Source organism: Chrysemys picta, chromosome 11 (assembly GCF_011386835.1).
Source record: "Chrysemys picta bellii isolate R12L10 chromosome 11, ASM1138683v2, whole genome shotgun sequence".
Taxonomy (NCBI): Eukaryota; Metazoa; Chordata; order Testudines; family Emydidae; genus Chrysemys; species Chrysemys picta.
This window is the reverse complement of record NC_088801.1, coordinates 15,614,933-16,191,648: the sequence shown is the minus strand read 5'-3', so window position 1 is coordinate 16,191,648 and position 576,716 is coordinate 15,614,933. Positions and strand designations below refer to the sequence as shown.

The 576,716-nt window shown below is 40.2% G+C and overlaps 1 protein-coding gene across 4 annotated transcripts; it reads left to right on the top strand.

Moving 5' to 3' along the window:
* Positions 1 to 123,633: 123,633 nt before the first annotated feature.
* Positions 123,634 to 514,648, top strand: DPP10 (dipeptidyl peptidase like 10). 4 transcript variants are annotated; one of them, XM_065561598.1, is made up of 27 exons: positions 123,634 to 124,531; positions 207,052 to 207,166; positions 222,969 to 223,064; positions 319,713 to 319,807; positions 335,669 to 335,743; positions 340,647 to 340,676; positions 420,475 to 420,527; positions 420,630 to 420,711; positions 456,558 to 456,678; positions 460,423 to 460,577; positions 466,107 to 466,204; positions 472,642 to 472,765; positions 476,000 to 476,038; positions 477,196 to 477,303; positions 481,551 to 481,642; positions 483,107 to 483,154; positions 484,204 to 484,325; positions 488,771 to 488,818; positions 491,271 to 491,369; positions 491,478 to 491,547; positions 502,888 to 503,082; positions 504,642 to 504,696; positions 509,905 to 510,004; positions 510,655 to 510,713; positions 510,800 to 510,872; positions 512,604 to 512,677; positions 513,542 to 514,648. In XM_065561598.1, the coding sequence occupies exons 1-27, from the start codon at positions 124,463 to 124,465 to the stop codon at positions 513,677 to 513,679; spliced, it is 2,433 nt and encodes an 810-aa protein (XP_065417670.1). In that variant the 5' UTR covers positions 123,634 to 124,462; the 3' UTR covers positions 513,680 to 514,648. The 4 variants fall into 4 exon arrangements, with proteins under 4 accessions (XP_065417670.1, XP_065417671.1, XP_023955534.1 ...); XM_065561599.1 differs by lacking the exon at positions 340,647 to 340,676; XM_065561600.1 differs by lacking the exon at positions 207,052 to 207,166 and having other exon boundaries at positions 124,513 to 124,531.
* The last annotated feature ends 62,068 nt before the right edge of the window (positions 514,649 to 576,716 follow it).

Genomic DNA, 576,716 nt, shown 5'->3' with positions numbered 1-576,716 from the left:
ATGCCTACAAAGTCCTTTTCATTTCTCATCTGTTCAGAATTTGAACCCAGCTCTCCACACATTTCAGTTTATTGTGCTATGTGCCACCTAGCTTTCTCTACATGATGGAACTTATGTAACTTCACTATCAAAAAAAAAAGATTTCCCCCAGAAAGTCCAGACTTCCTTGGCTTGTATTTTCTTCGGAAAACATGCATGTTCTATTTATGGTGACGCTGCCTGAATATATTCCACTTCTTTTCTGGCAAAACATTTGTCATTCAGGGCATATGGTTTAAGATTTGAAGACACATTATAGATCTTCTCATCTATTTTCTTATTCTACTTAAAAATATAAGTAACTGACTTTTTTTTATACCTTTGAGACTGTGACAACAGCTATTTAAACTTCAGGATGATAATAAATGACATTGTCAGAGCTAGTGACACTAAAGTTATAACCCTCCCTAAGACACATGATTTCTTTACAACATCCCAGAACTATAGGTAATATGTGTGATACTAAGTCCTAAATATACTTACTTATACATACTAATTGGTCTGAGACAGAGTTCAGAACAAGTGAGTGATGGTAGTATTAAAAAATAGGATCTTAGCCCTGCATTATTTACTATGGAAACTAGTTTGCCAGGTATTAAAAAGGGTGACTGAAATGTGTATTTACTGCATGAATTGTGGAAAAGGTGAGTTAAATTAAATCTGATGCTTTTTTCTAAAGTTTTACTCTACAGAGCATAACTGACTGTAGCTGAAAAGATCTGTATTGCTTTGTGTAATTACCTAACAGAACTACTGGAATTGCCTGAAGGATAAACTATATATCACATTCATATTATGAAATTTGACTGAAAAATGTAGTTACAGCTTATACTTTCAGGGACCTCCCCTCAACTTGACCTCTAATTTTGTGCCCAAAATGATGTAGGTGTATAGATGCCTGATCTGCAGGCACAAAGACCCAGATCCTCTAACTTCCATTGCAATCAATAAAAATTAGGAGTTTAAATTCCTTTGAGGATCTGGGCCAAAGAGCCTGCAGCGTATCCACAGTTGAATGCACCTCCAATATCACAAGCCCTAAACTGGAAAGTTGAGGTGCCTTTGGAAATGTGGCCCTGAATATGTCTCCTAATGGGAAAGGAATTTTCAATCATGTAGGGTCATGGTGTCCTTTCCATGGGTTAATCCTGAATAGGAGATTGGAAACTGTTTTCCTCACCTCATTTAGTGCATGTCTCTGTGGAAGTAGAAGAGGTTGGGAATGATTTGCTTTCTCTAAAACATCCACACCCTTTCAGAAAGGTTTTTCACAGAATCAGTAGTGAGAGTAATTCAGTGTAGCTCCATTGACTTCAGTGGAGCTATGTCACTTAATATTGGATGAGGATTTGGCCTAGATTCCCTACCTAGAAAATTGTGCAATAGGATACAAGGAGGATAACAGGAGACATAGAAAAATATAAGACGGTGCTGGGTCCCTTTAATTTGCACTGAAATAAATAGGAACTCAAGGCACTTTTCACTTCATGGGGACAAGCCCCACATGGTATACAATGTCACTAAAAATGCCTTGAGTATTTTTAATGGATTTTGTAATGTATCTACTATCTTGTATGCAAAAATAAATGATTTTTATAGCACACTGTGCTATAAACTCACTTAGCTATTCCTGCTGACTCTTCATCTCTCTTCTCAAAGGATCCTGCAAGCTGAATTGAGAGCTCATCTGTGTATGTGAAAAGTTTCATTTAGTTTTTTTTGTTCTGATGTATTTCATTTTTGGTAATTCAGAAAACAGACTTGTACAATCTTAGCCATAGTCTTTTAATGGATGACCTGTAACTCAGCATTTTGAATGACTGACTTTAGTCCATTAATGCTTGTGAAATTGGGGCAATCCTATATAATCAATACTGGTTGGAAATGTATTGAAGTCCTAATATCTGAAGATTGTATATAGTATAAGGATTATTTGCTGCCAATTTAAACCCCTCCCTCCCAATATTGTATTAAAAGATACAAAAAAGTACCATACGATTAACAATTTTTACCCAAATGAAAATAAACCTATAAAGTATGTTTTTCGGACTGAACCACAAGTATTTTTCATAGAAAAGTGAATATTATCAGAAAGAATAAAATCTATAAATGTAATCCCATGCAGAGAGAGACTGAATTTTTAACCTTTTAAATGTATTTAAAAGGATATAGTCACCTATTAGGGAAGATTAAGACTACATATGTATAAATTAGCCTTTTGGTCAAGATTATTTTATTTTGCTATCTGTATTAAAGAACTCTCAATCAACAAAACAATAATAATTGAATTAATACTCCTGTAACTGAAGCTAGACAAATTCAAACAGGAAATAAGGTGCACATTTCTAACCGAAAATAATTAACCATTAGATCACCTGATATGAGTGTGTAACCTCCATCCCTTGAAATAATTAAATCAACATTGGGTATCTTTCCAAAGAAATGGTCTAGTTAGTATACATGTTACTGCACTTGATGCAGGAATTACTGGCTGATATTGTAGAGTCTATTGTGCTGGAGGACAGGCTAGATAATTACGATAGTTCTTTGGCCTTAAAATCTAGGAATAGTAAAGTTTTGCACTTATAGATCTCCAAGCTCATAACTAAGGTGGGTGATCAACATTGTGTCTAGATATAATAACTTGGGCAGAGAGAAATTTCACCTCAGGGCCACACAGCAAATGAGTGACAGAGACCAAGACTTTCAAAAGTGTTTAATGATTTTCAATGACTCAGGTATTTTTTGGGTGTCCAAAAATTGAGCTACTGAAAATCACTAGCCATTTCTGAAAATCTTGGCCAGAGTGAGAACTGCAACATAGCTCTGCTTACTCAGACCCATGCTCCATTCATTGGACTACAGTTGCCCTGTCTTAGAATCATAGAAGATTAGGGTTGGAAGAGCCGGATTCTTTCTTAGATATCCTTTAGGAGCCTGTAGAAGAACCACAGAGCTGCTGGCATCCCCAGAAGAGAGACTGAATGATTTAGAGCTGACTGACTGTGGCTCTTAAGAGCACAGCAACATACCTGGATCACTGGGCAGTATACACAATATTGCCAACCCCAGATATTAAAAAGTGAGTCAGGTCCTCAAAGGTTATGAGATTGTCTTAAAAATAGTGAGATTTCAAAGTAAAAATAGAGTCTCTTGAATTCCTTCAGGCTTTTCTCAGTAACCATAAGAGCTAAAAATTTACTTAAAAAAACCCCCTGAAATTCTCAAATCATATGATGCCGGGTGCTGGGGCTTTGAGAATTGAACCAAATACTGTGAGACTCATGATGAAATCTCAAGAACTGGTAACACTGCATGCATCTCCCACCTCCATACCTGGCCAGCTCTGCTGTCTAGTACAGGAGTGGAGCCATGCCCTCAACTCACTGTGCCTCTTTCAGGCATCTAGCACTTGCTGGAGTGCAGTACTTGAAGAGAGCAGGGACCATTCTCCCTATAGGCTGCCTGGCCATCCCTTTCACAGGCACACAAGTGGGTGGATCTCCTTGCCCCCACATGGAAACTAGCCAGAATCATCTGATCCTAAATATTATCACATTTACGTATGTCCGAACCAGCCTCATTGATATCAATGAAGCACTTGCTCACTGGTCAGCCTCTTAGTTGCTGGTTATATATCACATGTATGATTCATATTATACCTACTCATAGGTAAATGCTTTGGTCACAGCACTACGTTGCAGTCAGGCTTCTTTTCTACTTCCCTGTCCCGGCTGAATGGCCTGCTCTAGCACACTTCAAATTGGAGTGGAGTCCCTTGAAGTTAATTAACTCCTGCTACTTGGGCCATCTAGGCCTTGAATTCTGACCTGAATGGTTTACCATGACACTTCCATCTCCTCAGAGTGAAAAGCAGGATCCAAAGGCCCAATGAATAGAAACTTTACAGCGTATTACAATGAACACGGGCGAGCAGTGAGGGGAGGTCAAAAAAGTAATCTTGGAGCTTTTATCAGCAAGGCGTGAGCGACCTTTCTGAAGCCATGTGCAAGAGCATTGGAGTGCGGTAGTTCCCGCTTCTCCGGCCTTTGTTCTTGGAACAAGCCCAGCTTCTGCGCTCTGTTCTATGCACAGAGCTGAGTAACTGACCAACATAAATGACTTGCTACCAGGCTAGCTCTTGTTCTTCTCAATTCCCCTTCATTCTGTTCCTCCAAGGAGTCAGGACTTAGGAGTGTGGAACTATAGGTGCTTTTTAAGTCTCAGAGAATGGAACCCCAAAGGAATATATTTCTGCATAGATAGTACATAGTGCAGAAGGGCTGTTGGGTCACTTGTGTTTGGTAGCTGATTCTCTCACACTTACTTTCTCATTGGCCTACCCCTTGAAACACTGTAATCGCCTACATGAACCAGGCTCATGTTTTGGCCCCCTTGAAAGAATACTGGGGGATATATAGAAATGAAGGTAGAGAGAGGAACCAATTGTGAGCTAGAAAGATTAGAGGTGACTAAGGGTATTTTGAAATGGAGGTGAGAGAATGGTGGAGAGAGTTTGGGACAGAGGGGAAAGGAAAAGGAAACACTAAAGATGAGAGAAAATACTTAAAGGTGATGAGTAAACAACAGGGAGGGGCAAGGGCACCAATTAGGTAGGGCAGTGGGAGGCTGTCTCCCCCTCCCCCCCAGAGATTCATACAGGGCTTCCAGGCAGAGCTCTTAACTGCTCAGGATTAGTTAGTGTGGAATTTGAATTTTGCAGAGAGATGCTTCTCCCAGTTTGTGCCCCTGGGGCAGGGAGTCAGCATTTTGTTTACAAACAGAGGCAGGGTGATTAAGATAAGAAAAGACTAGTAATTAAATTAAGGGTCTGGAAGTCAGTGTTTCCCAAACTTGGGATGCCACTTGTGTAGGGAAAGCCAAAAGGACTGAAGGAAACTAGAAATGACTGAAGAACAGATGCATCAAGATAAAGAAGAAAACCTGGATAATAAAAAGATAAAACGCAAAGAAGGAAAAAAAAGACTGTGTGTGTGTGTGAAAGAGAGAGAGAGAGAGAGTTTAATCTGTGATTTAATAACACATGGTTTGTTTGGTTAGAAGTGCTGTTCTGAATGACCTATCCTAGCAATCAGCTCACCCTCAGCAAAACTGATTCTGTGCTGTGGCATAGATTATAGGTAGCTGTAGAGAGGCTGCCATAAATTGGATAAGCTCCAGGGCTGCTCTGACTTTCGTTGTGGCTCCCACGATAGACCAGAAAGGGAATGCACCAAACGCTGATGGTGGAGAATCTTCTCCTTTCTCTAAGAAATAGCCATTCTGTGATGGAGATGATGGGTAACTGGCATAGCAATATTATGACATTTCTATGCTATGGAATCCTGTGGGAGTCCGGGGCAACAAAATTGTCACGTGATAGTGTAACTTTCAGTTTCTATATATTGCTATTATAATTTCCTTACAGAGAATCCTATTCTTGAGGCTAAAGTACAGGATGTGATGGAAGGAGAGATGGCTTCCAGTCTTGCTTCTATGAGACTTCCTGTGTGATCTTGGGCAAGTCACTTAGGGTATGTCTACGCAGCAACTAGACACTCGTGCTGGCCCATGCCAGCTGACTCACACTCACGGGGCTTGGGCTGCAGGGCTGTCTCATTGGTTTGTGGACTTCTGGGCTCGGGCTGGAGCCTGGACTCTAGGAGCAAGGGTGCAAGGGTCCCAGAGGTTATTGATTTTTAGGGAAAATACACTTTGCATGAGAGAACCTGCTAAATGATATGTCTCTTTTTTTAATTTTACTTTTTAAAATGAATGTTCTCAGACTGCCATTTAGAGAGGCTCAGAGAAATATTATTCAGCTGCAAATGGATATTTTTTTCATCTACCTGTAGTTCATCTTTGACAAAGATTGATAGCATTGCGTAGGGATAGCATTCATCCCTGAAAACAAGTTTTGTGTATGTCCCTGTTTTTATAAGGGACATAATGCCACCATGTCATCTGATCAGCATCTTTTAATACCAAAAAGTCCTTTGCAAAACAACCTCTTTGAGTACTGTTTTTTTCTGGGAATAATGGGAAAAAACCAGTATTGCATGACTTCCAGATTCGATATTTTGCCAAATATTTTAACTCCACGTATCAACCAGCTTCTAAAGATACAGAGCTCATTTTATAGCTGTCAGTGCTTAGTATAACCCTACAGGGGTGATGTGCATAAGATTTATTTAACTACGTGAAGGTTCTGGGTTCTATTCTTGATTCTGCCTGAAGTGACTTTGCGCCATTTCTGCTGGTCTCTGAGCTACCAGTATCACTTTATAATTCCCTTTGTGGCAGGAGTTACTTGCCTGTATTATGTGGGAGGTCAGAATAGTTGATTACCATGCCCCGTTCGGGCCTTACATTTTATGAACCTGTTAAATCAATTTCTTCTTAATTTCTGACCTACATCAGTCACTTTGTTTCTATAACATAGAAAAATCTTATTTAATCTGCTACTTCTGTGGGCAACTCCCTCTGTCTAGCACCTGCTTAAGAAAGTGTTCTGATAATAAATATACTAATTACTATATCTTTATGGGGATAGAAAGCTACTAAAGTTCTGGGTTCTGAGGAGTCAAAAGAAGAATCAATAGATGAGTGTTATCTAAACAGGAAGGTGAAGTCTTGCCTTCACAGATGAAAAATGTGGTATTAAGTAATGTTCACTATTCTAGTATGAATTGAAAAAATATTTGGCATAAATAAGTCTGTCTACCAAGCCCTGCTTTAGTACTGGCAGAGAAAGGAAGCTGCTTAGAATCTAAACACTGACATTTCATTACTGAAAGATCAATTTATATAAGCTACAAAGATGCTGGGGAAATAACCAATAAATAAATAAATAAATATAAAATGCACAACTAATAAAGTAAGTGTGTTTGTTTTCAGCATTTTTCTAACTTCCATACAGAATGAGAGATCAGAATAAATTTGTAAAACTGCAGGACATGTATTTACTGACAATTTTTATAGTGTAATTTATTAATATATTAGGCTTTTTAATTAAAGTTCACGAAATACCTATGGCAAAAAAAAAAAAAATCAATATACATTGTATGCATATAAGGAAATATCTCTGAAATAAGGGTATTTATCCCTGTCACTTAAAAAGACTTAAATAATCCTTTTGCAGTAATTGTAAAATGTTCATGATTTATGGTTTCTAATCATCCAAGATAAAGTTTGGCTCCAAAGCCCAGCATATAGAGGGGAATGGGAGCAAGAGGCATCTGGACTATCACTTCCATGAGGTGCCCCATCATGGCATTTCACAATTGAAATATTTCAGTTTTTGGTTGACATTTTTTCAATTTTCCAGGCATTCAGATTTTCAATGAAAAGCAGAACTGTGTGTGTGAGAGAGAAAGATCACTTAATTGACACCCCAGTTTTCCATCAAAACAGTTTTGATGTGGTGGTGGGGAGATCATCCCTTCTTTCCACACTGAATATTGTCAAAATCACTTAGGCTCAAGTAGCCATGTTGAATTCAATAGCTTGGTATCATATGGCAATGTCTGATCCTGCAAGGTGCCAACTTTAGTGGGAGGGTGTTCCTCACCTCATAAGAGGTGAAAAACTCCTTGCGAAATTGGGTCATAGATTTTTTTTTAAAAATACATATAAGTGCTCAATCATGTTCCTAGTGAAACTGAGAGCAAGACTCCCGTTTATACCAGTGCTGTAGGATCACATGCTACAACATGCCTATAATCAGATTTTTATGATCCAGCAATGTGCTGACCAGCACTGGATTCCATTGACTTCATCTGGAGTTTTGGGATACAGAATTGAGGAGACCAAAATAATAATACTTAACACTTTCTATAGCACTTCTTGTATTCAAATCACTTTTCGTGTATATGTGTATAGATATATTTAACCTGCATTTTCTTTAGATCTGTTTACAAATTCAGTGTAATATCTTGTGTCAAATGCATGTCTTTCTCTCTCAGAACAAATGCTTCAATGTTCTTTAATTGATGCTTAACCATTAGAAATCCAGGAAATTGATTTCACATCAGCCCCGAGCCATTGTCACACTCAGCTGACCACTTGCTTTAACTCTGCTCCAATTAGAGATGAGAATACCTAGTAGTCTGATTTGGAAAGCATTGTATCATGTTGTTTTTATATTTCTGTTTAAAGGGTGAGTGGGTGTTGATTGGGACCTCTTACAAGATGACCGTTTAAAAAGTGATAGTGAAACTGTTGATGTGATTTGTTGTCCGGTGCACAATTCTTGTTTACCTACATTTGTCCTGGAAGGTTATATGACATTGTCTTATGTTGGTAAATACCAATATAATACAGTCTACAGTCTGATTGTGGAATCTGCAGACAGGCTTTCCAAAATATGATATTTTCAAATGACATTTCATTTGACCATCTAGACATCTGATTCTTATGTAGACGTAGTGATAATGAAAGGGGCTTGGAGAAAACACTGCTATTTTGGATACGCTTCTTTCTCCTTACCTCTCTGCTGTGGCACAAAGCAGAGATTTGTATCAGAGATTGTATAATCCATCATCCTGAAAAGACGAGAGTAACCCCCTGACTATGTACTTTCCCCTTGCAGACCAAATGGAGAGGCAGGATTAGAGGCACAGGATGATGAAGGTGGAGAAGACAGTGTAGATTTGGAGTGGGCTATGCTATGATGGCAGAGAGATCACAAGGCCTTGGCAGGATTTAGGAAAGCACCGACAGGCACCTATACAGAATACCACTTTATATCCTAACTGCGTGTTTGGAAACACTGGCTTTCCATAATCACCCCCAAAATGTGTATGTATGCTGGACTAAATTGTGCTTTGTTATCTTGTTATAAATCTGGCATAAATCAACTGCTGTGGTTGAAAGCAGAATCCATCCCAGGCCTTCACTGTTCAGAGTATTGGCAGTATTTCTTCAACCTGGGCTGCTGTGGTGCAATGAAACCTAGATCAAGGAGTCAATTTCTTCTCTCAGCTACATTTGTGATAGCCCTTTGGCTCCTAGTGTCTTTAATGAGGTAAGTGAGTAGAATTTGGCCCAGTCTCTCATAACTATCTGGAGAGTGTAGTTAGTGTAAAATCAGAGTCCTATTTAAATGGCATCCTGATCCACCACTGTATCAAATAGTTCCAGAAGAATCACAGACAATCATAGGCTACATCTACACTACGGGGGGGGTGTCGATTTAAGATACGCAAATTCAGCTACGTGAATAGCGTAGCTGAATTCGACGTATCGCAGCCGACTTACCCCGCTGTGAGGACGGCGGCAAAATCGACCTCTGCAGCTTCCCGTCGACGGCGCTTACTCCCACCTCCGCTGGTGGAGTAAGAGCGTCGATTCGGGGATCGATTGTCGCGTCCCGACGGGACGCAATAAATCGATCCCCAAGAGGTCGATTTCTACCCGCCGATTCAGGCGGGTAGTGTAGACCTAGCCATAGACTCTTCCCAGGGCTCTCAAATGATATCATCATCATCCCACTCCTGTTCCCTCTCCCAATTCCTACATTCTTTACTCTTCCCCCTTCCACTTCTGTGTCAGAGCACCAGGCCTGGATTCCAAGGATCTCCCTTTGCACATCTCAGTATCAAGGGTGGCGAATTATATAAGCCTGTGGTGCTCATGCTCCACCAATGTTCAGGATCGGGTCTCTCTCCCAGCCCCACCTGCCGCCCCCACGCGCCTCCCCCCGAGCATCCCTGCCTGCGCCTTGGGCAGTGGGTGGCTGCCACATGCAGCTCGGCGAGCCCAGCCGACTCCCAGCATCAACTGCCTCTGCAGGGTCCTAGCGCCCCCCCCAACCACTAGTGCCAGGGCAGGCTGACCGAGGCTGACCCAGACCTTGCCCTTCCGCCTTGGACGGACCCTTCCCTTTTCTGGCAGGACCCTCCACCAGCACAGCCCCCCCCCCCCCCCCCTGCAGTCACTGCTCCTGCCCCATGCTGGGCAAGGGACACCTCCAGTGAGGGGCAGCAGCAGCAGGGGAGGAGGCGCACACGTGATGGCAGCCCCCCCCCAGCATCCACCCCAGGGGAGGCGAGGGGCTTCCTGGACCTGAGGGGGGCCCTAGGAGCACATGCAATGACAGTGGTGTGAGGTGAGTGTGCTGCTGGGGGGAGTCCTCCTCTCTGGCCCCAGACGGGGGCAGCCTGCCTCCACCCCAAACTCCTCATCCCCGGCCCCACCCCAAAGCCCGCACCCCCAGCCCTGAGCCCCCTCCTGCACTGTGAACCCCTCACTCCTGCACCCCAACCCTCTGCCCAAACCCCTCCCACATCTCAAACCCCCAATCCCCAGAGCCCTCACATTTTTACATTATTTTTAAATATATATATCCGCTTACAAGGCAGGGGGGTGGAGGGAAGACTTGGACCCGTTCTGGGAATCACCAAAAATTATACAAACCTGCCACCCCTGCTCAGTATAAATCAATCGTGAGAGAGAACTTCACAGTTAGCTGTCATCTATCTGGCTAGTAACATCATTCAATGACCCCCTGGCCTTATGGCAATAACACAAATTGATCAATATGCATCCGAAGAAGTGAGGTTTTTACTCACGAAAGCTTATGCCCAAATAAATCTGTTAGTCTTTAAGGTGCCACCAGACTCTTTGTTGTTTTTACAAATTGATCAAGTTTCATTTCTAGTCTCAGCATAGCAAAGAGAGAGCCTGATTTACACCATTCTAAAACTGCATTTGCTTGGCAGTCTGGAAAGTAGATTCCTCAGAAAGCTCTTCCTCTTCCAGAAATTCCACTATCACAATTTCTTTTCTGTTTTTCTCTTGCATCAGACGCCTGTGTCAAGGAAAAAAACAAGTAGTAAATATATTATGTGGCATCTGTATATTTGTGATTTTTTTTTCCAAAGGAGCCTAAGGGAGCTAGGTGCTCAACTTCTGTTAAAATTAGACTCATTTGAAAACCCCAGCCATAGTGCTTTCTCATCCATAACCCTCAGAATACTCTGTGATGGAAGGTAAATACCATTATCCTCAGCCTCTGTATAACTCCTATACATTGTGACTTGTCAAGATCTTGCAATGAGTCAGTACAGGAGACCGGCCTTGATACAATGTCCCTTATTTTTATCATTGCTACTCGTTGTCCTCTGACCATCCCTAAACATCTGGATGTTTCTCCTAAAATGATCAGTGAAATAATTAATGACGACGCTTAAATGATAGTCATTTATCTGCAGAACCAACACCACACTGAGATGAGTGGTAGCGGCTCGCATTTTCCTTAGAACAACGTTGTGTACAGGCTCAGTGAAATCATACCACATTGGACTGAATCTCATTGGGAGTTTATCTTTGCAACCAGACTCTTAGAAATGTGTTTCTGTTCAAATGGAATCTTATCTTTGCTGCATAGTGGTGGGAACACTGATCAGGGTATTATTTCAGTCCAATCTCTGTGCATCAAGTCATAGTTTCACTACTATCAGACTGGACAAGAGGAAAGAAAATAAACCAAATGAGCAATGGAAGAACAGCTGTTGCAGAAGATGGATGTACTGTGTAATGATGTTTCTGAGATTATTAATTTATATAATAGAATTCAGAAAGGATTCATCTGTTAACTGTCATGATTTTATCATTGAGAGACTGTAGGTTGCTGTGGGCTGTGGCCATGATGTTTGCCTGTTAACGACATCCCAGGGGGCCAACTGACAAATAGCTTTGTTTTCTAGTATTTGGTTAATAGTGCATATAGCATTTTGGTTGGAGAGACCCACCAAACATTTTGTCCCTGTTATATTTCTGAACATTGCTGATAAAGGGTGCAACAGCAGCCCGTGCTTATGTGAAGGGTCCGCTTTTCCCAATCATTACGTTTCCATTGTTGGCCAGTCTCCTTTTCCCCATGGATTTTATTCTGTATTGGTAGACATGTTAGGCAGTGTCTAACCCCACACCCACCCATCCACAAAAAATGATCTGTTGTAATAATTGGACCTATACATTTCCCCTAATTGTGAGGTCAATTGTGAGAAGTGACTGAAAGTTCATGGAATGTCTCAATACCTATAGCAACAAATGTTGATGGGAAAAGGTGCACAAGCAGACAGACTGAATTAGTCCAAATGAAAAGGCCTACTGGTATAACTCAAGGACTGTGTTAATCATGCCCAGTAAATAAGAAAAGTGTAGAGCCGAAAATCAATGAACCGAAATTGGTGCATCAGAAACTAGGCCTAATTGGTGGACAAAATAAGAACATAAGAATGGCCATACTGGGTCAGACCAAAGGTCCATCTAGCCCAGTATCTTGTCTTCTGACAGTGGCTAATGCCAGGTGCCCCAGAGGGAATGAACAGAACAGGTAATCATCAAGTGATCCATCCCCTGTTGCCCATTCCCAGCTTCTGGCAAACAGAGGCTAGGGAAACCATCCCTGCCCATCCTGGCTAATAGCCATAGATGGACCTATTTTTCATGAATTTATCTAGTTCTTTTTTGAGCCCTGCTGTTATAGTCTTGGCCTTCACAACATCCTCTGACAAAGCGAAAGAAGGGGAAGGAGTGAGCTTCCCTATCATGGCTGCCACCCCCACTGTCTCCTGGGCCCCTGGACTTTCTTTGCTCTAATCCTGAGAGATGTTGTTTAGGCTATGGACATGTCGTTTGCCTCTTAACAACATCCAAGAATACCAGCGGATAAATAGTTTTGTTTATTATTAGCATTTGGCCAGAGAGAAAGCCCTCAGATGATGCTGCCACATCCACCTCCTCCCGCTGAATCCCAAATTCCACCTGGGCTGAATCCCAGACTCTGATTTGTCTCTGCCCCTCAGTGTATCCTTTTCCTTCACCATCTTATTTCTTCCTCCTTTTTCCTTTTGTCTAATAAGAATCTGGCTAAGCCAGCCAAGACTTTCTGCTTTATAGTACTGATGTAAACCTGTGTCCAGAAAGATGCAGCTAAATGCAATGCCCTAAACAGCTCTATGCAGTGCAAGTTTGCCAAGTCTTGGTGTGGCCGATAAGATCATGTGCTGAGCCTGTGTCATACCAGCAGTGCAGTTGAAAGTGAAAGTCAACACCAGAGATAGAAGCTGCATTTTTCATCTTTGCTGTTCTTTTTTTCTCCCTTTTGTGTGTGTTTGTCTTGGTTTGTCATCTTAGGAGACAGGGTCAGACGTTAATAACAATAGCAATAACAGCTCTAGCCCATCTCAACTAATGTACCTTTTCCCCCACCCCCCAAATACATTAGGTATTACCATCTCAAAGATTGTCAAAAGGGGGGAGGGGCAATCCTTCTAAGGACCCTCTCCAGCTATAGGAAAATGGAACAAAAGATGTTAAAATAAAAGCCTTAATTAACAGTTTACATTTCAAATGCTTTATTTTTTTTTCTTTTCTGTATCTTTAAAATAAAGGTAAAATATTTTTTGTGGTGTTTGCCATGGTGCTAATTAGGCTGAGATCCCTGTATACCAAACCCCGAATCTTGGTCAACACCACTTAATGTTGGACAGTGACAGGGTCATGTTAACACCTTTGACTCTTTGGGCCAGTAAATGCATCTAAATTAATACAAGCAATCCCTATACCAAAAGGCTTACAATCAAAAGTATAAGACAAAGGACAACAGGTGGGTACAACAAACAGATGTGGGGAGCACAAGGTAATAGCGAGATGTTTGCAATTACTGTAATAAAGCCACAGTCACAGCACACCAGCTTCTAGCCATTGTCCAATACTTTAGAAATTAGAATACATATTGTGAAATCTTTTTTCAAAGATCAGAATTCTTCTTTCTTCCTGAATTCAAAATAAGAGTACAGGAAACCCTGATTTGTAGATCCTAAATTGTTACTTCTGCTTCTAGCCTTTCCCCTGCATCCCTAATTCCTTCCACATAGTATAAATAAGGTCAACCTTTCAACCAGTGAGGTGTCAGCTGTGTGGTCCTGAGTCATTGAGATGGCTACAGAAGGTGAAGCTGAGTGGTTCTGGTGTGTGTACTGATGAGACAACGCATCACTTAAGATACCAACAGTTATAATTAATAACCTAGAGTTGTAATTTAGGCAGCCTGATTTAACACAAGTTGATAACTCACCTGCTCAATATTATTTTAATGTAATAATTCACTAGGGGAAAAATACAATATAACCTCTCCAGCGAATGACCATGCAGTCAGGATTCCCTAGTCTCCTGAGAACTCCATGAGCTGACACAGACTTGATTTCTAGGAATACCATAGGTGCTGGAACTGGGGGTGCTGCTGCACCCCCTGTCTTGAAGTGGATTCCTTTATATATAGGGTTTATGGTTTGGTTTACTGGCTCTCAGCATCCCCACTATGCAAATTGTCGCAGCACCCCCGAGGAATACAGATTGATGTAGTAATATAAACAGAAATGCATGGGCCATGAATGTCTTCCTTTACCAATCTAGTGATTGTCTTTCATAAATTTAAACAAAACAAAAATTCTTCTCTTTATAACTAAGTTGTTTGTAAATTCTTTACTGGTCGCAAATACTAGTGTTTAGGGTACTGAGGTGTTGACACCACAGACTATTGTGCTGACCAGCATTGTCTCATTAGTTCTTTGTGCTCCCCCATCTGCTGTCTCTCATTTTACACTTAGCTTGTCAGCTCTTTTGGGGTCGGGACCATCTTTTTGTTCTGTTTGTACAGCATGAAGCACAATAGGGTCCGAAGCACTATGGTGATACCATTAATAAAAACTTTGCAAAATGTAGGGAAATTCAGTAGAAACTTGAGCACTGTTACCAGGATTGAATGTTCATTAGAATTCAGCAAGTCTATTGGGTTGAATTGCAAAAACTTCCAGAAGCAAAAGCAAGAACTTGTTTGGTATCTAGTAAAGATTGGGAAATTCAGAGATCAGTAACACTGATGAAGAATAGCAAGGAGTAAGTGGTTTTACACGTGTGTGGAAGAGGTGAATGAAGCCCATATAGATTAGTGGGAAGGAGGGAGGAAGAGAAGCGAAGCAAAAGTGGGACAAGTACCTAGAGGCATGGAATTCACTTCACTCAAAAATGGGCTAGAAGTAAAAAAGGCCAATTTCATGTCTATCAGAGGAAATGCGTTAGGCAGTGTTCCTGTCTGACATCTCGGCCCTGACAAGATTCAAAGCTACCATCATCAGGAAACATACTTTGAGCCACAATTCAAAGGCAGAATTGAATTTGAAATCATACCTCCCTATGAAGCAGCGATGTTTTGCTAGGAAGATGCTTCCATTATGAACTGTTCTAGCAATGTCATCCTCGTCTTTCACCTCCTCTTGCACCTTCCAAATTCCCGTGTGCAGGCCAAACAAATAACGTGAAATTGCAACAATGAAATCTATTCTCTAATGTCTTTGAGTTAAATATATTGAAGTTTTTCTGTCAATAGAGCTCAAAGAAGAACATGCACAAGTTCACTGAATGTCCTAGATTGCAAAAGGAACAGAGGCAAGAATAACAAGCAAGTGATGTCAGCCAGGACAATAGCTGCACAATAATTCATCATAATAAAGCAATGCCATCAGTATCAAAAAGAATTAAGGTTCCTGTACCGCTTCTCAGTGCAGCTGAGAATATAGTAGCCTGGGGACTTTCTTCTTAGTAGAGCTGCTGCTTAAAAAAAAAAAAGATTTTATTTATTCTTAAATAATTTATTCTTAATAATTTAAATTATTAAAGTCAAGTATTTTTGTGGGAAATTTGGGAGAAAAGAAATATCCGCCACTCCCCAAAAATACCTTCCAGCTGAGATTTTTCAGAAGAACAAAAATCTGAAAAATGTTCATTTTGATTTTGTCTCCCCACCCCCCGGCTCCTTTTTTTTCTTTCTCCCTTTTTTCAAGTGGGGAAAAGCAAAAAAGAAAGGGGAGAGGTGAGGATCCCAAAACTTTGATTTTAAAAATAAGAACTTCAGGTTGGGTTTTTTCATTTTTTAAAAAAAGGAAAATTTCCAAGAAAACAACTGAAAATTTCCACTTAAAAAAAGGCAATAAAATATCAAAATATTTTAAATAGAAAATAGTAGACAACTTGAGTTGTGCACATATAACTGGGGACCAGATTTGGCCCACCATTATATCTGAATTGCTCACCATTTAGTGTTCACTTGTGAAAAGCATTCTAGCAGCACAGAGGATCTTTTGTTGTGGACAGAAGGATACACTAAAGATTCCTGTTTGCTGCAATCAATATTAAATGGCATAGGTCTCCTCTATATACAAGAGTTATACAGTTTTAACTACACCAGTATTGTTAAAACAGTACAGCTCCTTTGTGTGGGTACAGTTATATTGGTATGAGTTCTTACATAGGTATAGCTTATTCCTCTACAGATTGGGGACTATGCCATGCTGATATAAAGGCACCTTAAACTTCATCCGTACTATGGGTTATACTGGTATAACTCTATTGGTAAAAATCACCACCTAACCAACATAGCTATTCTAATACAAAAACTGTGTGTAGCTCTGGCATAAGTTTCTTTAAAATAACTGAAAATGTTTCCATCTACTTCTTCAATGTGCACGTCAAGATCCAGCCAGGAAAGAAATGAGGATAAAGGTCTCATCAGTTATTTTCCTTACCTCCTCCTCCTGACATTTTGGTTTTATGTTATTCAGTAAGTACCCTGGCATGAAATTCATCTTACCTCCCTCCTCACAAAAATAAAATAAAACTTGTTCAAGAAACAAAGCTTGGTTCAATCACATATGAAGAGACTTGATTTTTTTTGGTGGTATTTTTATATTCTTTGGAGATCCGCACAAGACATGCCATTTACCTAGATAACCATATTTTTGCCTGTGCATATGCATACTCCTCTCTCTCTCTCTCTCTCTCTCTCTCTCTCTCTCAATTTATAGTTTTCTAAAGAAACTACAATATTCTACACTAGTGACACCAAATAACCCATATTACAATAATGTTACCGTATATTGCCCTTATAAGGATTTTCTGACAGAGCAGTGGTTCTCAAACTTTTGTACTGGTGAACCCTTTCACATAGAAAGCCTCTGAGTGCGACCCCTCCTTATAAATTAAAAATACTTTTTATATATTTAACACCATTATAAATGCTGGAGATGAAGCGGGACTTGGGGTAGAGGCTGACAGCTTGCGACCCTCCATGTAAGAACCTTGTGACCCCCTGAGGGGTCCTGACCCCCAGTTTGACAACCCCTGGTGTACTGTTAAGAAAAACTGTTTAGACAACATTTGGGGAGCTTATATGCTCTGCTGTTTTGATCTCTTGAGAGGAATTGGTTTAGGGAGCAGTTCTTTGAATCTCTGGAATATCTTGAACCATTGTTGAGACAAGATGTCTGAGGTAATATCTTTCATTGGGCCAACTTCTGTTGGTGAGAAAGAGGGACAAGCTTTGAAGCTTACATTGGGCTCTTCTTCAAGTCTGTGTAAGCTTGAAAGCCTGTCTCTCTCACCAAAAGAAGTTGGTCCAATGAAAAAATCACCTCATCCACCGTGTCTCTCTAATATCTTGGGACCAACATTGCACTGAGCCTTTAGTATCACTTACAAACTTTATATTGTGAATGAATGGCTTTCTCATGAAAGTGAAGGACATAGGATCATTTCTTAAACCAAGCATAGCATTGCATTATTAGGCTCTCCTCTTACATAGCTGTGCTAGTATATCTCAATGCTGACCTGTAATATGCTTGTTACTGCAGTTTTGGTCTTCAACGAGAGAAATTTAGTCTCATTCTGTAGTGTTGTTGATGTCATAAATTACTGCTAAGGTAATGAAACTACACTACTCATCACTTTACGACCAGAGATGACCAGAATCATAAGTTACTATCCCGAATCAAATCCTAACCTGAACCCTTCAAATGTCATGGAGGTTCAGATCCCATGTTCCAGTTTGAGCTCCTCTCTCCTAATAACCTAAACAAAGATTTGGCCACAGTTTTTGGATGGGGGGGGGATGATGATCTATGAAACCACTGTATCATCTAGCAGCTGTGTCATTGTTGACTTGATTTGTCTTCTAGATCAGCATCCAGATCAGTAAAATTATATTGTTGGAATATTTTTGGTGAAGGATGGGGAGGGGAATGTTAGGTACATCTGTATAAACATGATCCATTGCATAATAAACTGGAGTTTAATTTAAATGTTAATCATTTCATTGTATTATTTGTAGTACAACCACCAGATTTGGTCTGAGACAAAATAAAGAATATTGACTCATTAACAAATTTGGCAGCATTATTGTGACAGTAATCACATTTTCATTCTATTTTCATACCCAGTGCTTCAAAGCAGCTTGAGAAATGTTCATTAATGATGCAGGCCGTATCAGCAGTGTCATATATAATTTCAGTAATGCTATCAAGCATGGAGGAAGTTTAGCTTTAACTGCAAAATAAAAACAATGGAATTCCAGCTAAGATTAATGTAAATGTTCCTTTGAAAGAAAATGAGCTGCTTGAAATGAATAAAAAATCCCATGGTAATTTATTAGCAAAGCAATTATTGTTCATTATTGATTAATTTCCTCAGGGAGAATTGTTTCCTGTTCTTTAAAAAAAAAATAATCTCTTCCTCCTCCCCCTCAAAGAGGATCTCCAGGCTTGTGCATTGCAGAGAAAATACCAATACAGGACCCCATTTTTAATATATTTTTGTGTAGCTCAGATGTTTAAAAACAATTTTCTCCCACTGCCCTTAAAATATTTCGTCATTGTGAGGAGTTAAAGCTAAAATCCTTTATTTCAATCGGTTCATGATTAGAGCTGGTCATACTCTTCATTAGAAAAATAGATTCCAAGGCCAGAAGGAACCATTGTAGTCAGGGCCAGCACCAGCGAACCAAGCGGGTGCTTGGGGAGGCCAATGAAAGGGGGGTGGCACATCCGGGTCTTCGGCGGTAATTCGGCAGCGAGTCCCTCAGTCCCTCTCCTCCTCTTTGAGTTGCCACCGAAGTGCTGCCAGAGAGGGAGTGAAGGACCCGCTGCAGAAGAATGAAGCAGCGCGATTGAGCTGCCACCGAAGTGCCACTGATTGGCTTTTTTTTTTTTTTCCTGCTTCACCGCTTGGGGTGGCAAAAAAGCTGGAGCCGGCCCTGATTGTAGTCATCTAGTCTGAACTCCTGTAGAACACAGGCCATAGGACTTCCCCAAAATAATGGCTAGAACATATCTTTTAGAAAAAAATCTAACCTTCATTGAAAAAAATCTTCTTGACCCTTGGTATGCTGTTCCAATGGTCAGTTACTCTGTTAAAGCAAAATATATATATATGCCTTGTTCCCAGTCTGAATGTGTCTATCTTCAACTAAGTTCCTTGGGCCAAGACTTTTTGTTGTGTGGACTGTGCCTAGCATACCCTCTCATATTTCATCTATAGACACACACATCACCATTAGCACAAACACACTACAGAGAAACTCTGAAACTGTCATGTGAAACTACCAGCACTCAGGTCTGGGAAATAATAGTAAAATTATTTGAGTTTTTTACCCCTTTCTAGGTTTGCCTTGCATAGCACTGGTCATTATTTTCTTTTACTGTTGTAAAGACTGACTAATGATTAATACCGACTTTTTTTAAAAAGGGGTTGATTGCACCCTCTTTGCTATGATTATTCTCTCTCGGCCTCATGCAAAGCCCATTGAAGTCAATGGAAAGCATTCACCTGACTGTGAATCTTGCCCTAGTTGTAGTGCATGGCTGATAACCTGTGCTAGATGGTGGTATTTCTGCTTCCTGATTATGGTGAGTGACACTTTAAAATGAAAAATGAGTAGTGAATAATGCTCTTCAGGTGTGAAGAGTTGGAAATGTGGTGGTTCATGCAAAGATCTGTGAAGCGCCATTAGTTTTCATGAATGCCTAGTGGTTGGATGAACACTCAGAAATAACAATTATTGGGCCTGACTGTCCTCTCCCTTACTTTAGCCTGTCATAGGCTTTCATTGAAGTTACTGATTTCTTAAGGCATAAATGATCCTATTCCGCCTGTGCTCTCTAGATTACACTGGTTTCCATTTGTTTATTTATTTAATGCAAGTCAAGGTGTTCGCTTTGATACATATAACCCAGCATGAATTACATCCTGGCTCCATTTAGGGCCCGATTCGACTCCTGTTGAAATCAACGAGGTTTTTTTTTTCTATTGACTTCAGTAGGTGCAGATTGAGCCCTTTAAAACCACTTCTCTTAAGACCCATCCTTACAGCTGAGATCTATGTAGTCTCCAGGTTCCAAATCTAGGGGCTTGGAATGAAGGCACAGCTATGGAATGGTCTGATGAGATTTGCATTTGTTGATCAGCAGGGCATGTGGCAAAGCCTACCTCTTCACTAATTCATTTAAAGATGACTCTCCAGGAAGGAACTCGGTCACAGTCCCGGTTGCAAAAAATAATTTTTTATTCCGTTAGTGAATAGTGGTTTGGTTCAATTCAGGACGAGAAAGCAGATGGTCCAACATATGACACTTCTGCGTTGTGCTTTCTGGCAAATGACCAGAATGACACAACACTTTAAATCATAAAGCAAAGTGGGTGCAGCAAAACACTTGCTGGATTCTGCTGCAGTACAGTAGGGGAATGGGATGGCACCTGATAAAACACAAATGTACAGCCACATTCCAAAGTCCTCCTATTGTAGGCAAGAAGTGGTTGTGGTTAGCAGGTGGCTTTAGCCCAAAGAACAGGAGAAGGCTTTGGAGAGTCTTATTTTATTTCAGCCAGTTTGCCCATTTTTTTTTATTTTTTCATTATCCCAGATAACCCAAATACTTATCAGTAGTAATTTATTCTCCTGAAAATAGAAATATCGCTGAACTATGCAGAGAGATGGAGGAGTCTGTAGAGGGAGGTGGAGTAATGGAGGAGAATGCATAACTTGCTTATTGTTCTGAACCTTCTTTACTCAGCGTCAGACTGTGGCTAACGATGACCAGGTAAATAAGGGTTAGGAAAGAAGATACAGAGAAACCTTATGCTTGCACACCATGCACCAGTCCCAGGGCCTGATTACGAGTTGCAGTCAGAGGCAGATTAAGCTTTTGTGGGGCCCTGGGTCAGAGCAAGTGGGGGGCCCCCTCCCCATCCCTTCTGCCTGTAATCAGGGCCAACTTCAGGTTTTCTGCCGCCCCAAGCGGCAGGGGATGGGTGGAGGCAAAGCCAATCGGCAGCAGTTCGGTGGCGGGTCCTTTGCTCCCTCTCTTCCTCTTCGGCGGGAGCTCCAAGAGGAAGAGAGGGACTGAGGGACCCGCTGCTGAATTCCTGCCAAAGACCCGGACATGCTGTCCCAATAATGGACGGACTGACGCCACTTTGTATTGGCCAGCCCAAGCACTTGCTTCCTTAGCTGGTGCCTGGAGCCGGCCCTGCCTGTAATCCCCACCATGCTCCTGCCATGCTTGTCCCACTTCACCTGCCTTCACCTGGTGCTCCTGCCAGGGAGCAGGGTCAGAGCATAGGGGCAAGCCCCCCCACACCTAACCTGCTCCCCTACAGGAGCACCGGGTGGGCAGAGCAGGAGAGCGGGACAAGCCCTCGCACCTGGACCCCGCTCCCTGGCAGGAGCTCTGGGTGGAGCAGGTCAAGGCATGGAAGCACCCATTTTTCTGGGGGCCCCCAATTGGCCAGGGACCCTGGGCACTAGCCCTCTTGGCCCAGTGGCTAATCTGCCACTAGTTGCAGTTGAGATACGTTCAGCATGACAACTAATGGCAAGGAGCAAAGATGGCTTTCAGTCACCTTGGCTGCTTTCTGTACTCTGGATTTGGCTCCTGGTATAAGTTAGAGCAGTCGTAGGGCTGCTGTAACTCTCATTCATCTGCCAATGGCTGCAAAGGCTTTTGTGACAGCTGAGGATAGCCAGAATACAGCAGTATTCTAGTTATGCCTCCAAAATTTCCTCCTATGCTGAGGTCTGCGAGGGAGAAGGCAAAGGGAACAGAACAGGCCTTGAGCACCATGAGGGTCAGGTTGACTCTTCCTAAGGGATGATGGAGCACTGGTGCATCATGCTACTCACTGGGGGATTTTCTTCCTTCAGTACAATTCCTCCCCCAAGCTGTCATGGGGGATGGATGCTCCATTCTGCTCCCAAGTGGACTAGTGTGAAAATGGTAACATTTGGCCCTTTGTATTTGTTAGTGACATTAAAAAAACTTGTGAAGTCCATACCATTTATTACAGAAAATTGATGCAGTTTTATAACGATGTATATTTAAGGATATTTAATTATACTATTTAAGTTGTTATAGCGATCTATCTGTTTTGTCTTCATAATTGAACTTCCATGAATACCGCAATTTCCAAGTTTACATTAAAAATATTTACAGAAACCAAGCTGGAGGAAGGGAGGAGGAGCGTGTCAACGGCTAAAACCAATTCTAGTACCAAAGAATTTATAAATCAAACCTGGTGTCATACCAGAAATGAGGATGGTGCTCTCTGCTCAGTTGTTCACAATAGTAAAGTATATTCTTGAATAGTACATGCAAACAAATACCCCTAAGATGCTAAAAAGCATCTCATGTAATCTTCTAAAGATATAATAGTGGTGTGGATCATCAGCCAAAAGACCTCCTAAAGTATGTAGTGTTTGTATTGGAAATTTTAATTTTCTATTTGTGCATTATAGAAATGGACCTCAAAGTTTGATTTTTTATTTTATTTTTTATTTTTATCTTTTGGTTTACGGCCACCTAAGTCTGTGATTTCTTGGGCTCTGCACCTGACTCTCTGTACCAGCAGTTCTCAAACTGTGGTCTGTGCAGTACTAGTAGCTCACAGAACAATTGCTGTTGGTAGGTAGACAGTTGGGTGGTCACATAGTATTAACTCTATCTTATCTTCCCCTGCTAATTTGCATAAAATAAGCACTTTCCTCCATATTGTTTTCCAGAGAAGTAATTGCTGCCAGTGCCACAGGGATGTCATATGACTGCAAATCGGGGGGAGGGAGAGTTTGACTGAGTGATCACAACTGGGAGGGAAGGAAATCCGTGAGATAGAATATATTAAGATGCTGTCCACACTGTGAAAGAATTTTGAAAATCTCTGGAATATGTGGTATAATGGGGAATACTTAAGAACATAAGAACATAAGAATGGCCGTACTGGGTCAGACCAAAGGTCCATCCAGCTACCAACAGTGTCTACCAACAGTGGCTAATGCCAGGTGCCGCAGAGGGAGTGAACCTAACAGGTAATGATCAAGTGATGTCTCTCCTGCCATCCATCTCCACCCTCTGACAAACAGAGGCCAGGGACACCATTCCTTACCCACCCTGGCTAATAGCCATTAATGGACTTAACCTCCATGAATTTATCCAGTTCTCTTTTATACTTCTCCATTGGACCTGAATTTTTCCTTTTGGCCCATGACTCCAAAGCATACAATTTATATCTGTGCACCTTGAAAAAATACCCTAAAGTAAACGCAGATTCCACCCTTTAGTTCATGCGAGAGCAGCTGCCCTGGGACTAACTAAATGTTTCACTGAAGATATACTTGCAATTCCTTCTAAGGAACACCTTCAAAGATACCCCAATGGGCAACATAAGAGGAATTTTAGGCATCATAGTCTATAGTTCCTGGGACCCTGATCCAATAACTAGGGCATAAGTTTCCTAACTGTAGTACTAGTATTTCTAGGTTCAGGGGAGAGAAAGTTATCTCAGAGATGGCAGAGTCTTTTATCTATATATAGTTCACTATGGTTTCTCTGGGAGTCTGTCTATTGTGCCATTCCTGTTCTCTGTGTGTTGCAAATTTCTCCACATCAGCAAATCTGCTTCTTCTATTTGAAGCTGACATTTATAAAGGAATGGATTCTTTTTCACTCCATCTTATGGATTTTAGAGAAGATTGCACATTTTCACTCCCTACTCCGCTGATTGGTCTTGCTCCTCACAGTTGCTCCCAAATCTTTTGACTCCAGATGTCTTCCCTCTCCCCAAAGCAGCCCCTCTGAGAACGTGTAGCATCCAAATACATTTATGCTATGTGACATTCCCAGAATTACCCACGTCAGGATATGTTTTAAGACTGTCGAAACTTAATTGTAACTGCTTCAAACTTCCTGGAGGTATTTGAGAGGTTCCACGTAGGTCAAAGATATTTTGGCTACTGCCAGTGTCCAAAGAACACCAGTCCCTGACCTATCTTATCTTTAGGGCTCTCTGTGGAAAAGGAACCTCTACTGGAAATGAAAAAGAAGAGAAGGAACCTAACAAAAATATACAAGAAGTCACTTAAGGCTTGCAAGGGAATAAGAGCTGCAAAAAAAAAAAAAAAAAAAAAAAAATCAGAACAAGTGAATGCTAGTCAAAGAGTTAATGGGCCATAAGAAGCATTTTTACAAATATATTGTACAGTAAGATATACCGTATGGCTATGGTATTTCTAATACATCCATCACTGTAAAACTGAAGCACAAAGTCAACTAAAAAACAAAACCAATCAATTAATAAACGAAAAAAGAGTAAATCAACAGTGGCTTGCAATTAGCTAACTAACAAATTGAACTTTAATCTCGAAAAACAGGAAAAAGAAAAGGTTTTCATTTCTTCGTAATTGCCCCCATCAATAGAGGTGTGATTAAAAACTGGGAAAAGGAATATTTGAACAATTGAAATTTAGATATATATACACCTCTACCTCAATATAACGCTGTCCTCGGGAGCCAAAAAATCTTATCGCGTTATAGGTGAAACCGCGTTATATCGAACTTGCTTTGATCCACCGAAGTGCACAGTCCCCCCGCCCCAAGCACTGCTTTACCACGTTGTATCCGAATTTGTGTTATATCAGGTCACGTTATATCAGGGTAGAGGTGTATATATAAACATACACACTCTCATATAAAGTCTATGCTGATTATTGTTACATAACAATCAGCATATATCAAATATAGGACTCTATACAATTGGCAAGTGAAGATATTGAACTATTGGCAATGATTTCTGTAAAATCATGAATAACTTTTAACAGAGAAGATGTCTGTTTAAATGTGAATATGGTACTTGTCTCCAAAAAGGCAAAAGTGAACCATTATGGAACTTACCAGCTGATATGTAAAACAGCTAAATAAAGGAACACACATGAAAAAACAGGAATAATCTAGGTGAGAAACTAACCCCAGGAAACAAGCAGTATGAGTAAAAGTCAGTGCTGATTTACAATCCAGGGATCCGTGGGGTATAAATGAGTGCTTGCCATTTTCTTTCCCACCAGAGGCTTCTACCAACTTGGCTTTTAGACCTGAAACCCATTGGGGAAGGTAACTGGAAAGCCTCCCACCACATTGTGGAATCATCTCCAAGGAAATCTTATTGGTTCAGTCAGTTAGATCTAGGGTGGACAAAATGCTGGGCGAATTTGTTGTACGGCCCAGACCATGGATTAGGGTCCAGACCCTCAAAGCTATTTAGGGATCTAACTCCCATTGAGTTAGGCACCTCAATACATTTGAGGATCTCGGCCTAGGTGACCTAAATATGCCTATTTTATCTCTAACTTTTATAATTCTACTAAAAGTAACTCTGTATGTATGTAATTCAAGCAATATAGAAATGTCTCTAATCTGTATTCCTTCATCTTGTCCTGAATGAAGTACAGATATAATCTCAGAAGTAACTACAGTCGTGGTCCAGCTCCCCAGACATAGTTCTATTTCTAGGACCTCAAGTTAGATTTCCTCAATACCATTTGTTCAAACATGACATTTGTCTGCTATCTCCAGAGTCCAGCTTTTCACATTTATAGAGAGTTTAGCATTCAGGACTAAGCCAATGCACATATCATTCTGATTTTGTGCTTATCAAGACAGTCCATCCCTTTTCCATGAATGTAGAACAGACCATTGCTGATGTCTGTCAGAGGTTAGAACAATCCTCTCCTGAAATCTAGTTAAGAGTACTTTTTTCTGCTTTTATAATGTAGACAACTTAAATTTGCTATTTAGGTTTTATCATTTTGAATATTAATACTATATTTCATATTCAATGTACAGTGGTGTTCATACTGAAGTACTGCAGGCCAGTAATTTATTGTGATTCTTCAGACTGGCAACAAATTCCTCAAATTCAGCAGTGAGTTTATACACTTTGTGATTCTATCTCATTGTTCTATTCAAGCTAATGCTTTTATCAAAACTTTACTATTCATCTTTTTCACATCTTATTCCATTATGATACATACAGTTTTGCTCTGAGGTCTCTTGAAAAACCTAGGCAGTGTGCTCTCATAGAAAATTTCCTCCAAGAAATTCTGCAACTACAGTAACAAATTTTATATAAAGTTACCCTCTTAAGGGTAAAAAACAGGGAAGAATTTTGGCCATAGCATTCATTCTTGTTTGAAAGTTGCATGTGGACTCCAACTCTGCTATAATCAAATTACAAAAGTGTTTTGATTGTTGTTGCCATAAAGACCTTAACATTTATCATTTATGTCATCATCATTCATTCCCTGAGGTGCAGGTTAAACGTTGTAAACAGTTTATAAGCCAATATTAGCATTAACATGAATTTAGAAGATTGATTTTATTTCTTTTCAGGTCAGTTTGCAATATGTTTGTTTCCAGGGTACTTAACCTGACAAGGTGTAAGTATTTCTTTTTGCTGTGCTGTTGAAATAAAATGATTGCATGAAGCTCACTGAGGAGCTGTTCATTTTGACCTCCCTAAATTGTTCCCCCCCAATTCCTTTCTGATCTACAATCTGCTCTTTTTTACTACCTAGTTCTCCTTTGATGACTCTGAGTACAGTCATAGTAGATCAGCCTAATGGTCCATCAAGTCCATTATCAGTCCCCTGACAGTGATCTATATCCAGGACCTTGTGAACTGTGTGATTTTGTGTCTGTGTGTGACCACAGCACTTGCCAGAGAATCTACTTTTTTTGTAGAAGTGCACTAAAAAAAATCTAAGCTTTCAATTTAAAAAAAAGTTTCTGGCCATTATGGTTGCACAGAAAATGTTTCAAATATAAACGTACAGTAATAAGGTTTTGGTCCTGTTGTCCTGAGTCTGCAAGCAGCCTGAAACAATTATTTTTAAAGAATTTTCCCTTTCATATTTGTGGGATTTACCTCTGAAATCTAATGATGACCATTTTAAACATCACTGTAATATCTAATTCCATAATCATATTAACAGCAACATTCAGCTAATATTCTTATCCAATCTGCCTATAATACCTTCCATTATGTCATATCTTCAGTGTCCCTCCCTGTGACCATGACTTCGTCCATATCAATTGGTGCTGTCATAGTACCTTACTACAGGGGTTCTCAAACTGGGGGTCGAGACACTTCAGAGGTTGTGAGCTGTTAACCTCTACCCCAAACCCCACTTTTCATCCAGCATTTATAAGGGTGTTAAATAGATAAAAACATTTTTTTTTAATTTATAAGGGGGGTCACACTCAGAGGCTTGCTGTGTGAAAGGGGACACCAATACAGAAGTTTGAGAACCACTGCCTTACTACCAGCTAAGTGGGTCAATCAATAAATCAATGTCATGGTCATTCAGGAGATTGGACAAGAGGAGAAAGTTGTGATGCACCCTATACTCCTAGTGAGTAAGAAAGGTTGTTGATACAGACTCTGAGAAGCAGGATGTGCTTCAGCTGGTGCTGATTACAGGTCCTCTAGAGGATATTCTAGGAAGAGGGTTGTCTGGGAACCTGGAGGAAAAGGCTCATCACGGATCCAGTAGTGCTGGATAGAGCTATTTTCCACCAGCCAAGGGAAATGAGCTCCTGGTCAGTAAGTGGATGTTACAGGTGTACTTATCTCTGTAAACAGTTAATATATAGGAAAATGCAATAGATGGCACTCAAGAATATCTTGCATGGTCCTGGTGTTTGCAGGACCAATAAAACTTCTGTGAACTGCAAATGTTTTCCTCTACCAGCTCTGTACATCAGCTCTTAAGAATGGATACTTGCCAAGGTCTTGGTTGAAATGAGTCAGCCCAGGAACTTTCTTACTATTTTAAATAGGGCTGAGGCAAGCTGACTCTACTAATGAGTATCCATTTGCTTGGGCTTAACAAAAAATGGGGGTGGGGTTGTCTAAATGTTGTCTTTTAAGGGGGATAGGACCATCCAAAAAACAGCCGTCCTAGTCAGAAATTCTACATTAATCAAGGATTCTTTCACTCCCCTCTACATTTTATCTTCATTACATCACATCTACAGTAGTACCTGTGGGTCAAGGGAGCACAATTCTCAGAGCTCTTCACTTTTAAGTATTTAATACACATTTTGTTAATGTAGCAATGTGTGTGTGTGTGTGTGTGTGTGTGTGTGTGTGTGTGTGTGTGTGTGTGACACATACAGAATAAATGCTGGCATGGTCAACCACAAATGAGTTCTGCAGTTCATTGCAAGCTCATGCCAGTAAAACCTTTTTTATACCTCACCATCACCATAATCTGTATGATGCATCTCATACATTAAAGAAAAATATATATTGCAGAGTTTTTAAAAAAAGTTTTACATTGATTATTTCTTATGGCCTTCCATCTGGAAAACCAGGTATCTTAGTTATCATAAGGCCAACCATACATGACTCGGGGAAAGGGATATAAAACAAATGCAAGACAGCTATAAAATGAGCTAAAATGACTTTTGTACATTTAAAAAATCAGGATTTTAAAGAACATTTGTAATCCTGGGAGGGATTATGAAATAGCAAGTGCTGTGTATACCTTTAGAGACCTGGCACTCTTAAGAAGTCATGCAAGTCTGTGTGAAATCGAGTTTTGAAGTGGTTTATGTTCTTTCAATATAAGGACTGATTGTGCAAAGGGCATATGGCCCTGAGGAGCAGAACCACTGCCAGGGTGAGCATTGCTAGGGATAGTTCAAAATTCTTCCCAGAGCTCCAGGTAGGGCAACCCACTCTGCCGTCAGCACACTTGGCTAGCTCATAGGCCAGTGCAGATAGTGGGCCCTTGATGGTCAGCAAGGTCAAGCAGTCCCTACAATTTCCCAAATATGGGAAGTGCCTATTATATGGAGGGTGGGAAAGGCACGGGTGGCAGAACAGAGTTCCTTGCACCCTCCCTCCATTGCATGTCCACGCTAGGGCAATGTACAATCTGGCCCGTATCTTATAGCTGAAGCAGTTCTTCATACTCCTGCCTATGGGATGGCATTTCTTTCCTCTAAGGACGGTAGGTATGTTTTGGATCCTGAATGGCTTGGTAGTGTCCTCTTTCTTAAAGAAACAAATGGAGACTGTCAATAAGTGGAGTGGCGATAAGATAGATAGTTGCTTGTTAGTGATTTGGGAGCTAGGTAGTGTGGCCAAGTGGATTAATGCATTGCCTTCACTTGCTGACATTTAATCTCTAGAGCTTGGTTTTGTATTCAGCCCAAACGTGAAGTGACTGAATCTCTCTGATTTGATAGTTGTGAAGTTGATATAGTGATAAAGTTTAGGAACCTGATTCCAAGCACTAGCCGGGGCTTAATTTTTTTTTTAAGGAGGAATTTTCTCTACACTCTTGTGCAGATTGAGATAACCTCAATAGTTTTCAGGGGATACAATAATTATTTCACCAGTTTGCCATGTTCTATGCCTTTTTTTTCTTTGTCCCCTTTCTCTGGAGAAGGATCTATTGACTGTGAGCGTGTGCATGTGTGTGGTCTGCTACTCTACTGTTGGCATTCCCTACTCAAATAGTACTCAGTCCTTCCTTTTGGCAAAGGATGGTCCAGTGGTTAGGGCATGAGCCCAGGTCTTGGGAGACGGGATACAATTCTTTGCTTTGCCACAAATTTCCTGTGTAACCTTGGGCAAGTCACTTAGTCTCTCTGTGCCTCAGTTACCTGCCTGTAAAGTAAGGTTAAACCTTTTCCATTCATCAGTGTGTTGTGAGGATGAATACATTAAATATTGTGAGATACTTAGATTCTATGGTGATGAGGACCATATAGGTACTTTAGATGGATATATTGGAGAAGGGTAGTTCATTCTGTTGATTCTAAGACTCCCACAAAGGATAAAACAAGAGACCGTAGATGGGGGAGCACAAGGAGATGATAAACAAAGTTGTTCAGCACGGTAGGCCCTGTCTCAGCACTTCAGTGGTCTATCTGTCAAATTTTATGTAAGCACAGTAGAGCAATAAGAAAAGAAATGGGGAAATGGGAGAATAATAAAGCTTATTTTCTCTATCGGGACAGGGGAATGTCCAAGATAGTATTATACACCATGCTTCAATGGTACATGTTGCTTTAAACCAACCTCGTGAATATCATCCTGAAAATATCAGCCCAGGCACAGAAGCCTCTCATCTATCTTTACCCTGCTGATGGTAGACTGAATGAATAAATAAATAATATTCTCCTGTTAAAATAAATAAATATTGCATGCATTGGGCGAATGCACAAGTAGAAATTTGCAAAACTGATTTAACCAGTAACCCCCTTCCTTTGCAAATAACAATGCCTGGGTCAATTCTTATTTTATCCAGACTAGTTCACCCGTATCTAGAGGTAACATAGTAACATTTTCTGTAGTTAATATGCACCACTATGTTTGGTGATTAATTCTTCAAGTCTCCCCTAAATCAACCTTTTGTGTGCAGAAGAATACTAATACAATTTAGTTAGTTCCTTGTGATTCTCTTCTATTGTACTGTGAAAAATCTTGCTACATGACTGACTTCTGCATCTTAAATATTTAAATTAGTTTTTTCTTCTTTGCAGTGCTGAGCTCGGTGTAAGCTTGAAAGCCCGTGTCTCTCACCAACAGAAGTTGGTCCAATAAAAGATATTACTTCACCCACCTTGTCTCTATTTCTATCTACACAATTTGCCTGAGCCTTCAGTATGGATATGTATCTGCGTGACTACAATAAAATTGCCCAAATAATCACCTACGACAAGCAACTCCGTGCCTTAAGAGACCATTTAAAACAAAACATCTGTGAAGTTTCCAATTCAGTTTTGTTTGGCCTGTAGCCAAAGAACGCAGGTCATATACTGCTGTCATTTACAAAGGTGTAAACCAAGTAGACTCTGAGTTATTCTGGATTTATATTGGCCTAACTAAGGGCAAAATCTGGTCATTTTCTGCTAAGCAACCAATTTTCTCCAGTACCTCAGTTGGTCACTTAGGACAGATTTTTCCTGTATAACTTCCCCCAGGAGATGTTCAATGGGTTTTAACTATAGCAGCTTCCTTCTGTTTCTGAACCAATTGTAATGTTGACCTCTACAGCTTCTGTTATTCTGCAGACTATGTAGAGAGTATCTGCCCTAAAATGCTGATCATCTGATTACTTGCTTGTTTTCAGTCTGACAGTGTGATGTTATTTTTGCCCTGTCCCTACAAGTAATCTGTCTGCTAACTGCTGCATGTCTTCTTCTCATCCTATAACTAATTTATTTTCCTTATCTAGAACATCTTCTGTCACCTCAGCATTATTTGCTTCTTTACTAATTCACTATCACACTTTTCTTCAAATCATATCACTTGCACTTACGAAATTTGAAAGGGGGAGGGTAAATAGAGAGTGGGGAATGTGTAATGGGCTCGTCATCTCTGCATACCTCATTCTGATTTCACATCATTGTAACTAGGGAGTAACTCAATGCGGTCTATAGAGTTAAACCGGGGTTATAGAGAACACAATCTGGCCCTAGATCACCTGGCCCCAAAGGCTGTTGCTCTCTGATGGACGTTGTGGTTTATGTGGAGGGAGTCTGGTGCTCTTGCTCCAATTCCCTCTGGATAGGCGTCCCCACCAAAACCATGGTGGCAGTTGACATCCATGTTGACAATGTTAGTTGAGAAGACAAAGACTGAACGGGCATGGAGAGAGAGAACTGCCTTCTTCCCCCCTACGGGTGAGGCTTGAACCTAACCTTCAGTGTAGATGGAGGCTTTGCTGCGTCCACAGCCTTCTTGCCGTATTCTGTAAGGTGCCTCAGGGCTCCATGAGCGATGGGAATTTGAAAGGCCAATGAAGGAGTGAGCAGCCTGGGGATAGCCAGGGACCTCCATCTGTGTTATCTTTCTGCTGGACCGTCTTCTTGGTGGGTTCTCCCTTTTAAGGGATGTCTGTGATATGTGGGGTTCCATCGGCTTCAGCTCCATTGGAACCATATTAATGCCAATGAGTGGTAAAAACAGAAGCTGGCTGCTGAGAGCTTGGCTTCTCCCTGTGCAGATCCCACATCCAGTCCCCACATGAATTCAGAGTTGATCTGCTGTCTGTAGTCTCAAAAATACCTTCCCATGCCTTTTACTCCTATGTAGTTATAAATGCTGGTGGAGATTTTTAAAAACGGATTAGACAAACACCTAGTATACTTGGTCCTGCATCAGTGCAAGGGACTGGACTAGAGAACCTCGCAAGGTTCCTTCCAACGTGACATAATATTCTAGAATATAGATTCATAGTAAGTAGCTAAATTAGGTAGGTAGCATTGCAGATTCTCTACAACTGATGATGGGAGAAGGAGCTGGATTATAATTTGACTTGCCGTCAAAGTTGTAGGCTAAATTCCAGTCGCAGAGATCTAGGGCTGGTTGTGAACTGTGCATGTGCTATGGAAAGGGTACAAAACAATGAATATGGAACTGGCAGGGCCGGCTCTGGCTTTTTGGCCACCCCAAGCAAAAAAAACCCAAAACCTACGGCGCGGCCAGAGCGCGGATGCAGGGGGACCGGCTGGGGGGGGAGGGAGCGGGTGGGAGAGAGAGAGAAGGGGGCGGCCAGGGCTACAGCAGGGGCGCTGCCATGCGGCCCCTTCCGCTGCGCCGCCTCCTGCCGCCTGCCGCGAGGGCTCCGTTCCGGTCGGCGGGGAGGGAAGGAAGAGGACTGCTCTGCAGGGTGCTCTGGTTCTCCGCGCCGCTGCCCCCTACAGGGCGGCCGGAGCGGAACAACAACAACAACAAAAAAAGCGGCCGTGCTGCCCTAGGATTGGGCAGAATGCCGCCTCCAACAATCTGCCGCCCCAAGCACCAGCTTGCTCAGCTGGTGCCTGGAGCCGCCCTGGGAACTGGAATGCCATTTTTTAGCTACTCTTCGATGTGCAATCCATGGTCTAACGGGGGTGGAGGGGTGAAGCAAATCTCACTTTCCCAAGTAGTAACAACACAAATTGGTGTCAGGCTGACTAGCGCATTGGGCATTTTGCACATTTGGGACCATCATTTTCATCTTTATGTTCCTGTATCCTTCTCTGTTATGGCACTGGAATCCTGTATAGTGGGGCCAGTGTTACTTGGGAAAGGTTAGTAGTTGTGCAATGACCTACTATGTACAATATCTTGAACTGACTCTTTTTTTCCCTTTTTATAATATCTTTGGATTTTTGCCCATCTTTTTCTCACACTATTCTCTAAAGCTCCATTATTCCCATATAATCCCTTTCTACAGTCTGATTATGGACCCTAGTCTCCAATAACACCATTATATTTCCTATATAAGAACCAAAACAGTGGAAAAAATTGCACACTCCACTATAGACCCTACTATAAAGTGCAGATTCAACAAACTCTGCCAAAAGGTTTATGATGCTGATTACAGGAAGGCTTGCAAAAAGTTAACAAAAAGTCACAAAGTTCCTCCTTGTGATGTTCATGACCCGTTAATCAGAATGCATAGTATGCCTTTATAATTTCTCTAGTCTCTGAAAGCGTAGGGACAAACTAGCATATACAACAGATTAAATAGTAAAATTAAGTACCCGCCAGTTCAGTGTGAATCACAGATTTGTAGAGGTCACACTTTCTTCCAAAAGGGGTTGGGAGGGTGAAAAATACAGCTCTCTTATGCACTCCTTAGCAGTTGATTTTAAAATTGAATTACAACTTTGGTGAAAATTGTTAGCCCTTTGATCTGTGAGGTCACTGCTGTGATGCAGCAGAATATAAATGGGTAAGAGGGGAGAAAGATAAGGGAACATGGTCAGTCTGTTTAGGTCTCCAAATACACTTTCTGCAAAGGAATGCAAATCCTATGCAGATGATTTTTTCATATTAGGGACTTTGTTAGCTTTAACTGGGACTTCAGCAACTCACAGGATAGCTTTCATGTGTATTTTGCAATGAGGCAGCTGGTTTATAGCATGCTTTTGAGACATAGCTATAAAAACCTAATTAATTTCATATCCATTTTACCACTGTGAGACTACTTTACTCTGGGCTTCTACATGTAGCTTGCCTACATTAACCCTAGGGTTTGCATGGGTTTGTTTCATTTTAGAATCAGGGCAACAATTACTAGGGGCAAAGGCGACTATTATTTCAGTTTGAGAGTCACATCTGAACAGGTGACAATTAGAGAGCATTAGCACCAGTACCTTTTAAAAAGAAGCCCTCTGCCCCCCAGTATCAATTCAAAGCATTGTACCACAGGAATGAGTGTACAGATTATATTAAATAACCTTTTGCTACACATTTATAACTGTAGGAGGGGAACTTGTTTGAAGACTAGGCTGGGCCTGTCTGTCTGTTACTGTCGGAATGGGTGTATGTGTGGTGGTGCCCTTTTTTACCTGAGTGGCTAATCAAATTTCAGGGCCCTCGAGATTTCCAGTAGGATGTAGAAATTGATGGATTCTGTTTCCTTCTTTGATGCAATCTTGTTTATTTACAAGGAATGTACAAAGTCCATCTTCTCTGAATGGAGGAAGAACCAAGAAAAGAAAGAACACTTTCCCTTCTTACAGTCCCAAGCCTCTTTAGACAATAGATACAAAAGCTGTCTTTTCCAGAGTCGCATTGTGTTCACAAGCTACTGCCTGGCTTTGTTGCTTTTTGCCTATGTCTCTTTCTCTGTTCTTGTTTTTTTTTACCCAGTGTTTTGTCTCTCCAGCCTTCCCACACACCTATCCAAACAATACTCAGTCAAAAGCTCCTGTGCAGGTTCACACACTCCTTTTGTCTTAGGTCTGATCTTGTGCCTATAGTTATATTAATTGAAGGGTGAGTTCACCTCTCAGTCTCAATGAGGTTTTAATTCAGCCCATAACATTTTTTCACCTCGGTCATAATTAACATATGTTCATATATTTTACTTTTTTATGAAACATCCTAATAACTTCAATGACCTTGTGCAGTGACCAGAAGAATCAGTCATGCTTTGAGTTTGCTGTGGGAAGTAGGAGGGATAATAGAGAAGAACCACATGACTCATCCACAGCTCTTGCTATTGACAATGCTTTCTTCCGTGTACAATTGTTCACATATTCTCTTGTCTGAGCTTTACCTGTTCTTTTCATCCTGCTGCTCCCAGTGCTTGCTTGCTTGTCACTAATGTTTTCAGTGTCTTGATTGTCTTGCCTAAATCATAAGAACAAAAGAATGGCCGAACTGGGTACGATGAATGGTACATCTAGCCCAGTATCCTGTCTTCTGACAGTGGTAAGGGCCAGATGCTTCAGAGGGAATGAACAGAACAATCTATCCTCTGTTGTCCAGTCCCACCTTCTGGAAGTTGGACGTTTAGGGATACCCAGGGCATGGGTTTGTCACTGACCATTTTGGATAATAGCCATTGATGGACCTATCATCCATGAATTTATAATTCGGTTAAAAAAGAATCAGATACTTTTGGCCTGGTTCTTGTGTTATGTGAAGAGGTAAATAGTACTTTTTCTCCACACCATTCATGATTTTATAGACCTCTGTCATATCCCTACTTAGTCATCTCTTTTCTAAGACAAACAGTCCCAGTCCTTTTAATCTCTCCTCATGTAGAAGTTGGTCAGTGCCCCTAATCATTTTTCTTGCCTTTCTCTGTGCCTTTTCCAATTCTAATATGTCTTTTTTTGGGATGGGGCAACCAGAACTTCACACAGTATTCAAGGTGTGGGCATACCGTGGATTTATATAGTGGCATTCTGATACTTTCTGTCTCATCTATTCCTTTTCTAATGGTTCCTAACATTCTGTTACCTTTTTTTTGACTGCCGCAGCACAATGAGCAGATGTTTTCAGAGAGTCATCCATGATGACTTGACGATCTTTCTTGACTAGTTACAGCTAATTTCAACCCCATCATTTTGAATATATAGTTGAGATTGTTTTCTAATGTGCATTACTTTGCATTTATCAACATTGAATTTCATCTGCCATTTTGTTGCCCAGTCCTCCAGTTTTGTAAGGTCCCTTTGTAACTCTGGACAGTCAGCGTTGGACTTCACTAATGTGAGTTATTTTATGTCATCTGAAAACTTTCCCACCTTATTGTTTAACCCCTTTGCCAAATCATTTATAAATATATTGAATAGCACTGGTCCCAGTACAGAACCTTGACGGACCTCACTATTTACCTCTCTCCCCACTGTGAAAACTGACCATGTATCCCTAATCATTGTTTCCTATCATTTAACCAGTTACTGATCATTGGGAGGACCTTCCCCCTTATCCCTCTATTGTTTACTTTGCTTAAGAGCCTTTGTTGAAGGACCTTGTCAAAGGCTTTCTGAAAGTCCAAGGACACTATATTGACTGGATCACCCTTGTCAGAATTCTTTGAGGGTCAACAAGCCTTTGAATAGATTAGTGAGGCATAATGTTCCTTTACAAAAGCTATGGTGACTCTTCTACAACATATTGTGTTAATCTATATGTTGGATAATTTTGTTCTTTACTATAGTTTCAACCAATTTGCCTGGTACTGAAGTTAGACTTACTGGCCTGTAATTGCCAGGATCACGTCTGGAGCCTTGTTTAAATATCAGCATTACATTAGCTTTGCTCCAGTCTTCTGGTACAGAGGCTGATTTAAATGATCAGATATATACCATAGTTAATAGTTTTGCCATTTCATCTGAGTTGCTTCAGAACTCTTGGGTGAATATCATCTGGTTCCGGTGACTTACTTCTGTTTAATTTATCAATTTGTTCAAAAACCTCCTCTACTGACACCTCAATCTGGGACAATTCCTCAGGTGGGTCACCTAAAAAGAAAGGTTCAGGTTTGGGGACCTCCCTCAAAATCTCTGCAGTTCAGATTAATGCAAAGAATTCATTTAACTTTACCACAACAACCTTGTCTTCCTTGAGTGCTCCTTTAGCATCTTGATCATCCATTGGCCCACTGATTGTTTGGCAGGCTTCCTGCATCCTTACATCAAAGCTGGCAAAAATGATGGCACTGAGTTTGCTGCAGTTCTGGCTTGTTAGCTTGAGGGCTGTGTGGATGAAACATACTGCCTAAGAGACATGCGGCCCAGGTGTCGGACAACTCTTTACCTGTACGTGAACATACACAGTGTCCATTTGGGGAAGGAAATTGAGAGAGAAAGGGATCAACAGCATAATACACTTCTCTCTTTCTGTCTTGCCCACCATTTTGCATTCACTACAAGTGCATAAAAGAAATGTAATTGATGGGTATTGTGCCTCAGTCATCTGAAATTTTGCTTGCACAGAATTTTGAGCAAAAAGCTTTTTGCACTTTTTTCCATCTTCTCTTCTAGCCTTTCCCTTTTCTTTCCTACACTCGCACTCTGAGCTGCAGATAACTGGCTGATATGCACATCTGTTGACTTTTCTTTCCCAGTAAGATATGAATCAAAGTTAGGGTAAAATTTTCATAAGTATCTTAGTGACTTCAAGTCTAAGTCCTATTGACTTTCATTGATACTTAAGCTCCCAATTGACTTAGCTGGTTTTGAAAATGTTACCTGTAGTCTGTCAAGAGTGCTGGTTCTGAAGATACTCTCCTTTCTTGCCCTTTGTCCCTTCCAGAGGGGTCTCTGATATAACTATCAGTGTTTAAACTTTAAGCTGTATCCTAGATTATCCCGATACGCCTAAATATGATCCAAAAAGTGTGTGATTGTGTATTATAAGTGCTGAAAATCTATATGAAAGATTTGATTTAGCAATCAAAGTTTCGCTTTAACTTGAGCATTTAATAAGTATTTCTTCATTTCTGTTATTTGTTTTAAATTGGGGGGAAAGACCCTTCCTTTGGAGGTTTTTGACAGTTAACAAGCTGGAATGCAGTATTTCAGCATACAGTTGAGGAGCTGTTGTAACTGTTATGTGCAATATTTCAACCATAAATAAATCAAATATTGCTTATACCTAATGGACTGCAATTTGGCATTACGCTCCAATGTTTCATTACAATACGTAATTAGAATACTATAGTAAGCATCTTATATAAAAAAAAAAAACCTCAACAGCTTTCTTTTAATGCTACAGGTGACTGGATAATGTTTTAAATGCACTAATTACTCAAGTCAATCTTCCAAACCAAGGTAGGAGTTATATAAGTGAAGATACATTTTCTAAATGATTTAAATGTTTTAATTTAAAAATAATCTTTTGTTATTTCTGTGGACTAGTTCAGATTTCACAGCGCTTTTACAGCAGCATCACTCTGCTGACTTCAGTGAAATTATTCCCGATTGTAACCGGTATAATTGAGATCAAAATCAGGCCTCTTATTCACATAAGCTAAAACAATGAGCCAATCTGAGAGCCAACTCTCTGACTCCAAAGTAACTCCACTGAGTACAAATTAGCTACTCTGGAATCTAAGCAGACTGAGCAATGTTATTTAATTCTTAAATGTAGTACAGCAAGATCCAGACCAGAGTATTGTTTTACTGACTAGCTTATAAAATCTGAGTTTCACAGTGGCATCTTTGATATGATCATAGCATTGCTATGATTTCCCCCTGTACCTCACAACTGTGGAGACTTGGGAAATAGCTGTTATAATTTTACGTGTGTGTGTGTGTGTGTGTTTGATGGGTTACTTGCTATGGAGTTAGCTCAAATGGGACCATGAGGGGGAACCAAACAGTAAAGCCAATAGAATTGCCTAGCATCCCAACAAATGCTCAAACATAACAGACGGGCTACTAGCTGTGAAGAGGTGACTCCTCAGCCCCAGCCCCAGCCCTGCTTACATAGCTTTTTGCTAAGACTGAGATTCTGGAGATCAAAAGACACTGATCAGATAAAAGATCCGCCCTGCAGAGAGGGAGGGGAAAGTTGTCAGCTGCTGCAGGATGACACAGACTGACTGCATCAGGGTCTGCAGTAAGCAAGCTATAACTTGCTGCCCCGTGTTCTCTTGGGGACTAAGGCTGACATGTCTACTTAGGGCCTTGAGGGGAATGCCAAGCATAGGTAAGACACTGCGTACAGGTCACTTGGCTTTAAATCCATTTCTCTGAGTGCTGTGAACCTTTTGGCAAATAAATCCTGCTTTTGTTTTGAAGGAGCTGCTTCTGTGTCACTGCATTCAATTACTGTTCCCACTCCCAAAGGGAAATTCTTGTAGTGAATCATAGTTGGCAACCAAGGGTATCATAGTTGGCAACCAAGGCAGGTGTAACCTGGAGACCCAGTTGGAGAGTGGTTGGGTCACACAAAGTCTCACTTCGAAGAGAAGAGATGAGACAGGTCTGTGACTTTAAAGAGCAACAGAGGGTCCTGTGGCACCTTTGAGACTAACAGAAGTACTGGGAGCATAAGATTTCATGGGTAAGAACCTCACTTCTTCAGATGCAAGATGTCTTGCATCTGAAGAAGTGAGGTTCTTACCCACGAAAGCTTATGCTCCCAGTACTTCTGTTAGTCTCAAAGGTGCCACAGGACCCTCTGTTGCTTTTTACAGATTCAGACTAACACGGCTACCCCTCTGATACTTGACTTTAAAGAGATGCACTCAGATGATTTGGAAAAGGGTATCAGAAGGTGCCAACTTATGTAGGGATTGTGACAACCATCATGATAAGAAAAAGCTGATCTATGCAGCAAAGAGCCATTCTTATTCAATTGCATTGCACTTTCCTTAAGATATTGCACAGTTATAGAATTGTCAAGGGTTATGTCAGATATTAGCTCTTAGTTTTGTTTTCATATAAATATGTTTTTGGAATTTTCTCTAAATTCAACAATCCGTTTTGAATTAGACTCCATGTAACTGATTGACGAAGGCACAGCTAGTGAAGATTCACATGCCTGCACTACAAAGAACTTCATACAAAGAACAAAAATACTTGGCATACATTAATCCTGCAAGATCCACAGCATTGACAGTCTTTCTCCGGTGCCCCCTTCCCCCATAGTTTTGAAGTTTTTAACAAATAAGCAGCTTTGTAAAAAGGATTTTAAAGTTCTCTTTGATGTGTAAACCTTTGGAAACACTGAATATCTTATGTTCTTTTTTGATACACTAATCAGCTGAAGGACAGACACATGTTATATTATAAGAGCAAACAGAGTGCATCTGCTTGAGGGATCAGAGAGAAAGATAGAAGGTTTGACAGCTGTAGACTTCTAAAAGAGGCTGGACGGAAATGAAATTTTGCAGAACAAGAGCTGTTAGTATTGTGACAATCAGTTTTCATCTAAATAACAGCATTTGCACCACAGACATCTCTGAAACAGTGACATTTTAATGAGATTTCTGCATGTTTACATTTGTGCAACAAAGTAGTAGAGCAACAAATTCTATACCAAGATCTGAAACTTGGTTCTACCTTATGTCTAGGGAATATCAATTAGATAGAAAAGAAATTAAAATGTCAAGGCTTGATGATAGAACATTAAATGATAAAGTGAAGAACAGTGACAGGAAAGCCATTATGATAACATGTTACACTTCATGTTGACTTGTATTTAACACTTTATCCATGTTGATTTCATCTTGTCCAGATATTCTAGTCATCTTGTCTCTTAAAATGATTAAAAGCTGTAATTTCCCCATAAAAAATACTTGACAGTCACTAATTACATTTCTTCCATCACAAAATTCTTATTCCCAAAGCCTCCATTTTTAAATCCTATAAAAATAATCTAGTGATATTATTCATCTAAGCCTGTAGCCATTCCGTTCAAATAATATGCCAACATGGGGCTTGATTCTGATCTAAAAGCACTTTCACAAGTTCAGTGGAGTTACTTCTGATTTAGACTGGTGTAAGTGAAATCAGAATCAAGCCCTTATGTACTGTGTATAGTTCTATATAGCTGCATATGCATGTATCATTGCACATATGGTGATAAACTTTATTACATGGCTTAACATGTTTCTTGTAGTTTTCTCTCTTTCATACTGTTCTTCAGATTGTGTTCATTGTGTTATTGAATAATCTGCACCAAGGGCCAGATTGATCATATGTCTCAAGGGCTGCAAATAACTTGCATATACATTTCCATAAATATACATGCCCTGCGCCTTCCCTCACACTAGCTTTACACTGCATTAATTCCATTTACTCCAGTGGATTCCCTCCTGGTTTGCACTGGTCTAAATGAGATCAAACTCAGGCTATGTGTGTATCACTTTGTATTCCCCACATAATGCAGTTCGAATAAATTAACTATATACGAATGCATAAAATGTTTTACTAATGTTTTAACTAAAATGAATGCTGCATTTTTCATTCCTCGTCCCCCTTTTTAAGCTTTTTTTCCCTCTCCTTTCTGATCCGTCTCTAATTCCCCTTCTTATCTCATTTCTCTGTGATGATTTCCTTTCTCACTATTTTTTTTCTCTGCCTCGTTTTCCCATCTTTCTGTGTCCATTCTTAAATGGCCTGTCTCACCATTCTCCCCTTCCTTCTATCCTCCCACTTTTTCCTTTATACTCATTTCTTCTCTCCCTTTTCTCTTTCCCTAGCTTTTGCTCAGCAATCATGAGATACAGAATATTTCCATGGACTTGTGATTGGGCAATAGTGATTTACATAAGAATGACCATACAAGGTTAGACAAATGGTCCATGTAGCCCAGTATCCTGTCGTCCAACAGGAGTCAGTGCCAGATGCTTCAGAAGGAATGAACAGAACAGGGCAATTATCGAGTGATCCGTCACCAGTTGCAGTTTCACACCCAAACTGACAGAGGCCAACAACAACCTTATTACATATTCTGTTTTATAATTAGTTAGCAGTAGGCTTGGGATTTCTGATGTGATTTAGTAGACCAAAAGACAGGAAAAAAACCTCATGTACATCAATGCAATTCACTTGTGCAATGTAAATAAAATGTAGTATTTCTTCCAAAAGTGTGAGATAAAAAAATAATTTCACCATGTGAGATTTAAAAAACAAAAACAAACAGTCCGACATATTTCTGAAGTGTGCTGTCAGTCACTTCACACACCTAGCCCTCTCTTTTCACCCACTCCCCCAAAAAAGACCTAATACAAAGTGGCAGCTACAAACTACCAATCCCTACTGTCCCCAACTAATTAACTTTCTCATTTGCATTCTGATTACACTTGAAACTTCTGTGGGATGCTGCCAAGAAACCTAACAATAAAATGCTAGTTTAAAATATTGAACAAGTTAGAAAATATCAAGGCCTGGAATAAATAGCATAACTTTGAAGGAAACTGGTATCTTCAATCTGTACACATGGTAAGTTTCTAAATACACAGCCATCGCTTTGAAATCCAGGTAGATCCATAGCTGCTGATGGATCTACACACCTGTCAGGAACAATGGAACCCAACTCCATACTATTTTGGGCCACCATCTTGGAATTCCTCAAGATTTCCAAAGATTTTTGTGTATCACTTGCTATAAAACCATGTACCTAGAAAATCACACATCCTGTAGTGTGAGCACCTATACTTTTTAATTTCCCTGAAAGCTGTAGGTATTCAGCCGCTTTAAAAATCAATTGTATTTTTGTCCTGCCTCCTAAAACTTCTCTCTGACTTTACTATGAATTCTGAACCCTATGGCTCAGATTTCAGGTATTTTGGTGAATAAAGATGCAGATAGGTGCCTAGTGGAATTTTTTAAAGCACACAGGTATCCCATTTCAGCACAACCACACCTATATTATCCTTCAGTGGTCCAAGAAAGGCACCTGTTCTCAGGCTTCCGGCTCCCCACCTTTGCCTATCTGTGTGGAGATCCATGCCTCCTTTCTGACTGGGGTATTTCCAGGCTGCACAGTTGCCTGCCTTCACTCTGTTATTCCCAGCATAGACAGGTTGCCCAAAAACATCAGCTTGTTTTCTCTTCAGCGACAGTTAACAGATGTAATTGCTACAGTTATAAGTTATCACACAGCACTTCCTACACCTACTTTATTTGTAAGGTAAAAAGCATTACAGAGAAAATATATTAAAATCAATAAAAGAGCCTGCACACATGCTAATAAGCTTACGGAGTTCTCCCTAATGTGGATTCTGGCAGGAACAGTCCTTCATCCCCAACCCAAGGGGATTTCTTGTGGTTACAGGTTACATTTCTTGAAGTTCACCACAACTTCAGCTCAGAACAAGCATCTAATCCAGGGGTAGGCAACCTATGGCACGCGTGCCAAAGGCGGCACGCGAGCTGATTTTCGGTCGCACTCATGCTGCCCGGGTCCTGGCCACTGATCCAGGGGGCTCTGCATTTTAATTTAATTTTAAATGAAGCTTCTTAAACATTTTAAAAAGCTTATTTACTTTACATACAACAATAGTTTAGTTATGTATTATAGACTTACAGAAAGAGACCTTCTAAAAACGTTAAAATATATTACTGGCATGCAAAACCTTAAATTAGAGTGAATAAATGAAGACTCGGCACACCACTTCTGAAAGGTTGCTGACCCCTGAATCTTATGAGGCCTCAGTAGGCCCAGACCTTCCAACGCTTCCCAAAGGATTGGGGCCCTCTGTGGATGAGGGATCCTGTCCGTTTGTTGGATCAGGAAGAAGACTCTGAGCTGGCTTAAAACCAGGCTATTTATCCAAAAACTCTTCCTTTGTCTGTTGGTCCTTGGAGAAACCAGTTTGAACTAGTATATTCACACCTCTCCCAGAGACTGTCTTTAAAGGGCTAATAATGGAGGAAGTACACTAGCATTACCCTTCCATACTAGAGAAGGTACATATGATGTCACAATAACATACACACAATTTCATTTTTAATACAATAGATCCCAAAGGTATTAATTCAGTAAGGTTTAACTTAATTAACAAAGATTATCTTAATTCCATTAGGCTTGTTCAGGATATTGTTAGTTGATTACAATAGGTTCATAAGTCCCATAGTGCCTAGGCCCTTTTGAAAATACTACTAGGTACCTGTCTGCATTTTTAGATACCCAAATACCTTTTTAAAAATGTGATCCATAGCCTCTTGTAGGATCAGAGCCTTAGAGCCTGGTTGGGCTCTCCTTTTCACCTGTGAAATCCCACTCATTCAGTTATGAGCTGTGTAAAACCACGTTAACCTAGTTATTCGTACACATGATGCTGAGAGTTAAGCACTGGCATCCATTAGAAAGCCTGCCTATGCAATTTCTGCATCAGTAACCTTTATATTGTGACTCCTTGTGCTGTTTTGCTATTTGGTTAAACAATGTATTTGCGAAGGCTGAATTCTGCTGGAATTGAATGTGATGCCATAACAAAAAAATACCAATGAACGGTATATTTTCCTAGACAGCCAGGAAAAAAAATCACCCAACTTTTTTCAAAGATGCCACTTGGTTTGTAAATTGAAAAATTGCTTGAGACTATGCTAAGAATTGAAATGAAATGAAATGGAAATACAATATTTTATAATGAGACAGATGTGAGCACGTTTTCCCTAATGCACGTTCATGGACTGCGCTTTCGCTTTGTCCGCCTGACATTTAAATTTGGGTAAATTCAGTGGCTTATAAAAAAAAACATCTGTTGTTGGAATGACAATAGCAAGATACAATACCGAGGAAAAAATCTAATTGTTATTAGATATAAAGATAGAATGTCAATGAAGGGGCTCTCATTGTGTTCAGACTCTGGCATCAGCATGGATATTAAATTGGCCAGCTCATCAGGGAATATAGTACATTAGTGAGTGATTCAGCTGTGACTGAGTGTGTGCATTAAAAAGCGTGACTTAGAAAGTTTCTAATATCATAAATCAGGAAGAGATTTAATGCACAACACAGGGAATATAATATATGTTGTGTGCCTCAGCTCAACTAAGTTAAAACTTTAATCACATTAGAGTAAATATTTCATTTTTCCAACTTTTTTCATGCTATTGTCATGCTTGTTGTAGTACACACCAAACTGCTTTTTGTACAGCTGGTAACTTGAATTTTGCTATGTATGTCAAGCTGAGTCAACAGTTAGGCGGGTATCTGGTGACTTCTTGTTCAAGATTTCTAGTATGGAATGTTCAGTAACTAAATGGTGGAGATTCTTTTGAATGACTTTATAATGATATCGAGAAGCTCTGAGATCATGAATCCACTGACATTATTTCCATTTTCCAGTGTGAAATGAAAGAAATTACTGTACTGCATATATGGGCATCTTACTAGATTTGCCTTAAAGCTGCCTTTTGAAATTAAGACTTCTGTTAATGAATGAAGCAAGTAATTCCTTTCAGTAATTTAGCATAGCAAAAGTTAACACATTTTTCAAAACATATTTGAGAACACTTTTTTTTATTTAATTTTATTTTTAGAGTCTCAATTAGCCTATTCCACTGCAGAAATTTTGGAATAGCCATCTGCTTTCTAATCATTGCAACAAATGTGATTCTGGTATGCAACGGCCAATTCCATAATCTAAGTATACTGTAGAATACTATAGTACAGCTTTATTTTTCATTAAAACCTCATTATAAACTCTTTACATGGGACATATATAAAATATAGAAAACAAACAACTTTTTTCACAGGGGTAGCATGAGAAAAAGAACAGAGGTGAAAAGCAGAGGTGAAAAGAATTCGCTCCTCAGTGGATGGCTTCTGTAGCTCATCGTAACTTTGTCTTAATCTAGCAAAACATGCTGTGCAGTGAAGGGAAACTTAAAATTTTTATTCCTAAATTTTAGTCTAGCTTGGAGATCACAGTGATAACCATTCTGGAGCTCTCTGCCTACCAAGAGTTGTCTCCCTCTCTTCCCACTTGATGCTAAGATGGTTGAACATCATAATTGTGTAATCGCTGCAGTTTGTTTTAAGATCTCAGGATATGCCTGATAAAACGTTTTGTATGCTAGGTAATTTCCAAGTAAAATCAAAATTGTCTGATATGGGTTCTGAGGGAATCTTTTGCATTCACATTTGACTTGCATTGGACATGACTGGACAAACATGCTGATGATTGCCATATATCAGGTCTTTTGTACCTGACATGAGTTATTTTTTTAATAGTTTTCTCCCACATATTTGCCTGGGCACTTTTTTGTGGCAATATTTCTCTGCATACACCAATTCTCCGGCCCTCCCTGTATTTTTGCATGATAACTTCATCACCATAGTTCATATGCAGTTGCATTTGCTGCAAATGCCTGATTCTGCTTCTCTCCTATCATCTCCTCTGCATACTGATACACAAGGTGATGCTTTCTAAATCCCCTTTCTTTGCTTGTGCTTTGCATCACTGCTGAAAACTTGACTCAGCTTTGACATACTAAGCAAGATTTAATATTCATGCCTGCACACTTCTGTATGTGTGGGGTTTTTTTTGTTTTAACTAATTAATGTTAAAAAAACACTTAACTCCAGAAGTGAGGTGTTATACAAGTTGGGACTATAACTATGATCATATATAAATCAACTATCCCACCCATTAAAACCTAAAGCATGTAGTTCAGCGAACTTTATACTTGTATTCAGAAAACAATGTGCTCAGATACAATCTTCCAAGAAATTAAAAACAAACAAAAAAGAAGCAGCAGCCATTTGTTCAGTAACTAAGGCCAGTTTAATCTCTGAGATGTTCAATGGGCAGTGATACAAATAGAAACAAGTTAAGAGGGAAAGTCAGGTACCTGCTATCTCGTTATTCCATAAGATACAGTTTTTGTGTAACAGGGTAGCTGGTTCCTGGCAGGATCAGACACCCAGCCTATCTGTGACAGAGTCCACTAAGAAGAATGAGCCAACTCAGGTCCACTAGTTAGTAGATAATTACCTAGGTGGCAGAGTAGTAGTTAATTGATTAAGGAACACCTGGTCCTCATAAAGGGTTATGAGGGCTCAGTCAGAAAGCCTTAGAAGACAGAAGGGAGGTGTCTGAAGAAAGGGACTCCTCAGGGATGATGGTTAGAGAGCTCACTAGAAAGGGGGACCAAGGAAAGACATTTCTGGAGGGAGCAGTACCCAACAGTGCTACGAGAGGCAAAGCCATGGGGAGGTTCAGCCCCAGCAAAAGGACCTTAGCAGATAGGGGTAAAAAGTCCCAACTCCCAGGTTGTTGGGAACTACAAGCTGCTTCAGGGAAGAGCTATAGCTGCTGGATCTCTTCAGAGGCCCTGGGCCCAGAGAAGGAACTGTGCCCTGGGTGAGGGCAGGAGACTTGCCTCCAAAAGATGGTCCTGGGTTGAGAGAGCCTTACTGGTGAAGAGCCTGGCTGGAGGAGGAGGAGAGACAGGTGAGGGCAGACTAAGATTAACTTGGCCCTGCAGCTGGGATGCTGGAGTGAAGTATTGCCTGTTGACTAAATGAACTACCTCCCTGAAGAGGCCCTGTTCATTGTATACAAGCCTCATTGAACTTATTGATAGCTCATAAGAAGAAACTGAGGCAGAAATGCAGGTTTGGTTCTGCAACGGATTGCCAGTGGGCACTCAAGGGGTGAAAGCCCACCTTTAACACTTCGGCTACAAGAAATTCATACTTTCTGGAAGTTGTTGTCTTCATTCCAGTACCAAACTACAATGATCTGGAATGAGTGGTCAGTCACTGTGTTCTACTGTTATACGTGCAGGTGGTCCAGAAGAGTAATACACATGAGCGTGTGTCAGACCTAGTAGCATCCTGCAAGCTACGGCTTGATGTTTGGAAAACCACAGCATAGATGGATTAGGTTGATAACTGCTATTAGCTTCCTCACTTGTGTGTTCCTCCTTACTCTAGAGACTACTTAGGGCATATCCTCAGACCAAGAAGTCATCAATATTTTCAAATTACAGGCATATCCATTACAGTAGCAATGCATCACCTCACATTCTAAGCTAATATGATGACACAACTTCTAAAATGTGCTTTACTTCATCAGGAAAGTAAACTATTGTCATTTATTTCCATACATTGCACAAACTCTGGAAACTAGGTGCTGTGCAGACCATCCTTTTTTTCTGTTTATACAGCACCTAACAGAATAGGGCTGGTCCATGTCTGGGGTTGCTAGGTGCTATCTCAGTACAAGTAGTAACTAATTTTTAATACTACTTAATAACCTCACTGAAACAACTAGTTTATAGGTCTACATTAGTAAGTCATTCTGAGTCCCGCCCCCGCCCCCCCTGCCTTTTCCTTATGTTTCAGAACAGACAACTATTCTTCACCATGTGCTTAATTCAAATCAAAGCCCATTGAAGTCAGTGGGAATTTTCACACCCCATCATAGGCGCAGGGACTAGGGATACTGGGGCTGCTGCCATACCTCCGGGCTTGAAGTGGTTTCCATGATATACAGGGTTTACAATTTGGTTCAATGGCTCTCAGCACCCCCTCTGTACAAATTGTTCCTGCACCCCATATTTGGCCATTGACATGTGCATGGAATTCTTCATATGCAAAAGTCAGTGGAAGGCTATCATCCTTTTTGAGAAGAATCCATCAAAAGATCGGCACTTTTTTTTTAGTCTACTGAACAAGTTGCTTCATCAAGTTTCTGAGCTATGTTCCATACATATATGAAGACCCCTATTAGCCTAGTGTACTTATAATCAAGTTTAAGTTTATTTAGATATTTAAATACAAGTATTTTTAAAGTACTTTTGATAGAGTTGATTTAAAAAATAATTTCCATGAAAACTCTGAAGAAACAACATGAACGAATTAGATTTTTTATATAATTTTCAACATTCAAAAATTTTAATTTGGTTTTCAAAAATTGGAAGGTTTGTGTTTCTTTTAGTTTTCCAGGTTTTTATCCCTGCCCCTCTTCTCCCCCCCCTTTCCCTTCAACTATCGCCTTTTCTCCACTCCTCTTTGATGAAAAAGGGGAAGCTGGAGAATGTAAAATCAGCCCTCCAAAATGGTATGTCTTCTTTTTTGAGAAACAATACAGAATGAAATCTTTCATTTTTTCTAGTAAAAAAACTTCAAAAGAAACATTTTTTATTTCCTTCAAAAAGACTTTCTATGGCTAGAAAAATGTGGACGAGTTCTGATTTCTGACTGAATTTTACATTCCCATTCACTCGCAAAACACACGTGCAATGCTGCATACAATTTGAATACGCTCATTGCTACATGCAAGAAATAATTACTCTGAGCTGTTGCAAAACCTAGGTGTGCTACTTAGTAGTATGGAAAGAATGAAAACATCATCAGTAATTTTAAAATGTATAGTAGTTGCATCTATTTTAAAAATTTATATTTAAATTCACAAATCTGTACAGGAGAGAGTCTGGGGTTCAACAGTAAAAGAATATGAACACTTAGGGTTTTTATATTATATATGGAGATATACCTATCTCCTAGAACTGGAAGGGACCCTGAAAGGTCATTGAGTTGAGTCAAGTCCAGCCCCCTGCCTTCACTAGCAGGACCAAGTACTGATTTTGCCCCAGATCTCTAAGTGGCCCCTTCAAGGATTGAATTCACAATCCTGGGTTTAAAACGCCGATGCTCAAACCACTGAGCTATCCCTCCCTCTAATTACCTATACCTACACTGCAATTAAAAACCTCTGGCTTGCCTGTGCCAGCTAGGGCTTGTGGGGATTGAGCTGCAGGGCTGCTTCATTGCAGTGTAGACTTCCAGGCTTGGGCTGGAGCCTTGGCTCTAGGACCCCGCAAGGTGGGAGAATCCCAGAGCTCGGGCTCCGGCCGGAGCCTGGAAGTCTTCTCTGCAATGAAAGAGCCCTCCAACCCAAGCACCGCGAGCCAGTGTCAGCTGTCATGGGCCGGCTGTGGATTTTTAACTGTAGTGTAGACATATGGCATCTGATATCAAATATCGCAGTGCGGCAGGGTCTCTAAATAATTGTCAGACTTTAGCAGATGAAGGTTATTAGTTTGGCTGGTGTTCTCTATGGGAAAACCTGTGTGTTAGAAGGTAGAAAAATGGGAAATGCACTTTGTAATGACCACTACTTATGTAATAGCAAATAATGGTGGCATTTTAGTAGCAATGCATATTTCATCTTCTTGTTTACTTTACAAAAGTTTTTTATGTGAATTCAGTGGTAATGAAGTCTGAAGTCTTTTATGCACAGAATAGGTACAGCACAGCATGTGTCAATGAAAGCTTCCGCATTGTCAACAAGCCTCAACCCTCCCTTGGGTGGATCACCTGTAATTGATGAGACAGGAGCTGCTTCTTTTCTATTGCATCCTTCATCTTTCTGCTGAGACTGCCAGCAATAATGTCAATTTTTTTGTGTGGAAACTAGACTGAGACCTCCCAACTAATGTTGCTTACTGCAGCTGCTAGTAGCTAGATCACTGGTTGGGATAATACCAATACTAGTATGTAGCATCTCTTTAAATTGTCTGACTCTTCATTGTCTCTTTATGTTTGAGAAGCCATCTGCCAGAACAGCAGTGTATATATGTAGCTACAACTTGCATGTTGTGGATAGTTAGTAAACAACATTATTTCAAAAAACCCACTCCCACCCGCAGGCCTGTGTTGTTGCTTCATATCATCTTTGTGTAAAGAGGAAAAAGACACAAGTATCCTTTTATACATAAGTATTTGGGTTTGCTATCCACACAATACACGGTTGCTTGTTATTTTATCCACATAAAAGAATGCTGGGTGTCGTACAGGACAACTCGAAAGACCTGGCTCCTGCCCTAAAGCGTTAACTATCTATACCCTAATCCTGCCATTGGCAGCATGCCGGCAGACTATTGATCTTGCATGTAGCCCTGTTGATTTCATTTATCTTTTGCATGGGAGCAGCAGTCTGTTCAGTTGCCAGATTGGAGTCTAATTTCAATGTGATACAACCAGTGGGCTTAACAAACAGTAAAGGAGGACCTGATTTACAGGTGCATATCCTTTTATACATTTGGCAGCTTATAACCTTTACATGCTAAGATTTTTATACCCACACACAAGTCACCATTCCTGAAAAAAATTATGCAGTGCTGAGACTCATTAACCACTCCTGGCTATGAAAAGTACGCTCCATTAAACACCTAATGGTGTTTGTGGCAAACAGAGGTAAAAACAGGATGATAGGATGTGTTCTTCTCTTGACTGCACAAATCACACTGGAGTCAATTCATATAATAAAGTTGGCCAGGGTCAGATAGAAATTTCAACTGTCTATTTACTGTATCTGTATTTGAAGCAATGGTTTGCTGTGTTGTGCAATAAGAAATGAATACCCGCAATAGTAACCCTGTGGTCTGTCTGGTGGCCGTAAGACAAGGAGTGCAATTACTAGAGACATAAGATCACGTCTACATAATGCAAATTTCAAGAGCTTTACAGTGTTGTAAAGAAGTAACTTTTTTATAATAACCCTTAATTTATGGAAATGCAATGCACTTCCAAATATCCTGGTCAGCTGCAATATTACTTGGAGTATTAACCAGAGGAGAAAGATACCAGATAAAATACATTTTATCCAACTTTCATTCAAAAGGATTTATAAATAAGACACAGAATGGGAGAATATGCTTCAAATTATTTTCCTAAATTGAAAAGCCTGGCTTTTGTCTTTGATATAATTTGTTAGTAGAACATTATCACTTGTTAAAAGAGCAAGTTGTCAGCATTTAAAAGGAAAGTGATATATAAAGAAGACATGCTATGTTTGAAGCAATGGATTGCCACAGATAATAGTCTGACTTAAAAAGTAATTAGAAAAGTCAATGCTAATAGGAATAGAAATTGCAAGTGAATCTTTAATGTCCAGGTGCATGGTGGGGAGAGAAGGGATTTGCTTGCAGGCATTTTTGGAAGGGTGATGCAAGTAGCTTTACCTTGGAAAATAATTGACTAAATAAGCTGTTTATGCTTTCAAATGTAAAATATGAACATTGGGGTCAATAAAGGAAGCAGAATATAGCAATCACAATCATGGCTGGCACAGCTATTCCTAACAGAGAACAACAAGCTAATAAATCCAGGCTGCATAAACCAAACAATAGACCCAAGTTTAAAGGAGTTCTTATCCTAGTTTGCTGAAAAGACCAAATGAACACAAGTGGAAATCACTGCAGCAGAAATGTTTAAATTGGCCCAAATTATATTATATTAACAACCCTGCCAGAGAGTGTAGCTCCATCGTGTTTATTGAAGCTCAAGAAGGCCTGTGAAATATTTAAGTTATGACTTATGAAACAGATGAATGCCCCTCCTGGCTGGTGACTGCAGCCACAACAGCAATGCCTCCTACTAACCAAAACTATCCATGTGTCCTCCAGAGAAGCAATAGAGGAAAACTTTCCAACCTTCCATAGGACCAGCCCAGCTTTGAGCCACATCTCCAGGCATCCTGGGAGCTCTGCAATTGAGCTTCAAAACAGGCCGCAGCATGGAGATCACACTGCAGCCATTAAAACCTGACTTCCTGATAGCAATGGGCTGTATTTCCCGGTTGTCAAAGATACAAACTGGCCAGAAATGGTTAGCAATTCTCCCTGAGCCGGGGAGCGCTCGCTGGCAGAGTCAGAGTCGGAGATAGGAGGGGTATTGGGCTTACACGGGGGCTGAGAAGCCTGGGATCAGGGAAGGAACAACAGGCTCCCAGTAGCCACTGATTTCAAGGGTGGGATGGAGAATCTAGACCTGAATCTCAAGGCTCATGCTACTCAACCTCTCTGAGCTTTTGTCAGAGTCAGCCTAATGGTCCATCTACATGACATGACTGGACTAGACATCATGGAACTACAAATCTATACCACTGAGAGAAGTGACCATAGTTAATTAGAGGCTACATGTTGAGGTAGAAAGATAGAAAAATCTGATGTTAAAGGCTTGAGAGACAGGGAAAACTGCAGTTGACAATTGGGGGCGGGGGAATTCAGGTTTTGATATAGTAGGTTTTAAGAAATCATTGGGACTTCTATGAAAAGATCCAGGTGAGACTGAAGGCGACATGGCTCCAGACAGAAGAATAGAGTTCAGGGTGGAGAGGTGGACTTCTGAGTTATTGGCATAAATGTGGTAGGTGAAATGGTGGAAGTGAATAAGGTTGCCCAGGGAGCAGAGAAAGGGACCAAGGACCAAACAATGAGAAATATCAACAGAAACAGGCAGTAGCGGAGAAGAGCAGCCACCCAAGAAGACACTGAAGGACCAGTAAGCCAAGTAAGAAGAGCACTGTAGACTAGTGTGAAAGCCAGGCTTAGGGAAGCTAGAGCAGAAGATCTCTCCAGAAGGAGGTCCACTTTGCCAAAGCCTCTGGAACTATAGCGAAGAATGATCACAGAGAGTTGTCTTCTATTATACAGTATAACCAGGTGTTCTCATTCTAAATATGGTCACTAAAATGGATTCATGTGATATTGCATGTTCTAGTTTTAGTGAACATGGAATGACTGCACAGATTGTAATACATTATTAGTATTTACATGATACATATAATAAGATATAAGGCCTATAGTTATGACTGAGGGCCTTTGGGCACCTAACATAAAATAAATTATCATGTAACCCTGGGGAGAGAAGGAATAAAGTCTAGGATCTATCCAGGCCTGCCCCATGTGGTGTATGCAGAAAATCTGATATCTCCATTTCCTTTTCACTGTTCAGGTAATTTTTTTCACTGAGTTGAGGTTTTAACCTCTCATCAGTTACTAATGCAGTATATGTTTCACATTCATAATTACACAAACATGATTGCAGTTTAATCTGTAAAATTTGCATTTATATTTTCATCCCAATGACTCATCTATTAAGGCCACCCTTACTGTGTTGTGAAGTCAGATAAAATACTTTGGGCCTAAATCTCCTGTTACTTTCACCAGCATAAATTAGAAGCAGCTTCATTGAAATCAGTGGAGAGAGACAAATCAGGCCCTTTCTAACTACAATATCTTGACCTACTAAGGCCAAAAAAATTGTCATTGTTTGGTAACTCTGACCTTAATCATAACAATTATAAATGACTGTATTTTTATGACACTTTCCTGTGCAGTGTAGCAGGGGGGGAGGGGGGGGGGGGGAAGGGGAATCAAGTGTTAGTATTAGTCCATAAAATATGCATCTTTACTGAAAACATATAATAAAAGAGAAATCATTTGAAATACATGTTAATCAAATTATTATCATGACCAATATACACAATGTTACATTTTCAGTGTCACTGGTCTATTGGGCTACTCCTCACTCATCTAATGATAGTGGCAATCTTCATAACAACCTTCATAACTTGTGTTATCCAACACAGTTGTCACTTAGCTCAGATAGACAAAAATGGGGAAAAGCTTTTGCAAAAAAAAGAGAAGAAATTTGCTTTGAATAATATTAAATCAAACTTACTGAATGATTCCATTTTCTCCATTAGAGGTATTTAATTAGGTGCATTTGATGGAATCTTTGACACAGTTCCTAGACACTTGATATTTAAGGCTGTTTTATAATTAGATGTCATATCATAAAAGCTCTTCTGACATATGCATTCACTGTTATTAACAGATTTCAAAATTAATATAACAAATTTAATGCTAACCAGGCTGTTGAATAATCTTTTTAAATTCCACCTAATAAGCAACGTGTGTCTTGACAGTGTTGCTGACATAGGAAACTTTTTTCTTTTAAAATGTTAATATCATGATATACAGCATGTGGCAACACAGAACGGTGATCAAGTACTGTGAAGAACCTAAATTTAGACCCAAAGGGCATTGCAGATTGTGCATGTTTTTCAGTAACTCAACCCTACTTCTGTTTCTTCAAATAGTACACTGGGGCTCTGACGTTAGTCATTGAAAGCAGCTCAGATTTAGCATCTGGACACAATGCAACCATAATTAAAACTGGAAAATAGATTTTTAAATAAATTCAAGCACTCACAGGACATTGGGAATTTGCAGCTTAATCTCCAAGCCCTGATCTTTATTGTCAGATCAACTAAAGAGATACTGTATGATGTGGCTGTTGAATTACATGGTTTAGCAGTCTTTGTAATTGAAATGGTTGCACATAACAACTGTGTCATGTCTGAGTACTGTGTACCTAAAGCAGTGCTGGAATGAATTTTGATGATGCTGTACATTTCTTGTTTCTTCTTGGAAGCGGGAATAATTACAAAGTTGTAGAATATCACATTTTCAATAAATGTCACAAGCTTTTATTGTTGTTTTATTTCAAGTCCTGATAAAGCTAGCTACAGGAAATGTTCCCTTGTTGGACAGCATTTTCAGTCCCAAACAGTAACTGTAACATTTTAATTAAAAGGCTTGGCATAAACACAGCTTTGTTGTTATCCATGCTGTCCCATTAACTTCAGTGCGCTCTTGTGCATACCTGGGAGCCTAAGATTCTGAGGGCATGGATTTTCCTCTCTCTCTCCTGCCCCCACCCCAAACCATGGAAATGTGTTTGAAGTGGGGGGGAAGAGGGAGGGGAAAGCAGGTGAGGCAAAGCATGGCTCATCCATTTCCTTCGTTCTATTCCCCCGTCTCTCCAGGCAGTGGTTAATGAGGAGGGAGTATGTAGTGGGTGAGTCAGAGGAGGAGTGGGTGAACTGGGGCAGAGCATCATCCCTCCAATACACAGTTGATATCAGCAAAGAAAGCGAATCGCTTTCTACAGGAGATGCTGCACTAGTGGTGTTGCCCACCAAAAGGAGTCCTGAAGCAGTAGCCGCCAAGGTAGCCCCTGAGAGTATGGCTCTGTTAGAGCCATGCTGTTAGGAAATGGGACAGATTTGTATAATTATTATTAGATGCTCTTGTGCTATGTGATGCATGTGGCAACCCATCACCATCTGTTGAATGCCACGTTCTTGCGCTGCATCTGTTTGGGGCAGATTGCAGGGGATCCAGCAGCCAGGTGGAGGCCTTCATAGATGACCTTTTGTCGTGCAGGGATCCAATGTTTCTTAGCAAGGTGGTGAGGTGGAAACCTCATGGAGCTTCCTGGTCCCTATGCGGATGTTTGGGAGCAGATGGGTATGCAATTGACTTTGTGTGAGAGAGACAGACTTTAAATAAATATTAAAAAGTTAATGATCCATGTTTAGTCCATAATGCATCACCACCACTTTTGTTTCATCTGAGATTCTTTTAAATTTTGTCATCGTATAGATGATCAATTGCTTTATTATTAGTAATACATCTAGGAACTGATGTTTTGAGAACCCACAACACGCACAATGAAGCTCTGGGGCAGAGCACCTCTGATAACTAGACCCTATATACTGCACCTCAAAGAGCCCAAATTGGCTCAGATCCTTAGCTTGTATAAATTGGTGGAGATCCAGAGTTCATTGGATCTACACTGATTTGTAGTGTATGAGAATATGGCCTGTTATCACTAAAGGTACTCAGAAAAACTAACTAAGTAGATTCCAACCTGAAGAAAACATTGCAGAGCTTCCTGTCACCTTCTGGGGAAAAACTTCTTGAGAGAATTTGCCCTCAGAATTGTAGGCTCAGACTAAGGCATCAAGGTTTACTAGCTTCAAATAAAATCAACACCTCTTAAGTTCCATTTCAAACACAACTCCAACAGTCACTAGGCCATAGACTGCAATATCATAATAGGCAAACAATTTATTGGGCCAATGTTAAGACTGCAGTAAAGGGGATGATGTAATTCTCACATTCTTGAGAAACAAAAAAGGTTAAATTCCCCAGTCAATGGTTATTGATGCAGCAAAAGAAAAGACTGGATTGATAGCAATTGGATTTGTGGCTTAAACTTACCAAAAACATTTTCCTAATTTTTTTCAAGAATCTCCATCCTTAGACATTTTTAAGGCCTGGCTTGACAAAACCCTGGCTGGGATGATTTAGTTGGTGTTGGTCCTGCTTTAAGCAGAGGGTTGGACTAGATGACCTCCTGAGGTCTCTTCCAAGCCTAATCTTTTATGATTCTATATAAAGATGCTAATCATTTTTTTCTTCCGATTCTGCCAGGCCTTCTACATTCCCCACACTATTTACTATAACCACCTTTCCCAGTAGCCTTTCTAATGCCCAAGACCACTTCCCCATTAGTCTGTATGAAACACACATGATGCTAAGATCATTTTATCTGCCTGTCATTCTGTCCCTGGCAGGCTTCTCTATAAGTCTCTCCTCTGGTTTCCTTGATTTCCTCAAAGCATTAATTTGAGCTTATTTTCCTTTGGTAAAAATTTCAAATGACATAGGATCCTCTTTCCCATTTATTTAGGTGCTTTTGAAAAAAAAAAAAACTTCCCTGAGCCTTCAAGGTTGTGCTGCATACCTCTGCCCCTCTCCACTTATCTCCCTTGCCTTTTATCATGTCATCCCATCATTCTGCCAATTATGAAAGCACTGACCCTGCTTGTCTGCTTCTCTCATGTTCATTGTCATGATTTCTTCCATGCCTGTCTCTCCGTGCATAGATTGCCTTCCCTAAGCTGGTCCATGGAGCCACTACCTTCTCCAGACAGTCAAATTCCTTTTCTGCCACAAAGCCTGCAATAAATTATCTAATTACTAATGGGCAATTGGGACTTGGCCTTATACTTTAATGAAACAAAACACTTCTAGGTTATGTCCTGCCTTTGTATGTTTCATTTGTCTCCTAAAAAGTATAAGCTGTTCAGGCTTGAGATGGTGTCTTTCATTTTGTGCATAGCTAGTGCCTCTTGGGTTCTACCATAACGAAAGTGATAAATAGACAATTATGTTGTGCTCTACTTACTTTTTTCAATAAATATCCACTATAATTCATTTAATGTTATCTAGTGCACAATGTTCTTTTCAGGACAAATCCTAAAATGATCAAATTCTATAAGCCATCAAGAATAATTAAACAGAATGTCTCCAGTCTTGGGTGGAAAATGGAATGTTGTCAGGTATCAGACAAATGTGGAAGAGATGAGTGAATCCGTGTCTACAAACTTGCTCTGTGGATTTGTTTTTCATGATCTCTCCTCCTTAATAATGACCTTTCTTTCAGGAATTAATGAAATGAATCTTTGTAAGGATAGCCCTATAAATTGCTAGGCTAAAAGTAATAAACATCAGCCTTAAGGGCTAGCATGTAAGTTGAATGGCTTTGATTTTCTTCAGAAGGATTTAATTTATTTTGAATATTACAAGTGGCTTGAGGCAAGCTGTAATCATCTGTCATTCTTTAGTCAAATCATATTATTTCACTGATAAAATATTCATTGATCTCTTAAACTGTAAATCACACTTTGCCTGATTTTGCTAGATGTATATTTTATGAATACAAAAATGACATTAAAGATTGGTGAAAAGCTCTACAGTACAGTATGTGCTTTTAAACAAGGTACTAAGAGATTGTACGTATTCATCCAACTCAGTGTGTAGGCTTTGTTACAGCCCATGGCATTCTCTATTTTCCAAAGTTCCCTTGAATATAGAAAGAGAAAATAAGCTATTAAAATTTCAAAGATGCATGCATGGTATGTTTAGAAAGATCTTTCCTCATAATTGGTAAGGAAGAAATACTGTAAGCCAATATATTTGTTTTCTAAGTGTCTCTGCATTTTCATACCATTTACTGAATCTCTGATATCCGAGCATGAAAGTACTTTTTCCCTCTGGCAGTTCAGGATAGCTACCTACAGTAGACAAAACCTGCAGAAGTCAATGGCAAAATTCTCACTAACTTCAACAGGTTGGGTCTGCTGTAGGTAGCGGTCCTGAACTGCCAGAAGGCTGGAAAAAGTGTTCTCATTTTATAATATCCGAGTTTCAATAAGTGATATTCCTACTGAATTCACTGGGAGAAGTATATTTTCTAGGGTTTATTATCTGTGGAAAGAATTTATATAATTATTTCAGTGAATGGCTCTGGCTACTCAAAGAAGGCAGGACTGGGCTCATGTGTGTACCATAACTGCACTTTATTATTGGCACTGCAGTAGCTCCTAGAGGCCCTAACTGAGATCAAGGCTCCAGTGTGCTAAACCCTGTACAAACGCACAGTAAGAGACAGAACCTGCTCCGAATAGCTTACAAGATCAGTAAGCTTACAAGATCCCAAGATCAGTCCTCGCTTACAGACAGCCCCCCAACCTGAAGCAAATACTCACCAGCAACCACACACCACATAATAAAAACACTAACCCAGGAACCAAGCCTTGAAACAAAGCCCGTTGCCAACTCTGTCCACGTATCTATTCAGGGTACACCATCATAAGACCTAATCACATCAACCACACTATCAGAGGCTCGTTCACCTGCACATCTACCAATGTGATATATGCCATCTTGTGCCAGCAATGCCCCTTGCCATGTACATTGGCCAAACCGGACAGTCTCTACGCAAAAGAATAAATGGACACAAATCAGATGTTAAGAATTATAACATTCATAAACCAGTCGGAGAACCCTTCAACCTCCCTGATCTTTCAATTACAGACCTAAAAGTCGCAATTATTCAACAAAAAAACTTCAAAAACAGACTCCAATGAGAACTGCAGAACTAGAATTAATTTGCAAACTGGACACCATTAAATTAGGCTTGAATAAAGATTGGGAGTGGATGAGTCATTACACAAACTAAAAACTATTTCCCCATGTTAATTTCCCCCCTACTGTTACTCACACCTTCGTGTCACCTGTTTGAAATGGGCCATCCTGATTATCACTACAAAAGTTTTTTTAATCTTGCTGATAATAGCCCACCTTAATCAATTAGCCTCATTACAGTTGGTATGGCAACACCCATGTTTTCATGTTCTCTGTGTGTGTGTGTGTGTGTGTGTGTGTAATATATATATATATATCTGTCTACTGCATTTTCCACTGCATGCATCTGATGAAGTGGGCTTTAGCCCACGAAAGCTTATGCTCAAATACATTTGTTAGTCTCTAAGGTGCTACAAGTACTCCTCGTTCATAGAAATTATAATTTCCTTTTCCTCAGGAGCTAACTGTAAGGCCTGGCATTTTAAAAATCCACTGCAGACACTGTTGTGTCTCCTAACATTTAACATTAGCGTTATCATAGATTCATAGATTCCAAGGCCAGAAGGGACCGTTTTGATCATCTATTCTGACCTCCCTGTATAACACAAGTCATAGAACTTCCTGAACAAAATTCCTAGAGCATATCTGTTAGAAGAACATCCAGTCATGTCCTCAGTGTGGCAAAGGCTAGGATTAAAGTCACAGCACCAGAATTGTAGATGATTTTTACACATTAGCTAACATATACCTGCCCACTGGCACTCAGAGATGATAATGCAATTATAGAAATAGTTCATATATAAAAATAACTTTCCCAAGTTTCTAAGAAAGTCGTGTTTTGTATATGTGGAAATGAAAATAGCACTGACATCTTTTTTGAGGTGTAAAATTATAAAAATGAAATGGTAATTTAAATGTTCACATTCAGTAGAATTTTCGTTTCAAAGTTAAAAGGGTAAGGATGCACATTACATTATGTCACGTTTTACTGATAGTACACACCTGGCAATATTGGGTCATTTTGTACCTTTCATCATGGGAAGTGAATATTTATATGGGTGTAGCAGTTGTTCAACTTCATACACACAACTTGCAAGCCAAAGTCTTATGATATTAGTCCACAGACAGGATAGGTTTGGTGGAATTTTATTACAGAAAATAGATCACACAAGATATGCCATGTATTCTATACTGCCATGTATTCTATTGTAATAGCTTTTTTGGTAGTCAGCTTCTTTATTAATAATGTGTTAGAAGGGATGATAGTAATTGGAGATTACAATTCAGTAATGCTTTTAAATGCAAAACCTGACCTTTGCTGTATCTTTATTAGATATTTTCATATCATTCCTGTGATTAGAGAAGTGACATGAAGGGTGACTTCTTAACTAATAATGTTGGCTTGAAGTTTCTCTAGCACAAATATGTGATGTGAATTTCCTGACACATCTTGCTTACCAATCAATGGTATGATTTTATCTCTTATAATCATGAAAATATAGTGTTATACCTGGGTCTTCAGTCACTGCCTGTGGTAGGAGGTGCAGGGGAGCATCACTCAAGCAGAAACTCTCATAGGCACAGTGTCTCAGAATCATTGGTCGTCTAGTCATAGACTGTAGTATGCATTTCCCTCTCCATCCCAGCTCTACTGATGTCTTTAGCTTCCCTTATCAATTTTCATAACATCTAATTTATATTGATTGCTACAGATTTCCCCTTTATTTCGAGGAACAGCTCCTCCATCACCTTTTGAAAAAGTACTCCTTGCTCTTCCCCCCAGATGCATATCCACTGCAGTATCTGGTGCAGAAGGGTAGAAAGAGTTATGGCCATGCCCTCACTCCACCCACTGAGTTGGGGTATGAATGACCAGAACCAGTGACAGTATTAGCCTAAGATTATGCCTGTGCGCTTCAGTTTATGCACAGGGCTGAGGAGCACCAGGGAGGCTCCTTTGCACCCGCTCTGCATTCATTTCCCCCCATTCTAATGTTTCTCTGGGTGTTCTTTAGAAAAACAAAATAAACAAACTAATAGTTAATATGATGTACAGAAAAACTGATCTCCCTGCTCTGTCAGTCTCTTCAAAAAACTCTGCATATTCTCTTTTTAGACAGCTGACAGGTTAGTCCTAGCTTCAAACTTTAATGTAAATAAATGTTGTTTTCCCTGGATATAAAGATAATATATAATGAATAAACAAATCACTTATTGCTCATGATATTCATTTTTCTCTCAAAAAAAGTTAAATCTGGACTGCCTGTGTCTCTGTACTGTGTGAAAGTAATATCTGATCAAAGGGTTTGGTGAAAATAGCCCCAGCTCAGGACATTAAAATTAGGTAGAATAAATCAGTAGAAAATATTCTGCAGGGGTCAATGTTGTATTGGCATGAGGTTGGATGAGATGACTTAAAAGGACACTTCCATTTCTAATATCTGTGTTTCTGTTATTTCAACACATTATTTTTCCAGCGATAGTGCTATGAACATGCTTTGGGGAGAGGATTTATAAAGGCAATTTCATCAAATGATCCAGGATGTTACCAGTGGTGTATACTAGCAGACTTCTAAAACTTCTTTTCTCCTATACTGTTTCTGCTTACTTTTCTATAGCCTCCAAATTGCAAGCGCTCTAGATTCCAGTATGAATAAAATACCCTTATGCGTACCAGCAGGTGGCCTCACATGACACCCATCTAGTCCCCTGAGTCATTCATGTCACAGTACAGTTAAAAAAACTCCTTCTGTTTTTTTTAAACTTTCCATAGATTTTCCCCAGCCTCTCTGCATGCCTTGAGCCAGGGCATTGTAGGAAGAGTGTGCGCTCAAAGCAGCCAGAGCACAGCCCAGGATATGGAACCTTGTCTCTTTTTACCTTCTGTCTCCCTTCCCTTCCATCATCTAGCAGAAGCCTCCTCTGCTCATCATATAATCTTGCTGATTTTGGCATGAGTAAAAACCAAGGGCCTGATTCCTTCAAGTGCTGAGCACCGTCACCCCAAGTTGATGTTGCTCAGAACTCGGCATGACTGGGTCTAACTTTTTGTTGACTGTGTCTAACTCTGTAAAGCATTTTGAGATACGGTTCCTAAGAAAGAGGCTCTACCAAATATTATATTATAAACTAATTTACTGCAGCATAGCATCTAGTATATAAAGGCCTGATTTTGCAATTTGTCAATATTAAAAAAAGAAAAATGTGCCTTTTGGTGGGATTTGTGAATGCAGCCCTACTATAGGATTGTGCCCTTTTGTAATATGCGGATTTCCTAGATTTTATTGTATGTTTATTAAATGTTTCTTTTTATCTAACAGCAAAAATAGGCTGGGCATAGACAATGAGTTTTAGGTTCACACGTAATTCCACGAAAAACTGTGGATGACATTCTGCTTGCCTTACTAACATGAGCCATTTAGAGTAATGGTGCTGATCATGTGAGTAAAGTGACTGAACCTTATATGGATGTGCAGGCTGAGAGGGCAAAAGGAACCCACCTCTTGCATAGCACATGCAACGTCAAGGGACAATGGCAGTCTCTGCACTCAGGGAAATAAAGAGACTGCTTTCTATGTGAACCTAGCCACCCCATCTCTCGTCCACACTGGCCCATCTAGCAACCAAAGTGGAGCAAACTACACCATCCTACAGGTGGACCGGGCTATATAAGGCAGAATTCTTCCCTGAACTCTCCAGAGGAACTGAAACTCTGCATGGCCCCTAACTAATGGTTATGCCTACAAGGCACTATTTGGTCTCTGCAATGTACTTGTTCCAATGTAGCAAAGAAATTTCTTAATATACCATATCATGCTTTAAAAAAATGAATACATTTAACCACAATAGCAGGTACTAATTTATTTCCGTTAGTGGATAATAATGAAAAGTCAGAGAGATTAATGTGCTGTTACTGTTTATTCAGTACTGCATTGCTCGTGACTAAGTACAATGGATGAGACCTTCTTTCTGCCTCATTAAATAAGTTAATCATGTAAATCAGGGGGAAAACACTTTGGATAGTGTGAGTATAGGCTGAACATCAGATATGCATTTTTCACTACAGAGTGGTAAAGCAGGTTTGACAACATACAGATGTCCCATCTACAAAACATTAACATCTCTCTTCTGTTATCACTAAAGTAAATGAAAATTACACAATTAAAAGGTTGAACTGGCAAATGTTGCTATCAGACATGGCCACCAATAGGAATTCTTTCCTACTGAAGAGAGAAGTTTTAAGAAGGATGGATAGTCTTCTGCGGTAAATAGACCATTAGATTATCAGGAATACTGCTATAATTTAACTAAAAATACATTTTCCTGTGTCTTTTAACATGTAAATAAAAGTACCAATTAATTTTTCATTAGCAGGCACATTTTAATGGCAATAAAACATTTACGGTTATTGGTTTGTTAACACAGAAAAACATAGTTATTCTGATACAAAATATAATACATAACCCTGACAAAACCACTAGGATAGACAAGAACAGAAAATCCTTATCAATCAAAATTTGCCAAAACATAAACCAACTGTTGAAGTTCAAACATTTTGGTTAACTGTTGTTTTTTTTAATTAGCTTTAAAAATTTGTGTATCTGCACTTCCTGATTGGAGACAGGATTGGAAACAAAAATCCCCATAAACTATTTTTTCCCACCACCTGGCTAAAGTTAGCTAATGCTAGACTTATTGTGTCACTTACTACCCAGAATGCAGATCCCAAAAGCTCAGATATTCATCTGGACTTTTGAAGTTCCTTCAACTCTAGTAAGAAGAATGAAATACTCAAGTTATGTAACTTGTGATACTTAGGAGCTGGACTGAAAGACGATAGAAGCATTGACTTCATTTGTTTGCTCTAGCTTAAAAAATAAAATAAATATACTTCCCTTTTAAGAAATAGGAGTGGTCTCAGATGGCGTAAACAAGCAAGAAACCCAGCTGGAAGTAGGGGCTAAGCAAATGATAAAGAATCTGATTGACTGAAAGAAAAAGTAGGTATGGACCTGATGCAAAACACACTGAAGTTGAGGCAAAGACTGTTGTTGACATAACTTGTTTTGGATTATGTTTTATGTAAACTGTTGACTCATTAGACATCTAAATACTATCATTTGAATTGTCAAATAATTGCATTTGTATTGGATTGTATGCTCAAAAATAGAGGCAGTTTTTTTTTAAAGTGGCCCTCTGTGTCCATTTTATAAAAACCTTTTGTCAAATTTTAGCTCTGAAGTTTTAACAATCCTAATTTAAAGATAGCTACTTTATTTATTTGTTATAAAATGTTGTATGACATGGGTTTACAATCTTGAAGTTACAAACAAGCAGGAGGGTTGCAATTTCTTTCGTTCTCCCTTTTTCTTTCTTTCTTTCTTTCTTTCTTTCTTTCTTTCTTTCTTTCTTTCTTTCTTTCTTTCTTTTGTGGGTGTCCTGAAAATCTTCTGTTGTAATACTGGAAATGGTATGGAAAAGGTTCAGACCTTCCAATATGTAATAACTACACAGAGAATGTCAGATCCACTTCAAATTTTGAGTAGGATAAAAATCCAAATTCCTGTTTCCTAACCTGTCCTTCCTGGTTTGGGACAGGACCAAGAAACAAAACATCAAAGTAGCTATATTTTGGATCAAATATAAAAATAGCCTTAGATGATTGAAATTTTGTGAGAACTGTCATGCTGGTGAAATTTCTACCCAAAATGGTAGAAATCTGGCAAGAGCAGCTGTTCTCATGACATTTATGCTGAAAAAAATGCTAGAATAGCTAATAAGATTTTGGCACTGTTGAAACCAATACTGAATATTGATATCTATTTTAATAATAACTTGAAAAATATATGGACTTCATTCTTTTTCATTATAAATATAGTATGTTTATTTAATAATTTAATAGTCACCACTTTAAAATCTTCTAAAATATGATTTCCTATTTCCATGGCATTATGAGTAAAAATTCATTACATGGCTCTAATGACAAAAAATATGTTTTTTATTTGGTAAGTTGGTCTCAATTGAAAATTCCATGTGTTCCTATTTAAAACTTACTGAAGACTAGCAGACAGTAAGTAATGAACAATTGTATTGAAATGACATAACTGACACTCCTTTCTCATGATACACAAGTAAACACTCCAGATAGACCACTGGTTTAAGTGATAGACAGCATCTTTATCAAAGAATTAACCTGGATCTCAAACTGTTAGCCAAGAATAAATCAAGTTATTGTGGTCACATTCATAGCTCAGTGCTATAGCTTCAGTGATATACCTAGGCAAGAAATGGCTTTTCTGTCCCTGGAAAATTTTCAAGATTTCAAAACAAAATTCCCATTTTGAATTGGGATGAAAAGTCAAACTCTCAAATTTTCATGAACTGACAGTCTGAAAAATTATTGGTTTGAGACAATTGAAATGTTTCATTTTGATTTTGGCCTTTTAAATTTAATATTTTACTGTAATTAGGTTAAACTTCATAACAAAAACTCATTTTGACAAAAAAGCTGGAAATTTTTCATTATAAAAATGTTAAAATGGAACAATGACAACTTCAAAACTTTTCCAATATGAGAAGTTTATCAAAACCTACCCTTTCCCATAAAAAGTTTTAGTTTTGATAAATTGGTATTTTCCAGCAGAAAAAGTTTAGTTGAAAAACATCTGACTGGCTCTACTCAGGGATAGGTTTACAACTATCTGGCCAAATCAGGGATTTCGCTTCCCCATTGGAAGAATCTAGTTCCCACAAGCCGTAGAAATTTAGATTTCATTCTCGGATCCAGCACTGAATTCTTAGATACTTAGGCAAGTCACTTAACTTTAGTGTCTGTAAAATGATGTTTGCACACCTTTGTACAGGAATTAAAGATCTGTGGATGAAAGGCAGTAGATATATGCAAAGTATTTATTATTCAAGTTGTATGCAAATTTAAGGTTGCCTCCCCATGTGTAATTTTATACACATGATCTTGGTTGTCTTGCTCCTGAACCTGAGCCAGGGTTTGAGTCAACAAATGAGACCAGTGCCTGGACCAAAACTGCAAGGGACTTCGGCTATAAGAGTGGCAGTTTTTAGCTTACATTTGGAAATGATGATCCTAAATATGTTTCCATTTATAACCAGATATTCAACAGGTTTGTCCTCTTAACGGGTAGATGCCATGCTGTGTGAAGAAACACTAGAGCAGCTATGGCCAAATGCCCAAATATTTACTTAGAGCTCCCTAAGGCTTTCTCTTTGCCTGATTCAATTGCAAGATCAGCAGGTAGGGCATAGGTGATCCAAATTCAGAGTGGTATTGCCACTTATACTGTATTCATCACCACAGTCTCCAAGAGTCTGTTTTTCTATCTTGTGCTTTGTCACTTAATTTAAAGCACAGTCACTTTCCAGGCTTCCAGTCAAATGAATACTTACGAGGGCACACTTAGATGGCTACAGTCTCTAAAGGGTTAACAAACTTAGCAGTTAAAATATAGTAATGAATTATTTAAACAGTTGCAGTGTTTCATGTGTTTTCTGGTATATTTGATTATCTTTGCCTAACTTGCTTATGTAAAGCCTTCATAAATATGTTAAAATATTTCTCCTACATTGTAGAAAAAAATGCTACCTAATTAAATGAGCAAAAATATGACAGGGGCTATGTTAATATATTTTCTGCTCTTTTCCCTTGCATGGTACCTAAGTCACTCACTTTGTTCAAAATAGGGGGAGAGAAATATTCCTCTCTAGCAACAACCCCTTCAATGAGCTATTTTTTAATTTTGAATTTCATACTCCAGATAAATGTTGCAACGATGGAGAAAACTTTTTTTGCCAGAGAGTCTTAAAATAGTACTGCTGATGCTTGTAGATAGTTACAGATATCATGCAGGTAAATCGATAAAAATGCAGGGGAGGGAAAATGAGAGGTCTTTTAAAATTCCCCCTCCTAATTTAAAAAAAAATTTCCAAACATTAAATATGCCTTAATGTTAACTGGTACATCGTTAACATTTCCCTGTACATGGACTAATACCAGATAAAATATAATTTTACATCTACATACAGAGCAGTGCTTATCCCAGCTCTTGAAAACCAGGCTGTATCCGCCTCAGGAAAATTAATCAATCCATATCATGGCTGTTCTGAAGGCCTGCATATCGTTCCCACCTGTGGCTAGTTCTTTGCACACTCACACTCTGGGAAGCACTGGTATTTGTGCCCATAATATGAAGCTACCTGTCTCTATGGCATCTGAGTGCTTTCCATGTAAAACCAATAAAAATAGCAAAATCCTTTGTGGAAGTCATTACACCTCTAGCGCTTCTCTATTTTGGGGGTCAGAACACTGCTTGGGGTAGGGTTTCATTTATTTCCTTTTTTGCTGTTAGCCGTTAATGACTTATCTCCTTTCATACATGCATTGATGCATAGTGAAATAGTTAACAATGTTTACATTCAGATATCACCACTGACATCTGAATTAGCTCTCTGTGATGGGACATGCCTACATCCCACTGACAGCAAGTCTAACAAGTCTTCTTGCACTCAGGCAGTGCCAATTAAACATGCGCTACCTGGAGAAAGGGAACTTAAAAAAAGAGCATGCGCTACCTGGAGAAAGGGAACTTAAAAAAAGTGAAGCTGGGCATAGAATAAGAGGGGAGTTTGCCCAAGAGGAGAGGCTGCTAGGAAGCCTAGCCTGAGGCAGTGACCAGCCTTTCCTTCCTCCGTACTCTTGTTAGGGCAGACAGACACCAGTATGGAGAGGGGCTCTGTATGTCTGCTTTCTGTCAATGCCCTGTAGCTGGACCTATGGAGCAGCATGAGGGCCTGGAGGTAATTGGAGTCTGAAAGGACTTTAGGAATGAACTCAATTTCAGGGAACAGTGAGCTTGCCCAGGAATGGGGGTTCTGGAGAGGCCCAGGGGCAATAGACATAAGGAGCTGATGGCCAAGTCTAGAACAGAGAGATGGCTGACTGGACTCCCATTAAAGTGAATAGGGCCACTCACATCTCAGAGTTGCTGTTTGAGACTGTCTGCATGTTCAGGCAGCTTTATCTGCATAGGTTATGCTATTTTGTGTATTTTATCTTAGATTTTGGAAAATGTTCAGAGGTTTGTTCATGCCTTCTGAAGGGGATGCCTCCACATTTTTGGAAACTGATATGTAAGTTCTATATTATTTTATTAATTGATAAGGTCTCTAGGTGCATACAGCAGAGGATGTGTTATGCAGCCATGAGTAGTAGGGATAAATCTTCAAAATATAAGCCATCCTTCTGTTTCCAATTTTCCAGACCCATGAATCAAATAAGCTCTCTAAAAGAGACAAAATATCTGTTGTGGAACCTGTCTTTTAAATTTATTTTCTGGGGGTAGCAAATTAGCTTTGGATTTACTTCATAATATCTTGCCACCTGGTCACTGTGTATTACTTTTACTGAGTCATAATATGTATGAGTTTATTGTTCTTTGATCTCTTAGAAATATGCCATGATTTATTACAACTTCTGTTTCTGTCTAAATATGAATCATTTTATACCCTGTTGTTCTGCATTTCAGGGTTCTTTTTATTTTAATTTCAAATTTACTTCTGTATCATATATACATTTACTGTGCTGTGCTCATGTACCGGGTCTGAGAATCTGACCCTGTATAGATTTTAGGGCAGTAAGTTTCTACCTTGTGAGAATGCCCATACTTTGTTGAATCAGATGCTCACAGAAGGAATTTGGGGAATGTACCATTGGACAGGAATAAAAAGGTCTTGCAGCTATCAAAAGAAAACAGAAGAGGGAATTTGGGTTTTCTAATAGGAATGTTGCTTTCAACCCCCAGCAGCGCTATGGACATGGGTTTTCCCACACAAGTACCTAACATCATACTACAACAGCTTGTATTGAGTAACCTTTTGTTTTTTTGAGGCTCTAAGTAACCCCAAGATTTGCCTGCATTATAGGATTCTTTTATGGCTGACTTTAGGACAATTTGTGGCACAGTGTGAAGAAGTGACAGTGCTGGGAAGAATCTGACTTTGTTTCTCCAGTTCCTACATACATAAACAGTGCCCTCTACAGATCTATACTATGGTATGTCTAATGCAAAATTTGTGTAAAGTCATGCATGCTCATATTGAACAATACTTAACAAAGGGAAATATTATGATTACATCCAGGTAGCAAACAACTGATGTGTTAAAGAGGGATATGGTCCATAGGAAATCAGCCCTAGTCTAAAATAGAGGGGATGGCACTTGTTTTGTTGGCCTTGGTACAGTATAGAGCTTACCAGTGTGATGCGCTATGATCCTTTCCTGGTGATGGTCAAATTCCAAGTGTCCTTGCTCTTTAAGCTCTAGTGATATCCTTTTGGTGCTGCAAAGTACTGTTGACTAGAAATAAGTGAAGATTTCAGTTTTATCACTGGAAAAGTTTCTTCCAATGTACATGGGGAAAAACGAGTAATTTGTTTGATTTGCCAAAATGAAATTTCAAAATCAAATTTCATATTTCATTTCAAAATGTCTATTGGAAACAAAAGATTTGAAATTGACATTTTGACATACTGTCATTTTTAAGTTGAAATGCCAGTTTCAAACAAATTTGCACTTCAAATCAAATGAAATGTTTTTAGTTCAAATCAATATTTTTTTTTTGAGGGAAATGAGGTACAGAAGTCCTGTATCATGCTGATTCTGCTTTTCATTCATTCTCTGCTCTGCAGTAATGCATGTGGGGGTTAGTGTGGACCAGGCCTTTGTGTCATCTCGGATTCCTCTCAACTACATTTTGCCTCCTACACTGCCAGGCACCAGAAGTAATTTTTCCCCATACCTAATTAACAGTGGTTTGTGTCAGGAGTCTGAACAAAACAGAGCATTTAAAATATTTAGTTTTAAATATCTAGGTATGAACAGTAACATTTCAGATAACAAATGGAGGAAGGAAATCTCAGCATAGAGTTCGTAGGAAATTTTCCTCAGAGGTAACTTTCTGAAATTCAAATCCTTTCCCTACCCCAATCTCTCATCTTCTAATATTTGAAGTTGCTTTGGCTGTCGCAATAGTGAATAGAACACTTTCACAATACATTATTGAAAGAAAGGGAAGTACCCACTGAAAAATATGGAAGCAAACACAAAGCAACAAGTTGTAAAATACAAAAGGCCAGATTCTGTTTCTTATTCATGTTGAAAAATATTATTAAGTGTTCCTACTGAAATCAGTGGGTTCACTTACGGAGTATGGGGATTTTCAGCATCAATAAGGGAATCAGAATCTGATCTGAAGTACCCGAGTGCTCCTAATCTCATAAACATGGACATCAGAAGATGCTGAATCACATTCTTAGTTTGAAATAGCGTATTTGAAGTGTCTCTCAGAAAAGGAGAACCAATGGCTTATATCATTTACAGCATTTCGTATCTTGTCATCTTTAAACAAAATGAGTCCCAAATTTCTAGAAACATGCTAATGACTGCAAGCTAACAGTAAATATACCTGTCAAGAGCATTAGATTATTTAATTACCATTTTCTACCCCACAAAATCCATCATCTGAAAAATCTTCAGAACGCTGCCAGTGGTGGTAATAAGAAAAATCAATCATTCGAAAAGGGGGAAGGATGATGACAAAGTTATAGAAAGGCTTTTCTCACTCTCATGGTTATGTTTATGAAGATATCTGATTGAAAACTTATCATATTAACTGGTGAGGTTTAGGTTCAACCATTACTATTTGAAAACATAACATTTCACAGACAGCAGAATTTTCAATAGCATCTGGGTTACTTAGAAGCCCACATTCTGTTGACCTTCAATGGACCATCGCGCCCCCATCTCTTAGATGCTTCTGAAAATCCCGCCCAGTATGAGAAATTAAAGCTCAGTAAAGTTGTGATGTAATCCAGCATAACTCCCAGTGCAGTCAACTAAATTGTGCCTCTTGCCAGGGCACATTTTTGTCTTCCAGTCTTGCCTTCTATTTAACGTTTTTCTTCTAAAAATTATAATTATGTAATATTAAATTTAACAATAAATAAATATTAAACTTGTTTTAGCACACAGGAAAGTGAAGAATTAATAGCACTCACTGGCACCAGGCATAATGCAAATCAGGGTTCTGCACAGTCGTTTGCTCACACAGTTTGGCAATTTCTTTGCTATTTAAGCCTTGGGTTTCTCCTGAGCAGAGTCTGCATGTTATTCTAGACAGCATCAAATTGTCTTGTGATTTTTCTGACATGAACAAATGGAGACTAGGGTAAGACCACCAGGTTAATGTTCGCTAGTGATCTGAGGCATGATGTGCTGTAGAACATTTAAAAAAAAAAAAGCATGTCCCTTAACCCTCCTTTCTGTATTTTTCAAAGTTAAGGCATCAGTCAAATTTCTTGTAATTCAGAAGTGCTTCTGTGTTCTTGTCATATCTTCTGGGTCAGACTGCTACTGTTACATGAACCTTAAAAGCACTTTGGCCTACATCCCCTACTGCAGCTGAAGAACGGACAGTGAAACTCAGGAGGTTTTGGTGCAAAGGTGGCCTACTGATCTTGCACTGGCTGTGAACTGGGCTGGTTCCTTGGTATAGTACAGAATACCCTGAGGACTGCTAAGTCTGTGTAAAGTCATGCATGCTCATATTGAACAATACTTAACAAAGGGAAATACACCTCTACCTCGATATAACGCTGTCCTCGGGAGCCAAAAAATCTTACCACGTTATAGGTGAAACCGCGTTATATTGAACTTGCTTTGATCTGCTGGAGTGTGCCGCCCCGCCCCCCCAGAGCACAGCTTTACCACGTTATATCCGAATTCATCTTACATCGGGTTGCGTTATATCGAGGTAGCGGTGTATTATGATTACATCCAGGTAGCAAACAATCAATGTGTTAAAGAGGGATATGGTCCATAGGAAATCAGCCCTAGTCTAAAATAGAGGGGATTGCATTTGTTTTGTTGGCCTGGGTATAGTATAGAGCTTACCAGTGTGATGCGCTATGATCCTTTCCTGCTGATGGTCAAATTCCAAGTGTCCTTGCTGTTTGAGCTCTAGTGACATCCTTTTGGTGCTGCAAAGTACTGTTGACTAGAAATAAGTGAAGATTTCAGTTTTATCACTGGAAAAGTTTTCTTCCAATGTATATGGGGAAAAATGAGTAAATTGTTTGATTTGCCAAAGTGAAATTTCAAAATCAAATTTCATATTTCATTTCAAAATGTCTATTGGAAACAAAAGATTTCAAATTGACATTTTGATGTACTGTCATTTTTAAGTTGAAATGCCAGTTTCAAACAAATTTGCACTTCAAATCCAATGAAACATTTTAGTTCAAGTCAATATTTCTTTTTAATGTTTGTTTGAAATGCCAAAGCATTTGGTTTTCCAAGTGTCAACATTTTTTAGTTTTGTAGGAGGAGAAATTTCACCGATTTTGAAAATTTCAGTTTGGAACTATTTGACATTTTGTCCTTATTTTGAATTAAAACAAATGTCAAATCAGTTTCCAAAGGGATTGAAATTCCATTTTCTAACCAGCTGTATTGTTTACTTTAGATGGAGTATAAGTATTTACCTTGAGTTATTCACCCCTTGTTCCACCAAGTATCCTAATAAAGCTTCAGGACTGCATTTGCTTCTATATGCAGTGCTGTAGTACATACTTTCTACTGCATTCAAGGATAATACAGTACTATTTTTATATACCCTATGTCCAAAGCACAAAATGCTTTTTTGATATACATGACCACAAAGCACCTATATTCCTAACAGATTTTTCCTGATATGGGTTTTTGCCTCTAGAACTTTCAGCCAAAGGAGTTCCTTTGGAAAAGGGGAAGTCTTGTAGAATAAGAAAGGAGAAGGGTACTCAACTGGGTTCCTGGATGTTTCCCTGCCAGGAGATTTTATTTTCTTGTGCATTCTCCTGATGAAGATAGATAAATAACAAGAGTAGTCAAAAATTGAGGCAAGCATATAGGTTCCAACAAAGTTACTTGGGTTTTATTAAAATAAGTCCCTACCTAATGTAGCAATTTGAAAAAGGTCCTGCATATGACATTGAACTTATAATCATTTCAATATTGGTTGCTAGAAATTTTGAAAGGACTATCAACATTATCAGTGATACCACTCTCAGCTGAGGCTGCTGCCACCGCCAGACTCAACAATACAGCAAAAGAACCTTAGAAAGCCCTCTCGCCCCCTAAAAAAAAGCAACTCTTCTGTAAAGGAGGAATGTAGCAGTACACAGAAGCAAAAACAGTTGCGGAAGAAGGATAATTACAATGACAAAACACTAAACAGAACTAAAATGAGTCAAAAAGGGTTGGGTGTCACAAGAGAAGTGCTCTGGGGAAAGTAGAGTCATAGAACAGGAAGGGACTTCGAGAGGTCATCTAGTCCACTACCCTGCCCTCAAGGCAGGACTAAGTATTATCTAGACCAAATAGCATAACAACTGCATCTTTTGTAGAGAGAAATTGGTACAGGAGAACTTCTCCTTTTGTGTCCTGAGTCAGTGACTTTACAACCCGAGGGAAAGTAAATGAGATGAATCACAACTACGGGCCTGCCACTACTGGAATGCGGAGCTAATTGGTAAATGTAACACATGCCAGCAGTCAGCAATAAGACAGCAAACCAAACAGCTGTGGGAGAGCATCTCCTCAATACTAGTGACAGTTAAGGAAATGATATACCGCATCTTTACTATAGGATTCTCTATTTACAAGGCTCCTTTTGATATAAGACTTCTCTTCAGTGACAGCTAGCTTCACCGAAATTCATTATACAGTAAATAGATGCTACTTTTATAACTCACCTCTTGATAGAATATGTAAATTTCACGATTCCCAAGAACATGCTGTGAGAATGTGCTGATTTTTTTTAGTCATCAGACTTTTCTGATGGATCACTCATGAAGAAGCAGCAAAGTTTTTAATGTGGCTGTCTTTCCTTTGCTTTCCCCCCACCCCCTTTTTATTTTTTTTATTTTGCTGTGCTGATTGTAATGGAAGCCTTGGTTTTCACTTGCTGTTATTTGAAAAATAGCCATTAAGGACAAAGTCGGAAGACAGTGATACAAAGCAGATGTCCATAGAATAATAAAAACTAGGGTTGGAGGGCTTGGTTCCCCCCTGTATCCAGGCTCTGCTTGTTGCACAGGAAGGGCTGGGCACCAGGGAGTTAGTTATGGCTCCCTATTGCAGCAAGAGCCTGGGTCTGTCATTAGAGCAGCTGAAGATCCTTAAGTCTTACACCAGTGGAGAATAAATGTAGTGGAGTTGAGCAGTGTTATTCCCCCTTCCGGGAGCCCATTCATGGGATATGCCCTTATGCAATGGGTTGGGAGGGGTGGCTGGTGCAGGATACATCTCCACCACCTCCATCAGTTGTATCCTAGAAAAGAGTTATGCTCTGCAAGAGGAATTCTTCTCTGGCCATTTCTGGTGGGATTCTAGAAACATGCAACCTGAGCAGTGCGAAGTGGCCAATCAGGACTGGTTAGATCTGATAGATCTATTTTTTTTTTAATCTAAGACTTGTTGTTTTATCTAACCCATCCCCCTGCCAATACAGGATTGTCCCTGTCATACATTGTCTAGTGCTTTATCCAGTCTAGTTTTAGGTATACCAAATGATGGGATTTCTAGCACATCCCTATAGGTACAAAGTTTTTTTTTTAAAAAAGTGAGTTTTGCATTTAGGTCTGAAAGCGGCTAGTCCCATTATTGTTTGGATCTTTTGTTGAAGGAGTGAGTTCCATAGTTTTTGGTCCTGTGAAAGTTATTCCATTTTTGAGCCTGCCTCTCTCTGTTCCAGAGGAACTTAGCTGTTCTGGAAGGTCAAGCTCAGGGAGCAAGAGCAGTGCTTAATTTGTAATGAAAGAGGTGCTGGGGCTCAAGCAAGGGTTTTTGTTTGTTTGTTTTTTACTTTCATAACTGATGCAGCAAACCTAAAAGTACTGGGGCGATGAACTGTTAAGACTAGACATGCGGGGCTCAGCCCTGGCAAGCCCCAGCACAAATTAAGCATTGAGCAAGAGCCAATCCTGTGGAGAGCATTGAATAATCAGATACAGACCATTAATTGGCATCTGTATTCAATGGGAAGCCAGTGCAGACAGCACAGCACTGGGGTGATGGCTTCCCATGTTGCTAAGCAGATGGACTGCTGAGTTTTGTGCCAACTGGAGTTTTTCAGGGAGTGTGCCTCAGTCCTAAATAGCATAACTTGTAAGTTTTTCCTCTGTACAGTTTATTTGATTCTGAGGACCTGTGAAATGCTTATGTTTCCAGTCACCTGACTTTTTCCAGTCAATACTCACTCCTCAGAACTTCAAATTTAGTTGTTCCCTTCACCCCCAAAGTGCTTTCACACACTGGTTCTCTACCAATGTTAAGAAATGTAAAGATCTCTAATTCCCCTTCTTTGGAATTTAGTCTTCTAAAATGAAGGTCAAGCCCATCATAATCTGGTTCCAGTCAGTCTTCTCCTGCCCCTCTGACAATTTGTGCTGCCCCATTTGCTGTTCCTCCCACACCCCTATTTTATATATATATATAAAAAGAATGCAAGACTTATAATTTCCATGGTGACTCTCCTAAAGTTGTTTCTAGAGTACCTCAACACTGCTGAGACTGCAGGAATTACTGTATTTAGCCCTGATCCTGCAATTGTCAGCAGAGGGTGAAATCAATGAGGCTCTAAGCCTGCATCAGTCTAGCCACGTGCTGTCAATTGAGGATCAGCACCTTAGTCATTATTCCTAGGATAATGTCTTTAAATCCTGGCAACAGAAAAGTTCTGTTTTACAGAGTTGTTAATTTATTTATTTTTTTTTTTCAAAATTTCAGAAGACTCCTTGTTGTGAAATTAGCATGGATGGAAGGTTTTTTTTTGTGCGTTTTTTTGTTTGTTTGTTTGTTTGTTTGTTTTTATTACTGCAGAATAAACACAGTACACAAATGACACACTGTAAAACTTGGATCTACTGAAATTTGAAAGCACTGAAATTGGAATAAGATTGCCCACATGGCTATTTTCAATAACCTAGATGGTGTGTTTCCCTGCCTGACTGAGGAAATAAAAAAGTGTCTTGTTCTCTGGGCACTCTATACTATTTTCAGTTAGACATGTCATGGCTCATTTCAGGATCGGGGCCAGTAATGTTCATTATAAATATAAATAATGTAATATGACCACACACATATATTTCAGACAAAGCTTTACACAATAAGCATCTAACAATTGAAACTTACAAAATCAGGTGGTAAAGGTCCAAAGAAAGAGGAAAAATAACTGTAGAAGTTTATAGAGCTAATAAATTATAGAGCTAATTTTTTCTGGATTAGCAACAAAAGGAAAACATTAAAAAAAATCTTTGGATTAAACAAATGAACAGCATTTTTTATGGAAAACAGCTTTAATTGCTATTATTTTCCATAATGTTTTGCATAAATTATATCTTCACTATATATTTTCTTTGTTTTTTGGCTTTGCCTCCTGCGGGTTTCATTTATCAAACTTGTCATTTCCTGACTCTTATCACAGATTGAAATGTACAGTAGACACCTGGAGGCTTTTACTTTTTTTATTTCAATCCTTGGGCTTTGTAGAAATAAGACCATCTGGCCTGTTGGTCTGAAAGCATCAATGTTCACTCATTAAATGTGTCTCAAACCCTCACATTCAATCTGTTTCATATTTAGGTACCTTCAGAATGTTGTTAGGTGGCCCATTTTTCCCCCACTTGTTGTTTACAGGCAATTTAGAGTGAGTGCCAAACCTAGACTAGCATCTCTTATAAACACAGATTTGTGTATAGTGCTTTTCACTAAGATAATTATGGTAACAAATATAAAGTCATATCACAGTGAACAGTAAACACAACACATGGAAGTTATTGTCCAGCAATCTGCCTTCATGTTTCACGGTCTTCATACAGCCTTGAAAAGTGCACCATATCACATCCAGTCCAGTCAGACATATTGGCAAACCACAGTTGCTGTAGATCAGAGGTTCTCAAACTCTGGTCGGCGAGCTCCATTCAGGTGGTCCACGGATAGTTCCCTCTAAGGTGCGCGCCTGGGCAGCTGCGCATGAGAGAATGAAGGGCCACCCACCTAATTAGTGGAGCCGTGCAGGCATGGCTCCACTAATTAAGTGCCTGGACCCTGGAGAAGATGCACATGTAAGGTAAGGTGGTGGCCCTGGGGGAAATAGGGGATAGGTGGGAGGAGGAAGTAGGGTGAGAAGAGCGGGTGGGGGGAATTTGGGACGCGCAGGGCTGCAGTGGCCAGAGAAAGAGGTGACTTTCCCCAGCTCCAGGGCTCTGTGGCTGCTGTGGCGAGGAAGAGACCCCGCCTCCTTCCCAGCCCCAGCTTGTGGGCTGCTGTGACAGGGGAGAGAGGACACATCCATTGCATTAGAAAGGTAAGACTACTGATATTAAAATATAAGTTGTGTGCTTTTATCTGTAGAATAAAAAAAGTTTATTATTAATGTTTTTTATCTAGCACTTTTGTCCAAAGCACTTTATAATAGTTAGCTAAAGGTAGGACCGGCTCTACCATTTTTGCCGCCCCCAAGCTCGAACTGCCAAAGCAAAAAAAAAAAAAAAAAAAGACGCCCGGATTGTGCCTCCCCAAGAATGGACGGAATGCCACCCCTTAGCATATGCCGCCCCAGGGACGTGCTGGTGCCTGAAGTTAGCCCTGGCTAAAGGTACAAACAGCATTTGAAATATCAGTACCACTGCTGTAGATGATGCCTGACACCAGTCTCTGCAAAACTTGTTTCAGCTTGGTACCGTTACCTTTCAGATATTACTTCTCCAAAAAAGAGGCAGAATGAGATTTTGCAAATTAGAGGGGAAAATGAAAACTAAGAAGGTGCTTTTATGATTCCTTATTCCCTAACTTTATTTCTGACATGTACTCTGAACCTAAAGGTGATTCAATTAAAAAGGATAGAAGGGAGATTTTCAGTGGCATAAATGACAATTAGGTGCCTATCTCCCAGCTAGTATTTTTTCCTTTAAAATTTCCTCTAACCGCTTTTACATTCTGCCTTTGTATGCATTGTATGAACTAAATGCTTACGCACCTCACCCTAACAATCCTAGGACCAGCTCCTGCTCGCCTTCTTTGTATGAGTAATCTTCATGACTTTACCAGAATTACATACATGAGTAATCTGTGCAGGTCAATCTTGAATCTATTGAAGTCCACAGAAAAACTCCTAAAAACTACAATGGATTGAAAATTTGGCTCAATGATACTAAAGCTATTGAACATATGGCTCAATCCAGATCCCGTCAACTTCAATTGGAGTCTTTCCATTGATTTCTGTAAGAGTTGGATCAGGGCCATACCACTTCCTTTTGTGGGGAATTGTGAGCAATTTCATTGACTCAAATACAATAGTAAACACTACGGGACTGATCCTGCAAATATCCGGAACTCGATGTGACTATTCATGTGCTTAAGTGTTTGCAGGATTGGGCATGTGCGTCCATTGGCTGCTCTCTCCATTGCTTTGGCTTCTTGGAGTCTTCAAGGCTTTTTTCAGTATATGTAAATAAGACTTATAAACACATTTACACACATAAGATTTAAAGGCTGAGAGTCACAAACACAGCAGTAACCTTAATAACCAAGAATACCTAGGGAGTGAGATTAAATATTGATGTTCTTCCACCCTCAGTTTGCCTAAAATATGTGCATATCTATCACTTAATTGGAATGAAAGTACATCTACCAAAAATCTGCACAGATTCAAATTGTTCCCAGTACCTCAGTAGCTGTTATGACATCAGGTATTGTGGATGAGGTAATATCTTGTATTGGACCAAGAGAAATCCAATAAAAGATATTACCTCACCCACCTTGTCTCTCTAATATTCTCGGACTGACATGGCTACAACAACACTGCATAAAATCAGATATTCTGTTCTTTTGAGTTAAATCATTTTCATCACAGTGAGGATGTTTTGCGACTTCCAGGCTTAGTGTTCAAGGTGTTGATTGAAGCCGAAGGTTACCTACAATGCACCATGGCAGCAAATGATAAAAGTATTATTGTGATTAGCTAGTTTAAAATTGTTAAATGCGGTGGGGTAAATCACCCCCTCTGATAAACCCAAAGAGGGAGAGAAGGAGACAATTGCTGTAAAAATTCCCCTCATCTAGAGCTGCCTCTCACTGCAGAATGAGATGTGGGATTGGTCATATGAACCGGCTATGTGCCTTCCAGCCTCTGTGCAGATAGATGCCTGCCATGCAGAAATAGCTGATCCTTTGCTCCCTTTCTGAGTGGCAGGGGGAGAGCCATGAGTGGAGGGGACTCTGCATGGGAAACTGGGGCAATGATCTGACAGTGTGTTTAGATGTGCTATTGAAATCAATGGGATGATTCCCACTGGGGTTGGATCTGCCCTGAAGCTAGCAAGACTAGAAAACCAGTCACTTAAATCTCTTTCCATCCTTGAGAATACCCAGCCTACTAAAATATATTTTGTCCAGTACACAATAGTATTTTCTTTGCACTCTTGTAACGCTACCGTAGAGTGACTGAGAATGGAACCAGTGGCAAATATCTATGCCAACATAAGAGAAAGCGATGCAAGTCTTTCCTTTCAAGCTGTTCAACAGGCATCTGAAATGGAAGAATAAAAATCCCTTATTGCATTCTTCATTTAAAATTGTTATAGGAAGTAACATTTTTTTTAAAAAATGCTGTGATGTGACTGTAGCTATTTACAAGGTTCCCTCTAGCAGAAAAAATAACGACAATCAATTAGGAGTTATAAATATAAAACGTAACTGAGTCTGAACTATAATTAAGTCAAATAATACTTTGGGCCTTATTTTTATTTCTATGCAGGCTTCCGATGCATGGAATGCCTTTGCTGAATTGGTTTTCCAGGATTCTATTCTTTGCCCCATTCAGATCCACCTTTACTGCAAAACCTACAAGATGTGAGTCTTGGATGGTGGACTGGTCAAGGTATTGATCTGGGACCTTGGAGATCAGAGGTCAGATCCCAGCTCTAAAGAAGACTTTTTGTGTGCTCTTTGAAAATCACTTAAGCCTCTGGGATTGCAAACATTTGCATATGAAAAGTCCCAATGAAGTCATATGCATGAAGTTAAGCACATACATTGCCGTTTGCATTCTCTGGATCTTCCATAGCAGCTTTAATTGAGGCTATAAAAAAGCACTTTTCAGGCATTAATTCATTAAGTCTTTCACCAACCCTATGTGGTAGCTGAATATTTGTCAGTGTTTTAGAGGTGGCAAAACCAAGGTGTAAAAGACTTGTTTGAGTTTCCACAGAAAAATCAGTGGAGGAGTCATGGGTAAAGCCTAGAACTAATTGTGACCCATTGGTGCCTGGGGCAGCCCTCACTGCTAATGCCAAGGTCAGGGCAGGCTGCAAAAGGGAGAGCAGATATTCCCAAGACTAGTGGGTAACACTAAAGTTAAACCTCCCAACTAGTTACAAACTGTGCTTCTGATTCCCCCTCCCCCCCCACTGGTTATCAAGAAGCCAAAAAAAAAAAAAATCACACAGCCCCCTTTATTGCCTTCCAGTCTCTGGCTCCCAATCAGCACCGAGATCCAGTACAGTGAGAAGTTATTTTAAACTCTGCTCACATATACAAAATGTCCTTCTGACCCCAAAGGGTCAATTACATTACCAGGTCAGTACAGGTTTGGAATTTACCCAAAATATCACGCTGCCAGCCAATCCTTTAGTGTCTAAAACTAAAGATTTATTATAAAGAAAGAACAAGAAGAGAGATGTTAAATGGTAAAGCAGTTAAATACATACAAAGACTTCAAAGTCCATATATCAGGTTCCTAGCAGTAGTGGTGAGTTTGCTGGCTTGAAAGTCCCTCTGGATCCCATCCATAGCTTGGATGGGTCATTTGGTCCTTTGTTCAGAGCTTCATTTGTAGAAAGGTTACTCCAGAGGTAAGAAGCAGGATAGAAGATCAATGGAGAAGATGCAGCTGCCTTTTATAGTGTTTTGCCATGCAGCCTGTGCTTCCTTTGTTTAAAAAAAAAAAAAAAAAGCTGCCCAGCACATGGCTTGGAGGCCTTAGAGTTCTGTCCATAGGCATTTCCCTGTATGCCTGGCTGAGTCATAAATTGTACCTGCTTTCTCTCAATGGGTCAATTGTATAGCTGATGGTCCTTATGCTTCCCCAGAAGCATAGCCCAAGTTTGACAGACAGACATATCTATAACTCATAATACACAGATGATACAAACACATAAATGAGATTATCATATCTGTCAAATTATAACATTTTTGCAGATACCTTACATGGCCTATCTGGTATAACTCATTACAATTTTACAATATTGATATTCATAATATCCTCAAGTGTCCCCTGGATTCCATACAGCATCACACTAATAATGTATTTTTTTTAATTCTGTGTTGCTTGTGTTTTTTCCATTCATCGTGGGCCCAATTCTGTTCTCACTTATTCAAGTGTAAATCATGAATAACTGCACTGAAATTTAGCTACAACAGAGTATAACAAGTTTGTGGTCAGAATTAGGAATCATATCATTTCTCAGCTTTAAATTCTATTGCATTAGAGTTAATATTAATATGCAGTAGTTGAAATACATCAACCAACTCTTTCCCATGAATGGGTTTCAACAAATTAGCATTTCCCAATTAAAAACATTTCAATGAAAAATGTGCAACCAGTTCTAATCAGAAGTTACTTCCCTAATACCAAACCTAAACCAGCATTAACGTGGTGTGGGTGGACAGAGAATTGGGCCCTCGGTATTCAGTCATACTTTGTGACTAATGCCAAATATTAGTTTCCACAAGCTTTTTAAACCCCAGCAAGGTAGAGGAGGAAAATATAAGAACAAATATACCGTTCAGTGGCTGTCCACAAAAATATATTTAGTGAAAATACAGTATCGGTTTACAAAATCATGTGACCTTTTTAGTGTCAAGTCTCAAACATACACCTGAGAATTCCCGTAACACAAAATTATTGTCCCATCCCATGCAGAAAAACTCACCTGTAATAAATATTTAATGGCTTTTTACTTTAGAATGAATCATTCTGTCTCACACTCATAAAAACATGAGTGGCAAATAACTTTTAATATGAGCTTTTAGCATTTAAGCTTTTCTCAATGTTTTTAATGATTCTTTGCAATGGGGACGATGAAGGGGCAGATTTTGCTACCACTGATGAAAAGCACTGTATTAAGAGTTAGGTAGTATTATTACCCCTCAATGTGAGTAGGAGTATCAGAAAATGGCCCTAATGGGGTACAACCTAGATCAGGGATGGGCAAACTTTTTGGCCTGAGGGCCATATCGGGGTATAGAAATTGTATGGCGGGCCATGAATGCTCACGAATTTGGGGGTAGGGGTGCGGGCTCTGGCTGGGGGTGCGGGCTCTGGGGTGGGGCCAGAAATGAGGAGTTCAAGGTCATCAGGAGGCTCCGGGTTGTGATGCGGGGGGGGGGGGGTGTTAAACCAGGGGATGAGGAGTTTGGGGTTTAGGAGGGTGCTCTGGGCTGGGACTGAGGGGTTTGGAGGGCAGGAGGGGGATCAGGGCTGGGGCAGGGGATTGAGCTGTGGGGAGAGGCTCGGGGTGCAGGCTCCGGGCAGCACTTCCCTCAAATGGCTTCCGGGAGCCATGTAGTGTGGCCCCGGACCCTGCTCCCCGGCTGCAGCACCGGAGCACCAGAGCGGGGCAAGTCCCAGACTCTGCTCCCCAGCGGGAGCTTGAGGGCCAGCTTAAAACTACATAAATAATCATATCTCCCGTTTGGATCACATGTAGTCTTAACCATGAACATAAAATTAACATTTTAAATTAATCTCCAAATCAGGTTATTATTTTTATAATTATCAAATGAAAATTATGAAGTTTAAAAAAACAAACACTAACACTCAAAGGGAATAAAGAGAAATAATCAGCTGTTTATAAAACGTCTCACATAAATGTGACCTACATTTCTGCTCTATCTGGGCATTACTATATTCTCATTGGTTATACAATTATTATTCATTCATTTTTTAATATTCTCTGGTCTTTGAACAGCATTCAGAAATATTATCTATATTTTGCTTTCAAGTACAATGTAGTCATTTAGCTATTTTCAGCTGAAGTCAACAAGAGCTAGACCACATTGTGGTCTTTGATCAATGTTCAGTATAAATATATGACAGAGAAATATTAATCCTTACCTCCAACATATTCTTTCCAGAGGGCAATAGATCATTTACTGCCATATTAAACCACATAAACTAATTCAAATATGATAAATCACAATAAAAATACATTATAGAATTTTGTTCATGACTTCTAAGATTATGTATAATAGATGTTTAGCCACCATAGACTGCTCACATTTATAATCACTTTAAATTTACAAATACATTTAGTAAGACGTTTTAAACAGTACATATAATTTGGAATTGAAGATCTAAACATTCTTGACACATTTTATTTCATTTTATTTTTGTCAAGGTCATGTACATAAGAACAGCTTGAAATTACATTGACACTGACTCTATGGTGTCACATTCTTTGCTGGTGCAAATTGGTGCAGCTCCATTGTGGTCAGTGGAGTTGTGCCAATTTACACCAGAAGATAATTAGACCAATTGATAGGGAGATGTCTAAAGAATGCCTAAGTTTGAAATAACAAAAAAACAATCAAACAAACAAAAATCCTAACTGAGATGCTTCTCAAATTTATGTATCAGTGAGCTTTATCCTAACCTAGTAAATATGTTGCTTTGGTAACAACCATAAAATTTACCAAAGAGTAAAAGAATGAGACTGCAAAATCAATGTCCTATACAGGGATTTGGAATGTCATTTATGAAAGAAAAGTTGTGCTCTTACATTAGTCATTAATTGCAATGCCATTTTCTTTCCAAGTGCTTCCATTAATGCTAGTTGCATGACTGCAGGATTAGACTCCTTTGGTGAATCGACACAAAGTGCTTAGTGCCTCCAGCTCCCATATGAAGTCAAAGAGAAATTGACTCACATGAGAAGTCTGACTGAAATAAATGAATTACTTACATGAGTAGAAAAAAACATTTGCAGGACCAGGGCCTTTGAGAGATTTAAAATCTGAATCTGAATTTTGTGTTGCAAGTCTGTCTTTATATCACCTGTTGCTTTTTGCACAGGCACATTTTTAGTGATCACTCAACAGCCTGGAAATAGGGTTATAAAAATACAATGCTCTTGCAGGTCTTTTAGCTACATTTTGTACAGAAAACCTACATTAAACCAACATACTTTAATCTGCATGATAGCTTCACTGAGCAGGAAGCTGACCAGGTAAGACTAAAACTAGCAAATAAGCAACAATATTAACTAGTACAGAACTTAACTTGTTGCCGGTGGCCAGGTTTTAAAGATTTAACATAGACAGGCCTCTTTCTCTAAGGAAAAGACATTGGATTATATTTATTCGTGGAGATATTCCTTACCCCATTGCCTTGCATGATTCCTGCTGCGTACAGATGTGAATATAGTGACTTTAAATTCACCTGACTGCTGCGTATGTCCTTGAATCAGCAGTCTGCAGTTCACTTAACAGTGTTATGATGGCTATTATTTTCCCTCTTCCCAGTGGGCTACCACTCTTTCCATTCCTGTTGAAAACTCCAAACACAAGACCTAGAAATTTAATATTAATGAACACTTTGTTTTGTCTGAGAATTATTTTCAAACAGGAATATACTGTTAGGAAATTACACAATATGTATAACCCTTCTTTGCTAATACCCCTTGGTAACCCAAGTTACAGATACAATTATCTTAACATACGTGTAATTGCATCTAATTTATGAGTGTCTTGAAAACATCCATTTTCCAGGTTCCTTTTAGATGTGGCCATCTCATTTATTTAGAACAATGTTCTTATCTGATTTGGATCTTTGACCTAGCCACAAATTGACCATGAACAAATATTATAAATTTGATTGTCTTTTGTAGTTCTGCTAACAGTTTTTAATGAACATATTTGTTATTAGGAACTGTTTATAAGACTGGTTCTTTGAATATTTACAAGTAATTTTAAAAATTATTTTCTTAAACTGAAATGTTTGGTTGTCAAAAACAGTATTTACAAGTAATTTTAAAAATTATTTTCTTAAACTGAAATGTTTGGTTGTCAAAAACAGTATTGGGTTAAAATATTCAGTTTCTTCTAAAAAAGAAGTTAAAATAATCAGGAAAAATCTTTAGTTTTCAAAAAGCTAAAGCAAAAAAAGTTAGTTTGCAGCTTTTTGATTAAAAAATGGAAAATTTTGCCTAAATGGAATTTTTCCATTAAAATGTTTGTTTTGGCCAAAAAGTTGTTGAGGAGAGAGATCTGATGGAAAAAGCTTGGACCAGTTTGATGGAAGACTGTTCCCAGTATATCTACATAAGTCCTGACCTGGAAAAGACTTATTAAGTATGGGAAAGTAGGACTCCTCTTAGTGACACTTGCTCAGTGGCTAGTCTCCGCCATCAAATACAGGGTAATTAGTGCTGAATCATGCTGACAGGTGCACCCAGCTAGTTCTATTTGAGATATAAAGGGTTAGCAATGTGTCTCTGGCCTACAGGGAACTCAAAGAAATCTTGGCAATCACTTTATGAATAGCCAAGTGTGAGGAGGAAGTTTGAGCTGGACTGTATCTCGTGTTAACATTGCTATCCCTTTTGGCCCAAGTGGTTAGCCAAAGTTTGGGGTCCTGTGGGTTGTTTCTGTTAGGAAGAGAAGTTGGTGATGGAGTTAGGTATTTTGTTGATGCAACCCTATTTATTCACGAAGAATGTATACAATCCAGTTTCAAACAGGAGATGGTTTCTTTCCTCACAGTGCCTTGCCTTTTCTCAGCCAGAACTCATCTTAAAAGCACTCTCTAGCATAGGTGCAGCATAGGGCTGCTGGGGGGTGCTGCTGCACCCCCTGGCTTGAAGTGGTTTCCAGTATATACAGGGTTTACAGTTTGGTTCAGTGGCTCTCAGCACCTTCACTATAAAAACTGTTTGAACATCACTGCTCTCTAGGTTTTCCTCTGTCTCTCTTTCTGTGGTGTTTCTCCTGCTTTTCTCTCTCTTTCTCACCCACCCACCCTTCTACTCATAAGAATACCCAGGGGAAAAAACCCTCCGTTTACATGTCCCTTTGTTTTGGACAATGACATGTGTCTGTGGAGGCTGCTATTTTTCTGATTCCACACAGGAGCTCATTGACTTCTTACTACTATCTTAAATGATGAGTGGCAGTTGCATGGATCAGTTTCAGACACATTTTGCCCAATCCACAACAATATTTTTGAATAACCAATAAAGACAACTCCAAGACAGGGAGGCGTTCGGACACTGACTCAAGATTTGAATGCTTTGTTGCGGAGGGTAGGAATTCAGCCCATTTCCAGCCCCCCTAAGTCACATGGTATGGCTTCTGTTCCCTGATTGGATGATTTAATCTTTTATAAACAATAGGAATACTGAATAATTATTTGAGGGTGTTGCTCTTCTAAGTGTGTGTGTGTGCGGGGGGGGGGAGGACACTTTTGAAGAGATTGGTAGCAGGAAATAAATAGGCCTAGGAAAAATTAATTAGGACTGTTATTTTCCTGTCCTCTTGCAAAAGTACCTATGCTCGAGCTCTAAAAATAACTGGGTTCCCTCTTGATTGATATTAAGAGAAAGATATAAGCCAGATTTACTGGCTCTCTAGCACAGTTTACTAGACTATGGCTATAAGTTAAATTTTGAAGTTCCCCTTTCCTCCTACTCCCAGTATTTCATCAGGAAGCTTAAGATTTACCAGAGTCTTGAATTCAGCTCCTCAAAATATTACTGCTCTTTCCACATATTCAGCTGGAATCTTAGTGGGTTTTATAGGCTTTCACTATTTTCCATCTCTCTGGCTAATCCTTTTAAAAAGATTATTAAAGTTTATTAGCCAATATGTCAAAGTATATAACACAAGAATTTGCTGTAAAGAAAATGGTAGCACTTAGGCCTTGGCTACACTTACCGGCAAGTTCGACGGCTGGAAATCGAACTTCTGGGTTCGACTTATCGCGTCTAGTCTGGACGCGATAAGTCGAACCCGGAAGTGCTCGCCGTCGACTGCGGTACTCCAGCTCGCCGAGAGGAGTACCGCGGAGTCGACGGGGGAGCCTGCCTGCCGAGTGTGGACCAAGGTAAGTTTGAACTAATTCGAAATAAGGTACTTCGAACTTCAGCTACGTTATTCACGTAGCTGAAGTTGCGTACCTTAGTTCGAATTAGGGGGGGTAGTGTAGACCAAGCCTTAGTGTGCTGAAGGAGACTGGGTGATGTGGCACTATATCTTAAGTCCATCAATCTGTCTTTCTCTAGAACCAACAAGTAGATAAAGGGGGCCAGAATACCAAAATCCTCTTTCTAAAAAAAAAGTAGTATTTACTATACCTTTTTCAGCAGTGGTGACTCACTCAGAATGGTTCTATTTAGCTTAACAGCCCCACCCCCCTCAGCTTCCAGGGCCCCGCGCCCAGCTCCCCACTCCTGAGTCTTCACTCCCTGGGCCCTGCACACGGCACCACAGCTGAGGCTATGCTCCTGGCCCTGCATGTGGGTTGCCAGCTGCCGGCCCCTCCCTGAGGCTCCACTTCTGGGCCCATGCCCGCCCCCAGCTGTGGCCACAGCCTCGGCCCCCTTACCCTTGTCTGGGTCCCATCCTCGCTCCAGAGACACAGCCCTGCTCCCAGCCTCAGCTTGGGGTGGGGGGCAGGGACAGGGGTAAGGGGGCTGGCTTTCAGCACCCCCACTACTAAAAATCTTCCGGCACCACTGCATGGTGCAGGCATCAGTTACTGCTGATTATTATGATTTCTCGCTGAAAAGAAGTAGGAAACAATAAGAACATCGAAAGTTCAGGGGGTCATTTGCCCTGGGAGTTGAACTGGAAGGAGAGTAGACTCTCCCTGAAATAAGAGTAGGAGAATGACTGACTGTAGTCTATGTGGCTATGGAAGCTTTAGGTAATATCTGCTCGTGCCATTTGACTTTTGTGAAAGAAGCCATTAATTTTGTATTTGGATTTGTGTCACAGCAGGAGGATTAGTACTAGCCTGTGGCAGCTGCATCATAACCACAAGGTAATTTTCATTCCCCTCACAAAGGGATAGAGGGGTGGCCATGCTATCATACTGACAAAATACATTTTATTCAATAGTCCCCAGTGATATATTCCATTTATCTAAACAACGTATACCAAATCTGCTGTCAGAAACACAGGTGCAGTTCGTATTCACTTCAATGGAAGTTGCATATATGCACTCGAGGACAAAATTCGACCCTTTCATTTGTAGTTTCATTAGTGAATCCTGCATTTCTGAATATTGTCAATCATTCCTTGGGGTGGACCCTCAGCTGGTGTAAAATGTCCATTGCTCCATTGGCTTCAATGCACATTGGCTTCAATGGAACTGCAGCAATTTAAAACAGCTGAGTATTGATCCTTTTGCCTTTGTACAACTTCCTAATGTAAATCACAGCCACACCCTTCTTAAAATATTCTCCCATGTCCTTGATACTAATTTTTGCATCACTCTTAATCTTACGTTCCTCTGCAAAATGCTTCAGATGTGACTTACTCTTATCTATTCAGGAGCTGTGTTAGCCAAATAAATATATATTTTGCTTTATTTATCAGCTCAGCAAAGCTTCCCCAACATTGTGTCCAACACTGTGATATCTACATATGTAGAGCAGGGACTTAAATTAGCTAAATCAGCAATGAACAATATAACCTGGCAAACTCCCCCCACCACAACAAATTACTAGAATATAAATAATAAAGGTTCACAAATATAATTGGGTAAAAATCAGAAGGTCAATGTGAAAGGCAAGAGTGACATAAGCTTTCTTTGGTATGGCTCATACCAACTTTGGTATGCTCTGATATGCCAGCCAACACTCAATGGAAAAGGCAGTTGCTATTGTAATCGTCACTGCTGCTTCTATATCCAGTTACAAGAGAGTTACCCAGCAAAAATGGCCTCTTTGAAGAACTACAACCTCATAATAGTGCTGAATCCACATGTTTAAAACAAGTGAGATCACTGAACAACAGTGTGAGCTTACTGAGGACATCTCAAATCAAAATCGTCATTACATATTAATAGAAACTGCATTTGGAAGGGGACAGAAGGAAAAAAAAAACAGTTAGTTGCATCCTCTGAGGCTTAAAGTTGATACTCACTTTTTAGGTTGCTAAGACCTGTGGCAGGTCAATACATAATTCGTATAAAAAATAAATGTGTTTAGGAACTGCTATAATGAGTAGGAAGATAGTTAAAAATACATGAAGGTAGTTAAGAAAAGACAACACTTTCCAACGAGAGTGGTTCTCTTTATTGTTTTTTTCCTTTTCTCTATCAATGAATCCCTAATATAGCACCATAGATCCATGAAATCTCCTCAGAACTGACATTTTTGTTTACTCTACTATATAAAGAACAGATCTACGAATTTACCTTCTCCATATTATAGGAATACATGCATGGCCAGCCCTAGGCAGCTCATTATTATATCATCTCCACAGCACACCTCCTTATCTGTTTGACAATTTGTTCAGAGACTAAAATTTGGTGTAAAATAAGACCTAAAAAACCTCAACCTTGCGTTGTGTGTGTGTGTGTGTGTGTGTGTGTGTGTGTGTGTGTGCTGACATTGAGGGTTATGATACTCTGAGCCTGTAGAATTCCAATCAAGTTTTGCAGAGGATTAGAACAAATGGTAATGACTGAGTATTGAGAAGGAGGAGTAAGAGTAATTGTGCTTGATATGCGTAGATGTGTGCAGTATCAGTGTTCCAACTTTAGAACATGGCACAAGTGAGTTGCATTATACAGAATGTAGTTGTAGTCGTTTTGATCCCAGGATATTAGATAGACAGGTGGGTGAGGTAATATCTTCTTCAGACCTGACAAAGAGCTCTGTGTAGTTAAAAAGTTTGTCTCTCTTACCAACAAAAGTTGGTCCAATAAAAGATATTACCTCATCTACCTTGTCTCCTTGTATTATATGCGACAGTTAGAGCTGGTGATCCATTGAGGACACAGTGTAAGAAACATTATCAGCAAGATTCTTAACTGGTATAAATTGGCATAGCTTGCGTGAAGTCAATTTGCAGTGTTGATTAATGCCAGCTGAGGACTTGTCTTTTCTCTATAATGCAATACTTTTTTTCCCTCTTCTTTTGAGGGGCTGATGTTTTAAAACATCAAAAGCTTATGTCTATATCCAAAATAAGAATGCCCAACTGTGTCACCTTTGTCTGACTTGCCCTCGTCCGTCCCTCCATGAACGCAAATGGACACCACACCATTCTATTTTGTTGCGAGCATGTTCTTTCCATTTTTGGCCAAAGAGTTTTGTCATGGGATCGGTCCAATGCGTTTTCGGTCTGCCCAGCAGTCGCTTGTGGTCTCTGGGGATCCAGTCACTGATGCAGGTTGTCCACCTATTGTCTTGCTTGCGGACTACATGACTCAACTGTATGCTCAATGTATACATGCAATTACTGCAGTTGTACCCACAAATAGCCAATTAGATGCCTAACCGGTGAACTGTGCACTTACGAACTCAAATTGCACACAAAATCATGGTAATTAAGCAAGCAAATTAGGCATGCAATTGAACATACATTTATGGCACAACCCTGAGATTCTAGTATTTTGAAAATCCGACTTCTCACTGCCGCTATCAATTTTAACAGAAAAAAGAAACTATAAAAAATCCTCTTTGCAATACAAAATATAGTGGCTTGTAAAATGCAGCAGGTCAGACTAGATAATCTGGTGACCCCGCCTGGACTTAAACTCTGACTCTGTGGTCAAGAATTTGAAATATTTCTTTCTGATGTGAGAGAGAGAGTATTAGCTCCAGCCATGTTCCCCAAATAGAGAATCTCTCTCGAAGTAGAACAAACATTTTGGGTGATCATTCTATAGCCATACAAAAACACAAGCTAGATACAAAAATAGTTCCAATAAAAGGTTGTAATATTTGCTGAATATTAAACTTATTTTCTCATTAAATATCAGCATACGTAATCAGTCTGTTATGATGAGAAGAAGAATGGTTCAGCAGTTATAGCACCAGCTGGACTGTGGAAGACCCAGGCTCCATACCTGCTTCACCACAAACATCTTATGTGACCCTGGGCAAGTCACTTAGGGTATGTATACACTACAATTAGAAACCTGTGGCTGGCCCATGCCAGTTGGCTCAGGCTAAGGGCCTGTTTAACGGTGATGTAAAATGGGGATCAGAGACATATAAGTACCTAAGATAGTTAGAAATGCATCAAATTTATTTATTTTTATTTTTATTTATTTTTTGCATTTATTTTTAAATGCACCAATCCCCATGGTATCTGAATGCATACAACAGTCTACATATTTTCATAAACATCAAGCAAACTAGAGGTAAATGTGATATACAATGAACCCCATTCATAAATGGTTTCTGACAGTGGTAGCTGTCCCTGGTTATTCCAAACAGTGGTTCTAATATGTTTTTTAATTTTTTACAAATGAGACCATATTCTGTAAAACCTTGTCCATTATTATTATTTAGTATTTGTATCATCTTAACACATAGAGGTCATAGTAAAGGGAGGGTGCTAAGTACTATACGAACATGTAACCAAAATAGTCCGTGACTCAGAGTTAACAATCTAAGTAAGCTTTCAGGGGAGTACTTGTATAAGGAAGGACTTCTTCTATAATAGAGCTGGCTGGAAAAATGGAATTTCCATGATTTGAGAAAGTTGGACATTTTTAAATTTTATTTTCATTCCAAATCAGACTGAAAAGTCGAAATTTCAATTTTTTTCATTGAATGGAAATTCTGAAAAACTTTTTTTGGAAACGTTAGAAACCTTTACTTTTTATGACGTTGAATGACTTTGTTTCAGTGAAGTAAAAATGTTTCATTTTGATAAAATCAAAACATGATAATGTATTAAATATAACATATAATGTTACATAGACAGTAATATACTAGTATAATATAAAAGTGAAATGGAAATGTTTTGACGTTATCGAAACAAAATGAGAATGTCAAAATGATTTATTTGACCTTTTTCCACTGAAAATTTCTACATTCCCATGAAATGTTTCGATTTTGATACAACTGCATTTTCCAATGGAGAACTGTTCTGTGGAATATTTTCTACCAGCATTATTGTGTAAGGATTTGCAGCTTCAAGTCCATGCTTTTGTGAATGTTTGTTCTACTTAGTGAGTGGGAGCACCATTTTATTGTATCAAGTTAATCTTAGTAACATTTTGAAATGTCAGAATAATGAGGAATTAATTTAGCGTGGTCTGCTACAGAGTGAAAGAGTCGGGTACTCATGTAAATGTCACATATATTTTCATGACTGTTCCATTGCAGTTTAGCAATAGTTGTTAGACAAATAGTAAAATACCCTGTTACTTTAATCTGAGCCATATTTCTACTAACGTGCATTTCTCAGACTCTGATTTCAAATAATATGTGTTAAAACATTAGATTTACTAAAAGCAACAGCCTTTGCAAGCCCCTTTTCAATAAGACATCTTATTATCAAGGAAATTATCCAAGAATGCTTAAACCAGTGGTTCTCAAACTTTTTTTTTCATGGACCACTTGAAAATTGCTGAGGGTCTCAGCGGACCACTTAATGATCTTTCCAAATGTTGCTTGTACTGCTAGCTAACTATTGTAAAGAGCTTTGGACAAAAGCGCTATATTAAAAAAAACATAATAATAATTAATGTTTTTTTTGTTCTACAAATAAAAGCACACAACTCATATTTTAATATCAGTAGTCTTAACTTTCTAATGCGATGGATGTGCCCTCTCTCTCCCACTGTGTGAGCTCCCGAGCTGGGGCTGGGAAGGAGGGGGGTCTCTCCCCCTCCACAGCAGCCCTGGAGCTGGGAAAAGTCTCCTCTTTCTTTGACTGACGCAGCCCTGCACATGCCAAATTCCCCCATCCCCTCTTCTCACTCCACTGCCCCCTCCCAACTACCCCCTATTCCCCCAAGGCCACCACCTCACCTTACATGTGCATCTTCTCCAGGGACCTAATTAGTGGAGCTACGCCTGTGCGGCTCCACTAATAAGGTGTGTGGCCCTTCATTCTCTCATGTGTGGCTGGCCAGGCATGCACCTTAGAGGGAACTATCCATGGACCACCTGAATGGAGCTCGCGGACCACTGGTGGTCCATGGACCACAGTTTGAGAACCTCTGGTTTAAACTATTTTAATGTTTAATTATGCTTTTTAAACATTAACTACATTTATAAATGGATACAACTTTTATTAAACCTTAATTTTCTGCTCTTCATTTGAAAGTGAGACCACAGTCCAATACATTTTATTTCTATGAATGTGGGACAGCATTTATTCATGAAACCATTTTCAGGAATTCTGTAGCATGAAAACAGCTAATCAAATCATATAAATTGTGGTTACAGAAATCCATTTTGCAGCTTGAGTTTGCCGTCCTCCTTTATCCGAAGCAATTTAAGAAAGACCTGCAAACCTTTGTCTAAATTTTAAGAATTTATTGCCGTAAACTAAGGGTTACAGTATTTTACAGAATATGTTTCAAATGCCTTTTAAAACCTCTGCTTGGCCAGGATATCTATATCAAAAAACCCTGACAACAATTAGGTTGCTGGTATGTTGAGCCCATTGCCATTCATGCTAACCAATATTGTCTCATTATTTCCTGGTACTACCACGTCTGTCTGTTTTACACTTCATATTCATAGATTCCAAGACCAGAAGGAATTATTGTGATCATCTAAACTGACCATATCTATAACACAAACCAGAGAGTTTCCCCCAAATAATTCCTAGTACATTTCTTTTAGAAAAACAGCTGATTTTTGTTTAAAAATGGTCAGCGATGGTGAATCCACTACAACCCTTGGTACATTGTCCCAATGGTTAATTATTGTTGCCATTAAATATTTATGCCTTACTTCCAGTTTGAAGTTGTTTCACTTCAGTTTCCAACCATTGGCTCATATTATACCTTTCTCTACTAGATTGAAGAGCCCATTATTAAACATTTATTCCCCATGTAGATACTTGTAGACCGTAATCAAGTAGCCCCTTAACCTCCCCTTTATTAAGCTCAATAGATTCTATTTAGCTTAGCTCTATCACTATAGGGCATGTTTTCTAATCTTTTAATCATTCTTGTGGTTCATCTCTGAACCTGACCCAATTTATGAATATCCCTCTTGAATTGTGAGCACTAGAATTGGACACAGTATTCCAGGAGCAGTTGCACCAGTGCCAAACAGAGGTCAAATAGCCTCTCTTCTTCTACTCGAGATTCCCCTGTTTATGCATTCCCAGGATCACATTAGCTCTTTTGGACACAACTTCACATTGGGAGCTCATGTTCAGCTGATTATCTCCCATGACCCCCAAATTTGTTTCCAAGTCTCTGCTTCCCAGGATAGAGTCCCCCATCCTGTAATTACGACCTGCATTCTTTGCTCTTCAATGTATACTCTTACATTTTAGCCGTATTAAAACGCATATTGTTTGGATGTGACCGTTTTACCAAATGATCCAGATCACCCTGAATCAGTGATCAGTCCTCTTCATTATTTGATGTACTGCTATTTCTTTTCCTTTATATTTTATACAATTTGAATATTACATGGTATTAAATTTTAATTGATATCTGTAGTTTGCTGTTACGGCAGATATTTTCTTTTAAAAATAGATATACACTTTACTTATTTAGAACATTTTAGCAGGTGTACAAATCATTGACATGTAAATATCTGAAACAGAACAAACATAAAATAAGCTCACTATTGTAACAATTAAATTTTTTGTAGAGAAATATGCAGTAATTTAATCATCAGATCTTTCTGTTTAACAGGACATTTTTTATTATAGAGTGAGCCTTTTTACACCATCCAGGATGTGTTTAGTGACTTGATTACATTGACCCACGTGACTTTACTGATATTTATCAAACCATGCCTGTCAGCATCTAGGATGCTCATAAGTAGCAATTCAGATACAGAATACATTACTTTAAATCTAGATATTTTCCCAAAGTCGTGGATTTCTTTAGATACTAATTTTAGGGAATTGTTCAGGTTACTTAAAATAATATTACACAATTGACATATAAACTGTTATCTGATGTGTCCCTGCAAATTGTATTCTTGTGATTACTTGTCCTCTGTGCAAAAAGGCACCAGGACCAGTGCAAAAAGTAAAGGAGTCAGCGCACATCCCTGCCTCCTTCCCATGTATAATTCAAACAGGGGAGATTAAGTTCCATTGACTAGTACCTCTGCAATGGAAATATTGGGGGTGCTGGATGTCTGTTTCCACCCTGCCAATGTTTTCTGCCTCCATAACATCTCATGGAGGCAAGAACAGAGCAGCATCCAGCTATCTTCTACATACATAGTGGGGGAGGAGCAGGGCCGGCTCTGGCTTTTTTGCCACCCCAAGCAAAAAAAACAAAAAAGGGTGCAAACTTTCAGTGGCATTTACTTGGCGGCTTGCGGCTGCCTCCCACGACTGCGCTGGAGAGCCTCTGGTTGGGCAGCGGCTGCACTCTGGCTAGCGGGACTCCCTCTGCTGCAGACATGCCCCGGGCAGCGGAGTGCGCCCCCCGCCTAGCGGGGGAGAGAGAGAAGGGGAGCAGCCAGGGCTTCCTTCAGCCGGGGCGCTCGCCACGCAGCCCCTCCCACTGCACCGCCTGCCGAGAGGGCTCCGCGCCGCTTCCGCCTGCAGGTGAATTGAAAGTCGTCGGTCGGTGGGGAGGGAAGGACGCGGGCTGCCGGGCTTGCTGCAGACCTGGCATCGGCTGGGGCAGACAGAGCGCGTGGCCAGCTCCCAGCAGGGCACTCCCCTCCTCCGCGCCGCCAACCCCTACAGTGGCGCACTGAAAGTCGTTGGCAAAACAAAAAAAACACCAGGGTGCAGGGCGGCCAGAGCAGGAAACCAAAAAAAAAAAAGGTGGCCATGCCACCCTAGGATTGGACGGAATGCCGCCACTTAGAATCTGCTGCCCCAAGCACGAGCTTGCTCGGCTGGTGCCTGGAGCCGGCCCTGGGGAGGAGGCAGTGAAGAGCGGCTGCCAGTCTGCAGTTCACAAGATCAGGGCATAAGAGTGTCCATGCATTGAGCTATTCCTGAATGGCTCTTCTTGAAGAACTCCATGTGCAGACAAGCCATAATTGTACAGGACCTTGATGGAAGGGGGACAAGAAGTTTAAACTCAATAGCACAGGCCAAAGACAGAGGGGGGATTTATCTGTATCTTCACCTGGTCTGTATATTGTAAGTGCTACACTTTATAATTGCTATACTGATAAGTTTTGGAAAAGCTTCATTAAAAAAAAAATCCATCTGGAAAGGAAAGTGTATATATTCAGACAATGAAACACAGTATGCGGAGTTAAACATTGTATCAGAATTTTTTTGCTTTGCACTAGTTAATGAGACACTGTAAGCTTAAAATTACAACCAAACACATAGCTACTCATAAATAATAGATAATTGAAATAGAAAGAAGTTGAAGAATGTAACTGATTTTTCACTATTCAAGCTTTTGCCTTTGTCCCAACTCAGACAATAAAAATGAATGGAGTCGTTTTTTGTTGTGTGTGTTTTCTTTCTGTTTCGCTTTCACTTTCTCAATGGTGCCATGTGTTGGTTGCAGGTACTACAGATTTATTTGTTTTTAAAACAGTCCTTTCTAACCGATTAAAAAAAATCTGAATATCCTCAGATTTTCTTTATAAAACATATTTTGTTCCAAAGATGAGTTGACATTGTGTCTTTAAAGAGTTTGCTAGCCTCCTTCCCCTACATTGTGTGTGCCTGGAAAAGTTCTTACACACGCACATTGTTTAGATACAACTTTGATAATACTATACAAGCTCTTTAATACTCTGATAATGGTTACTGTACAAAGGGTTGTTTCTAAAACAAAGATAGCTAAAGACTGACCTCAAATTCCAATGTACTTTGCCTATAGCCTCACAGTGTTTGCTCAACCAGAGGGTCCTAAATATGGGAGCATGTGATTCCACCATGAAGAAATACTTCAGATTCCCCTTTTTATGCATCCCAGGATCACATTAGGTCTTATGGCCACAGTGTCGCATTGAGAACTGATGTTTAGCTGATTATTTATCATGACCCCCATTTTTTTTCAGAGGCACTGCTTCCCAGGATAGAGCCCCTCATACTATAAATATGGCCTGCATTTTTGTTCCTAGATGTATACATTTAGACAAATCAACATGTACATTGTTTGCATGCATCCAGTTTACTGAGTGATCCAGATCACTCTGAATCAGTGACCAGTTCTCTTCATTATTTACCACTCCCCAATTTTTGTGTCATTTACAAACTTTATCAGTGATTTATTTTTGCTTCCAGGTCATTGATAAAGATGTTAAATAGCATAAGGCCAAGAACCCCACTGAACACATGCTCTCACTGGTTGATTCCCCCTTTACAATTGCATTTTGAGATCTATCAGAGCTTTTTAATCCATGTAATGTGCCATGTTAACTTTATATCATTCTAGTTTTTTAGTCAAAATGTCCTTGTGTGGTACTAAGTCAAATGCCTGAGAGAAGTATATTGCATTGACACTTATCTTTTCAGTCAAACTTGTAATCTCATCAAAAAAGATATCAAGTTAGTTTGAGAGGATCTATTTTCCATAAATCTATATTGATTTGCATTAGTTACAATTCTTTATTAATTCTTTATTAATAAAGTCCCATATCAGCTGCTCCATTATCTTGCCCGGGATTGATGTTAAGATGACAGGCCTATAATTACCTAGGTCATCCTATTAACCCTTTTTAAAAATTGGCACAACATTAGCTTTCTTCAAGTCTTCTGGAACTTCTTCTGTGCTGCAAGACTTATTGAAAATCATCATTAAGGGTCCAGGGAGCTCCACAGCCAGCTCTTTTAAAACTCTTGGATGCAAGTTACATAGAGCTGCTGATTTAAAAATGTCTAATTTTAGTAGTTTCTGGTTAACATCTGCCAGTAGATACTAATGGAATGGGACTGTCTGTCATCTGTTCCTCCCCCCCCCCAATATAGAACAAATATTTATTGAATACTTTTGCCTTTTCTGAATTATTGATAGTTCTGTCACTAGTAATGGATCAATACCATTGTCAGGAATCCTTTTGTTTCTAATATATATATATATATATATATATATATATATATATATATTCTTCTTAGTGTCCTTAACTAGGCTGGTCAAAGATTTCTCCTTGTTTTCTATTGCTTTCCTTATCAATTTTCTATAATTTCTAACTTTTTATTTATATTCATTATTATCAACGTTCCCTTTTTCTATTTGTTATATATTTTAACTTGTTTTGATTTAACTTCTCCTCTAAACCAGGTCAGTATTTTAATTTTATTTTTTTTAACCAGCAAGGCCTTCTTCCTCAATTTGTAGGATTTGGCATTTTGGGCCTCTATTAAGATGTTCTTAAAGGATTCCCAATTATCTTTCACATTTTTCTGATTCAGTTCTTCCCTCCAGCTGATTTGACTAGAGATCTGGATTCAAATCATTGCTGTGCTGCTGCCTTCCTGTGTGACCTTGTTCAAGCCTTAGATCCCGATCCTCACATGTATTTAGGCCTTTCAGCACTCTCCCATCGGCATAATTACTCCATCTCAGTGAGACGCAGAAGCTGTGTCAGTGGGATAGTGTCTCCCACTGACATAGCATTGGTGTGGACAGTGTGAAATTTGCGTCACTTGGGGAGGGAGGATGGAGGGTTTCACACTCCTGAGTGATGTTAGATTGACATATGCAGTAGTGTAGATCTGCCTTTAGTCTCTCTGTGCCTCAGTTCTCCAGCTGTAAAGTGGGGATGATGTGTCCCTGACTTGCAGGAGTGCAGAGAGAGTAAAATATGAGGCAGATACTAGTTAATGGGCATCATATAAATATGTTAGTTAAACAACCTGCTACTCTCCTGCTCAGAAATAAGATTTTAATTATGCTTGGAAGATTTTTTTAATCAGTAAATGGCAATAAAATATATTTATGTCTGCACACTAACCAATGAAAAATATTTCCATCAATAATGTGCTATGTAATTTAAAAGGCAATATCACATTTGTTTTATAAATATTAAGATGTTTCTGAAGAAATAACATTTCCCATGATTTTTAATCACAAAAAACAATGGGCCAAATTTATTTTTGGTATCAATGAAGTTACATCAGTGATAATCTGGTCTATTTTAAAAGTTCATGCTTACATATATCTTTACGTATGGAGCAGAACCCATTCTTTCCTACAAATCTTTGTTTCCAGACTTCATCTGGTTGCAAATGCATAATTGTTTAAGAAAGAAAATGAATGAATGAAAATGAATTTTCCTGATAATGCTGAGAATTTTAGCATTTGCATGTGAGAGTTAGATAGGGTCTTAAAACTGGCCTCATGTTGGAGCTGTGGTTATAATGTTTTAGTGTCATATTTCCTCAGATCAAGCAACTGTGTTCATTATTCTTCATTGTTTCTACTTGTGTTACTAATGCTGATGATTTGTTTGAAAACATGTTAAACATTTTACAATTCTATTAAATTAGTCTGAGTCCAGACACCACTATTCCCTTTGCTGTTACACTGGATTAGCGCCTTCCATTCTAATTACTTGCCAAACTAGCTGATAAAAGGAGAAATTGGGAGCAGGTATCCTAAGGTATCTGTTCTATAAAGGATGATACTTCAGAAGGAAATTCGAAGTCGCCACTTTTCCTGACAGACATATTACAGTGCCTCACTTCCTGATGACTCTCTCTGGTTCCTGCCTTTGTGCATGAAAGGGCCTGTTTCAGAGACTGAGATAGAGAATACTTCTAGGATCAGGGCTCTGGAGCACGGAGCAGCAGGTTTTTGCCTGGAGCTGGAGTGGAGCCGGAGCACAGCTCCAAAGCCCTGTCTAGGATAGACTATAGCAGCACCAATACTATGTTTACTGTATAAATTACTACTTATTATGAGTTAAACATTAAATAGGGCTACATTGATTTACAACAGCTGGCCTTTTTTGTTTGGATAACGTGGCCAGTATGAATGTTACTGTTTTCCATTCCTGCAAAATTCCATATTTGAAGTTACAAATACACAGTTGCATGAATTTTTAGCAGGCTTACAACCATTTATATGATGTAAGGCTCTGAAAACATGTAGATTCTTTTACTGATAGAAATGGAGGAGGAAACTGAAATTAAATTAATGCTGTCAAGGAAAACACCAAACATAGTGGGTTATTGATGTTTAATAAAAGGTTTGACTTCTCTGACTTTAATATTATCAGGACTTCTAAATATTTTTCTTCACAGCCAGGCTTTTCCTAATAACATGAGCGAAATAATGATATCTTATTTTTAAGAGACAAATGTCTGCTACAATATGGGTAGTGCGTCTTGGTGGCAGGACATCACTTATGCTCCATGATCTACGCTGGCTTCCTGTTGGTATTGGAATTGAATTTAAGGTCCTGTTTTCTATCTATAAAGCCCTAAAGGGGCTGAGACCATGCAACTTAAGAGACCACCTCTCTCTTTATGCCATAATGCCACAGTTGAGATCAGAGGAGGCTTTCAAGCTGACTCCTCCATTTAAAAGAGAAGGGATTGGCGGTTCATCATTCGTTGAGGGTCCCTCAGCTTAGGAACAAGCTTCTACTACTGGTCTGAAATAGCCTACATTTATTGATCTTCAGAACATGCTTCAAGACACATCTATTTCTGTAGGTTGCTGTGGTGGTGGGATTTTGAAAAATCGTATGTGGAGGAGAGGGGAGCTTGGTAATGGCAAGCTTAATGACTTCTTTGTTTCGGTTTTCACCAAGAAGGTTGGATGGCGATCGGATGTCTAACATAGTGAATGCCAGTGAAAATGAGGTAGGATCAGAAGCTAAAATAGGGAAAGAACAAGTTAAAAATTACTTAGACAAATTAGATGTCTTCAAGTCACCAGGGCCTGATGAAATGCATCCTAGAATACTCAAGGAGCTGACTGAGGAGATATCTGAGCCATTAGTGATTATCTTTGAAAAGTCATGGAAGATGGGAGAGATTCCAAAAGACTGGAAAAGGGCAAATATAGTGCCCATCTATAAAAAGGGAAATACAGACAACCCGGGGAATTACAGACCAATCAGCTTAACTTTAATACCCGGAAAGATAATGGAGCAAATAATGAAGCAATCAATTTGCAAACATCTAGAAGATAATAAGATGATATGTAACAGTCAGCATGGATTTGTCAAGAACAAACAGTGTCAAACCAAGCTGATAGCTTTCTTTGGCAAGGTGACAAGCCTTGTGGATGGGGGGAAGCAGTAGACATGGTATATATTGAATTTAGTAAGCTTTTGATACAGTCTCACATGACCTTCTCATAAACAAACTAGGAAAATGCAAACTAGATGGAGCTACTATAAGGTGGGTGCATAAATGGTTAGAAGACCACTCCCAGAGAGTCCTTATCAGTGGTTCACAATCATGCTGGAAGTGCATAATGAGTATTTTCTTTCTTCCAGTTTTCCTTTTTGAATAACAAATGTTCAAGTGCTTAGGATTATCACCTAAATTGTATCCATTTTATAAATGGTTTTTAATCTTTAACTTAATATAATGTGGATTTTGGACAGTAATCCAAGTTCATCCTATCCTTGATGGAAAGGACTAACTTAGCTGAGGGGGGAATGATTGTATCCTTTGCCTTTCTTAATCACTTTTATCTATTAATATAACTGATTTTTTAAAAACTGATTTACCTTTGGCCCTACGTGAATTTGGAAGCCCAGGGTTTAACTGTCTGGGAAGTGACAAAGGGGAAAAACAAATCTTACCACAGTCTTATTTGCAACTTCATTATTGAGCAGCTAGATCAGTGATTTTTAAAGAAGTGGATGCAGGAAAGCCCCAATTTAATGTGGCTTCCTTTTGAACCAATGCCCCATGGAAACAAAGCTCTGCATTGTTTTCCTTTTTCCTCCACTTTGGTTCTTTTCTGGAACTACTGATGGTGCCAGGTGGAACCCAGTAATTATGCATTTTAGGCAAAATTCCGTTTTGAGGATTGTTTGGGGAGGCTCTATATTCTAAGCGCTTGTCTCCACTTACTGAGGGGTTGACATGTGGTGATCAATCCACCAGGGGTCGATTTAGCGGGTCTAGCGAAGACCCGCTAAATTAACTGCCGATCACTCTCCTGTCGACTCCAGTACTCCCCTGGAAGAGAAGTATAAGGTAAGTCGAAGGGAGAGTTTCTCCCATCAACCCAGTGCGGTGTAGACACCGCAATAAGTCAACCTAAGATATGTTGACTCCAGCAACATTATTAACGTAACTGGAGTTGCGTAACTTAGGTCGACTTAGCCCCCCGTAGTGTAGACCTGCCCTAGGATGTCAAGATTTTTTTTTAAGTTTCTTCATTTTTTGAGTCATTTATATTTCCCTAGGAGCCTTGTGATTTTTTTCTCCTAATTGGCAAACCAATTTAAAACCACAGTATCCCATTCTGGAAAACCTACCTGCGGGAAGGAGGACTCAGCCAAGTTTGGATGTTGATGCAATAGAAATAGCAAGATAGTCACCACTATTCAGATAATCTAATTTATTACATTTATTTGCAAGCAATGGTGAAATTAGGAACTGATCTTTCTCCATTTTTGGAGAGTGTATGATACACCAAGAACACTGATATTTAATTCCCAATGGGGTGCCCTTTTTAAAATGTGTAAGTGTGTGCTTGATTCTTTTTATATTTGATTAGTGCATCTTGTGGGTGACTTGATAGGCAAGAATACAGAGTGATGTTTTTAAGGGTCTAAATATTACTAGGATGATCTGCACTTATTGTACTGCTTTTGATTTGTCTTGTCTTAAATAAATACAGCCAGTTAAAAATAAGTAAATAACCCCTACTTAGATAGCTTTTACTCCCTGTAGAAATTTCCTCCTTTCTTAGTAATATGACAGCACATGTAGAGTTGCCATTATTCATTGTTTAAAAGCAAGTAGTTTAAAATGCATTTTCCACGTTGTGCACCTAATGCTGATTTTCTTATTACTGTTTTCCTTTACCACTGCTAAGACACCTACCCTGGTTCCTTTCAGTGGTGGTTTGTACCAGGGAAGATGTACATCCTTTTATAAAGCTCTAGTTGCATTAATCATTCCTCTAAATAGAAATATAGAATTGTTGACTTCTTTGACTGCGGTCCGTGACATTCTCTGTGAGCAGTGCTGAAAGAATAGCTTGTTGCATTCTCTTCCTCCTCCCTCTTTGGAAATGACATTCTTTGCCATCAACAATAATTTTCAATGATAGGAGGAAGACCTGTAAAAAAAATGCCTAGGAAACTATAATTATACATTCTGAGCCTGAACATTTGCTGTGTTGCACCTTTTTGTAGCTCTTTACATAGGGTAAAGAGAAAAATGAATGCATTAGAATAATAGCCTTGTATACCTACTTTACAGGGATGTAAATGACTGAACAATGTGCATGGCAATGGGGAATCAGGTTCAATGTTTTCTTCGTTTTAACTCATAGATGTGTCTGAGAAATATTATAGAAACTCATATCCAGGAATAGATTTTAAATCAGGTTTTTCTTCATCAGCATGTATAAGACTCCAAGAAAATAACACATTTTTAGAACTCAGTTTATGTCAGGAGACCGGGTCAAAGATGGTCATGCCCAGTGCTTGTAGCAGGAATCGCTCATAGGGGTCCGAGTCCAAGTGCCAGACCCGAGAGTCGAGGCAAAGCCAGGAATCAGAGCTGAGAGACAGAAGCAGATTACCTGTAGTCAGGGAAGGCAGGAGCAGGGCTGGTTCCAAGGCAGGAACAAGATTGGGACAGGACTGGAATAAGAGAGGGTCTCGGCTGGAGCCATGCAGGAGCAAGGCTTGGAGTGAGGTGAACACAAGGAGGCAGAGAATCCTCAGGTGTGTATGTTGAGCTGCCTCTGATCCTTTGTAGATGCTGGGCTTAAAAAGAAGTCACCTCACTGCCTTAGCCAATCAAATGGTTCTATGGCCCAGCTGCGCTCATTGAATGCCTGACAACTGGGCAGAAATGCATGTTATCCTTAATAAAAATGGGTCTTATTCTGCTGCCACTGATATGGATGTAACACCATTGGGTTGGTTGCCCTGGTATAATTGACAATAAAATTTGAGCAATCCCCTCCCATGTGGGTATTCCAATCTTCTCAGATGTGTATCTTGCCAATCTATGTCCCAGCTTCCAAGCACTCAAGAAGTGTTTGAACTTTTTCAGTAGTCTCATTCCTTGTTGGAAGAGAAATAAGGATGCAGAATCAGAATATTCATTCTTCATATGTTTTTATTAAAATATGCATGTTATTCATGATAATACTTTGACCAAGAACAGACAAAACAGCAGCATGGGTTATGCAGCATCTTTGTCAAGAACTCCAGCAAAGCAGCTCTGTTCAAATTTACACCTGTGCTCCTTCTAACATCCAAACTGCCTTCAATTGCTTTGATAAACTTGTAAGCCCTAATTACCTCCAAAGCACACTAGAATTCCTTTTCTGAGGACGTGTTAGTTAATTGCTATGGGATAAATCCCATCTGTAAATACACTGTTAATGATTCCCCCATGTTGAGGGAATCTTTACACTATTCACTCTGCCCCCACATAGGTGTAGGGGATGAGGAGTGGTATGCTTAGTTGGGTGGAGAGAGGATGATACTATAGATACTCTAAATTACACCGGGGCCATCCCTGCAGCGTTAGGATTGTGAGAGTTGTAGAACTGACATTATTCCCTCTTTATCTTCTAGCCTTGGTGCGTGCTGCACTGCACCTGAGGAATGAGCCTGAAATCTGTATTTCTAATTTAAACAACCCAGGTACTGCATATTTGAAATGCACTTCAGCTTCTAAGCTGATGCTAGTAGGTGAATCAACTGCTAACAATTGTCTAATGTTTCACTTATGTGCTTTAAAATATTGAATTTTTAAACCAACCCCATGGAGAGCTGGAGGCACCTTAAATATGAATGGTTTAAATGAATTAATGGTCATATTCTTACTACATCTGTTGGAATAGGTTGCCTAATCCTGCATTTGGATGCTCAGGTCAGGACAAAGTTATGATTTGGTGGGATTTGGATATTCTGTTCAGGTGCCAGTGTCTGAATACTTAAATGTTGTTCCCATAGCTGTGCTGAGACTTACCTGAGTTGAATTATTCTAAAGAAACCCCAGAGTAAAGGTTTTTAACTCAGATGCACTTTTCTAGAACAGACAGACATCAGGAGCTAACTTATATCTGAATGCTAAAGGATTCATAATTTCCATCTTGAACTAAAGGTAAATGTAATAGACTATTGACTATGGCTACTAAATAAAATACTGTAATCCCTAATGGAACAATTTTATTAAGATTTTTACAAAATGTGCACTCAAGCTGTATAGTTTTTAATGAACCCCTGGATGGATCTGTTTCTTTTTTCTCATTTAAGCCCTGGATTTTTTATATTATCATTTATTATTTTGTAAATTAATGATGAACAAGGACAAGTCCTCAGAAAAAAATCATATAGCTGTAATCTGGGCATTTTATTTTTGATCTGTAGATGTCATTGACACCAATATATTTTAAAACAGAAGTCAGACTAAATCATGACATAACCAGCTGATTAAGCATAGCTTCAAAGTGCTTAATATATAAACATACATATAATTTCCATCACCTAAAACTATTTTGGCATCAGTGTGATGGCCCTACTGTACTTTTGCAAATTACTTTGTCTTCTTTCAGCTTTGCAATTCCTCTTGTCAATGGCATGTCACTGATAATGTCACTTTTAACAGTGATTGTGTGAATACTTGGAATTACTGATAATTTCCAGAGACACTGTCCTTCAGATAAAGAAAAAATGGATTCACCCGCACACACACACACGTCTTACAGTGACTGATTTTTGTAGAAAATGGGTTTTTTGTGTGTTAAATACAAGGGCTTTTCTCCAGAGAGAAAACTGTACACCAAAGGTTAGAAATGTATAAAAAGATCTTATTCTTAAAATAAACACACATTGGAAGGTACAGTACAGAATATCCTTGCAAATCCTGAGAAACGTTTAATTTTACAGTATGTAATTAAGTTCAGTTTAAGCGTACAATAAAGTGGGTTTTTTTTAAATATAGCATTGTATATAGCAATGAAGATAATATACTATGTCACAATTGCTGCACTTCTTTTGCATTTTGCAATAGAAGAAAACAGATATTGACATCTGTTGAAGGTCTTTTTATCGGACAGATAAATATCGACTAAACTGAAGTTACTGTCAATGTTAGAACCCAAGGGTCAAAAATAAGTCTATTTTCAGTGAGAGAAAAAGAGGGAGAGCCAGAGAAAGAAAGATGAAAAGCTTATAGCTTGCCATAGATTTCCCCCCCCACACACCCCGCCAAGGTAGTTAAAAGGCCAGTCATGATGTTTGATAGCTATAAACTAGTGGTCTAAAATTTTTTAACTTTCATCCCTTCTAAAATTTGAGCTAATATTTACAGTCCCCTAGCTCCTTCTTCAGGGTTAAAAATCATTTTCAATTTGTTAGATCAAGCTGCTTGTTTTGAGCTAGTGCAATCTGTTCTTAAAAATCAAAGTGTGCCCTGAAATGTTGTGGCCTTTAAGGCAGCCTGTGAACATTACGGTACATACATTTGCATGGCTTTTGCTCTCAGAAAATAACTGTGTGTGACATGAGGGTTATGCAGATTTTTGGCCAGGTGCTCTGAGAAAATGTGAGTGTGCAAAATGAAGAATGACAGCTTTCACTTTTTTATAACAGGCAATTATATCCCTAAAGTCCATTATTGTGCAGTGACAATTTAGGCCCATTTGTGAGAGAGATGGTAATTTCCTGCAATATCCTTGAAAGACCTTAATGTATTAAGCTTATATATTATTGTGAAGGTTAACTGCTCTTGGGGGCAGATGTGAAAGATATAAGACCTGGGAGTTCAAAAGCCTATACTGAAAATGTGCCAGACATGTATGGACTATTAGGACAATGAATGTTAACTGGATTTCCTGGGGAACCCCTAAGAAAAACTTAATGCAAATTCCCTGGCCCAGCCTAGATCTCTGGTAGGTTTTAGTCCTTCAAAACCCAGAGCTGGGTTTTCCTCCTGGTTACAAATTCAGATTCTGTCTCAGATTCAGAACCCTGACTGGGCAGATCAGCCATTTCTTTATACAGTTCAGGCCTTTGATTTTTGTCTGCCTATTACCTGCTACAGAAGGTAATGACCCTTTCCTCGGGGTGTAGCTTCAAGAGGCTGGAGTTGGGGAATCTGCATTAACCATTGCCTAGAGATTCTCCAGGCAGCAATTTCAAATCAGTGGCCATCCATGTTCATGTGTGGTCCTCTGTAGATGTCTAACCACCAACATCTCAATACATTTGTGGATTATGATCTTTGTCCGTTCTTCAAGGGTAAAATCAGTTCCAAAGTTTTAAACAACTTTTCTCTCTTACCCAAATGTGGCCCCCAATATTTCTAACTGGACTAGCTTTCCCACTATTACCACTCTTTTTCTTAACTAGTTCACAGCTAATTTGGTTGATAATTCATATAAAAAGGCTACCTCAGACTCCTCATCACATGCTGCATGAGCCCTTAAGTATCTTTCCTACCCCTTGTCACCCTCTTTATTCAACAAAAGTGATAAAATGACTCCTGAGCTCAAAAATGCTACGTTGGCCTTAAAGCAAATATGAAGTATGATAACTTTGTCAAAATCTACTGTGCTTTCCTACACAACTTCATAGTAATTATGACAATTAAAAATGAAAACAGAAGAAAATTGGTGTTAGTCTTTTAGCAAGCAATCCAAATATTACATATAGATCCATTGAAGGAACTTTGGATTTCGATTTTGGAAACTCCAGGGTTGCTTTAGTTTTGGATTCAGAGCCTATAGGAACATTACTTTCCAAGTTGCCAGGTTGATTTGTGCCTCTTAAAATACTAATTTACTTCTTTTGAATAATTCACATCCTACTTCTAGGAATTGCATGCCCGTTGGGTCGTGGGCATCAACAATTTTCTTCAACTGGGTCGCCAGAAAAAAAGTTTGAAAACCACTGCTCTAGACTGTATTGGGGCAACCTTAAACTCTGCCTCCACAAGGACATATCTGCTGACACACAGGTTCAGACCATGAGTGATATCATAGCTCTCATCACTAGCAACCCTCATGTACTAGTCAAAACATGTCTGTCCCTAGTCAGCCACATGGTCTCATGCACTCCACCTTCAGTGCCTTCAAGCTTGGCTACAGTCGGTATACTCCCCAAGCTGCTGTTCCATGAACCTCATGGTGACAGTCCTGATCAAGGTACTGTCCTCCCTTCTGTGGTGGACAAATCCACATCACACATGTTTGAGGGGTCTCCCTTTTCCACTCCTCTCCAGACAGAACCATCATTATAGCTGCATCCCTGCTAGGTTGGGGAGTACATATGAACAACTACACAGCTCAAGGGCCATGGGCACCTTGAGAATCCAGGATACACATCAGTATCCTGGAACTATGAGCAGTACGGAGGGCATGAATCCTTTCTTCCATTCATCCTCTCTCCCCATATCCTTATACTGTCAGACAACACTATCAATGAGCAAGGGGGAGTGATATTGGTCTCTCTGCGTACAGAAGCAGTCAGTCTCTGGCATTGGTGTATCAACAATCACATCACCCTATCAGCAGCCTAGCTTTCAGGAAAGTTGAATGTGTTCACAGATTCCTTCAGAAGACAGTTTGCAATTGACCTCAAGGGGAACTTCATGACATTGTACTGCACAACATTTTCATTCTATGGGAAATCCCAACCAGAGATTTAGTCGCTTCTCAAACAAACAACAAACACACCACATATTGCTCCAGATGAGCTCTAGGTCATTACTTCCAGAGCAATGCTCTGCTTCTTTCCTGGTCAGATCGGTTCAATTATGGCTTCCCTCCACTGCTGCTTCTGGCATGAGTCCTATACAAGATCCGACAAGATAGAGAAAGGGTCATCTTGATTGCCCCTTTCTGGCCCAAACAGTTCTGGTTCCCCAATCTCTTGTGCATATAATCCCACTCACCAATTACCCTCCTGATGTTCCCCGAGCTCATGACAAACTGAAAAAGCAAGTTCAAACACCCCAATCCATGACCGCTCCACGTGTTACTTGGAGGGGCATCATCCCTAGAACATTTGTGCTCCTCAGCCATACGAGACATCCTCTCTAATAGCAGAAAGGACTCCACTAGGAAATGTTACCTAGCTAAATGGAAAGGTTTCTCATCTTGGACACAGCAAAGAGGCATCGTACCAGAGCCTGAAGATATTCCGCTCATCTTAGACTAATCCTATGTTTAAAGACACCAGGTCTATCCATCAGCTCTTTACGAGTGTACTTAGTGGCGATGGTACATACTTCCCACCTAATCAGGGCTACTCGGTTTCTTCACACCCACTAACCAATAGATTCTGTAGAGGCTTAATAAGGACTTTCCCACTTAGAAGATTCCAACCTAATGGGACTTGAATCTCATTTTTTCAGCACTAAGAGACACTCCCCCTCTTTGCTCCATGTCCCTCCATGAAAGTTGTTCTTGTAGTTATCACGTCCGTGAGAAGGGTTGGCAATCTGGGAGCCATGATGGCAGACCCTCGCTACGCTGTATTTCATATAGATAAAGATTTTCTGCATCTACATCCAAAATTTATTCCTAAAGTAGTTTTGGAATTTCACCTTAATGAATCCATTCACTTACCTGTAAACCACACACTGAAGAACAAAAAGTACCCTCCCTCAACATTCAACAAGCCTTGGCCTTTTACCTGCTGAGAACAAAATCAATCAAGAAATCCCTGAGGCTGTTTGTCACTATACGAGAGAAAGAGTCAGAGGGCACACCATCTCCACCCAGAGATTCTCCAAATGGATATCTGGCTGAATTCTACTCTGTCGGCTCTCCAGCCTTCCCTGCACAAGGGAGTACAAGCTCATTCCACTAGATCACACACAACTATGACATCTTTTCAGGAGGCACCCCTTCTGGACATCTGTAAAGCAGCCACATGGAGCTCCATTCATATGTTTGCAAGACATTTTGCTCTGATATAGGACTTGGCTGCTGATGTCTCCTTCGAGATGTCAGTTTTCTGCTCAACCCTACTGTCCATGTCCTCTCACCTTCTCCCACTAAGGTACTACTTGTCAATCACCCACAGTGGAATACAATAGGGACCATCACTCAAAGAAGAATAAGAAGAGGAAGTTACTTACATGTAACTGGAGTTTTTTTGAGATGTGTGGTCCCTTTCTGTATTCCACTACCTGCCCTCCGTCCCTTCTACATTGAATCCTGTCTGATTCGAAGTAGAGAAGGAACTGGAGAGGTGGCCAGTGCTCTGTGCCCTTTATCACCTGAGTCCAAGACACAAGGTGAACCAGGGTACATGTGCAACGCAGACAAATAGACACTAGTTTCAAATTCTCCAGCTCCGGGTGCATGGTGCGCATGTGTAACTTGCAGTGGAATACAGATAGGGACCACACCTTGAAGAACCTCAAGTTACAGGTAGGTAACTTCTTCTTTTGTACCTCCACATGAGTTGTAGCTCTAGAGGCTCCCCCACCAGCTGGTCTCTTGCAGAGGGGATATCTCTGGGATGCTGAGGCTCTGCTGAAAAGATTATCTATTCTTACTCCAGACAGTGGAATTCACCCCCAAAATGTGCATCTACCTAGCTCACACTTTCCTACCCACTCCTGGCCACAGATTTTGGGCCAGCAGGAATCCAGAGGAGGGGGCATACTGCAATGGTGGTTGACCCGCCTCCTTGAATGTAAAAGCGGAAGGACCTATGTGCAGAGAGGACCCTCCACTTGAGTACCAGAGAGGCAGGGGAATGATCCCATTGTTAGTTTTTACTCAGTCTTCACTCAAGCAAATTCTCATTGGTTTCAATGATTTTGTCTGAATAATAATTTGGTCCAAAGACCTCATGATGTTGGTCCAATTATGATCATTTTATTTATAAAATACCATCACATACCTCCTGTGAAAGGGTGGTAGAGACGCTGCAATATGACATTATATATGTAAAAAAAATCAACATTTGTTTTTGAAAGCTCACTTAAAATTCAGAAAAAAATAAAGCCGAGTGAATGTGCCTAAATTCAAGAATAAAAGGAATAAAATGAGTAGAGGCAAAGGTGATACATATGGGGACGAGTGGTTACATAACAAATATAATCTTATTAGAAGTAAGATGATTGTTATTTTTTAAGTTGGGAAGAATGGGCTGAATGTGATATCAACAGTAGAAGTACATTTTGCGTTCTAGTATTTATTATTTGTTGAGTGCCAACTATGTTGTTGGGCATTTATGCTTTTTGCTGTGCTTTTTTGCACAAGAGCTGCATACTGAACATCATGGAGAGACAACAGTTTTTCACCACTTTTAGCCCATTGACTGAGACTCTGGAACCAATTCTGATCTCTGCCTTAAGAGGCTTCAGTCACCCGACAGCCTATGTTGTCACAGTGCAATCTGTAAACAGCTGGTGAAGTATGAGTGCAGATACCCATCAGAAGAAGTTTGAAAGAGTAGGTCTTAAAATATTGTTATAATGTGGCATCATATAAGGGTTTGTTTGTTTTTTACAGTAAAGTTAAGAAAATAGTGAATATATGGAGATATACCTATCTCAGAGAACTGGAAGGGACCTTGAAAGGTCATTGAGTTGAGTTGAGTCCAGTCCCCTGCCTTCACTAGCAGGACCAAGTACTGATTTTGCCCCAGATCCCTAAATGGCCCCCTCAAGGATTGAACTCTCAACCCTGGGTTTAGCAGGCCAATGCTCAAACCACTGAGCTATCTGTCTTTCCCCCCAGTTGTGCCTCAGGATTTTACTCCCATCTTCTAAGCATAACCTTTTCTTGAATGTAGAAATTGTGCTAATGTCTCACTCCAGTGCAAAGATGTGACCCATTTAGTTCACTCTTCTTGCATGTGCACAGCTACATAAACATTTCCATTGAGTGATTTTTGGAAAATAATCTAAATATTTTATAAATGCATTTCCCTTGTGTGGATAAATACCTATTCACCAACAAAATACACGAAGTAAGCATTTTAAAAACAGTGATATTGGTTTAGAGTGAGTCTGCTACACAATTAGAAGATCAAAAAATATTAGAACATATGAAATTGTGTATTGTAGCTGATCTCCATGGGTAAAAGGCTGATACCCATTTTGGAACATGAGTTAATGTAACATGGTCTAGTGGATAGTGAACAGGAATGAGAGTTTTGAAATTTGGCATCTATTCCTGCTACTGCCTTCCTCTCAACCCCATTTTAAACTTGCCAAATCACTTAACTTTCTTTCTGGAAGTGGGCTGTTTATAGCACCCTAGCGTGTATTGTATGAGACAGCTGTTTGTAAAGTGCTCTGAGATCCTTACATGAGCAGTGTTATAGAAATGTTCAGTATTGATTATTTGATTTATGAGTGTGGTGTTAATCCAGGAAACCAAATTACTGGGTAGAAGATTGAGGCATATTGATGATTGTTTGATTTGATTGAGTGGCCAACACGGCACTCGTGGATGAGTAAAACGAGAAAGGCATGTCACTCATTCCCTTGCTGCTGTGACATTAACCCCAGTGTTGGGGAAGGGATGGGAGTCATTGCACTCCCTGTCTAACAACTGAGGATGGCTGCCTCAGACACATACCTGAACTAATGGTTGATGCAGCGAAATCTTTGTCCGGGCAGGACAGTTGCATCAGTCATCATCTGCCATAGCCATTGCTCCCAAACGTATTTTCAGTCATTCACATCCTGGAAAATGTGTGGATGGAAGTTATTAAAAGTGAATGATAAAGCAAAAATTAAAATGGAGTTAATCCTGGGCTGATTATATGAATATCCCCACTTACATGTCTGTGAAGGAGCAAGAGGCCCATTATAGTCTAGACTCCTAGAGTTCTGGTGCAATTATGCACCACATCCCTATTGGCAAATTCACCTTGATTTTTTCACTCCATATCTGCTATGCAGTGTATGTTTGTCCCCTGACCCACTCATAGGATGAAATGGCATTATAAATATATTGAAACAAGCTATGAGAGATTAGAGCTCATTGGGAATAAAAACATAAAACAAACTACTTTTTTTTTCTTTCAAAAAAACCAAAATAAAAAACCACAGAACGTGTTGAGCTCTTTCTAACTAGCTCTGTCAGAGACCTAAAACTGCTATGAACTAATGAAATCCCACTGGCAAGCAGGGAGAGACACAGCACTTCTCTGAGACTACTTTAAGGCATAGGTGAAGTTGGCATTTGTGGGATTCAAATAATTAACATGGGACACTTTGACCATCACATTGCACATGTCTTTGTACATCTCTTTTTGTGTTGGAAGGTGACATAGCGTAACTTCTGAATTCATAAATTATTCAGTAACAAGAGGCAGATGTCATGGGGATGAAACCATGATTTGTGTCCTTTTGTAATAAATTATTCCTTAAAGCACTTCTCAAAGACACACACTGGTGTACACTGATTGTGCATTTTATTGGTTAAAGAGTGGTATTTTGAAATGTAGCTTGGCTCTGTTTGCATTAGTGCTGAAATATTTGCATATGTATTTAATACATTCTGTGATCTTTCCTGTTGGAATATATTTGCATTTATTTGTATTAACTCAATGTTTGCATTGATTGTTTTTCTAAAACAAGGCAAGAAGAGAAAAACATGTTTATAATTTATTCACAAAGAAAATAGGCTTGCAGTAGAACAGCTATTTGAATATAATGTATTTTTGAATACAGAGGACAATTTGTTTATTTCCTCTACCAGCAAGAGAATTTCCTCAACTACATAGTTCAATTGTTCTAAAGGAGTCATCAACATTTAAGAGCATGCTGTACAAAAATATGTTCTGCCAGAACCTCAGCTGGTACAAATCATGGTAGTTCCACTGAGTTGAATGAAGCTACATTGATTTACACCAGCGGAGGATCTGGACCACTATTTTCTTTAATTCTTGTAGACCCAAAGATCTACTTAAAAACACTAGCTGAATGCTACCATTTTTGATATACTTATTGGTTTTTGAGGTTGCATTACTTTCATGTATTTTACATTTATTTTTATAATTGGCAAGATTCCTTTTTATCAATGTACAGTAGTTTTACAGGAATTAAGAAAGGTGAACATTAATAAGATGTGATTTCAATAGAGTGATACAAGGGAAATAAATCAACCCTTAAATCAGCTGTGATCTTTGTGGATTTCATAAACTGAGCAGGACTGGACTACATTGGGACTATAGATAGTAAGGTAGGATTGGTGATTCAGAAGATGCATTAAGGTACAAGGGGGCACTGCTGCTGGTGGGTAAGCTATAAAACTGAGGTCTTGACTACCTGAGGTCTTTAAAAATTCCACGGACTTTGGGTGATAATAGAAATGATAGCTCTGGTGTCAAGACCAAATTCCAATTGAACAATTACATTTTCTCACCAGATTCCCGTATAGTTTCATTTGAACGAGGTATTCTTCACTCTGCACCCTGACCTGTTAGTAGATTTTCTGTGCAATTTCTAAAGGCTAACAATTTCACTTGTGGTCTAAGTGATCCAATTCCTGGCCCTAATGCTGAAAAAACTTTCATAGAATCATAGAACTGGAAGTGACCTTGAGAGGTCATCTAGTCCAGTCGTGGCAGGACTAATTATCTAGACCATTCCTGGCAGATGTTTGTCTAACCTGCTCTTAAAAGTCACCAATGATGGAGATTCCACAACTTCCCTAAGCAATTTATTCCAGTGCTCAACCCACCTGACAGTTAGGAAGATTTTCCTAATGTCCAACCTAAACCTCCCTTGCTGCAATTTAAGCCCATTGCTTCTTGTCCTATCCTCGTAGGTTAAGAAAAACAATTTTTTCCCCTCCTCCTTAAAGCAACCTTTTACATACTTGAAAACTGTTATCATTTTCCCACTCAGTCTTCTCCTTTCCAGACTAAACAAACCCAGTTTTTTCAATCTTTCCTCATATGGTCATGTTTTCTAGACCTTTTAATTATTTTTGTTGCTCTTTTCTGGACTTTCTCCAATGTGTCCATATCTTTACAGAAACAGGGCGCCCAGAACTGGACACAATACTCCAGTTGAGGCCTGAGTAGAGCGGAAGAATTACTTCTTCTGTCTTGCTTACAAAACTTCTGCTAATACATCCCAGAATGATGTTCACTTTTTTTGCAACAGCGTTACATTATTGACTCACATTTAGCCTGTGGTCCACTATGATCCACAGATCCCTTTCCACAGTACTCCTTCCTAGGCAGTCATTTCCCATTTTGTATATGTGCAACTGATTGGTCCTTGCTAAATGGAGTACTTTGCATTTGTCCTTATTGAATTTCATCCTATTTACTTCAGATCATTTCTCCAGTTTGTCCAGATCATTTTGAATTTTAATCCTATCTTCCAAGCATTTGCAATCCCTCCCACCTTGGTATCGCCCACAAACTTTATAAGTGTACTCTCTATGCCATTATCAAAATCACTGATGAAGATATTGAACCGAAACAGACCCAGAATTGATCCCTGCGGGACCCCACTCATTATGCCCTTCCAGCATAGAATAATAGAATTTTAGGGTTGGAAGAGACCTCAGGAGGTCATCTAGTCCAATCCCCTTCTCAAAGCAGGACCAACACCAACTAAATCATCCCAGCCAGGGCTTTGTCAAGCTGGACCTTAAAAACCTCTAAGGATGGAGATTCCACCACCTCCCTAGGGAACCCATTCCAGTGCTTCACCACCCTCCTAGTGAAATAGTGTTTCCTAATATCCAACCTAGACCGTCCCCGCTGCAGCTTGAGACCATTGCTTCTTGTTCTGTCATCTGCTATCATTGAGAATAGCCGAGCTCCATCCTCTTTGGAACCGCCCTTCAATTACTTGAAGGCTGCTATCAAATCCCCCCTCACTCTTCTCTTACTCAGACTAAATAACCACAGTTCTCTCAGCCTCTCCTCGTAAGTCATGTGTCCCAGCCCCGTAATCATTTTCGTTGCACTCCACTGGACTCTCTCCAATTTGTCCACATCCCTTCTGTAGTGGGGGGACCAAAACTGGATGCATTACTCCAGGTGTGGCCTCACCAGTGTCGAATAGAGGGGAATAATCACTTCCCTTGATCTGCTGGCAGTGCTCCTACTAATACAGCCCAATATGCTGTTGGCCTTCTTGGCAACAAGGGCACACTGCTGACTCATATCCAGCTTCTCGTCCACTGTAAGCCCCAGGTTCTTTTCTGCAGATCTGCTGCTTAGCCAGTCAGTCTCCAGCCTGTAGAGGTGCATGGGATTCTTCCTTCCTAAGTGCAGGACTCATGACAGCATGACTATGATCCAGTGATAACTACTTTCTAGGAACGGTTTTCCAACCAGTTTTGCACCCACCTTATAGTAGCTCCATTTAGGTTGCATTTCCCTAGTTCATTTAAGTAAATGGAAGTTTTGACTGAATAATAATTGCACAGTGGGATCCAATGTTTGTAAAGTGCCTTGGAATCTTTGGCTAAAAAGGCTGTATTAAGTATCATTTATTAACAAATACTAAATGGTGTTAAGCGGAATACAGTCTACACTGCCATTCTACCATGCACTGTTCATCTTGCCACTGATAAGAAAACAACACCAAGAAGAAATATGTTTTATTTTAAATCGATCCACTGTGGCTTAATTTTAACACGGGGCAAAATTGTGACATAGAGTGGAGTAAACTTAGCTTTCAGCTCCAAGTTAGTCAGCAAATGGATGTGAGTAGCAAAGGAATATAACACACCAATGAAGCATTGTATGGATGTCTAATTTTAGTGAAAATTTACTTCCATGAAGGAGGACAGAAGGGGGGAAGTACAGAAGGATAAAGAACAGTGTGCTAGCCAAATAAAGGGTACATCCAGGGGAACATCCCACCTAAATCTCTCCTGAAGTTTTTCATGCAACTAAAGAAGGGTGTAATAAAAAACCTGGAGCAATGTAGACATTGCTCTTGGCAGCACGCTGTTCTGTTCCCATTTTTGAACTGGGCCCATATGGCAGAAATAAAGAAGATACATACAATCTATTTTCAAGTTATATTAAAAAAATATGGATTTTAGAGTATCTTCCAGTTCCCAGGTACCTTTGACTGACCGGCTGAAGGCCTGATTCTTCCCTTCCTTACCTCCAGGGGCGTCTCCAGGCACCAGCGCACCAAGCAGTGCCTGGGGCGGCAAGCTGTGAGGGGAGGCCTGCCGGTCGCTGTGAGGGCGGCAATCAGGCTGCCTTCGGTGGTATGCCTGCGGGAGGTCCTCCGGTCCCGCAGTTTCGGCGGCAATTTAGCGGCGGGTACACCGAAGGCGTGGGACCGCCGGACCTCCCGCAGGCATGCCACCGAAAGCTGCCTGACTGCTGTGCTTGGGGCAGCAAAATATATAGAGCTGCCCCTGCTTACCTCATTTCTATCATTGCCAAGTGGTAAATGGCTGGGCAAGTAGTGAAGAATCAGGCCTTACATCTTCTTGAGATTGCATCTGGCTGGGGTAATCTACAATCAGTAGGTCTGATTCTGTTCTCCCAGACACTAGTGTAAATTAAGGGCAACTCCATTGCAGTCAGTAGAGTTGCATTGGTCCATCTGAGTGCAAAATCAGGCCCAGTATGTTAGCTGCAACTTTCTCTGAGCTGACATTACTCTACTTTAAAATAAAATGTGAGACAATGCCACATAGCAGGCTGAACAATACACATGTTAGGAATGAGTTTGTAGAAAATGCTTCCAGTTTTTAGTAACACCTACTGAACTTTTGAGAATTGATTTTGCAATATACAAACAGATCAATAACAGATGCTGACATGATTTTTACAGTTCAAATGCTAAAATATTAAACTAGGAATAATTTTATGAACTCCATCAACGCTAGCTTCAAATGTTTGTGTATAGAGATTGCCTTATCTACTTAATGCCCTCCAATAAACATAGTTAGCAATGGGCTGAAACTGTGGTGTGACTAGAATAGATTCGCCCTTCGAAATCAAAAATCTATGCTATTATCAAGGTAAAAAGAAATGAGGGTGATCAGACATGGTGTATACTATATTACACAATGCAATTTTGGTGATACACTTTATGTCCATGTCTTCATCTAGAACAGAGGAGAGACCTGCAAAGCAACCACCTTTCTACTAATAATGAAAAGCCATTCTTACTGATAAACTGTACCTTTGCAGGCTAAGCCTAAACCTACACTTTCTATGCTAGCAAACCCCCCACGGAAGTAGGGCAGTTGGAGTATTGCCTGCTGTCACAGCTTCAGATCTGGCAAGTGTACCTGTAGTCCCCCTCCATGGTCCCTCAAGGGCACCCACTTAAAGGTTTCTGGATCCCAGCCATCACCTCTTTTGCACAAAGACCCGTCTCTCTCTCTCTCATGACTGGATTTTTCCAAGCTGCATATTTCCTTGCCTACACTGATATTCCTACTAAGTCAGACTGCCTAAACAGGCCAGTGGCTATGCTTTGCTTTCTTGCTGAAGGTTATGAACAGTGTAATTGCCTGCAGTTACAAGTTACCACACAGCTCTTTCTAAGCAAGCACATTTATTCTTAAGGTGAAAGCATTACTGAGAAAACACCATAAATACTACACACTAACATGATTGTTACTCGTATGTCACTCATTTTAGGATTGTTTCTAGTCTGAAATGTGTATCCCATCACTTACTATCAATTTACATCTCACTTGAACCAACCTGTGGAACTCCTTGCCAGAGGGGATGTTGCGAAGGTAACAAGGTATAACTGGGTTCAAAGAAGAATTAGATAAGTGTATGGAGGATAGCATGGGGTTACATCTCTAACCATCAATGGCTATTAGCCAAGATGGTTAGAGATGCAACCCCATGCTCTGGGTGTCCCTAAACCGCTGACTGTCAGATGCTGGATCTGGATGATGGGATGGATCACTTGATAATTGCTCTGTTCTGCTCATCCTTTCTGATGCATCTGGCACTGATCACTGTTGGAAGACAAAATACTGGGTTAGATAGACCAGCGTTTCTCAAACTGGGGTCCACTGGGACCTCCAGGGGGTCCATGGGCCCTGCTGAGAAACTCCTCCTCCTCCATCCCAGCATGCTGCGGAACAGGCTTCCTACCTTCTCTGGCCCCATGCTGCCTCACCACCCACCTAGGAGCCACTGCCAGAGGGAGCTGCCCGAGGTAAGCACCGCTCAACTGGAGCCCCCACTCCCTCCTGCACCCCAACTCCCTGCGCCAGCCTGGTGAAAGTGAATGAGGGTGGGGGGATGGAGTGAGTGGGGGGTGGGGCCTAAGAGAAGGGGCGGGGAAGTGGCATGGCCTCAGGGAAGGGGCAGGGCAAAGCTGAGCTTTGGGACTCCTGAAATTTTTTAAATCAAAACGGGGGGTCCTCTGGTTGCTAAAGTTTGAGAACCACTGAGATAGACCATTGTTCTGACCCAGTATGCCCATTCTTATTTTTGGTCTGGGTCAAATTATTATTATTATTTTCTGTATTTATTCTTTGTATCACTATAGTGTCTAGGTGCCTTGGATGTGGACTTCTGAATTTTGATTCAGAAAAAGACAGTCACATAGAACTGAAATGTGTCAGTTTGTTTTGTATTCTCAAAACAGCAGCATGACTCATGAACCAACATTTTTAAAGGTGTTTTTAAAGTAATGATAAAGGGTATAATCCATTGATATAACTGGGAGTCTTTCAAGTGATGTCTAGGATCTTTAGATCAGGTCTAAACAGCATAGGGCCTGATCCTTCAACCTTTATCCATGTAAAAAAAAAAATCCTGACTTAAGCAAGTAGTTCTATTGATTGAGGGTGTTCCAGAGAAGGCAACATACATGGCCTTTAACAAAACTGACACTGCACATCTTACACTGCTTGAGTGATAAAACCAGGCAAGTCAGAATACATGTGATTGGGCTTTGATTAGTACAGCTGCATCCAGCAAGCTGCGACTAAAACTAAATATATTGTGACCGCCAGCATCCTTTGCCTCATTGATTAATAGTGGCACTCCAGCAACATGGAAGACATTCAAAACAACAAGTTTAAAGGAACCAAAACATGGTTCTAAAACACAAAACATACACAATTAAAACAGTAAAATTAAAAACTTCATTATCTAATAAAGGGGTTCAATAATTGTTGAAGTAATGTTCACTAGAAATGTACCGTAAGGGGCATGATTATGTAGGTGTGGATTTTAGGATTTATTATTATTTGTATTACACTAGCACCTAGAGGCCACAATCAAAATGAAGGTCCCATTGTACTATACCTGTATGGACAAATAATCTCTGCCTTGGAGAGTGTAAAGCCTAGAGGTAGGATCAGGGGAAGGGATTCAATATGAAGGCAAAGTAATAAGGGTGATGTTTGACAGCTGTCATGTTGATTCACTTTTCTTTTTCTTTGTGTGTGGTACATGTGTGAGGGGTTCCTCCCAGGCTGCCACCTGGAACTAGGACACCACTAAGCCCCCCTGACGCACCAGCTTGGGCTCCCTTTTACACTGTTCTGCTGTGACAAGCTGCAATGCCCTCTCTAGCCTGCACTTTCACCAGCATACATAGAGGTAGGGACACACCCAGCTGCAGTTACATGCAGACAGGCTCTCTGACCAACCCCTGCATGGGAAGGCTACAACTAGGGCAGCTACCAGCTCTTCAGGCACGCAGCCCCTCTGGAGTATAAACCCAAAATTATAACCTCTTGCACTGCACAAGGAACTGTACAGCATCAGCTCATAAAATTCACCCTCTCCCTCAATGTGGAGAGGAATATGTAACAGCCTTTTGCCCCTGAGTTATGAATCCCAACTGGTTTAGACAGAGCAAAAACAAGTTTATTAACTACAAAATATAGATTTTAAGTGATAGTAAACAGATCAAAGCAGATTATCTAGCAAATAAACAAAAAAATAAACTAAACTTAATATACTGAATAGATTGGATACGAATAGCAGTTTCTCACCCAAAGAGATGATGCAAGCAGGCTGCAGATTCTTAAGGGGCAAGCTGCACTTGCTTACAGCTTGGAATGCCCAGGTGTTCCATTCACAGGCTAAAAATCCCTTTAGTCTGGGTCCCGCACTTCCCCCAGTTCAGTTTTTGTTCCTCAGGTGTTTCCAGGAGTCTTCTTGAGTGGGGAATGAAGAACACCAGATGATGTCCTTCCCCACCTTATATAGCTTTGGCATATAGGGCGGGAACCCTTTGTTGCAGAGTTTGGTTCCTAGTTCCCAGACCTGTCTGTGGAAAATTATTGAAGATGGAGTCTAGAGACACGTGGTCTCCTCACATGTCCCTGTGGAGTCATAGCAGTCACCACTCATAGGCTGTTTGGATGGTACTCAGGAAGGCTCCCTAGGTGGGAGATAAGCCTCTCCCAAGGCCTATTGTTTTCCTATGGCCCATTCCCCACGCACTGTTTAGAATGAAAGCATCTTGTCTAGTGGGCATTCCCCAGGTGTAATTACATTTGAAATGCAGACAATCAATATTCATAACTTCAGATACAAAAATGATGCATGAATACAAATAAGATAATCATATTCAGCAAATCATAACCTTTCCCATGACATCTCACATTACTTATCTTGCATAAAACACATCATAACTGTTATAATTATATCATACCAGTATCACCATGAAGAATATGGGGTGTAGTGTCACAGCATGCATACAAAAAGTGAGGCTGAAATGAGGTGGAATGGTGGAGGGGAAAACTTAATAGGAGAATGGGGGTAGGGAAGTTATGGTAATATAGAGCAGTGAGAAAGGAAGTGAGAGAGCATGGGAAGGAGAAGAGAATGAATGGTTCAGAGATGGTGTGGAAGGCGGAGAGAAGCTGTTGGAATGAACAGAGAGGAAATAAATGTCCAGACTGAAAACCATGGTAAGTAGTGGTTGATGATCTCACAGTGTTTGCAGCATATGCTGCTGTCCCCTTGTGGGGTCCCTTGGTGTGAGGGATGGGGAGTGCTGACTGGGCCTCATGCCCATTCCTGATGCCACTGCCTTGGGTCCTGTGGGCAACGGTGAAGTCTTTGGGTTCCTAAGTGCTGGCTCTGCCCTGGACCTCTGTTTCTCTCACATGTGGTTTATAGCAGACGCTGCTAAGGGCCTCATCCACCAATGTGTGTTCCCCCTGCTAATTCTGGTAGTGCAACAGCGTGAGGCCAAATCTATGGATGGATTAGTTAAAGTAGAATTGAGCAAAAGACTGCTGAAACCAGAGATAACCAGACAGCTTGGGCCTGATTTTCAGAGGTATTAAATAGCTGAACCTACCATTGATGTTAGCTAGAGGTGTAAGTGCTGTGTCCTTATGTCCAACATTGGACAGCCAAAAACTTGGGACTCCTCCAAAGCAGTGGCCACTTATGAATAGGCTGGTCACTGTGCAGAATCAAGGCTTCTCACCCTAGTTATGCATATTCCCCAGGTGTTGATCCTCAACTCTTCCAGCACCTGTTTATTTCCTGACAGCTGAAAGAGGGCCAAGCCTCTGGTAGCCTACTTTACACCTGTAAATCCTGTCGAAGGATTAGGGACCAACCCACCCCCAAACACCTGTGAACATGCCCCAAAGCCAAGTAAGGATTATACAGGCTATATAGGTAGTCTCAGATATGACTGTATAAGGGATACAACAAGCAACCTGAGAATTTGATCCATATCCCCAGCTCCAGCCCTTCTTTTCGGGCTGGGAAGGGCTGAGGCTGGGACTGCAAACCTCTGACTGCTTTTTTAACTTTGCCTCTGTGTGTGTGTGTGTGTGGGTGGGGGGGGGGTACAGCTTGTCAGATCCTGTTAAAGCCCAATCCGCAGCGCCCCCCAATCCATCCCAAAGAGCCCAGGAGCAGCTGCTCTTCGCTGCCCAAAGAGAGGATTTACCAGAGCTTTGTAGGGCCGGGCTTCCAGGAAGGCGGGCGAAGGTATCTGCAGCGGGGGACAGCCCCCAGCCCAAGCTGGCGGACTGGTCCTGCGGTGGGCGGCAGGAGCAGCCAGAGACCCGCCCCCGCGCTCTGGCTGGGGGCTTGGAGTGGTCTGTTCCCGCTGAGGAGGGAAGCGGAGTGTGACAGCGGCGCCTTGTTGCTCTGCCTGGCCATTGCTCCAGCGGTGCAGCCAGCGGCGCTCGGCGGCGGGACGCTGCTGCTGCTGCGAGGGGAGAGGCGCTAGGGCAGGGAGCCCCCGCTCCGTCTCCTCCGCACCTGCCTCGCCAAGGAGGGCTCTTCGGAGAGCCGCCGCCGCCGCTGCTGGAGGGGGCGCGCACACTGCAGTAATGCGAGACCATCCCCTCCTGGCGGGGAGGGGGAAGCCGGCCGAGTCCCAGCCCAGCCAGGTGTTCCGCTTCTGTCTGCGGCTGCCGGCCCAGAGCGCTCAGTGACCCGCCAGCTCGAGCCTCCGCTCGCTGCCCCTGGGCGCGCTTCCTATCGCTTGGCTTCGGCTGGAGGGGGGGTTGCGGTAGCTGGAGAGGAAGAGGGGGAGAGAGAAGCTGCTGCTCCTTGGTGCTCCTCTTCCCCCCCCCCCCGTCATTTGCTGCTGCTGCCGCTTTGCCAATTCAAGGCGAGCAGGGAAGCGGGTGTCATGCAATTGGTGCCCAGTGAAAGGTCTCCGAGGCTGAAGTACCCGTGAAAGGAAGTGCAGCGCAATCAAGCCGGCTCTGTGCAATGACAGCCATGAAGGAGCAGCAGGCAGCGCCGAACCCGGGCAGCCGGGGGAGCCAGCAGCAAGACCAGGTAAGAGTTTGTAGGAACTATTCCGTGGGCGGAGGGGGGGGAGAATCTCCCTCCTTGTCTCGCCCCTGTTCTCCCAAAGAGGCTTGAAGATTAACGTACGTTTCATGTGTGTACCCCCCCCCCCCATCACTGACTCCAGACGAAGTTGTAGCAAACGGTGGGTAAAAGTGCGGTCTGTGTGGCCAGGGAAACGCTGCCTCCTACGAGGTGTCGAGAGGCGCGGAGAGGGCAAGGGGCTGCCGCTTTGCTCTAGAGGGGACGGGGGCAGGTTGGCTGATTCAGCCGCCGCAAGAAAGAAACAGAGCGTTTGTGCCCTGGGGGTGGGGGGCTGCCTGGTTCGGGGGGATACAGCAGCCTTAGTGGCGTACTTTGTTCCCCTGCAGGCGAAGACTTTGGGGTAGGGGGGAACCTCCTTGGACGCATCATTAGCAGACGAAACTAAATATTCGAGTGACCTTTCCAAGCCTGTGAACAGAGCAGTGAGAGGGACCAGAAGCCTGTTAGCTGGGGGGAGGCTACAGCTACAGGGGCTTTGGGAGGTTGTTAATATATATTTTTTTAAGGAGTCCAGATTTGAAATGGGCTTCCAGGGTGTCTTGGCTGCGGTGCTGTGTCTGCTTCAGGGGGGTGCTGGAGAATTCAGAATGCAAGTCAGGGCTCCAGACTTGGATCATTGAGCTCCTGTATCATTCGAGGCGGTTTTGGTGTCATTTCCATAGTCTTCCCCCCTTTCCTCCCGGAGAGTCGTGCAGGACTTTGTGCTCTTGCTTCCCCAAGTTGCATGAAGTGAAATAAATACACGAAGTGATCAGTCTCTACAGATGTGTCATGTTTACATCAATTAGTGACTCTAAGTGGAGGCTGTCAGCTATTAGGTCATTGGATAATTATGGCACTCCAGAGAGGAGCAGGCTGATACTACCAGAGATGGTGCTGTACGCTCAAGATACGCTGGGAAACGGTGTAATTCTTTCCATGTCAGTCACTTTAGCTGCCAAGCGCTAGAAGTGGGACTGAAAGGAGTGTAATAAGCTTAAACATCCGGTACTGGGGTGCGGGAAACCGTTTAGGTTCTTTTCCTGCTCTCTAGATAGAAAGCAGAAAGGGCGATCCCTAGATCCGTGGGGAAGACTAGGGTCTTTAATACTGTGAGAATTCAACACCTCTGTTTTGCCTAGTGCTCCCCATATCCCTGTCTGTTCGCCCCCTTGGCAAATGTGTGAGCACTTTGGTTTGATGTAGAAGGCGAGAAAGATTATTTACTAGCCTTACAAATGTTAGAGCAGCATTTCATACAGCCTTTTCGAAGTCATGCCGCTAAAAGCCTTTGCACTGTGTTTGTTAATAAATGGGGCTATTTGGAACATTATGTGTCTCTCAGTACCATGCTTGTAATGACAGCATAGCAAGCAGTTTCAATATATAAAGGCTTGGCCAACCAAGTCTGTTAGCAGAAATCATCTTTCGGCATCAGAGAACCTTAAGTTTTCATAAACAGGCTGCTATTTCTCACTGATGCTCTTGGATGATGGTACCAATACATTAGAAAAGATTGGTCGTGTGAACACTCCCTCATGAAATCTCTGATCACTAACCTGTGACCCCAGATGGTTACTTCTGGTGCTGCAGAGTTTGAAATGGTGGGAGGAGGAGAGAAGAGCAAAGAACAGACTATAAATGCTGAAAATAGTGCACTTAACCTCATCAGTGTGTAGCTGAGTCCAGTTGATCACGATTTTGTATTGCCTGCAAAACACCTGAAATTTTGCAAACACATAAAGATTCTTTGTGAGGTTGCATTTTTTTTTACTGCTCTCAAGACTGACACATCTCAATTTTTGCATTTTGCATTTTTCAAAACATAACCAAGATAAAAATTATAAATCACATTTGTTTCAGACTAATCAATATGATTTACAAATATATCAAAAAAGCAATTTATTGGATGAAAAAGCACATTTTGATATTGAAAAGTCCCATGTTACAGGTTTGTGTGTTAATTTATGTCTAAGGACCTTATCCTGAAAATATTTACCTATGTTTAACTTTAAGTATGTCAGTAATCCTATTGACTTCAGTGGGGCTACTCACATGAGTAAATTTAAGCATATATTTGGAGGATTGGATTTATGTATATGCATTCTGACACTTTTTTCCCTGTGATATTGAACAAAGTATTACATTTCAGCTGGTTTTGAGGAGGCTTTCAATATTCTGAATAAATTGAATGCAGCTGTTATAATAGTTTGAGACAGAATGACTGGGTTATTGCTGTCAGTGGTTCCTATTATGTGTACAGAATGATTAAAGTTTACAGCAAGTCAGCTAGTGCAGGCATTTGTTGCTATTGTATGATCAATCTCAAGCATTCACAGGGCTGTTTAATTTCAATAAAATATTGTATTTGCTTTCTTTTAGAAGACAGTGCTCTTAGCCAACATCAAAGATGGTTGGATCTAACCACTCACTATGGCTTTATTTTAAATTCACACACAGTTGAATTACCAAAATGGCCTTTTGTTGTTGAAGCTAGAGATCTTTTTTAAATATCAAAGCAGTTTGTTATATATCAAACCCTATTACTTCCTACTGCCCTATTACCTTGCACTGAAGAACAGTATTCTATTAATGTTAAATATCTGTAAAGCTTAGGAATATGCTTATCATTATTTCACTGCTCTACAGTTTTCAACCTCTCTTTCAATTAATTTGTAAGTGAATGGAGATAACTGTGGTTCTCCCTACTGTATGCAAACATTAAATATAGAAGAGACCAAAGTTTTGCTAGGCTCAGACTGAACCGTGTTGTGAAATTCCTGGTTTCCAGGCATTTTTTGCACAGTGCTTAATATTTAAATCACACATAACAATTGTTATTCAGAGTTGAATTTTATGTACAGAAAAAGATTATTCTCTTCATTTTAAATGGTAATTGACTACTGAGAAGGTTTTAGGGGTCCAATCCTGCAGTAAAGCCCATGCAGCATTCAATTGAAGCCAGTGGGGATCCATATGGATTCAAAGATCTGCCCATATGCATCTATCTAGATACTTCATATGGTCTCTGTAAGCATCATTTCTGCGCATGCCATCATCGTTAACATATTTTTTCCTCACAAGGCTTCTGAAAGGTAGGGAAGTATGTCTGTCCCCATTTTACAGATGGGGAATTGAGGTCCAGAGAGACTAAGTCCAGGTTTGCACTAGAAACTGCTGTTGGTATAGTAATGTTGGATTTTTTTGTCACACTTCTATACTAACAAAAGCCTTAGTGTAGACACAGCTTGTACCAGCAAAAGCTGCTTTTGAAGGTATAGATTATTTTTCTTGCTGAACAAGTATAAACTATACTGGCAAAAGCCCTCCTTTGCTGGTATAAGCTGTATCTACATTAGGAAGGCTTGCTGGCATAGCCATGCAGGGGAACAGGAACTTAGGACTGGAAGGGAAATCCTGGGTCATTGAGTCCATACCCTCGCTATTGCAGGCAAAACTGTCATATAAACTCATTCATAAATTTATCAAGCTCTTTCTTAAAACTAGTTAGGTTGTTTGCTCCTACAATGCCTGTTGGAAAACTGTGCCAGAACCTCACCCCTCTGATGGTTAGGAAGCTGCTTCTAATTTACATCCTACATTTATTCATGGCCATTTTATACCCATTTGTTCTTTTACCAACACTGTCTTTTAGCTGAGAGAGCTCTTCTCCCTCCCCTGATGGGTTTATAGAGAGCAATGAAATCTTTCCCTCTCCTGCTTCCCCCCAACCTTACCCTTCGCTTTGCTAGGCTAAACAAGCCAAGCTATTTTAACCTCTTTTCATAAGATAGGCCCTTCATTGTCTGCACTTTTCTAGCGTCAACCTGGCCCAAGTGACTTGTGCAACATCACACAGGAAAATCTGTGGTGAAGCAAGGAATTGCTTGTGGGTCTTCTCCTGCAAACACCTAAGCACAGATATAATTTTACTCCTGTGAGTAGTCAGATTGAAGTCAATGGGTTTGCTGCAGTAAGTGTTTTCAGGATTGGGACCTGAGTTATCACTGTAAATTACAACTGGCTGTTACAGTGACACTCCTGGTTAAACAAAGGTGTTATTTTACTGACTGAATCATTAATGGTCACTTACTTAGAAATAAATTTGGTATAACTTCTTATTGAGCACTTTCTTCAAGAAGATAGTTGTAAACCAACATTCCTATGGGCAAAACATCTAATGACTGTACGTCCCTCCCAATCTCTTCCCTTCAGTGTCCCCTCTCCCTTCACTTTTATTTCTACTACCTTGTTTCCTCCTAATTAAACTCATTCTGCTTGAGTTATTCCTTTTTATCCCATACTGTTGGTACGTCTACACTGCAGTTGCGTGTGTAGTTATAGCATTTGTTGACATACCCAAGCTGCCTTATTCTGTCTAAATTCTGTACTGGTAGCTGTGAAGTTGTGACAGCATAGCCGTCAGCACGACCTAGCTACCCCAGTTATTACCCAGTTGTACAGCCCATAGTGAAGCTGTACTGCCTCAGCTCCACTTCTGTTGGTACATGAGCTAGCTACATTAAAGCTGGCTCACGTATGTCTACACATGCAGCAATCACACTCATTGATTGCATTGTAGGCACACTGTGTGTCTGTCTTGTTGATTTTTAAATTGTAGGCTTTTCAGGGCAGAGACTGCCTACTACTTTGTGTTTGTATAAGGCCTACCCCAATGGAACCCCGTTTATAGTTGGTCCTTAGGCAAGATTGTAATAAACAATACTATTGATATTTTTGGAGAGAACTTTGATAAATTAGTCACATTCATTCCAAACCCTTTGTTAAATGATTGCTGCTGTTTATTTCTAAAATTACATTTTTACGTTATCATACTTTATCTGCATAGAGGAAAATATATTTTAAATTACTCTTATTTCCACTGAACTCTGTTGCCTGAAAGCTTGCTTCATAAATTATTTTAGCTTCCTGAGTTCTACCTGTGTAATACAGCAAATGGCATTTGTCAATCTGTAGTTTTTAACAGCTGCCCGTGGTCTTAAACAATAGCTCTTAGTGATCATAAAAAAGCACTGTTTAATAGTCAATAACCACAACAAATTTGGTACCTGTATGACATGCCAGTTCATGCATATTGCTTTTTCTGCAGATGAAAAACTAAGATAATTCCTATCGGTATTAACATTGTGAGGTTTCAGTCTGTTTACCAAAAAAAAAAAAAGATGATCTACACCACCTGGTGCTGCTTGCTGTTCTTTGTCTGTATGAGCAAAGAGATCTTTGAAAATTTTAATTGTTCTCCCCTGAGTCTCTATTTTTCTCTCACACTTAAGTATTGTTTTTTTAAAATTTAGTTTTAAAATACAGCAAACGAAAATTTTCTCTAGTAGTTCTGAACTACAGTCCATTACTCAGGGCCGGTGCAAGGAAGTTTCACGCCCTAGGCAAACTTCCACCTTGCGCCCCTCACCCCCAGCCCTGCGGCAGCTCCCCGCCCCCGCTCCACCTTGAGGCGCCCCCTCTCACGGCAGCTCCCCCACCCCCCCAGGAGCCGTGCGGCAGCTCCCCACCCCAGCTCACCTCTGCTCTGCCTCCTCCCCGAGCACGCCGCCTCCACTCTAATTCTCCTCCCTTCCCAGACTTGCAGCGCCAAACAGTTGATTGGCGCCGCAAGCCTGGGAGGCGGGAGAAGTGGAGCAGTGACGACGTGCTCAAGGAGGGGGCATAGCAGAGGTGAGCTGGGGTGGGGAGCCCTGCGGCAGCTTGCCTCCCCGAGGCGCCCCCCCCCGCGGCTGCTCCCCACCCCAGTTCACCTCTGCTCCGCCTCCTCCCCGAGCACGCCGTCGCTGCTCCACTTCTCCCGCCTCCCAGGCTTGTGGTGCCTTAATGGTCGCACCGGTCCTGCCATTACTGCAACTCTAAGTTAATATATTTTTAAAATAGATACGTGAAAGTTAATTGTGTGCTATTCTGCTATTATAAGGCAGTTATTGGTTGGGCATAAGAGTTAACTATAACTGTAGAATATATAGACAGGCAGAGCCTGCTTTTGCTCCTATTGAAGTCAGTGGGAGTATGAGTATTGCCTTTATTGTAAAGTGCAGTGGATTAAAGAGCAAGAAATTTAAACTTTGCTTTCTCAAGGCTAAGTTCTGAAAATTTAAGATGTAGTAAAGCCCCTATTAAGTTCAAATAAATCTGACCTCCAAGGGAGTTTAATCTCTGTATGCATGAAGGTGTAGTTTTCAGTGAATAAAAGGTGAAATAGTCTAATGCCTTTCATGTGTTCCTTCATCATGTTATAGTGGTTTCCCCAAACTAGGCATTGATCCTACAAAGACAAGTAAATTGGTGGACACATGTGCCTGTTCAATGGGGTTCAACATGGACAGATCTCTTTGCAGGATCAGGGCCTTGGAGGACATATATTTTGTATTTTGGTGGATGGTCCTATTAAATTATTTTCCATATTTTTAATTTTTTAAAATTATTTTATGTTGTCTTTCAAAAACTTACAAGACTTTGAATTTTTACATTACGTGGTACATGCACACACAGGAGACAGTAGATGAGCATTGGCCTACTTTTAATGTGACAATATCGATCTATTGTAGGTATTCCTATATAAGTACTGGTCTTGAACGAGATCCTGTCTGTTCATTCAAAATTGTCATTTCCCACTTGGATACACAGAAAAACTTGAGCTCTTACATTACACACTAACCATAGTTTCAGCAAACTTGAAAACTTGTAAGATTTAGTATTCTGTGTAAAAAGTATTCAGCTCCAGGTAATGATCATCTCAGAAATTCTTTCCATATGCTGTGTGTGTTTGTGTTTTGAGTGTGCTTAGGATTGAAATAAGAAATGCTATTACAGTACAGAATCAAAAGTGACTTCACATTTCTTCAAGTTTCCATAGCTAGCTTTTTTTTTTTTGACTAGTAATATTATTGTGATATATCAAATGTATTGATTTTTGTGGGTCAATACAAAGTCAGATACATCAGGTTTCTAAAGTGGAAAAATGAGGAAAAGTGGAAAAAAGAAAGTTCTTTTATTATCCCCAGAATTTTATGCAACAGTTAAGATTTAGATTCAGATTCAATTTCTTACATCGGATGTGAGTGAGCCATGCTGAAGACAGAGAGAAATATTACAAACCTAGATTATGAGGTCAAGTATATGAATGCCAGTCCAAGAAGCTTATTTGAATCTGCATTAATAATCCTGCTACAGGGTTAGAACTATATTTTTCAAGCTCTACATGCAGGAATTGGGTATATGGGGAACGCAGAGAGCAAGTGAATATTGAAATAGTTTACTCTGCCTTGAATTGCCTCCCTCCTGACAGGTGGCCACACACCCTTCATTCACAAGACTGGTTTCATACAAGAGAAGAAGTCAGGGTGGGGCTGGAGAAAAATAAGCACATTTTCCTTTCCGGGTCCATGTCCTGATCACCCTCCCCATGGGACTACTTTCACGATTTCAGTGGGACCACTTGCATGCACAGGACAAGCAGGATTGGGCCCTAAATAGCATGACCTATGTAGGAGCAGGACTATATATCTTGTCTAAAGGCCATTTGCATCTAGAACCTCAGACATCCTGGGTGCATGCAAAATTCATACCATGGGTATTTAAAATGTGGTGGTTTTTTTTTTAAGAGTTCTGAAGCAAACTTTTAAATGAGTAACTATATAGGGCTTAATCCTACAGATCTTTCTAAGGTGAACCTACCATCGACTCATTAACTTATTGACAGTAGGAAAACAAATTAGACTGAAATTCACATACCTATTGCAGAGGGTCCAATACTTGAGCACTTAAGACCAAATCGTCACCCCAGGAGCCACGCTGAGTAACTGTCTGTGCACTGCGGAAGTCAAAAAGTGCAAGGGGGAAAGGAAGCCGCCTTCTTAAGTTACAGAGCAAGAACATAGCTATTAGGCTGGAGGGGCTTTCACTCGCAGTTTATATCCCTCCAGGCCTGCACAAGAACCCCTTTATCTTTGTTTTGTTTCCAAAATAACCTCCAGGTAATCCCCATCGAGTAGAAGAGTACTGTATTTTCTGTTTGTGGGGCCCTCTGCCTCTGTAGAGGTGGGACTAGGATTTGCCTCTTCACACAGAACTTCAATGGGACTTCTGTGGTGTAGAAGGCTTTGCATGGTTCTTATATGCTGGAACAATTTTTTGTTTACAAAGTTGGCCCCAGGAACTTGAAAATATCTGTTAGAGCAGATATGTTCAAATACTATTTCTTTGCCTCTTTCTGGTAGCTTCCCATTTTAAGGTACTGCAGGGGGCAAGCGACTTTGATAATTAATAAGGAGAAGGAGCGTTTAAGCAAACTAAATTGCTGTTGAAAGTATTATTCTACAGTATGAAATTCCTTTTATTAGCTTTGTTTGTTAAATTGTAAGGCATTTAAAGCTTTCATTGATGTGATGAGGAAAAATAATAATTATTCTTATAAATTTTCATACTGGTAAAATGTGTGAATTTAATCCCTGAATCAGTATCTGGGCCTGATCACTGAAGTCAATGGAAGTCTTTCCATTAATTACCCTAGGTTTTGCACCATGCCCCATCTGCTGTAAATCGGTTTAAGTTTACAGTACTGTATTTAGCATGTACTTTATACTTCTCATAATTAACTCTTCTTTCAGATTGCACTGACAGAGTTAGACAGGAATGTGAGTAGCTGCCTTCAAGTGCATTGCCGGAGATGCCTTTAAGTTTTCTGCCAAGAGGTAGCTATAATTTGATGACAAACGCTTTCTCACTTTTAGAAGACCTATGTCATTTCTCAGTCCATGCAGTAACCATAAAACCTGTGCTGTCTCAAACTCTGCACCTTTTCACTTTAATCATGCAGTTCTTTTATGCTCCACTAAGCTGTATCGAATAATGTTCATGAATATATGATAGTAAAAAGAATAATGCTGATGGTGACTGATGATGATAAATTACAGTATTTATCCATTAGGAAGGACATTGGATGACCTACAGAATCGATGGCTGAAGCTAGAAAACCTTTCCTAATTGTTCTTAACGCTGTTAGGAACTTGAACATAACTTATTATATAGAGATTCTGTACAAAGGGAGTGTTTCAAAACCAAGATAAAAGCCCTCTGACTCTTTGAGACTGTTGTATAAGATAATCAATTAGTAAGTATAAAATTGCAAAGTGATTTAAAAAAATAGAAATTACTTTAATAGAGCTGTTGGAACATACTGTCTCATAGTGGACATGTTTTGTGGAGATATAGCTGATTTTTTTTTTTTTTTTTTTTGTGTGGCATGGCAGGGATGGAAGGGGAGAGAGAGCAAACATGGCAGACTTGTTCTATAGCTTAGTGGTTAGGGCCTTAGGCTAGGATGTGGGAACCCTAGGTTCAAATGACTGCTGTACCTGAACGAGAATGGGTTGGGATTAAAAAAAACTGCTCTGAATCAGGCAGAGGAGCAGGGACTTGAACGTGGGTCTCCTACATCCCAAGCCAGACATGCTGAAAAGCTTAATCTTTGAGCCAAAATGGACATTTTGACACACTTCAGTTTTTGTGCATTTAAGATATTTTGGTATTGTTCCAATGCAGAACAAAACCAAACTTCAAAACCTCAAAAGTTGCAGTGACACGGAACTGTCATCCTCTAGCCATCTCTACCCTTTAAAGATTTTGGAGAGTGTCTAGGGTAATATTTGAAATTCGCATTCATTTGAAAAGGAAAAATGTTCTGTAGACTCCCTGAAAAGGAGTTAGGTAAAGGTTAAGACAGATTCTTCTGCACTATGGCTGTGATTTCCAAATACTAGAGGGGAAAATGTGAAGTTTGTTTTATTGTATAAGTTAAATGCTGAATGAATACAGAGAACTAAACCAAGCAAACATCACTAATAGGACTGATCATAAATTCTGGGTCTGATCCTGAATTTGTATATGTTCCCCTCATCTCCGGACTATACAGTGAATGCTGAATCCCTCTGTCCCCTTTCTGTCTTGAGCACCCCATTGATTGACCAGGCTAGTGAACTGACATACACAGGGAAAGAGGCTTTCAGGATTTTGGTTTAAGTAAAATCTAATCTAAGGACTGACTAGAGTGAGCTTTTTGAATGTTGAGCTTCTCTCTTTCTCTGTACAGCAGGATGTGGGGTGGGGGGGAGGGAAGTAATCTTGAGGGCATAGGAGCTGAATCTCATGCCCACAACTAATTCTGCTGGAGGGCGGGGTAGGCGAAATGACTACTGTAAATACATCTAAAAAAAACACAAAAATCTAGGATGGCTTTAATAATAGAAGTATAGTCCAAGTAGGTATGTTTTCTGGATAGGAATTAGCTTGCAAGATTGCCTGCTCTTTCTTGGAAGAAATGTGCAATATCCCACAGTGTGAAAAGCAACAACATAAAAATCCTCCTGGAATGTTTGTACTAAAGGCCTTCTTGCTCCAAGGCATAGATGATTGTATAGGGTAATTAGATGCTGTCAAGCATAAATATAAATTTAAATCTAGTCAAGGTAATAGACTTTACAAAGTCAAAAATTCTGAAATAAGGGGATGGCTATACAAGGAAATTAGTCGTAAAATATGCTTTTTATTTTTTTATCCAAACTCTATTGCAGGGTTTTGGTGCATTGTTAGGCAGACGCTGTGTTCTACTCCTGATGTGACTGTATTTCACAGTGGTTGAAGTTCCTGTACAGAAGCCCACTGTTAATACTCTTAGTCCCAATGAAAGCAGTGGGACTAATTACATGACTAATTGGTACTGGTTCAAGCACATATTTACACTACAATATTTTTTGTAGTTTGTCAATTTGTTAAAAGTTCTTTGGGGTCCCACAGGATGGAAGGCGATTTGATAAATGCAAATTGTAATCAGACTTTTTGTGAAAATGGTTTGTCCCATGTATTATCATTCTGGAGATTCTGTGAGTTTATTTGTAAAAATTCAGTATGTGGCAAATTTGAAAGTGTGGTATCAAACTGTGAACATCATGGAAATATTTTGCATAACTAAGTGCTCAGAATTCTGAGCGGGGACTTCACGATCTGACTATAAACTAGTTTATTTAAAATCAACAGTAATTGGTTTCAGAATGGAGTTCTTGTTCTATTTTTATTTTTCATATATTAATGAAAACAAAACAGGAAGAATCCTCTGCATGTAATTCTGAAAAATAATACAGCAACTTTAAACATAACTTTAAATCTAGGCATGTTTATAACTAGGGTAGTTCCATTGAAACTTTTTTTTTCTGTTGCCCCACACTTTGGACAAATATAGACATTTAATTTGACTATTTTTTTCCCTAAAACAGTTTTCCAAGTTTGTTGTGTCAAGTAAACATCTGCCAATGCATTTCACGGAACACAATCCCCTCAGATTTGGTTCCAAATTATGCATGTGAGTAACATTGCGGAGACAAGAGAGGACCCATTCAGCTTGATAGGACCACCAACAGACTTAAACGTGCAAAAACAGGGCTTTAGATTTTTATAAAACAGTCTTTCACAACAGGTAAGACCAATAGAAAAGTTTCCGTTGTTCTTATTCTAATAGGAACAGTTATTTAAAACAAACTCTCTCTTAGGGTATTTGGAATCCAATCACTGCAGAATTAGGAACCAGAAAGTGAATCTGATTTAATTGACTTTATTTTTTGTCCGTCCTGAGAGAAAATTACAAAGTAAGGCTTTGATTCTACCCATGAGCTCCATACAAGGAGATTCCTGTACCTCTGCAAATCTCAATGCAGAATTGGGACCTAAATAAACAATATAATAGCAAAATGTTGATTGGAAGTGTGTTTAATTATGTCAGTTTTAAAGTTAGTTGTTGAGGAGATGTATTTGTTTAAAATATGATTCTTATTGACAGTGTCCCTTTAAGTTGAGGTATTATAGATCAGTTCTTGGGCTAGCTGTTTAAAAATAACATTGACTTAATTATTTTTTGTAATTCATTAAAATAAAGAATGCTTTATTTTATAGTGTCCCACAGAGAGCCTATCAAAGACACGGTTATACCTCCAAAAACCGAATGCAATGAAAATCTTGTGTTTGTTTTTTACTTTTGAAACTTACATATCAAAATATCTACTGCTAATAATAATGGGGTGGGGAGAAAGGAAAAGAAGAAATTACTTTACAAAATTAAATACTCTTGTTCTGGAACACAGAATTATAAATGGTCAGCTAATCTTGAAAATTACATGGTTTGGGAAATATTTTGATGGGAGATAGAAGAGATGCAAAATTCTGTAAATCACGTCTTAAACATAGAATAGCAGCACAAAACCACAAGATTCCTAGATCAGCCAGGAAATTGGAATAAAAAGTTAAATGGAACTAGAGAATTGAGCTCTGGTCCTGTAAAAATGTATACATGTGCATAATTCTAGTCATGTGAATTGTCCCATTAAACTCAGTGGCACTACTCCTGGGCTTAAATTTAAATATTTGCATAGGCCTGTGATTCAGTTTTCCTAATGCCCAGTTTCCTTTAAAACAAAAGTTAGGTGCCTGTGTCTGTAGTTATTTTCACTGCACATGCGGGAAGAGGTGAGTAGAGTTGGGAGAAATTTTTTGGACAAAACTTTTTTCTCTGAAAAATGCTATTTCGTGTTGACCAAAACATTTAGCAAATTTGTGTCTAATTCAACACATTCTTTTAGCCAGAAATAGAACAAACAAACAAAAGATGTGAAACATCATTGCTTCCTTTCAAAAAGATCAAAACAAAATGTTTCAATTTTTTGATTCAGAGTGACTTTTAGTTTCAGATTTTTATTTAAAAACAAAACCAAAATGAAACATTTCATGTTGGGTCAGACACTATTTTTGTTTGACCTGAAATGAAACTTTGGTTTGTTGAACAATTTTCACTTTGGCTTGACCCAAAACAAATGCTTCTTTTATTATTATTATTTTCGATTCAGCCAATGATCTGAAAAATGAGATACTCTCATATCTCTAGTGGGGAGTAATAAAGGAATATCTTTCCTGATTTGCAGCACCGTCTACAGGCTTCAGCTAGGATTCACTTTATCCAGAATCCTGCCAAGTAAGGCCCTGATCCTTCAATCTGCTGTCTGTGTGGATTCTTTCCTTGTGCAGAACCTCAGTGAAGCCATTTGAGATTTTCATGGGTGCATGGTTCTGCCTTAATGGATCAGGTGGTAGAATCAGGGCCTGCCTGTATTTGGTAAAGGAATGATGTTGCCTGTGGTTGAATTGATGAGATTCCCCCCTCCTTCTTTACAGCATACTCCCCAATTCCCACAGCACTGTTATGTTTGTAAAACTGTCATTCTCAGATGACATATTATCATGAAATGTGCATGTCACAGCTCTCAACAGAAATTCCACCTCTCTAAAGCAGATAACTTCAATTGAATTTAACTGCTCTTTTATGCAAAATATAGTGATTTCAGGATTCTTCTTGTTCCCTGGAAGTGAGTATAATTACCAGGTTATATCTTAACTTTTTTCCCCCTTGGAAAATGTAAGATAATTTGTCAGTCTTCTCCCAATAAGAAATTTTTATTGCAGAAAAAGTTTAGATGTCAGGAAAAAAAAATAGTCACAGGCAGTCACTCTATTTCATTTCTTGTGGAGTCTGCTTTTAGGTGTATATTGACGGGGGAATATTCCTGTTTTGTCCCCTGTCACAGGAGATGGGAAAGAAGACTACTTTACATCTTAAGCAGAGCTGCAGACATCAAGACCTTAATGATCTGCCTGTATTATGGGAAAGCTGGTGAGAGTAGGTGGGGAAAAAAAGAGCACAGAGTGTAGGCTGTAATGGGTATTTAAGCCCTGATCCCGGAAACTGATTCAGGTGGCTGGATCCCCGTCTGCATGCATTGCTATAGGAACCTGAACTTGTTTTTCTCCTGACTTTACTACATTTACATTTGTAAACTTAACATTTCAGTAATGTAATGTTTTGCCTTTAATAACTTTAAATATCGGTATCTTGCCACAAGAGTTCAGGGCTGCCCAGAGGATTCAGGGGGCCAGGGGCAAAGCAATTTTGGGGACCCCTTCCATAAAAAAAGTTGCAATACTATAGAATATTATATTCTCTTGGGGGCCCCTGTGGGGCCCAGGGCAAATTGCTCTACTTGCCCCCTTTCCCCCCTCTCCCCCCCGGCAGCCCTGCAAGAGTTTGGAAGGAGAGTTCCTTGCCTCTAGCTCTTCTCCTATATAGCATGATGCAAAGTTGCTTATTCAGGAAAAACAAAAGTTGAACAACTTCAGAGGATGTAATTTACTACACCTTTTGAGCAACATTGACTTGTGTGCCAGCACATGGTACATCTTTTATTTATTTACTTTCCTGTTCAATAAAAAATGTGTTTGCCATGGTAACCTTGTATCTCATGGCACATATGCTGAGATAAAGAACACCTCCTGAAAGAAACAAGCACAGAGTAATATATCATGTCAACATGGGAATATTTTTCAGTGTATAAAGAAAGAAAAATATTCTTCATGCTAAAATGTCAATTTCATTGAGGTTTTCCATTTCTTTTTTATTTTTAGATTTAAAAACACTAAACAGAGAATTATTTTTTTCTTCAGTGTTTTCTTTCAGTCAGACTGCTCTTATTAAATGAATTTTCTATATCTAGGAAACCTATCAAATATATTTGCCATAAATCTTATATCATTTCTGAATGGGTGTCCTTTCCTTTGTGAAATATCAGATATTCCAGTGGTATGTCAACCTTTGCTATTAATTGAACTCATATTTGCCAGCCTGGTTAGACTGTCTCCAACTTTTGACTCTTATGAAGTGATGCCTATTATTGGATTTTCCTGTCTCTTCCTTCTAAAGGGTCACTGCCAAGATAAAAAATGACAATGTTAAGCAAACAACTGTCCTTACCTACTTGTCTGCCACTACTACTGCCTTATAAAATACTAAAACAGAAAGAAATTGAACAGTCCCCTTTGCTCTTCATTATTTGTGCTGTTTCTTTACATTATGCAAAATCTGGTTGATCTTACATGGGCAATGCAAATCAGTGAAGGGCCTGTTGTTTCACACACTTAATCATGTGCTTTACTTAAAGTGAGTGAAGAATCCAATTGACGTCAATGGGACTAACAAAATACTTAATTTTTGTTGTTGTTGGTGCCTTGAATCTTAGCCTTAAAGGAGGACTGTCAAATCTACTTTTATTATGTCAAAGGAAATTTTTCTTACATTTTTCAGGGGGCAAGTCTTTGGGCAAGTCTCTTTTGTTCAAATAGTTGTGGCATTTGTAATTAAGATGGTGTCAGTTATCTTAGTTCATGTGAAGCCTAATTGCGAGACTATATACAAGAACAGTTCAATATGAGATGGAAACCCAGCGAGAGAATGAATGTAAACAAGGATAAGAAAACATTTAGAAAAGTCTTAGTATAGGTTTTTAAATTGTGCCATATTATGCTATATAGTAATTAAGAAATATAAAAAAAATTTGTTTAGGCAGAGGAGTTTAACACCAATGATTGTGACTAGGTTTTCAATACTTATACTTGGGCTAATGTACCTGAAAAGAGCACCATTATTTGTCCAGTGAAAAAGGATGGTAGGCCTGGGAATCACCAGCATGAGTTCTATTCTTGGCTCTAGTACAGAATTCCTGTTTGACTTTGGAAAAGTCTCTGAGGCCAGTATTTTCCAAAGTGCCCACTTGAGTGCCTCATTTTCTGCTGGCAAACTCAAGGCGCCAAAGTATCTAGAATTGGGCACCAAAACACTGTGGCTTGAAAATTTAGTCTCTAATCTCTCCTAGTCTCAGTTTCCCATCCATTAAATAAAGATAAATACCTTGCTATCTTGCAGGGAGGGGTGTTCTGATGCTAAATTTCTTGGTGTTTGTGAAGTGCTTTAAGATTCTTTAATGAAAGGTGCTATAGAAGTGCTAAATATATTATGACCATAATACCAAAAGCATGCAAGAAAGGTAGAAGTTTTTGTTTTGTTTTTTTACAGTTATTCCATGCTGACTGCCTGAAGAAAAGTATAGGTTTCTGCTGTACAGACTGAATTTTGGGACAATATTAAATCTAGTGATTCACAGTGTCTGCCATAAAGGCAGAGTTTTCACTATTGCAGTATCATGCTCTGGTAGTGCTGTGTTAAACAGACATAGTAGTAGCTCACTCTGTGACTGTACAGCAACTGCAGTGTGGGGGCGGGGGGTGTTGTCAGTCAGTATGACAAAGATTTCTGTTTGGTGCAGTCCAGAGAGTGTGGCAGTGTTCTGCAGCATGTACTTTCAAACAACAGTTTTATGCTTGATCCTGCAAATATATATGTGCATGAGTAACTTTACATCTAAGTAGTCCCATTGTTTTGAATGGAAACTACTCCCAGGCATAAAGTTTCTGACATGCATGAGCATTTGCAAGATTGGGCCTGAAACTTTGTGCCACAGAAAAAGCTGTGAAGGACATTTTAAATACTTTATTATTTCATTCATCTCATTTTAAAGAAATATGAGTAGTCTTCCTCTTTTCTGTGCTGCCTCCCTCATCCCTTGTTCTAGGAAAGCAGCTACTATTAAATCATAAGTAATAGTAACATGGTTTTAACCATTAAATCCTATCCACTAGCCCAATTCTGCAAACCCTTACTACAGGAGCATAGTAATTAGTTCTACTGACTGCCTATATGGCCGGTTTTGGGGCCCAAAATGGTTGTGTTGTTTTCAGTGGAACTTCTATTTGGTCTTACCTATCCAGGCATCGTTGGTGAAGATTGAAGGTTCCTGGGCCTATTCCTGCTGTCACTGAAATTAATAGCAAAAATGTCCAGTGGCTTCAGTGGGAGCAGAATCGGACCCCAACCACTTACTTATAATTCATTTTTCTATATTCATTGAGGATCTGATCCAAAGATCATTGATATCAATAGTATCTTCCCAATAGTCTTCCCACTGGCTTAAATGATGCCACTTTATTGAGCACTGCATATCTTTGTAAGTATCAACTTTTCTTTTACAACAATCTATTAAAATACACATTTAAAATCAATTAAAAAATACATAAGGCACTTGAGATAACTTCTTTAAAGTAAAATTAATCTTTAAAGTATACTTTAACTATAAAGCCAACATTTAAATGCTTATCTAATCTTTAAAGTAAATGTAGCCAGATGTGGTGGAATTATGGATATGAGGTTAAAATTTCTTATTTGTGAACAGGGAAGAGCAGGATCAGAGTAGTTCAAAAACTGTAATGCTGTCCTTTTGTTATGATTTACTAAAGTTTTCCTTAAAAACAATATTGGTGAGACAGGGAAGTTTTGGCAACATAAAAATTTAAATATTTTTTTCAGATATTTTAATAATTTTATCTCCGTCTGTCTTCCCAAATAGAATCCATCATCTTGGTATCAGAGTATCTAAATAATGTAAGTGTAAAGAACATACATACAGAAGCCATGACCTTTAATGAGGGTCATGCCTACTTTATTACACTAATAACATACCATACATGTATCAGAGGGGTAGCCGTGTTAGTCTGAATCTGTAAAAAGCAACAGAGGGTCCTGTGGCACCTTAAAGACTAACAGAAGTATTGGAGCATAAGTTTTCGTGGGTGAATGCCCACTTCATCAGACGCAAGTAATGGAAATTTCCAGAGGCAGGTATAAATCAGTATGGAGATAACGAGGTTAGTTCAATCAGGGAGGGTGAGGTGCTCTGCTAGCAGTTGAGGTATGAACTCCAAGGGAGGAGAAACTGCTTCTGTAGTTGGATAGCCATTCACAGTCTTTGTTTAATCCTGATCTGATGGTGTCAAATTTGCAAATGAACTGGAGCTCGGCAGTTTCTCTTTGGATTCTGGTCCTGAAGTTTTTTTGCTGTAAGATGACTACCTTTACATCTGCTATTGTGTGGCCAGGGAGGTTGAAGTGTTCTCCTACAGGTTTTTGTATATTGCCATTCCTGATATCTGACCTGTGTCCATTTATCCTCTTGCGTAGTGACTGTCCAGTTTGGCCAATGTACATAGCAGAGGGGCATTGCTGGCACATGATGGCATATATAACATTGGTGGACGTGCAGGTGAATGAGCCGGTGATGGTGTAGCTGATCTGGTTAGGTCCTGTGATGGTGTTGCTGGTGTAGATATGTGGGCAGAGTTGGCATCGAGGTTTGTTGCATGGGTCGGTTCCTGAGTTAGAGTTGTTATGGTGCGGTGCGTGGTTGTTGGTGAGAATATGCTTAAGGTTGGCGGGTTGTCTGTGGGCAAGGACTGGCCTGCCTCCCAACGTCTGTGAAAGTGAGGGATCACTGTCCAGGATGGGTTGTAGATCACTGATGATGCGTTGTGATCTGAGGAAAGTGGCCTATAGAATTAGGTATTCCCACTAAGAAACTGCACCATCTACTCAGGACACTCCCTACACTAACACAGGAACAAATCAACATACCCTTAGAGCCGCGACTGGGATTATTCTATCTATTACCCAAAATCTACAAACCTGGAAATCCTGGATGCCCCATCATCTCGGGCATCGGCACTCTCACTGAAGGACTGTCTGGATATGTGGACTCCCTACTCAGACCCTACGCCACCAGTACTCCCAGCTATCTCCGGAAGTGACAACAGTGACACCACTGATTTCCTGAGAAAACTACAATGCATTGGTGACCTCCCAGAAAACACCATCCTAGCCACCATGGATGTAGAGGCTCTCTACACAAACATCCCAACCACGGATGGAATACAAGCTGTGAGGAACAGTATCCCTGATGATGACACAGTACAACTTGTTGCTGAGCTCTGTGACTTTATCCTCATGCACAATTATTTCAAATTTGGTGACAATATATACCTCCAGACCAGTGGCACCGCCATGGGCACCCGCATGGCCCCACAATATGCCAACATTTTTATGGCTGACCTGGAACAATGCTTCCTCAGCTCTTGTCCACTCATGCCCCTTCTCTACCTATGCTACATTGATGACATCATCATCTGGACCCATGGGAAGGAGACCCTGGAAGAATTCCACCATGATTTCAACAGCTTCCACCCAACCATCAACCTCATCCTGGACCAATCTACACAGGAGGTCCACTTCCTAGACAGCACAGTACAAATAAGCGATGGCCACGTTAACACCACCCTATACTGAAAACCCACCGACCACTACGCCTACCTTCATACCTCCAGCTTCCACCCCGGACACACCACACAATCCATCGTCTACAGCCAAGCGCTGAGGTACAACCGCATCTGCTCCAACTCCTCAGACAGAGACCAACACCTACAAGATCTTCACCAAGCATTCTCAAAACTACGATACCCACACAAGGAAATAAAGAAACAAATCAACAGAGCCAGACGTGTACCCAGACGCCTCCTGCTACAAGACAGGCCCAAAAAAGAAACCAACAGAACTCCACTGGCCATCACCTACAGTCCTCCGCTTAAACCTCTCCAACGCATCATCAGTGATCTACAACCCATCCTGGACAACGATCCCTCACTTTCACAGACCTTGGGAGGCAGGCCAGTCCTCGCCCACAGACAACCTGCCAACCTTAAGCATATTCTCACCAGCAACCACGCACCGCACCATAACAACTCCAACTCAGGAACCGACCCATGCAACAAACCTCGATGCCAACTCTGCCCACATATCTACACCAGCAACACCATCACAGGACCTAACCAGATCAGCTACACCATCACCGGCTCATTCACTTGCACGTCCACCAATGTTATATATGCCATCATGTGCCAGCAATGCCCCTCTGCTATGTACATTGGCCAAACTGGACAGTCACTACGCAAGAGGATAAATGGACACAAGTCAGATATCAGGAATGGCAATATACAAAAACCTGTAGGAGAACACTTCAACCTCCTTGGCCACACAATAGCAAATGTAAAGGTAGCCATCTTACAGCAAAAAAACTTCAGGACCAGACTCCAAAGAGAAACTACTGAGCTCCAGTTCATTTGCAAATTTGACACCATCAGATCAGGATTAAACAAAGACTGTGAATGGCTATCCAACTACAGAAGCAGTTTCTCCTCCCTTGGTGTTCACACCTCAACTGCTAGCAGAGCACCTCACCCTCCCTGATTGAACTAACCTCGTTATCTCCATACTGATTTATACCTGCCTCTGGAAATTTCCATTACTTGCGTCTGATGAAGTGGGCATTCACCCTCGAAAGCTTATGCTCAATACTTCTGTTAGTCTTTAAGGTGCCACTGGACCGTCTATACCATACATGGAAAAAGTTTATTGAAAATGCAATGGGAGACATTTTTTTCAATCCTTGAATCAGACACATAGTCCTTATGTGAAGTGTCTCATTGGGGGTGAACTCAGGTCTGGAATAAGTTGTCTTACACCAAAGGAGAAAACAGTCCACTGACTTAATTGGGACTACTTGTATGAACAAGTGTTTGCACGGGCAAGTCAAGTCCATGATTTGTATCCTTCACTATTACCTCTACCATACTAAGAAAATATATAGTCAGACTAAATATTCTAGTAATCTATCTGATGCCGTTGCACTATTGCAATAGAATAAGGCTGATATACTTATATCATTTGAGGATGATGAAAAACTTTCCAGTCTACTAGAATAACTGAGGAGGCTGTTAGATAACATCTACTAGGGATATACATTTTTAATCATGAGGCCCAAATCACTTTCATCCAAGAATCCAAAAAGAGTTGGCTGAGGAAATATATGGCCTGCTGGTGTTAATTATTAATAAATCTTGAATACTGGAGAACTTCCGGAAGATAAAACTACAGGCTAGTTAGCCTAACATCAATCCTGAATAAAATAATATTAGTCTCATTTGATAACAAAAATTAAAGATAGCAAGGGAATTAATGCTAGTTAACATGGTTTTGTGAAAAATAGGCCTTGACAAAGCAACCTGATTTCATTCTTTGATGAAATTACAAGTGTGGCTGGTGAAGATAACTGTGTAGGTGTAATATACTTTTGTAAGGCATTTGACTTAGTACTGCATGACATTCTGATTAAAAAAATAACACTATACGTATCAATAGAGCTCATGTTAAATGGGCTGAAAACTGACTAAGTGATATTTCAAAAAGGGTTTGTCAATGGAGAACCATCATGGACTTGGAATGCTTCTAGTGGGGTTCTGCAGGAATTGGGATTAGGCCCAAAGTTATTGAACATTTTTATCAATGATCTGGAAGTAAATATAAAATTACTGCTGATAAAATTTGAGGATGACATAAAGACTGGCTGAATGGGATGCTTATGAGGACAGGACAGTCATACAGAGTGATGTGGATTATTTGGTAAATTGTGTCATCTCATGCAAAATACATTTTAATATAGCTAAATGCAAAGTTATACATCTGGGAACAAGGAATGCAGGCCATATCTACAAATAGTGACTCTGAAAAGGATTTAGGAGTCCTAGTGGACAAGCAACTTAACATGAGCCCCCAGTGTGATGCTGTAGCAAAAAGGGCCAATGTGATCCTTGGCTACACAAACACAGGAATAGGGTCCACAGTTTAAAAAGGATGTTGAAAAATTGGAAGGGTATTAGAAAAATGATTTGAGGGTTGAAGAAAATGCCTTAAAGTGTGTGAGAGAAACATCTGTTGAGTTTTATCAAAAAGAAAGTTGAGAGGTGACATACAGTGTATAAATACCTTCCTGGGGAGAAAATACGGTGTACCGGAGGGCTATGTAATCTAAAGGAGAAAAGCATAACAAGAACCAATAGCTAGATGCCGAAGCCAGTCAAATTCAAGTAAGTTTAAGTGAGAATGATTAACCAATAGAACCAACTACCTAGGGAAATAATCAATTTTTCATCTCTTCAAGTGTTCAAATCAAGATTGGATGCTTTTCTAATAAAGATATGCTTTTTTAGCCAAATACAAGTCCCTTATAGAGTCATCTTGCTATTGTTGACATTTTATAAATGGACTTCTACAAAAAGTAGCTCTTTTTGTCTATCTTAACTCTTTTTTTTCTTTTGCTTGATAGTGATAAAATCCATTCTTCCCTTTTTATTAGATGTTGTAAATCTTAGTCATAATAGTTTAAAGAATAATAGGTTATTTTATGTATGATCTAAAGAGGAATAAGTTCTTCTAGAGGATAATGGCTAACAGGGGTCGGGCTGGAGACTCTTGCCTATATGCTCGGGGTCTTACTGATCGCCATATTTGGGGTCGGGAAGGAATTTTCCTCCAGGGCAGATTGGCTGAGCCTCTGGAGGTTTTTCGCCTTCCTCCGCAGCATGGGGCAGGGATCTCTAGCAGGAGGGTCTCTGCCAATTGAAGTCAGGATTGGGGACTTCAACAGCAGAGTCCAGGGAAGGGGTAGGGACGGTTTTATGGCCTGCAGCATGCAGGGGGTCAGACCAGATGATCATAATGGTCCCTTCTGACCTTAAAGTCTATGAGTCTATGAGGATTATATGTTTAGATGTGTGAAATTTTCCTGTCAGGAAGGTTTATGTTTAGAATTCTGCACAGCCTCAGTCTTGGGTCCAAGTGATGCAGATCTGGCTGTAGGGAAGCTTTGGGGATCTTGCACTTCCTCAGTGGTCCTCCATTAGCTAGTCCTATATCTGGGGTGCACTTATTATATTAAGTCCATGTTCTTGGTTAAGGACTTCCATGCTGGCTACCAGCATTCTCCAGACTTCTTGACTCTCTCTTAAAGAACGAAGAATTCCATTATAAAAGGTCTAACTTACTATCCCTATTGAGGAAATGACCTTTTTCTTCCCTTTCCCATCTGCTGTATATCACTTTGGCTATTTCAATACAAAAAATCCAATATGTCTACCTCATGAACAAGCAAAATGGTGATTCAAGTAAGGCCAACCTGAAAATTTGTTCCGTTTGTTTTGTGGCCTTAGCAGGTAACTCCTATGCATAGCCAAAAGTGTATGTCTCTTTAGCACAGCTGCTCCATGGGCCTAGTAGCTGTTGTGCATAAGGTATTCCCTGCCTTAGAGGTGGAATATTTTTGTTCCAACCAGGACCTTATTTCCATGCACTTGACATAGAAAGATTTGGAGTTGAGCATGTGTCAAAGCAAAAATGTTACTTTTGGGTCAAACCATACCCTGTTTTTGGAGATACACTCTTTCTGATGTGGATCTGATGAACAGCTAGTTTCTGTTTTAGTACATGGAAACATTTTTAGGAGGAACATTTGTGCAGTGAAATTGATTTAAGTCACTATTGCTACTAGGTATGTCTGATTCAGACCACAGATTTAGCCAGAGGATTTTGCCCTTAAGGACTTTCCTGAGGTTCTTGGTATACAAGAACCCATGCAGTGACATTAAAATATTCAGTAAGTGCTTTTCAAAGTAATTAAAGCTTCTAGGATTTAATCTATTATGTATGTAGATTAAAAATGAAAGTTGATTTAAATTGTGACAAAGGGAAGTTCATTCAGAAACAGCAGACAGTGATGCCCCTTTTGTGGCTGGTAGAATGCTATTGAGCCTAGTTTTTAATACAGAACATTGAATTTATTATACTTGCACAATTTTCCCAAGTGACTGTGCAGAGTGTGTGTTTTTTTTAAAGTGGGGTAGAATTTGATGCAGTAAGCCCCAGGGTTCTTATTTAAAGCAGAACATTTCTTCTGTCAACTGATTTATGAACAATTTAAGAGTTTTTGTGTTTTTCCATGACCAAACGAGATGTACAAAACTCAAAAGGATCAAGAGGCTGATCAAAGTATCTATTTTCATGTTGGCAAATAATAGACCATGCCAAAATACTGTGTAGTAACTGCAGGTTTGTACACCAACAGCAGAGAATAGTAGGTATGTGAAACATGTTACATAATTTATCAGTGCTTAAGCTTTTGCTACTTTGAACTACAGTAATTCACATTATATTTGTTTTTCAGTCATTTAGGTTTTCAGTGTGTAAACACTTTCAACTCTTTTTTTAAAAATTAACTGGGCCATCTTTTCTGGATTGAGTGCATCATTATTTGAATACATACTCCTGACATTCATCAGAAATAGGCAAATAGTCCTGTTTAAGTTCTTACAGAAAAGAGAAATTTTGTGTCTGTCTCATGTATTTGTATAAAATACACATACCGATGATCCATATATTGATTTCACTAAGACTGGAAGTGCTTGTCCTCACCTGGAATTGTTCCTGATATTATAGAATTGTTTTTTTGCAACATCTGATGTGGCGTGGCCTTATACTACAGCGTGTACATGGGAAACTGTTGAAAGGTGTACATTTAAAACTGCGACATCACATATACATATAATTAGAAGAGCTGGGCAAATAAATAATTTTTTGGTTAGCTGGCAGTTCCAAAAAACTGAAAAAAAACAAAAATTTGGTTTGAGTCTTAACAAATTTGAAAATGCTGAAAAATGTAGGTGAATAAGAGAAATTCAAACTGCAATGTTTTTGTTTTGGGGCATTTTTAAAGGGCACAGAAGTGATCACGCATAGAAGTGAGGATGAGCAACTTCAACATCTATCTATGTTAGGAACTTACATGGCTCCCATTACCAAAGTATCTGAGTGCCTCAGTCTTTTAATGTATTTATGCCTGTGAGATAGGAAGTGCTATTATCCCCATTTTACAGATGAGGAACTGAGGCACAGGGAGGCTAAATGAATTGCTCAAATAACACAGGAAGTCTGTGGCAGAGCAGGGACTTGGAACCCATTTCTCCAAGTCCTAGGCTAGTGTGCTAACTGCTGGACCATCTTTCATCTCTTGGCCTCAGAATGTGTCCCTCTGAGCCATACTTTGAGATGACCCTGAACATACTGAGTAGGAGAGCAAGGGATAGCAAGTTACTAGTCTTCTCCTTCAAGTAGACACACCATGTAGTACTGCAAGGTTTCAGGGGGTTGTGGAATGCCAGAGGGCCACATGGCCGCCATATATTCAGAGAGTTCAGATGAATATTGACTCTCTGTCATTTGAGTTGTTGTTAGCTTCTAATTTTCTTATTGTCTGTTTTTTATTTTTTGTTTTGGGGAGGCTGTTTAGTTTTTGTGCCATTATGTTTGTGTTTCTGTCAAATATGTATGGTCCCTATGACTCTGGAAAGGTGCTTACACAGATCTATATGAAGATATCTTATAGATCCCAATAAATATACTTTACTTTGGGACCAGTTTCACATGAACTTTTATATGTAATTTGGCTACAATAACACTGGGGAGTTATGTTTTGATATTCACTTTCACTGTTAGTGATAAGTCAAGGGAATTGGGAGTGCTTTGTGGTACACTGAGAAGTTCTTTGTGACAAAGAAAATGTCCTGACTGGTTTAGCATTCCATACAGATCCCATTTAGAGTTGGGTGATTTTTTTTAATCAAATAGTAAATTTGCTGAAAATTTTAGTTTTGGACAACTATAAAATGAGGATTTTTTTTCAAAAAAATAAAAAGTTTGGTTTGACAATTTTGAAGTGAACTATTTCTACATTTCATTTCAATATATCGTTTGAAATGTTTTGTTAAATATGAACAAAATTATTTTTGTTTCAGCAAGAAAAACTAAAAAAAAATCAGTCTAGGTATGAATGATTTTTTGATTTAACCACCAAATCAAAGATTTACTTCAGCTCTCATCACAATGCCACTCCCCAAGGTGGAACCAGACTGCATGTGTCCCATACCACTTTGACCTGGTATGTTCAGGTCTGTGTGTGTTGACATATGTAGTCTATTATAAAAGTGTGTTATGTCCCTCCATATCACCTCTGTCTATGGTTCTTCTGTGGCACTCATCTCCATAGCATCTAGGTGCTGTGTCCCTTTCTATCAACTCTTCAGAAGATAAAATGACCAAAGATGTCTCCCTTTGTAACGTAGAATGTGTAAAAGAAAACCATTCCAAGCTGGAAGTGAATGTTACAACTTTGGAGTGGGGACGATATTTGTGGAGTAAATCTAATCTGCAGTGGACAATGCCATTTAGAGGATTTGAAAACCACACCAAATGAACAGGCAAAAACGTTTGTGTGAGAGAGCATGTGATAACCTTCACCAATTTCAACTAGCTCTGTTGAATAAATCCTACTAACTGTTACTTAAACAACTAAGGTTTACCATCTCATTTCTACTGCGATGAAAAACTCTCGATGACACTAATAGATTTGTCAGCATGGATAAAGCTGCTGATATTTAATGGCTTTGCTCTTGAATGCAGACAAGGTTTTTGCTCAGTTTGTAGGGGGTAATCTTATCACATGAAGATAATTTTGGTATTAACTCCCTAGAATGGCTGAAACTCCTGTCTGATAGACCAATGGGATGTGCTCTGATTATTTTCTCTCTTGTGTGGAACATGTCAGGGTTACTCCCTGTCTCCATTACTGTTCCTACTTGCAACAAAGTCCCTGCATGTTAGCATCTGAGCCCTGCTTTATATCAAGGGATTGAATCAGAAAATATATCTCTGTGTAGATGTTACAATCCAAGGTGTCTATCCCTCACCTTGAAGTGGTTAAAAACAACTTATCAAGATTTAAGATCATCTGGGAGAAATTGACGGTTTTTTGGTTTTTAAGATATTGCCAACAGGCATTGCATTCCCAATGTGGCCCAATGAAGCATGAAATTTAAGTTCAGCTCAAGTGTCATGCATCTCATGTTAATGCAAAATTGTGGATACTGCTCTGGGGTTAATCCATATTCGGGTGAGGTTGTTACCAATTATGATGAGGACCACATTGTGCCAAATGCTGCACAACATGCAGTGAGAGAGAGCCCCTGCCCCAAAATCTAAATAGATAGACAAAGAGTGGGTGAAAGGAAGTAATTGTATCTCAATTTCTTTTCATTTAGGGAACTGAGACACAAATCCTGACTTGCTTAAGGACACACAGGAAGTCTGTGGTAAAGACAGATAGACCCATAGCTCCTAAATCTAGTTTAGGGTCTTATCTAAACCACCACTATTTTTTAGGCTCAAGTCATCTGAAGTTGGGTACCTAAAATTGAAGCATCAAAATATTTTAAATTTGTGGTTGTTAGCCAATCAGTGCTTCAGGATACCCATCTCTGAAATAGGGATAAAAATGTTTATTCATATTTCAAAGATCTCAAAACCCATTATAATGAAAAGTGTAATATAACTGAGATGTACTGTTATCTTTAAAAAGTCAGCTGATACAAAGATGAGTGTGGTTTACATCTCTAGATAAATGGAGAGAACGTTTGTCAACAATTACAGCAGAGTGGAATAGAGATACTATAGTATTTCCATATATTTAGAAAAGGAAACAACTGGAATATCTCAGTCTAATTTGGATAATAATTGAGAACGGTTATCATGGGGACACATTGCTTAAATGGCATTGATGAAGCTTAAAAGCTTCGCTGCATGCAGTGGGTTCCCATTAAATAGTCATCTTTTATCATTTGTTACTTCATAGTGGTATCTCAGTCAGTTATCATCATGCGGTGACTATCGGTAGATATTGACCCTTTAATGGGGGCCAATGCAGATGTACATTGGTTGCTCTAACCATCCTCACCACCTTGTGGTGAAGTGCATTCCTCCTGGATGTATGTAGCTCATTGGATCAATACTTTCTGGGGTTTGATACCTCTAAGAGGTATTGTGAGTATTATCTAGTTAGACATTTGTGAAGCATTTTTGAAATGCTGCGATGTTTTAAAAATGCAAAAAAAAAAGAAAAAAAAATCCCCGAGAAAAGCGCTTCTCACTAGAAATGTTCATAAATTTGCATCTATTGCTGTTAAGATTTATTTAAGTCTTCCTTTTGGGGAATGCACTGTGTAAATTCAGTAGGAGATTATACTGATATTTTTCATAGAAATTAATGAAGCTACAAGTAGGCCTGCTGCTCAGGTAATACTCTTACTAATTCATTCTACTAAGGGTTTGTAGAAATCACCTTTACAAGCTTTCTCAGTTCTTATATGATACTTAATTGGTATAAAGTGAAATGTGGGCTATGTTAATTCTTTATTACCTAGTTCTCATGAACCCTGAATGATCCTGATGAGTAATAAGCTAGTTAATAAGGTGGTATAAGTCAATGGGCAAAATCAACAATTAGGGAAGAAAAAACCCCCACCAAAAAACCCCAACAAAAAACAAAAAAAAACCCACCATTCTCTGTCTTTCTTCAGGGCTGCTTTTATTAATAATAAAAGGTGCAAAAACTTTCAAATGGTACAAATATTAGGTAACAGAGGCCTCTTCTGCTTTCCATCAGCTAGGAAAGGAAGTGGTACAACCTACCACTTGGGTAGTCCTTCCCGGCTATCCCCTAGGCCTTCTTCTATTTCCTAAGAGAAGCACTTCCTTGAGAGTCTTAACTCCAACCATCCTCTTTGCCTGGCTGATGCAGGAGAACTCCTTTATGTAATCTCCAGCAGGCAGTCACATGATGCTTAGTCTGCTGACCCTTCCCCCTCATGTGTCTCCCTCCTCCTCCCCAAGCTAACCTTGTTCTTAAGAACTGAGGGCAGCATGCACAAGACCAAGAAGTCTGTTGCAGGACAATCAATGAAATTTACAGAAATGATTAACAGGAGGGGTTTTCATGCTAATGACTTTCCTGTCTCCCCAAGTAGTGCTCCATATAGTCTCTTCTGACTATGCAGGACCTATAGAAACAACTGAATGCGTGAAATTGCAGTAACCGCTGAGAGTAGACACAGAAATTGGGGGATGAGGATGTTGCATGGTAAGACATAAGTGCTATTCTAGCCCTTCCAAACTACAGAAGTGAAAGAACATTTGGATAGTGAATACTTTTTGTCTGGGAAGACTATAGAGGACTTGCTTGGTAAAACTACCTCAGAAGATTAGGGAACATTCTACAAGAACAATGGGCCTGGAAAGAAAAATCATCAGCCCAAACTTGTTCAAGGAAAGTTCAATTATAATAAAGATGAAAAATGATTTTCCTCCGATCACTGTGTTTCCATGGACTACTTTGTTATTAATATTTATAGCAGCTAAGAGCTACATTCTGTGCCCCAAAGAGTGGAAGTATAAGATGAAAGGCAACAGGAAGGTGCCACAGATGGAAAGACATAAGCCAAAACAGTGTAGCATAAGTAGTATGGTGCATGAATAGAGAGATGGCTACGCACATGGTGATAACTCTTCTAATTATTTCTGCTTGCTAAATCACATTACAGGACAGATAAAATATATTAAATACTCAAACAGCTTTTTCATGTCAGTATCTGCAATCAGTCACAGGGATGTTTTGTGATCAGGAACAGGAGGGGAGGTGCAACACTTCTAATTAGTTTGTTGAAATTTGGAATCTCTCTTCCAAGGGAAATTCTGACGTTTCAAAGATTTTTTTTGTTCCTCGGGCTGCCAAGGAGCTGGAGAGGCAGGCAGGTTTCCTTCAGAATTCTATCTGGTTTCTGCAAGGTTTTCAAACTGGAAATAAGGTGTACATTTTTAACAGTACAGCAATTAACCATTGGAACAATTTACCAACGGGTGTGATGAATTCTTCATCATTGGAAATTTTAAAATCGAGATTGGATGTTTTTCTAAAAGATATGCTCTTGGGATTATTTTGGGGAAGTTCAGTGTCCTGTGGTATAGGAGGTCAGACTAGATGATAACAGAGGTCCCTGCTGACTCTGGAATCTTTCAATTTCACAGATTCCCAGCTGCTGTTTAACCCTCTAAATTCATCAGCTCTGAAATCAAATCTGTAGTGTTTTTGGCAACACGCTTCAGTTGTGGAGATGATGATGCATGAGTGGCCAGATTTTCACAGATGCTAAGCATTCACAACATTCAGCGGGAGTCTCAGATGCTCAGTGTCCCTGAAAATCAAGCTGAAATAATAATGGAGTGATGGTAACCAATTGTTGGACCACCCTCACCTGCCTTTTCAGACAGTTACTTGAGAATACAGCTTTGTATCTTCTGTTTTCAGCATACGTCTCCCAAATTAGCTAAATATAAATCTAGTTGTTAAAATTAACCTTCACCTTTTACATTTCCTTCAAACAATAAAAATGTGCTGGTGTTTTTATCCCTTAAGTATAGGGTTACCAGATAGCAAATGTGAAAAAACAGGACGGGGTAGGGTGTAATAGGTGTCTATATAAGAAAAAATCCCCCAAAATGGGACTGTTCCTTTAAAAGCGGGACATCTGGTCACCCTACTTAAGTATGCCAATATATACAGCGTCAGAAAAAGTTATTTTGCACTGCTGTGACACTTGTATGCTTTATTGCTTTATTAGATGATTTATTTGTATGATTGTTATGCAAAGAACTATGTTAATATAATGTTAAGGTTGGTCATTTCAGTGCACTTCAAGAATTTCACTAAGTCCAAGTTCCCACATTATGCACATTGCATAACATTGTGGATCACTGTATAGAGTATTAAATGTATACTTTAATCTATAACTTTAATATGGATGTGTTAAATGCTCTGGTAAATTTGACTATTGAATGATCTGGCTTTTGCACATTTACATTGTCTATTTAAACATTGTTTTAACGTAGGTTGTTTGTCTTTAAAATGAAGAAAACAAAAAGAATACTCATATGGGAGTATGAGACACAAATGGTGTGGTGTGGTAACTGTTGATTTTTTGCAACAGTGACTATTGTATGTGTATGCCAAGTCCCAAATATAAAATGAAACTAATTTTGTTTTCTGCTCACCAAAACAGTTTTTGAAAATTGTTTCGAGTATGAAAAATCACAGTTTTGTTACTGAGACATGGTTCTGCAGATTTTCTTCAGATATTCCCAGAACAGTTCCTTCTGAGATGGAGAGCAAACAGAAGAAATTCAGTCCACAGATGAAAGATTGAAAAAAGTTATAACAAATAAAATGGATGGGAATAACAAATAAATTGGATGGGAATAGCTTTGTGTTGCTGCTCTGATGTTATAATAATAAAGTTGACTAAAATAAAAACAAGATCACCTGATTCTGCCCTCACTTACACTTGTAAATATGTAGCAATTCCACTAAACTTACTGGAGTTGCACCAGTGTTCACAACGCCAGACTCAAGCCTGCTATTCCCATGGAGTTAAAATAAAGTGGAACAACCTCAGTATTTTCCCAGTTGTGGATGTATTGATGTGACGTGTAAGAGGAGGGTACATTAAGAGCCAGGCTGGGGACTATGAAAACAAGGGGACACAGAGGGATAAATGCTGTTTACAGCCGCCCCCTGGGTTACGCAAACCCGACTTGCGCAAATCCGCACTTACGGAAAAAGTTCTGTAAGCTAGAAATAGTTTTTGGTTTTGTTGTGGTGGTGGTGGTGTGTGTGTGGTTTGTTTGTTTGTTTATTTATTTATTTATTGCGTGTAATGATCAGGTATACGTTTCCGACTTACGCAAAATTCGAGTAACGCAACACGTTCCAGAATGGAACACTTGCATAAGTCAGGGAGCATAGATTCATAGATTCTAGGACTGGAAGGGACCTCGAGAGGTCATCGAGTCCAGTCCCCTGCCCGCATGGCAGGACCAAATACTGTCTAGACCATCCCTGATAGACATTTATCTAACCTACTCTTAAATATCTCCAGAGACGGAGATTCCACAACCTCCCTAGGCAATTTGTTCCAGTGTTTAACCACCCTGACAGTTAGGAACTTTTTCCTAATGTCCAACTTAGACCTCCCTTGCTGCAGTTTAAACCCATTGTTTCTGGTTCTATCCTTAGAGGCTAAGGTGAACAAGTTCTCTCCCTCCTCCTTATGACACCCTTTTAGATACCTGAAAACTGCTATCATGTCCCCTCTCAGTCTTCTCTTTTCCAAACTAAACAAACCCAATTCTTTCAGCCTTCCTTCATAGGTCATGTTCTCAAGAACTTTAATCATTCTTGTTGCTCTTCTTTGGACCCTTTCCAATTTCTCCACATCTTTTTTAAAATGCGGCGCCCAGAACTGGACACAATACTCCAGCTGAGGCCTAACCAGAGCTGAGTAGAGCGGAAGAATGACTTCTCGTGTCTTGCTCACAACACACCTGTTAATACATCCCAGAATCATGTTTGCTTTTTTTGCAACAGCATCACACTGTTGACTCATATTTAGCTTGTGGTCCACTATAACCCCTAGATCCCTTTCTGCCGTACTCCTTCCTAGACAGTCTTTTCCCATTCTGTATGTGTGAAGTTGATTTTTCCTTCCTAAGTGGAGCACTTTGCATTTGTCTTTGTTAAACTTCATCCTGTTTACCTCAGACCATTTCTCCAATTTGTCCAGATCATTTTGAATTATGACCCTGTCCTCCAAAGCAGTTGCAATCCCTCCCAGTTTGGTATCATCCGCAAACTTAATAAGCGTACTTTCTATGCCTATATCTAAGTCGTTGATGAAGATATTGAACAGAGCCGGTCCCAAAACAGACCCCTGCGGTACCCCACTCGTTACGCCTTTCCAGCAGGATTGGGAACCATTAATAACAACTCTCTGAGTACGGTTATCTGTACTCTTACTGTCACCCTTGGTGTAAGTGTAATCAGGGAGGGTGGGATTGGGTGTATATTAGTCTTCTCACTTCCCCACCAACCTACCTTCCCCTCCCCCCCGAGATGCTTTACTGTGACACACCCAAATGACGGTGTCCCTGTTTTCACTTTGAAGATATTATTTGGTGGGGAAGAGGTGCATATTGGCTAGTGGTGCCCACCCCTCACTTTGGGCACTAGTCATCACTGAATGTAAATCAGCACAGAATATAACCCAAAGATGCTGCCACCACCACAAAGAAGTTACAGTATTGCTCTATCCTTCCAGTAATGTGGCTTTAATCATTGTCTGGGAGTTCAACCCTGTTACTGAGTACATCTTCAAGACACAATCTATATTTTGTTTTTCTTCAAAGAAAAAAAAAGGTTAAAGTCAGCAGAGTGATTGATTACTTTGCAGGATTTATAGAGTTATTGCAAGTTTTTTTTTTAAGCCCACCATTCTCTAATGAAGAGGGATAAATAATCGATTGCAGTCTGTTTCTACAAAGTTTGTAAGATGTTTTTTAGAAAATGTACTACAAAAATCCCTAGATCTCTTCTTTTGGTCTGGACAGTTGTTTCACCATAAAAGGTGCTCTATTTTATGCGAGATAGAGGAGATTTTGTGGAAGGGATTTGCAAAACTTACATCCTTTTTAGTGCCATCTCAGCAATGCAGCTTGGAGGGTAGTCTCAGTTGATGTGGCATTTTGTAAAAAGGGCATCGGACCGAAGGTGGTATTAAAGTTTTTATCTGTTTCACTGCCCTTTTTAACTACTTCCAATTTTGTACTTCTACCTACAGGTAGTACATATAGAATAATATATTAAGAGGGTGATATGTTGTACATCTTGTGTGTTTTTGAAAATATAGTATCAGAGGGGTAGCCGTGTTAGTCTGGATCTGTAAAAACAGCAAAGAGTCCTGTGGCACCTTACAGACTAACAGACGTATTGGAGCATGAGCTTTCATTGGTGAATACCCACTTCGTCGGATGCATGTAGTGGAAATTTCCAGAGGCAGATATAAATATGCAAGCAAGAGTGAGTCAGGCTAGAGATAACGAGGTTAGTTCAATCAGGGAGGATGAAGCCCTCTTCTAACAATTGAGGTGTGAACACCAAGGGAGGAGAAACTGCTTATGTAGTTGGCTAGCCATTCACAGTCTTTGTTTAATCCTGAGCTGATGGTGTCAAATTTGCAGATGAACTGCAGCTCAACAGAGCAAGACGGGTACCCAGAAATCACCTACTACAGGACAGGCCCAACAAGGACAATAACAAAACACCACTGGCCATCACATACAGCCCCCAGCTAAAACCTCTCCAGCGCATTATCCACGATCTACAACCTATCCTGGAAAATGATCCCTTACTCTCACAGACCTTGGGAGGCAGGCCAGTCTTCGCTTACGGACAACCTCCCAACCTGAAGCAAATACTCACTAGCAACTACACACCACACCACAGAAACACCAACCCAGGAACCAATCCCTGTAGCAAACCTCGTTGCCTACTCTATCCCCATATCTACTCTGGTGACACCATCAGAGGACCCAACCACATCAGCCACACCATCAAGGGCTCATTTACCTGCACATCTACTAATGTTATATATGCCATCATGTGCCAGCAATGCCCCTCTGCCATGTACATTGGCCAAACCGGACAGTCCCTCCGCAAAAGAATAAATGGACACAAATCGGATATCAGGAATGGTAACATACAAAAGCCAGTAAGTGAACACTTCAATCTCCCTGGTCATTCTATTAGAGATTTAAAAGTCACTATCATTGAACAAAAAAACTTCAGAAACAGACTTCAAAGAGAAACAGGAGAACTAAAATTCATTTGCAAATTTAACACCATTAATCTGGGCTTGAATAGGGACTGGGAGTGGCTGGCTCATTACAGAAGCAGCTTTTCCTCTCCTGGAATTAACACCTCCTCATCTATTATTGGGAGTGGACTACATCCACCCTGATTGAATTGGCCCTGTCAACACTGGTTCTCCACTTGCGAAGTAACTCCCTTCTCTCCATGTGTCAGTATATAATGCCTGCATCTGTAACCTTCACTCTATGCATCTGAAGAAGTGAGGTTTTTACCCACAAAAGCTTATGCCCAAATAAATCTTAAAGACCTTAGTCTTTAAGGTGCCACCACACTTCTTGTTGTTTTTGTAGATACAGACTAACATGGCTACCCCCTGATACTTGAAGCTCAACAGTTTCTCTTTGAAGTCTGGTCCTGAAGTTTTTTTGCTGCAGGATGGCTACCTTTAAATCTGCTATTGTGTGTCCAGGGAGATTGAAGTGTTCTCCTACAGGTTTTTGTATATTGCCATTCCTAATGTCTGATTTGTGTCCATTTATCCTTTTATATAGGGACTGTCCAGTTTGGCCGATGTACATAGCAGAGGGGCATTGCTGGCATATGATGGCATATATTACATTGGTGGACGTGCAGGTGAATGAACCGGTGATGGTGTGGCTGATCTGGTTAGGTCCTGTGAAGGTGTCGCTACTCCAAGCATTCTCAAAACTACGATACCCACACGAGGAAATAAGGAAACAGATCAACAGAGCCAGACATGTACCCAGAAGCCTCCTACTGCAAGACAAGCCCAAGAAATAAACCAACAGAACTCCACTGGGCCATCACATACCGTTCCCAGCTAAAATCTCTCCAACGCATCATCAGTGATCTACAACCCATCCTGGACAATGATCCCTCACTTTCACAGGCCTTGGGTGGCAGGCCAGTCCTCGCCCACAGACAACCCGCCAACCTTAAGCATATTCTCACCAGTAACTACACACCACACCATAGTTACTCTAACTCAGGAACCAATCCATGCAACAAACCTCGATGCCAACTCTGCCCACATATCTACACCAGCGACACCATCACAAGACCTAATCAGATCAGCCATACCATTACCGGTTCATTGGCTATGGCTATTGAAAATAGCAATTCCAGTCCTAAATTTCTTGCTCAATTTTATCCTACTTTTTCTACAGCAAGTTACAGTGGATCAGTATATTTGATTTGGGAGAAATGAAGTAACAGCTGCCCAAATTGAGCTTGAGCACTCCTGAATTTTGAGGGTGTTCAAATCTGGAAGGCTGGTGCTAGAGTCCCTTTCTGAATATTAGCTATATCTGGAAAGGAAAAGTCAATTTCTGCTTCCATGGCTCAGAAGTGGAAATCCTCCTAAGTGACTGGTACTGTATCTAAAGCTGCCCAGATCCAGAGCCTCCCCTCCCTTACTTTTCATTTTAAATTCTAGTGGGATCCACGTACCTACCTTGCTAGGCTTCAGATAGAAAGGGGCACTATCCATTTAGTCCACCCAATTCCTTCTTTGGGGGCTGCAAGGTGAGGTCACACCAGTATCCCTAATCCAGTCTGGAGAAGTCTTCTGAGGGTGATATCTGGGACAAAGCTGCCTACTCCTTGGGCACACTGTTCCCCATTCACAGTGCCACCCCTTTCGACTCACAGCAAGCTGCAGCATGGCTCAGGTACCTCACTCCCTACCCCTCCCTTTCCTGTTGATAGCTGCCAAGGCATTGCTGGGAAATGTAGTTCTTTCCCTGCTCCAGGGCCGCCTCTATAGGCAGGGAGCTAGGCAAGGAATTACAGCTCCCAGGGTCCCGTGGGTTCTCAGCTACCATCCTGGATCCCCAGCTGCTCCATGGCATTACAGAAGCTATGGTGGCAGATAAACTCAAAATCCAGGCTCTTCCGTCTAGTCAGAATAGCCCCCTTATTAGAATAGAATTGACCTTGAATGACATTGCTTCTTTAAGTCTCAGAATCCTTCTCAAAGAGAACAATAATGCTGAGCTTGTGGTGTGTATATATATGTCATCAACATGAAGACTTAGAGCAAAGTCCGGGGAGAGATTGGAGAGAGATGCAGTAAAATCAAGAACAAAATGAATCTATCATATCTGTTCTGTTAATGGTCTCCTGCCTAGTTTTAAGAACCAAATAAAATCTGTAATCTTCCTCCTGTGTGAAGAAATCTCCCACAGATTGTCATCAGGTACACAAGAATATTCATTTCCCTCTGAAACATGGATGTGGCCATACAACACCACCACCTTCATAGCATATTTTTCTTCAAATATAAAATCACAAGGAAGAAAAAAAAAAGGTAAGGTTGCCAGGAGTCTGGTTTTCGACTGGAACGTCCAGTTGAAAAGGCACCCTGGCAGCTCTGACCGGGTCGTTAAAAGTCTGGTTGGCGGGGCTGGCAGGCTCCCTGGCTCCGCATGGCTCCCGGAAGTGGTGACATGTCCCTCTGGCTCTGAGGCATGGGCGGCCAGAGGGGCTCTGCACACTGCCCCTGCCCCGTGTGCTGGCTTTGCAGCTCCCATTGGCTGGGAATCACAGACAATGGATCTGCAGGGGAGGCTCCTGCGGGCAGAGGCAGCATGCACAATGTAGAACCGCCTGGCCACCCCTACATCTAGGAGCCGATGGACATGTCACCACTTCCAGGGACCCCCCCTCAAGGTAAGCGCTGCCCGGAGCCCACACCCCCTTTCCGTACTCCCTGCCCCAGCCTGCAGCTCCCTTCCAGAGCCTGCACCCTGCACTGCCTCCCATACCCCAAACCACTGCTCCAGCCCTGAGCCTCCTCCTGCTCCAAGAACCCCTCATTTCTGGCCCAACTCCAGAACTTGAACCCCCAGCCCAGAGCCCTTACCCCCTCCCACACCCCAACTCCCTGCCTCAGCCTGGAGACCCCTCCTACACCCCAAACCCCTCTGCTCCACCTCCAACCAGAGCTCCCTCCTGCACCCCAAACCCCTCATCCCCAGCCCAGAGCCCCCTCCTGCACCCTGAACCCTTCATTTCTGGCCCCATCCCGGAGCCTGCACCCGCAGCCATGTCCCTCTCCTGCACCCAACCCCCTGCCCCAGCCCAGTGAAAATGAGCGAGTGAGTGAGGGTGGAGGAGAGCAAGCAACAGAGGGAGGGGGATGGAGTGAGCGGGGGTGGGGCCTTGGAGAAGGGGTCGTGCTTCAGAGAAGGGGCGGGACAAGGGTGTTCGGTTTTGTGGGGTTAGGAAGTTGGCAACCCTAGAAAAAAGGTCATTATTGAATATTAAATAACGGTGTAGTTTAACATATTCGGGGAAAGTATGTCTTGGTAATAGAACCACTTGTAGCATTCTCTTCCAGTTGTTGCTAGTATGTCATGACATGATTGGTGACATTTATCGTCACTTTGATTTCAAGCCTTTTAAAACATATTTGTAAAATGTAGGTCACACAGTCTTAAGGACCAGACTGTGCAGTTTAGGCACAGACCCACTTTAGGGGCAGTGTGATATTGCAACACCGCAGTAGGAGCTGTAGGATTCCTCATGCCTTATAGAGATTTTTATTGAGGTGTAAATTTTCCTCCTGTCTGCATCTTCACTGGCCACTTAGGACATTCTTAACTGGTTAGGAATGGCTTGCTCTTCAGAAGGCATTAGCAGGGGTTAGACCCTGCACTCATTATGCAAGTTGATTTCCAATTTGGCTAGCAAGTGAGGTGGGGAAGATTCTGTTGTCTTCCACCCCCTTACTTTCCTTTTGCATCAATGTAAGGGCTAGGCATAATCCTGCCTTAAGTCAAAACTGACATTTTATAGTCCATTCCACGCCCCCCACTAAGGCTTGACTGCGCTTTCTTAGTGAACTATAAAATGCCCTTGCTACCCATTCATTGATAAGATATATTAAGAAAAACAATGATTCTTGTGTTCATTTTATTTTGTAAAAATTTAATTCATAATGCTGAGTCTTTGTTCTCAAATCCATGATTAGAATTAGATGAGGATGAACAGTGCTGACATCACATTTGACAGTGGTGGAAATCAGTCAGGCTCAGCCAAAGTTTTGTATTTGACAAAGCTTAATTAAAAATGGATCAAGTGAAAGATTTTTGAACATTGTCAAATATCCTGGCATGGACCTACTCACACAGTGATTCCTTTCGCAGCAACACACTGGAAACCTAGCCACAAATTGGGTTGTTGCTTCGATACCACCTGTCACTGAGGACTAAGAAATATTGTGGTTTAGAACACGTTTTCATAAGCAACATTGCTAAACCCTTTAGCACAGCTGCCTTCTCTGTATGTATTCTATTTACAAATCTTAAATTCAGTCTCTGCAGCACACATCCAGATTGAGCATCAAAGGAATGCCCAAAGCCTTACGAAGGACCTGGTCATTGAGACGGGTGCTTAATGTGGTAAAAGTGCTGAGTATGAATAAACAGCACAGCTAAACACTAGACCTCCAAGAGTTTGTTACAACTCTGGTGTGTCAGTAACAGTTAGAAGTAAGGTATTGGCACAAACCACTGCTTTTGGTTTTATTTGATGCTGTTTTTGAGCTCACTCCTGCTCTCACTGAAAGTGAGTGTGAACAGGAATATGTTAATAGTGCCTGTAATGTCCGTGTTTTAGGATTAAAAGTAAAGGCTATTGGTGTGCTGAGACTGCAGCTTATCATGCTGACCAGACTGTCTCACTGTTTCCTTGTACACCCCCTTTGGTGGGTCTGTGTCTTTCTGTTGTTTCTTGTCTTGGTACTTAGGGTGTGCAAGCTCTTTGGGGCAGGGACCATCCTTTTGTTCTCTGTTTTATACAGTGCCTGGTAGAACAGGATTCTGGTTGGTGACTGGGGCTCCTAGGTGCTACAGTAGTACAAATAATTATTATCCATTTTCATAGGACACTAATGATGCATTACAGGCAGGCAGTTTTGAATACAGTAGCACATTTTTCTTTGGCTTTGCTTAAGAAGGGTGTTTTGTCCAATCATCAACTTGCTGGGCATTTCCATTATGACCTGTGACCACATATATCCTACCAGAACCCACTCTTGTTGACTGCTTCATCAGCAAATGGGAAGATGTTTGTTGTTCAACTACTGGCAATGAAAGCTAGCACTTATTTCTATCTGCAAGCTGAATGAATATTCTAAACATTTTGTCATCTTAAATGTTGTGATACTGATGCATGCAGTATTGCTGTAAATCCAATTAAAGATAATTACCTCCCCCACCTTGTCTCTGTGACACTCCTGTCAGGATACCAGATTTTGTTATGATCAGTTCAGTAGTAGTGGGGGAAGCAGGCTGGTTCAAATATGTACATGCAGTATGTTCTGTAAGGCTGGATTCTGATTTAGACGTTCACTATCTGAAAGCATCTTGCATACATAAAGAATGCATTATGCTGGCTTATTGAAATGGTCACTTTTTTCTCATAAAGCGGTGAGGAGAATCTATTCATAGGTAAAATAGTTGTCTTGATATCCAGTCAAAAAGCTACTTAGTATCCTGCATTTTGATACTTACATTAGCCCTTAAAACAATTCTGTGTTTTTTCTCAGCACTCACAACAGCATTGTGTAATGTTAAATATTAAAATTGATGGAAAGATAGTAAAATATGACTAAACTACTTAAACAAAACAAAGCAAGGTTTTATCAATTACAGTACTTTTCTACAAACCACAGTGAGAACCCTGAACACCTACTGTCAGGATCACATTATACATGGCTGCATGTCTTTCATCTTGTAAAATCATGTTCTGTAGAATTATTGTACAGTGCAAACTTGTAAAGGCGCAAAGTGCAATGCAGCATAACCCAACATTATGCTAGATGGAAGTTATTAAAGTATTTCTTTTCACTCTGTTACTTGTTATTAGTAATGGATATATAATCTCTACAGTATCCATTGTGGCAGTGAAGGGCAAAATTGCCTTCTCTACCTGCAAACTGACATATGCAGACCTGTAGATTTCACATTGGTAGTTCACTTTTAATTAACAATCTTCCATCATGGTCAGTTATCATTCTGGTGTGTGTGTGTGCGGGGGGGGGGGGGGGGGGGGAGTTGGCTTTAATTAACTGAACTTCTTCGAATTTTATAAATATTATATTTAATGTTAATAATTAAACATATAAATGTTGCTAGCTTGTGCATAATGTGGTTTATATTTTCCACTAAAGAGTGACTCAGTCATTTGAATTAATTATTAGAGGTCTTTTCTTGTAACAGTCATAACTAAGATATAATTATGCATAATACCCTTGCTATGTTTTCCAGGTGTTTGAGTGCCTGTGAAATGTACCTGGGCTATAGGGACATGATAACATGTAGAATTGCAAAGGACATCTCCACTTTGAGTAATATCTAAGTGTATACAGTCTCCTATTGGAGGATTGAAGACTATTCTCTTATAGTTGATATTTCACACCCATCAACCAAATATGACTGTATGTATATTCTTCATGTGACCATGGTGGAACATTTGGGGTATACTTTGTTATGAAAATAATTTTTATAAGGGCTTGTTAAAGATAAAATGGCTTGATTTGCTACTTTACTTTGCCTCTTAATATTGTATGTATTATTTAGCAGCACTTTGACATTTTTGGCTTATGTCTATTGGAAACCTGGGAAATAATTCTGTTCTCCAGAATATGTAAGTGAGAAGTCAAGTAGTCTATGTGTGTGTTCTGGGGGAGCTTGGTGGAAGCTCTTTCCTTGAAAAACACAAAAAAGAAATTATGCTGCTGGTATGGTGGCAACACCGATCACCACAGATTAAACCATTTCTGAGATGTTTAAATGGAAGATTGTACATGAAAGGAGAAAAAAAATGATGGTAAACAGAATGAAGGGGTGGAGAACCTACAAAACACTGGCTGGACAAGACTTCTGTCAGGGCCAAGCAGGAAGGAAGAAAGAATCCATGCTCAGATACCTTGGTGGGGTGCTGTAAAGCAAAAGCAGTAACATGCTATTACAAGTGTTGAATCCATTCTGTTTTATCCTGTGTCAGATGGAGGGGAGGTAGAACACCAGAGGAGAGCTTTCCAGGGACATTTTCTTGCCATACAGCAGGTGGGAGGCTGACCCCCAAAAGCTGGAGTTTCCTGCCAAGAACAGGACATTTGGCCAGAATCAAAACATTTCCCCCCACTGTTATCTGCATTGTCATTTAGTGACTTCTACCAAATTTTACATCTGAAAGTTCATATTCGGGTATCTGGAGGGAACATTTCAGATTTAGTTAAAAAGTGATCATTGTGCCTATATCATAAAATGAATAGATGAGTACACTAGGCTGATTTCAAATCTGTAAACGTTGGCAAAGGGACCTAATTTCTGCTGCTTTTCAGATTTTTTAAAAAGTTTGCCAAATTACTGATCCTTTTATTTTTATGCATTTGGAATGTGGACCTGGTTGTAGCTTTTACAATGCACCTGTCACATAGGTGAGGTGATAAATGAAATTTCTAAAAATTGCTAATACTTGGTTTCTATTGTCTGACTTCATGCTGGAATGAGTTGACCTCTGATGATAGCTTCATAGCAGATAACATTGTTTATACTACTTTCCAAATAAGAACTGATTCTCAATAGAAATCTACTGATCTCAGAGTATCTATTCAGGATCTCCTATATGATTTCATTACTGTAAAATCTATCCTTAACAAAACTGTTTGTTACTTTTCATATTGTCTGTCTCTAAAATGTGCATGAAGCACAGTTTCCATGCAGTCATCCTATTGGGCTGATATAAAGCTATTGCTATACGTGTTGAACCTTTTGAAATTGAACTCTGCTATGATCGAGGTCATTTTGTGTTTTTGGGTGGGGAGCTATGTTTTTTTGTCGCCAACCTCAAAATTGGCTGCTTGATTCTTTGACTTATAAATGATATTTTCCGATGCACTCATGACAAAAATCATATTATAAATTCTTAATCTTACCTGCATTTGATGCTCACATTCATAGAATTGTAGGAACTTTCATTGTAAATATAGTGTATAATTAAGGTTGCAGAGTCTGATTCATGGGGATGAATAGGTGGTATTTTCTCTATACTTCAGCAAGCCAAATAGAGACATGGGTTGTTGGCTTCCTGACTAGACCACACAATGGAGTCCTAGCACCCATGGTGTGAAAGTGCAGTGAATTTGCTTGTGTTGTAAACCAGGCTAATAAGGAGTTTCTGCTTGAATTGTAACTTGAGGAAGTGCACTTAGGTAACCAGGCTCCTTCACTTAAGAGATGGCTAACAGAGGAAGATACTCTTGTTAGATCCAGAAGTAGTAGTTATTGGTAAAAATACATGTAATAAATAAAAATAATTTGTACAGTTCTGGAAATTTACTTGATGCTTTATTACCATGGATACCATAAAGCTAGATTGCCTACCGGATAGAAATTACTATCCAGGTAAGAGGAGGCAAATGCGGGACCAAACACTAAGCAACAGTTCAGGTAAAGGATGGTGAGGGGGTTACTGTTAAACTGGTCAGAGGCATTACTTTAAGAGGTGGGATTTAAGAAGGGTTTGAAGGATTTTTCATAGGCAAGCAACTGGAAACTGTTCCAGACATAGACAGCAGCATAAAAGCAAATGGGAAGTAGGAGACAAAGGGACCAGTAAGGCACAGAAATGGGAAATAATAGGGAGCAAGAGGGGAGTATAAGGGAGAATAAGAGCAGAAGTGAAGGTGGGGGTAAGCTTATCTGAACCACAATCAAGGAATATTCTTCTTTTCAGCATGATGCTTGAAAGCCTGAGCTGGTCTCACTTGTCTGCCATCAGAAAGTGAAGAGGAACCTTGTAAGACCCCATAACTCCATAAACTTTCCTACAAGTTTCTGCTGCTTTTTGATGGCTGACAATACCCAAGTATCTTAGATAAGTGAGAAGCAACTGGAATAGATTTTTTTAAAAATTGATGTTATACCAAAGTTGTTGTTGTTTTTTTTTTAAATCAATTTCCTGTGTCTTTAATTAATCATTATCTAACTGGCAGTTCAAATATACACACTTATAAGGTTGGCATTGATTCACACTGGTATCTGAAGTATAGTTAAACTTGAAATGCTGCGTGAATTGTTAACGTTTGCATAATTATAAAACTCATGGAATTGGCAGACTATACCACGGATATAGAATGTGCAGTCGCACTGAAACTCCTTTGTTATCAGAAATGCAGAAAACTCCAACAAGAACAGTATGTGAGGTGTCCAGTCCCACTGAAATTCATATTGAGCCCATAGAGGTTTTCTTAAAATTCTTGCATTTAAAAAAGTTTGGAAAAGAGTAAATGGTCATATGCCCATCTTTGTCGAGGTAATAAAATGGGATTTTTGTTTCTTTTTCCTAGCACCAATGAAATACTTTGTTTTGTTCCCTTGATAAGAGCTAAATAAAAAAACAAGACCACTAAGTGTGACTTGATAAGGCAATGATGTTTAAGGGGTGGATACATCGCCAGTAAGACAGTGATTATATTTTTTGTGACACTAAAGGTAGAAAAATGTTTGTAAAATGGCTTTTCTTAATGGAAGAAAGATTTGTGAGAGCTGAGTTTTATTACACTTTTCAAGTACTGTGTTCAGAAATGTGATATTAAGAAGACTATTTTACTGGCAAAGTCATAGAAGAACATTCATAATTATGAATCTTCTTTTCTACTGCATACTATCAAGAGCAAAACAACCTCTTTCCTCCAATAAAACAATGATGGGGAATACAAAGGACTGTTCTTTCTACACAGATTGTAATTTGCATATTAAGGGATAGATTGTAATTGGCATAAGAACAGTGTAGGGAGCCTTGGGGAGCTGCACCATTTTGTGGGAGTACCAGAAGAGGATTAGCCTCAGGAGGTATAGTCTCTCTATAGCCAGGCCTGCTCCATACACATAGGTGATGCACTCCCTGTGCCATCTGTTAGAATAACATAGATATTTCTCTCCTCCTCCCCTTGCTCAGGCCCCACTTTGTGGGTTATCTAAATAAAAAAAAAAGTCATAACTTCATATTTCCATAATCACGTTTCCATTCTCCTTTCCCTTTAAGCAGTGTCCCAGGCTGGGGGCAATGCAGAGCCCCATTGCCCCAATGGAATCTCCAGGAGGCACTGTGCTTCATGAAGTTCTCAAGCATGTAGCAGGAATGCATGTGGTGCCACACCCTTTAAAATGGTGACTCATTTACTTTTTGCTGCAGCCAGTCAGCTCCATTCACTGTGCATGGTTGAGTGAGAGGAATCCTTAGATCCTGCCTGCACATTTGATCACAAACTCTCTCTCTCTTTTCAATTGCACTTACTTTGTCTATACTCGTAGGGACTGTCTATATTTACCGTGAATCAACACTGCTGTGATCGATGCACTAGCAATCGATTTAGTGGGTCTAGTGAAGACCTGCTAAATTGACTGCAGATTGCTCCCCGTCAACTTCAGTACTCACCGGAATGAGAAGCATAAGGTAAGTCAATGGGAGAGTGTCTCCCATTGACCTAGCATGGTATAGACACTGCAGTAAGTCGACCTAAGGTGCGTCAACTCCAGCTGCATTATTCACGTAGCTGGAGTTGTGTAACTTAGGTCGACTTACCCCCGTAGAGAAGACACAGCCTTATTCTCTTATCCTGTTTTCTTTTCATTGGAGAAAATTCAGATCTCATTTGCAGTGTTTTAAATCTGTCCTCTTCTCTGTATAAATACAATCAGAATCTGGTCCAGTATGTCCGATTTTCTTTCTCTCTCTTGCTCTTTTCATCCTGTCCTCCTCTCTTTGTCTACAAGACAATTTGGTGGTGTCTTTAGTGAAAACAAAACAAAAAGGCCACGAGACTTGCCCTCCCAATATTTCTTCTGAGGATGGTACTCAATTGTCTATTAAATAATTCACTCAATATCTATTTCTCACCAGTCTTTCCCAAAAAGCTGTACTAATGATTTGTTCTTTCAGTCAAAATTTAGGGCTAGCCCTCAGCTGGTGTAACTCCAGTGAAGTCAATGGAGTTCTCCTGATTTACATCAGCTTAATATTGAGCTCCTATTAGCGTAACCTGCCTTTTCATTCCCCACTTCTGTCTCTTGCCTTTAGCTGCTTGTTATGCTGTGTGTGCTATCATCTGTGTTGTGTTTAGGAGTGGGAAATCTCTAGCAATGTATTATAATGTTATCCATACAACATCAGCTTTTTGGTATTTTGGTAAATAAGAGCATACATCTTATTTATACTGCTGTAGGCAATCTGCATTTAAGATGACTGGTTAGGAGCTAGGAAGAGAGGCAAAACAATCATATTAGTAGCCTAGTTGCATTTCCCTGTAGCGCTTAAGGAACAGTAATGTCATTGTTTGTTTAATGAGGTGACAGAACTTAACTGATGTTTTATTATACATCTAACTAATAGCTTATAATTCCACGTGAACGGAGTTCAATCCCTTTCAAGGTGTCCTTTTTATAACTTCTGTTTGGGATTAGTTTTTTTACGCTTGTAGATTGTTTCATCTGTCAATTTAGTGAAACAAGGAATCTAAATTCTTCCATGTGGTGGTTTATGACTCTAACTCTGGGGCAACTGTGACTTCTAATTAAGCAGTAACCGATGACAGCACGTTTGTTCAGTTAGTAGATATGTGGAAATGTGATCCAATGGTTTTAGGAGTAGAGAAACATGATTTCTAATCTTAGCTCTCACATTGGATGACTTGACGATAATGGATAAATTTCATCATCTCCCTGCATCTCACTTTCTTATCTGTATTAATACAGATAATGAATTTCCTTGGTTTGTAAAGTGCCTCAAGACATAAAGGTGAGCAGTGCTAGGTAAGTGCCAAGTGGTATCTTGAGTATGCTAAGACCCGCAGTGCTGCTGACTATTTTGGCCGCTTGTGCTTTGTTACTCCTCCATTAAAAGTCACAGAATATAGAGTATTGTTTGATGATGCTTCAGGCAGTGGTGAATTAGGGCCCAATCCTAATAAAGAACTCCGGCAAAGCAAAGGTCCTCCTTTCCAAACTATTGATGGCATGCCTTGCTCTATACCCTGCTAATGCTTCCTGCTCCCCTAAGGTAGAACATAGCACATTCTGGTGATGGTCCTGACTCATGGATCCCTTCGGGTACATCTACACTGCACACTCCTTATGGCAGTGTGTAGTGTACATACACTACACACCCCTAGCACAGGTATAAATAGTGTGGATGGTGAAGCACTGCTTAGATGAGTGGAGTAAAAACACATCTGCACCCTCTGAATGTGTGCCCTGCACACCTCTCTACATGCCCAAGCAGCACCTCCCCCATCTACACTGCTGTTTTTAGCAGTGTAGTGTCTCACTGCAAGAGCCTTTCCTTGCTGCAAGGAAAAACTCTGGCAGAGGGGAACGGCTCCTGGAGCCTTTCCCCATCACAGGAAAGACTGGCAGGGAAGAGACAGCAGAGAAAGGCTCTGGCATCTCCCCACCTGCAAGAACCTTTTGCTGATCTGTGTAGCTACACTTTACAGTGTGGTTGCTGCCTGTTTTTCACTGCTACACATACCCTATAAGCTGCTGCCAGTGATGTATACCTGAATTAAAAAAAACATAGTAAGAAGACCAAAAAAGAGTGCCATTTTTGCTAAACGACAAAGTAAAAGAAGCAGCTAGAGGCAAAAAACAAACAAAAAAATCCTTTTAAAAGTGGAAGTTAAATGCTATTGAGGAAAATAGAAAGGAGCATAAACTCTGACAAGTGAAGTGTAAAAATATAATTAGGAAGGCCAAAAAATATTTGAAGAACAGCTAGCCAAAGACTCAAAAAGTAACAGCAATTTATTTTTAAAGTACCTCAGAAGCAGGAAGCCTGCTAAACAACCAGTGGGACCACCAGATGATCGAGATGCTAAAGGAGCACCCAAGGAAGATAGGGTAATTGGGGAGAAACTAAATGAATTCTTTGCATCGGTCTTCATGGCTGAGGACGTGAGGGAGATTCCCAAAAGTGAGCCATTCTTTGTAGGTGTCAATTCTGAGGAACTGTCCTAGATTGAGGTGTCATTAGAGGAGGTTTTGGAACAAATTGATGAATTAAACAGCAATAAGTCACCAGGACCAGATGGTATTCACCTGAGAGTTCTGAAATGTGAATTTGCAGAACTATGAACTGTGATATGTAACCTATCATTTAAATCAACTTCTGTAGCAAATGACTAGAGCAGGGGTCGGCAACCTTTCAGAAGTGGTGTGCCAAGTCTTCATTTAGTCACTCTAATTTAAGGTTTTGCGTGCCAGTAATACATTTTAACATTTTTAGAAGGTCTCTTTCTATAAGTCTATAATATATACTAAACTATTGTTGTATGTAAAGTAAATAAGGTTTTTAAAATGCTTAAGAAGCTTCATTTAAAATTAAATTAAAATGCAGAGCCCCCCAGAGCGGTGGCCAGGACCCGGGCAGTGTGAGTGCCGCCGAAAATCAGCTTGCGTGCTGCCTTTGGCATACGTGCCATAAGTTGCCTACCCCTGGACTAGAGGATAGCTAATGTGACACCAATTTTTAAAAAAAGTTTCCAAAGGGCTCTGTCAATTACATCAGCCTTATTGACCATTTGTCATGGCAAAATGTCTTTATTCTTTTTTCCATGCTGCTCTCACAAGTGAATTCTTTTCCTGAATTAGTCTTCACAGCTGCTATTGACTCACTTAAATCCCTCCTGTATTTACAAGACCGTAGAGGACTACGTCATCTGCATACCTATTTACTTTGGTTACTCAGTGATGAATTACTAATGGTGTGGAGAGTGGAGTATGAGGGATACTAGTCGTGAGGCTGTAATTTTGGTGTGTGAGAAAGATGAGGGCTGAACTGTGGGGAGAGATTGTCATACTCTGTTTAGATTATAAACTCTTTGCGGAAGGGGATTGTATCTTCATGTGAATTGGAAAGTGCCTAGCACACTCTGTGGATGCTACTCCAGTTTACGTAATATAATTACGGTACATCAGAAATATGTTAAAGGAACATTAAAGTTGCAAAGTCAAGCACTCAGAGTTAGGAAATGCCAGGGTTACGGGATCCTGTGCAACTTTAATTCAGCCCCCTTTGCACATGCATTATGATACAATCTTTAATAACATTATCATATAAGTGGAAAAAATCATGAGCTAATAAAGTAACCGATAGCAGTAGTGAGCTGTTATCCCCCATGCGGACCACATATTAGAAGCAGAATGAAGAGACGCATTTTGCCAGTGTGTTTTACAGCTATTTGCTGACCACAAAGGAGTGTAGAGAATGATCACTCCTTGGTTCAGTTCCAGGCTCTGTAGAGGAGTGGGTCTAGTGGTTATAGACCTACCTGTCTCCCTCCTCTACTTCTATCTGCCTCACCCTGATTCTTATTCCACCATCCCCTGTGCTGTTGTTCAACTCCGCTTTCCCCCCATCTCTCCTTTTGTTCCTATCCACCCCCTCCTTCGGACTTCTGTGCCATTTCCTTTCTGCCCTTTCTACTCTCTGACTCCTGCAACAACCTCCTCAATCGCATATGGGGATGAGGGAGAGAAGCTGGAATGAATTTTTAAACATAAAGTTTAAATATTGTAAATTATTGTTTGTTAATATAAATATAAATTGCATATTTTGGAGTGGAAACACAGATCTGGCAATCTGGTAAAAATTAAAGATTTTTGAATAAAATATTCTAGGCCCGATTCCTTCTTGCTCTGCATCTCTTGTAGTCACTTATACAAGCACAAAATTAAGTATAAAATACTAATGAAGAAGAATGGTAGTGTTTTACACTCACTTTGCTCTCAGTATTAACTTCCCTTTGAGAGCAAAATTGCCCATCCTTAATTCCGACCATCTTTACCATTACTTTTCTCTTTGTAGCCTTTTAAAATTAATTGAGTTATTTTTCAGAGTTCTCAGCTGTTGAAATCACATTTATTTTTTAACAATCCGATATATTTTAATTAAAACGCCATATTTGAAGAGTAAAGCATTCAAGTCTATTTTTATATATAGAAGATCATCTCCTGAAGTGCCTTACTTCATTAAAATTGGAAAATTAAAAGAGAGAAAATAGACAGGGGAAGTGAGGCATATTATATTATTACTTTCATGTTTAGTTTTGAAGGTAAAACTATGTCAAAATTATAATTAGATTTTGTCCTTCAAATGGCCTTGCTAGAGTAAGTGTATTGATGGAAGAGACTGTGATAGTATTTCCTTTATGGAGTTACAGAATTCCCAAATGAGTAAGTTCAAACTGCCTCCAACCATTCTGCTAAATTATCATAACTAAAATCATATTGCCCAGACATTGGAAGTTCTGGCATATAGGGTAAAAATTTTCTTTTAAATGTTCCTTGAAAAATTCAGATAGTTGATTAAGAGAAAAACATCAAATTTTCAGCATGAGGTGTAATCCTGGACAGAAGTATTTTAGAGAAATGACACCATTCCTAAAATTCCCAAAACAAAACAAGTTTCAACCCAAATAAATACCACTTTCAACAATGCATGTAGGTGATATTTGGGCCAGACAAGGTTTTGTTTTTGTTTTTGTTTTGTTTTGGTTGCATTAGAGAAATTGGAACTAATTCCTCTCTGCTACAACTCCACTGAGGCAGTATTACCCCAACAGGCAAAGGATGGAACAGTGCACACCTTGTCATGGATATAATTTTGAAGGAGAGTAAGTGATATTCAGAATGAAAATGGAGGAAGGCATTTTGGGAGGGCAGATTTCATTCCTTACAAGGATTTCCTAGGAATCCTAATAATGCAAGCAGCTCAGGGATCAAAACACTCCTTTCTCATCTGCTTTGGTGACGTTTACCTCTCTGGCCACTTCGGGTGATGCTGGTTCCCTGTAGATTTCCTGTTGCTGTTTTCTGTCACTACGTCATTCTCCTTCAGTCAGACTTTTCTGCACAGAGGGTTTTAGAACTGGTTTTCACGTAGGAATAATGTTCTCAGTTACTTCAGTGTGAATATAGAGTAAACCCAGTCAAGTAATTGGATTTACTTCAGATGTACACCAGGATAAATGAGAAGATTTGACCCTTTAATGCAAAAACTAGCATTAATTAACATTTGTTTAATTTCCCATTAAAAAAAAAAACTGAATGGCTATACTTAGTATTTATGTACCAATATAAATAAAATATTGTAGGGAAATTAAAACTCAGTACTTCTCACAGTACACCCCTAACTTGATAAATCCTGAACTGTGGCAAATTAATTAAGGCACTTTAACTCAGGCATCATAAACAGCCCGAAAGATTTGTTCTGACTTCAGTGGATATTGGATGTCTTTAACTGATCCACCCATAACAAGTGAGTCCTTAAATAATACATGTCAGACAAACAAAAACTATATAGAAAATTCAAATTCACTGTGCAAAATTGCCAAATTGAAAATTTAAGCTTTAGTAATTCCAAATCTCCACTGAGGAAGTAAAACAATTAACGTTTGCAGAAAATCGGTTCAGTATCTCTTTGAATTATAACAATTTCAATCCAAATTTAGGGCAAAGATGTATGTTTCCACACACTTCTATAAAATCATAAGTGACATAATGGTATATTTCCCCTCTCCCTAGCTTCCCTCCAACATTAACCCAAAAATAAACTTGTTAGAGAAATTAAGCCCAGCAAATGACAGAGACTGGGATGTTCATCTAAACCTTAAATATAGCATGATAAAACTATAATATTCATTATGCATTGTGCAAATTACTTGTTTGTTATCCAGATTTGTTTTACTTTGTACATTTGTCTTTTCATAGTGTATAAAGGAAGATATCATAATGAACCTTGATTTTGTTTTGATACTGGAGATCATGTATCTAAGAGTTGTGTGAATAACTTATTTTTTTGGTTCCCTGGATGTACCAAAAATTGTTGTCCCAAAATGAAAACATTTCAAAACTTTTTGTGAGCTGATAGTTGAAAAAAGATGTAGAAAATGTAGAAAAACATCCAAAAATATGTAATAAATTTCAATTGGTATTCTATTGTTTCACAGTGTGATTAATCACAAATAATTTTTTTAATCGTGATTTTTTTGAGTTAATCACATGAGTTAACTGTGATTAATCGACAGCCTTACTTTTTGAATCAAAATGTACTGAAGTATCATTTTTTATTTTTTTGAAAAAGGGTTGAACTAAAAAATGAAACATTTAGTTTTGGTTCAAATTAGATGTTTAGTTCTCTGTTCTAACTTTCACGTGACATTGTAAATAACAAGTGGGCGGCATTATCTGCCCTAAAAGTAAACAAATTTGTTTGTCTGAATGATTGGCTGAACAAGAAATAGGCCTGAGTGGACTTGTAGGCTATAAAGTTTTATATTGTTTTGTTTTTGAGTGCATTTATATAACAAAAAAAATCTACCTTTGTAAATTGCACTTTCATGGTAAAGATCTTGAACTAAAGTACTGTACTTGCATGAGGTGAATTGAAAAATACTATTTATTTTGGTTTTTTTACAGTGCAAATATTTGTAATAAAAATAATATAAAGTAAACACTGTACACATTGTATTCTGTGTTATAATTAAAATCACAATATATATTTGAAAATGTAGAAAATATCCAAAAATATTTAATTGTGATTAATTGTGATTATTTTTTTTTAATTGCTTGACAGCCCTAACAAAAAGTAATTTTGAATAACAAAGCAAAAGGTTTGGTTTTGAAAATGTCAAAATGAAATTTTCGTTAACCTGAATCTTTTAGGGAAAAAAATTTTTCTCCAAGAATTTTCACCCAGGTCTAGTTTCTAATATTTCTTAATTTAAAAATGGCTGAGCCACTGTTTGCTGCGTATATAATAGCTTTCAGAGTGTCATCGGCTTTCCAGTTTTGCACCTCTACATTCCAGCTACTCAAGTGTTCCTTGTGATGATGGATGTTATCAGTATTTCCTTGTAAGCATCCTTGAAATGTTATTGTCACACGGTCTGGAGTGGCTCACAAACCAACCTCAAGGCAGACTGTAAAGAAGCTAGGCACAATCACTTGTTTGCACACCTCAACAGGGAGCCTCTATAAAACAAACCCCTTTCAAGAAAAAAAAATCTATCCTTCCCTTGCCCAGCTGGGTTATTTATTCTGAGCTGAAACCCTCATTTGGTCTAGGGAAAGATCAGCCTGTTGAGCCTTAATGAACTCCTTTTGAGTCTCTAAGTTTTGAGCAGACTCGGGCAAAACAGCGGAATTTTCAAACCCCTACTCTGAAGACAAACTGCTGCTCTCAGCTGACAAAGGACTAAGGGCAGAGCCATACTCTTTCTGGCTCCTAGTTACGTCATTAACCTTCTTAGGCATGGCTAAAATGTTATTACCTACTAAAATCCAGCAGGGAGCAGATTCTAATGCCCACAATAACATCACCCTTAAAATCCTCCCACTCGAGGAGAACCTTAGCCAGAAGCACAGTTACAGAGAATTCAGCAAAAGCTAATTTATTTTACACTTTTACCAGGAAGTTTGTCTTCTTCCCTTACAAAACTTTCCTTGACCAAAGTGACTTGGAATGCTGTGTCCTTCCAGCCCGTACAATTTATGCCATTTACTTTAGCATCCTTAATAAATTCTTCACTGCCTTCACAAGACTCAGCCCTAACATAGCTAACTGGGTCCTGTACCTTCTCTACTGCTGCTTCTGGGACCACTCTCATTGGGGGTTGTGGATCATGGGCCACTTTGTTTTTATATGGATGGGAGCCCCACAGTGATGGAAGACTACATGCTTTCTCTGAGGGATCCCCTAGGGTTTCTTGTCAAAGTTGGGGTTAGGTTTATTTCAAATCCCCTCCTCCCTATTAACTAGAATAATGGGCAGATTTCCCTTCCCCTGGGATTTGTACCTTCCCCCACATGGGCCCTTGATTCAAAATATTCATCGGCAATTTCTGCAGCCTCTAAAACTGTGGAAGGTTTTTTTTGTCACAGATGGCTGCCTTCACCTCATCTGTAACTACCCATAACAATTGCTCCTGAGCAGTCAGAACAAACAATTTTTCATAATCACCTTCAGCTCCTGTCCCCATTATCCATTTTCTTATAAAAATTACACATTTTATGCACATATTCAACATGAGTGATATTGTTGGCAAACACTTTAAGATTTCCATATTTCAGTCCATAGATTTGGGGTCATCTTAAACCTTTTCAATACATTTTCTTTAAATTTCTTATACTCGATAGCATCACCTTCTTCCATATCATTAAAAACTTGCTTCCCCAATTAATCTACTCAAGAGGATAGGCATCTACTTATCCTCTGGGATCTTGTGGATCCCCCAAAGTCGCTCAAAGATGGACAGAAACTCTTCTATACAGTCAGTCTCTTTATAAACTGGGCAGACTTTCTCCCACTCCCTGGTGCTCTGGGACATGTACTCACTGGCTGAGGAAACTTCTTTTGCTGTTCCAATACTTTAAGCTGCAATACGTGAGCTTCCATCTGTTTCTGGTCTGCCCTTTCCTCAGCTTCTACTTGTTCCATAAGTCTTCAGTGGGCTTTCTCCTCAACCTGTTCATTGGCTTGGCTTCAATGACCATTGCTTGGGTTGCCTCAGTCACCCTGATCCACAGTTCTACCGATCATTCTCTTGTGCTTACATTCTTCCTGGGCTGCCAAGTACTGCAATCAAGCCAGTTCCCCTGCAGTGTCTGGGGCAGCAGCATCCTTGGACGCCTGATCAAAATTTATGAACAAAGCTCTCACTTCCTGATCTGGGGCTTTCCTTTAAAAGAATATTCTCTTCTCTTTGCATCACCGTTCAAAGTCTTTTGAATCATGACCATCATAGGGCTGTGGTTCACTCGTGTATATTCTTTAACCCTTAAAAACTCTAAACATCAAGTTTAAACTTTTAACTGTGCTGGGTTATGAATTATAAATCCAAATGACCTGTGGCATGTGAATTCTGCCAAGACTATGCCAAATGTCACACTGTCTGGAGTGGCTCACAAGCAAGAATACCAACCTCATGGCAGATTGTTAAGAAGGCAGGGCACAAACCCCAAACTATATTTAGATTTCACTAACCAAGTAACAAGGGTGAACTCCTCAGGCACTATACAGACCTTAATGTGGAGTCACAGACAGTCCCCTTGGGCATTCGGATCTATCTTGCCACCCAGGCAAACTTGACTCTGTGATAGATGATCACTTTACACCAAAGATTACAAAATATTCAGGCTACTCCCAGTCCCAAAGGACCAGTCACTTACTCCACATCAGTTTGCAACTTAAATCTCACACCAAAGACAACACTTGTAGCCAAGACGATAGTAAGCTAACTGAAGATTTATTAACTATGAAATAGAAATAGGAGAGTTATTTACAAGGGTTAAAAGAGGTAAACATATCCACAAATGAGTTGCAGTCTTAGGTTTCAGATGGTGATAAAGCTTCTGAAATATCCCAACTCTATAAATCCTTTAGGGTTAACCCACATTAATCCTGAGGATCTCTTCATTATGTTTGTGAATCTTTGCCCCTTAGAGTCCAAACAGCATAAAAAGACCCAAATTCCTTCTGGTCAGGGATTTTTATCCCCATCTCCCTAGAGTCCAAGCTGCTGGGATGAGTGCTTTTGCATGTCCCCCTCTTCATGGGTGTGCCAGGAGCAATCAGAGGTGAAAGTTGGCAGGTACGGGTCAGTATGGCGTACCAGTAAGAACTGGCCACCGGTACCAGCCCATACACTGCCGATGTTAAAGCGTTGCCATAGCAGCGCTTTAATGTCACTGACCCTTCCCCAGGGCCACCGACTGGGGTGCGGGGAAAGGGAAAGGGGTCGCTGCCCCAGGGCCTGCAAATTAAAAGGGCCCAGGGCTCCCGGCTGCTGGAACTCCGGGCCCTTTAAATTGCCGTTGGAGCCCCAGGTGGCACAGGCTGGGCAGCATGGAAGGGCTGGCTGACCTCCAGCCCTGCCCCTTCCGCCCAAGACCCCGCCCCTTCCACCTGAGGTCCCGCCCCTTCTGGGGGCCTGGAGCCAGGCCCCTGTACCAATAAGTCTTTTATGTTACTTTCACCCCGGGAGCAATCAACAAGGTCTTGGTTCTTTGATGGGTTATGATAACCCCACCTCATGGGTGCAAACCAGTATTTCACACTTCGTGATATTTCTTTCCTGACTGGATTTATAGTTTCATAAAGTCTAAACACATTGTGACAAATCTAATACCTATTTTAGCAATACTAACACACTGGTGTGTAAGACTGGTTTCCAGCTATGGATTTGATAGTGTTCACTTGAGGCCTAGAGTCCTTGGGATGAGCTTGCACCTGGTCTACCAGTGTCACAGTTATATTTCTTTTAAAATTATATTAATAAAGAAGCATAGGTATTTTGGTATGACTTCAATCATTACTGGTGCTATACTTTGAATGGAACTGTAAATAATTAGTGTAGTTTTTATTTAACTGGCTTAGTGCTAGTTACTTTTGAGCAATCCATTTTTGATATCTGAGCAATTTAAATATAATAGTATTTAATCCTGGAGATTCTTGAATTGTTGGAGCTGATGTACAGAATGTTTGCATTGTAATATCTATGCTTCAAGAAGTATAAATTCAGTTTCAGCAATATAATATCAGTTTTTATCTGTGGACCTCTCCAATTATTTTAGCAATCCTACTACTAGATGAGATATTTACATTGCTAGTGATCTGAAGTTTTCCATTTGATATGCTTCCATGTGTTAAGCAAATACAATGATGATAACCAGATTTGCTTCTTATCGTTGCAACTGCAACAATGATATGATCAGATTGAGATGAGTTTTTACTCCATTTTATTTGTGAAGATCCTGTATGTTGAGCTGTAAATTTTAAACATACCATTGTTTAAATACGGTCATTTAAGTATGAACTGACTTCAGACTTAAATGTTTCTTTGAAGCAGAATATTCAAGTGTGTGTGGGTGGGGGGGAAGCAGTACATATTTAAAAATGAATCCTTTCTTTAAAACCGAAATGGCTGTTTAGAGTGAATGTTCATCCATTGTTCAGAAAATCATATGGCCTATAATTATTATTACTATAAACATTTTACTACACTGTCTTCTGTAACAAAATTGTTTAGTATATATCAATGCTTCGGCCTCATCTTTTATATTTTTAATGGTCACTGTAAATGAAAGGACTGCTTGTAATTCTGGATAGTAAAACTGAAATATACAGAAAATGAGAAAAGTGGAAGCAATAGATGCAGTTAGATGTTATCAGTAAAACATGTAGAGATGAAAATGGGAGCAGGTGAAGTCAGCTCAAAAAAGATTAAGGAAATAATATGCAGTGATAAAAGCTCAACTTAAGGATAAGAGGAAAACAAGAACGGGGATGTAGGATCATTGCTAAATGGGAAAGGAAATCTAATATAAAAATATTCAGTTATAGCTGAAGCTATAAGCACCTAGTTTGCCTCCGTTGTTTTAAAAAAAATAGATTAAGGAGACTGAGATTCCTGTTGCACTAAATGCTAATGGAATTTGAGCAATTTGGTGGAAGGGATTGATTTAAATATATATATTGACTGAACTCCAGAGATTTGCACAGGTATACCAGAGAGCAGATTTGGTTCACATATTGTAAACCAGCAAGAAAGATGGTATCATAGAATATCAGGGTTGGAAGGGACCTCAGGAGGTCATTTAGTCCAACCCCCTGCTCAAAGCAGGACCAATACCCAACTAAATCATCCCAGCCAGGGCTTTGTCAAGCTTGACCTTAAAAACCTCTAAGGAAGGCGATTCCACCACCTCCCTAGGTAACCCATTCCAGTGCTTCACCAGCCTCCTAGTGAAAAAGTTTTTCCTAATATCCAACCTAAACTTCCCCCACTGCAACTTGAGACCATTACTCCTTGTTCTGTCATCTGCCTCCACTGAGAACAGTCTAGATCCATCCTCTTGGAACCCCCTTTCAGGTAGTTGAAAGCAGCTCTCAAATCCCCCCCCCTCATTCTTCTCTTCTGCAGACTAAACAATCCCAGTTCCCTCAGCTTCTCCTCATAAGTCATGTGCTCCAGCCCCCTAATCATTTTTGTTGCCCTCCGCTGGACTCTTTCCAATTTTTCCACATCCTTCTTGTAGTGTGGGGCCCAAAACTGGACACAGTACCCCAGATGAATAGAGGGGAATGATCATGTCCCTCGATCTGCTGGCAGTGCTCCTACTTATACAGCCCAATATGCCGTTAGCCTTCTTGGCAATAAGGGCACACTGTTGACTCATATCCAGCTTCTCATCCACTGTAACCCGCAGGTCCTTTTCTGCAGAACTGCTGCCTAGCCATTCGGTCCCTAGTCTATAGCAGTGCATGGGATTCTTCCGTCCTAAGTGCAGGACTCTGCACTTATCCTTGTTGAACCTCATCAGATTTCTTTTGGCCCAATCCTCTAATTTGTCTAGGTCCCTCTGTATCCTATCCGTACCTTCCAGCATATCTACCACTCCTCCCAGTTTAGTGTCATCAGCAAACATGGTGAGGGTGCAGTCCACGCCATCCTCCAAATCATTAATGAAGATATTGAACAAAACTGGCCCCAAGACCGACCCTTGGGGCACTCCGCTTGATACCAGCTGCCAGCTAGACATGGAGTAATTGATCACTACCCGTTGAGCTCGACAATCTAGCCAGCTTTCTATCCACCTTATAGTCCATTCATCCAGCCCGTACTTCTTTAACTTGCTGGCAAGAAAACTGTGGAAGACCATATCAAAAGCTTTGCTAAAGTCAAGGAATAACTTGTTCACTGCTTTCCCCTCATCCACAGAGCCAGTTATCTTGTCATAGAAGTCAATTAGGTTAGTCAGGCATGACTTGCCCTTGGTGAATCCATGCTGACTGTTCCTGATCACTTTCTTCTCCTCTAATTGCTTCAGAATTGATTCCTTAAGGACCTGTTCCATGATTTTTCCAGGGACTGAGGTGAGGCTGACTGGCCTGTAGTTCCCTAGATCTTCCTTCTTCCCTTTTTTAAAGATGAGTACTACATTAGCCTTTTTCCAGTCATCTGGGACCTCCCCTGATCACCATGAGTTTTCAAAGATAATGGCTCTGGATCCAAGAATGGTTAAAGAACTACCGGAGGTAATTGTTAAGCTTTGGGTGGTCATGTTAACATCTCATTGAGAACAAATGATAAATATTGAAAAAATCCATAGGGACATTCTATGAAGTGAAGCAAACCCTATAGCAGGGGTCGGCAACGTTCGGCACGTGGCTCGCCAGGGTAAGCACCCTGGCGGGCCGGGCCAGTTTTATTTACCTGCTGACGTGGCAGGTTCGGCCGATCGCGGCCCCCACTGGCCGCGGTTCGCTGTCCCAGGCCAATGGGGGTGGTGGGAAGCCGCGGCCAGCACATCCCTCGCCTGCACCGCTTCTCGCTGCCCCCATTGGCCCGGGACGGCAAACCGCGGCCAGTGGGGGCCGCGATCGGCCGAACCTGCCACGTCAGCAGGTAAATAAACTGGTTCGGCCCGCTAGGGTGCTTACCCTGGCGAGCCACGTGCCAAATGTTGCCGACCCCTGTTCTGTATTGTTTCTGAGTAGTATGTTCTTGCTTTGATCCTGGTCTAATATTTATATTATAATCCAGTCAGGAGCAGAACCCTGTTGTGACAGCTGTAGTATTTCAGTGGTGACTGAACAATTTATTTAACCCTCAACAAGAAATAAATTGAAGTAAACACCGCCCTATTCTGTACTCGCTGCAACTGGTTCTTGTCTGTGTGGGAGTGAGTCAACTGGAAGTTTGGCACTACCTAGTAAGCCTTCAGGGTGTGTGGCAATTTGAAACTCCCCGTGGAAGCATAACCCTTTACATGGTACCATGGTGGCACTGTCCAAACATGTTCAAAGACATGATTCCTGACCCATAGTTTAAAATGTAAGAAGGCAAGTGACATCCAAAGGCAGGGATAGATAGAGTCAAAATATGATTTTTATAAACACTTGCTTATTTTAGATGGAAGTGTCAGCTATCCCCATCTGCCTCTCAGCCCACCCATCATGTATTGGCTGATTTCTTATACATATTATGACAGAGGTGGGTTTTGAGGGTAGACTTTGAACAGGGCGTGGATATGGGGCCTGGCTATAATTTATTATTTGTGTGGCAGATATCTGAATTCTTTGGAAAGTATTATCCAGAGGCAAGATAGTATATAAGGAGGTGGGTTTGTGGGACAGATTGAGAGAGAAAGAGTGTGTGTGTGTGTGTGTGTGTGTTCTCTTTGTGGATTGAGTTTCCTATGCATATTTACCTATTAGTTATCAGTGCATATATGACATAGTGTGACCTGCAATGTAGTTGAGGCTGTATCAGTTCCAGGAAATTAGAGAGGCCTGTCTAATAGTGTGATCTTTTCAAAAATAATCTCCCTTATTTTGGATGCAATTGTTTGTACGGTTGATTTCTCCCATTCAAGTGCCCAATTACCTGACTGATTCTGCAAGTCAAGTAGATAGATATCTAATGGATGTAGTTGTAGCACAAATAACTGGACCCTCAATTTAGGAAGTGACTGGAGGGCCTGCTAAAAATCAGGGCCTTAATGTGCAGCTATGAGAAAAGGCACTGAACATTGTTCATGGGCACTTCCTGATCTAGTACTGGCAGTTAAGGCACTGAATTGATTTTCCCCTTTGTTCTACAATATCTTGACTTGTAATCTGAATAATGTATTTTCCTGCTCTTTGTAATATCACACTGGTGCAGCAGTTGTTGTTATTGTATCTGTCTGCTGTATAACAGAACAAGAATAGATCTCATTCTGTTCCAGTTTATGCCCTTTTCTTGCTCTTTACACTTACAATATTTGGGAGTTGCAATCTGAAAACAAATCGCTTACCAAAAGTACAAAAGGTTTCTTTTGTCTTGTGCTGTGCAACAGTACTTAAATATACAATTAAAAACCTCAATGGAATCGTAGAAAACAAAAGAATTCTGATGATGCAGTCTTGCAATGGATTGACTAATGGCATATAGTCAGAGAGGAGGTAGCAAAGCTGATGTCTGAGGGGACAGAGGAATTTTGTTAGAGATGGGGTTTCATTGGGGGGGGCTAATGGTGGGTAAATTGCTGCTTTTTTGGGGTTTTTGTCAAAGGTACCTAGAACCATTGATAAATACTTTTGCTATTCTTTTATTAATTTCATAAATTATAATCCAGATTATAAAATATTGACTATGTAGTTATATTTTTTTGAAATTTCACACTTCAAGATTTATTTATTTTTTAAATTCACATTTTGGTTTCTTCTAACAACCTGGATTATTGCTAGTTTAAATACATTGGGCAAAACTTTTGGGTTGTAAAATTACCAACAAATAAAAATTCCTCGCTTCACTTTGGTGCAAAACTTGGTGTTCGGAGTACTTTGCAGAGCTCCCTTATTTAATTCTTCATATAATTAATTGTAATGCAGTACCTACATGCTCCTCTCATAGTGGAAATAATGAAATAATCACCACCAACTACTATTTTGCAAGGTCAGAAAAATGATTGTTATAAAACTCTCAGTTTACTACAGTCTGGCCATTTGTTACCCAGTCTCTTTGAGGCACTTTAAGAATAACACCACCAACTGAGAGAAATGAGTTTTTTACACTAGATTAGGAAACATTTAATACTTTTCAATAAGGCTTGTTGCCTCAGTTTCTTTTGTAGTATCATGCTGGTGTATCAGACCATTAACTCATCATGTTATTATATGAATAATAAAGTTATGGACAAACATCCTTTATAAACAGGTAAGACTACCAAACTCATCCCACTTGTGAGCGTGCAATGTAAGTTATGGGACCAATCCTGCTGCCATTGGAGACAATAGAATTTGTTTTTTCATTGACTTCAGTATACACGGGCTACTGCCTGATTTGTTCCTATAGCCCAGTTTTGTTAAGAGGAGTTGTTCCCATATATATATTAAAGAGTAAAATTTTATCTGTGGACTACATAGTCATCCCACAAGTCAAGTCTGAGTAAAAGGCTTTTGCAGGGATAGATGTGTCAGAATCGTCCCTGACTCAGGGATATGGGGCACAGGATATCTGCACAACCAGGCTGTGGAATCCATTACAGCCAGTAGGGAAGAGGAGTTCAAGATTTGGATCAGTGGATCTATGCGATCCCTTGGCCATGAAACCACTACTTCCTTGGCCCATTCAAAACCCCATCTCCCTCCCACATGCACTCTAATGGAGCAGGGGAGTGTACGGAGTCCAGAACATGATCTCTGCTTTCCCTCCTTGTGTCTTTGCACAGCAACAACACTGCATTTGCAACGTGTTTCAGCCATTACATGCCCACAGAAGTTGCTGTGGGATTTGGCTCTATATCTCTAAAGAGTGCTTCCTATCCTCTAATCTTGCTACTTTAAAACACCACTGTAATGTAGAAGTCATTTTTACAACGTCAGACCCTGTTTTCCCCTTCACTGGATTACTTGGTAGGCTTGGTCACTTCCAAGATTCTAATGTAATTTGGTCTTATTTTGGTGTGCTGTCCAAACTCATGCCCCTATACAGAAGTATAGTGCTGTCCAAAGTTGTAGCCTGGCAAATTGCAGAGTGTACCGTCAGCCAAAAAAGCTAATAAAATTTTTATACAATAAAACACTGCTATAATGAATTTTTCAGTGATAGCTGTTCAACAGGGAATCAGGAACTTATGGAGCTGTAGCAAACAGAAAATAAATATATAGGGGTAAAGACTACAAAAATGTGAAGGAAAAAAATCAGATGCAATATTAGTTATTGCAGTTGTGAAAGACTGTGAATTAGCTCTGATATACTTGTGGACAGTTTTTCGCAAATTTTAAGAGCCATTTGCTAATCATTGGGACTTCTCTGTAAACAGTGTTCACTTTTTCCCCCCAACTTCTGAAAGTGGTTTTTATGTTAGGAAATGCAAGATTAGCAAAAAGTGCTTCTCAGAGGAACAGAGATGATCTTTGGCATGAATCTAGGAATGCACCCAAATAGCTCCAGGAACTGTTGATTAATTTAAAAAGATGAAAGGTCAGCAGTTCAAGCAAATATTAATTGACTCATGAAGAATACTCGAGTTATTTTCATACCATTTGGAGTGACAATGCAGAAAATTCTCTGCTGATGTGAAAACGGGCAATTCCATTGACTTAATTGTAGCTGAACTAATTTACTCCAGCAGAGAATTTAGACCATTATTTACAGTTTGGCTTATATGTGGAAGTATATCAATTTGTTATTTGTTAAATATACATTTCAGACTCTTGTTAGAAATGGATCTGGAACCTGGAATTCTAACTGTTCAGTTTGGAGTATAGTCTGAAAACTCTGGTCCCACTGTTGAGGAGTTCACTCACCACAGAAGCGCCTCCTTGTGGCCAAGGATTGTGTAGCAGCTCTCGCCCCCATCTGACACCAATTGCCGATGGTTGCTTCCCATGACTCTGCCCTCTGGCAAGGTCACTATTTAATCTACCACTTCTTAGGTGACAATATCCAACATAAAAATATCCGATGTCCTCACAAGAGATCTTTTGTCCCAACTCCTGTGATCCTCTGCTCTTGCGTCAGGGCTTCCCAGTGTTCTTCACCCCTTGTATCATGGGGGCTTCAAGTCACCTTCTCCAGGTGCAACCACGTAACATAATTGACCTCTCAGGCTCTGATTATCCCATTCAGGGCCTGTGTGGTATACACGCCCCTTCATGCCCACCAAAAACAACTCCCCAAATATCAGTCATTAAAAAAAAAAAAAGAGCCTTTTACCTTCCCTTTAGTTTCCTCAATTACTTTACTGTTCTTTCTGAATGTTGATATTTTAATGACAACCACAGTAGATGTTAATCTGGAGCTTGTGGAGAGAGTGTTCCGGGAAGCAATCCTCTTTTTAATGTTAAAAAAGTAATTTTTCTTCAATATGCACATTTTAAGGCTTTATTATTAACTTGATAGTGTGGCCTGTCTCATAGCCAAAGACCTTCAATTGGGTCAAATACGATCCTCTGCTAAGCGCACAAGATTCCCATTGATTTCAATGAGAGTGCCTCTGAAAACACTCTTTGGCCCTAATGTTAAAGTTCAGTACCAAGGCTTTTGCATTACCAGCAATGTACATTGGACCTGCAGACAGCCATTACCTTCACTGAAAATTAAGGGAAAAGTCAAAGACAAGGCTGATTTGAACTTTGCTTCCAATTTAGTAGAACCATTCCACCACTTGATAATCAAATAACCTCCTCTGCACAAGTAGAATCTTACCTGCCCCACCCCATCCTCTAAAACTGTTCAACCTGTCTCATTATAAATTCCTAAATCTCAAAACTGGCAAGAAACCAAAAATAAATAAATAATATTGTTAAGGAGAGAGAGAAATTGGCCCCGCCTTATTTGTCATAAGAACAGGTACATTACTTAGGAAGGAGACATTACTTTTGTGGAAATGAATGATGCCGCTCACTCCTTGCTCTCAGGCAAACCTTTTTGTTTGGATGGATTTCTGCCAAAATTTTATAAGATGTTCAATGAGATGCTCTCACCTTTAGTAGCGCAAGTATTACGGCATGAATGGGGAGCTCCAACAATATCATTCCCTTTTGAAGCAACATCCCTCATTCTCTTGTTAAGAAAATGATAGAGCCCCTAAAAATGTTCTTCATTCAGCCCCCTCCAATCTCCCCATTAATCCTGAAGTTTAAAATTGTTCTGAGGACTTTGCAGAAGGAGACTGGAACCTGCATTACTGTTGCTGTGGCTTGCTCTCACGCATGGCATTACTGTTGAGGAAAGATGTGGCTCAGAAAACAAGAATTGCCTTATATGTGGTGTAAGAATGGGTCCTATGCTCAAACTGATCCTTCATTTAGTTGTTCTCACTATTGTAAAAAGGGCATCTGCACAGGTCAGTAAGAGATTTGTGTGTGTTTTGATCTACACACAAAAAAGTCTCTAAAAAGAATCGATTGCTTAAAAGATTCCTGTGATTAGCTGTTATAACAACTATCAGACCCATATCTGTGGCGCTGCACATTCTTTTGATTAAAAAATGTGATTAAAGACTCAGTTGAAATAGTGTATCATCCTCCTGACACGTACATGTCACTCCTCCGAAAGTTAATCCAAGGTGTAAACGAGCAGCAAGAAGAGACTATACCCCTAAACTGCCACTGTCCCAGGTCCATTTGAGACATATGCTGCCAAAGCCACAGCTACAAAGGGCCACAAGTCATTAAGTCCCACTCCATCAACTGCTATTACATGAATTACTGCTATTACTGCCATGTGATGTTCTTTACACTGGCTGAGAACTCTGTGATGAGAGTTGGGATCCTCTAGAGAATCAGCATGTGTTCATGGCTGAGTAACCTCACCAGTTCTCCCATTCATCCTATTCATACTCTTCCCCTAACTCCCTCCACAAATATCAGGTCTGGATATATTACTTGTTCAACTAGTTTAACTTTGCTAGTGTCTAGCAAAGTTATAAATATAAGCTCCCAGGCTCATATTTTGAATGTGTTGGACAAGTTGGCCTATGACTGCAGAGCTGTTAGCTGGCCGCTCACTTCACTTTGAAAGATCTCTTACAATATGTGTTTACTTATGCTAAACAATCTGTTGCACCTTGTGTGTAGCTGTGACACTCTAAGTACCTCTCTCAGATATGAAGAATAGCTCTACGTAGCTTGAAAGCTTGTCTGTCTCACCAACAAAAGTTGGTCCAATAAGAGATATTTTACCTCACCCAGAGGACTGAAACTTCCCTGCTATCATGGTTATAGGAGTTTGAAGCAGGTGGTTGGAAGAAGGCAGTAAAGAGGTTTGACCCTTATGGCCAGGGGTCTAATTGAGTGATTTTACAGTGGGCCAAGTTTTTCTTGAGCTGGCCCTAGTTATCTGTTTGGTCCGTTTTATTTTCAGTAAGATGGAATCTGGAAAATTAGACCATAGTGACATTTGCCTTTCAAACCGCTTTCTGTTTAGGAGAGATACTGCAATGTAAGATTATTCTTAGGATGGCCACATTGTTTATTGTCTCATTTGAAGAGTTTTTTGGGGGGAAGGACAGGAGTGTGTGTGTGTGTGTGTTTGAGAGAGAGAGAGAGTGGTGGACACAAATAAAGCTTTCATTTAGCACTTGAAAATGCTTTTATATTCAGAAAGCAGTCAAGATACTTGGGGGCCTGATTCTGAGCTTCCTTACACTGGTGTAAATCAGGAGCATCATGACTGAAATAAAACTGATGTAAAAGGGGTCAGTATCCAGCCTTGAGAGAAGACATGGATGTTGGATAAGAAGTCCATAAAACATCCCAGAGCTTTAAATAATTGAGTATTTAAACTTATTCTGGTTCAACTCAAAATAGCACTTTTAAGATCTTAATGGTTTTTACTTTAATTAAGCTTGGCCTAGGCTAAGTGCCGATGGGCATATCTGCGTGAGAGAACTATTATAACACCTAGATGAGAACAGAGCTGATTTTTGACCTATGTAAAGAAGCATTCCCTCTAAGAAGCATTCCAGTTATCCTTAAATCAGTCAAGTTCTACTGACTTATTGCACTGCTCACATTCCCCCATGAAACATAACGGATAAAGAGGCTTTTAAAATGTTTTATATAGTGTTGTCCATTAAAGTAAGAAGAGCTTGCAGAAAAAAATGTGGGATTTACACAGTATCTCTGCATCTCCCATTGAAATCAATGGACCCTGTAAAATGACCAACAAATCCCCACAATATTTTTTTCCCCAATAGCTCTCATTGCTTTTTAATTGTACATCTGGGGGAAGAGTTTCAGGAGAACCACACCATTTAACATATTTGTGAAAAATATCATGTCATTCAATGCTTCCAGGATCCATATTGTTTCTAAATGGGAGCATAGCTTCTTAAGGTCAATATGTACAGTGGGACCTTGGGTTAATAAGCCTTGATATATAGCTCAGCATAAATTAATAGCTGTGTATTAGAGAGACAAGGTGAGTGAGGTAATATCTTTTCCTGGACCCACTTCTGGTGGTGAAAGAGACAAACTTTCAAGCTAACCGAGTTCTTCTTCAGGTCTAGGTATTGGTCATTCATCATCTGACACCAATAACCTAAGCTAGAAATCTACTGAAGGGTCATTTTATCCTGACAGCATAAAGAAGAACCAAAATTTTACCTTTCTGATATTGAGTATTTCTTTGTCTAGAAAAACACACTATCCAATTCTCATATGAATAAAAACCAAATGTTTGTACATTGGGAGAGAATTAAGGAGAGAAGTGGGGTCTCGTGCTTGGGCACAGGATTGTGAAAAAGGAGCTCCAATGCAGAGCTGGGTGAATAATCACTTTTTTTGATTTGATGGTCAAATCCATATATAGTCATTTCTGAAAGACTCAAAACAGTGAAACAAGAAACAAATAAACAACAAGAAGTCGTTGTTTCAGGTTGACCTAATCATTTTGTTCTTTCAGGCATTTCAACTGTTTTTTTATTAAAAGCAAAAGAAATTTGGAAATTCCATTCACAAAACCACTGGAGGAAGAGGAGATGATGAGAGTAGGGACTTCAAAAATGTCTCTCCTCCCGAGTGTGTGGCTTAACCACCAGGCTGTAGAGCAGTGGTGGGGAACCTGCAGCCCGTAAGGGTAAACCACTGGCGGGCTGTGAGACAGTTTGTTTATATTGACCGACTGCCAGGGATGTGCTGGCTGCCGCTTCCCGCAGCTCCCATTGGCCGGGAATGGTGAACCGCGGCCACTGGGAGCTGCAGGTGGCCGTGCCTGTGGATGATCAATGTAAACAAAATGTCTCATGGCTCGCAGCTGCAGGTTGCCCACCACTGCTGTAGAGTTTCTCACACACTTTTCCCTCTCTGGCTCAGTGATTATTTAATACTAAGTGGAAGAGCTTCAACAGGACAGACTGAGAGACAAGGCGCTGCTGGGGAAACCTCAGCCAGCTCCTGCCACTCCAGCCCCAATCAGGGGAAATGGATTGGGGCTGGGTAAATAGCTTAGGTTTGCCTAATCACTGTCTGAACCTGCCAGCCTCATTAGGTAGGAGCTCTAAGGCTGGGAGAAAGTGAGTGAAAAGGGGAAGGGGAGGAGGCAGAGACCAGGAGGGAAGCGGGGCTCAGGGAGGGGGTAGGAGCCTGCTATGCTGTTGCTGACCTGGCTTGTGTTAGGCCAAGCCATTGTAAATAGCCTGTATATAGTAGGAAACTGGTGGTGAGAAACGATACAAATAAAGAGCGCGGGTGTTGCACCAGCTTGGAGTGTTGCTGAGTCTGTGAGGAGCGGGGCCAAGGGGATGAATACACAGGGGCATGCCATCAACCCCATTACAGACCCACACCAGAATATCCTATAGCCCAGTGCTTCAAGTACTCTTCTGAGAGATGGGAAACCCAGTACACCCCTTCTCTGAATCTTTCAGAGTAGCAAACTGAACATGGATCTCCCAAATCCCAGGTGAGTGCTCTAAACAGTGGTCTCTAGGGGATGATGAGTATGGTCTCTTGTGAGTCTAGTCTTGTGTGGTTTTTGTTTTGTTTTGTTTTTTTTTGTTTTTTTTTTGCCTGAGACTACTCAGTGAATTCATGCCAAATTTGGGTGGCCAAAACTGCATATTTTGATGAATAAACTGTCCAAAAAGGTTTACCCAAGTCTGCTTCTGAAGTCTAATCTTGACACTAATGCCTTCTGTGGCCTTGGCCAAGTCACTTAAGCTCTCTGCTTAAATTTACTCATCTAACAAACATGATACTTACATGAAAGAGTTGTTGGCTTTCCCACCATATCTCTCAACCTCTGGACTTTGAAATGAGGGATAATCACACTCAAAATTAGTGACAATTATTAAGGCTATGGTTTAGTCAGAGGTCACGGTAGTCACAGATTCCGTGACTTTACTGAGCCTCTGTGACTTCTTCAGCTGAATCCGGGATTGGAGGCGGGACTGTGCACCCCTGCCCTGCTGCAACAGGGGCTGGATGGCTGGAACCAGGTCCCTGCAGCTTACAGGGTGGCTGCAGCTGATCTGTATACCCCTGTCCTCCAGCTCCAGAGTGAGGGCTGTGCGCCCCCTGTGGCTGCACACCAGCCCCGTGGCTTCCGCCAGGGCCCTGCACCGCCCTTGTGGTGTCCCAGGGCCGTGCACTGCTCCTCCTCTCCCATGGCTGCAGCCGGGGCTTGGCAGGGGCTGCAGCCAGGGCCGCACACCCCTGTCCCGCAGCAGCGGCCAGCTCCAGAGTGGGGTCTGCGCATCCCCCGTTCTGTCCCCTGCTGCAGCAGCTGGAGCCGGGACTGTGTCCCCACCATGGCAGGGGTCCCAGCCTTTCAGTCACCTCCCCCACCCACGGGACATTCAAATAAATGAATAAATAAATAGAAAAGCGGCCGTGCCGCCCTAGGATTGGGCAGAATGCTGCCCCCTAGTATCTGTCGCCCCAGGCACGAGCTTGCTCGGCTGGTGCCTGGAGCCAGCCCTGTGTGCCACAGAGACTCCCTGTGTGACCTAAAATTTTTTTAACTTCTCTGTATTTCAGATCTCTATATGTAAATGGGTGGTATTATACTTCCTTTCTCCCTCAGTTTGAGTCTTGTCTATTTCCGTAGTCACTAGATGAAGAGCTTACAATCTTTTACTATGTGTCTGCACAGTACCTAATACAAAGCCGTTCCAGTGTTGGGGCCTCTAGGTGCTTCTGTAATATAAATAAGAGGATTAATAGTTTAAAATGTTGTGATCAGGAAAAGCACTATATGAAAGCTAAATGTCATTGAGGCATCTTGTGTCTAAATTGCCTTTTTATTTGAAAGTGTCTCCTGCAAGTTCTGACAATAGCTGTAAAGCCATTGACAGATATTTCAAAAATATCCTTGAAAAATTGATTAAACAGTCTGAGAATTCCTGATACACTAAAATTGCTCTTGAAAACTTTTTGGAAAATTTACTATTATTTAAAGTGCTTAATTCAACTTTCTTGTTAATTGCATGTTGTCTCTAATTAGTGTGTTCCAGTTTAGGCCTGAAGAGTTGTAATTAAAAAAAAAATAGTCTCTCCTAATCAGTCTATCACTTTATCAAATTCTAGCACAGTCGTTCCACTATTAGATATGTTAATAGTATCTAGCTCTGCCCTGTTCTGGTTGAAGTCAAATATAGCAATTCCAATTAAGCTTCTTCCAAATTAATTTTAGAACTAGGTTTCTGGATTCCCTGGTATCATAAGTCACTTTAGCCCGCATGTGTTCCTCTAGCAGCTGCAAGTGATTGTGAATCAGAATTACCTGAGGGTCTGCTGCCCTGTAAGTCCCCACAGGTGATTTAGGGCCTAAAGATGTAGATAGATGCCTAGTGGAATTTTCAAACATGGGAGTCAGCCACCTAACTTGCTTGGGCACCTTTGAATATCATACTGGTTGCCTAGCTGCATCTTCAGATGCCTAAATACCTTTGAAAATCTGGTCCAAAATGCTTATTCAAACCACGTCTGAACATACTGATTATCCTAAGTCCTCAAAGCAGGACAGGCTATCACAGGGGAACATGATTTGAAATGGATAGGTCGATCTAAATTTTAAGCATAGACCAGGGCTCGACTCAGTTCAGTTCAGCTAAGATAGGGTTTATTTAACTTGCTTCATATGAGAGAGGTGTTTCTCTTACCAGCACAAACATAGAGAAATAAAAATATGAAAAGAAAGAGTCCCCCACATCCAAATTCAGACAATGCACTTTTCCTAGCAGTATAATGACTTATAAGTGGCTCCTTTTAAAAAATGCTTTCTATCCCGGCAGTTGAGTGAGAATCATGGACTTGTGCGATACTGATGCTTCACAACGACTCTGAAAGAAAATAGAGACATTGACCAGGGGAAGTAATTGTGAGACCATAATCATTCAGACAAGAACTAGAGCAATAGCGTCCTTAAATGCTGAGAATCACAAAGGCAGCATGATGTGTGAAACTTATGGGTACTTACGCAAATGGATTATAACTATAACATCCCACTTCATAAATTCATTTTTTATTCCCCATTGCTATCTAGGTCATGGAATTACTCAAAAACAGCCAGGGAGCTACAACTACCATCAGTTTTTTTCCAGTTTTTAAGTTGTTGCTATATTCATTTTCCTGCATGTACAGCACCACAAAATCAGTGAAGGTAATAGTTAATACCAATCACAGGACAGGCTGTATGGTGAGAAGCTCCACGTAAGACTAAAGCCTTTTATTAAAAGTATACCTGGCATATCTTTTACAACTCCTAAACTACAGCAGGAGTATACCTGTCTTTTGAAGTTTATCACCTTTCTACATGTTTATGGGCTGCAAATGGCAATGTTTAACAAAGTAGATGCTGGAAGTGTTAATGTCATTACTACATTGAAGCTAGAGTCACACTCCTTCTTGCTGGCAAAGTAAGGTACACTTCCCTCTGCCAACCTGGCCCACTCTACCCCAGAAGCATTTGCATCGAGTAAGGATAGTGATGGGGGTAAAAGTTAGGAACTGAGTCACCAGTCCACCCAATCTTAATCAATTTTGCCTTTATTTATACAATTTCAGATAGAATTATTGCCCATTATAGTGACTGGACATATATTTATGCCAGACAAATAATAAGACAAGACAGAAGTGGTAAAAGTGTTCAAATTACCACATTCTGGGGTACCGCTTGGATGTTTTTCCAACTTCCATGATTGCCGCCGCCACCTTTGATCCCTTGGTCTGGTTCTTCAGTATCATTTTTCAGTTTCTGGTCTGGTGTTTCTCCAGTTTAGGCCCATGTTCACCAAGGTCTTTTTTACATTTCTACAGTACGGATTACTTAATTTTTGTCTAATTGGCTTTTAGCACATCAACTCTTTGAATTTTAGATAACCCGTACATTACACTCAGTTACCTAATGTCTCTATTTTTTCTGCTGGATTTGCAGTTTCTGGGTCATGTAATTTTATGTCACCCTGCCCTGGGTCTTCCCAGAATTTTTTTTTTAAATTTATCATTCCATATTTATGTATCTCTCACTTCTTCCAACAAAACAGATTACCTTTGTTCTGTCAACAATAACATCATTTTAAACAAATCAACAATTCTATGTAAATGAAGAACTGGTAAAACCACACTTATGCCGACAAAGCTATGGCCTAAGTGTTATGTCATCTGGGCTCATTCAGTATCCATAATTACAAATAATTAAAAGTGTAACTAACAAAGCTTTTAATTGTACCATTTATCAAATCCTTCATTTTATATTTCAGTGTTATAAGTCAATAAATATTGCTCTGTGCTACCCTCGATCTGTTAGAAGGAGGTGCGGTGTTATGGAAAAATTGATGATTCTTCAGTGCCAATATTTCTTCTTTAAACTTGGGTTTTTCCATTCAAAGTCAAGTTTTGTTTGTAAATGCTTAGAAAGAAATGTCATTAGAAATTTTCCTGTCAATGTATTTTGAGGGGCATCTCAAATTTAGGGACTTGATATTTAGTTGCTTTTAATGATACCTATTAATAACATAATATTTCAATATTATTTATTATATATTTATTATAGTTCTGCTGCATGCTTTCACTCATGATTTCTCTCCAGGTGGTGGTGAGGGAACAGTATTTCTATATTTTCACTGAAGGCTTCATAAGATGATGCACCATTGCCAGAGGCTGCAATGAAATGTTTGGAATCACCATGTACCCTGTCTGGCCAGACTAAGCCTCTTCTTGCACAGAACCCCTGCACTTTTCCCTGAAGCAGCCCCGTCAAAGGGAGGGAGAAGTCAACATGTACTGCTGTAACGTCCCACTGATGGATCTTCTGCTTGGAGGGACCCTTACTCAAGAGTTTGCATCAGTGCACATAGACATATTTGTATCACTGAATACTACAGCACTGTGTAAACTCAACTCAAACTGCAAAAGCCTAACTTTGACTTTGAGTAGCATTCACAAACCAGCAGAAGTTACCTTCATCTGTGAATTTTCTGTACACGGTATATATAATTTCCTGTATTTGGTGAGCCACAAACTTTAAGAAGAAACTGCTTTAGATCAATTTTAGGTTCATGGAGTTTATACAGAGCAAGTCACATAGTGGAAACCACATGGTAACTCTCCTATGTATTGGATTAGTTTAGCTCATACCACATTACCAGGAAAGTTCAGAGCATCTCATCAAAATCCATTTTCACTTGTTTTCCAAGGGAGAAGTACCTCTTTTTAGTTAAGAAGTCTGTGTCAGCTGAAAAAAGTTGGGCAGAGGTGCAGGGACCAAAAACCTTCTATCCTTGCCCTTCTGAGTGACTGATTCTGGCAGCTAGTGTCCTAATAGCCATTATTACCTCAGTTAGTTACCTCTTCCTGCTTTTGGGTCTTGTGCATTTGTGTTCTGGCTTCGTCAAAATACAGTAGTATTATGTTACAACCTTCCAGAAAGAGTGTTTTGGTTTTTTTTTTTTAATCTAACTTCTCTGTATCTATGCTGTGGAAATAACATTTTCCATCACAATATTTATTTCCCTGAGTTCAGAATTATGACATCAGAGTTGAGGCCTCATGCCACTTCTGCTATTGCATATTAATGAATTGGTTTAGTCCAGTTCAACTGTATATAAATTCATTGAAACTAAACCTTACCTATAGTTTTGTAGTGGGTTTCAGCCCTGGGAAAAGTTGTTTCAGTAGGAACCTTTATGATTTCATGGCCCAACAATCTTGGAAAGGTTTGCCTTGCTTTTCTACATTCCCATTTGTTCCTGAATATTGTTACCTAGAATGTTTGCTCTGTATTGATTCATGACTCAAACTGAAGGGCGAGGTAGACATGCCGAAGGGTAGGGATAGGGTCCAGAGTGACCTAGACAAATTGGAGGATTTGGCCAAAACAAATCTGATGAGGTTCCACAAGGACAAGTGCAGGGTCCTGCACTTAGGATGGAGGAATCCCGTGCCCTGCTACAGGCTGGGAACCGACTGGCTAAGTGGCAGTTCTGCAGAAAAGGACCTGGGGATTACAGTGGATGAGAAGCTAGATATGAGTCAACAGTGTGACCTTGTTGCCAAGAAGGCTAACGGCGTATTGGGCTGCATTAGTAGGAGCGTTGCCAGCAGATCGAGGCCACACCTGGAGTATTGTGTCCAGTTTTGGTCCCCCCCAATACAGAAAGGATGTGGACAAATTGAAGAGAGTCCAGTGGACAGCAATGAAAATGATTAAGGGGCTGGGGCACATGACTTATGAGGAGAGGCTGAGGGAATGAATGAATGGACTATAAGGTGGAGAGAAAGCTGGCTAGATAGTCGGGCTCAACGGGTAGTGATCAATGGCTCCATGTCTAGTTGGCAGCCAGTATCAAACGGAGTGCCCCAAGGCTCGGTCCTGGGGCTGGTTTTGTTCAATATCTTCATTAATGATCTGGAGGATGGCGTGGACTGCACCCTCAGCAAGTTTGCAGATGACACTAAACTGGGAGGAGCGGTAGATACGCTGGGGGGTAGGGATAGCATACAAAGGGACCTAGACAAATTAGAGGATTGGGCCAAAAGAAATCTGATGAAGTTCAACAAGGATAAGTGCAGAGTCCAGCACTTAGAAGAATCCCATGCACTGCTACAGACTAGGGACTGAATGGCTAGGCAGCAGTTTTACAGAAAAGGACCTAGGAGTTACAGTGGATGAGAAGCTGGATATGAGTCGACAGTGTGCCCTTGTTGCCAAGAAGGCTAACAACATTTTGGGCTGTATAAGTAGGGACATTGCCTGCAGATCGAGGAATGTGATCATTTCCCTCTATTCAACATTGGTGAGGCCTCATCTGGAGTACTGTCTCCAGTTTTGGGCTCCACACTACAAGAAGGATGTGGAAAAATTGGAAAGAGTCCAGTGGAGGGCAACAAAAATGATTAGGGGGCTGGAGCACATGACTTATGAGGAGAGGCTGAGGGAACTGGGTTTATTTAGTCTGTGGAAGAGAAGAGTGGCGGGGGGGGTTCCAAAGAGGATGGAGCTTGACTGTTCTCAGTGGAGGCAGATGACAGAACAAGGAGAAATGGTCTCAAGTTGCAGTGGGGAAGGTCTAGTCTGGATATTAGGGAAAACTATTTCACTAGGAGGGTGGTGAAGCACTGGAATGGGTTACCTAGGGAGTGGTGAATTCTCCATCCTTAGAGGTTTTTAAGGTCTGGCTTGACAAAGCCCTGTCTGGGATGATTTAGTTGGGGTTGGTCCTGCTTTGAGCAGAGGGTTGGACTAGATGACCTCCTGAGATCTCTTCCAACCCTATGATTCTATGATATGCAACTCACACTGCAGACATTTATGAGATTGTTGTGAAACATGTATAAATCCAGTGCTGTGGTAGTTTACAGGCAGATGATATTTTGAGCTTTAGAGAGACTAGGTGGATGAAGTAATTTATTTTATTGGATCAACTTCTATGGGTGAAAGACAAGCTTTTGAGTTTATGCTCTTCTTCAGCTCTGTGTTAGCTCGAAAGCTTGTCTTTCTCACCAAGTTGGACTAATAAAAGATATTACCTGACCCACCTAGTCTCTCTAATATCCTGGGATCAACATGGCTACAACAACACTGTATACAATTTTGGTCTTTATTACTTTCGGGCTAGATCCAAAAAGGTTGGTTGGACTGAGAGGTTCAACGGCTAACATTTAGGTGTCCTGCCACCTAGTGGAATCCAAACCAGCCCCAGGTTAGGCTCCCAGGCTCCCAATACAGTGCATGAGGAGAATTAGGTGCCTCAGAATGGGATTCACAAAAGCCAGTATCCTGCCCAGTTTTATACATGCTTGCAAAAGAAGTTATGCCTTAAAGGCTTTCATGCACATTGATTAACAATAAAAATTGTGTAACTTAGAAGCCTTTAAAACGAAAGCTGTGAATTGTTTCTGGTTGTGTTAATTACAAGAGGGATTGTGAGTTTATACAACTAAATAATTGCTACAGATGTGTTTTTGAATAATGTTCTATTAATGTAAAATTATTCTCTTTTCCTAACCCATGTTCCCAATTCTACTTTAAAGAAAATGGCTTTTCTAAATGATGAATCTTTAAATTGTAAACCTCAGATGAACAAAATATCTGTATATGAATTGAATTTAAAGAGAATTCATTTCCTGTATCTAATACCACATAAATGTATTATTTCTATTGTGGTTTGACCCTGGGCTCCTTCTTAATAATCATCTTGATGGAGATTTAGGCTGTCTCTAAAGTGTAGTATATTACAGAGATATCCTTATAGTACTTTGGGTGGGATGTCCAGAGTAAGAAGGAAGAGGGGGAAAGATCTCATATTTATTATTTTTCTACCTGTATTGGATGTACAAAGTCAAACTAGATGATAAATATCTGGAACATTATTTAACATTAATCTGGGTCTTGGTGGAGATCAGAAACATCTGGAGCATTATTAAATGTTGAGTTTAATAAAGGTGCAAAGAGGTAATGTAGAATGCTGCCAATTGTGTCATTCTATGGTATTACATTACATAGCCAAAGAGAGCTTTATAGTCAGATCAGGGCCAAAGTGAGCCAGAAATGACATATGGCTCAGAAAAAAAAATGACAAGAATAAACTAAGCTTACTTGCTGGAAGAAAGCCAGATGCATTTTCTGAGCTGTATTGGCAAAGGCGAACATTGTTAGATACCAAAAAAAATTACTGCAACACAAGGCAGTGGTTGGTGAAACTGGTTTGAGAGATTGAGGCATATTATATAGGTATCATGGCCCTACATCTCTGCTGTATTGAGAATGTTTTATACTGTACTATCAGCAGCCCAAGAGCGAGCATAGCTATCCACAGGAGGATTAGCCAGTGTTAAAATGGTTGATCTAATGGTCCCTTCTAGACCTTAAAATATATGGATCTGTGAATCACTCTAGCATAAAGGGGAACCTCTGGTGACATAGAGCTGGTGTAGTGGCTCTTAAATCATTCCATTCCCTGTGGCTAGCATAGGGGACATGGCTGGGGGATGAGGGACATGGCCATCATGTCTCTGAGACCTCTGGTGATTGCTGTCCAAAGTAATCATCCACTGGGGCCATTGGCGGCTAGTGTCAGTTCAACCAGATTTTAGGTTATGCTAAGGGCCCAGCCTGGTGCACAACTGGCCTCCTGCCTCCTGAACTTTACTGTTTGCTCCTCAGCCATAGTCCAGGAGAGCTGGCAAATGTGTTATGTTTACCTAGCGTAGGCTTCTCTTTAATGTAACTGCTTTTCAGTAATGTGTCTACTTACATTTCTTTCAGAACTTCTAAGAAAAAAATATTCAGTCATTTAAAAATAATACCAAAGTAGTGGGTCAATTGTCTATAAGGCATTCCATGGGCTTGCAGCCAAATCCATCCTAAATTCTGCATCCTTGGGACCACCTTGGTCCCTTTTCGGGTCATCAGACCATGCTGCTTATAGACCAAAGGGCCTGGAATTTACAACATGGAATATCTGGACCAGACCTCCAAAATGAATTCAGAGTAGAGATGAGTGGCTAACCTCTGAGGGGGTAAGCAAGATGTATAATATAGATAATTCTTTTAAGATGCTGAATATGAAATTCTCATAAGCACTCCTGACCAGGGCTAAAAGGATTTGCATGTGGTCAGTCAATCAGTGCCCGTCAATCAATAAACTGTGATTGGCAAGAACCTAAATGTGGAAAGCAGCCCTGTACAGACAGCCATAAAGCTCCAGCATCTTTGGGTACATCTACCCAGGGATAACAGACCCATGGCTGGTCCGGTTTAGGTGACTTGGTTTCACGGGGCTAATGAAAGCTGTGTAGATTCTTGCAGGGTCCCAGACTAATGTCTATACAGCAACTTTTCAGTCCAGAGCCTGATCCCCATGAGCCCAAGTCAGCTGACCAGGGGCAGCTGTGGAGTTTTTCTCGCTGGGTAGAAGTACTCTTTATTTCTATCCTCCTTGTGTATTTTTGGGATAACAGTTTATAGCACTTTCCCCCTGAAATACCATCCATATAGTATTTTCACTGAAGTTTTGCAAGATCTTATTTCTAGGAGAATGGGACTTAGCCTAAGGGACGCTGAAGCCCTGGACTGACTCAAGCTCTTTCCGCAGCCTGAACATGACATCTCTGTGTCATGTCCTATCTCTACACATTTTAATTTTCGAAGGTTTTATTTTTATATGATCACATAGCTGTGAAGCTAACCTACACTAATCGATGCAAACAAAACCACCAAGCACCAGGATACTGTTCCTGCATATGAAACTAAAAGGGGTACATCCACAAGGTGCTGCTTTTCCTTATCCCTCATGAGACACTTACTGAGAAATTGCTGTGCTGCCATATAATACCTGTTTTCATGAAGCCAGTCTGACAGCAAGTTATGCCCTTTCCCTTTAGGACTGAGTTCAACAGAAATTAAATGCAGACATTGACACAGCAGAATGTTATGGATTTGGCTTTTTTACTCAACTGAGCTATTTATCAGAAAACTTAACTGGCTAGTAGAACCATTTGAGTCTGTATCTGTTTGGACCAGCCCTATGAGAGGAACAATCTACCCTCATCCCATCTTTTCACAAGCCTTTATGTTGAACTTGTGGACAAATATTATCTTTCTACAGTCACATAACTCATTTTTTAAACAAAAGCATTTCCTGGATTAATTTATATCTATGCAGTATCTGCAGTTCACCAGCCCAGGGCCTAAACCTTACTCAGAAAGTTAATTTTTTTCTTTAAAATATTCTGCCTCATCTGATGCTGTGGAAAGAGAGGAAGAGTTATTTCTTTATCCTGGGTCAATGTATTTAACTTTTAATTTTACTTTTTCTTACTGCTTTAGGACTTTCCTTATCTGATCAGCAGCAGACTAGCTGTCAGTCCCAAAATCCTATTATTTCTCACATCTATGATAGTTGGTTTCCCCTGAGCATGCTTACTGAAGTCCAGTTGGTGCCTCTGCCTTTTACTGCTTCTCAGGAAGGCCTTTGGTAGACCATTGACTTCAGTGGAGTCACTCCTGTTCTATAGTGGCATGGAAGAAGCATCAAGTCTCTCATCTCTACATTTCTTTATATTGGTCTTTCTCTTACAATACTCTCTTGCCTGAGGGTATTTAAAATGTTTTCTTTTTTATGCAACAATATTTGTTTCAGCAAAGAAAGATGCTCGGAATACCATAATCTCCCCCCCCCCCACCCCAAACAGTGTTTAGAGCCCTATGTACAAAGAACTATGATTGTCATTTCTAGCATCTGTTTGTTAAAGTCATTCCCTCGAAGTAGTGATGTGCACAATTCACTGGGGATGACTACTCTTTTTTTAGCATACATATTTTAATTGGTAGTCATGATCTTAAACAGCTATTAAGTTCCATTATCTGATGGCTGAACAAAGGTTGTATTACTTGCTTTTTATAATGACTTCCAGAAGAGAGGTCCAATAACTGGGCCCTTATTCACCAGAAATGTCCCACTATAATCAGCAGGATTTTCACATAAGCAAGAGCAATAGGATTGGGCCCCAATTAATTTCTAGAACATGATACACTTCTACCCGGATATAACACGAATTCGGATATAACGCGGTAAAGCAGCACTCCGAGGAGGGTGGGGCTGCGCACTCCGGTGGATCAAAGCAAGTTCGATATAACGCGGTTTCACCTATAACATGGTAAGATTTTTTGGCTCCCAGGGACAGTGTTATATGGAGGTAGAGGTCTAATACTTTATATAGTGTTACAAAAGGGGCTGATTGTTGGGATAGCCTTCGAGACCTCTTCCACTCAGTTCCCCGAGAACTCAGTTCAACCCTGGTCTCATCTCGCAGGTTCCTTTAATGGAATTTGATGTAGTAACCCAAATTCCTGCACCAATAGGTGGTGGTGTGAAGCTAATGATCTAGACCAGGGGTAGGCAACCTATGGCACGTGTGCCGAAGGCGGCACGCAAGCTGATTTTCGGCGGCACTCACACTTCCCGGGTCCTGGCCACCGCTCTGGGGGGCTCTGCATTTTAATTGAAGCTTCTTAAGCATTTTAAAAACCTTATTTACTTTACATACAACAATAGTTTAGTTATATATTATAGACTTATAGAAAGAGACCTAAAAACGTTAAAATGTATGACTGGCACGCGAAACCTCAAATTAGAGTGACTAAATGAAGACTCGGCACACCACTTCTGAAAGGTTGCCGACCCCTGATCTAGACTTTCCTAGTAAGCCATGCACCTACAGCGGGGGCCAGGAGCAGCTTCGATACGTGTTTAACCAGTTGCAGTGAGTCAGAAGAAGCTGAAGAAAAAAAGCTGTAGGTAATTTTGGCTTGTGGGTCTAGGTTGGTCCCTGGAAAAAGCTGAGTCGCCTCTTGACCCAGAGCGGAGGTGCTGGGCCTAAGGATTCTCCAAGAGTGGGTTGCTTTCGTGCTCTTTGTTCCCAGCCATGCTTTAAAAATCTGGAGTCTAGTACATTTGTATCCTGATTTCTGTCACTGATTTCTGCTGCGATCAGGAAAACTGAGGTGCAAGACTCCGAAAATCTGCCACCGTTTGGCGGTGAGGCAATGATAGTTAACCTTTTAAGGCGTTGTGATTCGATATCATGTTTCCTCAGTACAACTCTGTCTCTCCTAGTCCTTTCTATTAGTTTAAGTGTGAAGATAATTATGTGTTTCTCCAAATTTTAAATGGCTTATGTCTATTGGTGAAAGTGGAGAAAAATGGTTTGTTATACAGGAATTCAGTCTTCAGAATTCTGTCCACCAATATTGGACTCACAGAGCCATATATATTAATGTTTTTGTGGGGCATGAAGTGTGATCTGTATGCAGTAAACATAACAAAATGGCACCTACATATTAGCACCTATGAAGGGGTTAAACTGTGTACAACAATGCAAAAAGTGGGATTAGCAGTCCTTGCTACCACATAGGGGAATTGTGCTTGTCCATCTGTTCTGGACTGAACATTAATTGTTGGTGAAATGTCAGAAACTGAAAGCCCTGAGGTCAAATTCCCATCTCATTTAACATGTATGGAACTTGGTTTGAATTAAGTGGGGTTGTACTCATGAAGTGAGAGTAAGATCTAGTCCAAATATTTACACTAATAGCATAAAAGTGACTGCTTGCCTACTGCTTTCCTCACTGTGCCCTTGTGCAGTGTTTCACAGTTGTTCAAGGCACATGTGCTAAACTGGAGCATTTAAACTGACTTCTTTCATAAGGCAGGATCTGGGCAAGAAGAGGTCTTTAAATTTTCTCAGGTGCTAAACTGTGGAAAGGAAATTACAAAAAAATAAAAGGCAAAAATTGTGAAGATTGGTTCAAGGAGTATGCTGTATTAATTGTTATAGGACAGGGAGAGATTGATTTGCCTTGCATTACCTATAAATATGCTCACAGCCAGCCATGTGCACTATGTTGGATCATGTCTGATGTATACATGTAACACACAAGTCAAAAGCATTGGGTTAGGACTCTTATGGACCTCAGACATTTGGGATGGGCTTGTCTGACTTGGGAAAGTATGAAATAGACTGCCCTTGTATGAGTATGAGGGAAAGAGAGAGTGTGACTCCTTTGAGTGACTTCTCTTATTAAGTATCCAACATATTATTTACTGTCTCACCGTAAGGGAGTTCTCCTTTGGCTTGGGCAGTAAAGGCTTCTGGTTTTGGTGCTGAAAGACCCTTCTAAGATCCCATGAGGCCCATGTGGTTTGTTTGTATCAAAGAATGTGGGTTGTCACAACATCTTTCTTGCCTCAGATGTTTGCAAACTTGTTCAGAAACAATCTTCTGCATGTGCAAAAGAAAGTATTAGTATTTATTTGAAGTTACAAATTACAGCGGGCTGCACCCTTTCTTTGCTCTGCATGACTACCCTATTGGCACTGGTGGGTCAGGGAGAGCAAATTCTAAAACCAAGGACCCCTCACTATGTCAGCAACTTCCTCTCATTTATTCCATGAATACTCCATCTCAGGTGGCTCTGCTGATCTCGTCTATGACCATATGTCACGGAGAAAGACAATCTCTCAGGTGTCCAGGTCCCAAACCATTTAAGGCATTTATAATTTAAAACTGACACCTCAAGTTCTACTCAGGAGCTTATTGAAAGCCAATGAATATTATGGTGCACCAGTTTAATGTGCTCCCAAGGTGCAACTCAGTAAATAGATCACAGCATTCTGCACTTGCTTCAACTTCTAAATACTCACAAAATGTAATCCCTCATAGAATGTATGATAGCAATCTAATCTTGAGGTGACAAAGGCCTGGATAATTGTGTTAAGGTCAATATCAGAGAGAAAAAGTTGGAACTTGTCTTGCCAGATGCAGATGGAGAAAGTGCTGTTTCATGTGGGGGAGGGAGAGAGGAGAGAGCAATACCAACCATGTACCACCTTGATGTATTTTTCTGTTCTATACTGCGATGGTGCAGTATGAAATCCTAGACAAAATAAAAACTATGCATTATTTCTGTTGACAAACTTAAAGTCCCATTTGGCTAATGTTAACAGGAGCTACCCGTGTAACCAAAGGAGAATATATGCTTACATGGAGCAGTAGTTACAGAAGCATTCATTTAATATTGTTACAAATTACTGTTGATTTTTATGAGTGATAGGAGAGCAGTTTGCAGATGAACTACTGTATAGAGGAAGAAATGCTGTTCAGTTTAAGAAGGAATACTTTGAGCCTTTGGCAGTTTTGTAAATGTTTTTCATTACAAATAAGAAGTTTAACATTATACATTAAAAGCTTGTGTATTTAAACCTTTATGGTTCATACCACTTTAGGTAGAATTATAGTAAATTGCCACATTTTATTTCTGTAAGTATCTTGTAAAAGTGCCAGTTGATATTGTCCTGAAGTTTATGTTCAGCACACATTAACACCAGTCATATTTTGGACAGCTTGTATAAGCTCAATTTGATTGTCTCTTAGGGAAATAAAATTGTTTAAAAAAGACATCTCTATTAAAAAGATCTAGGAATTACGTACTTTTTGAATAATTAAATTAACTACAGAGAGGAGAAGGATGATAATCAGCTCACATATAGTGTGATTATAACAATCTGCAGAATCATTTCTTGTATTAATACATTTTTCTGGGATTATATGTAATTATGAAACATTTTTTTTTAATCTCTGTAGGAGCTTGGAAGTAACAGCCCTCCGCAGAGGAATTGGAAGGGAATTGCAATTGCACTGCTGGTGATTCTAGTTGTATGTTCACTCATCACTATGTCTGTCATTCTTTTAACCCCAGGTAATCTCTTTGTCTCTCTCTCTCTCTTTCTATATATATATATATGTATGTGTGTGTAATAAAATGTAATTTCTTACTGAAGACATTTTGATTCATAATGTAATCTTGAAAATGACTTAAAAGTATAACATTAACTCTTGTCTTTGTGCATTTTACTTCTGACTACTTGAATTTCAGTATCCCAAGCAGGCACAGAATGACCTAATTGATGCAAAGTTGGGACCTGCCATTATACACCCACTCAAAATCCCCCTTGGCTTGAGTATATGTGAAATTAATTAAAGTCATGCATGGTTGCCTCCTAGTGTATTTTCAGATCCCTTGGTATATATAGAAAACTTGGTTTTAAAATGTGCTAATACTGAACATGAAATGTTTATATCCAGCCACATCAGTGTATATGTGTCTCTCACTGTCATATATACACAATAAATTAGAGAGAACTGAAGCTATTTATTTAACAACTGATTTGCAAAAATAATATGAATATGCCTATTAATCAAGTCCTGGACAATGTAAGTTCCTACACATGGAGGGTTTGATTTTGTTGCAAGTTCTCTTTATTCTAATTTACCCAAGAAATATTTTTAGAGGAAATCCTTTTTCTGTTGGGATAGCAAACATTTAAACAGGGATAGAAGCCCAGATAGAAGGCAACATATGTTGCAAAGAAAAGAAAAATATCATTGATTTCTCCCAATCAGACAGAGGTTATTTAAAATAAGTGAACTGAGAAGCCTATATCAGTGGTAAATATTGGTCTGAAAATATTCTGTATTGGAAATGTTATTCATTTGGTTTGTATTTGAATGTGCTTTTTAAGTTGCATAGCCTTGGAATTTGCAAACCATTGATGAAGCTATATATTTTCCTGATTAATTTTCACTCAGTTGCATTTGTATATTTTTTGCATAATTACCTAGTATACTTTATGAATCGATATGTATATAATCAATAATTAGATGTTACGAATTCATTTGTATATTTTAGTTCTTGAGGTTTAGGTTAATTCAGCATTAATTGAATCATCACACTGGAAAGCTTAGATATGATGGACCAAATTTAAGTTAGACTCCTAACAACCCTGTTAGTCTTCCTTAGCCTATGGTTATGTTGATGTAATTTACACACTATGGAGCTGGAAGAAAGTGTAAACAGGTTGTGAAAAATTCCTATAGCTCATAACCAAGGGACAAGTAGAGGTGCTATCTAGGCAAGTAAAAGAGTCAGATTATCTGGCCACTGGAAAAGGGCTACAAAGTAGGCAGAGAATGGGCTGAATGATAGCAGGCACAGAAGCTCAGACCTGCTTCTCAGACAGGGAGGTGGCCAGATTGTCTGGGAAAGGAGCAAAGAGGATGAGGCTGCCACTTGGGACGAAAGGTGGCTGAACAGAGCATGCTGGAGTGCTAAACTGTGCTGCTTTCCCTGTATTATGGAGATATCCACTATGTACACCCAAGGTTGGGAAGCTTGTGGCCACCACCCTCAAGAGAAAATGCAGGGTAGTGGTGGTTGATGACTCCCTTCTAAAGAGGGCAGAGGGCCTGAGCTGGCATCCCAGGAGATGTGGTGCCTGCCAGGGGCCCATATCTGAGATGTTATGGAAAGATTGCTGAGGATCATCTGGCCCTCAGACTATTACCCCCTGCTGCTCACTCAAGTGGGCAATAATGATACTGAAAGATATGACGCTGAACAGATCAGAAGTCACTATAGGACTCTTGGAGTAAGGGTGAAAGAGTGGGGGCACAGGTGGTGTTCTCTTTGATCCTTCCAGTCAAGAGTAGGGGTCCCGGCAGAGAGAGACATATTCTGGAGGTGAATGTATGGCTGCACAAATATTGTTGCCAATAGGGCTTTGTCTTCCTTGAACCATGGGATCCTGTTCCAAGTAGAGATGGGGTCCACCTTTCAAGGATGGGGAAGAGTATCTTAAGATTCAGACTGGCTAACCCAGTGAGGTGGGCTTTAAACTAGGTTTGATGGGGCAGGAGACAAATGCCCACAGATAAGTCCAAAACATGGAAATCTGGGTGAAGGGTAGGAATCTGTGGAGAACATGAGAAATTGCAGCATGGACAAAGGAGAGACAAGGAGGAATATAGAGTAGAAATCTAATAATCATCTTAGATGTCTGTATACTAGTGCAAGGAGTATGAGGAATAAACAGGCAGAACTAAAAATACTAGTGAATAATTACAAATGTAATATAATTGGCATCACAAAAATTGGTGGGATAATTTACAACTGAAATATTGGTACAGAAGTGCTCAGGAAGGACAGGCAGGGAGAAAAGGGAGGAGGTGTTTCCTTATATATAAAACAAGTATATGTTTGCACTGAGGTTGGGATAGAAGTGGGAGGCAGACCTGTTGAAAGTCTCTGGGTAAAATATATGGGATAGAAAACAAGGGTGATGTCATGGTAGGGTGTCTCCTATAAACCACCTACTCTGGAAGACATGGATGAGACTTTTTAAAAACAACTAACATAATCATCCAAAGCACAGGACTTGGTGCAGATGGCTTCAACTATCCAGACGTCTTTGGGAAAATAAGATAGCAGGGCACGAATTATTCAACAAGTTCTTGGAATGCATTGGAGACAACTTTTTATTATCGCAGGTGGAGAAAACAACTAGGAAAGAGGCAATTCTGACAAACAGGGAGGAACTAGTTGAGAATCTGAGGGTGGAAGGCAGCTAGCTTGGGTGAAAGTGATCGTGAAATGATGAGGTTCATGATTATAAGGAATGGTAGAAGGGAAAACAGCAGAATAAAGACAGTGAACTTCAAGAGGGCAGACTTTAGCAAACTCAGAGAATGGGTAGGCAAGATCCCATGGGAAGCAAGCAAAGGGAAAAAAGTATTCAAGAGAGTTGGCATTTATTTAAAGAGACACTATTAAGGGCACAAGAGCAAACTATTCTAATGCATAGGAAAGACGGGAAGTATGGGAAGAGGCCACTCTAGTTTAACCATGAGATCTTCAATGACCTGAAAAAAAAAAAAAAAAAAAAAAGAAGTAGAAACTAGGTCAAATTACAAAAGGATAAATATAACCCCCCCCCCAAAAAACATAAACATGTAGGAACATAATTAGAAAGGCCAAGGCATAAAATGAGCTCAATCTATCTAGGGACATAAAGGGTAAGCAAGCAATGTATTTGTAAAATTCTGAGATGCAAGAGGAAGACCAGTGACAGGATAGGCCCCATTACTAAATGAGGAGGGAAAGGCAGTAACAGAAAATGCAACAAGGGCCGAAGTGTTTGTTTTCACCAAAAAGGTTAGCAATGATTGGATGACTAATACTGTGAAAATCTGTGTGAATGGGTTAGGAACTGAGGCTAAACTAGGAAAAGAACAGGTTAAGAATGACTTAGACATGTTAGATGTCTTCAAGTCAGCAGGGCCTGATAAAATACATCCTAGAATACTTAAGGAATTGGATGAAGCAATCTCTGAGCCATTAATGATTATGTTTGAGAACTCATGGAAGATGGAAGAGATCCCAGAGGACTGGAAAAGGGCAAATATAGTACCTATCTATAAACAGGGGAATAAGGACAACCCAGGAAATTATAGACCAGTCATCTTAATTTAGGTACCCAGAAAGATAATGGAACAAATAATCAAACAATCAATTTGTAAGCACCTAGAAGAAAATAAAGCAATAAATAACAGTCAACATGGATTTGTCAAGAACAAATCATGCCAAACAACCTAATATCCTTCTTTGGTGGGGTAACATACCTTTTAGATGGGGAAAAGCAGTAGATGTGATATATCTTGACTTTAGTAAGGCTTTTGCTACTATCTCACATAACCGTCTCATAAACAAACTAGAGAAATCTAGCCTAGATAAACCTACTGTAAGTTGGGTGCACAACTGGCTGGAAAATCATGGTCAAACTAGTTATTAATAGTTCACAATCGTGCTGGACGAGCATATTGAGTGGGGTCTCACAAGGATCTGTGCTAGTATGATTCTGTTCAATAACTTCTTAAATGATTTAGAAAATGGCATAGAGAGTACACTTCTAAAGAGTGTGGATGATACCAAGCTATGAGGGGTGCAAGTGCTTTGGAGGGCAAGATTAGAATTCAAAATGATCTTAACAAACTGAAATAAATAGGATGAAATTCAGTAAGGAAAAATGCAAAGTTCTACACTTAGGAAGGAATAATCAGTTGCCCAAATACAAAATGGGAAATGACGGCCTAGGAAAGAATACTGCAGAAAAGGATCTGGGGGTTATAGTGGATCACAAACTAAATATGGATCAACGGTGTAATACTTTTGCAAAAAAAAAAAAAGGTGAACATCATCCTGTGATATATTAGTGGGAGTGTTTTAAGCAAGACGTGAGAAGTAATTCTTCCAGTATTCTCAGCACTGCTAAGGCCTCAGCTGGAGTATTGTATCCAGTTCTGGACAGCATGCTTCAGGAAAGATGTGGACCAATTGGAAAAAGTCCAGAGGAGAGCAACAAAAATGATTGAAGGTCTAAAAAATGTCACCTGTGAGGAAAGATTGAAAAAACAACAACTCGGTATGTTTAGTCTGGAGAAGAGAAGACTGGGGGGAGGGGGACATCGTATTCTTGAAGTATGTAAAATTTGTTATGAAGTGAAGGGTGATAAATTGTTCTCCTCACCCACTGAGGACAGGACAAGAAGTAATGGGCTTAAATTGCAGCAAGGGAGATTTAGGTTAGACTTTAGGAAAGACTTCCTAACTGTAAGAATAGTTAAGCAGAAAGAAATTACCTAAGGAGATTGTGGAATCTCTGTCATTAGAGATTTTTAAGAATAGGGTTCGATAAACACCTGTCAGGGATGGTCTACATAATACTTAGTCCTACCTTAGTGCAGGGGACTGGACTAGATGACCTATCAAGATTCCTTCAACTCCTACATTTCTATGATTTCTATGTATGCTTGGCTGATATTCAATGCAGAACACTAAAGACAGTGATCAAAAGCGATCATTTGGTTGTCAACCATTTGGAACATATTGCAAAAGATGAGTTGGGCTGATCTAACCCCAGTTAGAGGGGAGAGGATTCTTCAGGGGATCAAGAAAGGTAAATTTGGGAACATGTATGTCATGATAGACCCAAAGCCACCTTAGTGACTGAAGTATATTTCTTTCTTTTCAAAGAGAGGATTTCTTGTTTGAAGGGATGGCTAGAAAGAATTATGCTGAAACTTAAAGCAATTAAAATCACTTCTGGCCCTTATGTTTGAAAACCTATTGTTAACAGTGGCAAATTTGAAGAAGTATTTCAAAGTCTTCAGAGGCAAAGATTTAAAAAAAAAACAACAACAACCCTGTACAACACATGGACTAGCATTATGTTATGTTATTAGAATGTATGTCTCCCCTTACACTGGCCTTTGTCAACAGTTCAAGACAATACTGGTTTTCACTTGTGTGACATCTCAGTTGCTATGATAGCCCTAAGAAACTTCCCAGTTTGCTCTGCAAGGATCTAGGACTGGAAAAAAAAGGATTTTATGCAGGTCAGGAATGAAGGACATAAAGAAAGCTTTGAGAGGAAGCTTGCATCACAACTGCCTGGTGTCTCTAGGGGCGGCTCTATGTATTTTGCCACCCCAAGTACTGCAGTGAGGCAGCCTTCGGTGGCATGCCTGCTGGAGGTCCGCTGGTAATCCAGATTCGGTGGCATGCCTGCGGGAGGTCCGCCAGTCCCGCGCCTTCGGCGTACCTGTCGCCGAATTGCCACCGAAGCCGCGGGATCGGCGGACCTCCCGCAGGCATGCCACCGAGGGCTCCCTGACTGCCGCCCGCACGGCGAATGGCAGGCCGCCCCCTGTGGCTTGCCGCCCCAGGCATGCGCTTGGTGAGCTGGTGCCTGGAGCCGCCCCGGGTGTCTCAAGCCAGTGCTGTCCACCCCTCATTTTCATGAGCAAATCATTTCTATTATTATTCTAATTATTTATTATTATTTTATAAAACCTTTCAAAACTAGTTACGTAAACTGAGATTTTTGCTTGTGTGTTTATATATTAGTTGATCTCAAGTGTCTCAAAGGCAACTGGGATGTCTAGCATTAGAAAAAAGTAGACTACATCTTGTAGATCTAGAAACAGAAATAATCACTGGCCATTAGTACTTGTAGTTGGTCTAAATCTGCTTTAATAAAATGTAATCTTTTTGTAAAAATCTTCCTGTGAAATACACTTGATAGGAATTAATATGTTTAGTGCAGTATTTACTGTTAAGTTTCATGTTATCTCAGGATCATTCAGAATATATTGCTTCCAGTTTCTAATACCACTAGTCTGAGCAAACTACTTTGAAGATGAAAAGTGCTTTATAATCTTTTTCTTCTTATCCCAAAGCATCTTAATGGACACAGGGAGCAGTATAGTGTCACCATTCATTTCTGTCCATGGCTTGTTCCTCCATGAAGCCCAGCCTGGTCATGTCCCTGCATACCATATCCCACCATTGATTTGGTGGTTGGCCTCTATGTCTGACTGACTTTGGTTGCATGTGTGTTATTTTTTTTTAGCATCCTATCATCTGTTTGTCTTCTGCAGTGTCCCGGCATTCTGAATCTTTTCATTCGCAGCCAGTCCTGTACCCTAAATTCACATCCTACTCTTCTTTGAACTTTGTTTGCATTAAAATCATACCTTCTTTACACATTATCTTCCAAAGACCTGTCATTGTAACAGCCTTCTGATGTCTGTTTCATTTAATGCAGTTGCTTTCAGACCAGAGAGTAATGCTGTTAAGTACAGTAACTCCTCACTTAACGTTAAGTCTATAGTTGGGAGGTGACCCTGCCTTACCCTTACACAGGCACAGCCCACTGGCACTGGAGATGAGGCAGGCAAGGAGGCTGAAGATGCTGTAGGCTAGGTGAAGCACGTTGCGCAGCAGCGGCAGTTTCCCCTACTCTGCAAGCACCAGGGGCAGGGGGCTCAACCCTCAACCGATCCACTCCCCCCCTTCCCCCAAGCTCCCATCCTTGACCTGCCTCTTCTCCCCCCATACCTCCTCCCCCTTTGCTTCCCACGCTGAGTCCTCACTCCTCCCTCTCCCTCCCCTGCCTTCTAAACACCGCAAGCCAGCTGATTGCCCCAGGCAGGAGGTAGGGGAGGGAGGGGGAGCCTGCACGCCGAGTCCTTGCTCCTGCCCCCAAAACGCCGCAAGACAGCTGATTGCCGCGGGGGAGAAGGGGGAAGGGACTGATCCACGGGGTCTGCCGGCGGGTGGGAGATGCTGTGGGGACGGGGGGGAGGAGGAGTAGGGAGGCTTTCAGCTGTGGAGAAAGCAGGCAGCCAAACAACGTGATTGGAGCATTGCACAACTTTAAATGAGCATGTTCCCTAATTGATCAGCAATGTAACAATGAAACGTTAACCGGGACGACTTAAAGTGAGGAGTTACTGTACACTGGTTTGATACATTTTCACTTTGGTACCAAATGTAATGGTGAAATTAGGGATGGATAAAAACCAAATTCTGTGTAGCATTTGTATCTAAAGAACATCTCCTTTTAATCTCATCCTTGGTGGAACTGGTTAAGCTTCCTAGATATACATAAAATTGTACTTCTTCTTTGCTGCTGCATTTCAACACTTTATCTGTTTTCCGTTTTCCAATATACAGCCTCCTTATCTTACAGCAAACTTTGACTTGAACCTGTTGCTTAATTTTCCATCAATTCTGACAATACTAGAGGATTTATACAGTTTCATAATTGCAGTTATCCTATATAATAAACCATGTGATTTTTGTGGCTTTCCATAATGTTTTCCGTCAAACTGAATCAAATACCTTCATGTAGTTGATGAAAACAGCAAACATCTTAAATCTCCATTGTCCCTTTTTTCCATCAACTGTCAGAGCATGAATCAGCCTAGTCTGGTGATTTCTCCTCCTGCTGATAATAGCCCACTTTAGTTGATTTGTCTCGTTAGACTTGGTAAGGCAACCCCCATCTTTTCATGTTCTCTTTATGTGTGTGTGTATGTATATGTATATATATGTATATATATATCTTCCTACTGTATTTTCCACTCCATGCATCTGATGAAGTGGGTTATAGCCCACGAAAGCTTAGGCCCAAATAAATTTGTTAGTCTCTAAGGTGACACAAGTACTCCTAGTCTGAAGCTGCACTAAATCTTACCTACCGCTTCCTCTAAAAGTGGCCTGAATCTGTTGACAATAGCTTTCCCGGTATTTATAATAATCTTACGGCTCTATAATTATTCACCTTGGTAGGATCTCTTTTTTTCTGAATTGCTACAACTATTGCCTTTAGCCAGTCATTGGTATCTCCTTTTGTTCCCATACCCTATGATATATTTTTTCCAAATGCTTTGAATAGTGCTTTTCTGCCAGCTTTTAGCAGCTTAGCTGTTATATTGTCTAATCCTGTAGCTTTCCCATTTTTAGCTGCCTTACTTCTCTTTCTATTTCTTCTCCTGATGGTAGTTCCAGGCTGGTAGCTATTCTACACTGCAAACTGCCCTGTTCATCCAGCATGTCTAGAATGCTTGCATCTGGATGAAATACAGGCTTTAGCACTTTAAGATGCTCCTTCCATATTTCCAGCACCTCTTTAGCATTTGTTGTTAGTTCACCAGTAGCCTTTCTTATGACCTGCATCATTGGCCTGATTGTGTGTCCATACAGCGTAATCATTTTTTATATTGTTCCGATGTCTTGTTTTCTTGATGCCTCTCCTAGTTGTTGAGCCTCTTCTTTCCCGCACTTTTGCTTGTTCAGTCTTCACTGTTTTGCACACTTTTACTTCTTCCTTTTTCCTAGCAGTCTTGGCTTGTTTACACTTTTCTTGTAATGTTCTTGTTTCATTGTTGTCCAGCTTTCCCATGTTTTCTTACACGTTCCAATAACTTCCTCCACTGTATTTTGTACTGCTTCCTATAATATTTCCCATCTGTTCTGTAGTGACATTTCTTCATCATAAATTAATGGCCTGAAATGCCCTCCAAGCATCATCTTGTATGCCTCCCTCACAGAGCTATCCTTTGACTTATCAAGATCAAATTTGGCTCCAATTGCACCCATCTTTGCTTTGCACTTTAACTTAACCTTTCCCATTAGTTGTTCATGATCACTGCCATGCTCGGCACTTCTGTAGACTTTAACATCCATCAATTATCTTCTATGCTTTTTACTGATAATCATGTGGTCAATCTGGATTTTAGTTTTCCCATCTGCTGAGTTCCATATAACCTTGTGCATATCTTTGGTAGGACTTGTTTTCCTCACAATGTGCCTCTCATGGCTAGTTCTTAACCTTTCCTCATTATCCTTTGTAATATTGTCTAGGTATGGCTAAGTCTAATACTGCATATTGCTGCGTCCAACAGAAATAATAGCTTTTGCTTGCAGTTAACTAGCACATTTAATTGCATTGTGGGGCACGTAATTTCCTGCCTAGTACCTAGAACTAAACAGGTGTCACAACAATACAAGCTGTGTATTTCTAAAGCTTCAAACTGTAATTCAAATCCTACTTATTGTTCCCAAGAGAAGAACAAATGTTGAATAAGATAAGTTATTTGTCATAAGAATTTGGGACATTAGTTCCATACAAATATTGGCATTAATACAAATAATAAAAAGAAGAGCTCTGTGAAAGCTAAAAAGCTTCTCTCTTTCACAAACAGAAATTGGTCTAATAAAAGATAGCACCTCACTCACCTTGACATTAATAGAGACATTGTCTTTTCATTTTCTTTTGTAAAGGATATAAGCAGTGTTAAAACAAAAGAAAAATTATTAACACAAATTTCAAAGATTTTTATTATGACATGAAATAAAACTTGAATTTGTAGAATTAATTGGAGCAGATATTCATTATATTGATAATGAGGGATACAGGCAGAACTGGTGATATCTTACCTATTGTTAAAAGAGAATCAGACTGAAGAAGTAAAAAATACAACTATAGAAAAGTGCAGGAACTTGTTCATTTTACGTTGCTTGCTCATACTATGAATCTCCACTGATTCCTATATTTTCCAAGAGTCTTCTTATAGCATTTGTGTTAAATTCCAAATACCATAATATTAAGATCATGGGGGAGGAAAAGAATCATAGCTTGTTAGATACTATACCAGACATGTACAATATGTTTATTCTGGTACTTTCAACTGGGTTTAGGTTATTTTTCTCAGGCTAATACTGAGGAATGTAAGTTGTTCCATGTAGTGATAATAATATTTTGCTTGTATATAGTACTTTTCATCCATAGATATCAAAGTGCTTTATAAAGACATTATTATCCCCTGTTTACAGATGGGTAAATGGAGACACAGAATTGATATGACTCCCCCAAGGTCACACAGCTGGTCAGTGGCAGAGCTGGGAATGGAAGTCAGGTCCTATTCCATCATACTGGGGTCTGATGTCTCCCACTGAACATTTCTGTGTAGTTTAGAATCAGGATTCACAAACACAAGCTGAAATTGAATGTCTACCTTGTAGTTGAGTGCAAGAGCTTAAGGTTAAGAGTCACACTGCCTCTTTGTTCCTGCAGCAGATTAGCACGTTCACGGGGTGGTGCAAAGCGGCCTTGGGGCTATGCACCACCTGGAAGCACCTGACCACAAGGTTACGCTTCGTGGAGGTGGTGAAGAAATTGAGTGTGGGAGAGCTGGGGCTCCAGGGAACCAGTCTGACCTGCCTCTGCACAAATCAGATATGAAGCCAGTGCTTTTTATCCTTAGAGTTGTCAGTTACCTTTGGGAAATAGACCTGAAAATAGAGGAAGAGAAAAGGAAATTATCTTGGGACCAAACTTGTAAACAGTATAATCTTCTTTTTCCCCTTTACACTGTTTGTTTGAACACATGAAGTGAAGTATAGGGCACAATTGGAGAGCTGTTTCTCAGTCAACATCATACAGATTTCTGTTACCTTTATGTTGTTTTATTTCACCTCAAACATTTTAAATTCTCTTTGGCCCTGTCACTTTAAAAAAAAAAAGTAAAAGTAAAATTTCTGAGATCAGTTCTTCACATGAAACTAATAATTATCTCACCATATTCCTTAAGTTTTGCAATATGTTGCATATCATTGGTCTCATCGGAGGATTCTGGTCGTCTTTCCTTCCCCCGCTCCCAAAGTGAGCAATGCTAGATTGGATTTACTGGACACTGAAAGCTTCTGTGTGACGAACAGGTACAATGAGGGCCATGGAGGCTTCCCCATTGTACTACCATTCTACCTCCAACACTCCGAAGGGTTTACTCCTCCCTAACAATGTCAGTAGTTCTGCTCCAGACCACTGTATTGTTTGAAATAAGTTGGAAGACTCCAAGATCCTATGTGGTGATGCAGGGCTCTTATGTTGAGACATATTGATGTCACGTATTTAAACAGCATATAGAGAAGTAGGGTGTTTATCACTGGGTCATACTGACTGGTGAACTCCACTCCAGCTAGTTATAACTGGATTTGGAATGTCTTTTGAGGCAGAGGAGACTGGGGGTTGAGCAGAGGGAAACACTAGGATCAGCCAATTTTGTGGAGAACTTTTAAGCTCAGATTTATGTTCTGTTATTGTTTAAATGAAGTCACACCCCCCCAGAAGAGGGTAAATTTGGATTATTATCTGTTGCGAGGTTGGATCTCTCCCTCAATGTGCATTCTTTAACTTCATTCTTCAACTATCAGAAGTGGTAGAAAAGGTTGTTTTTCTGATGTGGACATCTGCACACTAACAACTAGATCTAGGCCATTAATTCATTTATAGGCCATCAGTGACATGCAAATTAGGAACCACTTTTGATCACTACCTTCCTTTTATCAATCTATTTGCCCTCTTTCATTCATAACAATTACAGTAGAACTTCATTAATTTACACATCCATACATCCAGGAAGTTATGCACAATAAACCAATGGTCTCTCTCCACTTGTCAGCCAATATTTAAAAGCAGGATGATATACTTAGGTCTCGTATTACCAAGACACAATTGTTTTCTCAAAGTAGAACAGAAGAATTATTCATCTAAAATTTGAAGTATTAAATTAAATAATTACAGCTAAACTAGTTTTATAAAATAACTGTACAAAGTAAATTTTGTGAGGCGCTATTCTTCCTTTGTTATTGTCTGTCCATTTACTTGCTAATTTGCAAAAGCATTTTCTTATCTATTAGTGCAAATCCACTCTACTTGATTTCTGCTTTTCAGTCTTTAATTTAAGGTTAAAATAAGGTTAGCTGTCTGTGTACGAATGTACCCCAATTGTTAAGCAGTTCAGCTGTCAGTTTACTGCACAATATAAAAATGTAACACTTTTTATCTTGTAACACTTAAATTCAACTCTGACTCCAGTAATCTACAAAATATATATAATCTACACAATATATGTATGGATTTTTATGTTTCTAGTTGAATATATATTCAACTGGAAATACAAAAATCTATCAAGTTAGTTGGAGACCTGGAAAATGTTAGCCCTTCAATGAATAACTCAATACAATTTAAAATGGAAATGGAAAAGAGATGGTAGACTATTCTGCAATGTAATAATAAACATTAAGGGGGAAAAGAGAGTCTTTAACAACAGACAGAAAATATACTATATGGTATGCATACAAATTCACATTTAGACTAAAATATGAATTGCAGTCTTCTGATAGCTTACATGATGAGCAGCTTGTCTTTCCATGAATTAACTGTGCATTTGGGGAATTCAAAAGAGTATTTCTGAGTCTGTTGGTGTCAAACCAACATCTTACTAAAAATTTAGATAATTTGAGACGTTGACAGAGTGGATACCTACACTAAAAGATCACAAATTTGGTTTTATTTAAATACTGTCTTAGCATTAGGAGAGTTTTACTCTTCAAACATTACACAGTATAGTTGTTTGAAGATGTCTGTTTTTCTAAACTAGATGGTTAAAAACAATGCTTAGAAATACTAAATTCAATTTAAAGTTATAAAATTCAATTTATAACCAAAATTACTTGGCAAGCATATGAATTGTCGGAATGCTGAGAAAAGTGGGTGCAGCTGTCTTTTTGGGTATCCTTTCCATATACTGTCCAGTGTATTTTCAATGATTTTAATAAGGCATTTAATAAAGTTTCTCAGAGGAAACTAGTGAGTTATGCAAAAACAAATCTGGTGTCCTAATAAAATTGGTGATCTGGATTGAAAGTTGGCAAACTAGCAGGGTACATAGGGTCATAATAAATGGAATCTGACCCTTTTTGAAGGCTGCAAGTAAGTTTTCACAGTGCCAGTTCTATTTAACTTTTATCTAAATGATTCAGAAATGGGAGTGAGATGTATGGTGTCCAAATTTGCAGGTGATCACAGAAACACAGGTGGCGGGTGGTAGGCACTGAGAAGAGTGCTGCTAAATGGTGAAAGGAATTAAGCACTGTGGAATTTGATGGTAATAAGTGCAAGGTAATAATTGCTTCTGAAGGGAGAAATGTTTGCAAAAAATACCTTAAATAATGTATTAATGGAAGCTGAGGTGGGGAGAGGCTATAGTAATAGTATGCAGGAGATTGAAGGTAGTGACTCAGTATGTGGGATCAGCAGCAAGAAAGGCTAATAAGGTTCCATGGTGTATAAATGGGGATTAGGTATAAATCAAGAGAGATAATAGTTCTACTCTGTAAAGCCCTTGTAAGACTACACTTGGAATACTGTGTCCAATACTGGCCTTTGAATTTAAAAAAAGGTTATTCTTTGGAAGGTACACAAGAAGTCAACAAGTCTTATTTGGGGATTAGGAGGTCTGTTTTGTGAGAAAAGGTTTTAAGAGTGGAACATGGTTAGCCTTGAAAAAATGAAGAGTGAGAGGAGAGTTGATTAGAGTAAGTATTTAAAGGGTTCCTACTGACTGAGACCTTGAGGAAAGACCTGTATAGATTACAAAAGGATGGCATAATAAGAGCTCTCACTCTGAATTTGGTTAAGGAAAAGTTTAAGAGGGAGTGGGGGGAGAGATGTCATTTCCTGAAGACAGCAAGTAGGCCGTGGATACTACTGAGAGAAGTGGCTGAAGCAAGCGTTATTGACAAAATTTAAGAGAAGCACAGATCTTTATTTGGAGGGGGAGAGGGTGGTTGATTTCAGTGGACTTAAAACCAGCCTGTACTCTTCAAGAGTAATGGTAATGGCAAAGCTCCTATTGACTTCAACTGGACCAGGATTGCACCCTAAGTCAATTATGAGATATTTCTGCTGCAAAGCAGATTTCTTTTTTCTCTATTGGAGTCAGGGAATATATTGGTGAACCAAAGGGAGAAGCGTCTGCCACTTGACTGTGATTCTAGAGTTGTGATTCTAGACTTTCTGTCCTAAGTCATTTATCAGCAGAATATGCAAAGCCAAAATTTGAACCCAACAGAAAAGGTACTTTCAGACAGAGGGCAGTCAGTTATGTAGGAAGACAAAACCCAATGCCATAGAGGAGAATTGCTGTAATCTACTGGTAGTTTGGCTAATAATGATACTGTGCATATGTAATATATACCTGATATTCTGGTAGCAATGAGTTCTTTCATATGTTATGCTTATAAGTTTATCTAAAGCAACGAGTGATCAAGGACATATAAGATAAATATAATTGGAGATTTGTGTCCTGACAAGCAATAATGACTTTCAGTTAGCAATACCTTTTAATCTCATGTATTAATGGGTCCATTTACCTAATTACTTTTTTTTTTAAATGAGATTTCTGGAAGTACCAGCTATTTCCATAAATGATGTTTCAGCACAAGAAAATGAGAATTTACTGGTGTTTCCTTTCTGGAAGTAAGGAAGTGATTGCAGGGGTCGACATTTAAAAAAAAATATCAGCATTCACTACCATTTAGTAACATCTGAGATGCCAGGCTCTCTCTTTTTGCTGAGCATGTGAAGTAATTGCGTGGAATCTCTTGTCAAATGTGGATTTACTAATGGAGGTCACAGTATTCCTAGAAAATGTACCACATATAGTTCTGTAACCCAGCATTCCATCGCTCATATCTACCAAGATATGATGGTGCAGGGGTGGGGGTGAGGGGTCTATTTGGCTATTCAGATTATTTTTCCAATAAATCTTGTGGTTACCATTAAACAGAAATAATAATGGAAAAGATTAATATTATTCTCTTATTCTTGTGACGTATTATGGTTAGTAGGACTGAGAGACATGATCTCTATTTGAAATTGGCTCATGGCCTTAGCAACTTGTGTTAAGGTAGGTTATTGGGTTTCTTTTCCCTCTCCCCTTAGGATGTATGGGAGGTAAGATTTGTTCTAAATGGCTCATTTTCTGTAAATCAGTATTTTACCAGTCTGAAAAAATCTGTTTTTTATTAGTCTATATGAAAGAACGTGTAATCACTATATCCCTAATCCTTCACTATGCATATAGGAAATACTCATTGAATTGGGGTGGCAGTGTGTCCTAGTGGCTAGAGCATTAGACTCGGACTCGAGACCTAGATTCTATTTCCAACTCTGCCATTGGCCTGCTGGGTGACCTTGGGCAAGTCACTTCACCCCCCCCGTGCCTCAGTTTTCCCTGGGGAATATGGGAATAATGATATTTATCTCCTTTGTAAAGTGATGAGTGATGTCCTGATGAAAAAGTGCTATGTAAACAAGAAGTAGGCATTATTATTATAGACTTCACTAGGAGTCTTACTTGTTTTTGAGCTGTAGCATTTGCCTCTAAAATCCCAACAATTTTACAATAATTACATGTAATATCTCAGTTTTTTTTTTAAATGTGTAACCTAGTGCTTCTTTGTTTCTTTTTAGATGAACTTACAAATTCATCAGAAACCAGATTGTCTTTAGAAGATCTCTTCAAAAAAGAGTTCATAGTTCATAATCCAGAAGCCAAATGGATAAATGGTATGTGTATATATTAGCAAGCAGTTTGAATACAGATAGAAGCATTTTTATGATGAACCAAAACACTGTCATTAGTGAAGCCATGAAAAAGTCATAAACAACCACTGGTTCATTAGAAGTTTTGTCGTGTTTGCAGTGTGTTACTGATTTTTAATATATACTCTATATGAATATCTGGTAACCAAGGTATTGTGTTAATGCTACATATGGAAATTGATCCAGATTACCTCGGTCATATTGCATGGTGTTTTTTAATTGTACCAGCAGTTCCACATCATTTGTGAGAACCTTTATGAATATGCAGGAACTCTTTTGAAACTGAACCTTGTCTGTGGATTCACAACAAAATCAGGCCATTGAAAGAACAGGTTTATTCAGATCTGAACTTCACGGTGTGCAAATGGTTCTGACACATAACATATGGAAACACATTTCAGTTTGAACTTCAACATATTTTTACAGCTCTAGTTATTCTCTGATTCCTGTGCATTGTATTTCAGGTTCTGTCTGTTTAGATGCTTTAGAATTGTGCATAATATTCTAAAAATAATACATAGTGTTAAGACTCGTATCGCCTGAAAAAACCTTTGTCATCTAATTGAAATCTTTATTATGATTTTTTCTTGATCAGATACAATGTTTTACATTCTTTCTGTTAGCAAGAAATTTTCAAATAACACTGTGTCCTTCCCCGTCTTTGTGTCATCATAATTGTGTAGCATTCAAGGTATTATAATCAGAGGAATAACAATAGGCTTTGTGCAAAATAAAGTATTTGAAGAAGAATTATGAAAATAGGAAGTCTTGTTATGTGGTTGCAGAGTTTATAAGTTAAGTGTAATCAGAATGGATTATCCTTCACATTGAAAAGATAGATATTTAAAGATACCAAAGCTAGCTTCCATGGGGGAATCAGTAAGAATTAGAAACACCGATTGCCCAGTAAAAGGACTCTATAGAATTAACCTTGACAACCTTCTCTGGAGACTGAAGTGGAGTTGCATCTCCCAAGTGGAAATTCCTAGGTATGTTTTGCTTCAGGCAAGGGAATAGATGGGGAGGGTGGGCTCTTTCATGAAATGAAGCATGCAGTCACTCTCCATCTTTGAGGAACCAACCCTTGGTCCTAGTCCTGCCTTCCCCCTGCCCTTCCATTTATGGGGAGGTTGGCCTACACAGTAGCACTATCCTGGAGCAACTGTGTTCATGGGAATGCCAGGATTCCCAGTGCATCTATTCCCTGAATAGGTGCGCAAGAGAGAAGAAGGAGCCTTGCTTTGTCTCACCCTCCACCCTGCTTTGCCATGTTTGTCGCAATTCCAATTACCTTACTCTATGATTAAATGAATCTTCTCTATAGAATATTGATTAAGCCCTTCTCCTGTGCATGATACTGAATAACTCTCTCATTCCCAGCAAACACATGGTGTGAGCAGCCTGCACACGAGTGCAGCTAATTAAGAAAAAATATTTTTGAGTGAAAATTATATTGCATTGAACCAGAGATATAGAGAATACTCAAGGATACAAATACTGCCGCAGTCACAAATAACATATTTAGGGATGATTTAGCTGGGAATTGGTCCTGCTTTGAGCAGGGGGTTGGACTAGATGACCTCTTGAGGTCCCTTCCAACTCTGATATTCTATGATTCTATGATTCTATAACAGAGACAGTGAAGCCTATCTTCCAAAACTGCTCAAGACACTAGCAAAAATCAATGGCTTAATGGAGACAGAATATTCTCTTCTTCTGCTTGCACAAGTAATTGCACGTGCATGTAAATACACAATTGATTTTGCATGTGGACTTTGTCCTCTTAAAAAAAAATTGCATTAGTAACAGCACTGGCCTTTAAAGTGATTACTTAAGATAGGTAGTTATTTATTGGGAGTGAACTTTGGTGCAAGTTTCATTGTTAGTACTATTCCCTTACTACTGAACAGATATTTAATATTACTTGCCTAATTATTTTACTGAGTCTTAATAAATGTGTACAATGTAGCTCTGATATATGAAATATTTATTTTTTTCTAAAACAAAGGGTAACGTAACTTAATAAAGTGGCATGATTGGTTTTGAGGTCTATTAAATATTGTTTATATACAGTGCATGCTTGTGTATTGTCATTTTGGGCTCAATCCTGTTGTCCATACTCAAGAATATCTGCCCTAGACTGCAGTGGGGTTTTGCTGAAGGAAAGATTAAAATGATAAATGCTTGCTTAGCATGAGCGCTTCTTTGGGTAGAACTGCTGCTTTGGCAGTGGGATCCACCTTAAAGAAGCACACTTAATGAAAGCTAGTCTTTAGTATTATCACAAAATGCAGGTATCATGGCTAATAATCTTTTCTCTAATGATATCTTGTAATTTTATAAACTTTTCCATCTACTGTAAATAGTGTTAGGCACTTTTAAAGAAAGAAAAGACCTATGTTTTATTAGCAATAGGTTTGTATAAATCCCAGAAATTCCTCAGCCAAAAAAAAAAAAGGTTTTTCTAACATCCCTAAATTAATATCTGCAGTCTCTTTAATGAGGAAGAAGAGTCTGAGTTTGATCGCATGAGAGAAGGGGGTTTGGATTTATTTACTTATTGGGTAAGTTCCTACGGGCTGTTGTCTAAGAATGTGGGGATAGTTGCTAGGTTTAATTGATTATTTGTTGTTAGCATATATCAGAAGCACCAATAATTCTTTAGATAAGCTCTTATTTTTCTATATTTTGTTTTAATAACTAAAATTAATCTATATATTTCATATTCAAAACAAGAGAGAGACCTAATTAGCCACTCCTTTTCCTCCTTCTGTTTTTTTTTTAAACACCTATTCTTAATCCAAGTGCTGATCTCCTCTTTGCATTTTAACAACGAAGTGATGGTTGGATATACATAGTAAATGAGATATACAGCTGGGTGTTGTCAGTGTATTGTTGCAGTGAGGCTTTTGTTATCTCCTAGATATTGAAGAGCAAGGTGGGCAGGATAAGTCTGTGTTAGAGGTGAGGGGTGTGGAGGAAGAGGTCCTGAGGTCCTATTGGGGGAAAAACAATTGTACACACTATCATGTTGAACAATTTAAGGGCTAGATCTTGTGCCTGGATCCATTTTTCATAACATCATTATAGTGATATGGTAGTTAAGATTGCATCACAACTTCTGTTTAATGGACATTTCTAAGTCCTCTAAAATCGTCATGCTTAGACAATTCCTTTCAAATCTGGTATGCCTCAGAAAGGTCTAGCATAGGGATAGGGTCCCAGATTTGGGGTCATTTGACCTGGGGTCATGGAGATATACGCCCTGGAAAAAAATGTCCATCTTTCAAAAATTTTCTAGGTGGGATTTTTGTGCAGAGCTTGAGATCAAACTATTGATGTGATGCAGGTCAAAATCATCTCAGTCTATTGAGTTTTACCCAAGGTAGTGCATGGCATCCACTAAATCTTTGCGGGACCCAAACTGACTATGGTATTTAAGAAAATGTACTTTTTTATGGTGCATATGCGCCAATACTGGGGAAAAAAATAGCTGGAGGAATTCCGTTCCCACCATTTTGTATGCTTTAAAGCTCAACTCTAAAGCTCTAAAATCTGAATGGTTGCTCTGCAGCATAGGAGCTGGGATATGGGGCCTTGTTCCTCTGGAGTGTCTTAGCCACGGTCACTGCCTCCTGTGTGTGTGCCAGGATCTGGAAGGCGTTTGCCCATCTACAGAGGTTGGACCCCCACTTCTTATCCCCCTCAGGAGTGAAATGGGAACATACGCTTTGGGCTTGTCTGCACTTAAAATGCTACCGCGGCAGTGCTGCAGCTGTGCTGCCATAGTGTTTCAGTGTAGACGCTACCTATGGCAGGAGGAGAGGTTCTCCTATCTGTATAGGTAGTCCACCTCCCTGAAAGGCAATAGCTGGGTCCACAGAACAATTCTTAACTACATCACTCAGGGCTGTGGATTTTTCACATTGCTGAGCAATATAACTGGGTTGACCTAATTTTCTAGTGTAGAACTGCTCAGAGATTAATGGAGCGGTTAACATGTCTCAGACCATTTGTTTAAGGTTATATTCATCTCCATGGAGTGTTTTCATTTGGCTGAAGACACCCCATTGAGATGAATGGGCCACTTCACACCTTTCAGAGCCTCCTATGCTGCAGATGGTTGTGTAGAAGAGCCTTTCCCTTCATCCTTACTCTATCCGTCCTGTTTAAAGGATGACACTTCCAGGGGCTGGTCTACACTGGGAATTTATGTTGGCATAGCTACATCTGTCAGGGGTGTGAAAGATCCACTACCCTATGCTGAACTAACCCCTGTTGACCTAGCTGCTGTCTGTGAGGGAAGTGGATTACCTGTCCCAATGGGAGAAACCCTCCTGTTGGCATAGGTACTGTCTACACTGAAGCACTATAGTGGTGCAGCTCTGCTGCTGTAGCACTTTAAGTGTAGATATACTGTCACTAGTCCTTGATGTGGTCTTTTGAGTGGTCCCTGCTGTCCCAACTGCCTTTCTTTAGTTAGTCCTTAGTTAGGACAGTTCTTGGCCCCTGGCCTCTAATAAGGCCTAGCAGTCTGCTTCAGTCTCATTGGCTGTGTTCCTGGAGGCAGCCAGAGGCAGGGGTGTTGCCCCTTTGCTGTCTTGGGCCTTTCTGCCTCCCCTTCCTTCTCTGAGCTCTCTCCTTTTATAGAAGACCTTGTTTCCCCCTACTTCTTCCAGCTGTGGGTGCTTGCCTCCATGACTGGCAGTTCTGGCAGCTGCCTGGGGATGTGTCTGCTTGCCTGTAGGCAGAAGTGGCTCCCCTTCCCCTTCTGCCTCTGCTCAGTATGGGTTTGTAGAGCCCATTATACATACCCTAAATGGTCTAAAATCCATATACTTGCATGGCTTTTCTTGAAATGTGCTATGCCTTGTGGGCAGGGGTGAAAGTAACTTAAAGGGCTTACTGGTACTCCGGAGTCCTTATGAGGGGGAGGGGCCTCAATCAGAAGAGGTGTGGCCTCTACCGGAAGAGGCGGGGCCTTTAAATCACCACCTGATCCCTGCTGCCGCTTCCCCAGGGATCCTTTAAATTGCCACCGGGGGAAGCCGATCTGGCCCGGTACGGCACACCGGCTCTTGCCGGTACCTCTGCTTGTGGGAGTTCAGCGTAGTACTGGTGAACCAAATTTGGAACCGTTTAAGCCAGGGCTTCCAGAGTTATGAGTCCTAAACAAAATACCTGTTTTTCAAAAATTTTCTAATTTGCTTTTTTTGTTTGGTTGGTTTTTTTGTGGCGCAGAACTAGGGATCAAATTATTGCTCTGCTGTGAGTCAAAATGGTCTCAGATTCTTTTTTATCCAATGTAGTGCACGGCACCTACTGACTCTTCAGGGACCCAAATTGTAAACGGTATTTAAGAACATGTTCACTTTTTTTCTTGTATGGATGGATTACAGCGTGCATGCAACAGTAAATAATAAACCATGAGAGGATTTCTGTGCAGTCACTTTATACTGCCTGGGTAGTTTGAGCAAATGTGCAGATGCCATTGCCCCTGGTGCACACCTGTCCATGGACACGTCTAGTCCAAACTTTTGTACACCTATATAATAAAAACTGAATAACTCATGTAGCTTGCTACAAGTTGTCATTATTATAATATAAAGTGTTTTTATTTTGTGGGGAGGTTTATGGAGAACACAGCGGAATGGTGAGCAGCTGGTCTAACCAAAATTTTTCTTATATTGGGTGAGAAGGACCCCCCAGCAGAGGATTTTGTCTCTGTGTGCAGGGGAGGCATAGAGGATCAGGGAGAGGGATTTTGCTGGGAAATAAAGACAGATGGTAGGAAAGATTTGGATTGGTTGTTTGAAAAAACCTGTATTTTACTAGCTAGGGGGTGGGTGAGAGTGTGTGTGGGCACTTCCTGATCTCAGGGCATATTAATGTGGTGTTTCCAAAGACATGTAGCATGGAGGCTTGGGAAGTGACTGCAGAGGTACCTTGTCCACTGAGGGAAAAGAAATGTGTGCACTGCCAGGATTGCCAGGGTGTGGATTCTGGGTGACTCCTGGATAATGAAGTTACAGAAGTTTTGCAGGACAACAAGGAGTACACCATGGCACAGGATCGGTGACAACAGGCTGATTTGGGTGGAGAGAGGTGGCCTACATTGGCATCATGTTTTGCCACTATGTCTCATCTAACTGGTAACTTAAGAGGTTGTGATCTACTGGACACTGTGGTGATTCACTTTGGCAGAAATGGTCTGGGTCTTTTTCCTGATACACACCTCATACAATGTATAAGAGAAGATTTGGACCAAAAATCAGAGATTTGTGTCCAGCAGCTGTAATAGTTTTGAGAGCCCTGCGTGGATACAAAATTTGTATCCAAATCTGATCCGCAATCTTCCCTAAAAGAATAGTACATTTGTACATTTTAAGAACCACTTCACAGTCTTTTACAACGCCCTTACACTTACTCACGAGTTCCATCTAACTTTCACTTAACCATCATTTAAAGCATTAGAATTCTCTCTTCTTCAACCTGCTGATAATATCCTTTGTAATAAAAGCCCTATGTCCTGCTACTGACATAACCCACACAATCTGAGAACTGATGCATACTGTAGCCTGAAGATACTCCTGCACCTCTTCCCTTTCATCACATACATCAGAGGGTGCAAAATATAGATCTCGTATCACAGCTCTGTCACACACAAAGTAATCCACAGATTTTGCAAGCACACCTCAACCATGCAGAGCTAACTACTGCTTCCATCATTCAGTACAGCTACACCTGATATTGACCACACTCACTTTACCTAGAGTGCACACGGATAATAAATGCTAAGCTGCTCTCATATCCCAGCTCGCTACTGATAGTACCATTTGTAATAAAGTCCCTGTGCCCTGCTAATTGCGTAACATACACAATTCTGCATTGAAATGATTCGTACTGGATCCTAAAGATACACATGCAGCTCTTCCCTTTGCTCACACACATTGCAGTGTGCAAAAGATAGATTTTACCATATTGTAATCTTAGCTCTTTCACCCACCTCAAAGTAATCTATACATGTCCTCATAACACAAGCACACCTTTACTACCAAGAAACCCTAACTACTGCCTCCACCATTTAGTGTAGGTACACCTAACACACTCACTGCACTTGGAGTTTGTGCAAATAATTCCCATTGGCTATTGCCAACTCCAGGGGAACAAGAAGGAAAATGGCATGGCACCTTTTTTTTTTTGTCCTGTGCATGAAAGTGAATTGATTGTAAAAGGAGGTGAAGAGCTGGTACTCTTCAGCAACTGTGGGATTGGCAGAGTAAAGGTATGTGTGTTAACGGGATATATTGCTGCATTGCTGAAATAGGACAGAGATAAGGTTGCATGGGCAAACTTAACTTTGCATTTGCTGTTTCGACACATCACCAAGCAACCTTATCTCTGAGTGTGGGTAATTTTTTCCCACTGAATATATTTTAAGGCCAGAAGGAACCATTATGATCATCTAATTTGACCTCCTGTATAACACAAGCCATAGAATTTTGATAAGAGATTCCTGCCTCAAGGCCATAACTTTAGTTGAGGTATTCTCTAGGTAAATTGTTCTAATGGTTAATTCCACTCACTTTAAAATATCCACCTAATTTCTAGTCTGAACAGATCTTGGTTCAACTTCCAGCCATTTAACTATGTTTTGCCTTTGCTTGCTAAATCGAAGAGCCCTCTACTGTCAGAAATTACCTCCTTTTGTCAGTACTTACAGACCTCATTTACAGGAGCTAGCCTTAAATCAACAGCAGAATATGTAAATAGTCTTTTGAAAAAGTATTGATTTGTGTTTAACAAATTAATTTTAGTTTATTTCCTCTTCCGCTTAGTATCAGGATCCTGTGTTTCCAGTGAAAGAATTAAAAACAGTGCAGATGTCTAAAGCAGCATGAGGGATGCTGCTCTCTGTCCTGCTTGCCATGAGACGATTAGCTCTGCCAAAGAAATACAAAACTCTGAACTACTGTCTTGGCAGATGAGGAGAACAATAGAAACTAACGTGTTGTATTTTAAATGTATTGTATCTTTTATCTTACACAGGTGTTTGCATTTATTTAAAAAGCTTTTCAGTTTACTTTAACATTAGGACTGAGAAAACATTACTTGGATTTCTATCTTTTCAGCTGAGGTTTATTAACTGGTTTGGCAGAAATTTGCAAAGAGGCAATTAAAACCTATCCACTATCAGCCTACACAACACAGTTGCTTCTTAGTCATGATGCAATAACAATAGCAATAACTAAACACCTATAAAAAGTAACAGAGGGTCCTGTGGCACCTTTAAGACTAACAGAAGTATTGGGAGCATAAGCTTTCGTGGGTAAGAACCTCACTTCTTCAGATGCAAGTGCCACAGAACCCTCTGTTGCTTTTTACAGATTCAGACTAACACAGCTACCCCTCTGATACTAAACACCTATGTATATTCTTCTGCTTCTGTCCTGTTCCATACATCTTGGTTAGTAAATGTTCTGGATACATCAGTAGAATTCCTGGAAGTGAGTAATGTGCTCATAGCTCACTATACAGATAATGTAAAATACTTGATGAAATACACCATGATTTCCCCCAAGTATTCATGTACAATAGTTCAGAACTGAACAAAAAATTCATTGTTTTAGTAATGTGAAAGATAGATTTATTCTAAAAACAATCCCATAGTACTTTATTAAACAGGTATTTTTAATTGTAAATCCTATGTCCTATGCTGTATTTAAAGCCACGGTGATAGCGAACTTGACCATCAGAACAGTCAATGTTCACTGAAAGAGCATGTGGTTCCAAGAAGAACACAAGTTGTCTGGCATAGCTTTGAAGATGCTAAATTAAAGTGCGTCTTAGCATAATTGATTTTCAGTTTTTTAATAAAAAGTGAAAATTTAAAATATTGCCAGTGACTGATACAAAGTACTTAAATATGGCAGCACATCGCCAGAAGGAAATATTGAGTTGAAATGGCAAAGAAATAGTTTGGTTAACTTTTGTTTAAGTAAATGTACATACAATACAGTGCTGCATTGTCATTTACATTGTATGAATTAATTAAAGCTAAAATAGGGTAGGCCATTAAAGCAATAAAAGGGAACTTTCTCTGCACGAACCATTACATATTGCTAAATTAATTGTTATATTGACAGATCTCCCACATCTGTCTGCATCTACCATGTTGTCTCCTGACTTATACTGAGATCGTAAGTTCTTTGGGGCTGTGTTTCTGTTTTGTCTCTGTGGAGTAATTAGTGCAATGGCATCCATGAATAGAGAGCCTATGTGTGACCATCATACAAATACTAGATGATGACAGTAACTGTTACCCTGTATATGCAAACTATTCACATCAGTGATAAGAGCAACCACAGACCTTTCCATATTACTATAATGCCTGTCCCTCTTATAGTGGAGTGGGGCCATGCCTTCTGATGACTCCGTTTCATGGCTTTGCTTTCCTTCTTTAGCTCACATTTTTGCAGTCTGAGTAACAAAACTGACTTTTCACATTCCCTTCCTATATGCAACAGGAAGCACTGGCACCTCAGTGTCATTCTCCAGATTATACTGAGAGTAGTGCCATTATAATTATGATATTTTTCTTATTTCAGAACAAAAATATGTAGGAAAAGGTACTTTGATCAGAATGCTAATCTTTGGCAGCTAGGGTATGCAGGCTGTGCCCTGGCATCTTGTGTGGAGGCTAAGGCTCTGATTCAGAAAAACTTTTAAGTATGTGCATAAGTGCTTTGCTGATCAGGGAGGGAAAAAGGCATGTGCTCAAACTGAAATGTGCTGAAATGCTTTGCTGAATTTGGGCTAGGGTAGGGAAGAAATCTTTCTCTTCCCCATTCCCCTCCCATACCACGGAATAGCCATAGTGCATGTTTGGCAGCTACTGTGCCCCGTCTTGGGGGGGCGGGATTTGGGGGTGCATTTAGCTGGTAATCTTTTGCCCCTCCACCCTATCCCAGCTGTGCACATGCAATCCCCACACATCTGTACTCCATGGAAAGGATGAGGAATGTTTGTGTGGGCCTTCTGAATCCTGCTTAGCTTCCTGGCACACTAGAACCACAACTGTTCATCTCAGTCTGGCCCCTAACACATCTGCATAGGAGAGGGCAGGATTTAGATAGGATATCAGTGCTTAGATTCCTTGGTGATAGATAGATTTGTCCCCCCAGCCTGGTTGGCTGCTCTCTTCCTCCTCTAACTGAGCAGAATTAAAGTGCACAAATTTGATAAAAGGTTTCTGGAGAGAATCAATCCCCATAACCCTTTTTTGTACTAAAGCTTTATTTTTAGAATAAAGCATATTACTCAGCTTGCCCAGTATAAAATCTCTGTGTCTGCCGCAAGTATTGGCAGGCATAGCCTGTTTGGAAATCATTTCCAAAACAAACCATTTTACACACAAATATTTCCAAGGCAAAGACTTTCCAGACCTTCCTTTTGCTATGTTGTATAATTCCTTTGTGCAGAGATGATGATAGTTATTAGCTCATTCCATCCTCCTAGGTCAGAAATGTTTTCCCTGTGCTTGGGTGAAATCAAGGGAGCAGGTCCCTAATTTTGCCCAACTCACTCTTTGACCTCAAACTCCTGTATTGATCATATATTTTTAAGTCTTCTTTTCTGATCTTTCCTCTGTTTGCTCCACTAGAGAAAAGCTCTCCTTTTCCTGCTAACCTGTACTAACAATTTCTGGCATAAGGACTTTCCTGTGGTTTTCTAGGTCTTATCCCATGAGGGACAAGAATAGGTCCTATTCTTCCTTGGTGAAACACCATTGAAATGAATGGAGTCATCCCAGGATGAATGTGACCCACTGTCTTTAAACTGTATTTAGGTTGTACTCATGGAATCCTTATTGTGTTTTCCACCATGATCCCTTTTGTTTGTGACTAAAATTCTGTTCCAGCACAGATGAACAAATTATTCAGTTTTTTCATAGATTTGTGTCTGTTTAATTCAGCATGCAAAGGAATGCTTTAACTGAAACTGCTTCATCAATGCTTCTTGATACCTGTATAGCATCTTGAACAGAAGATGATGTATTGGCTTCCCATTCAGCTATTTCTAAGGCTATGTCTACACTGCAGCCATTACACATAGATAGACATGTGCCGTGCCAGCTCAGCTAGCATGCTACAAAAAGCAGTGTAGCCTGGGGTTACACAGGTGGCAGCTTGGGCTAGTTGCCTGAGTCCAAGTCTGCCTGGCCCTCTTGGGTATGTAGTGAGATGGCTAGCCTGAGCCACTACCCATGCTAACCTATGCTCAAGCAGAACTAGCATGTCTGTCTACTCATGATGAAAAGCACGCTTCCAGCTGTAGTGTCGACATATCCTAAGTGTGCCCATCACCCTCTAGTAGCATTGCATTAATAGCTTTGCTATTTAGAAAGATGATCAAACATGCAGAAAATTTTCTCTGTTGCAGGTGATGCAGGGCAGACTTTTTTTCATCGGGGAAACTCCTCATAAAAGAAAATAAAAGATGAGTTAGGCATTGTGCACAAAGAGCTGTATGATCATGCTTATGTTTGCCTCAGAATTGTGGGCAGTAAAATGAAGTCAGTATGAAAAGCATGGCACAGTCAGAGATTCCACACTGTGAGTGACCCATACTACATTTTCTCATAGTCCTGTAAATCCCGGCTGAGCCATTTGGCAGTTTTTGCAGTGAAGATTCTTCCAGTACATTTGAGGCAAGTATAAGTTTTATCTATCTGACCATGAGCATATGTAACCCACATACCTTCTGGGTGTGGTGTTCTGTCCCATCGAGTGGCACCAAGACCACGTAGAGAGAGAGAGAGATAATGAGTCTGCTCTACAGCCTTAGCTAACAGGCAGTTGGCTTTTAGAGGCTGTAGAGGCTCATGCACTAAGCTCCGGATGTTCCTGGTTCGATCCTGCCCACTGACAGCCGGGGTCTGTCGGCGTTACACATCCAGGGCTGCTTCCCAGTGGAGACAGGTCAGCATGCAAGAAATCACTGTGCTGCTGAGCAATGAAAAGAACAATTACTTCTAAGTTTCCAAAAAAGGTGGATCTGAGCTGGAATTGCTAAATGGACAATTGGACATGCACTTGGCACAAAGTACATTTGTATGCTTTGCACATGTAATTTTTAACATATGCTGTTAAGAGGGCAATGTCTTACGGTTGCCTGAATGAAATGAAAGTTGAAGTGGCTAGGTTAGAGTGTGGCCATTATGCACAAATAAGAGCTGAGTCATCTAAAATTTAGAAGTATCTAAAATAGTGTCCTGGCCAGGAGTTATGGAGAACCACTTCCTGGAGCTTGAGAAGGGAGGAGAACTGGCTGCTTTGCAGGCTGAAGGCAGCGAGCACCCTGGACAGAGCAGTGTTGCAGGTAGAGACTTGGAGAACTAAAGGCAGATCCTGGCGGGCTGCAGGGATCTGCAGGTTGAGGCCCTGAGGCAAGGGCAAAGAGGGTGCGGGGGCTGCGGGGAAGTGTCCCAGGGAAATCTACTGAGGAGTCTGAGGGGATGCAGTAAGTGGCGGCCAACTAGAGGGTCACTGGGCTGAGACCTGGAGTAGTGGGCGGGCCCGGTCCCCCCACCCCTCGCCACTGAGGAAGTGGCCAGACAATGGGCTGCACTGAGGGAAGTGGCTGGACCATTGGACTGTGGTACAGTCCCCTGGAAGGGGGAGCACAGAGTGCAGCACAGCCGGAGGGCTGTGTCATAAAGAGGATGCCGCAGTCCTGAGAGTGATGTGGGTCCCTGGAGCAGAAGATTGTGCACCGGCTAGCGGAGGTGACCCCAACTCTTTGGGCTTTGCTGCATGCACAACAGTTCTTTTCCCCTCCCATAAAACTGCATGGCTATAAGAAGCCACATGACTTGCATGCTTAAACGTGAATCTTTGGTAATTTCTGCTGAGACCAGCTATGTTAAGCCCCACTGCTACATCGATAGTTGTGCCAGTATTAATGATCATTAACAAGCATTAAATAGTGCTATGTATTCAGGGCCATTAACTTGTCTCACCATTGTATTTTGCAAATGGCTTCTTAGAGCACATATTTTGAAAAAGCTGTGCCTTTCCTGATATTCTTTCTTCACAAACAAAAGATTGCAATAGGGGTGACCTTTGATGTATAAAGGAAGAAATAGATCACACAAAGGATGTTGACTCTTCTTTTACACTATACATGCCTCCCTTCTTCCCTTTATCATTTCCGCTTCTGGTTGCAAATATTCTCTCTGGCCCTTTCTTCTTTAACCCATTTCCCTCTTGAACAGTTCTTGCATGGGCTACTTTAACATTTACTTTCCGATGAATCCCTGTCTACTACAGCAATTTATTTCCATTTGCATTCACTTATACAGGGGCTGATCCAACAGTTAATGAGGAATGGGGCAAGGCCCATAGAATGGAAAATAAATTAAGAAATATAAAGTCATCCTATCCACCTCGTAGAAGATCAAACTACATTTCAGTAGTACAGTCAAAATACGATGAGTTCTCAAGTATTCTTCCATCCCAGTCCTTTTTTAAATTAATGTTCTTATTGATTTTAGATTTATTCTACAACCCGAAGCATTAAGAATTAACAAATTGATCAATACACTTACACTGCTGCCTGGGGGAATATTTTGTAAGTATCAATCATATGCTGCATTGTATCTAAAATAGGATGACAAGGATAGCAAAATGGCTTACGCTCTCCAAAAACATCTTTGTGTACATCAGTATAACATCCAAGGGTTAAATACAGTCACTCTAAACATGAACCTATAGGAGAGTGGACTAGACACCTCAATAAATCTCACTTCTCTATATTGGTTGACACAAAGCTCTCATGAGCACAGTGAACATACTAAGGCTAGTTTTTTGGTTACCATAGCAATATCCCTGAAAAATGGGGACTTTCATTTTTGTAGAATTAAATTTTTGGCTCAGAAAACAGCCTTTAATATAAACTGTTTAGCTGGATACGCTGCATTATTACTGTTCTCCATACTCCTTGGGAAAGCGCTATTTAATTTATGGGCAAATCTGTATCAAGTAGGGAGAACAGGATAGTGAGTGGAATAATTTTCACACAAAAGCTTCAGAGGACAAAGAGATGGCTCCATAGATGAGCACTATTCTCCTCCTCCTGAACCCACCCTCCCAGGACTACCAAGTCCCAAATATCTATAATAAAAGTGGGTATGTCTGTGCATCAAACTTGTCCATACTTGAATTATTACTTGTGTTAAATGTGTTAACTAACATGATTCTATATTCTACTACAGTCCCTACACAAATGTTTGTTCCAGTTCACACACATTTGTTCCGAGTCATATTAACATGATTAGCAACAGACATTGGTGTCTGGTCTCCAGGAGAATTTGAAGTAGTGTTAGTTACCACATGCTGCTAATTAAAGCATGTTAAACCACAACTTAAAATTCAAGTGTAGACCTACACACACACTTAGGGTATATAGGTACGTGTGCATTTTCTTGCACATGTGTGTATATATAGTGCAGTGCCTTATTTGTTTTCCACCCCAGAGCCAGTGCCGGTCTGTCTGCTCACATCCTCCCACCTCTGTTTGCCTGTTTTCCTCCCGTGCCTGTGTCCCCCATATCTGCCTGTGTTCTGGGGCATCATTTACTATGGGGCAGTTGCCCCCCTGACCTTGTTTTCCCCTCATCCAGGCTTCTCCTGGGTCTATATGCTCCATTATGCCTTCTACTCACCCCACCCCACCCCCACACTTTATAAGATATAATTTAATCACATAAAATGTTCTATATGCTAATGAAACTTTGACACCCTCATCCCAGAATTTGTCTGAAATGATGCGCCTATCTGCGTCCCACCATCTGTCTGTTGTCTTTTTTCAATATGCACAGTTCTCTAATAAACCTATTTTGGGATTACATTGAGGTAAGTTATTTTGGTTTTTTGTGGACATAATACAGTATACAACCTTAGTACTATCAGTTCAAATTTTACTTCTCATCTCAACTAATTTGAGTCAGATAAACTTGCTCCTCTCTGACATACAACAGGATAAACAAACTTAGCAGAGAATTTTCATAGTAGTAGGAAATCCTATAGCAAAAAGTTCCAGCTGGTGCAGCAACTAATTACAGAAAAGGATTGTGAGAGAACTCCATCCATAAGAATTAGGACATGATCTGGTAGGACTCCTAACGGTTAATAAAGACAAAAGTTTACATTTGGGTGTGTTTGCTGCTACCCCCTTTGAGAGGCATAACGTGTTCCTCTCCTCACGTGGTCAGATTGCTGGCTAGTGCACAGTGGGCTGGACCTTAACACGCAATGCTTCTAGAAGTGCTTTCAGGGACGGTGCAGCTTGGCCATTTCCCCCTTACGTAAGGCTGTGGCTGAAAATCACAGTTCAGCAGTAAGTTGGGAATGCATGCACTGTAACAAAAACTACATAAGGAACTGATATAAATGTAGTTGATTACATTTTTTGAATGTCTGACTTTAATTGCATTTTTAATTTACTATTGCAAAAGTTGAATGTGGCCCATATTCAGACTGTACAAGGCAGTGTAGTTGAAATGAACAAAAGGCAACGGATATGTGTGCTTTTCCTATTTGACAAAGTTTTCATGCAATTTGTGGGAAATATTTGCCAACTAATAGTCATTATAACAACAATGTGTCTTTGCCAAATAAATAAATATAGATTGATTTCCGTCTGTTATTGAAACTGTAATATCCTCTCTAGTGAGATAATTAAGTCTGGGCACTTTGTTAAAATAAAACATGGAACTGGGAAGAAAAATTGGGTTTTGGCCTGAATTGAAGCATTGGCCTTCTATGCTGAGTGCACTTGACTTTAATCCTTTATTTTTTATTATTTTCTGTTTTTTTTTGATGACCCACAACAGGAAAAATGAATCTTTTTTTTTTATATAAATACATTCAAACTGTGTGTGTTGATGAACTAAGGCAAAATCTTATTTGACTTATATTTTAAAGGGAAATTTTAAAATGTGTGTTCTGTAATAGCAGGCTACTCTGCAAATACAGGTCACGACATCCTTCCAGCATTGGGAACATAGGTTGCTAAGTCAAGCCAAAAATTCATTGTCGTTGTTTTGAAGTCAAAAATTTGCTCACACTGCTGATTTATAAATTGTAAATTAAAAATAAATATCATGTGTTTGGTTATAAAATGTGCTTGAAAGACAACCTGATAGTCAAGAACCTTGTGTATGGGATCTGAGAGTCAACACACAGCAGGAAGTTTGATCTCTTTTCCTTTGGGCATGTATAAGGTAAACAGAGGGAAGAAATGAGCATTAATTTAGTATAAAATCAAGATGATAAGAGCAAAATTAATCAAGAAACCAAAAGGCATGAAGAGAAGAAATTCTTTACCTACATACCAATGCCAGGGGCCAGGTAACTAACAAAAGGAATTAGAATTGCTCATTTATGAGCATAAATTCAATCTAGTTGATATTCCTGAAACCTGGTGGGATGATTCATGTGATTGGAACGTTAAAGATCAATGGTTATAGCTTATTTGGGATGGATCAAGTGGGCAAAAAGAGAAGAGGAATGACACTCTATGTCAAAAATGGAATTAGCTGTTTCCAGATCACTGACAACTCAAAAAATGATTGTGAATGCTTATGGATCAATGTCCCAACAGATAAAGTGCAAGATGGTGTATTAGTTGGTTTCTGCTACAGACCACCAAATCACACAGGGAACAGGATGACCAGCTCCTTATTAAGCATCTCTCTGTAATGTGTAGGAAACAAACAAACATGCATGATCATGGGGGACTTCAGTTTGATGACACATGCTGGAGGTTTCATGCTTCAAGTGCTAAAACATCCTTGGAATTTCTAAATATTATAAATGACAATTTCCTAACCCAAAAAGGATTGAATCTTACAAAAGTGAATTCTGTATTAGATCTAAAAAAAAATTAATGGTAGCTTAGGTTCAGGTGATTATGACTTGATCACATTTGTAATGTGTGAAAAGAATTAAGTCCAATAGATATACTTGATGATTTAAAAGGACCAACTTCACAAAGATGAAAACAATTATGAGCCAAATCATCTGGTGGTGAAGAATTTAAACAGAAATTTCCGAATGATGATTTGGAATTGTTTAAAAATACTTTAGCAGATGCCCAAAAAGCTACAGTCCCACAAGCAAGAAAGAAGGAAATACTGGTTATAAAATTGACCTGGTTTAGATGGGAATTGAAGGCAATTATAAAAATAAAATATATATAAATATAACCAATGGAAGAAAGGGGAACATAATGGTAATGAATATAAATGGGAAATTAGGAATTGTAGAAAAGTGATAAAGGACGCAAAAGGACCAGGAGAGATCTATGTCCAGCAGAGTTAAGAAAAATAAGGAGTTTAAATATATGAAGAACAAAAATAATCATAACAATTCTATTGGTCCATTACTCAATGGAAATAGTAGAATTATCAGTAATAGTACAGAACAGGCAGAAATATAAATATTTCTGTTCTGTATTTGGGGGATGAAAAAAAGGTGGTATATTAGTCATATCATATGATGATGACACTCTTTCTATTCCATTAGTATCTCAGGAGGATGTTAAACAACAGCTACTAAAGTGGGACATTTTTAAATTAGCAGGTTTGCATAACCTGCATCCAAGAGTTTTAAAAGAATTGGTGGAGAAGTTTGCTGGACCATTAATGTTGATCTGCAATAAGTCTTGGAAGACTGAGGGAGTTCCAGAAGACTGTAAAAAAGCTGATTCACCAATATTTTAAAAAGTGAAAATGGGATGGCCCGGGTAGTTATAGGCTTGTTAGTCTGACAATGATCCTGATCAAGATAATGGCGCATCTGAAATGGGACTTGATTAAAAAAATAATTAAAGGAAAGTAATATAATTAATGCTGATCAACATGGGTCTATGAAAAATAGATTCTGTCAAACTAACTTTAGATCTATCTTTGATGAAATTATAAGTTTGGTTGATAAAGTAATATTTGGTTACAGTGTTGTTGTAGTCATGTTGGTCTCAGGGTATAAGAGAGACAAGGTGGGTAAGGTAATATCAGAGCTCTTCTGGAGCTCAAAAGCTTGTCTCTTTCATCAATAGAAGTTGGTCCAATAAAAGGTATTCGCTCACCCACATTGTCTCTCTAAAAATAATAGTGTTGGTGTAATGTACTTAAACTTCTGTAAAGCATTTGACTTGGTACCACACGGTATTTTGATTAAAAAAAAAAAAAAAAAGAAAAAACCCTAGAAAGACATAAAATTAACATGGAACACATTAAATGGATGAAAAGCTGGCTGACTGGTTTCAAAATGTAATTGTAAAGGGGAATCATCATTGAGCAGGTGTGTCTCCACGGGGGTCCCCCAGGGATCGGTTCTTGGCCCTACGCTATTTAACATTTTTATTAATGACTTAGAAGAAAACATAAAATCACTACTAATAAAGTTTGCAGAATACACCAAAATTGGGGGATTTGTAAATAATAAAAAGCACAGGTCACTTAGTAAGCTGGGCGCAAGCAACCAATATGCATTTTGGTATGGCTTCATGTAAATGTCTACATCTAGGAATAGGCTGAACTCACATCCTATTTTGGCCTCGTTTAAGGGGGGCACAGAGCAGAGGAACATTCAGGCAAGAGCAAACGGGACAAAAAAGTCCTGATGCCTGTGATGTCGGCTCGGGTGAGCAGCAACACCCAGTGGCTTGGGCAAGGGACCCCCAAAGCCACTGGGTGTCCAGTTTTCAATTAGGAAAATATGGTCACTCCGTCTAGGAACAGAGACCATAGGCCATATTTACAGGATGGGGGTCTGTGTTGGGAAGCAATGACTCTGAAATAGATTGGGGGTCATGATGGATAATCAGCTGAACATTAAGCTCCCATTGAGATGCTGTGGTCAAAAGGGCTAATGTGATCCTTGGATGCTTAAACATGGGTATCTTGAGTAGGGTTAGGGAGGTAATATTATTTCTGTATTTGACACTGGTGCAACTGCTGCTGGAATAATGTGTTCAGTTCTTCTCCCCACAATTCAAGAAGGATGTTGATAAATTGGAGAGGGTTCAGTGAAGAGCTACAAGAATGATGGAAGGATTAGAAAACCTACTTTATAATGATGGACTCAAGGAGTTCAATCTATTTAGTTTAAGAGAAGGTCGAAGTGTAATTTGATTAGTCTGTGAGTACCTACTTGGGGAACAAATATTTGATAAAAGTGTCTCCTCAGTCTAGCAAAGAAACGTGATCTAATGGCTGGAAATTGAAACAAGACAAATGCAGACTGGCAATAAGGTGCACATTTTAATAGTTAGGGTAATTAACCATTTTCTCAAAGGTTGTGGTGGATACTCCATCACTGGCAATTTTAAAATTAAGATTGGATTTTTTGGAAAAGATGTGCTGTAGTTCAAAAAGAATGATTTCGGAGAAGATATATGGCCTGTGCTACACAGCAGGTCAGACTAGATGACCACAGTGGTCCATTCTGGCCTTGGAATCTATGAAGTACTACATGGACAGTAGCAATACAAGCTTCTCCACTTATGTGCTTTAATGCTGTCCTGGAGTAGCTATCTGCATGTTGAGAGGATAGTTGAGTCTCCATGTCCTCTCAATCCTGGAGTTGTGTGCTGAGACTGCCAAAAAGGATGTATTTATTCCATAATGATGGTTCTTATGATGTGTATATCTGTTCTCCGGGACTAGACTGAAACAGCTCATTTCACAAAAGTCATTGAGCAGCAATCAGATACTAACAACTTTCAGGTGCTACCACCCGAATTGGATTCATATTGGCAACCCCAGCTGGTCATTTTTGTTTGTTGGTGTGGTTTTTTTGGTGTGGAAAATACAGCTTAATCAAAATGGAAATGTTTTCTGGGAAATTTTTTATGGGAAAAGATCAACCTGTTTTGTTTTAACTATCATTGCATTTTGACATTTATTTGATATGTTAATATTATATTTAATTGTGTATATATACCTGCATATTATATTGTTTCACTATTATCCAAACGAAACATTTAGATATTTCCTAATCAATTTTTAAGAATTGCCTTTTTTGCAAGACATTTTTAAACGTAGCTTTCTCTTCCATTTTAGGACAAAAACACATTTCAAAATGTTGGAATTTCCTGCGGGAAGGAAATTCCATTTTCTGACTGGCTCTAAAGACACCTTACAGTTGGAGGGCTCTCTACCTCCTTACAAATCTCCTGATCTTTTCAGTCCTACTTCATGCATGGAGAGCAATGTAACTTGAATGTAACTTGAGGCCTTGATAAGTTCCGGGGAAGCTTGCTCCATGTTCAGGGTTGGAGAGATGTAGGAGCTGAGGTCAGGGAGGAGATGACTCAGACATGGCAGCTGATTCCTCTCCTCTTGCTCTGTGTGCAGCTTTACGTGGCATAATCTCTTGGGTATTTTTATCAGTTTGACTTGTTTCCTTTTTCACACACTGCATTGGCTCCTGTCCTTGGATAGGAACAAACTCGGTGTTCTAATGAGTTAATCTTTGTTTTATGCTTTGACATGACTGTCTTAAGAACCGCATAAGTGCCATTCTTTGTTTTGTTGTAGTGTTCTCTTTTATTCTTATTCCCGTAATCCTATAGTGATGCCTTGTGTATTTTGACAGGTTGAAAGGCAAACCCCAAAGATTTGGGTCTAGAGTTGGTTCAGAAATTTGCTTCTGAGGCTCATCTCTATTTTTTAATGTTAGCTTTCATTAGCTGCTCATTTTATGTATTGTTCATAACTTGCTAGTACGCCATATTAACTCCAGGATCTATAGACAGTGAAAACTGAAGGGGGTGGTTTGCTTCCAAAACCTTGGTTATGGGATTGGAAATTTTAAGTGTTAACACATCACAGGGATGTTTGACTGCTTGCAGAAGTTGGGTAAACCCAAGGCAGTGTGCCAGTTCTTAGACAGGAATGGTCCTCTAGCGAGGGTAAGGCTATTGAACCTGTAGGCATGGTACTGGGGGGTCAGGATGATAACTGACTCCAAATGCTGGCACTTATGTCCTGCAGCAGTTAAGAATCCAATCACATTGTAAGGTTGTTTCAGGGGCTGGTTTATATTGGTTATATAATTTTTGTCTGTTCTCTTTTCCAAGCACTAAGCTGCTCAAATATCTTTCTCAACATTCAAGCAACGATGCAATCTTCCCATTATTCACTACTTTATTGATTCCTATTGTCCCACGTGCACTACTATAATACAACCAACTAATAATATTCTTATTGTGTTTATGGGTCATAGACCTACAGACTTCCTACTGTTGTATTGTGCTTTTAATTATGATTGAAGTCAGTGCGTCATGCATATTGAAAAAGAGCTAAAATGTGTTTTCCTCATGCACTGATAGTAGTACATTAAAATGGAAGAGATTAGGCCATGCATCATTTAGGACTAAATATCTTTAGATCTCTGCATAGTTTTCATTTTTTGTTTTAAAATGTATTTATATTATATGTAGTCTACTTATGGAGAATAGACATGCTTTTCTTCACCCCTGACCAAAGTTATACTCTGAAAACTTGTGTGTGTGTGTGTGTGTGTGTGTGTGTGTGTGAGAGAGAGAGAGAGAGAGAGAGAGAGAGAGGGTACTTGGATTCTTTTATGTGAACAACTCTAATTCTCGGCATAACAACAAAAAAAGAACTGTTAACCCCTGAGCAGATGGAAGGTCATATGTGAGAGAGCTTTTTTCCCCCCTTCAAGAGCGGACTTTCCAGAGATGACCGCAGAAAAGTAGTGTTATGCATATCTTGATTTCACCTTGTCATTTTCTGGGTATTTCAGAATACCTCACTGAATCATAGAATCACAGAAATGGAGGGCTGGAAAGGACCTCAGGAAGTCATCAAGTCCAGCTCCCTGTGCTGTGGCAGGACCAAGTAAACCTAGATGATCCCTGACAGGTCTTTGTCCAGTGACGGGTGTTAGAGGCCTTTCCCTTCACCCTCTCCCCTGGTTCTTGTCACACAGACAGAAAGCTGAAGTCCAAAAGTCTGAAGTGCAGGAAATGCAATGTTTATTGGGTTTAGTTCCAAGCAAGCATCTCCATAGCTCTACGCGCCAACAGAATCTGTTTCCCAGTGTTCTGTTCCCAGCTGTGACGCCCCAGAGCGTTTACCCCGTGTCCCCCTTCCCAGCTCTGATGCTGCAGAGCCTTGCCTGTGTCCCTGTTCCTCATTCCCCATTCTTAACAGGCCCAAATATACTTGCAGTGCATGCCCCTAGTCCCTCTAGTCACACCTCTTACAACTTATGGCCATGTTCCATTTTGGGGGGTCGTGAGTCTAGGGTCTTCATTCCACCTCTTTTGTATCCCATGGGAGGAGTGAGGAGTGAGGTTGTGCTATGCTCAGGGACAGGCATTTTTTGACCGTTCAGTGTTTTATACTTCCCCCCCACCCATCTCTCCTTGCCCCTCCTGAGAGGTTGCTTGACCTTACCTTGAGATAGGAGTCAAGGCAACTTTTCAGTGTATGCTCACTCCCACCATACCTTGTAACACTTTAACTGCTCTATCCCTTATCTCTTCCCATTATACTAACAAACCCATCTGGCCAAGCAGAAGCAACACACAGTGTCTTTGTTCTTAGTTCACACGTATTAGTATAAGGAATAATAATATCCGAGAGTTCGATTTCTACCCGCCGATTCAGACGGGTAGTGTAGACCCAGCCTTAGATTTAATACTTGATGAGGAGAGGCCACCATGCTTTTTATAGTACTTATTCCTTTAGTGGTACCATGAAAGTCTTCCTCATGCTTTTTGATTGTTTCTAACCTAGCCTGATCTTGTAAATACAGAGGTCAGTGAAACTGAGGGGAGCACCCAAAAATTAACATAACTCTTTCAAAATTCAAAACAGGTTTGGTACAGGTTCAAGTTAAGTTTTGGGTGCTTTTTTTTTCTTATTGTAGCTACACTGACTTTCTTGTCAACTACTGTATATTCAACAGTCTCAAAAAGGCAGCTGCAATTGGGCCATAATTAGTTTTGTATGATTTTTATAATTTCATGTCCATAGTGGGAAATCAGCCCAGCAACTACCCATAGATGTTTTTCGCTCTTATTCAGGGATCTAAATCTAACCTGTTTCTCACAAAATTCCCCAATTTATGTGAGTGTGTATGTGTATAGGATGATAGGGGGAGCATTTCTAAATTTCCCATTATTGTAAATAACTTCAGCCCTTTATCATCCCATTCTTTGTCCTGTTGTGCTATATATACAGCATTAAATACTAAGCACTTATATAGCACTTTTCATTTTCAAAGCATGGTACAAGCATTGACTGATTAATCCTCACAAGACTCCTGTGAGATAGATAAATATTATCTCTGTTTGATAGAGGGGGAAACTGAAACAGAGGACTTGATTCTGATCTCACACCAAGGAAACTCTGTTGACTTAAGTGGGGTTAATCCTGATTTACTAGTGTAGGTGGGATCAGAATAAAGTCTAAAGGTGTTGCCCAAAACCACAAAGCAAATCAACAGAAGAGCCAGGATTAGGATTCTGCTGTTCCTAATCACTTGCTCAGATCACTGGGATTGTGCCACCCTCCATTATGCATTCTACCTGTTTTGAGTGATCAGTTTTTCATGGATTTCATGTTCCTAGATTCTAGTTAGTGTTGTGATTCAAGACTATTTTCTTAACTATGAATTTATTGATGAGAACGTATAAATCCAGATTCCCTCTGCATCTGACCTCCTTTTAGCACAATTTGGAAGGGGAGACTAAAGTGTCATTAAGTCACCTTTATGCAACTCTCCTCAGTCCCAAAGCCAGATTAAAGCTCAGTTTCTTCAGTGTTGCTTTACCTTGTGTCTGCAGCCAACTGCCTCTAAGGGCCATTCCAGTATCTGGGGTTGCTGGGGTGTAGAACTGGACAGCAGCAGAGGGAATCCAAGATAGAGGGAATCCATTGGAGGCCAGGGTCAGCAAGGTTATGGCCACTGGTGCCAGAGTGAGGGGCAGATCTGGTCCATGGGATGCCCATTCATCAGGTCCTGCCCTTATGAAAAATTTGTATTTCATTTTTTGCTTTTAGATCATTGCTCTTATTAAATCAACTCTCCAACTGATATTGGAGGAAGAAGAAATGCATTTTCAATACTGCTTCTAGGGTCTTATTAGCCATTGGTTCCAGACCCACAACTGAAAGGGTTAAAACATATTGCTATGGCTAAGTTACTGGCAATATTTTGACAGCCTCTAACAGGACTCTTCCTTTTATAAAGTGTAAACTCAAGCAATCAAAATATATATGTGGGTGTGTTTTAGAAATGTAGTCCTCTTTTATAAAGGACATGAATAACTGCATGATCTGTGCACACATCTAGCAATTTGCTAGCAGACAGAATGGTAATGCTAACTGGGCTATCTATTTAACAAGAAGCCATAGACCAAATCCATCTGATTACATCTTTGCTCACATATCAGTGAAAGATTCTTTGAATAATGAATTTTTTTAAACAATTTGCAATGACAACCTTTAATTATAAGGGTAATTATTTTTATTACATTTTACAATGGTTGCAATGGCTTAAGCCTTTTTAACATAATAGTGAACTGTTTTCCCATAGTCAGTTTCCTGAACAGTAGAAAGATCTTTTCTAAGTGCATAATTTAAATTAATGCAGACCTTTGTACTCAACTTGCATAGAATGAGAGTGATAACTTAAGAAAAAATATAGCTTTGTGACACACTGATTACTTTTGTAAAGACAGAAGTATATTCTTCCCTTGATGCATGTGTCTAACTTCCATTAGTGTTAATGGGAGTTATGCATGTGCATTCCAAAGAGACTATACTCCAATTAATTGTAACACTTTAAGAAAATCTGAGATATGTTAGGTTAAGGTAGAGATTCTTATGGTATTCAAATGTTTTGGAATTTCTATCCTGCTCTCAATCCTTTGGTGAATGCTTTATTTAACACTGACTGACATATTGTCATGAAATCTTGTAAATACTAGTACAGTGTTTCGTTTAAACCACATTGTGACATATAGATAGTTAAAGTCAGCTCAAATCCAGTTCTCTCTGGGATATTTAGCCAACTACCTGTCTGTCTTTATTCTGTTTACCGTTAGCTGACAGTTGAATAACTGTTCCATTAAAGTTATCAATTTCAAGGTTAACCTGAGATCAAGCTGTAGCAGACTGAAACTGAGATACTGAGAAATGTGTGTGGCTGAATCATGTTCCTTTTGCCTTTTTTCAAGTTTTCCTCAATTTTGTGAGTAGATACCTCTGATCATCTAAGAAAGAACAGATAACTGGCACATGATTTTGTATTTTAATTCTGATTGCAAATTGAAAATAGGGTTGGTAAAAGATAGAATGGGCTGAGGAAAGTAACAATGAGCTATTGGTAGCAAAACAATGTGGGAAATTGACATTCATATTGGAGATAATTCATGTGTAATACAACACATCTGGAAACGCACAGCAGTAAATTCTGTAGTCCATAAATAGATACGTAAATGACAGAAGTTCAGCATGCAATGAGAGGAAAATGAGCAAGCAGGTTTATGTGCAGGTGTCAGGTAGAAGAGATTCAGCAAACTTGTTGTGAGACTTATATTTCTATTTGTCATCTTCACTATTCCAGAACATGAGAGTTTTAGTATCTCCACTGCAGTCACTGAAATCCTCCTTTGGGGATTTACTTCATTGCTTGTGGATCTATGTGCACCAAAATTCCAGGCTGCGGATCTCATTTCAAATCTTCAGCCACTGGTCTGAGATCTGAGGTACTGCATATGGGCATATGAGGAGAGATTCCAAATTTCTATTCTTCTTCCACATTGGAAGGGGTTGTGGGGTTGCTTAGAGCCACAACTTTAACTGGTCATTAGTTTCCTTTTGTATGCTGGAAAAAAGGACTGCATCAGTGGGAAAGGAAACATTTGCTTTCATACCAACTACCCTGGTGTTTTGCATCTTTGTTGGAAAACATGAGAAGGAGCAAGAAATTTGGTATCTCTAAAGCAGTAGATGAAAAGCTCAGGGGATAAAGAGAGAGATGCAGGCGAAGTAAGGGGATGAATCTTGTGATAGGCGGAGAGAAACCCTACTGTTTAGAGCAGTAACATCTAATAAGAAAAGTCTCTTAAAAAGGTGTGAAAGGAGCTAGAAAGAAGACAAAAAGGGACATGTCCCTGCTCAGTTTTTCAGCTGGCTGGAGAGCCTACACCACAGTCAACTTTTTCCAGATAGCACCTCCTTCTAGATTCAACTTCCACTGACCTGAAAAATGGCAGTTTTGGATAAGAGTACTCCAGAGATTGTGAAATCCAGTTTACCTCAGCAGCTGGAGGAGAAGGCAGTTGGATTGATATGATGGAACCAGAGGTCAAGGCCATTTCTGGAGTGTGTAACCTCACATCAGCCCCAGTGAAACAGTTCAACACAGCTAAGGGTGAACTAGACAGAGGCTTCATGCTGTTGCAATGCTGATTTTGAAGCAAGCATGTTACCATTCACATAGACAAGGGAAAACTGAATCAATGCATAATTTTATAACAGCTCTGTATGACCTTATTGAACACTATGGCTATGGACAGATGAGTTAAAAATTCATTGGGGACAGACTTGTGGGAGTGTAGATACAAAGCTCTCAGATGTTGGCTCTAGTTCTGATACTAGAAAGGCCAAGTTGATCTGGTAAAGTGAGAATACAGTGAAGTATCAAATTATTCTCCTAACTAAGTTTAAGCAGAGGGCAAACTGTAGAAGTCACACATGTTGGGAAGATGATACCCCTGTGTATGGCAGAAGGCAAAAAGCCTGACCCACACAGACATAACCAAAGAAACTGACGCAACCATATGGTTAGCCAAAATGAGGAACTCTACCAAAAAGAAATCCCACAGTGGTGGAACTGCATATCAAAAAACCCTGAACAGCAAGGTCAGCCAGAAAATGGCTAAAGGATACAGCCATAGTTCTATATCATAATGAAGTTCTTTATAGCAGAAGATCCAAAAGATTCCAACTATACATGCCTCAGAATAATAGAAGCCAACTGGAAGCAATCATTGTTTGCCAGGATTGCCTTGAGAGAGAGTGAAGTAGGATTTAAAATAGGTTCCGAAGTGGATGTAACAGGTGTTATGGGATCGCTCTACCTGGGGATTTAAGATAGTGCTACTCCATGAAGCAGGGAGGACACTGGAAGGCCTGGGACATTGCTTATTGGATGTGAAAGGCAGATTTTTCTCTCTAATATAAGGAGGGAAGAATACATCCCAAGATCTCTTTGTGGTTGGCAGTGTTTAGATTGCTGTATTTGGCCAGCAAGCGATCACTGTTCCATATATGCTGACATGTTGGAGGCTGACGGTGGTAATGGAGGAATGCCCACTGGATATATCCACTGGTATGTGAAGCATCAGCGCCTGCTAATCAATGCTATAACTTAAATCAGCAGCCATAGCAGGGCTATGCTATAACCTGCATGTCTACTCACAGGTTGGATGGGTAGATCTAGGCTACCCCAAATCCCATTGCAGGGATGTTGGCAATTGGTCTTTATGTGGCATTCAAACATTTCTTCCTTAAGTCCTGGAGCCTTGACATTTCACCTGTCCTCCAAGAAGTAGTGTATGGGTAGGGTGAGAAGGGAGATTGATATTTTTTTGTTTGGTTGTTTCAGGAACGCAATGTCACTCAACACTGGAACTTCACAAAATAATACATTTTTCAGTTTGCTGACAATTAAGAAAAAACTCGTTTAGGTTCAAACAGAACACATTTTTTTTCCCAAAAAATGTGGCAAATAATAAATATAAATGAGTGTTGGGTCAAAGGAAATATTGTTTCAACCAAATCAAAGCATTGTTTCTATTATGACTACTTTATTTGTGTGTGTGTGTATGTCTGTGTTTGTGTGTGTGTGTGTGTGTGTGCACGCACGTAAAAAATTAAAGGAAACTCTGAAATGGAATGATGGAATGTTGCTTCAAAACAAATATCGAAACATTTCATATTGAAAATGTCACATCAAAACATTTTGATATTTCAGAAATGTTTAGGGTTTTTTTTTTTACCAAAACAAGTAGGAAAAACAAACACAAATTTGTAAAAGATAAGAGTTGCTGCATCTGTATTTTTCACAGAAAAATAGCTTCAGGCAAAACATTTTATCCAGCTCTATGCAGCAGTCTTGTTGCATCTGCAGTATCCCCAATGCTATAATAAGGTTCTCCAAGCAGACTTTAGACTCAGCTTATGAAGTTTCATTATTGCACTTTATTCTATTCCTGCTGTTTATTTAGGATTCTCTTACAGTTCACAAGACCTTCATTTTCATTCTACATATTCAACCTTTCTGACATTTTGAATCAGTCATTGGTATTGTTTCTTTTTTTCTGTATCCTGGTTCTTATTACAAAATGTAATTCATGTTTTCTGTGTTTAAAGAAAAAAGATTTTTAAGTCCTTGTACATCAAGTTTCAACAGAGAGAATACACGTTTAATGGCCAACTTAATTACTGCTTCAATAAAAGGTTTATGATGAAAATGCTGCAGCATCCTTAACAACAGCTGCATGGACATTCTGATATAATACTGTAGGTGGAAAACATATAATTAGCATAATGGTAAAAGGACAAGCTTTTATGGGGATTTAGTTTTCCTTCTTTACTGCAAACAAAAGACACTCTCAAAATGTAAGTTTTCTGGTTCATCTTTTATAATGGTCAATTAATCAGGACAAAGCCAGAAAATATGCTGATAAGAGAGAATATCTTTGTAATTTGTATTGTAACAAATTGAAAAATGTAATTGCAATGGAGAAGGCTGTTTAAATAAAATTAAAGCTGAAATACAAGCTGAGAAAAGGGAAGACATTAGAAGTTAAGGATGACATTTTTTCATGTTCTAATAAGTAAATCCATTGATTCATGTCTGAATATCGGTGATATCATAGCTGAATTTTCATCTGTTGCATAGCATCAGTGGTTGGGTCAAATAATCCTGTGTCATCAACATATCTGAGGTGTGCACCAATGGAAATCCCAGCTCCCTTCACTTTGTCAAAACCTTCCAAGGCACGTCTCATAATATATTCTGCATATATGTTAGAGGCTTGAATAAAATACACCCTTGTCTCACACCCTGCCCAGTGGAAAACCACTTAGTCACCTACTGCTGTTAGCAACATGGTCTGTTCTTCATAGTAGAGACTTGCGATGGATGCAATCAGATGCTTTGGAATACTACTCTTAACTAATACAACTGTGAAATACTGTCTACCACAATGGCAGAAGCTGAGTTGAAAAGAATGACCTGTTGGTCTTCACTACAAATTTCTGGGCTTCTGTTTGGTTGTGATGAGGCAATTACAGTATTAGAACACAGTTTTGTCTGTGACTTACTTATGTTTATTACAATTTAACAAAGTTCTAGAATGGATCTAGTGAAAACAAAATGACTAGGCCTATGGGCAATCGTATAAAGAGGTCATATATATCCATGTTGAATGTCATTTAGAGAGATTTAGTTCAGTATTGTACCCCTAAAATACCTATTTTTGGGTAAGCATATTTAATTAATAAAGATAAACTATTTTGACTTTACCTTGTGAAGTTCTAGTTTGTCTTTGCATCTAACTACTGTGGTGAGGGGACCATTAGAATTGCATATGTGAGTAGAAGTTCTACTAATGTCCTACAAAACTGATTGCTGTGCATGAGCTCCAAGTTTAAGCCCAAGTTTTTTGGTGTGTACATTGAAAACCAGTTGATGAATGAAGAAATGAAATCTGAGCATGATCCAAATCTCACTGAAATTAATGAGACTCAGTCCTTATTTTACCTATTCCTATCTCCTGTATTATCTGAGGGCATTTTGGTATTGATTCTGAAAATATTCATAGAAGCACTAATTTTCTTTCTATGGCACAAGTTGTATTTGAACTAGTCAGTGTTTGTCTTGTTAGGGGCCACTCTAGCTCCCTTTGAACTCAGTGGAAAAACTCCTGTTGATTTTATTGAGAGCAGGGATTTCTTATTCCTGCAAACATAGAAATAATAATACTATTACTAATAATAATACTTATCCTTTATATAGCTTTAACAAGAAGGGTGATTGTATCACAATCCCTGTAGGAAGCTAAGGCTTGGAGATGTTCAGAGTTTTTTCCCCCCAAGGTCACCCAGAAAATCAGTGTAATACCGGGAAGTGACCTTAGATCTCCTCACTCCATTCCTATGTTCTATCTATTGCAGAACACTACTTTCCCATCATGAATATAGATTAGTCCATGAAGTCCATCACAGACCTCGTTATGCTGATTTACCTGTGCTGTTCTTGTATTCTATGGTGACGAGTGCTGTATAAAATCCTGGGATAGATTTCAATAATGACTTCTTTTTAATCAAACAATGGAATGAATTGCCCCACAATTCATAAAGTTCTTTTTGAGAACGATTAAGAATATTGCTTGATTTTTTCAGTTGATGCTGCTGAAAAGAAGTGTTCTATTATTCACATAATAGGTGGATGTACGTACTATTAAACCCTAGACTAGTGGTTGTGGTCCTGTTTTAACTTGACTTGATTGTGAAGGATAATGGTTCTGGAATGTCTGGACTAATGTTTACAATTGTGTTTGCCAATTAACTTGATTTAATCAATTAATTTGAATTAAAATAGGACCACAAACCCATGAAGCCTCTCTCCCCTTGACAACTGATATCTGCTGAGGCATTTAAGGAATGGACACTCAGTTTAGTCAGGAGGGTGATGGATTCAGGATATTTTCACTGGAGGATCCTCAGTTGCAGAACCTGGCATGTCAAAGCTGCAATTTATTGAACTCCAGGTCATCCTGCAAAAAAAAAAAATCTTTCCTTCTAGGCTGCCTCTGGGTAGGGGAAATGGCTTATTGCAGGGGTGGGGAACCTACGGGCCTCATCTGGCCCATTGCTTAATTTCATCCGGCCCACAGCAAGTCTCAGTGATGAGGGAGGGAAGCCCTGAGCCTCGGTACCCCGCCGCAGGTCTGTGTGTGGCCCATGATTGATTTTTTTTCTGTGGGTCAATGGCCCTTGATAGAAAAAAGGTTCCCCACCCCTGGCTTATTACATTCTAAGAAAGGCCTAGTTTGGGTAAATTGGTTGGCTTTCATATCTTGAACATTGGATTTAATGCATCTATGTTTTATTATTTCTGTATATGGTTCTAGACTGCAGGGAAGGCACAATTTAAATAAACCTAATAAAATAAACCTCGAGAAAAAAGATGCTTTTATCTATTTATTAAAAAACTCATCTACATATATACTTGTCATAAGGGCATTTATTGTATTATATAAGTACTGTCATGCCTTCACAGAAACCCACTGAGTTGAGCTCTATGTAGATGCAGGAGTGTGACCCCATGTTTGCAGGATCAGGGCCACCACTTTTAACATCACAGTAATACACTTTGGAAAATATATTGGCTCGTTACTTCAAAACATCACAGTAGTAATATTACCAAGTATCCAAAGGCAAAATTTCAGATTATTGGCTAGTAGTTTTCAAATGTCAGAATGTCAAACCCAACTCCCCAATACCTTTGAATTATATAGTTTTTCAACACCATCTAAAAGAATAAATGTTTTTTGGTGCTTTTATTACTTTAAAGTGACCAACTGACTTTTTATTTTTGAATGTGGTTAGGCTTCAAGGTCTAAATGCCAAAGTTTAGCCTGTACTGAACAGGTAGAATCATGTTCTTAACTGTTAATAGCAGAAATGCTCTCAGAAGCTTAACTAGAGTAGCTTGAAGAGTGCTGCTATAATAAATTAATTTTACTAGCTGTACCGTACCTCCAAAGCTTTTTCCCAAGATGCTGTTTTATCTGTGGGGGAGTGATGGAGTTTAAATCAAATATAAACAAGAAATGTGCCAAAGCTAAAGAAATCAATAGAAGCCACAGGAGTTTGAAATCCTTACAAGTTCTTGAAAGAAAAGTAGGGAAAAAACAAAAAGATGTTTCTGCCTGAGGAGCTGTAAACTCTTCTATACACATTGCTATACCCAAATGAATCAGAGTTTAGAAAACAAAACTCAGAAGAACAAGAGCAGGTATAAAAATACTTGCTTCTTGTACCCTACTCTCTGCCATATGTGCTAAAATAGACAGTACTTACAGGAATTCTGCTACAACACTAATGATTCAGTGATTTTAATACTATACATAGTTCCTAGAAGAACTATTCTATAGAACAGGGGTGGCCAACCTGTGAGTCTGGAGCCACATGCAGCTCTTCAGACTTTAATATGCGGCTCCTTGTATAGGCACCGACTCCGGGGCTGGAGCTACAGGAGTCAACTTTCCAATGTGCCGGAGGGTGCTCACTGCTCAACCCCTGGCTCTGCCAGAGGACCTGTCCCCACTCCACCCCTTCCCGCCCCCTCCCCTGAGCCTGCCGTGCACACGCTCCGCCCCCTCCTCCCCAGAGCCTCCTGCACACCACAAAACAGCTGATCAGGAGTTGTGGGGAGTGAGGGGGAGGCGCTGGAAGTGGGGTGGGTAGCTGATGGGGGGCTGCTGACGTATTACTGTGGCTCTTTGGCAATGTACATTGGTAAATTCTGGCTCCTTCTCAGACTCAGGTTGGCCACCCCTGCTATAGACTATATCACTTCTCCAGAGGGAGGTAATATTAGTAGCAGAGTGACAAAAAGCCCTTCTCTGTGGTTGGTGAGTAAGCTCAAAGTCAGAGCAATCTGATTCTAGGCAAGAATATATGCAGCATTCTGTAGGAGTATACACCGCTGTAGAACCATAGGATAAAACTACATGTCAGATTAGGATTTGTCTTACTTTAAGACTCTTATTAATTCTTTGTGCCTTATCATTCTCTCACTTACACTGGATTTACATCTGTATGACTCCACTGACTTTAATGGTGTTACCACAGACTTGCACGAAGAATCATAGTTATTATCTCTGCTGAATGTTTGTCAAATTCCCCACTTAGCAACTCTAGTCCATCCAAAGACAAAAACACCCCAAAGCATCACAGCAGAAACTTGGGTAATTCCCACTAATGACTGGTAATTTTTAATTACTGTGAGAATTAGTGAGCAAGTCAACAAATGGAACAAAGCAAGGATTATACAGATTTCAATGTACTTTGTTCACATTTGCACAATTTCCGTTCAGTTAAAACATTTAAGTGTGTAAAAGTGTGCATGTCTTCAGTCAGGCTTACACAAGCCTCTTGCACACACAACACCATACGATAGCAACGCAGACTAGTTCAGAGCATTGATCAGAACACCTTTTGGAGTGTGCAAGTGAAACTTTCTACTCCAGCTCTCTTGGACTCAGGTCTTATATTCCGTGATAGTCCTAGATACTATGAAATTGAGGTGTGTGAGGGGTCATGTTTTCCATTGAAGCTTTGAGTTAATAAATAGCATTCTTCATTCATTCATGCTCTTCGGTTGTATCCTATATAGCCATGGGACGAATGCACGACTTGGTGCATGTCAGTAGACGCAAAAGGATTTTACTCTCCAAGCAGAAATTATTGATAGAAATGATGGTGAATGGGCTGCGTTCCTATCCTGTTGTCAGAACAAACAATGTCCAAACTCCCTTATTCAGGCTTGGTGTGACAACATAAATCTGAGCCTTAACATTCTCCTTGAGCTTTGGCTGTCTCTAAGCGTTCCCTTCAGAACCTCCTGTGTCATAATTCCCTCTCTCAGAGAAGCACTTCATTTTACCAAATATCCCACATGGAGCTGACCATGTAAACCTGCCAGAATGATCCACCAGTACTTCATCTTTACGCAGGCCCTAAGAAAATTGCCCCTCTACTCTTTTCCCCCGTTCCTGCTGCAACAATTTACATACTCTTTATATAGTTTCATAGCTTTATAAACAAAATAAAAAAACAAAAAAGTTCCCTGCCCAGGAAAGCGTATAATCAAAGGACCCTATTCTGCAAATATGAGTAATTTTATCCAGCTGCAAAGCAGTGCAGGATCAGACGCTTAGCCAGTTATATGATCATATACAAATGAAAGGTATCTCGAGGGTTTAGCATTTTGTTCCTTACTGTAAACGTGCATTGCAGATGTGTATATTGCTATTTTTGTCATGGATATAATAAAAGGTGAGATAAGAAGGGGATTGCATAGTGGTGGTGATTAGGTAAGGAATGCAAGCTAAAAGAAGTGAATTTTAGGGCGAGATTCGTTGAAGGACAGGATAGTCACCTGGTATTACAGTGGGAAGCTTTATCAGGTGTACAGAGCAGGATGAAAAAGAACCACACTAGTGCAAGTGGATGAAATAGACAAAGGGAGCGGTCAGTCCTTAAAAGCTGCGATGAATAACTGTAAAAGCTTTGGATCTGTTCCTCAGAGCATAATGAAACACACTGCATGTTTGCCTATTGAAAACAATGGTGGTGACAGACTCACTCCATCACATTTAATGTGGCTCGAGGAAATGGGAAACCCCTAGGAGCACATCCTGCTCAGACATTGGATGAGTGATGAATTTCATGGTAGGTGATTCTCTGAGAGGTTGTTTTTCACAATATGTAAAAGCTTAACCTCATTGCAGCAGTGGGAAGTCTTTACATATTATTTTTGCTATGAAGAGGATAGTGCTTTATACTAGAAGGAAACAGGTTGTAAACCTGATACAGTAAAATTATTTTGCAATCATTTTTGATCCAAAAATTCTGGAGTTTATTATATATTGCTTTCACACAAGTATAGCTTTGGGCTGCAAATTCTCTAGAATAGGCACCATCTTCTACTATGTGTAGGTATGTCACCTAGCTCAATGGGACTGGGTCACTAGAAACAACTCTGGAATACAAATTACTATTAATAATCATTGTTGAATATCTTCTTTTTCCCTGTCCTAAGAAACTATGCTTCATGTTTTTATCTCTCAGGGAGCAAGAAGGCAATTGAGTGAACAATTTGTACCCAATCTGGCAAATATTTATACACATGAGTAGTCCCATTGAAGTCAATTGGATTACTTGTGTGAGTAAAGATAAGCATGTGCAGGTTTGTAGGATGTGGGTTTCAGAAGACACATGAGCCAGTGCCTCCTTGTAGTCAAGACACTTCTGCCCAAAACATATAACCTTAAGAAATATGAAATGAGGAAGGCGGTATTATCATTATTATTTATTAGTAGTAATGCCATGGCACCTGAAATGTGCTACACACTGTACAAACACAAAGGGAGAGACAGTCCCTGTTCCAAAGGGCTTACAGTCTCAATTTAGATAAAAGATAGCAAACAATAGGGGTGGGGCAGATGAGGTTAAAGAGTGAGACAACAGGGTTGCTTAGATAGTTGATCTTAGGAGGGGACTACTAGACTATGATAAAGATAAATACCGGTAAGTAATTCTGTTTAGTTGAGTTTCACCTCTCCATCCATCCTACAATAAATCAGAATTGTGGCAATCAATACAGCTTAGGTTATCAGCTTTTCTGAAGTTGCTGCCTGGAGAATTTTCTGTCCAGAAACACTGCCCGCTCTATTGAGAACAAATTTGCTTTATAATGCAAGATGTCACAAATATGACAGGTGTCTGACAGGTACTAGCTCTGCAATTTGATTGGACCCAGTGTTTGAACTTTCTCTATCTGGTGAAATTGTAGAAGGACCTCTGGTCAAGTGCTTTACTGTTTTCTCTGAAGGGTTGGCTATCATCTGATGAGTTGTATGCTAGCCAAAAGCTAGAATCCAGAAGCTACCCAGTAACTGTAGCCCTACAGCGTTATATTGTCAGGGTACTTGAAACTTGCAAATATCTTGCCAAATCTGAAACATTTAGTGCAATCCAAATACAATTTAATAATTCTATACCCGCCCAAAGTTGTCCTTCAGAGCTTTGAATTAGGAAAACATCCAGCAGTACAATAGTCTGGAACTCCACTTAACTTTGGGAGAGAAAAAATAAATAAAGGCGACTATCAAAGTAGCTTTGACCAAAGGAGGGTGCTCGCAGATTTGCCCTGTTGTTTCCTTAGAAGTAGAGACATACTGTACTCATTGTTTTGGGGCTAAGAGAAGAAAGACAGGATGCAAAGTATGTGGTTTAATTAGACCACAGCTTCAATAATTGGACTAATCTGGGAACTATCCAGCAATTACTCCTACTGTGCGGGTCATGATTCTTTCCTTATTCATCTTCACCTGGGGAGGGCTGCAGTCAGCTTCCCATCCCTCCACAGCTGGTCCCCAGCCTGCTAGTGGGGCCCTACCACCATTCTCTTATATGAGGGCTAAGAGATTTGGGGAAAGGGGGTTGTCTCCTCTCTGCCCCAATCCCACTGCCCATCTTCTTTAGTGGATGTCTTCCCCTAAATGCACTGCCACTTCCAGTTTATCGAGGAACTGGATCCCCTGTGGAATGAGTACCAACACTGGACACCTGCCATGAAGAGGTAGCAGCAATTAGTTTTTTGCCTCCCATCTCCATTCTTACCCCCTGCTGCCAATCTAGCGTGAGCAGTGGCTCAGGCTAGAGGGACAAGGTTTCTGTATAGTCCCCAGGTCTGAAGGGTCCCTCCATCCCCCTCCCCCATTGCACCTGGTTAGGTGATGCCTTCCCACCTCTACCACTCTTTCCCAAATCTTGAGGAGGGGGACCCTTAAAGGAGCCACTATCCCTTTTTCCCACCAGACCAAATAAAGACCCCCTCTCACATACGCACGTTTGAGATTGCAGAAGCTGCATTCTCCAGGTGGTTGTAGACTGAGGCAAGAGGAGATGACAAGTATTTCCACCTCACCTGCTGCATTTATCATTTCATTACACAACTGTGACAGAATGGTGGGCCACCAGAGATTAAAACTATGGATTAAGTGTCCCCTACATCATCCAGAAGGAGGGAGGCTGGAGTTTCTGATTAACATTCAGAGGACTTCTCTTTTTCTTTAAATTTCTTTTGTCTTATGTGCCTCTTCACCTTCATCACCTTTGATAGAAGTTGCACTTATTTTGCCTCTACTTAGAAAGTTGGGTAATTGGGTTGTACCAAAACTATTTCAGTAGTACTCTGAACAGTGTGTAGCACACTTGCTTTGCACGTGATAGGGCATGCACCTTTTGCTCTGAGCACTTACCTGTGTCATCTCTGCCTTTGTTCAGAGAGTATGAACACCAAGTTAATCCCTTCACATCTCTGATCCTTCCTTGTTTCTCTACCCACACTCCACCTATTCAGGCTATGACAATAGAAGGGCAGGCTGCTTCCACCTTCACCCTGTGCCATTATTTAATTTGACTGTGTTTCCAGTTCCATTAAGAGCATACAGATAAATGCCATTGTGTTACTGGGCTAGTCCTAAAATTTGCATTCTTGTGCTCCCCTGAATACAAAGACCATTACAGGTTAGGGCTCCTAGAAGCCATCATGATTTACTTAATAAATAAGGTTGTATTTTCATTCTTTGAGCAATATGTCTCTAGACATGTGCCCACACAACAAAAGTGAAAAGACATGTATGTTGCAAGGATCATGTATGGAAATATGTAAGTGTCCATTCTTTACATATGTCATGTTTCATCCATGCAAGAACCTTATACTTTTTGCTGGCTGGGGGCTGGGAAGCACTATGTTTTCATGTACTATGAATTACCTGGAGAGATTATTCCACTAAAACAGCTGGTTGAATAAATAAACAAAAAGCTTTTTAAGAAGTGTCCCATGTCTGTGTGACTCCCATGATGCATCACTTCCCCTCATCAAGAGGGGAGACCCTGGTGCATCCAGAGGGCAACAAAAATGATTAGGGATATGGAATGGCTTCCGTATGAGGAAAGATTAATAAGACTGGGAGTTTTCAGCTTGGAAAAGAGATGACTAAGGGGGGATATGATTGAGGTCTATAAAATCATGACTGGTAGGGAGAAAGTAAATAAGAGAGTATTATTTACTCCTTCTCATAACACAAGAACTAGGGGCCACCAAATGAAATTAATAGGCAGGAGGTTTAAAACAAGCAAAAGGAAGTATTTTTCACATAACGCACAATCAGTCTGTGGAATTCTTTGCCAGAGGATGTTGTGAAGGCCAAGACTATAACAGGGTTCAAAAAAGAACTAAATAAGTTCATGGAGGATAGGTCCATCAATGGCTATTAGCCAGGATGGGCAGGGATGGTGTCCCTAGCCTCTGTTTTCCAGAAGCTGGGAATGGGTGACAGGGGATGGATCACTTGATAATTACCTGTTCTGTTCATTCCCACTAGGGCACCTGGCATGGGCCTCTGTCGGAAGACAGGATACTGGGCTGGATGGACCTTTGGTCTGACCCAACATGGCTGTTCTTATGTTCTTATCCTGGGAGATGTAGCCTGACAAGAGAGATGAGCTTGTAGAGGAGAATGGGAACACAAGGGTGCCTGAACCACTCCTTCCATGAGGCACCACCGCAGTATTTCTGAATTGAAATATTTTGGTTTTCAGCTTAAAAAAAAAAAGATTTTCAATATGTCACAAAAATTTGAAATTTTCTGAGGAGTAAAACAAACCTTTTCCAACCAGGTCTAGCCATATCCCAGACCATGCATAAAGCAAAGGGAAGAAGCAGGGAAAATAAAAGTCAACAAAAAGGATTTGATGAACAGGTTTATATCCCTGATATTCTATTGTATAAACTTCCTTCCCTCTGTTACTTCTCTCTTCCCAGAGAAATGTGGATTAAGTTGAGAACTAAAGAAACTAATTCAATTTTAGTTGAATCGATAAGAACATAAGATCGGCCATACTGGGTCAGATCAGTTGTCCATCCAAAACAGTACCCTGTCTTCGGACAGAGACCAGTGCCAGATTCTTCAGAGGCAATGAATGGAACAGAGCAATTATCGAATGGTTCATCCTATGTTGTCCAGTTCCACCTTCTGGCAGTCAGACATTTAGGGACAACCAGAGCATGAGGTTAAATCCTTGACAATCTTGGCTAATAGCCATTGATGGACCTATTCTCCATGAACTAATCTAATTCTTTTTTTAACCCAGTTATTCTTTTGGCCTTTACAACATCCCTTGGCAACAGGCTCCACAAGTTGACTGCACTGTTTGAAGAAGTACTTCCTTATGTTTGTTTTAAACCTGCTGTCTATAAATTTCATTGGGTAACCCCTGGTTCTTGTATCATGTGAAGGGGTAAATAATACTTCCCTATTCACTTTCTTGACATCATTCATGATCTTATAGACCTATGTAATATCCCCCCTTAGTTGTCTCTTTTCTAAACTGAACAGTTCCAGTCTTGTTAATCTCTCCTCATTTGGAAGCTGTTCCATACCCCTAATCAATTTTGTTGTCCTACTCTATCTTTTCCAGTTTTAATATAATATTTCTTAGATAGGGTGTGTGACGGGTTGGATCACAGAAACCCCCTTGGGAGCTGCCCCCTAATGTACCAAGACTACCTCTGCTCCTGTTTTCCCTGACAGCTCAGGACTCCAGCACCCTGTCTTGCTGAGCCAGACATTCCCGTCTGCTCCAGCAAAGACCCAGGGTCTGAATTACTTGCCCCAAAGCTGCAGATTTACCTGAAAACAGCTCACAGAAGTGTGCTTATCTTTAGCACTCAGATGCCCAACTCCCAATGGAGTCTAAACCCAAATAAATCCGTTTAACTTTGTATAAAGCTTATACAGGGTAAACTCATAAATTGTTCACCCTCTAGAACACTGATAGAGAGATATGCATAGTTGTTTGCTCCCCCAGGTATTAATATATACTCTGAGTTAATTAATAAGTAAACAGTGATTTTATTAAATACAGAAGGTAGGATTTAAGTGGTTCCAAGTAGTAACAGACAGAACAAAGTAAGTCACCAACCAAAATAAAATAAAATGCGCAAATCTATGTCTAATCAAACTAAATACAGATAAGATCCTCACCAGTTCCAGAATGCTCCCTTTTACAAGCTAATCTCCTTTTAGCCTGGGTCCAGCAATCACTTACACCCCCTGTAGTTACTGTACTTTGTTCTAGTTTCCTTCAACTAGAAGGGCAGGGGGGTGGAGAGGCTCCTTCTTTAGCCAGCTGAAGACCAAATGGAGGGGTCTCCAACAGGTTTAAATAGACCTTCTCTTGTGGGTGGAGACCCCCCTCCTATGCAAAGACCAGCTCCAAGATGGAGTTCTGGAGTCACCTAGGCAAGTCACATGTCCACGCATGACTCAGTCTTTACAGGCAGAAGCCATTGTCCACATAGTATCTTGTATGTCTCCAGGAAGACTTCTTATGTGGATCGGAGCATTCCAAAATGCATTGTTCCCCAAATGCTTCCTGATTGGGTACTTAACCTTGCGAATTCCTTCCTAAAGAAGCTGACCAAATGCCTCACAAAGCTTACTTAGAAATCAAGCAAGCATACATAACTTTGAACACACAAATGGGGCCTGCATACAACTAGGATGAACATAACCAGTAGATCATAACCTTTACATAGATATGTTACATGGCATATGTAGCAAAACCCTATTCCAGTTATATCATACATACATTTATAAGCACCCCCATAAAGCCTTATGGGTACACTGTCACAGGGTGATCAGAACTGCATGGCGTAATCAAGGTGTAGGCGTGCCATGGATTTATATAATGGCATTATGATATTTTGTGTCTTATTATCTATCCCCTTTCCTAGTGGTTCCTTACATTCTGTTAACTTTTTGGACTGCTGCTGCACATTGAGTGGATGTTTTCAGAGAGCTATCCACAATGACCCAAGATCTCTTTCTTGAGTGGTAACAGCCAATTTGGACCCCATCAATTTGTATGTATTGTTGGGATTAAGTTTTCCAATGTGCACTACTTTGCACTGATCAACATTGAATTTCATCTGCCATTTTGTTGCCTAGTCACCTGGTTTTGATTACCCATTCTGTAATCTTCAGAGTCATCTTTGGACTTAACTATCTTGAGTAGGTTTGTATCATCTACAAACTTTGCCACTTCACTTTACTCCCTTTTCTAGATCATTTATGAACAGCACTGGCCACAGTACAGATTTTTTGGGAACCCCATTATTTACCTCTCTCCATTGTGAAAACAAACCATTTATTCCTACCCTTTGTTTCCTATTTTTAACAAGTTACTGATCCACAAGAAAACCGTCTCTCTTATTCCCTCTGATATATATATGAGTACCTTTGTCTGCTTCATGTATGTGCTGCTTCATACTTGTACAATGGAAAGGGAGCTCTGAGGAGAAGTGATACATTCTTCTAGGAAGAAGTGTCCTAGAACTAAATAGCCACTTCAGTTGAAGAAGGAACATTCTATGGAAATAAATACAAGAGTGTATGACACTAATTTTCAAGTTCGTAATTCCATATTTGAAAGACAGACAAGGTGGCCAGCATTGATTTCAATGGAGTTAAAACAGTACAGAATTGGAGAATCAGTCCCATAGGGGAAAAAATGAAAGGTTTTCTGCTGTTCAAGAAGCATCTTGACTATCAGTTTACAGGTCACAGTGACCCAACCAACAGCAGTAAATAAATACACACAGCCCTTGCTTTTATTTATGTATTTTTCAGACTAGGATGATGAGTAGTTTTGGGCTCTGATTTTCCTTGAACCTTGTGTAGTAATGATTACCTACACAAAGTGGGTGAAACTCTTGCATTCTGATTAAGTAGCATTTTATACTCACTTTGCTGTGGGATGTGACTACACAAGGTAGCTCACAATCAAACCTTGGTAGAATGACTGAAAGTTGAAATATCTGAAACATGATGAAATTGTTTCCAACACAATTTCACATTTAAAACAATTTTAAAGTTTAACTTTATTTAAAATTTTATGCCTTCTATTGAACCCACATGATTAGAATGTCTTAAGACATTAGCCAATAAAATGTTAGAAAATATTAATGTTGTTGGTATTCTACAGTTGCCTCAAAGTAGAATCCAAATTGTAACTCAGAAAAGATTTGCCACAAGAAATATATTGGGCCAGATCCTCAGCTAGTGTGTGTCTGTGAAACTCGTTGATATCAGCGGTGCTATACTGATTTATGGCAATTAAGGATTATCCATTATAATCATCATTCTCATTACATATTGTTGAGCTTGTTTCTTTACATTCACTATGTCTCTCCAAGGTATAGTAGCATATGTCTTATGTATTGCAGGAGTTGCTAGGGAACGTTCTTTTTAAAATTGCATGATATAGTATGTTGTGTAAAATATGCATGACCAGATTAATTAAAGGTGATTGAATCTTTTTAGTTTATTATTTATTAACACACACAATGGATTGTGTGTGTAATTTGCTGTTTTAAACAGGGGGAATACCTTTTTTTCTGATGATATCCACCATTTCTCCTCAGGGGAACCAATGGAAAGCTTAGGACCAGATACCTTTCTGAGTTCCCTCAGCAGACTTTATTTCAGATTCTTTTGTTGGAATGGGAGGAGGTTGCTCCTCATAGAAGAGGCATCTCCAGAGTTTGTAGATCTAAAAGGATCTGCCAGCAGTTAGGATCACATCCCCCATCCTCAGTATTTCCCCCCAGCCATTGCATCCTCAGCTGGTGGCCCTAAAGGGAAACTTTGAATTTCATGGGGGAGCAAATTTTAGTAGCATCTTGTTCCAAGCATTAGGGCCTGATCCATGAGAAAATCATCTGTATAAGCCACTGGTGCTCAGATGGTTTAAGTGATTAGCCTTGGTGCCTGTTCTCTTCCTTGTTTCTCATGTCATGGCCAATGAAAGTGGTAAAAAATATTAACTGTGCTTGTGTTTTGTAATGTTTTTACAGGTATTGACAACCTAGACAGATAGAGGTGGTGATCTAATTCTAAAAAGCCATCCTAGAGTAATAATGATTTGGGGTTATTACTATACAGGTCTACAGCTGAACTTTTTACCTGTATGTGAAAGGCCCCATTACCCATTATGGATTCTGTGATCCATCTAGTCCACCATAGGTTAGTTTGTTAACAATTAGAACCATAATTAAACATTTTGTTAAGCATCAAACATATTTATCCTATCTAAAAAGAAAATACCTTTTCCGCTCTGGGTACTCTGCAGAGTTGTATCTATTAACTATACTGTGGTGGTGTATAACAGGATAGTGTAGTCTGATATAATGACAGGTTTCAGAGTAACAGGTTTCTGATATAATGGCTGCAGTTGTAGAGCTGCTGTAGAGATCAGGGAGCAAACTCAGAACTCTTGCTTGGTGGACTGGTAGAGTTGCCCATGGAGGTGTCATATTTTATTTTATTTCCATAAGACCATGCCTGCTGCACAGTTTTTCTGCATTTCTGCTTGCTAATTTGTGGAAGAGCAAAAATATATTCCTGTCTTCCCACCCATTCCTCTTCCAAAGGACAGGAGATAAAACTAGTTCAAACAAACAAAATGATGGAGCACTATGCCTCTGAGCTCTTTGCAAATAGTAAAACACAAACAAAAACATTAGCTTTTCTTTTAGAACATTTTCTTTTGCTATACTTTTGTGAGAATGTGAGACTCAGAGGGGGAAATATACAGATATAACTTTAAACAATTGGCTGAGTGAGATTTATATTACATTAGTGAGTTTTGCATCATTTAGTGAAATGCAGTGATTTATGAACCTACATTACTAGATATTATATTATATAAACACAATGCAAAAACTATTCATGTGACTAACATTTTCTTCTTTCATAACACTAATACTTTATTTTTCTGGAAATTCTCAAATATTACAGTGATTTTTTTATTCCATAAGAATACACCCATAAGAAAAAATGCTATAAAATTAGGTATGATTAAACAGCTTGAAATTAAGAGCTAGTCTACGCTAGAAGTGCTGCACGGGCACAACTGCACCAATGGAGCTGTGCCCCTGTAGCGAATCTGGTGAATATGCTCTATGGCGTTGGGAGAGAGCTCTCATGTCGGCATAATAAATCCACCTCTATGTCCACACTGGCTCTCCACACCGGTGCTTAGGTCAGTTTAACTTATGTCACTGGGGGGGTGGCTCATTCACACTGCTAAGCAATGTATGTTATACCGAAGTAAATGATAGTGTAGACCTGATCTGAGAAGCTAGTTGCACTACACAGGGGAGGATACAGTTGGAGACTAAAGATTGGGGCCAGGTCTGCACTACTACTACCACTTACTTCAGAATAATTCATGTCACTCAGGGGTGTGAATAATCCACCCCTGAGCAGTATAAGTTACACTGACCTAAGCGCCAGTATGGACAGCCCTATGTTGGCAGGATAGTTTCTCCTGCTGACATAGCTACCACCTCTTGCAGAGGTGGATTTATTATACTGACGGGAAAGAGCTCTCCCATCGGCATAGAGTGTCTTCACCAGATGCACTACAGCGGCATCAGTGCAGTTGCGCCAATGTAGCACTTCTAGTGTAGACTAGCCCTGGATAAGACAAAGTGATTTATGTATATGACAGCCTAAGCATTAATAGCAATGATAGTGTTTGTAGAAAACCAGTAAGAAATTGCCAAATGATAGATAGTGGTCGTCCCTGTTCCATTTCTTCCAACAGCTATTTTAAAATTGATAAACTAAGTAGTTTTGTTCTAATGACCTCATGTATTAAATAAGGGAACTATTTTTTCCATTTTTTTGAGGGGGGGGGGACTATGGCTATCAAAGTATCCACCATGTGATTCTTTTAACGCTTGTAGTTGTATCATCAGGCTTTTAATATTGTTATATCAGCTATTAATGCTATATTGATATAGCACAAAGGTCATTTCTCCCAGACCAAGAAGCTTTAACTTAATCACATTAATAAAATTGATGAATGAATGTGCCAGTCAGCCTCTGACAAGTCGAGCACAACTCCAAGTGTGGGAGACCTGCTTGGTTCAGCCAAAATACATTGATCAGCTGCTCTGGAGGGTATATTTAGAGGCATTGCTTAATAAACTTACTGCATAAGAGACAAATAGGGAGGTACTAAAAAGGTGGGCAAAAGGAAAATGCAATAACAATTTTCAGTGAAGGTAAGATGAATGAACCTGATAATTAATACCCCCCAAACCTTACTTCTGCTCCTACTTAAACAATATAACGGACATTAAAGAGGCAAAATCACTAAAAAAGATAAGGATAATGGTGCTATATGCAATTTGCAAAGGATTTTTGTATGCTGGATTGCTTCTGGATGGCTTTGTAGCACAATGGCTAGGAGCACCTCCCCCCTATATTTGCTAGGGCAGTAGACAATTATGACATCATCTTTAGGACGCAGACCTCACTGCACATTGATTTACACCTTTGTCACCTCGAAACTAGTGACAAAGGTCAATGATGCCATCTTTGAAGTCCCATTGGCCTACTTCTCCCATTGCTTTTGCCTGCCCTGTCTACCTGCTCCCCCTGGGCTCAGAGTTCCCTCCCTGTGGTGGTCTGGGTAAACCACTAACTGAAAAACCATCCTGTGTATATAAATGTGGCTTTTGTTGTTTCTCTGTCAGTGTTAGACCAGGATGGAAGCTCTGTATTGATGTAAAAACAAATTAAAATGAAGGGGTCCAATGCCATTTTCTGCAATTTAGAAGATTTTAAAACCTTTTAGTAGATTAAATTTTGTATCAAGTCTAATTGATTGTAAACTGTTAATCTGCCATTTCCCCCAGAAGGGAGGGGTGAGCTTTAAGGGCATTGTTCCTTTCTCCTCTTGCAGGGGCTAGGGAGCCAAAAAAGGGATGGGCCACTCCTTGCTAGGACTTTTCCCCTCCTATCAGGTGGTGTTTCTGCTTCACCTGCTAACACAAAGGATGAGAGCCCAGGATCGCCTCATCCAGACATAAGCTTCCTCTGCCTCTCACACTTCCGATTCCCATCCCTGAGGTGTCCTAATCTTGGCAGTGAAATAGGTGGTGCGAGCTCTTAGAGAGCAATACTCCCTTTAAGTCCAGGAGAGTCAGAAAATCCTTCTCTATCTTTTTTTAGGGGGAGTTGTGCTCCTTCTTAATTTAGCCCTCTTTGGAGTGATGACAAACTGCTCTGCTGAATAGCGTTCTTTTTAACCTGGTAACCAAATAGTTGCAGAAGCATGGTAGCTGCAGATTGGATGGGCCCTCAGCCCTTGGATTATTGGCCAAATCTCCTGAACCAAGTCATTTGGAACCACTACAGCCTGTCTATTTTCATTTTTAAATAACATTTTGTGTTACTGAGTGAAATGGTTGTGTACATATAGTAAGCTGCTTACTAAAATAAAAATATATGCTATGTATTTGCATTAGACACATCAACATTTTTACATCTTGGCCCAAACTCATCTAAGCACATTTGATAAAATATAATTTGTTCTGCAGCTGAGAAACCCTATAGGGCAAGTTTCACTGACACTGATGAATGCATTTTTACAGCTGGCTTTTAAACCCTTGAAAAACGGGTTGTAAAATTAAAACGTTCATTGGAAAATACTCAACTACTAGCAAAATCCTGCCTATGCCGAAACACTGTGTAAATCTCCTCTCTCTCAAACACGTATTTTTTGTAAAATAAAACAGTAACAGAAAAACAAAACCAAAATTCATATAGGCAGAACTGTTTCACAACCCAGCATCTTCCTCTGTAGAGGTCTGGGTCAGGGTGACTAGAGAGGTGGTAAGTGTGGTGGTAATTTGAGTAGGACTGGTTCATTGTGTGGGGAAAGGTCATACTTTGGGCAAGTCTGGAAATTTGGGCTTGGATCCTGAGCTACAGTTGCATCATGCTCAGAATGGCTCATGCTGCTTCATTTTGTTCCAGCTGCTGGCAGCCCTAGCATGCTGTTCCAGTAGCTGGATGAATTACCACAGCAGGGGATAAGGATGTTTTGGCCACACCTCCTGTGCTGTGAGGAAGTACAGAATAAGGATAGTTATAGAGCGCACTGTGGTACCTGGGGATTTGCCTAGGCAAGGAAACCCTCTGTTGGCTAGCAACATCAATTGAAGGGCAGCTTTGCATGCCAGAGTAGTGCAATGCTGCCCCATTGGAGGAGAGGACTGGGGTCTTGGTCTGTAGTCTTTAATCTACCTTTGTACTTATATGGACATCATTACAATAGTATCAGAGTACCTCAAAAGTTTTTCAGCCCCGGTAAGAGGTAGGGAAGTGTTGTTATCCCCATTTTACAGATAGGAACCGAGGCACAGAGAGACGAAGGATATATCTATATTGCAAGTGAAGGTATGGTTGTAGCACAGCTTTAGCTTTAATCTAGTTGTAGCTTTAATCTGGGTTAACAGTAGTAGTGCAGACATGGCAGTACAGGCTCAGCAAGGGCTAACAATGAGAGTGCATACCCAGGCTCCCCAGCGGGCTTGTACTCTGGTTCCTAGCTCATGGCACCATGGATACACTACTTTTGTTACCTGTGCTTGCTACATGAAAGCTAGCAAGGGGTATTCCTTCTTGTGCTACAATTGCACATTCACATACAGTGTATGCACACCCAATGTGCCTTGCCCAAGGTCACACAGGAAGTCTGCGGCGGAGCAGAAAATTGAACTTTGGTTTCCCCACTCTCAAGCTAGTGCCCTAATCACTGAACCCCCCACTTCCTCTTAAACCTTGCTGATTGTACCTGCCTTTCGGGTGGGGCTCATTTTAACACTAGAAGGTCTTGAACCAGGAAAGCACTAAAGTACATGTTTAAATTTAAATATGTCCATCACCACTTAAGTATGTGTTTAAATCCAATTGCAAGCATGTGCTTAAGTGCTTTGCTGAATCAGAGAGCTATGAATAAAACATGTGACATGTTATTTCTTGCATACTTATTTTCTCCAAAATAACACATTTAAAATGCTTGAATGGGCTATATCCTTTTTGTCATGATCCTTTGTATTGCTGAGGTACGCACCACTTTTCAGGCAAAGGCAATTCCAACTAGATTCAGATGATAAAATTCCTAGTTTGCATACCATAAATGACAGTCACATTATTTGTCTCTTACATTTTGAGAACATTTCACTTGCACATTGCAGAGATGATGGGAAAATGGGGAACCAAGTCTTGATATATGTTACTTCATGAAGATTGCATTTATTGCAAAGCCATTTATGAAAATAAGGGTAGCATAAATAAAGTACTATTAGTTTCTCAGTATTAACTTGTGTACTATTTGGTCATGTATCCCCAAGTAAAAAAAAAAATGCAATAAAAGATTTCAATTTCCAAAGCCATTAGCACTGGTTGTTGAGCTCATTCACCCACAGAGGTCATAGCCATATCAGTTTCCTTCCATCATCATTTCTCAATCAAGTCTACATCAACCATACACACTCATCATTATAAGGAGAATGAACTGCAGAAACATCAGCAGAAGGTGAGTCTGGAAACTGAAGCTTTAGTGATGGCTGTTTTTATTGAGGTGACCAGATTACAGGGACCCCACAAACAGGCTGAGTAAACTCCAGTAATGTACTTTCCCAATTGTGAACTGAAAGGCCAGTATTTAGAAAGTGTGTGTTTGATTAATATACAAAAGCAGATACATGGTCTCCTTCGTGGGAAGGCCTGTGCAATGTATTATTAGTTGAAGCATTATTGCTAGGTTACAGAAATACATCCACAGTTAATGATGTGACTCTAAGGTCACACACAAGTCTTTTATTTATCCAGAAATGCTAATGTTCCTGCCCACCAGGAGAAAATGATAGAATGGTACAAAACAGAGAACCAGATTCTGATTTCCAACATCAGTTTTACATCAGTCTATGTTTGACTTAAATAGAGTTAATCCTGATTTACTCTGGTGTGTTAGTCAGGCCCCCATTTTTTCAGGTCATGATATTAGGGCAGACTTAGGACATTGTCTCATAGTACTTTTTAAAAAATTCACCCATAGGGCCCCATCTTGCAAACACTGAGTCACGTGCCTAATTTTCCTTACCTGAGTTTTCCCTTTGACATCTACAGGCCAGTTCACAAGTTGCATTACAGCCCCTTTGCATTGTTCAGTGTGAGGCACACAATACTCCTGTGAGATAGCGGAGTACTAAAACGCCTATTTCAAATGCGAGGAAATGAGGCACAGAGAGACTAAGTGATGTCACCCAGGAACTCTGTGGCAGATCAGGAACTTGAACACACAGGTCTCCCAAGTTTGGGGCTAGTGCCCTAATCACTGGACTTTGTTTAGGCTGTGGAAAAGTCAGGATGGCTTGGGACTTGTCACACCATTGGAATAATAGTGCATTGAATTGAATTTCATACTTTGTCTAATAAACTCAGACCATTAACAACATGTAAACGAGTAGCCCTTAATGTATAAATATATAGCAAACTTCACTCAGGTAGTCTTTATGCAGGGGTTAGCACAATTAAGGCAATAGTTGTTTATTTTTCTATTTTATTTTCTTGTTAATGGCCTGAAATATGTGCTTACTAGTCTAGGGTCCTGGTATAAAGCCTGTAAAATTCAATGGAAAGATTGCCAGTTGACTTCCCTGTGCTTTGAATCGTGCCCTCAATGAGGATGTGCAGGATCAGTGACTTATTTTCCTAGGAAGATTAAAAGCAAGATAGTATGTACACAAGCAGCCAGTCTCTCTACCGTGAAGTAAATAAAAAACAAACAGAATGATTATAATGTGCAATATTTATCCAGGACACCATCTTGCAAGCAAATGCATTGTTAAAAATATTTATATGGTTTTTAGGGGATGAGAGAGGGTTGCTTTTTTGACTGTTTTTAAAGGAAAATTATGTACCTGACCCAGCTAGAACATCTCCAGAGGAGCCATTCTTATTGATCAGGTAAAATATATATTTAAAGAAAACTTTTCAAATAGCCCATTCTACTTTCTCATGTGATTATTGTTTCTAAGGTCAGGAGATGCATAATAAAAATCTCTCTGAAAGTTCACTGGAAAAGTGAAATGTTCTGTATTTCTCTTTGATACCAAATAGTTTCATGGTTTTTAGGTTAAAAACAAACTAAATTTCTTATTTGTTGCAACACCATTATTAGCCACAATTGTCCCATATATGTTGGGCAATACAATAGAATACAGTGAATATAACAGCATTTTGAATCCCTGTTTTATGGGTGATATAATATTAAACTTTTTGAAAAAGAGAGTCTATTTTTCATCCCTTGAGGTGTGCTCGTAAGTATCATGTCAAGGCAGGAACAAAACTCAAAGAATGATAGAATCAGAATGCTTAGATGCCAGTATGTGCTTTTGTTATGAATGTAAAAAATGTTCAATATACACAATTAGCTCTTACAAAATTTACTTTTACTCTCTTACTTATGCCAATAACATATTTTAGAATATAACATACAAATCAGTTGTTAATGTGGCATTAAACAACTGCTGTTATATTAAAATGTGATCCATAACTCCTAAAATACATGGAGTTATTTTGCTTTGAAAATAAGACTTCAGTGCCAGACTAGCTATAGACATTACAGAGTATGAGAAACAGAATGTGCAGACAGGTGTGCACTTGTAGTTTCATTGAAATTTAAATTAGTTCAGAATTCTGCAGAATTAAATATTTTCCTCCCATCAGGAATATCTTGTAAAATTATTAGTGCAGACTTACTGTGCAGATGCAAATGCCTCTGGTTATACAAGGGTTCTTTTGTGATGCAAAAGAATAGAAATTAGATCTTAAGCATCTAGAAAAAATGTTTGCAATAATTCAATCTTAATTGGCAATGTGGAGGCCTGCACATGCTGAAGTTATGTTGGGCAGTGTTTCCTCTTTATAAAGCTTGCAAAATCTTTTCCATTTAGTTTATGCTTGAACATACAAAGTGTATTAAAATGCACAAAGCTAAATCCTGGTCCCTGTCCACAGTCCATTTACTAGGGCTATGTGCAGGGGGGTTCCTAGAGATCAGAGGGAAGTGAACACTTCTTCTCCCAGGCTATTGAGGATCAGTGGCAGAGTCAGTTGGTGGCCAAAATTTCAAGATCAGTTTTCCGTGACTGCTGTCCCTCGCCACCCCCAATTTGAAGGAAGGTCTGATGGGAGTTCTGTGCATTCATAGTTCTACTTACCACACACATTTACTTCTCTTGTTCTAACCCAAGCCCTTCTCCATGGTGGGACAGATGCAGTTATGCAGCTGTTCACAGAAGCCTGGCTGAGACTCTCCTGCCTGTCTGTCTCTGTGTACACTGCATCTATTGTGTGTCTTTCCACTTCTCCTGTTTGGGTTGGAAGATTTTACCTACAATAATTAAAATGGTATTTAGCAAAACGAGCACATGTGGACTGAATAAACTGCTGAGGTGCCAGTTAGATTTTAAAGCTGAAATCTAACAAACTAGAGTAGCCAGTTGGATAAGTGTAATAGCAAATATTAGAATGGAATCTAATAGGATAACCCCTTCTTATTGAGTCCAGGGAATGTCAGTTTACTAATTTAATGCTAGATTCTTTTCAGGTCAGCTTTTATCTTGAAATTTTTTTTCAAAGTCAGGACACTTTATTATTCTTAATTAACCAACAATTGATTAATTCACTCAGAACCACATTAATATACGATCAACAATTAACCAATCAAGCATGGAAACAACTGATGTTCTAGTTATGTGCTGCACACACCTATACCGTCTTACAAGCAGTTGTCAAAGACTAAGGTTAAAGCTCAGCAATTACACCAAGGAAGAGTGCAATTCATGAAGATTTCTTACTACATTTGTTTATGAGCTTGAGTTCTTCAGTAGTTCTCACATTTACCATCCTTCTAGTATTCCTTCAGAGAGTAAGGATATACTTGTCTTTTAGACACTTTTAAGAGTGTAATCCCTGCTACTGGAATGGATTTGTCCAAAGGGAAAAGTTTAGAATATCCAAAGCAATTCCTTAAAATTATGGTTCAAAGCTCTCTTAGGCCAATTTGTTTGGATTTATAAAGAAGGGCATGTATACAGTATCAGTTAAAATCTAAAATGTGTGATGTATCATTACAGAGTGAAGATCTAATGAAGATTTATGTTAAAGAACAGAAGGGGAAATGCATTTTTTAAATGAAATCGCATTGCTTCTTCTTATCCTCTTATCCTGGGATGGGGGGAAAGTCCTTTCCTCATAGCTGGTGTGAGCATCAATTGATTCTATAGCTTTGTGATTCTAGTGATTCTATAGCTTCGTTGTGGGTTCAGACATCTCTGGGGTCCCACATGATAACCTCAGTTTTATATACCCTGATTCCAGGGCTTGTTGGAGGGGGTCACCCTCTGGTTTCTATTGGCTATTTACCAAATACCTCTCAACTTTCAGCTTTCTCAGTTTCTCTGCTGCTTCTGTTGATATCCAGTAGACAGTGTCAGCATATAACAAACAAATTCTTAATTTATTTCATGGATTATATTTCATAATTGGCCCTATTAATTTGTGATCTCTCCCCCCTTTTAAGAAATTTATTTTAATATTCCAAAGTTATGCGCTGGTTAAGTGATGATATCTTTCAACATTACTTTTTCATTCTAATGTCACACAATTCTTATTACTTCTAGGATGCAACAATCATTTACCAAAAATGCAAAGAAAATCCTTGGTGGTCTTCTAAATCTGGACATAATCTATACATTCTTTGATTACATCTAATGCTCTTCACATCTTTTAGGATTATTATAGGATATGAGACATTACATTAGAGGAATTAGAGATTATTTAATAGGCAAAAGTATATTTGATTCACAAGGCAAACAACTGTACACTTTCTAAGTTAGGGTGGAAGAGCTTATAAATAATATAAGCTTTTTGAGGTATCTGGAAATTTCTCTGGAACTTTCAGGTTCTGGATTACCAACAAGTTATTCCTAATGGGTTTTTGAATCCACATGTTTTTTCTCTCCTCTGATTCTTAATTAATGTACCTGAGACAATAGGCTTCTCTGCAGGAAAGAGTGCAGTTACTTGTGTCTGTTGCCTGGCATGGGTTCTCTTTAGCTAGACTAAGAGAAATTGAAGTCTCATCCATGAATAAATTATGGACGTCTTTGGTTTGAGAAACTAACAACAAGTGGAAAATTCCATATCAAGCATCAGAACTTTCCTTTCCTGGGAACTGTGTGTTTTAGCTTTAGTTTAATTAATGCTCCCCAGACAAGATGTCTCTCCTATTGGGATGGGTCTATTGACTGTCATTTTTCTTGAGCTTCAAGAAGAAGCACATGTTTGGCATGATCCCCACCCCCGGATAGTTAAAAGGGTAGAGACAGAGAGAGAAGTTGTCAACAACGTATTTTCAAGGCCTATTTTAATTTCTATATATCTTACAGCTTGCTAGCCCCAAGACTTAATCTTGTTAAAGGTCACCTACAAAAACACCCTTGTAGCTGTACATGCTAGTATAACCATACTAGGAGAGAATGGGTCTTTAGCACACCTTCATGTCTAGTCCATATAAGGGGCTTGAGTCTGTGACTACATCTAACTTAGACTATTGTAAGGCATTTGACGTAGTACTGCATGACATTTAATTAAATAATTAGCACTGTATGATATCACTGAAGTACATGTTAAATGGATTAAGAACTGGCTAATTGATGGACCTCAAAAAGTAGTTGCCAGTGGGGAATCCTAATCAAATGAGGATGTGTTTTGTGGGAGTCCACAGGGACCAGTCCTAAGCCTGAGGCTAGCTAACATTTTTATTTATCTTTATCAATAGATACAGAGATAGCAGTATATATAAAATTGCTGCTGATAAAATCTGATGACAAAAACATTGGTGGAACGGTAAATAATAATGGGGACAGGGCAGTCATATGGCATGGTGTGGCTCACTTGGTAAGCTGGGTCCATACGAACAACATTTTTTAAACATCCAATTACAAGGTCATATATCTAGGAAGAAAGAGTGCAGGGCATACCGACAGAATGGGGGGACTGTATCATGTGACTCTAAAAAGAATGTAGAAGCCATAGTGAACAAGCAACTCATCATGAGTTCCCAATGCTATCATGTGGTTAAAAGGGGCTAATGTGATGCTTGGCAAACAGTGGAGTAGTAAGAAGGAGTTGAAAGATTATATGGGACTAGTGAGACCAATACTGGTCTACTATATCCAATTCTGGTATCCACATTTAAAAATGATGTTGAAAAATTGGAGAAGGTACAGAAAAGACCCACAAAAATACTCAGGGGCTGGAGAAAATTCCTTACAGTGAGAGACTGCAAGTGCTCAATCTGTTTAGTTTATTAAAAAGAAGACTGGGAAGTGTCTTGATTGCAGTGTCTAAGTGCTTTTCCAGGGAGAAAATACAATGTATTAAAGGGCTCTTTAAATTAGTGGAGAAAGGCGTAACAAGAACCAGGGCCGGCTCTAGCGTTTTTGCTGCCCCAAGCAGACAAAAAAAAAAAAAAAAAGCCGCGATCAGCGGCAATTTGGCAGCAGGTCATTCGCTCCGAGAGGGAGTGACGGCCCCTCCGCCGAATTGCCGCCGAACGTGCTGTCCCCCTCTTCATTGGCCGCCCCAGGCACCTGCTTGCTATGCTGGTGCCAGGAGCCGGCCCTGACAAGAACCAAATGGCCAGAAGCTGAAGCCAAACAAATTCAAATTAGAAATTAAGCACTTTTTTTTTTTTTTTTTAATAGTGAGAGTGATTCACCCTGGGAAAAACTACCAAGGGAAATGGTGGATTCTCTTGATTTCTTCAAAAGAACATCGGATGTATTTTTGGAAGATACACTGTAGTCAAACACAGTTTATTGGGTTCAGTACAGGGGTAATTGGGTAAAATGTAATGGACTGTGATACACAGGATCACACTAGGTAATCTAGTTGTCCCTTCTAGTCTTACAATCAATGAATCTATGAAGAGGGGAGGTAATCCTATACATCAAGCAGTAAAGATTTATGCCCCAAGAGGGATTTATTACACTAGTATCCTCATCCATCCATTTGTTTCTGATTTCATTACTGCATCATGTACTGACACTAGATAATACCTCCTTTTAACATTGCCAAGAGACTCTTGTTTTCTGTAAGAGACAGTAAGGGAACTTTCTCAGAATGATTGACATCTCTCCATATAATTATTATGGTAAAGCTTAAAATGGGATGCAACCAAAACAAGGTCTATAAAAAGTAAAAGGATTATTCAGGGAATGTTGCCAACAATTCAATGCATGATGACTCACCAAGGCTGGAGGCCAGGTACTTAAATGAACATCGCTTCTGAATAGCTCCACTGGTGGCAGAGTCTGAGATATGTGACCTTCCATAGATTCTGTGTTCTTGCAAGGTCTTGAAAACTATGAAAAACTAATTATTGCTGATTAGATTCCTTATTGCAGTAAACCACATTTCACTAATCCATACATTTGAAAAAAATAAGAAGGTGGCCTCTGCCTATTTCCCAGCAAGGATTTAATAGCAGAGAGTAGTACCGGTATATTTAATTATTTTTATAAAATACATTAAAGTGCATGTGGAAGTACCATCTCCTGACTGGGAACTTTAGACCGTAGTCTGATACAAATAATAAATTATAGTACTATAAAACACAGCTGCCAAAATAAATGGCGGGGGAGAGGAGGAGGGGGGAGAAGCATATTTGGCTATGCATTTGTCTTGCACTTTTATTGTTCATGTACTCATTATTTTTGCAAATTCAGTAAAGAAACAATAACCCACAACAGGGTATGCATTACTGGAGTATTGTATATCTACTAAGTCACACCCTGGAGTGCCTTATTGCCACTAGAGTATATCTAATTTTTTATGCATGTCTTTTAAAACAATATAGATTTGTTGAGGTTCATGTAATGTACCCATCTGCTGCGAGTAGTTCCAACTGAAAGAATAAGGGAAAATAGTAGGGTAAAGGTTATAGACATGTATTTGATATTTTTTTAAATACTTACTATTTCTTCATCTTTATTAATCCTTTTTCTTTCTTTTTCTTTGAAATGATCTGAACCACCTGGACCTCTTTCTGTTTTCTCAGCAGTATTCTGTTCTAACATACAATTTCAACTTGCTTGCTATAATAAAAAGAAGTAAATAAAAATCTGCTCTCGAATAGCTCCTATATTTGGTTTTACAGAGGGCCACAGACTGCTTCTAAAAATGGCAGCTGGGCACTTAGAGAACAGGCAATTTAAACTCATCCTCCCAAACTCACAGTATGCCTTCTTTATTTTTTCCCCACAATCCTCCAATCAACTCTTTTTCTTCCCACATTTAACATAATGGGCATATGGGGGAATTTCATGTATTTCAGTGTAAAGGTCCCAACTGTGTACATTTGGGGGTTGGAGGGTATGGTTGTGACATCAATGGAAAGGCTTAACTAGCCAAGCAAAATATAGCTTTGGACAATGTGTTGTCAGTCATATTCTAATTTTCAGTAGGTTTCCCTATCATTTGAGTTAATGGGGCTCTGCTGTTAGGAAATAAACAATCTGTATATGTTCATAGTCAAAAAGCGCATCTAATCTTTGCTATAGTTTAATTGCAATTGATCATTCTTTTGACAAAACAATCTCTAAATATTCTTCAAAGAATAAAAAATCACTGTAAAAAGTTCTCATTACTGACTTCCAAAAGAACATAAGTAGAATTAATTCCATGAAATGATTTAATTTCATACAATAAGATCCTGCCAAGTATGTAGTATAGAGCTCTGTAATTTGGCTTTCGTTAAGCATTTCTTGGGCTTCTAGAGGCTTCTGAATGAAGGCTCTTCAGCAGAGCTGTATGGGAACTAGAATTTCCCTCCTGTGGAAAAATTTGCATTTCTGGAAAAAAAAAAATCTGAATTGGAATGAAAAGTCAGATATATAAAATTTTCCACAGGAAGGACATTTAAAAAAAATCCATTTAAATTGCCAGTCTCAATTCCTGGATCTCCTGGGCTCCCGAGTTCTGCAGCATCCAAACCTGGGGCTTTGGGGAGCCCGGGCTTGATCCTTGGCAGCCTGCCAGGTGGATTGCTGAGGAGCTGGAGAAGTGGATGGGCTCACAGGAAACCTGCTGGGTTTCCTTTTAAAGTTTAATCAAAATTGACATTTTCCCACAGAATGTTTCAATTTTGACAAATCAGCATTTTCCGATATCTGGCATTCTGTCAGAAAACGTCCATCTAGCTCTAGTCATCAGGCCTTATACCTTGCTTCTAAAAGGGCTGCTCTTCAGATTCATATGTGTCATGCACATTTCTGCTTGGAGCATCCCTAAAAATAAGTATGGTTTGTCTAAAGCAGGTGGTTACAAAAATAAACAAATAAAAAGAAACACACCTGCAAATATAATATGGCAGAATCCATTAACTAGTAGTTTGAGTGCAAGCTCATGACAACCTTAGAGGGGGAATACCTTTTGCTTTTCACATTTGCATATATGTAGACACTTGGGAATTGTCTGGTTACATGTGTTTTTCTCAGTGTCGTCAATTAAATTTGAGATCCAAGTGCACAATGTACTAGTCAGGAACATTATGTGGATTCATGATACTCCCTGGAGGACTTTGCTCCAGTTTTGTTTACACAAACTCATTGGAAACCTTTCATTTTTCTACATACCAATGCTCAACAAGATTTTAAAAAGGATTTAACATGTATATGGATATCAAGAATATCTAGATGTAATGATTATAAAATATTTGGAAAGGAATTAAACCTCATGTTTCAAGGCTAAAGCCAATGTCTAACTTATCGAGACCAGAATAAGACCTTTTGCAGGGTATGTCTTCCTAATGTTGTGTTCTTACACCTTCTTCTGAAGCATCTGGTGCTGACCACAGCTAGAGGCAGAATACTGGGCTGGATGGACATTGGTTTGATCCTGTGTGTCAATTTCTGGTTCCTATCTGCAGTGTAGAAGTACTGTAAACATGAATGCACTGACAAATGTATATGAACATTAATTAATACAACCTCTTAGACACTGTGCTGCTTTTAAGGATGAAATTCACCTCCTTTTAAGTGCCATCACGAGTACTATGCGCTGCTTAAGCCCCCTTCAAGAGTTTACAATGAATGATACACAGGATTTATGCTGGTTCTCGGCATGTAGGTGAACCCCTGCAATTTAGAGAAATATACTGACAATTTGCCACTTAAACTGATTTTTTTATTTAAAGGGATATTCTGCAACTAATGGAATCATTCATAAAAATTATCAAACTACTCATGAATTACATAAAGGGCGACCCCTGCAAATTCTTAGTCTATGCCTTGTTCCCCCAGAAATGTGTGTCTTGTACTGTCCAGCACACTACTGAACAATGCAAGCTCATAGAAAATCTGTCATGTCATCAGAGGAAAATGATAATGCACCAACCTTGTTATCCCAAATGAAGTTTTCCATATACTTTAATCCAAACACACACTGGTTAAGATGAATCAATAGATATGTTTATTAACTACAGAAAGATTTTAAGTGATTACTAGCATTTATGCATAAAAGTCAGGATTGGTTACAAAAGAAAGTAAGAGTAATACCAAATTAATACCTAACATAACAAGCTAAATGTCCTTCAAAGCAAGTGTTTTGTCACCATACTCTGTTGTAAATTTCACAGGTTGGGTCTGTCTTCAGCCTAGGATCACTCCTCCTTAGTTCAGTTCTTTGAGAATTGTTGATGTCATGAGCCGAGAGATGGGAGTAGAGGCAAAGTCAAGTATTTTCCTCCCCCTTTATAACTCAATTTCTTATGCTAGAAATGTCCTTGCTGAGTCATGATGACATATAATCCATTGTGGACGTGAGGTTTAAAATGTTCCTATGATGCAATGTAAATTTCTTATTCACACCTTCCCATTGCTGGAGAATGGCTGCTTAAGGAAGTGATGGCCCTCTAACGCCTGTCTGGGGTACTAGTGTGTCTTTGTCTCTGAGAAACTGGCTTGTAGATTTTACCCAGAATTTCAACATAATTCAATAACAATCATACAATAGAACCTTGTTGATACAATACATACATACAATGTTGATACGCATATTTTACCAGGACAATGATATTCAGCAGGTTATGACTTTTTTACATGATACCTCACAAGGCATACTTTGTACAAAATGTATCATAGTCTTATAAAAGTGGTGACCATAATAGTAAAGGCTGTCACACATACCCTTAAAAACAAGCAAATGGGCCAGATTCTCTGGTGGTGTAACTCTGAAGAGCTCCACTAAAGACAGTGAAGCAACAGTGAATTATACCAGTTTAATTTCTGCCCCACTGTTTTATTCTTATACATCTTAAGACTGTAAATGGAAACATTTTTAATACAAATGGCAAATTTCTGAAATAGCAAAGGACCCAATAAAGCCAATTTATAATCATAGTCTTTCTGTAACCCAAGGGGAGAATTTTTAATATGGTAGAGGCTTCAGTAGACTTTTAATCATCACAATTATAGAAATATTTGGAAACAGAAATTTATAAGAGTTTTTAAAATTCCAAAATCAAACCATAAACTATAGCTAGAGAGGTTTGAGTTTAATATCTTTGTTCATAACCTGAAATCACCATGGCATTAAACCTAATTCCAAATGATCAAAATCCAATTTCATCCTTCTTTTTCTTGCTGGTATAGGTCTGCCTCATATGGCCTTTTTCTGAACTAGATAATATTGTCATTACTGATGATCAAACAGATATTCTTTCCAGTGAGAGACCAAGCTTTTAACATTTAGTTGTGAAGTGCACTCTGCAAACCCTATGGCTAGTCCCTGAGATGTCAAGTTATGAAGTTCATCTCCATCATTTTTGGGAACTGAAATAGTGAGGCTTAAATTTACATGAAAAAGCATATGGGAGAGGAGGGAATTTGCATGATTAGATTCCATCTCTTTGAGCTTCTGAGGCACTACTGACACAGTACATGCACAATAATTTTGCAAACAAAGCTGATGATTATAAAATGTATAGTTAATAAACGTCATTCCTTAAAAAAGTTACTGCTTAAATAGGTAATGTTCCCAGTTGCTCCTAATGTAGCATACACCTACTGGATATTATCTAGATTTACTCTCTTCTTTGGCTTTGTTTTTATTGTTAACTTAAATAATAACAGAACTAAACCTCAATCTGAACTCCCTCCAAAGGTTTGCTGTTCCCACATGTGCATTTAATCATTCCACCACAAACTAACTTTACACGTTTATTACTTATTTTCATATAATTGGTCCTAGTTTATTATTCATGTTGCTAAGACTGTACTTTATTTTAATCTTATTCTTCAAAGAATCATAGAAATATAGAGCTTGAAGGGACCTTGAGAGGTTATCTAGTCCATCCCCTTATGCTAAGACAGAGCCAAGTATTCCTAGACCATCCCTGGCAGGTGTTTGTCTAACCTGTTCTTAAAAACCTCCAATGACAAGGAATTCCACAACCTCCTTTTGTAACATATTCCAGTATTTAACTACTCTAATAGTTGGAAAGTTTTTCCTAATATCTAACCTAAATCTCCCTTCTGCAGATTAAGCCCAATCCTTCTTGTCCTGCCAGTAGTGGGACACAGAAAGCAATTAATCACTGTCTTCTTTATAACACCCCTTTAAATATCTGAAGACTGTTCCCCCTCAGTTTTCTTTTCTCAAGCCTAAAACATGCCCGATTTGTTTAGCATTTCTTCATAGGTCAGGTTTTCTAAACCTTTTATCTTTTTTTCTTGCTTTTCTCTGGACCATCTCCAACTTGTCACATCCTTCTTAAAGTGTGGAGCCAAAAACTTGGACACAAAATACTCTGGCTGAGGCCTTACCAGTGCCAAGTACAGAGGAACAAATACCCCCTATGTCTGAGGCCCGGTATACACTGGAAGGGGGGGAAGGAATCAATCTAAGTTATGCAACTTCAGCTATATGAATAATGTAGCTGAATTCAACGTACTTAGACCTACTCACTGCGGTGTCTTCATTGTGGTGAGTCAACTGCTGCCGCTCCCCCGTCGACTGTGCCTGCACCTCTCATGGCGGTGGAATACAGGAGTTGAAGGGAGAGTGCTCGGGGGTCGATTTATCTCATCTAGACTAGATGGGATAAATCGACCCCCGCTGGATCAATCGCTGCCCTCCGATCTGGTGGGTAGTGTAGACACACCCTTAGATCCTGTTAATACACCTGTGACAGAGTGCCAGGAGTGAGTATCTATTGAATTCTGGGAAAGGGGTGGGCATGAGCCTGCCCTTATCAGAGGGCCCCTCCTCCAGCCTAAGGGGAGGAACCACTAAACCCACAGTTCTGATCAGGTGGGACAACTAATGATTAAATGGGAATTGGAGTGATGGTCAGAGGTTCAAAATCAGGTATCCGGAGGGGGACACTGAGCAGAAAACCCCAGACAATGCCCACTGCTCCTCAAAGGTGTCTAGGAAGCCAGCGGATGCTGCCCAGAGGAACTCTGCCCGGAAGTGTGAAACAAGGGAGGAATGGAAGTAGGCCCCATAGTCACAGAGTACCTCCCCATCCAGCATGCTCCTCCTAGTATCGTAGATGGCCACTTTGTCCAACGCCAGGAGGAGGTTGATCAGGAGGCCTCACAACTTCGTGGGGCCATGTATAGGGTGTGCATATATGAAAAGGTGTGGGGAAACGTGCAGCTAGACCCTCAAATGGAGGAACAGGAAAAGGGCTGCAATCTAGTGCAATGCAGATAGACATGCGCCAGAGTCTCCCTCACACTGCAAAAGGGACAAATATCCAGGAGTAAATCACCTCTGTGCTCAGGGCTCCATGAAGGAGCCACCAACTGTTATTCCCGTCAGGCCATGAAACCAAGGTATAGCCAGGAGTGAGTAGGTGAGCCTGCACTCACTTGGAGGCTAATTAGTCCCCCAGGAGAAGCTGATTGGGGTAATGATCTAAGAAGGCTAATTGTCTGGGTGGGGTAAACATTCAATTGGCTCCATCAGCCCAGGGCTGATAATAGGCACAGGAAAGAAGTACAAGGAGGGGAGAGAGAAAGGAATAGGGCTAGCTGGGGCTAGTCAGCCAGAGGACTCAGAGGAGGGAGACCTTTGTTCCCCTCAGGTCCTGCTGAGAGGGCCTAAAGCTCAGCAAAGATTGTAAATGGGTGGAAGCAAGGGGGACTGTGGTGATATTGGTGAAGGGAAATGGAAATAAAGCGTCTCTGAGAGCACACCTGGTGGACTCCATGTGATTTCTGCAAGGAAGAGGAGGGGGGCAGACACAGGAGCCCGTTACAACACCCCAGAATGATAGTAATATTTTTTGCCACTGCATCACATTGTTGGCTCATATTTAACTTGTGATACACTACAACCTCCAGATTCTTTTGTGCAGCATTACTGCCTAGCTAGTTATTCCCCATTTTTGTAGTTGTGCATTTGATGTTTTCCTTCCTAAAAAAAGCATTTTGCACTTGTCTTAATTGAATTTCATCTTGTTGATATCAGACCAATTGTCCAATTTATCCAGGTCATTTGGAACTCTGGTCCTGTCCTCCAAAGTGCTTGCAACCCCTGCTAGCTTGGAGTCATCTGCAACAGTTATCAGCATAGTCATCACTCTTATTCAAGTCACTAATGAAAATACCTCCCTGTTTTGGATCATCTGCACACTTAATTAACATACTCTTTGCTGTGTTATGAAGGAGGGCTGTAGCTCTGGAAACCTAACCAATAATACTGCGTAGTGGGATATGCATGCTAGACTCATGACCTGAGACTGCTAGGTAGTAATAAAAAATGGGGAGTAGCCATATTGACCAGCTGTAGCACGTATATGGAAACAAACAGCAGGATTGAGCATGGACCCTCCTGTTTCATGTCAGAGCATCTGCATGAGGCTAGTATTTTCGGGGCATTTGTCTCACCTTCTGTGTATGATAGCTCAGCCCTACCTTATGTTTCAGGTCTTCTCTTGTTCTTGTAGAAATTGCAGAAGAAAGTTGGGTACGAAGGGGACACATATTATAAATCATTCCTTCAGCGCTTTGCTTAAGATGAGATGAATACATTCTTCAGCAAGGTTATTATGTTTGAAGGAAGTGGTGGGACCTCCTGTATCTTTTGAGATAACTTAGATGATTTAGGAAAAGGATTTCTCCTCTTCCCCATTTGTCTGATATTCCAACCTCATTATTCACCTGGGCAGGATAATTTTTCTTAAAAATCCATGTTTTTAAATCTCTCAAACTTTATGATACCCTAAAAAGCATCCTGTCTTAATAGCTATTAAGCTGCCAGTCTGTATTTACTCCCTTTATACAGATAGGACACTACTGGTATGCAATGAAGGATCATTCCTGTATTGTCATCTCAAAGTTAGAGCTACAGGACCTCATGAAAAGTTATTTCCCCCACCCCGTGTGAGATGGTTACACATAATGGCATACAGGGACTCCAGTCTTGGAGCAGATAAGAAAAACAGGGTATCCCCAGAGTGGGATAATAAAAAGGAAATGCATATGTTAGGGATTGTTCCTTAGCGCAAACACCAGCTGCATTGACTTAACACACTTCCTCCAGACAACAGGACCCCAGCTGCAAATGTTGGTAGTTCAATTGTTATTGCATTCTGTTTGTCCAAAGATCTAATCTATCAGTTACGGGGCTGGTGTATCTCATGCAGAGGCCTGCTTTACTTTTGCATATTTATAGTTATTTTCATATTTTATAGCTAAAGCAAATCAGCACATCTTTGTCTGAATTGTTTATTCATCTCTAGGATTTTGAATGGCTCCTGATAAAACACAAAAACAATCCACTAAAAAAAAAAAAACCCAAACAAACTGTAATGCTCATTTCTGGCAGTGTGATCAAATAAGTGACCACATTTTGGACAGCTTGGTTTGAATTCTCAGGAAGGTGCACATGTGCCCTAAGTGCAGCCAGCATTTCTCTGGAGAGTGAGCACATTATTCCTAGAAACAAAAGTAACATAAATTATTTACCTGGAGAAATAAACCTGGTTTGAAAAACTCTGCTGCAAATAGAGGAAACTCTAGACCTTGTGAATTATGCATGGATCTTAATTTAACATAAGTCTTCATTCTGTCTTCAGAGATTAGTGAATAGCATTTTATAACATGCAGGGTGGGAAGAGCATTTGATTCTACTTACAGACAGGTGACATCATTATTTTTTCTTTTATTTCAGGCAAATTGCAATCAATAGCAGCCACAGTTTTCATTTTGCTCACTCCAGTGCCCCATTTGTTTTTATTAAGAGTAAGGATGAACTTTAAAAAATGGCCTGCCACACAGTTCTTGTGAGATCACATCCTTAGCTCCTTTTTTGTGTGTTCTAATAGGCGTAGTACCTTAATTTCTGGTAGCAAGGCAGTCAGCTTTCCCAAAGAAGTGCTCAGCGCTTCTCAGGATCAGATCTTTTTCAACTATGCATTCCTCTCATGTTTTCTTGACTGGTAAAATCAGTCATATAAGATTTCTATTAAACCGACCATAACAAGTATTCCATGTCCTTGTTTGCATATAATCTTTTTCTACTTTCCGTTCCAATATTTACTCCAAATAGCTCTATGGTCCAATAGCACATTTCACTTTCTATGGATAATCATTCTTCAGCATTTATTGCATCCTATTTCTTTCTCAATGAAGTCTTCAGAGCCACTCTCTGTCTCTCTGCTTTGTGAGGAAACGTGGGCCTGATCCAGTTTCCAGTGAATTTAATGGGAGTGTTTCCATTGACTTTAATAGGAGCTGGTAGGGCCCACCTCTGCAACTGTTAATGTTTTGAAGACAATGGGACTACTCATATAAAATAGAGCTGCATGTGGGTTCTGAGCCTTGCTGATACTTTCTTAAGATAAAACCAAAACATGCTGTAGTGTAATGCTCTCTGGCAGTCAGAGAAAGTAATATATTAAAATGATGGACTGAAGGAGTGTGAATATTCATGCTGTTAAAATGTCTGGACATGCTGCTGGTTGGTTGGTACGGTTCTAACACGAGCTGTAATAATCTACATAAATCCTTGCCAGCTACAAAGTTTGAAAATTATATTGATATAGGAATTGTATGGAAATCATTAAGCCATTTAGGACTCCGGGTTGCCAACCCTCCAGGATCGTCCTGGAGTCTCCAGGAATTAAAGACTAATCTTTAAGTAAAGATAATGTCATGTGATGAAACCTGCCGGAATTCATCCAACTGACATTGGCAACCCTCTCTGCTACAAGCACTTACTGCTGGATGGAATGCCGTTGAAGTCAATATAACTGTTCCTGTAAAGAAAGTGTTCCCCTTGGGAGTGTTCTGTGTGTAGGATTAAGCCATTATTAAGGTTTTGGCCTTTCCTTCCTCATGTCTGTGGGCCAGAGTCAAAGCCTGTTGAAGTCACTGGAAACATTGTATCAGGCACTTTGGCCCAGATTTTTAAAGGTACTTAGGCATTGCTACTCTGTGTGTGGCAATGCCTAACTGATTTCGGAGTAAATCTCATTTCCAAAAGGGATTTATGCACTTTGGAGCCAAAATCCAATTTGACAGTCAATGACATGTTGGCTCCTAAATGCCTTTGAAAATGATTTAGGCTCCTAAACCAGCCAAAATACCTTTAAAAATCTGGGCCTTTGCATTTTGAACACTGTACTTGGGTAGACATAGGCAATATCTATTTTTAGAAACGATGTGGCTACATGCTTATATCTATCAGTGAGGGCAAGATCATGCTCGAAAAGGTTTGGCTGTCAAAGAAGATCCAAATGAGGATGTTGCCATATAGATAGATATCTATATGTATAACCCCACCCTCATCCCCCTGTGTAAGAGTGAGCTAAGGAAGCCTAGAACAAAATAAAATAAAAGGCAAAATAAGAGTCATGCAACTGGACCTCCTGCATGTAATATAGACTTTTCTTGAGGAGAAAGGAAAGACAATCAACAGATGCGCTGCACTAGAAACATCAAAAACTCTCCATTTGCAGTATTTTTTAAAAGAAGAATTACAAGTACCATTTACTATGAGAGCTAGCAATGGGATAGATCACAGTGACCCTGACAGTTGCCAGTGATCCATTTAAAAGGGACAGCTTGTAGAACCACAGTAGTTGTTTGGAAGAGGCATGTTGAGAAAACACTTCAGTCTACTTAAAGGTAGTCTGATTCTAGAATAGGTCACCCTCTGAAAGAAATTCAAACCAGCAGATGTGATTACAGGACGTTGCTGGCCTTTGGATTTCCTTGTAAAAACCCTGGCATTCAGATGGTTTTCCCAGAAAGGGTGCTAATCCATTTGTATTTTATGGTAAATGATCCATTCTCAGAACCTCCAAAATCCTACTCCCCCAGCCTTATATAGCAGAACTGCACTGGATAGTCTGTCAGAGGGCCTACTGTGGCTCCAGATTAGGGGGTCAGGATTTGCCTGCCCCTTAATATTACAGCTGTCTCTGATGCAAATTTGCATGCACTATAAAGAATAAATCCAGGACATACACAATTCCATTGTATTTGTCGTATGACAAATAGTTTTAGACTTTATTATCTAAGGTTTTATTTTACCAGCCCCCTTATCATACTTTTTCCAACCAAAATGAACCTTTTTTCTTCATGAAACGACTCTGCTTGTATGGGAAATTATGGACAAAATTATGGCTACTCCAGCACAGATAAACTATAGCAATGTACCTTTCATTTCCCTGTGCTTTCTTGTTTGTGATCCTTGAATGCAGAGGGGCTGGGAGGACTGCTAGCACTCCTGGCAGCACTTATGAGCAAAGAGAAGTGTGTGTGTGGATAGGGTAGGCCATATGCAGGCATCAGGGCAGAGCAGCAGGGAGTCCATGCTATATCTATTCTGAAGCTGTGGCAAGGACTGGTAGTAATATGCTCCCTTTAGTAGTCCTAGAGACATTAGGAGCTGGTCAAATACAGATATTTGTTGATTGAGTCAATTTTTTGACAAACTTTTTGGAAAACATGAGTCCCTTTGGGAACTTGGAAGGATTCAATTTTCATCAGTAAATAATGGTGGACATCAATTTCTCTGTATGCACAGAAACTGACGGAAAAAATATTTCCATCAATAATAAACAGAATTTATAGAGAGGCAAAGTAAGAAAAATGCTATTTGAATCAAACTTACTAGAGTTTGATTTAAGGATATGTAATTTGTATATTTAGACATGTGATGTTAACAATTTGTGTTTTAATGGTTATAAAGCTTTAACTTTTTGAATCTCAATGTTTATTATCATTAAATAATTATTTAGTCTGACCTCCCCCATAATTTCCCTCAACTGCAAAAATTTAAATAGACGCAAATAAAAATATATATTTAAAATAAACATCTATATTATCCATCAAAATGATAACAAAATAAAAATTGATTTCTGTGAAACCTAAATACCTATGTGGAGACCTATAAAATTATGAAGACCCTTTATTTTAAAAAGTCTGTCTCTGTGATGTGAGTCTGCATGTCCTTTCTACCCACACCCACCACCTTGTAGTCTGTTACTCATCTACCCATTGTGGGGGGTTTCAGAGGTGATTTTTAAAGGCAGTGTACCTGCATACTTCCAATCAATAACAATAGGAGCCACAAAACACCAGAAATTATGGGGGAAATATCAGGCACCCACTTTATTTGGTTTGTTTTAGGACATCTATAAAAATGAAGACAGGAATTTAAATACTACACTATAATGGCACTGCTTCTGTTATTGTAGCTAAGCTTGTCTCTAAAAAAAAAAAAAAATCACCACAACAACAAAAAACCCGAAGATGAAGTTGTATCTATATCCCTGCTGTGTATGTCATAAAAAAGACATTGCTTTCCACTGAAAGAAAAATTAGTACTATGCATAATGAACAATATTATGCAAATTACTTCACACACGAGGCAGCTAGGCTGACTAAATATTCTAGATCACCAAATGGTTTAAAGTAATGTCCTCAGCATTTCAGAATGCCAAAGCTAAAACCCAAACCATAAGCATTTACGTTTGTCTGTCTGGGGATGCACCCTTATATACGGTATCGTTGACTATGCCTCAGAAAGTGTCACCACATAAGATAAGCATACTTAATTAGGTTAGGTATGGTGTTCTGTCTCAAGACAAGTGTAATCACTATGTTGTGTGCCTTTTATTTAAGTTACTATAGCCTTTGTTTCAAGTTTACATCAATACTGAGGTAATGTGCGCTAAGAAATACAGTGTGCAATGAAGAACTAGACATCAAGTGATAAAGACATGTATTAAACCCCTCCAAATGGCCTTATTTAATGGGGAGGCTGCCTCGCCATATCAAATAGCATATTAAGCTGATTGAATGTATCTTTTCAAGGCAGAATACAATGCAGACATTATGGGTAGCACTATGCAAAATGTTGCACATATAAAACAATGAGGTTAAAGTCACTGCAATACTATAGAAACTTGGGTGATAAAAGTTCCACATTTGATGTGTCATTGCTTCTGCAAGAAACACACAATTTCATTTTCAAGCTCCAGTAAATTGAATTCACCACTTTCTATAATTTACCACCATTTTTTGTCAAAGTGACTGTTGTATGATTAAAAAAGAGGGAAAAAATACCATTTATTTTCACTTTGCATGTGAATCCTGGACTTCTGTAGCCACCATTTTAACGCATTCATGTCTAAGGCCTTTTTTCTGTAATGAGCTCCATGAGAACCCAGCATCTTTGTGATTCCTGAACTCCCACGTGGGTCAATGTTACAAGATCAGGGCCTGTAAATCACTTAAAGAAGACAACATACGTCAGGGTATGTCTACACTGCAGCTAGGAGCGTGTTTCCAGTTGTGGGTAGACAGATATCTGCTTGCTCTGCTGGAGCTAGCATGCCAAAAATAGTAGTGTGGCCGCAGTGACTCAAGCTAGCCATCCCAGTATAATCACACCCAACTCCCAGGGTACCTATTCAAGCAGCTAGCCCAAGCTACTGCAGCCACACCGCTAGTTTTAGCACACTAGCTCCAGCAGAGCTAGTGTGTATCTGTCTCCTAGTGCTGGGAAGCATGTGCCCAGCTGCAGTGTAGACATACCCTCAGATAAACTGTCCGCTCATTGAATAATAGGAATGTGAGATAGGAAAGACTTGTCAGCTCATCTGAAAGTGGAAGGAACAGTGAAATGTTTCTCTGTAAGTATTCATTTGATTTTGAAAATGAAAATTTGTTCAGCTACATTAGCAACTCTTACTCGCTTTCTGTGAATGTTGCTGTGCTCAAGTTTTACCAGCATGGAATACCCCTAAATAGCCATATCTCTAATGTTTGAATGTTGACTGAATGTAAATTTTGAATGATATGTGTGACTGTACCAGTTTCAATTTTCAGTTTGCATTATTTTGGCTATTTACTAGGAGTCATTCAATCAGGGAGTGGAAACGATATCAAGTGACTTCTTAAAAAGATAGCACAAATCAGGAATTTCTCTGACAGCTTGTTTTCTATGAAAAATTATATGCTGAAGAAATTCATCAATAATATTTCATATCAAATTAATCTGAGAATTTTTCAGATCATTGTGTGGACCATTAAAGAACAGGGAAAAGGGCAAAATTAATACATTACAATATATTAATTACATATGATTTGCTCAACTCTAGTTCTGTTCTCCAGCAATGCAAGATTATTCCCTTTAGCATATTCCAAAAAGCTTTCTTCAATCTACATTTAAATAACCCAACCAATAAAGTTTCTATTAATTCCTCCTGGAGATTTCCCCCCAGTCTAATAGACCATGACATTAAGAAATAGATTCTGTTATCCAGCATACATTTTCCTTTTCTGACTTTTATTCTTTCTTTTCATAATTATGCTCACTTGGGCTGTGTTAAAAATTTCCCCCTATTCTGGGTTTGAAACATTTGTAAACTGTTATTTTTTTCTTGTGTCATCATTATTCAACCAATATATTACTCTATTCAACCTATACACTTTACAAATGAGTGAAGATTACACACAAACATTTCCCATTTTTGACTAGCTCTAACCCACATCCAATCCTTCCTTATGTCAGTTCTTCAAACAGTTCTACTAAGTTTAGCAACTCTTCTGTAAACTAAATCCAATTTATTAATACCTTTATGGTACTGCAATGTAGAGATATGTACATCCTGAACCATTGTCAGTTATATTCAATGGTTGGTATTTGTCTTGTGTATATAAGGCTAGTTTGTTGCTGACCCTTTAGAAGAAGTTCCTCTTTCTTAAATCTTCTGGTTTATTAGTGTTGTGTTATGTAAGAGGTCAGGCTAGATGTCATAATGGCTTTTCTGTCCTTAATATCTATGAAACTGTTATCTGATTATGTGAGGATTGAACTTGCTTTTTCATCATGCAACTGAATTGAGATTTAAGTTTCAAATGAATCCATTATATTGTTGTTATCCAATTAGCAAGAAACCTGTGGCTTGGTTGGAAATGGTCTGGAGTTGAGTGAATCAAATCTGGTGGGAATGAAATGAAATAGTAACCAAAGGAAAGAAGCTATTGGTTGGAATGTTAGTCTAACCTTTAATGACCTGATTGGCAAAAATTATTTGTAGAACAGGGACTAGATTTTTTTTCACCCCAGTAGGGCATGGTCTCGTCCTCTAGACGTGATGGCTCACCACCTGGCCATTCAGTTTTTCATCAACGGACAAGGCAGCAGAATTGGAGCCCAGCAACAACTTCTGTTCTTCTTTTATGGTCAAAGGGGATGAATGTCTCTCAGGCTATGTGTACACTGCACACACTCTGCAGTGGCGCATAGAGTATATGTAGCGCCTGCCGCAGCGAAAGGCTCTGGCAGTGGGGAGGCAGCGGGAATAGGCTCCAGCAGCTCCACATGGCAGGGAAATGCACTAGCAGCAGGATGCTACACTTCTAAAAATAGCCATTTAGACAGGGGACAATACTGCAGAGAGCCATGTAGGGTACTGTGATGGGTGCGTTCCCCACACTAGCCCTGTAAGAGCTGAATTAGGTTAGGTGGGGGTCAATCAGCTAATTTGGCTGGAAATAGGGGAGCTTTAGGCTGGAGGCAGCTAATTAGAAAGAAGCTCATCTGTGATGGACAGGTGGGGCTTCTACAAAAGCCAGGAGGCTGGCAACAGAAGAAGCAGCTGGGAAAAGCTGCAGTCACTCCCTGGGAAGAGGGAGGAGTGTTTGGAGGTTGCAGAGATGAGTTTCCTAAACTTACTCCCTGGAAGGAGGGAGGGAAGAGACTGGCAAACCCACAAGAGTGGAGAAGGCCAGGAGGTATGGAAGTGGCTCAGGAAAAGGCAGCAAGGTGCAGGGAACAAACCTTGGCTGTTATGTTGAGGGTCCCCGAGCCAGAACCCGGAGTGGAGGGTAGGCCCGGGCTCCCCTGCAAGCCACTGTGGGAGTGGCACTGTGAGGCAGTGAAGCAGAAAACTGCCTGAGACTGCTGGAGAGCAGGAACCTTGATGCACTCCCCCCTGGAAGGCAAAACCACTATAGTGACCTGGCTGGAGGGCTGAGTCACAAGAGGACAGCTCTGGCTCCTGGGAGTAAGAGAGGTACTGCGGACCAGAGAGAGAGACAGGGAGCGATGGCGTGCAAACTGCAGAATGGGGCATTGATCTCAAGCACTAGTCCCCTTAGTGATCAGGAGGAGGTGTCAGACAAGTGGTGAGTGGAGCACCCCGTGACGGGTACATACTCACAACATTCAGGTGTGTCTTTACTCTACTCACCTAAACAGTTCCTCACCATCTACACTGCTGTTTATACCTGTGATATGGGTGTATATAGTTTATGTACTCTGCACACTCCTTTTGGCGGCATGTAATGTAGACGTACCTTTAGTTGGGTCTCTGAGCTTGAGAATTCTGCATATGACACATCTGCTTATGCTATGATAAATTATCTGTCTATATCATGTAGAAGCATAAATAAATCTATCATAATAACCATATAAGAAATATTGGCTATTTATTTGCTGTTCAGATGAAAAATATGCCCTACTTTAATCCTCCTAACCATCAGGATTTTTTCTACCATCTAACAAAAGTCGACTCAGAATGCACTTTCATTAGTGCTGATGATACTATGAGTAATCATAGAATAAAGTGTAATATAAAGAATGTGTATTGCTGCTTCTAAACCCACGCCATTCATTACTGCTGTAATGGAGACTTTTTCTGATCAAGCAGATAGGAAGCTTGGCAGGGTGTATTTATAGCTGAAGATGTCTTTGATGAAAGGCATAGTACTTTGAAGAGATATATGGCATAAGTTCTGCAGAAAGGACTGATTTTTCTACAACTATAGTGCCTAGGTTACTTGTTGTCTAATGTGATTTACTCTGAGTGTTTTGATGCTGTTATTTATTTGGAGTCCTCTTGATTTATTCAGCTTTTAATGTATTTGTTAACATTTTCTCTAAAGCTACTTGTTAGTGAAATGATTAAACTTAAAACAGAAATCAGTTCCAAAATACAAACATATTTTTAAATAACAAAAAATAAAATAAGATTTTTTTTGCTTATAGTACAGTTACATTTGAAACCATTTATTCAATAGCCTGATACTGCACTCCCAATGCACACATAAATACCACCGTAGTCATGATTCCGTAGGTTAATGGCACTGTACATCCTGCCCACACCTGATTTCTTCATCTGCCTAAACACAAGTCATGAAATGCAAAACATTTGTTGAGAGAGTAAATTTTTCAGTGTATGCAGAATTAAAAAAAAAATCTGCTTCATAAAACATTAGAGAGCAGTTCTATCTTTTCACTTGCTTTCTTTGTTTTATAAGCAGGATTTTCTTAAAATAACCTTTACTTGAAGTTTTTCATATTGATGCGTTATTGCAGTAATCTGTCACATCTGTTTAAATTACTATTGATGTTAGTGGAGCATTTTGAAAAGACAGTATAGGGATACTGTTATATCTGTGAGACAGTACAAGAACTTCAAAAAGGATCTGTTTTTTGGAAGTATTTTAAAGCCTTTTGACTGTTTATGCTTACTTTAAATGTTTATTATTTAGAGGTGTATGATTTCCACACACACCCGCCCACAGAGAGCTTTAGGATTCTGTCACTTAATTTTTTGAGCAGGTTTCAGAAAATTACTTCAGTTATAAGGAATTCCTATTTTAAGTTACATGAAGTACTTTATATTTACCATTTTGGTAATTATTGCTCATACTTTTTGTTCAGTAGTAGTTATAATGATGTATGGGAATAATCTGATTAAGTTGGAAATTGTAAGAAACCAGTTTATAGTGGTAGAGGCTATATAGTGTAAACATTTAACATAATTAGTACATATTAATTGTAAGCTGCTTTCTTATTCCCAAGACATCTATATTATCAGCCCTCAGCTCTATTTTGCAAGCAAAAAATGAGTGCACTAGAATTCTTGTAATAGAAACCTGAAAATTAATTGGAGATAGTGTTTAGATAACCAATATCAAGAATAACCCTTTGTTGGTACTCTGTACCAGAGGTGTATGTACAAAGCAAATTAATTTTGAGTATAGAAAGTGTATATCAGGGTCCTTCTATCTTATGTGGCAATATGAAAGCTGAAATTTATTTTCTTCTTTTAAAATGTATCTAATAGTTGTTTCTTATTTATCTTCAAAGATTTCTTGGTTTCAGTGGATAATATAGTAAAGAATTTAAATGTAAATTACTTATTTATTAGCTACTTGTGCTTTTCCCATCAATTTGTAATATTCCATATAAGAAATGTCTTGCTTCCTGAAGACTGTAAAGGCAAGTCTGGCAGGCACACAGCTGTGCTTTCACAGCTGGAGATGAACACAGACCATTACTATGTTCATAGAGCTCTAACAGCATTTTTAATGTGTATATATTGAGTTCATACTACCTTGGGAATCAGTGGGTGTATACTAATTCAGACTAACTTTTAGACATTGCTCTGAGTCCATAGTAAGGGGCAAGGCGTAGCAGCCCAGGAATGGAATCATTGCTGTCAAAAATCCCTCCTTCGTCCTTCCTTGATGCTGCTACGGCTCTTGGCAAAGCAAATTACATTTCCCTTTGTATTGGCTAGTGTTTTGGGAGTGGAGAGAGGCAAGGCACTGCCTATTCCTTGCCTCTCTCCTCCTACTCCCTGTCCACCTGTTGAGAGGTAGGGAGTACAAACCCCACAACCATGTCTTCCCAAATGGGTGCCGACCAGTAAAACTGGTATTCCACAAACAGGAGTTAGTGGGCTCCTTATTCCCAGCACAGGGGAATAGGACAATTGATAATCTTGTTACTAATATAGGGCCAGAGTATAATTGGACCTAATACACATGCCTAAGTGGGAGGAGGTGGAGGAACAAGATGCCTTTCCTCATTTTGATTGGTTGGTACAATGTCTAGACATTTTCAGGCCTGAACTCAGAGGGAGCTCCCCATAGTGTGTAGCTATGCCTAAGGAAGCCATTCTGGCTCCTGACTCTTCTCCTGGGGTAGGACAACTCTGCATCCAGTGCAGGGTGGTGCCTTAAAAGCACAATTGAGCCCATCATTTTTAATAACAGGGACTCATCAATTTTTAAATAAGTATATATTATTCTTTATTTTTAATATTTAGAAGGAAATTCACTCAACCTACATAAAGCCTGAGTATTTGTAGTCTAGGCTGGTAGAGTGTGGGGAGTTGAAATTCATACTCCCTAAGTTAATTCAATTAAGATTATTGATACATCTGGAGAGTCTTCCTCATTTTTTATGGGACCCACTGCCTTACCAGGGGCAGCCTACCTGGCTGGTAGAGTAGGACTTGCCTGGTGATTGTGGTGGCAGTTCAGGTAATCACAAGTGTAGATCCAGGAATCTGGCACCAGTTCAAGGGGGAAGGCAGAGTCAGGCTTAAGGGGCCAAGCCAAAGGCCAGAAGTGGAGTCAGAAGCCTAAGCCGGAGTCAGAGTTAGGGACGTAGCCACGTTCTGGAATCAGAAACCAGAACGGAGCAGATACAGGCTGAGACTGTTGCAAGACAGGAGCAGGGCTTGGAGCAAGGACAAGAAGCAGTTTGGAACAGGACGCAGATGTGAGAGGAGGGTAAGCACACAGCTGCAGGCATGGTACACATCCAGCAGCCGCTGTACTGCTTCTGTAAGGCTCATGCAGCAGACTGCTGGCTCCCATGGCAAATCAGGAAGCACAACCATTTTGGAGGGGGCTCATTGCACCCAGCTGAGTCCGCTAGGTTGCCTAGCGACCAGGCTGGGAACCAGCTGCCCTTGAAACCAACACTATAATGCATCTTCAGAGTAATAACAACTATCCCTAAATGATTGTAGATTTAGTCCTGTGAACCTCAGTAATAATAATTTAGGAGTCTTGCTGAAAAGCCTCTGCAACTGAGCATTTTGATGTGGGGAAGATGATGTCTTATGAGAGAACAGATTTTAACTTCCATCATATGTTGTCTTTTTAATTTTGGTACTTTAGTGAAGTGCTTGCACTAAAGTATGAACAACTGTGTTCTCTGTTTTACAAATGCTTGAAAGGTTGGCACATGTACAAGTAGAAGATGAGTGAGATTGGCTGAAACTCATTGCAATGCGGAGTCGACACCTGGGCGAGGTCATGTGCCCGGGCTCCCAATTTGTGCCAGGGATTTTACGTCCTTCCCAGAACCTTTCAATCATGCCTCTCCCCGCTATCAGCAGTTGTGCGTTGTCTCTGTTGCAACATACTAAGAATGAAATCCTGGGGTTGGAGCAGAGCGCACATGCCAACAGAATGCAATTCTCAGGCCCAGCAGTGGTTGTACAAGCCATTCAGCTACTACTAAGTCATATTATGTGGTTGGGAGACAGAAGGCAATAGAGGAGTATTACCCAAACTTGTGAATCAGAAACCCAGTGTTTTGGCTGATTGTAGTGCCTTCTGTGCTTGTAAAAGGAGCAGCAGGAAATCAACAATCGATATATCTATATTATCATCTAAACACATGGGGATCCACTCTGTCATCTATACACAGGGGTTTAAAAGAGTACCTACTATCAAAACATTAAGATTTGTTTGTCTAAAGCATTCTCCCACTGTTGGAATCATAGCCCTGGTCTACACTACAGGGTTAGGTCGAATTTAGCCACGTTAGGTCGATTTTATAATGAATGCATCTACACTAGCAACCCCAGTCCGTTGACCTAAAGGGCTCTTAATATCGACTTCTGTACTCCTCCCTGGCGAGGGGAGTAGCACTAAAATCGAATTTGCTGGGTCAAATTTGGCGTATGTGGACACAAATTGATGTTATTGGACTCCGGGAGGTATCCCAGAGTGCTCCAATGGGACCGCTCTGGACAGCACTTGCAACTCCGATGCACAAGCCAGGTACACAGGAAAATCCCCAGGAACTTTTGAATTTCATTTCCTGTTTGGTCAGCGTGGCGAGCTCAGCAGCACAGGTGACCATGCAGTCCCCCCAGAATCACAAATGAGCTCCAGCATGGAGCGAACGGGAGACACTGGATCTGATTGCTGTATGGGGAGAAGAATATGTGCAGGCAGAACTCTGATCAAAAAGAAGAAATGCTAATATATATGCCAAAATCGCACAGTTTTGATTTGTAGTGAGGCTACACCACACTACACTACAACAGTAATTTTTTGGTCTGGGAAGTAAGTCCCTTCTTGCAGCTGCTCAAACAGCCTGGAGTTCCTAAAGATTCGAGTGTCATGCACCTTTCCCGGCCATCCCATGTTGATGTCGGTTACCTTGTCCTCGTCCCCCATCTCACCCTACCTAACCTGGGCTACCTTATCAGTTATCTCCCTTTTTTTAATTAATGAACAAAGAATGCATGGTTTCAAAACAATAGTGACATTATTTCCTTTGCCAGCAGTGATCAAAGGGGGGGGAGTGGTTGGCTTACAGGGAATTAAAATCAACAAAGAGGGTGGGTTTGTATCAAGGAGAAACACACCATAGCCTGACCAGTCATGAAACTGGTTTTCAAAGCCTCTCTGATGAGCAGCGCGCCTACCTGTGCTCTTCTAATCACCCTGGTGTCCGGCTGTTCAAAATTGGCAGCCAGGCAATTTGCCTCAACCTCCCACCCCGCCATAAATGTCTCCCCCTTACTCTCACAGATATTATGGAGCACACAGCAAGCAGTAATAACAATGGGAATATTGGTTGCGCTGAGGTCTAACCTAGTCAGCAAACAGCGCCAGCGAGCTTTTAAATGTCCAAAGGCACATTCTATCACCATTCTGCACTTGATCAGCCTATAGTTGAACGGCTCCTTACTACTGTCCAGGCTGCCTGTGTATGGCTTCATGAGCCATGGGAGCAAGGGGTAGGCTGGGTCTCAAAGGATAACTATTGGCATTTCAACATCCCCAACAGTAATTTTCTGGTCTGGGAAGTAAGTCCCTTCTTGCAGCTGCTCAAACAGCCTGGAGTTCCTAAAGATTCGAGTGTCATGCACCTTTCCCGGCCGTCCCACGTTGATGTCAGTAAAACGTCCCTTGTGATCCACCAGTGCTTGCAGCACCATTGAGAAATACCCCTTGCAGTTTATGTGCTGGTTGGCAAGCTGGTCCGGTGCCAACATAGGGATATGCGTTCCATGTATCACCCCACCACAGTTAGGGAAACCCATTGCAGCAAATCCATCCATTATGACTTGCACATTTCCCAGAGTCACTACCCTTGATAGCAGAATGTCAGTGAATGCATTGTGTCAAGTATCAGAGGGGTAGCTGTGTTAGTCTGAATCTGTAAAAAGCAACAGAGGGTCCTGTGGCACCTTTAAGACTAACAGAAGTATTGGAGCATAAGCTTTTGTGGGTGAATGCCCACTTCATGGGGCATTCACCCATGAAAGCTTATGCTCCAATACTTCTGTTAGTCTTAAAGGTGCCACAGGACCCTCTGTTGCTTTTTAGTGATTGCATTGGCTACTTGAATCACAGCAGTCCTCACAGTAGATTTGCCCACCCCAAATTGCTACCGGTCAGTCAGAAATCAATCAGGCATTGCAAGCTTCCACAGGGCTATCTCCACTTGCTTCTCAACTGTCAGAGTAGCTCTAATCTTGGTATTCCTGTGCTTCAGGGTCGGGGTAAGCAACTCACAGAGTTCCAGGAAAGTGGCCTTACGCATGCGAAAGTTTTGCAGCCACTGGGAATCATCCCATACCTGAAACACTATGCGGTCCCACCAGTCTGTGCTTGTTTGTCGGGCCCAGAATCGGCGTTCCACTGTATCAACCAGCCCCACTGTTGCCATGATGTCCCAATTGCCACATCCTGTGCTTTCAGGAATATCTGTGTCCATGTCCTCCTCACAATCATCCTCATGCTGCCGTCTCTTAGCCAGGTTCTGCACATACTGCAGTATAATGCGTGAGGTGTTTACAATGATCGCAATAGCAGTGGTGAGCTGAGCGGGCTCCATGCTTGCCGTGCTATGGTATCTGCATGGATAACCCAGGAAAAAAGGCACAAAATGATTGTCTACATTTACTTTCATGGAGGGAGGGGCGATTGACAACATGTACCCAAAACCACCCACGACAATGTTTTTGCCCCATCAGGCATTGGGAGCTTAACCCAGAAATCCAATGGGCAGCGGAGACTGCGGGAACTGTGGGATAGCTTCCCACAGTGCACCACTCCGTGAGTCGATGCTAGCAACGGTAGTGAGGACACACTCCCCCGACTTAATGTGCTTAGTGGGGACATACACAATTGACTGTATAAAATCGACTTCTACAAAATCGACCTAATTTCGTAGTGTAGACATACCAATAGATTCTATTGATCTTGATATAACTGTTTGACTCTCCTAGTATATAATGCATAACACATTCTACAGAACATTCATTTAAAAGGAAGGCATGCCCATGCGTTATAGAAATCTTGGCTTTTCTGTTATACATTGTATTGACCAAATTATGTCCCGTCAAATGGACTGAAGTTTTTTTCTTTTTCTTTTCACTGGAAAAAAAGACGAAGACACGGTAGGTTTTTTTTTTTTTTTTTTTTTTTTTTTTTTTTTTTAATGAAGTGGTTGAAAAGGTACATTTGAGAGTTTCTCAATGGATGAATTCTCTACACAACAAATTAAGAAAACAGAGCTGCTTCTATTTTATTTAATAATGATTCTTGTGATTGCCATAACTGGTTGATGTTTGGGCAATGAAATGTTTCCCAGTGTTTGTCTACATGTTGATATTTGCACTTTAGCATTACAACATGAATCTGATGTTTATGGTCTGAATCTGATAGAGAATTCTCCCGTTTTTAGGGACAAACAAAAGAAGAGACAAAAGCAACCAAAAACCCCAAGTTTTTTTTTTAATAGTGAACTCTTCTCTTTCTATAAAATGTAATTTCTATATCTTTGTTATATGTATAATATATGTTCACATTCTCTGTTCAATTTAAATGGCATCAGTCCATTGAAATTAAGTTACACCAGCTGAGAATCTAGCCCATAACATATATAAGAAGGAAAATAAATAGACAAATATTATAATATTTTAGTAATTCATAATATCTAAGTGAAAAAAGTCAAATAGTTTTGTAATATAACAATTCTGTAGTCCAAATTTGTATCCATCCCAATTCCATCTTAAAGTATGCAGCAGTCAAGGGCACTATAGCCTGATTGGCAAGGTATTTGACCCTTTTTGCTTAGTCTTTGAATGGTATAGTGCTTTAGCAAACAATAAATTATCTGATGATGTGAAGACAGTTGCTAGGGAGGTAAAAACATGTTAGCAGCATGCTTGGTAAGTTTAGATTTAACTTTGGACTGTAGCCCAAATTGAGACTATCTTTTAAAAGTTTGAAGAGAATGTATAATACGCTCTAGGAGTTTGATACTGATTTCTGTATTAACTTGGTATGTATTTACTTTCCATGTTGGCCTAGCATCCTTATTTCAGAATTCAGGATCAGTGCACAAATAGTGGAAACTCCATTTGTAATAAACAGTATTAATCAAAAAATAATCTGATCGGCTCTGCTCCCAAAACTATCTACCACTGATCTGTTACCTTCTATACAGTAAGACTTTCCCACCTATCCTTTGTCTATATGCCAATATATGCACCTACAATGTATTGCTGTTGCAGTTATTTGTAGGTGCAAAACTGTGAAGACACATAAAAAGCTGGTTTGAAGTTTCTTAAAAACAAACAAACCCTAAACATAAATAAACTGTCAACCGTTGAACATTTATAAAGTTATAAATGAAATTTCTATTTAAATGATAAAATGATACCGTGTGTGTATTATGATGTATACATAAACAAAGCTAGAAGACTGAAAGACCAAATTTAGGCTACGAGGTAAGAAATTGAAGTCCAGGACCTCCATGTTAGCATTCTCTGAAATGCAACCAGTTCCACATGCAGGGCCAGTTTGGAAGAACTGCAGGACCTCAATGGAATGAAACAACGGTGTAGGGAGGAGGGATTTAAATTTATTAGGAACTGGGAAAACTTTGGGGGAAGGGAGAGCCTATACAGGAAGGATGGGATCCACCTAAACCAATATGGAACCAGATTGCTGGCACTTAAAATTAAAAAGGTCATAGAGCAGTTTTTAAACTAAGGGCTGAGGGAAAGCCGACAGGTGCAGAAGAGCACGTGGTTCAGACAGAGACATCCCTTAAGGGAGGATCTATTAATGGAGATTCTCTATGTTCTAGTAAGGAGGAGAGAAGATAGAGATGCTGAAGATGATAAAATACAGGTAGGATCTGATAAGAAACAGTAAAATGTAAAAAGAGTCTCATTCAATTACATCATGTAATGGCAGACAGCTAAAAAGTGACAAGTTATTAAAGTGCTTATATACAAATGCTAAAAGTCTAAATAATAAGATGGGTGAACTAGAGTGCCTCGTATTAAATGAGGATATTGATATAATGGGCATCACAGAAATTCGGTGGAATGAGGATAATCAACGGGACACAGTAATACCAGGGTACAAAATTCTTGGAGCAGCTAGTTCTAGACCCCACAAGAGGAGAGGCGGTTCTTGATTTAGTTCTAAGTGGAGCACAGGGTTTGGTCCAAGAGGTGAATATAGCTGGACCGCTTGGTAATAATGACCATAATGTAATTAAATTTAATATCCCTGTGGCAGGGAAAACACCACAGCAGCCCATACATCATCACTATCTGAAAGTCCACAAACACATGTGGGGGGAAAACAACACAGTGACCCAACACTGTAGCTTTAATTTCAGAAAGGGGGACTATACAAAAATGAGGAAGTTAGTTAAACGGAAATTAAAAGGTACGGTGCCAAAAGTAAAATCCCTGCGGGCTGCATGGAAACTTTTTAAAGACACCATAATAGAGGCCCGACTTGAATATATACCTCCATTAAAAAACATAGTAAGAGAACCAAAAAAGTGCCACTGCGGCTAAACAACAAAGTAAAAGAAGCAGTGAGAGACAAGAAGGCATCCTTTAAAAAGTGGAAGTTAAATCCTAGGGAGGAAAATAGAAAGAAGCATAAAATCTGGCAAATGAAGTGTAAAAATATAATTAGGAAGGCCAAAAAATAATTTGAAGAACAGCTAGCCAAAGTCTTAAAAAGTAATAGCAATTTTTTTTAAAGTACATTAGAAGCAGGAGGCCTGCTAAACAACCAGTGGGGCCTCTGGACGAGATGCTAAAGGAGCACTCAAGGACGACAAGGCCATTGCGGATAGTTCTCTATCAACATCCACTCAATGTGCAGCGGCAGTTCAAAAAGTAAACAGAATGATGGGCATCATTAGGGATAGATAATAAGACAGAAAATATCATATTGCCTCTATATAAATCCATGGTACACCCACATCTTGAATACTGCATGCAGATGTGGTCACCCCATCTCTTAAAAAGATATAGGGGTATGGAACGTTTTACATATGAAGAGAGATGAATAAGACTGGGACTTTTCAGCTTGGAAAAGAGACGACTGAGGGAGGGTATGATACAAGTCTATAAAATCATGACTCTGTAGAGAAGGTAAATAAGGAAGTGTTATTTACTCCTTCTCATAACACAAGTGCTAGGGGTCATCAAATGAAATTAATAGGCAGCAGGTTTAAAACAAACAAAAGGAAGTATTTTTTCACACAACGCACAGTCAACTGTGGAACTCCTTGCCAGAGGATATTGTGAAGGCCAAAACTATAACAGGGTTCAGAAAAGAACTAGATAAGTTCATGGAGGATAGATCCATCAATGACTATTAGCCAGGATGGACAGGGATGGTGTCCCTAGCCTCTGTTTGCCAGAAGCTGGGAATGGGTGACAGAGGATGGATCACTTGATGATTACCTATTCTGTTCATTCTCTCTGGGGCACCTGGCATTGGCCATTGTTGGAAGACAGGATACTGGGCTAGAAGGACCTTTAGTTTGACCCAGCATGGCTGTTCTTATGTTCTTAAAAACAGTAATGTTGGTCAAAGGGACAAGGAATTGGAATGCAGAACAAAAGACAAATGGCCTAAACTATTTGAAGCTGAAGTTATTATTTAAGTGCATCTCTCAGTAAAAGTCAGTAGGAGGAATTTGGCTCCATAATTCTAATACTATATGAATCGTGTATTGAGAAGCTCTACTTGCGTTACTTACACATTGCACCAGCAGTTTTACTGAATCAACTCTATTCTCACTCCTTTTGCAGTTCTCATAATTAACAAACGTGGATAGCAAGTAATCTAATTACCACCAGATGCTCATACTACTGAAGAACAGTTGCTAGCTTGCAAAAAAAAAGAATGCTTTTCTTCAGCTTTACCCTGATTTTCTTTTTCTAAAACTGCAGTTCAATCACATTTTATTTCAAATTAAATGAATTGCCTAGATCAGGGGTCGGCAATCTTCGGCACGTGGCCCATCAGGGTAATCTACTGGTGGGCTGCGAGACATTTTGTTCACGTTGACCATCCGCAGGCACAGCCCCCCACAGCTCCCAGTGGCCGCAGTTCGCAGTTCCTGACCAATGGGAGCTGCGGGAAGCAGCAGCCAGCACGTCCCTGCAGCCTGTTAGGCTGTTAGCCTCCACTGAAAGTCAGTATCTTCCACTGCTGTATGTAGTGTAGTTGTAGCTGTGTCAGTCTCAGAATATTAGAGATCTCACCCACCTTGTCTCTCTAATTGAAAGTCAATGTGAGTTAGGTGCCAAACAGCCATCTTGCCTTTAAAAAAATCTCCTCCTTTGACTTTAAGAATTCCATGTTCAAAAGAAATTACTCGAAATATTAGGCTCATAAAAAGATACCAGCAATAACATCAATCATTTTTTTAATAAAAATTGTGTATAATTCTGCTTGTGTACTAATTCTTGAGGAGTATTGAAGCTCATTTAATTTATTTTTTCTCATAAGTCAGACTGAGACACCTGCTATTTTTCTAGGAGCTGGTTAAATAATTCAGTGTGTGAACAGCAAATTGCCTACGTTGGTTTACATTAATAACAACATTAATATTTTTGCTTGTACATCAACAGCACATTTTTTAAAAAATCCTTGTAAATAACATAATGTTTTGTTGTGCTAGACATATGGGGGAAATCATGGCTCCTCAGAAGTCTGAAGCAACACTCCCATTAACTTCAGTGGGGCCACAATTTTACTAAAGATGTCTAAATTTAATCACATGAGCAGTCCCATTGTAGTTGATGGGCTGAGTGTTAGGCACATGCTTCTCTATCTTGCTAATTTCGGGCCACACCTGCTGACTGAATTTCTTGCACCTGATGCATCATCCATGGGAAAACAATTCTTAACTATTTTAAAATTAGAAACATCTATATCATACAAAAGAGGTTTTTTTTAAATCGTTCAATGTCAGCAGTCCTTTTAATTTAGTTCTCATGAAAGGTAGTGAAAGCCATAGACACTTAACTCATACAGTTATTTGCAAGATAGCTATAGGATGGATATGTTTCAGAATAGATTGCCTTCACTTCTCCAAGGCCACCAGTTTATTTCATATAGGCCAATTGATGGTATCAACTTTCAGTTACTACCAACCTGAGTGTCACTTGAAGCAGTGGATTAGACAGGAAATTTTTTCACATTCCATTATCAACCTTTTCCACCATCCAGTCTATATCCCAATTAATATATTGTCCTGTCATCCAAATGCACAGTGGATAGACTTATAGTTAACATTTACCAGGGCATGGTATAAATACCTTACCACAGTATACCTTTTAAATTTCATACTACATTCTGCATACCTTTTTATAAATATAGGAAATACCATGTCATATATAGGAAATACTACAGTACTGTATTTTATTTAATACTGTAAGGCCTGGTCTACACTACGGGGTTAGGTCTAATTTAGCCACGTTAGGTTGATTTAAAAACGAATGCAACAATGCAGTCCACACAACCAACCCTGTTCTGTCGACCTAAAGGGCTCTTAAAATTGACTTCTGTACTCCTCCCCGGCGAGGGGAGTAGCGCTAAAATCAACTTTGCTGGGTCGAATTTGGGGTAGTGCAGATGCAAATCGATGGAATTGGCCTCCAGGAGCTATCCCAGAGTGCTCCATTGTGACCACTCTGGACAGCACTTTGATCTCCGATGAACTAGCCAGGTACACAGGAAAAGCCCCGGGAACTTTTGAATTCATTTCCTGTTTGATCAGCATGGCAAACTCAGCAGCACAAGTGACCCTGCAGTCCCCCCAGAATGATAGAACGTAGAATGTTTCTACGCTCCCTCTATCATTTCCGTCCCTGAGGTTATCGCAGATTAGAAGGCGAAAAAAACCGCACTCGCGATGACATGTTTTCCAAGCTCATGCAGTCCTCCCGCACTGATAGGGCACAGCTGAATGCATGGAGGCATTCAGTGGCAGAGGCCAGGAAAGAATTAAATTAGCGCGAAGAGCGGAGGCAGGACGCGATGCTGAGGCTAATGGGGGAGCAAACGGACATGATGAAGCATCTGTTGGAGCTGCAGGAAAGCCAACAAGAGCACAGACCCCCGCTGCATCCACTGTATCCACTGTATCACCCCCTACCCTCCTCACCATGTTCCATAGCCTCCTCACCCAGACGCCCAAGAATGCAGGGGGTGGGGGGGGGGAGAAGGCTCCAGGCAGCCAGCCACTCCACTCCAGAGGATGGCTCAAGCAACAGAAGGCTATCATTCAAACAGTTTGATTTTTAAAAAAATGCCTTCTTTTTTTTTATGTACAAATTTCCTGCAGTTTGTGGACTGTGTTGTTAACTGAGACCGCATTAAATGTCTATTACCAGTTGTTCAAATAAAATTAAAATTCATGTTTGGCTATTCAGTTCAAAGTAAAGTTCTTCTATGAAATTTCAAAGGTATTGAAACATTTTGTGATAGTGAAGATTTCATCTCCTGCCATGTCCTGTGTGATATTAAAATATTTTACAACATGGGAGGCAAAACTGATTACCAATATAAAAGCTTTCATTGTTTCTCTTCAAAGTCCTAGCAATTTTAATAAGTTATATTTTGTTGTTACAGAAGGAACAGCTAACTAAAAATATAGTTGCTAGAAAGCCTTGAAGAGTAAAAGCCCAGAGGACTTATTGGAGCATCCTTGGCATAACAGCAGTTTCATGAAGTAGTCTGGCAAGATAACTCTATGTTTATCGAGAAACAATCCTTTTTTTTTTAATTTTGGGTGCTGGTTTACTGCTTAATATGTTTCAAACAAACTGGTATGGAATAGACTGGGGTCTATTGTCCTGTCATTTAACGCCATGAAATCAGATTAAATGTTTCACTCTGTAGTAGGAATGAATATCACTAACATTTTACTCCAAGTAATGACACAAAAATGAATGAAGATTTGCGTGTGTGTAAAATAAATAAAGGGGCTGAATCAAATCCTTCTTTTCGTTTTCCTTTTCTTTTCACCTTTTAACTGCTTTGTCCTGTTGCATTCTAAAAGTCACAAATGAAAGAAGCTTCCACCACTTCTCCCAGGAGCCTATTGCGTCACCTAGTTCAACTTACTTGTATTCAACTTTTCCTGACTTTGGGCCAGATCGGTTGGTGTAAATCAGTGATCTCTGTCACAGAGTGAGCGGGCCCTTTAAGGGGGTTGGGGCACAGCAGCCTTTGTGCCATTTGTAGCCCTCTTCCCCAGGTGACAAGAATGAGTCCAAGGGCCATGTGATGGGATCATGTGACTCAGACCCAGACCTGCTGGGAGATATAATGGGCCCCCTGAATTCAGGGAGCCAGAGTTCAGGGAGCGTCTCAGAGAAGTTGGAGGGTTGTATGAACTGATCTGCAAAAGAGTCTCCTTCTCTACCACGTAGAGACCTGGGGAGAAAGAAATACAAGGAGACCCCAGCAGAGACTGGGAAAGGAGTTCTCTGTACCATCTAAAGGAAAAAGCTTCGCTGGAGCTACCTATAGTAAGATGAAAGAGCAAAACCCTTTAGATGAGTGTAATGAACTGGGTGACCCTGTAGAAAAAGCCTGGGGATTTCCAGTTTTAGGATGAACTGTTGTTTTATGTTAACAACCAGCACCCAATGGGGGGGAGTAATTACAAAGCACCAGTTGGGATGGTTTTGTTTGGTTACAGAAGTAGAGAAACAAGCAGCGGGAGGAGGGTACAATATCAAATTGGGAATAGGGTTTGAAAGTATTACATATTCCATTAAAGTCAATTGAGCTATACCAGCTTACATCAGCTGAGAATGTGTCGTGCTGAGTCTAAAATTTTTCCTGTGTTAATGTTGTTAATGTTAACTCCTAGCTAAATCTCCAGGTTCCAGATGGAGCAATTCATCTCCCACCTTTGTGTCCACATCCATTTGATATTTATGGACTGTTATGGACTCTTCATTTGTCAAACTGCAATATGTATATTTAGTTCTTTTAATCATTCCTCCCAAATCAGTCTCTAATCAGTTTAGTTGATCTTCTCTGGCCTATCTCCCTGCTCGGTCCCTTCTGAAGTGCTGGAACTGGATTAACAGCACTTCCAAGAACAATGCTGCATTCTATTGCTGTACTATTGTGCGGAGAAGGGTGCATAATGGTTAAAATTAAAGTCAGTGAAGACTTGGAAGATCTCTGTGGTTTGGTTATAGAAAGAAACCAGGCACAGGAATGGAAAACTTTTGCTTAGAGGGCTGGAAATGGGAGACCAATACAACCAGCACCAAATCGTGGCATTTGGATACCAGCCTGCTTTGTGGATGATACAGTATGATATATTTTGGAGTCCAAGAAAGCATGATGTGGGTGGAACAAGAAGGGCTATGCAAACTGCACCATGCTGTGTTTGGAGCAGATGCTCCCCTTTCAGTGCCAAATCACCACTGCAAGCCAGGGTGGGGGCAGTAGCCTCACTTGCCTCTCTGATTGTCCCAAGCCCATGTGAGGAAGCACAAGACAAGGGGAAGCAAAAGCCTCTTTGCAGGAGGGTCAGAATAATCTGGTCCTGAATCAGGATCTGCTTGACTTCAGTGAGACAGCTCATAACAGGATTGGGCCAACAGATAGTAAAGACTTTGGAATAGAAAACTTTATAGATAATAATATTCTCCTCTGAACAGTCTTTCAAAGTTTAAATCCTATTGCAAAACAAAGATATTTTATGAAAATTATTCATGCAAATCTAATATTCCAAAAGGGCAGTGGAAACCTTTAGTTTATTTGATGGATAACATGTTTAGCAATCTTGAAATTTCATCTGTATCTTTAATATCTTTGTAAATGACAATTTTATTTAATTAGCTAACACTTAATTAGACAAAGATTTGTCTAGCATCTCCTGTTCATTAAATTAGAAAGCATTTTCTATTTTAATTAACATGGCATTTTCTATAATCAATTTAATGAAATGCCATCTGCAGTTCTAATAATATTTTGTGCAGCACCACATGATTGACATGTGTTGATGGCACCATATCAACTCCTCTTACATTCATATCATTAAAAAAATAAGAAAAATTAAGGACCCTGTCCTTCAAACACAGCTGTGTATTCCATAAAGCTGAATTTTATTTTTACAAACTGTCAGAAAAAGTTATAACAATCCTTAATTTAATTCTATTACCAGTATCACAATAGCGGAAGCCCCATTCTGTTTAGGCACTATACCTACCCTGTAGTACCCATATCTCAGTATGAAACAGCCTCTGCCCTAGAGAGCTTACCGTCAAAATAAACAAAACAGACTTTATTATATTGTACCCATTTTGCAGATGAAGGCTGGCATTTGTAAAGGATTTTTAGTGGGATTTGATTGCCTAACCCCCTAATCATAGAAAAATAGGAATGGAGTGGACTTTGGTAGGTCATCTAGTCCAGTCCCGTGCCCTTGACATGATTTGTTCTTAACAAATCCATGTTGTCTGTTACTTATCACATTATTATCTTCTAGGTTCTTACAAATTGATTGTTTGATTATTTGCTCCATTATCTTTCTGGGGAGTGAATTTAAGATGACTGGTCTATAATTCCCTGGCTTATCCTTATTCCCCTTTTTATAGATAAGTTCTATATCTTCCCTTTTCCAGTCCTCTAGGATTTCTCCGGTCCTCCACAAGTTCTCAAAGATCATTACTAATGGCTCAGATCTCTCCAGCCAGTTCCTTAAATATTCTAGGATGTATTGCATCAGGCCCTGCTGACTTGAAGACATTTAACTTATCTAAGTCATTCTTAACTTGTTCTTTCCCTATTTTAGGCTCAGATCCTACCTCATTTACACTGATGTTCTCTGTTAATCATCCAATCACTGCTAACGTTTTTGGTGAAAACTGGAAAATAAAAAGGCATTTAAGACTTTGGATTTTGCTGTGTTTTCTGTTATTTTCTGTCCCTCCTCATTGAGTAATGGGCCTACCCAGTTCTTGGCCCCCTCTTGCTTCCCATATATTTATTCAATGTTTTCTTGTTACCCTTCTTCGCTAGATAGTTTAATTTGCTTTGGCCTTTCTAATTTTGTCCATGCTTGTTTCTTTTTTTTTTTTTTTTTATTAATCCTTCGTAATTTGACCTAGTTTCTATTTTGTGTATGATTCTTTTGAATTTCAGATTACTGAAGATTTCTTGGTTAAGCCAGTGTGGTCTCTTACTATACTTTCAATCTTTGCTGTGCATTGGGATAGTTTGCTCTTGCGCCCTTAATAATGTTTTTTTACAAAAGTGTCAACTCTCCTGAACTCTTTTTTCCGCCTTAGACTTGCTTCCCAGGGGAATCTTACCTACTAGTTCTCTGAGTTTGCTAACATTTGACTTCTTCAAGTCCGTTGTCTTCATTGTGCTATTTACCCTCCTACCACTCCTTGGAATCATGAACTCTCTCATTTCATGATTGCTTTCACCCAAGCTGCCTTCCATCTTCAAACTTTCAACAGTTCCTCCCTGTTAGAATGAATTCTAGAACAGCCTTTCCACTAATTGCTTTGTCCTCCTTCTATAGTAAACAGTTGTTTCCAGTGCATTCTATTAACTTGTTGGATAATCCAGTGCCCTGCTATCTCTTGAGCTCGGATTTTCCATGTCGTATAAGAAATGTGAAGTGAAGCCAGCAGCAATAGTTTTCCAAGAGTACTACCTCTGAGAGTTCTACCTCCGCAGAGTCATACTCATCCTCTATCAGCCTGGGAAGTAAGAGGGGTTTCCAAACCTTCACTTTCTACACACAGCCATGACATTTTCAGTGCATACTGTGAAGCACCCTATCCCAGCTGTTTTTAAAGTCTGGGTCCACACTGCTTGGCAAATATCTCCAAAATATAGCACTGAGGAAAAAATACCACCCAAGAATTCCAGTTACTAGACTGTTTGAGTATCAGGGAGCGTGCCATGAGTACTTACTATGAGTAACTTGAAATAGTGAAAGAGTTTCTTGAACACAGTGAAATATGAAATTGGATTCAGCACTAATTATCTAAAGCTCAGTTCATTTCATTTCTATCTAAAATAATTAGTCATTATAGATACTGGCTCAAACTCTATTTTTACCCCGGGATAATTCTAGTGACTTCATTTCAAGTGATAGAAGTATAACTCAGAACAGAATCTGGCCCATTTTCCCCTTCCAACAGAAAATTGTTTTTAGGTAGAATTGAACAGGGATTTTCAAACAGGCTGAGCATTCACAATGTCAAGTGAAGCCAATGGGAACTGCACGTGCCTGAAAATTAGGTCCATGGCATGTAAAAAGTGGAACAGAATAAAGAAGTAGTAAAGTGGGAGTGTGAATTTTTAGAGGGGCCTGTGTATGTGTGTGTTGAAAGAACATGGAGGGTTTCTACATGTATTGCTTTGCATTTTGTGATGTTTTGTCTTTGACACTTTATGGAACAATACGTCTCAGACGAGGCACACGGTAGATCTGTGCCTCTTGCCAATAACACTTGCAGAACCTTTAGAACTAGTGAACCTCATTAGTCATGCTGTCACTTCACTGCCATTTCTTTCCAGGCTCATCTCAAAGCTTTAGCTGCATGGCACAAACGAAAGCATAGGCACTACTAAAATGTTATTAATGTAAAAAATGATTCCGTAGTTTAGAAATATTGGGGCTGTGCCTTTGCATATTGAGTAATTGCATCGCAATGTGCGGGCTAAATTCATGACATTGAAATCTGCATTCAAAAATATAATTTAAATTGCTTATGTGAATTCCAACAGGATTTAATGGTCGAAGCCTTCCCCGTCCGCTGTTCCCTATAATGTTTTGCAATCTGCTCTTCCAGCATAGACAGAGGCTGGAGTAACATGGATTGTTAGCATTTGCTACAAATTGTTCATATTCTTTAGCATTCTTCTTTCTGTCCCATAACATCACATTTTATGAAGGATCTGCTTCATTTGGTTTTCAAATGAATGCACAGTCATTGGATGCATCTGCTTTTTACATATTCCGTTCCTTCCTTTTTTTCCAAATGCGGTATATCACCTGCTCCTGAGATAGATGCGGATTGTAAATCTTGCTCTAGTACCAATGACTTTTTTAAAAATCCTTTTTCTTTAATTTATACATAAAAATAGGAAAATGTAGATGCAAGTATGGGGAAAAGGATATATTTAGGGTCAGATCTTGTCCCTGTTAAAATCACTGGGTTGACTTCAGTGAGCCAGGATTTCACCCTTTGTCTCTTACCACCATGGGGTGCTTCATGTGTCTTCCTCTGCTCTCATTCTATAGATACCCAGCCCCAGGTAACACAGGATTACATCCTATAGAAGGGAGAAAGGAACTCTTATAACTGGGCAGCCCCTCTGGGACTAGCAAAGCCTCTGCCAGCTTACACTCCCCAGAGCCAGTTGTTGAGGGAGTAAACCCTCAGTCACAAACCACCTCTTCCCCCACCCTGGTTACGTTGTTTGATTACCAAACTGACTTCAGTGGTACTAGGGGAGCACATCATGCTCCATACTAAGGACGAGACCAAGGACAAGAGTATTGTCCAGGTGGAAATAGGAGTTGTTCAGTGAGTTAATAGCCTGATATATTAGACTGTGGATCCTGATTGTGCATGTGTGGTGGGAGGGGCAATACTGAGGATGGGGTTGATGCTGCTTTTTCTCCTCTTTTGGATGGGACAGTATTTGTGGCATGCCATTCTTCCTTTTAACGTATTGTTAACACCCTGCACTGGAGCTACTTACAGCACTCAGGCACCCATCTGCAGCGGGGGTGGGTGGGTGGTACTTCTTCAGTTGCATATGTAATGCTGAACTCCTCCCCAAACCCACTTTTGAACTAGTAGAACTAGACATGGAGTAACTGTAGAAGGCCCTGGTCGCACCTCTGTAACCATGGGCATCAGAACTTCATAACTGACCAATGGACTTTCTGCCCTCTTGCATGTGTGGACCCTCCTTTGCCCGCTGGACAGTGGAACAGAAAAAAAATTGGAATTCCTGTGGCCATCTAGGGCAGGCACCCCAAGGGGAGTGGGCTGATATCTGAAGAAGGGGCCCATCACCTCTTGGAGCTGTGGTGAAATGATGTATTTTTAAAATGAACAAATACTGGGGAAAGGAAGATTTGGGCAGAATCTGTATAGAAGTGGGAGAGACAAACAATAGGAAATTTAAAATTACTGAGCCTAGGGTCATTTGGTGAAGGCTATAGCTTGACAGAGCATGGAAAATGTACATTGGTATAAATGAATTATGGTAGAGAAATTTCATCAGACCTCATACACATATCTTTTACCCACTCTTAGTTTTTGTCACTGTTTCAAACCTATCCAGTGTTTGCTCACTTTATAGGAACTTTATAAATATTGTTTTTCACTGAGTGTTTAGTAAAATGCTCTCATGAGTATGTAAAAGAGGGTTTGCTCCATTTATCAGAACTGCCAAAGATAGCTAGTTAATATTTGTAAAGTGCTCTGAAGTTGAAATATGCTGTAGAAGTACTAAGTATTATTATTATAAATGCAGAAGCAAAGCAGTACAACCCTTGTTTCCCAAATTCTGCTCTGAGGCTGTTTCAACAGGGAACAACTCTGCCTCTAAAAAGTTACAGCAGTGTGATTATAAGGTTTAGACATTTGAACATGACAGGTTGGTTTTCACAGTATGGAAAAATAACCTGTAGTTTCCCATTGTAGCTTATAGGATCAAATAGTATTGTGCAACACTGGCATTGCTGGCTCAAGTGAAATTATTGTGATGATCATACATGTATTTGCCATTAACAGTTAAATTTGAGATATTTGAATTGCCTAACTATTCATCTGGCAATCAGAATTCCCAAGACTCTCTGCAAGACAAAATAGTGGTAAAGGGCCAGCTCCTGCAATTAGATCCATGCATGCTGAGCTGTGCACTTGAGTGGAGTTCTGCTGACTTTGATAGGGATCCACACTGTGTAGGGATCTGCCCACCCAAAGTCAGTTTTGAAACTACAGCTATAATCAATAAGTTTCTTCTGGGGGAAAAAAGACCCTTTTCTAACCATGTCACTCCCCACATTCCTTTGAATCCCTCTCTGTTCACCACTGCATCAAGTTCTAACTTCTATTCTGCAACTTCATGTCTCTTTGTAGGTCTTTCCCTCTTGTTGCATCTACCCAACCTCCCTCTGCTCCATTACAGTGATGTCCTTGGCTTTTCCCACCTGTTTGTTTTGTTCCATGGTGTCCCAGTACACACAGAATTTTCTGTCCAAATTGGTCTGTGAAGCCATATCCCTCTTCAGATCTGCCCTTTAGGCCTACTCTTGCCATGATGTCTACCAGAAAGCTGACAGCCAATGATGGTTTGATTGAGGGGCGATTGGGGATAGTGCCTTTCAGTTGGTTAGGTCTAGATGCTATCTTGACCATCTGCTAAAGTAAGGAATGGCACATTGCTGCTATATACAGGGAGAATGAATTGTGACTCCCATGCTCCTTCCGTGTTCTGACAGGTAAGTAAGTTACTTAACTCCTTTTAGAAGGAGCAGCTTACCTCCTTCCTCTACAGCCAGCCAGCTACTGTGGTTGGTGAGTTTTGGAATGGAGCCAGAGCTCCTTTCCCATCTGCACCCAATCCTTGTCCATTTCCTTAGGGTGGGTATCAAGCACAACCTCTGCTCTCTCCTCTGGTCAGAATTACAACTGGTGTCCTTATTCCCCTTCACAGCTGTGTGAGAACTATAATAATCTAGCCCTTATTTGACCAAAATAAATATTCAGAGAATCTGGACCCATCAAGAACCATCACACTATGTAAGAACTAACCTACATGTCTATGTGATCTTATAGTCCTCTCTTTCACCTCCCTCTTACATTTCAGCTACCAGTCAAAATATCATCATTATGTTGAGTGGCCATCAACTGCTCCATTATCTAGTCTGCTAAGTGTTCTTTATCATACAGAGTGTCATTCATTGGATTGGCACTTTCATATAAATTAATGATGATTGCCCATGATTACTATACTTACATTCAACACTTATGCAGTGTTTTTACGTAACATGCTCTCTGAGGATCTCAAAGCACTTTATAGACATTCATTTAATGAATGCTTGTCCACTAAGGTATAATTATATCCAATATGCAGATGGAAGACTGAGGTGCAGTCAGCATCCAGGAATGTTCAGTCTGAGAAGTCCTGACTTCCAGTTCTCTTTGCTAACCACTAGGATAACATTTTCTTCCAACTTGACAAATAAAAACAAACTCTTAAATTAATCTTCATTTAGACAGTTCACCATTTCACTGCTGCCTCACATGCCATGTATCTCTGGCTAAATGGACTTCTGGGGCTACATATTGTGCCGCTGATCTTGTAAACACTTATGCACTGATATAGCTTTGCTGACATAAGTAGTTTTAACTCATGAGAGGGTACTTAACATGAGTGAAATTATTCATGTGCCGTTGTCTTTGTAGGATTGGGCCCCAAAGCATGGCCTTCGAAGTACATTTTTCCTGATGTATGTGAGGAAGCAGTGAAATGGTTTATTGAATTAAAGGAGATACATGTAGTATCAGGTACATCCCAATGCTGTTGTTAGGTGGCATTGCGCTAAGGCCTAGGAGTTCTAGTCATGAAACAGGACCCTGTAAAGTAGTTGCTAATGGAACATCAAAGTTTTTTGTTGTTGTTTGTTGTTTTTAAATGCAATACACCAGCGGGACAGAGGAATCCTTTCCCCCATCTTGTGTGTGACTTGTGTATATACATTTTACATTTTTCAAGCCAGGCACCAGGTCTTGCTATATAACATTGACTATCACTATGGGGCTCTAGTCTTGGTTGGGGCTATTCCGTGTTATTGAAGTACAAATGACAAAAATAATATAAATTTTAAATCTTTGCATGCCAGTATATTATGAAGGTATTACTGGCTTGCAAGGAAGCTGTGAACAATAGTTGCCTGCAAAGCATTGTTTCTTATTAAAAATGTATCATGTTCTTTTTTAGAACTACAGCTATTAATTCTTCACTTCACAACCTTCCTCATTTTCACTTCTGAACCACAGATACAATAATCCTGACCAAAACTCTGTCAATCCCACCTCAACAAAGATAGAATATTAGATTAGTGAGGTCTCCTAATTAAACTTCATTAATTTCACAAATCATACTGGAGCATATTCACCAGTATTATACACTCTTAATTTCTGTACTGTCAAACAATACTAAACTAGGTTTCTCTACATGAATAAATAAAGCATATTTTGTGATGCTGTAACCTTGAGTATTCCCCCAGTCATGTTTGCTTGTTAGTTCATAAAATTCAGTAATCTGTAATACGTTTCTCAGACATTACAGTGAGTTAGTGGTGTTCTTTTCTCTATTTCAGCGTCATTTTTAGCCTTTCCTATAGGTTTACTTAAGAACTTTCATTATAATTCCTGTTTTCAAGCTATTTATAACAAAGGAGTTATATTTGATTAAATATTGTGTCTGCAGGAAAGGTTTAATCAAAGCCAGGAAGCTAGGGTCTTTCTCCCTTTCTGCAGGTGTGTTAGGGCTAGTCAATATCTAGCCCTATGATTTTACCCAGAAACGTCATCGGGTTATACCCTAAAGTATTTAAAAACATTCTGCAAATGTATTGCAGCCTTAGATTTCCTTCAAAAACGAAAAGGCAAAACTAAGGGTAAATGCTGGATCTATTGATGACAATAGTAAAACTCCCATCAATTTCAATGTGGGGGAGGTTAGAATTTCATCCTGGTATCTCTTTTTAATGGTGAAGATATGTTAGACAAAACCTTGGGGTTGAAAGTTAAGGCTGACATACCTTTCTTAACCCATATGCTTTCATAATAATCACAGTTAATGTATCTTTACATATTGTAGTTTTGTCTGTAGTTTGAATGTATTTTTATAAATTATTCTTTTGTAATGGTAACTAAAAGTAGAACAAGTTCTTGAGAGACGATTTACTCACATTGCAGACTTTAACATGACATTTTTTTTATGTATGTTGTAAGTAAACATACCGTAACAGATCATATCATATCTATGTCTTAATCCTTTTCTGCTAGTGTAGTGTAACTCATTCCTTTGATTTACTCATGTTGCATCATCTATTCCTAACTGGAATACAGAACAGAAAAATGTAAGATATAGTCTGACTGCAATTTATTAAACCAGTAGCGGGAGATTCCTTTAGTATTTATAAATTAGTCAAGTGAGAGAGAACCTAAATGCTTTTATTATACTTCTGTCCTTTTCCTTTAAATATGTCTGCTGCCCATTACCTGTAGTGATAGTATCACTTACAGGTGATAGGGCAGCAGACGTGTTTAAAGGAAAAGGACAAACGTGTAACAAAAGCATTCATATGAGAAATGGAATGTCCAGCGTTTGTCCTGCAAAAACCTTACCCGCTAGAAAGGCTCTTCATCATGTGAGTCGTCCATCGACTTTAATGAATCTACTTGTCTTACAGGGATGTTCATGTGAGCAGTTTTCAGCCTTGAAACCATATGCGTAATGGTACTTGCTTTGCTCACAGGAGGGTGGACTCTCTGAACTCACAGGAATGTCCCCACTGAGGATTGTTCCCCTTGAATCAGATTAACAGGATTTGGGGCATAAACAGTTTGATCTATTTAATGGTCTCAACTCAAGCAAACAAAATAGATATTATGAGTGAGGTTCATTCCTCAGTTTGTTTGCACACATTTTAATGTATCAGTGTGTCTTGCAATTATTTTGTTTATTAAATATGCCTGTTGTCTCTGCAGATGTATTAAATACTCAGTGTTTTTGCTAATTGATAATGCCTTTATTGTTGCAGATACAGAAGTGGTGTATAAAAATAGGAATGGACATGTTGTTAAACTGAATGTAGAAACAAATACAACCACGTTATTATTGGAAAATACAACTTTTGTAAGTAATACATACTTATTTTACGCATTAAAATTGTATGTCACTTTTAAATGGCATCCAGTTAATAATAATTTGGCATTTGTCTATAACAGACAAAGAATATAGTGCTTAAAAATGATATAGAATCTATTTAGAATAGATGATATTAGAGATGGAAAATACCACCCATTCCACTGTTAATGCGAGATTTTCCAATCCAGTATATTATCATTTGCTTGGCAGACAGTCTGATAGAGGCCTTTGAAGGCTGACTTCTGCTGTGCTGCCTACAGTTAATCTAGCTGATGGGTATAATAAGTAGAGTTGATCATAAAATGGGGGGGGGGGATATTAAAACATTGAGAAGTTTTCCATGGGTGGTTTTTGGTCAAAATTTGAAATAAAAAAAAATCAAAATTTGAAAAATTAAACCATATAGTTGGTTGAAAAATGTGGAAAATTTTGAAAAAAAAACTCAGTGTTTTTTTCCATTTTGTTGACATTACTATAGATTCAAGCAGCTCTCATAATTAAATAAAGAAAAAGTATATATTTCTCAATTCCACTCACCTCTCTCTACTTACCTGTTGCTCTGAACTTAGATTGTGTGCTCTCTGGATTTCTTGTGAAATGCCTTGCAAGTGGCAGGGTGCTCCCTTAATAATAATTATTCTTAGGATACTTTTTGATATTTAGCTCAAGTTTCCCTTTGTTCTATTTCATCCCATTATGCCCAGTGATACTACCTGTAATCCTCACTTCATCAAGCCATGCGGTACATATTTCATCCTTTTCAATTCTTCCTTACAAATCTGTCCCTACAGCCCTTTGATCTTTTATGTTGCTGGTTTCTGAATTTACTTCAGTTTTTGGGGACGAAGGTGCCCAGGACTGAATTCAAGACTCATTGTCAACAGAGCCGCATGGCAAGGGATTATCTCCTTCCTGGTCTGTGTTGTGATGCCTTTGCCGATGCAGCCCAAAGTTACCTTGGCTTTGTTTGCTCCCTGTATTTCATTGTAATGTAACTTCCTTTCTCCCCCACCTCAGGAGCATTTTCTGTTCAGGGGCACCAGGCCCCAGCCAGCTGCCTCCTCTAAACACTTCAACTAGTGGTAGGAGAACAGGAGCTCTTGGGAATGAACCAATCTCCAGAAGCAAAGGACTCCCTTAGCCACTGCAGGGGGCGGGGTCTGCATTTTCTGTTGGTATAGGCCTACAGAAAATGTGATACCCTTCTGGACTGAGCAGGAGACAGAGGGGAGGGAATTGTCTGAGGGGTGTGTCTGTGAGACCCAGTGTCTCCTGGGTCTATTTCTGGAGTGGTGCACCTTGCATACCAGCCATGCCTCATGGCTCAATCTGACATTGAGAACGGCTGGCATTACCAATTATAAATAAATGTCTCTTTTTGTCCACTTGAGTAAAAATGCTCCTTTTCCATATGGAAAAACACCATATTACAACAAATTGATGTGGACAGCAGCCAAACACTGCAAATGCCCCCTCTTTTCAGAGGGTTGCTCTTTTCTGGGTTTGCATGAGACGGGACCAGTTCAACCTCAGATCACCCAGACTGAGTTCAAGGCACAAGACACACACTCTTAATTAGAAGTTGGCAACTGATTAAAGATGCCTAATACCCAACCAACAGTCCAGCCGGCCTATATATGGAACAGAGGCAAAGAATAGAGAGATGATGTGTCTGTTTTCCACAAGAAGCTCATTTGAATGCAGTATGTGAGCATAGTAAAAAGTTGAAAGCACAAATGAGGTAGATTCTACCCACTGTCACATATAAGTGGAATGAAAAAACTGTATGTGGAGCAGAACCCTAAACATGACTTGTAGGTATAATAATAAAAGGGAATTTTGCTGTACCTGACAACTTTCTGTCTGTGATGAATACACAGCAAACAGTCCTAACATGGGGTCATAATGAAACAGAGGCAGGTTGCAGAATTGAAATTCAAAATACTCCCACTTCTCTAAGCTCTCCCCTCAAAAATGCTCCCCCTTCTCCACACTGCTAGATGTACTCTTCCAAGGCTAAACTCCCGAATCACTAATCATAATTCCTCTCTCACTGTCATATCTGCTTAATCATTAGTGCATAAATAGAAATGGTGCTGGCTTAACACCCTGCAGAGCTTTCCCATCCTAGAGAAGCCACTTTTCAGTATGAAACATTCCTCCACTTTTCATTCTCTCTCTCTCTCTTTTTCTGTCCAAATAGCCAATAAGGGGGTAAGTTTTTCTTAGTGAGGTTGATAATTGCCTATTAGAAATCAGACTGCAATAATAAACTTCTTTCAGGGACACAACCAAAGAGGTAGTCATGGCTCTTGGTTGCTCTCTAAATTGGCTATATTTGAACCAGAATCTTATAAGTGAATATCATCTTACTTTATTACCAATCCCTTGATGCATGCAGGCCCCTAGTGTGCAGCTCAGAGGTTCTTGCTTTACTCCCTGGAGATTGCCATTTTGTGAAGAGTAAGTTTTCTTTTATCCTACTTAGTGTCACTTTCTGTCTAAAATGCACAGGCAAAGCCTTCTGAAAAGCCTTTGAAAGACATTCACTGTGTTCCCTCTCCATGTATATCTGCCAGCAAAACTCACTCAGCACAAAAAGGCAGACTCTGGGCTCATTAGTAAGTTCTGTGTTACGTGCATTATAGAAAAGGTTTTTTTTTTCCTTAAGAAAAATACCACTTTAGTTTTTAATCAAGGTGTAATGGTGCTGGAATTTATTAAGAAGTTCTGGTGTTTTCTTCTTTTAAAGTCTCTATTTCTCCTCCAAAGAGAATATCTTTTAAAATCAGAGGGGTAGCCGTGTTAGTCTGAATCTGTAAAAAGCAACAGAGGGTCCTGTGGCAACTTTAAGACTAACAGAAGTCTTGGGCGCATAAGCTTTCGTGGGTAAGAACCTCACATCTTGCATCTGAAGAAGTGAGGTTCTTACCCACGAAAGCTTATGCTCCCAATACTTTTGTTAGTCTTAAAGGTGCCATAGGACCCTCTGTTATCTTTTAAAAGTTTCTATAGAAAATAGCAGGGTTTTTTCTAAGTGTCCTATGGATTTATTCAAAGACTGTCTTAAAAATTACTATAATTAAGCCATTTGTCCTCTCCAAACATGAGTAGAGAAGACTGAATACTTTATATAATCAGCCCATTAACAAAATAATCTAATCGTTAACAAAATGTATTGATAGGGAAAAAATTACAAAACCATTTCAAGAAGCACCATAAATAGCCTATCTCTGCAGGTTATTGATTAGATGCATTTTCTGAACTATATCCTTCAACTTCAGTGAACCTGTCAGAATTAACCAGTGAATAGTGTGCCATCTCTAGCTGGCCAGTAAACAGTTAATACTCTAAACCAGTGGTATGCAAATGTTAACAGCTGGAAGCTAAGCAACTTCAGTAGTCCATGGAGCCAAAGAGACTAGAAACTAATCAACACTAAACAACATGGCATCTTGAATTTATATTGTGATGCTGTATCAATGTGTGATGGCAATACATTCTCTATTATTTAGCTAATGTTCCTGTCACCCTGGAATGTAAGCTCCTGCTCACCAATTTAGCAGTCAGCAGCAAATCTTTATTCTTATTACACACTATAATTCCAAAATGATTTTGGAGTCATACCACATTTTTGTCTAAATAAGGTTGCCATTTTTCTGACATGCTTTTTTTCTCCTTTTTTTAACAGACTCTTTTTACTGTCATTTCCTTTAAAACTTTGTCAATAAATGGATTAACTGTTAGTAACCCAATCATAAATGCAATTTCAGAGATGGCTGCATGAAGGAACAAGAAAGGGGGTCTGCATGCTTGCTTGAACTCATGAAATGCATGCAGATGGTCTCTCATCTTTCTCCCATCCCTCACCATACTACCAGCATGGCTGCCCTCACCTAGATTATATAAACCCCAAACAAAAAACAATACAGGAAATTGCAAATATGAAAAAAGAATAGGGACCCAGTGACCCATAATCCTCTTCCCAATTCATAGCCATTGAAAACAACCAACGTCAACATTTCCCTTCCTTCCACTGCTGCCCTCCCAAAAAGACCACTACAAATTAGTAACTGCAAATATGGCAAATGTATTAATTCTCAAAAACTGCTAGGATCCATCTACCACATGTGTGATGATTAAGGATGTGGGAAGAAGTTAGAAACATAAATAAAATAGGGGCTATGCTTTAAGACCTACCAGTTCCTGGCCCATTCACTTTGGTGCTACCCAGTCTCCATCCACATGTTAGCTGATTGTGCATATCTTGTGACTGCAGTGGAAAGTCTTAACCTTGAAGGATGACAGCAACAGAAAGGCGGGGGGGGGAGTGGGAGTAATTTATGCATCACTATTCACACATACAGAATTGTTAAGAGAAATCAATCCTGCTCTTTGTGACCAGAGGCAGGATTCAACAGCAGGAAGGCCATCAAAGCACTTGTGTTCCAGATAGGAAACTAGGTGCATCCTAATAAATTTGTTAGTCTCTAAGGTGCCACAAGTGCTCCTGTTCTTTTTAGGTGCATCCTGTGCAGAGTGTGAAGGGGATAATAGAGAGAAAGGAGAGTGTTTTAACTCTCTCTAACCTCAGGAGAGACCTGCAGACCATTCATTTTCACCTTCCATTGCTAAGAGGACAGGGCATGGAGTTATGAGAATCTCTGCAAGGAAAAAAAAAACATGGCTCACGAATAACGCTAAGGAACTATCTATATTTATACAAGGAAATACCTTGTGCTTATTATTGTAATACAAATAGAGTAATGATATTCTTATTTGAACATCACACATTAATCACAGAAGCACAGAGATGAGTGGTCCTAGGTCACAGAGTGAGGCAGTAGCAACCTGGGGTACCACCAGGAGTCTAGACTCTGTCTTTTGCTGTAGCCACTAAATCAAACAGCTTAACTCAAACAGCATCAGATCACCTCAGCAGAAAAGCATCTGGGTGGGAGGAGACATTCTCTTACTTCCTTTATTGCTGGTATGGCATTTCTTTTTTTCTCTTCCCACTCCTTGTAACCTTCTGGCTGTAGAGGAGCAGGGCAAATGGAAGGAGGAGTGATTCATTCCCCCCCAACACTTCTGCGTAAAAGAAAGAGTTAGTTTCTCCTCCTTTTGTTGATCTCTCCACACTCCACTAACTGTATGCATATTATCATATATACAGCAGAAGCCGTAGGATCAATTTCTGGCAGCATGGTTGGAAGGAAGGAAATGGGTTTAACTGGACAAGGGAGCCCTTTGTGCAGCCAGTTTAGTTCTGGAATTATCCCTGTTATGAAAACTTGCCTTTCTGAGTCACACTTAAGCTGCTGGAGTGTTGATTGGATGTGCAAGCTCTGAAAGTCACATAGAAGTACCTTGTGCCATGTATTCAAAGTCTTGTGTGTGTGATGGGCTTGAACTCCAGACGCTAATAACAAAGGACATTAGATGGTAAGAAGACTTATCCACTCATCTACATCAGAAAGGTCTATATTGCTGAGAAATGTCATGTTGCTTTTGGTGCATTTTTAACTTGCAAATCTGTGCTCATGAGATGGGTATGGAAAAAAGTGAGTCATTCCAAAGTGGTGCTTACTGTCCAGCAAGCATTCAAGAGAATGCCACATCAAATTAATGCAGTCCCTCTACTTTCCTTGCCCTTTAGAGGACTAATCTTAGAAATATAGACTAAAATAATTTGGATTTATGCAGTTGCCTCATCATGCATATTTAATTATCCCAAAATTATGTTCTAGTTTGATCCCCTCACATAGTTAGGGGACCCTGTTAAAAATATGAATCTCGTGTGCTTATGTTTACCCTTGCTCTTCAAAAATCCACCTTCCCCATGGCCCTGGTTCCCCTGCCTTTTCAAGAAAGCTTAATGTCAGGCTTAAGAGCCTCTGTCCCGGGTCTCATCCAGTTAATCTGTTTAAACTGCACAAGTTTCCAGGGGCTTCCCATTTGATGTACCCCAGAGTGTATTGTGCTTCTAGTATGATATTACTGTGGGCCATCTTTTGCACGTGGATTGATAGAGAGGGATTACTTTTTGCTGCCTGCTAATTAGATGCATGGTGTCAGATGGGTGAGCAGAGCAGAAATAGTTTTGGCTCATGAATCACGATTAGGCACTGTGGCAACCCAGCTGTAGAAGCCCTGCAGAGGCCTTGCAGCCAAAAGCACAGAATTAGAATTTTAGTCTGAATGAAGCTTTTGGCAGTGAATATTTTTGTGATATTTCACATAGAATTGTTCACAGTAAGCTTTCCTTTATTGTCACTTCCCTCTCTCTTGACGGGAAACTCAATACAGCATCATAGTGTAATTATAGTTCTTTGTTGATTATCGTAGCTTTAATTGCAAAAGCAGCTTACATGGTTCTGTTTTATTTAAGAGCTTTCCACAAAAGATTAATGAGTGAATAATAGTAAATGCTTTAAACTACACTTTATACCACACAAATATTACTCACTTTTGCAACATGGGGTGTTTTAATGACACTTACATGTTGTGAATATGTTATGAACATTAGAACATCACCCACATATGCACTTCTAAATGTTAAATAACCTCTATAGCTAATTTATTTTATATTATGGTTTATTAGTGCAGTGCAACAATGCACATAGATATGCGAAAATCTGAGAGAATGATTGATAAATAAAATTGTAAGGATCCCTTGGTAAAAGTTCAAGAACATCTGCAACAGTTTTTGTAACTCATCAGAGTGGTCAATATCCACAAATTTGTTCAAAATATGTTTGTAAATAAGGGGGAGGCTTTTTAAAGCACAAAGGAAAGGCACTTAACTGCCCTTTGTATCTTTTTGAAAATCCGTCCCTAATTATACTGAATGCTGCAAGTCCCTTCACAGTCTCTACTTGCAGACTACACTATGCCTGGCCCATCCCCACAGAGTGAATTAGTATGCTCCATCCCAGGCTGCAGTGCTGAGCTTGACTTTCCCTGCAATTGGCCCTCCTGCCTGCTGGGTGATTCTGTGGCACTAGGTATCAAGAACCGAGAGCAGAGAGACCTTCTCCTGTGCTCTCAATGCTGTCCCCAATCCCACTGCAGGTGCCCAGGCAGGAGGAAACATCCTGAGTGGAATGCAAAGGGTGTTGAAGAACTGTGGAGTGGGGAACAGGAACAAGAATCAGGGCAGTGCAGGATAGCCCAGGAGTCACATGTGAAGGGGGTCAGGGACAGGAGCTGGTGGGGGAGAACATGAGGGCCAGAAAGAGATAAGTGCACAGGGTCAGGAGAAGGGCAGAAGACAATGCTGGGGACAGGGTGGGCAAGGACAGAGCTATGGGGGGCGGGAATAGGGACAGGAACACAGAAATGATTGGGGTGGGGATTGGTTAGGAGTAGAGTGGGCCAGCAACAGGTTGTGTGGCAAACAGGGTTTATGACAACTAGACAACATTCCCCTCCAGAACCTGGAATTGAACTCAGGATTCCTGAGTCTCAGTAGTCCTCTGATGTCAGCAAACAGCCATGAAACCCCTTGGCAAAGTGCTTGTTTCATCTCCTTCTAGTAGCTCGCCTGCAGAGAGGGAAATAGCTTTTTACTACCAGTTACTCCATTAGCTCAAGTGGCAGAAGTCTTTTTGTGGCCAGTAGCACATTCATGTTTTCAGAAGAGTGGTGGGCGCCAACAATTTTTCAAGGCTTATTTTGTATTTGTACACTAAATAATAAAAAAAATCATATTTAATATTACATAATATATGAATCCAGAGAGAAGAGAGAAGCTGGAGAGAAGCCGCGAGGACAGAGAACACTGGCGCCCGCAGCCACGGAGTACTCTGTCCCCAGCAGGCGCGGAGCTCCAGCTTCTCTCCCCTGCTGGGCACTAGGCAGGCCCCGCGCCTGCCGGGAACAGAGAACACCGCGCCCGCAGTCTGAGTTCTCTGTCCCCATCAGGCACGGGGCTGCAGCTTCTCTCCCCTGCTGGGCACTGGGCAGGCGCACATAAATGCCCCGGTGGGTGCCATGGCACCTGCGGGCACTGCGTTGGGGACCACTGATGTTGTGGATGTAAAGGTCCCAATGCCTATTTCAGGTCAATATGGAAACACATGGTGCATTTTGATTTTTCAGTTTGCTTTTTAAAAATATAGGACAGTGTATATAAACAATAGCATGTAATAGTGCAGTTATAGGCTGTGTCATAATGCATACACACAAGGGGAACAAATTAAGGTTGCACAGGCAACCTTAACCCAGGCATTTCCTAACTTCTGAATGCTTGATTTACAACCTGAATTCCCTGTTTAGTGTGATTTTTGTATATAATTTATCGTATACTGTAGAATACATAAAAATCTCAGGCCAGACCCAATAACAGGAGAATCCATTCAAGTTTGGATTTTGCCTACTCTATCTATCAGTCTATGCACCTGACTTCATCAGTCTCTTTAATTTCATGCATCTGCCATTGTTTCTCTTGTTCCATTGACCTGGCATGTTGCTAGTCTCTTCTGTCTAGGTCTTTTTTGTGTGTGTGTGTCTTTTTTTAGCTTTCTAGGGGGCTGTTATTTTTTTATTTCCAGTTCTGTGTCTCTCTTGGCTATATTTCTTTTTGCTGTAACGCCCTCTCTGCTATCAGGATCCATTTCTCTCTCTTCTTGGGCCTTCCTTAATTACTTCCTACCATACTTATATGCCCCTTATTACTGTAGTAGCTCAGTGCCTTACAGTCTTTAATGTATTTCTTTTCATAATGCTGCTGGGAGATAGGGAAGTCATATTATCCCATTTTACAGAATGGGAACTGAGGCACAAAGGTTAATTGACTTGCTCAGTCGCACAGAAACAGAACAAACAGAACTAGTTTCCCAAGTCCTGGCCTCGTGTCCTAACCACTGGACCATCCTTCTCCAATTACCCTGCATTTTCTGACTGCTATCAGACTTTCTTCTTAAGCCTTCTCTGTCTACTGCTACACTGCCTTTTCTGCAGCTAGGCCCTGTCCACTAATTGCTCCCTATCCTAATTATCACAATGGTCCTGAATCCTTTCTCAGTCCACCTTTACACTGGTACAAAACTCTGTGTACCAAACTTCTGATTTACAGAAATGAAAGGGGACCTGATGCTCACTGTTCCCATAGTTGCCACTGCCGCTTTAGGAAACTATTTTGAAACTTAGTGCCATGTTAATGCTATCCATGTAATCCTTACCCTTTGATTACTGCTCTGCATTACCACTTGGCCAATGACCATCTGATAAGGTGACCTGAACAGGTCAATGAACATCAACAGCATAGTCCCTCAGCTAATATTGTGAAGACACGAATCACTGTGTGAAGTGCTAAGTATTATTTTTTACGGTCAATTTTAGAGGCGCAGTCTTGAAATGGCTCTATTCTTGGTAGGGTTAAAAGCACTAAAGTCCCAGGTTAATAAAATGCTTAATGAAAACCAAACAAAACAGAAAATCCCTCCCTCAGAAAGGTAGAGAACATGCTGGCTAGAAACAGATGTGCAGATGTGGTTGCCCCTTCTCAAAAAAAATATATTGGAATTGGACAAGGTTCAGAAAAGGGCAACAAAAATTATTAGGGGTATGGAATGGCTTCCATATGCGGAGAGATTAATAAGACTGTGACTTTTCAGCTTGGAAAAGAGATGACTAAGGGGAGATATGATAGAGGTCTATAAAATCATGACTGGTGTGGAGAAAGTAAATAAAGAAGTGTTATTTACTCCTCATAACACACAAACTAGGAGGTTTAAAAAAAGCAAAAGGAAGTATATGTAATTCTTTGCCAGAGGATGTTGTGAAGGCCAAGACTATAACAGGGTTCCAAAAAAGAACTAGATAAGTTCATGGAGGATATGTCCATCAATGGCTTATTAGCCAGGTATGGATGGTGTCCCTAGCCTCCGTCTTCCAGAAGCTGGGAATGAGTGACAGGGGATGGATCACTTGATGATTACTTGTTCTGTTCATTCCCATTGGGGCACCTGGCATTGGGCTCTGTCAGAAGACAGGATACTGGGCTGGATTGACCTTTGGTCTGACCCAGTATGACCGTTCTTATGTAAACAATAACCCTTCCCGCCAAAAAAAATAAAAATAAAAATAAAAAATAAAACCCCCACAAAAAAACCTGTATTTCTCTTCTGAGGATCTCATTTCAAAACACTTTTAAAGTTATGTAGAAACTGGAAGCAGCATCAGTTATCAGTTATAATCAGGCCCAGTGTGCACTGAACTGTCGTAAGTTCGACTCCAGCTGACATCCTCTCACCCATAAGGGAGTCAGACATCTGTCATGTGGGCAAGGAAGAACCCGGAAGAAGAGCATGTGAAACACCTACTCTCTCTGCCTTTCTTTCACTATGATGTTCCTACAGACTCTGAGCTTGGCATATTTTTTCCTATTTGGCATGAATAGAGGTACAGGTGTTAACTTGTTTTTTTCCTAGAAAGCTGTTTTCTGTTAATATAGTGGTGAAAATTAACACTGGCTAAATTTCTTATTTTATTGCCAAACTTATCGTTTGATGCCCCCCCAAAAAACGAGGCTGAGATTTTCACAAAAGCCTAAAGAAGTTAGGCACCCAAACACTAGTGAAATTCAAATCGGCACCTCACTAACTTCCTTAGGCTCATTTGAAAATCTCAATCTCGATAAATACATTCATTGCATTTTTAAAGTGAATCTTGGAAAGTGTTAGCATGCATGCATTGCCAAGCTTATTTAGTATGTTTTCTGCTGGCCTAATATTAATTTTCCTGCTTGTGGAACGTATAAAAATATTCCATATTTTCAACTTCTGTTAGCAAGAATAATCCCATTATACCAGAAGGAGGGAAATAATCTGCCAAAACCACTAACTGTAATTAGGAGACTGTAACTTACTTACACTCCACTTATACACGTGACACTCCCAGAACCATACAAAACAGTGCAGGTGAGTGCAAGGTGAACCAGGACATCTTCAGCATGTCTCACACAATTATAAATCCCTAGATACTTGAGATGATCTTTTAATGGAAAATAAGAAACTAGCTCATACTGGCTTTGCCTAAAAGTGCCAACATTCTGCAGCTGAGCTGCCCAGGTGTTTAGTCTGAGTGCGTCATTAGTGTTGTAGTGGCATAATCACTGACTGAAGATTCTCACTAAATGCAGGAAACCTCACTTGCTTGAAAATGATTTTGGAAAACTTCCCAGGTTATATATTGCAGAAGACTGAGTTAGTGTGGCAATAATTAATACATTGCCAGAATGAAGTAGAACTTCACATCTAAAAATGTTCTTAGTGCTTTGCCAAATAAGTGAAATGTTCATATACATGATCTGTCTTGACTGCATAAGTCAGTCAGTCAATCAAGGTTAGGTTGGGGGGACAGGAATCTCTTGTTTTGAACAAGCAAAAAAAATATTTTAAACCCACAATCCTTTTCCTTTCTTTTTCTCTGGTGGCTGTTTTTTGTATTTCTTTTTTCCTCCAGCCACTTGTAGAAGTGCTGTGCTCAATATTACAATAATACATTTACTATGGGTGTTTTGTTTCAAAACCTAAGTTTGCCGAGTGATTACTTTTGCAAGGTTGGTTCTATTAGTTTTAAAAGGGCTAAAATTCTGCCTTCAGAGTCAAACATGCAATTTCCTCTGAATTTAGCGAGAGATGTACATACACTTATCTGAGGGCATTAGCTAGCCTGAATGTGGTGTTTAGCAAGGCCCAGTTTAGACACCCTTGCATACCCCAAGTTAGTCAGCTCAGGCATTTGTGAACATGTGCACAGGCCCTTTGAGAATAACAGCATCCACGAAAAACCTTTTTATTGTGGGTATACCCAATTCTGGGCTACTATTCCCACCCCCAGTTATGCTGCTTCCATTCTTTTCATCTTGCCTATATCTTCACTACCTGGTTTTTGACCCTTTCTTTCTGTAGATAGCAAATATTTCCGAATTAAGGTAAACTATATTTCTTCAGTGGTACTATTTTTTCTGGCACACTGATCCTCTTGCTACATCAAATGCATTAAATTCTTTCTGACATCAGCATTACCCCTTGATTAAATTACAATCCTCAATTCAATTGGGTGTCATGTAGACTTAACCATATATAAAGCAATATTAGTTTTATAATGATGCTTTCTGTTTCACTTTACTTTCCACCAGGATTTTTCTTCTTGTTTTCTTTGAATTTCCTGTAAAATAAAAGACATTCCCTCTTAGTGAAGGTTGTTCTACAAAATGTTTATGCTCATAAAGATACAGGAGAAGTAACTAGAGAGACAAAGCTCTATTGCTTAAATGTGCTTATCCATTTTTTTCTGTACATTATTATGATGGGTTTGGTCACAGAAACGCCTTTGGGACTGCCACCTGATGTGCAGTGAGCCCATTTTCTCTGCCAGCTTGGGACTCCAGTACCTTGCCTTGTTTGAGCCAGACATGCTTGCCTGCTGCAAACACAGATTCAAGTCTGAACCACGTCCCCCACAAGCTGTTTTACCCTGTTTGTACCCTGTATAAAACGTATATAGGGTAAACTCATAAATTGTTCACCCTCTGTAACACTGATAGAGAGATATGCACATTAATTAATACATACTCTGGGTTCATTAATAAGTAAAAAGTGATTTTATTAAATAAAAAAGTAGGATTTAAGTGGTTCTAAGTAATAACAGACAGAACGAAGTAAATTAACGAGCAAAATAAAATAAAGCACGCAAGTCTAAGCCTAATACAGTAAAAACTAAATGCAGGTAAATCTCACCCTCATAGATGTTCCAATAAGCCTCTTTTTACAGACTATACTTCCTCCTAGTCTGGGTCCAGCAATCACTCACATTCCTGTAGTTACTGTCCTTTGTTCCAGTTTCTTTCAGGCATCTCCTTGGGGTGGAGAGGCTATCTTTTGTGCCAGCTGAAGACAAAATGGAGGGGCTTCCAGGGGCTTACATAGACTTTCTCTTGTGGGTGGAAACCCCTCTCTTTCCCTGTGTAGCATCCAGCTACAAAATGGAGTTTTGGAGTCACATGGGCAAGTCACATGCCCATGCATGACTCAGTTTTCTACAGGAATTCCCAGGAAAGCTCAGATATGGATTGGCGTCTATCAAGGTTCTTTGTTCGCCACGTCTCCCAGTTGCTTGAGTAACCCCTTCACACTATGTTGACCACATCTGCCTTTGGTGCTTTCTACAGCAAACACTTTAAATACAAACATAGAGCCAACACTCATAACAAAGATATGTTACATGGCATCTCTAGCATAAGACATATTCCAGTTATGTCATATTTACACTCATAAGCATATTTCTATAAAGCATTATGGGGTGCAATGTCACAATTATCTTTAAGCTTAAGCAATGAGGCATCTCTGTCATAATTGTCTATGAAGTATATAACAGCAGAACTTAGTCTTTCCTCTACTGTGCTGATTATAGTTGCCCTCCTTCAAACAGTTAATGTTGAGCATAGTGTTGCTATCATGACCAAGTCTCAGAGTTTTTTTTTAATTTGTTGATAGTGTAGCAGCCAAATTAATCTGTTGTAGTCTAATAATGTCAATGAAATTACACTGAGAATTAATATAGCAAGAGCTTTTATAGACATATAAATAGGAAGAAAACAAAGAAAGAAGAAGTGGGACCGCTTAAGACTGTAGATGGAGTGGAGATTAAGGATAATCTAGGCATGGCACAATATCTAAATGAATATTTTGCATCGGTATTTAATGAGGCTAATGAAAGGCTGAGGAATAGTAGAAGCAAGACTAATGGGAATAAAGGAATGGGGATTGACATTACCGTATCCGAGGTAGAAGCCAAACTCAAACAGCTTAACGGGACTAAATCGGGCGGACCGGATGATCTTCATCCGAGAATATTAAAGGAACTGGCGCGAGAAATTGCAAGCCCGTTAGCGATAATTTTTAATGAATCTGTTAACCCCGGGGTGGTACCGTTTGACTGGAGAATAGCTAATGTGGTTCCTATTTTCAAGAAGGGGGAAAAAAGTGACCCGGGTAACTACAGGGCTGTTAGTTTAACATCTGTAATATGCAAGGTCTTGGAAAAAATTTTGAAGGAGAAAGTAGTTAAGGACCTTGAGGACAATGCCAGTTGGGACAAATTACAACACGGTTTTACGAAAGGTAGATCGTGCCAAACCAACCTGATCTCCTTCTTTGAGAAAGTAACAGATTATTTAGATAAAGGAAATGCGGTGGATCTAATATACCTCGACTTCAGTAAAGCACTTGATACGGTACCTCATGAGGAATTATTGGTTAAATTGGAAAAGATGGGGATCGATATGAAAATACAGAGGTGGATAAAGAACTGATTAAAGGGTAGACTGCAGCGGGTCGTACTGAAAGGTGAACTGTCAGGTTGGAGGGAGGTTACCAGTGGAGTTCCTCAAGGTTCGGTTTTGGGTCTGATTTTATTTAATCTATTCATTACTGACCTCGGAACCAAATGTAGGAGTGGGCTGATAAAGTTTGCGGATGACACAAAGTTGGGAGGTATTGCCAATTCAGAGAAGGATCGGGATATCCTGCAGGGAGATTTGGATGACCTTGTAAACTGGAGTAATAGTAATAGGATGAAATTTAATAGTGAGAAGTGTAAGGTTATGCATTTAGGGATAAATAACAAGAATTTTAATTATAAGCTAGGGACGCATCAGTTGGAAGTAACGGAAGAGGAGAAGGACCTCGGAGTCCTGGTTGATCGCAGGATGACTATGAGTCGACAATGTGACGTGGCCGTGAAAAAAGCTAATGCGGTCTTGGGATGCATTAGGCGAGGTATTTCTAGTAGGGATAAGGAGGTGCTGGTTCCGTTATACAAGGCACTGGTGAGACCTCATTTGGAGTACTGTGTGCAGTTCTGGTCTCCCATGTTTAAAAAGGATGAAATCAAACTGGAACGGGTACAAAGAAGGGCCACTAGGATGATCCGAGGAATGGAAAATCTGTCATATGAAAGGAGACTCGAGGAGCTCAGTTTGTTTACCTTAACCAAAAGAAGGCTGAGGGGGGATATGATTGCTCTCTTTAAATATATCAGAGGGATAAATACCAGGGAAGGAGAGGAATTATTTCAGCTCAGTACTAATGTGGACACGAGAACGAATGGATATAAACTGGTCATGGGGAAGTTTAGGCTTGAAATTAGACGAAGGTTTCTAACCATCAGAGGGGTGAAATTTTGGAACAGCCTTCCGAGGGAAACAGTGGGGGCGAAAAACCTCTCTGGCTTTAAGATTAAGCTTGATAGGTTTATGAAGGGGATGGTTTGATGGGATAAAGTGATTTTAGTCATTAGGTCAATAACGTGCCATCGCTGTTAATTAGCAACAATGGTCAATGATGGGATATTAAAAGTTACTACAGAGAACTTTTTCCAGAGGGTCTGGCTAGAGAATTTTGCCCGTATGCTTGGGGTTCAGCTGATCGCCATATTTGGGGTCGGGAAGGAATTTTCCTCCAGGGTAGATTGGCAGAGGCCCTGGAGGTTTTTCGCCTTCCTCCGCAGCATGGGGCAGGGGTCGCTTGCTGGAGGATTCTCAGCGATTTGAAGTCTTTAAATCATGATTTGGGGACTTCAACAGCTGAGTCAAGGGAGAGAATTCTTCCAGGAGTGGGTGGGTCAGCTTTTGTGGCCCGCATCATGCGGGAGGTCAGACTAGATGATCATAATGGTCCCTTCTGACCTTAGAGTCTATGAGTCTATGATGCACAAATAATTCAGTTGTTTGTAATAGGAACTATCTTGCAGTTGTAAAGGTCTTAAGTGAATGTCAGAATCTTTGGGGAAAAAATGACCTTACATGTGTTAATTACCCATATTATTACCTGTTTTTAGGTAACTTTCAAAGCATCAAGATACTCAGTTTCACCAGATTTAAGATTTGTTCTTCTTGCATATGATGTTAAACAGGTAAGCAAACTACTCATACATTCAGTTTTCTCCTTAATTGACACTTTAAATGTTTTATCATTTATGATTTACCTTATGATTGCATTCCCATTATTCACAAGACATAATATAGACAGATATATTAAATCACTATTCAAATAAATCTTTTCTTCTTCTTTTTTATGTTTTGGGACAATAAACGCTGTGTTAAAATTCCACATAGGTGAAACATTTTGCTTCCCTTAATTTCAGAAAACAATATTCAGAAATAGGAGCATATTGATTTTATTAGTTATTTTTGATAAGCTTCATGTTGGTAACTCACCTTAGACTACTTGTGTTTAATATGCTGAATTTCTTGGGATAAAATATATTCATTTCCAGGTTAGAATAAAAGCCTGGCAGGTGCATGGGTAACATTCCTTTATTGTTCTCTAGACCTTTAACCTTAATGATTATGTCTGCAACCTGGAAAATATGTTGACAGCTAATAGAACATGCTAGAGTGGTGTGATGTAAAAGAAAAAAGTAACTTCTTAAAGACTGTTATTTATTTGAGTCTCATTTAAAGTCCGTTGAAGTAAATGGGAGTTTTTCCAGTTTTTCTTTCTTTCTTTCTTTCTTTCTTTCTTTCTTTCTTTCTTTCTTTCTTTCTTTCTTTCTTTCTTTCTTTCTTTCTTTCTTTCTTTCTACCAAGTTACAAGGAAGCAGTTATTACTAAATATAACAGCTGACATATCTGTATTTTGTGTTGTAGGATTTTACACAGTACATATAAGGATTCAAGTTTGATTTTTGGTCAAAATATTTCTTTCCTCCTGATTTTCCTTCCTAACTATTCTGTAATATGTTTCTTATATGGAGAAATAGGGAATAATAGCAATGCTATATTACCCTATGTTATGGGGAGAACTTCAGTGGAGTAGCATCAAGGACAAGTGTTACCCCTTATGTCTACATACACTAAGGGCTGATTCAGTGAGCCGCTAAGAGCCCTCAAATCCCTTTGAATTCACCACTTTACAGAAGGATCCCTTTGAATTCACCACTTTACAGAAGGACCCTCTCTCTGTTTGTCATTACTGCTTTGTGTACAGCACTGTACTTCATTTTAAAGTTCAATTATCAGCAGATATTTAGAGGCAGAGAATGGTAGGTAGCCATTGTCTGGGTACACTGCAAGAAGGACAGGAGACACTTGTTATGGATTTTAATCAGGTTGCAACTTTATTATATAGATGTCTGAGACTACCTGGAGATAACGTGTACAGTGCAGGCAAATCTAGGCTTATTCAAATCAATTCTCCAGGGCTTTCATCGGCCCCCCTTTGTTTCCATTCAGGTCCCCCAGCCGACCCATGGCTTGGACCTTACCACCCACCACCCTTGTAAGAGGGTTAAGGTGGGCTATGAGAATGGGGGGGGGAGGGGGCAGGGAGGGCTCCCTGACGTACCAATCAGAGAAGTCCCCAACCCCCTCCCCCATTTTGTTCCTTTATCCAGTACTTTTTTTTTGTTTAAGTCCTTTACCAGGCCATTTATCTGGTCACTGGCTGCCTTCCCAATGGAGTACCTGCACTGGATATCCACCAAACCTTACAAAATACATTGAGACATATGGCCTACAATCTTTTCTTCTCACCAGAAAAGGTCCTCCCTCACAACCGCTGTGGGGAAGGCGAAAAATACTCACTCCACTGAAGCCAATTCTGGTGGTGCAGGAAAAAATCCTTCCCAGCCCCCCTTTAAAAGGAGGGACAAGCGTAACGCCCGCAGCAGGTCCTAACCCAGCCTGCCATTTGCCTCCACTTGGGGAAGGAGGGTGGGTGCTGGCTTCCTCGCAGTGTGGAACAAAGAGACTTGCCCCACCCAGGTTTTGTACCTTTATGCCCTTCAGACCTCACATTCCTGGGTGGGGGAGTCATTGCTGCAAAGCTGACTGAACTTTTTTACAGCAGTTTCTGACCTCCTTCCTCCTCTTTTCCTCCCTCCCCCCAAAGTGGAGCTCTCCTTCCCAGGTAAGCCCCAGACAAACTCTGCCCCACCTTAGTTGTGGTGCAGTCATTCCCTGTGCTAAAGCAGTTGAGCATGAAAACAAGTGATGAGCAGAGTTTGCAAATACTTCCTAGCTTATTTGATTTTGGTGGCTTTTTCTGTTCATTAATTTGTTCAGACAGATCATGACTTTCTTTTTAAATTAATTTTTGCAAAAATGTCTAGCCCTTACTTGGACAAAAGTCACATGGCATGTTTCTGTTCCTTGAAAATAGGCTTGTGCCTCTCAAAATCTGAATTCCCATGCAAATTCTAGTGATTACGTTTTTCCATTATTTGCCTAAAACCTATTTTCTTGAAAATTCACACAAGTAAAATCATTTAGTAAAAAAGTTACAGAAACAGCACAGAGGTGAAAACACAAGCAACACCATGTTAACCACATCAAACGAATATGCACAGTAATCATCCAGCTATCGGTCCTGATCCAAAGCCGTTGAAGTCAGCCACCTAACTTCACTGGGCTTTCAGATATCCTGCGTCCAAGTTCACTGCTCTGTCCACTAGGCTAGGCACTCGTCCACTGTAAATTAGCATAACTCCACTGAAGTCAAGAAAGCTACACCAATCAACCCCAACTGAAGATCTGTCCCATGGGTATATGTGGTCATCTTAAAACCGTATAAATCACCAAAACTGTTGCATAACATAATTTTATGCTATTATGGTGCATATGAGGTAAAATGTGTGTTTTCTCATCTCACGTCCTTGGTTCATTTAGAAAACTAGTCATGCCTAATCTACTTAATTTATTTAAAACATTGATTTTGTTTTTGATGTTGTCATATTTCAACAGCTTCTCCTCTGTTTTTTCTACATTATTTGCTTCATATTATTCCCTCTCTCACTTCCACTGTTAGGAAAGTGGGGTTTGATTCTGCGTACAAGAAGCCCAGGCGGCCAGTCCTAGGGGAACCCTGCAAAGATGCACAGGAAGCTAGTGGCATCTATCCAGGAGTGCCAGCTCTATTTGTTTTGCCTGGCCCCTGCCATTATAGCTCTGACAGTAACCTGCCCCTGGAATTCCCCTTTAAGGGGGATCAGTTGTGAAGAGATGATGTCATAAAGGGTTAGAAGACATGATGTTCGGTCTCCCCCCAGCCCTTCCCTTGCAACCCTTTCCCAAGCAGAGATCCCCAGACCTACTGAGGACTGTCCCAAGGACATCCATGTGTTGGTAACAGTCTTTGGATTTGCCCTCATGTAATTAATTATAATTTCATAGATTTAAAATGATAGACTTAAAAATAGAAAATAAAGTATAATGCATATTCAATTATTTTAATGAGAGCAAAATCAGGCCAGATTCTTCCTTTAGTTGATGCCATCAAAAATGTATACTGTTATCATACAGAAGTATTTGCTTCTGGTAATGGAAGTTACCACTTTGTAGAGTAAATGTACAATTTTCAGTGGCACTCATTACTGGGAACCACAACTGGATTGTTTTAAACATTTAGAGCCAGAGCCTTAGCTGGTATAAATCAGTATAGCTCTGTTGACTACACTACCTGAGAATCTGACTCTTATTTTCCCTTACTCATTGTGCGTTATCAGCCAGCTGACTGAACTGTAACCCTTTTGACTGGATTTAAGCGATTCATAAATATTTGGGTAATAGGTTTTTCTTTAATGAGAGTAATAGTTTACATATGTTTATCTGTGTTCCATGGTGACATAGTAATACAGCTGGTGCAGATTTATAAATCAACAGAGTTTTGTAAAGAAGCTGGTATAATTCAGCTGAAAAGATTGAAGTAAAGTAGAAACAAATGTTTGTTCAAGACATTTGTCATGAAATTGTAATTAGAAACAAGGTTATTTTGATGTTTGGATTAAAAATAAATGTTGAGTTAAATTAAATAGTTGAATATTTATTTTTACCATAGTCAGCATTTTCTCTAATCTATTTTATGCTTGGAATGGCAAACTTTAATTAAATTTGCAGTTATTTCAGCACAATTAAGATTGTCCTTTATGCATAACGGGACATAAATCTGCATGAAAATAAGCCATCTTTGAATACAAAAGTAATAATTGAATGAATCATTTAAATCATGCCTAATCAAAGGAACAAAGGAATCTAACTGTGCCACAGCAGCTGGTTTAGCGTTGCTTTCTAAACTTGGTATGCGGCAAAATAACAGCTTTTATTGTGTGCAAGATAGTTGTGTTATGAAATAATCTTTACATTATGGCATATTGATTTCTGCACACACGTTTGTCTCCATCTTTATGACAGCACACTACACAATGTGGCTTGATGTTAAAAGTGAGAGGTACAGTCACCTTAGGGATTAGTTGTAACAATAGTGAGGTGGGAGCTGTGGAAGTGGTGGGGGTGGTTTCAGTGTATTCAATTCTGTGTAGCTTCACATATTTCCAGTTCTCTCTCCTGTTCTCCGCAATTCTGTGACTTTGCCAAAACTCATGTGGATCAGCTGAGTGCAGCTCAGACTTCCATTACTTCCATTACTTCCATTGCTCATGCTATGTGACGAACATCCCTGAAAAAAGTTCTTGCTTTACCAAGTAGCTAACCAACAGGTGAGAACTAATGTGAGGAATGAAAGTGGCCTATATTTTCAGGGGATGTGAAAAACATGGCAGTAGTTAGACCATTGCCCTGTGCCGCCCGTACATTTATTGTATACAGAATGAGACGGATTGGGAATGGTAAATCTTTGATATTCTTGTAAGGTTATCATTTTCAGCCAAGGTCTGGAGTGGGTGATGTGACATTAAGGATGGGTGGAGGCTATATTAGGAAGCCAGTGAGGAGTGTGAGAGAAGCAATTCCCTCAATGTTGCTTTTAATAGTTGACATGACTGAAATCTGTCATTTCAACTCTTCTTTTTTTAACTCCAGTACATGTTGATAGTAACAGCTGCCAAAAAGGTAGGTAAAGTTCTGCTTACAAAAAAAGAAAACTGCATATGCTTATTCCACCTTCCCTTCTGCACTGGCCTTAAAGGATGGCATGTTAGTTTGCAAGCATGCCCTGAGCACTAAGGAGCACTAAGGAGCTCAGGAAGTTTCTCCAAGGTATCTTCATTCCTCCCCAGAGCAGGGTTACCTCATAAGGATTTGATCCAAAGTCCATTGAAGTGAATGTGAGACTTTCCAAATACTTCACTAGGCTTTGGATTGGATACTAATGCATGACCTCACCACTGCCTCACAAGAACTCAGCTTGACATTGAAGAGTGAGCTCGTGAATTGGAGCAAATTCCCTTCTCCTTTCCTCACCACTTTTCTCTCCTTATATCTCCCTTTTCCTTTGTTTTGACTTTGTGATCCCTTTCTTCTGATCCCTTTTTGTCTGCCACATGCCCTCTCTCTCCTTCAAATGCTTTCTTAATGCCAACTTATTTTAGGAACATTTCCTATCATCTTTTCTTTACCACTAATCATCTACAACTTGCCTTTCTTGAAGTAAGTTACATTTGCCCATTTTAGTTCCTGATTCACAAAAGCACTTATGGTATGTACTTAGATGCATCCCCATTCAGGAATCTATGGAACGTAAGTGTGTGCTTGCCTAGATTGGGTCTCTAGACTGTAAGCCAGTCTGACTAGGGAATATGTGTAAAACAATACTAGCTTATAGCACTGTAAATGGTGGATGGATGTGCGTGACGTCTCCAGATGCTGCTGCGGTGATAGAGTGCTACATCACTGACCCACCATCTAATTCATTGTTTGTTCCGTCGGAAGCCATACACCAGAAGAAGTGATTTTTAATAATCAGTTAGGGTAAGTGCAGGATGAAGGAGAATGCAAGCCTGTGCAGAAAGAAGGGGAGAAAGCTGAGTCATGACACTAACTGTTTTTTGAATTGATCGTTCTATGTGAATGAACAATATTTCAAAACACTTTTTGAAAAGTCGTAGTTTAATGCACCAAACAAAGTAATGACTCAAGCACAGCAAGATAGTTGAAGAGAAATCAGCAGAGATTGAAGTTGCTTATCCGCTGTGCGGGGATGCTTATCACCACTCCACTGTTATTATATGTATTTTTACAGAATAATAACAGAGCTGACCACAATCTACAAAGAACTGAGGGTAAATGGAGAGAAGTGGCACACTCATCGAGCTTTTTCAGTTTGCCTATGATATTAGCTTTTAGAGTGCACTGCAAAAGCTCTACAAGAGCTTATTTGCAGATTAGAAGAAACCAGGAGAAAAAATGCATTAAAGCCTTAAATTATGGTTATCTGTTATGCATTATGAGATAATCTTCCTACCAATTACTTGGCAGTTAAATGTTCAGTTATGTCAGTAATCTTATCTTCTTGGTCTGTGAAATTAATTATGGTAATTGTTCTGCTGAAATTGAAAGAGAGGAAAATCAGTTTGCTGATTGTTTTCTCGATCTAGAGATTATTCAGAGTTAGAATAAACAACGTGAATATCAAAATGATACAGGTGTTGTCAATAAAATGATGCCGTACTGTTATGGAAGTCTGACTATGGAGTATTATTTCCCAGGAAGCACTAGCTGTAGGTTGGTGATGTTATCATTTAACAAAGCCACCCCCTGAATTCACCTGCACACCACTCGTTTTTGGAGTACTGCATATGAAATAAAGAACTGTCTTTAAAAATGCTTCCCACCTGCCTCAAAGGGCAGAGCAACTTGCTGGGGCCAGTGGTGAAATGGGACAGTCTCAGCAGGAAGGGAAGGAGACACTCATTCTGGCACACTAGGTAGCTCCTTCCCTGGGAGTCTCTGGCCATGGGGGAGGCATGCTGATTGGCCAGCATTCCCTAGCTCCCAGAATTTAACTTGGTGCAGAGGCCATGTGGAGCCTCTTTCAACTCCATTCCAGCAGCAAGACTCTTCGTCCCTGCCCCCTGAACTAGGAACAGGAATCTGGTCTGACAGATGCTGTGGGTCTAGCTGATCGCCTGTTTGGGGGTCAGGATGGAATTGTTTCTACCATGGGCCAATTGGTAGAGAACCAGGGAGGGTTTTTTTTGCCTTCCTCACTGCGCCTTCAAGCCACAGTGACTTAAGTAGGAATGCGCTTAGTACCTTACTGAGGTATTTGGGTTGACTTGTTTATTTGTTGCAACTTGTGGCCAGTTTCAACTGTGGTAAAAAGAATAAAATGAATGGTTATCTGAGAGAAAAGGCCTGGGATTTTGGTGATGGGCCTTGGACTCACAGGTGAGACCTTGTGGCCCTCATGGCCTGAGGTCCCCACCCTTCTGCACCCTCTGCCCCTCTCCCGGGGGAAGGATGTTAGGACTCGGAGAGAGCTGAGTCCTGCAGGTAGGCTGAGGAGAGCCTATCCTGAGTGACAGGTTATATGGTAAGGAGCCCTGTACCCCCCGCACTGGAACCAATTAAATGCTGGTAATGGAGAGTATGGGTGATGGGTGGGTAGCAACCCCTGCCCCGGGTGAAAGTTTAATAAAAGTTGTAGCCTGCCACTTAATTCCATGCATGTCTGTCTCATTTTGCCCCTGTGTCCGCATCAAAGGCAGGCTTCTTCAGATTTGTATGTTACTCACACATAAGAACGGCCATACTGGGTCAGACTAAAGGTCCATCTAGCCCAGTATCCTGTCTTCCAACAGTGACCAATACCAGGTGCCCCAGAGTGAATGAGCAGAACAGATAATCATCAAGTGATCCATCCCCTGTTGCCCATTCCCAGCTTCTGGAAAACAGAGGCTAGGCACACCTTCCCTGCCCATCCTGTCTAATAGCCGTTGATGGACCTATCCTCCATGAACTTATCTAGTTCTTTTTTGAACCCTGTTATAGTCCTGGCCTTCATAACATCCTCTGACAAGAAGTTCCACAGGTTGATTGTGCATTGTGTGAACAAATACTTCCTTTTGTTTGTTTTAAACCTGCTGCCTATTAATTTCATTTGGTGGCCCCTAGTTCTTGTGTTATGAGAAGGAGTAAATAACACTTCCTTATTTACTTTCTCCACACAAGTCATGATTTTGGAGACCTCTATCATATCTCCCCTTAGTCGCCTCTTTTCCAAGCTGAAAAGTTCCAGTTTTACTAATCTTTCCTCATATGGCAGCCATTCCATACCCCAGTCATTTTTGTTGCCCTTTTGTGAACCTTTTCCAATTCCAATATATCTTTTTTGAGATGGGGCAACCATATCTGCACGCAGTATTCAAGATGTGGGCATACCATGGATTTATATACAGGCAATATGATAATTTCTGTCTTATTATCTAATCCCTCTCTTAATGATTCCCAACATTCTGTTAGCTTTTTGAACTGCCACTGCACATTGAGTGGATGTTTTCAGAGAACTATCCACAATGACGCCAAGATCTCTTTCTTGAGTGGTAACAGCTAATTTAGACCCCATAATTTTATATGTATAGTTGGGATTATGTTTTCCTATGTGCATTAGTTTGCATTTATCAACATTGAATTTTATCTGCCATTTTGTTGCCCAGTTTTGAGAGATCTTTTTGTAGCTCTTTGCAGTCTACCTAGGACCTAACTATCTTGAGTACTTTTCTATCATCTGCAAATTTTGCTACCTCACTGTTTACCCCTTTTTCCAGGTCATTTATTAATATGTTGACAAGGACTGGTCCCAGTACAGACCCCTGGGGACACCACTATTTACCTCTCTCCATTCTGAAAATTGACCATTTATTCCTACCCTTTGTTTCCTATCTTTTAACCAGTTACAAATCCATGAGATAACCTTCCCTCTTATCCCATGACTACTTACTTTGCTTAAGAGCCTTTGATAAGGGACCTTGTCAAAGGCTTTCTGAAAATCTAAATACACTATATCCATTGGATCCCCCTTGTCCATGTGTTTGTGATACCTTCAAAGAATTCTAGTAGATTGGTGAGGCATGATTTCCCTTTACAAACACCATGTTGACTATTCCCCAACAAATTATGTTCATCTATGTGTCTGACAATTTTGTTCTTTACTATAGTTTTAACCAGTTTGCCCGGTACTGAAGTCAGGCTTACTGGCCTTTAATTGCTGGGGTCACCTCTGAAGCCCTTTTTAAAAATTGGCATCACATTAGCTATCTTCCAGTCATTTGGTACAGAAGCTAATTTAAATGATAGGTTACAGACTACAGTTAGTAGTACTTCAATTTCATGTTCGAGTTCCTTCAGAACTCTTGGGTGAATACCTGGTCCTGGTTCTGGTGACTTATTACTGTTTAGTTTATCAATTTGTTCCAAAACCTCCTCTAATGACACCTCAATCTGGGACAGTTCCTGAGATTTGTCACCTAAAAAGAATGTTTGGGAATCTCCCTCACATCCTCAGACATGAAGACCGATGCAAAGAATTCATTTAGTTTCTCCGCAATGGCCTTATTATCCTTGAGAGCTCCTTTAGCATCTTGATTGTCCAGTGGCCTCACTGGTTGTTTAGCAGGCTTTCTGCTTCTGATGTACTTAAAAAAATTTTTGCGATTACTTTTTGAATCTTTGGCTAACTGTTCTTCAAATTCTCTTTTGAACTTTGTAATTATATTTTTACACTTAATTTGCCAGAGTTTATGCTTCTTTCTATTTTCCTCGCTAGGATTTAACTTCCACTTTTTAAAGGATGCCTTTTTGCCTCTCACTGTTTCTTTTACTTTGTTGTTTAGCCAGAGTGGCTCTTTTTTGGTTCTCTTACTATGTTTTTTTAATTTGGGGTATACATTTAAGTTGAGCCTCTATTATGGTGTATTTAAAAAGTTTCCATGCAGCTTGCAGGGATTTTACTTTTGGTGCTGTATCTTTTAATTTCTGTTTAACTAACTTCCTCATTTTTGTATAGTCCCCCTTTCTGAAATTAAAGCTACAGTGTTGGGTCACTGTGTTGTTTCCCCCCCACATGTGTTTGTGGACTTTCAGATAGTGATGATGTATTTTTACTTGGCATAGGTCCAGAACAAAACTCATGCTCGTGAGCATTGTGAGGTTTGACTTTAACCCGAGATCCAGATTTTACCATTTGTCCCTATTTCTATCTCAACCTCCAAAAAAGATCAGAAACCCACTGAATTTTCAGGGTTATCAGAATCAATCTAGACAGGAATTTTATTCCTCATGTGCATTCATAGCTAAAGAAAATAAAATTTCCAAAAATGAGGAAGTTCGTTTCTGGCTTCACTTCACCCGTTGTTATTTAGCTAATAAGTACTGCAACAATGTGTATATGAAAGGCTAGATTTTCAGCTGGTCATTGCAATTAAACGGGCTACCCCCTTGTACCCCAGTTGAGGATCTGGCCTTTAAACACTCTTCTTATATTTTAAATCAAAGTTCTAACTGTGTAGAAGGGATTTAATAAATAATAATAGCAATATTGAAGGTGACTGTGGTATACTGCTTATTTATTATGTATATTTGATTTGTATTAGTTTTGTAGCACCATAGAAGTGCATGACATTTTACAGACATATAAAAACGTGAGGTATCTACCTGAGGAGATTTCCAATCCTGCAAACATTTAATATCAGTATGTAATACTTGCTGCCACAAATTCTCATTGACTCTAATGGGACTAGTTGCATTAGTCAGCATGCCCAGTATTAAGTGTTTCCAGAATTGGACCTTAATTAGATAATGCAAAGAATAATGAAAAACAGGTCTTGTTGAGTAGGAGACAGGAAACAATATGAAGGTTGAGACAATTATAAACAATGGAAAGGGAATATTATTTATGTTGAGAGCATATTGGGAACATACTGTGGTTTACTATGGGTCCAATTCTTACTCTACCCACGGTGAGTAGTACCTTATTATAAAATTATTTTTAGGGATCATATATATATAGCTTTATATTATATTATATATTTAAAATATATAATATGATCCCTGTATACCCACAATGATCCAGCAATGTATTTTCTTCATTGGAGTATTTTCTTCATTAGACAAAGTACTACATTATTCTAGGTGTTTCTGAGATCGAAATGTTAAATCTTGAACTTGCAAACATCGGAGGGCTTTGTCATATACCCCAGAAGACACTGATTCTTTTAACTGTTAAATGGATTGTGCTTCTCCATTAACTTTAGAGTGTTGTATATGAAAAGGTTAATATCCTTTTTCCATAGCTTTTTAATAGACAGCCAACTACAGTAAATTGAGTTAATGGAGTTGCACTGGATTTACACCACTGAGAATACACTTTGGCCCACAATCATTGAAACTAACCAGAATGGAAATTGCTTCTGCTGTCAAAATATTGTAATAATAATGTGGTATATTATATAATAAGGGTTTTTTTCTTTCCGATTTAGAATTGGCACAAACGGAATTTAAGAGATTAGAATTAATGTTTTACATCTTGTCTTACAAAATTGTATTGGAAGTGAAACTCATGATTAATATGCTTTGCTGCTGTTCACTAAAAGTGAATTCTAGTGCATTTATCTTTTTAAAAAATATATGTATTGACAGAACAAGTATTTCCTTTCACTAGTGTTGACAGTCAGACTAAGTCTGAATAGTATTATCTGAAGAATAATCGTTAATGTCTGACTGAAATTCCAAAGTCCAACCGATAATCTTAATACATTACTCAACATTGGTGTGTTCAGCATCCTACATCGAGGTTTTTTTGTTTTTTTTAAATTCACTGTTGGTACTCTGGAGTATTCGTTGGATAAGGCTATTCTCATTTACTATAATGATGAATTCCATTAGAGTAGAGGAAACTGCTAGGAAAGTCATTCTGTAATTATAAGCCATAATGTGGCATATTGTAGAAACCACCAGTGACATAAACTCTAGTGTATATGGACGCCTTTTGCATATTGGCATTTTTTTTTCCATTTAAAATTGTGACTTCTATATTTTTTGTTATTACAGAGCTGTGATTTCCCCACCCACGCAGTTTATTTTACTATGACAAACAAGTCATCCTAGTCATCAGCCTAGAAGTGTTAAATAAAACTATGAAACAAGAACAGAGATGGGGAGGGAAGGAATAAGAGGCTCTACTAATGGCTACACAGAAAATGTAGGTGGAGAGTCAGGGGAGGATAGAGTGACATAAACCAAAAGAAGAGATGGTCTCACTCAAACATGAGTGTTGTCAGCAGAGATTACTTCTCTTATTCTGCAGTGAGGTCTACAGATTTCACACTTACATGAGTGGAGCCACGAAAGTGGCAAAATTTGGCATGCATGTGCTTATACCATACAAATAACATCAATTTTTAAAGGGTTTTAGACCATTTCAGTTAAAATCAGTTTACATTCAGGACAAATTAATATTAAAAGCAAGTTTGATTTGGGGTCACATTGCATACTACATGCTTTTGCTGACTTACACAGGTTTCAGAGTAACAGCCGTGTTAGTCTGTATCCGCAAAAAGAAGAACAGGAGTACTTGTGGCACCGTAGAGACTAACAAATTTATTAGAGCATAAGCTTTCGGATGTATCCGAAGAAGTGGGCTGTAGTCCACGAAAGCTTATGCTCTAATAAATTTGTTAGTCTCTAAGGTGCCACAAGTACTCCTGTTCTTCTTTTTGCTGACTTACACACTATTTCTCAAATACTCTCATTGACTTCAGTGGACTTTTGGAGGTGTAAGGGTCTACTCAACATGAGTAAAGGTTGCAAACCCTAGCCTCTTGTGAGTAGTTGCATCTAGCAGGGAAGTATTTATTTAAATATTGTAGTTGGCTGCTAAGACATTTTATTATAACAAGTAATTATTACAGACCTTACCTCCATGAAAAAAATTGCTCCAGTATATCATCAGTGGAGTTAAATAATATAGACAACTTTTTACTTTGGTAACATACTGAAGTAAACTGCAATTGGACAAGCCCCACTTTGTACCAGGGCATCACATCTACATTAGGCGTTTGCATTGGTCTAACTATATCAATATAGTTGCACTGGTGCAAAATTCCTTAATGTAGACAAAGATATAGTGAGGGATCTGTTGGAAACAGATAATGTTGTTGTGTGGTAGTGCCCAGAAGCTCCTGTTATGATTGGGGCCCCACAGTGCTGAGTGCTGTACAAAGATAAAATAAAAGTCTCTCACTATTTGTTTAACTGAATAAGCAGTTTCCTTCATCTTCTGAACAATTATAGGGAATAAAATTCTAGCTCCTCATATCAAACTGTCAGCACTATGCCATCTTTGTCTTTTTGCCTGTTCTTTATAATGGTAATGTCCAGAAATGCCCCAGAAATGTCCCTTTAACTAAAGAGTCTGCCCATCATAGTCCATGAACAAATTATTGAATTTAATATAGTTTATTATTATGAACTGTAAAAACTATTAAAAATCATTCCCTTCCCTTATAACCCATTGTCCATACTAGCCATTTTATAGGAGTTAGTGGAGGTGTATTTAGATAAAGAACTGATTTTGCACTTATATTGCAACACACACATTTTTAGAAGATGAGGTACTGGTGACATTTTACTCAAATAGATGTCTGTCAAGAAACTCTTCTTCAGCAAGGTGGAATGGAGAAATGAGTTTATAAGAATGAAATCAGGCTGGATAGCCTGAATAAATCAACAGGGCAAGTAATGTTAGGAGTTCTAATTGGAGACAGTACTAAATGATTATAACCTTCTTCTTTTTTACCGCAGTAAAAGGTTTACTATTGATTATTATGATTTTATCAACTAAATTTGGGCTACATTTTTAGTGGGAACTAAAAACAAAATTTGGAATATGTGAATATATTGATCAAGCCAAACTGTAACCTCCAATTTATACATCATTTTTAAAAGATTTGCTCTTTTCTGTTTCTATGGTTTTAACCATGCTACGGATTTTGTTAAATCCATGGGACTAGATTTATGCACAACTCATAATAAGCAGTGATTTGGAGCAGCACCTCCACAGTAGGAACACCGAGAGGTATTTCTATATATGGAGAGGCTGTGTACATAGCTGCATCTTTACATGGCTGGCTTTTATGTGGAGGGCAGGAGCCATGGTGCTAGCTCCTTTATGGCTGGTCTAAGGAAGTAACTGCACTTTTCTGAGGGGCTGCTTTTCTTCCTGGCTCTTTGGCAGGCTATACAAGGGTGGAACCTTGCTCCTCCTCTCCACTGCATAATTTCATAAAGGCCAAGCTGATATTGTATTTATTTGTCACACTCAGAAGTAAGATACATGTTTTGTTTTTATTAAAACCACAGTGTACAGTAATAGAGTAATATACTATACATATTGTAATTATGTACTATACAAACTAATAATCAACCGTACATTATATGATGTTTTGAGAAGTTTCAGAAGAAATTTAGTGATGAGAATTTGGAAGGACTGAGGTCTGCCAATGCTCACCACCTGCTCCCTCCTGCTCAGTACTCGAGAAGAATACTAATCCCTTTACTCCCATCCCAAAGTTACTGAATACTATGGCCTCAAAGACCATTCCTTTCAGACCTTGAATTTGACAATAACTTTAATCCTGTTCACAAACCCCTGTCAAGATTCTTGTCTTGCTGATTCTCAACTAAAATGTTGGTCCAGATCCTCAACTATTGTAAATCTATGAAGCAACACCACTTTTACAGCAGTTAAGGATCTGGCCTGTTATAATTAAAGCATTGAAATGAAAAAACAGTATAGACAATTTTATGATATAGAAATTAGCAGGTACTATAATTAGTCCTTTCAAATTTATCTTCAAAGTCTATCTTTTTGATTGCCTCCTAGCCCTTTTCTCTGTATGTAGACACAAATATTACCACAGGCACATCTTGAAAACAGTCCTCTTAACAACTGCCTATTAATCAACTTGCTGTTCAACACATTTAGCAAATCCATTTTAGAATATGCTCTTTTTGTTTTGCATTCAATATATTTCATTTTTCATGATATCCTATTTCTAAAATTCTGTAATAACAGTAATATGTGACTGAGAAATCCCACATGTGCAGTCTTTTTCTCAATACACATTTACACAAGATGCCATAAGTATTGATAAATTTAATCTTAAAATAGTCATTGATAACAACATTCTGATTCTTTGTTTTGCCACCAAATTAGCACGGGGTTTTGGTAGTCATTAATTTAATCCCAAATGGGAATTTAACACCTTGCTTTCATTGAGGTATTGTGCATTAGATTTATAAATTAATGATGACTAGTTACGGACACCAAATTCTAAGATTTATGCATTTAAAAGAGAAAATCACTATGTTAAATACATCACACGTAACAGAGTTGCTGATCTATTATTTTAAATCTATGCTGACATGTAAAATTCTATGATTTGATAAAACACCTAAGAATAGGATTACACTGCAGAATCCCATAATTCTGTAATGTCTGAATCTTATTTCAGTGTTCTCATTGACTATTAATCTCTGTTTTACAAATGATATAAAAAAATGGAAACAATTAATTGATCCTGGTGTTTTCCCTGCATGGGTGAACATATATTAATAGCAAAGATAGATATTATTTTCTTGGAGAATCTTAAAAAAAACAAACAAAGCCACGTCTGTCAATTGTGGAGCACTGCCCTTTTTCACATTTTATGTGTATTTCAGAAAATATCACATCAGAAATTAACTAATGATAAGTCGCTGACAATATAGAAGCCTATGCAAAATAAAAAACAAAACAGTTGTTAAAAATGCGGTTGCTATTATTTTGTCTATTGGAAGTGCCTTATGCAGCTTGGCCCAAAACTATCAATAAAAAGAAAACTTGGGGAAAAAAACCAAACTTCACTGGCATACATTCATCCACTAATAGATAAGATGAAAACTTCCACAGACTCATATTTCTCTTGAAAGAAAGAAATTTCATTAAGATAGGTCTGGTTTCTTTGTTTGTTTGTTTTTTAAATGCTCAAGAGGACATAATGGTAAATATGCTTCCAGAATCCAAATGTCCATATTTAGGAAATCGTGGTGCCCAACATAACCCAAGCAGTTCAGGTTAACATCAACCACATCATTATCTTTTTCTTTGTAGGTTCATTTTGAGCCTGCTTCTGCAAACACTTAAGGTATCTTATGTGTGTACGTGAGCAGCCTCCTGGAATTAAAAAGTTTCAACATCTCCATTCTGTGTGTGTGTGTGTTTGTGTGTGTGTGTGTATTTACGGAACTTTTGAGACCTTTTAATTCCAGGAGGCTGCTCACATATATCTACACATTACTACAATGTTCATACCCCATGAAAATAGCTCAAAAATTCAAAAATATTTCCCACTGTTATTGAGTAGCCCTGGCAAGGTCTGAAAACTAATGATATTTTTTCTCTTATATTTTAGAATACCTTTGCATTTTTGAATTTCCACATGTTCTGCATAATTCTGTCATTATCAGCAATGCACAGAGTCATAATTAAAGTGCTACAGACAAGTTAGATATGACAATAGGTGGCTTATTTAACAGGACACTAATATTTTAAAAAGTGGAGGAAAGAAAAAAAATTAATATTTGATATTAATAATAAAATGTAATTAATCAGAAGAATCTAATTAAAAATCTTCAAGCAATATGTGAACATTATAGTCTCTATTTCCCAATAAATCAGTTTTATGGTATAAATAAAAATTATCTTTATGGTAGTGCTCGTTAAATCTTCAAGTGATCATTTGTTATTTTGAAAGTGCGTAATACTGCTTTCTAATTTATTTTTATGTTCAACAACAGATTATTTTCTTTTCTCAAAATCAATAATCAGAGACAACAATTTTTGAATTAAGGGAGTGTATCTTGGATTTCATTCAATTGAAGTACATTTGCAAAGCCTATTTTACAGTAAAGATACTATATTCAATGTGACCCTAGGGGTTTTTAAGTAATCTTTCCACGGAGATGCCAACTAATCAGCAGCTTGGACAGTGTCTATTGCAGTAGCTGTAAGCGGGAAATGTGAACTTCTTCAGCCATCATCTATTATAGTATTCACATATAATGCTAATGCCATTTATTTATCGATTTGTTTCCATCAACTTTCTGGAGGTGTTACAGAGATAGAAAGCAAAAGCATTATGAGTTGAACTCATTGTACATAATCCATAGTTTGGAAGAAAATATTAATAATAAAATCCCCACCACCCTGATGTGTGCTACAATGTGCTGATAATCTTCACAAATATAGACCTCAGTCCTTGAAACTGATCCATGTGGGCATAGACCTGCACATGCACCAGGCCCCATTTACATCAGTGGGGTTCTGTTTGGACTCAAGGGCATACCTGTGTGGATCCGATTACAGGATCAAGGCCATAAAGGAGTGGGGATCACAATTCCTCATTTGGCAACAGTGAGAACATATAGCTACTCTGTCACCCCAACAAGAGAATAAAATACTTAAGAGTCTCATAATATCAGGTTCAAAAGTGTTTCCTAAATCACAGAATTCAAAACTAGTCCAGACATCACCAATTGACAGATTGAATGATGTCCTAAGTCTCAAAAGGGCAAGAATAACCTTCTCAGACAAGCCCCTTTAGCATAGTTGCAAACAGTCTGTTGTATTTCAATTATGCAATTAAAATGTGAGAATTAGATACTGATAGAATTCCAGCTGCTGCACTATAACTGTTTTGCTGTCAAGTTGCTAGACTCTGCAAATTATTTATTAAATAATTACAAGTTACAGGAAAGTAAGAAATAAATTTGCCTTATTCCATGAAAGATTCCTTTGCCTACTGGATCCAAAAATGACATTTCAGGAAAACATTCACATAAAATGTATAATAATTTCTTAAATATACTTTAATTTGATCTTGTCACATTTCTGTTGCCTTGGTTATTTTATTTGCAGGCAGAATAAGTCTAATATTGCCAAAAATACTACAGCTGAGATTCTTTTGAGTTTTAAAATCTATTATTCTTAATAAACGTCAAGGAAAAAGAAAACAAGGAAACACAAACAGACGTTAAAAACATTAAATAATGGATTTTTTCCACGTCATACAGTAATACATATCTGAGGACAGAGTTGGCCCCTCAAGGGAGATGAGATTATGACAGCTCATTGAAGGACAGCATATTGTTGGGGTGCCCATGTAGCAGCTCATAAGTGAGACTGATAATCCTCAAGTCAGAATCTACCTCTTGGTCTCCCTGGGACCATGGGGAGATAGTAGATTACACTATGTGCTACTGGCACAAATATGCCACCTAGTATGCTGTGGGTGCATAGTCAAAGCTTCAGCCCCTCCTATTGCTTTCCACCCATCAGTGTGAGAGAGAGATCTAGCAACTTGGTGGAGCCTGAAGGTGGCAGCAGAGCATGCTAGTGCCTCCTCACTCCCTTGAGTTGACATACAGTTGTGCCACTGCCTGGACCTACAACAGTAACCAGTGCAGTTCAGTATCACTGTATGTGCCATGTAGTATACCGTCACGCATTCAAAGCTTTAGGTAAAATAAGGATAATTTTCAGTATTTTAAAAGCAAGACTGTCGGTATTGCACATATGGCCATTTGTGATGAATAGAGGAAACACAGGCAGGGTAGCAGCACTCACTGGACTTTTTCTGATTGCACTGGTGAAGTGTGATATCTATGTCAATTCCCTGGCTGATGAAGCTGAGAACAGCCTAAAGAACAACAAACTATATCCTGCCTACAGAGCCATAACCCGCCTGGCTGGCAGCCATGAATGGCCTTCTAACATCCTCTGAAACTGGATAGCTCTCCCTGCTCATCGATGGATGAGGTCTTGGACAGTTGGAAGACACATTATGAAAGCATGTTAAACCACAGACCTGCTGATGACTGTCTAGAGCTGCATGTAGCAAACTGAAGAGTTGCTGATCCAGGAATGAACTCTGATCCTCCATCACTCAAGGAATTACGAGAGGCCATGCAAAGGTTATGGAATGGGCATGCTGCTGGACCTGATGGCATTCCACCTGAATTGCTCAAAGGTGCCTTGGAACCAGCAAGCATCGGCCTACATCAACTGCTCTTAAAAGTGTGGGCATCAGGCAAAGCACCAATAAAATGTAAAGACTGCATCTTAGTGTCCCTGTATAAGGACCAAGGATCTCGCATCCAGTGTGGCAACTACAGGCTAATCTCACTGCTATCAGTCCCTGGAAAGATCTTTTCCTTGTGTTCTACTTGGTAGGATGCAGCTTTTCCTTAGCAGACATCGTCATCCACAGTAATCAAGTTTTACTGTAAGGCAGTCAACAATGGATGCTGTTTTCCCCCTCCGGCTTGTGGCTGATCTACACTGAGAATTTAACCTCTTGCTTCATTTGGCATGTATAGACATTAAAGTGGCTTTTGATTCAGTCAACAGGTCAACAGTTCGACTATCACTTAAAGGAGTTGATATATCAAATCTTCAGATAAATCTGGTGTGTGACCTTCATGACAGCACTGGTGCAGGAGTGTGTGTTGGTTCATGATTTTGGCTGCATTTCTAAACCTCCTCAGTTGTGCAGCAGGGATACATTTTCACCCCAGCACTATTCTATTAAGCTATTGACTGGATATTAGAACTTGCCTCTCCACATGTTGAAATCAAGGTTGGTCAAGAAGCATTTACCGACCAAGATTATGACACCAATGCTGTCTTGCATGTGGAGAAGTCAGAGAATGTCAGTCCCACCCTCCAAGGTCTCCAAGAAGCCGCCCACGCTATGCGGTCCAGAACTCTTGGAGCAAGTGGAATCAAATACCATGGAGTGCCTTGATGATCATCTACATAGGCTGCAAGCAGAGTTCAAATAATTGCAGCAAACCAGGCATTCTTCGATGAATAGCTCTCGCTGCCTTCTGAATGAAGTCCATGTCTTGCTTGTAGACACAAAAATGTCTTTGTGCTGAGACAAAGTTCAGGATCTATCAAACCTATGTATTTCCTGGGTCAGAAATCTGGACCCTCCTACAGTCAGAGTTGGAGCGGCTAGAGGGATTCCATATTGCACTGTCACCAACACATGTTGAGCATAAAGTGGTGAATTTGTGTGAAATGTCAGTCTTGCAAAGATCTAGCTTTCCTTTAGTCGCTTATTATATTCAAAAGCAGTATTGCATTGCTCTGCAGCCATGTTGCCAGGATAGACACAAAAAAACCCAGCCCACTGCTCTCAGAGTTTGCATCAATGCGTGAAGGGGTGGACGCTCTGACTATACCTAGCACTGTTCACGGGGGTTCACAGATTCAGCTGGATCTGGGAACTTCACTACATGATGCATGGTGCAATGTTATCAAACATGGTTACTCTGGTAGTTAACGATGTATGTTTGATGATGTCTCCAAATGAAGCCTCATCTGTGCTGAGTAGAATGGGACAATTACTTCCTGTATCTTACATGCAACACTCCTGTTAATACACCCCTGAATGAGATAAGCCTTTTTCGAAAATGCATCGCATTGTTGTCTCCTATTCAATTTGTGATCCACTATAACCCCCCTTTCCTTTTCAGCAGTACTACTGCCTAGCCAATTATTCCCCATTTTGAAGTTGTGCCTTTAATTTTTCCTTTCTAAATAAATTACTTTGCACTTATCTTTACTAAATTTCATCTTGTTGAATTCAGACTAATTATCCAATTTGTCGAGGTTCTTTTGAATTCCTGTTCCCCAAAGTGCTTGCAACCCCTCCCAGCTTGGTGTCATCTGCCAATTTTATAAGCATAGTCTCCACTCTATTACCCAAATCGTTAATGGAAATATTGACTAGTACCAGACACAGGACTGATCCCTGCAAGAGGATCCCAAAGTGTTTTATTAACTATAGACCTGATCTAAAGCCTATTAGAGTCAATTGATTTTGGATCTGCTTTTGTACATCTACACCACCACCATCCCCGGGGGGTGGGGGGTGGGGGGTGGGAGGGGTAGAGGAGCAGGAAGGGGGGTAATGAGGAGTGCACATGTGCTGTATGGATTTTCAAAAGTGCCTCATAAGGGATATGTTTGTCAGTGTTGTCAGTGCTTCATCAGTGCTGGAAGTCAGCAACTGAATCTGTAGTTTACTAGCTCCTCTGTGAACACTAGTCCTCTCACTTTCTGTGGTGCTCCATGTTGTTAGGGACAGCCCTGACAAAGATTATTTTTTGACAGCTTACTGTCTCCTTTGCTATTTTCTTTAGAATTTGGGGATGTAATTCATTTGGCTCTGGTGCACTGGCAACTTGTAATGGTTCTAATTGCCTGTCTACGGTGCCATTATCATAAAGATATTTTAGAATTACATTTTCCTCTAGCAAAATGTATCCCACTCTTCCTGAATGTGACCTTCAGCTGCTTCTTCTGGATGCTGAAGTAAGAATTCATTCAGGCTCTTATCACTATCAGGTTCATTTGTTCTTAACATCTCTTGAGACCCTTCCTGCTCTCCTCATGCTGACATGCATTAAAAGGGGTACTTCATTCTCCCTTCCATTTCTCTAGGATTAGATTGTGTCTTGAACGACACGCCCAATAGGTGAATAAGAGGAATTAAATCCACTCCACCTTATCCCCTTCATTCATACTTGGGACTGGGTAGATAGGAGTAACCTATTTGCCAAAGTACTCCTTCCCCAGAGGTGACAGGAAAGGAGTCAGTGGGAAACAGCCGAGACTTTGCTCCAGCCCCTTTTCTCAGCCGCCAGAGTAGCTGAGCCAGCAGAGTAGCATGAGGTAGGGGTGGAGGGTAATAATCAACCATTGTCTTGTACCAGGTGTATCCCTGGGTCACAGTAGGTCCTGGAGCTATTCCTTGTTTATGCACTGGTCACTGCACTGGTGTTACAGCACGCACACAGAGACGTTAGAGAAAAAGAACAGAAATACTGTTGATGGAAGGTTGCAATGTAACACTATTTTATTTCTTAGACTTCAGAATGATAACACACAAGAATCCCAAAACAGAGAGAGACAAAGCAGGCAGCTCCTTAGAACAGAGAGGCACGACTCATCTAATCTATTATAGGCTTTGTCTGCAGAACTGACTGCTGCATTGCTCTTAGGCCTAGATTGCACATGTCTGTAGAGAGCCTCCAAGCAGAATTAAAAATCACTGAAATTTAAAGTGACATTTTATAATTGTAACGCAGTTTTCAGTATACCACAGAGTTGTAACGTTAAAATTTATCCCAATTATTTACGATTGTTTCTTTACTATTTGGTGTTGTCCACACCCATCACACATTAGGTATGTCTAATTTCATCCTAGATAGATGCTGGCCCATTTCTTACTCATCTTGAATTCCTTTTAATCCTTTGATCCTCGTCAGCTTCTCAATCAGTATGACTGAGGAGCTGTAGTTAACAAAACTGACTGCATATGTCCATCTAAAAGAGACACATGACATCGCTGCTATTTAATTTTTGGCTCAGCAAGCCTTTTTTCCAATAATGGAACTACAGAAGTACCCCTGTAACAAAGATCACAGCCAATGGGGATGTGATGGTAAATATGCCTTTTATTTATCAAATTGTCCTTGATTTCAGGGATAGATCACACAGAATAATTGAATACCTCTTTGGTGGTTTACATCACATCTTTAATGTCATTTAACCACTGCTATTTGAATCTAATAATCTGTTTTTCTACTCTTATGGAATTTGGCACATATATGTGAATGGGTTAAAATTTAGGATTCTCTTTTTTTTTAAAAGACAAGTATGTATTTGACACACATTTTTGGCTTGGAGCCATACCAACCTGTGCTGTCATAGTGTACCTCACAAGCTAAGCAAGGTTCGACAGGCCATTATTTAGATGGGATGCTACTAAGAGACACCTCTATTTTGCAGGAAATGGCAGTCTTTCCCCACCTTAGGTGCTTCAGCTCCAACTCCACAGTGTGCTATGCTACTCGAGATTTTGTTTTCTGGATAACATGTAAAACTGAGATTTTGCCCACTTATGGTCACTTAAGATACTTTGCGTAATGCCTGTCATCCAAAGATCACCTAGTGACCTACACTAATTCATAATTTATATCTCACTATATTCCTGAAAAACAGTTAAATATTAATTAGTCTTTTTTGGGGGGGGAGGGAGTAGTTCTTATCTGCTTGAAAAAGTGGATGAATATTTTAATTAAATTTTTAATGAAAATATGTCTCTTGTCTCAGAAAATTTTTGAATCCAAAATGTATCAATCAAGTATTGCTAATCCCATTTTACATATATGTACTGAGACACACAGTGGTAAAATGACTTGCTCAAAAGATCACAGATCAGTCTCACGGCATAGACAGGAATAGTCCCAGATTTACCTGACTTCCAGTCATATTTAAGTTGCTAGATGCTGCTTTCCAAAATGAAAGGTCCCATAACACTTTTCTGAAGAGAAAAATGTTTCCTGGCCAAATTCTAACTTGGGTAATTACATTATGCTTACCTCAACAGCAGTCACTTTATACATCGGACTGGATGGCAAGTGAAATGATCTGGATACTGCAAATACGTTTATAATGCAAAGTCTGTACTTTGGAAATCTATTATGCTGATGTATGTTATTAATTGGTCTATGTTAAAAATAATGAGGAGCCTATTCTGGATTGGACAGCCAGAATGAGGTACACATGGTAGTCATAAAAGTACTTAAAGCATGTGTCTATATATCAGAATATGTACAGATTATTCTTTGACAGTGGGTAAAAGAAGACTTAGTCTGGAATACTTACAACAAGATGCATGAAAAACAGGTCTTCCCCACAAAATGGGTAGATAAAAAGCAAGAAACTTTGGTGTTGAGCACATTTCTTATCAGCAACGTTCACATATCAGCTGTGGTATTCACAACAAACATCTGTTTAGGCAGTGGCCTAATTTCTTTTTCAGTATCTCATATGAAATTAAAATAATCATCATACAGTAAATACTGGGAAAGTGAAAAAGCTAACTATAGACTTTGCATAAAGTACTTGTGGCTTGTTGCAATTTATGTTCTATTTATACAATATTCCAAAAGTAGAAAAAATTTCCAACAGTTTTGGAAAAAGTTATACGTTGAATAGTATTCAGGCAGATTTTTGCACAGTAGTTCTTCACAGAGAGTTCACAACCTGTTAGGGCTTGTTTTCACTACCAGGGAGATCGACACTGCTTCAGTCAATGCAGCGGGTGTCAATTTAATGGGTCTAGTGAAGACTCTTAATTAACGGCAGAGCGCTCTCCGGTCGATCTCGGTACTCCAGCTCCCTGAGAAGACTAAAGTAAATTGACTGGAGAACGTCTCCTGTCAATGCAGCGCAGTGAAGACACTGAGGTAAGTCAACCTAAACTATGTCGACTCCAGCTACGTTATTCATGTAGCTGGTGTAGCGTAACTTAGGTTGACTTACCCCGCTAGTGAAGACAAGCTCTTAGCGTTCTGTGGATGCAATAGGTGGATGTGTGGTGGGGAATGTAGAATTAACTCAGAGAGCCAAGATAAAGAACCCATCAGGTATCCCTTGCATATATTCATTCTAGGATCCAAAAACATTCTTAGCATTATATTAATGGCATCTTATAGCAGTCTTTGCGTGCCACATATCTCTATTTGTCTTGCATGGTTATTTCTCATTTTGTTTTATATGGGGAGTTATTCCAAGATTTCATCACATTTTCTATAACTCCCTTTATTTCCAAGTACCTCGCCAAACTAAAGCATCTGGCAAGATCTTACCCTTCCTTATCTTTTCTCTTGCCCACTTCTCTGGCCTCTGATTACATCATCTCTACTGCTTTTTCTCCTGTTTCATCCATGAAATCTCTCTTCTGCTTTCTGTTCCATTGACTCCATCCCTTCTCGGCACCAGTTATTCATAGCTCTCTTTTTCTCTAATTCCCTTCATCTCCCTTATCTTTAAGCACGTTCTCTTTCCTCTAATTCATTTCTGTTCACCATTGAACATTATGTTGTTCCTCCATTTTAAAATAATCCTCACTCACTCCAGCTTCTCGTTACAGTCCTGTTTCTGATGTTTTTACTGTTAATTAATGCCCAATCTCCTTCCCCAGTACTTTTGAGCTGTCTTCTCTTTTGAGTTTGTCTTGGCTTCTGTACCTTTTCAGGGCAGAGGGTGTGACTTTTATTTCTACTTTTAAAGGATCCTGTAAATTAACCATGCTATCAAAATATTATTAAATAATACATACTGTTCTTGGGACCAAACATAGCAGATTATATTTTAGGAGAGATTCTTGGTTCACTGTCTACCAGTACTCAAAATTTCCTTCCTTGATTCCCTATCTACTGTACCAAGATGGAATACAGGATTTCTAAATATTTGTAATTTAAAAATATTTTCTTAGTAGGGAAAATTAAAACCTGTATTGGTTAAACCTTAAATAGATTTATCTTAATAATCCCAGTCACTTTTACTAGTTATTTTAATATATAAAATATTTCACACACACTTTTTTCCCCACCTCTACCCCGATATAACGCGACCCATATAACGCGAATTCGAATATAATGTGATAAAGCAGTGCTCTTGGGGGCGGGGAGGGAGAGTGCATACTCCGGCGGATCAAAGCAAGTTCGATATAACGCGGTATCACCTATAACACGGTAAGATTTTTTGTCTCCTGAGGACAGCGTTATATCGGGGTAGAGGTGTAGTTGTAAAACACACCCTAAATCATCCCTTTGAAAGAGAGCATCTTCAGCAGCTTTATTTATTTTTATTTATACGCATTTTACAATTGAAAAAAACTGAGGAACATAAAAAAACTAAAGTGACTTGTCTAAGGTTGCACAGTGACCCAAGAGCAGAGTCAGAAACACATCCCAGAATTTACAATCCCTTAGTCTAGCCACCAGAAATTTTTTTGCTTAAATATATTATTTTCCCACTATCCATATTGACACTAGAATGAGCTCATCATACTGAATTTGTCAAACCAGTCATTTCTATGCTGTGTTACTTCACGGCAGAATTAAGGCCCAATCCTGTGCACACTTAAGCACTGAGTGACATCACTCACAGGAGTTATCCAATCAACATCAGTGGGGTTTTCCTGTAATAAGCACTGTGCTCAGTAGAAAGTGTTTGCAGTGTTGTGTTCCTAAGCAAAGAAACCTGGGTGGAGAGTTCTTGTTCCTACCAATGTATTTTCAGTCAGAAGAGGGGTAATACAGAATGGTGAGATTTTAAAAAGCCTGCCTATGTGTAAAATGGCCTTCTTTTATTCCACTGTCAATTGCCTAGTGTTTATGTATTGTATTCAATCTGTTTTCCCCAGCTGCCATGCTGCAACCTTGAGTGAATCACAGACTTGGAATAAGAGCTTGTCTATACTATCCTCCGGATCGGCAGTCAGTGATCGATACAGCGGAGGTCGATTTATCATGTCTAGTCTAGACACGATAAATCGACTCCTGAGTGCTCTCCCGTCGACTCTGGTACTCCACCGGAGCAATAGGCGCAGGCAGAGTTGGCGGGTGAGCGTCAGCAGTTGACTCACCACAGTGAAGCCACTGCGGTGAGTAGATCTAAGTATGTCGACTTCAGCTACGTTATTCACGTAGCTGAAGTTGCATAACTTAGATCGATCGCCCACTCCCAGTGTAGACCAGGCCTAAAACTGCCATCCTGACAATCTGATTAGGGAGGACATTGTTTCAAATTACTACTTCTGCTGAGATTTTTTTCATTATGCTCATTTATGCCTTTCTGGATCTATGCAAAATAGATGCTTTTCCCCTGACTTTCTTTTTAATTTTCATTTGAGATTATACACTATCCCACACCATGCCCATCATTGTGATGCTTGATCATCGATTCCAAGATTAGTGGCTTGCAATATGTGCTCTTGCAGTCCTAAATAATATGCAGAGCAAGAAAAGACAAGTACAGTAAACGATGATGAACACTGGCAGTTATGTTCTGCCTTCACGTCAACTCCTTTACCCCAATGAAGTATTCAAAGTTTATAATTATTCTGATAATGGCTAATGTATATATCTTAAATAATGGAATGGAAAGTCAACTCTGAGGCTATATCTCTTTCTGAAATAGTTGAAGTATTTTTTTCCTTTTTAACCTTGAGAGGATATGTATAACAGTATTTTAAATTAGCATAAAATATTATGGTTATTGAGCGTAATATATCTTCATGGATCCTCATTATGCTTCAAGAGTAATGGATACTAATTGGTTCAGGACACTGATTTAAAAGAGTTATTGAGTAAATTGTAGTTGTAGTTTACTACACAAAATGGCATAGCTGATTGCATCTGTGCCATTGTGCTTATTGTTTTATTAAACTGAAGGTGAAAATATTTTATAAAAATAATGTGACATTTTGTGTAGTTTTGCAATCTGCTACCTAGATTTTTAAAAGAGGTTTGAAAAATTAGAGTGGGTTCAGAGCAGAGTTCCAAAAAAAAAAGATTTTAGATCTGGAAATATCGCCTTATAGTGAGAGATTTAAGGAGCAAAATCTGTGTAGCTTTTTAAAAAGAAGATTGAGAGATGACTTGACTATGGTGTAAAAGGACCTTTATAGGGAAAATATCCTGAAGAAGAACTAATGACTGGAAACAAAATTCAAATTAGAAATAAGGAACTTTTTTTTTTTTATCAGTGTGGGTGATTAGCCACTGGAATAAACTATGAAGATAAATTATAGATTCTCACTCTCTTCACATCTTCAAATCAATACATTCTGGAAGATATGCCTTTGTCAAACACAAATTATTGGATTCAATACAGGGGTATCTGGGTGAAACGCCGTGGCCTATCGTATATAGTAAGACCAGCCTGATCCCTTCTTACCTTCAAATCTAGAATATAGGAGTCTATAACTGAATGAATGTTGATTTTTTTTATATAATCCTGATATTTAAAAGCACTTTCTACATTTATAACACTGAAGATGTTTCAGTTATTAAAGGCCCAGGCTGCTCAAGACTAGAACATGTCTGGTGATGGTGTAGCCAACTCACCCCACCGTTGTTTTGTTGGAGAATGGATGAAATGAATAGGATGAGGCCCCCCAGAACATGGGTTGTTATCAATCTGCCCATGCTTTAGGCTTACTCTAACTATTCCTAAACCAAAAGGATACGTGGGGAGAAAATCGAGTCTTGTTGACCTATGATCCTATGTATGCATGTAATTCTGACAAACACTGAATGTACAGACAAAGAAACTGGAAATAAACATTTGATCAGGGGAATCAAGTGAGATATTTTAACATCTCCAAAATAGTTGTGTCTGTGAGTGACACCAGTGAGTCCAGAATTTCAGCTATTGATACTTTAGTTATAGAAAATCGCAAAGGGAAACATGATAGTTGCAAATGACAGGTACTTATGCAAATGGCATATTCATACCAAGTGACACAGAACTGATTAAGCTTAAGCAGGTGAGCTCTATGCCTTCCTAAAATAGGGAAGATGAGAAAAAAGGATTCTCTGGGATCTGGCCGACTGAGCCTTAGTGCATTTCTAAATAATCCAAAAATAATGACAAAGAATGATTTTACTGGATAATTGACAGAGAAAATATATAGCGCATTCCATGCATGAATAGACTCTCTAAGATTCATAGATCTGGAATATATCTTTCTCCTTTACTCAAACATTCTTTTTGCAATGTACCCCTCAAATGTAGAAAAGGCTGAAAAAACTCCTATTCACAGTTCAGACAAAAACAGAACACGTTTGTTTACTGAGAAACATCTTTTCCCAAAATGTCAGTGTATACATTACTAGAGAGTGGTATCCTGAACTTCATTAACATAAGTTATTGGAAGAAAATGTATTACCAATCAGCCATTTGCATACTAACAAATAGCTTAGTAAACTCAAATGAAACTTTTTTCACAATAGTCTGGAGTAGCCTATTAAATGAGAAGATTATACTGAGGGGAAATTGTTTCAATCAACAAGGGCATAACAGGAAGAAGGGACTCTTTATTTACTCCTGTGATTTGTTTTCCTCTTGGTTAACTCCTGATGTGTAAATGTAGTGGCTCTTGCTCCATATGATGTCCCGAGATTCATAAAACTAGTGTTTTGACATCAGTCACAGAACTCCACAGGAGCTTGGCGCTGGTTTGTATTGGTAAAGTAAATACTATAGAGTTTTCCTTTTTCTTTCATGTAAAATATAATATAGTCTTGCCATCTCCCTATATCATAGGGTACAAAATAATGATTGTTCCACACAGTTTTAAATCTATACAACACTGTCTAAAGCAAGAAGGACAGAAAAATTATGATTTCTCTGACTCCTTTATACGTATCAGAGGGGTAGCCGTGTTAGGCTGAATCTGTAAAAAGCAACAGAGGGTCCTGTGGCACCTTTAAGACTAACAGAAGTATTGGGAGCATAAGCTTTCGTGGGTAAGAACCTCACTTCTTCCTGCATCTGAAGAGGTGAGGTTCTTACCCACGAAAGCTTATGCTCCCAATACTTCTGTTAGTCTTAAAGGTGCCACAGGACCCTCTGTTGCTTTATACGTAGTTCTACTCTTCATTTGGGTTACATGAAGAGTATAACATCACTAGCATAATCCATATCAGGGCATCACATGAAATGGGAATTAATAGGTCTGGATACAAAGCAAGAAGGACATGAACATGCAGGCACGCATGGAAGTAACTTTACTAAGTTACGCCTGTGCTTAAGTATTAGCAGGATTGGATCCTAAAATAAACACTTTTTAAAATAATCAGTCCTGTGCTGAATATTACTGAATATCCCCTTGATATCTGTGGCATTCAAAATTAACTACTGAATCTGTTCCATTCTGAATGGCTGAACTGGAGAATACTGCAGTTTGACAGATTGATCTGTTGAAAATGGATATATGTATGTTGGGCTTCAGCTATTTTTTCCCTGGTGAGTTTCACAGTAATGCACAGTCTAGGGAAAAAAAGAGTACCTCAGTATTCCATGCAAATTTCCCATTAAAATCAACTAGAGATGTGTATCTCAAAGCCAAACTGGGACCATTCAGAATTGTAATTGCTAATGTAAAGTCAACCTGCAAATAGGTTAAAAAAATCCAACTATATTAAAATAAAAGTGATGAATGTCCCAAATAATCAGGGTAGGTGGATCCCTGATTAGCATCTGGTTTTATTTAACATCCTTAATGATTTATATGAAGGAGTAAGCAGCATGCTTGTGATATTTGCTGTTTACACAAATTGTGAGGTGTCATTGATAATAATAGTGTGGACATAGAAATACTATAAAATGAGTTAGAAAACATGGATAAAAAGAAACAAAAAACATTGGGCCAGAACCTCAGCTTACGTAAATCAATATAGCTCCATTGGTTTTAATGGATCTATGGTGACTTGCACCAGCTGAAGATCTGGCCTATAAGATTCCTGTTGGAAAAACTGCTGCTTGGTGGGGAAAAAAAATCTACCTCCATATATATTAAGTGAGAGAGAGAAATCTGAGAAAGTATAATCATGAAAAAGACTTCAAGGTAATAGCAGACAATAAATTGGAAACGAATATGAAGTGCAACAGGGCACCAAACATGAATCCATTCAATTTGGGAGCTGTGAATAGAGAGGCATCATGTCACAGAACTGGGAAATAGCTTATTTTCCTATATGGCTCTCACATGACCTCTCCTAGAATATTATTTCATCTAGTTCTGGTACACCAGCAAGACAGTGACAACTTGAAGAGAGGTCAGAGAAGAGCAACTACAATGATCAGGAGGCTGAGAGACTGGGTATGAAGAAAGATTAAAAGAGCTAAAGATAATACAACTTGAGATAAGAGGAAACTCAAGGGGACATTGTAACAGTTCTGCTGGCAGCAAGTTCTATTAGTCTATGGACTTTCAGGGAAAGTAGTGGAAGCCCATTTGCTGGGGACTTTTAGAACCAAGTTCAGGAGAAAATGTTTTGTAGAATAGAACCATTCTGCACTGACAAGTGGCTGGAATGGATGACCTATTAGGAGTTTTCCACCTCTAATTGTACCTCTGGGAATGTCCTCCCTGATCCTTTTGTGCCATACATCTTGACTCTCCTCTATCAAATTCCTCAAGACTCCCTTCTTCCAATTCACCCTCCATCACTGACCTCCACTCCTGCCCTATTCTGTGCCCTCAGACTATAATGTTCTGACTTTATTTATTTATTTTTTTAAAGAAAACCCTTCAATATATCTACTGTATATATAACCATGCATACCCAAAGGGAACTAACAATAAGTGTATGTGAGAAAAAAGTTATCTGAGATGGGAATCAATCCCCTGGAGCAAAAGATACTCCCGTGGCTGGAGCTGGGAAGTTGTGATAGCAGCAGCAGTGAGATAGGGCACAGCTCATGTGGGCCTCACTGAACGCAAAACGGAAAAGAATCCTTCACCTCCAGGAGCACTAGGCTAAAGTGCTCCCTCCATCTTTTTTTTACTGAACCATGTGGACTGGAGGAGGTGCTCTCAGCACCCCTGAATAAAACAAACGTGCCAAAAAGTAATTTATAGCTTGTGCTCTGGGTTTCGTTACACCCAAAGCTGAGGTTTGATGATGAAGGAGAGAGATGTTGTTATGGATAGTTGAGTCATGGATCAATATGTTCAAAATTACCTAAATTTACCAAAGCAGAGTAAAGAACTCTGAAATGAGAGCCAAAATGGTAGTAGGCGTCAGTGCAGATCGCAGGGTGGCATGCCCATAAAAATTCACACACAACAGAAAAGCAGATGTGATCCTTTTCTAAAAGGGGAGATTAATCTATCAAGATGAATTGAGCAACTAGAACAATGTGACTGCCATCCTAAATAAACAATCAATAATAATGACTCAGTAAATGACACCGCTGCAGTTGCTTCCATCTGAGGATCTCAAAGTGCTTGATAAACTTTAATGAGAAATCCTTGAACTCGTGTAGTGTATTACTATAGAACTCCAGTTTGCAGGATGAAAATGAAACCTAACCTGATGGACAGCAGTTATTGCTTTGGCTTTTTAGCTTTAACTACTAGACTTAACTTTCTGTGATGGAATTAAGGGTGAGTTACAAAGGCTCTTGTTCTCTAGAAATTAATGAGGAGTGTGTTATTTAGCAGTGTTAGCAAGATTAAACTGCTCCCACACCCCTTTTTGGCACAGTGTGCTAATGGATACTCCTGCCAAACTTACATACTCCCCATTGAATTTTATTGTAAAATATTGTTGGTTTTCTGGATCATTCAAGATATTTTTTTTCCTCTTCATTTTCTGTTGATGTATTAAGGGTGACTTCTCCACTCATGGATATGGTAACAAAAACTTCCAATGGCACAGTGATCCCTACAGGTTATGGGCTGCCTAATGCATTGATGTACAGCATCTTCCTGCCTTTCTGTTTGTTTACTATGGAAGGGTAAATACAATATTTTATTGTGTTGTAAAGGACAATATTTGTGTATTGATTTTACAAGTAAAATCTATACATAAAACAGTCATAAAATTCACTCTTGTGCCAAGTTATGGTCTAGGAGGAAGTTGCTCGAATCATAATAAACAGCTTAAAATGAAGAGCTCATGCACTCTTAACTGCAACATTGTGAATGGCAAGCCTATGATACTAAGCTCTCTCACAATAATGGGAAAAATGTGTTTTTTTTTCCATTTTAAAGCTGTAGTTCTATTTTTGTTTTTTTATGTATTTATTCTCTTCTCAAGGACACAGAACATGGAAATGATCTATATTTAAAGAAGCAAAAAATAGGAAAAGCTAATTTTCAGTCAAATTATAAAGCATTCAGTTCATTCTTCCTTTTCATTACTTGAGCTCAATCTTGCATTCATTGGGTACCTCAGCCTCCCATTGGTTTCCTTTCAGGGGGCACACATGGAATATTGTACTGAACCCATTGGGGCACATTCTGAATTCTACTAAAGCTGCTTTGTGCCACCCTGTGGAGCAGAGCAGCCATCAAGTCAGATTAACTGGCTACTTGTGCATTCTTATGACATATAGAGAAATCCCAAGTGACACACATCTTGCCTGGCATGAGGGCAAGGCTAGGGGGAAAGGGCAATAAATGGAACAGCCAACACAATTTAAAGCAGACTTGAGGCTTCTCTAAGTTGTGTTTTGGGACCAGCCCAACGATCCAAGGTTCAGGAGGCCCAAAAGATAATTTATAACCTCTCATGCCGCATATCCTCTCACCAAAGTTACACAAGACACTAAATAACCAGTCATGAGTATTTGGGACATTATTTGCACTTTGTCTAATTTATAGAGTGAAATAGATATGTCTTGTTACTGCTAATTTGCAAGAACAGCAAAATGTTCCTCTTGGCTCCACAGTGCAGATGGAACAAAATGTCCTTCTTGTCTCCAGAGTTCTGCTCTCCCTAAATGCATGGAACAACTATCAACATCCATAGAAGCTGCAAGGATTTAGGGAGAATAGACTCTGATAGTTAAAATCTGCCAGGTGTATCTGTGAGGAAAATTTTCCCTGAATTGATTTTATAAGATTGAAAGATGCTTGTAACATTTTTATGTTTCTATGAAAAAAGTTAAGTCAATTAATACACTAGGTGAATGAGGTATTTGAATTTGATTAAAGATAATATAGTATTCTGAAGTTCACTGTTTAAGATCATTACATTTTTGCAATGTCAGGCTTTTTGAGAATTAATTTATACTTAATGAGAAACATCCTTCTATTAGTTACAATCAGTGCAAGGAGCATTGCTAACATAGGATGCATTAACAGAAGACAGATTTGATTTATTGCAGAATGTACTTAGGGTGAAATTCACCCATTGTGCCAAGGGCCAGTGCAAGTTCTTGGGCTCTGTTTAAACTTTATATTGGGCCTGTGTGAGGTGGGGATGAAATGGGCACCCCTTTGCTTCCTTTGGAAAAGGGTCTCCTTGGCTGGCCCTAAATAAGCAGCACAGAGATTGATGGAGTAGGCTTCTGAAGGGTCCTAAACAAAATAGCTCTCGGGGACTGTAGTCACTACTTCAGTATATAGGAGTAGCAGTCACAAGGCCTTTTTCTAGTTATCCTTTTACCTCTATTATATGCTGGGGTTTGATATTTTAAGCATGTTCATCAGTAGCATTAAGGGGTATTTTTTTCTGTTCTCATTTGACAAAGTTGTTACACTGACACATTTAAATTAAAAGAAAAACATTCTGCATTGAACTACCTCCCCTTGTATGACAGTGATTATGAAGTTTTGTCCTTGTAGAGAATCATTTGTTTTTTTGGGAACTCTGCCAGCTTGAAAAATAATATACATATGTATAGCACAAACACAGGAATATGGCAGCTTTCATTGTTAGATCCAAACATCACCCAATGTGCTTTATTATTGGGGTGAAAAGAGCAAGTGCTGAGGGAGAAAGAAGGGGAGTATGGGATTAAGGCATCAAGGAGGATTAAGTGAAGCTGCATTATAACTTTTACAAAGAAATGAGGTGCAGCTTTTCATAGGCTACATATCAAACACAGTAATTAGATCCACAGAGAATTTAGCTATGAGTATACTGAATGAATAAACCTGTCAGAGAATGCAGTCATTCAGATGCATATTTCTATTCCTGATTTTCCTCAGTGATATAAAAAAAACAAGGCAAAAGGAGATAACATTATCTTGCATTACAATCCCTTCACTCAGAAATCTCAGTGACCTAAAAGAGTTTAACTGTCTTCTTAATGAAAAGCAACAACTTTTTTTTTAAAGGAAATGTAACACTAAAATAACATTTGTCTCATCTAAAGTTTTCCAAAGTAACATAAGTTCAGTCACCCTTCCAGAACTTAACACTCGACAGTTAAAAAAAAAAAAGCCCTGATGTAAATGACTACCTAAGGTGCAGGGCAATGGAGAATCAGACCCAAAATCTCGTCAGATCTTCTGCCCTCTATACTCCACTACAGTTAGTTGCTTGTTTTCTGTTTGATAATATACGCAGTTTAAATTCACCCTTCTTGCACTATGCTGATGTTTTCACAAAGTGATCGATATCAGTGGATTCTAGCCAATAAAAATTATCTGTGGTTTTCTGACCCAAACAAGACCTTTTTATTAATATTTTGTATATATATATTCCACCCTCCTCTTCATACCTGAAAAAATGTAACTTCAGATCTGCAATATGACATGGCCCTTTTGGATCAAAGAAAGATCTTTAAGAATCTCAGTTTTTATTCTGAGGGCCTAATATGTAATTCTCATGTCCTGCAAATTAGAAGTTACGTATCAATTGGAGGCCACATTTATAAAATCCATAGGAAAACTCTTATGTCTCCAAGGAGGACTGGCACACTATTAAATATTTTATTTTAAATCTTCCAGTTAGTCCTGGATGGATGTAAACAGAAGCATTTTTATTGTCTCCAAGTTTCCATAATGGAGTGTCCCACATGTTATATTTTCCCTTACATTCTACAATAATTGCTCTCTTTCAGTTTAGTCCCAGCAAATGTCACTATTAAGGACCTAATCCTGCCTGCCTTGCTCATTTAAAAACGCTCTTTGAAAACTGTGCTTATTTCCTCAGCAACAGCCCTCAAATTTGCAAGAAATTGAAAGAAGGCATCTGCCCACTAAGAGTGTGAAACTTTTTGAGTACTGTAGATTTAAAAAAAAAAATAGCTTCACTTGTATTATGTAGGCCAGCTGGTCTTGGATGAAGGATTGAAGTTAGTCTACCTTGCCTAGCTAACTGAAGGTAATTGTGAATCAGTCACAATAAAAGTGTTGTTAGTCTGATGGAATTTTTCAGATTGGTGGATGAAGTTTTATAGATCTAAAATGTGCATCTGTATCATCTTTGAAGAATTAAGGAGTTTAGTAGAAATACACTTTTTACTAGGCTACCTTCAGGGTCATTAAGAGCCTTGTGGGTTTACATCAGGGATGAATTTGGTCCATTGAATATATAGAAAAGAAAAATGTGTTTCATAGGCAAATTCTGAATTGAAATGTGTATATTGAATCATAAACTCAAGGACTGGAAGGGATCTTGAGAGGTCTTCTAGTTCAATCCCGTGCACTTCTGGCAGGACTTAATATTATCTAGACCATCCCTGACAGGTGTTTGTCTAACTTGCTGTTAAAAATCTCCAGTGATGGAGATTCCACAATCTCCTTAGACATTTATTCCAGTGCTTAACTACCCTGATAGTTAGGAAGTTTTTCCTAATGTTCAAGCTAAACCCCCCTTGCTGCAATTTAAGCCCATTGCTTCTTTTCCTATCCTCAGAGGTTAACAAGAACAATTTTTATCCCTCCTCTTTGTAACAACCTTTTATGTACTCAAAAACAGTTATACCCTTCCCCGCTCCCAGTCTTCTCCAGACTAAACAAACCCATATTTTTCAATCTTCCCTCAGAGGTCATGTTTTCTAGACCTTTAATCATTTTTGTTGCTCTTCTCTAGGCTCTCTGCAGTTTGTCCACATCTTTCCTGAAATGTGGCACTCAGAACAGAGGCCTTATCAGTGCAGAGTAGAGGGGAAGAATTACTTCTTGTGTCTTGCTTGCAACACTCCTGCTAATACCTCCCAGAATAATAATAATTATTTTTTTTGCAACAGTGTTATACTCTTGACTCTCATGTAACTTGTGATCCACTATGACCCCCCGATCCCTTTCCGCAGTACTCCTTCCTAGGCTGTCATTTCCCATTGTGTATGTGTGCAGCTGATTCTTCCTTTCTAAGTGGAGTACTTTGCATTTGTCCTTATTGAATTTCATCCTATTTACTTCAGACCATTTCTCCAGTTTGTCCAGATTACTTTAAATTTTAATCATGTTTTTCAAAGCACTTGCAACCAGCTTGATATCATCTACAAACTTTATAAGTGTACTCTGTATAACATAATCTAAATTATTAATGAAGATGTTGAACAGAACCAGACCCAGAACTGATACTTGCAGGACCCACTTGATATGCCCTTCCAACATGACTCTGAATCACTGAAAAATACTCTCTGGGAATGGTTTTCCAAACAGTTATGCAACCATCTTATAGTAGCTCCGTCTAGGTTGTATTTCCCTAGTTTGTTTATGAGAAGGTCATGTGAGACAGTATCAAAAGCTTTACTAAAGTCAAGATATACCACATCTACCACTTCCCCTCCCCCATCCACAAGGCTTGTTGCCCTGTCAAAGAAAGTTATTAGCTTGGTTTGACATGATTGTTCTTGACATACATTTTTATTTTGTCATCTAGGCTGGCTGCAGAACTCTCAAGATCTGTCACTCTCATTTTCCAATTTATGAATGTGCCCAAAGAGCATCTGCATTTCCTTCTCTATGTGCTGTGAATTCAGAGCATCATCAGCTTTTTATTCAAAAAGTACATACTTTGGAACATGGCTGTTCTCCACAGCTGCCTGTCCATTTTCATAATGCATCTTCACATGTCCATACAAGAATTTAATGCTGAATGAACCTCAGAAAGATTCAGGGTTCAATTCCAAATCATTTCTGAATCCTCTTGAGTCCACAGAATGAGTAAGAAATCTCATGAGAACAGGGGTTTTGTGGTTTTCAGCACTTCTTTAGTTGAAAGAAAGTTCCACCAAGTTCAAAGGTTCACAGAAATACAAGAATTTCCTGAAATTCATAAAATAGATCTAGATATTCATTTGAAAAATGGAGGAAGGTTTCAGTGATAGGAGAAAAGGTTTTTTTTCCCCTTCTTCTTCCTCTAAATGTTTTTGCCAAGACAGACAGGTCATCTGCTATGTTAATGTTTTTAGAATCAGTTCTCTGAAAGAGTTTTGCTTAGACTAAGGAGCAACCTTTCACAACACATGATATAAGGACGACAATCTTCAATTACGTGAAAATATGGAAAAAAGAATTACCCTAAAGAAAGGGTGGATCAGGCACAATTATAGTCTGTGGCACTGTGAATCTTATATGACTGTGCACCTCTTCTTTATTTTCTCATATGAAGATTTACAAATTTTAATAATAATTATTTTTTAAAAAGCCTATTGAAAAAAGATAGAATTGTACTATGCAACAAAACAAAATGACAGAATGAAAAGTAAAGCTGTTGCTACATTGGTTAGAGACCACTCTGTCCACTGATGTACCCTAACACTGCTGCTACTCTGAAACCTAGGAAATAAGTTCCCCGTAATAAATGGTATAAGTTTGATATGGACATTAGCATTCCACCACAAAGAAACTATTGTATTTTCGGCTACATGATGAAGTCAATGGGACTACTCATGTGAGTAAAGGGTACAGGATAATAATTTAAGAAGAGTATTGTTCTAAATAAAAAGGTTTTGTGTTGTTTATATCTACTAGAAATAACAATGAGAAGAATGAACATCTGCTTTATTGTAATGTGGAAATCTCTATCTTAGGGAGACATGTAGAGAAGCATACAAATTGAGTCAAGGATTTTGAATGCAGCTGAGCTGTCGGAGTGCATTTACTGTACATACCTTGATCAGAATGAAACATTTTCTGAACTATCCAAACTGTAGTGTCACGTAAGTAGGGATTAGGTGAAGTCATGGCTCCATGCAAAATTCAAATACGGGCATATGGAAAGAATGATTGATCATGTTCTCCTCCAAATTCCATGCTGAGCCTTGTTAATTAAGGAATCAGCAGCTATTATTTAGCAATGCTTTAAATTCATAGCAATGTCCAAGTGACCCTACAGGAAACAAATGATAGGAGATGCATTCTAGCTTTCCTGAAAGTCTTCCTTTTCCCTTCTTCCTCCACAATTTGTAGCTTCTGCTACAGAGAAATTCCATTTAGCATACATAAAGGAATTCATGAATAAAAGGAAACCGCATAAAAAACATTTCATAAACATGAAAATTAGAGGGGGAAAAGTGTTTGTGCTAAAACACATTGATTTGTCCTCAAAACAATGTAAACCAAAGTAGGGTAATTATACACTGATGTCTGTGGTATTTAAAAATATATTTGTTTAAGAGAATACTTGTGTTGCTATGGAAATAACTGGCTCTGTCAAAAATTAAGTAACTGAAATTTAAAGAAATCCTTAAAATTATTTGTTCTGTTGTTGTGACTAGCATCCCCAACCCACACAGATCCTTGTTACACAACAGCTGTTTTAAAGTAGCTAATACTCTCCTAACATAGAAGAGCCAAATACTAGAATTGAAAGAAGCATCATTGCTGTCTAAGGATTGTCTTCTCTAGCCCAGTTGTCCTAAGTTGTAATTCTAGGAGGAAGATATCAAGGAAAGATGAAGGGCCTTCTTGCTTCCTTCTTGATAGATGAAAGCCAAATGCAAAGATGCATGTCTCTACAAGAAGTGAAACATGAATTTATCTCATGTGGAAGGGAGTTCCACAATTGAAGGGCAAATCAGCCAAATCAGCCTATCCCTATTCCCTGGGAGTTATTATACTTTTCTACATCAGCCATACCATCCCTGTTGATTTGGTAGTCTCAGTAATTCAAAGAGCTGGAGAGCAAAATGGCTATCCCTGGGGTAGCTAAGCTCTAATAGTCCATTCACAGTGAAATCTTAATCCTATTGAAGTCAAGGACAAAACTTATACTGACTTCAATGAGGCTAGGATTTCACCCAGAGAGCTTTGAAAATAAGGATCAGGAAGCCTAAGGCAGATCTGGAATTGGAATGGAAGGTTATGTTAAGAAAAAACCGCTGGCATGAGATGCTTTTGCTGATTTATCCTACTCAGGAGAGGAACTGTTTAATATTAGGCAAGCTGAAGTTTCTGTATTTTTTTTCATGTTCAACCCAATATGGCAATATTCTGGCCTTGAGATGACAATGCATTGATCACCTCTGGTTTGGTCTGGGTTTAAGAGGAAAGTGTTGTTATTGCCTTGCTGTCTTTTTCATCACCACTGCTATTTAAGGACCCAATTCAAAACGATTAAAATCAATTGAAAGACTCTTGTTGACTTCAGTGGGCTTCAGATCAGTCCCTGAGTATTTAGATTCAATGCTAAGTGCAGGAAGATTCAAAGAGTACTGTTAATTCTGCAGTACAATGCAGCCCGGTGCATATGGAAGAGATCTCTATGCCAAACAAAGGCTGGATTTTTTCTTATTTTGAAAATTACAATGACTTAGGAACGTAGAACATAAGACTGGAAGGGACCTCCAATGCTGATAAATCAGTATTCGTTTAGAGAGCTGCAGGGTCAGGACATGCCCTCTTGAAAAACTTATGGAAGATAGGAAAATTGCTGAATTTCAGCAGAGAAAGGGTGTGGTGTTTGCAAAATGGAAAGAGTTGAGTCTAAATAAAACCTCTTTGCTTTCTTAAAGGCCTTTCTATAGCAGGTCCACAGCCTAAATCCAGTTAGGAGGACCTAGAGGAGGACCGTATTCTGTAGCATCATCCCTTCTTCCAACCTGAGGGATTTTGTTTGCATAAGACAATAATGATCTTCTGAATTCTCCCTCTGCATTTTCAGGGATAGTTTCTTGGCAGTTTGTGTCAGAGAACCCATGTACGCACAGGTCCTCCGTGAGATGTGCTGCACAGAGAAATCTGATGAAAAAGGAGATAATATGAAGGCACTTGGTCTTTCCATGAATCCCTCAGCTTTCTGTGGACATCCCAAGATGCACAGGATTGCCCCATGGATCTTGGGACATGCACAGTTGAGAGGTTCAAATTCCATTGTCTGTTTCAATTTAGATGCCATGTTTCCCTTTTCCCCTACAGGGGTAATTCCACAGAAGCTCTTTTTGTTTAAACCTGTTCAGTTTCCTTGCCTTAAAGATGTGACTCTAATATAATGTTTCTCTACTGCACCAGCCACCCTGTCCATTTTTATTTTGGTAGCATGAAAATTTTCTAAGCCACACTTGCTTGTGAGACTAAAAATAATTTTTTAAAGGCAGCAATAAAAAAAGTTTTCAGATTGAATATTGTTTGATACTAATATCACTGTGACGGTATTTTATTGGTCTATTATTATTATTATTATTATTATTATTACTATTACTATTACTATTATTATTTTCTTTATTATCTAATATCTCTACTTTTGGTGTATATTCAATGAAGGTGATCTTTCAAACTTGTTTCTATCTTTTAAAAAAATGAGCTGAACCATGTATCCAGTTTAGCTTTTAACAATAACAGCAATAACAAAACTTGAACTTTAAAGCAGGCCATCCTCCTATAAACTCTTGGTAGATGCCATTAGGGTGACCAGATGTCCAGATTTTATAGGGACAGTCCTGATTTTTGGGTCTTTTTCTTATATAGGCTCCTATTGCCCCCCACCCTCTGTCCCGATTTTTCACACTTGCTGTCTGGTCACCCTAGATGCGATGGCTGGACTTCAGAGAGAAATACTGTGTCCCTTCCTCCCGGCCTGTGTTACACTTAGTAATATTTCACAAGTATCTGATGGCTACATAAGTTGCAGAGCAATGGAGAATCAGACTCCATATCTTAATAATCTCATCAGATCATCTGCCCACTATTCTCTACTACAGCTTTTTACTTTTTTCTGTTTGAAAATATACTGTCTACATTCAGCCTTCTTGCATTATGATGATGTTTTCATAACATGATTGGTATCAATGGATTCTAGCCATCGACAAGTATCTGTCTCTGATCCATGCAAGGCTTTTGTGGATGCTGGCTGCATTGCAGGTCAAACTACTCAGGGACAGAGCTATGTAAATAATGGGTGTTTTTGTTTTCTGGGAGTTCTGAAAAAAATGTTTTAAATTAACCTGAAACAATTCCCCCCTCCCCCAGCAAATTCAAAAGTGTAAAAAAAAAAAAAAAGTTTTGAGTGAAACTAAACGTTTTGTTTGATTCAAAAGGAATCTTTTCTGTTAGATTGTGAAGATATTTTTGCATTTGAAATTTAAATAAAAAACAAAGTAAAAGTTGTTTTGAATGAAAAAAATATGTTTCATTTTGAAAATGTAAAAAATGAAATGTTTTGTTTGGGATTTTTTTTAATTACTTTTTTTCCATTTGAAACAATTCAGTAAAATCCACATGAATTCACAAAATATTTTGGTCATCCCGAATCTCCATTTTTCATTGAAAAAAGAGTAGGTTGAAAAATGTTGCCCAGCTCTCTTCAGGAACCCATTTCTTCTTGAAGTCTGTTCTTAATCCTATTCAGGATTTACACACACTTCGATCTGCACCAGGTGGCATGGTATTCAATATAGAAGGGACACTGTACAAAAAAATAAAGTGGGTGATTATGGGAGGAAATGACAACAGATGTTTCTCAGAAGTTGATCAACAGTGCAGTCATTATTGTGCTTATCCAAGTGAATGGAATCCCATTAAACTAAATCTTAATGTAAGAAGCTTTAGTTTACCAACTGGTAATATGTGTATGTGATGCAAAAATTAACATATCAAAAATAATCTCAAACTAACGGTGCCAAAACTGAAAGCAAAGAATCTGGTATGTTTTCCATCCTATACCAGTCTTCTAAGTTAGATGTGTGATACAAACAATACGTTGTCTTTAGCAAGTAGAAAAAATCATTTAAAAACAAACAAACACTGTTTTTAAACTATAAGTGCTTTTGTAAATATACTTCATCATGTTCCTTCAGAGATCTGTCTGGGGTCCCAAAAGCAGCTGTTTCCAGAATGGAAGAAATAAATTAAATTAATCAGGATGACTAGATGTTCGCTTTGGTTGGATTAACAGTGGTCTGCAAAGTAAATAAATTGCAGTGATTAACTTACTTTATAATGGTAGTGTTAGTAGCTTTGCAAAGGAGTAATTTCTTAAGGTATTCTTTTCATGGGTGAGTAAATTCAGATGATTGTGTTTATAACACAGTATAGCAAAAAAGTTTGGTTTGCCCTAATGTTTCAAATTCTGCCTTTGGTTTAATGGGGATGCACAGGCCCTGTTGTGAGCGGAAATTCTCGCTCTATTCGTAAATCTAAAAGGAGGCTTTCTGGTGTTATCAATACATGACCAAATTGTGGCAAGACACTGGCCTCCATGCTAGTCGCCCTACTCTGGGCCAACATAAAGGGGACAAGGGATATGGTCCTGCCTCTTCCAACTTCTCCTCTCACTTTTGGGGCACTGAGGGCTCAGTCCTGCAATGTGCTGAGTACTCAATTGAAGTTCTGAGCACCCTCACATTCCAGTGACTTCAGTGGCAAGAGCTACAGTTGTAAAAGACATTCCATAGATCACATATGTAGCACAGCTTGGAATAATTTTCACAGAACCATTTTCCTCTGGAAAACGCGGTTCTGTCAAAATTAAAGCACTTCATGAAATCATATTGATTTAAACAAAATTTTTGTTTTGGAGAAAAACAAACAAAAAGCCTCAGCAATATCGAAATGCCCTGTTTGGGCTTTTTCAACACTTTTTGAATGAAACGGGTTGTTTTTGTTTTGAAGTAACTTTTCCTTTCTATTTTTAAAATTTTGTATTATAGGCTATATTATCGTATCCAATTTAAAAAGTTTAAATAAAAATGAAACATTTTGATCAATCCAAAGCATTTTTAAACAATTTTCTTTCACAGTTAGGAAATGTCCAGGTTTCATTCTGATTCAAAACTAAGCCAAATTTCAAAATGAAAATCACGAAATCCTTTGGAAAACTGAATTCCCCTTCTCAGGTCTACATACATGCATGGGGCATTGGGGCGGAGGGGTGTGTGTCTGTGGATGGGGTGAGATATGTGTGGGGTGGAGTAGGTGGCATTCAGGGGGCTGTACTGTGGGGGGGGGAGAAAGGGGTATTCTGAAGTCTGTGTGGGTTGGTACTTATGGGATGTGGGGATGCTTTCCTGAGCAGCCCCTATGCAGGAGCTCAGCTCTTTGCTTGTGCCACACAGAGCTGGCAGCAGCTTGAGTTGAGCTGTAGGCTAAGGAAGGGTGGGGGAGCATGGGTGGACATTTCCATAGTGCATGGGGCCTTCAAATGATTTAATCTGGGCCCAGTGAAGGGGGCAGCTCAGAGCTGAAGAGGATAAGAGGACAGGTGTGAAGTAAAACTGAGGTGAAGAGACTATGAGCAATGGGAGGGAGAGAGTTGCAGCAAACAACCAATCAACACAGAGCAGAGGAATTCTAGTCAAAATTGTAGGAAGTGTCTAAAGGTCCCCACTGCTTTGACTGCTTTTGTACCTTCTCCTGTCAGCTGGAGTCTCTGCTTGGTTCCTCTCTGTAGTTTTCCTCCAACTTAGATCGCATGGCAAAGGGGAGAGGAGACATCACCTAGATCATAGTTTCCCCAGAGGGTGGACTCAGCGAGACTGCATTTTAATCCCATACCCCTAGTGTAGCAGTCCCGCTTTGGCTGCTTCTCAGCTGAGCTTACTGGCCAAGGCCTCTGTTTGGATTGGGTCTCACATGGAGAAGAAAATATAAGATGAATGATTAATACTAATTATTATTAAGAATAATGGTTTTATATATCATAATTGGTCAGTCAGAGTGAAGTGGTGTTTATGCAATAACATGTGTACATGACGTTTTGCAAAGCACATAGCACCAAATAATTCTTGGACACTAGACCCCATATGCTTCCAGAACCAAGAAGCTTAGGGAAGGATTTACTGAAGCACCTTAAGTAGACCTCTACCTCGATATAACGCTGTCCTCGGGAGCCAAAAAATCTTACCGCGTTATAGGTGAAACCGGGTTATATCGAACTTGCTTTGATCTGCCAGAGTGCGCAGCCCCGCCCCAGAGCACTGCTTTACCGCCTTATATCAAAATTCGTGTTATATCGGGACACATTATATCGGGGTAGAGGTGTATATTTGAAGCACAAGTTATGCTCCTTAGATGATTTTGATAATGCATGTATTCTCAGTTAGGCATCTCAGTAATTACTGTACACTTTGGAATTTTATATTGTATAGCTACACGCACATGTATACTCTCATACAGAAAGGAAACCTAGAACTTGTAGTGGTGTAAAAAGCCCTAGGCAAACAGTCTCAGGATTTCCTTTGCTTGTCCAGGTGAAACCATCAGGAATCGAATGCAGAGCATTGGTGTTGTAGGTTACTTCACTTATGGAACTTCTTGCTGGAAGAGGTTAGAATCAGTCCAAACCTGATCAATTTCAAAATGTGATTCAAAAGACATCTTTTTTTTTCTCCCCAAAAGCCAACCAACAGCAAGTGAAAAAATGAATGGAAAAATTCCATCTAAAAACATTTTTAAAAGTATATGTGGCTGAAGCCAGAGTTAGCAAAAAGTGGTGACCAACGTTTCAGATCTAGATGTCTAAAGTCAGGCACCTAAATTCATATTTTGGAGCCTAATAAGGAAACACGACTTTCAGAGATGCTGAGCCCTGTAGGTACCATTTACCATTTTTCAGCACTTCTTAAAAAATGGCCTGCTTTTTTTGTCACATAACTTTTGTCATGAGTGCATTAAGGACAAAACTCTATATAAATCCTAACACTTATTCTGTGCGTGTTCTATTATCATTAGTATTTATTAACTGTAGATGATTAGCTATTTCTGATTTTTTACAGATGGCTTTATATAGTTTTTTAATCTTTTTTGTCTAACTGTTTTAAATAATCTCTTTTATCTTGAGCCATTAAGGGAAAAAAATGTCCACTTGATAGAATCAAAAATATAGCTCATCCAAATCTAAATTATTTTAAGAGTCTAGTACATATAACCATAATGTACAAAGATAGAATTTATAATTTGTAAGAGATAGCAACTTTGAAGTTGACATTTCTTTTATATAGCAGTGATTGCTTCTGCAGATACTGTGTAAATGGCATATTATGCAAAGTGAAAGTTTAATTATAAGGGGAAACTTCAGTTGAATATTTCTGTTTGATTAATAATCTATCAGCAGATAACATCTAATTTGAATTTAGATGTAAGCCGTACAACTCATGTTGAAACATTTGCTGTCAGTTGAAAAATCAGTGACACAAAACTAAGCTGTACTTTCCCCTTCTGTGTTTATAACATTGGTTCACAGACAATTGAGTAGGGGCAGTAACCTTGTTGCATAGATTTCTACTATGTGCAGAGTTTAGAACATAGAGCAAGGCAGCCAGTATAAAGGTTACAAAGTTCCCACCCACCTATTCTCAGCTGCCTTTCACTATGTTTTCTCATCTGCCTCCTTAGTGGGTGCAACACTAGCTGCACGGTTAGCAAGAGAAAACTGTTCTATTGCCCACCAAAGCATGTTGAGATATGATGAATGCTGCAATTTGTGAGGCTAAAAGTGTTGCCTCTCTGTCTCTTCTAGCCTCAACCTACCTAAGGAGTGAAATACTCAAGATTCCTATGCTCAGTTGGTCTGATTCCCCTCTGACACAATGGTGTGAATCAGAGGTAACTCAACGAAGCCCAGTGAAATTACACCAGTTTTGCATCAATGAGAAGCGGGCTGGCAATCAAAACCTTGATTTAATATAAGAAAAGCGTTCAAAATTCCCAATCTATTTAAAAGTGAAGGCCTTTAGAGCACTGGCTCATGTCCACAGTTGGTCATTGTGGGTTGTTAAGGGCTGTACGTTATCCTTTCTCAGCCACTAATGTTGTCACGCTGGTTGAATATGACTGGTTCATTGTCAGACTTTTTACCAGTGACCGAATAACCTGAGAGGAGCATAGTCTAGTGTTTCTAACTTGCTCTGTGATCTTGGATAAGTCACATAAGGCATGTACCACATTCACCAGAAGGTCGTCAAATCACTGTAAAAAATGCTGCTACAGTCCAACTACTAAAGTGCAACCACTTCTAGGGTGTACACAGCTGGTGGTTAACAGCCCCAGGAAGTGCTACACAGCAATGTAGGGTGGGTTGTTAGGGAAGAATACAGAAGCTAACACCAAAAAGTAAAGGGGGGATGGGGCTCTAGGTAGTCACAATGCAATAAATTAAAATGGATTTTAGCAAGACACTGGGATTAACACTCCCTCCTCTCAACAGAACAGAACAAAAAAGTACTATCAGACTCTTGACCACAAATGGTCAGAGTTTGGTTTTACATCATGCAGAAGATGGCACCTCCAGAAACACAACATTCCTCAACGCGCCATATTGGGCTATTGATTCAAATATTGTCCTAAATAAAGAGTCCCACCTACTGAATAACCAAAACAACTTCCTTCAGCTTTTAGGGTTCCCTTAGAGGTCTCCCATCCAAATAGTGACTTGGCTTAATATTTCTGGTTTCTGAGATCTAATAGGGTCTAAGCCTACATGATATAGATATATGTTATATACTTTGCTGCCTTATTACGTACATACATTAATGGGATCCTATTTCTACCATCAAGAAAAAAAAGGTCCTGAAAATGCAGTAAGGCATACCAAACAGCATCAGTTCTCAATGGGACGTGGGGGGAAAGGGAGGGATGTTGAACTCTCTAAGGGGGCATGGCAAGCCTTCTACTCAATCAGTGGGTCACACCACCACTCACTTAGATTTGGCCAGGTTGTCCCGCCGTCATGATGAAGGTGTGGCTGGGCTATATTTGAGTGAGTGACATTGCAATCTGGTGTTGCACAGAGTCGCAATGCCCTCTAGCATTCTTCAATGCTGAAATTGAGAAATACTGCACTGAAAACTTTGTGGATATTAAGGTATGTGAGTTTAAAAGCTTGTGCACGGTTAGACATCAGGATCAAAGGACTGATTTATTTAAAGTAGAATTTAATATACTGTACTGTACGCATGTTGATAAATGCAAAGTAATGCACATTGGAAAACATAATCCTAATAATACACATACAACGATGGGGTCTAAATTAGCTGTCATCACTCAAGAAAGAGATCTTGGAGTCATTCTGGATAGTTCTCTGAAATCATCCACTTAATGTGCAGCGGCAGTCAAAAAAAGTGAACAGAATGTTGGGAATCATCAAGAAAGGGATAGATAATAAAACAGAAAATATCATATTGCCTCTATATAAATCCATGGTGCGCCCATACCTTGAATACTGCATGCAGATGTGGTTGCCCCATCTCAAAAAAGATATATTGAAATTGGGAAAGGTTCAGAAAAGGGAAACAAAAATGATTAGGGGTCTAGAACGGCTTCCGTATGAGGAGAGATTAATAAGACTGGGACTTTTCAGCTTGGAAAAGAGGCGACTAAGAGGGGATATGATAGAGGGCTATAAAAACATGAGTGGTATAGAGAAAGTAAATAAGGAAGTGTTATTTACTCCTTCTCATAATAGAAGAACAAGGGGGCACCAAATGAAATTAATAGGTAGCAGGTTTAAAACAACACAAGAAAGTATTTTTTCATGCAATGCACTGTCAACCTCTGGAACTCCTTGCCAGAGGGTGTTGTGAACACCAATACTATAATGGGGTTCAAAAGGGAGCTAGATAGGTTCATGGAAGATAGGTCCATCAGTGGCTATTAGCCAGTATGGGCAGTAATGGTGTCCCTAGCCTATGTTTGCCAGAAGCTGGGATTGGGTGACAGGGCATGGATCACTTGATGATAACCTGTCTGTTCATTCTCTTTGGGGCACCTGCCATTGGCCACTGTCAGAGGACAGGATAGTGTGCTTGATGGATCTTTGTTCTGATCCAGTATGGCCATTCTTATGTTCTTATATATTGGAATCAGTATATTAATGGCCCAATTCCATCTAGAATATATTGGAAAGTTCCATTTTGTAAGAGGAGAGGGAGAGCACAAAGCTTTTTTAAAAAAAGGAAGGTTAGTGGAGCGTAATTCAAAACAGGTTGAGAACCCATAGCATAGAGTAATGATTTCCCTTGAGATATGTTGACATAGATTTTGTGCTATTCCTACAAAGAATACATACTTCCTGAAATGGTCATATCAAATCTGTGTAGCTCTTTCTTTTCTTTTTCTTTCCTTTCTTTTTGTTTTTTCAGTAAAAATGGAAATCGAACCCTTATAAATTTTGAAGTGTATGGCTGTATTTACAGTGCATAAGAATAGTTTGATGTTACTCAATGTCATGGGGGTGGGGAGAGGGAGGAAGAACTTGCTTAACTTTTCAGTAGGTGATTGAATGTATATTATGGCAGATAGATCATTTTAAATTAGCATTCTGTACATTTAGGAGAGAGTATATTTTTTCTCATACATAAATTGCCTCAACACATTTCAAAAACCCAATCTTAATCTTAGCAATGAACATTTCAAAAAGTAAATTAATATCTTCCAGGGGAAGAAATATAGCATTTTAGAGTAGCACCCATTATTGCCACTATAATTATGGCTTTGTCAGCGTTTCCATGAAAACCCTATTTTTGAGGAGGGTTTCTTTTTTTAAACCCTTTTCAAAACAAAAATTAGCTCTGCCTGAAACTTGGCAGACGAAGTCTCAGCCTGATTTTTTTTTAAGATACATTGTTGAAATAAACCATTTTGACTTTTCTTCTGTGTGAAAGGTCACACAAAATAAGTTGAGTTTTATATAGGCTTTATGAACTTCTCCAGAGTTGATGCACTGAAGATTTTCATTAGCTTATAACATGGAACAATTTTGCATGGAGTTTAAAGAACACACACCTTTCCCCATTGACATTATCACTCAGCTGGGGCCAGATCCTGCCTTCTTCTGTACAAGTGAGCAAGTAGGAATAAAGGACAAAGGGCGACCCTTCATTGCAACCTCTAGTAACCCTTGCCAAGCTTCCAGTGCAACACTTGTCAAGCTTTCAGTGCTCTAAGAAGTTCTAGCTGGGGTGATTCTGTCACCAGAAGTGGTGATCTCTTAGCTGGAAGGTGTGGCCAGCTGCACAGCAAACCAGCATACATGCTGCTGTTTTCAGAAAATATTAGATTTTATTTTTGTAGGACACATGCCATGAGCCCTGAATCATCTTATGACGTATACATAAGAACATACGGGGTCAGACTAATGGTCTATCCAACCCAGTATCCTGCCTTCTGACTGGCCAGGGCCAGATGCTTCAGAGGGAATGAACAGAACTTCACACAATGCTGGCATCACTTCTTTAGCTGCTTCCTATGCACAGAGGCAGAATTTTTACAGTAGCTAGATGTATTATAGATCTTTTAGGGGGAGGGGATTAGTCTTCTAAGCATCAGGTTACCTCCTACATGGCCATGTTAGGGTCAAGTCACAACTTGCCATTGATTTCAGTGGTCTATTTCCATTGTAGAACAACCCTGATTTCAGTGGGGCTCCACAAGGGAGTAGGAATCTGCCTGTGTGGAGCAGCTACAAGATCAGGGCCAAGAATGTGCTGGCTATATAGCAAAATCATCTTCATAACTGTAAGAACTAGAAACTATTTTTAATGAAAAACAAGATAAAACCATTAACAATTATGGCGAAGGCCTTAAAATTGCACGATCGGCAGTTTTCTGTGAATATAATGTTTATATAAGAATAATTAGAAATATAAAATTCAGATTTTTCTTCTTTTCTCTTTTCTGTCTATTGATTTCCTTTATATTGAAATGGATTTTCTGGATGTAGGGGCCATGCCTGCATCTAGATTTTTACTGTTATGTTAGTGAGAAACATATACTTTTTGCCATGTCCTCTGGCACATGGAAGAAATGTGATGCAGACCCTAATTGCATTTGTTTAATAATGGTCATAAATAATAAAAGCTAGTAGTAAACTATAAAAAATAATGCGATTCAAATTTCTAAATGAACAGTTAGCCTGAGAGAGTGAAATAGAGTTAGGAGGAAATATAAATCCATCGAAGGAAAGCTGAGTATTGAAGGCCAGTATGACCTTTTTCTCAATAGAGACCTTCATTCTCTTCTTGTCCTCTGAGTTAGACCTCCGCTGAAAAAAGTGCCTTAGGACCTAAATCACAGGTAACTCTATTGAAGTCAATGGAGATATGTAGGCAGAAAACAAGTATAAAGTAAGTGAGAGAAGAATCAGGGTATCTGTTTGAATAGTATAACGTTTCTGAGGTGGAGTTAAATGGGAGAACTCACAAGATTAAAGTTAGGCATGTGCTTAAATACCTCGTTGATCAGGACCTTTCTCTGGGGTGAGCAAGATAAAAAACAGAACAACAATTCTTAGAAAAGTAAGGGAAGATTTTGATATTCAGGTATTTCTTCTGTAGCTTGTTCCAGGTAATGAACCCAGTGAAAGTGTAATTTTCATTATGACACAAAAGTGCTATTTTCTATAGAGAAATCTTTACTGTTTAGAAATTCTATTGACACTACAATTCATGTAGTAAAAAAAAAAAGACAAGATTAATCAGAACAATAACAACTATAATCAAGAAATATAAATATTGTTTTGCTCCACTGAAGAAGTTGCAGGAGTATAGTAACTGCTAGGATTTGGTCTCATTGTAGGGTCTAAATTAAGTGAGAAAATTCTGAAGCATTGTCCACCTCAGTGGGTGGAGTTTTCTCCCAGCGGCGGGTGTATAAATCATGGATCTGGAGATCTGCTGGGAAACTAGTTCAGACATAGAAATCTGGGAATTCTCACAGCAAGTCAGACCTTTCAGAAGACTTCCCAGCTCCAATGGCACCATGTCTCTCTGAAGCTGCTCACGAGACCTGAGCAGGACATGGTTTTCCTGATCCTGAATTTTTTTTTGAGATATGGAAAATTTTTCCCATCATGAATCTGGATGAAAAGTCAAAATCTCAAAACATCCCATGATCTGAAAACCCCACTCCCGCATCTAAAATTTGGATTGGGTCAGTCAAAACATTTTATTTCAATTTCAATGTATTATTATTATAATTGTATTTATTATTTATTACTTATTTGTTATTAACTGGTTGGCATGCATTCAATTCTATCAATGATGTCCTCCAAGGAAAAATCAACAAGGCAACACGCACCAACCTCTTCAACTGAACAGTATTGCTGGCAATATTCTACGGCAGTGTAACATGGGCACTGATGAAGATAGAGGAGCAATAACTGTCCATCACAGAGAGGGTGATGAAGTGATCAGACAAAAAAGGGGAGTGCAGGATGTTGTTGTTGGAAGCAGGTAGAGTAAAAAGCCATGGGCCAGACATATAGCTAGGCTCACTGACAACTGATGGACTACAGGTCTGTCGCATCTTACGCGCATTTAACATGCGCGATTTCAGCTTTAGGCAGTCTGGGGTGGGGGGGAAGTGTGGGCAATTCCATCAGCGTGAGACGCGAATCTGCTGTTCCCACTAAAATGTTTTTTTTGGGGGGGCCTTGACAGCAACAGCATGTCTTTAGGCCTGTGATAAGGTTTTCCCCTATAATAACCCTACAGCGTTGGCGCAAAAAAAAAAAAAAGTTTAAATCGTGCGAAGGCCCCGGAGTGAGTGTGAGATGGGAGAAGCGAATCTTCTGTTCCCACTACAGTATTGCTGTTCCCACTACAGTACTCAGTCCCCCGTGCCTCTCATACTGTACACATCTTGCCGCGCTGAGTGAGAGTCTACTGTACCTGTACTGTTTAAAGATACAGTACGTATTTTTTGTATAACATGGCCCCTAAATGCAAGCTACTTCATCTGGTGCTTAGCCGAAGAAATGCTGAGGAAAAACTGGCTGTGTTGGACTTATTGAGAGATGGTATGTCCATCGCCAACGTGGCGTGTAAATACGGCCGCAACGAATCTAGCATCTGTGCCATCAAGATTTGAGAGGGAGAAATTTGTCAAGCCGTGGCATCAAGTGCTCCAGTAACTGCTAAGGTGACAAGCCAAGTGCGTGATTAGACTTTAGTGGAGACTGAAAAGGCATTAAACTTATGGCTGGAAGACATGAACCGTAAATGTGTGCCTATCAATGGCAACGTGTTGCGAGAAAAGGCTCTTAGCATCTATGCGCTGTTCAAGCCTCCTGCCGAGGAGGGACAGCCTTCTGATAAGAAGGAATTCAAATCCAGCCAAGGTTGGCTTAACAGTTTTAGGAACCGCTTCAACCTCAAAAACGTGCAGACTACTGGCGAAGCTACATCTGCCAATGAGGAGGCAGCAAAAGCCTACCCCGAAAAATTAAAGAAAATCATAGAGGAAAGGGGCTATCTTCCAGAACAAGTTTTTAATGCTGATGAGACTGGGCTCTTCTGGACGAAAATGACGGCATCATTATTTCTGGATTGGTTCCACAAGTGTTTCATTCTGGAGGTCAAGCAGTACCTTGAGGAGAAAGGACTTGACTTTAAAGTGTTGTTGATCATAGACAATGCTCCTGGCCACCCGGTGTGCGCATAATGATGTTGAAGTTGTCTTTCTCCCCCCCAATACCACCTCCATCCTCCAACCTCTCAACCAAGGCGTCATTAGCTGTTTCAAGGCCACGTACACGAGGCTTACATTCTCACGGATCCTTAATGCTATGGATGCTGATCCCAATGTTGATGTGATGGAGTGTTGGAAGTCCTTCAACATTGCTGATTGAATCACTTATGTTAAACAGGCAATGGATGCAATCAAGCCTAAAACAGTCAATGCATGTTGGTGAAACCTATGGGAAGACTGTGTGAATGATTTTAAGGGTTTCCCGACCATTGACAAAGAAGTGAAACTCATTGTTCAGGTGGCCAGGCTAGTGGGTGGTGATGGCTTCATCGACATCCTCAAGGAAGAAATTGAGGAATTAATTGAGGGCCATAGAGAAACATTGACTAACAAAGAGTTAGAGAAACTGATAAAATTGTCTACAGAAGACAAAGATGATGATGAACAGGAAGAGACAGCCACTTGGAATCTTTATAAATTTTCTGAAGTGTTCCAAGCAGCGAAACACTTGAATGATTTAATCTCTGAATATGATCCTTCTATGGAACGAAGTCTCAAAATCACACGTAATATTATGGATGATTTGAGACCGTACCAAGAAATGTTTGGGAGCTCAGGAGACCATAGCGACAGTTGCCAATCACCATGTTTTTAACGAAAAAAAACCAGCAGCAGCAGAGCCTACACAATCAACTTCTCGAGCTGAACCAGAGCCAACCACTTTGTCTACGACTCGCTCTCCGTCACCCACGCCTGGCCCATCATCTCCTGGATCGACATCAAGCCCTGACAACTCAATGATAGTGTTGTCAGGGGAAGAGGAAGACTAATCATTGGAGTGTGTACAGTACAAGACTAGCAAGAATATCCAGGATGACTGGTGACTGTTCAGGTTTACAGTACTGTCTTGTACTCTTTTCATTTTTTATTCTTTCATTCTTCCGTCTCTCTGTTATGTTATTAAAAATACTGTAAAATAATATTTTGCATATGTAGTCTTTATTATATACTGTACTGTACATTGCTTATACAATACATAGTACTGTACAGGGTTGTATACACAAAACTGTACTTTATGGGTGATTTAAGGGATTTTCAAGGGTCATTTTGACTATACGCGATTTTCGCTTTACGCGCTGACTGCGGAAGATGCGACAGACATGTACTGCTGTCGCTGCGTGGTACCCGCGGAAACTTGAATAACCACTTGGCCGACCTCCAAATAAATGGGAAGATTTTTTTAATGAAAAGGCATGGCCGCACACAGAAAAGGAAGGCCAGAACAAGAGAAGAATGGAAGACATGTTGTGATCAGTGCAATCTATATGAGAGATGAAGGTCAAGGTGATAATTAGATTAAATTGTGAAACGCTGAAAAGCTCTCGGGAATTTTTTTTTCATTTAAATGTTGACAATTTTGAAATGTTGACAATTTTCAAACGTTTTTCTTTCTTTTTTCTATTTGAGAAATGTATTGAAACTGAGCCTCCCTCCCCCCAATAAAAAAATCAATTTCAATGAATTGGTATTTGATATTTTCCAGTTAAAAAGTTTTTTCTTTGAAAAATTCCCAAAGAGTTCTACTGCTGACTATGCTGGCCTGGTCCTGCAGTAGGTGACCTCAGAATTTCTTCATTGCCCTGTGGTTTCCAATTTGTGCGTTCATCTTGCTGATGTAGAACAGGGAAATTGTAAATCTGTTGAACCAATGTTTTACTTTGTATTCCTTATACATGTCTGTCAACAGTAAGCACTAGCAGTTGGAGACTAAAGAACAACACCATGCTTCAGCCTGAAATGTTTTACTCTTAGGGAAAAAGAGTTGGATCATATCATCCTTGTCATTTCCCACACAGCTGACCCTGCATTTCAGTGTAGGAATGGAGGCTTACCCATCTTCTGCAGAAATCCTGAAAGAAGGAGAAAATAGAGAGAGTAAGGCGGTAAAAAGAGAAAAGGAATTCGAGAGGTGAATGTAAACATAGAGCCAAAGAGAAAATTAAAAGGAAAAGCAAAGACAATGAAGAGAAAAGAGACTGAATCAGAAAGTGGAGAAGATGAGAAGCGTACAAAGATGAAAAGAAACAGAAGGATACAGACAAACAAAGAGATAGAAAACAGACACAGATCCTGAAAATTATAGACCCGTAGGTTTAACCTCAAAATGGGGTAATTTACTAGAGCCAATAATAAGGCAATCAAACTGCAGGCAGCTTGAAGATAACATGGTAATGCAGTCACAAAAGTGATATCAGGTTAAAAATATCCTTTTAGTTACAGTAATAATATGGGCGGACAAGGAAATATAGAGATACATTTGGATGTCAGTCAGGCATTTGGCATCTTTCCACATGGGATTCTTTTAGAGAGTTTGGAATAGTGTGGTATGGATACAGAATGAACGGGAGGTTCATAAACAAAATAATTATTGATAGTTGTATGTCAAATTAGGGAAAGGCTTCAAGCCTGGTGTCAAGTCTTCATGGTTCATTTTCATATTTTCATAAAAGACTTGGAGGAAAGCGTGGAGAGTAGACTGCTGCTGCTAAGATTTGCAGATGAAATTAAGAGTTCAACCCAGTGAAGCCATACCCTCTGATTAGCCCTGCTGATTTGGGGAAGAATGACTAAGTCTGGAACATATATTTTAAATACTGCAATAGCTGTAGGAATTTATTGAAAAAATTGAATAATTAAGATTTGATGTATTTAAAAAAATCGAATAAAAATGTAGTCCCATGATTTCATTTTGAAATTAGGGAAATAACAAGGGCTAATAGCAGTGTGATGGAAGTAGGGGCAGTGTGGATTTGCACAAACTACCCAGGGAGCCTTAAGGAGCTCCCTGATTGCACTGCAACATTTCTTTAAGAGGTGAAGCATATCCCCTCCCTTCCTGTGTAGTTGGCCAGCTGCTGACTAGTGTCCAGAGGGAAGGAGGAGCTGAAATATTTCTGCCTACTTCCCATCCCCGTACTAGTGAGTTGCATTTGGGTGGGTAATGAGGGAGAAATTCTGCAAGAGTCCTTCCAAAATGTAATTAACTCCTGACTTTCAAAGAGCACATTTGTATAGCACACGTAGCATGCTATCATTCAGTTAAGAATTGAGTGGAATGTTTTGGGGGGTGAGGCTCTAAAAGCATTTGCCAGTACAGTACAGTACAGGGTTTCCCTCTCCACCAAGATTCATAAAGTTTGAGGGCCATCCACAAAAATAACATTGATATGTGACTCAAAAGTGCATAAAATTTGGAAATTGAAAAAAAAAGTTTGTTGGTTAATTTGGGTTACTGTAAAGGTGGAGAAAGGGGGTTAGTAGGGAGGAGGTTGAAAATGTAAATATAAATGTGCATGCCATGTTTTAAGGAGTCCCAAACCTCACAGTCCCTGTCAATGTTACAAAAACATTCTACTTAGTCCTTCTCACAAATGATCACTGCCAACTTTGGAAGCAGAGAAGTCCCATGTATGGAGTGATTGAGGACTCTGAGAATGCAAGATAACAAGTGAAGTCTGGATGTCTTTCTAAAGATATGATTAGCTCAACCAGAAGTTATGGGCATGATGCATGAATCACTGGGTAAAATTCTATAGACTGTGTTTTGCAGGAGGTCAGATTAGATGATCATAATGGTCATTTGTGGCTTTAAAATCTATGAATTTATGAAAGCTAAGCACTACTTACAGTGTTCAGACATGGCACAGTAACTATAATACCTGATCTATGTTTAGGTCTTGAAAGCATCAGGAATCACATATTTATGGTCACACTTATCTGTTTCCTGCCTTTTTGGATATATCCTATCACAGTACCTAAGTAACATACATAGTATTTGGCTTATAAACAAGCATTATGCATACTTTGTTTAATCAAACCCTTAAATTGCAGTTAAAATTTATCTCGAGTCATTAAACATGTTTTCCCTTGAATACAAGTGGGCACATTTCTTAAAATATTCATGAGCTTTGCAATTTAAAAAGAATGAGCTTCAGGGGAAAAAAGCATTCTCTGCTTAAATGGCAAAGAATTGTGAGTGTAAAATGCTACTGTTTTGATTGGGTAGTGGGCTAGTGTTTTACAGCTAGTTTGCCCTGGTGCAAAAGGCTATACAAGGTACAGGGCAATGGAGAATCCTATAAACTTTATAATTTTGACATTTTCATTGACAGTTATTGTTCATATTCATCATTTTTTTTAAACTAAGCTCAGTGTGGCTGTTTTCATTTAAACCTTTCTTTTCTTTTCTATATTCTGACAAAATAGGGAAGGGGAAATACATTCTCAAGAGTGCTGATTAACCAGTGAGAGCCATGTGAACTCTCCATGGTACTGGCACATAATATGTATGTGTGTGGGTGGGGGGGTTAAACAGCTACTATAATTCCCTGCTATTTGCCTAATTTTAAAATGAAATCACTGGATAATATTTTATTAGATCTAGAAACAAACATAAAACAATTTTAAATATTCATGTGTATGTTGGCTTTTATGGTTTTATTAGGATAAAACATCCATAAAGGCATTTTTATTGTGGTTTTTGAGAAATAAGGAGAAATCACAGATAACTTCATTTAGAATCATTTCCTAATGTTAAAAAAGTAAGGTAAAAGTTTGTTTAGTAGCTATGCAATAGTTAGAATGTCCCAATGGCATGGAAAAGGCAGCCAAACCAAACAGATTCACAAATAATATGGTATGTAACATTAAGGAGAAAGGCAGAATACTCATCACTCACAGGTGGGAGATGAGCAGTGTATCATGTTGATATTCCAGTAGCTCTGTCATCAGACTCTTTTGAATATGTGTGTTTTTAGGGGTAGCAGAATAATTCCAGAGACATGTTGGCCTCACAAACTAAGCATGAGGGCAAGAGCAAGGAATTCCTGAATTTCTGTCCCAGCTCTGCCACTCACTCTTTGTGTGGCCTTGGACAGGCATTAACTTCTCTGTCTTAGTTCCCCTTCTGTAAAATTCAGATTATACTTATTTCCCTTGTGACGGGTTCCCCCCCACACCCAGGGTGCAACCTGGAACTGGGGTACCACTGAGCCCGCTGACCCACCAACCTGGACACCCGCTCACGCTGTGACAAGCTTCAGACCTCCACACTTCCACCCACATTCACACAGGTAGGGACACACCCAATTGCAGTTACATGCAGGCTCCCTGGCCAGCCACTGCATGAACCAACAATAGAAAGGCTACAGCCAAGGTAACTCCCAGCTCCCCAGGCACACACGCCCTCTGGAGCATAAATCCAAAATTAGGCCATCTTGTGCTGCACAGGGAACTGTACAGTGAAAGCTCACAGAGTCCCTCCCCCACAATGTGGAGAGGAATATGCAACAGCCTTGGCCCCTTGCGCTACGATTTTCCACGCATTTCACTCCAACTCACTGGTTTAGGTTAAAACATAAAAGAAGTTTATTCATTACAAAAAGATAGATTATAAGTGATAGCAAACAGATCAAAGCAGATTACCTGTTCCTGCCTGACACAAATAAACAAAAATGCAAACTAAGCTAGAAAGATAGGATATGAATTAGCAAATTCTCACCCTGGCTGATGATATAATCAGGCTGCAGATTCTTAAGGCACAAGCTACACTTGCTTTGCAGCTTGGAATTCCCAGATCTTTCATACACAGGCTAGAAATCCCTTTAGCCTGGGTCCAGCACTTCCCCCAGTTCAGTGTTTGTTTCTCAGGTGTTTCCAGGTGTCTTCTTGTGTAGGGAACCAAGATGATGTCATCCCCTGCCTTATATAGCTTTAGCATATGCAGGAACCCTTTGTCCCAAATCTCAGTTTGGGGAAAAATCCTGACATCCCAAGATGGAGTCCAGAGTCATGTGGCTTGGTCACAGGCCCTTGTATACCTTACTGAGTCATAGTAGCCATTAGTTACAGGCTGTCTGGAACGTTAACAGGAAAGTTAAATTCTTCCAGGGTCCATTGGTTTGGTGATGGACCATCAGCACTGTCTGGCTTCTTCATTATCGTACCCTGAAAAGCTGGCTGTGGGAGTTTTCCAGAGTAAGTCCATTTGAAATACAGATCCCTAGTCAATATTCATAACTTCAGATACAAAAATGATACATACATACAAATAGGATAATCATATTCAGCAAATCATCACTTTTTCAATGACACCTCACATGACTTATCTTGTACAAAATGCATCATAACTATGCCATAATCATAGCATAATAATATTACTATGACTAATATGGGGTGCACTGTCACTTCCCTTCCTCATAGAGGTTTGTACAGATTCATTGTTGAATGAGCCCGATGATGATCTGGCACAAGTAAAGCTCCATTGGGTGTACCTGATCATCATAAAGTTATTATTATAATTAATTCTGTATATACTATATTATGTCAGTGGGAATTTTGCCTGAGAAAGAATAGGGTATTTGTCCAGTCCATGGAAAACATGGGGGCTGATTTTTTTTAATGCAGTGTCCATTTTTACAAACACAATTTTGCATCTGTAAATTATTGCACGTGCAGATATGCATGTTCAAATATTTGTGGGTACAAAGGAGCACACACAGACATCTAACAGCTTGGTTTACTCTGGTGTACTCAGGAAGCTGCCATCTCTTGTGCACCTGTTCCACTCAGTCTACCATTCTCCCTTCTCTTGCCCCACCACACGGCATGCCCCCATAAGGGTCAGGCAACGTCTGACCCTAAATGTCTGCTATATTTTTTTATCCCGATGCATGTACAGACGGACAATAGTGTAGCTAGGAAATTATGCTTTATGCACATTATAACTGGTTACACCACTGCTTGGTTTGCTTCCTTTGCTTTCTTCTATAATGTATTGGCATTAGTTAGAAGGTGAAATTTATTTAGTATGAGCAAGACTTTCCCAGCATTCTTTCAAAGCATTGGTTATAGTCAATTGGGGTGGGTTGAACACTAGTCTAGATGGACCATTATCTATTTTGGTATGCCAACTCATTTGTTTGTTCCTGCCTGACACAAATCCTACTGGAATGTTTGGGGAAATAATGTGAAGAAGTCCAAGAAAGCAAAGGAAACCACACACAACTTTGTTACATCCTGTCTTGGATACTTTAGATACTTAAGTCTCTCCTCTCTGGTCACCCAGACGAGTCTGTTTCAATGCAGAGGCTATTCTAATTCCATAATAGGACCAGAGCTGGTCTAGTTACACACACCTTAGAAACTAACAAATCCAATGAATGTGTGTGGTTTCTTTACTAATGCAGAAACACATCTGACCCCCCCACCTACCTGTGAATCAGGATGCCCATCAGTGCATCAGTTACTATTGTACATACACTACGTGAAAGAGCTCTTGACATCTGGTGTCACATCATATCTTGTAATACTGAGTTGAGAAAGTACAGGTTAGGCAATACCCAATATTAAGCGAACCCTGACAGAGCCACAAATAAACTAGTTTTTCATGATTATTTAAATCAAGTAGACGGAAGCAATGAAGGAGAAATTGATCTTTGTGCTAGACCAGGTAATCTGAAAGGTAGAAAGCAAGCAGCATTTCCCTTCCCCTATTCCTTCAGGAGTAAACTGTGAAATATATTTGAAAATAAAGTTTAATTTCAATTGAAATTCTTAATTTAAGTTTGTTAGCAACCATCCTATTTAAAGGTGCCAATTTGTCACATTGATACAGTATCAGCATTTAGAAATTAAATTCAGTGTCACTTTTAATTAATCCCTATTTCCTTTTATTACATTGCAAATTTGATAGCTGAAGTAAAATATAAAAGGCATTTGATGTGAAAAGTCCTCTAACAGAATATCAAATGCTAAGTATAGTTTTATTCGTTTTTCACAATTTAACTCTATTTTTTTCAAATAGTGTTTTTTGTCATTCTATCCAGGGCAATTCAACTAGCATGTCTGACTGATTATTTATTTACTAATTTGATGAGACAGAAGTCTCTCTGAAAAATGCTGGAAGGCTAGTAATACCTCACAAGTTACTTTTAAATGTAAGAGCACTCTAAAATGAAGCCATTACTTTTGCTTAAATCAATTTCTTTATATTTATGGAATACAATATGTTTGCTTCCATAATAAAAATCTTCAAGAAAATATTAAAGTAGTACATGTAGCATTATTAGTATGCAGTGAAATGGATGGTCTCAGTAGATTTAGTCTTATTGTATAAACTATTAAAATCTCTGCATCTCATCTTTGCAGTTCAGCGTTACGATCAGCAGAAGTCTAATTGCTTGAGAAGCTCTGTTGTCAGATTAGCTATGTTAGCAGCAAATGGAAGATTAAAGAATTATCTATTGCATTTTGTCGTTAACACAATTACTCTAAGAGAATCATTCAAATAGGATAAAGCATATATGACAGTTAATACAGATGGAGGCTTAAAAAGAGCTGCCCGGGAATGCTGAAATAGCCAGGTTCTTCTGGACAGAAGTTAGCAACATGCTCATTCAGTATGAGACCTAAATATATTTTCCTATGCATGTTGTTTCACTTTGGAAAAACACCTACCAAGTGAAAACAGTTTCTTATACCACCAGGCAGCTGACATTCTGGGAAAAGCTCTGGCTAGCTCATCACAGTTAATGATGGGACAGAGTTAAAATTCCTGCTGTCAAAGCCAGTCACTGGTAGCATGACCTACTATACCTAGTTCCAAAAATAGTCTGGGTCAGGTATCTGCTACCAAGCCGTGCTTAAGTGTCTTTCAAGAGCACTGTCTCATAACTTGAATAGCAAAAATCTCAGAAAAAATTGTAGAGAGAGAGATCAGTCTACAGAAAAAAAATCTTAATGGGTTTTATTTAATTTGTAACCTTCCAAATACAGTCACAATAAAGCATATTGCATGCCGTGCAAATAAACGAGCAGTAGCACACAGAGACTTGTATGTATGTATGCTACATTTGTAGCATTCTGCTTATACCATGCTCGACTCTTGCTAGTCAGTGTGGTTAATAATAACATGGAACATGAACAATTTAAATACAAAGCTTTTCTTAACAAACACCAGTTCTTAAAATATTATCAGGCAAGCCAGAGTTTGAATGTAAACTCCATTTCTCTTTGTGTTCCTTTAACACTAAGCAAATTTAATTGAGATGGGAAATGCACATCATTAGCACACCACACAGATTCTGTTGAAAACATATGGTCCTTTTTATTATTTAGAGAGAGATCGGAGGTCCATACTTAACCATGTGCCCGAAAGTGCTGCCTGTATTTTTGTATGCAGTTAGGGTCTGTTCCTGCAGCACCGAAGTCAGTGGAAGTTTTGCCATTTATTTCACCCCCACCATGCAAAGTCTGTACTATTTGGGTTTGGTATATAAGTAGGGTTATCATATTTGAATATTCAAAAAAGAGGACACTCCACAGGGCGGAAGGGGGGGGGGTGGTATTTGCACCACTATCTACCAACTCGCGTTATATTAATGTTATTATACTGTTATATATGCTGTGCGCTACATGTCGTCTATATTGAGTGTATATATAAGAAAAAGTGGCTCCTCATCCTCCCTCCTGCTGCTGGCTCCCTCACCACTAGCCTCTACACTACCCCCTGCCCGCTGTTGGCTTCCTTGCCATTCGCCTCTTCACCCTCCCTGCCCGCCACTTGCCTCCTCACCTGCCCGCCCACCAGCCAGCCAGCCACTGGCTCCCTCGCCACTCACCTCTTCACCACCACCCCCTGCTCGCCTACTCACCCCTCCTGCCACAGGTCCCTCTGGCTCCTAGGATCAGGGGCAGCTGAGGGGTCTCCATGTGCTGTGCCTGCCACAAGCGCGAGCTCAGTGGCTCCCATTGGCTGGGAAAAGCACCAATGGGAGCTGCTGGAGCCGCGGAGCAGGGCTTGTAGGTGCCGGCAGCAGGCAGAGAGCACTCCGTCCCCCCTCCCCTGACCCGACCCTAAGAGCCATAGGGTCCTGCCGGGGGGCGAGGTGGGGAGTCCCGGTGGTGCTTACTTGGGACGGCTCCCGGGAAGCATCCGGCAGGTCCCTCTGGCTCCTAGGGTCGGGTTGGGGGGGAAGGGAGGGGAAGGCGGAGGGCTCTCTGCCCGCTGCCGGCACCTGCAAGCCCTGCTCCCTCAGCTCTGATTGGGCAGGAGGGAGCTGGTGCAGCACATGGAGACCCCCTCCATGTCTGTACCTAGGGGCCGCCCACACTGCAGGCTCCTGCCAGCGGGCGGGCACCGGGAGCTGCCACAGGAAACACCGCAAGCCCCAGGACTTTGGTGCACGCAGTGAGGTGAGCGGTCCCCGATATTGGGACAAAGGGCGTCCTGACCGATGTGGCAAAATCCCGGACGTTTTTAGATATTTAAAAATTCCTCCCAGAGGGCAATTTAAAAACCAAAAAGCCGGACATGTCCGGGAAAATACAGACATATGGTAACCCTAATATAAGGGAAGGTTAACCCAAAGTAGGCTCTGAAAAGACACTATGCAAATGACAGCATGTGGTTCCATATTTACTGTCCATATGTGACTCCAAATCAAATTTACTTAGAAGTTAAAAAATATGTCTCGGAGAGCCAAGTTAGAGTTTTCCAGGTTGCTTCATTGTTACCACTAACAAAGATTCTTCAATGACCCTTCTAATTGGTATGGTGGGAAGTTACTAAATTGCTTATATGGGATTTGACTAGCAAGACACAGACCAGACACAAATAAATGATGCCAGTTGACCCATGGAATTTATTATTTCACAAATAAATAGTTTTATAAAAAATAAACAACAGTACCTGACCAAACCAACCAAACACTTTAAAAAGAAGACGATATGGGGCCAGATCTTCAGCAGATCTAAACTGAAATACTCCACTGAAGTCAATAGAACTACAATGTTTTAACCTACCTGAGGATCTGGCCAGTGGATTATAATGAGCTAGCCATTACTTAGTGGGAAACCCAAGGAGTTTAATTTGATTTAAGTTCCATTTTTTTTAAATGGCAAAAGTGTGTAGTTTGCCAAATTCAAGGTCCTTAACAATTTTTACAACTCCCACAATTGAAATTTTAAAAAGGATTAATGGTATGTTTCTCCTCATTGCATATATAATCACTTTGGAGTTTAATCATTTAATTCTCCCCTTTGAATTACAAGAGAAGAATTAAATGTCAAATATGGGTTACTCTGGGTAACTTTCTTCAAGTGTGTGGAATAAAAAGTCAAAACTTAAAGCAAGTGTGGGAGATATTCAATGCATAATTGTGGGTATGTCTTTCCTTTTCAATTATGGGGAATTAGGAGTGCTTGGAAAAGGTTTAGGGGAACATTTTCAAAAGGGCTTATAGGCCAGATTTTTAAAGGTATTTAGGCTCCTAAAGCTGCAGACAGGTGCCAAGTTTAATTTTGAAAAGTTCCTAAGCAAATTAGTGCCTAACTCTCACTAATTTCAATGGGAGTTAGGTGCCTAACTCACTTGGGTGCTTTTGCAAATCCCACTAGGTGTCCAACTGCAACGTGTAGCACCAAAATACTTCGTAAATCTGCGGTAAATCCCCCACAATGTTTACTGAAAGGCAATATACTAAATGATAATGCACATTACAAATGGCTGGAAGGGAACCCCCGTTTGATATCTAAGCCAGCAGCTAAGACATCAGGTAGGGGGGTCTTTTTAGTCACTAGTTACACTGGTATTTCTAAGTATAACCACTGCTGCTGGATGGTTGAACAGGAATAATTTGCTTATTCCTATGAATGAATGAACCTTCAATCCATCCTGTGCTCACCACTGTAATGTTAATGGGGTATCACAATGAAAAGTTCCACCTAATGTTTCCCATCTCCTGTGTAGGGCGACCCTCTAGGAGTATGTGAATTGACTGCTTATTGGTATGTCTTGAAATTGGCTCCTTGTTGGCAATTCAAAGATTTGGGGCCCACCGAAGTCAGTCAGAGGACTCCTATAAATTGGCTTTGGGTTGGGGTCTGGTTGAGTCTCTCTAAATATATGCACAGTGCGGCACATTCTGATCTCAGGAATTCTTACTCTGCACACCTTTCCCACAAGTAATCTGAGATGGGAAACATTTTATGTCAATACCAGCACTGGGGTCAGACTTTCCTTTGGAATTCCCTTTCTTGGATGAATGGCCAGAGTGTGACACTAGCAAGCTTTGGAATATGATATAAAACATGTATATTTGGTTTTACTTTAGTCTGATTTGTTAGTTTTATTCCTCACAGAATGACCATATGGTTACTAACATTTCCAGAGGCAGCAGGTGCCTGTGGGTTCTTTAACACTTCCCATTTCATTCCATTTCCTTTTATTTGCATGTGTGTGTCTGTCTTTATATTTCTGGCTAGTATGATAACATAGCTTCTGATCCAAAGGCCACTACATCAGTAGGAGATTTTCTGTTCATATCAATAGGCTTTGGATCAGGCCCATACACGCTCTAAACCTATATGATACATAATATACTTTTCCCCTTTGATTCTCACTCTGCATTTAATCTACAGCCTTAAAATTCCATCTGCTCAACAAGCTGGGGGGTCCTACTTTAACAATAAAACAAATCCAGGTATCATTAGTTTAGAATCTCTAGGGCAGGAATTGCCCCACAGGACAGTTGAAGTTTTAAGGCTCCAAGACTATAGGTAAATCTTTCTTGGTAGTAGAATTTGTATGTGTAGTAACTGGAGGTTACTACTGGTATGTTAGCAACAACAAGAAAGTCAGGGAAAGTGTGGGACCCTTACTGAATGGGGGAGGCAACCTAGTGACAGATGATGTGGAAAAAGTTGAAGTACTCAATGCTTTTTTTGCCTCGGTCTTCACAGACAAGGTCAGCTCCTGGATTGCTGCACTGGGGAGCAAAGTATGGGGAGAAGATGAGCAGCCCTCAGTGGTGAAAGAACAGGTTAGAGACTATTTAGAAAAGCTGGATATGTACAAATCCATGGGACCGGATGCAGTGAAGATGCAGTGAATCAGAGGATGCTGAGGGAGTTGGCTGATGTGATTGCAGAACCATTGGCTATTATATTTGAGAACTCGTGGTGATCAGGGGAGGTCCCAGACAATTAAAGAAAGGCAAATATAGTGCCCATCTTTTTAAAAGTGAAGATGGAGAATCTGGGGAACTATAGATCCATCAGCCTCACCTCAGTCCCTGGAAAAATCATGGAGCATGTCCACAAGGAATCCATTTTGAAGCACTTGGAGGAGAGGAAGGTGATCAGGAACAGTCAACATGGATTCAACAAGGGCAAGTCATGCCTGACCAACCTGATTGCCTTCTATGATGAGATAACTGGCTCTGTGCATATGGGGAAAGCGGTAGATATGATATACCTTGACTTTAGCAAAGCTTTTGATACGGTCTCCCACAGTATTCTTGCCAGCAAATTAAAGAAGTATGGATTGGATGAATGGACTATAAAATGGATAGAAAGCTGGCTAGATCATCAGGCTCAATTGGCAGCCAGTATCTGCAGAGGTTTTTAAGGCCCGGCTTGACAAAGCTCTGGCTGGGATGATTTAGTTGGGGTTGGTCCTGCTTTGAGCAGGGGGTTGGACTAGATGACCTCCTGAGGTCTCTTCCAACCCTAATCTTCTATGATTTTATGATTCTATGATTTGAGTGAGAAACAATTTAAGCACTTTGGTTGTATAAATTACACACAAAATCACAGATGTGGTGTATGGTTCATAGCTGAAGGCTCTATAAAGGTATCTGCTTTTGTTTCTGGATAGATAAGTAAACAGGGGATTAAAAAAAACACTAAGGGAAAAGGGAAAAAAAAGCTTAAACCATTGTAGATGCATGGTTAGACATTTCACTCTGGTTTACTGTAGTGCTAAAAGTTATCACTAAAGTGTGCTTAACCTTGAAAGTGCTGCTAAAAGACTTCAATGAATGTATCCTATAAAGTATCTTATATATAGTCCCTGAAGATAATGAAATAGAAGAGGCCAAGAACTATTTGACCTATCATGTTTATCGACCATGTACTAAATGTTTGACTCTGCCTTAACTTAAATCACTGACTTTCTCACAAATGATTACAGGCTTATAGCAGAAGATCAACAAATATGCAATAAGGTGTCACAAGGTTTTGAGAGTCAATTTGTAATCCATGTGGTGTTCCAGAGTGAGTGACTTAAATCAATTATACCAAAGTCTGTGACTTAGTATAGCATAACTGGTTAATGGAAGTGCTTAACCTACATAAAAAAAATGTTGTACTTAGTAAACTGGTAAATGTCCAAGACTGCGAATACCTACACTGTATGTTTTACACCCGGATGATTAGAAATTACTTTTTCACGTATAATTCTCAAAATAGATTTATTCTATTCTCAGTCATAAATGCAAGTCAACCCACTCAGCAGAGCAAGCTTGGCATACAGCTCTTGGGAAGAGACCTAATACAACTCTGATTAGTTATTTTAAACATTGGTAGCTTAAAACCTATACTGCATACTCCAACATGAAGTGACAGGTCTGGCGATCACCAGCAGATTCAGCCAGTACACTGGCATGATGTGCCACCTCGAGTTTAGATGCATCTAAAAGGAATGCAGTATAGTACTTGGAGCCAATACCACTTGATGGAAACAGGGAAACTGGTGAATTGACAGATGGGGAATTCTATAAATATATCAACAAAATTTTAAAATGTTGAAAGACAAGGGAACAGAGGTCTAATAAGTACAAAATAAAACTAATTATCAGGAAAGCCATATTAATAGAGGCAACACCATCTGCACTATCAGTTGTGCTGAAATGCCTATGACCTACACATTTGATAGAACACTCAGCACCAACCAATGCAGATGCATAACAATAAAGACAGTTCTGTTTTGCTGAAACTCATACTCTGAAAACTGGAGTCACCTTTGTCTACTTTGACAAGGCAATAGATGCAGAAGATGAACGGCAGTGTTGCTGATGCCCTTTAAAAATGTCTTAGAAAAAGCACAGTCTTGGAAAAAGCAAACTGTATTGGATTTTATTACCTCCATTCCAGCTACAGGAGCCATTGCTAAGTTACTTGGGGGCAGGGAAAGGGACTGAACCACCAGAGTAGCAGTAGGTGAAAGAATTATGCTTCAGAGACCCCTGGAGAGAGATGCTCACCAGCAGCCCTTGCTATCCCGATATTAGTGCACCTACTTGCAGTTAGGCAGCATTGTCTGTCAAATAGTGCCTGCCTCCTTTATGAGAGCACTAAGGAGACAAAAGCTCGACCGCCATTATTTAACAAGTATTAGGATCTGGCTCAATTTAACAAGAACTGTGTGATGTTCTGTGGGTGCATTACCAGTGCATCCACAGAAAATAGCTCTCCTGGGTACATTCCATTTAGTGTTTAAATAAAAGTGGAAGTAATTTTCTTTTTTTTAAAAAGTAACCAGAGAAGACAGAGTAGGAACATTATACAAAGGGAAGACAACAGAAACAGCTATAAAAATCCCTACCAATTACCACCAAATAACACAAAAATTGTCTCAAAGCAACAAAATAAGGAGAAAGTTGCTTCAGACAAAAATCTATGATCTGCTACTCCCAGCTGGCAATGAGGAGAACCTTGCATTTAAAGGCTGATTCCCCTCCTCCCTCTCAAGTCGGATCCTTCCAAGGCAGCCATTAAAAAAAAGCCTCAGACTGAACCAACCCACTGCTTCAAGGGTGCCAAGCTTGATCCTTAAAGAAAGGAGAGCTGCCATTCACCAGAAGGCAATATGGTATAACCTTAAACACATGGCCCACCCTGCAATCAGACACCAGTTAGGATGGTTGGCACCACTTACATATTATTATGTGATCATATAATTAAAAACTTTATCCCAGAGCCTGATGCACCAAGAGAACAGAGATAAGGGTGAGGTTAAGGTGCTGAGCTGTCCAGTCTCAAGTTTCTCTTATTGTAGTTTTTTACATGGGCTGTTATGGGTGAGGAATCCACCCCTGACTCACTCTTCGGAAGAAGGGGTCTTCACTGCTTTACTGGTCCCTCTAGCCCACAAAAATGACTGGCAACCTTTTCCCTGAGCAGTAGACTAAAAGGCCATTCACAAAGAGGGGAAATCTGCTGTCTGCTTTACCCATGCAGCTCTGAACAGCGCACACCTGCTCATACAAAGAGAAGTGTTGAAAGAGGGAGTGTTGAATATAGGAGTCCCTGGAGAACAGTGGTTAGCAGCTGCTGTGCTGCAGATAGACTGCAGAATCTTTTAAAAAACTTATATACAAAGGATTGAAATGCCTTGAAGTAGATTGCCGAGTCGAGGCCTCTGTATTAGAGTGTCCTAGAGAAATGTTTTAAGCACTGCTTGGTAAGTTGCCCTTTTTGCTCATTATGCTTTAAGCTAAGCTTCAGTCTCATGTTCCAAAGGCCATCTACAATGTAACATACCTAAGAACTCCTCATTTTATATGGAATTGAAAAGATCAAATGCATAGATGTTTGAGGTCACTTTGTTGAAGAAATATGAAGACCTACACCTTTTTGTCCAGTTTCTGTGTTCTTTTAAACTAGGAACAAATCTTCTCCGTGTTTTGTACATTAAAGGTTGTTAGCTGGGGTAGTGGGCAATAAATGAGTGCTTCAGTGAAGGTGCTCAACCACCAGCATGCATTTAATCTTTTTAATTCTATTTATTGTCTGCAAATATAGCGCCAGATTAGATGTTTCCTAGAGAGTTGAGTTTGGTGTGAAGTATTCATTACTTTGTTACAACTCTTTTGAGGTCAACATGAAGTAGTCCCTTGTACTCAATGAATAAATCTTTTATCATGACCTTTTAATCACTTCATCATGAAGAAGTATTTTCTTTTGTATAAAAGGCTACTTCACATTGCCCTCATCAAAAGAGCTATTATAACATAAAGCAGACACAACAGTGGCTGCTACTGAAATATGTTACAATAGAAGAAAATTAATGTAGGTAGACCCAATGGACTAGGACAAGCAACAAGGACTATTAATGGGAAGTGCTGATGTAGGGAACTGGCTGTTAGCTCAATTGTTGTCGACTGCATACAAGAGGAGGTATTTTAGCTCCATTTTATAGTGGGATAGAAAAAAAACCAATTTGATTCAGTTAACTGGTGCAGTGGCGCCAGTGAATCAAGTCCTAATGGAAGAGCGTAGAGGACTCGTAAATCACAAAGCTTAAGGAGTTGGATGGGGTATGAGCAAGAAGGAAATTTAACACTAAGGTCTAAATCTATCTTCAGTTAGACTGGTGTACCTTATTCCTGTGGGCCCAAGTCTCTTCTCACACTGGCTTAAAGCAGCTATAATTCCAGTGAAAACAATAGAATTTGCACTGCTGTAAAAAACAATGTAAGTCAGAACAGAAGCTAACAATAAGTATACAAGTAAGTCATTTTGATGGTATAAATCAAAGTTGGAATTCTAGAGGGCACAGTGAAATAGGTGTACATCCTAGGCCAGTGGGTGGGTGGGCCATAACAATATGACTGATGGGTTGGGAAGGGAGAACCTCTTGGCTTTCAGAAGTAGTAGGGAAAGCTGTACACAGAGCTTGAACTTCACACCAGGCAGAGCTTTGGTGACAGGCAGGCAATGAAACACACAATAACCAAGGCAGAATAACAGGTTCTGAGACAAAGTAAAGGACCATAGAGGTCGACAGAGGTAATTCAGGACCACTGTGAAGTCTCATGCAGAATAAACATACAGTATGTTTTCACAGTGCTCACCAGCATACACACTTCCTGCTGCACCCCATAGGGCAGCTCTGGACATCCTAGTGCCCTCAGAGAGCATGACAAGGGATTCCATTTGTGCCTGGCTGGTACATGGAAGGTGCAAGGTGAGGAGAATATTTTGTGTCCCACCCATTATATTGCATGGTGACTGGGCAAAATCTATCCCTGTATGTCTGTAAAGCACTCGCCTTTGGGATCTGTATGAATAATGATAATTTCTTGGTCATAAAGAATGTTTTCTAGATCATTAATGATTTGTTTCAGTGGTTTTTTTAAATGTAAATAACTTACCAAAAGTGAGAGGATGGGTAGATTTGTGAGGAGTGGAGATAAATACAGGTCTAAAATAGGTATGTGCTATACCTCTATTAGGTCACACCATGGGTCCAGCATCATTAAGTGCCCTCAGCATGTTAGAGATTTGCCAGAAAACTTTGCACTTCCCCTTCTGAAGGAATTGAATTGGTAACAAAGGAGGAAAATCTTATCCTAAACATCCATATACAGACCATCTAATGCCCCTTCTCTTTCCCCCACCACCAGGGCTGGCTCTGGCTTTTTTGCCGCCCCAGGCAAAAACGCCTTCTGCCGCCCCCTGCCCCCTACCCCCTGGCGGGGAGCGCGGCAGGAGAGGGCACCGAGCCCGGCCGCGGCCCCGCTCTCCCCGGCTGGCCGGAGCGCTGCGGGGAGGGCGGCGAGCCCGGCTGGGGTCCTGCTCTCCCCGACCGGCCAGAGCGCCGGGAGGAGGGCGGCAAGCCCGGCCGCGGGCCCGCTCTCCCCAACCAGCTGGAGCGCTGGGAGGAGGGCGGCAAGCCCGGCCAGGGCCCCACTCTACCCAACCGGCTGGAGTGCCGGGGGGGAGGGCGGCGAGCCCGCTGCGGCTCCGCTCTCCCCGGGTGAGCGCCGCTCCCCTCCAGGTACTGCTCTAAGCACATGCTTGGTAGGCTGGTGCCTGGAGCCGGCCCTACCCACCACTCCAAATAGAACTCCAAGCAGAGAAAATAGCAGCATCCAACATCCATTGCCTTTTGCAGAAGCTCAGGTATCCAACTACTGGAGCTTCCAGTCAGTCAGATTCCTGGGGCAAATTGTTCTCCTGTTCTGCTTGCTCCTTTTATTTTCCATGAAGGCAGGACCTGAACCTGTGTGTTTCATGCAGCTTTCCTTCATAGGTCACAGCAGCTCTTTTCTGTGCATGTGTTTTTCAATTATCACACCCATATGTTTCAAGCTCCTTATTCCTCTTCTCTCCCTCCCTCCCCCGCTGCTCATTTCTTCTTCCCCTTTGGGGTTATTTCCCTTTCTCTCAGGTGTGCTATTCTTTGATCCTATTGATTTTTCTCCTCTTTCATTCAGAGCCTTTATTAAACTCTGTTCAGCTTCTTCTATATTTACTTTTTTCTTCTGTACTCTTGTCTGGTTTTCCCTTCTTGGCATATGTAGCTCTGGCTCCTTCTCCCCTTCCTCTGTGTTGCTTACTACCACATGCTTTCTGGTTCAAATCTTTTCTTCCACTGACCTTATTTCCTTTCTTTCTCTGTCCATCATATCTTTCAGTTCCCCATGGCACATGCTTCTTGCTGCTTCTCCGTTCTTCAGCTCTCCTGGGTCTCTTCTCCTCCCCATGTCATTTATAAACAGATACGAAAGGAGCAGCTGATATTTCCTAACTTACTGTTCCGACTGATGCCTGTATGAGCCGCATCAGCTGGAGGAGAAGATATGAAATTGAGACCAGGGCCATTTCCCCCCAAATTGTCTCATCACATATCCTGATTTCATTTTCAATATGATCATTTCAGAGCAGCTGCAGCTCAGTTCTATGCTGCAAAAACCAGGTGTTTTATTCCATATGCAGTGCACATATTAGTATATATAGTCTGGAAGAAAAAGCATTTCTATTTTAATCTGAGAGTCTCACATTCTTTACACGCTGGGGAAAAATGTTTTGCCTTGGTAGGCTAATGCACGCTTCTGCAAATAATACTGTATAAAGCAGTGTGCTCACTCAAACCAGTGCAACATTCTCTCTGCCCTCACACAATCTCCTTTACAGCAATCTTGGAAAGTATACAGCTTGCAAAGCCTGGGAACCACATTGCCCCATAGGCTGAGAAGGAGAATGGGCCTTGGCTTCAATCTCATCTGCACTGAGAGAGAGAGCAGGCTGCACGTACCTCAGGAGAAGGCTGAACCACCGTAAAATGCCGAATTGTGGCTTGGAAAACCCTAATCCCTCTTTGAGTTCCTTCAAGGAAAATGTGGCTGTGCATTGCAATTATGGTGGGCCAGTAAATCCAAAGCTCAGATTTGACTCAAATAATATAAATCTCAAGAAATTAAAAACGTGCCCAAACCACATCTTTCCTAAAGGGTGCCTCCATGGAGTGGAACCCAACTAGATCAATTTTGGGGATAGGAAGGAAAGGGAGCATCATTTATGAAGTATCTCCTAAGCCACATCCTGCACATACGGCTGCAGCTTCAGTGAATGAGTAACCTCCTAAATTGAAGGTTTCCATCTAAAATGGAGATAAATTCATGGTTTTGTCATGAGAACTGAATTCCCAGGTTTTTTTTCATTTTCCTCTTCTTCTATTCCAAATCAGAGTCTGGCCCATTGTACATGCATGGTATATTGAGGAGTGGGATGCCATGCAAGAGAAGAAAACAGTCTGTATACAATAAAATATATTTTAAACATGTCATTTTTTAAAGTATATTTAAAATATATAGCTAGAATGTGATGTTACAGTATAAGGTATTATATCTCATAGACAGGAAGGTGTTATGTGGAATTAGGTGGGGCCTGTTTTTGATCTTATGACAGTTTTACACCAGGGTAACATTGATTTTAGTGGAGTCATACTGGATTTATAATGGTGTAAGGTGAGTGAGATCAGAATTAGTTCCATATTTTTTTTGTATTAAAAAATCAAATAGAACTCAAAAAGAAACATATTTTACATGATAGTGTAACTAATAGAATTTCAAATGACAGCAATGTATTAGGCTTTCAAAAGTAGTAATGTGAAAATTCTATTTTGAATAATTCACTCATCTTAAATTGTTATGTATTTAAAAAATGATTGAACTGCATCTCCAAATATAGAATGGGCTATCTTAGTTTTTAAAGTGGCAGCAAACATCAAGTTTTCACAGCTATTCTCAACTGTAGCTTGTATCACATTATACTGCTGGTTAGTTGAGTTGAGTTTAATTGATGGTGAATTAATTAACACACTACAGTAGATGTCTTTTTCTTGAGATAATTAATCTTAGTGAAAAATGATACATAGAGCAGTTGAGGCTCCAGCAGATTTTCTAGATGTGCTTTTTTGTTTAGCCTTACTTGACAGCCTTTTTTCTTGTAGATGAATTAGGTGTCTAGAAATGACTCTCTCTTATATTTATTTTGGCTTGGCAGCATATAGTTGTTATGGCTGGCAATATTTCATACCCAAAAGTGTTAATACTATCCATAAATTATGACCAATGATATGCAATGGTTGTTATCAATCATGACAAGTAATTGATCTTGATTGACTCAAATAAATATGGTGCTTTGCAAAGTTATGACCTTGTCATATAACTTCAGTGCTGCAAACACATCAAATCAGTTTGGATTAACACTTCAGAAGTGCATATAGAGTTTTAAGAAATAAGATACTACATTAATAAAGGCCACAATTGTTAGATGGATTAGATAGCAGATATCGATACTATTCTATTCTGTGTAGATTTGTATACTGCGCTCATCACTGTAGTAACTGAACGTCGTCTTGTGGTGAATTAAGCCATGTGACTACACATCTGTCACATGTTCTTTGCTCTCTCATTCTCTCCCCAGGGGGAGAAGCATCTGCGGTCGAGTGTCTTGTTTTAGTAGAGTTTGTTGACACCAATCTTTATCCCCAAGCTTTAGGTGGTCTTTTAGCTCTCCTGAGCCTGAACTGGAGAGCTTGAAGATAAGAACTGAGACTTGAACTTGATTCAAAATTCTGTGGGAAGCCAGTATAGAAAGCAAAAGTGAAGGACCGATTTGCTGGGCTCATGGTAGCCTGTGTTGATGAGGAGATGTGCTGCAGCATTTTGTAATACTTGAAGGTTTCTAAGTGTTGAAGGTCTCATGCCAATGTATATTGTATTTGCTGTAGTCCAGTTCAGAAGTGATGAAGGCATGAATAAATAAGGCCATGTTCGGATGGGATAGAGGCTCCTAACTAACTGATAATGATAGAAAATGTTACTCGCAGATGCTGCTATTTGAGAGTTTAGTGTCAATGAGGAATCCAAGAGTACTCCTATATTATGGACCAAATTGGCCAACTGTGGATGTGTACTTTCGACCAAAGAAGACTTCACCATAGCTGCAGACTGTTCAAAATATTTCCTCTGACATCACCTATGTTGCTCAGATTCAGTTGTAGCCAGCTGTTCTCCATCCATGAGCTGAACTACTCCAAGCATTGTGCCATCTTGGTGGTAGTTATGTGGTCGTATGTGATGAAGAATAAGCACATTGTTGGCACTTGAGTTCATGTCATGCCACCTGTTCACCTACCGATTGTATGTGGACATTGAAAAGGATCAGAAAGAGAACTGAACCTTGTGGGACTCCACAAGTAAGAAGTGTAGTGGTGGAGGTGCAGTTTCTCATAACTGCTCATTAATTGAGTCCCTCCAGGAAGGACTCAAACCATTTGAATGCATTACTCTGGATGCCTACTATCCCTCTGAGGTGAAAAAGCAGTATCTCATGGTCCACAATGTTGAATGTTGAATGCTGAATCTAGGTTTTACCAGGTCTAGAATGCCAGTTCCTCTATTTAAAGCTAACTTCTCTATGAGCTTGCTCAGGAATGGCGGGTTTGACACTGGGCAGTAGTTTGCTAGAAATAATGTATCAATATTTCTATGCTGGGTTTCTTTGGTGCTGGCTAGACTAGTGTTTGAAGGAGGAAAGGAAGATTCCTTCTCTGAATGGTGTTTTGGGTGTTTCACTGAGGAGTGGCACCAACTGTTCATCTCTCTCTTTCACCTGCCAAGAAAGGCATGGGTCAGAGTCATAATTTTTGGACCAAAACTCCTTTAGTTTGTCAAGAACCTCTCAATGGGTGAATTTATTGAATCCTCGGAATGCAGGTGGTCTGTTGGTTGGTGGGCATAGATAGAGTGGATCCAATCCATCCTTAATATGTATGATTTTTTTTCAGCGAAGTAGGATGATAATTCCACTGGCAAAGTCTGGTAGGTTTTCTTGTCATTTTCAGGAGATCAGAATAAATATGATGAGACCCAACACTGAGCAGGAATAATGGTGTTCAAAGAAAAAAATGTCAACCCCCTCTTTAAAAAAAATATTGTGGAGCCTTTGTCTCTTTGGGTCCCTTGGAGCCAGATCCAGCACTTACTGCTATCATTGGAAAGATTCCCAATGGTTTCAATGGGCCTCGGAGAAGGCCATGATCAACAGAACCTGATTGTGTGTCAATAACTGTGGCAGGTGTATTATTTAGAGAAGCCCCATTGTCCTCAATGTGACTATTCATGAAAGCAAGGGCTACTCATATGAATAAGAGTTAAAGTCTGGGTCCAAATTCCTGCTGAATAACACTTTCATTTGTTAACAATGATATTCATTTGTTAAGAATGATAAGTCATATTCTGCTGATCATGGCTTTGATCCTGCAAAACATGTGTTGTTATCATTGAAACCCATGTTTAAGTGCTTTGTTGGATTGGGGTACAAGTCTCCAGTTCAACAAGGTACTTAAGCATGTTCCTCACTTGGAATACTTAATAGAGCCCAATTGAAGTCAGTGGGGCTACTCAGGTGGTTAAAGTCCAGCATGGGCTTAAGTACCTAGCTGAATCAGGGCCCATAATTTTCTTAGATATACAAAGTTGAGCCTTTATTGAATCAGTGTCTTGTCTCTTAAAGCTCTTCATCCACATCCCAAGAATTTATCCATATTGTTTTAATATGCCTGCTGCTCTGAAGTTAAAATGGCAAAGTTCACTTTTCACTTGACATTGTATTCTGTGCACACAAATAACTCATTATAGGATCATACTAAACTCCAACACTGGTACTGCTAAATTCAGTGTTTTTAAACCTTCTTTAATATCAGCTCCTGTGCTGAAGAGTGCCACAGAGTTAGGTTGGGTAAGCAAATGGTGTATTTTTAAAAAGGAGGAAGAATTATAATATAACGTCAAGAAAAGGTGAATTTTTAACTTCAGTGCAGATATTGATGACATTACAAATGTATTTCGTAGACAGATTACAAAATGGAATAAGGATTCATCTATGAGCTGAATCCTTGCCTTGGGCAATAGACATGCTGCTACTAATTTCAGCTTATTAACTACATCACAAGTTTTACTAATGGAGAAGCCACACATCTTTTAACACAAAGGAAAGAATCGGATATATCATTTTTATTGCCTTCTGGAAGTTCTGTCTCGGCACATTAGGTAATGATTCCATTTTCTTTGCACTGTAATCTTAGCAAAGACACATATCCTTAAGTTAACGCAAAGTAAACAAGAAATGGACGTTTGTTATATGAATGTTGATTTATTTTTTTGGAGCAGAAGGGTGGGGGGAAATTGCTGTTTGGAATCTTGACTGTGTAAAGCAAAGACCAGTTTCACCCCAGGTTAACCCAGCTTCCTGCAATAGAGAGACACAAGGAATGAATCTGTCCTCAAGTGGGTTTGGTATCTCCAGTTCATCTCCCGAGTGAGTGAAGAAGATGAATGTTTTTTTAATAGGTGTCTAGAAATGTCTCTCTCTTACATTTATTTTGGACCTCAGCATGTTGCACAAACTGTGCTCTCATTTGCATTGGTGCAAATCTGGAGTAATTTACACTGGAATCCCACCTGTGTAAATACAACAAAAGCGAGAGCAGAATATGGCCTTCTGGGTTTAAAACACATAGCATAGATAATGAACCTTTTAAAATGTTCTTACTTTAGAGAAGTGATAAATATCTGCTTTTTTCCCTTGTTTTTCACCCAAAGGGAAACAAAGTTATTTGTCACAGTTACAATCTGCTGTCTTGATCTGATTGCATCATAAGCATGATAGAACAATATACTTAACAATTCCAGCATACCCTTGATGGTATGCTGGAATTGCCAGTCTCATGCCTGTCTTTTATTTTACTCCTTTTCCATTCTCTCTAACCTGTTATTGTGTACGTGTGTATTATTCATAGTTTATTGCATATGCTGGAGACTTCCATTTTATTCCGATTGCCTTTTCTCCCAGAGTCAAACAATTTTTTTCCTTTTTATAATAAAAGTAAATCTCTTAGAATGTTGTGAAGTTTTATCCTGGACTAGATGCTGAAATTACTGGGTGAGGCCCCATGACCAAGTTATGCATGCAGGAGATCAGACTAGATGATTATAATGAACACTTTGTTCTTACAATTTTTTTAATTGCACATAAGTCAATGATCAAAAAAGTTTTCAAAATTTTAATTGTAACAAAAAATTGAAAACGAAGTCACTCTGTCACTGCCTCTACAAGCACATCAACAGCTACAACCAACATTCCCTATATATGACAATAACCAAATCGATATGCTAATAGCACAGCCTTCTTACTTCCGTACTGTATAGCTCTTTCAATGGTGAGTGTTCATGGATGAATGAGAAGTGAATGTATTTTAAGGTAGCTGATTTAGCTTTTTGTTATTTTTCCTTTTTACAGTGTTTTCATTCCCTTTATTTCTTAATTTCTATTCATTTTGCAATATGTGCTGCAGTAATGATGACTGTGTAAGAAATAAACCTATTTTAAGTTTTAGATTATTTTTCTTATGTGAGCTGAGCTCAGGAAAAATCAGTTCTCTCAGCTGAACAGTCTAACAACCAAAGTTTGTCACTCTGCAACAAAAGCATCAGTCATTTGCACTCTGTGGGGGAGACAGTGTTATTTTCAGATTTGTGTATTTATTATTGGGATGACATGCAGATGTTATGGCAATAAATGCTTTCTATAACTAAACAAAATTAACTGTTCTCTTTAAGGCAGAAATTATCTGGCTAGCCTCCTAGAATTTACCTTAGTGTGACCGGAGTGTAAATATTACCTATAAAAGCTCTAATAACACACTGACCTATAATAAAGATCTTCATAGCTTGGTGCCTTTTTACTTGAGAAACTGCTTCCCTCTCCATGCCATAGGGTACCTGTGGAGATAAGTGGCAGTGGTCATGCAGAAATATGCTGCTGGTTTAATTTTGTGAGGCTATTTGCATTGCAATTTAAATTAATGGGAAGAACACTTAGAGGCCCAGGATAGGCATTCTTCTTGTTGTTTGCTTAAATCCACATAAAATATACCAAAATCAACAGTGGGAATACTTCATATCAGACACGTGTCTCATTTAGTTGGAAGAGGAAGCTACACTTTGATATGACTGGAGGAAATAATTGAGAGCATATGAGACAATGCTGATTTTAATGTATTTATTTATATAGAGTCAGATTCTGCCACTCTTATTCATTCCAAGTGCTATCATGTCTTACAAGTATTCTCATTTAAATCAAATGGGAGAATTCACTGTGTGTGATAGAACTCAGGCAGAGTGTCAGAGGGGTAGCCGTGTTAGTCTGAATCTGTAAAAAGCAACAGAGGGTCCTGTGGCACCTTAAAGACTAACAGAAGTATTGGGAGCATAAGCTTTCGTGGGTAAGAACCTCACTTCTTCAGATGCAAGTGAAGAAGTGAGATTCTTACCCACGAAAGCTTATGCTCCCAATACTTCTGTTAGTCTTTAAGGTGCCACAGGACCCTCTGTTGCAACTCAGGCAGAGTGAGAGTTTGAGAATCTAACTCAAAGTGCATATGCACACTTTGTACAAGTGTCTGGGTATGGAAACAATTAAAATATAACAAAGCCCATTTAAACCATTGAAAAAATCCAAGCTAACAAAGTGATGTCTTTATGCTTCTTAAAATAAATAAGGCCTTAGTAATGTAATCAGGGTATAGAATACAGTTAGATTACACAGTTAAAGGGTACTTGGATTCCCCAAAAATCTAGAGTGCCTAATCTTGTGATGCTCTGAGTTTTGTCAATTCTCATCGATTTTCATGGGAGCTGAGGACACTTATCACCTCACAGCTGGTGTTGTTAGTTGGGTTCTCTTAGCTGTATTTTGGCCAAAAACTCCACTGCTGAGAAATGTTCTAAATCACTCCTTTCAACTGAATATTTCCTGGAGTACATTACAGAATTAGTGGAGCCATGAAACTGCACATTTGGCAGCTGGGCACATATTGTACTTTGTTTCCTTACATTCTGTTAGACCGGGCATTGAGCTTCCTGACAATATTTCATTTTTAGGAAACCCAGCAAGACTAAGATGCACCTTGACACACAGAAAATAAAGGACATTGCTAAAAACTAGGACAATATGTCGATTGAAGGTTCAGATCATAATTGATAAGTTTTTTTTTATTGTTGACTCTTTGCTGAATAATAGATTGGTATTCTAATGTGTTTTGACTGGAGCTATTTGTCTTAAAGCTGCTTTTTCTTTTGGATCCTTTGTAATATTAGTTTTTCTAGGTTGATTTCTCATTCATAAATGCAGAGGAATTCCCCCCCCCCCCCAATGTTGAACGCCCTCAGATGAAAGCCTGTGTTCACTTTACAAATTGATGGAAGGCTCCAAAGGGCTGTTTTTGAGAAGAAATATGTAATATTCACGAGCTGTTAACATGTAGAATCCACAACTGTTACTCAGTGCACAGTGGTGGGAGAAAAAATAAACAAATTATTCAGAGGGGGCATATGCTGTCTATTTTATCTAAAAGTCCATTTTCAGAGTTCCTAAATCAACATTGCCAGCTGATGGAGGGAACATTTTCTAACTTATCTCAGCAGATATGTCGAATGTTATTTATTTGCCATAGACGAGTGAGCCTTGGCAAGCATACATCCCATACTGGGACAGCTACATTTCATGTTTCCACTGCAATCTCCTCACAGTGGCCTCTCTGAAAAATACAGTCATGATGTTGAATAATGCAGGGCCACTGTCCTTCCTTCACTTTCCTCCAGTGAATAAACTGATAAAAGATAAAGACTTGATCATAATGGTGTGGAGGTGATTCGACTGTATTTAACTTTTTAAAACACAACAAGTATGGTTACATTGCCCCTCCCTCCTTGATCCATCTGCAAGAGCTTTCGCTGCTTTCCCATTCATTCATTGCCTTCCCTATACTTAGCAGGACATTCTTCTCTCTGTTCTCACTATGTTCTTCCCTCCTTTTCCTCAGTATGCTCTTCTTTCATCAGATACTAGTGAACTTCACTTCTGTTAAGTCAGTTAGAATTACAGCTAAGGTAACTCGGGTGACATGTTTGAAAGATTAATCACGATGTAGTCTTTGAGCATGTTTTGTAGTCACCACCATAATTACTAGAAGGCAAGGACTATAAGAAATGTTTCCAGGTGCAGAGGTGAAAGGGAAAATCAGACAATTTAGAATTAAATCTTACAAAGGGGATGAAACACAACCTTCACAAAGAAAGCTATGAATATACAGGGTCAGATTGTCTGGTCTGTCTGGGCTGAGCTTAATGTAAGACTGTGGGAAGGGACAAAAATAGAGTTAAGCTATCACTTCACCCCACAGGTCCTGGGCCTGGCTGGTTGCCAATCCAGTCTCCAGCATAAATAAGGCCTACCTTGGAGCTCCTCTGATTTATGCTAGCTGCTCTTGATTCCAAAAGGGAATACGAATGTCCCAGCCATGCTCCGTTTTCCCTGACCACTCCCCATGTGCTAGGGGTCAAGACAAGAGTGGCCTAGGAGCCACTGCATCATCTCTATGCATCCAGAAGATTCCCTAATATCAGTGAAATTTTAAAGGGGCTGGTTAGGCCTCCACAACAGTACAAAGCAGTTGGAGCATGTCTGGATATAACTCATATTATAGCAATGAGAGTTTAGAGCGTGAAATCACTTTCCACCTCCAAATATTTTGATTCTAGACAGTGATTTTTTTAATGTCTCTGGCTATTACAACTAGTGTGAACAACCAGTCAGCCTATTGTTATTTATCAATAGTGCTTCTTTTTTTTTTTAATTAAACCAGCATGAAAGATTCAAGGAAAATGACAAGATTCCTTTGTAAATAACCTTTTATAATGTCAGTTTCTTCCAACTGTAGGAATCATTCTGGAGACACCAATACTTTCAACGCAAAGCTCATAAATATTTAGATCGAGATTTTTAAGTAACAAAAAGGAGAGGGAATTAAACGGAATATAAAATACCCTTCACTTTGTATGTAATAATAGTTTGTGTTAAACCCATCAAAATAACTTTGTAGTTCAACATCTCTTCCTAAAACATACTCCACTTAACGCTTTACTTTATTTGTTACTTATTGTGAAAATATACATCACTGTCGTAAATGAAATAACGTATATTTGATATCAAGGTTACATAATTAAAATATTTTAAGAGTTTATTTTTAAAGAGTTATTGATATGGATAGCCTACTCACACCATACATGTTTTTCAGTATCCTCTTGCCTATATTTTGTTTAGTTTTCATGAAAACAGCCCTTGTTTATTACAAGTAAATCAACTCTTATTCCATATTCCCCTCCTGGTGCTATAGACTCTCCAGACATCAAAACTGATAGGTTGATTTTTTCTATAGGACTACTCATAGAGTCAGGGTGTTTGTCCTGGAAAGGTCTGTCAGGAAAGGTGACTGAACTAGGCCCTAAAATGGCAACAGTTCCATTTCTAACCAGATATCCTTAGTAATGAAGAATGTTGGGAAAATATAGAATAGTTTGTAGATCTGTCTGTACAATTGCTTCCAAATTGAATGTTTTTAAAGTTTTCCTTGAGGCATCAGCTTATATTATTTACTTATAATGTAGTAGCATCCACAGGCCCAATAAGGTAACAAGGGAGGGATGGAGTTGTAAAGGATTTGAGGTTCTCATTGAATTGAACAATCTTTCTGGATTTTAATATTTCACTAATGCTCAATAAATACTATTAACTGTTATATGTTGATGTGTGTGGTCAGAGAGGCAGCTTAATTTTAGTAGTTTCCTTGGGGGAAGAAAAGGGCCCTTATATTTAATTTTGTTTATCATTTGAGTGGATAGGAACCTGTGAGGAATTGTAGCTTCCATAAGAGAAATGGTGTTTCTATGGATCCTTTAATTAATTCTCTGTTGGAATTCAAAGGATACCCGGGAAAAACAAAATTTGAAAATACGGTTGTCACGATAAGAGCAATCTCTCTGTTAACCCAGTTGGGGTAATACCTTTGGGGGATTTGAGTACTTCATAAGACATTGCATTTTTAATCATAGTCCTATTTTATTTTTAAAATTCAATATGTTGTGAGGTATCTCACTCTCCCCAAAACAACATCCCAGTTGTATTAGAACATTATTCTTTGAGGGAGATGGCTCCATTAGTGATATCCACATTTTCAAGTGCCCCTTTCTTGCATGTTCCCTTTGGATTAACGTTATTATTTTATTATGATTAGATGTAGCTATTATTTAGTTCTCATCTGTAGATCTCCAAGCACCTCACAAAGGTGGGTAGGTATCATTATTCTTATTTCACAGAATGGGAAAGTGAGTCACAAAAAAGTCAAGCTGCTTTCTTCAATTTCTGAATTGAAATTCCACTGCCCACTGCAACTTTAGGTCTAGTGGTCTTGTTTTAGCCTTGCACAGTGCAGAGATGACAGTTCCTGAAATTGTAAACCATTATTGTTATTTCCCTCCTTTCAAATGTTAATTGTGAAGAAGGAGTAGTTCACGACTATGTTTACTTAATGACTATGTTAATTTTCATTACAACAGAAATCCATGTTGTTCATTCATTGTCAACTGCATGCAAATATCTCAGTGGTGTAGAGAATATAAACGTTATTAGTGTTGCAACCATCTTCTTAGGATTGATTTTATTTGTTTATCTTGTTACTTAAATGTAGTGCTTCTTATTTTTCAACTAGGAAAAACCTCTTGTGTTTTATTGTCACTGTCTATCTGAGAGTTTATTTTTCTTATGAGGACTGGCAAAATATGTGTAACAGATTATAGTTGACTGATACATACTAACATGATATAACCCTCAGATAGATTTCAATGTGGCTAGGTAGAGTTTTACTAACCTATTTTCATATTTTGCAGTAGATGTTTTATAGCATCTGTTCAGATAAAAACCCTTTGCTTGATTCTCATTATGTAACGCTATCTCTCTCTCTCCATAATCTTTCTGTACGTCTTCCTAATTTTCAACCCTCCAATACTCTTTGCAGCAAAACACAACACTTCTGTCTTTAGGAGTCAGTTAATTTAGCCTCTAAATGAATATTTTTGTAGGAGTATTATTCTGTACCTTTCTGTTCTCCTTGCTATTATATCATTCCCAATTAAATATCCTGTTTGTAACCCTCCATGATGGGCTAGTCAGGTGGCTATCATTTGACACATATCGATGTCCACTGAAAAGTTAAAGAACTGACAGGGGAGGTCCAGACTTAGGCCTTGGTTTGACTATAAATTGGTGTAAATTTGCAAGAGAATAAATATTTTCTGCCTAACAATTTTTATTGTTTTCTCAAACAAGGGAATTATTTTGCAGTAGGGGAAGGTTTGCCTGATTTTTGGGCATGAACATTTTGCACAGGATTAGTGATTGATTAAATTAACTAACCATACTGTACATTTAGAACAGTGGGTTACATCCCAAACACTGTTTGTCCTTCATACTGCATTCAAACCATATGTCAGATCTATTAATTATAATTAATACTGACATAAACTTTAATTTAGGTAACAAGGAAACAATATATGGACATATTGGAAGACTATAAATATTGGCAATATAATATGTTCTTCACACTTAGTACTGAATGAGAGCTATAAATACTGGAATGTCTTGCTTTCTTGTTACAGGTTTTTCATTATTCCTATACGGCTTCATATGTGATTTATAACATACATACAAGGTAAGTTATTTTGTTTTTTCAATACAATATGATTAAGTTTCAATGTTTAAAAAATGTGGTGGTGTTAATGTGTTCAAGTAAAAATGTTTACATTTTTTCAAGGGAAGTTTGGGAGTTAAACCCTCCAGAAGTAGAGGATTCAATTTTACAGTATGCAGCATGGGGTGTACAAGGAGAGCAGTTGGTAAGAACAGTCATTTAAAATGCTATGCTAAAAATAGTATTGTAATATTGTGCTAACACTCCACCCCACACAGATTACTGACCAAAAAAAAAAAAAAAACCACATAAAGGGAAGTTTCTGTTATTGTAGATTTACTGAGACTAGGGATTATAAAACCTGCAAGGTCTAGTCTTGTTGTTGGTTTTGGCCCTGATTCATAAATTCATGTTTTTAAGTCTGTTCCTATTCAGCCAAACACTTAATTATGTGCATATGGATGGACTTAAGCATGTGTTTTAAAGTTAAAGTAATTTGATTAAGTAATTTGTTGAATCAGTCTTTTTGCCAGGCACTAGGAGAGGACTAAGGTTGCAGATGAAAAAAGTTTTCAGGTGCAAAATCTGTGAAAATCTTGGATAAAACACAACACATTTGACACCTAGAGTGGATCTGACAAACAAGATGAAATTGCATTGGTTTCAGTTTGTGTGTGAAATTATTGTAAAGGTCAGTTAAAATCCATAAGAACAACAATACTTTGCACATCTATATTGCCTTTCATCCAATAATCTTAACGTGTTTTACAAATAAGTATTAACTTTTACAAAATCCCAGGAAGTAAACAAAGAAAAAAAAATCTTGATTCAAGAAGCAGCATTAATGTTAATCTATATTTTTGGGGTCTCGTATGTGAGTTGGTGCATAGAAGAGGAAGGTTTAAGGAAAATAAGGAAAACTCAGTTCTCAGAATGAAGAAATCACAGTCCTGGTCTTAATGGTCTAATAGTCTCATTACTGCCTTTAGGCATGAGCCTGCAGCCCCTTCATGCACGGAACTTCAGTGAGAATTCTGCATGCAGATTGGTTATAAATTGGCCACTTGGAGAGGATAACCTGTTGCTTGTGTCATTAATCAATATGGTGGAGATGGAGAATGTGCCTCTGGTTGGGATCCATCGCATTAAGCACATGGGGGTGGGAAGCCAGAAGTAATTACATTCATCTGGAACATGCTTGGCATTCTTTAATAATTAACCACACTAATTTATCAATAACCAGCGCATAGTGACAAGATTGATAATAACAAATACATACGTTATTTACTAAGCACTGCACCATGTACATGCTTGACAGGTCAGTAACGAGTGTGTAAAACTTAATAGGAATTAAGTGTGTCATATTATTTTTTAACTGCAATTCATAGGAAGCTTTCCAGTGCTGCACTGTGCAGTAGATTAATATGTTAGAGTATAACCAAAAAACTGTAGGTGATGATTGCTGCTAAATCAACATTATGTGGTCCTAAAATACATCAAAAAGAGTGGCACATTTAAAAATTAAACGTTAGAAAAGTAACAACATGGAATGTATTTTGCCTAGATTGTCACTGGAAATTTCGACCAACATTTTCAAACATGGGTGCCTAATAGGCTTCTGTGGGAGCTTCTGTACCTCTGAAAATTAGACCACTTATTTAGGTGCCTAAATATGAATTTAGGTGCCTAAATATGGATTTAGGTGCCTAACTTTAATCACCCAAGTCTGAAAATATTGGCCATAATTTCAATGCAATAAAGATGACAGTAATCATCTCTGATAATGTTACAAAGTTAATGTGCTTTCTAAATGTGTTCAGCACGAAGGCCTTTATGCTACCATTTGCTCTGCAGAATTAGAAAAGAAGAATAACTTCCATTAAAACTCATAATCCTTTGTGCAGCCCACCAAGTATTATATCCCAGCTGCAAAGGGTAAAATAGATCAACATTTGTCTATTAGCAAAGCGTTTCAGCACATTCCAACAAGAAGGAAATGTTGTTTGCTGGGAGAAGGAACAAAAGGGGTGTATAGCAAAAAAAACATAAAAAAAAGGCCTATGTCATAATTGTCCCCTACCTACACCCTGCCCCCAGGCATCCCGGCAAATACAAAAAGGCGGAGGAGCATGTATGCATAAATTGCTGTTGCTCCTGTGAGAAATAACAGCTGCCTCTTTAGTGGAGGGAGGGTGGCACAGATAATTCTAGGAGAGCAGGTTATAGGGGAGCCTGTCCTATTAAGGGCACGTGGTACATGGTGGCCCCCAATTATAAGCATCTTTCACTGTACTGGTATCAGGGTGCTGCGTCACTAGGCCCCCAGACAAAAGATGTCATGCAAAACAAGCACCAGATACATTAGATAAAGAGAGTACAGCCAAACAGCAGCAGCTCTGCATCATGAACAGACATCAGTAACAGGCACCCAAAATAAGTGTTTGTATTCACATAACTGATTGATGCAAATGGCATGGAGACTCAGGCTGCCAAATATGCCACTGATAAGGCATACCGTTGTCTATATAGATAATAACAGATCCACCTGGTCCACATACTAATTCAAAAAAACCTCTACATGATAATAATGATCCATAGCCACCCATAGCCGCACAGACTCACTACAGATGCAAATCACTTATTGTCAACAGGGACACACACTGGAAAATGGTGAGGAACAATGTTACGAACATATGTAGACACAGAAATCACACACAAAAGACCCAGTAGTTCGCACAAACCTGCAACCATTGAACAGGAACTAGACTGGCAATGTGTAGGTGACCTTCAATTCTAAGAGGATCATCACCATCCAGAAGTACACAACACTGCAGCAATGCCTGTCCATGGTCAATCATGCACAAACAAAAGGCATGTACATAGCACAAACCTGCACTTGTCTATGGATAAGCCAAAGGGTCGGGGTTAAATCAAAGTGAAGTGTGGGAGCTGGATGGGCGTGGATCACCTGTTCTGTATGAACTGGCCATGAGGCAAGTTAACATATTGCTGTCGTTTTTGTTATTTGTTAAGCACCAGCACTGTACTTGGTTCTGTACAAGACACAAATAACACAAGCTATGTAAGAATCTTAAATTTGGGTTAGCAGGGGGAGGGGGACTCAGTAGAGGCTTCAAATAGGAGAGAAACTTGGTCCGAGCATACAAGGAAGACGAAGAAAGGAAACATTAGGAATTGTTTGAGCATGGACTAGTATGCTTGGCCAGGAACAGCTTATTGTACTAAAGAATGTGGCCACCGTGAATTCATACGTACAGTATGAACCGATGACCTTGTGAAAATAATACAAGGAGGCTCAGATACTATTTACTATTTCTAGGATTGCCTATGGAATTAGCATGCCACATGCTGCTAGTGCAGAATGCCAAGGTTAGGTTTTTATCAGCAGTGAGATAATTGGATCATCCTGCCATTGTTTTGAAGTTACTGCAGTGGCTGCTTCTTTGGTTGTGAGTTATTTCAGTTTCTTGTTATTTACCTAGAGTGCATTATTTTATACAGACTAGGACAAGAGCTCAGAGGAACAGCTGTTATTTGAGTCGTGATATTTTTGTGGTAAAATTGAAAAAGTTTGCAAACAGTTTGGGAGAGCAAACTTTTACTTCATCAATTAATGTACTTTAATATCATATGGCCGTTCACTTGGAAAATTGTCTTAATTAATTGAGCTATCCTATCTCCTAGAACTGGAAGGGACCTTGAAAGGTCATTGAGTCGAGTCCAGTCCCCTGCCTTCACTAGGCAGAACCAAGTACTGATTTTGTCCCAGATCCCTAAGTGGCCCCCTCAAAGACTGAACTTACAACCCTGGGTTTAGCAGGCCAATGCTCAAACCACTGAGCTATCTCCCCCCTCTTGGAGCTTATGCTTTCAAAATGCTATTTTTATCACTATTAACAATGAAGACACCAATCCAAGTCCTTAGTTTTATTTGTCATGGAATGTAGGGGAATCGGAGGGTATTTTTCAGTCTGAATTCAGATCCAAATTTTGAAAAGGATCTCTTGATTTATAACCTGATTTTGTATAGCATCCATCACCACAGTGATAAGTGCCTCCCAGGTAAAATAGATCAACATAAAAAGATAACTAGTTAACTTCATGGAAACTTGTGCTCTTCTCATTTTTCTTGAGTAGTGCTCTCTTTTTGTGGGCGAAGGAGGGAGGTATCCAAACCCAGTTATGGTAGGAAGGCTTTATCAAAGACGAGAGTCTTGTGATGTGCCCTAAAGGGATTCAGACACTGGATTGGTCTAATTTTTTCTGAACTTTTTTCCTCAGCCATATCCCCTCAAATATTTTGAACCAATAGAATTGAAACCTTTGGGGGTCATCCTTCAGCTAGTGTGTATTGTTATAGTTGAACTGAATGGAACTTAATGGAAGTCACGGGAGCTGACTCTGCTCAGATATCCCCACTTGATAATTTCTATTCCAGTGACATGCGGCCAGATTTTTAAAAGTATTTAAGCACCTAAATATGTAGATATCCCAACAGGAAAATTTGCAAAACATCCTAGGTACCTCATTTCAGTGGGAGTTAGGCAGCAAGGCATTTTTGAAAATCCCACGAAGTGTCTATCTGCATCTTAAGGAACATACGGGGTTGTATACATGGGGAAGCAATGCACATTGGCGGTGTGTGATTTCTAAAGATCACTAATATGTTGCACATTAATTGATCCATGTAGATGCTGCTGGTGGAATTAAAAGCTCCCTAGTGCACATTAGCATAGAATTGTTTCATATAGTACTATGTTAAAGCACACTAGGGAACTTTTAGATCACACCAGCAGGGTGTGAGGATCTCATGGGCCAGGTCCCCAGGCAACATTTGCATCCCAGCCATCATCAGGCATTTGCTAGTTACTGTGCGCTGAGTGGCTCATATAACCTTGGCTCCACCAGAGGCACTACCCCTGGGTGTCCTGATTGGAGGAGCACCCAGCCCCACCAATTCGTCTGGATGCACAATTTAATCTAGAAGGAAGCACAGGAAGTTGTCCGTACAACTGGATGACTTCCCAGCTGTCTGCTACATCAAACCCTGAATTCTCACCTAACTTCTGAGCCATGCTATCCTGACCTGTTGTTACCTCCTTCATCCCTGACGTGTTCTTGTTTCCTGCCCCTGGTCTCTGACACCTGGCTTGACTCCCAACTCCGAGTCCAGCTCTGACCCTTGGTCAACTCCTGACTACTGCTCTGACCTTTAAGGTTAACCACCCAAGCGCCAGTTGTGACAGTTTGCACAGGCCACTCCAACACCTCTGGGATTTGTTCCATGGAGAATGATGGAACCAGCAGAGCACCCCCTCCCCAAGGAGTGCCAGATTCACTGGAATGAGTAGTTCACCTTCAGGCAGACAACCTAGCGATGCGGGCCCAAATGACGCAGGTGACAACCAAAAACCAGATGCTGTGGGAACAAGTACTTCAGCATCCCTCAGAGAACGCTGTGCTTCAGACCCATCGCCCTCCAAAGAAGGACTGTCAATTCCCCTGATAGAATGTTTCGCTGGGAAACATCAGAGATTCTGAGGGCCGCCTCCTGTTCTTACTTCACCCACAAGTTTGCTCTTCCCACCAAGCCAAGCCAGACCTGGTAATTAGCCTGTTGACCAGGGAAGCATTGCACTGGGCCTTCCCCATACTGGATGGTGATAGGCCAGTGCTAACCAACTGGAATGCCTTCCTACAGTTGATCTCAAGAGTCTTTGATTACTTCCAGCCCACCCACTTGGCCAAGACCACCTTATGGAAACTCTGACAGGGGCAAAAGCACAGCTGCCTCCTATGCAGCACAGTTCTGTTGACTCACAACTGATAGAGTGGAACAAGGTGTTCCAGCTATAGCAATTCTGATAGGGCCTGCGGTAGAAGGCTAAGGATGAGCTAGCCTGAGGAGAAGCCCCATCAGGAGTGGATGCCTTCATTGACCTTGCAATTCAGATCCACAATCAGTTGTGTGAGCTGCAGGAGGAAAGAAGAGGGTCACTGCAGCTGCCTGGCCTGTGCCCCCTGTTATCATGTCCTGCACAGCACACTGTGCTGATGCAGGTAGACATGGCCCTTCAGCAACTTACCCCTGAGGAAAAGGAACAATGATATTGCTTCAACCTGTGCTTCTATGGCAGTGAGCCAGGCCACCCCATCTTCTTCTGCCCTACGGGAAGCCCAACCCAAAGGGATGTGGAAAACAAGCAGGCACAGGCTCAGTAAGAGAGGCTGGCCTGGGCATCATGACAGGGTATACTCTGAGACCCCAGCTCCAGTCTTGACCAAATCACACGTCGGTTCTCACCGCTTGACTCCATACCTTCAAGTACTGATCTGGCTGTGCATTCCTGGACAGTCCCGACAGCTTCCTATGCAATGGGCCCCCTTTGACTCATGAGCAGCTGATAACTCTATGAATGTGATGACAGCACAAACCCTGCAAATCCCCTTAGAGATCACGTCTGCCCTGGACCCAGTAGAGACAATTGACAGGTCCCACCTATCCTGTGGACCAGTGACCACAGAAACCGTGCCTTTGGAGTATTACCATTCAGGGACCCAGGAAACACTGCATTTACTGTGATCCTCTCCCTGCACTTTCCCCTGATCCTAGGCATCTCCCAAATAACCCTCCATAACCATCTCATCCACTTGTAGGAGTAAAGGGTCAGTTTTCCCTTTGAGTTCTGTTGACAGCATTGCTTTCTTCAAGCAGGTGGGAGGCACATTACTATCGTCAGGGGGACTCAGTCAGGGATGACTGGCCTGGCAGGGTCTCCTGCCAACTCCCCACGCCAAGTCCTTTCTAAATATGGTGACTTTGCTGATGTATTTGAAAAGAAAAACATTGATTCCCTGCCTCTACAGAGACTACAACTGCCCTATAGACTTGCAACCCAGGGGGGAAGATTCCATGTGGCCATATTTATGCCATGTAAGAGTCCGAGCTGGCCACCCTATGCACACATACATCCAGGAGAGCCTGGCCAAGGGATTCATTCACTAATAGACCTAACCTGCTGGGCCACCAGTCCTCTTTGTAAAAATAAAATAAAAAGTGGCAGTCTCTGCATCTGTGTTGACTACTGAGCCCTGAATCAGATAACAATAAAGAATTGATCCCCAAACCATTGGACTGTTTGGCAGTTGCCTGAAAGTTCATGAAACTAGACTGGGGAGCATATAACATTGATGTCTCAGAGTGGGAGATGAATGGAAGACTACCTTTACCACTATGGCCATTTTGAGTACCTTGTAATGCCTTTCAGTCTAACAAATGCTCCCATCACGTTCCAACATCTTGTCAATTATGTATTTTGGGACATCCTGGACCTGTATGTAGTAGTGTATCTTGATGACAACCCTGAACAATATAGCATACATGTCCAAGCAATTCTGGAGAGACTTGACCAACAAGGCCTATATGACAAGATGGAGAAGTACACCTTCACCCATACTTTCATAGAGTTTCTGGGGTTTATCCTGTCTTCAGAGGGTATCAAAATAAGCCCATGTAAGGTAGAAGTGATCTGTCATTGGGCAACACCCTGAAATATCCAAGATCTACAGCACTTCTAGGGTTTTGCAGACTATTTCTGTCAGGTTATTCCAAGGTTCTCTGAGCAAATCATATCCCTTACCTCTCTGCTCTGCGAGAACACCAAGTTCCTTTGGTCCCTGAAGTCCAGCATGCCTTTGAGAAACTAAAGCTCGTATTCACCACCACTCCCATGCTAGCCCACTCCTATACCACACAAGCTTTTATTGTCAAAGCAGACACCTTCAACGTAGAATTTGGAGCAGTGCTCTCCCAAATGTACAGTACTCAGGAGGTGCTGCATCTGTGAGTCTTCTATGCTAGAAAGCTCATTCTTGTGGAGCAAAATTGTGAAATCTTAGATAAAAAACTTCTGGCAAATAAAGTCACCTACAGGAACTGGCACCAGTACCTTGAAAGGAGCTAATTATCCAGTTCAGGTTTACGGTGACCACAACAACTGTTAGGTATGCAGGGACAGGGTCCTGAATCAGCAACAACTTTTGTGGGCCCTATTCTTTTCCCCATTTTGACTTTATCTCCTACTCCCTGGGATCCCAGAATGACAAGGCTGATGCACTGCTCCAAGAGGGAGAATACTATGTTAACCCAGAGGGGTCTAATCAAGAGACTTCCTACATCTTTAAGCCCTATAACTTCCTTGGCATGATGCGCTATCAGGATCTTCCTGCTCTAATCCATGCAGCCTCTACCTTATGGACTCCCCCACCCCGATGAACAGGAAACTATAAGCAAGGAATCACATGACATCCAGAATGGGATAACTTTCATGAAGGGATATGTATACATTCCCCCAGACTCCCACAAGTTGCACTCCTGCTACCATGCCGCGATTCCCCCCTGGTGGGGCATTCTGGTCACTCCAAGACCCAGCACTTAGCATTTCAATTTCTTTTGGTGGCTCTGAATGCAAATGACAACACAGGCATATGTCACCTCCTGTACAGTATGCACCTACAGCAAGGTGCCACACAGTAAACCCCTTGGACTCCTCCAACCCTTACAGATTCCACCTAGACCCTGGGCAGCTATTGCATTAGAGTTTATCATGGAGTTACCTGAGTCCAGTGGGTATTCAATGATTTTAATGGTTGTGAACCATCTCACAAAGATGGCTTATTTTGTTCCCTGCACCTGCCTGCCCTTTCCTGAGGAAACCACCTGGCAATGGGTGAACCCGGTTGTCTACTTTCATGGACTCACAGATTGCATCATCTCTGATCATGGATCACAATTCATCTCTCATTTCTGGCATTAAGCCTTCTGAATATTAGGGTTTCACTCCTGTCACACATCTGCCTACCACCCTAATATGAATGGCTAGATAGAGACAGTAAATCAAATACAAGAGCAGTACCTATGGTGTTACATCAACCATCACCAGAATTACTAGTTATTTCTGTTACCTCATGCTGAGTTTGCATATAACAACACAGAATATCTCTGTACTGGACAAAGCCCTTTCTTCACAAATTTCTATCCCCAATTCCATCTGGAGTTACCCATAACCTCCTCCAACCCAGAAGCCTTAAATTGGATACAGCAGATCTGCCAGACCCAAGAGAAGTGAAAGAATCCGATTACAAGTGATATGCAGACCAACAGCAGCAGAAGGGTTCCACCTTCTCTGTGGGCCAGAAGATGTGGCTCTAAGCTAAACATCTCCGCATAGGTGATCCAGTTTTCAGGATGGTCTGTCTATTGGATCTGTCAACATATCAACCCTGTTACTTTTGAGCTCTGCCTACCTCAGTCCTTCAGAACGCACCCTGTTTCGCATGTGTCACTCCTAAACCCATAAGTAAAAGACTCATATTCCCATCAAACCCCACCAGCACCAATACATATCCAGGGTCATGTTGAGTATATTCTCCATGAGATCCTAGATCAGGGGTCGGCAACCTTTCAGAAGTGATGTGCTGAGTCTTCATTTATTCGCTCTAATTTAAGGTTGTGTATGCTGGTTATATAGAGAGAGACCGTCTAACGTTTTTAGAAGGTCTCGCTCTATAAGTCTATATTATATAATTAAACTATTGTTGTATGTAAAGTAAACAAGGTTTTTAAAATGTTTAAGAAAATTCATTTAAAATTAAATTAAAATGCAGATCTTATCAGTTTAGTGCAGTGGTTCTTAACCTGGGGAGCACGCACCTCCTGGGGGTGCGAGACATGCAAGATTTTTCTAGAAGGTAGATAATCGAAAACACAAATTTTGCACAGTCACATAAGTACAACTAATTTGTTTCATCAAACCTATGTATTTATTAACATTATACATATTTTAAGGATTACTGTAATATACAAACAACGTTTTTAAGTTTTCAAGTTTTTAAGCTAATTGTAGTGTAATTTTTTATAAGGGCTGCAGAGCGCTGGGACCAGGCCAGGAGCAGAGCCCTGGGCTGGCTGCCAATACCCCGGGCTGGCAGGAGGGCTGAGCAGGGCCGGAGTCCCAGACACCGTCTGGCAGGGGGCCGGGTGGCTGGAATCCCAGGCCAGCGGCTCAGCCCGCTGCCGGTCTGGGGTTCCGTCTGCCGGCTCCTGCCAGCCGGGGTCCTGGCCGCCGGCCCTGCTCAGCCTGCTGCTGGCCGGGGGTTCCGTTCACCCAGGCCGGCAGCGGGCTGAGCGGGGCCGGCAGCCAGGACCCCAGCTGGCAGCAGCATGCCAGTAAAAATCGGTTCGTTTGCTGCCTTTGGCATGTGTGCCGCAGGTTGCCGACCCCTGATCTAGCCCATGGTCTCCAGAGTATGCTCAGTTCTATATGAAAGGTATAACATTTTTTCTGTCATGCCTCTGTAGATTTGCACTGTTCTTCCAATTAGTCATTGGATTGGTTTCCTCAGTAGCTCCCTCTGAGGTGAATTTGGAAATTGTTTAATTTGACAGCTTTTTGCTGAAGTCCAACATATTTTATCTACATATTTCTATCAAGATTCCTTTTGCTTTGGATTCTATAGTTATTTTATGTGACTTTACTTTCTGTTTGTTCCATATTCATATATGTATGTTAGTATCTTTGTATTTATTTTATTGATTACATTGACAAGGTCAGTATTCTCATGATAGTAAGTGGTTTTGAAGAGACCTTGAGTTTTATATATTCAGAAGGGATCAGCAAAAATAAAGATGTATTTCCTTACCTATAACTATCTACACATAAACAAATATATACATTAATATAACAGAACTAAAGAAAATGGTTTTGCTACCCAGAGTACTAAAATGATTGTTTTGTAGAAGCCTAATAGCTTTTCTGTCAGAATTTGGTGCCCTCAACAAAATCCAGGATTATCAAATGCTATGATTGGAGATGAGCTGTTATTGTGCTTAAAGGTAATTCACGTTATCAGTATATAGAAAAACCCATTATCTTGTGTGTAGAAAGAACAATTTGTTGCCTGCATATTAATTGTCTATTCAGCTTTGCCTCTTCCAATGTTTAGAAAATATTAGAAAACTGGAAAAAATGCCCTCTCAATCATCAAGATGTAAGAGGGTTCCCAAAGCAAATAGGCCTAATATGCCTAGGAGTTTACCTTTAAAAGAAACAAACAAACAAACAAAAACCAAAACATTATCCTATTTTCATGAGCCTTTGTACCACTTTCAAAGCCTTCTGCCACTCTACTCTGTGTTCAGCTGGGTTTGTCCTAGCTGTAATGCATGTAGGTTTATTTTTCCTTCCTGCCTGATAGTGATTTGCATGTATCTGCTGCCACACTACAAAACTCATAGATCGTTCAATTTTTCTTTGTGTCACTGTATTAATGTGAGAGACTATTTATAATTTCCTTTCTCTGCAAAATATGAGCTCTCATTGTGATTGTTAAAAGCATTTTTTCTACACAATAAAAAGCACCATCTCAAACAAGTCTACTGAAATCATATCTATTTTCAGTTATGATCGGTTGTAACCTGAAGCCTGTACCTGACTTTAGCCAATGAGAAGTGGGACTGCTCACACACTTAAAGTTAGACATATGCTTAATGGGTGCTGAATTGGTGTCTTAGTGCTCTAATTGTGGGAAGCTTAATTTACTCTATCAAGTAATCCAAGGTTCAAAGTACAATTAACATGCAATTTGGTAAACTCATTTTTTGGAAGAGATTTGCTTATAAATTTTATTTCATCATAATTAGTACTGTGAGAGACTTGACAAACCCTCCTGGCAAAAATGCTTCTATTTAAAAAAAGAAAAAAAAATCAAAGTTTGTGATCCAAATGGAAGCTTAATTAATGATAATGAAGTAAACTCCTAAATAAATATATTAAATATGCTATTTTAATTCTTATTTTTCAATGTCTTTTCCTTTTCTTGACGTGCTGCATTCTTAGATAAAATAACCTAGAATAACATATTGAAATATCAAAGCCTCTTTTTCATCCTCCCTTTTAATCCTAATGAAAAAAAAGACAGTAAGAATGAGAGCAGGACAAAGTGTGTTTTTAATTTATGCTGAAAACCAAACATTAATAAGTGTTTTAATGTGATGCCAAATTATTTGTAAATTAAAATGTATAGAAAGGGCCCAGCTGTGCAACCCCGACTCACATTGGTAAGAATGTACTCAGTAGTCACTTAGACTTCATTAGGGGATTAATCATATGATAGAGAAACACTTTCATGAGTAAAGGTAGTCCAAATGGTCCCTTAATGAATCTGGCTCTGATCCTACCAGGTGCTGAAGCCAGCTACCACTGGGGCCAATGAGAAACGAAGAGAGATGCTTGTAAAATGTTGTTTTTTCTGCATGTGAAAAACTTCATCTTTTCATTGAAAACCAAAAAAATTCAGTCAAAAAATAAAAGCTTTCGGTTCTCAGTGGAAAAGTTTTCAGCCAAAAACCTAAAAGTTTTCAGATTTTGGCTAGAAAATGTAGGGTGTTGGGGGTTTTAATATTTCTACAAAAAGTTAGTTTTTTCTGTGGAAAGCAGAGACTTACTGCAAAACAATCCATTTAAGCAAAAACCCAATTTTACATCAGATTGACCAGCTATAGAAATGAGGTTGCTCACCATTGTGCAGGATGGGGCTATTTGAGAACTTTGCGTGTAAGTCGAGAGATACTAGTCTGCTGGGTCTTGATTTTGGCAAATAACTTGCTCTAGTATCAACTATAGCAGGGGTTCTCAAACTGGGGGTTGTGACCCCTCAGGGAATCACGAGGCTATTACATGCGGGGGGGTCGCGAGCTGTCAGCCTCCAAACCACGTTTCGCCTCCAGCATTTATAATGGTGTTAAATATGTAAAAGCGTGGTTTTAATTTATAAGGGGGGTCGCACTCAGAGGCTTTCTGTGAAAGGGGTCACCAGTACAAAAGTTTGAGAACCCCTGAACTATAGCTTTTCTGCTTGTCAGAGGCACAGCCTATCTCTGAAAGGCTCCACAAGGGAGAGTGAGACAACATAGGTTCTACTGGAAGTAGTTAACTAACAGAGTAACTGGGAGGCAGATAATCAGGCAGAGAAGCACCAGGGCATGATAAAAGGGTAAGGTCCTCAGTTAGAGGAAGTTCCCGAGGAGAAGAAGCTCTAGAACAGGGGAGCGCCCAGGGACTGTGAGTCAAACAGAAACTGTGCTCCCAGGGCAAGAAGTCCAGGTTTGGCAGAAGGCAAGTTCCTAGGGCAGAGAGCCTAAAAAGGGATCCTGGAAACAGAGAACTCCCTGCGAAGCCTTCTGGGCCAGGAAGCCTTGAAGACATGTTTCAGGAAAGGGGAGGATTCTAGTGTTGGAGTCATGGTGGGCCGACAGCCTAAGGGCTTAGTATTTGGGGCTCCTCTTGAGAGACCTTTGTGTCCCCTGACTTCAGAGGGAGACTCCACCTAGGCAACATTGAGAGACCTGATGTAAGAGCAAGCAGATGAAACACCTAGACAGAGGTATATATTGAACTCAAGAGAGGTAACAGACTGAGTCCCTCAACCAGAACGCTGAGATAGGAAGGTGTTGTGTATGTCTGTGCAAGTTTTTTCTCTTAAATAAAGGAGACTTCTGGGAAGGGTCCTCTTTAATACTTGAAGTCTGGACTTGTTTATACTTTGGGTGGAGGGAAGTAGAGGCAGGACTTACTTGCAATGCTGTTCCATCCTAACACATACCAGAAGGGTATGTGTTAGGATGACCTCCCTCACCTTCCCACTGCTACATTTATTTTCTACACCAATACTGGTTTTGTGTGTCCAGAGTAGACATGGGCACTAAAATATTATCTTTGATCTAGCACTTACAGGGAGTAAGACTAGAGTTCTTCCTACACTGCTGACGAAAATGCTTCTGAATTACTCACGCACATGTATTGTAAAATATAAATGTTTGTTCTCCAATCAAAACTCTTTAATTTGAAGGATAATTTTATTTCACATATTCTACAGAGTTCATCTCCATTTTTCAGTGATTAATTTCTGCTGTCTGCTTAGCCTAAAAATAGAGGAGGAGGGAGGAGATGTGTTCTAGATGTATTTGCTGTAATTTAAATGGTATTCCATATTAAAGGAAGCTTCCTGAGTTTGGGATAGAGGCATGGAGACAGCGACACTAGGAAAGGCAGAGGATTGGAAGATGGGTGAGAGACCTGTAATTCCCTTACAACAAAGGGCAAGGGTGGGTGGGTTGTTTGTTACAGAATGAGCTGCTATATCAGTAAATTGCTTAATGATCCCACATTCAAACAAGTGTATCTGTGCAGTAAACCTGACTGAGTGTAAAATTTGAAATACAGTATATGGGCTGAGGTTTGGAAAGTTACATGTAGCCAGTCCTCTGACAGCTCAGGAACAAGATAATTACTCTCAGAGAGAAAATGTTAATATTGAGAATGTTGTGTACTGTGCATGAGCTGGACATTATTTCCCCATGTACTCTTTTTTAGATGTTGTTAGAAAAGGCCCAGAAGGTCTAGCATGAGAAGGTCAAGAAAGAAAGAAAGGGGGATGATAAAAGGTCTCTCTTCTTTTCTTTTCCCTTTTTCTTTACTCTATTATCTCTTTGGTTTAGTTTGCGACTTGTATGTTGATTCAATATACCGGTATGCACTGTACATTCATTCTATATGATAATAGCATCTGTAAACACACAGCTGCTGAAATCTAAACTAAATAGTTAGACCTGCCTTTGTATTTGAAAACTAATGCTAAATTATATGGCCTTCTAAATTGTAGCCTTTGTATTTGAAAACTAATGCTAAATTATATGGCCTTCTAAATTGTAAGGTGTTTTTTGTAATTAAAAAACTAATAGATGGATTCCATGGGATAACTGATTATGACTTTATCCCCTGTAGACTGCTAGAGAAAGAAAAAAATAGAAATATCTCTGTCATCTTAAACATACTGTACACTGTATTGATCAACGTGTATTGTGCTACCCACCATATCTGAATTTTCAAGTTCTTTTTTCCTGTTAACCATATTAACTGCAAGTCTAGCAGTTTGACAACTTGTAGGATGGTGCTGCTGTGCTGCTTGTACAAAAAAAAATAGTACAAGCAGGTAAGAACACAGTCAGAAAAGCTAAAGCACAAAATGAGTTACCGCTAGCAAGGGATATAAAAGGCAATCAGAAGAGGTTCTATGAGTACATTAGGAGAAAAACGAAGGAAAGTATAGGTCCACTATTTCTCTAGGAAAGAAAGTTAATAACATGATATCAAGAAAACTGCGTTTAATACCTATTTTGTTTTAGTCTTCACTAAAAGAGTTAATTATGTCCAGATACTTAAAACAATAAATAATAACATGGAGGAAGGAACATAAGACAGAATAGGGAAAGAAGAGGGTAAAGAATATTTAAATAATGTATTCAAGTCAGTAGGGTCTGATGGCATTTATCCTAGGGTACTTAAGGAATTAGCTGAAGTGATCTCAGAACTGTTAGCAATTATCTTCAAGAACTCATGAAAACCTGTGGGGTCCCAGAGGACTGAAGAAGGGCAAACATATTACCTATCTTAACAAAGGGGAACAAAGACAATCAGGGTAATTATAGACCAGTCAGCCTAAATTTGATACCTGGAAAGAAATTATTAATCAATTTGTAAGCACCTAGAGCATAATAGGGTTATAAGAAATAGCCAGCATGAATTTTTCAAGAACAAATCATACCAAACCAACCTCGCTTCCTTACTTGACAGGGTCACTGGTCAAGTGGATAGGGGTGAACGATTAGATGTGATATCTTGATTTTAGTAAAGCTTTTAACACAGTCCCACATGACAAACTAGGGAAGTGTGGTCTTGATGAAATACTATAAGGTGGACGCATACCTGCTTGAAAGACCATAGTCGGAGTAATGATCAATCGTTTGTCAAATTAGGAAGACATATTCTAGTGGGGTTATGAGGGATCAGTTCTGGGGTCCAGTATTATTTCATTAATGACTGGGATAAAGGAGTGGAGAGCATTCTTATAAAACTTGCACTTGAACCCAAGCTGGGAGGAGCTCCTAGTACCTTAGAGGACAGGAATAGAATTCAAAATTACTTTGATTAATTAGCAAATTGGCCTGAAATCAACAAGATTAAATGCAGTAAAGGCAAGTGGAAAAGTACTACACCTAAGAAGGACAAATCAAATGGACAAATACAAGATGGGGAATAACTGGCTAGGCAGTAGTACAGCTGAAAAGGATCTGGGGTGTCAAGACTGATTCCCCACTCTGGCACTTTGAGTGCAGAAGGTGTGGGCCTGCAAGAATTCTAAAAATTAATACTGGCCACTCCAGACTTGTATTAAACTTCCAAGGTTACAGCTTTTTTCTGACCTTGGATGGGTAGATGCTGCCACCACTCAAGTGCAAAACCCCTTTGAGAACCCAAAAAGACGCATTTGGGAATTCCTTCCTGTGGGATACCCTCAAGCCCTTTCACCCCCCTCCGGGGAAGAGCTGAGAAAAAAAAACAAAGGAATCAGATGTTGCCACCATCTAATTAAACAACGTGTGCACAAACCTCTTAGGACACAAACATCCAATCTTGTTTTTAAAAAAGGTAAATTTTATTAAAAACTAAAAGAAAGAAAATATATCTGGAAACTCAGGCTGTCGCTAGATTTAAAATAAAAACACTTACAGGGATTAATCATCAAGAATAACATTCTGGAGGTCCAGCTTAAAGGTTACAAGCAAAACAAAAGCATTTGGGTTAGCACAGAAGAGTTCACAAGTCATAAAGAAGTAGGAGATAAACCTAATCATGTCTTCCTAGACATTTCCTGATCTACTTACATATCTGGGGTTTTAAATGAGTAGTTTCTAGGTATGATCTGATGATTGTTCATACCTGACCCAAGTTCTTACAGCATAGCAGCTCTGTCCCTTCTCTCCAGGAGAACAACACAGACAGACAAAAGGGGAGTCTTGTTTCAATTTTAAAAAGTTCTAGCCTTCCCATTGGCTCTTTTGGCCAGGTGCCCACTCACTTCCTTTTACCTATGCCTGCAGTGAGACTTTTTAACCCTTTTCAGGTAAAGCAAGTAGAGAACAGCTACTAAAAGGGATTTTATAGCTAACTGGCTGGCTGGGTCCATAAAAGGGATCTATCCCCCACCTCTTCATTCATCACAGGGGGTTGTAGTGGATCACAAATTGAATTAGTCAACAATGCGATGTAGTTGTGAAAAGGGCTAATATTATTCTGGAGTGTACTAACAGGCATGTCCTATGTAACATAGGGGCGCTAATTGTTCCACTCTACTAGGCAGTGGTATGGCCTCAGCTGAAGTACTATGTTCAACTTTGGGCACCACACTTTAGGAGAGATATGGACAAATTGGAGAGAGTCCAGAGGAGAGCAACAAAAATGAGAAAACCTGACCTTATGAGGAAAGGTTTTAAAAAACTGGGCATGTTTAGCCTGTTGAAAAGAAGACTGAGGGGTGATAAGTCTTCAAATACGTTGAGGGCTGTTCTAAAGAAGACAGTGATCAATTGATTTCCATGTCCACTGGTGCTGGGACAAGTAGTAATGGGCTTAATCTGCAGCAAGAGAGATTTAGGTTTGATATTAAGAAAAACGTTCTAACTATTAGAGTAATTAAGCACTGGAATAGGCTTCCAAGGAAGGTTGTGGAATTCCCATGACTGGAGACTTTTAAGAACAGTTTAGACACCTGTCAGGTATGGTCTAGGTTGACTTAAACCCGCCTCAGCATGAGAGACTGAACTAGATGACTCCTAGAGATTCCTTCCAGCCCTACAGTTCTGTGACCCTAGAAGGAAGCAATGACGAAGAGGGTTGTGCTTCAAAAATCTAACACTGTGAAGCAATTTCCACTCGTGGAAAAAATGAGAGCGATCAAAATCTGATTCAGCCTTTTCCTGCAAAGGTGGGAAATGCCTTTTTTCCCTGTCTCAATACATCTTTTAACCTTAGAAGGTTAGTTATATTAGGGGCCACACTTTCAAACAAGCCTCAAAAATACTGCCTGTAAATTTTGCACATCTGTCTATGTGAACAGATTGAATAGTTATGCTCACAAGCAAATGGGAGGATCCACACACAAAAGCTTAATGTGCCAAGTTTTTGTGTAGCCTTTCAGAGGCTCATTTGAACAGCTGTCTCTTTGATTCCTAGACTCAAAAAACAGTAGGGCAATAAAAATGCCTTTAAAACTCATTCACATTTCAGTTGTAGCTGTGAGTAAATGATAAGAGCTGGGTGTTTACCACCCAGAGAAAAGGAAAGGAGGAAAAAGTCAAGGTGACATTCTTTTAAAATTTCATAAAGCAAACATTTGGAAGCTTTCAGGTCTGATGAAGTGGGTTATATCCCACGAAAGCTTATGCCCAAATAAATTTGTTAGTCTCTAAGGTGCCACAAGGACTCCTCATTCTTTTTATGTGGAAGCTTGACAGGTATAGTGCTTTCCCAATTCAGGCTCTAAAACCAGATATGTTTATTAACAAAAACAATCATATGTGACTATTGAAGTCTTTCAGAGAGAGAGTCCCTTCAGTTTTATTGGTCTAATATATAGTTCAATAAGGAGCAAGTTAGGGAAGTAAAACCACTAATTCTGCAGAAGAAAGCAAACCACATTTATGTGTTCTGATCCCCGCAGACTGTGTTCATGCCATCATTAGGTTTGGTTCTCTGTGTGGACTAATGCTAATCCACTTGATGCTGGATTCTGTTGGTGGAAGCATCAGTATCTTTCCTCTTCTCCTACAGCCATTCTTGGTGTCAAAATTGAGCTCTTATTCACCATGAATGGTACCTTATTCTGTGAATGATCTATCAGATTCCAGGGGTAAGGAGTTGAAATCCTGCTTCCATTAGGTCAATAGGAATTTTGCCATTGGTATCTGGAGCCAGGATTTTATCCAAGGGGTATAAGCCCTGCAGCACCAGGCCCTTGAGAAAAGCTTCACTCATCAAGAATGTCCTGCAAAGGCCCTTACTCCAGAAAGGACTGAAGATTGAGAATTCTTTGTGGAGAAAAGGGGCTTGGAGGTGGCAGTGATAAACTGATAGGAACAACTCTGTCAGTGAAACAAGACAATCACTACGCTCTCCAATGAACTCATGCAGGAAAATGATAAAAAAAAAAACATCCCATCACCTGTGGGTGAACACTTTTCACAAAGTGATCCCTCCATAGATGACCGCTCAGTCCTCATCCTCACTGAAAACCTGCACAACACCTTCAAAAGAGGAGCCCAGGAACTTAAATTCATAATATTGATAAACACTAAAAATCATGGACTTAGTAAAGACACTGGATTTATAGTTCATTACCACAGTCTGTAACCCACTAATCTTCCTTTGTCCTGTGCCTGCAGAGGTTTTCAATGGCCACTTCACCTTGAATTGTCTCTTACAACATTTTACTCTTCCACCTTGTATTTAGCTGAGACACCATGAACACTTTTAATAGAGCTGAAGAAGAGCTCTGTGCAAGCTTGAAAGTGTCTTTCTTTCACCAACAGAAGTTGGTCCAATAAGAGAAATTATCTAACCCATCTTGGGGGAGGGATAGCTCAGTGGTTTGAGCATTGGCCTGCTAAAGCTAGGGTTGTTAGTTCAATCCTTGAGGGGGCCACTTAGGGATCTGGGGCAAAATCAGTACTTGGTCCTGCTAGTAAAGGCAGGGGATTGGCCTCAACTCAATGGCCTTTCAGGGTCCCTTCCAGCTCTATGAGATAGGTATATCTCCATATATTATTATACCTTAGGACCGACAAAGCTACACTAACACTATTAACTCCAACAGAGTCCACCTCCCTGCCTGGGTGAAGGGCTTTCTTGTGTTTCAATTAAACCTTTTGCTAACAAATGATACCCTCAGAAGGGGGACACTATTCAATACATAGAAGACCTGCTGAACTTACTGATCCCCCCCTCCACCCCCACACACACACGTTGGGGAGATTAAGGCAGAGTGTACCTGTGCCTGGCCACAAGGAATTATGTGGGGATGCATGCCCCTTTTACAGTCCCCTAAACTTAAAATGTGAAAGTAAAGGTTGACCCACTGAAACTGGATCCCAAACTATGAGTAGTAAAGGTAACTACTAGCAATTAGACCTAGACGTGGAAAGAACAGGTGTCCTAGAACCAGACAGGTCACATGAGAGGGTTTGTCTACACTGACAAATAACCTTCAGGGCAGCAAGTTTCAGAGCCTGGGTCAGCTGACTCAGGCTCACACCAAACAGCTAAAAATAGGAGTGTAGATGTTCCCATGTGGGCTGGATCCCAGGCTCTGAAACCTAGTGTGTGTGTGATCCATATCTCAGAACCTGGGCTCCAGCCTGAGCAGGTACATCTACATTGCTATTTTTAGCCTTGTAACATGAGCCCGAGTCAATTGAGTCTATTATGTAGGGGGGGGTGCATCTATATCTAACACTCTAGCTTCTTCCCTGCTGCTTTGTCAGTCATAGGCCATCTGCAAACCATTGCCTCCAGTGAAGAGGAGAGGTGTGGGGGTGGTGTAGATGCCAGAGTGTTCAGTGTTGTGAACGAGTCTGTTAGCAACTCAACACCAGAGCCCCATGGCTGAGCGATACAATCCCTCAAAGAAATCTACCACTGTATTGGGACCACCAGACTTCAAGTAAAGTTCTTCAAAAGAGGCCTGCCACTCCACTGGTTGAAGAGATAGACCCAGGCATCAAATTGATGTTCTGGCTATGACAATGGTGTAATTTTGCTATGTCTTGTGCAATTACAAAGATTGAGGATCTGTGTTTGCATGAGTCTGAAACCACATGGGATAGCCCCAGATATTGTACAGTACCAATTTATGTCAGCATAGATACAGACCTACAATGGGTATTTAGCAGCTGTGTTGTGATTAATGTTCATTATTTCATACAGCAGATTTTAAACTAATTAAATATCTATTGAGATGTAATAGTCATGTAGCTAATTTGCAGTTTAAAGAAAAATGATGATGCTAGCACACGACTGTGAGACAGTTGCATTAGCGTAACATAGTAATAATGATCAGGGAAGAAATAATAGTTAGCATGGAAGAAGTACTTGTGTTCTGTTCTTGTTCTGATATCACTCACACCTGCATGATATCTGAGCCCCTACTTCAGTGTATTTTAATTGAAAAACAAAACAATGCTTTGTAACACTTGAAAAATTAATGTTTTAAGACCCACAGATGTCAAACTAATCAACAGCTATTGAATTAATTCCCCCCACCCTCCAGAAAATCCTGACATTGTGTCTCCCCTTGTGAAAATTCCTTTGGTTAATCAAAATGTTTAGAAAATCAGCTCCGTTAAAGAATGAATCTACTAACTGCTGGTTGCCAATGTTATTATTGATTACTATTTATTTTCTGTATTGTTCGCAGTGTGTCAGGTGCTTTCCATACAAAAAAGAACACAAGAATATATTCTCTCCTGCAGCCTAGCTCAGTTTAGGGAGCTCGTCACGGTTGCCCAATCCACACGGCCCAACCCCATTTTAAGTTAGGGACACTGAGGAACTGTACTAGTTCAGGTCACTAGTGTAAAACGGTGAGCTTCACTCCTGCAAGATCCCAGCGCACCAACTCCTACCATGACTTTCTCCTTCCCTAATATGTCTCTTATGCCAGAGCATGGGGTAAGTGGAGGCAGCTGACTCAGGCTAGGTCTATGCCGCCTCTGCAAGTTTTAAATCTGCAGAGAGTTTGCCTACACAAAGAGAATTCTCCACTGCCATCCTCTGACTTGGCCATTTTGCACTGCCTGAGAGGTACAGAGCAGCCGTAGCATACCAGAGAATGCATCTCAGTGCATGCCCCAGAGAGCGCTCACTGAGTAACAATTTACTGTGTGAGTAGCCCAACCCATTTCAATGGGGCTTCTTTCGGTGCACATTACAAGTCAGTCTGAGCAAGCGTATCACATACTGGCCCTTTGTATTGCCATTAGAAAAGCAGATTTCCAAAAATGTACAAGGCATGACCAAGTGCCACTGTATGTATACCAGGAGAGGGCTTGTTTCTTTCCCAATGTGGAATTAAAGCACATTTTGAAAATGTGAAAGTTGTTGCAAAATGGAATTGTCATCCTCCAGATCCCCATCTAGCAAAGCAATTAAGCACATTCTGAAGTGCTTTACTGGATCAGGGCCTGGGAGCCTAAAAATGTATTTAAATAAAAGATTTTAGTCATTGGAAAAATTCCAATTAACTTTGCTAGACTAGGAGGCCTAAGCAATCAGGGACTGTATGCCTAGTAATGTAAAATATTGTTTGGGTTGCAGTTGATACTTAAAAATCGAGAAGTCCAAAGTGTAGGTTTTGACATTAGAAGACATAATGTTGCCATGGAGGCTAAGAGAACAAGCTATGTTGGATGGATTTGATGCTGGATTTCCCTAAGTGCACTGGAAGGAGATTGAATTGTAAATACATCACCAATCATGCACCTGACCTGGTTTAATAGCTGTCAGATTAAGCAGCCATTTAGCAGGGCTGTCTTGTCATATCTCTATGTAATTAAGAAGCCGTAGCATACATATTAGAATCCATTGAATAGTGGTAAGAGAAGCCATCAAGGTACAGACTTTCTGCTATTCTAAATAAATTCTCTTAACAGAGCCTTGGGGCAGGAGAGTAGACAATAAGTATATGCCATAACTGAGGGCAATATAATCAGTGGATCACTGTTTAGAAACAAGCATGTGACTATTAGAGCTATGGGAAAGTGAAGGTGGGAGAGAAAATGCCAATTTAGGTCTTTTTAAACATGTTTGTGACAGTAATGTCTAGTTACTGCTGCTTGGCCATACAACTTTTGTTTTAACCGATGGAAGCTAATCTTAGGGTTTTATTCTAACAAATGGAAGCTAATCTTTGGTATTTTCTGTTGGAACAATTTGCAGAATTTTTCTAAACTGTTAATTAGAACATGATGGCAAATGAGGTAACATTGCACAAATTAGAGCCAATTTTGCCATTTTGACTGCAAGTATTTTGAAAAGTGACAATTGCAGGTTTCATACAGTTCCAGAGGTCTGATTTTAATTTTCCCTGAAATTGGGGGACAGTTCAAAATATTATTTGTAAATCAAGGGAAACACAGACCTTTCTGTCAGTGAACTTTCCAGTTGCCATTTTCCATACTGCATGACTAAGCCTGAAACTAGGAATGCGCTGAACAACATCAGAAGCCTCCAACCATGGTGTGTCCACTTACCCAGAAATAATTTGCTATGTGTGTATCATTCATGCACCCCACTAATTAGAATGAGAATTTATGCTCCCTTCCATTCTCCCAAAAATTCCAGTTGAAACAAATGGGACCAATGTCACTTACTTGGGATGTGTGGTGGGAAGATATCAAGGTTCTGCCCTTTCCCACAGAGGCAGGCAGAACATAGCAGCTACCCTTGTTACAGGTCCTGGAGCAAGGACCCTCTTACTACCTTACCAAGGTATGCAGATCTTGCTGCTAACAATAAAAGCTAAATTAATGTGTTCTGTTTAAAATGCAGATCGTTTACTGGAGTATTAAATAAGCAGGTCAGGGGATCTCTAGACAGCCAGCATTTTGTCATAAGATAAACTTCTTTAATAATTTCCTCCCCAAATTGTCTAATTCCTGCACACAACTACCACATGTGCAAGTATGTTCCCCTTTCCCCATAACTCTTCCAACCGAGTACCTGTCTGGTAGCAAAAATACAAGGGATGTTATGTGGAGTCAAATGCCATCTATAGAATAATTAATCAAAAATTTCTTTGGCTACACAAATTGAAGATGTATATCCCTTCTCACATATGAAGACCCATTCAACCAGATTGATTTATTTGTCCAGGTTTCTCTCCCATCTTTTTATCTGGGTTGTTTTCTTAACATCTTTTTCAGTCAAAATTGTCTTGGAAACTAAACTTTTTGTTACAATTTGCTCCTGGGTCAGCTCCCCACAAGTGGTTAAAGGTCCAGATAGATCTGTCTTATATCCAGAGTTCATAATAGAATGTCTGACCTGTAAATATTGAAAATATGGGATCTTTATGTTATTTACATGATATTGTTTTTATTTAAGTGTGTTAGCATGTGTGGGCTCTGCAGGCTTCATTTGGAAATATTACTGTGTCAGGATTGATCTATCAAAGGAATGCAGGATTTGGCCCTGGTTAATATCATATGGTTAAACATGAGAAAGAACAAATGGATAAGAGACAGGCCCAGATGGAAAAACATCTTGTAGCTTTTGAAGAATTAATTACCAGGAAGTATCACTAGAAGAAGCCGTGGAACTTAGACTGCACTTACGATGTGATGGACTCCTTGCTTAGCTGTACCCAGCAGCATTTATAATGGTGGAGGTTAACCAGGGAATGTATGCAGGATGGAAATAGCCACACTTGTTCCAGGCAGCAGCAGCACAGTGAAGCTTTTATCTTGTTAGGAGCAAAAAGAGAGGCAGCTTGGTCCAGTGGGTAAGATGCTGAACTGGAGTCTGAGGATCTGGGTCCTGTTCTAAGTTCTGCACTCACTGGCTGTGTGACCTTTGCCAAGTCACTTAGCCTCTCAGGAACTCATTTCCTTTCATCTCCCTTGTTTATCTTATCTATTTAAAGTATAATATATCTTATTATGATTGTACAGCACTAAGTTCAGTGAGGCCTTGATCTCACTTGGATCCTCTAGATGCTTCTGAAATAGTAATATCAGATAGCAGTAATAATGTAATAATCACAATAAGATGTGATGTAGATATCTTAAATGTCTTTAACACTTATAGGCAATTATATTTTTTCAAATTTATTAGGTCTATTATTTTTCTCTGCTCTATACATATAAAACCTGTTCACCCTCCTACTGTCCTTGCAGCTAAAACACTTTTGGGTTTATCTCCCACCTTAACTACAACCCTTTCTCTCTGGCCTCCGTTTACATATCACTTGCTTCCAGTCTACCCAGAATCCAGCACCCAAAATCATTTTCTTACTCTTCCTCTTGAACCCTGTCGTCTCCTATTTGATTATCCAGTTCCTGCACCTTGTCTATTGAATCAAATGTAAGATTATTGCATTAGCTATCAAGGCTCTGCACAACTCCAGCTTTGCATCTCAGTCTCTCTGCTCATTTGATATCACATTGCACCTTATCCTCTTCACTCAGCCCTTGGTGTCAGCCTCATAGTCCCCTTGTATCCCGCTCCCACTTTCCTTTCCTTTCTTTTCTTTCCCAAGGATCTCACCCTCTTCTTCAGACACTCCACTACTTCCATGATGCCTTCAGATGCAAACCCCTCTAAATATATTACTACTTCCATTTGTATTTAAACAACAAAAGAAAAAAATTCAGCTGGGTCTCCAAATGTCTGTTTTATTCTTGTTGTTCTCCTGTCATTGCAGGATTGGGGTCTTAAGGACTCAATGTTAAGCACATGAAGGATGGGACATTGCGCAACAACTGTGTCTTTGTGTCTGGTATAACATCAAGCACAATGTTGGTGTTTGACCACAAATAATACTGCCTTTGTTTATCATATATTATTTGTATAGTGTATAATATATTTGTATAATGCCAATGGTGCATTAGGTTAGACCCAAGGACTACCCTGAGCTAATGAATTGGCCACTCCCAAATGTATAGCCCATGCCTCTGGGCTTAGTTTATTCTTCAACATAAAATAAACATGGAATAACATTGTAAAGTAATAGTCCTCTCTCCTGTTCTCCGCCTATCTTATAGCATCCTCTGGCATGTCACAGCTTACTAATCAGGACCTTCTCCAGTCTATGAGGGTCCTCAGCCTCTTCACAGTCCTCTGCTACATACAGGCAAGCATACTCCCAGCCGCTGCTAGTCCCAGACTCTCTCCTGGAGCTGGAGTCCTCATTTATATCCTCCAGCTGATAATCATCAGCCCCAATCACTTGATGCTGTCCAGTTGGGTTGGCAGTCTCGGCACCGCTCCAGAACAAAGCTGTCTTCTCCCCACCCTCCTGGCCTATAAGGAGGTAGACCACCCTGGTACAGGCTCTCTCAACACCTCACCTCACCAGAATGTTGTGAAGGGCCATATAAGTACCTGAGTTTGAAGTTGGAAATGTATGAGCTCTTCCTGGCAAGAAAGACATGAGTATAAGTCTTGGTCAGCAAGCAGCCCAAATAAGAACTGTGCTTCAGACAATGAAACAATAGTGAAGCTGCATTGTGGTTCTGTAGCCTTGGGTTCCAATTGCCTCCCTTGCTGCTGTACCCTTCCCCCACCTGATGGTGAGAGATTGAGCTAGTTTCAGATCCCCTGGCATGCCAATGGCCCACAAACTCCTTATGCTTTCAGCAGATGGGTCCAGATCCTCAAAGGAATTTAGGTTCCTGCCTTCCATTGAAAGCTAGTGCAAAGCTAGCTCAGGTTAGTCTACAGGTGCTGCAGTCACACCTCCCGATTGCACTGTAGACATGCTTGAGTGTGATCAACTTTAAAGGTTCATGGTAAATGCTGCAATTCTGACAGGGATATTGCATGGTGCTATGTACAGAGAATACAGATTCTTAAATAAAATAGTAAAATGTGTTTGTGCTTTTAAACTTTTTTTTAAATTTTTTTTATGATCCAGATAATGATTCATTTGCTTTTTTATTTTTGGAGGGGGTAATCAGACTTACTTTCTAACATAACTGCCCCTCCCTTATTTTATAACCGTGATTTACTTTAACACATGGAGGCTAAGAACACAGAAAAAAATATTTTTTGGGAAAAAAAACCTTTACAGTTGGCATCAGATGAGCATAAACAAGTCCAGTGCATAGAGATATGTATTAATCTTCCCAGTCTCACTAACCACAATATTAATACTTTTCAGAATTGGGGTATGCCAGAGGTGCTAACATATATTATATTCTGCAGCATGTGACAAACTTCTGTTTTCTTGGGATTTTACATTTGTTGATTCCCCCAACATTTGGTATGATCATTTAGTCTTGAAAATTAAATTTCAGGAGGCTATTAAAACTAGTGGGTAGAGGGTAAATTGTTTCAGAATCCACTGACCCTCACAGCTTGCAGTGCATATTTCTATTATCTTTGATGGTGTACGCTGCTTGTCTTGTTGTTATCAATCTTAGAGTCATGCAAATTGGTCACAGACAAGCTACGAAAAAGTAATTGGAAAAATTCACTCATTATCTTAGAATAGGATTTCCTCTTATGCTAACTAGTTTAGGATCTGGGTTAGTTTTTCAGTGACGCTATGATGAATAATCAGATTATCTTAAAGGATATGCTAACTACAATTCTGTTTGATTGTTATCTGTACCTTCCATTATTATTTAATTATTTTATTTATTTATCACACTCTAAACCAAAGCCAATGTATTACAAATAGATTCATAGATTCTAGGACTGGAAGGGACCTCAAGAGGTCATCGAGTCCAGTCCCCTGCCCTCATGGCAGGACCAAATACTGTCTAGACCATCCCTGATAGACATTTATCTAACCTACTCTTAAATATCTCCAGAGATGGAGATTCCACAACCTCCCTATGCAATTTATTCCAGTGTTTAACCACCCTGACAGTTAGGAACCTTTTCCTAATGTCCAAACTAAACCTCCCTTGCTGCAGTTTAAGCCTATTGCTTCTTGTTCTATCCTTAGAGGCTAAGGTGAACAAGTTTTCTCCCTCCTCCTTATGACACCCTTTTAGATACCTGAAAACTGCTATTATGTCCCCTCTCAGTCTTCTCTTTTATAGGTCAAAATTAAATTATTAGTTCCAACCCCTCACCTGCAATTTCTGGGGAAGTTCATCTCTGAATCTTAACTTTGCACTGTGCACCTGAACCTTTGCTGATGTCCATAATCCAATGAAGTGAAAGATAAATAATGTAAAGACTGAACACTGAGCTGTTGGTACATCTATATTGGGCAGAAATGGAACACCCTTGAACTTCAAGAAAGTTTGGGTTTGCTTCTACATTTAGAGTCAAACTTTGCAGCACAGATATGTCTCTAAAATGTGTGTAGATCTCTTCAGGGTAAATCCAGTCCTGCCCTCCATGGCAGGATGCTGGGAAAAGGAGGCCGCTGGCAGTGGAACTAGAAGAAAGGTGCACATCCTCTGCATAGCACAAAATCCAGCTCCATTCAGACACCCTGCTCTGAAATACACCCCCAACCCTTCTCTCAGCCCCCTATGTATCTGGAGATTCTAGCAGTCCATGGATCCTCTCCACCTGCACTGGTGGAAGTGATTAAGGCCCAGGAACTACTCCAGTTATTAGCAGTAGATTAGCCAGCACAAGTTTAAGAGAAGATTTCTCTACCCTTGCACATCTGCCTATTATCTGGCCCTAACTACCTGGACTGGGTGCTGCCCACAGGAATTAGTCCTTGAAGAATATTTCATAATTTGATATTGTGAAACATTTTACAAACCATAAACAAGTATTTTGAAAGAAGGTAATTTAGTTGAGGGATCAATGGCACTGACTGAGATGCAGCAGAACGGGGGGGAGGATTAGTGTCACATAGAAAACATTAAAGTTAACAGAATCTTCAATTCTTCACACTAAATTGAAGTGAATTTGATTATTATCAGAATTAAATTTCTTGCTAATCCAAATTCTTCCTAAAGATATGTTTAATTAAAGACAAAGATTTAATTAAACACATGCTAGATTTAGTTGGCTTGTTAAATTTGAAAATGAATAGGTCATGCAACGTTGAGGTTAGAGTTTGATATTTACACACTTTGAAGTTTTACTCACTAAGTGGTCTATGCCCCAAATACTAAAGTGTATGGTGAGAAGCAGTTAAAAAATAATAATGCAATTTTCATGTGAGATAGCGTAGCCTGGTTCCACCTTATGCCTTTTTCAATTTATTTTCTTATCATCATGCCTAAAAGCTGGGAAAGCATTTTAGGCACAAAGCCATTGATGAATTTATGAGAATATCACTTTGATATACTTTTAGCAATTCCTCTTCTAATAATTGTGAAAGATGCAGTCAGCAAATTTTAGTGTTCAGTATATCCCTGTAAAACCATAATATTAATAATTGGACATGAGCTTGTATTAAGAAAAACCCTGCAACATTCACTTAGTGAAGTGTACGTCAGCAATACCCACAGACCCTTGTGGAGATAGTACTCCAAGGGAAGATGTTAAAATACATGTCATCACCCTTTTGAGTAAGTAAAAGAGTGTGCACCAAGGCCCTGCTCCTGTAAACAGTTACACATGTGCTTAATTTTACTACTTTGAATAGTCCTGACTATTCACATTAGTAAAATTAAGAATATGTGTGTTTTCAGGATTGGTGTCCCAGATATGTGGTTTGCCTTATTTATTTATTTAATTTATGTTACTATAGCAGTTAGATGTGTGAGCGTGGGTAAAGTTAGCATGATACCATGATACCTGTCCTGCAATCACATCTCAGTTTGCAGTGTAGTCTACATAGTCTACTGCCAACTCTCATGAGTTTAACATGAATCTTGTGATATTTCATGTTTTCCTTCAAGCTCCACCTCTCGGAGGCATGTGATTAAATGAGAATCTGAGTTCTTATTTAAAAAAAATTGGGCAGCACCTAGGACAAGGGGTTCCTGGTCCATGACTGGGGCTCCTAGATGCTACAGTAATACAAATAATAATTAATTCATAATTCAGGAATAACAATAATAAAATAAGTTTACAGACCTCACTTTTGCAGAATAAAGCTTTAAAATGTGACCTGAGTGCAATATAAGGTGTAGAACAGGTCAGGGATTTTGTAACAAAACATTTTTTATCACAAGATGCTGATTGATCATGACTGAAATGTTTTTGTGGGAAAGAATTGGTTCTGACAAATTTTTCAAGTCAAAAACATTTTTGGGAAAATGAAAATTGTTGGTATGTATGTTTCAACATTTCAGAACAAAACATTCTGGGTTTCAAGTTCTAAATTACTTTTCATTTCAAAATGTTACTTAATTATAATATTTAAAAAAAAAGAAAAACTGGTCAAAATCTAAACAAAATATAATGATGTTATTAAAATGAAACATTTTGATTGACCCAAACCAAATTTATTTTCAGATTTTCAGTTTGCACACATGTTTGAGAAATCACCTTTTTGTCATGATTTGGAACAGGAGAATTTTTTTGAAATCTCAAAAACTTTGTGGGACAGGAAAACCATTTCCTGCACAGTTCCAATGCACAGCTCAAAATCCAAAGAGCAAATCAAAAAGAAAACAAAAACTCATGCTTTTCTGGGGTGAGGCTCATGATTTTTGAATGTTTGGAATTTGCAATATTGGTACCCACGTCTACTCTTTGCTGGGACATTCATGCCAGGCAAAAAAATTCCCAGTTCTCTGGCTCTCCAAATGGCAATTCACACGTATATAATTATACATTCAGGAAGCAGATTAATATGTTCCTTCCATTGCAGTTAGAACTCAATTTCACTTTGAAATTCTAAGGAAGTGGATTTCATTTGATTGCATTCAGCATTCCTGCTTTCAGTTGCTGGAGCTATTTGAAAGGAACACATTGCCAAATTAGCTGATGATCAGTGTCAGCTGGTTGAAAGCTACATTACAGGTGGTTTTATCCATTGTTGCTGTGTATTAGAGACGCTTACTTTATAATATTATGCAGCGTGTCAATGTCCAAAAAATAATATGCATTTCTAGCCTTCAATTGTCCTAGGAAAGTACTTTTCTTACTGTTCTTACTATAATCATAGCTGTGGGCTAGCCTGTGGTCTGGCTTGGTTGGTTGAACAAGGAGGAGTAAAGCACCAACTTACTCAGTTGTGCCAGCTACTAGAATCACAAGTGGGCATGAAGGGCATGTCAGGAGAATTATGTTGCGCTAGGGACTTTAGACCTGGCACAACGTATTCCTAAAGTAGCAAAAAAAACAGGAAGCAGATCCTGACTTCTACAGTCATGGGCTGCTCCTGGGGCACCGTACCAATGCACTGACCCTTGTTCAGGACTTGTCACAAAGACATGATTGAGTCCAATGTTAGCAATTTCCATGTTAAGGTTACTACTAATTGATTTTAGTGCTAATGTTTTTGTAATTATGTGCTATCTGCTTTGCTATACTAGCAGATATGAACATTTTCATTCTAAGGCCTTGTTTTCAAGGGGTGGAATGTGGTCAATTGATCTATAAAAAATAAATTCTCTCAGATGAACCACAGTGTGAAAAGTCTTAAACCCAATGACTCTGGGGTTTTGGTCTTTTATATATTTGTAAGAAATCTGCATGGAGTAATTTCTTTGGCTTCAAACACTTTTATGGGCCCCGATAACTCAAAAATGACACCAGATGAATTATAACAAGTGCTCAAAGTTACAGACTGGGGCTGAAGGACTGAACTTAATGGTGATTTATACTAAGGTATTTCTACAACATCAAGCATGAACACATTATTCTTTTGGGACTAAATCCTGCACAACATTGCACAGACCCGGCAGTGGAGGGGATGATTTAGAGCAGCATGTTTAGTCTAGGTGGTTGATTTAGTTCTGCAAGGTCCTGGGTTTAAATCTTGTTTAATTTGTTAATACCTGTATTGCACTCGGTGTCATGGGTAACATAGTTTCATCATTTTTAGTTAACAAATAAAGTCATCCCTAGCTCCTGGACTCTAGCCGTGAACAAGTGGGTAGAGCGTGGGCACAGGTCCCCAGCAGCTTCACTCTTCATGTGCAATAGGGAGAAAGAATTTCCTGTGGGGCAAGATAGGCACAGATTTCACAGTCTGAGATCAGGAGTAATGAAGAGGAAAGGGGAATTCGTGATGAGAGATTACATGAGGGTGTTTGTGGGAATGTCTGAAGGATGAAAAGAGGGCTGGTTGGGTGGTCAGGGCAGATGGGGATGGGGCACTTTATTAAATAATTAATAATGAGTAAGAATGAATAACCATGTGAGCAGTGGAACCAACAACTGGATGTTCCTTGTGAGATATTTTCTTATTTGCAGTGTGTCAAATTCAATTAGCAACACATACTAAATAGTAGTAACAAGATTAAAGACCCTTTTCATGGTTCAGTTATAAAAGTAGCTCTTAATCCTGCATGCTGACTGACAGTGCAATATTTAAATGAAAGCTTTTCACTACAGCGCCCAGCCATAAAAGATGTTTTCACAATTTGAGACAGAAACAACCTAAAAGGTAAGAAAAAAATAAATACAAGTAATATTTTGCCCTTGTTATTGTTCTACAATAATGGACAAGATTGAGCTAGTTGTTCAAAGAAACCCAATTGAAATAAGATCATATTTCCAAGTTGTTCTTTTAGCCAGTTAAAAACATTTCTTTATACATTGGAGGCAATGCTACCTATTAGAGCCACACCCATTTACACTGCCTGAGGATCTGTCTTGGCATAAATAAATGCTTTTAACTGGCTAAAAGAAAAACTATTTGGCAAAATGATCTTATTTCACCTAGGCTTCCTTAAACAATTAAGTAGGCCACCTTGCCTAGTGTTACTTATATGCATTTCTTTTTCCCAGAAAAAACAAACTTAAGTCCTCACTTTTTTTTTTTTTAGTAATATACATTGACTACAGAGACTGTCATTACCTTCTTCAGAAAGTTGGCATCATTAAAATTCTTACTCCATATCTTCTCCAAGCTTAAAGTTGGGTGATATTTTTCAGGTTCAGAGAGATTCTGAACTGCCTCCAATTTCAGTTCTTCAAATATAAATGTAATTACTGGTCAATACTTCTGGATAATTTATATAGCTGCTGAAACCATAAAACATTTCATCAATTATTTTTACTTCAAGTTTGAATTCACATAGGGTTCTGAATTTCTGACCATAAAGTAACTTTGTCCCAAGTCACCCTTTGTTCCTGATAATAACTAAAACATGCTTCAGTGCTCATGGTATGAAACTCTTCAGCTTTATTGCTTCATAAAGTAGAAATCCTGATACAGATATTATTAAATATCAATAGATGACTGTAGTTTAAAGATGCTTAGGGAAATCTGTTTCAACTGATAATTGGGAAGGGGAGAGGAAAGCAGTGATAAGGTCAAGAATACTTAACCTTAGATTGGTATTATTCCCACAAGCAGACATATGATAAATACCTGGGCCTTTTAGATGATCTATGGAAATGCATTTACTGCAATTAAGCAACCCAGTGTTGTAGCATGAGTGCATATCGAAGAGATGTTAGCACCCAGGGCCAGTGCAAAGAAGTTTCGGGCCCTAAGCGAAACTTCCACCTTGCACCCCACACCCCCCACCCTGAGGTGCCCCTCCCAAGGCAGCTCCCCCTTCTTGGGGAGCCGTGCAGCAGCTCCCCACCCCAGCTCACCTCTGCTCCACCTCCTCCCCGAGCACGCCGCCCCCGCTCTAATTCTCCTTCCCTCCCAGGCTTGCGGCGCCAAACAAATGATTGGCGCTGCAAGCCTGGGAGGCGGGAGAAGTGGTGCGGTGACCGCGTGCTTGGGAAGGGGGTGCAGGAACGCTGTAAAAAAAATTGGGGGCACCGCTTTTTGGCGCCCCCAAATCTTGACGCCCTAGGCAACTGCCTAGTTTGCCTTAATGGTAGCACCAGCCCTGTTGGCACCAAAACTTATATTGTGTATTGTTTATCTATTGCTCTGTTATCTGCATTTTCCTGCCTGCAAAGCTATTATGGTGTGTGCATGTTCTTATGAATTGTTTTGTTGTTATTATTTATTATTATTTTGTGCTTGGCAAATGCATACATGGCTATGGCACTTAAAGATAAACAAGACAATAAGCCCTAAGGAATTTACAATTAAGACAAATCATGACATCGGGTGAGAGGGAGGGATGAGGGATAACCAAAAAATTAAAGGATTGGGAAAATCCACTTGGCAGAAGCATTATTACAGGAATTCACATCAGCTGTGATTCCACATTTTCCTTTCCTTTTTGTTTGTTTGTTTGTTTGCTTTTGCTGGTGCGTGTTTGTTATAACATCAGGTGGGAAAGAGGGAGCAGATAGTGCCTATGGAGAGATCAGGGATAGCACATTCCAAAAGAACTGTGTTTCAAGGAAGAATATGATAGCAGAGGGGAAGATCCCTGTCTAACAGGGGAAAGGAAGTAGTATTCTATTCTGTTCTACAGAAGTTCCTATATCATGCTTATCACCATAGTATGTGGGTGCCTTTCAGTAGTGTGTTAAGTAATGTGACTAATATCTGTCACATGTTTGTTCTCTCATACTCTTCCCAGGTGGAGAAGTGTATGTAGTAGAGTGTCTTGTTTTGTTTGTTTTTTATGGGAAGCTAGTGTAGAGAGTGGAGGACAGGTTTGATACCTTGCTCGGAGAAGTGCTGTACTGTTCTGCATTAGCTGAAGTACACAGTGCTATACTTAGGGTTGTGTCACTGTTTCCATTATAAATCCTCATCTTTTCAATGAGGTTCACTGCCCCTCCTGCTTTTTCTCTCTTGGTCTTTCTTTTCTCTTTCCTCTCTTCCTTGCACCTCTTAGTGCTCTAACATTCTGAACTTCAAACTTAGACTCTGATTACATCAAAAATGGGGAGACCCTTCTGCCCCTTCCCAGGTGTTCACCCACTGGCTCCTTCCCCTAATTCTTAGAAACACCAGAATAGACCAGGAGGCTGGATTGTAAATATCACTTTGGTTTACCATTAGAAACAGCAATGGTGTGAGAATGAATGAGGTGAAAACAACCTCAAAACTCACTGTTATCAGAGCAAAGTGTAAGACTCACTTCTGTTGTGTAGCTTTCCCTTAATGTCACTACAACAAAAGAACTAAGATACAAGAGGAGGGATGTGGATAGAGAGAAGGGGCTAGCCATTTTAGCAGGCTTCAGAAAGGTGGGTCAGTCTCTCCAGGTGGTTCACGGCCCCTGCCAGCCAACGACAGCTTTCTGATCTCCTCAGAAGAATCTCAACTCTAAGAAAAAGTGCTGGGGTTGGCTGGGAGGAAGCAAGGGAAGATACTATAAAATAACAGATGCAGGCTTCTTCCTGCTCCTCCTCCCCCGATTGGGTTAAATCCAGGACATATTAGAGTGCTCTATATTTTAGCATTGAAGGAGGAGAACCACTGACCGCTTAAGGTAGTTGTAGCCTTCTCCCTTTTCATTGCTGCTGGGACAAATTTTTGGCAGAAGATATCTTATTTGAAGTTAAAATTGCAGCCACTTGCCAAAAGATTCTAATTTCTGTCTGTGTCCTCACTGGTTCCTTGCCATTGAAGAGTGAGGGATGAAAATAATGGAGAGAAGAAGAAAAGAGGGGAAGAAAAATGAGTAAAGAGAAATTCTTCCCAAACATCTACAGAGAAAAAATAAGGAAACCAAACTTTACAATAGGAGGGTCATTATTATGATGTGCATTGTGTAAGATATCAGATCTTGTGTTAGTCTGGATCTGTAAAAGCAGCAAAGAGTCCTGTGGCACCTTATAGACTAACAGACGTATTGGAGCATGAGCTTTCGTGGGTGAATACCCACTTCATCGCATGCATGACTTGTAAGATGTTCACGGTATAAGAGCATAGAGAGAATCAAACAGTACTCAGTTTCTTGGTCTCATTCTTATTTCACTTAATTCCCATCTGTAATATTACACCAGTGATGTATATCCGTAATTTATATCTGTAATCTATATCTATACAGCTATATCTATTTTCATAGATGGAAATAAAGATATTTGTGCTGGATAAAAATGGGACTAACAAAATATTTCATAATCTAGTTAATTGTAATAAAATTTGACTGTTTAGCCTCTTTACAGTGGTGGTTCTGGAGATTGTGAGAAAATTTGGTAAAGGGAGTAGAAATATTTGAGTTGGCATAATAGTTAAAAAGAAAGGATTCAGAGCCACAAGAATGTTAAAAGTTTCTTAGAAATTGATAATACCAGAAAATCTAAAGAGATCTTCAATGAAAATTATGATGAATTATTCTTTAAACTGTTCTGAAACCATGGAAATTGTATTTCTATCACTGGCATGAAAACATTCATTTATGTCTACCAACATGTTATTGCCCCCCTTTATCTCTTTTACCTAATCTAGATTTATATTTTTGAAAATAACATCTACTATCAACCTGATGTAAAGAGTAGCTCATTGCGACTGACATCCTCAGGAAAAGAAGGAATCATTTTTAATGGAATCGCAGACTGGCTCTATGAAGGTAAGGTGGATATATATATAGCTATTTATTAATACAGGGAAGAGATTCTTGTACAAAACCTACAGGAGAAAACTATTCATTCCAGGACAATGGTGTCTGAAGCTATTTTGCTTTTTTCTTCCTATTTTCTTGCAAAATTGCCTTCAGATCTTTGCATTAGCTCATATTTTATATTGACTCATTTGCATATAGTTATATTTTCTAGAGTGGGGGAGGGTCCCCAGAGTGCGGGCTAAAGAGCAATGAAAAAGCCCCTCAGCCCAAGCCCCACAAGACTGAATCGACTGGCATGGTCCAGACGCAGGTGTCTAGTTGCTGTGCAGATATACTCTTACGCTTCTTTGAAAACCCGAGCTCAAATGGACTCTCTGAAATAAGAATGGTAATTTACATTCTATAGAGGTTTAAATGTCTGTATTCAAAAGATTACCCACCTCAGGTTTTAATGGATTCCATTAATGTTTTGTAAGTATTTTAATAGGTCAGTGAAGTTCAAAACCAGGGAGAAGAGCATTTTTAGCATGGAAGATCATTTTAAATGCAGTTGAGATACTGCAAATCTAATATGATTGCATATAAATTGGTGTATTTAACCATATAAAGTTAATTAAATCTGACAGAGCAGATCACCTTTTTGCTAAAACAAAGTATTGCTTGGGTCACATTCATGATTATTCAACAGTTTGCTAGGCAACTTTGGGTCAATTTTTGCTAACCTTAGGGTGAACTGCACATATTCACAAGACGGTAGCCTGCGCGATATGCTCTGAATTGGGGGCAGTGTGGAGTTGCACTGTGCCAAAGATAATTCTGAATGACTCCTGGAAATCTCCAAATTCACACTGCTCCCCTTTACAGAGTGCAGTATATTCCTTCCCACCCTCTAACCCAGGCAGCTGACCAGCTCTGCTCTTCAGCACATTGAGCAGACAAAGTTATGGCTCTGCCAATTCTCCAGTCTTTTCTGGGCAGTATGCACGCCTGGGGAGTAATTAGAAGTCAGCCTGATATTTATTTAGGTTATATGGGAGGGAGAGGGAGCCTCCACCTAATGACTACGTGAAGTCTAGCATAAGAGAAGCCCTGGTCAAGTCAATTGGACTATACTAAACATTGGTAAAGGTTACTCAAATATACTTACTTGTGGGTAGTGTAGTAGTAAGTGAAACAATTCACAAGATTAAGAGATAGCATTGTAGGATGAGTGAAACTGGGGAAAAGAAAAAGTCAGGTTTCAGGGGGGACTGGGGTGAAGTTGCTAACAGACAAACTTTGGAGCTCTGGCATGTAACAGTGGCCAAGATCTCTTTCCTATGACTGTGCCAGCCTGCCACATCACTTATGGCTAAGGAAACACTCACTATAAGTAAGGATTACAAAATCTGGTTCTTAGTTAATAGAGAATGAAGTAGGAGATTCTAATGCGCTTGTAGATCCTTATGGCAAAGCTGCACCTATTGTTAAGACCAGATACTGTGAGAGAAATAAATATGTTAAAATTACCTGAGTATATTGACTGCAAAGGGCCTCGGTATTTGTAGTATTTGTATACAGTAACTAAAGAGTAACAAGACCAATTTCTGTCATTTATGCCATGCCAATGCGGCATTTTTCAATTTCAACTTGATTGTGCATATCAGAAAATTATCTGTTATAAATAATTTGGCATGCATTTTTAGAAACAATTTTTTTTTATTAAAGATAATTAGAATTGTTGACAGTACAAATTACTTTCTTACATATCATTTATATCTCTTACCCTTTTAATGCTTAAGGAAGAGAAGTAACTAGTTGAAAATGCACATATTAATGTTACATTTCCCACTGATACTCTACCTGAGCTTTGCACATTTGTATGTAAAATAGCGCATGCACATACATGTGTCCATGCTTTGAATGTACACTGTACAATTCCAGCACCTGTGCGCTCAGAGGTGTTAGAATTTCCATTCACAAAACTCACTGGGACGTACGCTCATATGACGGTTTGCACCAGCAAATACATGTTTGTATCCATATGTGCAATTTTTCCTGCAAATGGATATGTAGGGTTGGAAATCAGGCCCATTAACCTCTCCAAAAATCATGGAGGTTGATTTTCAGCAAGGCCATGCCTTTTCCTCTATGAAGGAAGCTAGACACACTAATGCAGAGGTCCTGTATTTCCAGTTTACCGTTTCAGTTGCTCCTTGTTAATCCCTGTCAGAACAGCCACTGGAAGCCACTTTGTGAGGGGCTCCCCCATCACGGAGGGGGCTCTGTGGATCAGGTTATATCCAGCAAAGGTTATACAGCCTTGGGGGCCTGTGAGTTCTGTGTGGCCACTCTCAAGCGATTCCACCCATTCTCAGGATGTCCAGTCCCTGCCCCATAGCTCTGATGCAGGTCCTGCTCCCAGAGAGCGGTCTCCATGGATTCCTAGGAATAGGCTATGGTGGAATGGAAGAAGCTGTTTCCCTCTGCCACACACACCATCTCTTTAACAGTTATGAGGAGGGGGTGCACATGGGGGTTTTTCTAGGCACAAATCCCCAGAGCATATTGTGACATTCTGACTCTTTTCTTCTTTCCTAGGTAACTTGTTAATTTAAGCAGTACTCTGCAAGCAGTAGATATAGATGAAATATTGCGTGGTGGCATCAGGCATATAGCTGATTGAATACTGCACAATTATATTAATGGACATCCAGATGAATTTAATAGCCGCTCATTTTGACCTTATTTTTGTGACTTTTTCACTTGCAATTCACAAATACTCATGTTCCTGGGCATTGGTTTACAGAAGTATTTGGGCTTTGGTTTACAGAAATATTTGGGAGTGTCTATTCTTTGTGTGAATATCCTTATTTAAATGCAAACACTGGTGTTTTAGAACAAACAAAAATGTTTTCTATATGAATGTTCATCATTCATTATCTGTTGTTTTCCTGTGTAAAAAGGTTTCAGTTATCCAGGCAGGGAGCAGAAAGATTGCCTGAGTTACAGAATATTCTATCACAAGTGAACAGCAATTAGTAAATATTCTGAGTGGACAGCTTGTGAATGCTCCACATTTTGGTTTCCAGACACACAGCTGAATTTTGTGTACAACACAGTGTTTGCTGAAAAAGTACAAATAGTAAATTAGCTAGTTAAACAAAATCAAAGTCTGATCACAGACTAAAAGTAAGAGCTAAATTAGTCAGATCTAGTGCTGGGCAGGAACTGGATTTTTCATTTGGCTGGGAATTTGGGAATTTAAAAAAAGAAAGAAAGAAATCTATTCCAAAACAGAATACTCCCCCCAAATCAAAATTTCATGCAAAATGAGATTCAATAAAACTGAAGGTTGTCCCCAAATTAAAGAATAAAACATAAATAACTGGATAGAATGATACTAGTGCTAAAAATGCCTTTAAATGCCTTTCAATTCTATTGATGCAAATCATTTACAAAAAGAATTTAAAAATGGATAGAATGATATTAGGACTAAACATAAGGAAATAATAATCATCTCACTTATGCAGGTAATTCCATTGATATAATTGGGAATTCTTGTCTGAGTAAAAACTCATAATTTAGCTTATAATGGACCTTAATATTCAGGCAATTCAGTCCAGGATAATGTTCAATATTTCTTTATAATTACAACAGCTGCATTGCAACAAAGCATAGAAATGATATCAAATGTAAATGAATGAGTTGGTAATCTGAATCACACAACAGTTACTTCTATGAATTTCCAAGAATATGCATCTGTTTCAGAGGAGCTTCTTCACTCTCACGTTGCCCACTGGTGGTCCCCGGATGGAGAAAGGTTGGCATTCCTGATGATAAATGACACTTTGGTACCAAACATGGTTATTCCTCGGTTTACTGGAGGTCTGTATCCCAAAGGAAAGCACTATCCATATCCTAAGGTAAGTAAAGTCTAAGTGCAATCTACAGCCCTTGTGCACGGTTCAATGAACCGACTGATAGCATTCTGCATTACTGAAGGACTGTTTCTACATAGTAAAAGAAGCTGCTTGTGTTGATGTGGCAGTACGGGGAATAACATTCAGAGTTATGCTATTTCAAATAGGGTTATAAAGCTTTTTGCTAGACAGAAACCATTAGGTCAGGATGGGACATACAGTCTGTTTCATGCTAATTTATGATTGGTAAACGCTACAGCTTTTGAATGAAGAATGAAATGATCAGAAGGAGTCAAGAAAAAATGCTGCCAGAATTGCCTTTGAAGAGCACAGAGTAGCTGCAGGCAGCAGTGAGTGTTTAGCTGCATTTATATAGATGGATAAAGCATAACAGTTTTCTGATAATACAGAGTATCAGAGTATCTGACTGCTACTTTTCATCAAACGATGGTATTATTAACACAGGTGAGAGGCCTTGGTTGGATAAAATAAGCCGTGATATGAACCTTCCCCAAGTCTTTAAACTGAACAGAACCAAACCTTTCAGTGAGGTTCAAAAATGTGGATAAGGAGCGCCCATCTTTTGTGATGAGGAGAGATCTGCAGGTCTAAACATGAGACTCTCTGATACCAGAATTAGAATCCTCCTAATTTCCTGTTTACTCTCCATAAACCCTATCCTGCTACCTCAAGGTTCCCCTGCTCAAAGTTTCCATATTCGCTTACCTTTGTTAACTCCATATATTGAGTTCCTAAACCCGTGGGAGCCTCTTTGCTGGGCTCCAGCTACCATACTACTTTATCTGTATCTCACGTGTATTGCTTAAGTTCAATATACAGACAGGCTGAAAAAGAACATACTAGGATATGATATATAGAAAAGACATTATAGTCCTGATTCCCCTCGCCTATAAGCAGGCTTTATGCTTTATATATATATATATATACTGGCTTATTTTTTAACTCTGTGAGAGGCAACAAAATGTAAGTAACTGTGGCAGGGTCTATGGCCCCTTTAAGGGACAATCTGCAGCTTACAGTCAAAAGAGCCTGGGCACAATCAAGAGGCACCCTAGCTCACCCTGGGGGCAACACTATATATAAACAGGAAAAGGAAGCTGAGGAGGAGAGAGAAAAAACTGGAAGCCATGCTGGTTGCTATGGGCTGCAGGCCCACTCTGACTTCAGGACACTAGCTTGACCTAGGCCTTAGTGACTTTGTTTTCTGACTATGAGTTTGGTTTCACTTAGGTAAAAGCCTTAGAAACTTGGTTAAGCTGCTGCTTCCCCAATCTGATGCCTAAGGGAAATGGAGAAAGCTTATCTGCCTCCTAGAAAAATAAGAAAACCAAGGGCATTAATTTGGAAGCCTTCTTAAAGGGGAAGATTTTCTTTGTTAGTTTGGTTTTGGCCTCTCCTTGTTGAATTCTATGCAGTAATATGCAAATATGCAGAATGGGAGCTGGCTTCTTTGAAGGACATACAGTGATTGCTGAAACACCAAAACAGCGTAATGTGCAGTAGGAAGGGATTCTCATAAAAAAATCTTAAACATTCAAAACTTGAAGAAAGTAGCAATAGTTCAGTGTATAGATTAAAGATTTGGGTATGATTTTCAAAAGCGTTTAAGTCCCATTTTCATAAATGACTTGGGCACGCAGAAGTCTAAGGGTACGTCTACACTTACCGGAGGGTCCGGCGGCAGGCAATCGATGTTCTGGGATCGATCCCGGAAGTGCTCGCCGTCGACGCCGGTACTCCAGCTCGGCGAGAGGAGTATGCGGCATCGACGGGGGAGCCTCCCGGCCGCGTCTGGACCCGCGGTAAGTTCGGACTAAGGTACTTCGAATTCAGCTACGTTATTAATGTAGCTGAATTTGCGTACCTTAGTCCAAAGTGGGGGGTAAGTGGGGACCAGGCCTTAGTCCCATTGATTTTCCTAAGTCACTTAAGTAGTCTTGAAAATTTTAACCTTGACTCTTCTCCAATTGAAATCAATTGGAGTTGACCCATTATCTTTAAAGGAAGTAAGATCAGACCTTAAAAATACCTATGATTTTCTTAAGAAACAGCATTCTAGGATGGTAATTATGATTATTATTTAGTATTTGTAGTATAGCACCTAGGAGCACCAGTCACACAATTCTGTCAGCTTTGATGGCTAAAAGCAATTAATCAACCAAGAAAAAATATACAAGGAACTCTTTAAAATAAAAAAAATAGCACTACAAAGAAGTGAAAAATCTCAAAGCATTAGCAATTCAGCACAAAAGAGATGCACAATATTATTTCAGTAATCTCATTAATGAAAAACATTATCTTCATTTAATTTGTCTATTCAGTAACAATTTAGCTTCCAGTTAAACATCATTTATTAATTAAGCTTGTGGTTAGGCAACATGGATAGATAAAAGTTGTTTAACACAGGATTTCACTTTACATCATGCAGAAACTGTGACCTGCTCACTTGGGATCTGACTCTGCAATCCTTACTCACGCACAGTAGTAATTACTCAAGGCAATAATCCTGTGGAGTGTAAAGGAGTAAGTACGAGTAAGGGTAACAGAATTAGGACATCTGTAGGGTTGACATGCCTGGAATTAAATGTGCATTACATTTTCCACCTAGGAGCATATAATGGATGGTATAATCCATTGACAAAGAGGTAGAGTGAACCATTTTTTAATTTAAAACACACAAACAAACAAAAACACCCAGTGTAAAGTTTTTGTATATATTTTTCATTGTCACTGCTGTTTCAATTCCCAGTTCTTGCCAGAAGTGGAGGTGTGGGAAAGCCATTCTGGTGGCATTTCTGACCTCACTGGAAGCTGAAAGGACTCAAAATCTCACACAAAATATTTCCCCTCAAAACCTTCAGTTACACACCTATGCACCATAACTCACATGAGTCATCCCTCTGCAGTTAATGGAACCTACTCAGATGAGGAAAGTTACCCATGTTCTTTTGTATTTCAAAGATCAGTCCCTAATTTTGCGGACACATGAACATCTAGAGACTCAACCGAAGTGATCCTCTAAATTTCATGTTTGCCTATCATTGGTTCACACATACACTTGTCTCCTGTCCTGCACCACTTAGATATGGGCGGACATCAGGTTTGGGCTAGAAATGTGATGAGATAAGTGCAGTTTCCAAAGAAAATGTGTGTTGGTATTTCAGCGAGGCATGTTTTAAAGACCACACTGGATCTGTAAATATTCCTACAATGAGCCAAGCGTACACAAGCTAGTTTTTAACTAGAAGTGGTAAAAATTGTGGGTTTGATCATTTTTTCTTGACCCACAAATAATTTTGCCCATTCTGCATGAACAGGAAGTCCTCTGCAGCAGCGTTGCCTCTTCTTCTGCTTCCCTGGGGCTCCTTGCAAAACTCTCTGTGGGTCCTGGAATCTGCACAGTGGAGAGGGGTGGGGCAAGGTGGGAGTAGGGCAGGATTAAGGGGGTTTACAGCCTTTACCCACTGGCCCTGCGGAGCCCAAACTTAACATTACTCAACTTTCTGACTCCTTTCCCCCACACACAACCCACCTGAAGAGAGTAAGGAGACTCTGGTGATGGTCACCACCATGAGAAGCTCTACTGGGGATATGTTGCCAGAGAATGGAGATGGGAAGATCCTGTAATGGAGCTCTGGAGCGGCCGTGGATTGAAGTACAGCACATCACACACAGGGTCTTGACTTCCTGTGGATCCTCAGTCTTTATGACCTTGGCATATGACCTGTTCTTCGGGGGGGAGGGGGGAGAAGGGAGGGACTCTTCCCCACACCCTAAAAAAAAAAATTGGGAAGAAATCCAATGAAGATTTGTTCTTCCCTAGCTCCCTACCATTTACCTTAAATTATCTGTATCCTTTTTTCAACAAGATGATTATCCAGCACAAGATTACTTTAGGGATGCTATTTTAAGGAGAACTACATTTATTTCTGTGTGAAACACAGGCTCAATAGTAAGCCATGAATGATTCTAATAAGACATGTTTTAACAGTTCTAGCAGCTATTGAGTGAATCCACATAGATATCTAGTAGCTTGATCCCAGAATAAAAAAACCTTATCCAGATCTAAAATCCATTTTAGTCTGTAAAACTGAAAAGAGGATATGATTTTAAATTTGTGGAAAATGCAAACAGGAGTCCAATTACCACTCCAAATTAACTGAGCATTTCAGAGCTACTCAGAAGCAGGCAAACTGCAAATAGATATTTAATTATTTTATTTTACAAAATCGTATAAAATTTTACAATCTAGTATTTATTTATTGTGGTAGTGCCTCCGAGATCCAGTCATGAATCAGGACTCCACTGTGCTAGGTGCTGTACAGGTACAGAGTAAAAAGATGTTCCCTTTCCCAGAGTTCACAATCTAAATCTAAATGCAAGACAAAAGACAACATGTGACTACAACAGGCAGAGATGGAGGAGCACAAGGAAACAATGAGACAACATTCATTACCGTGATAGGCAGTGATCTGAGTAATATATATATTACTGATAATGTGAACCTCAAAATATTTGAAGGTGCAGAATACCATCTGATCTACCTTCCTCTCCTCCCCCAGACATTTCATCCACCACCACCAATCCTATTTATCACCCTCTCTTTGGTTGTTCCCCTTTTGTCAGCAGCAGTCTTTAGAGACGTGTGAGATCCTAATGGTTCTTCCTTGGCTGTCCCCTAGCATGAATGTACACATTTGAATATTAGATCTATTACTAGAACATTATTACAAAGCTCATTTAAACTGGATTTTAACTACCCAACAAGAAAGAATGTCAGCTGTGCTTTCTTGGCATGTATGCATGTTCATGCTACAAGTTTCACATGGTCTTACATTCTGGAATCTTAGGGCTAGTCTACACGATGCAGCAAAGCACTCTAGAGGGGTGTGGATTGTAAAGCAGTCTAAGGTGTTGCAATCTAACTGCCCCATGTAGATCCTGCTGGCAGGCTCTTAACAGGGCTATGTTAATGCAAACTAGATACCTTTTAGAGCACACCATCATGGTTTGCATAGGGTAGCTAGAACTCATCAGATTAGAGCGCTCTACAAATCACAGCCCTCTAAAGTGCTTTGCTGTGTAGACAAGCCCTAAGTCCTAAACACCACGGGGTATATTCTGCCTTTGAACATGCACAATTCTGATAAAATGTTAATGGGATTTCCATCTACATACAGAACTCACAAAATACTTTCCCAATTACTGTCATGTGACTGATCAATTTTTTTGCATTACGGTATCTGTCTTCAGTGAATAGCAGCATGATGTGATCAGTACTTTGGGGTTTGAACTACATTTTCAAGTGTGTAGCTGATGTGACTGAGCAATTCATGGGAGATAGTGAGACAGAATTTTATTGTTTTCAATTGAAGATCGCTTTAAGGGTTTTCAGGTTATGAAAAACATATTGAAACATATTGAAATATATGTATTCCTTAAGTATATTTAGCTGTCAGTATTTCCAATGTTACATGCTAAAATTTCTACTTTCTTTTTTTCTTTTCAAAGGCAGGTCAAACCAACCCAACGATAAAGCTGTTTGTTGTCAATCTATATGGACCAACACATACACTGGAACTCATGCCGCCTGACAGCTTTAAATCAAGGTATGGAATTTAATTGTTTTGTGAAACTCACGACTGCCTCTGAGACCATCTCTTCCTTTATACACCAACACAAAAGCTCAATGTAACTGCAAAGCTCTTGAACTTCATCCCCAGGGCTGACCATGGTGATGGGCACAGTATAAGAGCCTGAATAGAATAGAACTCCGTGGGATGGGCATCCTTAGTGGAAGTCCCAAGGATCTAGAATGTGAACCTTTCTGAGATCCTTCAGAGCCCAAATTCATTTTTGATTTAGTTATTTATTGCACTAGGTATTTATCATCAGGGAGCTAAGATTCTATACAAACGGTAGAGGGCAGAGGGTTGTGAACAGAGATTTTGCTTGAGGTCAGTGTAGAACTGAATTATGCCATTTGTTTGCCCTGTTCCCACTTGCTGGCAAAGTTGGTTTCAGTTTCTGTGATGCGCCTGGAAAATACAACAATGAGTGCATTACGAATAAATAAAATAAATAAATTTTCAATAAACTTTTTTTAAAACGTAGAGTGATATATTAGGATCTCTTCAAATCATTAGACATAAAGGATTTAGTTTATTCCTGCTGCCTGTCAGATCCAAGCAAATCACATAAACTAAGCTGTGATCCTGTCAGATCACATAGGCTAGGCTGTGTTGGATTTTGTCAATGCTTGGTAGAGAGATCTCTGGGCATAAGTAGTTGCTTCAGGAAATAGGGAGATGCTTTACCAGGTGTGACTCCTCTTCCTTTTGAGTCAGTACAAAGTAGTGACAGCATGGTGCTGCCAGGAATTGTCCTGCTGAAGTTACTGTCTTTTGCATGAGGCATAAAGCTGAGTTCCTGACCCCCTGTGCTTATTAAAGATCTTTTGGAACTTTCTTTAAGGATAGGAGAGTTTTAATTAAAGTCTTCTAGCCAAATTCCAATGTATGTCATTATATTCTGCCAGCCTAAATTCCCATTGCAGCTTCAGCTGGCTATGATATTCCACTTCACTTCCTGCCCTACATTGTTAGGTAATGCTATTTAGTGCTATTGGACAGAGTTGACTGCATTCTAGAGGTAAGGGAGGCACTCACTGTGTATCATCACCTTGCCCTTCATCATAGAACAGTCTGAGGCTTATTTAAATATTATTAAAATAGTTTGAGATCTCCAGCTAAAAGGTGGTAAATGAGATAAAGAATTATGTTACCACTAGTCCAAAAAAACAGGGAATATACTTTGTTGTTTCTGCAGTTCCTGCCAAGCCTTAACAGTTTTACGGTTTTTAATGGTTCTTCAAAATGGCCATGACATTAACACTATGGGACTGAGTTATCACAGTTTCATACTGGTATAACTTCATTGACATCAATAGAGCTACACCAGAGTCCTATGGTAATAATTCAGTGGTGAATCAGCTCCTGTCAGTTGTGCATGCTGTCATGAATACTTACTGTTTTGATAAAAGGAATGATTTTGAATGGACTGTGCTTGCTGAAAATAGATTCTCTCTCTGAAAATGGAGCCTTTTATGAAAGACAAGAACACATACCGAATGTTTGCTAACTGTTCACTGGTGAAAGCAATAGCATACACCCTTCTAAAAGAGCTAAAAAAACCCCAATAAACAAAAAAACTGGAAAACAGACTCTTAAATAAAATGGATGAAAATAGTTCTTTAAATTTTATAAAGCCAGTGAAAGTATCAATTATATACACTGGAGAAATCTTCAAGAAAAGAAAAAAGAAGCACATACATTTACCGGTTTTGCTCTAGGTTTTGCAAATTCATTCTTGCTCCTTAAGTGATCTATTTCTCTCAAAGTAAAACAAAATTGAATTAATTGAATGGATATTGACATTGTTCAGTCTTTCTTTCCATCCTGAGCTGTAAGGCTTGCAACAACTGAATTCACAGACTGTCCTGTGTGGTCCTACAGGGACTTACTTCCCAGAGCTTGAGTCTTTGGTGTGAAGCTCACTGTAGCTTTACTAAGACTAATGTTAACATTCTCTGTTCTCTTTGGGATACATTCAGTTAAAAAAAATCCATTCTGCTGTTGCATCATGGAAACCAGAGCAAGGCTGTGAAAGCCTGGAAAAATCAATTTTAATTTTACCTATTCAAGCATAATGCCCTAGTTATGGAAAATAGAAAGTTTACATAGATATGAGTCAAGCATCATTTGAAAGTTGTGATCTGTAACTAAATTCAAGTAATCTGAATGTTTGTCAGTCTGAGTCATATGTGCACATAAAACATGTACAAACATGAGAGAAGCCCAGGGTTGGGCAGGTCTTTTCTAAGGCAGAAGGGTTGTTTAATGATTCTGACACTTTAGCACAAGGGTAGGCAACCTATGGCACGCGTGCCAAAGACAGCACGTGAGCTGATTTTCAGTGGCACTCACACTGCCCGGGTCCTGGCCACCGGTCCGCTCTGCATTTTAATTTAATTTTAAATGATGGTTCTTAAACATTTTGAAAACCTTATTTACTTTACATACAACAATAGTTTAGTTATATTTTATAGACTTATAGAAAGAGACCTTCTAAAAACATTACAATGTGTTACTGGCATGCAAAATCTTAAATCAGAGTGAATAAATGAAGACTCGGCACACCATTTCTGAAAGGTTGCCGACCCCTGCTAGTATTAACTTGTTTCAGCAATCAGTGTTTTGCAGTCCCATTTGTAATAAGATCAGCAAGGTGTTTCTCAAAAAAAAAGGGTCATGAGAGCCTTTAAACATTCTCTAGAGTTTGGTTCACCTTTAGGGATTTTTTTTAAATAGAACTTTCGGGGTAAAAATCTTTCTGAAAATAGGGGGAACATGCTTGTTTAAAGTTGTGCCATGCTCCCTTATAATTTCATTTGGCAGCTGCTGCTTTGTCCACTGTTTGCAGGATTCTCTGGAAGAGCAGCCCCTCCTTGTGGGGATTAGAACCAGGGGCGGCCAGCAGCCGCCCCCCATCAGCTCCCCTAAATTCCCTGTAAGGTATATGGCTCAGCAGCTGCCCAGCAGCAGTTCAGGTGCCCCCACCCACCACCGTGCTGCTCCTGACCTGCCCTCTGCCTTGGAGCTGCTCCTGGGAGCTTCCTGCTTGCTGGGATGGGAGGAGAGGGGTGCTGATGTCAGGATGTCCCCCTCTTTCTGCCCCCCCCCCCAGCTCCATACCCCCTCTCCACAAAGTGGAGGAGGAGACAGTCACATGGATCCGGGATAGAAGAGGGGGAGGGAGCTTGCAAGAAGCTGTTGTTTCCTGTCTGAACTGTCTGATCTGCTTAAATGCAATTTAAGGGCAATTTAAGGGCAATGTACTTGAAGTGTGGTCAGCGTACTTAAAGGGGCAATGAACGTCTCTCTCTCTCACTCATGCATGCATCCCCCAGCACTTTGGAAAGTCAACTAGGGTGACCAGACAGCAAATATGAAAAATCAGGACACGGGGTGGGGGGTAATAGGAGCCTATATTTTAAAAAAAGACCCAAAAATCGGGACTGCCTCTATAAAATCGGGACATCTGGTCATCCTAAAGTCAACACCTGTGCAGCCGTGCATGTGTTGTCAGGAGGAGGGAGTGGTGCGCTCCAGCTGGATAGCATGGGCTCATCATCATGTTCAGTTTTGGCAGGGAAGTGTTTGCAGCCACTGCCCTGTATCTATTGTGTTTCCTCCCTCCTACTGCCTTGGAGAGTGTGAGGCCACATTAACAACGGCGTATTAACCCTTGAGGGCTCAGCCGAGTGCTAGTTCATCAGATAGCAGAAAGGCATTCCCTGGGAAATATTCCACCCTCTTACTCCACCACCTCAACCAAGCTTTATAATATTAAACTGTTTGTTTAAAATTGTTTAAAACTTATACTGTATATGTATATAATGTATTTTGTCTGGCGAAAAAAAAAATTCCTGCAACTTAACCCCCCTATTTACATTAATTCTTATGGGGAAATTGGATTTGCTTAAAATCATTTTGCATAAAGTCGCATATTTCAGGAACATAACTACAACATTAAGTGAGGAGTTACTGTACTAGATAGCAGGATGCCTAACAGTGAGACATTGCAATTGCTAAGTACCCCTTGTGAATCTAGCCCCAGAAGGCCAAATTAAGGTCGCACAGGCAACCTTATTTATGGCATTTTTTACATTTTTGAATGCTTGACTTTGAAACTTTATTAATGTTCTTTTTGTGTATGTGATAGATAGATACAAATAAAAAATAAAAACATAAAAATAAAATATATGGAGATATACCTATCTCATAGAACTGGAAGGGACCCTGAAAGGTCATCAAGTCCAGCCCCCTGCCTTCACTAGCAGGACCAAGTACTGATCTTTGCCCCAGATCCCTAAGTGGCCCCATCAAGGATTGGGCTCACAATCCTGGGTTTAGCAGGCCAATGCTCAAACCACTAAGCTATCCCTCCCACCCATAGATTCAACCAATTCCAGGAATATGTACTACAGGTAAGCATTACTTGGAGCTTGTCAAAATACTGTGCACCATCAATTTATAATTCCAGAAAGACACATGTAGGGGGGAGCCTTTATAAACAGGTCATAGAGTAGTGAATTTTGAAAGTAGTTGGTTTTTGTCAGCAGATAAGAAAATTAAAAGAATTTTTAAATGGTCTGTAATTTTTTCATGTATAGTGAACTAGAAGTACAATTAATCCTAGGTTCACATGATATTTGTTGGAAGGTTACCTTATGGTTTGGTTTAAACCACTGGTTTGATGTGGTTTGATATTAAATATTCAAAATACAAATACTAACCCCCTAGTCACTAGTTCCAGTCAGCATGTCAGATCACACTCTGGAAGAACATCCATATCACCTGGAGTCAGGTGGAAAAACAGAGAAGGATAGTCCCAGGCAAGGTGTGCCGATTTAGTTATTCTACCACATGCCATAAACATGGGGTCAAATTCAGACCTGGGTCATCTGCATTGCTTTCCTGGGCCCATTATCTTTTGTGTGCAGCATCAAAACTTTCCTACAGGCCACAAATTGGCCATCCGTGATGTAGTGAGATGTCTTTTGACTCTATAATAAATATCAACTGTTAACAAGTAATGAAGCTTCCATCAAAACTACATTAAAAAACTAATTAAGTGCAAGCTAACAAACTGAGGGGTTTAAAGTGGGACTGAATTTCTAGACACATTGTTTAAGTCCAATGCTGAGCATTTCTCAGCTGGACTGTAGAAGGTGTTAGCTGTCATAAGCAGTGAATTGAAGCAAGCATACCAAGTTTCTTTGTGATGACAAGCTGCAACAGGCCTTCTTAGTAACATCTTTAGTTTGACAGCATAACAGGGTTTCAGTAGGAGGTAGGTAGATATTCTGTGCCATTAAAATCTGTGTGTTGGACTCCTTTGCTGAGCCAAACATGTCTGGGGATGGACAGTTTGTCTGGCATTACAAGTTATTTGCTACAGTGAAAGTCGACTAACAGTGATACAGTGTCTGATTTCTCTTCATTCGGTCCCTGCATAGAATACTTACCGTGTATCAGTAAAAAGAACAGGAGTACTTGTGGCAGTGGCATTTTAAAACAATCCCACAAACCTTGCAAAGCAATGGTGGGTGGGGTTTTTTGGTTTGTTTTTTTGTGAGGCAGGGATTAAGTGTTTGTGCAAAAGTTTGTTTCTCTTAGTTTGATGTCTGCTATATGTCCAGGAGAGAGAAGCATCTGGCAAAGAAATACTGCAGTTTGCAGACTATTTTTTAAAAACAAATGCATTCGTTAACACATGTGGTTAGTCTAGGAAAATTCAGGTGCAAGCTCTGTTTTCTGAGTACATTCTCCTTTTACTTATTTGCTTCTAACACTAAACAGACAAATGAGAATGCAGGTAAATTGATTCTCCTTTTATTCTGACCATGACTCAATGACACAGTCCTGATTTGTTTCCAATACCTAACTTTCAGTGCTTTGCTCTAACCACAAGTCTCTTCTGTTTCATAAAAGACCTTACTCACTTGCACAAAGTTAAGTACATGTTTATGTGGTTTGCTGGATCAGCGTCAAAATGGACAGTATATATTTTTGGAAAACTATTTTAAATATGGCAGTCATTTGACATATTTACAATCTGTATTTTATACAATTTAAATCTTCATTGAATAGTTTATTGCATATAGTCATGTGGGACAAAGGCTGTTGAAGGTGCATATAGCTCACGGCTACTTAAAAGATTGCAAGATAACTGCTAAAGGAGCAGAAACTTCCCAGGCAAGCCACATGCCATAACCACTATTCCTAGTGGTAGCATCCATGACCCAATATATTTGTCATTTTGGTATCCAATTCCATCCTTCAATACTGATGTTTTCACAGGGAACAACTCACTTCAGGCTTTGTTTTCCAGATTTGGTTTACTTACTATTATAATTTAAAACATTACACAACCTTATATAAATGATATAACCACTATATTTTAAAATTTATGTTTACCTCAGAGAATACTACATCACTATGGTAAAGTGGGTAAGCAATACCAAGACACTGGTGAGATGGTTAAACAGACCACAGAACATTTCCATTCTTACAGTTTGTGAGACCACGACTGGGGCTTGTAGCAAGGTAAGTCAGATGTCCTTGTTTCTTTCACAGATTATATTCCTGATATTTATCCTTATGACCAGAAAAAGGTGCTTGGAGTTTAGTCTTCAGAATGCCTTTTGATGCCATAAGTACTAACTAAATATAATCCGATAACATGGAGATAAATGAAATGATAGAATTCCAGATTTTACGATGAAATGATTTCATGCAATCAGTAAAATCGAGAGACCTAATTTTCAGAGTTCCTATGCTTTGTTCATTATTTAACTTCAGTTGATCATCACCTCTGAAAATCAGGCATTTTACAGCTAGCTAATGCAGTGGCAAGATGTATCCCTTCAGGTATTTTCAGCTGTCCAGTCACTGTTCTTTCTTCCAACATAGTTCCATTCCAGACCTTAGTATCTATAAAGGTTTGCATGGATTTAATGGAAAGATGCAGGGTAGTCCCCGGAGGCTCATCGTACATAAACAATATATTTTATGGTTAAGATAACACTATGTTTTTTATTGAAATTGACATTTCTGGGAAGACCGAGGAGAGGCTTTCTTGGGCTTCAAAAGAAATCACATTTGGTGACTGTCATGGAGTCATAAGGGTGTGTGAAGGGGAGCTAAAGTTCAGAACATTTAGTGGAGAAGATAATTTTTGTTTCCAAATTTCCTGCAGATAGAAGAAGCCATTGCTAAGACGTGATGTTTCCACAGGAGCCCAGTGTTGAAATAATATTTCACTTTTTATCCTGTAATATAGCCATGATAACACAGCTCTAAAAAGTGGCCAGTCTCATCAAAAGGAATGTTTATTTTAATGCTTTTGCTGCTGATTCTGACAGCAGACTCTGTGTGGTGATAGAATGTGGCAGCATTTCAAAATAGAAGTTTTTTCCCAAAGGGTCAGGACAACTCATGGTTCCTCATTTTCCCCTCACACAAACATGTCTTCACACCTGGTGGGCCCTGCTTGAATTGAAGACCATGATAACAATCTCCTTGAGTTCTATTAAAACAGGACTGGAAACTGGGTGTTCATACCTTTCTATTTCCAAAGACACATGCATCCATCACCCATCCCTCTTTATACTTTTTTTATATGTCTGGGTGCCTTCAGAAATATTTGTGAATGTACACCTTCCTATGGATCACAAAAAGTGACAGGTAAAGGAGAGTGGAGGCTGTTGCTAGGGTGTGATTGGATTGTGTACAAGAAAAAGAAAAGAATATTGTATAACACCTTTACACTAACTGCTCTGTAGCACCTCTCAGAAATATTTATTTCATTCGTATTGACTGCTGTCATAACTGGGAATCTCAAACATACAAATGCTGCTGTCATGGCCCTGGGTAGCTGTGTCCAGTCCCTCAAGTGCACCCCTTTCAATACCCACCTCTCCCCTTTTCCTGGGGTGAAACCCAAGGATCCAACCACTCTGAATGGTTTCCAGAAGGGATAATGTGGATAGTAATAAAATGCAGTGACACAGAAGCAGCTTCTTCAAACAAAGTAGGATTTATTTGCCAAAAGGTTCATAGCATTGAGAGAAGTGGATTTAAAACAACAAAGAGACCCATACACATACTGTCTTACTTACCCTTAGCATTCACCACAAGCCCCTATGTAGATGTGTCTTATTCTTGGTGCCCCTTGTTCTCTTTGGGGAACAAGTTACAGCCTGCTTGCTGCAGACATTTACTCGCAGTCAATCTGTGTCAGCCTGCAGCAGCTGACAACTTCCTCCCATCTCCTTCCTGAGGCCAGCATATTTAAGGTTTAGGATTCCCTTGTATGCTAGGCTTAGCCTTGGGAAGAGTAAAGCAGTCTAGCCTGGACAGGTGTTATCAAAGCTTAGATAGCTATGATAACACCTTATCTTTGCCATTGTTTTGTTTCCTGTTGGTTTCCTTCTTACAAACTCATTTTGATCTACCTCCATATCAAGTAACCCACATAAACAAACACAGAGGTATGCACAATACTCATAAAAAATAACACAGATATTTCCACTTTGTCACAGCTCCCATTAGACCGAGGGAAAGTTTAGCCATTGACTTCAGTGACAGTGGGACAAGATCATGGCTTTCTAAGTGAACTGAAAAATCCTCAGTGCAAGAATGTTTTACAGCATATATTACCATTTCAGTGCTAATGCATATGTAACTTCTATAAATATCTCAAGAGTTTATCAGTATTCATTTGCAATTCCAAAAAGATTTATATCAAAACAAATGATCAAATTATTATAGCCATTGGAATTTCAGTTGATTGGACCACACTTCTAGGGGGTAGATCCTCAGCTGGTGTCAATTGTCATAACTTCAGTGCAGCTAAGACAATTCATACCAGCTGCAAATCTGTCCCATATTATTTTACTGGTAGATATATGAAGTACCTGGTTGTATGATATGGTGTAAAGGCAATGGCCCTATATGAAGCATGATATTGTAGATACTAAGATTTTGATGTATTCATTAAACTATTACCCATGAAACTAAACTAAACTAAACTATGACCCATGAAAAGCATGTTCAGATGAAAACAAATGATAGAAATCTGGTGCTGGCTGTTTAGCCAATGTTGCTGAAGGTCCTACAAATTTCCAGTTGTCAGATGATGCCTAGCGTTAAAAACCAAATATTACTGTCTGTTCAAAGCTTTTTGATTGCTAATAAAAAAGGATTTTAAAAGATCTTATGTCCCTAGTTATCCTGGAAATTCAGAAAGACAGCTGTATTTATAATTCAATTATCATCTGTTAATCTTTTAAGTATTTATACATTTTTGGGATAATATCAATGGAAAAACTAGAACCGAGATTCTCAAACTGTGGGTTGGGACCCCAAAGTGGGTCACAAGACCATTTCAATGGGGTCGCCAGGACTGATGTTAGACTTGCTGGGGCCTGGGGCTGAAGCCGAAGCCCGAGGGCTTCACCCTGGGTGGTAGGCTCAGCTTTGGCTTCAGTTCCCAACTCAGGTTGCAGGCCCGCCACTCGGGACTGAAGCCCTTGGGTTTTGGCTTTGGCCCCCATGCCTGAGGCACCTGGGCTCAGGTGGGCTCAGGCTTCAGTTGCCCCTCCTGGGGTAGTGTAATTTTTGTTGTCAAAAGGGGGTCATGTGTAATGAAGTTTGAGAACCGCTGAGCTAGAGCTCTGTAACACAGGACACAAACATTAAATATAAAGAGTCATTTTGATTAATGTAAGGATTTTTTTTTGGTCTATATATTTCATAAAGATAATTCTTCTCTTTTAGAAATATGAGATTACATCAGAAGTGTGGCTTTCTAAACAGGTATTGTATGAATGATGTCTGAAATGTGTAATGCATAGCTGCTTCTATTGTTACTTTTATCTCATTATTTTATTTCCTTTAATGAAATGTAAAATGACATTTTTGTTAAAATAAAATATTCACTTTTCAGGACCCCCACATTAATATAACATATGATCATCACGAAAATGACTGTAAAAATTCAACATAGCATATGTATTCTTGCACAGCAGATCTGACTTCTGTGTGCATTGATCTGCTGTCTTTTCAGAGAAAAATGTTTTTACTCCTTTTTTCCTCCTGTTCAAAACTGATGCAAAAGAGTAGAAGGGAAAGAGGTTGTATAGGGCTCCAGAGGAATGCTTGAAAATAATATAACAAAGTTCACGCACATGAATTGTATATAGAACCAAAATGTCAGCAAATGGTTCCACTTTCACAGATTCAAATAAAAAATCCAACAGATTGCAAAAATGGATGAAACATACTTATTTAAAACACATTTCAGGTTCCATCTTGTAAAGTGTATGTAAGAAAAAGTCATTACAAATTATGATTTTATGGTAGGCGGTGTCCCTTTAACATTTCTATATGATGTTGGATTAGGAGATGCATAACAAGCAAAGTTACTTACACACTTCAACAGTCAATGGTAGGGCACTGATTCATCAAAGCACTTACATGTGCTTATGTCCATCCAAATTCAGAATCAGTGGCTTAAGTCCTGTTAAAGCCAAGTTTGTTTTGCTGAATTGACGCAGTAGACAACATTTCTCACCATTATCAATAAAACGTGTTACTTTCATTATACATACACCGTAAAGGAAACTCTCTAGTATTTCCAACACTAACGAAAGAGGACAATACCAAAAATCACATGAGAGAGAGTCAGTTTTGTGAGATTTTCAGCCCAAATATTCAGGCAAAAGAGTTTTGAAAAAGCATCAGAATTTATAGCTGCTGAATTGAACCATATCTCAGAACCCTTTGAGGTTTAGCCATTCTAGTTCCACTATTTTTACCACAGTATATAGACCCGATTATGCTGAAAGTCGAAGGACACCTCTTTAATCTTTGTGTAAGCAACGGCAATCCACAGATTTAGACATCCAAGCTGCTTATTTGATGGAGAGTTTAATACACAGTTTGAGACAACTAAAACAATTTTATATTTATAGAATGAGGAGCCAGTTTTCTCCAAAGATGGAAGTAAGTTCTTTATGATAGTCCCAGTGAAACAAGGTGGCCGGGGTGAATTCCACCACATAGCCATGCTTATTGTTCAGGTAAGTTTGTGTTTCAGTTCATATTTTTGGGGAGTGCTTGTATAATCCCCCAGGCATATTGGTAAGGGGTGTCCCTGGTGATGTCTTACACAAACAAAAGACTGCCCTAAGTAGACACTTGAGAGCCTCCACATATGTATAATGGGGATGGCCCTTTCTCTATCGTGACCACAGCTCTTCTGCACAACACATTTGTAGCACCATGTAGTCAGGAAGGTGGATGAACTCTCTCTCCGTAGTAGGCTGGTGCCAAAGATGCTTAATAGATCTGTCAACAGCAGGCACTCACACAGCACCCAGTAGTCATTCTCTCTTCCTGTCTCCAGAACTAATCAGAGACATTGTTTGCTTTCTATATCCTCTATAACAAGATAATGCTCTGTATTAATGCAATAAGTTCCATATGAATATGGAAATCTTCAGAAATGCCAATTTAACTTTATATATTTATTTATTTTTTAAAATGTCAGTCCAGAACTCTGGGTGCACACACAAAATTTAACTGATAAAACATACACAGGAACCAATGTCCAAATCTGAAACCCGCCAAAATTCACCAAACTAGAATTCTGCCACTTCCAAGTGCTTCATTTTCCAATGACTTTGACTTCTTTGGGTTATCCCTCCTGCCAGAGAAGAGCCTGGGACAAAGGATGAGCTTTGCAGTGTGACCAGAAGTTCCAGTGGATTTGGACTGTGGTGAACTAATATAGAAAGTAAGGCCCAGATCCTCTAATGGATTTTGGCCCCTAATTTCAATTGAAATCGATGGGAGTGAGGCACCAAAAACCCTGGGAGAATCTGAACCTAAGTTCTAGAGCTGAGAATTCCTCCAACTCCCACTTAAATCAGGGGGCTGTTAATTCAGGTAGCTCAGCTGATCTCAGTAAGACACAAGGAGAGAGATGCTCATGTCCCGGACAATTTATGCTGGGATTTTCAAAGGAATCTTAGGGAATTAAAATAGCAACCATACATGATACCAGTGCTCCTTGACGTCACACCCTTATGATAATGTTCATGTTGATCTCAGTATAAAGCATGTTGTTCACAATGCAGTGTGGAAAAAAAGAGCAGTTGCACCTTAATCTATCACTTGGGCTTGTCTACACTGGCACTTTACAGCGCTGCAACTTTCTGCTCAAGGGTGTGAAAAAACACCCCCCTGAGCCCTGCAAGTTTCAGCGCTGTAAAGTGCCAGTGTAGACAGTGCACCAGCGCTGGGAAACGCTGATAGCTATTCCCCTTGTGGAGGTGGTTTATTTTCCCTGGTGGAGGTGGCTGTGCTGTGACTACACAAGCCACGTTAAAGCGCTGCTCTGCCAGTGAAGACGTGGCCTAAGATTTTAGAATGGAAAACATAAGTGTATGTGTCAAACTTCCATCTTTCAATAAACCAGTGATGTGCATGAAAATCAGAGAATATTACACTAATATAACAAGCAAGGAAATCCTATTTAGACATCTTTCCCATTATATGGTGCTGTGTAGCATTCAAAAATATTTGAAATAATAAAAAAATGGAGGAAAAAGGTCTTGTAATGTCACACTAAATGTTAGTGCCGATAAAAAGTTTGGAGTGAACTTGTAGGCTGTTTTATTAGACCTGACCAAAGTTTTGGGGAAACTCAGGCCCCAATTCAATAAAGCATATAAGCACATGTTTAAATGCATTCCTGTTTGTCAAAGAACTTAAGCACATGTTTAACTTTAAGGACTGACTTCAATGGGACTTACACATATCCTTAAACGTAAGCATGTGATTAAATGCTTAGCAGTCCATCCCTATTCAGCAGAATAAGGAGATAGGGGAATATACAACTGCAAAGTGGCAAAGACCTCTGATTGTTTGGGCCAAATTCACCATAAGTATTAATAGGTCTAACTCTGACTTCAGTGGAATTGTTTACCTTATACTAGTGATGAATTTGTTTTTTTAGTGTATAGCTGCTCCCTGGAGTTAGTTTTTATCTACATATATATCTACATATATACGAGGAAACCAGACATTCCATCTACTGACCATTATTCATCAGTAAGCAACACTCTGTATGGTAATGGGGCTGATATGGGGCAATAAAGGATAGGAAATGTGTTTATATGCTGTGCTTTGCACACTGTATTAATCTGATTGTCCATTTCTAAAGCAAACATGGAGACATAAAAATTATATTAACCATTTCACATAAAGGCTTTTGTCATATCAAATATTTGTCACACTTTGCGAGAGCCACAGAAGCATAACAGTTGCCTCAGCAGAATTTTAAATAGGTGGTTGGTACTTAGCATTGTGAAAACCAAAATCCACCATGAACACTTGCAGTAAACAATGGAATGTTATGTGTAATTGCCCACTTAAGATCTTTCATTGGTAATGTTAAGCAGAGTAAGCATTGTAGACACAGGAGAAGTTAAGCAGTTTTATTGCCCCCAGCATAAAAGTCTAATAACACAGAATTAAACTTTAATGATCAATGCACTTCTGTTTCAGTTAATCATTGGGGTTTGATTATCCAAATGAAGCACAGTTAGTGAGATATGATGGTTTTGCTTAGAACATCTTAAATCAACCTTATTAATGCTAAGTTTTAGAAAAGATATTACACAAAATGTGAATTACATAACCCAAATCAGGTTATCAAAAGCATCTAATTTAATCTCTCTGGGGCACTGTTTTAAAAAGTGTTAAAGCCTGTCAATTTATGTACTTGTTGCATGTAAAGTGCTCAATCTGTGTTATGTTCCCAAATACCTTTAGTAATTTATATCATATTGAAAAGAAATTAATTAAAAAATTGGACTGAACCAGTGATATATCTATTGGAAATTCTTAGTTTTTTTCCCCAAAAAATGTACAAATATACAGTTGTTCGTATTTTCTACCATAGTATGAGAATTTAAAAGTAATTTAAATGGTTTGGGGCAAAAATTGCCAGCAAGCATGATAAATTATGTATTACAGCTGTAACCTTGAAAAACAGCCATATTGTTTAATACGTATCAGCAATATAAACCATAGCTTATTTTGGAATCTGTGATTTCAGAACTTTAAAATTCCCTTCAGTGCTGCCATGGATGAAACTTTGTTATAAATGAAAAGTCCTCTAGCCTCTACCATCTAAGCAGACAGAAAACACTCACTCACTCACTCATTTCAATAGTTCTAGATGCCCCAACTAATATCAGTACCCCATTTTAATGGAATATTTCTTAATATAGATACGTACAGCACCTAGCACTATGTGGCCCTGACCTCAGATGGATCCTCTGGGAATTACTGTAATACCTTACACTCTCCGTACAATTCTTTCCCAAGAAGTTTTTTTTTTTTATTTTCTCAGTGGTCAAGACACCGTAATTCTAATGGCTGGAAGTTTAGCGTCTGATAGTTTAAATGGCAAATAACACAGGTGGATACTAGGGACCACATTCAGCTCTGCCTTGACTCCTACTAGGTTAGCAACAAAGGGGATTAAAATGTGTATCTGCCTACCTCACAGGATGGTGGTAGTGTTGGTGTTGTTTATTTGTATTGTGTTAATGCCTAGAGGTCTAGACAAGGTCTGGGTCCCATTGTGCTCTGCTCTGTACAAGCATACAGTAAATTTTCAGCTGTAAATGGCTAATGTTTGTACAGCACTTTGAATGCATAGGGTCAGGCTAAGCCTCTTTGTGCCACTCCAGCAAGTAAAGGACAACCAAATCTTGAAGAAACACAGGTGATATTTATTTATGTTTAGCTCCTTGAAGCTTTGGGGTCATATCCTCAGCTGCTGTGAATTGCTGCACTAAGGATCTGGCTTTGACCTTTTGCACCTTTATTCTCGTTTCTGGAAGAAAAACACTTATTTGTTAGTTTAATGGTTTTTTTTTAATATAATGAAAATTTCAGCATGTATTGTGATAGCCTCTAGCTGAAATCAAACTTGCACCAAAATTAAAGATATGCCAAACTAGATAAAATATAGAACCTCTATCGTCGATATTGTGTATGGTTAATTGAAAAAATATTGCAATAGAAACTGACATGATTTTACTACCTTGGGAAAAGTTAATCTATTGAGGGAGAAAGGATCCTTACTGTCAATGCCTTTCAGTGCATGTGGGTTTTGTGATTTCAGTGAGTTATGTTGTACATTAAAGGATTAAAATGCTGTAAATCAGTAATGATGTGCGCTGACAATCATGTTAAGTAAAGAAAAACGTAAGTAGTAAGATGAAAGTCAATACTTACCGTTTCTCTGCAGGCTAAAACTGAACAAATCAGTGTGAGACACCTGACATCAGGAAACTGGGAAGTTATCAAAATCCTGGCATATGATGAAAATACTCAAAAGATGTGAGTATTAGTGTTCTTTGTCTGCAAAGGCAAAATATCTGTGAATTATTGAGATAGACTCCATTTAACTGGAAATAGTGTATATACAATTAAGTAATAATATTTTTTTTCATTTGCAAAGCACTGCCATAAATTATAATCATAGTACAAAGAGCAGTTTCATACATTTGATCTGCCAAGGTAATGCAAGTATCTTTTTCGAATAACTAATGGAGATATGCTATGCCATCTACTGACTCACTCTGTTGATTCAATAAAAGGAATTAAACTACAGCATGGAGAAAATAACCTTTCCAACCCTCCTGCCCTGCCCTCCGGAATCCAAGTTAAAAAAACCTGGCAATATTATTAGACCTGATAAAACTCAGAGGTTTGAGTTCACAGGGGTTTTATACCTTTTCTTTGGTTTCAATGTGCAGGCATTCCAACCTTCCAAGCTTCACTTTGATGTTCTTTGTTCAAACAGATACAAAAACTGAAATCAGAAAATAGAGGGGAACTCAGCCAAAATCATTGAGGTTCAACCAATTTATTAATAAAACCTGTTCAAAACCAAACCAGGGACTATATTAAGGTTCCTACAAAAGGAAGGAAGTGCGCTGACTGAATGGTAGTGCCTGGAGACAGTATGGGCCTGATACAAAATACATTGAAGTCAATGGAATGAGTCTAGCTGACTATTACCGGCTTTGGAACAGGCCTTATTTATATCTGTATAAGGCAGAAATAAATATAATGTGCTTGACTCTGATCTCCACTGAAGTCAAAAGCGTTTCAGCAGCAGTGGTGGAGCCTGTGTGAGATTAGAATCAGTACCCTTGCCTCCAGGGTTACTGGGGGATGCAGTTATGGACAGATCCAGCTATGGCTTTTGAAAAGAAAAGCTCTCTTTAGATACCACACAGAGGCAGCCATAATGTGCCCCTGAGAGTTCAGTATTGTTTTGATATGAAAACATACATCAGCCCAGGTATGTAAAGCTGTCTGCACATCTGTAATTTGAGCTGGGTGAATAATGGATGTTTCGGGGCTCACTAGAAATTTAGAAAACCAAAAAATACTTTGGTTCAAACTGAAAACATTTTTTGAAATGTTCAGTGATGCGAAAAGATCAGGGGGAAACATTTTGTTTGATCTGAATTGAAATGAGTCAGTTTTGAGTTCCAGCATTTTTTAGACCTTTTAAATTATTTTTTCAAATAATATTAAAGGAAAATTTGAAACAAAAAGTCATTTTGAACTGAAAAATGGAAATGTTTTGACTTTAAAAAAAATTTTTTACTGAAACAATTCAGCGGAACCAACATGAGTTTGCGAAACATTTCACACAAAAAAAGTGCAAAAAACTTCACCCATAATGGGCTTTGCATGGATTTGGGTTTCATGTTGAAAGTTCTTACTAACATTATATGGATCAGAGAGTTTTCAGAAGTGAGTTTAATTGTATTTGTTTTTCTTGGGCAGTTATTTTTTAAGCACTGAAGATTCCCCAAGAGGAAGACAGCTACATAGGTAAGTAATACTCAGAGGGAAATTTACAATAGCCCTATAAACTAGAAAGAGATTCTGTGTGCCTGACCTCCTGCTGTCTCGCAGCATGGTTAGTTATCTGCACCTGAGCAAAATGAGTGCAATGTAGGTGTAAAATGCTGCCAAGCAAACTTAAATTTTTGTTAATATTTTTCCTGTATATTTGTATTTCAAATTTCACAAAAACATTGCATTTTGAAAAAAATCTAATAATATTTTAAAATATTTAACTTTTATTTTCAAAATAACCAGAGAGCTGGTTGAAATTTTTGCCATTTGAAAAATGCAATGAAATGTCAAGATTTCAGGTTTTGAGGAAAAACCGAAAAGGATGGGATTTGAGAAAAAAAAATCCCCCAAAGTTTTGATGATCTTTACTACCAAATCTGAGTGATAAGGTTTCACACTCACTTTGGCACAGAGATAAATGACTGCAGAAAGTGCAAGGAGTGCGGAATCAACCTGCTCATTACTAAAGAGAATTCACTTTATGCTCAAAAATTGCCAATCATATTTATGTGAATATAATATAAAATTAAAAATTAGGTAAACTCTAAATGCAATGGTGTAATACACGTGTATTCTTCAGACTGGTATGCTGTGTAGAAAGCTTTCTCAATGTGGCTAAAATTATATTTACAAAGGCTCCAACCCTTCAGTCTAAAATTTGTGGGCAGACTCCCTCACCCATGCAGAAAAGACATTTCTAAAAGCTACAGTTCCCTAATTCTCATTATTTTTTTACTTTTATTCTCACTCAAGGATACCTTTAATAATTAAGGTCTCTGTCCTGTAAGCTGTTTCATGTAGGTTTAGAAGACCTCCCTCACAAAACAGCTTGCAGGGTTGTAGCTTAATGGAACAACCAACAGCATGTCATATTTGGGACAATACAAGCAAAAAAAATTAGCAAGGGAAGAGTGGAGATCAGAATAAAAACTATTGTCTGGTGGGCCTTTGGCATCACTTAATGAGTTTGTTATATTATCAAATAAAACTTTTCTGATGTTTATAACTAATTTTGTTCTCAGTGTATCAACTGTTGGATTACTGAACCGCCAGTGTCTTTCATGCAACTTCATGAAAGATCAGTGCACATACTTCAGTGCAAAGTTTAGTCCTATGAACAAGCATTTTTTACTACATTGTAAAGGTAAGTCAAATATATTGTTCACAATAAAAATTATTTATAGTGCTTTATTTGTGTATATCCTATATTAACATCATCTTCTGGTTGGGGTGATTTAGACCCTAATCTAGCAACAAGCTCAATTGCTAGGTTCATACAGGCACAGGCTTCCCCTGTGCAGAGCTCATTGGAGTTATGGAGCCTAAGATCATTTTTGTAAAAATGTATAATTAGTAGCTCCTGCGCTCCTGGCCTTTTAAAACTCTTTGTATCCTTTTAGGAAGGAATGGATTGTTTATTAGTATTATTGTTGTTGTTGTTGTTAATTTTATTTTTCAGTCATTAAAATTCACACTACAGGGCAGGGACTGTGCTGGACATGTGAAATTTTAAAGTGACACTATTGTAATTCCTAACAATAGTTATTTGGACAAATAAATTAGTCTTTGCAGTATATATAGGTGTTTGGATTGATCCGATGCAATTAATTCCAGATCATAACTAAAGACTTGCTTTATATAAATATTAATGTATTACTATGTAGGTGTGTTTAGACATTAATGTATTTACCAAAAGTATGGTCTTGTTCAGTCCACGTAAACAGCTCTTTTTATCAACGGAATGTCAAAGAACTGCACTTGTGTATTTATTATTAGCTGTATTCCAGTAGAGCAAATGGCTCCAACTTGTATTCAGGCCCCATTGTATTCGGCATTATACCAACACAGAGTAAGAGACAACCGCTGCCCTGAGAGTTTTACAATCTAGAGCCAGACAAGACTCTGCAATAGATGTAAAGAAGCAGTAGGCAAGGGTGATGGAAAGGAGATGAGACAAACAGAACATGTATTATTATAAGCTAGTGACAGGCACTGGTAGGCCCCCAATCCTGTAATTAATAGCAGGTTGGAGCTACGTTTGCCAACCGTCCTGGTTTCTCTGGGAGTCTCCCAGAATCGGGCTTTATCTCCCAGAGGCTATTGAAGCCAAACCAGGACATTTTAGGCCACAAAAAGTCCGGCGGCGCAGCGGGGCTAAGGCAGGTTCCCTACCTTCCCTGACTCCGCACTGCTCCCAGAAGCAGCCAGCATGTTCCTCTGACCCTTGGGGGAGGCAAGAGGCTCTGCACGCTGCCCCTGCCTGCAGACACTGCCTCCGCAGCTCCCATTGGCTGCACTTGAGACGGGGGCAGGGCACGGAGCCCTGTGGCTTCCCCCACGGACTGCAGGGATGTGGCAACCACTTCCGGGAGCGATGCAGGACCAGGGCAGGTAGGGAGCTTGCCTTAGCCCTGCTGTGCCACTGACTGAGGTAAGCACCGCCTGGCCGGAGCCTGCACCCCTCACCCCCTCCTGCACCCCAAGTCCCTGCCCCAGCCCGAAGCCCCATCCTGCACACAAACTCCCTCCTAGAGCCCATACCCCCTCCTGCACCTCTACCCCAGCCCAAACTCCCTCCCAGAAACCACACCCCGTGCCCCCTGAACCTCAACCCCCTGCCCCAGGCTCAGCCTGGAGCCCCGTCCCACATTCCAAACCCCTCAGCCCCAGCCCAGGGCCTGCATCCCCTCCCGCACTGCAACCCCCTGCCCCAGCCCAGTGAAAGTGAGTGAGGGTGGGGGAGTGCGAGCGATGGAGGGAGGGGGGATGGAATGAGCGAGCGGGGCCTCGGGCAGGGGTGGGGCAAGGGGTGTTTGGGTTTGTGTGATTAGACAGTTGGCCACCCTAGTTGTGGCCTACATTTTTATGAGCATCTGTTTTGCTGCCCATCTAGCAGCAGGTAGAAAATGATGGAATATAGCCATCTAACACCACATTTGAACAGTCCACTTCTTTGCATGTACATCTACTTCTCTCTGCAACTGTGTATTTCTGTTTCACACACACACACAAATCCATTGAGTTTGAAAATAGACAATTTTAATAAAAATAGGAAAAATGTATAGTGACTAAAATAAGGGATATTTTCATAAAGACACCTGTAAATAAATAAACACACATAGTCATCGTTCAGGACAACTGCACTTGTGTTTCCCCTCAGTGGTCTAGCAAGGGCATTCACTCTCAGGTTTCCAGCTCCCCACCCATTGCCTTTCTTGGGTAGAGACCCATGTCTTACTCCCGCTGGCCAGGGTATTTCCAGGATGCAGAGTTCCCTGTCTTCACTGTGTTATTCTCAACAGAGACAGGATGCCCAAGCACACTTGTTTTCTTTCTCCTCAGAAACCGATACTAGAGTAATTGTCAACAGTTAGAAGTTACCACCCAGTTCTTTTTGTGAAGGCCTATCGTATTCTTAAGATAAAAGCAATACAGAGAAAACATGGTTTAAACAGGGTTCTCCCTGATTAGTTCTTGATTGGGAGACGACCTAGGCAATCCCTGGGTGCTGCAGGAAGTGGTATGGGCAAGTCAGCAAGGGGTTTCTTACTTCTGAGTCAGTACTGAACCACTGCAAGGTGCAAGGAGGTGCTGGGCTCTGTAGCTTTTGTTCTTATTATGTTTTAGTAAAATGTATTTAATGTGGAATTATTTATTTGTACATTTGAAATGAGAATGACCTTAATCCTTCTCCCAGCTTTGAAATTCACTATATTAGCAATAGGACTGGTCATTAGGGGTCTGACTTTTAGAGATAGAGAGATCCCATATCTCTACTGGAAGTTGATGGGATCTGTGGATGCTTCGCATATCTGAATATCAGCCCCTATGAGCTCAAACCTTGAGCATGACCCTGCACTTGGTGCAAGCCCCAACGCGGCTATGGGGGTGCAGAGATGCTGCACACCCCCTTTATTTTTCCCTATCCCCAATATAAATTAGAGCTACCAGCTTGGGATCACACATGCCTCTTCTCTAGGTATATCCCCAGCATAATGCCTGTGTGAGGATGGAGTACAGTCTTTTCTACTCCACCTGGGAATCTCCAGCAGCCCAGTTATGGCAGCAGTATGGCCCCATGGGACCGCTAGAGTAATGCAAAAATGACTCTAAAGGGGGCACAACATTGCTAAGATGTCAGAGTCAGCAGCACAGTCCAGCAACAGAAGCTTTTCTCTTGTTTACTTACAAGAGTTTGAGGTAAACCAACAAATACACACATTTTAAAACAAACAAAAGGCCCTGCTAAAACTGCAACAAAAACACATCTCTGCTAAACTCTTTGGAGGCTGCTGGGTTAACTTGATCCTTACAAGCTTCAGTTCTTTCGCCTTCTGTTCGCCTGTGAGCACTTTTTATAGTCTAACTTCTACGTCCTGTTTGCCCTCAGTCAGTAGCACTGTCTCATTATCCCATCCCTTTTCATCTCCCGAGCACCTCGAGAGACTTGAGTGAAGAATTAATTCCCAGTTTGCTAGAACTAGTGTTGAACTGGTATCCTGTCAGACTTTCTTTGTGTTTATTTGTTTATAAACTTTCCTGTGGTGCTCCTTGATGAGTGATGGAAAAAAAACTGTTTTTTTGTTCACTTGCAGTACCAGAAAAACGGGGGGAAATAATCATTTAGGTCAAACCAAAGTGAAATTGTTTCTATTTTTTGGAAAACTGAAACGTAAAATAATAATAATAATTAATAATAATTTCAGGTCAAACAAAACATTTTGGTTTTTAGAGCTCTTTAAAAGGTTTTTTAATTTTTAAATAAAATGGAAATAAATTTTGAAAGTAAAAGTCATTTCAAATGAAAAAATCGAAATGCTTTATTTTAAAAACATCAGTACTAAACATTTAGATTCTTTCCTGAATTTTTGGTTGGTTGGTTGCACTTTTTTAGTAAATTGCCCAAAGTCCTGCAGGAAGTTATTAGCAAATACAAAAAGAGAACCTAGATCTCCTGAGTTCCACTCCTTAACACAAGACCTTCTTACCTTCTTTTTTGTCTCTTTCCTGTTTCAGAATGTATTTTTTAGACAAATATGCCATGTGTAGTGGTTAAAACCATTGCCCCCTTTTCACCCTTTTTATTTCTTTGTCTTTTTAAACTGTAAATTCTTCAGAGAAGGGATTGCAGATCAGATTCTGCTGTCAATGACACCACTCAAGATCATGAGTAATTTAAGTCAGTGAACTGCTTGAGTTCCACACCAGGCTAATGGACAGCAGAATTTGGTCCCATGTCTTCCTGCGTGTTTATACAGCATCTACTAAAATGGGGTACTCGTCCTGGTGCTTTCTGACATTGGGCACTACTGCAATATAGTAAATAATACTTTAATATGTTAAACCTATATTTAGCTGTGATACTTAGAAAGTGGATACCAAAAGAGTTTCTTGATTATGGGACTATTTGGAATTATATGATATTTTTACTGCGCTTTTGTAGATTTGCATCAGAAAGTGATTATTGTCATCTCTGTGTTCACCTTCCTTCGAATACTGCAATCTTTGCTATTTGTTGAAGTTCAGAGCAGCTCATAAACAGTTTCTACTTTAATTATGTTTTGTACTTTTCTCCCTCTACAAAATTAGGACCAGGCGTTCCAGTTGTTAGCGTGCACACTACAAGTAACCCTGGAAGTAAGTAAGCACCATTCCACAGGAATTCCTTATTATAATCTTTGTTTTAACATAAGTAAAAGAAAAAAAAAGTATGCAATTCATTTCCATAAACCTGTCTTAATTACATTCTAGCAATAAACATGGCTGGAAGTGATAAGAGAAAAAATTAATCAAGTGACTAGAACATTCCCAGGATTTCTCAGATACATGTTAGGCTAGATGCATATCTTTCATCTACTATTTACACTTGAGTTAATTAGGTGGCAGGATGTTCTTCATCCCTTTCACTCACTATGTAAATTATGTTTCTATTATGGCATGTCTTCTGTAGTCTTAAAAATGTTTTTTAAAGTTATAATCCAATTATTCTGGATTAAAGTACAGACCTCCAAGGGCTGATCATCAAATTTAACTTACATACAATGAACCAAGTACTGCTCTTAGTATAAGGCAAATCCAAAGTGCCTTCACTGATATTTTAAATAGGAATTCCAAGAATTGAGTTTTGTGAGATCAGGTCCATTACCTCTACATTTCAAATTTTGCTAATTATGCTGTCTGCTGTGGACCTATGCTGCTCCCTGGCTGTTTTGCTGCTCTGACAATGCATACCAGCCACAGACATCAGGTAATAATATATGGAGATATCCTATCTCCTAGAACTGGAAGGGACCCTGAAAGGTCATCAAGTCCAGCCCCCTGCCTTCACTAGCAGGACCAAGTACTGATTTTGCCCCAGATCCCTAAGTGGCCCCCTCAAGGATTGAACTCCCACCCCTGGGTTTAGCAGGCCAATGCTCAAACCACTGAGCTATCCCTCCCCCACCATAGCAGCAATTATTGCCAGCCCTTCCAGTCCCACCCTGCATTCCTCCACCCTGGCAATATACAGCACAGGCACCTGGCACTAATTAAACCAGCCTCAAGATGTTCTAAACTTGTGCTGGAGGTCCAGGCCGCTGCACGTTATTTCCCAGATCCCAGGGTTACAAAGGTGGCATGAAGCCATCTTTGTCCACCCTCCTCTAGTCTGGGCCAAGCACAGCTCTGCCACTGCAGAGGATCTGGCCCTACATCTTCAAAATGTCATACTGATCAGACCTTTCAAATACATAATAGAGTTACAGCATGTTGATAACTATACTAATCCACTTAATTAAGGAAAAGCTGACAACTGCCCTTTCTCCTTCATATTTTCAATATTACTGTTTATTGTAGTTGTCAAACTCTATACTGCAGAAACCCTAAAAGTGATCCAGGGGCTAAGTATATCACTCAGTGTAAATTCATTAACTTCAGTGGAGCTGCTCAGTATTTATGAGAGCAGAATTTGGCTCTTTGTGATTTGTTTCTAAAATTCCCATTTGTGAGGAAGCAAAGCATAAATGTGAGTGGGATTGATGTAGAACATTATGGAAAGAAGACAAGGCAGTAGGTCTAGAGAGAGAGTGCTTACCATTAACAACAACAACAAAACCCAATAATGAGATACATTATTTGTAATGTTTCAGTGCAAGATTAGATAATCCCCCTCTATTAATAAAAGAATAAGAGTGTGATTAAAGATTACTTCAAATTATTATATCCTAACACTATAATTATAACATTTTGGTTGACTGCCCAGAATTAACATTCTAGTTAGATTATCCCCTGTTGCCCTAAATGAGGATATATGATTTCAAACATCCACATTAAGAGAGTGAGATTGGAGGATAAAAAAGAGCAGTAGGATGCAAAAGAGTTGTTTCAAATCTGGCTTTGGCTTTTAAGCCAAATTGTGTCCTGGCTCCTCACAGAAGTGTGGGAGAGGGAGGAATACAGAAAGGTAATGACCAAGGAAAGGTGTTCTGGGTCATTTTCTTGCACTGGACAGACAGGTGCTAAGGATAGCAAGCTCCTGACTCCTGCTGGTGATAGGTGCATCATGTGCTCTCTCAGTCCTAGTCCACTGCTTATTGTCAGGCATCCATTTTGGCAGGGACTGTATGCCTGCCTTCTTGTAAACACAGAACACTGCTCGGCACAGTAGCATCTCCTGTACAACCATCCACACTCCCATTATGTATCAGGTATGCTAATATCTAATATCTGCATTGTGCCTGGGACCTAAATAGAGTGGGTAATGAAGGTTAGAAACTTGCTCTTTCCTCCTACCACCTGCCATGCACCACAAGGCAAAATTTAGCCCCTGATATTTAATGGAGACAAAGCTTGTTGAAGCCAGAACAGAGAAGAGAAAAGTATTAATACTCCCTTGCACATTGTGAAGTAAACTGGTAGTTTGGCTTTTGAGTTCCAAAGTAGGTACATTACAACTTGTTTACAAACTTGTTTAAAGAAAGAAACTATAAAAAGGTTTAACATTGTATATCTGTCTATTTTTCTTTAATTATTGGTATCTTGATTTCTCTCTTGTATGGTGATTCATTGTATCTTTTCCACCCTGATTCCTCCTGTTTGTTTCCGACAGAATTTTACATATTGGAAAATAATGCTGTGTTGAAAGAAACTATTTTAAAGAAAAAGATTTTCCGGACAGAAATTAAAATGCTTCACATTGAGGATTATGGTAATTTTAGCAAAATGTTCCTTTAACACAGAAAAAACTTTCTTCAAATCTTACTAGTTTGCATCTGTGTAACTACCCGCCTTTAATGGTTTGCTTTTTTCTTAAAAGAACTTCCTTTACAGTTGTCATTTCCAAAGGATTTCACAGATCGAAACCAGTATGCTGTTCTGTTAATAATGTAAGTATCTATTTAGGGTTACTAAAAATAATAAAAGTAGCTAAATGGGGGTATAAAGAGAGGATTTATTTCTGTATTTTCAGTTGTAAAATATATGTGAGGGGGGAGGGAGGGAGTGTAGGGAAAATATCACTTTCCTTATAACACAGCTTTTGAGTTGGTAAACTAAAAGCTTTGTTATCAGGAAGATGCTGTTTTCTGTCTTGTCTAATAAAAACCTGTTTTGTGAGCTTTTCAATATAAACATGGTTCAAGTTATCAATAGCTATATGTGAGGGGCCAGATCTTCACCTGGTGTAATCTCAAGTAGCTCCACTGGCTTCAATGGAGCCAGGCCTGTTTACATCAGCAGAGATATTGTAAGGGGTTTTTTTTTTGTATAATTTTTTCTTTTATCACTGATAGTCATAGCTACTTCCTAGAAGTCAGTTAAGACTTCTAGAGCCCAACTGCTTTGGGAATAGCAGAGAGAAGATAAAATACTGGAGCACCAGTGGCTGGAGACATTATGGGCTTGATCCACTGCCCACCGAAGTCAGTGGAAAGACTATGGGAGGACAGATGCACTCACTGGCAGCCCATGCTATGCCTATAGAAATAAAGTAGCTATGTTTCTTTCAGAGCCAGCCTCTTTCTGCTTACTCATGCACAGGATGTGTGCGCATGGGGAGGGAAGCAAGGCCATGATCACATCTCCAACCCACCCTAATATGTCAGCAGTGATCAATATCTCTATCAGCATTAGCCACACTCCACTTTTGCCCAGGGAGTGAGGGCTATAGTGTTAAGGCTGTAGTGTTATGTGCAGGAGAGCTAAGGTATGGGTTCTCATTACACACAATCTCCTCTCTCCATATACCCACTCTGGAGCAGACATAATTTGTCCCTGTATTTCTAATTAACCATATTTGTTTTTCTCACATCTCAGTGGTTACTAACTCTTTTATCATTGGTAAAATGCACATGAAGTGCACATAATACTACGTACTGCAATATCCTCATGGAGGAACACAGTAAAATGGTCATAAAACAGCTCCCCTTCTTGCCTTAATCATGTTAGGACACTCCGACTCTGGGATCCATCCTGATGTTTTCAGTACCCCAGGTATATATTCTCCCTTGGAGCCCCACAGACTGGGTTTCAAATTCTGGTTAACAAACATGGAAGCCATGTGTCTAATGCCTGTATTATACCACTTGCATACAGAATTTACAGCCTCGTATCATTTACAGTCTTGGGATAGATTTTCCATCAGTACTGTGTGTAGGGAATTAACAATGTGACTCCTATTAAAATGAATGGAGGGGTACACAGCTAAATCCTTATGCAGCGTATTGAAAATGTAATCCCTGATGAGCACTAGGACAGGATACATTAAACTAGTGTCTTCTGCTTAATGAAAATCTCCAAAGATACTTATAGTTATACACACAAGACCTAATTTGCAAGCATGAGCCTCTAAATAAGTTGTCCAGAATTCCTGCATTTGAGCATTCAGATCGGTCCGTATGTATTAGTTGGTAAACAGGCAGTAAGTGCTAATTTCAATGCCCAATATGTCATTTGAACATTCCATTTAAGTGCCTATATTTGAAAACTGGGCTCCTGGACTATCCTTCAGTTAGACTAATGGATGCATCTCTTTTTTTAATGGCTGATGTAAAATGTGACCTCTTCTTCAGAGAGTAGAGGATAGACAGAGAGAGAGAGAGTGTGTGTGTATACTTGCTAGTGCATATGATTGAGCACATTTATATTATAGGGAGTTGTTCTTGGGGGTCAAGGGGTAAACTCATTTGACACCAGCACAATTGGTATCCTATGCCGTTGCAAAAACTTGTTTTTCTGTAAATAAGAGAACTCAGGGACTTTCATGTAACTTGCTTAAAAAGTGACTTACAAAAAGCTGAGTAAATAAATATTCTTCAACATATATTTAATTCTTGTGCTACAAGTTAATACAAATTTGAGGAAGGCAAAAGAGAAGGTGTTACTGTGACTGAGCATTATTCACATCTACAAAGACAGATGTCTGGAGAGAGTTTTAATTTTTTTTTCCCCCAGAAGTTTCAGCACCCAAGAGTGGAACTGAGGCAGGGTTTGAGTTCTAGATTTGCATGGTATCAGGGTTAGAAATCTATAGGTCTCCAGTGAACAGGCTGTCAGTGATACCTTAATGTGACCAGATAGTTATGCCTATAAAACAATTATTTTGTGATGTTTTCAAATGGGAGGGAAAGGACCTTAGTGAGACATAGAAATTTTTGGTCTTTCTACCTCTGGAATATTGAATTTCTGCTTCTCTTCAGTGAAACCCCTTCTTTTGCAGTGCTGAATTTTCAGTTAATGTTAACAGAAGTTATTTTTAGAAATCCCTTTACGTGGTAATGAAAAATCAGTACTGAAAATCTGACAGAAAAGACCTTCTCTGGCACATCTAATGTGACTCACCTCTCCCACCACCTAAAGAGAAAGAGGTGATATTTCTGAGCCCAGTTTGCTACAAACTCTACACTGAGGTCACCAATTAGCGATGACCCAAAATGGGACTTGAGAATGCTGAAGTCAATGTAGATTCTGTCTGTGAGACCATTGCAGGACTGAGCCCAGGGGTTTCATACAGACTTTGGATAGCTCCAGGCTCTGAGGCAAGGTGTGGTTGGAAGCCTGTGTGCAAGCTAGGTATTTTGTCCATCCAAACAACCTCAAAATTGACATCTTGCTTCTTTTCATTACCAGAAGTACCACCTCCAAAAAGCAGTACTGTACTTCCAGGAAGGACATCAGGTTGTTTCAGGTAACACTGATTGGCTGATTGTGTGATGTCATTTCCCAGACATTCTACCTTCTGAAAGTGGTACTTCTGTGGCTGACTTAGGGTCACTTTGTCCCTTCTGCACACATATTAGGATTGTCCATACAGTGGTTATTTTAGTGGTAGATCACCAGAGGAACCATTAATACTCCTGAACAGCCACACTTATTTCCGTGTCCATGGTCTCAAAGGGGTCATCTAACTACCAAGCCACCTAGGAACTGAAACGGGAAAAAAGGAATGTTCACTGTAGTCCTCAATAACAATGGTTAGTGTTATCTCTTTCTGTCTGTTTCTTTGCAAAGCAAATGACTTCTCTGATCCTGATCCAGTTTGAATGTCTGAGATGTCATTAGAATTATATTTTCTCTGTAGATGTAAGCCAGTTTAAAGTGTTTATGTCAACAGGATTGCAGTATACAAGTGAATTTAGGAAAAGGGGAAGGACAGAAAGGATGGGGAAAGGAGCAGTTGAGAGGGAAGGCAAGAGTTGGCTGATTTATTATATCTCTAGGGCCAAGGTTTCAGCAAGTTTAGATGCACAATTCGGTGCACACAGGATGCTGATGCCTCACAGTCTTACTACTTGGGCAGGGTTCGTGTGGCATGTAACCCCCCCCCCCCCCCCCCCCCGCATGAACTCTACTTCAGCCATTGGGCTGTAGCAGTCCCTACAAAGCAGCTCCATGGTTTCTGCAGGGGATTATAGCCCTGCATGTCATGGATGTGCCCGGTACCTGATCCAGCTATTCTTAGGATTGGTGACTTTCATTACTGGCTCAGAAAAAAGTATGTTGGACTGAGGCTCCAAATTAGATTGTAAACTTTTGTGGGGAGGGACCATCTTTTATGCTGTATTTGTACTGTTGTTGGCTCAGTAAAACTCCTATCCCAAAATCGTAGCTCAAGTAAGAAATAAACCGGAAATCATAAGATCTAGGGATTATTCCCGCTGTCACAGGCTTCCAGTCCAACTTTGGTCAAATCAATTTCTCTGACCAAACTTGGGTGCTTAAAATTAGACTTCTAAACGTAGGCACCCAGGTTTGAAACTTTTGGCCTTAATGTTTAAGGCCCCGGTCCTGCAACTGACTCTGTGCTGGCCAACCCCTGAACCTGCACAGTATTCCACTGAATTCAGTTAAGTTCCATACATCACAGAGCCCAGCCTCAAAGAGTCTGTTCCAGGATCAGGATCTAAATTTCCTTACAGTAAGACTCACCTTCATCCTAAGGATGGTGCGAAGCTTAATTCCTTAATGGCTGTAAAGCATATTGAGACCATTAGACAGAAGAGCAAAGGACTGTTGTTCAAATTTATATGGGGTCAGAACACCAGGCTATCTAGTAGATATACAGGCCTCACACAGTAGCCAGTTGCCTCTGGGTAGCCCTATTTCTCTCTCGTGAATTGTGATGCATAGGCCATGAAATACTAAATAGATTATAACACTGTCTGCTCCTCCATTTGTTCCTCTTAAACTACTAATACATTTCACACTCAGTTGCCTTCAAATATAATACATACAGTGTAGCCTATAGATTAGAGAGGTGTACAATAATTGCCTTAAAGTGTGGTTATTATCTCTTTCCTATATAATTAAGATCAAAGTTTAAATTTCAGATTTTTGATTTTTTTTTCATTATGGTTCACCTTACTCATTAAAAAAGTTGGATGATCCAGTCCTTCATAATACACAGGAAATGATTAAGTGGAGTAAAGACACAGGCATTTAATGTTGGTAATAAAATGAGAGGTGATAATCATTCTTTATTTCTTCTTGAACATAATTAACCTCATTCTTTCAAAATCTGTAGATAATGCATCTTAAATGTCAGCATTCATTATTTAATGTCCTTTAAAACTGTACAAACTGTAAGTGGATATAGTGAAACTGAACCAGTAGAGAGATTCTTCTAAACTCAGAGAAAAAAAAATATCAGGCTGTATATTCCTAAGTAGACATTGAATAACTTAACTCTCCTAGAAGTGTTGCATATTTTATACGTCTGCTTATACTTCTGTAATGTAGAGGAAACTCTCCACCCATTATTGAAATAGTGCCAGAGATAGGCCTCACTCAAGCCAACTGAGCACGTCTATGCATCACATGGATCTGATACCAGGATCCCAGACCATAGGGTGGAAAGTGGCAATTTTTTTAGCAGGGCAAGTACAATGGTGAAGAAGAATGCTGTAACATATGTAAACAGTAGCAGGAATTTAGGGAGGTAAAATGTAACTATTGGTATTTGTCTAAGACGTCAGCATGATAATATTCTTGCATGACTGGTTCTCTTCTGGAATTTTCATTTGTTGCAGAGGATGTTATAGTTTTAATCAGTGTCTGTTGCAAGTGATAAAACAGTGCATTGCCACACGGTGCAGTATAAAAATGTATGGTAGATTCCACCTTTTTTATTACACCCTGTTTAGAAGCAGGGCATCCCAGAAGTCCTTTTCATCTGGCTACATTTGAAGTTATTCTGAAGGCCAATTTTGTGGGGATCATTACAAATGAACCATCTATATAACTTGTATGTGTTTTTCATGCTTTCCTGCCAGTTAGTTCTTTCATTCTTTCCCCTTTGGAATGAAAATGAGTCTCTGCCCTTTTTGTGGTGCTGTTTTGTGAAAACCTAGCTCTTTTTAGTTTTCTGGGAGTTTCCCCTTTTTCTAAACATTTTGTAAGTTCCCACTGCCAACACAGGCCATATATGAGCTGAGAAACAAGCAAGGAGCTTCACCTGCTGTTTCACTGACAACAGCAGTCCTGTGCTATGGGGAATGCAAGGGCTGCTCCTTTTCAGGGACCGGACTCTAAAAATGGGATGGGGAGAAGATGGGCCATGGCTCAATCTGTCTCTAAACCTCCTGAATAGGGATGGCAAAGCAATGGATGAGGATATCTCCCTCCCTGCAGGAGTGCTAGGAGCAGTATGGAACCACAACCTTTCCTCCATTTCTTGGATGCAGCTCTGCATCTCCAATACTCAGAGCTGTGGCTTAAAAGCCACAATCTGGCCTTTAGTATTTTTGATGGCTGTTTAAAGAATAGCCATGTTGCCTTTGCAGTAGTATCTGTATTTCATTTCAGTCTATCACATGATTCCATTCTGATAATGTGATCTTTTCTGCTGGTGGTAAACGCATTGGTTTGCACAGTTGCAAATGTATGGTCTGCTTTTAAGCTATGATAGGCTCTAGCAGGGAAAATGAATGGGGATCGGGGGAGTGCTTGGCTTTCTGTGACACCACTGCTTGGGATTGTTATGGGTATCTGATCTCAAACTGTTGATGAAGGGTGTGGTTGGTAGCAGGGTGAGACTCACCGGCGTGGCGCCTCCTGCTGGTTGTCCAGGGAATTAGCTCTTTCCAGCCCAGAGCACCATCTGCAGGCCGGTGTCTCGCCTGCCACTGGCCCCCATGTCCCTCCCGGACCCCAGTGTCCTTTGCCCAGGGGTTCCACCCACTGCAGCACCCCATCACTCTGGGCCTCCCCTCCCAGGGGAATCCCCAACCCCCTGTCCCCACTTTGCCTCAGTGGCTACTGCCAGTCACCATCTAGCCCCCGCTCACTGGGGCAGACGGCCGTCTGTAAACCACTCATCATCGGCAAGGGGGGTTGGACCAGCTGCCTCTGTCTATTCCTGGGCTGCCCCTCTGCAGCCCCAGTACCCTTTTTGTGGGCCCTTAACTCGGCCTGCAGCCTGGGGCTTAGCTAGGCGGGAGCTCCCCAGCTCCCTCTGCCCTTCCCCAGCACTGCTCCACCCTAGGTACCCTCCTCAGCTTCCCAGACAGCCAGGTCTTCTCTCTCAGAAGCTAGAGAGAGAGTCTGTCTCTCTCTCTCCTTCTGGCGCACAGCCCTGTTATAAGGGCCAGCTGGGCCCTGATTGCACTGGCTACAGCTGTGGCTGCTTCCCCAATCAGCCCAGCTTTTCCCCCGCCACAGCCCTTTCCCAGGGCTGTTTTCAGCCCTTCAGGGCAGGAGCAGGGTAACCACCCCGCTACACAGGGCCATGTGAGAAGTTGCTCACAAAAAAGGGAATTTAAGGTGAATTTTGTTTTCATGTCAGTTTTGCAAAATGTACTTTTTTCCTTCAGTGGATTTTCGCCATTCGCAAAAGAGACTGTTCTGCCACTGATTTAATTTTGCATTCCATAGATAGAATTTATCTTCTGAGCTGTAGTTCCCCTCACTAATTCATATTTGCTATTATGATACTTTTTCATATTCTGCGCTAGAGTCATGAGCTTGTATTGGGAGGGAGTTTGTAATGTGTTACGGAAGTCCATGACTAGGCATTATGATAATATTAATAAATAATAATAATAATAATAGCCACTGTGATAAGAACTACATATTTCCCTCCAAGCTTTAACGAGAGCCAAAGCCTTAGCTTTAGCTCCCAGATGAAAAGATTCTTCTCCTTTCAGTAATATACCAAAGAGATGATGAGCTGCCTCTTTCTCCAGACAGTCTGAGGTGTATGTGACTGAATTGCAAGAGGCATACAAATTACCCACTAAGGTCAATGATATTGGTATATTATTGATAGCTTCTGTCTATTTAAATGGCACCTCAATGGTGAACTTCAGCAGTGTTTCTGAATCATTCTCAGCCTTGCTATCACCGCAGACTCATAAGATGCTGCTCCGGTACAAGAACAGAAAATAAAGTTAAGAATGATTAGATAACTCCTTCACTTCAATCTCACTGTTCCTGTTTCGTTGTTGAAAATACAGTAACGCTGCTGCAAAATGACGTGCCCCTAGAAGACACAGAGAAAGGCATGTAATTGGATATGGCCCTTCTGTGTGTATGGTGACCAGACAGCAAGTGTGAAAAATCGGGACAGGGGGTGGGAGGTAATAGGAGCCTATATAAGAAAAAGACCCAAAAATCGGGACTGTCCCTATAAAATCGGGACATCTGGTCACCCTATCTGTGTGTGTGTTTTGATTTTGCTGGCTGTGAAATATGTATAATGCTTTGCCTGTTAGAGAATTCACTTGTGTCTACCCATGCTCAGGTGAGGTAGGATGCAAGGAGGCTTGTGCTCATGGCTCTGGGTTTTTGGTCCCTACTCCTTTCCATACCAGCCAGTGGGGGTCATGCAAGGGAGACACTGCATCCTGTAAAAAGGAGTAGCAGTGGAAGACACTGAGTCCTTCTACAGTGCTCCACTTCTGCAGTATTATTGGCATGCTGCATATGAGCAGGTTAACAATTAACAGAAGCTGACTGTATGCAGAGATGGGTATAAATCAAGACCCTGGATCCAAATGCTGCTGCACTTTGGGAAAGATTGGATTGCAGTGCAAATTTTGCAGCTCAAGCCCACCTCTAATTGTGGAGTGTGCCATCATGGATCTGACTCCACACTGCAATCGTGGCTAGGTGTAGTTTCTATCTGCCGTAGACCTTTTATATATACTTCAGCATGTGGGTAGCTACAACGGATGGAAAAGTCCATGAATTCAAGACATGGTGTGGCAAGAGAGGTGATGTACGTTGCATTCCCCATTGTATTGAAATAGATTGTGTGTTCGTGTCAATGGCTCTCACAGCAGACTTCTTTTTCATGCCATACCCCTTTGGGGGTTTGATACAGTCCATCCATGTCAAAACCAGAGACATTTGATAGCAATAGATTTGAAAAGGGACACAAAAACAATCCATTCTTGTGCTCCAATAGTGGCATTCACCCCTGTGTAAAGGTCTGGCACACCACTTAAGCCCTATTTTAAGGGCGTAAGTGGGACTTAAATGATTCATAGGATATGTCCTGTCCCTCTGCAAAGGGGTGAATTACAGCCCAAATGATTAATGTCATTTGTGTTAGTAGCAGTTAGAGACTCCAAAGCCCTTGTCTGACACTACTGATGCCACTGGGAGTTTTGCCACATCCAGCAGTGCAAGTAGGGTGGTACAGTACGGTCCGCTGTACCACCAAGATATTTATAGCTGATACTGTGTACCAGAAAGAGGAGGAGCAGAACGTCCTCTGGCGCAGCTGTACCGCCCCAGCTGTTCCATGCAGGGTCTCCTCCATCTGTACAGCAGCCCTGCCGGAGCACAGGACTGGGGGCTGTACAGCCGCACCGGAGGAGCTGTGGGCATGGGGCTGCCTGGTGGCCCCATGTTCTGCTCCTTTCCCTGCTGCGGTTCCTGGGAGAGAGCTGTGGTTCAGAGCTCGCCCAGGAACCACAGTGGGGAAAGGAGCAAAATCCCCAGCCCTGCCTCCTGCCCTTCCACAGAGCTGTGTCTCCTCTGGCTCCATCTGTACAGCGGCAGCCCCACCAGAGGACAGGGCTAGGTGGGGTGGGGCTGGTGGCAATACAGCCGCCGGAGGCACTGCCGGCTTTCTGCTCCTTTCCCTGCTGCGGTTCCTGGGAGAGCCCTGAACCACAGGGCTCTTCTGGGAACCGCAGCAGGGAAAGGAGCAGAACATGCCCTATGCCAGCAGCTCCTCTGGTGGGCTGCTGTACAGACCCTGCATGGAAGGGCTGGGGGTGGTACAGCTGCACCAGAGGTGCTGCGGGCAATGGGCCGCCCAGCAGCCCCATGTTCTGCTCCTCTTGCTGCTGCGGTTCCGAAGTCTCCAGCGCAGTGGGAGGAGGACAGAGCCCCCCCTCCCCCAGGTAAGGGAGGTGGATCATGCGGAGGGGATGGGGAGAGTGTGGAGGCCTGGGCTGGGGGCAGGGCGGGGAGGAGATACGTAGAGGGCCTGACTCATGATTTTTGAACGTTTGGGTGGGCAATTCTGAAATAGTCAAAAGTAATGAAGAACTGAGTGTAGAGTCATAATTAGCTAGACAAGTGCTTTTATGGAAAATTATCTGACTAAGAACATTTAGGATAATATTTTCCTTAAAAGCTCACCATTGGTATAAATCTGATTCTGTTGAAGTCAATAGTAAAACTTCCATGGGAGCAGTTAAACCAACACTGAACGCTTTTCGAAAGCCCATTCTAAACGTTACATATAAATAGGAAGAACTGCTCAGTGCCCGTTGATTTGTACTTCAACAAATGAAGAAACTGAAATCCTGCCAAGACAGTGGTATTTTCCCACCCAGCTCATGACATTAAGCAGGGTTTCATGTTTATTGTTTCAGAGTTAGCGGTATCATATGTTAAATCCTTTTTTTAAAGTATGCTGTAGTTTTCTTTTATAAATTAAATTGTTTACTCAAGACACACAAGAATGAAAAACCAAAGGTAACTTATTGACATACCATTTAAAAATAATTTATCCCAAGTTTAGTTCCTGAAATCATAGTTACATAAATATGGTAGGTCCTATGTAAATTTGAAAATAGATTTATGTATCATATACATGCTAATTAACAAGTTGTCTGAAAGAGTACCTTGCAGCTGAACTGTCTATTACCCACAGCAAAAATAAAACTGAATAATCAGCCAGCAGAGCCTATGACACAACAGTGATTGAAAGGTCTGTTTGTTGTTTTTTCCCCCTATTTCTATAATTCTTTCAAGCTTAGATTTCTTCAGCAAAATAATAATTTCTGCCTCCATCCTTCTTTCACCCTAGAATATTCCCATAGACACTGTCCAATCTAATTTCCATACAGGCTGCACAGACACTTTTAGATTTTAATTTGCATTCAACTGGCAGATGCAGTCTGCACAGAGGCGTTTTGCATTTTTTTTACAACTTCATGGTAGCCTGCTTTCTTATTCTGTGTTTATCTTTGGGAACAAAAATTGACAAGGTTCCTTTTTAAAACTGACATTTTGTTTTCATTGGAATGAAAAAAGTAAACTTACCGTCAATGGAAAATGCTTATCGTCCCCCTAGAAACCTCTTTCCTCCTATTCCTTTCTATCTTTTCTGCTGTAAAATCTTTATTTTATGACTAAACAACAACAAAAACAACTTACCACTCATGCCTGCAACCTTTTGTTGCTAGAAACACTGACAGTGAAAAATAATTTCCCCCAAAATGTACTTAATTCTCCTCTGCAGTCTACTTCACAAAAATCCATTCTAGGATGTGATAATGCAGGTATTTTTGTTTTCTAGGAAAACATCATTCTAAGGAGTATTTTATTTCTTGTTCAATTATTATCAGGCTGCGATAATGATTTTTCCCTTCTGTCATTCTATAGCATCTTAACAAATTCTAAAATGGAATTTCCAGAATTCAAATAACCAGAAGGCATAATGTTAATTTCAGGATCACTCTATGAAAAGCACCTGGTTCATTTTCCTGTCTCTTTTCTGCAAAAATTATCCAAGTATCCCACCTACTGCATAGCATTATAGTCATAGTTGGTTTGCTTTATGCAGTTCAACAAATTATTTTGCTTATTGCTGCCAGGAGGGATAACAGCACTGGTTAACATGATGGTATAGATTAAGCTGACAATAATTCAACTGGGTTGCACAAACTGACTGAACTCTGCTGTCTAGGTTAAATAAAATATTGAAGAACTGCAAAGTGTATCACATTGTCAATAGTCTGCGTTTGTGTCTGGTGTGTTGGTATTTACAGTGATGAAGCTCCAGGCAGCCAGCTGGTTACAGATAAGTTTCACGTTGACTGGGATTCGGTGCTTGTCAACTCTGATAATGTCATCGTAGCTCGATTTGATGGCAGAGGGAGTGGATTTCAAGGCCTTAAAATTCTACAGGAAGTCCATCGTTGCTTAGGTTCAGTGGAAGTGAAGGACCAAATAGCAGCTGTAGAGTACGTATGTGCAAACTTTGCTTCTATTTTAATCCATTTTTACCTTGATGAATAGACACATTTAACTGCAAATTTTCAGCTATTACTGGTCTCCCTTTGCAGAATGAAATATGTTAAATGCTTATCTTTAGTGCAGTAGCACGTTTCGAAACATTAGGCTTTTCATTGCAAAGTGTGATTCAATGAATAAAAAATCAAAGGGAAAAATGTTTTGGATTGATGTTCCTCTTTGATAAAGTTGTCCTTCCGGGCCTAATCTAAATGTGTAATCTAATCTAGTTTACATATTTTTTCTAGCTTCCTTAGAAAAATGACTCACGGCATGATATACAGTGCTTCATTACAAGTGAAATAATGTCTTAGACATATAGGGTCAAATTCTGCTCTCACTTAAATCACTGTAGATCTAGAGGGCCTTCACTAAATCACCAGAATTACAATAATGTAAATGCGAGCAGAATTTGGCCAAAGGGTTATTATCCCACTTGCATCATCAGTTTTAGCATGGGTAACTCCATTGCCTGGAAGAGAGTTACTGCAGATTTATACCAATTTAAGTAAGAAGAGAATCGGGTCCCTACTATATATTTACATGTAAAAATGTGATAACACTTTTTATTAAGGGACCACTCCTAGAAAGGTTAATCTCATTGATTGCATGGTATTTTAAAGATGGATGGATTATTACCTACATTCATGTACTAAGTATTCTCTTGTATTATTTGGACAATTTTAGAATGACATGTTTTACATTTCTGAAAGTCATCTGTAATCCCTGAAGACAATGAAAACATTAACTGACTATGGGTCAAATGGCTACATCCTGAATGTTAGTGGAGTTGCAAAGATGTTGAGGCTGAGTGGAAGGACTCTCTCCTCCATATGCAGACAGAAAGCTTCACAAAGTGCCTCACAGGCTGTTGAAAGGAGCAGCTTGCTTCTTCCCACCTCCCTATCCCCCTTCCCTTGGTGCCTCACAATGGCAGATTTGCAGAGCAGGGGAGGGACCATGGCCACATTCCCAATTGGATGGATGAGGCCTCCTTTGGGACATGGAGCTCTAATAAGCATTCTAATTGGCTCCACATCTTAATTCTAAGAGTTCTTCTACATCAGAGTTGTGTGTTCATGAGCTCAGAGTCATTACTCCGTGTTTTATCTGGTTTTGGTGTGGGTGCACCACTGAGCAGGAGGGTATGCAGGGTGGCCCTGAGAGTTCTTTCTCTCTTGATGCTATTTCTCTCTGTATGCTGTAGAACTTTGCCTGAAATTTGTAGTCTCTCTTCTGTATATTATCCTTCTGGAAGCATAGTTGATGAATTACCTCTGTGGGAGGATTCATAATTTTGATAATTGCCAAAACACAAGGCCTTCATCATGTAGTGTAGGGAATCTGAAAGCAAAACTGCAAGACTTCACTAAAATAACACCTTTTACTGTTCTTATTTGAACCCTTAAAAATCTGTTTCTCGCTTAGTTTATCACAATTCTTTCTTCTACAAATAACCAACTCCACACATTCTGGAGAGTCATATGTAACATTTCCTTTTTTCTTACAGATCATTACTGAAACAACCATTCATAGATCCTAACCGACTGAGCATATTTGGAAAGGTAACTTGCAAAAATAGCAGAAGGACACTGTCAATTTTAAAATCATTTGTTGCAAACAGATTTCTTTACGTATTTTGCAAATAACCATTTTTGTTACTAACAATGAAAATCATATTTACTTGTCATTATTTAATATTGATTCAATTTGTTTCTCATATTGAACAATTAGCAGCTAAGGAGTCAGTTTCACTTTTGTTTATAGTCACTCTCACTTTCAGTTCTTATTGTTGCAAAATTTGCCTCTCAGATACTGCAGGGGAAAATGTTGATTATTGAGGGGGGGAAACTGTTTTTCAATTGGAAGTTTTTTAAAAGAAATTTGTGGAAACATTTCTTTTGGTCTTAGTTTCTGTAAAAGCTCATTTCTTGCACAATTTAAATTCTAGTCCATATTTAAGTTGTCAGTGTCCCTTTAATTCACAATTTATATGCAGACATTTTTAGCTTTTTGAGTTATTTGAGATACGATCCTAGAGTGTTGAGTAGCACCCTTTTTTGTGCCATCTCATAGAAGTCTCCCCTTTGCTGTTTTGTCAGCTGTTTAGCTTTGTTATATGCTGTTGCCTCTGGCATCGTACAGACCCAGGCAAAGGTTTAACCTTTAGCAAAAAGTTAAAGAGAATCTTAATTATCTCGCTTGAAACGAGCTTCTAGTGTTTAACAAGCGACGAGTTGTATCTTTGGAAACTGACATTTGTTCCTTTGTGATATTTAGTTTTAAAATGTTACCTTGAAAATGTCAATATTTTGTGTCTTTAGTACTTTAAAATCTCACAGTGAAAACAAACAAACAAACAAACAAACAAACCATGGCTGCTCACATATACAGGCACCATGGTCATCATTTATTGAAGCAGTATGCATTCACTATGAAACCCCTAAATTCTAATCCCCACTCTGTTACTGTCTTGCTGTGTGGCCATAGTCAAGCCATTTAACTTCTGTGTCTGACTTTGGCTGTCTGTCAGATGGGGATGATAATACTTACTTTCTCAGAGCTAGCATTGTGGGAATTAGTTAATGGTTGTGCAGCCTAGTGAAAATAAAGTGCTGACTATTATTAGTGTTCCACATGCAACAAGACCTTCCTCTCCAAACACATGACCTCCTACTGTACTACTTGAGCTAAAGAAAAAAAATATTGCTGTCAAAATTCGTTAGCATCTGAGTTTATACTGTTTGTAGGCCAGTCACAAAAAAAGAAAACATTTTCAACTAGAGCTGGTTGGGGGTTTCCCAACAAGATGTTTAGTAAGAAAATGCAGATTCATCAAATTGAAATGTTTCACAGCACATTTTGCAGGCGGGGCCAGCCTTATGATTCTGTGAGAGCCAGGGCAGTCAGCTGCTCCATTTGGTTTCAGGAAAAACATGAATTGAAATGGTTCAATTTTTTTTCCTAAATGTTTTATTTTGTATTTCCTTTCAGAGGAAATTTTCTAGTTTTTGTTCTGGAAACAAAAACAAAAAAAAGTTGACATTTTGCAATTTCCAACAGAATGGACATTCTGAGTGTTGACCAGTTCTATTTCCAGTTAATGAAATGTAAGCATGACCGATTCCATCCACTAGGGGTGCACATCTCTCTTAGCCATTTTTAATGTGCACACAGGCATATAACACCATGTCAGGGGTCGGCAACCTTTCAGAAGTGGTGTGCCGAGTCTTCATTTATTCACTCTAATTTAAGGTTTCGCGTGCCAGTATTTTTAGAAGGTCTCTTTCTATAAGTCTATAATATATAACTAAACTATTGTTGTATGTAAAGTAAATAAGGTTTTTAAAATGTTTAAGAAGCTTCATTTAAAATTAAATTAAAATGCAGAGTCCCCCGGACCTATGGCTAGGACCCAGGCAATGTGAGTGCCACTGAAAATCAGCTTGCGTGCCGCCTTTGGCACGCCTGCCATAGGTTGCCTACTCCTGCACTATGTCTTTCATACACACACACACACACACACACACACACACACACACACACACACCTCGCTCCAAGTGGGCCAGAGTCTGTCTTCTAGCATGACAAGGTGGTCACACAAACACCATGCATAGTAGTCAGCTAATGCAGTTGCTTCTGATTTAAGTAATAGATTTCATTTATATTCCTTAAGTCTTTATTTGTTATTGCTCAAAAACTCCCCACGGGCCTTTACTACTTCATTAAGAAGAACAGTAGAAAACATAAGTATCATCTTTTCAAACCAGCAATGAGATGATGAGAACTACAAAATAGCATAGATCTGAGCAGGCTTTTACATGTCCACATAGGGCCATGAACACTGTTGGTGCTGTGTAAGTGTTTCTATCCACTGGAGAACTGTGATGTCCTTTCAAAAAACATTGTTGCCAGATGAGTTTATGCATATGTTGGCTGAAAGAACAGGTGGTGCAAAGTGAAGATTTTGAAGGTGGAACAGTAAAGAGGAAATATTAGCAAATTAGATAAACTTCAAAGCAGTTTTGAATTTGGAGGTGTTTACCCTCACTCAGTTTAACTTACAAACTTCAAAGTTTTTGAGGTTTATCCATCACTAATAAAAATATTAAAAATCCCCAAATAGCCATTTAGAAATAGAAAAATTGCTAAATATTACTAATCATATTTGACTCCACTATATTTCTTTTAGAGCCAATTGAACGTCTTTTTATAGGCTCATTTTGCCTTCAACCATATGAAACATTGTTGGCAAAGAACCTCTTTTTTTCCTTTATATGCACTACATTTTTGATGATCTGACTAAGAAAGTGAATAGAAGATGCCCTTTGCTGGAAGAGGAAGAGGACTGTGTGGATTACCTATGCTGATCTCAACCTAGCTGGGCACACACATATGTCCTGGAACTCTCCAGCATCCTTGAGTGTTATAACATGCTTTTGAGCTACTCAGAACAAAGTCATGATAAATTCCGCAATATAAACTACTAGCAGTAATAACAAAAACAATTGGAATGTCAAGAGGGCAAAGTGTAAAAAACACACAACTCTGTCTATCAGACAGCCCACCAAAACTATCTTGCTCACTTGCAGAAAAGTTACAAACCCTACCAATGAAGTACATCAAAAGAGTCTCTTTTAATTGTTACATATCAAACTGTGATGATATATAGTTTACAACTTTCCATCATGGAAATTGAAAATGAGCTTGAAAGTATGACTGTGTAGCTAACCAACTTGTGGAAAATTTGGTAGTAGAGGTGAAGCCACAGAAATGTAACCTAAGAACAGGAAGTCCAGATTCTTAAATCATAAAAAACCAACTAAATATTGTATAACCATTGAGGGAAACTATACATGTTATATGTATGTCAGGGGAATCATGGCTGGAAGCAAAGGCACAACCCCAAAGACAAAATATTCCCAACAGAACTAAACTTGGTTCTTAATGAAGACATGATATAAATTGTGAATAAGTTGGCAATACCTATCTAGCATTAAAATTGTGCTGTGAAACTACTGCAAAAGGTACAAGCAGAATATTAAACAAACGACCAAGAAAAAGAGAACCCGGAGGCAGAAAAAAGTTACTGTTCCCTTCAGCTCTTTGAATTATACAAGTTACTGGCACCCACATCAACATTCTCTCTTAGCCAAAATCTTTTACAATGTGTGGGCAATTTTGTGTTCTCTTTAGCAATTTAGGCTAGGATTTCTATGAGAATTGGGCACCTAATTCTTTTAGGCTTCTTTGAAAATCCCAGTCTTATTCTATATTTTCTTCTCTGTACCCAGTTCGCATTGACAAAGTTCTGAGCCCAAGAACACACTTTTTGATGTATCTCTTTTTCCTTAACTAAGATTTAACAACATTTTAAAAATGCTCCGAGAATTCAAGAAAGATGAACTTTTTTATTAACCGTTTTAGAACTGAAGAAAAGGATATAGAAAATCATCTCAATAAGACGTAGATGAACCCTGGCCAACTGTCTCCATTACTTTTTGTTCAGTGCCCTTCTGCTGGATTATTTTTTGCAGAGAATTATCATGCAAAAAAACCAAAAACAACAACAAAACATCCAACATCAGAAGGGCAATTTTCCAGCAATAATCAAGAGAGAAAAGATAACAGCCCTTCTAAAAGAAACACAATGAATATTGTGTAAAAGCATTGCACCTGGCCTGCAGGACCTTGAACTCCATCTTTTAAGACTCTGGAGTTAACCTACAAGTATTTCATATAGATTGTCAAATTCATCGGAAACAAAACCCTAGTGGATAGTGTCAAATAAGAGGACTCATGTTCACACTTCTCTTCTGCATACCACCCTATCCCACCAATAGAGGATGTTTTCAGACACTCTGCACAGTACCTTTCAGGGTGGTGAGATGTGAAGAGGTGGCTTAAACCTCATCTTTGCACTCCTCTGATCTTGCTGCTGCTCTGTGCAGGCCGTTCCCCCTGCACTGCAGTGCAGCAGCCTGAGGGCTGCTTGAACACATCTACTGTAGCCACAGAAATAAAGAGCATTGAGCTTACTGGCCACCTTTCTTATAGCCACATATCTTTTTGGCCAGGGCAGCAGAATGCTTATGGCAGGATATATCACCAGAGAGTCTCCCACCCACATGCGTGATCTCTGCTCCATTTAAGGCAGCACTAGGACTAGTTTCTGTAGGGCAAAGTGCACCAGAGAATGTGACTCTCTCTAAGGGGAATGTGACGTTTCAGGCAGAAATACCCATTGAAGGCAATGGGAATCCATCTATAAAGACTGAAGTCTAGAGAGAGGACCAGTGACAGCTCTCCCTTCTTCCATAGCCTCAATCTATAGCCTCGGTGTTTACCCAGAAATAAGCAAAAAACCTTCACAAAATATATTCATGTAAACAAAAATTATCCCATCTAAGCACTGTCTCTGACACCCTTAGCTTCAATTTTTTTATTTGTATCACTCTCCAGTTCTTCTGCAGGCTGAGGGCTAGACGGCACAATGAGACTATGGTATCTTATATACCTCTTCTTAGTCTTATTAATTAAATTATCAATTATAACATATTTTTAAAGCCTCAGGCTTCATAGCAAGACAGAAATATCACACCTTTTTTCACTCTTCATTTGTAGGTTTTTAATTCATGCTAAAGCAATAGTTGCAGGTGTAAATACTGTGGAATGACATGAGAAAAGTAGCATGATACCCTTTAACTTCATCTATATTAAGGAACAATGAACAAGAACAAACAAACAGCAAATCATGTTATCTGGTTTAATAGGGATATGGCGGATACATTGCATCAATGATCCTGAAATCCAATGAAAGACTTTTTAAATGTGGAACCGTTATTGCACCAATCACAGACATGAAGTTGTATGGTGAGTATTTCCCATCTTGCCCTTTTATTAAATGATTTGCTTAAAATATCTATACAGCAGATCTGTAACTCAGGTTAACTAAGGTCAGGTAGTGTAGTGGAACTGTATTAAAGCTAGGCAAATTGGACATATGGTTCCAATTTTAAAATGAGGGTAATTAATGACCAGAGCAATTAAGCATAGGATGTGGTAGATTCTCCATCACTTAGAGGTCTTTAAGATTTTTCAAAAGAAACTAAATCAGTGGAAGTTGGGTACCTAAATCCTTTAGGCCCCTTTAAAAATCCCAACCTAAATGAATATTGGATGTCTTTCTAACAGATATGAGGTGAAATCCTGGCCCCATTTAAGTCAGTGGCACTAATTGACTTCAATAGGGCCAGGCTTTCACCATACTTTAGTTCAATCACAAGATATTAGACTCAGTGCAGGAACTGTTGGGTAAAGTTCTGTGGCCTGCATTATGCAGTGGTCAGACTAGATGATTATAATGCTCCCTCTTGGCCTTAAAGTTTATTAATCTCTTTTCAAGATAAAGATACTTACCATCTTTATGGCTTAACAAGCTTCTCCTGGCTTTCAACCAGAAATAAAGATTTTTAAAAATGGAATTTATCTTGATTAACTGAATTTCCTGTTTTCCTCTGTAGCTTCGGCTTTTTCAGAAAGATACCTTGGCATTCCATCTAAAGAGGAAAATACGTATCAGGTAAGTTAGTTTAACAAGTAACTAAAAGTAATGGTTTGGCTTTTAAAATATACTGCAATTATGTTGTGTGTGTTCAATTTTTATAGGCATCCAGTGTACTGCACAATATTCATGGTTTAAAAGAAGAGAATTTGCTAATAGTTCATGGGACAGCTGATAGTAAGTATTTATAAATGCAATTAAATTTGCAGTTACAGCTTGTAATACACAGATGCTCAAAGAAAGATTATGCACGTAGCAAGCATACACATTTTTATACTGTTCATCTTTGTCTCCCGTCTAGTAGAATTGTCCATCCAAAGAGACCTGATGTCAATTTCAGTTGCCAATTGTAAATCTGAATGGATGACATTTTCCTTTGCTACATATTTGTAACTCTTAGCTGCTGTAGGTTCTAATTTGTTTAAATCTGGTGAAGCAGGATGTTGCTAGTGAAAGGCACTGTATCAATTATTAATAAGATGACATACATTTTTAATGGTCTTTTAAATTAATCCTGATTTTGCGATTGAAAGCATACCGAATGTCAGCGTAATCAGTGATAAACAATATCTTTCGGTAAATTAACCCTTTGGTTAATTAATGAAAATGTAACAATGGGGAATCCTTAAACTATTTAGAGCTAGATTGTAATTTGCTCTTGAGCATAGTCAATGGAGTTAACACCAGTATAACGTGTGTATAAGTGAAACCAGAACCAGGCGCAGCACCTGCAATGGAAATCCATGGGTGCCAGGCAGCAAAGAATTTGACCTGTGCCAGTTGACAAGCAATTTTCTTTGAGTATATTTTGCTGTTCATGGTAAAGGGATAAATAGTGACTTGGATTCCAAGATGATCTAGGGTACTAAAATGGATTTTATGCCTTGCACAGCCTGCCTAGATCACATACATGTTTGTTCTGCTCCTCTCAGAACAGGTGGGTGGGGAGGAATGGAAATGGACAGAGACAATGTGCTTGTCGACCCAGCAGAACTGTAATGGGAGACTTGGAATTTGCTGCTGGTATAGGCCAGCAGCAAAGTACTACCCCTCCGTCCCCCAGACCCAGGGGGAATTAGGGAGGGAATTATGTCTATACGAGGTGTCTGAGCAGCACAGTGCCTAGTAATACAGTCTTGCCCATCCGTATTTACTGAATCCCAGTATGAATGAGTGTGAATGAAGCAAACACAAGCATAGTCACAGAGCTGCATGTTTGTACCACATGAAGTTTAGATTATTGAAATAACATTACAAAAGGCTCATTTCCTAAATGAACACAATCTCTTACAATCCTGTGCAAACAATAGAAAATCTGACATGCTTTCATTTAATACACTGACAGATTAATTGCATTTGAACACACCCATGCTACTCGCTTTCAAACTATTTTAGTCCTTGCTAAACAATGGATGAAAAACAAGAATTCCTACTTAGTGCCCAGAAAGTATTACAGTGCTGTCCATCACTGCAGCACTATTGTTATTTGCTACGGTATGTATCTCAGGTGCAGTCAGAAAGGGTATGTCTACATTGCAATCATTGGTGTGACTGTAGCATGTATAGTTTTGATCCAACTAGCTCAAATAACAATAGCAGTGAATCCACGACAATACAGGTAATAATATGGGCTGTACAGGTCTACCCAGGACAGGACCCTGAGCGTGTACTCAATCAGCCAGCCCATGCTGGGTAGATCAAATCTATCTGGGGAGTGTCTAAATGTGCTGCAGTCACGCTTCTGATTGCAGTGTAGATAGACCTTAATCAATTGCAAATCTGGTAGCAGTTTGCCACATAAAGAAACTTTTTGGTTGAAGTTACCTAAAGGAAAATAAATAAATACAATTAATAAATAAGTACTATAATAATGTTGTTCACTAATATGTAGATGTTATTGTCTTGTAGCTAAAGTCCATTTCCAACACTCAGCAGAACTAATTAAACATCTAATAAAAGCTGGAGTTAATTACACTATGCAGGTATGTAATGCTCAGGTGTCTCACAGGTGCATTGTTCAGTCTTTAATCTCACCTCTACTTATCTATGTAGGGGCTCATTGGGTAACTTGTGTCCCCACCCAGCATACAGTAGAATCATCAGTGACTGCAGTTAGAATGCTGTCTAACCCCTTGTCCTGATAGTTAGTAAAGAAGTCAAGGAGAGATCCCTGTGACACTTCAAGTCAATACACTGATGATCCATGAGGCACTGGCTGGTCACATAGTACTGATTTTCCTCATTTTCAGCTGCTAAAAATATTGCATTAAAAGCAGCTAAAAATACTGTAACAGGCTTCCTCTCCCGCACTGTGTGGGTTGCAGGTGGGTGTAGTTTAAGAGAGCAGCTTGGGGAATGGAAAGTGGAGCCAAGTGTTATTTTGTGGGGTGGAGCTGCTGGTCACCAGCTCTGTGGCCTGGATTTCCCTCTCAAATCCCGAAGTCCCTTCTCTGTCCTTGCACAGGAAAAGTGCCCATTATTTGGGGGCTGAGGACACGACACTGATTATTTACGTTCACCATGAGGGCAGGTGCTGGGCTTTGGATGAGGTAGAGAAATCGTTAGTAATATAAAAAGGTCTTCCGTTGAATACTTTTCTGAACACAATATCTGAGAATAGGCTTTTACGGCTAAAGATCACGATGCAGTCATTTAGTGCTGGTTTTGAATCCCAATCAAATGAATTTTGCTTTGAAGTTTATTATTTTCATTGATACCATAAAACTATTTAACATAGTCATCCTGTTGTCAACTAAAAAGCTCTAAAAATCAGACTGAAAAAATTAGAGCCCTAAATATCTGAACTGATTTTTAAGACTGTTTACTTTCTCCTTTTCCTCTGCTAGATCTACCCAGATGAAGGTCATAACATTGCATCTGAGAAAAGCAAATATCACCTTTACAGCACAATCCTTGGGTTTTTTAGTGCTTGTTTAAAGGAGGAAGCCCCAATTTTACCACAGGAACCTGAAGAGGATGAATAAGGAAGCCTGTTTGTACAGTACTGAAGGGAGACTTACTTTGAGGCTCAATAAAACCTTAAATAAAAGAGACTGTAAGAGTGCAGATTCGGCAGAAGCTCAAGGGCAGCTAAAGGATATAACAGTGGAACAGCACATTTAGAGACACTGAGCTAATAAACTGGAATTTGAATTCAAAGTCCAAACATATTACTGAGGGACAAAACGTATCCCTTTGTGGAAGGACAACGGTTGGTTACAGTTTCCTGGACAAACTTAGTTTTGCATAAGTGTAGAGTTAGTGCATGTTTATTATGTTAAGCCTCACTGTTTGTTCTGTAAGTAGTTGCTCTGTTTTTAATTTAAATGCACATCTTTATCCATTTTTGCATTATGCTCTACCAATCATAAATATTAAGGCCACTTATATTTTAAAAGGTGAGTTGCAATCTAATACTTTACTGTAACATTACAATAAGTGCAATTCCTTTCCTGTCTATTAAGCATAAGAAAGCATTGAGTTAATAAAGGATGTGATATTTTCTATAGTTTCTGTTTAAAGGGGAAATATTGTCCAGTGGGCTATATAACATAAGTATAAAAACTGATTTTGTTTTATTTATTTATTTTAATTTCAGGCATTTATTATCGTTATTGTACCTATTAGTAACCAGTAAGGGCATTTTTGGGAGTGCACTCTTGGTCTTTATGTATATACACAAGACTTCCTAAGCAGAAAATCTTTGTATGCTTGAATAATTTTTCAAGCCATAATTAACAGCTGTGTTTTAACAATGTCTGCAATTGAAATACTTCCCCAATCCAAAATGTATCATTTCCATAAGAAATGTTTGGGTTGTGTTTTGGTATTGTTTATAGTAGTTAATAGTTTGCTGGTTATACTCTAATTTTAGAATATGCTACTTTGTCAGATGTAAATTAGATACATAAATATTAAATTATAGTTTCAGATAAAGAAATTTTATTAACAAAGTAATGCCATTGAGTAGTATTTTACCCTAACAAAGAAATCTTTGCTCAGATTCCATTCTAATTTCTGTAGAGGTAGCAGGTAACTGGAACAGTCTGTCAGTTTTTATTTGGTATTCCACATCTGCTCATTAAGAAGGATTTACATTCAACAGTGTTACGAAGAAATTAAATAGTTTTCATCCATGGCCAAGGAAGCTCCTGACAAATGAAGTTTTGTTATTTTATTCAGATGGAGATACCAGAATGCATCCATTTATTTGTCAAGGTGAATTACAGCACTAGAAATTGACGCTATGAAATAAACAAACCAGTCAACATAGGTCATCAGAATATTAACATCAACAATTGAAAATCAAACATTATGTTCATCTAATATTAGGTATGTTCCAGAAGGGATCTGAAGGCTCTTGACAAATGCTGTGCAACTCACATAAATACATATGTAATTTTTTCTCTGGATATTATTTATTAATGCTTTTCTACATGGTTAGGATTTCATTTCTTGTGAGATTAAAATTAAAGTAATCAACATAATTTTTGGAAAGTAACTTATACTATTTAAAATGCAAAGTTTTGCATATTTTATGAAGAATTAAAATTGTTTTTAAGGTACATTGAAATTCATCTGAAGCTTTTTAATCAATATTTTCTTCTGGAATATTTTCTTCTTCAACTGCTAGAGTTTTTTATGATGCAAATAATTAAGTTGTCTGAAAGATATGGTTTTATGGAGCACTTAAAAGTATTTGTCTATTAATGTTTAGTATTTACTTTGTTTTACTAGCAATTTTTATCTATTTTCAATTAGTTTAATACACTTTTAATGTGCAATGACATCCTGTCTGGGTCCCAGTGTGACCGCAAAGTCTGAGTATGTCTGCGGTGGAGAATATGGAAACACTCTTATGTACTAGAAAAGATGTCGTGAAAAAATTGAGAAAATCAGTTTCTTCAGTGGCAACAAGCAAGAAATCAAACACAGACCTACCAACTCTGCTTATACTACAGGAGCAGCACTTCAACTTATTAAACAATTGGGATTTGTTCTTGTAAATTTACCCAGATTATGTCCTTCGCCATTTTCCTTTGATATGCTACCATGAACCGAATTTTCCTAATCGAACACAATGGGTAAAATCCTGGCCCCACTGAAGTCAATGGGAATTTTACCATTGATTTCAATGGGGCCAGGCTTCCACATAATAAGTGCACACATAAGGCCTGCATCTGGATGTACAAACAAGTGCGCTCAGTGTATGCACTCGTGACTGGATGCCCCCCTTGCCTTCACATGACATCTGCACATGGTCATGCACTCTGAACATGTGCCTGCTTTTTATCTATGAGACAGCAGGCATGCATTCAAATTTTCATTTTTAATACATTCAATATTTTTCTTATTAAGCCACAAACCCATATATTTCCATTGACTTTTCTTTACAACAGTCTAACACTCAGACATAGGCTGAGCATCAGACCTTGGGAGAAGGTTTTATAAATGAAATTATTATCCACCAGTTCAATTTTGGTAACGCATTAGTGATCACAAATCCAGTCTCCGAATCTACCTAAAATGAAAAAAACAAACGGTTTTTTGTCGGCAGCTATCTTTGATCACGCTAATGGGATTCAGATTTAGTTTTTAATCTTATGAACATCTTCGGAATTATTCTGGGTTGTATAATGTTGGGTTCCTTTCACTTGCTGTATTGGCACAACCGGGTATTGTTATGTAAATAGAAGCCTGTAGGTAACTAATGACTTATTATTAAAAAGAAGAACAGGAGGACTTGTGGCACCTTAGAGACTAACAAATTTATTAGAGCATAAGCTTTCGTGGACTATAGCCCACTTCTTCGGATGCATATAGAATGGAACATATATTGAGGAGATATATATACACACATACAGAGAGCATAAACAGGTGGGAGTTGTCTTACCACCTCTGAGAGGCCAATTAATTAAGAGAAAAAAACTTTTGAAGTGATAATCAAGCTAGCCCAGCACAGACAGACAGTTAGATAACAAGTGTGAGAATACTTACAAGGGGAGATAGATTTCAATGTTTGTAATGGCCCAACCATTCCCAGTCCTTATTCAAACCGGAGTTGATTGTGTCTAGTTTGCATATCAATTCTAGCTCAGCAGTTTCTCGTTGGAGTCTGTTTTTGAAGTTTTTCTGTTGTAATATAGCCACCCGCAGGTCTGTCACTGAATGACCAGACAGGTTAAAGTGTTCTCCCACTGGTTTTTGAGTATTTTGATTCCTGATGTCAGATTTGTGTCCATTAATTCTTTTGCGTAGAGGCTGTCCGGTTTGGCCAATGTACATGGCAGAGGGGCATTGCTGGCACATGATGGCATATATCACATTGGTAGATGTGCAGGTGAACGAGCCCCTGATGGTATGGCTGATGTGATTAGGTCCTATGATGATGTCACTGGAATAGATATGTGGACAGAGTTGACATCGGGGTTTGTTACAAGGATAGGTTCCTGGGTTAGTGGTTTTGTTCAGTGATGTGTGGTTGCTGGTGAGTATTTGCTTTAGGTTGGGGGGTTGTCTGTAAGCGAGGACAGGTCTGTCTCCCAAGATCTGTGAGAGTAAAGGATCATCTTTCAGGATAGGTTGTAGATCTCTGATGATGCGCTGGAGAGGTTTTAGTTGGGGGCTGAAGGTGACAGCTAGTGGTGTTCTGTTATTTTCTTTGTTGGGCCTGTCTTGTAGGAGGTGACTTCTGGGTACTCGTCTGGCTCTGTCAATCTGTTTTTTCACTTCAGCAGGTGGGTATTGTAGTTTTAAGAATGCTTGATAGAGATCTTGTAGGTGCTTGTCTCTATCCGAGGGATTGGAGCAAATGCGGTTATATCTTAGAGCTTGGCTGTAGACAATGGATCGTGTGGTGTGTCCTGGATGGAAGCTGGAGGCATGTAGGTAAGTGTAGCGGTCAGTAGGTTTCCGGTATAGGGTGGTATTTATGTGACCATCGCTTATTAGCACAGTAGTGTCCAGGAAATGGACCGCTTGTGTGGATTGATCTAGGCTGAGGTTGATGGTGGGATGGAAATTATTGAAATCATGGTGAAATTCCTCAAGGGCTTCTTTTCCATGGGTCCAGATGATGAAGATGTCATCAATGTAGCGCAAGTAGAGTAGGGGCGTTAGGGGACGAGAGCTAAGGAAGCGTTGTTCTAAGTCAGCCATAAAAATGTTGGCATATTGTGGGGCCATGCGGGTACCCATAGCAGTGCCGCTGACTTGAAGGTATATATTGTCCCCAAATGTGAAATAGTTGTGGGTGAGGACAAAATCACAAAGTTCAGCCACCAGGTTAGCTGTGACATTATCAGGGATACTGTTCCTGATAGCTTGTAGTCCATCTTTGTGTGGAATATTGGTGTAGAGGGCTTCTACGTCCATAGTGGCCAGGATGGTGTTTTCTGGAAGATCACCGATGGATTGTAGTTTCCTCAGGAAGTCAGTGGTGTCTCGAAGATAGCTGGGAGTGCTGGTAGCGTAGGGTCTGAGGAGAGAGTCTACATAACCAGACAAGCCTGATGTTAGGGTGCCAATGCCTGAGATGATGGGGCGTCCAGGATATCCAGGTTTATGGATCTTGGGTAGCAAATAGAATACCCCTGGTCGGGGTTCTAGGCATGTGTCTGTACAGATTTGTTCCTGTGCTTTGTCAGGGAGTTTTTTTAGCAGATGGTGTAGTTTCTTTAGGTAATCCTCAGTGGGATCAGAGGATAATGGCCTGTAGAATGTGGTGTTAGAGAGCTGTCTAGCAGCCTCCTGGTCATATTCCAATTTATTCATGATGACGACAGCACCTCCTTTGTCAGCCTTTTTGATTATGATGTCAGGGTTGTTTCTGAGGCTGTAGATGGCGTTGTGTTCTGCATGGATGAGGTTATGTGGCAAGTGATGTTGCTTTTCCACAATTTCAGCCTTTGCACGTCGACGGAAGCACTCTATGTAGAAATCCAGTCTGTTGTTTCGACCGTCCGGAGGAGTCCACGCAGAATCCTTTTTTTTGGAGTGCTGGTAGGGAGGATTCTGTGGGTTAGTATGCTGTTCAGAGGTATGTTGGAAATATTCTTTGAGTCGGAGACGTCGAAAGTAGGATTCTAGGTCACCGCAGAACTGTATCATATTCATGGGTCTGGAGGGACAAAAGGAGAGGCCCCGAGATAGGACAGACTCTTCTGCTGGGCTAAGAGTATAGCTGGAAAGATTAACAATATTGCTGGGTGGGTTAAGGGAACTACTGTTGTGGCTGCTTGTGGCATGTAGCAGTTTAGATAGTTTAGTGTCCTTTTTCCTTTGTAGAGAGGCAAAGTTTGTCTTGTAAATGGCTTGTCTAGTTTTTGTAAAGTCTATCCATGAGGAAGTTTGTGTGGAAGGTTGGTTTCTTATGAGAGTATCCAGTTCTGAGAGCTCATCCGACTTATTATTAGTTATTTGTATTTAAGAAGCACCTAAAGGCCACAGTCAGGAACTATAACCCAGTTGTGCTAGTTACTGTACACATGAATGGTCCAAAGAGCTTGCAGTCTAAGTACCCCATCCATTTCTAACCACTATGGAAATATTTTAAGGCCAGAAAAACTACTACTAGATTCATCCTCCTTTTAAAACGTGACCTTTTTTTAGATTATACCTGCTATTTTGGAATGGGCAATAAAATCAGAATCTATCCATTTACTCTCCAACAGTTTATATAGCTTAACCTTCAAAATTTGTTCCTGATCTTCTCTCTCCTAGCTATCATACTGGGACTTGCAAGACCCATAAGAATCATGGGTCAGATTGTGATCTCAATTATACAATGAAATCAGGAGCAATACTATTTATATCAGGGGAGGTTTTCCTAAATTATACCACCTAATAGAAATCAGAATCTGGTCTGTTTTGTTTTGTTTTTGTTTTATTGATTGATTAAAATATATTCTTTAATCTTAATGCAGTCAGGCAAATGGATTATTTAAGAGAAACCTGATCAGTGTATGCTACCTGCAGCCTGGTCTTATGATGATTGTTTTTTTTTCTTTTTCTTTTAGAGTCAAGTATCCCTGGGTTACTATATTGCAGGCATCTGTAGACCTACTCATAGATCTGAGAGGTGAGGGTGACTCACTCTGCTCTGAGACCCAGTTTGCAAGTATAATCCAATAGATCATTTAGTTTAGTGTCTGTGGCTTCTCATAGAAAAGGGTTTTCATTTGATCCAAAGACTCCCAGAAAAGGGGTTTGATAGTGTTGGTTTTGATTTGACAGAAGTAATCAAATGCAGAAGGCTCTTGATCAGGGCCGGCTCTGGCTTTTTTGCCGCCCCAGGCAAAAAAGCCTCCCACCCCCCTCCGGCGGGAAGCGCGGCAGGGGAGGGCGGCGAGCCCGGCTGGGGCCCCACTCTTCCCGACCGGCCGAAGTGCCGGGAGGAGGGCGGAGAGCCCAGCCGGGGCTCCGCTCTCCCCGGAGGCCAGAGCGCCGGGGGGAGGGCGGCGAGCACGCCGCAGCTCCGCTCATCCCAGCGCCCAGAGGGCCAGGGGAAGGCGGTAAGCCCAGTCGCGGCCCCGCTCTCGGGCCGGAGCACCGCGCTGCCCCCCTCCAGGTGCCGCCCCAAGCACATGCTTGGTGGGCTGATGCCTGGAGCCGGCCCTGCTCTTGATATTTAACTGAATATCCTTTGCTACAGATTTATTAGGCATATTGAAAGTTCCTGAAACCTAGAATAATGGCTGAAAGAAAAGACTAGGCAGGCGCAACCCCATATTCCCTCTGCCAGTCTCTTTTAGACAGCTAGAAGCACCTATCCATTTTATGTCTGCTTTTAGTAACTCCGGCTGACTGCCATTCACTTCTGGGGAAGAGAGCACTTTACTAGCATTGATAACTGGAGCTACTTCCATAGAAAATCCTTTTATGCACATAGCAACACTCCTCTTTTCTTTAATTGATGCCAAGGTAGTTAGGTAATAAATATCAGACATGATTCCCTCAGGTGTTCCACCTTGGCTTCCACCAACAAGCGATCAGAATCCTAAATCAATACTGTTTTTGGTGATTGAGGTAAGTGCCTATGTTATTGGAGAAGACTATAGTGCTATTAAATTTGCTAGGCCAGATCCTGAGGTGGTATAAATCAGCATAGCTCCACAGAACTCAAGGGGGCTATACTCCTTTTTTATCACCTGAGGATCTGGCCCACTGTCTCCATTTACGGTAGGATCAAGACTTTTTGCCTGTGGAATTAGTTTAGAAATACAAATTTCTGCCTTTATATAAGTTTGAAACAACCAAAATTGATTCAATTATTGTTGTAGCCCTTGAGGACGTAAATGGAGTATGCAGTTCCTGTTTTAATTGGGACACTCCCAGTGCTGAAATCCCAGTACAATATGTAATGATAAAACAGCATATTCAAACAAGCAAAAAACCCACTTTCATAAGACGAAACAGAAAGGATCACAATTAGTGAAGCGGAAGGCTTAGAAACCGCAGAAAGGCTCTAGTACAGTGGTTTTCAATCCTTTTTCATTTGCAGATCCCTAACAAGTTTGAATGGAGGTGCGGACCCCTCTGAAAATCTTAGACATAGAGGTTATCATATGCTAAAGTATGAGTTTATATCTATCTCTTCCAAAACACTTAAGATAAAATCCCCAATGGAGTCAGCAGAGCTATGTAAACGTATAGTATCTGAGGAGCTTTCCTGTAGTTTTTTTGTGTTCTGTTGTTTTTGACAAATTTAATATTTACCATTGTAACGCTATAGTTTTCTTGTCTACATGTCCAATATTTTTTGAACGCTTCTAATCTCTTATACTCAATAACATCTTGCGGTAATGAGTTTCATGGATTAATCATGCATAATTTGCTATCTTGCTACCTTTATTGAATGCCCCCTTGTTCTTATTTATTATGTGTATTACATTAGTGCCTAGATGCCTTAACACAGATCAGGGCCTTTTTTGCTCAGAGCTTTGCTTACAATTCTTAGTCATATCCAGTTCACATTACATATAGCTTACAATTAAACAAGAGTGACAAAGAGTAGGAAAAAAGAAGTGTTATTATCCCATTTTACAGCTTGGGAACAGTTTCAAAGAGATATTAAATGACTTGTTTGAAGTCACACAGGGAGAAAACAAATGAACAATTTAGCTACAGTATGTTATTGGTCTTGCATGTATCAGCAAGTGCCAATAGCATCAAGTGATTCTGAGCACTTCGTCTCTTCTTCAACACTTAGCCAGATAGTCGGCCGTAGTGATCGTTCACCATTTGGTCCGTTCCTGCGCAACCGTTAAGGCTTGATGGCCTGAGAGTCCAACATCGGAACAGACTTGATGAACCCATGCAATAGGAGGTCTGCCTCTGGGCCACGTCCACTCCTCGGTCGGTGGAATTTTATCCCAGATGTTACAAGTCACCCGGAGAATGGCATTCGCTGGAACGTCTTGTGGCATCCTTGTGACGTGTCCAAAAAGCATAAGGCGCCGCCTGCAGACAATGGCCCTAGGTCTTCAGAGACCTGGGTTTAACCCTTGGTCTGCTACAGACTTCCTGTGTAACATTGGGCAAGTCACTTAGGCCTAGATTCTCAAAGGTATTCAATGGAAGTTAGATGCCTAAATTACCTTTGAGGGTCTAGGTTGTTCTTCATCTGTAAGATGGGGGCAAGGGCACTTCCCTATCTCCCAGGGGAGTTGCGAGGATTAATAAATTAAAGAGAAGTTCATAGATACTATGGTAACGAGGCCATTATAGGTACCCAATATAGATAAGCTGTAGATCCTTCTTAGCTTATCCAGAAACTGAATACCATTCTCTTGAACAGCCAGACTTCAAGATTCTCTTAGAATGAATTTGATTGGAAGGTCACTGAATTTTGGTGGTAAACATCTATGCTTTACCCTATACCCAGGGATTTGTCCCCCAGAAACATAAAAAGCCACCAGGTACTAAGTCACTTAGTGCAATTGTCCTCTTGTGTAGCTGAGGAGGTTAAAAGGAGACTAATTTTACATTCAAATTATGCAATGCCTACATCAGGAACTGTGTATAAGAAGGCTAAAAATAACACCCATCACCCACACAGAGATGGCCCTGCAGAAATCCTTGTTTATCTATCCCCCCAAAAATCTAAGGTGTTTGATCAAACCATTGGAGTGAGTGGCTAGCTATGTACTCCAGATGAAAGACCAACTGGCAGAAATGAAATAATTGGCCCACAAACTGCAAAATGGTCCAGAGAAATTGGAAGGCCAAATATAACCCCAAAGCAAGAGAGAGACTTTATACCATGGCATATGTTTTGCTCCTGTTAACATTCAAGAGGGTAAGCTTTTGATAAAATGGCAGAGCCATTCCGAATTTTTAAGGAAGACAGATGAAGTAGCTGTGCCTGCTAGTAAGCTCGCCAATCAGCTCTGGAATGTAATACGCCTCACAAATGGATAGAACCTAAGGTGGAATCCTGGAGGAAGCTGATGGTACTGGAAATTCTGGAAGATGTGATGATACAGAAATGGACTAGTGTAGTTCAGAGATGGTGTAGTGCACCTTTTTCCTGGACATTACAGAATCAAATGGAAAAGATCCATAGGGTAAAGCGTGTCAAGGTATGTATGATTGTTTGTGGTGATAGAAAGGAGAACCATGGTAATGCAATGCTCTCATTTCAAAAGACTTCACTCAAATTAATAAACAGTGTAATTGCATACTACTGAATGTGACAGTAGCCTTACAAGAGGAAGTGTAGGCAATGCTTGATACGGGAGAAATAAACCTTCAAAATAATCTGGACTAGCCCAATAGCTTTGGTACCAGAGAAGGATAAAGCAATATAATTCTGTATAGGTTTCCAATCCAGTATTAACATTTGATCTGACTACCATACTTTAAATGGATAAAGTGATTAAAAAATAGAAACTGCTACATAAACTCTGCCTAAGTCACTTATGTCAAGGGTTAAAGTTACTGGCAAGTGCCATTGTCGCAGCAGTAAAAGGAATACATTGCATTTAAAATTACAAATGATTTCCACCAGTTCACTGTCCTTCCTTTTTGACTACATGGAGCACTGGCTACATTCCAGAGGTTAATGGGTATTTTTGATGGACTGCAAATTGTAGGCAGCAGCCCATTTGAACAACATGGTCATTTATAGTACCACCTGCGCTGAGCATCTTGAGCAATTAGAAAAAGTAGTCCAGGGTTCCAATAAGTGAGGATAACAATATGCCCAAAGGAAGGTTTAGGGAGGCACAATGAGGATAAATACTGGCGATACATACCAGAAGGAGGTCTATGACACCTCACATAGAAAATGTTCAAGTTATCTTTGAAAGAAGACACAAATAAGCTGCTTTTGGGTGTTATAAGGTGACGGAGGAGGTTTATGCTACGTGTTTGAACACAAGCAGCGCTCCTTGCATTAATTAATCAAGGCAGAATCAATGAAAAAAAAGTGGAATGGACAAACATTTGACCAGGCTTTCCGGGCATTAAAAATGGGTATTTGTGCTCATGCTGCACTGCACAGCCTGGATTTAGCAGCCAAATATATGGTTCAAGCACACGGCTCTGGAATTGAGCTGGGAGCAGCATTATTAAAGGAAAGAGTAAAACAGCCATCAGGGCTATCTGATCAGAAAGCTTTTCCCAAAGGAATCCAGCTGTGTTCCCACTGAGAGAAAATCCTTAGCTATTCTTACACTTACCTTACAAAAGAACTTGGAACATAACCAAGAGCACAGTTACACAGATATATCACGTAACTGCATATGGACTAGAGTCTGTTACTAATATTGGGTAGCACCATACTTCACACTCACAGTCTTCTTCACTTAATGGGACTATCTGTAGAGTAAGATGCTATTCAATAGGAGTAAGGATATTGGAACCTCACCCTGCATTTGTAGAAACAGCATTGGGTAGAGGGTGTACTACCTACCTCAATGCAGTACAGTGAGAGTGAAATGAGAAGGTTGCCTTCTTTGTTATACAGTAATATTGTTACCTGGGGTTGTTTCAACCCAAAGCTCTTGGTAACTTTTACTCTATGCGAGGAGGTGTCAGGAAATAAATCAGGTGAGACACGGCCGTCCAACCTGATGGCTGGCACAAACAGAACAACACGAGAGTGCTTTCACTTAAAGCTAAACTTTACTTAGTCTCAAGCACTTACACACATCCACAACAAGTTAGTAAAACACCCCCAACCCTTGATAATTCCCAAAGCTGAGTGTGGCTCTCGAGTGGCACAGCGGCAGCCCATGTGCTGGCGGGGAACACAAGATGCATCCAGAGGGAGAGTCCAGTCCTGAAGAGTCCCACTACCTCAAACTTTACCCCCTTATTTATACATTAGTAATAGAATGCCATGTCCCTTAAAGAAAACTTGTTAAGCAAGTAGTTTCAATGGTCAAGCAAGAGGCTTCCTTCTGATGATTGATTAATCAGGTATGGGGTTTTCCCAGAGTTTGCAGCCTTGAGGCCCCAATAGACATTCCTGCTCTTCTAAAATGCATGTATCAGCAACTTCAACACAATTCTTATCAGGAAGGAGGTGGAGTCAAGCTGCCCTTTCTGTGGCACTCAAAACTCCCTCCCCTCCTGCCTTGGTCAAGCTGAGTTTGCTACATGGCCACTTCATGGCCTGCTGAGTTGGCTGCTTTTAGCAATAAGCCATAGTGGTTTCAGGCACTTTACTGGTTTGCCAAAATCTCCCCATACAATATATGTTCATTGAATGGGACACGGCTCAAAATTGTGAGACAGAAAGTTCTTCACTCATTGAGCAGACAACACAACATTCCACTTCCTTCTAGAAAACAACTCCCTGTAATGGAATTGTGTCTTCTTTTGTTATTTATTTGTTGTTTCTTTTTTTTAAAAAAGCTCAGAACTTACATAGTTTAAAAACAATATTAAGGGTTGCAGAGTGAGTCATACAGAAACACACAAAAGGCTAAAATTAGGCCATACCTGTACAACCTTAACTGGTTAGTATGCCTTGCAGTGGTCTTTATTTACATGCTCGACATACGAGCCCCATCTTATTCATTATGCTTCTTGGGGTTGAAGAAGGAAGAATAGTTTATGTAGGAACAATGCAGGCGTGCAGCAGGCTCTTTAGTCATTCACTGCAATGTTGGACATTATAGCGTTGATGCGGTGAAGCCCTACAGAGTTAATAGTGAGAATAAAATGCAAACACTGAAAAGCTCTTTCATTCACTGTCCACTGACCAACTTGGGCAATTTATAAGGTAGGGTTCCTATGGAAACTATAGCGAGCTACATTCAGAATAGGTGTGAAATGCATAACTTCCCTGCTGTTGTAATACTTCCATTAAAGTCAGCGGAGCTACACAAATTTACACCAGTTGATCATGTAAATAAAGACCGAAACATAATGCATGTGGACAAGTTCTTCGAGGCTTGGCTTTGCAATATTCTTTTAACAGGTTTAGTAGGGAAAACATAATTAATTATACAGTTTAGTCAGACTGAGCCTGCACTGTTCCTTTTTGGCTTTGTTTCTACTTTCTATGTTAAAGAGGATTGCAAAAGGTAAATAACTATCATGTTAATTGTTGTTAACATATGAAACAATCATAGCATATTAACCCACTCTGAAAAGCTGCAGACTGTATTTATATTTTGTACCATTCCATTTGCCCCATAAGCTTACTCCTAATCACATCAGAATTGTATGTACATTTCAGTTTACTTGGGGTTAAATAATATTTGGGAAGGGGATTGGCTTTATCATTTCATGCATAATGGGTTTATAAAAACACACACATCCAAAGTGGTATATTTGTACAGTGATTAATGTGCCCACCTCTGCAGCATGTGGCTAGATTTACATACCTTAAAACAATACAAGTGTACTGCCTGGAACAAGAACAAACAGCAACCATCCACCTTTTCATCCAGACCCATCCATCACAAACTCTGCCCCCTCATCCCCTCCTTTTCACTTTTGACACAGTATTAATCAACTGCTTTGGTGAAGAAAGGCACCTGGCAATGTGTTATGATGGTCAGCAAATCCAACCCTGGCAAACTGGTAGTGTGAATTTGAGACAAGCAACTTTAACTGGGAATGCACTAAAGGCACCAGACCTCAAGAAGTCCAATGTAGGGTCCGTAAAACAAAGAGGACTGCCACTGTGCTCATCCATCAGGAAGGTAAAGGACAGTTCCACGTTCATTGGAGCGCTTGTATGGCGGGCCATGAATGCTCACAAAATTGGAGGTTGGGGTGCAGGCTCCAGCTGGGGGGTGTGGGCTCTGGGGTGGGGCCAGAAATGAGGAATTCAGGGTGTGGGAGGGAGCTCTGGGCTGGGGCAGGCAGTTGGGGTTCGGGGGAGGGCTCCCGCTGGGGGTGCAGGCTCTGGGATGGGAATGAGGGTTTGGGGGTTCAGGAGCATGCTCCGGTCTGGGACTGAGGGGTTCAGAGAACGGGAGGGGGATCAGGGCTGGGGCAGGGGGTTGGGATGTGGGAGGGGGGGTCAGGAGTGCAGGCGCTGGAAGGCGCTTACCTCAAGAAGTTCCCAGAAGCAATGGCATGGCCACTCTCCCGCTCCTATGCAGCGGTGCAAACAGGTGGCTCTACACCCTGCCCTGTCTGCAGGCACTGCCCCGCAGCTTCCATTGGCCACAGTTCCTGGCCAATGGGAGCTGCAGGGGCAGCGCGTGGGGTGGGGGCAGTGTGCAGACCCCCTGGCTGCCTCTACACATAGGAACCCGGACCCTGCTCCCCGACGGCAGCCAGATTAAAACGTCTGGAGGGCTGGATGCAGCCCCTGGGCTGTAGCTTGCCCACCCCGGGCTAAATGTAAGAAACTATTAAGCTTTTTTATGAAAAAATGGAGGTCTCACCCAAAACAAAGTCACAGGCTGGCCTAGGAACCTGTGGACCTGTGGGGGGTTCACTGTGATATGATAACAAACACAGGGGGCTTGTTTGTATTGTAGCAACGTGTCTGTAAAGCAGGAAAAATACCATAGAAGCTGAGAGGGCTGCAGCAGAAAGCCAAGGGCACAGCCAGAACAAACACTGGGAATGTGGCCTTGAGGAAAAAACCTAGTGAGAGAGAGCTTTTGGGCTAAGTGCTGGCTGAAAAGGGTCTTGAAACTATGAACAAAGAAAGGAGAGGTTACACACCTTGTACAATAAGTGGAGCTCTTGCAGAGGCTGTCCCTATGGGAGCAAAAAATCCTGGCTGCAGGTGAAAGGTCTGCAAGCCGCAGCTACCCCTGGCCCTGGGGGGAGGGGCGGAGTAGCCCTTTCCTAGGACTAGGGAACCCGCATTCTAACATCTGATGGATCATTTGAGAGGCTTTTGACCATGCCCAGAACTGGGCAAATAGGTGGTAGGAAGTGGCCCAGGGAGGCAGCCTCAAAGCACTCTGGAGTTTTTACTACCTCTGCCTTTCATAGAGCCCTGAATTGTAACCCAATGGAGCAGGAGGACCTGGGCTCCCCAACCAACGACCCTCTTGTGCAGGGGGCACAAACCTCTTCTTCCTCCCCATTTCCCACCGAACATAAGGGGTGAGAGAGACACTGTAAACAAAACATCTCTCAAACTTGCAAATAGTGCATGTAGCCAGTGTGTATAACCTGGCCTTCCTGTCAACATTGTCCTCCTCTTCCCTTTCCACACCAACTTGGTGCATTTTTGTCTTAAATTAGACCATAAACTCTTTGTGACATGGACTTGCTTTTACAGTGTGTGTGAATCAGACTGGGGCCTCTGAGCAGTACTGAAGTGCAAATAATGATATTAATCTAAATCCAGAGTAATTCAGCTGAAGTCTGTAGAGTTGCTTTGGGTGTAATTGCAAGCAAAATCTGGCCCATAATTCTTTCTATTCTAACTCTGACTTCACTGAGGAACCTTATAATGCTCCTTATACTGTTATTGGCTTCAGTACCTTTGGGGAGGGCAAATTGGGAATCCATACATGGATGGCTGTAGGGTTCCAAGCCCCCTAGACAGTTAGTTGTTAACCTCTAACAGGGTGTGGTACATGAGAGCTTTTTATGTAAGTGTCATAAAGTTAAGAGCCTTAGGATCCTGTCAGTAAGTGTCTGTGTTTGTCAGTCTTCTACTATATCAGAGACAGAAAAATCCCTGTGCACCACACTTGCTGTACTAAAGAACTGATGGATTAAGGTTATACCGTAACAGACCCTTTCACTCCATAAAGAGAGTTAAAAATACAAACAAACCCTCTCCTGGTAATTCAATTTAGAGTTGTATTTTTACAAATAATAGAGTCAACTTGAGGCCTGGGAGACTTCAAACTAAATAAATTGAGTGATCAACATGTTTTTTAAGGTGAAATATTATCTTGGAATATAAATCTTAAAGTCTAACCCACCTGAATTGCTAACTTAAACAAAAGTGAATTAATTAATAGCTGTTCAACATGTCATTCTTAGTTTCTCTGTGGCTGTCAGAGTGTGAGAATGGAACCCTGGGAAGATAAGAAGGATGTATCACAAAACACTAAAGTACAAAACTGCATTATAAAAATATACCTACCAAGCAACTAAGAAAGCGATTCAACGTATACTATAATGGTCATCTTCAAGGGTAACTTTATAGGGGTACTGGCTGATGCTTTCTACAGCTAAATGCCTAAAAGCTATTGGAGCTAACAGCACTACTCAATTTTTAGTTAGCTCCCATTTAGGTTTTAGATTTTTCTCTGAGGAGGGACTTCGTGAGAGCTTTTTGATGTTTTCAGTCCATCTCTGACCCTTTGGTATTATTATGAATTGCCTGGAGACAATTAAATGGTATCGTACTCCATGCCTCAGTCCCACAAAAACATTGATTTTATCTTCTGAACCATGTTCCAGCTCACATAGTTGAAACCCCACATAAGCTGAGCATGACTCCAGCAATTACAGAAGTGTATTTACTTTGAACTGACTGTGTAGGCAATGCCCTCGCTTAGCCCACCCTATTGGTGCTGCCCTCTGGTGTCAAAAAATATCAAAGTCTGGATCTGCAACTGGTCATTCCGCTGAAAGGAAGAAAAAGAATTCATTACAGTAAGAAAAATGTGTGTAAAATATGAAATGTCTCTCTGCTAGCTAGAGGTATTTGCTAATCCTCCTGAATATCAGTTGTTGAGTGTATGTCCACAAAGATTGGGGTGGGAGACTAGGTTTTGAGACTTATTTCTGGCTTCCAGGTCTAGAAAAAGTGACTTATTAGGGCTGCCGTACTGGATTCAGTTTTGTTCCATTTAACCTACCACCTTATGTAAAGGAAGTCTGTACAAATGTTACCACGCATGACCACCAAATGTCCCTGAAGCTTAGTTCATTCAACTGCAGCTTGGTCATGTTTTATATGCCCTTTATTACAGCATAAAATTGATTAATGTGCCATTGAACATAGTTTAAAACCTATCAAAACATTTAAAAAACAACATATAGCTGGACAGTTCCTGATTGCTACAGTGAGAGCCAGGCGGAGAGCAAAAGCTGTAAGCTATTTGTGACATTTAACAGCCGTATTAACATCCCTAATTGTAAATGACAGGGCAATTAAGGCTGAAAAAATATCCCAACAAAGTGGCTTGAGCAATTACAATTGTTCCATTAAAGCAAAAGAACGCATTCAATTTAATGGGAGTAAAAATTCTTTCGCTGAGGTTGTCCAACTAAATTGATTGTCCAAATTACCAGTGTCCCATTTAAATGGCTAAGACTATATGCTGCAATGTATTAGCTGACACACATGACTATTAAAGAGCTGCATATCACATCACAATAACCTCTGCTGAGTTTAAAGACGACTCTGGTACCACCAATACAGAATATGATAGATGTGCTGCTGATGTTACGCCAAAATGAATGCAGTGTTGTATCCATTGCTATTGCTACACGAGAAAGCTCTTCATGGCAATGATGGATATTTGAAAAATGAAAATTGTTTTTTTTAATTAAGAAAAGGATAACAATAGTAATTCACAAGATACTAATTTGTAATGACTGAGTAAGAGAATACAGTGCAAGATAGAAGCATGGGCTCATGGTAAAGGTAATGGATTGGGACTCTAGAGATGTAAGATCAGTTCCCAGGTCTGACACAGACTTACTGTTTGACCTCAGGTAAACCACAGAGGGACTCCTTGAAAGCCCAGTGAAGTCAATGGAATGTCTCCTGTAGACTTAGGGGGATTTAGCTCAGATCCTTATCTGAGGTCTTCATCCGTTAATGTTTCCCCATCTCATGGGGGTATTGTGAGGACACATTAATTAATGAGCACACGGTGCTTATATACTGTGGTATGGGGGGGGGCATAGGTGCAGATATTTAAAGGTGTAGCACATTCAGAAAGGTGCATTAAAATGTATTTGGGTCCATATGCTCTTCATTCCTTTGCCTTGCTAACGGGCATAACAGCACGGAAACTGGGGAAGACGGAAAAAATTGCGATAGCATCTTCACTACTGCAGCTCCTCTGCAAAACCCTCTGTGTGAACTCAGCTCTGCCTGCAATGGAACCATGGCCAGCTGAGGAGGGGAAAGAGTTAGGGAACAGCTGATTTATGTAATATGCTTCCAAAGAACTGAGCACTAACCTGTACATGGCATCCGTCCATGATATTTCTGTCTGAAAAGGAGAGAAGCTCCAGGCAGAATGAGCACAAGGGGCGTTTGGACTGAAAGAGGGTTTGGCACTGAAAGGGCGGTAAACAGCTCAATTCGTTGTTAGTGGACTACAGTAAAGTAAATCCATTTAATAAAAAAATCAACAAAAATCCTGAGCTTATATCTTGATGATGAAGATGGATGGGCTCAGGACTCAACCCACTCGCAACCCTGACACTACTTTTCAGGTAGTACAGAAACGGTCCTGTCAGAGATGGACATTTCAAAGGAATGGGTGCTGTGACAAATTTATAAATTAAAGAGCAACATGTCCCCAGGATCAGCTGGTTGACATCCAAGAGTTCTGTAGAACCTTGAGACTGATGTGGCCGAGATCCTAACAACATTATGCCATCTCTTATTGAAATCAGCTACTTTACTAGAAGACTGGGTAGCAGCAACGCTTGTGCCTCCCTTTGAAAAAAGGTGCTATTGTGAGCCTCGACGTTACAGACTTTGGGTCTGATTCTCTTAACACCAATTTCACCCCTATATTACCCCAGTGACTTCAGTGGAGTTACTTCTGGGTTACACCGGTGTAAATGACAGGAGAATCAGAACCTCCATTTCAAGTGACATTTGCACTTGGTTGCATAGGAAAAGTCATAACAGTGGCCTGTGTCTCCAATGTGGCACTCCATTTTTTTGCCAAGGTAATTTCATTGATTGCACTGGTGTGAGCCCTGTAGTATTAGAGCTGCTTATCAAATGTACTATTTAATTTTTAAAAATATAATAAAACTCGACCAAGACTTGGTTCAGTGGCAAGAGATTAATATTATCTCTGCAGCCTTATATGGTCTTGTGGTTCAGGAATTGAACAGGCACCCAGAAAGCTGGTTTCAGTTCTACCACAAATCTCCTGTGTGATCGTCACTTAATCTCTCTGGTCAAGCTCCTCCAAGGTACTTAGGCATCTAACCTTTGAGGCTCTGTGTTCCCTATCTGTAAAATGGGATAATATCCCACCTTTCTTACCCCTTTTTGTCTTGTCCATTTAGCTTGCAAGTTCATTTGACTTTTGCTACTTGGTTATACAGTCTTTAGCACAAATGGGTTCCAATCTGAGTTGCGGCTTTTAGCCACTACCCTAATAGAAATAATTATTCACTAAAATAATCTTCTCTGCTCTGATTAGTTTGTGTCGTGACATTTGTTGTTTCTGCACTGCACGCACCAACCCTTTACATTTTTCTTCCAAAATTATGAAGTTTTAAAAGATGCCAGCAACATGTCTCAGAAGTTCAACTCTCATCTCCAGAGGTGAAAATATTATTTTCACCAAGTACTGCTCAAGAACTAGACCATCTAATTTATGTGACTCTCTTCATGTGAATGAAGTGACATTTACAATATGGAATAATTTAAAAATGCTTACAGCATGAAATTGCTAACTTCTGTTAGAGACCATAAATAATGAAACCTTCAGTTATAGGATTAAATATGGTGACTAATATGGAAAATACCCAATAGAATGAGCATTGAGATAGATGTTTTGAAGGGATAAAACAGAAATTTCCAATATGACCTGTCACCTAGATCTCAACTCATTATTTTACAAGGCAAAACAAATATATTAGGAATCCCTCTGGGTGAATGGGTAGGCCTGAAAAGAGGTGATTAATTTCTAGTAAGCTGTTAATGTAAAAAATGTTGACCTTTATGATTAACTGTTTTCCATATATTTACACTTAAAACTCACTGAGGTTATATAGGCCTTATCAATTTAATAAACTTTGAAAAACTCTAGTATCAGGGGGTAGCCGTGTTAGTCTGTATCTACAAAAACAACAAGGAGTCTGGTGGCACCTTAAAGACTAACAGATTTATTTGGGCATAAGCTTTCGTGAGTAAAAACCTCACTTCTTCGGATGCATCCGAAGAAGTGAGGTTTTTACTCACGAAAGCTTATGCCCAAATAAATCTGTTAGTCTTTAAGGTGCCACCAGACTCCTTGTTGTTTTTGAAAAACTCTAGTTATGTCAGATTTGGGGAAGAGCACTCAAGGATTTCTGTGAGTTGCTTCTAACAGGTTATGATTCAGCAAGGTATCTAAACATATGCCAAATTTTAAGTACGTTCTTAGTTCCAGTGACTTAAAGTCTGGCACATGCTTTTTGTTGAGTCAGGGCCTTAGTTTAATTTCAGTTGCAAACCCAGACCCATTTCTTATTGTAAGTAATCTTAAAAGGTAGTTTCAAAATAAAAAGTCACAGTGATTATCAAAGGGCTGGGTTCAAAGCCTATTGAAGTCAGTGGGAACCTTTCCATTGATTTCAATGGGCTTTGAATGAGCCTAAAGTTCTCTGGAACTCTCACATTAATGCTCATATGGAAAGTACAGTAACAACACTTCAGCTGTACAGAAGTAATGTGTTGCTCTTTTTTTCAAACTATTGGAAAAAGACTCTAGTTCTTCACTTTGAAGGAATGGAAATCACTTCATGGCGTTTGCCCAGTGTACTGTCCCAGTCGGAGTATGCTAGAGGAGAACAGACAGAAGCTTTGGGATTTCAGTGAACTGCACGCTGACAAATACAGTAAAAATTCTTTTGGGAATTTGGAGAGTTGATGGATAAAGTGATAGTTCACTTGCTGAACTAAAAGGCAAAAGATGTTTTAGGTGAGACACTAATTTGTTGGGAGGCTTATTGTCACTAAGACTTGGAAACACTTCTTTTCCCATATACTACACTGATCACATGTGCTTTTTCTGCCCACATAGAAATTGTGCAGCATAAACCAGAGTACAATTTACACAGAGTGGACGGAATTCTACTTTTCTCAATTTGTTCAGCCCCATTAAAGCCATGTGAGCTAGGTGGCCAAGATCTGGGCCAGTACATCGGAGTGCGCTGAAGGCTGCTCTGCCAGCGGAGGGCAACAAAAATGATTAGGGGTCTGGAGCACATGACTTATGAGGAGAGGCTGAGGGAACTGGGATTGTTTAGTCTCCAGAAGAGAAGAATGAGGGGGGATTTGATAGCAGCCTTCAACTACCTGAAGGGGGGTTCTAAAGAGGATGGAGCTCGGCTGTTCTCAGTGGTGGCAGACGACAGAACAAGGAGCAATGGTCTCAAGTTGCAGTGGGGGAGGTCCAGGTTGGATATCAGGAAAAACTATTTCACTAGGAGGGTGGTGAAACACTGGAATGCGTTACCTAGGGAGGTGGTGGAGTCTCCTTCCTTGGAGGTTTTTAAGGCCCGGCTTGACAAAGCCCTGGCTGGGATGATTTAGCTGGGAATTGGTCCTGCTTTGAGCAGGGGGTTGGACTAGATGACCTCTTGAGGTCCCTTCCAACTCTGATATTCTATGATTCTATGATTCTATGACTTTTGCTGATGATCTCCCATGTCTCAGCTGTCCTCGGTTGCACATATCATTGGTTTAAAGCCAATTTTACCCCATATCGCTACTCTTACACCTAGTATAGCTCAACCAGACTGGAAGAACTGAGCCACTATGTCCAATGAAATTACAGAGCGAATGTAGCTCGGCAGAATTTAAGTTCTAAGCATTTACCATTATCACATCATAAAGTTCTAAATATATCAGAACATTTGGTTTTGTCATTTTATATTATAACACAATAAAAAGAGCAGCTAACCACTACGATTTCCATTTGCTTATATTATAATGTGTGAAACAAGGCAATATGCTCACAGCATTGTAAAACCGCTATTATGGAAATTGATGTATTTACTTTACAAAATGTAACTCCGTAAAGTGTTGTGGAATATTAATATTAATTATTATGATTACCCAGATTCTCCCACTATATAAATTATATTCACTTGAGCTGAAGAATAAAAGGCCAGAGCCAAAGAGGGCATCCACCTACGTCAGGGCTCAGTCACTGTTTTGGATGAGCCCCATAGCTGAGTTAGTACACAAAGGCACCATTCCCAGTCAGCATGATGTCATACTGCCCAGGAGCAGGCTGGGAAGTAGACTATGACTCGGAGAATCTGTTTGGTGTGTGGTAGGGAGACCAAGCCAATTCTCTGCCTATTCTCCCTCGCATTCTGTCTCCACCTGCTTCTCAATCACTTCTGCCCACATGGTATGCGAAAATAGCATCACACTAAGGCTGCTCTCCTATGCTTAGCTAGTGTAGAGGAATTAGGAGACACCTTACTCACCTGTACTTCCCTGAGTGGACACACAGGCTAGGCTGTGCTCTGGGATTCAGAGTTTCAAGCTCAACAAGATATGTTTGGTATTTCTACAATTTCCAGAGGGAGTGGAAGGCCAGTTCTCGCTGACAAAAATGTGACCAACTGAATAATCAGTAGAATGACAGTTTCAATGCCTGCAAAAATAAATTTCTCCTTTGTATTCTGTTCATTAGTGATAGTTAGATATTAGTCATGACTGAGGTTTCTGCTGCCGTTGCAGACTCACATATCACTAAGGCTGTTTCAATACATTTGTTTTGCACTGCACCTGTGGCAGCGCCAATGCAATGTAATGGGGAATTCAGGTACCTCTGCTACAGCTCTCAGCAACTCTTTTAAAGAGCCTTTGTGGTAGCTGAGCAGCTAATTAGGAGCATAGATTAAATGCTGCCTATAGGTAAGAGTGGTGTTACGTGTCAGCACTTAGGTCCAAATACTCAAGGTGGGCCACTGGTGGACATATAGGAAGAAAGTAAGGGTAGGTATGAAAAGGAATCAAGACAGTCTTGCATTCATCCCAGCCGCAGTGTCCTGTGACTCTGTAATCACTACAGTATCTAAACATTATAGTGTGCAGAATTTATCAATTTCGCCATGCTTCTGCAAAGAGCCGGATCCTCAGCTGATGTAAATAGGTGTAACTCAGCTGATGTCAATGAAGCTAAAATAAGTTTACACCAGTTGGGGCTCAGTCCCAAAAATCTAAGGTAAAACTAAGACTCATTTAAAGTAGAACTAGAGAGTGCTGCTTTTTGTACAGAAATATTACACAGTGTCGCAACTGTAGTCCTGATGAGGAAAAGGAAACATTAAAGTTAGAAGTTAAAGTCTGAAGGTTATAGCTTTGCTCTTGGTTTTCCTCTCATATTAGCCTGACCCCAGCCATTTGCTCTGGAGGAACTTTATATTCCTTGGCAGTTGTCACCGCGCTTAACAAAGATTAAAAAAAATCTTCAGTGCACGTATTTTACAGCTAACCACCCTGTTCATGTTCTTAGTACATTTCTTCCCCTTTCATTCTTGGACGCTTTCATTGCTGTGGCAGGGAGAAGAACAGTAGAGGGTTGCTATGGGGTTTGTGCTTCACAGAAAGTCCTCTCCATTCTGCAAGCTCCAACCTCCTCCTGCACTTACCTGTTTTAAATGATCCTTATAGCAAACTGTTCCAAGAATTAGGACATGTGGAGTGAAAGCCTGGCCCCACTGAAGTGAATGGGATTTTTGCCATTGACTTCAGTGGGACCAGGATTTCACCTGTAACTTTGTAATTCCAAATACTGCTTTAATTGAGTCCAATTAATTATTATACCCCACTACAAATTAACATATCTGAAATGCTTCCACATCTATGTACAGTTCCAGCTAGGCTGGAAACTTCAGCATCTTGCTATATGGTTGAGAAGATGGTGGAATGAAAGTGTTTAAGTTTTTTAGACTTCTAACCCCCACTTGGGGTTTGCCAGTCCTGGAACTCTGGCTTGATCCTCTAGGGGTTCCTACCCTATAGACTGCAACAATAATGGCTAGCAGAGCCCTCTGACACCATTTCCCAGCATGCACAGAGTCAGTGTGAGGACAGAATGCACTAGAAACCTCCGCTAGGCCAATAGGGATGATGTGGACAGGCAGTTTACCGGGCTTGTGATGAGGAAGAGTTGCTCAGCTCCAGTGTGGGAAGGGACAACCACTGCCTGACTCAGAGCCAAAGAGACTAGTTTTTGTTTCAGTTTTCAGCTTTGAGTTTAGCAGCTGAGGGGAGAAGCAGAACAGCTCAGGGAGTTGCACCTTAGCTCCCACTCCTAAGGGAGTCTGTGAAATGTTTTGAGATCTAGAGCATGGCTCAGGCCGTTTCAACCCTACAAAGACTAGTGCCCAGAGTGGCAGATATACAACCTGATGCCAGCTCCCAAAAGCCAGCCTACCCCTCTATAAGACACCAGACCAGGGAGCTAGGATAGGACCCTACCCCACTAAAGGGCAAAGACTCAGTAAGGGGACCCCCCATTACATTTTGTTGAAGACAGCCAATCTTCACAGATGAGAAGATGAGGTGGCTCAAGGTGATTGCCGTAAAGGTTTGAGCATCTGCTGCCCAAATGGTTCTGGCTAATTTTTGGATTATATTGTTCCTAGCTTTTGTCTTGGCAGAAGTATTCTTAAGATTTTTGGTGATATGCAAGGCTGCAATCCAGACCCACTCCAAGATATTTTGGGAAATCCTCATGCTTGAATTTGCTGTCACATTAAGATGTTTCTTTGTATGTCGGTTGGTCAGGTGGAATGCTGAGACAGCTGTTTGTCAGAGTTGCCATAAGTAGCAATATGCCTCCAGCTTGTTTTTTTTCCCAGCTCTTCTGTGAGCTTGTGTTCTGTTTGGGTGAAAGTGCTTGCTTGGATAGCAAGTACAAGATCATTCGCATATCCAAAGTTCCATGACTTGGTTGATGGCATGCTGCTGATATAAATATTAAAGGGAAATGGTGCCAAGATTGATCCCTGTAGGGACTTTTATTCAGTAAACAAGGTTTGCTGGGGTCTTCCATTAGATGTACGCATAACTTGCAGTTGGTGAGCATAACTGTCAATAAGAACACTATTTTCACACCATTTTAAACATTTTCAGAAGCAAGCTGTCTCACCAAGCCATGTCATATGCCAAGGATCCCCCACTCTACCCTTTCCCCCAAGCCCCCCACTCTGCCCCTTTCTTCCCCTGCCCCTTCCCGCCCTGTTCTACCCCCCTTCCCCCTGCCTCCACTCCTCCCCCACTTCCCTATCGCCTCCTGCATGCCACTGAACAGCTGATTGCGGTGGACAGGAGGCAGGGGGAGGTGGGCGGGAGGGCCATGGGAGGGTTAGGGGAAGGAGCTCATCTGAGGGGCTGCTGGTGGGTGCTGAGGCCCCACTATATTTTTCCTCTGGGTGCTCCAGCCCTGGAGCAGCCACAGAGTTGGCGCCTATGAGAGGCATTACAGAACCAATGGAGTTCCGTAACACCTGCTTACAAACTGTAAAGGAAAACAGTCTAGGCCAAACAGATGGGGTAGTAGTGCTGGATCTAAAAAATTACTAGAGTCAAGCCTTATAAAATTCAGAGTGGAAAGGACCGCACAGCTGAATCTATATTGATGCAAAGCTCAAGCTATATGAATGTAAATACATTAGTAGGGCTATACTATGGGCCTCCAGAGCAAGAAAGGGAAACTGAGTGCACAATGGTCAAAGCCTTCAAAAAGGCAGCAACATGTAATCAAGTTATGGTAATGGTACACTTTAACTACCCACATATAACCTGGTCAAGTGGCACAACGGGGCCAAGTTTAGAGAAAAACATTCTCAACACTTTAAGTGATTGGGTTTTGGAACCGTTAGATCCAGAGCACATAAGAACAGAGGCTATTCTTGACTTAGTCCTATGTAACAATCATGGGCTAATTCAAGAAGTGACAGTAGCAGAGCCACTAAATAATAGTGACTACAATATAATAAGGTTCCACATCCAAGAGGCAACAAGGGTACTAAAAAGTGACAGTAAATTTTAGAAAGGGAACGTTTAACAATTAGAAGGCTAGTCAGAAAGGCATTAATGTTAAAAGTGGTCTCTATTATTATTAGAGATCAAGATGAGACCTGCTGTGGGGGTCAGATTATCCCACATCGACCTTCCTTATGGCTTCTGCAAGTCATAGCAGTTCTCCATAACTACAAAGGGTCTCCTAGCAGATGACAGCCCAGAAAGGGGGATCGTATATTCTGACCATGAGCCCTTGGAATGTTCTATATGCTGAGGAAGGATCAGTGGAGTGTTAGAACCAGAGCTCTAGTTGTTGTTTAAGTTTCTCCTTGAAAAGAAACCATTGACTGAAGATAATGTGTTTGTGTATGGAAGGAGGAAGGTGGTCCTCTTTCTGGTATCAAAAATGACTGAGCAATTAAGTTGCTGCAGATTGTATGAAATTTAATTCAAGTCCCCAAAGCTTTAACTAATATGTCTAATGAGACCTTTTCAGAATGCGTAAAAAAATAACAGGGTCTTTAAAAGGAGCCAAGGTTTTCCTCTTTTAATTTTACTGGGAGTGATTCAAATATGGTCTCTCTACTTAAGGAAGTTAACATAGGATCATAAATGTATAATACAGGAACATAACGACCAGGTCTCCAACTGGTGTATATTGAAGGGCTTTACTGAAGTCAGTGGATCTGTGCCAGTTTACATTATCCAAGAATATGTTCCAGAAATGTTAAATGCTGTGTATCTTCAACCTCATTGTGACAGCCTGCAGCCAAGGCTGGCTCCAGCTTTTTTGCCACCCCAAGCGGCAAAGCCAAAAAAAAAAAAGCCGCGACCGGCGGCACTTCGGCAGCAGCTCTACCGCGCCGCTTCATTCTTTGGTGGCAATTCAGCGTGAGGGACCCGCCGCTGAATTGCTGCCGAAGACCTGGACATGCCGCCCCAAGCACCTGCTTCCTTTGCTGGTGCCTGGAGCCGGCCCTGCCTGCAGGTCCTAAAAATCTTTCCTCTTCGTAAGTGTTTAAATGGGAAAGCTCACCTAGTTAAGGGATTACAAAACTTTTGAAGGTCTTTCTTTCATATAGCGGGATCATGGGTAGTAGGAAACAGGTAAACTTTTAAGAACTGCTCATCCTTAAGCTTGTCAGTGTCAGCCTCTCTCTCTCTCTTTGGAAAACATCACATGGTGTTGTTTTTTTGGGCCTTTCCCCCAAATGACCGCTCTCTGTTATCTCCACTGCTAAACTGCAAAAAACTAGTCTGAGGAAACATACTTATGTAATATTTTTAGCCTATTATCCTGGTGAAACCTAAAGAGATAGGGCAATACTCTTCCCTTTGATTTGGTGGACATTCTAAACTTCAAGCCACCTGCTTAATGATTTGCAATCCTTGCAGCAACAGACAATGAGCCAGATTCACTGGGCAGCATGGCCACTTTGTACTTTGGCATAATCTCTCACTAAAACCATTTTAACCAGACCAAGGGAGATCATCTGAGTGTAAGGCTGATTTTGCAGTGGTACAAAGCCAAAATAGGGGTTCTGAGCAAACTACCCGTTGCCTTACTGCTGGTGTATCAGGGAAAGAGGGTGGGTCCTGTGTCACATTGAATGGTTGTCATATTGTCAACCCTTATTGGTCTTTGCAGCCTGGCATAATTTAGAGCTGTCCTCTAGCTGTTCTAACATAGAGAACAGAGACCGACTTTGCACAGGGCAGCAACAAGAACTGGGTAGCTTTAGCAGACCTCTGTACCCACACTCTGACCTTCACTCTCTACAGTTCAACTACAGCCCAGGTTCTGACCCAAAATTCTCTAACATTATTTTAATGACTTTGGCCAATCGTTTAGTCACATTGGTAAGGGTTACTCATATGATTATACCCCTAAGATTCAGTAGGTTTGCTTGTGTAAGTACAGATTACTTATGAAAGAGGCAAGAGGGGATCAGCTGAATTCCTTCTTGTTTAAATTATCAATTTGTAGGCTTGTGATTTCTAAGACATCCTACACCCAAAGTGCTCGCATCACTTTTTAAAAATATAAATCTTCTATTTCAAACACTACAGTGCCACAGAGAAGTTTTCATAGAGACAAAAGCAGTATAAATCCAACTGATCTTGTTTCAGGTTGTCTTTTCAGACATACAGGGCCTGATTCACAAGAAAGATTTCTTTCGGGATGGGGTCCCTGTTGAGTATGGATTAGAGCTGTTTGATGATAAAACCCCTCTGACGACACCCCCCTTTTGTCACCTATGACCCAGCGCTGGAACTCATATGGAGTATTGTCAAACAACTACAACATATACTTGGTGGGGACCCTATCCTGAAAGAAATCTTTCCTAAACCCCCACTTCTGCCATTCAAACAACCTCTCAAACTCTCCAAGCTCATCATCAGATGCAAGCTCCTCATAGATCAGGACACACCAATTCAAAGCAGCACCAAACCCTGCCAGAACAACAGATGCAAAACCTGCAGAGGTACCTCCCTTGCCACAATAATCAACATTCCCCACAACACACCTTTCCAGATCCATGGGTCCTACACATAGGGCGATCACATGTGATGTACTTCATCCAGTGCATTAAATAACAACTATGTCGGTGAAACCAGACAAGGACTACACTCTCAAATGCACTCACACAGGAAAATGATAAAAGACAAAAATGCCCTATCGCCTGTGGGTGAACACTTTTCACAAAGTGATCACTCTACATCTGATCTAGTAATTCTCATCCTCAAAGGAAACCTGCACAACACTTTCAAGCACTGAGCCTGGGAGCTTAAACTCATAACTTTGATAGCCACTACAAATCATTGGCTGAATAGAGACACTGGATTTATGGCTTATTACAACAATTTATAGCCTATTAACAATCCCCCTCCCAGTTACTCCCCCACTTTTTTTCACCCCTATGACCAGAGGCGTGTTAATGGGCCACTTTACCTTGAATGGTCTCTTGAAATATGTGTTAACTACTTATGCTAAACAATCCATTCCGGGTTATATTTAGCCATGACACTCTGAGTTCATTACCCAGACATGAAGAAGAGCTCTGGATAAGCTCCATAGCTTGTCTCTCTCACCAATAAAAGCTAGTACTGCACCCACCTTGTCTCTCTAATATCCTGGGACCAACATGGCTACAATAACACTGCATACAATGAACAGCATAGTCAGTATGTCTGTAAATTGGACTCATATCCCGCCCCCCATCTGTTTTTTGTCTTCTTCAACACAGAGACTGTTCATCCTAAATGTCTCAAACATTTTGGGGGTGCCTGTAATAATTATTAATAACCTAAACTACCATTTTGATGCAGTATGCAAGTAAATTATGGATAGTCTCAAATGGCAGAAATCTTTCCAGATCATGGTACATTTACTGTATTTGGGCATGTTAGTGAATTTAATTTAGTCCTCTAAATGCTAGTAAATAGGTGTGAACTCTACTGTAATGTACTAGCAATTCACCTTATTTAGTATTATTTGTCTTATTACGCAGTTTGTTTAGCTCTGCAGTTATCCTAGTTGCACATGCAAATCCCCACTTGGGGAAACAAACACAACAGCTGTAAATCAAAATCTCCCTTCAGTTACACCCATGTTTTTCCTTTTATGTCAATGGGGGTTGCATGGGAGTTAAATCTGTACCCAAGTTTTACATGTGCAAGAGAAAGGGCCTTTATAAATCAGGCCCTATATACTGCATACCTTTTCTTGAGCAATAATGTAAAGTTATGGACCCCAGGGGGTCTGACACAAGGCAACCATAAAGTTCACTTATACAATAATGTGAAGTTTCCCTCTGCCTCGTGAAATCTGCAGGTTGTATAGAGCTGCCATCCTGATGCTTATGACACCCCTTCCCTGCAAATGACACAGAGGACATGGCAAGTTTGTGCTTTAGCTATCCCTACCACCTCAGACATCCCTGGCTGCCAGCATGCCCTCCTTGGGGTTCTGGGCAGCCCTGAGGTTGCTTTAACTAGCACCAGTTGTATACAATGTTGTATACAAAAAAAACGAAACAGCCTTGATAGGAAAAAAATAAGCTGCAAATTAGTCATTATGTATGCAGTAGTAGAAATAATTAAATTTAATTAAACTCAGATTTTAATTAAGTGTATATGAAACAGTAAAAATCTAGGTAATGAACTATTGTTTAGTGCCTTGATTTGTTCAATTTCATTTTATTGATTTGCATGGTATGATTTATAGCGAATCGGCAGCTCTGGCAAGGAGTCACACAATAAATCAAAACTAGATGAGACAAACTGAATATTAATATAACATTAAATAACTGGAAATGTTTCCCATTCCATAAAAAATAGAGTGAAAAAAACAGTGAAGCATGCTTCAAACTGGATCTTCCATCATGCTGTTACACTGTGTTAAAACATTATTAGAGCGAAATCTTGATGTTTTCAAGTACCATTACTGAATAGCAGTTTTCTATTATGAGGTTAAAGTGAGGCAAACAAATTATTAAAGCACAGCCTTTAAAGTGGCCTTTAAAGCATCCTTTTGTATTACACGCCAAAGTAAACTAGACACATATTGTGGCATTTGTGTACATATGGAAATAGGGTGTGGCATTAGGGTTACCATCTGGTGGATATTTGACTGGCCTGGCCGGGTTTTTTTATGGCGTTGCCACTTGCCAGAAAAATAATTTAATTTTCTGAGGGTTTCTTATGTGGGGCTAAAGATCTGAATTATTACCACAATACATTGGAATAGCTAATGTTAAAACTTTCTATGTCCAGCTAAAGATGCTGCAGTGTTCCCACTTCTGCAGTTTAAGCAATAAAACTGTTGAAAATACAGCACCTGTCTGCCCACCCACCTGCAAGAGCACCATGTGCATCTGTGAGAGAGGGTTTGAGTCACACAAGAGTGAGGAGATGTGTAATATCAATAAAAAGAACAGGAGTACTTGTGGCACCTTAGAGACTAACAAATTTATTTGAACATAAGCTTTCGTGGGCTACAGCCCACTTCTTCGGATGCATAGAATGGAACAATATCAATCTTATCTTTATGTGTTCTCGCTCTAGATACTATAGGTGTCTGTTGAAATGAGGGTGTGTGTATGTGGAGTTGCCTTGTGGTTGCGGGTTGGGGTTGCAGTGGACTTGCCTTGTGTGGGGGAGAGTGTCAGGATTTTTGCATTTCAAAAGGTGTCGTTAATTAGCCAGTGCTTGAAGCCCTGCTGGTATATAAGTAAGAATCAGTTACTGTTTGGGTATTCTTTGTGGGGTGTAGGGCGGCTGCAGTTCTGGAATGCATTCCCCCTTGTTGGTCTGTGAATGGCCCACATCAGACAAGCTTATTTCTAAATATCACTATTTACATGGCAACCATTGCCTCACAATCCACCATACAAGCTGTAATGCATTGCTCCTCACAGCTTTCTGGGAGGTAGGCATTATTATTCCTATTTTATAGATGGGGAACAGAAGGACTAAGTGATTTACCCAAGGGCACACAGAAAGTGTGGGAGAAGCAGAGACCTGATTTCGGGTCTCCATTTCCAAAGTTCCAGGATAGTGCCTTCACCACTGGATCAACATATTCTGGGACATCCTGGAAAGCTAGTCTTTTTCCTCAAAAGTTTGAATTGGAGAGGCTGTGGTGGTGTGTTAAGTTAGATGGACTATATGGGGTAACGGTAGTAACATAACCCAGTCACTGTCTAACATTAAACAATTTTCAACAATGTCCAGGGTTAAGTAAACAGAGACCTCAGCCTCCTTTGCACTAAAGCAAACTCACTATAAAATTCATGCCAAAGGCTAGAAATGTATTGAGTGAAACATACAAAAGGAAAAGAATCACAATGAGGTACAGAGCATTGAAAGTGAAATGTATTGTTTTGCAAAACAAACAATCAAAACCTATCAAAATCCCTTTTTGAAGACAGTGAATATTGGCTCACATCTCTTGTTCAGCAACACTGTCCTTCTTGGTGTGAAGAAAGGGTTAGTGCTCTTCAATTCTGAATTGGGAATGATAGTCATGTCCTTGCTTTAGACAAAACAGACAGACACAGAGGTGAGAGCAGAGATAGAATAGTAAAGATGGGGGGAAAATGACTTTTTGATGTTCTCAGGACACAGGGCATTCGCTCAATCACAGACAGATGCTTTAGGGTTTGCTGATTGGCCACTACAGCTGGTAGTCTGGACCATGGCTCACTTCCCCAGACAGGGACATCATCTGGCTGGTCAGGTCCCACTCCTTCCCTGATCCTTCTCAGGCTGAGTAGGGCTTGATGGGCCATCTCATCATGCTGTACAGTTGATTTCAGAATCAGGTGAAAGTCGGAGAGAGATAGGACAGGAGAAATATGGGAGCTCATGAAGGAGGGGAAGAAAGAGCAGGATCTCACATGTATTGGGTTGGGTACAGTGATGATGGTCAAAGCATGTCCACTGGAGTATCAAGATCTGGTGTCACTGCAAGAGTCATTCCACTGCAGCTGCATCGATGGTAAAAGATTTTTCTCCTTTCCCCCCCCCCCCCCCCCCGCCTTGCCATTTTAAGGGCCTCAAAAAGTGGTTTAATCTCATTAATTTCTAAGGTTTCAGAGTAGCAGCCGTGTTAGTCTGTATCCGCAAAAAGAAGAACAGGAGGACTTGTGGCACCTTAGAGACTAACAAATTTATTAGAGCATAAGCTTTCGTGGACTATAGCCCACTTCTTCGGATGCATCCGAAGAAGTGGGCTATAGTCCACGAAAGCTTATGCTCTAATAAATTTGTTAGTCTCTAAGGTGCCACAAGTCCTCCTGTTCTTCTTTTTATTAATTTCTAAGTGGTCTTGGTGCCACTAGATCAGACAGAGCACAGGACCCAGGAGGTGTGTGGGTTACATACTTCCCCTAGCTAAGGAAGTGCATTCTGCGCTTCAGAGACTTCCCCGTTGATATCCCGGAAGAGACCCCACTTGTAACACTAGAGGTGGACAGAGCACCACACCCAGGAGGCATGTGAGTTAAACAAGCAGCATTCGAACAGTGACAGAAACTGGATATTGTGTACTGCAAATAGCTTATGGTGGTCAGATCTTAACTGGCCAAGTGCTGCTTGGATTTCAATAGGACCAGTTAGGTCAGCTGTGCAGCATTTTTTAAAATGCCACCCATAAGCTCCATGAAAGAGCATTTTGATATGCAACTCACTCTTCAACAATAGCCATTTTGTACTAACGCTCCTCTGCTCTCATACTAGTGGGGAGAGGTGGTTAAAAGAGCCTTACAGTTGCAATGTACATAGACTGGAGTTGCTTTCTGCAGTTTCACAAGAAAGAAGCAATCCCGATTTCATTGACAAAACAAGGATGCCTAATTAGTGAAGACAATGAGCTAACTCTCTAGAGAAAATGTAACTGCTGTGTGTACTGTTTCTCATTTTTACTCAGGGATGAGTCAGAACTGAAGCATTTGCTATCCCTGAGCATAGACACAATCCCTTTAGGTAAGCATGTAACTCATATTTTTCGCAGGAAAGCAAAAAAGATACTGTTCAATTGCTACCTTTAGATACGTGTTTTCCTGGGTCAAAAAAGAAAAAAAAAGACATTTCAGGAGAGCTGTTGCTCACAGAAAAGAGACTTTGATAATCCATAGCCTTTCAGACTAACACAAGCTCACCAGTCCAACCAATACGCTAGTAAAAATAGAAACATATCACAGGTGCAAAAATGAGAAATGGATCTTGGATTAAAGGCATTAAAAATCAGAGAGATGTCAGTATGCTTCACAAAGCCAGCGGTGAGGACATTTTAGTTTCACTGCATCTGAAGCACAAGAAAATTCCGCTATGAAATGTCAATACACACTTCTTACTAAACTGATGACCCCTCTCCCACTGCTTTTCAGTGAAAGGACTGGCCTCGCGTATATTGAAAATAGTGGCATACTGATGTTGGTTTACTATTTAATGGCTGTTTGATGGTCAATACTAAATGATCCGATGGTATCAGCCCCGTAAATGGTGTGTAAAAATTTTCATTTTAAGCTGCTGTTGGCAGTCTCAGAGTAGAAGCCAAGGACTAACTAGACTTCTAGGGTGGGAGTTTCCCCAGGCCAGGGTTGAAGTATATACTGTAATGTTGCTGTGATAAAATAAACAACTTTACTAAAAAACGGTTTCTGCTATAATTACAAAGAAAGAAACCTTCCGTGTCTTCTTTCTTCTTGCTAATTTAAGGACGATTCACCTCAATGGAACATATATTTGTTCCATTGGGTCTGTGGGGATAAAGAAAAAATTGTTTGACAAAACCAGAGGGAGGAAAAAAGCTCTGAAAATTGAGACACAAGAGGAAGAGGTGGCTGCATTGGTTAATTATTCTAAGTAGCAAACTTTAAGAGTCCATTATTTGAAATTTCTATCTGGTCCTGTAGCTATCATTAGTATCCAAACCAAAATACATTTAAACTAAACCTTGATTGTGCAAAAGGTTCTGGATACCCCTTTATAAGAACAAAGTTTGTCTGTAGTACAGAAAAGGACAAAGTCTGTACTCAGAAATGTGCTTTTGACTGCCACTAGCTTCAGTTCATGGGCGCTTTTCAAATGCACCTCAAAGGAAAATTCATAGATTCACAGATTGTAAAGCTAGAAGGGACCACTGTGATTATCTAATCTGACCTCCTCTATAACACAGGCCATAGGAATTCCTTGAATTAATTTCTGTTTGAACTAGAGCATATCTTTTAGAAAAAAACCCAGCCAATCTTGATTACAAAATTGTCAGTGATGGAGAATCAACCACAACCCTTGGTAAACTGTCCCAATGGTTAATTACCCTCACTGTTAATTAGCACCACAGTTAAAAATGTACAACTTATTTCTCACTGTTAAAAATTTAGACCTTATTTCTAGTCTGCATTTATCTAGATCCAACATCCAGCCTCTAGAAATTGTTATACATTTCCCTGCTAGATTGAAGAGCTCTCTATTATCACATTTCTGCTTTCCATTTAGGTTCTTACAGATTGTGATCAAGTCACCCCTTAACCTTCTTTTTGTTAAGCTAAATAGTTTGAGTTCCTTAAGTTTTTCAGAATTACTTCTTCCCAGGATAGAGTAACCCATCCTGTACATTTGGCCATGTTAAAATGCATATTGAGAAGCTGGTCCAGAAGTTGTAAACACTAGGGAATTAGGATTGTTTTCTTTATTCTTTCACTCATTTAAAATATTCTATCAAGCAATTAGTAATGTTGAGTTGTTTTTGTTTTGATTATTACAGTTTATAACATTTAAATACTTGGGAGAATGAGTAAAGTTGTTTTCTGAGTGTAGTCAAGGATGGAAACATAATAGCATAAATTAAATGAGATAGGCAAAGTTCATCTTTTGCTTTGAGATACAGTTTGTTTGCAAAGACTGAATTAGTTCATTTTGCATTTTGATAGCATGTCTTATTTGACCTTGGAAAACAAATATGAGAGTTTTTACTTTTAATGAAAGCACCTCTGTATGCAGCACACAGTCGAATGGATGACCAGAGGTGAAGGCAAAGGACCAGACACCTCACTTATTCTGGTTTTCACACCTCACTGATATCTGTGTGGAGTTGCTCCTCATTTACACTGCTATAAGGGCATCACTTTATTGATTTAAGACCAGACTATGAATCCCTTGCTCACACTGATGACCATGACTCAAGGCTCAAGTGGGCCTACTTGCTTAAATAACTGCATGCCTAGATGAGTAAAGGGTTCACAATATGGCCATTAGAACCTGATTCTGCCATCACTCACATTGCATACACTGTCACAGCCCAGACTCAGGGGAATAAGAGGGAGAAAGGACCCATCTCTTTGACCCTGAGCAAGAACAGGAGCTACTTATCCGATACACCCCTCAATGAGCAAGTGGATGGGAAAAGGACTGGGAGACGCTCTAGCTCCACTCCCTTCACTGACCAACGACACAGGGCACAGAAAACTGCTGGAAAGGGTGAAAAAGAGTGGCCTAACTCTCCCCAGACACGGGGGACACAGGGGAGGAATTGCAACTCCCTCAATCACACTTTGTTTTCTGGGTTGCTCCCAGGGTGGTGCAGCTATGTGCTACCTCTCACTAAGGACCAATTTTAAAATTACAGTTGAGCCTATTGAGTAATATCTTTATTTCAATGGCACAGACTCAGATATTCTTGCTCACTTTGGTTAGCACCTTACCCCATGAGTAGCTTCATTGACTTCAACCTGCTTTACTCTGAAAAGTACAAGAAATCTCACACAAAGCCTTGTCTAAATGAATTTGCCAACCAAAATATCTATAAGGATCTAAACCTCTATGGGCACATCTACATTAAACAGAACCTCAGCATCTTGTCAGATTCATACATCATCGATTTGCAGGCTTTAGTGGCTTAGGCCTTTGACAGAAAAAACGGTCCAGTGGTTAGGATGCTAAATGCCCTGCTCTGCCACTGATGACTTTGGCCTTGGACAAGTCACTTGGCCCCAGGTGCCTAACTCCCATTGAAATCAATAAGAGTTGGGTGCTTAAATACCTTTGAGGGTGCTTAAATACCTTTTGTCTGTGTCTCACTTCTCCGTAGGCTAAATGGAGATAATAGCACCACCCTACCTCACAAGGGTGTTGTGAGAATAAATACATTAAAAGAATGTAAGGTGCTCAGTTGCTATGGCAATATAAGTACCTCAGACTTGGCACTGGTTTGAGTGACCATCTCTATTGCTGCCTCTAATTAGAAATATAATAAATAGTTCTGAAAAGTTATAGGTACTCAGTTTTTATTCAGGCAAGCACCCCAATGCACTTGCTTCAATGGGAATTTTGCCTGAATAAGAATTTAAGGGATTGGCCCATTTTAAATCTGCTACTTAATGAAACATATTCCAATCTGGAGGCGGAACAGGTGGCCTACCATAAACATTGGCAATACATTCTTTTTACTGCAAGCTCAGAACTAACCTATATTAATTCATCTTGGAGATTGGCCATAGTAACATTGATTAAAGCCAGGTAGGTCACGAGTCACTTATTTTAAAAATCCCTCTACATCCTATATGTCTATAGAGCTGGGAAATAAGCTACTAACGGAGAAACTAATTATTATACCAGCAAGTGAACATTAATAAAATCTCCCTTTTCCTATCAGTGTTCTTTATAAATTTTACAACCATACATATTTTGTAACATTCTCTGTAGTTCCTCTGTAAATTGTCAGCTTATTGACTGCTTACTGGAGCTGAGTGAAACATATGCAACAAATAAGTCATCTAATAAATGCAATGCTTCTTCTGCTCATGCAATGTCCAGGAGCAGATATTGGTCCTTTAATTTATTTGTTCAATATATTTTCATTTTTTTTCTCTGTTAGTCAATAGGAATATTTGAAAATTGAGTCGCACTGCTTACCTCTGATTAGTCAGATAAGCCATACATGGTTCCTGTCCCCTGAGAGGAAAAGAATTCAGGCAGTGAAGTCACTTGTACTTTGCGCCTTTAAAACTCAGTTTCTGAATGTACTCATGATAGTGATTTGGAAGTTTGCATTATGCAACCATTGTTTTGCAAGTGAAAAAAATCACTCAAAAATGCCACAGACACAGTTGAAGTGAACTGATTTATAAATGCGAGATCATATTCCTGGACAACGTTCTGTGCTATTCTCACAGCTTTAGCCCTGACAATCCCATCCTGAGGTGTGCCATGGTAGACACTGAAGTAAGCATATTTCAATTGTATGGAGTAATTAGTGATTTCAAAAGGAATCTTCTAACATTATCCTTCCTATGAGCACAGATGGCATGCTGTGTGAGCTTAGGCATTACTGCTGCCAGGGAATCTTATTAACGATTAAGCAGACACTATAAGGAGCAAGGAAGGAAGGCTCAGAAATAACATGTTGATTGAGACAGACACATTGTAGCACAAGTTATATTAAAATCCCATTGATTTCATGGAAGTTCAGGGTGCGCTGCATTTCCTTAGGAATTATCTAATACCTCTGACTCTAGGGCCTGTCTTAACTGAATGCTGACCATGTGTTAAGCACCCATGGGTTTGTTAATGCACCATAGTCTAACCCACTATGGTGCAACCATGTTGTTGAAATAAGAATTCTGCTGCCACGCACCCTGTCCGCACTGGTGCTCTATGTGGCTATGACAAGCAATACAGCTATCTGGGCAATACAATTATCATACCACCACCGACTGTGGCACTCTATGCTTGCATTTACAAGGTGCTGTGGGACAACTTGTCTGCCCACTTTGGGGATATGGGAGGACATGCTGTAGACCTGAGAAATGCATGTCCTTGCAGGACCCAAGCTGGTGTGGTGGGGTGCTGCTACATGCCCAAATGGATGGCTACTGCTATGAAGCTTCTGGCAGGTACCCAGGGTTGTGGGGCACCTTGCGACCTTCTGTCCTTAGTATGAGGAAGCCTTGTCTGTGACCGTCAGCCATTTGACTTGGTAACGAAAGACATTTTGATTTAAAAAAAAAACATAGAACAATTTAAAATTAATGTGGGACAAAGTAAATGGATTAAAAACTGGCTAGAAGGTCTCAAAATGTAACTGTAAATTAGGAATCATCAATGAGCGGGTCTGTTTCCAGTGGGGTCCCACAAGGATCAGTTCTTGGCCCTATGTTGTTTAACATCTTTATCGCTGACCTGGAAGAAACCATAAAATCATCCTTGATAAAGTTTGCTGGTGACAGAAAAGTTAGTAAATAATGAAGAGGGCAGAGGTCATTGAGTTTAGCAATCTAGATCACTTGGTAAACAACATGTGTTTTAATATGGCTAAATGTAAATGTATACATCTGGGAACAAAGAATGTAGGCCATACTTACAGGATGGGGGACTTTATGCTGGGAAGCAGAGACTCTGAAAAAGATTTGAGGGTAATGTTGGATAATCACTGAACGTGACTTCCCAGTGTGACACTGTGGCCAAAAGAGCTAATGTGATCTAGGGATGCATAAACAGGAATCTTGAGTAGGAGTAGAGATTTTACCTTTGTATTTGGCACTGGTGCGACAACTGCTGGAATAGTGTGTCCAGTTCTGGTGCCCAAAATTCAAGGAGGATGTTCATAAATTGGAGAGGGTTCAGAGAAGAGCCACAAGAATGATTAAAGGATTAGAAAACATGCCTTATAGTGATATACTCAAAGAGCTCAATCTATTTAGTTTAACAAAGAGCAGGTGAAGGGGTAAATTGATTATCGTCTATAAGTACCTACACGGGGAGCAAATATTTAATAATGGGCTCTTCAATCTAGTAGAGAAAAGTATAACATTCTCCTTCAGACTGGAAATAAAGTATAAATTGTTTAAGGTGAGAGTAATTAACCAATGGAACACTTTACCAATGGTTGTGGTGGATTTGCCATCACTGACAATTTTAAAATCAAAATTGGATGTTTTTCTAAATGATATGCTCCAGGAGTAATTTGGGGGAAGTTCGATGGCGTGTGCGATACAGAAGGTTGGACTAGACGATCACAATGGTCCCTTTTGGGCTTGAAATCTATTAGTCTATGCTGCCACTAGCCACAGCCAACACAAGCACTTTCCTCTCATCCCACATGGGCCCTATTGTCCCTCTGCAGGTAAGTAAAAGGCCCCCACTAATCCCTGAACACTCCAAGCTTCCCTCTGGAACATTCAACCCCTGTTCCACCGGACACACACAGAAATCAAAAGATTTGCTATTCCTAAAGGAAAAGAATAGCTCAGTTTACCAATAAGCATCAGGATCACCACTCTGCTTAACTTACAGCACTTAAACATGTTTATAGTGAAAACAAGTTTACGTTTATTTAACAAAGAATAGAGATTTGAGAAGCAGCAAGTAGAATTAATGAAAACAAATTGTATATAAAATAAAATCATAACACACTTTTTAGAGACTATGCGTAGCTAACACAACATCTCCTGTCTCAGAAAGGTTAGCTCACCCAAAGTCTCTTTTCCAGCTTTAAACAGTCAGTCCAGCTGAGTACCTCTGTATCCCCAGGCATAGTTGCAACAATCCATTCTCTTCACTTGTAAATAGGGTACCACCTACTGCATGTTCTTTTTTCTTGTAGAGAATCTCCTCTGGAGACTTCACAATCTCTTAATTAGCATTCTGTTTGGGCCGTAAATAGGCATCCATTGTGAAGCATACAATACTCAATTTACATTTAGCCAGCTGGATAGATCAGTATCTTCTGCCTCAAAGAAAATATTTTTATCACCTTCTGGTGACCAGCCCCAACTCACAGACCTTAAGAGCATATTTTCAGTTTATATACATAGCTCCTCACATATTGTCTGTACATACTTTCTCAGTGATTATGATTATCACTGAGACACAGACTGTCAGTGGAGACATTACATCAGTGGTTTTCAACCGGAGTCCATGGCCCCCTGGGGGGCCGCAAGCCATTTCAGGGGTTCCGCAAAGCAGATCCAGCGATAGACTGGCTGGGGCCCATAGCCCCACCACCCCACAGGGCAGAAGCCCCACCGCCACCTGGCAGCTGAAGCCCAGAGCCCCTCCCACCGTGGCTGAGGCCCTGAGCCACCCCCTCCCCCCATGCCCCCTGCTGGGCCCTGGAGTTTTTATAGCATGTACAGGGGGCCTCAAAAGAAAAAGGTTGCGAACCCCTGCCTTACAATGCACCCTTTGGTAAACTATTAAGTAGATCCCAGACCCAGGGGATCTGTGTAATCCTTGCATACCTCTGTGTCCTCTGCCAATTGGCATCAAGATGTCCCTGGGTCACACCTGCTCAACTGAATAACTGACAGCTGCTGCTATTTATGGCGATAGTGTTGCTTTTTGATGCCTCTCCGGAAGCTGCTGCCAAGACACATTGTTGGGAGTTTCAGAGGCTGGTTTTGGCCCAGGGAAGATGGCGGCAGCAGCTTACAAACAGAAGCACAACACCAAGAGAAGGGGACCATGAGGAGATGGAGGTGTTTTGGGATTCCCTCTGAGACCTCTTTCCACTTGGCTTCCCAATAACTCAGTTTGATTTCATCACTCAGGTATCTCTATTTGGCATATCAATGCTACAATGACTCAAACATGTGGGGGTGGATGCAGGGCACTTCCCAGCTCCAAAGTTACACAGAAACCCTCTCCCTTTATATACATTTACACATCTCATTGCATTTACTATACACTGCAACACACATTTGTGGGTTGGCTTGGGGTTCTTCTACAGTACGAAATTAATTCGAAATGATTCTATTCGAATTTTCAGAAGCGATTTTATACATTCGGTGTTGTGTGTCCCCACTAAAGCGCGTGAATTCGGCAGAGTGCGTCTACAGTACCAAGGCTAGCATTGAATGTCAGAGCGGTGCACTGTGGGTAGCTATCCCACAGTTCCCGCCGCCATTGGAATTCTGGGTTAAGCTCCCAGTGCATGATGGGGCAAAAACATTCTTGCGGGTGTTTCTGGGTGTGTCTCATCACTCCCTCCTCCCTCCGTGAAAGCTACGGCAGATGCCATACTGCCAGCAGACGGTGCACTATGGTGCACCGGCTGTCTCCTGGTATTATGAATCCACCTCACATGTCCTCTCGATTTTCTATCTAATCTTTTATCTAACCATTTCCTGCCTTTTTTCGGCCACCGTGACCCGAGCAGCACAGCTTCCGCCGCAAACTCTGCTCTCCTGCTCTTGCACCGCTAGCTAATTTCTCCATGTTGTCTGTCCAGGGCTCCCATGGAAGTTACTGAAGGCAACAATTCCCTGCCGTTTTTTGGCCATCGTGAACCGCACAGCTTCTGCCGCAAACTTTGCTCTCCTGCTCTTGCAGCTTCCCGCCTCCGTGAAAGCTACAGAAGACAACTATTTACTGCCATTTATCAGCCATCTTGAACTGAACAGCTCTCCTAAGTTTCGTGCCCTTTTTCCAGGATAACCCATGCAGGCACCATAACACAGCAAGCATGGAGCCCGCTCAGATCTCTGCTGAAGTTTTGACCATTGTAAATACCTCACGCATTATCCAGCAGTATGTGCAGTACCTGCAAAACTGGGCGAGGAAGCGACAGCAGTGCGATTACTATACTGATGAGGACATGGACACAGACGTTCCTAGAAGCATGGCATGTAGCAATTGGGAGATTATGGTGGCATTGGGCCAGGTTCATGCTGTGGAACGCCAATTCTGGTCCCAGGAAACAAGCACAGCCTGGTGGGACCACATAGTGTTGCAGGTCTGGGATGATTCCCAGTGGCTGCGAAACTTTTGTATGCGTAGGGCCACTTTCATGGAACTTTGTGATTTGCTGTCCCCTGCCCTGAAGCGCAAAGACACCAAAATGAGAGCAGCCCTCACAGTTGAGAAGTGAGTGGCCATAGCACTGTGGAAGCTTGCAACGCCCAACAGCTACCGGTCAGTTGGGAATCAGTTTGGAATGGGCAAATCTACTGTAGGGGCTGCTGTGCACAAGTAGCCAATGGAATCATTGACCAGCTGCTATCAAGGGTAGTGACTTTGGGAAATGTGCAGACTATTGTGGATGGCTTTAATGCACTGGGGATCCCTAACTGCGGCAGGGCGATAGATGGAATGCATATCCCCAGCTTGGCCCCGGCACACCAGGGCGGCCAGTACATAAACTGCAAGGGGTACTTTTCCATGGTGCTGCAAGCACTGGTGGATCACAAGGGACGTTTCACCGACATCAACGTGGGATGGTGTGGTGGGGCGATTGCCCACACTCAGAGAGGGTGGGCTGCAGCAGGTCTAGGCGCCTGCGCAGCCGCCCAACCAATCAGGGAAGGGCTTACAGAGGGCCAATCAGAACACAGATTGGGGCCAGCCAATCAGGGCCCGCCTCAGCCATATAAGAGACTGCCCAGAGCAGGAGCAGTCAGTCTGTCCCAGGCCTTCAGAGGGGAAGGTCTGTCTCCAGAGCTGGGAGGCCAGCACCTCGGACAGCGCAGTGCAGGCCAGGCCAGCCAGAGAGTGGGAGAAGGCCCTACTCCATAGCCTGCTAGGCGGCAGGCCTGGGAGGAGGAGGCCTAGCGTAGTGAAGGGCTGTTGGGGGAAGCGGTCCAGAGGGATAGTCAGAGGAGTAAGGAGAAGGAGGACAGTGAGACTGCCACTCGAGGGCCTCTGGACCGGGACTCAGAGTAGTGGGCGGGCCTGAGTCCCCCCCCCCTTTTTCCCCCTTTGTTTGCTGTGCTACCCCTCGCACAGCCACGGGCCGCAGGGAGCGGCCAGTCAGAACCACACCGGATCCTAGACGGAGAGGATCGGACTTGAAGGTGTGGGGCTGTTGTTTACCCCCCCCCCCCCCCGGAAGGGGGTGTGGTTGGACAGAGGGACACTACCGGAGGGCAGTGCTCCAGAAGAGGACGCCGACGTCGGGAGCAACACCAGACCGTGCACCCCACAGAGGCGAGACGACAGACGGAACGCCACCCAAAGAGGGCGCTCTACTGGCGCAAAACTAATTCCCCGAAGCGGCCAGGAGGAGGCGCCACAGCGGTGAGCTACCGACCCTGTCACACGTGGTGGAGAATGCGGGCATAGCGGTCCGCCCCTGATACGAGGGGCCAGCGCCAAGACTGCGGACTATTGCCCAGAGCAGTGTCTTGCGCAGACAGACGGTCGACCCAGATTGTGGGTACAGACCCGGACCCACCAAAGGGGTCCAGAGTGAGGGGATTGAACCGGGAGTAACCCGCTGAACCCCAACATGGAGGCTGAGAAGTTATTAAAATGGCTGCTAGAGAAGCAGCAAGAGCAGTCGGCCCAGCAGCACCAGCAGCAGATGCAAATGCTGCAACAGATGACCACTCAGCAGCAGCTGCTGATGACTCAGCACCAAGAGAATCAGCAGCAGCTCCTCCGAGAGTTGGCCACCCAGCAGCGGGTGCAGCAGGAACATTTGGTGCAACAGATGGCCGCACTGTTACGGCCGGCAGGAGGCACCCCTGCCGCCCCCATGGGAACCGGACTGGGGGATACCCCAGAGGCCCTACCAATACGCCTCACCAAGATGGGGCCCGAGGATGACCCAGAGGCCTATCTGGTCACATTCGAGCGGGTGGCGACTGCTGCCCGGTGGCCCTCAGAACATTGGGCCACGTTACTAGCCCCTTATTTGACGGGGCAGGCTCAGGCCGCATATCGGAGCCTCGACCCCCGGGAAGCACTCGAGTATGCCCGAGTCAAGGCGGCCATCCTAGACCATACCGGCATTAGCCCAGAGACCTACCGACAGCGTCTCCGTAAAGAACAATATCCTCCGGGAGCCCGACCCCGCGCCGTGGCCCAACGCATCCGGGACCACTGCTGGAGATGGTTGGACCCAGAGGGCCTGACGGGACCCCAGGTGGCGGAGCTGGTAGCCTTAGAGCAGTTCACCCAGATCCTACCCCCGGGAGGGAGGGCCTGGGTGCGACGGCATCGACCGGCCACCCTCCCCGCAGCAGTGGCCTTAATGGAGGATTACTTGTCGGCAGAGGGGGCGGAGGCGCCACCCCGAGCGGCTGGAAGCCTTGGTCGCAAGGGCGGTGCAGAGAAGGTAAACTCTCGTGGGGCGGGAGCCTCCGAACCACTGGCAGGCCACAGCCATGGGCGTCCGAGGCCTCCCAACCCTGAACCCCGACCCAAGTTACTACTGGGGACGACTCGGAGGGAGCGACAGCCCCCTGAGCGAACAGGCCCCCCCGGAGGAGGCACAAGCACGGCCGAGACCCGAGAGAGGTGCTGGGACTGCGGTCAAGAAGGACATTTCCGTCGAGATTGCCCTTTTATGGACTGCAGCTACGGGCAGGCCTGGATGGCCGGACAACGGGCCCGGAAGAGAGGGGCAGGAAAGTTGATAGTCCCGGTCCGGGTGGAAGGGAACCCCACCAATGCCCTCGTAGATTCGGGGTGTAGTCAGACCCTCATACGAGAGGGGCTCGTCCCAAATCTCAATCTTTCGGGACCCCCGATCTACCTACAGTGTGTGCATGGGGACATCTGCCAGTATCCCACAGCCTGGGTCAAGATGGGAGTAGGCGGCCGAGAGGAGGGTCTCCGAGTAGGAGTGGCCCCTAGGCTGGCCTACCCGGTGGTGTTGGGGCGAGATTGGCCCGGCTTCGGAGAGGTCCTCCTAAGATATCAGCCACCCAAGCCCCGACCGGATAGGACTATAGCACCGGGAACGGGGCTGCTTGGGAGCAGGCTAAGCGATGACCCCGGCGAGGGGACCTCCTCGACGGCAGAGACCCCTGCGAGTTGTCCGGGAGACAGACCCCGTTCGGTGGAGGACGCCCGGGTAGAGTTAGAGCGCGACGGGGACTTCTTACGTGAGCAACGGGAAGACCCAACCTTAAGCCGAGCCTGGGAGCAAGCCACCAACCCGGTCATTGAGGGGGACGGGACGCAACGGATTCCGCAGGGCCCCCGCTTTGAGGTATGGCAGGATCGCCTGTACCGAATAGCGCAGGAACCCCAGACCCGGGAGACGTTCCGTCAGCTGTTGGTCCCCCGGAGACTGCGAGCCGGTCTCCTCCACTTAGCCCACGCGAACCCTTGGGCTGGACACCTCGGACGCGAGAAGACCCTACAGAGGGTGGCCCGCCGGTTTTTCTGGCCAGGCATCCACCGGGAAGTGGCAGACTTTTGCGCCTCGTGCCCAGAATGCCAGCGAGCCGGACCGAAAGGGGTAGCTCCTGCACCCCTGGTACCCATGCCAGTCGTGGGGGTACCCTTTGAACGGATCGGGATGGACCTCGTCGGCCCCCTTGAGCGAAGCAAGACAGGGAACCGCTTTATACTAGTAGTCGTGGACTACGCCACACGCTATCCCGAAGCCATTCCCCTAAAGACAGCGACGGCACCGACCATTGCGGGTGAACTGGTAAAGATTTTCGCCCGGGTGGGGATACCCGGTGAAATATTGACAGACCAGGGCACCAATGTGTCCTCCAAGTTAATAGCTGAGCTATGTCGCCTCCTCCATATCCGGACCCTCCGGACATCGGTGTACCACCCGCAGACCGATGGCTTGGTAGAGCGGTTCAACGGTACACTAAAAGCCATGTTGCGGAAGTTTGTGGAGGAGGACCCCTCACATTGGGACACCTTGTTGCCGGCCCTGTTGTTCGCAATAAGAGAGGTACCACAGGCCTCGACGGGGTTCTCGCCCTTCGAGCTCCTATACGGCAGGCAGCCCAGAGGAATACTGGACCTCCTGAAAGAGGAGTGGGAAGCACAGGAAACACGGGTCCTTGGGACCACACACTACGTACTACAGCTCCGGGAGCGACTCCAAACGTTAGGGGCCTTCGCCCGTGAAAACCTGGAACGGGCCCAGGCAGGTCAGGAGCGCCTCTATAATCGAAGGGCCAGAGGGAGGAAGTTCGCCCCAGGCGATAGGGTGTTGCTGCTGCTGCCCTCGTCCGAGTCGAAGCTCCTGGCCAAATGGCAGGGTCCCTACGAAGTGATCCGACGAGTGGGACCAGTCGATTACGAGGTCAGACTGCCTGGTCGACGCAAAGAGACCCGTATTTACCATATTAATCTCTTAAAGGCCTGGAAGGCCCGGGAAGCCATGTTCATCGGCCCGTCCACCCCAGAGTCGGAACTTGGACCCCTAGCGGGAGATCTTCCCGACCCCGGACCGGCTGTGGTGGGGTCAGGCCTCGACCCCAAACAGAGAGGGCAACTGCAACAGATGCTGGAGAAGTTTTCAGATGTCTTATCGGCCCGCCCGGGCCGGACGACCCTAATGAGTCATCATATTGCCACAGACCCCGGGAAGAGAGTGACGGACAACCATCGACCGTTACCCAAGAAAATGTGGGACACCGTCCGGCGGGAGGTGGAGACGATGTTGGAGATGGGAGTGGTAGAAGAATCGACGAGCGAGTGGCGAAGCCCTATCGTCTTAGTACCGAAGCCAGATGGGGCGACCCGGTTTTGCATCGACTTCAGAAAGGTCAACGCTATCTCTCGTTTTGATGCCTATCCAATGCCGAGAGTGGATGAACTGTTAGAGCGCCTCGGAGGAGCCAAGTACCTGTCAACTTTAGATTTAACTAAAGGATATTGGCAGATCCCACTGACGCCAAACTCCCGAGCGAAGACGGCCTTCCCTACGCCCTTCGGCCTCTTCCAGTTCGTAACCATGCCGTTCGGCTTGCACGGAGCAGCAGCCACGTTCCAACGTCTGATGAACAAGGTACTCCAGCCCCACGACCAATACGCGGCGGCGTACATCGACGATATCGTGGTTTATAGCCTTGACTGGGAGAGCCATTTACACCACCTGGCAGCAGTGCTACAAGCCCTCAGAGCGGCCGGCCTGACAGCTAACCCGGCGAAATGTCACTTAGGCCAAGAAGAAGTGACCTACCTGGGATACACGGTAGGAGGGGGGAAACTAACACCCCTGATTAGCAAGGTACAAGCCCTCAGAGATGTACCCACCCCCACGACGAAGAAACAAGTGCGTCAGTTCTTGGGATTAGCTGGGTACTATCGTCGTTTCGTACCAGACTTTGCATCTATAGCCGCCCCCCTGTCAGACCTAACGAAGAACTCCCAGCCTCGACAGGTACAGTGGACTACGCAGTGCGAGCGAGCCTTTAACACGCTCAAGGAACGGCTCACTCAAGAACCAGTACTACGGCACCCCGACTTCACGAAGGAGTTTATTCTACAAACAGACGCTTCAGAAGTCGGCCTAGGTGCAGTACTCTCCCAGGAAGTAGACGGGGAGGAACACCCCGTACTGTATTTGAGTCGGAAGCTGTTCCCCCGAGAAAGACACTTCTCAACAATAGAGAAAGAGGCCCTGGCGGTGCGGTGGGCTATCGACGCCCTCCGTTACTATCTGCTAGGGAATAGTTTTAAATTAATCACAGATCACGCCCCTTTGCGATGGATCCACAGCATGAAAGACACAAATGCTAGAATTATGCGGTGGTACCTCGCCCTTCAGCCTTACGACTTCCAGGTGCTCCACCGACCGGGTAAGGCCCATACTAATGCCGATTTCTTCTCCAGGCTAGGGGAGGAGGGCGAAGAATCGGATCAGGGAGGGGTATCTGTAGCGAAGGGGGTGGTCTGCGAGGGGGCAGCCAAGCCCCCATCCAACTGCCGAGGTCCTAGACAGTCAGCCCTGACGGCAGAGGATCCGTCACGGTCGTACGGGGTGTGTCCCAAATGCACGGAGAGCGTGAAAAGAGGGAGCATACCCCAGCCTAGGCAGACGGTCGTGGGAGAAGAACCCTTGCGGGAAGCCCCGGTGGAGGACCAGCCCACACTCCTGGAACCGCTAGGGACTGTGACTTCTCCAGGTCGAGAGGGAGCCTCACTGTGGGAGGGACCAGCCGAGGCGGTGGACCACGAGACCCGTGGAGAATCAGGGGACCCGTGGGACACTCCGGCAGCTGAACGGATAGGAGGCAGCTTCAGGGAATCGACAGACTGGTACGTCGGACCTGGTAAGCCTCAGCGTGTTTCGGTGGGATCCCCCCGCTGAGGCAGCGGATAAGCCGGGTTGCCTGGTAGCAAAGACTAATTTCCGTGACAAGGGCTATGTTTCTGGACTGTGAGCCGGTAAGCCGAGACACTGTGGGATAAAGGCTAAGTTCCGAGCTCCTGAACCTTAGGCCGATTAGGATACCCCCCCCCCCGGGAAGGTTCTTAAGGGGGAGGGTGTGTGGTGGGGCGATTGCCCACACTCAGAGAGGGTGGGCTGCAGCAGGTCTAGGCGCCTGCGCAGCCGCCCAACCAATCAGGGAAGGGCTTACAGAGGGCCAATCAGAACACAGATTGGGGCCAGCCAATCAGGGCCCGCCTCAGCCATATAAGAGACTGCCCAGAGCAGGAGCAGTCAGTCTGTCCCAGGCCTTCAGAGGGGAAGGTCTGTCTCCAGAGCTGGGAGGCCAGCACCTCGGACAGCGCAGTGCAGGCCAGGCCAGCCAGAGAGTGGGAGAAGGCCCTACTCCATAGCCTGCTAGGCGGCAGGCCTGGGAGGAGGAGGCCTAGCGTAGTGAAGGGCTGTTGGGGGAAGCGGTCCAGAGGGATAGTCAGAGGAGTAAGGAGAAGGAGGACAGTGAGACTGCCACTCGAGGGCCTCTGGACCGGGACTCAGAGTAGTGGGCGGGCCTGAGTCCCCCCCCCCTTTTTCCCCCTTTGTTTGCTGTGCTACCCCTCGCACAGCCACGGGCCGCAGGGAGCGGCCAGTCAGAACCACACCGGATCCTAGACGGAGAGGATCGGACTTGAAGGTGTGGGGCTGTTGTTTACCCCCCCCCCCCCCCCCCCCGGAAGGGGGTGTGGTTGGACAGAGGGACACTACCGGAGGGCAGTGCTCCAGAAGAGGACGCCGACGTCGGGAGCAACACCAGACCGTGCACCCCACAGAGGCGAGACGACAGACGGAACGCCACCCAAAGAGGGCGCTCTACTGGCGCAAAACTAATTCCCCGAAGCGGCCAGGAGGAGGCGCCACAGCGGTGAGCTACCGACCCTGTCACAGATGGCTAGGAAAGGTGCATGAAGCTCACATCTTCAGGAACTCTGGTCTGTTTGAACAGCTGCAGGAAGGGAGTTACTTCCCAGACCAGAAAATTACTGTTGGGGATGTTGAAATGCCTATAGCTATCCTCGGGGACCTAGCCTACCCCTTAATGCCATGGCTCATGAAGCCGTACACAGCCACCCTGGACAGTAGTAAGGAGCTGTTCAACTATGGGCTGAGCAAGTGCAGAATGGTGGTAGAATGTGCTTTTGGACGTTTGAAAACGCGCTGGCGCAGTTTACTGACTCAATTAGATCTCAGCACAACCAATATTCCAATTGTAATTGCTGCTTGTTGTGTGCTCTACAATATCTGTGAGAGTAAGGGGAAGACGTTTATGGCGGGGTAGGAGGTTGAGGCAAATTGCCTGGCAGCCAATTTCACACAGCCAGACAACAGGGCGATTAGAAGAGCACAGCAGAGCATGCTGCGCATCAGAGAAGCTTTGAAAGCCAGTTTCATGACTGGCCAGGCTACGGTGTGACAGCTGTGTTTTTTTTACCTGCCCCCTATATATATGAAAGGAAATAAAGTCACAATTGTTTAAAAACCCTTCCTTATTATTTGTTGCACAACACATTGAGTAAATCAGAAGTTAGACCCGAGAGGGAGGTGTATTGGGTTAGGGGGGTGGAGGAGGAGGGAAAGACAAGTCCAGAAACCAAATAGAAAGTTCGCATATGCCAACTTTCTGCTGCTTGTAAACATACATGGTTTATGTTCAGCCTACTCTTTATATCATCTCTACTTTGCTAACTTATCTTGTTTGTTGTAAATGTTTCCCTTGCTTTAGTATTCTCCCTCATATTGTACCTAGCTCAGATAGTCTGTCTTTTAGATTACTGACATATTTAGTTATGTTAGTTAGCACAAATGTTCCATTTTCAACGTGATGATTTACTTCTCTAATCCTATCTTCCAAGGAATGAGGCCTCCCCCCGTGTATTTAATTACTGACATCAGGCCAGGCCTACCTACAAGGCTAAACTGGTGTTATTTCTCATGGCAAGACCAAGACTGAAGCACAGAGTAGTGGTACTACATTGTGAAGGAAACTTGGGATGACCAGTAGTGGGTCCAGAACTTTCACATGAAGAAAGACATATTCCTGAAGCTATCTAAGGAGCTTGCCCCAGTACTTGAGTAGTACAGTGGCCTGATGAGAGCACTAATAATGCTCCAGAAGCATGTAGCTATTCTCCTATGGAAACTGTCCACCCCAGGCCATTACATATCTATTGGTAATCAGTCTGGGCTAGGCAAATCCATGGTTGGCACGGTGGTCATGGAGGTTTGCAAGGCAATGAATGCTGTGCTGTCTACCAGCGTTGTAAACATTGGAAATATTCCTGCAATAATTGTGGGGCTTATTTTTAATAATTATTATAAAGAATTCAAATATTTATGAATGGTTGGGCTTCCCACACTATGCAGGTGTGATTGATGTCATGCATATACCCAACCTAGTCCTGTTATTTCAAACAAGCAAGTACATTAACAGGAAAGGATGCTATTCTTTCATTATGTATGCTCCCATGGTCCACCGTGGCATATTCATGGACATCTACATTGGATGCTCTGGCGGGGTTTCCATTACCTGGGGTTTCTCAGAACCCAAAGCAGTGATAACTTAACAGTTTCTCTCCAGGCAGTGTCAGGAATAAAGCAACGGGGGCACAGCTCATCCGACTGATAAATAATTGGCACAAGCAGACAGGCTTTCACCTAAAACTACTTATTTATTAGATCTCAAGCACGCGCGTGTGTGTGCGCACACACACACACAATTTCAATAGGGTTTAGAGCATTTAAAAACATTTATAGTTACCCAAAGTTAAGAAATGGCTCAGAGGATTTGGCAGGTATGCTTCTGGGGGGGCCCATCTAACTGCTGGGGAACTTAGCTGTCAGATCCTGGTGCAAAGAATGCTTCCTTGGACTGCTCCCAAGCAAATTCTTTCACCAAGTCTTTTATAGATAACTTCAAACAAAGCACAGAACCTATAGTGTCTCCTTGTGAGTCACCATAGTAACCCCTAATGGGTCACCAATTCTCTTACTTTCAGCAAAACTACTCATTAGCTCTTATCATCAAAACATTTCTAGTCATAACAATGTGTCGGGGCACTTAGTACCAAGGTTGCTATTCCCTCACTCTCTTCCATACTTATAATTGGTTACCTTTCTGTCCCATCCTCCCATTGTGATTAACAAACTGCAAGTATGCAGCTGTCTGACCTTGCCTCACGAAGGCCTCAGATTTTCCTAGCTATGTGATGGTTGGTTTTCAGCTGGCAGTGACTGAACATACAAAATTGCTGACTGCAGTAGTATCAAATTCTGGGGTACACACAGGAATGTCAGATTATCGGGTAACAGGTGCATGATGCCAGTCAGACATCCAGCTTCTTTCAGTGTGGGCAAATTGGTTAATTGTTGCCCCCTAACAATACAATCAATGAGGTGTTCATACCCACTGTAATTTTAAGTGAACCAGCCTACCCTTTGCTTTCCTGCTTGATGATGGCTTATCTTAATATGCACCAACCAGATAAGAGGCAATTTAACTACATGCTGAACAAGTGCAGAATGGTGGAGGAATATGCATTTGGGTGACTGACAGTAAGATGGCGTTGTCACTGACTGGTTTGCACTACAGTGTGTTTAATGCCTGACATGTGCTTGAGGCATGTTGTGTGCCTCAATATGCATAAGGATAAGTGGGAGTACAATGGGATGGAATGGATTGCCGACAACGATGCTTTGGGGATCTGCTTAGAGACAGCCACCAAATGCATCTATTAATGGTACAGAGTCTGTAACAGCAAAGGCCAGAAGGGATACCTTGTGTGCTCACATGCTGAACCTTCATGGTTAGCACTGGGGCTGACTAGTGGTATTGGATGGCACATTGCACTGCTCTCTGGAAATCAACTGTAGTGTTTCTGTACACATTAAAGATATAAAGATGCCATCTTTACTTTTATTGCAATTCATTTATGCTAAAAAAAATGTGGCATACCAGCTGCCCAAACATGGTTCAAATGTGTATCAACGTAAGAAAGCAAAACATTAAGCCATGTAACTAAAAATAAAATTGTCAGGATATTGTCTTCTCTTTCCCCTGCATTGCAGCAGGTGTAGAGTGTAGCGGATACTGCTGCTGGAGTGAGGGTCCATAGCTAAAAGCCTGGTTCATTTACTGGCTCCTCCAGGCATTGTTGGGCATCAGAACTGGAGGAGATGGTAACACGAGGTGAATCCCTGGGGCTCATGTACCTTATGGATTTGCCCCCCAGCGCATGAGGAGGCTTTGGAAGGATTCAGTTTTTATTGATAAATGTTGGTAGGTACACAAAATGACGAAAAATATTTCCATTGATAACCAAAATTTACAGCTAGGCAAAGTAAGAAAAATGCTGCTTGAGGATGTATTAAAACACAAATTATCAACACCACTTGTCAAAATATACAAAGTAAATATCTTTAAATCAAATCAGTTGTAAATGTTTAACTTTTTTAATCTCTGTATTTACTGCCATTAAATAATTAGCATCTAACCCCCACGTAGTCTGGCCTGCCCATAATTCATGCAAATGTAAAAATGTACATCAATAAAAATCTATAAAAATGCTTAAAAAGAACCATCAATATTATCCATCAATATTACATATTTAAAAAAATAATAATAATTATGCCAAGCCAACTCATGAGCCTGAATAGTCTCTCAAACATAGATTCTAAGGCAAGACGGGACCAATACGATTATTTTGTCTGACCTCCTGTATAAGACAGGCCATAGAATTTCCCCAAAATATGTCCTAGAGTATACCTTTTAGAAAAACATCCCCAATCTTGATTTAAAAATTGTCCGTGGTGGCGCATCCACCACAATCCTTGGTAAATTGTTCTAGTGGTTAATTACACATGCTTAGACATACCTCCGTGTAGGTTCCTCTTTCAGGAGTAAAGTCATGGGTTTTGCTCACATCAGCCAAAAACTGCACTAAAATTGTGATGTGATCATTTGGTCAGGCGGCTGCACACTAAGGGCTTGTCTTCACTAGGGGGGCAAGTCGACCTAAGTTACGCTACTCCAGCTACCTTTGACTTCACTGCACTGCCTCAACGGGAGATGCTCTCCAGTCAACTTCCCTTACTTTTCTCGGAGAGCTGGAGTAATGGGGTTGATTGGAGAGTGCTCTGCCATCAATGTAGCGGGTCTTGACTAGACCCACTAAATTGATCCCTGCTGCATTGATTACAGCAGCGTCAGTCTCCCGATAGTGAAGACCAGTCTAACACATGGGCTTCTTACTCTTCATTGTTCTGCAGTATCAAACAATGCAGAGGAGTGAAGCTAGAGGAATTGCAAGCAGGTTGGGGTGGAGACACTGACTAGAGGCATATGAAGGTGGAGCAGTTCTAGTCAAGGGTCTCAGCACAGGTAGATGGCAAGATAGTACACAAGAATAGTTGCACAGACAACTTGTGGGAAAGATAGGTGGACTGTCATGTATTATTTGGCTGTGGCTGCACATTTTCGTTGCAATTATCTTGAGTTAGCAATAGTTAGGATAAGCTAACTGAGGGTCTGCCCCATACCTCAGGGTGTTATGGCTGCCTCGCTATCTGTATGTTTACACAGGACTAAAAAAACCCATGGCTGGCCCAAGTCAGTTGATTGAGGCTCACGGGGCCCAGGCTCTGGGGCTAAACATCACTGTATAGGCATTTGGGCTTGAGCTAGAGCCCGAGCTCTGGGACCCTATGAGGGTGAAGGGTCAAAAGGTAAAAGGTGCTACAAGGTAAAAAGATGCTCCTGTTCTGGAGTGTACACGCCGGGCAAAAGGTGCTAACTCTGGAACAGGAGTCCAAATGACATCGCAGTCTCTGATAGGGTCAATGCAAGTCACATAGTATGAAAACAGAAGAAGCCTAGAACCATGAGGAAAATTGAAACACTGAAAAAATGCCTCTCAAAAGCACTGAATTCCCTGGGTAAAAATGTGGTAGGAGTGGCATGGAAGAATACAGGACAATGCTCTCTCATGTGTCCTTCCTATTGACACCTGAATGGAGAAGCTATTATGCTCGTGTAATGGGATGAGAGGAGGTAGAGCGTTCGAAGGGTCACCCTACAGACTGGAATGCTGGGCTCTGTGAATGCTGAGCAGAACAGAGAGAAGACTGCTGCAGCTGAGAGCAGGTTGTGGCTTCTGTTGTGTTAGGTGCAAGTAAAGAAATAATTAAATGTTAACTGATATACACATGACCATCTTGGTATCATGACAACCATCCAAACATACCAGTGATCTACATTTGGATTGAAATGCCCATTCAGCTTTTAAAGAGCAATGGCATTATGATTCCTGTTCCCCTTCCACTGCTAAGGCAAATGATTTAGGCATATTTTTCAGCTTAACTCCCCACTTCATAAATTAACAAGCTGAATTATCCTGGCCCTTTGTGGTTTAGGCCTAGTCTACACTACCGGCCTACATTGGCAGCTGTAGCACATCTGGGGAAGACGCGCTATGCCGACGGGAGAGCACCCTCTCGTTGGCATAATTACTCCACCTCAACGAGCAGCGGAAGCTATGCCAGCGGGAGAGCATCTCCTGCCAGCTGGTGTGGTGTGGACAGTGTTTGGGTTGCTGTAACTTGTGTGGCTCATGAGGGTGGCTTTACATCGACTTAAGCAGTAGTGTAGACCGGCCCTCAGACTTTGTTGTGGCACTCCTTTTTCTGAACACTTCCCAAATTGTTGAGGGCTGAACATCGGCATTTTCTTACCTTCTTACTTTTGCTGATTCATGTGACAAATGGCATAGCAAAGTCATTTTCTACTAACACCAAACAAAGACGTTTATTAGAACAAGGGAAACAGATTAGCTCTAAAACTACACTCTCTCATTTTTCCTCTTCGAAAGTATGTTCCCCGGCTCCACTTCTGCTTGGCTTCGTACTACAATTTTAAAGAAACAGTATCCTCCCAAGTATGGTCAGCTGTCCCAATTAGGCTAAATCCAGGTGAGCTGGTCATATCAATTAAGACCTATGTTTTCAAGTGACCAGTGATTTTGGGCACCCACCTTAAGACACCTCAAAGGAGGTATTGTCTGAGGGTGGGTGCTTAGCACTTTCTGAAATTCAGACCTGTATAAGGTGTCTCAAGTTGGACACCCATATACCGGGTCAATTATGAAAATGTAGGCAATTGACTTTAAATATAAACAATAAACCTGTGAAACACACTATGGCTATCAATTAGCTTAAATCAATCAACAAAGGCAATCAATTAGCTTAAATACAACTTTTGAAAGTTGAAATTGCTTTGCATCTGGTCAAAATAAGAGAGCTGAAAGATTAAAAATAAACTATATCTTGAATAAGGATAATTGTAAGTGAGCTGTCAAAAAGTTTATTTCTCTTCCTTTCTTGCTAAGCCCTTCAGCAGGCAGACCAAAAGACAAATTGTGTGACAATTCACTCTAATTGTAATGAGCTACCTCCAGTCCGAACCACTGATAATTGCAGAGCATTTCCAGTTTCACCATGGAGGATGAGGCGGGGGATAAATGAAGCAATTTTTGATTATATTACTACCTTAAAGCAAAGCTCTCTAGCAGGGTATGAAAATGAGGCACAACAAAAGAGGCTGTTTATGGGCATCTATCCAAAATAGGTTTTTTGGTGGAGGGGGGAAGTTGCTGTCTGAGAATGGTTTAACTACTATATCTGGACTGCATACAAAATCATTTTAGTGATGAAAATAGCTATACACACAAAACCTTCATTGGAACTAGCAGGGAAAAAGATTGTCAGAGAGCCAGTCAGTATAAATAAAGCATGTGGCATGTCAGAGCCTATTGCTTCAGGCATGGATCCTGTCAACAACAATACAGGTCTCTGGTGGGATCAAGAGCACAGGGCTATGGGGAAAAAGAAGAGAGAGCAATGATTCACCAAAACTGTTGGTGTGATGGGAAGTGTATGCCTAATGTCGCAGCGTTTAAGAGTGAATTACATCTGTTTTTAAAATTCAGGAATGCCATATTGTATAGAATCCAAATCCCCAGGCACTCCTCAGTATTTTGAAGAGGGCATTGTGACTTTTATTGCTGCCGAGGGTGATTTGTTAGGCATATCAACAAATATGATGATTTGTTGGTAAACACTGATAGAAAGGGGAGGGAAGGTATAAATATTAAAATCTGTTGAGATGGCATATCTGTGAACATTCTGATAAGACACCAAACTGAATGCTCTTTTTCATGACAGAAACAGTTTACTGCATTATCTGTCACACTTATACCTGGAAAACACTACACTTCAGCCTAAAACTTAGGAAAGAGTCTTCTGAAAACAACTTGGAACTGTGTCTTGTGGTATGGGTGATGGTTGGCAGGATGACTATATTCCATTCCCCACTCTGCCATTGGCTTGCTGTACAGCTTTGTTGGTTCTGGAAATGGTTTCTTATATCACTTTACTGATCTGTATATCAAATTTTCCAGCTGTAAAATGGGGCTGATAATATCTATCTCCCCATGGAGTTATAACAGCTGCAAAGTGCTTTGATGTATTGTAAGTGCTAAGTGTATTATATCTATATAATCTAGTATAGTATTCAGTACTATATATCTAGTTGCTGCTCTTGTTTGCAGGGAAAATAGAGTAAGTTTGTATTATTTGGTAGAATTAGTTCAAACTGTGCAAATTTCATATGAGTGCATTGGACTCCTTGAATAAATGCTGCCAAATGACTGTAGGTGGATTTTAAAGGAGTAAAGGGCTTTATAAATAGTTTTAAAGCAAAAAATTTCATTTTAAGAATCCAGACCTTTATTCTCCTTTTCCCCCCTCCAGCTATGTACAAAGATCTAGTTCTTTTAGGAGACACTACACAAAGTTCTGATGAAGCGGATATCTATCCATGTTATATAAAAAAAATATGCCTGCCCAATCATATCTCGCTATTGGAATGAGAGGCCTTACTTATAATACATTGGAGATAACATTATTATATGCCAAATCAAGGACATTAATGTTGCTAACTAGTTACAGCAAACTTCACTTTTTGAATGATTATTGACACCTGGAACCCATCTCTGATTCAGTTAAGTACCTGACAGTAAGTCATCATAAGGCCGTCTACAAATGCTAAAAGGGAGAGAGGAGGTGCCATGTGTTTCTATTTATCACTCTCTGATGGGCAAAATTGCTTGAAAGTAAGTTCTCCTGCAGAACTTTACAAGTACCATACACTGCTCCATAACTTTTAAGTGATTCTATTCATCTCCATGACAGACTACATTTTTCAGGAATCTGTTCATTAAAATCAATGGCATTTTAATCATGAAATGGCCTGCACAGCATAACCTAATGCATTGGTGGAAATATTTAGTTTGAGCATTGGGTGAATCTACTTAGGGCAGGTTTTATACCACTTTGGAATATGTCAAGACAGTAATGGCTACTAAGATTCCTATGCTCAGATATTGAAATATATGACTCACGTGGGAAAGGGCATTATAATTTGACATTAAATACAGCCAAACTCACTGTCTTTTGCTGGTCAACTATACTGTAACTGATTCTTGTAGAAAATCATCTGAGTGTCTCAAAACTATTACATGAGTTGTTTGAGAGGATTAGTCCAGGGAATGGATCACAGGAATGTGAGCTTGCCTTTCATGAACAGAATTGACAGCTGTTAGATAATACTAGACCAGTGTGTTATGACTCCTGAAAGACCATTGTGGCTAACCTGTTATGCATCACCATATGGTATGAGTGCAGTAGAGTCCCACACGATGAAAAATTAAGGAAGACCAATACATTTTACCACCTGAAATGTAATGAGGAGTGAAAAGAACTACGTACAGATTTGAAAGATGCTTGCTATGATCTTTTTGAGTTCAAGAATGCCATAGAATTTCTAAAAGCTATAGATTAAAACCGATTAAGATTACCAGGGGTCTAATGAGCATCTTCTGGGTTTCATAACTATCAAAAGCTGCAGTGTTGTTCATGGATATTACAGCTGTATATAATAATGACCTTGCAGACCAAAGACTGATTATTTAAGGCAAAACAGACAGACTGTCCTCATGATCATGGGCAAAGAAAATCCAAAGCAATTTTTGCTTTTCTCACTCTTATTTGTTGAGGTATATGAAAATTCTCCCACAGCTTGAATAATAATAATAAAAAGGATGGATTTAAGGCCTGATCCAAACTTCATTGCAAGCAATGTAAGTCAATTCATTCAATGATCAGGCCCTAGTGATTCACAATCAGAGGAGTATCTATTGGCTAAATGTTATGTTAACCAAGTTATGTTGTTATTGATGATCTCCTTCAAAGAACTAATGGGAAAACAAAATTGTTAATTTGGAGAGACAGATTTGTCTATTCGAGTGGAACCTTATCTGATGGTCACCAGAATGAGATATTTTGACCAAAAAGATGTGGGCATGGGGATGTTGGAGGGGAGGCGGTCCATGAAAAGTTTTGTTTCTTACAAAGTTGTACACAGAATGAAGAGCTAGGAGAGAGCACCTCTTCGGATGGATAGAGACAGGGGACTAGAAGCCCAGACTCTGACATCCAATTCCTGGCATTAGTCATGTTGTAAAGATGGTAAAACTCTTCTTCCATATTCTCTCATATACCCAAATCTGAAATCTCTCTACCCATTGATGTATAGAGGGGATGATCCAGGCCATTGTAAACAGCATTTTCTTTAGACTAGTTTTGTCTTGTGTTTCCCATGCTTCCCTTTCCCACATGTGGGCAGTTGGTTAGCCTTCCTTACGGACTCTTCTGGACAAATCTTGTGAATTGCCAAGCAACAGGGGCTGCAGATGCTCACCATCAACCAGAATTTGATGCTAACTAACATCATCAGAAAGAAACATAGGGAGCAACACATGCAAAACAAAAACAAAAAAACAAAAATGCTTTGATTTGAAGACTGCTGATAGGATACATAAAATTAATTGGATGCATATTTATTAGAAATGACTTAAGCATAGCTATGGTAAGGTTTAGTAAAAGATCTGCTTAAACAGAATAAAGATAGAAGAAGTGGTTGAAAGGAAAATAGGCAAAAAGTAAATTTAGGAAACTTAGAAGTGTCTGAAAGAATATTTCTTAGACCCAAAGGCAAGATTCTACTCTTTAACAGAGCACAACAGAAGATCTGCCTGAGAAAAAAGAGTTAAAAAGGTAGGCAGCCATAAAAGTTGTAGAAATATTAGAAGAAAAGCAGGCTAAAATCTAGAGAAAAATATGAATCTGCTTGTAAAGAGAATATGGATTAATATAAAGTGAGAGAGGTGGCTGACTAAATGCAATATGATTTGATTGCATTTGACCAGAAAACATACAAGAAGGCAGCTGGTGAGGAAGGAATGAAAATATTCGGAAAATGAAAAACAAACAAACAGATAAAAAAAATCTTCAATTATCCTTGGGGTTTAACCAAAATCATGAAGTTTAATATTTGGGAAAATGCTGTGATTTGTGATTGAATCATATATTTTAAATTTAATTCGGAGCAAAATTATATATTCATCCAGATCCTCATCTGATATTAACATTGAGGAATATTAAAGTTGATGGAACTACACCAATTTACACCAGCTGAGGATCTTTCCTATTGTCTTTAAAACACAGTATCAATTAAAACCACATGTTTTTTCAAGTGTTTTATGATTTTCAGTAATGTAGCATTCTGAAACCCTTTGAATATAAAATTAACTTACTCATACACGCATTCACGGAGTGCTACTTAAACAGTTGTTAAAAAAGTTTGTTTTATTTGTTACTTATATTCCAATACTTTCTCATGCTTTAATTAGCGCTGCTGATAGAGTTCATAGTGGTGTGCCGCAATAACTGAATAGTCAAATTGGGATTAAGGATTAGTCAATTAGAAGACTGCTACTGAAAAGTTCTTCTGCTCAACTCAAAACCATTATACTATGTTGTTGTTGTGTAGTTCTTTTGTTCTTCGAAGGTTTTTCTGGAGATAACTTTAGGACGTAAGTGAGCCAAGACGTGCTTATTTACTAGGCTTTTAATCTCTAATTAACATAATAGTTTGTTAAAGCTCCACTCAAACCCATACATATTTTTCTTCTCTTCAGATAGATGCATTTTCCCATTATTCAAGCTATGAAGGTGCTATTTGATTAGGTACTATGCTGAGGGTCAGCTTGTGGCCTAGTTTCCATAGGCATGCAGGAGTATAAGAGGGGGATTAGACCAACCATATGCTCCCACCCAGACTCCCAGGACTGTGGGTCTGGTCAGGATGGGAAAATGGGAACTGCACACCTGCTATGGCCCACTGTGCAAATTAGCAAGAAGCATTATGTGTGGCTGGAGTCTTAGCTCCAACTCCCAATGAATAACCCAGCATGAACAGTGAGGCCTGGGTTGGAAGGCTAATATTGGTTATTACCCTCTGGGGCAAGTCGGGAGTAGGGAATGATGACTCTGTGTCATGATTCCTTTTCTGCACTACTCCATGAGTGGAGCAGCTACGCATCACTCCTTACAGAGGACAGATTGTAGCTGTACACGTTAACTCTCATTCAAATAGCAAATAGAATTTTAAAGGCTACCATACTCAGGCAATACTCCTATTAGCCTTCACCGGAACATTCCTTGAGTTGGACTATGCAATCAGGGCTGTAAATACACACCCAGAGAGTCAAAATTCATCTAAAGTGGGTTTGATTAAAATCACCCCATGTGCTCCACTAAAATGAGGATAGCCCTGACTGGTTTCATTACAGGGTTGTTGTGGCGCTTACTCCATTCATGGTTCTAAAATCCTTTCAGCACCAGGAAAGTAGTAATTATTATTATTTTATTGCTGCAGTGACTCAGCACGTCCTCTTCTAAGTACAGAAAGATGTTGCGGGTACCAGGGATGATGATAGGTGATATTTTAAAGGCATCCACTGGAAATGTATGATTTAAAATGCCAAAGAAAGAACATCCTGAATTCAGATTTCCACAGTATGTTGAACTCAGTTTTTTGTATTCATATACATTGTTTGCAGCATACACAAGATTTGATTCATACCCACTAGTGAAGTGCTGGGGAGGAACCGGTGGTCATAGTACATGTAAGTACCAGTGATACTGGATGCCGAATTTAGGCTTCTTGGTAAGAGATTAAAGTCCAAGACCTCCATGGTACAATTCTCTGAAATGCTTCCATTCCATTTATGCTTCCAACAGTCACAAGAATGAAATGCCTGCAAGCGGCATAAACTTGTCTCACACACACACACACACACACACACACACACTAGGGTTACCATATTTCAGCAAGAAAAAAAGAGGACGGGAGGAGCCCCGCCCTAGCCCCGCCCCTGCCCCTCCCACTTCCCGCCCCCCCCGAACCCCCAACCCTCCCCCCGTTCCTTGTCCCCTGACTGCCCCCTCCTGGGACCCCTGCCCCTAACTGCCCCCCAGGACTCCACTCCCTATCTAAGCCTCCCTGCCTCTTGTCCCCTGACTGCCCCAACCCTTATCCACACCCCCACCCCCAGACAGACCCCTGGGACTCCCACGCCCCATCCAACCACTCCCCACCCCCTGACAGCCCCCCCCCCAGAACTCCCAACCCATCTAAACCCCTCTGCTCCCTGTCCCCTGACTGCTCCAATCCATCTCCCCACCCCTGCCACCTGACAGCCCCCCCCAGAACTCCCAAACACTCCCCCCCTGCTCCTTGTCCCCTGACTGCCCCCTCCTGGGACCCCTGCTCCTAACTGCCCTCCAGAACCCCACCCCCTACCTAAGACTCCCTGTTCCTTGTCCCCTAACTGCCCCCTCCTAAGACCCCCCCCAACTGCCCCCCAGGACCCTACCCCCTACCTGTACCCTGACTGCCCAAAACTTTCTCCACTCCCCCCAAAAAGCCCCCTCCCCGTTTCTTGACTGCCACCTCCAGAACCTTCCTGCCCCCTGACCTCCTTACCCTGCTGCTCAGAACAGAGTGTTGGGCTCTGTGCAGCCGAGCCGGACACGTGGCTGAGCTCCCCAGCACAACAAAACCCGGTCCCTGGCCCTGCACAACAAAACCCGGTCTGGCCCTGCACAGTGCTGCCGGACTGGGCTGCAAGGGAGCTGCCGGCTCAGAATGCAGGGCGGATCCGGCTCCTCTACAGCTGCTCCTGAGTCCAGCCCGGGACTTCCCTGCAGCCCTCCCAGCCGCTCGCTCTGCCGGGGGAGGGGGAAATCCCGGACATTGTGAGTGCTTTACAAATTCCCCCCGGACGCTATTTTTAGCACAAAAAGGAGGACATGTCCGGGTAAATCCGGACGAATGGTAACCCTAACACACACACACAAAGTAAGAAGTCCAAAAAATGCCACCATAGCTAAACAAAAGAGTGAAAGACTTGGTTAGAGACAAAAAGACATCTTTTAAAAATTGGAAGTAAAATGCTATTGAGGAAACTAGAAAGGAAGAAACTGGCAAGTCAAGTGTTAAGTACACTCAGGCAGGATAAAAAAGAATTTGAAGAGCAACTAGCAAAAGATTTTTTAAAAATTGCTGTTGGTATCTGTAAGTACAGCAAAAGGAAGAAGCCAAACAATACGTGGGGCCACTGCATGATCAAGATGCTTAAAAGGAGCACTCAAGGAAGATAATGCCATTGCAGAAAATCTAAATGAATTCTTTGCATTGGTCTTCACTACAGAGGATGTGAGGGAGATTTCCATACCTGAGCCAGACTTCTTAGGTGACATATCTGATGATCTATCCCAGACTGAGGTATCAAGTAGATGAGGTTTTGGAACAATCTGATAAATTTAGAATCATAGACTATCACGGTTAGAAGGGACCTCAGGAGATCATCTAGTCTAACCCCCTGCTCAAAGGGAGACCAATCCCCAGACAGATTTTTGCCCCAGATCCCCAAGTGGCCCCCTCAAGGATTGAACTCACAACCCTGGGTTTAGCAGGCTAATATTCAAACCACTGAGCTATCCCTCCCACAGTAATAAGTCCCCAAGACCAGCTGGTATTCACTCAAGTTTTGGAGGAAGTTAAATATGAAATTATAGAACTACCAACTGTGAT

What these genes read in the sequence shown, in the direction of transcription:
- DPP10 (XM_065561598.1), top strand. Translation starts at nt 124,463, where the DNA reads ATGACAGCCATGAAGGAGCAGCAGGCAGCGCCGAACCCGGGCAGCCGG. An exon ending in TAGCCATGCTTATTGTTCAG is followed by an intron (nt 477,304 to 481,550) that starts GTAAGTTTGTGT and finishes GTTTCTCTGCAG; the next exon opens with GCTAAAACTGAACAAATCAG. An exon ending in AGTTCATGGGACAGCTGATA is followed by an intron (nt 510,873 to 512,603) that starts GTAAGTATTTAT and finishes ATTGTCTTGTAG; the next exon opens with CTAAAGTCCATTTCCAACAC.